This window comes from Halichoerus grypus, chromosome 7 (genome assembly GCF_964656455.1).
Source record: "Halichoerus grypus chromosome 7, mHalGry1.hap1.1, whole genome shotgun sequence".
NCBI lineage: Eukaryota > Metazoa > Chordata > Mammalia > Carnivora > Phocidae > Halichoerus > Halichoerus grypus.
Window position 1 is genome coordinate 78,283,919 of NC_135718.1, and position 576,716 is coordinate 78,860,634.

Sequence of the window (576,716 nt, forward strand, 5' to 3'; positions counted from 1 at the left end):
GGGAGCGACCCCCCAGATTCGCAGCTGGGCCCTTCTCTCGAGCTCCGTATTCCTGGAAAGTAAAGTAAGGGGCCAAGCCACGCTGCCCCTCGGGGCGCAGCCTGTGGCCCGGGTCCAGTCGGGCCCCGCCGACCCCGCCCGCCTGGCCCGCCCGGCCCGCCCTCCCCTGCCGGCCGCCGCGAACACCCGGAGGAGCGGACTCGCGGCGCGCGGAGAGCCGGGCCGGCGCGGGCAGCGGACTGGGCATGCTCGGCAGCCCGGAGGCTCGCGGTGGCAAGTCGGAAGCGTTCGCACCAGCGAGGCAGCGGCCGGGCGGCGGCGGCGGCCGCGGGCAGGACGGAGCGGACAGGGCGGGCCAGGAGAGGCAGCCGTCCCTCCGCGCACTGCGAGCCGGCGGGAGAGCGCGATCCCGCTGCGGAGCCCCGACGCTGCCCTGCCCCGGATTTCAGTGCGCGGCGGGGGGCTCGGCGAGCGGAATTCCGGCGGCGGCCGCGACTCCGGTGCAAGTGAGCCGTGGGGCCGGGGGGTGGGAGTGGAGAGCGTCGAGCCCTGGGGGGCCTATCGGCCGCGAGGAGCGGCGTGCGGGCGGCCCCGGGGCGAGGGGGCGTGAGCTCAGCCCGCGCGGAGCCGCGCGCGTACCTGGCGGGCACTCCCCCCGCGCCCCCGCTCCCGGGGGTGGGCGCGGGGCTTGGAGGGGCGGTCCGCCCCCGGGGCTCTGGAACCGGGTCTGGGCGGCGAGGAAGGCGGGGGCGTCTGCGGGCGCCTCTCGGAGGTGCTGCGTGCGGGCTGGAAGGTTGCCTAGTGCGGGATTGGGGCGAGCGGAGGGTGGCGGGGAGGCAGAGCCGGGGGGCGAGGCGCCTCGGCGGGTGGCCCGGGCCGGGGTCTGGAGACTCGCGGGGGCCGGCCCCAAATCACGGCCCCACCCCCACGGCCCTGGCGGCGGCGTGACAGTTGGCACCTCCGGGCCAGATCGCAGCGGGCCAGGCGCCCAGGGTTTCGGGATTCCCCCACCCCCACCCTCTCCGCGGCCTCTCGGCGCCCGCCCCAGCCAGCATAACAGGTGGGACCCCCCCCCCCCCGCGGAGCAAGCTGCCCTCCCCAGGCCGGAGAACATCCTGCAGGTTCAGGGGCGGCTCCCGCCGGAGGACAGGGAGTGGGCAAGGCCTGGAGGAGCCATCGGCGCAGCCGGGACTGGACAGTGTCTCCAGGACACGGCTGTCCCCGCGAGTGAGGGGTCCTGCGACCCCGAGGCGACTTGTCAAGGGCAGAGCGGCGGCGGCAGCAGCGGCCGTCTCTCCCACCGTGTCAACCCCGACCGGGGCTTGCGGCTGCCGATGGGCCAGCGAGGACGTCCTGGTCCAGCCAACGGATTCGGGCTGGCGCGTTCTGGGCAACGCCTGCTTCCCTCCTGGGAGTCGCGAGTAAAAATCCTGGCCGGAGGGAGTGGAAGGGTTCCCTGCAGGTGCTGCTCAGATGTTTCTTTTCACCTTCAGACACCACAGACTTCAGCGGCACACGCTTATGAAACCCAGAGCGAAGGCTGCTTTGTGAAAGGGAAGTTTATTTTCCGCGTGAGGGGTCTGCCTATTTTAGCTCCCTTGACATTTACCTTTCTGGACCTTTCGAGCTCTTTGGACAGGTGACTCTGCTCTTAGACTCGGGGGCCTTTCTGGTTGGCTGCCTGGCTGTGGAGTGGTAAGCGCCTGTCACGGTGCGCCGGGAGCCCCCCACGCGTCCCGGTCCCGAGGCTTGAACATGCAGGGAGGACTGAGTGGGCAGAAAGAGAGGAGTGGGACTGGTGACGTAGCAGCTCGGGGGGGAGTTGCCAGGGGCCGCCCCAACACGGGCGGGGGGGTGTTGGCAGCGGTTTGGGCCTGTGCAGAAGGGGACGGGGCTGGGCGTGTCTTGGTTGGGGTGCAGGCTCTCCGGGGTGCAGGCTCTCTTCGGAGGATGGGTCCCTGCCTGGCCAGTGCTCCAAGGGAAGCCCGGGGATGTTTGGTGATTCAGCAGGTGGCAGCCTTCCAGCTCTGAAGCCATCCATGCCTAGTCCGGGCCAGGGAGCCGGCCAGCAGCGGCTTGTACTTCCGAGGCTCCAGCTTTGAGGGAACCTCCAGGGGCTGGCGTCTGCCTGTAGCCGCTCACTTGCCTTATCTCGCAGTTTGTTTGGGTCTGGAGGCCCTGAGCTTTTGGTTTTCTTCACTGCTTCTCTTCAGCCAGGTGGCACGTCTTTGAGTCTCGGCAGCTCCGTGACCTGCTGGGTAGGAGGAGGTGGTGCCTGCCACCGTGCACAGCTGAAAATGTAGCTGGTTACTCGGCAGCAAATGATGCCAATATGGAAAGCGGAGAAAGCGTCTTTTCCTTCTGTTCTGCTTCAGAGACGAGAAATTTACATTTTTAATAGAATAGTAAGATGTATTTCTGTAACTCTTCGGGGCTGGTAGTAAGCATTTTTTTTTAATAAAGAAATTAATTCAAGGGATGGATTAAACTAACATGAAAGGGACCCAGTTATTAAGACAGTGTCTTATTCCTTGGAGGATCCCAAGCATCTGGCACAGTGCCTACCTTGTAGGTGCTCAGTAAATGCTTACTCAGCTGAATTAAAAAACAAACAAACAATCTTGTCATTAAGTTTGGCACTTGGCACTTAAAGAACTTTATTTTCCTAAGTAGGCATTGCCCGTGTTGACCACAGACAGTCAATTTTCGCTTGAAAACTCAATCCTTTTCCTTTTTTTTTCCTGGTTAAGTCCCTTAATTTTCAAATTGTGGCAGATCCTGTATTCAGCTGGAAAAAAACGCATGCTTCACTCACATATCTCATAAAAACCTAAAGGACTCGTCCTACATAGAGCTATTGTACAGTTTTTTAAGAAACTAAAACATACTCCACATCAAATATGCTTTATCTGTGAAACTTTATTTTGTACAAAGCATTTCAGGAAGACTCTTTAGAATTCTAAACCTTTACCGTCCAGTGAAAAGTGCTGCTGTGGAAAAGACAAAACTGTGTTTGGGGAATAAGAATTCGGCTTTATTTGCACAGGGGCATCAGCTCCCTCGTCCTTGGGGGAGGTGTGAGTGTTGGGCCAGCTCATGCTTATGCATCTTTTTTAAACTTTGTTCTGCTCCTTCCTGCAGTTGTTCATCTGCTGCTTCTTTCCCTAAAGACATACTTTCCTGGCATGGGCTTGGCTTGCTTAAAGCTGCTGCCTGAAGGGTCTTTTGCATTTCCTCACATAAATTCAATCAGCGGTGGTTTTTATTTTCTGATTGTCCTCTGCACTGTGGAAGCCACTTCGTGGGGTGAACTGTTCTATGGTCCTTGGAAAAAGCTGTGTCCGGTGTGTCCCTCAGGGGACATGACAGATTATAGATGGCTTTTTCTTTGCCCCCCCTTTTTTTTTGGATGGTAGCTATAAGCAGTCTCTTTTGGAAGAACTGTTACAGCATGCCTGGTGTTAAAGGCTCTGGCCTTTCTGTTACAGGCTCTTGGTCAGGAATATAAGTGGTCGGTTATTGTCTCCAACCACATTCTGAGAATTGTGGCTGTAAAGTTTGTCACTTGATAAGCTCCTCTGTCACCAGATGATCCGCCCCTCTGGATATGGGAGCTGGGAAGCAGAGTGGGATGTGGGGGAGGGGAGGGTGAAGAAAGGGGAAGCGAAGGCTTGTGGGCCAGGAGGAAGGCTTGGTTTTGTAACTGACTTCTGGTTTCACTGAAACAGACTTGACTGCTGGCCACAAGCATGGCTGAGTCTGTCCACTCCGGAGGCTTTCTTACCTCCCCAAATAAACCGCTCTCTGCTCCCCCCACAGACACACACACAAATACAGACAGACATGCACACTGAGAAAAGACACAGGTGTGGACACACACACCCCTTGCTGAGCCCCTAGAAGCTCAGCTTTTTTTATGTGCTAATATGTTGCAGAGGGAAACTCCAGGGCTCAGGAGCAGGTTGCGTTTTGGGGGCCTGAATTCATCCAAGCTTGTACATCAGAAAGATCCTCTCTTCCTCTCTGAGTGCTAAAGGGATCTGTCCCCTAGCCACTGTGGAAATTGCTGGGGGCTTCCACTGTATGCAAAGGCAGGCGAGTGGGCACTTAGGGCTGCTCTGGTGGTTTTCACTTTTTAGACATCGAGGTGCTGGGAGTCAGCGTGCCTCCGTTGTTGGCGCAAGACCCTCTCCTGTGCAGAACCCCTTTCTTGTTTGATGTTTCCACTTCATTTCTACTCCCATTCCTCTCCCCGCAGAGGAGCCTCTTCTCCTGGGTTGGATGTATTCTTAGGTATGTCTGTGTCCTCGTTAAAGATGTTATTTTGTGTGTGTCTTCAGTTTACGTAAGTGGTTCCGTGCTATAGATTCCATCGGGCTTCTAATTCATTCAACACTCAACCTTTTTATTACGGAAATCTTCAGACATTCACAAAAGCAGGAAGAATTTCATTCAAGACTTTGTGAGATCTGTGTTAGTGTGGGCTTATCTAGGGCTTTGCTGTGCATCCATTAGCTTTGTCACCCGTTTCCCTGGCGAGGGACACTTAGCTCACCTCACTCAGGCAACGCTGTGATGAACATCCTGTATGCGTTCTTTTCAAGATGCGTGTGAGACGTCTCTAGCGTAGTGCTTCTCCAAGTGGTCCATGCCCAGGAGCCGCAGGGGCAGCGCCTGGCACCTGCTGGAAATGCAGATTCTGAGGCCCCAGCCTAGACCTGAATCAGAAACCCTGGGGGCAGACCCCATGAACTTGTGTTGTAACGTGCCTGGGCTGGAGATGGCGATACTTGGGACAGTTTGAGACCCGCAGTCGCAAGGGCACGTGCACCGGAGTGGAATGGCTAGGTGGAATGGAATGAGCACACCTGTTTTGACTAAATGCTGCTAGATTGTTCTCCTCGTGGGTGCATGGGGGTTCCTGATCCTCTACATTCTCGACAGTGGTTGGTATTAGCCCTCTTTCTAATTTTACCCAAATTTGGTGGCTATAGTGTGGGATCTCCTTGTTTTCCTGGGAGCTTGTGTCATTTCTTAGTGAAGTTGAGCATCTTTGTTAGCTGTTAGTTTCTTACCCAGCTGTAGTCTTGTTTCTCTCCTGTGTTGGTTTGCACGTGCTTCTTGCATATTCTAGACAGTAATCCCGTCCTGCGGTCTGTCAACATTGTCAGTAGTCACTTTCCGAAATTTTTGTTCTATAGAGCTCATTACTTTTTGCTTTATGTTGCACTTCAGGGGTCTGAAGATGTTCTTCCTTACCCCGGACTCACCAGGCTATTCCCTGCTTTTGTTTCTCACAGTGAGGGCTTCACTTTGTGTGAGGTTCATCTTCGCACACGGCATTGAGCAGGGATCCGGTGCCGTTTTTCCTTCCCACTTTGTGACCCAGTTTTTCCCACGTTATTAAATCATGTATTTTTCCCTTAATATTTCGGAGGAGACCGTGGAGCCACCTCTGTCATACTTGGGGTGCACACACGAGCCTCTTTTTTAAAACTTGATTGAATTGTAATTTACATATGGTAACCTACATCCATTCCAAGTGTACAGTGATTTGATGAACTTCGACAGATGGACACACTTGTGAAACCACCGCAATCAAGATACCGAGCGTTTCCGTCACCCCGAGCGTCCTGTGGGCCCCCTCGCAGTCCATCTGCGCCCTGTCCCCAGACTCCGGCAGCCCCCGATGTGCTCTCTGCCACTGTAGATTAGTGCTTGCATTTTCGAGAATTTTATATAAATGGAACCACAGAATGTGGCACTTTGTTGTATCTGGCTCCTTTCACTCAGCATACTGATTTTTTAAATCTTTAATTTGCGGCAAAACAGATAAAATGTACCATTTTTAAGCATACAATTAGGTGGGATTCCTGCATTCACAGTATTGTGAACCCATCACCACTGTCCGTCTCCAGAGCTTTCTCATCACACCAAACTGAAAGTCTGTTCCCACCAAACTTAACATGGTGGTTTTGACATTGTTCACAGATTCTCTGTACCATTATCTGTCTGTTTCTCTGCCAGATTATTTTGACTTTCACAGCTTACATGGCAGGGTCTGCTTTGCTGTTCTTTTTCAGAACTTGGTCATTGTGGGCCTCTCTTCTTCCATAGACTTCTCAGAATACTTGTCAAGTTCTCCACAAAGTCCCAGAAATGGGACTGGCATTATAGTCTAACATGGGGAGAAATGGCACATTTTGTATCTTAAACCTGTAATTCTATCCATGAACAGGGTAATCTCATCTTTTACAAATGACTTTTTAACAGAATTTAACATTTTCTGTCATGGTGATGGTAGGGTTTTTTGTTGTTGTTGTTTGTTTTTTTGTTTTTTGTTTTTACAAAGGAAACCTGTTGCTTTGAGGGTAGTTCCTTAGTCTTAACCTTTCAGATGGGCAGAGTCAGGGCTTTGGGGACGGAACGTTCTCCATTCCACAGCCTTGAGTGACATGGGCCCATGGGCCAGTTAGTTACTCACTGTTCCCTGGGGGCGCTTCTTTCTTCAACCTGGACCCCAACTGCCTCTCCCAGGGGCTGCTGAGGGCTCCCAGGGGATAAGGTAGGAGAGGCAGGACCTATAGATTGTGAAACAGAGTTGCCGTCTGGGGAATGTTGTGTTAGACCTCCCCTAATGCTGGCTTTAAGTAGGTCCACTGAGTGCTTTTATCCTGCTTCCCAGGGATTGATAACATGTGTCAATAGAGCGAGGCAAATCAGCCCACCAGTGATCTGTGTAACACTCGCTGGGTCTACACAAGCAAGGTGTTGCTTCCACCCACTCTTGTGGGGTTTCACAGAAAGTTTGGTTACTTCCAAAGACTTTGGCAGTCCCATGGGGGAGAAACAATTAGAGAACTCGGTGTTACAGACAGTCTGTAATCAGGGGTTAAGTGGTGTGTCAGGGGAGCTGGGAGAAGAGAGAAATGCTCTGTGTGTTTTGACTTAACTCTGGTGGAATCAGAGGAGAGAGAAGGAGGGAGAAACCAAGTATCATTAGCTAGCATTTCTGTCCAGGGCTTGGAGGGCCTAGTATTCAACCCCATGGCAGTGGATCGTGTGCCTAAGTTTAAGTGTCTCAAAATAATTGCTTTGGGAAAAGTGGTAACAAGTGGCTAGTAGATGCACTCAGCTCTTGGCCTTACCATTTAGGAGCTGTGGGACCTCAGGCATGTTATGTGAACCTTCCGTGCCTCAGTTTCCCTGACCCTTATCGTCGGGTGTGGTAACCGCAGATATCTCACGGTGTCCTTGTGAGGACTACTCCTGTCGGGTGCTTAGAGCCTGGCACAAGGTCATCACGATAAAAACGTTAGTTACTCTCATGACTCCTTTTGTTCACTCGTCGCGTTCCTCCTGTATCTCCCTTGACGTGTATCAGGCCCTATGCCCAGAGACGGGTGGCATTTGTCCAGAAGGACTGTTGGACGCACAGTTGTGTAGAATGGACTTTCTCTCTTGGTTGCCAGGTTCGTGGTGGGCACGCGGGCTGTAGATGGAATGAATGAATCCTTGACAGATCGTGGAGCTGGGTGCTGCCTCGGTGGGCCCTAGGTATCCTCGATCAGGGCTGCGGGACAGAGAGGGTAGACGTCAGGTGGTTAGCAGGCAGGAAGCTCATTAGACCTTTTGGCGAAGGTGTATTAATCATAGGGATTCACGTTTGTGGAGCTTAACCACATGGCCGGAGACTGCCCAAGGCCTTGCCCCTTGCGACCGTCCTCTGAGATGGAGATTATTAGCATTCCCTTTTTAGGCACGAGGACAGAGAGGCACAAAGTAGGAAGAATGCCCTGAGGGATCGTAATGTTTGGGGCCTTCAGTTGGTAAAAATTGCCGGTGTAGGTGCATTGGTGGGTAGCCGTCATAATCAGGTAAGCGTGGTGACATATGGGTTAGCCCAGCAGGGCACTCCCGTGACCTTGGCACTTGACGCTGCTGGGTTTATCAGCCCAGGCGGAAGGTTCTCAAGTTTCTCCAGGCATTAGAAGCACCTGGAGGCTTGTTACAAACACCCAGGAGGCGTCCATGCCTGACGTGTTTGCAGAGCTGCTGATGCGGCTGGCCTGGGACCGACCGCTCTTGGGAGATCCCCTGCTGTCAGCAGCCCTCGTGTCAGTGAGGGGCCCGGTGCTCCTGTTTCTAGTCACGGTCAGGTGGGGAGGTTTTCAGCTGCAGAAATTTTAAACCCTTTCCCCGTCATGCAGTAAACACTGAACGCACATGGTCCTGTTTATCTAGGCCGGCGAAGGGGGTTCTGAGCCAGTGCAGGGTAGAAATTTGCTTTCTGTCCTTGCCCGTGTTTCCAACATGGGCCCAAATGGGTGATACCCCGGGGTGGGGAGAAAATTCGGGAGTGCAATTCGAGACTCACTAGCAGCGCCAAGTGCCATGTCATGCATCCCATGTTAGGGAAATGCCCTGATGTGTTTTGTTCTTTTCCGCCTTGCTCACTCCCTGCCAGAGGCACAGAAAGGCTTTGTCCCATCATCTATCCCTTTGGAAAGATTTAGGCACAGAGAAATTAAAAGTGTATGAAGATACGTATCCTGACGGTGGGGAGGCTGAAGATCATCTTATTTGGGCTAATTGTAGTTGAAAACTCTCTGTAGGAAGGCACTTAAAAAAAGGAAGCAAAAGGAGGGGCTGTGCGCCTTCCCCAGCTGTGGTGAGGTGAGGTGGTCAGTGTGTGTCCAAATCCCCCGGAAGGAGGAACTGTGTTTGTACAGCCAGAGTTTTTTGTTTTGCAACAGAGGGTGCGTTTCCTCCATGGGAACCATGTCTGTGGAACGAGAGATGTTGAGATTTGAAAGATTTTATAGGAAACGGGAACTTAGATTCCAACTCAGGGGAGAACACATGAGTAGATTGTCTTTGGGAAGACTTTTCCCTGTGCTGGTTGTCGGGGCTCTCCCGTGACCCTGCAGCGGGGGATTGCTTGGGGAGGAAAGGTGGCGGGCAGAGGGGATAGGGGATTTCCAGGGGAACACTGGGAGCCCACACGAGAGGTGTTCTGACGTCTGGTCTCTCCATAGCCCGGGGTTTACAATAGCAGTAAAGGCGAGTTGAGGGTCTGCAGTGGGCTGGAACCTCGTTAAGCCTTGCGACGTGCAAAGACGAGTGAGATGTGGTCTGGGTTCTCGAGGGGTTAGAGGGGGTGAGGGGGCAGACCTGTGCACAGAGAAACACCATCACCCCATGGTGCATGCAGCATGGCACCTGTGCGTGTGGCCCCTGGGGGCAGGGGTGGGAGGCTGGCCGGAGAGGGTCCCCTGCTCAGGGCTTCCTGTGCACAGCATGCGGGAGCAGGTAGCCCAGACGGTAGGCTAGTGCAGTTGGAGCTGGAAGTGGTGCAGCTTCTCTCCCTTGTTTCTGGGGCTGCCAGGTTTAGTGTGGTCACTCCAACAACAGAGGGGAGTGTAGGAAGAGGCGTGCTGTGCGTGGTCAGCCCGCCAAGGGGAACCAGGAACTGGAACTGCGCTTGGAAACCGCATAGGAAGTCTTAGGGGACACTTGACAGTTTGTCTTTAAAAAAACGTGGCTCAATTTTAGCTATCTCCTGGAGCGTAAAACCTGGAGAAGATGAATGACTATCTTTAAGGTGAATCAGTGTTTTAAAGAAAGAGTCTTTATTAGAAACGAGGTTTTATTTGCCCACAATTTTTGGTAAAGTTCAAAATTCTGCTATCAGTTTGTTTACAGTGGTTTGCATTTCTCATTCACGTCGTCCTCCCCTCTGCCTTCTCCCTCTCCCTTCCCCCCTTCCTGGATACCCTTACAGACACCTTGTGTGCCGGCCCATGTGTGCCAAAGCCATTACCTTGGCCGGCTCTCGCCTCTGCTTCCTTACCTGTGAACGGAGAGCTTGGGTTCGCAGACCCTAGTCATCTCCCAGATTGCGCGACACCCGAGAGAGTGGCTCACGAGCCCCACGTCGCCTGGTGTTTATCATCTGTTGATAGAATTTTATGTCAGTGCCTCTTCTCCTGTCCTGCTGAGCTGTGTGTCCAGACCACGCTGTAGAAACAGCAGTGGTTGGTGCATTCTTCACTGGTGATGGTGCCCCTCCCGGCAGGCTGTCTCTGTTAAAGGTACAAAAGGTGGAATGTTGGGTCGTTTAGAAGTCCCATCAGGTGCACTGTGTGAATCCATGACCAGCCTCAGATGGTGCGTGCGGTGGGGACTCCCCTGCCAGGCTGGGTGGATGGACGATGCTCATGCAGGGAATGGGGCTCCCCGGAGTCACAGGGTCAGCGAAGGTTCGGAATAGAGCAGAAGCGTCCTGGGAGCAGGGTGGAGAACAGAGTTCCACAGAGCTGCCCCCTAAGGAGGTGGGGAGCGCTGGCTGAGGGGTCCCCCTGTCCCAATAGTGAGGGGCAGCCGCAGAGGCCAGAGAAATGGCAAAGGGGTGGCTCCACTGAGAGCTTTTCACCCTGGTGACAATCGCAGGCTGACCGCTGGGGGGCCGTCTGCCCGGGATGGGGTGTGCATGGGGTGTGAGGAGAAGCAGACTTGGCTCCTCCTGAGGTGTGCAGGCGGGTGGAGGAGGAGGGAGGTGCTGACGGACTCCGTGTGCCGCAGAAGCAGCTCTGGGCTCGCTGGGGCGTGGAGCCCGGATTCTGAAAGCGTTTGGGGAGCGCCAGGCAGGGCAGCGGAGCCGGGTTCTAGGCCTCCCTGGGCACCGGCTCTGTTGCGTGAGAGGGAAATCGTGGCCCTTCCGTCGCGGGCTGGTCAGGTGCGCGCCCCCGGCCCGTCCTGTCGGCTTCCCTTCCTGCTCCCCGGGTGGCAGGGGGGTGCCCTTCACTCGACTACGTGGAGGGCCCAAGTGTTCTGAGGTTTGACCATGTGGACTGTTGTCCTTTTGCTTGTGTGTCTCCCGGATCTTGTCCCGGAGCCTGTCCTTGTCCCTGCTGGTTGTGAGTTCAGTTTCCTTACCCTAAGATCCCAGGTGCCCAGAACGGCCTGTGTTTGTCATCGTCTTTATGGAAATCCTCACGGGCGGCCTCAGTCTCTGGCCGAAGCCTTTAGGATCATTGACGGCAGCTTGACGTGGACGATGAGGCTCAGGACAGGCGTGAACACAGCAGAGGCTCGCCCGCACGGAGCTTTGCAGGGCGTGGGTCTCACACAGTCAGCACGTTGGCAACCGTGGGGCGCGCCTGGTGCTCGGAGACAGAGCCTCGGCCGTGCCTCCTCTCAGCGCCGCTGCCCATTCACAGGCTGGTGACTCGACATTTGTTTTATGGCCGCTGTCTGTGCAGGGACACCTGAGTTCTGAGAGGGCCTACAGAGTTACCAGCCGGTGCACTGGGCCACGGTCCAAGTTTCCACAGGGCCCTGCACGTGGCCTGCTTTCCCCTCCTCTGATTTTAGAGACCGAGCCAGGGTGGTGGGAGCTGACGGAGGCTTCTCAAGCCCCCTTAGGCCATCTGCGTGAAGACCCCGGCAGTGGACCCGGGTCTCCCCCCCCCGCACTGGGGTCCGTGTGCAGGTTCACGGAGCTGCTGAAATCACACTTACCATTTGGGGTGTGGCACGTTTTTCTGGGGAGGCTGTCTAAAGCTTTCGTGAAATTCACCAGGAGGACCACTGAAAGGTCCCTTTTTAAAACTGTATGATTGAGGGTCTTTATTGCCGCCTGTCCCCTTGTTAGAGGGGCTGATGAGAAGGGTCTGCCGAAGGGAGGAGGCGGACGCACGCCAGGAGCCTCTTGTGGGTACAGGGGACTTGACGTTTCTGTGTCTTGGGGTGGGACAGGGTCAGTTCTTCCTCGAAGGACATAGAAGCAAAGGGACAGAGCTGGCCTCGTGGAGGGAGAAGGGGCGTGGCGCGTGTGCTGCTGCCTCGTGGCTCGTCCACGGAGCCAGATGAGAAGGTGAGCCACGGAAGGTGGGCAGGAGGGTCTGGAGAGGACCTGTAGGACTTCAGCCGTTGATGTCAGAGGCACCTGGTTTAGGAGATTCCCCTGCTTGAGAAGTTCCTGGTAGTTTACCTAAATGATGAAGTTCATGCCAATTGTCCTTTGAGATCAGAGTGTGGAGGGTCGCTTTGAAGAGGGGCTGGCATGGATACTTACATACTGTCCAGGAGTTTATTTTAAGAAATAATCAAGCCTGTCGTTCATCCCAGAGCTGTCTTCTAGAAAAGTTGGAAACCAAACATCGAATACTAGGGCACTGGCTAAACAGATTACATAGACCCACACAATGGAATACTAGACAACCCTGAAAACATTATCTAGAAGAATAATCCTATAGAAAGATGTCCTATAAACATTGTTGTGTGCAAGAAGGTCTGTGGTGCTTTTGCAGAAAATACACTCTTCCAAAAGTCCTGGTTGGTGGCTGCCGTGGGCCAGGTGCCCCGCTGGGTATGGGCGACACGGAGGTGAGCGCAGGTCAGGTCCCTGCCTCAGCAAGCCTGTGGTCTCCTGGGGAAGAAGTGAAGCCTTGCTGACTTTCCCATAAAAAAGTGTTTAAATACTGTGCAAAGAATGACTTTTAATAAGGAATTTTTAAAACCCTTTAAAGTCCGAACTACTGTCTTGTCTGCTTGTTACCAGCCGTATCCCTGACCCAAAACCACCGATTTTCCAGAAAGTCGGAAGCTGGTCATCAAGGTGTCCTCCTGCTCATGCCCACTGTTCAGCCGTCTTCTTGCAGAATCCTCTTCCCCCCACATAGTGCAAGGCTCTGCGGGTGGAAAAGGATGGTGGCACATGGTCCTGGAGGGGGGTGCCCCTGCTCTACTTCCTGGCTTCTGTCCTCTGTGCTGGTCCCCAGCTCGCCTTTGGTCCTCACTTGCCACCTCTCTTGGCCCCATGTCGCTCTGAGTCTTTGCCCCTGACGTCCGATTGTCTGTGGTGTTGGCAGCCATGTGGACTAGAGCTCCGTTCTTAGAAATCACCTGGTTTAAATCTTTCCTCGGAGCCTGGTGGGGTCTGGATCGGAGTGTCTGGGTGTCCTGACTCCCCGTGACCCCCTTTTCAAGAGCCTACAGCCCCAGCCCCTCCAGTCACCACGCAGATCTGCGGTAAAAACCAGTATGCATTTCCCATTGCTGGCCGTACAAAGCTGCAGGGAAGGTTGGGGAGGCCTAGGGCTCTGTTCTCAAGGGCGGCCCTCCAGAGAGGGAAGCCGGCGATGGACCTCCCAATGAGGCCTTGTGATGGAATGCCGAGTGCCCTGCAAGACTGGGCTAACATGTTCAGGAAGGCGGTCTGTGGGAGGGCAGGTGTGTGCTGGGGGTAGATGAGGGCTGGGCTGGGTCGCCTGGGGCCCCTCTGAATGGTCCCCTGGGGTCTGGCTGTTGAAGGCTGCTTTGCATTTGCCTTTTAGCCTAGGTTTGGTTTTCCTTTAGAAAACCTTTCTCCTGCCTTCTCCTCCTCACCCCCTCTCCCCCACTCTCCTCCCTTTCTCCCCTACTTTTCGTCTTTCTCCTCCGCTTAGAAAATACAGAAGCAAAAAGAACATCATCCAGAATCCTATCACCTGTCCATAACCATTGCTAGCATTTTGGTATGTGTCCCTCCCATCAGTTTTACGTAAACATTGGATGTACGTGCAATGAACATTTGGCCAAATGCCAAAAGATGGAATGTTAACAGGACCTGTATTGCCAAAAGGAGGTCTCAACGCTCTAGAAGGGACTTCTGGGATGCAGCAGAAGTCTGAAACTTTATGAAAATGATCACGATGTTATTAAGATGATAACAGCACTGTGGCACAGGAAACTTAATTTCTTAGTGTGTGGTCTGCATAGTGAATGTCTGTGGTCCAGGGTAGGTGATGGCCCAGCCGGGGAGGAGGGGGCAGCAAGGGTTTATTTGTGTTTTTTGTTTTTGAATAATGATTATTGTTTTGGCCAGCTGTCAGGGTAACGCACCATGAGGGGAAGTTTGTCTCCGACTTATTAAACTTTTGTCCAATCACTGACATCTCTCTAACTCCTGGACCCGCCACTTTCCTTGGCGATGAGGGTGCAGTTGTGGAAAGCGGCCGCTCACCCCAGCCTGTGCCGTGCCTGAAAAAGAGACTATGTGGATAATCTCAGGAGCAGAAGTGAGATTGTTGCCTTCAGACAGACTTTTTCCCTGGTATTTTGGCATGCGACTCCTGCCTCACACAGCCAGTTGAGAGGAAAATGGTCCTGAAGCCTTGACTTGAGGAGCGTGGCGTGGAGCGGTGTCACTGGCTTTCAGGATAACAAAGCTGTTTTCCAAATGTCCATCTGCATCTCGACTTTCACTGCCTGCACACCAATTTCAGCATCTTCCCTGGAGAAGAATGACAGAGGAGTCTGTGGACAGGTAGCAGGTGAGAAATACTTGTTCTCTCAGGCACCCCAGGTTCTAACAGCGAATGTTGTTAAGTCCGTCGGCATGCTCTGTGGACTCTGCTCTCTGCAATAGCCAGTGTTTGAATTTCATTCAGGCAGCCTTTTAAAATAGGCAGTAACCAGCCATTCCATCCTGTCTTTGAACGTCTCAGTACATCTTTGTCGTGGCGTAAGTACGTAGGTACTCCTGTAAGTCGTAAGTGCAGGACAAAATCCCTTGGGTGTCATGTCGTTTGTGTTTGGGTGGAAGAGGTTTTTATTCTAAGATTCATCCGGAATGCTCACCAACATTTGGAAATCAGTCTTCCGATACTAACAGTAAATATTTGAACGATGTGCCTGATTTGCGTTACCGATGCTGCCGTGCTGGGGGGCGCGATGCACTGATCACACATCGGTTCAAGGATGCCAGAAACAGCTGAAGAAGCATTCTGCTCTTCGGCCTTCCAGATCGAAACCCAAGATTTTGGCCGAGTATGGAAATTGAAGACAGCTCTGGTGTATCTTTCGATGTACATAGTAATGTATATTTTATTCGTATAGGCTTAAAGGCTACTATTTCTAAGATATGACTAAGAATGTTCCAAATCTATAATTTGCTTTGAAAGAGTACAAACATCTTTTATTTTGTTTTAATTATAGTAAAATATACGTAACAGAAAATGGACCATTCATGGCGTTAAGTGGACTCACCGCCGTCTGTCCAGGACCCCCTCATCCTCGTGAGCTGAGATTCCGTCCACATTAAACACTAGCTCTCCGTTCCCCCTGCCCTGCAGCCCCGCCGGCACCCACTCTTAACTTTCTCTGTCTATGATTTTATCTATTCTAGGGACCTCATGTAAGTGGAACTGTACAGTACTTGTCCTTTTGTGTGTGGCTTATTTCTATCTTTAAATAGGTTTTTTTTTTCTTTTTAAGATTTTATTTATTTGTCAGAGAGAGAGAGAGAGAGAGAGCACGAGCAGGGGGGGTGGCAGAGGGAGAAGCAGGCTCCCCACTGAGCAATGAGTCTGATTCGGGACGCTATCCCAGGACCCTGAGATCATGGCCTGAGCTGAAGGCAGACGCTTAACTGACTGAGCCACCCAGGCGCTCCCCCCCTTTTTTTTTAAATAAGGAAAAATGTGTGCCTTCTTGTGATCAGTTTTGCTGTTGGGCCACGACGCTCAAGTTTGGTCAAGGAGCTGCTTCCCTCGTGGACCTAAAAACACCCAAGTACTTTGAGCAGTGTTCGGCTGAAGCGGTGTAGTATTTGCCTGAGGTCAGGAGAGCAGTTTCACGAACAGAGGGTCCCCGGCTCACCATGTTTTAACTTTATGATGATGTGAAAGTGATGTAGAAACCGCACTTGGAATTTCAAGGTTGGACGTTTTCCCCGGGCCGGCGAGATGCAGTACAATCCTCTCCCGGGATGGGGGACGGCAGCCTCCAGGTGGCCCCCCCATCACAAGGGTCAGCAGCCTGCACACTTCCCACCACTCTGCCCCCACACAGCCGTCCTGTTTGTCACCTCGGCACAGTGCTCAGTAGATTACCTGGGAGAGTCAGCCCTGTGCTATTCGATAGACTGTACTAGATGCCCTAGCCCACCTGCAGGCTCCCGCGTGTGTTCTGAGCACAGTGAAGGTTGGCTTAGCTGAGCTGGGAGGTTCAGTGCTGGGTGTGTTAAATGCACGTTCACCTGATGGTATTTTCAACTTAGGTTTGTTTGTTTGTTTATTTTTAAAAAGATTTATTTGACAGGGCGCCTGGGTGGCTCAGTTGGTTAAGCGACTGCCTTCGGCTCAGGTCATGATCCTGGAGTCCCTGGATCGAGTCCCGCATCGGGCTCCCTGCTCGGCAGGGAGTCTGCTTCTCCCTCTGACCCTACCCCTCTCATGTGCTTGCTCTCTCATTCTCTCTCTCTCTCAAATAAATAAATAAAAAAAAAATCTTTAAAAGATTTATTTGACAGAGAGAGAGAGGGAACACAAGCAGGGGGAGTGGCAGAGGGAGAAGCAGACTCCCCGCTGAGCAGGGAGCCTGATGTGGGGCTCGATCCCAGGACTCTTGGATCGTGACCTGAGCCAAGGGCAGACGCCCAACCTACAGAACCACCCAGGTGCCCCTTACGTTAGGTTTATTGGGATATAACCCCCCCCCCCCCGATCAGTCGAGGAAGAGACTACATGAGAGCGGCCTTGCCCGTGAACTTGGCAGCAACCTTTCCTGAGGCCTCTCAGCGTTCTTGGAAAAGCGCCTGGTGTTTTCACGTCTTTTGCTCCAATCGGTCTTGCGTGGCAGGAGGGAGAGCTGATGGGGGGCTGGCTCCTCCACTCAGCCTCTCAGCCTCGGCCGGTAGAGTCCTCAGCAGAAGCCTTTCTGGGTGCGCAGATAACGATTTGTTTCAGCACTTTGCTGGTCAGTTGGCTGGCCCCTGGCAGCGCAGGCATGTCCGTGCAGGGACCGCTGTGTGTTTGGGAGGGGAGCTGAGGTTCCGGGCCGTAGGTGTGTGCTCTCACAGTGTGTCAGCTCTTGGTGTACGCGTGTACATGGCGGGGGGGGGATGGAGCATGGCCTGGGGGGGCACAGGCCTCCTGCAGCCACAGGCCCGGGCACTGTGTTTGTGGACATGTGGGAGATTGAGGTTAGCTTCCTGTCTGTGGTAAGAGAAGTGAAACGTGTTGTACCCTTTTAGGCCTGATAAGAATCAAATGGGATGAACCGTGGTCTCAGCAGCTTCCGACGAGTCTGTTTATGCCCCCTGTGTTTTCTGAGGCCATTGCCGGGTCTGAGGAGGGCGGCCCATCCTCTGGGTCACTGACCGCACTGTGGACACGTGGTTAGAGGGAAAGTCTGTGTTTGGCCCTAGGATCTCTCTTTCTGTTTCATCCTGTCCTGGCATCTGTCTTGGTCTTTTTACTGATGGGTGTGTGTGTGGATTGCAGAGTTGTAGAGTGGGTTTAAATAACAAGGCCATGATTTAAACTTTATTTCTTTTTTAAAGATTTTATTTATTTATTTTTGGGGGGGGTAGAGGGAGAAGTCCCAACGCGGGGCTCGATCCCAGGACCCCGGGATCATGACCTGAGCTGAAGGCAGACGCTTAACGGACAGAGCCACCCAGGCGCCCCAAGGCCTTGATTTAAGTAGGGAAGCGAGAACAAATAACATGCACATTTGATACTCAGTTGTATCACTTACGTATTTACTTAGACACTTTGCAATTGGTCAAATATTCTACTTCAAAAATAACCACAATACCGTCTGCCTTAATGTTTTGGTTCGGCGTGCTGTATGTCATCAGGGCTAGGTGTCTGGGAAGAAAGATAATTAGGGCGCTTTTGTACCACGAACATCCTGAGTGCTGCTAACGAACGCACCGCCTCAGATCCCCGGGCAAACAGTTTGCAGTTGAAGTCCGCCTTCCGTTATGCACCTGACGGCTGAATGCAGCGTGGCACCTGCTGTGTTGAAGCCCCCCTCCTCCCTCCCCCCATAAGTTGTCATTGTGGTTCCTTTTGGGTGGTGAGAGCGTGGCAGAGATGCGGGGCTCCTGCCCACGTGTCCCCTGATGGAACGGGGACACCAGTGATCGCTGTCTTCACCCCTGATGGGGAAAGTGGGCCCCACTCTTGAGGAGTTTAAGATCAAAAGAGGAGTATGGCAAATGGCCCCAGACTATTTATGCCTCCAGTGTCTGCGGCTTCCATCGTGTGCTGAGCTAATCTGAGTCTTCCCAGACCACTCCACTGGGATTGCTGATCCTACGTCCTCCGTCCTCGTCCCCTCTCCTGGACCATCCTGCTTTCATTTCTTTTTTCCTCTTTGGGTCTTCAAGCTCCTCTTGTCTTCCCAAGGACTCCTTCCCTGGCACCTCTGCCCAACTGGTACATGAGGTTCACCCCTCAGCCCTGCGGTGTGCAGGCAAGGGGAGCAGTCCCCTCTCTTCCAGCTGGGGTCCAGCCGGGAGAGGGCCCCGATTATTGGGTTTCTGGCTCAAAAAGTTCCTTACTGTCTGGGAGGCATGGTCAGAGCAGTTTAGTGCCTAAAACTTAGACCGTGTAGGGGGAGTGATGGAGGAAGTGCAGAGCATTTTCCGCACCAGGCTTCTGCTGGAGGAATAAAAGTCTAGGGGCCAGAAGTATTGATGTAGATTAAACCTGACTTTTCCCATCTGATCTGTACTTTGTTTCCAGAATGGCTAAGCGCCCCCCCCCCCCCCCGGAATAAACAGTGGCATGTTTTTCAAGTTTTATGCTCTTCTTCATTTTTGAAAATTCAGTAAATAATAAAATCTCAACCTGCTCACACACGCTCTGGCCTGTCCCGTTCCTCTGTCTCGGCGTAGAACACAAATTTGCACGCTCTTCACAGTAACACATGTTTGAAGATAAAAAGTATTAGAAATTGACTTCAAGAACTCATTTTTTTTGGGCTCGCAGGTTTGTTGCCAGTTGCATCTTTAAGGCCCCTTCAAATTATATGGCTGTTTGATTTAAAATATTTATGTAGTATTTATTTTGTGACTAGAGGATTGCACAGTTGATTTTCTTTACTGCTCAATTTTCTTTATTGCCTTAACATTTGGAGGTACTGTTCCTGAGATTGTATATCTTAAGACTGTGATTTCTTGGATTTTTTTTTTTTTTTAAGTTTACTGAACTGCCTGGTGGAAATTTTGTCAGATTCGCTCATTTGTGTGGTGCAGAAGTTTATGGGAAATGAATGAGAGAACACGGGACATTGGGCGGCATACTTCATGGTGTATTGATTATTGCCAGAGGCGGGTTTGGGTGCCTGCAGGGGCCAGTCACCAGCGATGGGGTGGGGACAGTAATGCCATCGTGCAGGTTTGTTATGGGATTGGGTCTGTCGGTGCCCAGCACGCTGCGGGTGTAGAGGGTACATGGTAGTGGCTATTACTAGGGCTTCTTTTTGAGGCCAGAAAGTAGTAGAAAGTGGTTATGGGGGCACCCGGCTGGCTCAGTCAGTGGAGCACATGATTCTTGATCTTGGGCTTGTGAGATCGAGCCCCATGTTGGGGGTAGTTTACTTGAAAAAAATAAAATGTCTTTATAAAAAAAAAGCGGTTATGTCTTCCTGTCTTATTTATTTATTTATTTATTTATTTACCATAACAGAGGATTTTGTGGTAGCACGAGGGAGGTCTTGGCTGACTGAAAACCTCATTCCGTTTTTCGATTGCATTCATATCGTCTAAATTTATGCATTTCCATCTTTTGTTCCGGTTGCTTTTACAGCTGTGGCTCATGATGCAAAAAACACCAGATCACAGTAAGTTTTTATCTGTCTAGAACCTTTGCAGATCAGTCAGTCTGACCAGCCGGTTCTTCGTGCAGAGTAGTGGCTTTACATTGATCTTTTTCGCAGTTTTAGATGTTTTTATCATGAAATATTTTAAACATTTAGAAAATATAGAGAATAATATGATGAACATATATATACCCAAGCCCTCACTTTTATCAAATATTTTGTATATTTGACGTGTTTTGGGGAGTGTGTGTGTGTATAAATTTTTTTTTAAACAAACCCCCCATTTCCACGGGACTGTGGGGTCTGGTTCTCTGCTCTCTGGTGCGGGGGTAGTGCCTGGGGAGTGGGGGCTCCACATAAACACTGTATCCTTCTCCAGGGGCCTTCCCACCCTTCTTCCCAGAGGTAACATGGTTACAGTAGCCTTACAGGAGGGGAAGTGTCCTGCTGGGCTCAGCCAGTGATACAATTGTGAGTTAAATGAGGACTGCCCTCAGGGAACTTTGAGCGTTGAGATACAAGGTAGGGCAGAGGAATTCGGAAACAGCTCCTACGGAAACCAGAACAGTCCCCCTGCAGGTGCGGAGGTACAGTAGCCTTGGGATGAACTTGAACTTGGATGAACTTGAACTTGAAGACGTTGGGATGAACTTGGGGACGCGGAGATGGGGCAGGCCTTTCCAGGTGAGCCAGAGCTCCGCGGTGGGAACAGTGTTCCTGGGGATTAAGAGTAGGTAGTTCAGGGTTGCCTGGACTCTGTTATCACCAGTAGCAAGAGAAGTGGCCAGAGAGCAAGACCCCTGAGCCCTAACCTCACAGAACCGGCAGCGCTAGGCCCTTAATGGAGCAGGACCGCAGATGAGAAGAGACGCGGACATTCCAGAAGCAGGCCGTCCTGGATGAAACTTCAGTTGCTCCCCTTCTGGCTGTGTAGCCTGGACTAAGCCACTTGCCCTCTCCCATGTGAGGTCCATTCTGACTTCGGCTGCCGAGAAGTTAAGAGCATGGAATTGAGTTTTTGGGAGATACTGCACTGTTTTGAGGTTCTGTTGCCTGTGGGGATTTGAAAGAAGCAGCTCCGTGAGGAGAAGCCTAAGACTTACCGGTCGGTCACAGATGTACGGAGTGACCTCCGCACGTGCCGTCCTGCACACGGTGAACCCACCAGTGCTGTCCTTCCTCCAGTGGAAAAAACCATCCTCTTCTCGGCCGTCTGGGCAGAACCAGGGACCATCCACAGTTGCTTTTCCGTGACCACCGTCCCCTTCCAGTCCCCAGAGAAAGGTCGTTTGGTCTCTGCATTATCTCTTGCATTCATCCAGACTTGAACCCGCATCCCTTCCTGCCTGGATTCCACCTAGCCGTCTGCTGTCTGCCCTGACCTCCTTCCCCTCACCCAACTGCTGGCAGTCCTTTTCCCAAGCTGACCTGACTGCTGGCAGTCCTCTTCCCAAGCTGGAGAGGGGGTCATGGTACCATCCTGCCCACATGTGCCCCTGGATCCCCGTGCCCCGAGGAGAAAGCCTGAGCCCCTCAGTCGAACGTGTCTGTGGTCTGTCCCTTGCTGTCCCTCTCATCCCCCCCGTCCCCTCCCTGGTCGTGGTTCTTTACTCCCGAGCTTTGTGCCCCCTCGAATGCCTTCTGCTGCACTGGTCTGCCTTAGTTTCCTCTTTCAGGGTCTCTGGGATGAGCCGTGCCACTCTCCCCCCTCCAGCAGCCTGGGCTGGGTGTTGCCCTGCACCTGCCACGGTCGTGCTTCCACCCAGCACACCGGCTACTGCGGGGGGGGGGGGCAGTGGGGATGTGAGTGTGCATGCAGGACGTGTGGTCACAGCCCAGCCCTGGAGAATAGTGGCAGTCACACCTCATGTGTGTGTCCCCTCAGGTGCCTCCGTGGACATGCGATCGCCCAGCAGGTGCGAGGGAGGCCCCCGGGGCCGTCCCCCCCTGTGGGGGCAGAAAGGGAAGTGAGCAGCGAAGCGGGGCAGCGAAGCAGGGCTCCTAAAGTTGGGGGCCCGTCGGTGGTGGAAGAGACCAGACTTGGAGCCAAAGGCCCTTCCTCTCCCAGAACCGGCCGAGCCAGGGCATGTCAGAGCGATGTTTTTGCAGTCATCATCAAAAAGAATTGGCAGAGGGAGTGATGTTGGAAAAGCGTTCTGCGTGTGAACTTTGCTTGAATACTCTCCATTTCCCTGCTCGCTCTTCAGCGCTGGTGAAGCGCTCAGGCTCAGAGGCTGTGCCTCCCCGGGTTCCCTCGGCCACAGGGGCCGGGCCCAGGAGTGGCCTTCTGGGTTCTGCTCTGTGCGGGGCCCAAGGATTCGCCACATTTCAGACGGTCACTTGGGGAATCTTACTGACGTCAAGCGCTTTCCCTGCTTCGCAAACTAATACGGTGACAACAGTAAATTCTTAGTCCGTTAATAAGTTGTATTCTTTACATTCTGTTAAATCCTTTTTTTAAAAAAGACTCTACTTATTTATTTGAGAGAGAGAGAGCGAGCGCATGAGCAAGGGGAGTGGCAGAAGGACAGGGAGAAGCAGGGAGCCCAACACGGGACTCAGTCCCAGGACCCTGGAATCATGACCTGAGCCGAAGGCAGATGCCTAACCGACTGAGCCACCCAGGTGCCCCTCTGTTAAATCCTTTGAAAAATGAATTGGTTTCTTCCATTCTAGAATTCTGGAGTCTCTGCATACACTTGCTCAGGACAAGAAGATGGCTCAGCTGCATTCAACAATCATGTTCTTAATTTCCAAGAATTTCTTTTTTTTTTTTTTTTTTAAAGATTTTATTTATTTATTTGACAGAGAGAGACACAGCGAGAGAGGGAACACAAGCAGGGGGAGTGGGAGAGAGAGAAGCAGGCTTCCCGTAGAGCAGGGAGCCCGATGTGGGGCTCGATCCCAGGACCCTGGGATCATGACCTGAGCCGAAGGCAGACGCTTAACGACTGAGCCACCCAGGTGTCCCAATTTCCAAGAATTTCTAAAAAATTTTGGAAATTGCTGCCTCTGCAGGGGGCTGTTACAGGGAAACTACCCTGACTGTTTCATCTGTCCTCATCTCGACCCCTCCAGCGTTTGGTGCTCGAGGTGTAGCAGCCTCTCTGGCCCGAGGAAACCTGTCTTCTCTCGGATTCTGTCGTGTGAGAGGGCGCTAGTCTGCATCTTCTCCTGTCTGTCCCCTTCCTTGATGATTTCCCCACCGTCCACTCTGCCGTCCACACACATCAGTGGTTTTCACCATATTTTGTTCCCTGCTGCAGTTTGTGCGGATGCCTGGCCATTTTTCTGTGTGTGGGTATTTCTGCTACTGGTCCTGCTGTCCTCCCAGACTCAGTGACTTGAAGACAAATTGACCTGAGAATGTCTGCAGCGGGAAGGGATCAAGAGACCATTTGCTTCATTGTCTCATTTTAGGAGTAGGTAAACTGAGGCTCAGGGGGGTGATGCGGCTTATGTAATTTGACACAGTCCTTCTTCGATGAAGTCAAACCAGAAACCAAGGTTCCTGACCCCTCTGTACCACGTAGAGGTCCTCACACGGACTCTTCACGGTCTCCTGTTCCATTATTGTTAGCTGGGCAAGGAGCCTCAGAGCTGTTCGACCCTCACATGTCCCTCTTTCCTCTCAAAGTAGATGTCGAATAGTCATTCACCAAGACCTAACAATTTTTTCTGTGATTTAAAAATTTTATTCAGTTATTTAATTACCAGCAGTAAAATTCACTCTTTTGGAGCATTTAGTTCTCTGAGTTTTAACACATGCACTGATCCACGTATCCTGTTCTGCAAACGGCCCGTGGCATCCGCTTCTCAGATTCCCTGGTGCTACCTCTCTGTAGTCAGTCCCCCCATCCCTAACTCCTGACAGCATGGATCTGTTCTCTGTTGCTGTAGTTTTGCCTTTTCCAGAATATCATGTAAGTGGGATTGTACAGATTATCCCCTTCTGAGACTCACTTCTTTCCCTTAGCAGAGTGCATTTGAGATTCATCCATGTTGTTGTGTGTATTAGTAGTTTGTCCCTTTTTATTACTAAGTAGTAGTTCAGGGTATGGGCGTACCACAGGTTTTTGTTTTGTTTTTTTGTTTGGTTTTTTTTTTACCCTTCACCCACTGCATTCCCACTAGAAATATGTGAGAGTCCTGGCTGATGTGCATCTTTGTTGGCATTTGATGTTGCCAGTTTCGAAAATTTAGCCATTGTGGTAGGTGTGCAGTGGTATCTCAGTGTGATCTTAAGTTGCATTTCCCTGATGATCAGTGATGTTGAGTATCTTTTCATGGCTTATTTGCCTTTCTTCTGCCTGTTACATATATCCGTGTGTCTTCTATTGTACTGTTTGTTTTCCTCATTGTCATTACCATAATTGTATTCCAGGTTGGTATTGTGCTGGTTTTTTATATCAACATTTTGTCTGTATACTACAGTAGATTCTAGCAGTCAAGGCACTGAGCGAGGAACTTTATATACGTAATCTCAGTTTATCCTCACAAAACCCTGTGACAGAAGTAGTGTTTTATCTTATTGTGGTGGAGATATATAGACCCCATGTTCAACGGATATTTGTTGCATGCCTGCCATATGCTTTAGCCAGGCATTAGACCTATGTACTCGTTCTGTGACTTTGGGCAAGTCATTTAATTTCTGAGTCCGTGTTCATATCTGCTAAATAGGGATCTGTCTCACGATATTTTCTCTCAAGGTTATTGAGTGAGGGTTTGAAGGAGAGTGTAGGAAGCATGCTCAGCAGAAGGTCTGGCCCATGGCATTTACTGAGAAAGCATTAGCATTAGCTTCTGGTCTAACACCTCCTACCGAATGACGCTGTTCCTGGCCTGTCCTGGCCATCTCCCTCTGGAAAACTGCCCCTGGGTCAGTCCCCTGCTCCACTCTGGATCAAATACTAGAGTCGACACAAGATTCAGCCTTTTCCTTTTATGAAATGTGTTTCTCTGTTTCCTCTGTGTGGCTTACTAATAGACTGCCTCATTTGGCCAAGACAGATGGGATTGGACCAGTTTTGCACGACAGACCTGTGGTGCTGCAGTTGCCCCTGCTCAAACCCCCCCCCCCCAATAGATGCAGAAGGGACCAGTGGCCCTGGAGCTTGCTGGTGGCTAACCTGGATGCTCTGTTCCAAAATTCACATTTCATACTTTTTGTTTCCATTTTGCAATCTTTATATTTATCCAATAGCATAATTAATCAACCAATTAATTTTTTAACTTCTTTTTTTTTAAGACTTTATTTATTCTAGAGAGTGCGAGTAAGCACAGGCGGCGGGGGAGGGGCAGAGGGAGAGGGAGAAGCAGACTCCCCACTGAGCAGGGAGCCTGACCTGCGGTGTGGGGCTCCATCCCATGACTTCCCAGGACCTTGAGAACATGACCTGAGCCAAAGGCAGGTGCTTAACCCACTGAGCCACCCAGGCACCCCCTAATTTTTTAACTTCTTAATGTAGTTACAAACATACAGATTTGGTTGACACCACTTTATACTTTAAATACCTAACCTTAGGTATGGCAAAGGGGTGCTGTGAGCAATGGTATATGTTGTGTTGCTGGAATTTTTTTAATTTGTCATTTGCTAGTCATTTAATCAGGTTTTCTCTTTTTTTTTTTTAAGATTTTATTTATATATTTGACAGAGAGAGACACAGCGAGAGAGGGAACACAAGCAGGGGGAGAGGGAGAGGGAGAAGCAGGCTCCCCGTGGAGCAGGGAGCCCGATGCGGGGCTCGATCCCAGGACTCTGGGATCATGACCTGAGCCGAAGGCAGATGCTTACCGACTGAGCCACCCAGGCACCCCTAGTCAGGTTTTTTCTTTATTGGCCAGATCATTTGGGATGATTTCCAGGAAACTGGAAATACTTTGAAGAGATGTTGCTATTTGTAATGAGTGCCTAAGGTTTTCTAACATCAGTAATAGAAAAGCTGAATGAGGGGCACCTGGGTGGCTCAGTCGTTAAGCGTCTGTCTTCGGCTCAGGTCATGGTCCCAGGATCCTGGGATCGAGCCCCGCATCGGGCTCCCTGCTCCTCGGGAAGCCTGCTTCTCTCTCTCCCACTCCCCCTGCTGTGTTCCCTCTCTCGCTGTGTCTCTCTCTGTCAAATAAATAAAATCTTTAAAAACAAAAACAAAAAAAAAAGATAAGCTGAATGAGCCAAGTGTTTACTTAGAGTCCATTTCAGCTCCGGTGTAAGAATGTCTTACCTTTACGAATATCATCAAGGGTGATCTGGTTGGCAAGGTTATTCTGTTTAGGGTAGGACAGGAAGAGGAAACTGTAATATTAGCAAAAACAAAAGGGTATAGCAATGACCTTGTACAAATTGTCAGGTCATTCGTTGTGGGGTGTGTGAGGCTTTGTCTGTGGGAGCAAGGGTTGGGCTGCAGTGGGCTCCCCGCGTTCTCTTGTCCCCTTGCTGGAGCGCTTGGTGTGTTGTCCTCCCCTGGGCAGGCGTGGATGTGATGCTCACCCTCTGTGGGGTGCATCCCCCTTTTGGCTTCTGTGATCCCCTCAGCAGCACAGCAGGCCTTTGAAGTGCAGGAGCCCAGAGGAGCATCCAAGACTCTGGATTCTGGAGTAGACGGCCTGGGGCCAGGTCCTCGGTCTACCGCTCGCCAGCTTCACGACTGTGCACAACTTAATTGCTTTCTGCACCTTGCGCTTCCTTCATCTGTATAATGGGTGTAATAATAGTGCCTACCTCACAGGGGTAAATGATTGTAAAGAAAGAAGAACCGTCAAGAGGTGGAGTTGAAATGACCTGATTCTGATCATCTGGTGCCATTGTTTTCAGTACGGGAGGCGAGCCTCCGGGAGACCCACAGTAACGTTTCTCCTCTCCTTCCTGCCCACATGGGAAGAATTTCTCATTTCTTGTATTGAATGCCAGGGGAAAAGTTTGATAGCATGTTTTTACTAGAAATACAAATAATTATCGTGAAAATGACTGTTGCCACCTAAGAAATGGAATTAGCTAAACTAAAAGGGACCTTTTTTTTATATAAAGCCCCCCCCCCAAATAAAGCCCAAGTAGTTTTTGTAGAGTTACTGCACCTAAGATTAGTTATGGTAAGTGACAGTCTCATCCTATTTACGGGTGAAAATATTAAAAACATAATCAGCCGTCTGTTTAAAACACAACACCGCACGATTTCGTTGAAATGATTCGGCTCTGCTGCTTTAATCTTGAATTTGGCTGGGTTGCATGTGAGTTGATTTTTTTCCCATTTGAGATGAACGCAATAAGGTGGGACCCCAGATGTGAGTCCACCAGGAGGAAAAACCGTTTGTGAATTTCATGTCGGTCTAGAAGTCCAATTTGACTTATACCCGTGGGCGATGTGTGGTGCTGGCTGGGTCTGCATCATAATTCTGAAGTCTGTGCTGATGTCCTGTGACTAATATGTTCCAGCTGTCTGGGTCACTACTTTGGAGTACTATTTATTTGCGGTAGTGATGCTGCAAATAGGAAAAGCTTTCCCTTTTGTTGGTTGAGAGCTCTGCTGGTAATTAGCAAAACAAGCATGCCTCTTGTTTGGGAGAGACTGGAAAGGCGGCTGAAGGGTACATTGTACACAACCACAGTGGAAAACAATTTGGCATTACTTAGAAGAGCTGAACACGCGCAATCCCAAGCTCAGTCCTCCTCTCTTAAGTGTATACCCTGGAGAAACGCGGTATGTGCCCCAGGGACAGGCACTGGAATGTAAATAGCGTTGTTCATAATAGCAAAAACTGACAAAACCCCAGGTGATCCTCGGTGGAATGGAGCGGTGAGCTGTGGGTCTGTTCACACAGAGGGAACTGTATAGATAGTGGTGATCATCAACCACGGCCACATGAGTCGCCAGGGGTGAGTCTCAGAATCCGCATCGGAAGAGGCAAGTCTTAATACATACACTCCGGTTTTACTTTACATTGGTTTTAAAACCTGGCAAAATGCAACCACATAGTGAGAATATGTATGTGATGAAAACATACGGATGAGCGGAGGAATTAAATCAGAATTGGGGCTAGTGGTTAACTGCAGGGGAGTGGATGGAGGGAGTCAGGAAGGGGCACACACGTCTTCCATAATACCCCACAAAACCCCCCAGACCCAGCTGCTGGGGTATCGGGTGCATGGGCTTTGTTTCCATTATTCTCTAGTCTGACATATGGTCACCGAATAACAGGGTACCCCAAATGGAGCAGCTTAAAACACTGACCAACACTGGTCATCTCACAAGGTCTGTGCGTGGGCAAGACGTTGGGACAGCTTGGCTGGGTGGTTCTGGTTCGGGGTCTCCCATCTGGTTGTGGTCCAGGTAGCCGCGGCAGCAGCCGTCCTCAGAAGGCTCGGTGGGCTCAAGGTGCAGCTCCCGGGCTCCCCAGGGCTGTTGTGCCGAGGACCCTCCCAGGACAGAGTGAGGAGGCTGCCCTGGACCCCAGCCGTTCAGATCTGACTCCCATTTCCCCCGGCTGGATGGAGAGACGTGCGCGTTCAGTGGGCAGTAGGAAGAGGGGCAGGAAGCTCCCCGTATGCTCAGTGTGGGGGGGGGCACCAGAGCTTGAGTGTGGGACGCAGGATCATTGGCGCCTCCTCCGAGGCTGGTTCCTGTGCTTGTGCACTTTTTGATCTACTTCACGATAAAGTTTTTCTAGACAAGCCGAACTGGGAAGCTTATTTTGCATTAGTGATGGTGCGGGCACTCATCGACATGACAAGGATGTGGGTGCCACACGTGTTTGCAGTGTGGGGCTGGAGCAGAGTCCGTGGTGGGGGCTGACTACTGGGGGAGGGGGCCCTGGCTGCTGACAGCACCTGCGGGGGGGTGGGGGCGGGCAGGGCAGAGAGGGACCCGGGGAGTACGGACCCCAGGACGTGTGGTGTAGACGGGACCACATGTGCCTAGATGTCCGTCTACCTGTGTCCCTAGATCAGGTGGAAATCTGGACTCGTGATTTTTGAGGAGAATTCTCTGGGCTAAGGGCCACTGGTAGTGTCCTGGGCTCACCGTGATGTTGAAGTCTCTACCAGCCTCAGCTGTTCTCCCGAGACCCCCTTTAATGGGAAAGGAGAGCCCACCCCTCACTCCCTTCCCCTACAAGTGAGGGTGTAGCTGGAAAGGAACTGGACAAGTAAGGATAGGAGTTTGAGCTTAATTCATGCTGTAATTACATTGTGCTCGCAATGCATGTTTGTTTTATTAGCAAGTTTTCAATTGCTATTTCATTTGCTTATCCTCACCAAAATCTCTGAGTAAAACTGATGTTTCCAAAGGAGCGTCATGTGTTTTCCCTTGGATTTGGGTAGCTTTTGGCCTAACTTCCTGGTGAGTGTTCCTGGGGTCCAGGTGCTCCGGCGTGTGAGGCATCGAGACCCATCCTATCTCCTTGTGGGTTGCAGAATCCTTGGGAACAGGTGCTCCCCAGTCCCCAGGTGAGGAAGCAACTTGAGGCAGTTCTCTGGGTTTTTCATCGAGCTGGCGAGTGGAGGAGACGGGACTGAAAGCCAGGCACAGGGGCCCTGACTCACTTTCTTCAAGCTTTCGTATGTGGCTCCTTCACACGTTGGACGTCGATACCTGTAAACCTCTTTGTGCAGGATTGTGGTGACCAATGCATGAAGGACCCCTTTAGGCCATCTTATGGGGACACCACGTGTTCCTCAGTGGTTCTGATGCTGCCTCCGTCCTCAGTGGTAGAGCCGTGCATGTCATTATACGGGACTTGGCTGGTTACAAAAATGAGAGGAAATATCCTCAACAGCAAGTGATAATTGCCTTTTGTTGTGGCCAAGGTAAAAGGCACCTCTGGTGATGCTTGTTTTGCTTCCCTTGGCCAACAGTGTTCTCTTTTGAGAAAAAAGGGAGGAAAAAAATACACATATAATGTCAAAATTACATTAAGGGTTATTGTGTTTAAAAGGGAAGTATAATTACTAGTAGTCGTTATAGAATTGGTAATCATAATTAGAGTATTAATGGTAGTATTAAGAATGATTATTATTTTTTTTTAAAGAATTTATTTTAGGGAGAGAGAGCACAGGCAGGGGGAGCGGGGAGGGGCAGAGACAGAGGGTGAAGCAGACTCCCTGCTGAGCAGGGAGCCCCCGATGTGGGGCTCGATCCCAGTACCCTGAGATCATGACCTGAGCCGAAGGCAGATGCTTCACCGACTAAACCATCCAGGTGCCCCAAGAATGATTATTCTTCAGGGAACAAACTGCTGTGCGCCCCCTCCCCCCAGATGGCATGTGAATATGTTTGGCCTCTTGGCCTTGAGGTTGCTTTTTTTTTTTTTTTTATATCTTCTTTTTTTTATTGTTATGTTAATCCCCATACATTACATCCTTAGTTTTAGATATAGTGTTCCATGATTCATTGTTTGTGCATAACACCCAGTGCTCCATGCAGAACGTGCCCTCCTCAATACCCATCACCAGGCTAACCCATCCTCCCACCCCCCTCCCCTCTAGAACCCTCAGTTTGTTTTTCAGAGTCCATCGTCTCTCATGGTTCTTCTCCCCCTCCGATTTCCCCCCCTTCCTTCTTCCCCTCCTGCTACATTCTTCTTCTTCTTTTTTTCTTTCTTAACATATATTGCATTATTTGTTTCAGAGGTACAGATCTGAGATTCAACAGTCTTGCACAATTCACAGCGCTTACCAGAGCACATACCCTCCCCAGTGTCCATCACCCAGTCACCCCATCCCTCCCACCCCACCCCCCACTCCAGCAACTTGAGGTTGCTTTTGAGGAGAGCATCGTATGGGGGTGGGGGGGGCCACCTGTATGGTGAGACATGCCTTGAGCTTGGGGTCAGAAGATCTAAGTAGAGGTTTCATCCCCGGTGTTTTCTAGTTGAATGTCCTTGTCGTACTGTCATGATGTCGGTTGGCACGTGGTGGGTCTGCCTGGGAGACCCAGGAGGCCCAGCAGTCTGGCGTGGCTCGGAGGGTGCACGGGGGCCTCACGTGGGGTCTCAGAAATCCAGTCACACTCGGGCCCTGGAAGCTCCCCTGCTCTTCTGAGTGGAGGTTTGGGCGACGTCACATGTCACTGCCTTGAGATTGATGTGAGTTAAGAGATACTTAATCAGGAATTTCTTTGTTCCAGAACTTTCTAGAGTGGCTGAGGCTAACGATTGTTCCCCACATTCAGGATGGGATGGATCAGTTTTTTCTTTTTTCACTTTTCTCCTTGCTTAAAAGCAATTTAGATAGAGCACCTTTTTAATCTAGAGGTTTGTCATAAATGAAGAATATTTTCTCAACTGAAATAGCTTTAATTTAGTAAAAATCCTTGGTAGTAACATGTTGTTTCGCTTCTGCTTGCAGGGTGAGGGAGCATGAACGGCCTTGAATGTGCCCCTGGGCTTATTTAGCCATTCGCTTTTCATTAGGAGAAAGAAGACGGCCATCTGCTTGAGAGGTGTGTAAAGATTTCTCTGCAACTTTTTATCCTAAAAATTTCAGACATATGGAAGAGTTAGAAGAATGTGCAGTGAGTTCCTGTGTATCCACCGCCTACATTTAACACTTGTTAGCATTTTGCCATATTGTGTGTGTCTGTTTGTGTGTTTGTGTGTGTGTGTGTGTGTGTGTGTGTGTGTGTGTGTGTTTGAGGGCTTGTACATTTTTCTGCTGAAGCATGTAAAGTAAAAGTAAGTTGTAGGCATCATGACATTTTATCCTAAATTCTTCGAGATGTAGCTCCTAAAAATAAGGATATTTTCCCTTGAGAGGCATTTTAGAACATTCATAAACTATGTGATGTAGAATCATTTAATTAAACACAGTTATAATTTTCTATTGAAAGGTGTAATTTTGGATTTATGATCCTTTCGTAGCCAATGTAAATGAAGGCAGGTTTTCAAAAATCTTTAAGCAGTGATTTATTTAACGGACAGATAGGCAGTGCGAACCTGTTTGGTGTGAGAACTTTCTGCACGTAAAGGATTGGGATTTGCACTTGCCCGTGTGTCCTGCATAAGGGGATGGCCGTGTTTCCCTTGTTCCGTGTGCTCTGCCCGTCTGCACCCCTGGGGCTGGTGTTCCTGCGGCTTTCACAAGTAGACTAGTCGCTGTGCTTGAACGGGATCGAAGATCTTCACGGAGTTTTGAACCTGAACTCCCAGGAGAATGTGCCAGGGATATGCAGTCCTGTCAAGTTGAGGTTACTGTGTTGAAACCACTGTTCAAGACATTCACAGTGATTCCCAGCGCCATGATTTGACTACCCGAATTGAAACTTCCTATCAAATCCTGCAGGTGTGTTTCGCTGTGATTGGAGGTGTAGATGGTGACGCGTCACAACCAGTCACACAGTCACTTGCTCCCACTCGGTGGTTCTGCGTGGCTGTGCGCTGTCCCACGGGCTGCCCTCTGCTGCACGTTGATGGGCTCTCTCTCAACGGGCCCTGGGAGTCCAAGCATTTCTTCGTAGATGTTTATGAGCTCCAGTTGCCCGTTTAGAGCATGATTTTAGAAGAAGTCTATTATAAGTGAGCCTTATAGGGCAGTGGAGGCTTCTTAAGATTCTTGTGTCTTACTTAGAACACAAAGTGAGAGCAGTGAAGTTTCTTGGAAAGACCCCAGCATTCCGAAGGAGCCCCAGCCGTGACTGGAGTTGTAGGGCTCTCAGAATGATCTAGTTTGGTTTTTTGCTTTTTGGCCTCTGGTTAGGCTTTGAAAAGATGATGATGAGGAGGAATGGGGCTCCATTTGAGGCAAAAAGGCTTTGACAGATTGAGAAGAGAAAGGTGTCTGGGGCCCCGTGTGGGGCTTCAGTTTGCTCTCTGCCCCTGGGGTAATGGTTTTTTTCTCTGTCTGTTGAACTAGGGTATGCATACAGAAGGTGCAGTCTTGTTACATATACAGCTCAGTATAATTTCACAAACCAAGCACTCCCCTGTGACCAGCACCCGGATCAAGAAGCAGAACATTTCCACCACAGCCTCATGCCTCCATCTGGACCGTACACACCAACTCGCTCCATGGGTAGCCATGCTCTTGACTTCTAAGAGCATAATTTCATTTTGTCTGTTGTTCTTTGTGTGTGTGAATGTGTGTGTCATATATAACGCAGATTGTACTGTACTGTGTCTGGCTTTTCTCATTCAACAGTGTATTAGGTTATCCCATATTGTTGCAGATAGTTACAGATTGTTCATTTTCATTGCTATGGAGCGTCGCATTGTGTGAGAATAAACCAGTTTCTTCATTCTATTAGATGCAGGTAGTTTCTGCAGGGCGGGGAGGTGGGGGGTGGTTCCCCCGGCAGAAATGAGGATTACACGGGGTTTTATCCCCGTGGCTATAGTGGAGGCCGTCCTGGGTGTCCAGCTTCTGCTGTCCCATGAAAGAGGAATCCAGGGGCAGACAGAAGGTGGAGACACGGCTGGGAGAGTGTGTGTGGTTTCTCAGTCCTGCAGCGATTCCCGCTGCTCTTCCTGGGGCTCAGCACGTCCCTTTCCACCTTGGTCCCCTGCTGACACACGTTTTCTGCCCCCTCTCCTCTGCCACTTCCCCCTCAGAGGGGACCGTGCAGAATAGATCAGACAACTGGCCACTGGTGAATAAAGTTCATTAGGTGCTGATACTAGATGTTCGACGGGGAAAGTCATGGGCTTGCTCTGGAGCACCTGTGCTGTGGGTATGGACCCACAGGGGCGGGCGTGGGCCACAGCCCTGGAAGCCAGCTGTGCCGCGGAGTTGAGCGTGTAGATGCGGAGGCTTGTGTGGGCCAGGCCTGTAACAGGACAGGAACCAGGGGAGGGGGGTGTTGCTCAGTAAGGGGGGATGGGCCCTGCAGAGTACGAGTACATATGCACTGCCCAATTTTTGACCCAATAAAATGTGTCTGGCTGAATTCGGCAAGCCCACCGATTTCGAACCTTTAGGGAATAGAATGTTCGTTGTGTAGAAGTGGTTCCTGTGGGATTTGGGTGTGTTTATGGCTAAATTTGGTTTCTGTAAGTAAAGTTTTATTCAAACACGGTCATGTTCATTTGTTTATGGTTCGTCTGTGACTGCTTTCGTGATGTGACAGCAGAATCGAACGGTTGTGAAGGAGACCAGGGTCTGTAGCTCCGGCGGGGATCGATGGCCCGCAAGACCTGGCATGTTTGCCATCGGCGCTTTACTTCATAAAAGCGAGGGCACACTGGTCATAACCTCTGTAGTTTTGAAATAGTCTGAGCCCATTAATTTTAATGTGAATGCCTTTATTTATTCATTTATTTATCCAACAAATATTTACTGAGAAGCTACCCTGTGTCAGGGGTAATGAGCTGGCGATAGTCGCATAGGCTCCTGCCCTTGTGGAACTTACGAGGGGCTCCTGTGAGCTGGAAGCTCCACCCCAGGACTGTGCTTTCTATGCATCAGAGCAGAAGCATGAAATGGAAACGGAATGACCACATCTTCAGTTTTAAATGAGTGTATGTTGGTTATATTTCTTAATTTTATAAATTTGATAAGGACGTTCCATAACATAATGGTTACTTCAGTTGTACGGCAAATGTGGTATGATCTATTTAGATATGGCCGTGTCTCTAAGTGTGTCTAAAAGTCCTGCTTGTTTCCATGTGGTGACAGCAGACCATGTAAGGCTGTGTAAGGTCGTGTATCTGGATTGGGCCAGGAGCTTTGACATGCTCATCAAAGCGAGCCAAGCAGACCACCCATCTCAGGCTACTTGAATAATAAATCATAAAACTCAACAGAAAGAACAGCATACAAGGTAATAAAGTTTGGAATGTGGTATAACGAATTCATCCATCCCTGCTGGCATGCTTATCTGTTTGCTCACGTGAGGTTGTAAAAGTTTGTTTTTTCCTAATAGGAGGCCATAGACTAGGGCATTGTCATGAACAGAGACAGGTGAAACTTATAGTATTGTTTTAACCCCGTTAGCATTTTCATGTATGCTCGTAGATGTTTTATGGGTGTGAGTCACTGCGCCGTCATCACCCCAGACTGTCCTCCGACAGACAGAAGGGAAACGCCCTTGACTCATCTCTGCAAACCCTCGTAAGCTGTTGCGGCTGCATTGCCTCGTTCCAGCCCGAGACATCCTTTAGGAAAGTGAAGTGAGGTCGAACATTAATCTGGATGTTGTAGTTACAGTTGGTTAGCTGCGTGTAATAATGTAAGGATGGGAAAAGGCATGAAGTCCTGGCAGTGTGTACTCCTTGCCTTAGGGGCCATCTGACATCGGGCAGGTTGCTCCTTGTCACCTTCTGGGTCCGTGATCTGGTGACGGCACTTTCCCCTGAAACGAGAGCCTCACGGCAGTGGCCATCTGCAGGAACCACAGAGACGAACGTCAGCTGGTGGGGAATAGTTTCACGAATGGGGGCCAGACTCCGCACTGGTTTGTCTTGTTGCCATAATTCATAAAGTGAAGGTGTAGCTCCTCTTTATGAGGAAGAAATGGTACGTATTCATTCTCACTTTCCACTTTTGTGTTTAAAGTGTTTTTACAGATTCAATCCTGGTCTTCATTTTAGTAATTTTTTATAGTGGTGCAGAATGAGGGATAAATGAAAAAGGAGAGTTGAAAATAATGCAATATATGTTAAGAAAGAAAAAAAGAAGACGAAGAATGTAGCAGGAGGGGAAGAATGAAGGGGGGGAAATCGGAGGGGGAGAAGAACCATGAGAGACGATGGACTCTGAAAAACAAACTGAGGGTTCTAGAGGGGAGGGGGGTGGGAGGATGAGTTAGCCTGGTGATGGGTATTGAGGAGGGCACGTTCTGCATGGAGCACTGGGTGTTATGCACAAACAGTGAATCATGGAACACTATATCTAAAACTAACGATGTAATGTATGGGGATTAACATAACAATAAAAAAATTTAAAAAAAAAAAAAAAAGAAAAAGGAGAGTTGAGAAGACCGACCATTGTTTTCCTTACGAAACTGGAAACCGTAGGCTTCACTGCTTTGGGTAAGAAGAAGGTGTTCTGAAACAAATTTGAGGAGAGGCCAAAGCACCTGATCTGTGGCATTAGAAAAACTAGATCTTCTATCCTTCTAAGAGGGAGCCCTTTCGCCCAGAACTCCAGCCTCAGGGGCGTTTAATTTGTCAAGGCCAGCTCATTAAGGTTGACTTCCTCAGGCTCTGGTTTTGCGTCTGGAGAGGGGTCGTCAGTACTAATGTGCACACGAGGACCACGTGGTAGAGCGAGTTGTGGTTTAGAAAGAGTATCAGCATGATTCTCTTGGTTGCAAGTGACGGAAAAGCAATCAAAGTGTCTGTCAGTGAAAGAAGCATTGTTGACTCAGGTAGCTAGCTGATAGCCGGCGGCAGATCTCACTTCAGGAAGGGCTTGTCACAGGAGCTACGTGATGTCATAGGGTCCTCGGTGGGTGCCTTCTCGGGCTGCAGACGGTGGCCCCCCGGCAGCTTCAGGTCCACACTGTTCAGGGATCCTCCGGGACCGGGCCAAGGGCCTGTCCTGATGGGGTTGTGCACTTTGTGCTGAGAGCCCGAGGTCAGCATGTTGGTTCAGCTGAGGATGAAGCCCTGAGTCAGGGCAGTGCGGGATGCTTCCCTCCAGAAATCGGCCTGGTTTCCCGCAGGCTTGGTGGGTGCTGGCATAGTAATAATAATAATAGTAATAAATGCATCTTTTTATGTTTGCAAATTATTTTTTTTAAAGATTTTATTTATTTATTTGACAGAGAGAGACACAGCGAGAGAAGGAACACAAGCAGGGGCAGTGGGAGAGGGAGAAGCAGGCCTCCCTCTGAGCAGGGAGCCCGATGCGGGGCTCCATCCCAGGACCCTAGGATCATGACCTGAGCGGAAGGCAGACACTCAATGACTGAGCCACCTCGCGCCCCTGCAAAGCATTTTTAGGTGTGTTCTCTTGTGAGACCTGAGAGGAGCATCAGGAAGGCGGGATAAAGAAGTGATTAAGAACCCGGATGCTGGGGCCAGGTTGCGTGGGTTCGGTTATTAGCCACAGACGATTTTGACACATTACTTAACCTCTTGTGTGCCCCAGTCTCCTGAACCGTGCCACGGGGTTGAAGGTATCCACCCGCGAGGGCTCTGGGAAGGGCTGAATAATGGATATGTGCTGGGCACTTAGAACAGTGCCTGATACATGCTAGTCTATCACTTGTGAATCTTCAAAACAGGCCCGCCAGCAGAGTGTCTTCATGTGACGGGTGAGGCACCGAAGTCCAGAGTCATGTGACCTGTAAGGGTGACACCTGCTGTCAGGTCTCCTGACTTCTTGTGCCCATGCTGGTCTTTGTAAGGATTATGGGGGCGTTTGGAGTAATAATAAGTCCAGGGAGCAGAGAGGGAAATTCTCCTTGGTTCCAGAACAGTAGCCTGCTGTTTGGACGTACCTAAGTGTGCAGGAAGCATTGCTAATGTGCTCATGTGCAGTTTGGTCTTCGGCTTCCCCTACACCGAGTGCCCCCAGGCATGTTTTGGGAGCATCACGACGAGGAAATCCATGCTCCCGGTGTCCCATGGTGGCGGGCAACATGCTCGGGAGAGTCAGCCATATCCAGGGTTGGCACTCACCCTGGAAATGTTGGCTGATTGTTTAATGAGATCCAGCGTTAGGATCTCCGAGGAAGCTAAGATTTCTGTGGCTGGGAGGTGACTTGACCCTGCAGCCTGGGGTGAAGACATGGTTTCTGTTGGGGAGAGGCTTGGGCCACCCCAGAATGCTGCCTCACCAGTTTCTTCATTAAGAATATCGTCCCACAGGGGCGCCTGGGTGGCTCAGTTGGTTAAGCGGCTGCCTTCGGCTCAGGTCATGATTCCAGGGTCCTGGGATTGAGCCCCGCATCGGGCTCTCCGCTCAGCGGAGAGCCTGCTTCTCCTTCTCCCTCTGCCTGCAGCTCTACCTACTTGTGCTCTCTCTCTATCTCTCTGTCAAATAAATAAACAAAATCTTAAAAAAAAAAAAAAAAAAAAAGAATATCGTCCCACAGTGTTGAGAATGTCTTGTGGAGAAATTATTCAGATTGACTTCCTGAAGGAGGCTTGCCCTGGGTACTCAGACCTCGCTATGACCCAGACGTCTGAGGAGGGTCATGCTGCTTTCTGAGGACAAAGACAGCGATTTCTTTGTACTGTGGACTCAAGACACTGGAAACTTAGGAGTATCGCTGTGGGTAATCTGTAATACACCCCAAAGATGCAGCTGTCCACGCAAGGGAATACATGGTGGGGCCCGCAGTTTGGGGGCTCCCTGTAGGGGCTTTTGGAGAAACACGGTGCTGCTCGAAATTTCCAGAGCTGGCTTCGCGGCCAGACCCACGCGTTTGGCCCCGCAGCGGCCTTGGCCTGTGCCCACCCTGCTGCTCGCCGCCCGGCATGTGGGAGGCGCTCAGATATTTCTTGAATGAACAGATCTGTCTGAACTGCGCCTTTGTCTTCAGTTCGGGTTTCTGTTGACAAGAAGTTGTTTACCATGTGGATGTCTTTGGGAATTAAAGCTTCAAGCCCTCCGTTACCTCCTGTGTCTGAACACTCTGCCTTCTGTTGTCTCTTTACACGAAGGAGGTGCTGTTTTGAGTATTGATTCCAACACCTGGTTTTACAATGACACTTACAGTCCAAAGAACCCAACCCTGTTCAGAGAATAAAGGGATTAGCTGCTAATTCTGTAGAAACGACCCTTGGTTTGCCAAATGCTTGTGGGAATCATAATAGGTTCTGAGATTTAATCCTACTTACTTTGTTCTCAGTTCCTTGGGAGCTTTTTGCCGTGCTAAGTAGTCTGGGATTAAATATTAGTAGTTTATTCACTTTTTTTTTTTTTTTTAAAGATTTTGTTTATTTATTTGACAGAGAGAGATACACAGCGAGAGAGAGAACACAAGCAGGGGGAGTGGGAGAGGGAGAAGCAGGCTTCCCGCAGAGCGGGGAGCCCGATGCGGGGCTCGATCCCAGGACCCTGGGATCATGACCTGAGCCGAAGGCAGACGCTTAACGACTGAGCCACCCAGGCGCCACCTCACTTTTTTTTTTAAAATATTTTATTTATTAGAGAGAGAGAGATAGCAAGAGCAGGAACACAAGCAGGGGGAGTGGGAGAGGGAGAAGCAGGCTTCCTGCCAAGCAGGGAGCCTGATGTGGGGCTTGATCCCAGGACCCTGGGATCATGACTTGAGCCAAAGGCAGACGCTTAACGATGGAGCCACCCAGGCACCCCAGTTTCTTCACTGTCTTAACTTGACCCCTTTTTATAGGTGGGAAATCCTGGTCAGCCCTGTTTCCTGAATGTCAGCAACGGAAGATTCTTGTGATGATTATCCTACTTAGTATTCTCAACAATGCCGTGACCCCACTGTGGCCGAGCCCGTGCGTGGTGGAGTGACCGCAGGCTTGCTTGTACCACTCACACACAGTCTGCCGCCGTGGGTAGGGGCCGGGCCAGCCAGCGGCGCTCCAGCTGCTTGGGGGACGGAGTCTCCTGAGGACTTTCAAAGTGTGCCATGTCCAGGTCCATAACCTCCCCCAGCCTTCTCCTCCTGTGCTCTTATTTTCTCCGGCTAGGGTCTTAAAACCCTTGAAGCAGAACAGTGATTCTTAAAATTGGTTCCCAGAACAGGGACATCAGCGTGGCCTAGTCACATGTCAGGGGGTAGACATTCTTTTTTTCTTTTTTTTTTTTTTTAATTTTATTTATTTATTTGAGAGAGAGAGCATGAGTAGGGGGGTAGGGGCAGAGGCAGAGGGACAAGCAGACTCTCCACTGAGCAGGGAGCCCGACGTGGGGCTCGATCCCAGGACCCTGGGATCATGACCTGAGCCGAAGGCAGAAGCTTAATCCACTGAGCCACCCAGGCGCCCAGGGGTAGACATTCTTAAGTCCCAGGCAAACCTACTGGATCAGGGTCCTGCGGGTGAGGTCTAGCGAACCGTGTTTTAATGAGCCTTCCAGGTGATGCTGTTTCTGTTTTATTTATTTTTATTTTACTTTTTAAAAATCTTTTTAAAAGATTTTATTTATTTGTTTGACAGAGAGACAGCAAGAGAGGGAACACAAGCAGGGGGAGTGTGAGAGGGAGAAGCAGGCTTCCCGCTGAGCAGGGAGCCTGATGCGGGGCTCAATCCCAGAACCCTGGGATCACGACCCGAGTCAAAGGCAGACGCTTAACGACTGAGCCGCCCAGGCACCCCGATGCTGCTTCTGTTTTAATTGAATCAGACATATAACATCAAAGTTACTCTCTTGACCACTTTGAGCATACAGTTCAGTAATGTTAAGTTTACTCACTTTGGACAGATCCCCAGAAGGCTTCATCTTGCAGAGCTGAAACTGTACCCATCCACCCTCCTCCCCTCGCCCCTGGTGACACCATTCTACTTCTTCTGTGACTTCGACTACTCAGGACACCTCATGTAAATGGAGCACCAGACGATTCTTGGGCACAGTCAAGTTTGAGAGCCACTGAGGTCCAAAATCTGACCGGCTCATCCCCCTCTAGATCCTCACCCACGCCATTCACAGCAGCTGAACCATAAACTGTGAACACACCTGTGCGTGTGCCCTTTCTGCGCCCGTCTCTGCCACCTTGTCCCTCTGTGTCGCTTTGGTCAAGTTACTTGACTCCCTTCAACCTGACTTGTGGAGTTTGGTAAAAGGGATTAGACACATGGGAAAGTATTTTGTAAGTCAGCAGGTGGTACAAGGTTCACATACTAAGTGCACGCTAGACCACTCCTCTCTTTTTTGGGTTCGTGTTTGTTTTTACTGAAATTGTACCAGCTTGGTTCTTAAAGGGTTATATAGTCCCACAGCACCTCGTGTCCCCTTTATGCTGATGCTCTCCCCCCCACCCCCTCTCTTGTTTGGTGTTTATTTATCTTCTGCCACGTGGGCAGGAGTCACGGATGCGCTCATGGTAGGCCCCTGTATCTGCAGGCAGCCGTGGTCCAGAAGCAGATGATCCTCCTTTGAGAGGTCAGGGTCAGTCGTCACCTAACACCTGGCCACAGCACCTGCATCACCCCCTCACTTCATCTCATCCCGCGGGCATTTTACCATCTCGCACCATCACCAGAAATCTGGGTGCGGCACAGCAAGGTATTTTGAGAGAAAGAGAGAGAAAGCACACTCACTTAACTTTCATTACAGTCTGTTGTTATAATTGTTCCATTTTAGCATGAGTTCTTGTTGTTAATCTCTTACTGTGCCTGATTTAGAAATTACACCTTATCCTAGGTATGTGTGTGTGGGAGAACACATGGGGTGTCTAGGGTTCGGTGCCATCTGAGCTTTCAGGCACCTGCTGGGGTCTTGGAACGCGTCCCCCGCAGGTGAGGCGAGGCTACTGTGTAGTATACATGGATTACTTGAACTTTCCTGCACATAGATTTTTTCTTGGATTTAATCACTGTCTTGTGTTTTTAAATTAAATTTTTTTTTTTTTTAATTTTAGAGAGGGAGAGAGAGAGCAGGGGGAGGGGCAGAAGGAGGGAGAAAATCTCAAGCAGACTGTCCACTGAGCATGGCGCCCAGCGCGGGGCTCAGTCTCATGACCCTGAGATCATGACTTGAGCCGAAACCAAGAGTTGGATGCTCAACTGATGGAGCCACCCAGGCGCCCTCATATAAATTGTTTTGTTTTAAAAAATGTGTGTACTGATCACTAATTTGTGAATGTGAATCTGCTCCCAATATCTTAAGACTTGAGGTATTTCAGTTTTATTTTGTGGACAGAGTCAGTGCTGGAGGCTGGTGCCCAGTGAGATCCAGACAGCTGCCCCTTCAGGCCTGCCGGGCACCACAGCTCCACACGGGCTCTTCCTTCAACACCGCTCTGGGGTTTCTTGGATCCTTCTCCTGGACTGGCTTCTCTGTTTCCCTCACTTCATGTTCTCTCTTTCCCTCACTTCATGTTCTCTCTTTTCTCCATTTACTCCCTTGTTGTAGCGGACCACATCTTCTGGAACCTTCCTAACAAATTACATGTGACAGGTAAGACTTTGGAGTTGTTCGTCACGTTCGTATTTAGTTGACAGTCTGGCTGGGTGTGGAAGTCCCACTTGGACGTCTGTAAACCCCAGAGCGGGGAGGGCTGGCTCCATGTCCTCTGGCTTCCGGTACAGATGGAGAGAAGCCTCACACCTTCTGATGCCCGGCCCCTTGTCGGGCTGACTTTTCCTTTTCTCTCGGACTCTTCGTTCTTCTCTTTATCTTCAGTGTTCTGAAATGTCCTGAGAACATTCCTTGGTGGGAGGGTCTCTTTTCATTTATTGTGCTGAGATCCCCATGGGCACCCTCAGGCTGGAAACTCACGTCCTTTGTTTTTAGAAATTCTCTCCAAGTCATTAATGATCTCCCCTCCTCTTCTCTGTTCTTTCCCTCCGATGTTCCCATCAGTGCGGGCTCACCTGTCCTGCAGCTACCTTGGTTTTGCTCCCATTTTTTTTCACGGAGTATTTTCTCAACTTCACTTTCTCATCTTCCGTTAACGTTTTCATGTTTTCTGGTTTTATTTTCTGACCACTCTGTTTCTCCTGGTGGCTGTTCTCTGGATGCTTCTGTTTTGCAGAATCTTGTGATTTCAGGACAGAGTATTTTCTCTTAGTTCTCTGAGGGGATTAATCCTATAGTTTTTCCTTCTTTTTGAAGCTTTTTTTCTTTCCCCCCTTGCATAGTTTAATTTCTGTTATGTTGCTTTCTTGCCCCTCCCATTTCTGGCTTTCATGTTAGATACTTGCTCTGTGTGCCTGGTGATCCTTGAGTGTCTGCTCTTGCTTGAGAACGAGGCTTCCCCAGTGGGAAGATTTGGGCTCTTGCGTCTGCCAAGTCTGTTGCCAACATCTATTTGCCTTCTAGCTCTGAACGGTCTAAACTTTTAACCTCTCCTATTGTCTCTGTCCCTGTGGCTTTATGCTTTTAAAAGCATTAATTGTTCTTGTTTGGGGGTTTTAGGAGGCAGACGGACTGTGTGTTCATTTCTCTGTCTTTAACAGGAAGTCTGTGTGGAGTCTTACCGAACTCCAGGGCAGGGCTGGTAGGGTTGGTGTTTGCTCACCAGCCGGGAGCGGCGAGCCTTCCCTGGCGTTCTCTTATTTTTAAGGTGTGATGTATATTTAGATGGTCTCAGCAGAGACCCCGGCTTTCCTGGTAACTCTGCAGTAGCTGCCTCCTCTCTTTTTTTTTTTTTTTTTTATAAGATTTTATTTATTTGAGAGAGAGAGAATGAGAGAGAGTGAGTACATGAGAAGGGGGAGGGTCAGAGGGAGAAGCAGACTCCCTGCCGAGCAGGGAGCCCGATGCGGGACTCGATCCAGGGACTCCAGGATCATGACCTGAGCCGAAGGCAGTCGCTTAACCAACTGAGCCACCCAGGCGCCCTAGCTGCCTTCTCTCTTAGTGAAAGGCTTTCATCTCAGATATAAAGTACCAGTCAATTTATAAATAAATAGGCTTTGAGACAAAAAATAAGAATCCTTAAAAAAAAAAAGATCTTTGTTGATGTTTCTAAAAGGAATTTTCCGAGCGTAAGTGCATAATCCTTAGATTAAAATGCAGCTGACACATTAAGCCTTCTTACATAGAAAGCGGAATAATAGGCTTTAATGCCGTTTGTCCTTGACCACCCACAAAGGGTGCTCCCGTGGGACAGACAGGCTGGACAGAAACACGGCCTGGAGAGTTAGGCTGTATTTGTGATTGCAATCCCTAGTAAATGCTTCAACAGAACCCTCACGCTCAGATCGTCAGAGGGGCCTCAAAAACTCTGGTAAAAAGGGAACCTGAATTCTGAGAGCAGGTGTCTAGCGAAATTAAGCAGTTTTTAGGAGGGCAGTGTGGTTCTTTTAAGAGAGGCCGATGACCTGGGATTATTTCACGATGTGGCCCTGTGGTGACACGTGGCTGCTTTGTGTCCTCCCTGCGTGTTGGACGTGTCCTCTGTGGAGCACTCCCCCTCCACCCCCCAGCAGTGAATGGCACCGCCTGATAACCCGCCGGTGGCTCCTGGCTCCTGGCCCCGGGGGCGACAAGATAGCAGCGTCAGGGGACCTGTGGCTCTGGGCTCGGGGCGGTAACAGCCCTTCTGTCCCCGCTGACCTCACCACCCCCCCCCCGCACCCCCCCCCAGACGAAGGGAAGGGCCTCTTGGCCTCCGTGCTGACCCCTGTGGAAGCTTCCCCAAGACGCTCACTTCTCCTCTTTAGGGAGGGCTGCGGGCAAAACCAGAGACTGCTTTCTCTTTAAAAGCACTGACTTGTGATTGCTCTGTAACCTTTGGAGGAAGTCAGATTCATAGACTTCCGAAGCTTAGAAAGTCCCTTACTCTTGTTCTTTTTTTTTTTAAGATTTTATTTATTTATTTGACAGAGACAGCGAGAGCAGGAACACAAGCAGGGGGAGTGGGAGAGGGAGAAGCAGGCTTCCCGCGGAGCAGGGAGCCCGATGCGGGGCTCGATCCCAGGACCCTGGGACTACGACCTGAGCGGAAGAGAGCCACCCAGGCGCCCCATCTCTTACTCTTGTTCTTAAAACCACTGACCATCTTGGGGCCCTTCTCGTTTTGGTCTTGAGGTGGAGCTACAGAGAATGGGAAGCCCGGTCCTGCAGAGATGCCTGCTTGTTTGCCGAGTGTGGAAAACCAGCAACTGTGAATGCACTGTGGATTCCTGCAGGTTAGGGAGGGACCCTCTCTGTGGAGCCAGCAACCCCTCTCCTCCTGTGTCCTTGTGTCTCTCCCTCGTGCCCTCCTACGCCGTCCCTTGTCTCTTCGAGTGTCTGGGAGCAAGGGAATTCTTGGAGCTGTGTCTGTGACTTGGGCAGGGAGCAGAGCTGGTGGGGCTGAGGGCACACGATGACAGGTGAGCTGACCAACGTGCAGGCGAGGTTTCCCCGAGTTCTGTCAGCCTCGTGGCTGGTTAGAGCTGGTGCCTCTGCCACAATGTCCACTTTCCAAGCTCCTGCCCAAGTATGAGCGGAATATTTCCTTGCTTACCCTCAGCTTCACCGAAGCACCCTAAGGCTTCTGAAAGACTTTTTTAAATTCTGAGGGTCAGCAAAGGAAAATAAACCTTTTCTTAAATTAAGTTAAATTTATTTATTTATTTATTTTTAATTAAAAGCAGAACCACAAGCATTCTTTGCAGAAAACATGGTTTCAGGCCTTGGCCAGAGCTAGCTTGCTCCCAGGGCATGAGGCCCTAGGTCTGTGCCGTTCTTTGTAGATTGCTAGAAAAGAGTGCGGGAGGAATCAGACATTTACAGTTTGCAGGTGATTTAGATTATGTGGCAGCCGTCATGTAAACGGCCACCGTGATGTTGCACTTTGCGTGTGTATCGATTCCAGTTTGTAGTGATCACACGCGTGCCCTACAGTGTAAGCGGGTGATGCCAGGAACAGTGATGCCGGCGAAGGAAGAGTTACATTTCTGAGCTTGCTGATTTTGTGACTCCAAACCTGTATGAGACAGACCCCAGCTTTGTCATTTGTGATTTCAGATTGCCCTGAACAGGCCCCCTCGTCGGGTTGAGAATTTTAACCACTTCGTTGCTTCCCTGTGGAAAAAATTGCTCTTCAGACAGAGCGTGAATGAAATATTCTGTCCATTGTGGGACACCCCCTGCTCTCGGAGGGGGAGGAGAAGAAAGGGCGGCATTTATGGAATTCGGCGATTCTGCTCAAAGGCGTGTGTTCCTCCGGCTGCAGCTGTGGTGGCCACTGGAAGGAGAGAGGGACGGGGGAGGCTGAGAGGCTCTGACATCGGTGTCCTCGGTGAGGGGTTTCAGAGGTTGCTGGCTTCTCACGTAAGACCCGGTATCTGGTGCCTTTTGTGGGGGCCACGGTTGTAACATTGAGAGATTCGCTGTTGAGTCCATAATGGGGGTGGGGTCTCACCTGCGGATGAGCTGCTTTAGCATGTCCGTCCCCCACCTTCTTGTGGGGTGTCTCTCGGGTCAGAAGCTGGTGCCCAGTGAGAATGCTGGCTGGGTCGTGGGGTTACCAGCTGGGGGTCCCCTGGTCTCTAACGTGGGAAGTGTGATGCTCCTGAGATGGTGCTCTAGTGGAGGGTGGTGCTCGGCGGGGAGGCGGAATGGGGCTGGGGCCCTGGGAGCCAAATAGCTCTGGGAAGATCAGAAGCATGTGGTTTTTGAGATGAACGGTTATACTCCTTCGCTTTATTTTTCGTTTGGTTTCCTGTAGAACTTAGAAAAGGCCCTCAGAAGGCGCTGGAAATGTTTTTGCCATCGCTTTCGGGGTCGAGTGTGGGCCCTGGAGCCCGAGCGTGGTGCTGCCGGCAGCGGTGCTCCCTGGGGAGGGGCTTTCAGGAAAGCTTTCTGGAAGGTTCCCGGTCAGCGTTCCAAGCTCTGGGTTGCATTCTGCTTTAATGATGGAGGCAGGTCCTGTGGTTTGTTCCCCTAACCTGCACACCAAGAGAGGAGAATGAGGAGGGAGAGGACAAGAGCTTATACAGAAAGGGCAGAAGAGCAGAACAAAAAGATCTCTTTCCAACTGGCAGACATCCACAACTTGTTTGTATTTCGTTTAAAAAGTTAACAAACAAGTGGGCATTCTCTGCAGTACTGTGTTTCCTACTAATTTTGGCAAGGTTGCAGTCTTGGTTTTAGCAGTGGAAACTGCTCTTCAAGTGTGTGTGTGCGTGCGTGTGTGTGTGTGTGTGTGTATTTTTTCTTTCCAAACACCCAGTATGCAGAGCAGATGACTGTGATGCTCTGGTTGAGGGGTCCCTTCTGTCATCTGTCTCCACCCCCCCGCCATTTACACCTTCAGCATACTGCCCAGAATCCTTGAATCTGGTGAATTCTGTCATTTTATGGGCAGGGTGTTGTGCATTTTGACCCTTTTGTTCCAGTAAGTGAGAATGTTGTGGGTATAAGCGGTGGAAAGGGTCCCACTGAACCTTGATTCCTCCGGTATTTGGGAAACCCCATGTATGCAGTATCCTAGCATCCTTGCTTATGAATCTAATCCCATGGTCGTAGTTTCAGGAGTTACTTCATTTTGACTAGAAGAAGGGATGTGAGCTCAGAAGAGGTGGTCCTTGCCGTCAAACCTGAATTTCCCCAACACGACTTGGTCAGCTGGCTGGGGGACGCCTAGCGCATTTCTGTTGCTAGTTAAAGAGATGATGTCGGGGTCAAAACGTCTACAGAATGCACGGCAGTGGTAGTTTCTCTCTGATTTTCCTGTGTGGCTGTTCAGTTGTTGTTGGTGAGTGGTGTGCAAGAGCCCTAGACGGGTCTGGGTATAAATTCCAGCTTCTTGGCTGTGACCATGGGGAAGTTACATCACCTTATAAACCCTGGTTTTCCGGGCATCTTTCCCCGGAGGCTCACAGTTTCCAGGCCTTTACCAGTGTAAAACTGTTTTAAGAAATGGAGCCCGGCGTTCCAAGGTCAGCAGAAAACCCTGAGAGCGAGCCCATACACCCAGACTTCCCATTCACGTCACTGCTGCGTCTGCAGGTGTCTCAGGCTGCACGTTCTTGTCCCGGACAGAGAGACTCCGCCTCAGCGCTCCATAGATTTGGTTCCCTCACTCACGTACGGGAGGGGGAGCCGGGAATGCAGATGGGAGGTTGTGTGTCGGTGTTTTCCCAGTAACGGTCAGGAAGCATGGCTGGGAATTATGAATGGGGTGGACGTGGTGGGGTCGGGGGGGGGGGGCGTGACCTGGCCGCTGTGAAGGGAGGGGGCAGCAGCCTGGGGCTCTGGGGTGTAGACGGGGAAGGGTCCTCACAGGTCCTCTGGCTCATAAATACTGGTATTCTGTCCTTTGGTGTGTTTGCTCCTTCGCTCATTCCTTCCTTCAGTTGAGCATTCACCAAGAGTGACCGAGCAGCATTACCTTCAGGCTCTTTTTGGGGCCATGTAACAACAAAAGGTGTGAGGAATTTTATCTGCTTCCTTTTAATGGGAGGAAAAGGACATTTGGAGGAAATAGAAATATGTATATATCGCTGTTTAAAAATATTGCTCTTACAGTACCAGAGGCTTTTGCTCCTGAAATGAAGATGCTTGAACGTCACTAGGAACGTGATGGTCAAGGCAAAAGCGTCTGAACGATCTTGCCTGTGTGTTCCCGAGTGAGCTGGACCCACGTCCCTGGTCCCCTCCGCACGCCCGACAGGTGGCAGCGAGAAGAGGGTTGGGAGACATAACGCCGTTTCATGGTTTCCTGAAGGCAAACATTTAAATGCACAATGTGATGATGAACTAAGAGATACCGTAGTTTAAACATTAAATATTTCTGGAAAGTCTAAGGTTCAGGGAATGTTTGACTGAAGTGGGAAAGGATCTCTTCCCCCGTTTCTTCCCTGTGGAAAAAGGAAACTTGGGAGCATTTGAAATAAGTGTGTGTGCATCTGTTTTTTAAAGCCCACTTTGTGATGCATCTGAAGCAGGAATCCCAAAGTCGAGTGCCTCTGGGGGCCAGGCAGGTGACATGTCGGCGAAGTAGGTTGGATATTAAACGATCGCAGAGCCTGGGCCCTGTGACCCATTGGAAAGCTGCGTGACCCTTACCAGGAGCAGACCCTGCTGGAACATGCCCCGTGTCACCATATGGTGGCCTGCGTGGGGGGTGGGGGGCCAGGTCTTCCAACCCTAATAGAAATCCAGAGTTTTAAGGAACTGATTGAAAGCCTTAATGCCAGACAGAACCTGTGTGTGGCTTGCTTCTGGCTTGTAGGCCATCTCGCAGAGCCTCTTGGTTTTGTGCTGCTAGAGTATATTCTGTAGAACCCAGAATACTTACAAAATAATCACCTGGGTGTTTCACATTTAGAAATAAAATTCTCAAGCCTGAATTACAGATGGGTCAGTTGGATTTGAATTGTACTCTCTCCGTTTGTTACGACTTCAGGTTACAAATGCCTCGCACACGGTGGACCTTTCATAAACGTTGGTTAAACTGCCGTGAATGCTAAGGAGTCTAGTAATCTGCGGTCTTCTGGTTTCCAAGAATCAGAGAGAAATTCGAGAACAGAAGAAGCTGTCGACAGAGAAGCACAAAGAAAATCGATCTGTTTTCTGGTTGTAGTTTCCTCTGCTGGGTCAAGCGAACAGAGGAAGTGTCTATTTGCAGAAACGAGGGCGCTGTCAGGAAGGTCAGGGTAATAGAAGAAAGATGAGGCAAACGCGTGCAATACCACTTTTGCAGTGTGAATCTTTGCTAAGTCTCATTTTCTGAGCTATCACTTCTCTGGTTTAGCTGCTTTTGATGTTTTATTTTTGTCCTCCTCTTACACTTCCGAAAGCCAGAGGTTGTCAGAATTTTCCAGCCTCGGTCCATGTGGTCTTGGTTGCAAATAAGAGCTTGAGCAGAAAAAGCATTTGTTGGAAGAATATCCAGCAGTTACCAAAGGCGGCTGGGTGGTCAGAACCCGAGCAAAGACCGTACCATGGGAGGAGAACCACCACCATGCTGTGGACACCCCAGTGAGGATGCACCTGCTGATGGCAGCCAGGCCCGGCTGGACAGGCCTCTCCGTGTCACTCGGTGGCCGCCTTCTCTGTCCCTGGCCCTTTGTGTCATTTGCTGCAGATTCAGAGCCCTGGGTGGGAGCACCTGATGGTGGCAGCCTCGGGGACGCGCGCACACACTGGGTGCCGGCGGGGCGGGGGGCGCGGGGGGACATCCCGGCTTCCTCTCAGCATCTGTGACGGGTGGACTCCCATCCCACCAGCGCTCACCCATGGACGAGGAAACCCGAACGTGGAGACAAGGGACGCTGCGGCGGGTTAACTCCTGCATCCCTCCCAGAGGAAGAGGAAGAAGACAGAGTCGGAGAGGCCAGCTCGAGGCTCCGGAGTCAGGCGCCGTTCCCAGCCCATGGCACCTGCTGGCAGAACGAGGCATTCACGGCGTTACTTGCTTGGTCAGTGGTAGAGCTGAGATCGTAATCGGCTTATGCCTGACGCCCAAATCCGTGCCCTGAAGTGCTGCTTATCCAGGTGTATTTTTTTTTTTTAAAGATTTTATTTATTTATTTGACAGAGAGAGACACGCAGTGAGAGAGAGAGCACAAGCAAGGGGAGTGGGAGAGGGAGAAGCAGGCTTCCCGCCGAGCAGGGAGCCCAATGCGGGGCTCAATCCAGGACCCTGGGACCATGACCTGAGCTGAAGGCAGACGGTTAAGGCTGAGCCCCCCAGGCGCCCCTCCAGGTGTATCTTTGATGCAGCATACCTGGCAGCATTGAAGAGGCCTTTCTCATCTCTAGCCCGGTGCGTGCGGCCTGTCGGTCGCCAGCAGAGGTGGGGGAAGGCTGTGCTGCCCTGCAGCAGATGACACGCCATCGGCTTTGCTGCTGCTGATTGCCTGGCGTCCGCGTGGACGGTGTGGGACACGGGGTCTTACGCGTCTTCTTATGGCACGGTTTTGAGAGGATGACTCTTGTTTTTGTGTGTCCTACAGATATCTCCTGTGTCTCTGCTGGGTGCCAGGCCCTGCGCTAAGCCCACGGGTACTGAATGGGACAGTTGCTGCCCTTCAGTGCTCATTTCGGAGAGGAGGGAAGGGTAGGGCAACAGTACGTAAGCACCATGCTTATTTACCGGAAAGCTAGGGAAAGCTGTAAAGGGTAAACACCGTCGAAAGTCCATCGAGGGCAAGAAGAAGATAGTGTGCTAATCCCTCCCCCGCTCCCCATGAGCCAGGTGCCCGGGGACGGGCAGGCCCCAAGAGTATCGGCAGAGCACTGGGCTTGCTGTAAAGCCCTATTTAGCGTTTAAAAAAATGGTGCACGTCCATTAGAGTACATAGAACAGAAATTCACCGTCACCAAGTAAATCCTGGTTTCCGCCTCCCAGGTTAAGAAGTAGACCTTTCCTAGCCCTCTAGAGGTGCGCGTGCCCTTTCCCCCCAGAAGTGAGCACAGCCCTGACTTACACACTGCTCTCTTCCTGGTGGTGTGTGTTGTCTGTTTCACACGGTGCCAGATCCTTTCCCCCTGCGTGGGTCTCTAACCGCATGCTGTTCCCTGGGTTCAGGAAAGCCAGCATTCTAAACACCCTGTCCAGGCTGTCGTAAGCACTCGGGTTCGGGCTCAGGTGACAAGAGCAGGAAGGTGTGTGGGTGCAGGGGTCTGCTGTGGTGCATTGATGTCTGGTTGGACCACGGGTTCTTGCACTTGGCCTGAGGCCCGGAGTCTCACAGCCTCCTGTGGCCCTCTTGTTGGCAGGCCCAGTGTTCCAGGGCTGGCGCAAGAGCCCTGGGACCTGTCAGCGGTGCTGCCGGTGGCACTTGGAGGCGGCCTGTCCGTGCCTTTGCTCCGAAGCAGACGCGAGTATAATCAGAAACCCTGCACCCGCGGATCCTGGGAACCGAAACCCCGGTCACTATGGGACGGATGGCATAGGAGATCAGCTCCATAAAAAGAGTCTCTTATGCAAGACGATTTAAGTTGGTTTTCAGTGTCTCAGTGTTTTATAGAAGTCTGTTTCGTCGTACCTTGCTCTCGCTGAATGACGATCACTGCAGTGGCCACGGAGCCGCCTAGCCTGGGGATGGAAGGCCTTCCTGCAGGCGCCGTGTGCGGGCATGCCAGAGAATGGTGGAGAATGAGGGTTCAGATGCAGCGATGGCCAGGGGGCCTCCACCTGCCCTGCAGACTTATCGCCCTGATACCGGGAGGGGGGATGTAGCTGCTGAGGTTTCCTGGGGACGGGTAGAGCTTGAGCTCCCCTAATCAGGGCCGCCGCACTGACCGGATCAGAGCTTCGAGGGTGGAGCACTGGGAACCGTGGGCAGATGCACAAGGAAGGGGGCAGAGAAGACGCACCTGTTCCTAGGCATGATGGGGACATCCTCTAGGCTGTGATTTTGCCTTTGCAGCCTCTGCTTGGTGTGGAGCGTGGGAGGGGGAGGGGCTCCAGGCAGAGGTGGGGCATGTGCACGTGCAGGTGTGTAAGGGTGGGGGAGTGTGTATCAGAAATAGAGCTTCCTGAGTCTCATACCGGACCCACTGAACCATAACCGTTGGGTGTAGAGGCCAGGAATCTGCATTTTAACGAGACAGCTCAACTTTGTGCACAGTGGAGCCCTAGAATCTCTGATCTCGAAAGTGGTCGTTTCATCCATGCATTTGGATGAGGGTTGAGTTGGATCAGGGAGAGGCTTTGAAAGAAGAAAGGGTGGGCCTCAAATGTGATCTGTAAAAAAGAAATGCACATGAACTAGGGTGGGTTTTTCACACTCTGTGCCAGAGTCTCAGATTTTAGTTCGTCCTTTCTGTGAAATGTTCTGAACCCAGATGAAGACAGGCTCTCCAGGAGCTCTCTGCAGGCTCTCCTTCCCTGTTTTGTCTGGGAGTAGAGTGGAAGGTAAACTTCCCGGGGTCCTCGGTGGGGAGAGGTCCATCGGCTGTTAGTGAGCCTTGAAACTGGCTGTGGGCATATTTCTAGTCTCAGTTGTTCCAAAAGCAAAACCTTCCTCTGACTTGCATCTGTCCACCTTTCAATTTAGCTAATAACTTAGTTCTTCCTACATCAACCGAGAGTGGGATAGTCAAGGAGCATTTGAAACACCGAATGCATTTTTAGCTCACTTCAGGGTGACCTTTTATTGAAGTCAGGGTTTTTGGGGCGCCTGGGTGGCTCAGTCGTTAAGCGTCTGCCTTCGGCTCAGGTCATGATCCCAGGGTCCTGGGATCAAGCCCCGCATTGGGCTCCCTGCTCAGTGGGAAGCCTGCTTCTCCCTCTCCCACTCCCCCTGCTTGTGTTCCCTCTCTCGCTGTGTCTCTCTCTGTCAAATAAATAAATAAAATCTTTAAAAAAAAAAAAAAAAAAGTCAGGGTTTTTGGTGGCTGCTTTAAATCTTCCTGTGTTCGAAGATTAAGGCTTTGTTATTTGTGAAGGGTACTGAGCAGCTACAAAAACCTGGCACGAATGTGACCCATGGAGCACAGCTCATTCCTAGAATCCGGGACTTGTGGAGGGTGAAGCCGGAAGGAATCCCAGAGGCCCTCTGCTGCTGCAGTCCGTGTGGGACCCACATGGCCTGCGTTGTATTCTCACTCTGCCATTTGAGGCCAGATGTTTAACTTCAGGCCTCGGTTTTCTCAGCTGTGAGGTGCGGGTGGTGATACCTACCGACAGCATTGTGGGATCATCAGGAGCCGGTATGTGCAGAATGCTTGACGGGTGCCCGGTGCACAGGATGCACCCACAGGCCGTAGCCCCGGTGAAGACACAGACCTGGAGAAAGTCTGATTTGCCCAAGGTTGCATAACTAGTCCAAGGTTCAGAAAGCGGGTCTTTTATCTCCTCGTTCTGTTTTATCCCTGTCGACCGTACCGGTTAACTGGTTCTTAGACTATGGATTTAAAACTTTATGTCTGCCCAACATAAGCGCTAAAATTACGAACCTCTGCTTCGCCTCAGTGCTGAGGGGCTCTTCTTGAATAACAAGTGAATAACAAGATGCGAAGAGTGGACTGAAATGCCCTGAAAGGACTGCGTGGTGTCAGGGGAATAGGATTGTGCTCGGTCAAGGGGAATGCTGCTCTTTGGGTCCCTGCTGTCGGCTCTCTTGCCGGAAGGGCCGGGCTGCCAGGAATGTGCGCAGGGGGCTTCTCTCTGCTGATCGGGCTGACCTGCCCTCCTTGCTGTCCTCGGTGCCTGGCGTGAGGACCTGACAGTTGTGTTGCCAGAGTCAGAAAAGACACAAAACATAACATACACACAATGTGTACCTGCCTCCGTGTGAATCTGGGTATGCATCACAGCTCGGAGGAAGGACCGAAGGTCCCACTAGGAAGCCACCTTCCTGCTTGGGCTCTTCTCCCCGCTTTCTTTGCTTTCTTTCCCTTCGACACCTTTTCTTATTTTAAGAGGTTTAAGGAAAAGAAGCTTCTCTCCGTTTCCATAGTTGACGTGACATTTCTTACAGTTGTACACCAGAGACAATGGATTTTGATGGTAGGCACTTGTAAGTGATGGGACACGCACAGTATATATTCTAGCTCCTGCGTGCTAGTAAACACCCGCTTGAGGCTGTGCTGTCTGCCCAGAGCTCACCCCACGAGGAGCCTGGTTCTTCCCTGCGGGTGGAGCTATTTCCTGTGCTCTTCGGGCAGGCTCTGCCTGGCGAGACGACCAGCTAAAATCTGATGATCATAGCCTGAGAGTACAGGGCAGCAGTTCACGCTCAGTCCTGTACGACCTTGGACAGGCTACTTACCTTCTTTGGGTTCAGTATCCTTACCAGTGAGGTGGGGTTATTTCTAGTACAGGTCTCCTAGATCTCCCATATTCAGGGATAGGCGGGGGGTGGGGGGGCGCTGAATTCCCTGCTTTCTCCCTTTCTCCTTCCCTCCCGAAGCAGCCTGGGTATCAGTGTAGGTGGCTGCCTCTGTGGATGGGATTGCAGATGCCGCCACGCACAGACGATGCGTGACCGCAAGGGAGTGGGGGTGGGCTGTGTGGGGGTACGGTCGGTGGTCTGGATACTGATGTTGCTTCAAGAGACAAAGGCAGGTTGAAGTAAAAGATCATGGATAGCAAATGAAACAGGATTTGGGGTCTTTCTTGTCCAACCCGTAGAGTTTCAGTAACGGCTCTTGGATGTGTGATGTCTCCCCTGCGGTGTGTTCACCACTTTCCCTCAGCATCCTGGTCTCTTTCCGCTCAGAATTCCCGGTTCTGGGTGTCGTCCGAACGGACCGGTGTGGGACAGTCCTTGACGGTTTTCATACCAGTATGTACTTAACACCGAAGTGGGGAATATTCGTAGGTCCAAAGCCTTAAAATTTCATGTCCTTGAGCACCGACAGAGCCCAGTTCTCCAGTTAACAGGAAGAAGACGCCAGATGCTGTTTTCTGTCATGGTGTTTGGCTCATTCCATGTTGCTCATCTGGGATAGTGCAGGTATGAAGTGTCAGCAGCCTGGGATAATGTGGTTATTTTTTGTGGATTCGATGGGGAAGATTCCAGGCTGGGAATTAGATTTAGCACATCGGGGGAAAACTTATATGGTGCCTTTTAATACAGTGTCCTTCATATAAGCAGATAAACAGTAACGACGATGATGATGACGTTATTGGGAGTTCACTGAACCATGAGCACGTAGAAATCGCCAGTTGTACTCTGAAGTCTTCGGGTCCAGTTGAAGAAGCACAGAGGCAGTGGGGGCTGCTAGTGTGGATCCAGAGCCCAGTGTCCGCGGTGGGCTCTCACTCCACCACTTAGTAGCTGTGTGACGAGTACGTGATTTCTCTGTGCCTCAGTTTCCTCGTTTGGAGGATGGGAGGGGGTGAGGATAGTACCTGTGTCTCAGCGTGGCTGTGAGCATTGTATAAGGAAGGGTAAGGGGACTGGCTTAGTAAGGCTATGCTGATGACTTCTGTAACCTCGAAAGCCACCAGCTTCCACACTCTCCCTCCCTCTGTCTGCCCGTGTCAGTCTGTCTGCCCGTGTCAGTCGGCCTGTGGTGGGGAAGCAGGTCCCCATGGCTTCTCTGCTGAGCGGAGGCCCTGGTTTCTGTTGTTTGTACAGTGAATGGCCTTGGAGGATAAAGATAGCATCTCCAGAGCAACAGGCAGGCCTGCTTACTGCTTGTTAGAAAACATTTGGGCTCCCGAAGCTCATAGAAACTCATTGCCTTTTTTTAACAGTGAAATTATTTTTCTGGTTGCCTTCATTTGGTTTTGCTGTTGAAGTGGTTCCCCCCCCCCCCCCGTTCAGATTTTAGACCAGGGTGTGATTTCTATGACATTTACATCTTTTCTTTGCATTTCTTCTGTTAAAGCACATTTCCCTCTTAAAAATTTCCTCTTTTTATTAAAAATTTTTACAACATTTAAAATGTATCTAGCACAAAAGCTAATTGATTTACTTTATCTTAAAATACTTCCAACATTCTTGTTATTCTTTACCTTATTATTATGAATATCTACAAACATGTTTAATGAGAAGCACTAAGTTTAGTACTGTTGATGAATGGATAAAGAAGATGTGGTATATATATACAATGGAATATTATGCAGCCATCAAAAGGAATAAGATCTTGCCATTTGCAACGACGTGGATGGAACTGGAGGGTATTATGCTGAGCGAAATAAGTCAAACAGAGAAAGACATGTATCATATGACCTCACTGATATGAGGAATTCTTAATCTCAGGAAACAAACTGAGGGTTGCTGGAGTGGGGGATGGGGTGGGAGGGATGGGGTGACTGGGTGATGGACACTGGGGAGGGTATGTGTTCTGGTAAGCGCTGTGAATTGTGCAAGACTGTTGAATCTCAGATCTGTACCTCTGAAACAAATAATGCAATATATGTTAAGAAAGAAAAAAAGAAGAAGAAGAATGTAGCAGGAGGGGAAGAATGAAGGGGGGGAAATCGGAGGGGGAGAAGAACCATGAGAGACAATGGGACTCTGAAAAACAAACTGAGGGTTCTAGAGGGGAGGGGGGTGGGAGGATGGGTTAGCCTGGTGATGGGTATTGAGGAGGGCACGTTCTGCATGGAGCACTGGGTGTTATGCACAAACAATGAATCATGGAACACTATATCTAAAACTAATGATGTAATGTATGGGGATTAACATAACAATAAAAAATTTTAAAAAAAAGTTTAGTACTGTTTACAGAGAACTATTTATATGGAATATTCAAACACTGGAAAATGCTTCTGAATATTATCTGGTAGTGTTTGCATGATGTTAACATTTGGATCTTCTAGCAAGATTAACAGCACTACACAGAGTCAGGATTTATATCAAGCATGCTATGTATAGTTTCTTAATATTAACTTTATTTGCAAGAGGGACTCAGCATTGGCAGCAGACGGGACTCTGAACACACTTAGCACACGGTATCAGCTACAAGCAAGCCTGGGTGATTGGATTGGGCAGCTTCTCTTCTCCGAGCTCCTGGTCCAGTTCACGAAAATAGCAGCCTTCACCTTAACAACTTCACCTCTGCACACCAGCATTTCCTACTCTTGCTTTGCACTTGATGTTGAGTGAATTCTATGTTGATTGCTAAGCAAGTAGGAGAATTATAACCCTTTCCCCCTATTTCTTGACTCATTTTTCTCAGGATACTGAAGATCTGTAAACTTCCCAAGAGATTCTGGGAAGGAGTTAGTGCATGCACCCTCTGTCCCCATGTCCCTCCTGACGAGCGCCCGGAGTCTGTCCTCTCTGCTTGCACCGCTGAGAGTGTCCCTCTGTGCACTGTGTGGGGCTACTCTGGCCCCCCGCTGTCCTCAGATGCACGGGCATGTGCTCCTGGGAGCACCCGTTGTCCTCCCCATCTGGAACGCTCTGCCCCGCCACGTTTGTCACCTTCCCTCCCTGAGAACATGCTCACATGTCCCCTTGGGAATGAGACCTTGGCCGACTGCTTAGATAGAACAACCAAGCCCTGAGCACTCCCTGTTCCCCTGCCTGCTTGCTTTCTCCCCGTTGCACAGATCACTTCTCCCACAGCACTCCGGGGTGGTCCTGAGGGCGGGGAGTCGGTGGTGCACCCTGCTTGGTCCTTAGTGGTGGACGGTGCCTGTTGCCTACCTAGCAAGGGCTCTGCAAGTATTTGTCAAATGAATAACTGAGAACACTTGGGCAGTTTTTTGGGGAACAGGTGGGAGAGGGGAAAGATTGGTGTCTGAGAATGAGTCAAGAGGTGATTGCCACGGTCTCTCTGAGATTTGCTGAGAACCTGAGACAGGGGAGCAAGGGTGGACAGACTCCTGATGGATCTTCTTTTTAGAATGGAAGGGAGGGAAAAGGGAAGCAATCTGGAATATTCCAGTTCTAGCTTGCCAAGAGGTAGATGGTTCTTCCCATTTAGTTGAGATAAAGAATACCAGAAAAAAACAACACCTAGACATTTCTTTTATAAAGCAATTATATTAATAGGATAAAAGAATAACTTACCTCTGCAGTTTGTGTTTATCTGAAATGCAGTTTCTCAAAGCCTCCAAGTAGCCCTTGCTGAAATGCTGTTTCTAATTTGAGGTCAAGTTTCCTAAAATGTTTCAGAAGTTAGCTGCAGGGAGGCTTTGGCCTCCAGGGAGTTTATATCTTTAGATAGAGAGATCTTTCTATATCTGGGAGCTAAACTGGAGTTTCTGAAGGTCTGAGTACTTAATTAGCTTTTCAGTACCTTGATTCACTAACAGAACTAATATTTTAAAATATGAAGTTTGCAGTTCTTCCTTTTAATAAACGTGTCCTTTCCTAGGGGTGGTCTCTGACACGGAGGCTCCAGCCACATCCCTTATCCCACTGGACCCAGCCCTGGACTCACCCGTGCTGGTCGGCCCTGTTTCTTTCACGCCTCGAGTCAGGAAGAGGGTGAACTTGAAAATCTGAGTTAACTCCACTTCAAGTATGTTTTGGAAATATGTAGAATATGACTGCTAATGAATTCTAATTTAGTAACCTGGATGGGTTTAGAATGATTCTAGATATTTGCTAATTAAAAAAAAAAATGGCTGGATGTGAGGGTCTTTACTGATTACAGTCCATTACTTTGCTCTAAGCTAATTATATCTCCTTCTCACCGGCCAAGTGGGAAGCTTGGCCTTTTGGCTCCGCTCTTATGGAAAGCAAAGATGATGGCAGTATGCTGGTGACACCTGCTGGCCTGGCCCTGTGGCGGGGGGGTGGGGGGGAGGCGGGCAGGGAGCAGAGTTCTTTCGTGTGTGGCTAGATGTGTCTAGGACCTCTGGGGACCCCATCTGGTGAGTGAAAGGGATTGGCTGAGAGGCTCTCCCATCATCTACCAGCCCTGGAATTTTGTATTCTAACTCTGCGTTTGGCAAAAAACAAACAAAAGAAACCCAAAAACCAAAACAAAACAGAAACTACCAAAAAACCCCAAACCCAAACCAGTGATCGATCTGAATGTACTCATGTGGAAGGATGTCTGTGACATATTGTTGAGTGAGAAAAGCAACTCCTAGAACATTTTGTGTGTCTAGAAAAAGGATACATAATGATCTAATCTGGTAACAATTAGGGGAGTAGAAGGGAAGGACTTCACTCCTTCATTTATATTCCTCAGAACTACGTTTTATGCGGTTATATGACTTTCATAATCCTAAAAGAAGAGCAGCCAGGCGCTCAGTGGTTTTGGGATTCTCTAACTGGGCTGTGCGGGGGGGGGGGGGGGGGTGGGGGTGGCCCTGGCACCAGCTCGCGGCTGCTGTACCCCCAGCTGCCTGGGGCGGCCGCTGGCTGGGCCTGGGAGGGGGCTGCCTTCCCGGGTGAGACGTGCACCTGCTGGTTTTGCAGATCTGCCCTCTGTAACCATTTCCCTTCCATGCCCGGCTTCACGGGCATTTGGGTTTACCACCTCTATTTTAAAATTTAAAAATAAAGAAGGTGCTTCTTAAAAATCCCTAACATTCAGTGTTTCACTGTTTTAAGGCTGCTTGTCTGAATTTGCAGTCTTTCGTGAGGTTTTGGTGTGTCCCAGGATGGTCTTTCCCTGACGGGCAGACAGGACAGCTTGGCCTTGTGTGTTCACTAACACACATGCTGTGTGATTGTGTGTTCACATCTGTCACCGCGAGGTGGGTGTTGTTCTCTCTCTCTGTCTTGAGTATGGCCAGAAGTGCGACTTACTTTGATTTTCTTCTGCAGCCCTGTAAGTAGTGTTTCTACCATAACTAGTTAGTGTGACCCCTGCTTCCACAGCCCCTCACTTGCCTGGGGTCGGACAGCTGAGGCTGCAGTCACGGTATAGGATTCTGAACTCCCACGAGCTGTGCTCTGAGACCCCTACTCTCTGTGCTTCTTGCTAGGTCCCTGCTATTCTCTGTGGCTCCAAGGGTGACTCCAGACCTTTCAGGGCCTTTCAGGCCTGGTGCGGATCTCTGCTGGCTGCCTCCCGGCCTTTGCCGTAGCTTCGTGGCCACTGCTCGTGGGGTAGAGTGACGGGGGCTGGCATTTAGGGCTGGGCCGGGTGGGGAATTTGTGGGTTGTGTTGTCGCTCTTTTTTCATCTCTGCCTTATGTGACCTGGCAACTCTTGTTGTGATTCTTGCTGAGGGAGGGAGATCCCCATCCATCTGTCATCTGTCTCTTATGCTGTGTTAGTAAGGACCCTGTCTGCCGGGGACAGCCCCCACAAGGGAAGGTGTCTTTTTTCACCGCTGTTGGAGGTTCTTAGTTCCAGCGTCCTGAGGAGGTCTTGGTCATTTTTCCTGAGGTATCTACTGCTGTCTTCTGCACAAACTCCATACGTGCTTCAATGCCCATCCTACTTCACCAGGATTCTAGAGAACATCCACATTAGCTTACAGAGCCACAGGTTTCTCAAGAATTCTGGATCGTGACGTCCAGAAGAATAGCGAGGATGCTATGACTTTTCCCATATCCTCTTTCAAAATCTTTCTCTCTTCTTACGTCAATCCTCCCTTTGGCTCTTTTCAACTAATGGCTAACGAAGTATGTTGCTAATCAGGAACCAAAAGCTGTGCGTGAACATTTCCACCCACCTGCCTTACCTTGCTGAGGTAATTTCAAATGTCCTAAGCCAGAAATTAGGTAAAGATGTGTAGTTTGCCAATCTGGGAATAAAAGAATATGAGATTTGGCTTGGGGTGAAAGTAGATTTTTTGGGGCCTCTGAATAGCAATAATACTATAACATAATAATATACTAATACTATAACATAATAATATGTTAATGGTTTTCATGCAGCAAATGTTTATATGTCAGGAACTGTACGAAGTGCTTTTTACATGACCTCATCTGATTCCCAAAGCCCCATTTTACAGATGAGACAGCTGAGTCACAGGATAAACACCCTATGCCTCCTTCTTGTAAGGACACCTTTGATAGTATTAAAGGTCCATCCTGATAATTTCCCCATCTCAGGATCTTTCACTTAATCACACCTGCAAAGTCCTTTTTCTTTTCTTTTCTTTTCCTTTCCTTTTTTTTTGGCCATTTAAGGCAGCATCCCAGATTGCAGGGATTAAGAACTGGGTAACTTTTTTGGTGGGGCATTATTCAGCCCACCACAGTGATGAATAGAAAGAATTAGAACTTTCAGTCCACCTTGTAGGACTATACTTAATTTCAACACTCTCTTAATTGTTCCTCAGGACACAGATGGCTAAAAATGTGGAAAAACTCCATAGCCAAGCCAAACAGATTTGAGAGTGAGTGTGTAAAATATCCCTCTTAAGGAGATTCACAGTGTACGGTGCAGGCTTGGAAATTCTTCTGGCAAGGAAAGCTGCTTAACCTCGTTGAACCCAGGATCCCTCAGACTTTGTTGATTACAGAACGCTTCTGAGTAGAGGGTGCACCTCTTAGTATGTCCTGAGTACTGCGAACAAGTTTTAGGAAGTACTTACTGTTTGCTGGTCTTTGAAGGCATGGAGTGTGTCTTAACTGACTTTGTGTTACTTAATAACTTAAACATGCTTGGAATTGACTGGAAAGAACAGAACTAACGCAAATATACAAAATTAAGCAGTAATATATGATTTCTAACAATTTAGCTAGTGTTGTACCAGGTGAGTTGTAGGTGTCCAGGTAGGCCTTGAGTTTTGATAAGGGAGAAGTTGTTTGGACACGGAATGATCGGAAGACTCTTCAAGGAGGAGGGGCCCTGACTCCTGCAGGTTGAGGGGAATCGGGGAGTGCATCCACGTGGGAGCAGATCACATAACCCAAGGAAGGAGGAGAGAAGGTTTAGGGTCATGTGGATCATGCCTTGAATGCCCGTCTAAGGAGTTTGGACTTGACTTTCTAGGCCAGGGGTTGATATGCTAGGTATGGCCTTTGGGCCAAATCCAGTCCTCCGCCTGTGTTTATAAAGTTTTATTGAAACATGGGCCACTTGTTTATATATTGCACATGGCAGAGTAGGGTAGGCTTGCCGAGCTTAAAATATGTCCTCTCTGGACCGGTAACAGAAAAAGTTGACCAACCTTGATCTGGGTAAGTGGGAACTGTTGAAGGGCCTTTATCAGGGAGGTGTTATCCTCAGGTTTGTGTGTTCAAAAGCTTCCTTCCGCACCTGTGTGGAGGATGGATCGGAGAACACAAGGCCCACGAAGGACTGTGGCCCCGAAAACGGGGGAGGAGGGAACAGAAGGACGCTTCAGCCTGCAGCCTGGTTGTGGGGTAGGGAGATGAAGGAGCCAGAGATAATTTCTAAGAATAAACTTAATTTTAGAATAGTTTTAGATTTAGAGAAAAGTTGGGAAGATAGTACAGGCAGTTCTCATTCCCCACACCCAACTTCCATTCTGTTAACATCGCACATCAGCCCGTACGCTTGTTGTAACTAGTGGTCCAGGTGCCATATTTCACTCCGATTTGCCTCACGTCCCTTCTGGGTCCTGGGATCCCCTTCACGTCACCACACCTGTCTCCTCAGCCTCCTGGTCGTTCCTCAGACATCGGTTTTGATGACCTTGATTGTTTTGAGGAGAACTAGTCAGGTGTTTTGTATGTTTTGTAGACCGTCTCTCAACCGGGATATGTCTGATGTTTTCCCCCAATTAGATTGGGGCTGTGGGTTTCTCTGAGGAAGACTGCAGAGGTGAAACGCCGTTTTCACCATATCTACGGTACATAGGGTCAGCGTGACTTACCGCTGTTGGGGCTGACATCCCTCGCCTGGCTGAGATTGTGTTTGTCACGTGTCCCCGCTGTCAAATGACTTCTTTTTTCCCTTTCCATATGCTCCTCTCTGGAAGGAAGTCACTGTGTGTGGTGCATCCGTAAGGACCAGAGAGTGAGGCTGCACCTTCTTGAGGGCGGAGCATTACATAGTCGGTTGTAGCAGCATGGACTCGTGGCCATGTAATTGATGCTCACGTGGTCCTTGGTCATTGGGAGCTCTCTCAGTTGGCTCCTGTGTCCTCAGACATGCTCCCATGGTTGTGTGTGTGTGTGTGTGTGCGCGCGTGTGTGTGCTCGTAGGTGTGCACACACATGGGCACGTTAGTATTCTTTCTGGCCCTATGAGATGCTTTGGGCTCATCTTGAGTGTTTCCCGCTCCAGCCCTGGAATCAGCCATTTCTCCAAGGAGCTGGGGCCAAAGTTAATTTTGGAAATTTCTGGCTGAGATAGGACTGCCTATGTCTCTGTCTTACAAACTCCTAGTAGTTGGATGAAGTGGGGGGAAGGGGCAGGCCCCTGACAAGTGGGTGTCTGTGAAGGGGCTGAGCAGAGGTAAAAGTTGGGGAAGGAGTCTTAGGAGGAGCGGTGGGAGCAGGAGGGGCTTGCTGGCTCTCCAGGTTGGTGTGCCTTTCAGGGCGGGAGGGCAGTCAGTGTGCCTTTGTAAGTCAAGGGCTGGGCACTAGGGGAGTCTGGTGGGAGCGGAGGGCTGGGGAGAAGGTTGGGGCCAGATGCACTGGTGTCGAAACCTGGGCCAGGTCTTTCTGACTCTGTGTTTGGCAGGAGGGGTGTATAAAAGCCAATAAAAGGGGTGCTTTGTAGCCACACACAGATTAGGTAGAGGGAACAGAATTTGGAGTGCTTCCCTGGGAAACTGCTAGAAGGGGGTGCCTGCCGGAAGAGCAAGGCAAGGCGGGACCCTCAGGGGACCCTGTTAGCTCACCAAAGATGGCTGCGTATGCGGCTGCGTATACAACGGGGGAAGAAACAGAGGTATTAGTGACGAAGCAGTTTGTTTGCTTACAAACAGTAAACTTAATCAAAAAAGAAAGGTCGTCTTGAAACATCTCTGCTGCCTTGTCATTACCAACGTGTGTCATCTCCTGGTCTTGGCGAAGAGGCAAAGCTGAATCTGAGCTCCGCACACCATGGAACGTCACACGCTCCAGGTCAGTGCAATATGAATTTTTAATTTAGTTTCCATAGGCAGTCTCCAGTCAATCTAAGAATTATTTCCTGTTGAACTTCCTGCTTGGACCTCATTGGGTGGTGTTTTATTTGAGAAGTGGCAGTGCTTCTGAGGTCAGTGACGGCACAGGGAGACGCTGGCTGAGCCATGCCTGTTGGAGGGGATGTTCTGGGCACACCGACCGGCTTGTTTGTCATTGGTCACCGGCATTTCAAACTTGTCATTTCTTTGGCTTGTAATTGGGATAAATGCTACTCTACTGTAATCTACGTATTTCATAATAAGGGAAGCATAGTCGCCAAATTGTGGTATGACCTGAACTTTTAAAATCGCTCTTTTTACTCCTGAGACGATTTTAAACACGAATTCTGTGGTGGAGTCCTGTTGTGTCGTTCAGTTCAGCCAGCCTCCAGTGCTGGGATCCGTGCCTTTGGTTCACCAGAAACAGCGACTAGCTCTGCCAGGCCTGGTATCCACCTCCGTCTCCTGTGAGTGAGCATGGATTCACTTTGTCAACCAGACCGCCCTCTCTCGTGTGCCCCGGTGGCATGTTCCTGTTGGCTGGGAGCCTCGGACAGCTCACTGCTGCACAGCATCACCCACTATGGGGTGGACACACATTTTGTTAAAGAGTTATTTCAAGTATTTATTTATTTTTTTAAAAGATTTTATTTATTAGAGACAGAGAGAGAGAAAGAGAGCGTGCAAGCAGTGGGGAAGGGCAGAGGGAGAAGCAGACTCCCAGATGAGCAGGGAGCCTGATGTGGGGCTCCATCCCAGGACCCTGAATGACCTGAGCCGAAGGCAGAGACTTCACCGACTGAGCCGCTCCGGCGTCCCCTGGAGAGGACACTTGTAAAGGCTCTCTGTGCCCCTGTAACACTGGGGTTCCCGCGTGTGCCGGTGACGGATGGGCCCTGAGGCTGCCCGCACTGTGACCGAGCTTGTTAGCGACGCTGCCGTGTCAGCCGCAGAGCTAGTCCTGTCCCCTGTTCTAGATTTTACTGATGCTGCACACAGGCACCGTTCTCTCCCTAGAGTGACAAAAGCCACCAGGGCTGGGCGCGTTTCGCTTCTCTCTTCCTCTTTTTCAGACAGAAACTATGAATAATTTAACCACGGTACCAGGCATGAGCGGGAGATGAAGATAGTTTCAGTGGAATGAGCTCTAAAGGGAAATGGCCCATGTTCCGTGTTTCTCTCTCGGGTGGATGAGAAGGCATCCTGCTCCCCAGGGCTTATGGCCCGTCTGGACAGCACCTTCTAGAACAAGGTGCTGTGCACTGCAGGTGCTCCTCCCATCAGCCAGGACGGACCCTGTTACGCTCTCTGCTTTCTCCGACTTACTTCACATTTTCAAAAACGCTTCAGGCTCCAGAACTGCAAGGTGGCATTTTAGTTTATTGTTGCACGAACGATCTATTTCACTTTTGCTTCTCTTGGCCTTCGCAGTTAGACCTGATATTGTCTGTCTCAGCTTTGTGGCAAGCGCTTTTGATTTAAATTTTCTATTAAAGAAAAAAAAAACCTGAATGTGAGCAAAAAGGGAGCTCTCAGCTGCAGCTGAAAATCTGTCTTAGAGATGGGCACCTGTGCAGATGAAGTGCCGCAGGCCCGCAAGCTGGCTCCCCTTCCTCGGACCGAGAGTGTGTCGTGGTTGATACAGAAGGGCCTTGTGGAGGGCTCGGGCTGCCCGGGGCTGCGACATCGTGCTCCTTGCCCCTCTGGTGGGCCCAGCTCGCCCGCACCCTCCTCGGCTGCAGCTGCCTCACCTGTGAACTGGGGACAAGGAAGGTTCTCCCAGTTGCCGCGAAGATGAGCAGGTCCGTTCACAAAGCCTTCAGGTGCCCCTGGCCTTCCAGACCTGTCCCCTCCTGTCATTTCTGTTGTCACGCTCCTGTGTGTCCCGTCCGCACGCTTGCACATCACCTGCACCCCCGCGGGAGTGTTTCCGTCCTCAGAACAGTCTTTCGAGAGGTTCCTGTGCGGGACGTTCAGGGGGTGCCTCCCCGGGGCTGGCTCCGAAGAAGCCCATTCTTTCAGTGGTTCCCCCTTGAGTCAGTGTTGAGTTTGAATTTTTTATTTCATGTTTCTTTTTTTAGTCTTAAAAGGCATTTGGAGTCAAATCAAGTGAAAAAATGTTTTGGTTTAAAGACGTACTTGAAAAGTTTACTCACAGCCATGGTCATTGGGTCACAGTCGCTGAGTTTGTGGTTTTAACACACAGACGTTTTTGGACCTTTGGCTTTGGAGCTTTGGGAGTCACTGGTTCGTATCTACCGCCTGCCGGAGTGGAGGCTCTGCCCAGTTATTTTGTCCTCAGACCCCATTAGCCACCCTGCCCGCTCCAGAAGGGAAGCATTGGCCCCCCTGTTTCCGAGGCTCGCTCACATGCAGGTCACAATCGCTAAGGAGACTCCTTTTCCCTACAATCACTGGGACTCTCTTCTGTTTCACTTGCAGGTTTTTTTACCCCCAAACCCTTTGTTCTAACGGTTAATAATCTTCTCCAGCTAGACACATTAATATGTATATCGACTCACCTTGGCTTTTTAAAATAACTTAATTGCCAGCCAGCTTCAGTCCTGCTGTGCAGACCTGCAGAGGCTCACTGCGTCCCGTCCCTCTGTCCTTTGCCCCTCCCACGACTGCCGAGAGACGGGAGAACCAGCCCCAGACTCTAGGGTCATTCGCAGACTGTGTTGCTAGCCTTTTTTCCAGATGAGCACACTGTAACGGGAAAACCTAAGTCTGTCTTGAAATGTTCACTGCCCTGCGCAGAGTCCGCACTTGGTCTCCGGGCTAGTTTGGGTGCTAACTTTAGGCCCCTGCACTGCTGGGCTTGTGGCAGATCTCATGTGGATGCCTCGTGTTACTTGTTAAAATTGGCTCGAGAACGAGCATGTAGACCCCGGGTGTGTGAGGGAGGTGAGGGTCCAAGTCTGAAGAGTGACCGCATGCCTTTGCTCTGAAAAGCAGGTAAGTTGCATGCTAAAAACAGTAAAAGCTGGGATATTAGAGAAAACTCCCTTTACCTTGTGTTTGCACTTGGCATTACGTTATAATTACAAAAACATCTGCATGAATGGTTGCTGAAAGATAAAAACCAACTAGCAGACAAAAAATGGGACGTAAATATATCATTATGATATATTTAACTTACAAGTCATAGGTGATATATAGCTTTTTATATTTTATATGACATCTAATGTGTACATAAACAATTATATGTTATATATTGTACTTTTTTAAAAAATATTTTATTTATTTATTTGACAGAGAGAGACAACAGCGAGAGAGGGAACATAAGCAGGGGGAGTGGGAGAGGGAGAAGCAGGCTGCCCGCTGAGCAGGGAGCCTGATGCGGGGTTCGATCCCAGGACCCCGGGATCATGACCTGAGCCGAAGGCAGACGCTTAATGACTGAGCCACCCAGGCGCCCCTATATTGTACATGTTAATACATTATGCATATATAATGTAGACATGTAGTACATTGTATATACTACGTTATAGGTATGTATGTCGTTCCTATTTTATATAAATATAAAATACATTGACCTTTGAACAGCATGAGGATTAGAGGCACCAATCCATCCCCCACATGGCTTAAAATCCACATATAAGTTTTGACTTCCTAAAACTTAACTACGAATAGCCTACTGTTGACCAGAAGCCTTACTGATAACATAAACAATCAATTAATATATATTTTGTATGTTATATGTATACTGTATTCATGCACTAAAGTGAGCTAGAGAAAAGAAAGGGTTAAGAGAATCCTAAGAGAGAATCAAAAACTAATGATGTAATGTATGGTGATTAATATAACATAAAATAAAACAAACAAACAAAAAAAGAGAATTCTAAGGGAGAGAAAGTACATTTGCAGTACTGTCCTGTATTTATGGAAAATAATCCACATGTTAAGTGGACCTGAGTAGTTCAAACCCATATTCAACGGTCAACTGTATGTAATTTTACCTGTTTTATATATTCTCTTTATAGCTTTTCTCTTCTCTTGCAAACTTTTCTTTGTGGCACTTTGACTCATGTTACTCATAAATTCGCACTCTCTTGACCTTTTAGTTTTGCTGGGCAGGTAGGCACATTTCCCACTCTCCGCCCAGATTGGCGGTGTCAGAAGTTCTAGTTTTCCTTCTTTATCTCAGTCTGTCAGGCGTCTCACACTCCATCCCGAAACAGGTATCTAAGAGTCAGCGAGTGGCAGCCCTTCAAAACGGTGGTTTGTAAACACATGTGTGCGTCAGGGCGTTTTGAGTTTTTAAAAGTAATTTTAAGGAGAATAATGAACACGCTTCCGGCCATTTTGAGACGCACAGAACCTGGAAAAGGCTGTTTACACCGCTCTCTGGTGTGCCGAGCGCGGCCTTGAAGAAGGAAGGGTGACAGCCGTCGGGTGTGGCTCTCCCCAGCTCGAGCTGGGCAGCTGGAGCTCGGAAGCTGTGCCATCACAGTCTCATGGGAGACGTGGTGGCCGCAGGAGGATTTTAAGGGTGACTTCAGGCCGTGGTGTGGGACGCGAAGCCTCTTCCACCTCTGGATGAGTTTTTCCTGTTAAACGCTGTTGGCAGAGAAGAATCCGAAACTGTCCTAGAGGTGATTAACGGCCAGCTTTAGGGCCTTCTCCCTGGGAGATTTGTGTTTTATCAGAAAAGAGAACATCAGCTCTTGGAATAAAAGTCCTTTTCCTATGCAGATGAGTCCTGCAGGTTGGTTCTGGTCGTGGCTTTCAGAGGCTCTACCCCGTCTCCCGATTGCGTTTGACACGAGCCTTTTTCTTCCCAGACAGCCCAGAGGGGGTGGCTCAGCGGGGGGCAGTGTCCTTATTCCAGTTTCGAGATCTGGGCCCCTGTCCTGGTCTTGTGTCCATGGAGGGCAGCTTCCAGGGTGACAGATGACGCCACACGCTGCACTGGTGTTCACCATCCACGCAGGCCGGTGCTCGAGGCCACGATGCAGGCCGGGCCCTCCGTGCTGACATCGAGGTCTCCGAAAAACAACAAAATTCTGCTGGTGTGCCGGGTGTAACAAGGCAGGAAAAGGCAGGATCTTAAGGAAATGCTTTCAGTAGCAGGAGTTTTCTGATTGCTTGAATTAAGTTGTTACGAGAGGTACAAAATTGCCAGAAGTGCTGTCATTTAGAAAATCAGATTTACGTGAACACGCCTCTGCTGGAAGAAGTCTTTACAGGTGTAACAGCATGACTAGTATAAAATGCAACCAGGCTGGAAAGGAGAAGGTAGTGAGTGGGTATTTTCGGTCTCATCCTCCTCCATGCCTGCAGCCCCGGAGTTTCAGATCTTACACCTTCTCAAAGGTCTCCGCCTCTGGTTGGTCCCCTGCCTCATGGGGTGGCCGCAAGAATGTGCCCGAAGCACTCAGCCAGAGCCGGGTCTCAGTCTTGTCCCTGTCTCTCCTGCTCTGTGTGCTTTCCCAGATCAAGCCACTGGTGATCTAGAAAGCATCCCAGGTCCCCCCACTTGTTCCCTTCTGTTGCTGTCCTCCCGGTGTGGTCACGCTCCGAGGCTCTTTTGCGTCCTCTCTATGAAATGCAGATCTGGTAATTCTTCCCCCCAGCCCCACCCCCACCCCAAGGAGAGCACACACCTTCATCCCCCAGCTTTTCCATCGGTAGCTGGAATCATAGTCTCACCGCCTCCGAGCCCCGCGGGGCCTGGCTGAAGCCCGCCTTCCCCAGCACTGCCCGGCTCTCTCCCTCTCAGTGGGCCCACTGTGGTGGTGGCTGGGGTTCGGTTCCTCCGGAGCCATTCGCTTCCACTTCCTCCCTCCTTTTTAAGATTTTGTTGAGTCCCAGCATACCATCCAGCATATGGCGGACCCTTCAGCATATTTGGTGAGGGCGGGAATGGGAGCAGTGGTATTTTTTTTTTTTTAAAGATTTTATTTATTTGACAGAGAGGGACACAGCGAGAGAGGGAACACAAGCAGGGAGTGGGAGAGGGCGAAGCAGGCTTCCCGCAGAGCAGGGAGCCCGATGTGGGACTCGATCCCAGGACGCTGGGATCATGACCTGAGCCGAAGGCAGACGCTTAACGACTGAGCCACCCAGGCCCCCCGGAGCAGTGGTATTTATAAATATTTTAAGTGCTTCCAAGTACTCTGAGAGGTGGCATGTCCAGTATACATGGGCTCAGATGCCACCACCTTTCTCACCTGAGCTCACTACAGACCTTCCTCATCTACCACCACTCCCCTCCCCTGGGCTGGCTTTCCTCGGGCTGCCCTCTGGGCGGCTGGGTCCAGTCTGCGGGTCTGAGTTGGAATGCAACATGAAATCTATCTGCCATTTCTAATCTAGCAGAAAAAGACAGAACATTCCAGATGCTTGGGTTCCTGTATCGATCTCCAGACACGTTGTGTTGACTCTTTAGTTTGCCCGCCAGACTGGTGCAGATAATCCGATGGTAAGGTGAGATAATCTTTCATGAGGATAAAGTAGGAAGTATTGCAAAATTAGTAATGTTTGTGCAAGTGTAAGGTTGTATAGTTACATTCAGGATGCTTTAATGTAACACATAATCAGCTACCTGTCAACGGAAGCTGTAGGGCCAGTTGACTTCTATCTACATAAGAGCCTTTCAGTAGGGACTGGACTAATTTTCTTTCCGAATTAAGTTGATCGCTTATTTCTCTTTTATATTTACTAGATGTTTATAGTTTTCCTTTTGCTAGTGAAGACTACCTTTCAGGGAGATCCAATGTCAATGTCAGGAAGGTGATGTTTTTTGTTTTCCGTACTGTGGTTCTGTGGCAGCTCTTCACGGAGGGCCCCCCGTGGGGGTCACCTGTTTCAGGAACACCTGGCAGGGGTGAAATTGCAGCTTCCTGTCCCCACAACTTAACTTTAACAGGGCCCGAAATCTGCATCTTAACTAAGCTCTTTGCATTTTAAATAAGTTCTAGAAGTTTGAGAACCACAGCCCTAGGATTTGTCATGAGTCCCATAGGATCTAGAAAAGGTGGCTCATTCACTGACCTTTTCAGTCTCACCTGCACATAAAGGTGACGTCAGAAAACCTAGCCGGCCAACACTGTGCAGTGAGAGGCGGGGAGATTGATTGTGGCTGAGGGTGAAAGTAGCCAGTGACCTTGTCAGCTGGAGCAGAGAAGATCAACAAGGGGCATTGTTCCCTGGCCCTCTGGGAACAATGGCCCTTTGATCACAGCTGCAGTGGGCGGAAAGGAGCCGGGCAGGGGGGCTGGCCTCCTGGGTCCTGCAGGGCAGGGCAGAGCTTCTGCTGTGGATCTCTGGCGCAGCCAGCTGGGGCAGGCTGGCCGTGTCCTTCACCTTCACCCACACTCTCACTGTTTACCTGCCCTCCCTGGACGCCCAGGATGCGGGGAGCAGCAGGAACAGTGTTTTAAAGGTCGGTATTGCCAAGTGTGTAGAATGTGGGTCACTTGTATTAGCTCATGTGATCAGCTTAAAGCAGGGGAAACCCAGCAAGTTGACAAGAAAGCATTTCATGGCAAACTTTAACCCTGGACCAGACCTCCGAGAAGTTACCCCCTTGCGCCCCCCCCGCCCCCAACACACACAGCTTGCTCTGTTCCTCAGCCTTACCGGTCTCCTTTAATCTTTACGGTACTCACAGCTTGCCCTGCACAGTTCTGTGTCCAGGTTAGTGTGGTTTTCTGTCCTCTCCTGAGTGTCAGTTCCACCTCACCCAGGAGAAAAAGGGGGTTCCCAGTGGGGGACACGCAGGTGTCTAGAAACCTATGAGGACATTTGTGGTTGTCATGATGACATTGGGGCGGTGTATTAGCATTTCATGTTCTGAGCGTGTGGGATGCTAAGTGCCCCTCAGTCTTGGGGACAGTCCCATGTGTTGAAGGATTGTCCCCCATGAGAAATGCTGGGGCCCTGCATCTTATCCAGCCCTTCCTTGAGAATAGGCCAGCCGTGTGATAATGTATTGAATCCGTGTGGCTTCATAGACACAGAATGAGGTTAATCAGGTGCTGGGAAAATAAACAGATGGCTGAAGCCAGCTTCCTGGGTGGCATCTGTGCTCGGACAGTGGAGGTCCTGTTCTTCTTGGATTCTGCAGTGCAGCTTCACCCTTCCTAAGGGCCCGGTGTAGATGAGACTTATGAGCTAGAAAAATCCTGAGCGGGTGCTCCTGTCCAGCTCAGGAGTCACTGGCTGCTTGTTGTCCCACAGATGCGTGGTGCCACCAGATAGGGTGCAGCCGAGTCAGTTAGGGGTCACATCGTGAGAGGGGTGGTGGCAGAGGACCCAGGATTTTAGCCCTGGTACCCTCCCAGTGACCGCCCTTAGCACTGAGAGGGTTGGGATTTGGGGCTCACAGGCCTTCTGGAGTCACTTTGTGGCCCATAAAGTGCCCGTGGGGAGGAAAAAAAGGTTTGAACTCTAAGGATCAGACAGGATCAAAACAGGGCTCTGGAATACTTGCTGATCCGTATCAGTCATCGAGTTAGAGGTGTCAGAGAAAGGACAGGTGAATAAAACTTTAGGAACAGAAAAAAGGATGAACAGACGGGATGGCTTCGGATCTTATTTTAAGAAAGGACTCAGAGGTTATGCTAATAAGCCAGATAGCTTCTTGAACTGAGGATGTCCCATAGACTACAGGATTTGAGTATCTTAAAAAACTAGATTAGAATTAGGTTCACAGTGAGGGCAGCAGAAACAGACGGGAAATTCAGCCATAGTTGAGAGCAATGTGAACTGACATGACTCAGCCGTTGTCCCCACGAGGTCTCCTGTGGGCCGCACTGAAGCGACGTGTCCTTCCTGTGACTCAGTGAGCCTGCTCTTCGGAGTAGTTTCTAAGGAAATGAGTAGCACTGTGTCTAGAGATTCAGCTCTGAGAATGCTTAGTGAATGAACACTGTTTGAAACTGAACATTGGAAGCAGCCCAGGTGGCCCCTCAAAGCGGGGTTGGATAAATAGGTTCTGTAATTCATCTGTTGGTTGGAAGGTGCTGTAACCATGACAACGATGTGAAGGAAAGTATTGACAGGGGACACAGTGTATGACAGATAGCCTATATGGGACATACAGGAACATAGTAACACTTAAGTAAAGAAACTGTGTAAACATGGAGGGAAAGTCCTGGAAAGGCCTTGGAAGGTTCAGGTGGATTAGCTATAAGTGGCTGAACTCCAGGTACCTGGAATTCTTTCTCAGGGATTTACTACTTAGAATGTTTAACTTGAACATGTATGATTATTTTTGTAATTAAAACGGTTTCAAACACTAAATAAAAATGTGATCTCATGTACAAACTTTTATCCAAGTATTTTAATACGTAATCATTTTTAAAAAAAGATTTTATTTATTTATTTGACTGAGAGAGACACAGCGAGAGAGGGAACACAAGCAGGGAGAGTGGAAGAGGGAGAAGCAGGCTTCCCGCTGAGCAGGGAGCCCGATGCGGGGCTCGATCCCAGGACCCCGGGATCATCATCTGAGCCAAAGGCAGACACTTAACCGACTGAGCCACCCAGGCATCCCAATACTTAATCATTTTTAAATCCAGATATTCCTGGTATTGGGATTCTAAGGAGCTATTAGCCCCTCACATCTATGTGGAATTGGTTGATCTTGGGCACCAGGAAATGAGGGTTGTGATTATCAGGAATGACTATGGGTCGGGGAGGGCTCGAGTCACTTAACATCAGTAGCTACAGTCAGGTCTAATACTACAAGACTAACTTCAGTTGCCTGGTTGGAAACTCTCCCAGGAAAGTCTCCACTGAAACATCGTCCACTCCTTTCTCTCCCTGGCTGGGGAACACCCACAGAGCCTAGGGCTTGGCTCCCTGGCCCAAAAAGCAGCTGAATCAGAGGTGAGAGTCTCAGGGGACCGCGCTGCCTCCCAGATGAGTCAGGTTTCCCGCTGCAGGCCTCGTCCGTGGGGGCTTCTGATTTGCAAAGGTGAGGCCACAGAGCTGTGTCAGTGAATCAGCCTGTGAAGAATTTAGGTCTTGTTGTAAGCAAATGCTTTGCTGCAGCATTTCTTAGAATAAAATCTGTGGGACATTATTAAGAAAAGGCTCCATGGCATTCACAGAGATGGGGAAGGGACAGACAGGTTTTGTGCAAGGAGGCAGGCGAGCACGTCCAGCAGCCTCTGGGCCCTCCCACATCCCACGTTTAGTATGGGGAGGCTCCGGAAGCCATGCCAGCTTTTAGGTCTGGTAACCTAAACCCTGACTTTACTAAATGTAGTTAGCTCTGGATTGTTCTTGTAAGGATTTTTGCTGTGTAGGTGAAAATGGATACTCTTATATGTGAGTACAGGTGGCCTCTTGTTTAGGGGACCCTCGTTCTAGCCAGACTCACAGCTGAGAGCATCTGAGAGCATCTGTCTGTGGGCAAGGCACTCCGAGAAATCTGGAATCCTCTTCCCCTACGTGGGGCGTGCTCATTGCTCTGGGGACACTCAGGTGAGGCCAAGGTTGACGGAGAAATAAGAGGCGTCCATCTTGCTTGGTGATACACAGCCTGTGAGGACTCGTGTAGCCTAGGATTCTGTTTTTGTTTTAAAAAATCTCAAATGACAAAGGTTGGCAAGAAATGCATCCTAACGTTAGTGCTTCTCCCCTTCTTTCTCATTTCCCTTTATCGAACACATATCACCAGATGGAACCCTCCTCCCCCAAATTTTGTTAACAAAACAGTGGCTTTTTCAGGATTTCCAGCTGATTCCCTCTTGGGAGGAGCAGGGTGGGCGGCTGGTGACCCCCAGCCGCCGTCCTGGGCCTGGCTTTGCTGTGCTGCAGGGAGGGCTTCGGAGGCCCGGGGGCCTGGACACATGACACGCTGTTCCGAAGTCCGAGGGTGTGCGTCCAGGCCTGTTGCTGATGCCTGGGGGGCCGGTGCTGCCCTCTCTGGCCGCTGTCATTGTGTTGGGGCTGAGCCACAGAAGCCACGCTTTCCACGTCTGGGGAGTTAAAGCCTTGTGCCTTCTTCGGCTCCGCGGTTGGCCCCACACTCGGGAGGCCAGGAATGTAGGAAGAGAATACAGACAACAGATGTTTTCAGTAAAAGTTGTTGAGGCTTCTGGTAAAGAAGATTCTAGACTTTTTAGCAGGCGAATGCTCGCCTCGTAAGATGTGTCAGTGATGAGTGTGGAAAACCCACGGACGTCCAGCGGCAGGATCATGTGGGCAGTGCGTGTTTCATTGGCAGGGACAGCGACATAGGTGATGCGCGTCAGAGACAGCCAGGCCTCTGGGGGGGCTCACGGAGCTCCAGCCTCCGCTGAAGGCCATCAGGCAATGCTGGGCTCCCTTCCTCTTGCTCTGCAGCCCGCCACGGGAGGCCTGGACGCTCCACCAAGCCCTCCTCTGTGGCCCTGGGGGAAGGAAGGGCGCCAGAATAAGTCAAATTATCCAGGGACTAAGAAGCTACACTTCTCCGAATTCAGCAGGAGCAAAGACTTTGTCCTGTTTTCATCAAATGAGACCCATCTGGGAAAGCCGGGAAAAGAAGAACATTCTTGAAAAATAAAGTCTTCATTAAAATACCCCTGTCCCCCACCGAAGATCCCAGTAGAACAAAGTGGCGCCCGTCACCCACGAGGCAGCTCCAGGTGAGGAGCTAAAGCCTAAGATGCCTCTTCGCTGCTTTGGCAATCCTACACCGAGCTGGGTCCAGTCACAGACGTGGGTAAGGAAGGTAAGAGGTGCTGTGCGGGACGAGCAGTCGTTCTGTTCCCTGCCTGGTGGGAATACTTAGAACAGAGCCTCCTATACTTGTGCAGCGTAGGGAGGAGCACCTCGTTGTGAAGATGCGGCCGTGGGGGCTGCGAGAGGGGAGAGACCTGCTGAGCCCCACCTCCACGGGGCCCAGCGTCCGCCGTGGGCGCCGATGTCACGGCGCGGGCCCCGGGGAACCGGCTTTTCGGTCCCCCCTGCACGCGCACCGGTGCACGGATGGAAAGGAGCGGGAATATCTTTCCTGCCGAATGGTCTTTTTACCAACAGATGGGACAGAACCTCTCCCTCTTCTGCGACGCTCCAGACAGACACCTCTTCTGAACCAGCGTGGACCTGTTTCTTAGGATAGCCAGGGCACAAATATAGAAGACTAGGTACTTTTTTTTTTTTTTAAGATTTTATTTATTTATTTGAAAGAGAGAGTAGGAGTGGTGTGTTGTGGGTCGGGGAAGGAGAGGGAGAAGCGGGCTCCCCACTGAGCAGGGAGCCCGACCCAGAGCTCGATCCCAGGACCCTGAGATCATGACCCGAGCCAAAGGCAGATGCGTAACCGACTGAGCCCCCCAGGCGCCCCCATGACTAGGTACTTTTTAAGACAATGCTGTTCTTCGCGGCGGGAATGACTCACCGAGCAGTATCTGCATGCTCCTGGGAGCTGGAAAAACACCACCAATTGGCCTATCTTGCCGATTCCTTTTCTGTGTATGCACGTTTGTATGTTGTATTATGCTTGCAAGAACATTTTTGGTATCCTGCTTTCCTCAATATCTTAATGATTTCCGCCTGAATATAATTCGTAATGGCTGCATACTATTCTACCATGTGGATATTTCACCATTTCTTAAACCATTTCCTGGTTGTTGATCTGTTAGGTACTTTTGCATTTTTTGGAAGTGAAGACTAATTGTAGACATCGATGTGTAAACTTTTATCCCGATTTCTAATTATTTCCTTGAGATGGATTTAAAGTGGAACTGGGTCAAAGAGCAGAAGCATTTTAAGGCTCTGGATACAGGGTGGTAAGGTGTTTCCCTGTGTGAAGCATTCCTTTTACTTGATCCTCATTAGAATTGAATACTTTTTTTTTTTTTTAACGCTGATTTAATAGGAACATTTTGCATTGCTTCAATTTACATTCTTTTAATACCAGGTGACGCTGAGCCCAGGTCCATTTGGCAAGACATTGTTAGGGTGCCAAATGCTTTATTTCAACTTGTTTTTAGTTCTGCAAGTGACCCATGAGTACATCTCATAAAATATTTAAATACTACTGACAAAGTCCCCTTGACTGTCTTCTCCCCCATCCCCCTTCTGGCCCCAGCGGTAACCACTTCCCGTTGGGTGTCTTCGGAGACCTTTTACTGTGTGTGTGCATGTATGTACGTAGACAGATAGGTACGTAGTATGGGAGGGTTTTAAAAACTAGTATTTTAAATATGTAGGAAAGTGCAGTTTGTGGTTTTAAAAGTTTTTATTTGATCACGGAAGTCCTTCTGAAATACAGATAACTCCCTTTTTTTTTAATAGGAATATAGGATTTCATATTAAATGTACTATGGTTCATTTAGCCATGTATTTATTAAAGCATTTCTATTTTCCCCCTTTCCCTGTTTAATTCATATAAATGTGCATTTATATTTACAGTGTAATATATGTCTTTTATCTTTTTTATTCAAGACTATTTTTTTTTACAGGTTTATATATATTCTCTTTTATAGTAGCGAATCGCTATTTATTACTCCCTACAAGGAAAATAGTTCAGAAATTGTGTGAACATAAACTTATGTATGTGTGTAAACACATTTACAAATAATGAACTTTTAAAAGCTTCTGCGGAGATAAAATATTGTATGTTGACAACTGATGATTCAGATGAGCTGAGAGATAGTGAATCTTCCTATTGCTCATTTTTTTCATTCAAATTTAAAGCCGATGGGTTTATCAGACATGTTAGTGTACCGCCCTTTCCGAGAGCCTCCTGCTCTTCTTCCACACTTACTGATATCTGTGAGTACCTCAGACTCACTATGCTGAAAACCACAACAAAGGAGCACTAGTATATAAAAAAGAAAAGAAAAGGAATTCATCTTCACAGAATTTTGAATTAAAGAAAAAAAAAACAACAACCCTGTAATCCTGACCTGTGCCGTTTCTATCACATTTTAAAAAAGAATGTAAGCCCAAAGTAAAATAAAAGAATTTCTTGGAGGAAATTCTCTCACTTAGTTTTCACCATCTTACTTTGTCAAAGATTTCAGGGAGGTTTTACTACTTGCCTAATATTTCTGTTCTTAGAACGTGACATGTAGAGACTTTAGTTTCCTTAACAATACCCTGTTTTCGCTGTACTCAAGCTCCGCACATCTTTTTGTCAAGGTCAGTATCTCATTCTTTGGGTGTATATGGCACCTGTGTCCTTTGTCGGTGGGCGTGTTGTGGTTCCCCAGCAGACTTGGAGCTCCTCCGAGTCTGCGCTGAGCACACCGGGCCTGGCAGCTGACTCCGCACCAGGACTTGTGGTTGCGCTCTGTGGATGGCCGACGCAAGCTGACATACTCAGTGGCTCACGCACCGAGAGAGAGATCAGTTATCAGGCTAGCCCAAGGTCGTAGCAAGTGCGGGAAATCCGAACCTGAACCAGGTAGCACTAGGAAAAGATGGATGGACCCATCCAAGGTAAAAGACGTAAAGGCCATGTTCCAGGGAACGAATTTTGGGGAGGATTGTGGAGGTAATGTGATAACCAAAGCTCTAGCATTTTTAGGGCTTTAAAAAAAAATTGGAGTTGTCGTAAAGTTTACACATGGGAATGTGATTCAATCCCACGCCTGAATTCGGACGCAGAATCTGGGTTGGAATCCTGGCTCTGTCACCTGTAAGCTGGTTTCTTACCCTTCCTCTCTGACCTTCATTGTCTTATCTGTAAGACGGGAATAGTGCCTACCTTATCTTGCTGTTGCTAGGACTAGGCTGAGGTCTGGCACGTCCCAAGTGCTCAGTTAGTGGAGACGGTGGGATTGTTATGGGCGGGACACCTCCAGAAGTTTCACTCAAGCTTTAGGTGACAAGTGTAGCGGAGGAAAAAATCTTGTCCTTCTGCTTTCTAGGTTCCCATTCTAGGTTCTCAGCTGGGGCCCCTGTGCCAAAGGACAGATTAACAGGAGAAAAAGCAGCATATTAATGTGCATATCTCATATATACATGGGAAGAGTGGCTCAAAGAAGTGACTAGAATTTGGCCTTATGTATTATTTTCAGCTAAAACAAAGAAAGCCAGGTGTCGGGGGCAAGTGATGGGAAGGTGATCAGGAAAAGTACAGCAAGCCAAGGGTAAGGTTGCCTCTCGGTGGATAAGAGTCTTCTCTGAGTCTTCTTTTTATCCTTCTCTTCCTGGTAAACAGAGGGAAGCACCCTTGCAAATGGAGCTTTCCTTTGTACATGTAAATTTTCCTTACAAAAGGGTAACTTCTACTCTCTTTTCTGAGCTGCTTCTCTATCTACTGTTTCTCAAAATAATTGGCTCACATTGACCCTTGTGCCAAAGAGGCATATTTGGGGTGACAGATTTTGGTCTTCTGCGGTAGGGAAGGTCCTGGCAGCAGCAGACGAGAAAGAAGGCAGGTCATTGGGTAGGATGAGTGGGTTCCACCAGCCCGCTTTGTGGGGCGGTTGGTGGAATGGGCAGATAAGAGCTTTGCAGTTTGCAGACCCTAGTTGGAATGCTACTGCAGGGATTTGGGAAGACGTTTTCTGTGTGGTGTAGTGACCAACTAACTCTTACCCTGGTTCAGTAGTAATCATGCTAATAGACCCATGGAAGGAGCACCTTGGAGGTGCTTGTCTAGCAAACACTTGTGCCATTTTTATTGAGCATCCCATACTGAATGCCTTGGGACAACCACAATGGTATTTCTTGCAGTAGGCTTCTAAGTTTCTCTGTAATGCCTAGGAGTCACTTGGAATTACAAGGATAAGGGAGTTTATTTATTTATCTTTTTTAAGATTATTTATTTATTTGACAGAGAGAGAGAGAGACACAGCGAGAGAGGGAACAAGCAGGGGGAGTGGGAGAGGGAGAAGCAGGCTCCCCGCCGAGCAGGGAGCCCCATGTGAGGCTCGATCCCAGGACCCTGGGATCACGACCCAAGCCGAAGGCAGACGCTTAACCCACTGAGCCACCCAGGCGCCCAGATAAGGGAGTTTATAATGGCAAACAGATATACAAAGTGTGGCACTTTCCCCAAACAGAATAGTTTGTTACTATTAAGAAAAGTAAAAACTGAGAAAAGAGACTTAAGGTACAATCAGGTAGCCTGTGTATATTCCTTTTAAGATGTAAAATAAAGTCAGGCGCCCACTTTAGGGATGGCTGCCCCCCTTCCGGTTAGGTGGCTGATAATGGGGTCTTCGTTGGTAAGTGACAGACCAATCCCCAGGTGGTGCGGCTGACCGATCAACAGTGGCTGCGCCCGCCAGATGAGGCCATAGCTTTCTAAGTTGTGAAATAGTTGTTGAAATTTCTGAAAACCTTTTATTTCAGTTAGTTCTGGGATTTTGATAAGAGATCACAGTCAAGTGGTTTTTTTCCTGGAAGGCCTTGTTTTGGGACCTAACCTCTCTGTGATACCAATAGCAGATCAGTAAGTCATCTGATTTAATGTTTTTAAACCTGATAGAAGGAAAAGCTGTTTTCTCCCCTATATTATCAGTGTTTCCGTGAGAACTTTCCTTGAGGTACACTTTACTATGTTCCCAGCTTTTACTTGGTAAAGATGTAAGAAACCCTGTAACAGTGCTTCTACATGTATTACTTAAAAAAAGATGATTCAGGGAGCGCCTGGGTGGCTTAGTCAGTTAAACGTCTGCCTTCGGCTCAGGTCATGATCTCAGGGTCCTGGAATTGAGCCCCGCATCGGGCTCCCTGCTCAGCGGGGACTCTGCTTCTTCCTCTCCCTCTGTCTGCCTCTCCCCCTGCTTGTGCTCTCTCTCTCAAACAAATAAATAAAATCTTTTTTAAAAAAAGATTAGATTTTTCAGTACTTAGGGTTTTGGAAAAGTCCTTTTGTATTCTTCCTTTGATTAGAATTATGTGGCCTGCCGCATTTCCATTTTAGCTCTGGCTATCAGAAATTTAAAAATTATTTTAATATTCAAGCACACCAAAGCATTATCTTGTGGTTGGAAAATCAACTTCTTTTGTTCATTTTGTGACTTTATATTTATGCCCGTTCCTTTCAAGTGCACGTGCGACTTTCTTGGATATGGATAACATTGAAATAATCTAGTAAAATTAACTTCTCATGATAGTGGCATTCACTCATTTGGCTTTTATCTTTAAGACTTTGGGAGAGAGGGACACCTGGGTGGCTCAGTTGGTTAAGCATCTGCCTTCAGCTCAGATCATAATCCCAGGGTCCTGGGATCGAGTCCTGCATCGGGCTCCCTGCTCAGTGGAAAGTCTGCTTCTCCCTCTGCCCCTCGCCCTGCTCGTGCTCGCTCACTCAGATAAATTAAAATAATAATAATAATAAAAAAAACAAAAAGACTTTTGGACAGAAAATGAGATGCAGTTTTAATTGGCTTTGTGAATGCCAGGGATCTCGAAGGAAACACTAGGGCCAAAAAACCCTGGGACAGCTCAGACACCATGCAGTTTTTCATAGGGATAGGATGAGCACCGAGGAGCATGGTGATGATTTGAAGTATTTAGCATATAGATGGCCTGGACTGCTGTTCATTTGGGAGAAAATAATGAGGATTGCATGAAGAAATCGCGAAGCCCACGGGGTGAGGAAGGTCCTTTCTTACACCTCGGGGCTGAAGTGTGCGGCCTGCTCTGTGCCCTCCCGTCCTGGGTTCTGCTCTGCTGAAAGCGCTCATTGTGCGGGACCCTGGTTGTCTGTTTACAGCCCGTGTCTGTGTTGGAGCTGCGGGCGCTCCATCCGCCTTGGTCTTCTTTTGTCGGCCGTGCCCAGCACAAGGCTCACAGTGTGTTCTTGACACCGTGATTCATGTTTCTGAAATAGCAGATCAGAAGGCACATTTTAGGCCAGTAAGTATTTCAGTATATGGGCAAATATTTTGAAGAGTCAAAAAGGGTTGGGAGGCATTTTTTGCCCCCAAACTATGTGTTTGTTTAGCCCCCTAGCCTCTGCAAACTCAGAAAATCCAATCTCCTCCTCCCCCACATTTCTCGAACTTTCCGGTTTCTAAGAGCAGTTTCGTGCTGAGGCTGGCTGGAATGGGGTAGGTGGCACTTTGTCAGGCAGCCCTGCCCGCTGTGTCCCCTGTGCAGGTCTGCGTGGCCCGGGTGTGGACATCCACTGATAGGTCTTGAAGGCCTGTTGTGCTGAGGACACAGTGGTGACCAGTGTGGATTCTCCCCCAGGGACGGGGTTCCTGCTTCAGAAGCATTCGAGGCAGACTCCTGCCTTAGAATTTATACAGTGAACTTTGTGGTTGCCTTCTGTTTTCCTTGAGGGCGCAACACAGAAAACCGTAAGTAAGAAAGCTTGACAGCATAGGTTGTGCTGTCTGTGATAAGGATGCTCTGCTGTAAACAGAACTAGACAAGGGCATACTGATGTACCTTCTGCTTCTGTACCCACTCTCACCCCAGAAACGAGCTTTGTGTACCACTGACGTCACTGTTGTCCCAGCTCTGGGACCCGCGGTGCGGTTGTCCGGTCACTTCAGGGTCAATGAGCCCTCTCTGACCGTGTTCCCACTGGATGGCCAAATGAGTCTGTACTAGGATACATCGCTTCAGTGGGTGACATGTCATGACCTCTCAGTAACTTGGGCTTCTCTGAACGCACCATGGGGATGAGACCTGCGTCGTGCTGAGCGTTGCTGCACGAAATTCCTGTTGGTGTCAAGGCAATGCTTTGCAGAGTGGCGGCGTCTGACCCTGACCCTCACTGGTGAGTCGGTTTTGAGCCACAGTCTCTGGTTTTTGTCTGTGGTGTGACGTGGAGCCCATCACTTTACCCCTTGGCGGCTGAGAATCCTCATCTGTACAATCAGGGTCGTTTGAGGAGCCTCTGAGTGGTTTGAAGCTTGAATAACCTCCGTGAAATGCCTGTCCCAGGACTCAGAGCAGAATGGGCGAGCAGCACACCACAGCCACTCTTACCTCTTAAAACGGGAGACTTTTCTTCCTTAGCATTTTGTAACATGGGTTTATAATTCCTTTTAACAGTTCACGCCTTTTGATATTCTCATGAATCCGCAATGTATTTCAGGTCCTACAGATAGATAGCGCGCTTCTTGGTCTGTAGACTGGTGCTGTCTGCTGACTGGGGTTTTCTCGTGTGGCTGAGGACTGAGTCTTGATGCAAAACAGCAGCTGCAGTTTGATTGATTGTCTGATTGACTGACTAACTTGGGTAGTCTTTAGTGGTAGGTCTGGGAAGTAAGCTCTGTACGTAAGTCATCTCATGTAATCCCTACAAGGAGGGCAGTGCAGCACAGAGGTCGGGCGGGTTGCTGATGGGAGGACCAGTGATCTACGCCCAGGCGCCTAGCCCCCCGCCTCCCTTCAGCGCGTGCACACCAGGGTTCTGTGCATGGCGTTCAGTCTGGACTTGAACACCTCGTTCTCTCCTTAAAGGGTGTGTGCTTTCTGTTAGGTGTAAGGACAGCACAGACCATCCGCAGCACTGCGCTTTATCTTCCTGCTGGACCTTTCTCCTGGCCTGTCCCCGCTCTGCTTCCTGGTGCTCAGGTCTCGGGGGCGGCTGTGTGTCCGGTAGTCAGGAGCACGGGATGTTGAAATCAGACAGCCGTGGGGTGAAATCCCAGTTCTGTCCGTTAGGAGCTGTGTGACCTAGAGCAAGTGACTTGTCCTCTCTGTGCCTCAGTTTCTCATCTGTAAATGGAATAATAAATAGTACTTACCTTAAAGGGTCATTATGAGGATTGAGAGTACACACGCACACACGCATGGTGCTTAGAAAGGTGCCTGGCACACCGTGTTTGTGGCTAATTATGGCATGGTGGGTGCTCCGCACACCGCTGTGGACTGCGTCACTCCTGTCTTCACCCAGCGCTCCCCGTGTGACGGGCACCCTGTGGAAGTCTGTTGAGGGAGGGGGATGGATCTGGGTGGGCTGAGCGGTTGAACACATGACCTGTTCTTTTTCATCCTGAGGTTAAATTGGACTCATCGAAATAGGCTATCTCGGCTTCAGTAGAAGCAGAGTGCTTGCTTTGTGATAAGCACAGGCTGGATATCGGAGGATTAACTTACGGAATCCTTCCAGGAGCCTCACGAGGCAGGTATTGTCCCATTTTACAGATAGTAAGTTTTCGTGCACTTTAATCTAATGCCTGTAGTGAAGATATTGGACTTTGAACCAGGGAAGCAGGGTGTGAGTCCTACAGCCGAGCTGGGCTTGCTCCCCAGGTCCCCCGGGTGACTTCCAGCTTACAGTAAAGCACTCCACGAACACTGTGTTGTCTGTACGATCGCAGCTTCCGTGAGGCGGAATCATGGATCCCAGTGCTATCTGAGCACCGATATGGGAGCTCTGCATGCTGGTAATTGAAGTGTGGTCATGTCATGGGACACAGACGCCATATTCCTTAGTTAAAAATTCTTGCTTTGGGGAAAATCTTCATATTGAAGCCAAATTCTCATACTGTAGGTTAGAACTGTTTGCTGTGCTCTGTCTTTGGCAGGAATGGAAAAATGCTGTCCATTGCTCTTGGCCGGGTGGTGCTTAACGTGATGTCCCACCATGGCCCCATCCTTGCTTCCTCTTCCCCAGGTTAAATGTGCCCTGTGACTTTCACACTTTGAGTTAGGTTTCAGGGCACTCTACAACTTCTCCTTTTGATCCTTTCCCTTTTTTAAGAAACATTTTCCCCCGGGAGGGTAGAGCCCTTAGATCGCTTTGAGCCTGGCCGATATTTATGATGACATAGTCAGGGTCTGCAGCGTGAAGAAGGGAACCTGGGCGAGTGATGAGCTGTCCTGAAATACTCCTCCTCCCTGCCGCACTCTTCACGACACTGTCCGCGGGGCCTTTGCCAGGCAGCTGTCCTCGGCTTTCCTGCCCCTGCTCCTCCCTCAGCTCAGGTCCAGAGCCTGCGGCCAGCTGGGCATTGGCTCAGCGACGTGGGGGCCCCGACGGAGTCCAGTGGGTGGGTGTCTGCCTCTTCACTGATCCTCACTTGCACCATGTGTCGGAGCTGACGTGTTACCCTAGTGGGGGAGCCTGTTGGTTACACAGTGTAAGAACTTCTTGAGAAGGGGCTTGACTTCATTCTACAGAACTCCAGATTCTACCCTCTGAGAGGTCCTTTTAATCTTTGAACCGGCACGCCATTTGTTTGTCCCTGGGAAGAGCACCAGTCCCCACCTCCCCCTTGCGGACCTAGTGTGGGCCCGCAGTGACGTGACGCGTGGTAGGTGCCTGTAGCTTCGCACATCGTCAGCGCTCAGCAAATGTTGGCTGTTTATTTAAAAGTGAGCACAGGTGCTGTGAGAGTAGGAAGTTTGGGGCACTCACCCAGCTTTGAATGGGGATCACGAAAAATTCCCCAAGGTCGTCAAGCCTCCGTGAGTTAGTCAAGAGAAGAAAGGGAGGGCAGGGTGTCTCGTGAAGGGCGATGGCCGCAGGGTGTTCACTGTGACAGGCGGACAGCGTTGGGACATGTGTGCAAAGCTGGGCTGGGGGCAGATCGTGGAGGCTTCCGGGAAGTGGGGGGCAGACGGTTAGGTTGATCAGGGTGCTGGGCACCTGCTGACTCGGGGAGGCAGAATTAAGATCTGAGAGTCCTGATGGGACAGGTCTGTCTGGAGAGCACGAGGGCAAGAGGACAGGTACACAGTGTGTGGACATGTGTAACAGGGCTTGCCTGCAAGTTCTCGGCGGCTCGAGGTAGAGCCCGAGGCAGCCGGGTTGGACTCGCCAAGCTTTGGCGGGCATGTTCCTTTTGAGAAATTGGATTAGGCGGGCTGCATGTGGATTTCTAATAAGGAGAAAGTCTGCCCAAGAAGTAGGAAGAGGGTGTTGTGCGCGTGTGTGTGCTGTTGGCCCAGAGCTCCTGGCTTGGGCGGGGAAGGGCCTGTTCGCCATTTTCCTCTCTTCTCCTGTATGTGATGAAAATACCGCTCTTGTCTGACAATTACCTTTTGATTAACTTTGTGTCGGGGGTTGCAGAGTTGTTTCTTTTTTTCTTTTGACTATTTTGTTTTGAAAATTTTATTTATTTATTTGAGAGAGAGAGTGCATACAAGCAGGGGTCGGGCAGAGGGAGAGGAAGAAGCAGACTCCCTGCTGAGCTGGGAGCCCCATGCAGGACTCGACCCCAGGACCCTGAGATCATGACCTGACCCGAAGGCAGCCGCTTAACCGACTGAGCCACCCAGGCACCCCTTTTTTGACTGTTTTTCTCATTATTTTCTCATCAGTGGTTAGGAGGCGGAATGTAAATGCACTAGGAGGTGATTTCTCTTGAGAGGACTCTTCTCTCCACCCCTAAGCACATGCACATAAACAAAAAGAACAAAGAGTAGCAACTACGTTTTCTTTCTTTGGCAGCCTGGAGTGGTTTGGTATGCCCCTGGAGGAAGGGTTGTGGAAGTAAGTGTCAATTCATGTCCGAGTGACAGCCAACTGGCATCTGAAGTGACGGTCAGCCTCCCGGAAGGAATAGAGCCATTTCCCTGGCATTTTGTTCAGAGTCTGCCAGACGGCTAAAAAACATCTCTCCCGCCACCGTGTTGCAGTGCAAGTAAACACATGCACTTCTAAGAAACGTCGTTAGCAGGAGGGGTTCTTTGAAATGTTTAAATAAAGAGCCTTCACTGTATGCTCAGTGTCTTGATTCTTCCCCCTTCCGGTAGAGCAGCCCGTGTTCCTGAAGCATCCCTGAATGTTGAAACCATGGAGAGGGAAAGGCGAGCCGCGGGTGCTGGGCTGGCCCTCCCGTGGGGGTAGAGCCCGGGAGGGCACGGCTCAAACACCCCCGTCTCCACCAAGCCTCCCAGGATTGAGCCGGTCTGCCGATGACTCAGCTGCCCTCTGGATCAAACGGAACCCCCTCTAACTGCCCACCTTACGATGGCGAAGAAGCAGGAAATGTGGCTGATCCATGAGCCGAACCGCAGACGGGGGAAGCAGCCAGTGCCTACGCCCTCCTCCCCACCGGGAGCCAGGACTTTGGAGGAGTGACTGCGTGCAGGGCAGAGACAGGGCAAGCACAACAGGAGCCCAGCTCTTTTAATGCCAGAAAGGAAGGAAAGAAAAGTTAGGAAAATAAGACAATGGTGGCGGGGGCGCGTTGCACAGATAAAGGAGGTGGGTTCAAGGGGGTGCCCGCCGGCTAGATCTGAGGTAGGTTGAGCACCAAGACGGTGTAGCACAGAGATAAATCATACGCGGCAGGATAAACATGATCAATTATTGAAAAACTAGAACTTCCTGTGTGGCTACAAATGGACAAAGAGGTGAGCAAACAATACAGTGCCGAGTAACGAAGGGTAACGTGGAGGGTGTCGGAGCGGCTGTGGCCGCACAGGTCAGCGATGGACATGAGACCTAGGGGGCATTTTGATGAGGGGCAAGGTCTTTTCATGGTCTTACAGTATCTCCTCCCTGGTGACGTATTAGCTTCAAGAGAAAAAATAATTTTTTACCAGAGAAATTGGACAGCACTTGGCCTGGGCGGCCAAGGAGGGGCAGGTGGGCCTCCCGCACCTTCAGATGAGATCCCTGGAGAAGAACGCATCACCTCAGTGGTTTCTGGCTGAATTGAATCATGAGGAAACGTCAGACAAGTCAAAACAGAAATGCTTTATTAATACAAAAGAGATGGGGGACGCTAATCTGAACTGCAAAGGCCATGAAAGACCAAAGCAAGCTGTGTGTTTCGGAATAATGCAGCCAAATGCTATACGCCTGCCGCTGGACTGGATCCTGAATTGGGGGAAAGAGGCTCCATGAAGCGCATCGTGGGGTTAATTGAAGATGGCGGTAAAGTACTGGGTTTACCGCCATATGGGGATATCCCCATTCTGAAGTGTTTAGAGGTAAAGCACCATGACGTCTGGAACGTACCTTCCCCTGCCCAGAATCGACGCTGTGTGTGTCCGTAGCGAGTCTGCAGCGAGTGAGTGGTCAGGTCCATGGCTGCTGGGTGGTGGTAGGGGCATCTGAGTGAGGCGTGCTTGGCGTTCTTTGTACTGTTACTGTTCCGTGACTTTTTTGTAAGCTCGAACTTATTTCCAAATAAAAAGTTAAAAAGAAAAGAAGCAGCCCAGCTGTTATAACTATGACTTAAAGAGAAAAGGAGGGTGTGTGGACAAGATACGTGCATTTCTTAACTATTCTGGTGTGCATGTTCTACCTCCTGAGTTTCCTGTGGTAAATAAACATTTAATCCTATGACCGTCACTCTGTCACTCAACAGGCAAAGCCATTTCTGTGTCTGTTGGCTGAGAAAGTATATGCAGTGCAAGGAGAAATAATAATACTGCTTTTCAGGTTGAAACCCTCCTATTACGATTTGGTGTCATGGAAGAGGGTTGGAATGGTCGAGGTGGTTCTCGTTCCTCTATGAGGGAACGTCAGCTGCTGCATTTAAAATGATACTTGCCTATTCTTAAAGTCTATGGCTCAAATTTTAAAAAAGTGTGTGTGAAAGGTCTTTGTAAGTAATGAAGATTTCTTCTGAAAGCATTAAATTACTATTAATTGGGGCGCCTGGGTGGCTCAGTTGTTAAGCGTCTGCCTTCGGCTCAGGTCATGATCCCAGGGTCCTGGGATCGAGCCCAGCATTGGGCTCTCTGCTCTGTGAGAAGCCTGCTTCTCCCTCTCCCACTCCCCCTGCTTGTGTTCCCTCTCTTGCTGTGTCTCTCTCTGTCAGATAAATAAAATCTTTTAAAAAAATTACTATTAATAGTTTTGGTTAACGACGAAAAATGGCTTTGACTGGAGGTTGGTGGAGATTTTCTTTACTTCTGGTGGCCCTTTTCCCTTTTAAATGTCAAGAATGATGGCACAAGAGAGTTTCCTTCCCCAGTGGGCCCTTTGGTTCCTTCTAGTTGCCTCCTTTCTCATTTCCTGCCCTTATTATTCCAGGCAAGCTCCAGTGACCGAAGAGCTATAGATCTTCTGAATTTCGAGAGCAGTGAAGTAGGAGCATAGCAGAGAGCGTATGCAGTCAAATGCTCTACCCCTGAGCTATACCCCCCGCAGCAGAGAGCGTATGAAAGACACGTAAGTCAGACTCTACCTTTTATCCGTTTGCAGACACGTCATGGATCTGAAGTTCCCCAGAGTCACTCCTGCTTTGTTCTGTGATTGTACGTGAGGCTCTGCTGCATGGAGGGGCCCTCCAGGCCTTCGAGGGGCCCCAGCTCAACATCAGCCCAGGGAAGGCCAAGTCTGGTTTGGGGAAGGAAGGAGACAGGATTGGACTGGGAAGGCAACACGGGCCAGGGTGTAGACATGTGGGAAACGAAGGGCCCAAGGAGTAGCATCTGCCAGGGTCGCTGAAGATGATGGAAAGGGTGTTGTGAGCTCTCAAATCACGTAATAAATCAGGACGTTTAAAAGTAAAAAGGGCCATCTGGATTCAGGATTCAGGAAAATCTCTCCTGAGTCTACACCATTTTTCACCTTTAACCAAAACTATACATCGTCATGTAATTGCTTGTAGAAGAAATTATGAGGTAAGCTTCCAGGGGCGGGGGGCCTAGGGTGCCATTTGGGGCCAGGACTTTTCCTGTTTTCTGGAATTGGTTGTGATGGAGGCTCTCTATCTGGGAAGATTGTGGCTACCCAGCGTGTGCTCTGCTCTGCACTTGGATGGCCTGGGGCTGTGTCATTGGGCTTGCCGGCCTGCCATGACGTGAAGGGTTTGCTCCAGAACCAGACCAGCACACCATTGCTTGTGTTGAGAAACAGTCTTGACCAAGAGTGAAAATCCCCTGCATGGGACTGCGCTCTTCCTGGTGCTGGTTGCTTGGCATCCTGAAACACAATTCCCATTTCTGTGTACATATGCAAACAGGAGAGTGCTTCATGTTGCTTGTTTTCAGGCTGGATAAGAAGGGTATATTGCACATAGCATTCTGCAGGTTACATTTACTCAGTTGTGTTGTTCACATTCACTTGTTGCATGTGAACCTGGGGGGCTCAGTCGGTGAAGCATCTGCCTTCAGCTCAGGTCATGAGGCCGGGGTCCTGGGATCGAGCTCCACATCGGGCTCCCTGCTCAGCGGGGAGCCTGCTTCTCCCTCTGCACTGCCCCCCTCCCCCCCGGCTTGTGTTCTCTCTCTCGCAAAAATAAATAAATAAAATCTTCTAAAAAAATCTGTCACATTTTATCTGTTGCTCCACTTCCTTCCAAAATTGGGTATTTTGTTGCCAGTCTAATGGGTATAAGATAGTATATCACTTGGTCTTAGTTTGCATTTTCCTGATTAATAGTGAGGTTGAGCATTTTTCTTTTTAGTATACTTTGGAGAACAGAGTTTGTGATTTTAATGTAGACAAAATTTTCAGTCTTTTATTGTATGGCTAATGGCGCTTTTCTTCATTTCTGTTTTTTTTTTTTGGTTTTGTTTTTTGAAATACTGTCTAATACTCCCTTAACTATATGTGTTTGGTTCATTTTCATTGCTAATCTTTTTTTTGTTTGTTTTGATTGATTGATTGAATTTTTGTTGATTTGTGTTCTCATTCAGTGTTCTTTTCTCTGAGGGTTTGGAATGCATTCCGTTTCTGTCCTTCTGTGATTACCCTGAAAGTACGCTGTGCATGCTTCACAGTTTTGAAGTCCATCCGTAGTTAAGGTGTTGCTCTCCCCTCTCAGAATAGTATGAAACTTGTAGGACACCTAGTGAACAGTGTCTCCTTCTGTTCTCATGCCTTCCTTTCTGTGTTTCAGTTCTGTGTTTTGCCGGACACGTCAGACTATGGTTACCCGTTAGAGATGCTATGTTTAATTTCATATGTCCACCATGTCTTGCGTCTCTTCCCTTCTTCCATCCTGTACCTTTCCCCTGGTGAGAGGTGCCTCCTTCAGAATTGTCTTCCCTCAGAATCACTGGGTGGTAGCTTCTCTCGACTTTGGTTTATGTGAACATGTGTTCATGTTGCTGTCCCAGTTCTTAGCTGACAGCCACTGTCTGGCAGCATCGTGAACATACTGCTCATCGTCCTACGGCTTTCGTTGTTGCTCTTGGGAAACCACAGTAGGTCTTTCATCGTCATTCTTTGGTAAATGGCTTAGCTTATTTTGAGATCACTTACTTGTCATCGGGGCCCTGCAGTCTCCCTGCCCTGTGTCTGTGTGCAGCTTTCTGGTTTTTATACTGTTTGTATTTGCTGTGTGTCGTGTATCTGTAGATTCATACCATTCATTGGCTCTGAAAATTTCCCAGCTATTAATGCTCTGAATGCTGTCTCTCTCCCCTCACTCTTATTTGCTCCTTCTGGTTTTGATAAGTAGATGTTAGAGCTTCTCTTTTTCTTCTCTGTGTCTTTTAATTTGTAATTGGTACTTCCTTCCCTGTCCTTTTTTTCTGTTTGATTTTAGGTAATTTCTTAAGATTTAGCTTCCAGTTCAGTACTTTTCTCTTCAGTGGTGTTGAATTTTTTATTTAACACATCCTTTGAGTTTTTAATTTCAATGATTATATTTCTTAATATTTTTTAAAAGTATTTAATTTATTTGAGAGAGAGAGAGCATGAGCAGAGTGAGAGGGAGAAGCAGGCTACCCACTGAGCAGGGAGCCTGATGATGGGCTCGATCCCAGGACCCTGGAATTATGACCTGAGCCGAAGGCAGATGCTTAACCACCTGAGCCACTGAGGCCCCCTATTTCTTCATCTTGAAAAGCTCAATTTCTGCTTCCAATCTGCTGAATATATTTAGTGGTGTCTTTTTTTGCTTGCTCATTTTTTTTCCACCTCCATCTTTCATATCTGTAAGCAACACCAAAGAGAGTGTTCCATATTCTGTATCGGATAATGCCAGTAAATCTGTGTTTGTGGCTTGTTACCTAGTGTCCATGGTGAGCTTTGATTGTGTGCTCATATTTGTTTGATAATCATATGGCAGAATCCTGAGGTTTTGTTGAAATTTGTGTGTGTTTGTCCTCGGAGCCGGGGGGTGCTACAGAGTCAGGACCATGTTCGTTTCCTTTGGGAATCCTGGTCTCTGGTTGGCTTTTCCCTGCCTGCAGAAAGCGGAGGGTCTGGATGCCCCATCCCATTGCTGGTATTCACCTGGCCTCCACAGCAACTGCCGCTCTCTTCTTTGCTCAGATTTCAGTGCGCTGTCCCTGCCGTGTCTTCCTGGTGTTTGTTTCTCTAGCTGGAGCTAGCCAGTGTCCTAGAAAGTATTCCCAAAATTAATTTATTCAGAACCTAATTCCAGCATAGCAGATGGGCCCTTCAAATACCTAGTCCACCGTAATTACTAAATTAGTAGTACCCAAGCAATACTTCACAGTCAGTTTTCTGTATGTGCCCTTTATCAATTTTCTTCAACTCTTAGAACTTTACCGGTACATTACTTTGTTTTACCCATGGCTACAGGCCAGCACGGTAGCGATCTCCTTGAGAGCTCGCTAAACCATATCGACACTCACATCACATACTATGGCCTTAAACTTTTGCCTGTGTTGGGTTGTTTGGTTTTTTTCCTAGTTAATCTACTAATGCACTAATTCTGGTTAATTTACTAACATTCCCTTCTTTGGAAATTCAAATCTCTACTTTTGGAATAACTCATAAGCACAGAGTTCTTATTCACTGCTCCTTTCTTTTGCTTCTCCGTGTTTACTGTTAGAGTGTCATTTTTCTTTTTATCCAGAATCCTGGGTATAAAAGATTTAGTTGTGGATCTCTGCCTGTGGATGCCTTTCTCCCTCACGCGGAGTGCAGAAAACAGGTGTTTACCGTTGTGAATTAGAAGAGGCATTGTCTCCCCAAACCCCCCTGTCCTTACATTGCACATCCCCTTAATCGGCACAGAAAACAGCATGTCTTTGATCTGTAAAACGTCAAGTTGCCTTGGGCATCAGCACATGAAAACAGGTTTTGTTTCAAAATTGCTGATTTCATAGTTTTTTAATTCATTCTGCAGCAGAATCATCACCTGTGGGCCGCCGCACTCTGACAGGTGTGTGTGGGTTACAGCTTTGGCATGGGAGTGCTGTGGGAGGCGTGTCTGCTCCGGAACATCTTCATGCTCTGTAGGTTGCAGGGAGGATTTTTGTAACACCAGTGTAATCATAAAAAGGCAGGCACTGGAAACATTCTCGGGAAACGCTGCGCTCCGTGGCTAGAAATACTCTGAAGGAGTGGCTCTGTGCTTTTCCTTGGAAACCAGAAGCATCAGATGATTCTGTGGCTTTTCCTCCCGTGGACAGCAGTTACGTAGTCTGTGTCCTCATGTTTTGGGTTCTTGTTGGCTGTCAGTTCAGGCGCTAGGGAAGGTTTTCGCTTTCCAAGTGGTGTGGTTAGCTGAGCACTCCAGAAACTTCTCCCGGGGAGCGGGGCAGGAGATGCAGAAGAGCTGAGGAGCTGCCAGGGGTGGCCGGTGCTTCCCGAGGAGCCACCGTGCAGGAGCGCACGCTGCCTGAGCGCGCGGAGAGGGATTGAATCCCTGTTCTGTCCCTTGTTCCTGGGCCCGGGCAGTGACTGGGTAGAGCGGCCGCTGGCCCTTTGGACTTACCCATTCTCCTCTTTCACGGTGAACATGTGTCCTTGGGAGGCTGAGATTTGGATCATTAGCATGATTTTAACACAGTCACCCGAATGCAGTTTCTTGCTGCGAAGTCTGGACTCTGGTCCTATCAGAGCGATGCAGAGAGACAGCCCAGGAACGCGGGCTCTCACGTCCTTCTCAGGGAGGGTGTGAAGAACTGGGTTTGACAGTCTTGTCAGGACGAGTCTGCTCACCAGGCCCCGTCGTGTGACCCCGAGCAGTGCTTTGCGGCACGTCGTGCCCCATGCCCCGTGTCTCATGACCTTGGCCCTAACTGGGCTTGTCTAGACCATGAATGGTTGGCTTCTCCTCTGACTCAGCACGGGACACTTGGCCATTCATAACATTTTCCTCCTTTCCCACATGAGGTAATGAACTTGTCTATTTCTAAATAAGGTTTTGAAAAGCAGGCTTATTTTTGGCACCTTCTTCTCTAACTTGACCTCCCTCCCACTCAGCAAATTCACATCCAAATGCTTGTTGTCATACCCTTTATTTGATGCCCACAGAAATGCCCACAGAATGACTTTTATTTGTCTTTTTCTCAGTCGGGGTGTACGGGGGTTGACAGCATGGCCTAGAGGGAGTCATACTAGGTTCATCGGTAGCCAGACAACCTGAGTTCAAGCTGAAGTTCTGTTCACGGTCGTTATGACTTTGGTTGATGACTTAGCTTTTTCCGGGTTTTATTTTCCCACCTAATAACTACCTTAATCTGTTCATGTGCCGGAACAGTAGTTCTCAAATGTTTTGCTCTTAAGAAACCCTTTATACTCTTAAATACAATTGAGGGCCCCAAAGAGCTTCGCTTATGTGCATTGTATCTCGCATTTTACCGTAGGCAGAAAAATGGCCCCCAAAGATGTCCCCATCCTAATGCCCAGAACCTGTGAATATGTTACCTTATTACATGGCAAGAGAGATTGCAGATGTGCTTAAGTTAAGGATCTTGAGATGGGGAGAGGATCCTGAATGATCTGGTGTAACCAGGTAATCACCAGGGTCCCTATAAGGGGAGGCAGGAGGGAGTCAGGAGGATGGAAGCAGAGATTGAAGTCTTGCCGTTGCTGGAAGGGAGGGGCTCATGAGCCAAGGAGCCCAGGCGTCCTCTGGGAAAGGCCAGGGGGGAGCTCAGTTCTACCAACACCTTCATGCTGGCCCCATAAGACTCGTTCTTAGTCTTCTGACCTCCAGAACTATAAAATAATTTGTGTTTTTTTAAGCCATCATTTAATTAAGTTATATTTAAATTTAAAATATTTTAAGCTGCCATTGAATTAAATTTAAATTTAAAAAGATAATTCATTTAAAAATAATGAACCATTATAGGTTGGCATAAATTACTTTTTTGGGGAAAATAAGATTTTCTAACTAGTAGTGAGAAGACTAGCACTGCTTTACATTTTATAAATCTCTTTAATTCTGCCTTAATAGGAGACAGCTGGATGCTCACACCACTTCTGCCTTCAGTCTGTTGTGGTATCAGATGCCACGTAGCCTCTAAAAACTCCCCCGTATGCTCACGAGAGAGTGAGCATTAAAGAGGCAAATCGTATCTTAGTGTTATTATTAAAATAGTTTTGGCCCCATGGATTACCTAAAAGGGGTGTGGGGTCTCCCAGGGGTCCCCAGACCCACTTTGGGAACTTCCAGGCTAGAATGTCGCCCCATGGCCACACCTAGCTGCAGAAGACACTGGGAGCTATGGTCCTTATGTTAGGCGCCAGTTACAAAAGTGGGGGTTCTGTTATTAAGAAAGAAAGGGAGAATGGACACTAAGGGATATTTAGGAGCCTCAAATTCTTATTATATCGGAGTTCGATGCACATAGTAGGTAGATAATCACCAAAATGTTGGTTTCTGTTCTTGCCAGGAAAGATGGGCATTTCGCTTCAACTGCATCCTTTAGAAATACCTATGACAGGGCACAGTGGTCCGTAGGCAGAGCATAATTGCAGTGAATTGCATTTTTAGCATTTGTAGATAAATTATCTAAGACATCTTTTGTTTGGTGCTCACAGGCAGCTTTTTGATATCTTGTTTGGGTCTTTTGAACTTCCTTTCCTTGGGTAGGAGGAAATGTGGAATTGAAATGAGATTCAGACTAGCTTTGATTCATAGTTATTCTTCGTGGGTTTGAAAATACGGGGGCGTGACATTTCCTCTGGGTCATTCTGTAAACAGTTCCTACTGATCCCTGGCAGTGTTCCGTGGCCGAGGAATAACCCAGTTCCAGTTTCTGATGTGAAAGAGCAGTTAGGAATATGTGTGCCCCCAAGCTTATATTTTTAAAAGATGCGTACAAATACAGTTAAAATGGTTGGGGCTTAAGTGGCTTAATTTTGAGCTTAATATAAGGCTCAGTATCGATCTCACTAATTGATGACTGTGTTTAATGCATTCTTAGCGCTGTCCTCATCTTTAAGTCAATTATTGTAATACGTTTTGGGCTAGTGAGAGCTTGGGAGATACTTTTACATCTTAATGTGTGGTCTTGAACTATAATCCCAAACCCCTGGGGTGGGAGCAACCTTGTGTCTTTCACGCCTTGGATTGTCCATTTGCCAGATGAACTGGCCGGGAAGGGGAGTTTTGGCGTGGGATGGAGGGCAGTGCAGAAGCGGCATAGATGGTAACTTTAGAGCCTAGAGCACATGTCGGGGGAAGGTGCCCTTGTTGGGGAGCCCCACCGGGGTGGGTGCTTTGGGGGCCAGAGGCCCACACCGGTGTCTGGTGAGCTTTCTGAGCTGGAGCTGAGAAGAGCAATTTTCTTTGCTTCGCTGTTTTTCAGTGGAATCCGTAGTGAAAACAGAGAGACTGAAAGCACTTCGGTGTAACTTGAACTTGTGGGACCGGAGACCTGCCGGTCCTTAGCAACTTGCATCGCACAGCTCAGGGTCTTCAGCACCCAGCATCGTCATGATAGCATTGGTTACCCGTGATTGGGCACGATAGAGAAATTGTAAATGAAACCAGTAGAAGGGTGACCCGTTAGTTTTTGAATATATTTCGGGCATGATTACCTGGTGGTTCTCCACGCCACACCAGCTATCCCTGAGATTCGCTGGGTCTTCCAGAAGGGGAGAGTGTGTCTGGCTGCTGTGCCCTCCCCTCTTCTCTTCAGGGGGCTTACGGTCATGACCACCGGTCCCCGGTCTGCCGACGGGCGGCAAAAATCACAGTGCTAGCTAAGAGAAGGCTGTGGTTACAAGCCGTGTAGTGATTTATTCCAACAGCTAGTGGTTTTGAAAGTATGGGCTGGAATAATTTTCTGATACTTTCAAATAATTGTAATACAATTAAGATTGCAAAAGAAATAGTGTTTTGACGTGGGAGTGCCTACCGTAATTAGTAAACGTGAATGCATTCTATGTGTAGGAGGCCCGACTAGTTCAGGGCCAAGAGCAGGGTCTTAATGTGTCTCCCCAGCTCCTCAGCGTTTCTAACGGCTTCATTCACGACTGCCCCAAACTGGGAAACACTCAATCCTCCTTCAGCTAGTGGTGGGCGCGTGAGCTGGGACGTCTGTCAACGGAATGCTAACTCAGCAGTGACAGGGACACACAGTTATTGGAATGAGTCTCATGTGCATTATATGTTTTGGGAAAGAAGCCAAACTCAAAAAGGTACATCCTGTGTGCCTCTCCAGGGTCCATGCTGTGTGATCCCACGTCTCATGACGTTCTGGACAAGGCTGGAGGACAAGGTCAGAAGACAGATGAGTGGTCGTGAGCGGGCAGGGAGGATGGACTTACAGAGGGCATAGGGAGCTCTTTGGAATGAATGAAATGTTCTGTATCTTGACGGTGGAGCTGATTACATGACTCTGGTTTGGACAAAAGTCAGAGAGCTGTGCCCTGAAAAAGATGGGTTCCTGCATAAATTACGCCCGAGTAGATCTAACTTTAAGACGAAAACAGCGCCAGCAACAAAAATAAATAATTAACGACGAGCTTTGGTTTAACACCCACGAGGATGGCCGTGTCTGCCGCTTGTCTGTGATTGGATGGGATGCACTGGGTCCTCCGTTGTACAGGGCGGCTCATCGGGATGCCGCAGTGTAGCCTCTTGGGGACTCTGGACTCGAGCCATTCCCACAGAGGTGGGTGCTCTAGTATTTGTTAGACCCGGAGGTTAAAACAGCTTCTGCTGGAGCGTTAGCGGAGACAGTTGGAGGCACGCGTCACTGTGTGAACATTTAATCAGGTGTCACTCTGTCTCTTCTCCGGGCTCCTTCGATGCTAAAAGTGTCACTAATAGGGGGCCTGGGTGGCTCAGTCGTTAAGCGTCTGCCTTCGGCTCAGGTCATGCTCTCAGGGTCCTGGGATCGAGCCCCACATCAGCGAGGGCTCCCCACTCAGCAAGGAGTCTGCTTGCTCCCCCTGCTTGTGTGCTCTCTCTCTCTCTCTCTCTCTCTCTCTCTCTCGCAAATAAATAAATAAATAAATAAAATCTTTAAAAAAAAGTGTCATTAATAGAGCAGATGAGGTTTTGCATTGTTTTCCATCTCAGCCGTAACTGTGCTGTGATCTCCCCACCCCCCACGGATTACAAAATGTCCCGTTAGGTTCAGTGTGGTGGGAGGAGGGAGGGCTGATCTCAGTGCGACTGCCCGTAGTCTAATTTAAATATAACTCCCAAGAGTTGGCAGCCAGAACTGGAAGATTCAGACGGGAAATTAGAAGATCTGGAGCTGTGAAGCAGTGTCTCTTGATAATCAACAGCCTTTGTAAATCAAAGTCAAAAGCTGATTTTGAAAGATTTACACAGTGAACGCTTGGCTGTGATTTCAGGGAGTGACAGGTCCAGGGCCTGCTGGCGAAGCAGACAGGTGGGTAATGCCTATCGGATGACAACAGGTTTTTCCCAGCAGAAGACTCCTCGTTAATTTGAAACTGGTGCTTCCTATATTGATTTGGCATTAGTGCAATCCAGTAATCATTTCTGTCAGGCAAGCCCTTACTAATCATCCTCCTGTTAGGAGGGAGCGGTTGGTTGGTGCAGGCCCTGGTCCGGGAGCTCCCCATCCCCCAGGCTCCGCCAGGCCCCGCACAGCCCCGTAAATCCCGCCACGGCGGAGAGCCCGGGGGAGGAGGCCCAGACCCGAGGGGTGACCGCTTGAGGTGGGCCTTGTTGTGTAGGTAGGATTTGGTCTGGTGCAGGAAAGAAAGCCGGGGCCGTTCAGGCAAAAGGAGCTGAGTGCTGTGGGGAAGCCTTTTATTATTTTTTTTTTATTAATTTTTTTCTCCAACTTCATTGAGAAATATGAAAGCTCTTGCGGTCAGGGAGTCATAACCTGAACACTGGGCAAAGAATTTCTTCCTTCCCTCCGTGCCTACCTAAGAGTTAAAATAAAAGCATTGCATTTATAGTAAATATTCAGAGTGTCCAAAAAGATATAAAATTATGTCATTTACCGCCTTTTTTCCTCCGCATCTGTTTCTCTTGCTGTCATCCTTAACTACCATAACATTTATGTTGTGAAGCACACATGGATTATCTTATGCTTCTGTGGATCAGGAGCCCGATGTGGGTCTCACACTGGGTTAAAATCAACCTGTCAGAGGCTTCAGGTCTTGCCCGCTTCTGCCACTTTTCTTTGGTTTGTGGCCTCTTCCTCCATTGTGTCTGTGACCACTCCTCTGTCATCAAACCCAGGACAGCGTCTCTGATTTTAAGGACCCATATGATTAGATAGGGCCCACTGGAGAATCCTGGATACTCATGCCACCTTAGTATCCTCAATTGATCCCATCTGCAAAGCCCCTTTTGCCGTGTGAGCTAATATATTTACAATCCCGGGGGGCGGGGTTAGGATGTGAACATGGGGGCATTACTTTGCCCCCTATCTCCTCCCACCCTTCTTTTTTTTCCCTCCCTGCTGGTATACTATTTGGACACCAAAGCTAGTATACAAAATTTATTTTTATCCATTTGATCAGTATGTCAAGTTGTATACCTTAAACTTCATTCCTTTTATTAGCACCCACCTTTAAAGCTCGACAAGAGTATTCTAGTTAGCTGGTATTACTTTTTTTTTTTTTTGAAGGTCACAACCAATGCTGGAGTGACCGTCATCGGACGTATATCCTGACATATTTTTCCACACATGTCCGTAGGAAAGATAGACTGAATTGCTGGAATAAAAGTGTCCGTGGGTTGTTAATGTTGAAAGAGGACTATGAGGGATTAATCAAAGGGCAGAGGAATATTGATGAAGAGAGGGAGTTCTTCAAGCGCGTTAGGGAAGGAAGCAAGCATTCACTTACGGTTTATTTTGTGCCGTTCACGTGCTAGTGGACTGACTTCCTCTTTCTCATTTGCTGTCTCACTGTGACACGGGCGAGCTGTTGTTGACCCGTTTGTTGAGGAGGGAAGTGAGCCGTCGAGGCTCAGTCCGCAGACCGCAACCGACCTGCCAACGCTGGGGACACCATCCGTGTCAAGGACGCTGGGGGCCCCTTCTGTACCCTACATCTCGGTCCTCAAGTGTGGGCAGCAGAATGATGGGTCTTTTAATTCTCCTAGATTGTTACGCTCTTTAAATGTTTGAGGGGCTCTTATGGACATTCTTATGTGATTTTTACTTAAAAACTCACCGGATGAGCAACTCTGTTTTTTTTTTTTCCCTTAAACTTTATTTATTTAAGTCATCTCTACACCCAGCATGGAGCTCCAGCTCATGACACGGAGATCAAGAGCCGCATGCTCCACCGACTGAGCCAGCCAGGCGCCCCATGGTTATGGTTTTAGGTAGAGCATTGCCCACGGCACCCTGTGTGGTCCGAAGCCCGAGGTGGCCAGGGGCTCTTGGCTGAGTGGCTGGGCTGGGGGCTTGTGCCGGGGTGGGGGTGGGGGGACATCCCTGATGGGATCTGTCGTGGGGCTTCAGCTGGCCCCATCCAGTCTCCCTCTGAGCCGCGGTCTGGAGCCCCTGGTCAGAACAGAAGTTCTCCTGGGAGGTGCCACTTGGGCACTTAGTGTATTGGGGTCAAAGCCCCTGAGGATGGCATGAGACCATTTAGGCCCGTTGCTCCAAGAGAGCCCTAAGCACACATCACTGCCAGCGTGGTCTGGCCTGGCAGGCCCTGTGGTGGCTGGTGGCCGTGAGCCAGCTAATTTGGGGAAGAGTGAGAGGCGGTTGGATGCCACAGTAAACTGATTTGGGTACAGGTGACCCCCCCCGGCTCAGGCCTTCCTCCCCTCTCTTGTACAGAAGGGATCGTGCGAGCAAAATTGTGTTGATTGCCACTCCCGAGGGAGCAGTGTTCTGGACAGGAAGCGTCAGGGCCCTGGCTGGTTCCCCCTCGAGCACGGCTGGCCGGGGCCCAGGGCCTTGGTGTCCCCAGGCTTCGGGCTCAGCAGGGCTGCATGGGCGTGCAGGGTAGGGGCTGCCTGTGTAGGCTCAACCCAGGGGCAGCTGCAAGAAAGGAGAGGGATAAGGTCCTTCTGTTTTGCTTTGGCTCCTCTCTAGAAGCTTCTGTAGGGTCTTCATAATGTTACAGGGTTCCTTAGGTCAGCTAGACGTGGGGTGTGTATGCTGAGGGTCTCAGGGACCTCCTGCGAGGGGAGGTCCTGACGGAGGGACAGGGATGGAGCCTTCGGCTCTGTGACCTCGTGCAGGTCACGGCCGTTCTCTGGGCCCGTCAGCTGGGGCCTTGGGCTCGAGCAGCGGAGCCTGCACTTGGTAAAGCCCCTTGCGGTATGGGGACACCGCGCGCCTATCACCGTGCTTTGCCGAGATTTTGGAGTCTGACAGGGCTGCTTCTGGTTCGTGGGTCACAGCAGTTAAGAGCTCTGCGAGCCTGAGCCCGTGACGTCCTCGTCTTCCCTGCTGGTCCGAGGGGGGTCGGGTCATGTGGCTCTTGCAGGGGTGCAGTTGGGGTAAGCGGGCACACGTGCGAGCAACACACTTGGCCTGGTTGGTGTCCAGCTGGCGGATGGAGGCTGCCACTCACGTGGGAACCGCGGGCTGTGTGCAGGTGTTTTATGTCCTGCTGGAGTGAGTGGCTCCCCTAGCTCTGATTTTTTAAAAGTCTGATAACTGTGTACTGGCAGGACGTCCTGTCCCCCCAGGGCCTGCTGTTCCTCCAGCTCCTTTTCACTGGCTCCTGGAGGACTGTCTGTCCTGGGCTGTGAGGCTCCAGGAGTGGACACTTCTGCTTGCTGGGCTTCCCGTGACAGGCTGACCCTGTCACATGCAGTGAAACTGAGAGCAGACCCACTTGGGACCTCGTTATTTCACCACGGCCTGTTACTAGGACCGGAGGGCGCGAGGCATAGATGACACAGTGGGAAAATGCAACAGTGCGTTCTCCTGGACAGAGAGCACAGGGGAGCTAAGGCGAAGGCGAAGTCTCTTCCCAAGTAGTTTTTGAACTCTGCTGTTTTTGAGGCACTGGAGATGCCAGAGTGAGTTCAGCCGAGGTGGTTCTTGCCATGGAAATGGTTGGGAGCTTCCTGGGGCGGGGCAGATCTTGAGTCGCAGAAACGGGGCATCGGAGGTGTGTACTGTACGATCTGCAGGGATGCGGGTCAGGAAAGCCACCTGGCAGCGACTGTGAACTGCAGGGATGACAGGGAGGGATGCTGGGGAGGTGGGGAAGGTCTCCCCAGGCTGAAGGGACACCAGCAAAGGCCCTGGGGCAGAAAGGAGCTAGGCACGTTAGAGAAGCTGAAGGAAGGCTAGTGAGCTCTGGGAAGGGCGGGGGGTGCGGCAGGAATGATCAGAGAGGCGGGCAGGGCTGGCCTGTGCCTGCAGGGTCTGGACATGAAGGAGGGTCCAGATTTCATTCCAGAGAGCCGTGGGAAGCATGGAGCTGTTTAGAGAAGGCCGTGATACGGTTACACGTGCCTTAATTTTAAAAAATGACCCTGGCTTCTTAGTGAATAGGCATGGGGGCCGGGAACCTGAAGGACATGGGGAGACAGGTGTAGAGCTTCTGCGGTCATCCAGGCTTGTGAGGACAAGGCCTTGTGTTGCTCAGGGAGGGACTGGAGATGAACATGGAGGAGGTACAGTCTACATGACCAGCTGATTGGATGGGGAGATGCGGAGCTGCCAGGGGAGGGGTGGCGCCATCTGGGCAGAGAGAAAATTGGGGCATTTGTGGTTTGGATGGGGGAGTGTCTGCTGCACATTCTCCTTCCCCTTTGGGGACATGCTCCCCTTGGATATCGTGTGGCTTTGCTCCCCATCTCCCTGGGGGCTCTGCTTGGAGGGCCCCTTACGGGGAAGCCCGTTGGGACCACAGCGGCCACATCTGTCCTGCCCCTGCTCGGTCTTGCTTGCTGGCCAGTGAGGGCTGACCAACAGCTTGTTGGTTCTTTGCTTACAGTACTTACATCCTCTAGCGGGATGTGAGCTTCTTGAGGGCAGGGGTTTTTAATCTGTGTTATTCCGGTTGTGTCCACAGCATCGAGGACAGTGCCTGGCACATAGAAGGCCGTCCGTAAGTACTTGTGGAAGGAATCGTGACTTTGATTTGGCTTCTGGTTTTTGTATCCTTTTCAAACTTGATTGACTTGTAATTAACCTCAGGCCAGAAATAGGTGGGTGGTGGGGGGGTGATATTTTGATACTCTACTGCTCATTTGATATGTCAAGACTTTTTTTTAAAGCAGGATGAGGAGAAACTTTTTTTTTTAATTCAGTGTTAGGTTAGACGTGATCAAAGAAAGCAACCACGAAAATGTTGGAATATCACGTATTTTTGGTTCTATACTAGTGATTTGTAGGCACCTAGCTCTCAGTCTGATATATTGTTCAGATTTGGGGGCTAAATTACAGCACCTTACACTTCCTCTAAGCTAATTGCTAGTTTTTCTTGGAGGGTCCATTGGCCTTTGATGCCTCCTTTATACTTCCTGGGGAAAGGTGTGGAGGCTAGGATCAAAACTCCCTGAAAGAGAAATCTGAGAGGAGCACAGGATAAAAACCTTCTGTTAGAGAGATTATCGGTGGATCTCTGGGTCGCTACATAGCTAGCAGTTTGAAAGGACTGAGAGCTCAGAAATGTTTTCCTAAATCGTTACGACTTTTTGGGAATCAATCAACTGCTATTCCTTGTGAGACAGGAGCAGGATCTATGCTGTGAAAGAGGAGGCAGTGTATGGAATGGTTCTGAGAGTGTAGCTGTCGGAGCATGAACACCCCCCTGCCCCCCTTCATCCACTGGTTGTGTAACCCTGAACAAGTCACGTAACCCATTTCTCTAAAATGGGCACCACCAAAATTGTATTATGATTTGAGCGGTTGGGAGAAGACAAATACTCATTATTGTTACCATTTATAAGCTAACATAATTGATGCTCTTTTGCTAAGTGGAATTTAAAGGTGGAATGGTCTTAAAGAGAGCTAAGTGTTATGGTGTATCATTGGTCCAATCCAGTGTTCCCCAAATTTGCCTGAGCATAAGAATCTCCTCGGGGTGCTTGTTAAAAGTAGAGATTCTCAGGCACCACCCAGGCTTGCTGAATCAGATCTCCAGAGGAGGGGCCTGGGAATCTTGCTAGGTGGGCAGGGTGGTGACACACTGGGATTTTGTGAGCCCGTTCTTGGTTGCAAAATTCTGCCTGGTGGATTCCAGATACGTGTTTATGCTTGTCAGATTGTGTCCCAATTTTTAGACAGGAAATACGGTCACTGTTCATATAGGCCATCTCATTCAGAATCTTCCTTAATCAGAGCAGATAGAACATGTTTCTGGGTTCCCAGGAACATGAGAGGATGTGTAGTTGTGGTGTTGGTGTAACTTACTCAGCTTTCTTGGCCTTCGTTCTTTCTCTTTGTAAAACCTGTATGATCTTAATAACTTGCCATGTTAAATACATAGAGCAACAGAGTCAGTATATCCTGACAGCTGTCTGTCCTCCTGAGTCTCTGCGGCCTCAGTCACTCTGGGCTGTCAGGATGACAGTGACTATGGAACAGTAAATGCACATGGAGGTGACCCCCAGGCTTTGTTCGTCAGCGGCCAGGCCAGCAGCTTTGTGCTTTTCCTCCTCTGACGGCTGGAAACCAGGAAGGAACGTTTCACTTGACTGCACTTAGGACAGCATGTTCTTAATCAACTGTTTTGGAAAAACAGCATTTTGTTGTTCTCACACAAGCCCGCAAGTTCATTTCCCCTCTCTGCCCAGGCAGTAGCTAAATCATTTCCCTCTCAGTGACAAAGGCAGATGAGCATCTGAGACTTTTACTCAGAGGGCTGAGCCTTCTGCAGACCTCTGGGAGGAGTATAGGACTCTCATTTTTCAGTAAGGTGGCACTCCCCACCCAGCTGGGGCTCGGGTGGTAGTTCTCTCACAGGATTTTAGGAAGAGTTGAAGAATTTCTCCGGCAGCCATTGTTTGTATGGGCCTTGGTTTCATGCTGATCTTTTACTTCACCTTATTTCAGGTTGGACTCAGCTGTATCCATTTGAATTATCTTGGGAGAAATTGATTTGTGCTGAGAATCTTATTTGGATGCTAAGTTCATTTTCACACCTGTGACAGATCAACCCACTTTTTGGAGCTTTTGTTAAGATCGCAAAGTTGATGTATATTTATAAATTTGCACATTTTTACTTCCTTAGAAAAAGTTTGTGAGTTCTTGAGGGCATCTGCCTAAATACATTGAAAGTGAAGGATCTGGAGATTGAAAGACAAGTATTTCTTCCTTTTTTCCCCTGCCCTCATGTTCTCAGGTGACAAAGTTTTGGCTCTGCACAGTATCAAGTAGCAGAATGCTAAAATTTTAGTGAATTTAAAAACAACTCGTCAGGAAAATGTGAAATGTGGGCAGGTATTTGTTGGTCTGTGGACAAGCCTGAAGGACGAAGCCTTCCAGTTAGAAAGGGCCGGAGGTGGGTCCGTGTGCGATGTTGGCTTGCTTGTCTCTCATGGGCGGATAGCAGGAAGCAGGTCCTCAGTGGGGACTCTCCCCTAACCCTCTTGGGGATTACGGGGTGAGCCTAGGCCTAGCACAGCTTTCCTTCCCGGCTTTTCTTGCTGGTCTGGCTTTCTCTTGCTTTCCTTATTTGTAAATCATCTTGGTGTGGGGAAAAGCCGGAGGTGGAAATTCAGTCATGTGTTATAGGCAGGAGAGCTGATGACAGGTGAGTGGTTCTGTTCAGTCATAGCTGCAGATGGAGGTCCTGTGAAGCGCGTTAGACATCTCTATGTTGCACGTACAGTTCTCGGAAATAAAGACACGGTCTCTGTCCACAAAGCAAGCCCTCTGCCCAAAGGAACAAATTTAAGAAAACCCCAAAACCCAATTCCTCTCTTCCCCAAGCAAACACACGTACAACAAAAATGGACAATGAAGCCAGATGTGCAACTCTAATTTCATTAAGTACCCATACTTAAAATCGTAAGCGTTTATGTAATTACGTCTAATCATCTAAGAAATTAGTTCTAAGATTTTTTTGTTTAAGGTTTTAATGATGCCATGCTTTTGAATATCTCACCACATTGTCTGACGTCTTTGAAAGTGGGGTTCCTATTTCAGCCTCCTTTGGAAACTTGTGTGGCACCAAACACAGGACAGAGCACCTTACCAGGTTTTAGAGACGACTTGTTGAATTGCACTGAAGCATGACTCAGTCCATCTGTGTGGGTGGAATTAGGCTCTGCTTGCTTGTGGGTGTCCACATATTCATGATGTTTATTTACAAGCTGTTTTAGCTCAAGAAATGCCTGCTAATTTTTCTCTGTCTGTGTGTGAATCATAGAATTATCTCTGCAAATTAATTTCCTTAATTAACCCAGAGAAGAGGGAAAACTCAAACATGTTTCATTAAGTGCTCTGCTTAGGATAATTAAAACAATGTAACAAAGTACCTTTGTATATAATACACAATTTTGTCTAAAAATGATGTATAAAACATGTACTTGTCAGTAGTTGCCACTTAATTTTCAGATAATTTAGGACCCTGTTTTCATTTGTGTTAGAATGGTAGAATTTGTAGGGGCGCCTGGGTGGCTCAGTTGGTTAAGCGTCTGCCTTCGGCTCACGTCATGATCTCGGGGTCCTGGGATCGAGCCCCACATCGGGCTCCCTGTTCAGTGGGGAGTCTGCTTCTCACTCTCTCTCTGCCCCTTGCCCTGCTCCTGTTTTCTCTCTCTAAGAAATAAATAAAACCTTAAAAAGAAAAGCAAAGCAGATTGGATTTACAGAAGAGATGAGACCTATTGGATTTTATTCTACTCTTCCCTTCCCTATTACCTCTGTTGATGTATTTTTATCTTTGTAGATTGGGGAATTCAGTAAGTAGGAAGTGTCTTACTTTTTTAAAGTAAGGTTTAGGGGCACCTGGGTGGCTCAGTTGGTTAAGTGTCTGCCTATGGCTCAGGTCATGATCCCAGGGTCCTGGGATTGAGTCTCGCATCGGGCTCCTTGCTCAGCAGGGAGTCTGCTCCTCCCTCTGCGCCTCTCCTCATGCTGTCTCTTTCTCTCTCTCACAAATAAATAAAAACCAGGAAAAAAAAAAAAGGAATCGTAGAATTGTAGGCAAGATTCCTTCCCTGGGTCCCTTCCTCAGCATTGAAGGCCCATCCTGGGAGGTGCTGTGATGGACAAGGAAGAGGGGCTTCCCTTGGTGCAGGAATGGGGGCCGAGGCCAGGCACGTTTGGGTAAGTATAGGTGTTCTTACCAGAGCACAAGTCACAAGAGAGGAAGACAAGAGATGACTCTGGCAAGGCTGGGTTACTCTGTGCAGATTCTGGCTGTCTGCAGAGAAGGCTTGACTTACTCTTTGTGCTCTAAGTAGGAAGTGACGAGGCCCAGTTTCTGCTGGGGGAAGACCTCTTCTACACTGTGCTGGCTAGAGGACTGGAGTTCCCAGCCCTCCCTGAGCCTGTCTCTGCTTCATTCCCCTGGAAGCACTGGTCACCAGGGCACAAAGTGTATCTTTATTTATTTGCTTGCCCACTGCCTGCCTTTCGTCCGTCCTCAAGAACAGGGATGTCGGTTTCCCCACTGCCATCTCCAGTATCGCCAGAATGCCTGGCAAGTAACAGGTGCTCAGCAAATATTGATTAACCAATCAACTGCAGAGGTCAGTTTCTGAGATTAAAGTATGTCATTGTTCTCCCCACTAATTTAGTAATTGATTTAGAGAGGGAAAATTAGTATCAGTTCAGTGTGGAAACTGGACAACAGCTTAAACAGGGGGTCAAAGTTAACATCACCAGTGAGGGCCGGTGGGTATCACGTGGCCCTGGATGTGATGATGTTAGGTCATACCCCAGCCAAGAACGTGGCATTGGAATGGGATCCCGAGGAAACACTGGACGCACAAAGGATATGCTCTGAAATAACTGGTCAGTGTCACCGCGGGCTGTCTTAGGATTGGTCAAGGAGTTCTTCCAAAAACAGGTTGATTTCCCATGCTAAATCTTGAACCAACAGTGAAAGATGAAAAGTTACATACCCATATACCATAGTTACTGAAATTAGAAAGCGATTTAAAGCATTTTAACGCAACAGTGGTTGAAACAGTTTCTGGCTAAACCCAAACTAATGCCATTATCAGGGCATCTCTGTGTTTCCCACTTCTTTGGGTTCATGGGAGAAAGAGGTTAACATGAGCTTACAAAGATGGAAAGCTGGCGACGGTGCAGAAACCCAAAGCCAGCATCATGATTACAGTTTTGGAGTGTTATCTTACATGAACATTTCTCTATGCGTCAAAATTTTAAGGAGTAATTTAAATGCATTGTAATATTAATGGGATCTGAATCAGAATCCCTATGAGATTAAAAGTGTTAATAACCATAAAGTGCTTAGAAAAATGCCCGGTGCACACATACACATAAGGGTCTAGAAGTGTTTTCCATGGTGAATTAGCACCCTTTCAGTTAAACTTTTATTTTTAAATCCATTTCTATTTATTTGATTTGCTTAAAGGTGAAGTACACATATATCAGCCTCAGGTTCCCAAATATTTTATATTTAACTGTGAGTTATTAGTAAATTCATAGGAACAGAACTAACAGCACTTATTTGGTGGGGGTTTGCGTTAAATGATTTCTGTCTTCCCCTCAAGTTCTGTGAATTTATAAGAGATGCCAGATAAAGGTGCAAAATAAAAGATCCCCAGATAGGCTTGTTTCTTTAATACAGGACTTGATTTAGTCAAAGCCACACATTTGAAAGAGCCATCTGACATTGACTCTTTAATTTATTAACTGAGAGAACAGAGAGAAACAATCTTGTCTCACAGTGTTCTCTACCTTTCTGCTATAACTAGATTAGATATAATTTAAAATAGGTGACAAGTTCTCATCACCACTTCAATGACAGCTTTGAGGCTTGAGGAGAAAATGTGTGAATTACACAGAACAGGCTTACTGCATCAACGGGAGGAAAGGATATGCAGGTATAAAATGCTAACTATGAGATCTTTTTGTGATCTACGTTTTGGTGGCATTCTGGTAGTCACGAACCATTCCCCTCGTCCTCGTCACCTGTCCTTCTTTCAGTGCTGGTGAGGCCTGGGCCAAGTGCATAATCCAGTTCTGTAATGTAATTCTCCCGACACCTTCTAGAAGTGAGTGTTTCATAGATGAGTAATTTATGAGCTCAATTTCATTAATGAGTAAACTGAAGTTGAGAAAAGGCACTTTACCTGTCTCAGAAGTGGTACTTTCAGATTGGAATACAGGGTGATTTTGTGTCCAAAGTTTTCTGTTTTTGTTTTTTGGGGGTTTTGGTTTGTTTTTTAAATCTTAGCTGTTCTGTGAAAATTATCTCTCAGAATTACTTCTCAGCATACTCATGAGAAACAGGTTTGCTAACATTCTTAACTGCATAAGTGAGACAAAAATTTAGTTCAATTAACCAGTTTTTAAAGTTTGAAAAATCAAGCATTTGCATTAGGATGGCTACTGTAAACCAACCAACCCAGAAAATGTAAATGTGGGTGAGACTGTGGAGAGATCCCAGAACCTCAAGCTACGATGATGGGCATGGAATGGGGTTCGCTCACTCCCTGGATGAGGGACTTTGCCCAGACCTGGGGGCTGTGCTGTGAGTGTTGGTTCGTGGGGAGTCTGAAGCTCCTGAGGGATTTGCAACTTACTGGAGCCAAAGAACCGTGTTGTTGCTCTGGTTTCCATGTGTACATGGGTGTCACCCATTCATGGGACATTTCTCTGCCAACTTCTTGCTTGTTAACCTATTGTGGGTGGGTGGGGGGTTTAAGCTTACTCGTATCTATGCATTTCTGCAAATGCAAACATTGTTTGCTACTTTTCACCATCTCTCCAATGTCACATCTCATGAGGGTGTGAGGATGTTCAAAGAAACTGGTTTAGGGTTGTTTTAATTGCTTGGTTATATATTTCAGCATTTAACCTGGAGTTTGGAAGCTGGGCTTTGTTTTAATCCTCTAGACTGTTTATTGTGGGACGCACCTGGAAACCTCTGCGTGTACCATGCCTCAGTAGTCAATGCCATTAGTAGGTCTTTTTTTTTTTTCTTTTTTTTAAGCAAGACAAAACACTAGTTTGCAGGTTGGTTTTGAAGACCCATTTGCAAAAATGTCAATATCACTAATGAATAGACCCTACCTTTTAATTAATTAATTTTTACTAATTGTCCTTGTCACTGGTGATTGGGGGTGGGGGCCGTTGCTGAGCTTTTGAAAGTGTGTAGCTGGGTTCTAGCGTGGTCTTGAGCGGCCATGGAGTGGGAGCACCACTTAGCACCTATTAGCCATTAGCCCTGCACTGAGGTACTAGAGCTAACATGCACTGAACCGCTACTCAGCAGCTCAGTCTTATGGATGAGGACACCGAAGAGGTTAAGCTGAGCACATGGTGGGGGGGCTCAGACTTCGTAAGTGTAGGGCCAGGATATGAACGTGGGCAGTTACTGCAAGCCCCCATCGTGGTATCACAGAAAGAACCCTGGGAGGTAGATGACCGTATTTCCAGTTTAACTGTGAGGAGCTTGAGGTTCAGAATGAAATGATGTAACCATAGTTCATTAAAGGGCACCCAGCTCCTGAGAAACCATGTGGTCTGAAACCTGGATTCCTCAGTGTTGCTCACAGTTGTTATTTAAGGCGGGACCACCTGTGTGGGCCTGTCCCACATACTTGAGGCCCCACTCACTGGCTGCCAGTAGGCACCCCAAGGATGGTGCCACCCAAGAATGTCCCCACGTTTCTAATGCCTTCTACTAGATGTCATATTTATATTACTTAATTTTAAATTTGTCTCATACCATTATACCACATTGCCTCCCACAGTAATTTTTTAATCAACAGTAATCAAACTCGACTCTTGCTCATAATTTGGAATAGTTAGAATAATTGGAATAATTGTAAATGCAAATCATTTCAATACAGAATTGGAGATGAGAGATCTCATCTCACCTGGCTTCCTGTTTCACAGATTACACACACACACACACACACACACACACACACAGAGGCATGGAGATGGCAAAGAATAAATTGGCCGCTGACTGGACTCACCCTCTGTGGATGTGGGGACCATTTCTTCTCATTAGCAGATTGCTTTGGGCAAATGTATTTGAATGAGCTGTGTTTATTTTCTATTGAGTGATTTTTGGCTTTTCCAACGGAGACGTTTGGAGGGCTGATGTGATTGAGTTGAAACAGCACACCATGGAGCAGCAGGACAGGTTTGTAGCGATTTTGGAAACATTACTTCGAATGTGGTCTTTCCTTTAAACAACGCTGACAGCACTGGGGGCTTGTGATGAGACTTGTCTCTTTTACCCCAGCAGATTTTTGTGTAGGCTGCCCTAGATTTTAAGGAGACTAAAAGGCAGGTTAAGTTATCTCACATTTACTAATCCTGAAGGCTCCCATCAGGATTTTTGGAGAATGAAAAATGGTATTGTTTGAAGACATGCGCTTGTTCAGAAAATTTATTGTATCCCTGTCGTGTGGCAGGTAGAATTTTAAGTTCTGTGCGTGAATTGGGCATGGATTTTGGCTGTTGTTTATGGTACTGATGATTTTTATGCCCTTTCTGTATCCTGAATAAAACATAATTTTAAAAGATTACTTATCTACCTCCCCTTAGGTCACCCGACAACTGTTGTGCTCCTTGTGTAGGAACAGGGTTAGAGATTCGTTCCGGTAAATGTACCCTCTCTCCACCTGACAGCATGGCCCTCATTCATTTCATGGTATGCCTATAGAATATGAAATGTGTTTTTTAAGAACACATTTAATAAAGAAGTTGATTCATTATGCAAGGAAGGTCATCAGATAATTATATCTTTTTTAAAAGCATCTCTAACCTCACGGAGTTGATTTGGCCTCAGATTTGGATCATATTGAAATCATCAACAAAACGAAAGACAGCCTACTGAATGGGAGAAGGTATTTGCAAATCATATATCCAATAAGGAGTTAGTATCCAAAATATGTAAAGAACTTACACAACTTAATATCAGAAAACAAACAACCTGGTTAAAAAATGAGCGCAGGACTTGAATAGACATTCTTTTTTTTTTTCCAAAGAAGACATACAGATGCCCAACAGATACATGAAAAGATGCTTAAAATCACTCATCATCAGGGAAATGCAAATCAGAACCACAGGAGATGTATCACCTATATACCTGTCAGAATGGCTGCTATCAAAAAGACAAAAATAACACGTGTTATTGAAGATGTGGAGAGAAGAGAACTCTGTTGGTGGGAATATAAATTGGTACAGCCACTGGAGGTTCTGCAAAAAATTAAAAATTAAAAATTAAAAAATTAAAAATAGAATTATCATATAATCTAGCAGTTCCACTTCTGGTTACTTATCTGAAGAAAATGAAAACACTAATTTGAAGAGATATCTGCACCCCCATGTTTACCGCAGCATTATGTACAGTAGCCTGGATATGGCTATTCATCAGTAAATGAATGGGTAAGGAAGATTTGGTGTTTATGTGTATGCGCGCGCACACGTGCGCACACACTCACAGGGACACACAGACACACGGGAATATTACTCAGCCATAAAAAAAAAAATCTTGCCATTTGCTTACAATATGGGTAGGCCTAGGGAGTGTTATGCTAAGTGAAGTAAGTCAGACAAGGACAAACACTGTATGATTTCACTTTTATGTGGAATCTAAAATATAAAACAACTGAACAAACAAAACAAAATGGAAACAGACTCCCAGATAAAAGAAGCAAATTGTTGATTACCAGCAGGGCAGGGGCTGGGGGGTGGGAGAAATAGGTGAAGGAGATTCAGAGGTCAACTGCCAGTTAAAAGTAAGTCATGGGATATAATGTACAGTATAGAGAATACAGTCAGTAATATTGTAATAACTTTGTATGGTAACAGATGGTAACTAGATTTATCATGGGGATCATTTCATAATGTATGAAAATATTGAATCATTATGATGTATACCTGAAACTAATAGGATATTGTATGTCACTTCTACTTCAATAAAAAAAAAAAAAACAGCAAAAAAAAAAAAATTGGATTGTGGTTAATCAGTTAAGCCACAGAACTTGAGGAAACTGATAAATCCAGAAATGTCTTCTGGTGAATGATGGGAAAGAATGTGCAGGTGTTGGAGTAAACCTTCTCCAGATGCCCTTAGACAAATTTAGAGGTGTTGAGGGATATGCATTTCTTACTGACTGTGGGAAAGAAAAGTTGAAACTGCTGATATGGATCTTTCATTACTAATTCATAAATCGGAGAGGTTGTTTTGAAATCACCCAAGTCCCAGTAACAGGAAAATAATTCTCCTTCTCCTCCTCCTTGTATGGTGACTGGGAGTGTGACTTGGGAGAAGTGTTTGAATCAGTAACTCCCTTTGCAGACACTTCAACTGATTGAGAGCTATTTTGTGCCTTTTTTGCTGTCATGAGGGAAAGACCACTGATTAAAAAGCTTGCTATTGGAGAACTCTTAAAAAATAAAACCGACGAAACAACAGATTTAGGGCACCTGGGCTCGTTCATCCTGATTTGCATACCTATTATTATACTCATAGCAATGACGTATCATGGTTGTGAACATTCTTTTTTTTTTTTTAAGATTTTATTTATTTATTTGAGAGAGAGAGAGTGAGAGAGACAGCACATGAGAGGGGGGAGGGTCAGAGGGAGAAGCAGACTCCCCGCGGAGCAGGGAGCCCGATGCGGGACTCGATCCAGGGACTCCAGGATCATGACCTGAGCCGAAGGCAGTCGCTTAACCAACTGAGCCACCCAAGCGCCCCGGTTGTGAACATTCTTAATGATGACCTTGACTCATGAAGATCATGTGGAATTTGGTTCTGGGGATCGTTGTTAAAAAAAACTAGGAAGTAACCCAAGAAGTATATTTAAAGAATGTATTTGGGATACAATGTGGATGAAAACAAGTTACAAAATAGTATGCATGTATGTCCTTCATTTGGTAAAACCAACCATGTTTCCAATATTTATGGCAAACCCGAGTAACTCTTCTAAGAAAATAAATGTTATTAGAAGTTGGGGGAAAACCTAATTCTCCACAAAGCAGTGAATGGACTGTCTTTCATAATGTGGGGGGGTGGGAAAAGATGTTGAAGAATATTTTAATAGTTTAGTAGCCTGGAAATGTCCATATGTTGTGACCAAAAAAATAATTGTGAAACCATGTATATAGTCCTTAACTTATAAAACGAATGAATTTATAAAATAAGTACATAAAAAGTATATATAAAAAGTATACACAATATACAAAAATATGCAAGAAATATACAAAAATTATACAGAAGTGTAAAAAGTTTTCATTTAACCCTACATATACATTAGTGGATCAAAGATTCCTGTTCTCCTCAAAAAGAACTGGAAAGAAGTATTTCAAAGTAATGAGTGCTTCTGATTGAGGGCCAGGGTTATTGGGTGTTTTTCTTGTCTGTACATATTTTTATTTTCTAATATCATTCAAAGAACATCTAGGGGCACCTGGGTGTCTCAGTTGGTTAAGCGTCTGACTCTTTGTTTCAGCTTAGGTCTGATCTCAGGGTTGTGAGATCGAGCCCCACTTGGGGCTCTGCTTGGGTTTCTCTCTCCCTCTGCCCCTCCCCCCAAGCTTGCTCTCGCTCTTTCCCTGTCTCCCTTAAAGTAATAAATAAACCTTAAAAAAAAAAAAAAAAGAACATCTAGTATTTTTTCAACAGGAGAAAAGTAGAAAAACTGTAATACATTAGAGAGAGATTTTCACTTAGAGAAGAAATTCAGCCCAGAAAGTCACTTTTCTTTGATCTGGGCAGCTAAGCCTCATAATACTGTTTGATAACTGAGCCATTTGAGGATTTTTGTTTTAACCTGGGCCTCCCAAGGGAGGTGATGCTTTGTAGCCTGTGGTCATTACTACTTCAATGATGCCAACTTAAGATATCAGGGCAGTGAGTGGTTGTTCAGGTGCCCAGGTTATCCCTGGGGAGTGTGCCCCCGCCCCCCCGCCCCGGGTCTTTGTATATGGCTGGCCTGGGTGGATGCTTAGCTTGTGACTGAGGAATACACTCAATGGAATAAACTCAAGAGCCAAGCTAAGTGAATCCTTTTCACTAGGATATGGATTTCCAAGATGTAGTCTTTGGAGTTCTGAGAAGCAAGAGACGGTGCATCACCCCAGCCTTTTCTTTGAGAGTCGCTGTGGGCATTAGCGTTTTCAAGGTTCTGAGAAATTCTGGAGCCAAGAAACAGAGCATTGCAGCCAGAGAAGGGTTGTTAGTGGAATTCCACTGACATTTAGGAGTGGAGAGCTGGGCGGATGGGCCCTGAAGGGGAGGAGTAGGCACTGAAAAGGAGGAGGAGATTTTTCTGGTCAAGGGGGTGCCTGTACAGATCTGGGAGTGACCTTAAACTTTTGAGTTCTCCATACCTAAGGATATGGTCTCAAGGGGTAGTTTTACATGTGCATGAAGCTTTAAATGGTTTCTTGAATATGTTGTGGTAGCCTTGAAAAGTGTGTTTAAATCACATTTTGTAAATTACATAAATAAATTCCTATTTTAAGTCTTAGTAGGAGACTTGTTACTTGTAGGAATCTTTGTGATTTCTACTGTGTAAATCCTTAGTGTAATGTATTTTCATGCATCAGGGTTATTTATATCAAGAAGCCATTGACTTTTAGTTCATGGGTTTTCTTACAGCATTTAGAAAAATGAATGACACAATTAACCTCCTACTCACTGTGTCTATAAAGTGGAATCATTTGGCCCTGTTTTCTGCTTGATGTCTGTAGTTCTTCGTTTAAAGAAGTCATGTCAAGTGATGGGTAGAGAACCCCAGACCCCTGTTTTGAGGAGTTTAAAGGCTGTGAAAATTAAATAATCATGTCTACGTGCATGTACCTTGCTTTGCTAATTTTGCTGGGTAGCTCTTTAGCTCAGAAAACTTAAGCACAAGGGCAACAGATTAGAACCAAGATTATTTTTTCTGAGTAAATGGAGTTGCTTCACTTTCTAGGTTGTGTGTTCTATCTGTCTTTATTGCATATCTGGCTGTGGTTTCAGCTATGTTTTTACACACAGAAACACCCCCCCCCCCCATCTACTACATGCACTGACTTGGATTTTTTTTTATATTATATCCATTAAAAAGTGGATGCATGATGTACATCTATGCAATTGGAATTCAGGGCTTCACATCACTTGTCACGTACTGATGTACATAAAGGACGGAGAATGTAACTTGCTTTACTGGGGAAATTACCATGATGGCATTGACATTTGTCTATTACCCCTGTATCACTTTGAATTGTAAGGATCTGGCTTCCAAATAGCATGGAGTTCACTTCACAGCCTAGTGAGTTATACCGTTACTAGTGACTGAATACTTTCCTCGATGTTTATTTTTTTTAAAAGTTTTATTTTTATTTGAGAGAGAGAATGAGAGAGTGAGAGGGCAGCTGTGGGAGAAGGAGAGGGAGAAGCAGACTCCCTGACGTGGGGATCAATCCCAGGACCCTGGGATCATGACCTCAGCTGAAGGCAGATGCTTAACGGACTGAGCCACCCAGGCTTTTCTAGATGTTTATAATGGAGCGATGTTTAAAATTGATCATCACTGTTAAAGAATAATTTTCAAAAAGTTAAAAATGTGTTTCATGTAGATATAAAATGAACATACAGGTTTTATTTAACTCAATGAGGAAATTACAGGAAAATCTGAGTACCAAGTTGTGAAATAGATGGTGGGTCAGAGGTTGATAGCCCTGTCGACTGGGATGGCCCCCAGCGGGCCCACTGGGCGATGTCTAGCATACCATTGAAGGGACACCTAGGAATTTCTTTTGTTCCTTTCAAAGTCTTGGACATTTTTTTCTGACATCATTCTAAAAATACTTTATGAGCCATTTCATTGGTTGAATGCTTATAGTTTTAGACCTTGAGATAAATGCCCTTCTAATTTGTTAAAAGCTGCCTGACGAGATAGGTATTTGGATTTCCAGTGTCTGGTTTTGGTACCATGTCCCCCCACCACTACCCCACCCAAGTGGAATATTGAAAATACGGTTAAGGTGGTAGCACTATTCCTGATATAAATATTCTCGCTAATGACTAAGCAAATACTACTCTCTCTGCTGCTTAGCTTCTTTAAGGGAGAGGTGGGGCATTGTAGCATTGGATATTCTAAATGAAAAATAGAGAAACTGAAAACGACTGAAAAATTCCAGTGTTCTTTGTACATATAGCCAAAATGGGACAGCCTGGAAAGTGGCACCTTTTAGGAATATTTAGAGAAATGTTTGTGAATTCCAATTAATCGGGTGAGAAGTCATCATGTGACAGAGCGGGTAATAGAGAATGTTTCCCGTCACTGCCCCCAGGAGAGCCCTCGTCGGTCCGAAAGGGGCCTGTTGATTCTCCAGCTGCTGCCCCTGCTGAGGTTAAAGGACACAACTTAGAGACCCTCCCCCAAAGTGGCCTTATTTTCTAGCGGAGAAACCTGCAGTCAGAGGAGAGAGGAACTTGAATAAACCCGCATTTCCTCAGGAATCTGGCCTCAGGTTCCTTACCAAGTGATGTGAGCTGTTCCATCTAAGGGAAGGTGGTTTTGTTCCACCCACACGGGTCCATAGCAGGTACTTCCCCACAAGTTCAACATCTGTGGCCATCATGCGCTCTGCCGGAGATGATTTGCTGGTTGTGGAAAGCGGGCAGGTTCACCCCTGGACGGTAAGCACTTGCCACGACAGACCTGGCCCACGGTGCTGGCCCGGACTCTAAGCGGCCCTCTTGGCTTCGTGTACCCCAGCGTCTCACTGGCGACTTCCCCTCGGGTTTCTGGAGGCCAGGTTTTGAGGCAGACATCTGATTGGCTGGCCCCATCTTTTTAGGTTCCTGGCCAGCCTATGAGCGGCTGCCTTGTGGTCAGGTGTTCTTACAGCTCCAATCCGCTGTGGATATGTGTGTGGGGCTGTATCACGTGGCTGAGTCCCCGGAAATCGGAGGGGCCGCGCAGACGCCCTGACGAGTGTCCACTCACATCCGGTTTGAGTCGAGGCCGAATCTCGGCCGGAAGCGTTTCCCAGGATCTGCCTTGGAACTGGAGTTAATCGGTTTCTCTCTTACAGTAGATTTGGGATTTCTTTTTCGTCCACCTTGTATTCTTATCAGTCAGCTAAATTTTGCTTCTTTCGGGAACAGGAAAGACCCCTTCTGTGACTGGCGGGGTGTGTTGCGGTAACTTGGTTTGCCGGCCCCTGCCAAATTGTCTTCTGAAGTCCTAACGCTACTTCAAAGTGTTTAAAAAGGAAATTAGAAAGTTCCCATTGTTCTGAGTTCCTTTAATTTTCGTTAAATATTTATTCTTCTCAGTATCTAAAAAGAAACAAGATTCCAAAGGCAAGGCATTCGGATTAGTCTTTAAAGTCTGTTTATGGAACTGCTGGCCTGCAGATGCTCCGTGTTTGGGATGCCGATGCCGCGGGCCGGGTCCCCAGCAGCAGCCGGGAGGGCCCCTGGCTGCCCGCAGGGTAGAAGTCACACACCAGCCGGCAGGGTTTACTGAGGGTATAGAGAGCGTGCAGGTGCAGACGGAGACTCAGAAAGGAGAAGAGGGGGTCTAGTCCTAGCTTGGGGTCTGGGGTTTTGTGGAGGACTGCAGTCTGGTGTCCGGGTCCCCCTCGGGCATCCCGGAGCCGTGAGAACAAAGACGAAGGCTCACGCGTTACTCCTTGGAGCCAGGGGTCTTGGCGTGGAGATGTCTAGGTCGGGTGGCTGCAATACGCGTGTGATTGCTTCATCCTCTCCTGCTCCTTCCTTAGATGTTCTCTGTTCTCGAGAAATCACCGACTCCTTGCCCCTCACGAGGAGGACATACACTCTTTGCTTTACGCGGCATGTATAAAGTGGGGGTGCAAGTCCTAGCAAGAGTAGAAGCAGGAAACGGAGCAAAGAACAGGTGTTGGTGGAGACCTTCAGTTCCTCTATGTCAGTATGACATAACCTCCGCTTATGAGACTTTCTGACTAGTTGGGGAGATGCTGTTTCAAAGGGAGGCTGCTGGGACCACAGCAGATGAGACCTTGTTTAGAAAGTTTTTTAAAAGAATTATGGCTTTTGATCCTCCTGTAATTAAAACTTTTCTTGATTGTGACATACGACTGCGTAAAGATGGTTTTAATAAAAGGTAAATTATAATCAGATACTAGGTGGGAGTAAGTACTAATTCAGAATTTACTGGGTGCATATGAGGTATTTTGAGAACAATGTTTTTGTTAAGTAAAAGAAAGATCATGTAGAAAATTCCTGTATTATTGTAAACATGTTGATTTCCGTTGTTCTTTCTAAGCCCGGTGGTGGGCATGATTGACAGTGAGGGAGCAGAGAGGGGAAGGACATTAGAGAGAACTGCAGAATCAAACATTTAACAACGAACAGAACTTTTGAAAGTGGGTACGACTCCAGTCTTGAAAATGATGACTCAGTGTGCAAAGTAAAGGTGGGTGAACTGACCTGAGAAGTTTTGATTTGATGGAATTGGTCGGGAAAAACATGATAGGATTTTGTGGGTGATTATCGATGTCTGCCTTAGGTGGCGAGAGCATGATAGGCAGGGATAAAGCGTGGCTCTTGCCCTCGAGGAGCTGTGATTAAATAACACTTGAGGAAGATTGTATTGGCACATCCATGGTTAGTGTTTTAGTAACCACCAGACACTGCTCCAATAAAGCAGGGTAGGGCATTGCTGTTACCAGGACCTGCCATGTCAGAAAATTCTTTCTTCATTTTGTGAGTGTCTGAGCACAAGTTCTAGGCACCCGAGACTGTCCTGAGCAGCCTTCAAAAGGGAAAATAGGGATAGATTTTCTACTTGGGGTGGAAGCATACCCTTCGGGTATCTGAAGACTTACTTAATATAAAAAATATTACTTTTGGGGGCACCTGGGTGGCTCAGTCGTTAAGCGTCTGCCTTCAGCTCAGGTCATGATCCCAGGGTCCTGGGATCGAGTCCCACATCGGGCTCCCTGCTCCGCGGGAAGCCTGCTTCTCCCTCTCCCACTCCCTCTGCTTGTGTTCCCTCTCTCGCTGTGTCTCTGTCAAATAAATAAATAAAATCTTTAAAAAAAAAATACTACTTTTGTTTGAAAGACCCTTTTCTGTGTCCCATACACCCCTGTTTCCATCAGTAACAAGAAGACATTCGCCAGTCTCACAGGCAGGTTTCAGGGATTAGAATGAGATCCATGAAATGTCCAGGAGTGGTGCCTGGCCCCAGGCAGGGAAGCGCTTATGTTGGTTGATGTTATTTACCGTCCTGGTATCACTTGGCACCCAGAAGTGTAAATAGTGGTATGGGTTTTCCTTCTGGCTGAACTCTGAGCTCCTTCAGAGAAGTTGCTCTTGCATCTCTGTGTGATCCCACTCAGGAAAGGTTTGCTGAATGATTTGGATAAAAGGTACTTTCCTTCTTCCTTCTGAGGAAGGCACTTACCTCCTCCTTGGGGAAGGGGAGAAGGGGTGATTTTTTTGCCCGAGGTCACACTCCGGTCTTCAAGGATTAGCTTCTGGGCGGTGACCATTTTGCTTTGTTCCCATTAATTTCTCTCGTCATTTCCTGGAGTATAGTTGCTTTCACTCTTCATCATCTTTGGGAATGACTAGCGTCTTGTATTTCTCTGAAAATTCTTAACCCCCCCTCCCCGCCCCCATCAAATGCTCTCCTTGGGCTCCCACATTTTAGTGGGCTGCAGTTTGCAAACCTGTCCTTTTCCAGATGAACTTGTTCCTCCAAACTCCTCTATTCAAATGCACTTTATAGAAGAGAAGAAAAGGGAAAGCCCTTTGAGAGGCAGGTTGGGAAATCACCAGGGTAGTTAATGGATGATTTTTTTGTGGTTTGTGTTTTCTTTTGCACCCTGGTGAGCAGCTCAGAGAAGGAGCTCCGGCTTCCCCTGGAGAAGCATGATGTCCTACACAAGGGGTGAGGCGTGGGGAGGAGACCCGATTCCCTCTTGGTGCTAGTCTTTAAATTTAGAAAAAGTAGAAATGTGGTGCAGTGAGGGGCAGATCAAGGCTTTCCTGGAGTGTAATTCCACGTCGTTCTGCCTGGCCAAGAGGATGATGCCAGCCACCAGCAGAAGGCAGCCTGGCGGGGTCTGCAGGTGCGCATGGCACTTTCCGGTCACGTAAACTTGACTCGATGCCTGGGCCCCGGCAACTGCCCCTGAATCCCTCCCTCCTGAAAGACTGCTGAGGTTCTTCTCCAAGCAGAGGAGAGAAAGAAATTGTGGAGTTAAACTGTGTGTGTTGAGTGTTAGAGATTAGGAAGAAAGCACTAACTTTGTACTTTGGGTTCTGTAGTCTCAGACTAAGATTTAATTTGCATTTGCTGTTTATGAGTGAGAATGAGAAAAACTGCAGTGGTCTTTCCTATTCTAATAAAGTGTAATCTTAATGGAAAAATGTAATAAAATAGAAAAGTGTAATTAAATTGATCTTGTGCTGTTACTGGTCTCTGTATTATGCTTGTCTAATTACACACCATTTTCCCCCTGAGGAAGAAACAACGGAATTATAATTACAGAGTTTGGGCCGGGGCTGCCAACAACAAGCGTGCCCGCTGCAGTTTCCGGTCACGTGTCCGTGGTGGGCCGTGGCAGTTGATTTCAGCATCGTCCCCCCGGGGTTGTCCTGTGGGCGGCCTCTCCCTCCCAGTCTCTCAGGCTGGCCCCCAAGAGGAAGCCACTCCTGGGGCGCCTGGGTGCCTCAGTCGTTGGGCGTCTGCCTTCAGCTCAGGTCGTGATCCCAGGGTCCTGGGATCGAGCCCCGCATCGGGCTCCCTGCTCAGTGGGAAGCCTGCTTCTCCCTCTCCCACTCCCCCTGCTTGTGTTCCCTCTCTCGCTTGCTCTCTCTGTCAAATAAATAAAATCTTTAAAAAAAAAAAAAAAAAAAAGATGAAGCCACTCCAGGAGGAAGAGATAAGCTTTGAGAGGACTGGCCCTACAAATACAAACCTGTAAAGTGGGAGCTGGCCATGCCTTGCCGAATGCCGTGAACTTGAATCTTTTCCTTCGTCAGCCTTGCTTCTTTAACGCTCATTGCTTTTCCCTCTTGGAGCCTTCCCCTCCGGTGTGGTTTTTCTTGAGAGGAAGTGAGCAGTAGGAGAGACACAGCGGGTTGAGTATTGCTACCCAGGATTAGTGAATAAGGAAGGCTGCCTTATTCTGTCCCCTCTCCCCACAGTGTTCTTCTGCCTGCCACTGGGTTAACGTCTGTGAAGATCTTGTCTTACTGCACTCGGTCTCAGCTGAAAGGTAGAGCCACAGCCCTACCCGTGTGAGTTGGATAATTTTTTCCCCCTAGATGCTTTCCTCTGCAAGGTGAGCACAGTTAACCTGGCTTACTCACAAGTCCCAGAAAGAACGCCCCGCCCCCACCGGTTGTTTCTTCAGGGCATGTGTCCGGTGTGGAATGAAACCTGCAACTTTGTGTGCGCTCCTTGTGCCAGATCCCATCCGCAGAAGATCCCCAGAGAGCTCTCAGCCCCTGGAACCATTAGCTGCTCTATAAAAAGAGTCCATCCAGGCCTATTTTTGTTTCTGTCCTCAAGCCACTTGCTATCAAGACATTACCCCATCTCATAGGAGGAAGGCAGACTGATACCCTTTACTCAGGACAAACCAGAAGCAATTTGAAACCAAGAAATAGTGAAAGAATCATTAAGTGATTTCAAGTTGACCAGCGGGCTTGGTTGCTTTCATCTGGAAGCAGAACAGTGTCTTTGGTACCCCAGAGACTTGATGGGAACGCTTTCCTTTTTTCTTGAACTGTGACCTTGGACAGGTTTGCAAGCTTGGCTAAGTTACCTGATCTCTCGGGGCCCAGGGGCTGCATCCGATCAGCTGGGCATCCTAAGGCCTCCCTGCTTTGCAGGGTTCTCCTAGGATTTAATGTAAAGGCATTTAATTGATTTACGTATAGTGTCTGAAGGTCCTAGCTATTGTCATTGACATTATTTTGTACTTCGCAGTGAGGGTGCAGGAAAGCCCTTTGAGCGACATGCCTTTTGGCGAGCACATCTCATAGAGTCTCATATTCACTCTCGTTGGATGTTTTCTTGCCTCTCCCTCTTCAAGTAGCAGAATAGAACATTTTCCTTTTGAACTGTGTTCCCTGCTTTTTGAAAGTAGTATGATTGAATTAAATATTCATGCAGGTATGGCATGTCGTTTGAAGGGGGCATTATCATAGGCTCCCTCAGTAATCTTCTGGTGGCAATTTGCCTCTGCATCTGTGACTTTTTCTGATGGACATCATGTTCTTTTGATTTCCCCTGCTGCAGTGGGAAATGCATACAGAGCATAAAACAAATTAACATGACAGAAAATTACACCTTGTGAAGTGTACGGATTTCTTTTGAAACTTCTCCTTTGAGGCACAGAAAGATAAGTGGGCCTACTTTACAAGTGACAGAACTAGTCAACTTTCTGGTAATTCAGAAGACTTTTGTGGACCCCGAATTACTTGGTTCTTTTCCTTTAAATGATTCATGAGCAGGAATCATACAGTATATTCTGTATATAATTAGCCTGGCCTCTTTTCTGTGAACATTTTTCCTTTTGGTTTTCTGGTGTCTCTAGCCCTGCATAGAAGCCGTGAACAGGAATGGCTTTGGGGGCGCCTGGGTGGCTCAGTTGGTTAAGCGTCTGTCTTCAGCTCAGGTCATGGTCTCAGGGTCCTGGGATCGAGTCCCACATCGGGCTTCCTGCTCAGCAGGGAGTCTGCTTCTCCGTCCCCCTCTGCTGCTCCTCCTGCTTGTGCTCGCTCTCTCTCTCAAATAAATAAAATCTTTAGGAAAAAAAGGAGGAACAGTTTTGCCTCACCTACTGTTTAGCTTGGTGTATCACCCTTACCCACTCTGAGACGCAGCATCCTTATCTGTCTGCCGGCTTCAGAGCAGTTGGAAGATCAAATGAGTTGATGTATCAGTACCTTAGTCTAGCTTTTAGCACAAACTCATTTGGTTATTACCTGTATTTTCATAGGTGTTTTTGTACCTATAGAAAGGAGATCTGGTCTCCCTATTCCCTTCCCTCAGCTCCCCTTCCCTCATCTAACTGCCAGTGGGACATTCATCTATTTATATCATAAAATAGCTTCTGTGTCCTACAGTCTCTAGAGATCTTGCAGGTTGACCTCAAACAACCATCCAATCCGCCAAAACATTTTCCTCCGACGCGTCAACATCTTTCTGAGATAATGTCTCCTTGTGGTCAGTGACTACTTGGTTCTGTCTTCCCAGAGCATTTTATTTTGGTCCAGATACAGGGATTCATGGACTTGCAGGCAGATGCCTGGATAACAGGACCTTGCCCAACAGGCAAACTAATGTGTGGTATTTGAAAGTCAGGGTGATGGTGACCTTTAGGGAGAGTGGTGGCTGCACGTGTGTGTTCGCTTTAGGTAAATTAAGCGAGCCACTCAAGATTTCTGTGTTTTTCTGTATGCAGGTAATATGTTAATACAAATGTTAATTAATTTTTTAAAAAGGAAACTTTTGGGGCACCTGGGTGGCTCAGTGGTTTAAGCATCTGCCTTCGGCTCAGGTCATGATCTCAGGGTCCTGGGATTGAGTGCCGCATGGGGCTCCCTGCTCAGCGGGGAGGCTGCTTCTATCTCTCCCTCTGCCACTCCCTCTGCTCGTGTGCGTGTGCGTGCTCTCTCTCTCTCTCTCTCTCACTCTCTCTCAAGTAAATAATTTAAAAAAAATAAAAGGGTAACTTTTCCCTCTTTCTGCAGATACCATAATTCACACATGTATTGGAAGGGTGATAGCTCATTCTTAGTTGAGAAAGTCTTAAATGAAATTAAGTGAGGAAGAAGTCTAGGAGTGTAAGGGGATGTGGGTCAAAGACGACTTACAAGCTCTTTGATCATACACATTCGTATGTAGATGGTCTGTAGGTGTTCTACTTGCTAGTGATTGTGTTCGGTAAAAAATGAAAATTTAAACAGGTTGCTACCCTTTTACCCTGTAGTTGTCATTCTTATAGTTTGAAAAATGATTCTTTCTTGCTTCTTTGTCTTCCTCTATATCATCAATTAGCAAATTATTTGCCTGAGTAGAGAAGAGATAGTTTATAAAAGTGTATGATTTTAAAACTCACGCTATACCATTAGGTGCACTTGCTGTATACAATTTTTTATTAGCCGTGGATTTACATGCTTGCTTCTTCATGGCTTTGCCTAATAAAGTTGACTCTGTATACCGTGACAGCCAGAAATTAGCTGGGAAGTGGGAAGGAACAGTTTTTGCTGTGGATAGAGAACAAGAAGTAAACAATAGTTACCCTGGATTATAGGTTTTTCTTATGAACAGCTCATTGTCTTATAAGCTGCTCATTACATTTTAATTTACTTATTTTCTTCTAGGTTGGAAGGAAGATTGATGCAGACAAAAGCAACATGATTCAGGTAAATGGGTTTTTAATTTCTTTATGTACCTTTTATTCTTGGTTTATATTTCCCATGTTTTCCCACTGAGAAGAACTAAAAAAAAAAAACCCAATTTTTGTGGCCAACTTGAATATATAAAGAATGTTTTGGGTATATAGAGGTAATCATCAAATGCCTACTTATACCATTTAATTAATTTAGTCACATATTGTATATTTAATAGTCGTGTATTTCTGTCAAACAATATTATGACTCATACCGTTTCCTACCTCAGAGTAATTTTCTTCCCAGTCCTTACATACATATCTGATGTCCGCCTCTCTATTATTGGTCACGTTTTTGAAGCCCCCAGTAGCATTTTCCAGAGCACGTTAACCATTTTAGTTGTTTGCAACGCAATGCACTTGGAATCTGTGTGTGATGCTGTAACTGGAAGTTTTACTCCCAGCTCTAAGTGACCATATGCCCGATGTTAGGACAGCTGTTATTCTGGAGATCTCTACTGGGTGACGGTTTGTAGGTTGGCTTTGTTAAATATTCTGTCCTGCTTGCTTGCTTCCATCTATTCATTCATGCATTTTATTTATTTTGAGGTAATTACATGCACATTGTTTGCAGTTAAAATAATTCTATAACAGGGATGCTTGGGTGGTTCAGTTGGTTAAGTTTCCGACTCTTGATTTTGGCTCAGGTCATGATCTCGGGGTTGGGAGATCGAGCCCCGCGTTGGGCTCCTCGCGCAGCGCAGAGTCTGCTTGGGATTCTCTCCCTCCCTCTCCCTCTGCTTCTCCCCCTCTCATGCTCTCTCTTTCACAAATAAATAAGTAAATCTTTAAAAGAAAACACAATACTGTAACAGCCATTCCCCTTTGTTCATATGTTGCCAATACTCCTTTGCCTAGAGGAGCCCTTTCCAACTCTTTTCCTTATATTCTCTCGCATTTGCCTACCTATTTCTAAACAACACACCATATGCTGTAAGTACCATTTATTGATCTCTTTTAAAATTTTAGACTTTTATTGATTTCCTGCTAAGGATTTAGCCCTCACACGTCACCCCTTACCCTCAGTGTGTGCCGCCTCCTCCTGTCTCCATTTTGTGCTTATAGTTGTGTTATGGTGTGTGGATATGTTAATATTTAATGTTTGCTTTATTGTGACTGTATTTTGTTTGTAGCTGAGCTTTGTAACACTTATGTGTAAATGTCTCAGGCCGTTCTGCTTCCCAGCTGGTTGTGTGTGATCTGCTTTGTTTGTTTCTCTGGAAAATGTTTGACTCTTTTTTGTTCTCAGAATGCTGAAATTTCCAGCTGGGACATAGGTCTTAGGATCTTTTGATGTCAGTGGTCCTTTCAGTTCTGAAACTCATGCCCTTCAATTTGGGAAATTTTCATGTACTACTCCTAGGATGATTTCCTTTCCACTCTTTTTTCTCTTTCCTGTGAGCTTGTTAGTTGGCTATTTGGACCCACTGGTTTGATTCTCTTCGTCTTCTTATGTTTTTTTCTGAACTGTTTTCCATCTCTGTGTGTTTTTGTTATACTTTCTGAGAGATTTTCCTATTATTGTCGAACTTTTAATTTCTGCCAGCATGCTTTAATTTTTTTTTTTTTAAAGATTTTATTTATTTATTTGACAGAGAGACACGAGAGAGGGAACACAAGCAGTGGGAGTGGGAGAGGGAGAAGCAGGCTTCCCGCGGAGCAGAGAGCCCGATGCGGGGCTCGATCCCAGGGCCCTGGGATCATGACCTGAGCCGAAGGCAGCCGCTTAACAACTGAGCCACCCAGGCGCCCCCAGCATGTTTTAATTTTTATTGGTCTCTGAATATTTCATTTTTAAAAAGAGGATCCTGTTCTTGTTTCACTGGAATAGGGATGGTTTGTCTGGCCCTACCAGCTGGGGATTCTAATAGCCCCCCTCTTTTTTTTTTTTTTTTTTTTGCTTAAAACAACACAGTGGTTTTTTGACCTTATAGTTCTGTAGGTCAGAAGTCCCCTGATGGTTCTCACTGGGCCACAGTCAAGGTGTCCGGTTGTGTTCCTTCCTGGTGGCTCTAGAGGAAAATCCGTTCCCTGCCTTGTTCTAGCTTCTAGAGGCTGCTGTTGGCCCCTTTGGCTGTTGGCCCCTTTCCAGGCAGGGGCTGCTTTAAATGAGCAGGTCAAATACGTCTCATACTGCATTTCTCTGACCTCTTCTGCCTCCCTCTTTGACTTTTTAGGAACCTTGTGATTACATTGCACCCACCTAGACAATCCAGTATAATCTCCCACCTTTTTTATATTGTGGTAAAAAACCAAAATATATAAAATTTTCCATTTTAACCATTTTTAAGTATCTAGTACAGTAGTGTGAACTATATTGATATTGTCATGCAGCAGACCTCTAGAACTTTTTCATCTTGCAAAACTGAAACTCTTTACCCATCGATCAAGCTCTCCCTTCCTCCCTGCCCCAGCCTCTGGCATCCACCTTCTACCCCCGATCTCTAAGAGTCTGACTGCATCACATACCTCATGGAAGTGGAATCTTACAGTGTTTGTCTTTGCGTGACAGGCTTCTCTTACTCAGCATAATGTCCTCAAAGTTCATCCGTGTTGTAGTACATGACAGGATTTCCTCATTTTTTAAGACGATGTATTAATACTCCATTTTATGTCTGTACCACTTTTTCTTTATCCATTCACCCATTGATGGACATTCAGGTTGCTTCCACCTCTTGGCTATTGTGAATAGTCCTGCCGTGAACCTGGGTGTGCAAATGCCTTTTTTTAGTTTGTTTTTTATTTAAAAAATTTTTCCATATTTTATTCAACTATAATTAACATAGAGTGTTCTGTTAGTTTCATGTGTACAATATAGTGATTCAACAACTCTGTACATCACCCCGTGCTCATCACAACAGGTGCACTCCTTCATTCCCATCACCTGTTTCCCCCATCCTCCCATCCACCTCCCCTCTGGTGACCATCAGTGTGTTCTCTGTAGTTAAGATTTTGTTTGTCTCTCTTTTTCTTTGTTTCTTACTTGTTTTGTGTCTTAAATTCCACATATGAATGGAATCATGTAGTATTTGTCTTTCTCTGACATAATTCACTTAGCATTATACGCTCTAGCTCCATCCATGTCATTGCAAATGGCAAGATTTCTTCTTTTTTATGGCTGAGTAATACTCCGTTGTGTATATATACACCACATCTTCTGTATCCATTCATCAGTCAGTGGACACTTGGGCTGCTTCCATGATTTGGCTATTGTAAATAGTGCTGCAATAAACATAGGGGTGCATGTATCTTTTTGAATTAGTGTTCTTGTATTCTTTGGGTAAATATCCTGTAGTGTGATTATTGGATAGTAGGGTAGCTCTATTTTCAACTTTTTGAGGAACCTCCATACTTTTTTCCACAGTGGCTGCACCAGTTTTCATTCCCACCAACAGTACATGGGGTTCCTTTTTCTTCACGTTCTCACCAGCACCTTGTTGTTTCCTTCCTTCCCTCCTTTGTTGCTACTCTGACAGGTGTGAGGTGCTACCTCAGGTGGTATTGATTTTCATTCCCCCCCATGATCAGTGATGCTGAGCACCTTTTTATATCCCTGTTGACCGTCTCTGTATCTTCTTTGGAGAAATGTCTCTTCAAGTCCTTCGCCCATTTTTTTAATTGTGTTATTTGTTCTTTGGGTTGAGTTGTAGGAATACTTTATGTATTCTATGTATTAACCCCATTATGTAATTTATAAATATTTTCTCCCACTTCATAGGCTGCCTTGCGACTGACGGTTTCCATTTGTCTGTTTTTGCTTTTGTTGCCTGCACTTCTGGTGTCAGATGCAAGAAATCATTGCCAAACCCAGTGTCCTGAAGCTGTCCTCCTGTGTTTTCTTCCAGCACTTTTTAGGGTCAGCTCTTACGCGGAGCCCTTGAATCCATTTTGAGTTCATTTTTGTACCTGGTGTTAGGGAAGGGTCTGACTGCTCTTTATGCAGACTTTTAGCCAGTCCGCCTCCTCCCAGCCCCTTCCCCTCTCCTTCAGAGGAACCTCAGCTCCATTTCCTGAGTCTCCCAGGGGCAGGCAGCTGGGGTTTTGTTTGCTTCTCTGGGCAGTGAGGTTCCAGCTGGCTCTGGCGGGCTCAGCGGTCATCTCTGCTTTCAGCTTCCAGAGTGTCACTGATGTCTGTTGTCTGCTCTCATCTACTTTTCTCTTCTCTTTGTCCTTAGGAGTTTTTGTCTTTTTCTCTCTCTTTACCACAATTTTAATTGTAGGGGGATTTCGAGGGAAGCAGAGATAAACAGCCCCATTCCGTTGGATCATCGATTACTCCAAATCCAGATTGCTCTTTTAAATGATATTTAATATCATAATAAAAAAATAAATGATATTTAATATAATCATTTAAAAGAGCTTTTAAAAAATGGTATCTCATAAACGCTATTGTCAGGATGTACCTCCAGAAATAACTGTTCAATCTATTCCTTTGCTTCCTTTTCTGTTAAAACATCTAAGGCCAGCACTGATTGAAGTTACTTCCCCGAACATTAGTTTATAATTCAAAATAAACCGATTTTTGTTCATAATACGAGGTCTTCAATGTAAGATGATACCTGTTTTCCTGAGGTATACTTTTCTCATGGGCGGAAAATCCTTGATTTATCTTCAGGTCTCTACACTGTATGTTGGTATCTTCAGGACATGATGTTCTTTTATGTAAATGTATTTTACTCTGGAGCTTTAATTCAACACTCTTGAGCCAGTGTAATGGCAAGCCTAATTTTTGTTACTTTTTTTTTTTTAGTTTGTGACAGTAGCTTTCTTGGCCACTGTACATATCTTCCTCAACTTACTGTGGGCTTACGTCATGATAAACCCATCGTAAGTTGAAAGTATTGTAAGTTGGAAATGCATTTGCTACACCTAACGTGCTGAGCATCATAGCTCAGCCCAGCCTGCCTTAAATGTGCTCGGAACACTGACATTAGCCTCCAGTTGGGCAAAATCCACTAACACAAAGCCCGTTTTATAATAAAATGTTGAATGAATCATGTAATTTATTCAGTACTGTCCTGAAAATGAAAACCAGAAGGGTTGTGTGGGTACAGAATGGCTGTAAGTTACCCTCGTGTTTCGTGGCTGCCTGGGAGCTGGGGCTTGATGCCGCCCAGCATCAGCACTCAGTATTCTACCGTGTATCGCTAGACCAGGAATAGGTGAGGATTCAAAGTACCATTTCTACTGAGTGTGTATTGCTTTTGCACCATCGTAAAGTCAAGAAGTCATAACTTGAACCATTACAACCCAGAGACCACCTGTATTTGATTATTTATAGCTGTAGCCCTATTTTTCACAGACAGGAAAAATAGAGGGTAATTGGGGGCGCTGCCTTAGGCCCTGACAAGGTCCTCATGGCTGTTAAGAGTGGTTTCTTTTGTTCTAAGAATTGTTTCCTCACACAGTTAATTCTATTGGGTAGGCTCAAGATATCCGCCACCCTGTTTGGTACCTGGCCTTAGGATTTTTATCCTGGGGCCCAAGAATGGGCTTCAAAGAATTGAAGGACTTTCTGAAATTTGAGTGGTATTAGAATAGCCTTCGCTTTCATCAACTAGTAAGTGATGTAGGGCTTATGTGACCCTGAAAAGGGTTGAGGACCCACTTCTAATAGATGGTTCTAGAGAGAAAAAAATAGAATGCTATTGATTAAACATGATTACAATAAGATGCCCTGTTGTGAGCTGCCATTCGATTGCACATTCTTCCGCGTGGAAATACCAACAGCTGTGGATGAGGGACTGCATGAAGAAGGCTCTTTGTTCTTTGTCAGATGCAAAACCTCTCTAGCTTCCTGGTTATGCAGAAGCCCATTTACACATATGTAATCAGCAGGTCTCTACACTGTATGTTGGTATCATCAGGACATGATTTTTTTTATGTAAATATATTTTACTCTGGAGCTTTAATTCAACACTCTTGAGCCAGTGTAATGGCAAGCCTAATTTTTGTTAGTTTATGACTAACAGCAGATTATCTATCGTTCATGAGGGTTATGGTTTTCGCTCAGAGAAGTGACCACCTTTTCACCGACTTGTAAAGAGGGTAACACTAGTTACCCTTTGTTTTCATATTGAAGGTGATGCCGATAATTTGTGAAAATCAGTTATTTGTTGACAAAGAATGTAGATAAATTTATAAAAGAGAAATGCCTCTGTGACAGAGAGTTACAGACTTGAGTTTTCAATTAAGAAAAGATGGGGTTTCATGTTATGTATATTTTCGGCAAAAATAAAAAAATTTTCAAAAACAGAAAGAAAGGAAAGAGGAGGATGGGAGCCAGTTGTGAATTTTTTGTTTTTCAATCTAACTTGTCCATGTGTTCACTTCCAGTGACGTGGCCTGGGTTGATAAGGTGTCTCTCAGCTTTAGGGTTTTATGGTTCCATTTTCACGGTGGCCAAGTTTAAGTTGCTCCTCTATTCCAGGGACATCACTGAGATCTTTGGGGACTGCACAAAAGCGTCTGGTTGGGAACGTCATGAAGGAAGGGACAAGACCCTGCCCGAGGAAGCGGACGCGAGAATAACGTAGAAGGAGCCCGTCGATAAATGCAGTACAGCTGCTGTTGGAGGTAGGTGATGGGCAGAGCTTGGGCTGACCCTGCCCTGGCCCGTTCTGCCGCCCCCCGTCAGCCAGAGCCGCTCTCTGGAACGGACGCTGTGTTTAGGGCCAACCGTCACCCACCTTCTGGCCTCAGAAGCCACTTGACCGAGCTGGGGGCTGTTGCCCTTAACTCCTAGGGCAGCTCTGACGCAGCCTCCCCGGAGCCCTTCCTGTTGCCTGCAGGACAAGAGAGACCATAAAAGCAGCTTGCAACTGCAGGCGGATGGCAGTGATAACAAATTTGTAGCCAGAGCGCCCTGCCTTTGATTCTGGGAATGGGGCAGCAGTATCAAAGCTCAGCGAGGGCGTGACCTTTGAGTCCCCTGTTCCTTCCTGGCTTTAGTCCTACCCTGACCCATACCCTGTGAGTTGTGCACTTTGACCCCTCCCATTCCTCCCCGCCCCCCCCCAAGTTACAGTGTGAAGTGCTTGCTTCCTTGCCTTGCTGATAGCCTTTAATTCTTATCTTTTCAGTAATGCTTATTGTCAAGGTCAGGGTCGCCCATTATTTCCTATTCCGTGACCTTCAGTGGTTGTCTTTTGATACGCTGGCTGTTTTCGTATGGAATTGGCCGTGTCATGTATGTGTCACCTTGATCCTTTAGGTTTTTTTTGTTTTCCTTTTATTTATTTTAAAGATTTTATTTATTTATTTGAGAGAGAGAGAGAGCATGAGCACGAGGAGGAGCAGAGGGAGAGGGAGAAGCAGGCTCCCCGCCAAGCAGGGAGCCCGATGTGGGGCTCGATCCCAGGACCCTGAGATCATGACCTGAGCTGAAGGCGGACACTTCACCGCCTCAGCCACCCAGGCGCCCCTTTTGTTTTCCATTTAATCTACCAATGTAGAACACTAAGATGTACCCCGGGCCAAGTATTTTATGTCTTTGATCACCACATCATCATGGGAACATTAAACTAGTCCCCTTGCCTAGATGAGGATACTGAGGTTCCAAGTGGTTGCATGGCTCGCTGCTATTTCCCACAGTGCGCCTGGCGGTCACGGCGTTCGGCCGTAGGTCTGCCTGTCTCTCATTCTGCGCTGTGGAGATCGTGTCCCATGCTGTCAGGATTTGAAAAACACCCCAATGCCTGTGGAATTGTAACTCTCCCACTCTACTTTTTCCACCAGTGTCTGCTGCTTGTTCCCGTTTCACGGAGTCTTGTTTGGTTTATGATCACACTTAAGCATTTAACGAGCGTATTAAAACTTAGTATTTTCAACAGTTACGGTTTCATAATTTTACTGCAAACATATTATCGGTCTGAGACACGATGAAGTGTCCCTTTTCTAGCGCAGGCTCTCCTGTGTTGGTGGATGAGTTGTGAGTCGATGCCGAGGCCAGTGTAGGTGGAAGAGTGGGCTTGCGTGTTTCTGACCCAGCCCCGTCATCCAGACCCTTGCAGGACAGGGTCAGTGAAGATGACATAGCAGAGACACGCCGCTTTGCCAGAAATCTTCATGTAGTTCACAGAGCTGTTTGGGAGCCCGGATCCTTCGAAGTGTAGACCATGTATTCAAGTGCGTATGCTGTCGGTGTGCACAGCTGGGAAGCTGCCCTGAAGGATGTGAGCTTGAAGTTTGAGGCAGTTTGAGAATAAATGGAATCCACTTTATTTTTCAGTAGTGGGCTACATGGTTTGAAAAATCTGCCTATTTAGGCTTCTAAAATATTTTTTTTTCGTTAGCAAACGCTCTATGTACCCGTACGTATTTTAAATCTTCACCCAAAGCTCTGGCGGGAGGTGTGGTCTACCTTCTTTGAAGCATGAATCAGCTGCAGCTGGGACGTCAGGAAGCCAGCACATGAACCTGGATTGGTTTGATTTCCCGGACTGTGCTTTTGACAATGACCCTGCCTCCCTGATTACACACCTCGGGCACATTTACGTGGCAGACACGTCCAGGAGGCTTTTTGTGCTTTGCATTAAAACAAAGGCAGCCTTACAACAGGTGGTTAAATAAGCCTTGTCCTCACAGAGGTGGAGGCTTCTAGATGCGCCTGGTGCTCGCACTGGTGAGGCTGCGCCACGTGGTTTACAGTGGACCGAGCCACCTCTGGGCATCTGGGAGGAGTGGTTGCTCCGGCCACCCACCGTCCTCCCCCATGAGCTTCCCGCGCTGCCCGTAGCAACGAGGCTCGACTCACCTGAGTGGTGGCATGAGCTTCTTTCTGTTCCTTCCGAAGCAACGGTGCCTGGAGTGTGGCCACACAATCACACAGGTCAGGGTAGCTCCGGCGTTTATATGGGAATCTCAAAATTTACAAAATCTGCAGATCTCAAAATGTCAGGTATATAACATCAATGTCACTGTGAGTAAAATTTTTTTTTTTTAAAAGATTTATTTATTTGAGAGAGAGTGAGGGAACGAGCTGGGGGGGTGGGGCAGAGGGAGGAGCAGATTCCCCACTGAGCAGGGAGCCCTATGCGGGACTCCATCCCAGGACCCCGGGATCATGACCTGAGCTGACGGCAGACGCTTAACCCACTGAGCCACCCAGGCGCCCCTGTTTCTTTTTGTTTTGAAATGTGTCTTTCCCCTGATATTACACAGAAAGTTTGGTAAACATTGACGGGTTCAAACAGCAAAATACACACCACCACGCAGAGGTAGCCACTGATAAGGTTTTGGTGTGGCTACTTCCAGGTTTTATTCCTGTGAATGAGTATACCACCTAAAAAGTACAAAATTAGAATGACAGTGTTCTAGATCCATTTTTACTTATTATAACGTCAGTGTTTTCCCCATGTTTTAAAATTTTCTTTTACAACATGCTAAGAAGCGGCTATAAAATGTTCTCTGTGGATAATAGCAAAAGTTACTCCATCCTGATCTTTGATAGTTAGTACCTCTCCAAAGTAGGCCACCGTGGTAGGACAGAAGTATTGAAATAAGCACAATTGCCAGTAGTTTTCATCCATCCTGTAAAATGACTAATGATGGTGAAGACTTGGTGATGAGAAAACCCGGGTAACATCAGCCATGTTATGCAGTGAGCGTGATGTGTAAATTCCCCAGGACGAATGCTGTGCTTGAAGGAAGCACGGGACGTTCCTTTTGACCTGGGTGCTTTGAAACCTGCTTTTCCTTTCAGTGAGGCGACCCACGTTTTTGTGCTTTTTTTTGTTTGTTTTTTGTTTTTGTTTTTGTTTTTTTTGAGAGAGAGAAAGAGAAGGGGAGCACAAGCGGGGAGGAGCAGAGGGAGAGGGACAAGCAGGCTCCACACCCAGCGCGGCGCCCGGTGCGGGGCTTGATCTCACGACCCTGAGATCAAGACCTGAGCTGAGATCAGAAGTCGGACGCTTGACCGACTGTGCCACCCAGGTGCCCCAGAGGCGACCCACCTTTGACAAGTGACTAGTTTCTCCATACTTGAGTGAAACTTCTCAAATTCTGATTTGCAGGTTTTCAGCCTCCTGGTTGCTTAATGTATTTGATGCTTCATGTACTAGTTAAGTGAGCATTTCCCCTCCCATCTTCTTCGTCTCTTCCACGTGGGTTAAACCCTAGGTCAGACTGCTGCAGCGACCCCAGCCACAGGCTGCCTGAGTCTGAAGATTGATATTAGACTGATACTAGAATGTCCCGGGGCGACATTCCCAGTGCAGCCTAGTGTGGCTTGTGAACCAGAGAGTCCTATGCTCCTTGGGGTTGGAGTTCCCCAGCTGAGGCGCTTACAGCTGGCAGAAGCGCTCCACCCAGAACAGGCTGACGTGGCAGGGGCTGTAATGCATTGTTCCTTATTATTCTTCTCTCCTACACTTCGTTATTAAGTTAAATTAATCACCATCCCCACCATCATCATCATCACCACCATCACCATCCCCACTAGGCCACTGCTTTCCAGACCTGGTTCCTTATTGCCCTTGGGATTCCAACGTGCCTGGGGGCTGGGTTAGGGCTGAGGGTGGAGGACAAGGCCCTTGACCTCTGTATTGTCCCATCAACCCACAGCCCCGCTTTTATATGTTTTATGTACTGAACTTCCACAAAGTTTTGTTTAAAGAAAGGACTCTTGCTTCAGGAAGGAAAGACTGAGAGTCATGATGGCATAGAGAACCTAGGGCAGGTTGACAGAAGGAAGATACACGTTCACACGGTATTACTTCAGGTTTCACTTCTGCCTGTATTTCTCACAGGCACACCTTGCTTCTTGGGTTTGGTACTTAACATAATCCCTCCAGTTGGAATTCCCATAGACTCACCTGCTTTGAGGTTCATGGTTTCCATAAATGTGCCTCAGAAGTTGTAAGGTTAGGAGAGACGGACGGCTAGCCTCCCAAGCATTGGTGGTGGGAGGTAACTTTAGTGATGGGGTCAGCAAAGGGTGGTCGTTACAACTTGTTAAGGGCCCTAGGAGACTGGTTTTTATATTAGGGTTAATGTGGACAGTGGGAAGATGTTCTTGTCGTCAAGAGTGGTGTGGTGCGTGAGATTGATTGAGCCTGACAGTTTGTGAACTCTTCATTACCTGTTTCTGTTTCCTTCTGTGCCTTTGCTCACACTGCTCTGTGGAAGACTCATTCCTTTCCTTTTGTGCCTGCTTAACTCCCAAGTCCAGTTTAAATAGCTCAGCTCTCTTTCTCTTTGGCTGCTTTCAAGATTCTGCTTTGTCTTTGGTAGTCATGGTTTTTTACATCCAAGTGGGGAGCTCTCTTTCCTTGCCTTCCCCTTTTCCTGATTATGACTTTTTGGATTTTCTGAGTCTGAAGATTGATATTAGGAAAATTTTACCATTATTTATTAGAAAAATGCCTCTTCCTCATTTCTTTATTATTTTCTTCAACAAGAAACTCCGCAAGACATATGTTGAGTTTCTTCCTCGATCTGTCTCCCTTTTTTATTTTTTGTCTTTGTCCTTGTCTGTACAATTCTGGACGATGTCTTTGCATTTGTCTTTTGGTTCACCAGTTTCTTTTCAGTTTATTTTTAATCTGCTGTTTACACTGCCCTTGATAAAAAAGGGATTTTTATACTTTTTAATTTTACTTATTTCATTTTTTTTTAACCCTACTGCTTTATCTCTAGAGCCTAGACAGAGGTACAACACCTAGTACATAGGTGCTCAATAAATATTTATTTTTAATTTTTTAATTTTTTTAAAAAATTTTATTTATTTATTTGACAGAGAGATTGGGAGCACAAGCAGGTGGAGCAGCAGAGGGAGAAGCAGCCTCCCCGCTGAACAGGGAGCCCGATGTGGGGCTTGATCCCAGGACCCTGGGATCATGACCTGAGCCGAAGGAGACGCTTCACCCACTGAGCCACCCAGGCGCCCCAATAAATATGCTTTTTTAATTTTTAAATTTTTAACCATTATTTTTGGTCCCTTCTGAAGTCAGCATGATAATAATTTTTAAATAAAATTTTACTCCTTTTCAGACTTCCTTTATTTATTGAGATACATTAAGTCTGTTTATTTTATGTTGCCTTCCAGCATTTGAATTCCAGTATATGACATCTTTTCAGATCTGACTCATTTGCCTGTGTCTGTTGGCACTCACTCATGGTGACGAAAATTTCCTTACGTATTTATGATTTATTGACTGTGAGCTCATGGGTCTTGGAAGTTTTATCTGTGCAAGTTCTTTAAGGCCTAGATCGAAGTGTTCATACTTGCTTCTGTCAAGTACCTGTAGGCACCATCAATTCAGTTCCCTGCTTGTGGTTTTTTGAATTTGGACCACAAAACCACAGAGTACCAGTTGCCGGTTATGAATTCTCAAGGGAGATTTTCCACCCCCCCCCCCCCACACACACACACATATACTCACTTTAAAAAGAAATCACCCATATCTTGAGGGCACAGTTCTGTGAGGTCCAATGTAATGCAGGGATCTGTTCAACTCACAGCTGAGTGGCTTGGGTTTATGGCCTCTCTGGTCCACATAAGGATCGTAATGGAGGGTAAGCGTGACCGGGGTTCTGGTTTTGGGGCTTTCCCACTTCTACTGTCTCTTACTTTATTGTCACCTCACCAGTGCATTTAAAAAGATGTATTTTCTTCTTCTTTCGTTATTTTTATTTGGGCGGGGGTTGTTTAAGGTATCTGTTGTGTCATTCTGCGGAAAGGAAAGATCTGGTTTTATTGCTTTGTTTTTAGTAGGTGCTTGTTTTTTTTTTTAAGATTTTATTTATTTATTTCAGAATGAGAAAAAGAGAGAGAGAGCATAAGCAGGGGGAGTGGCAGAGGAAGAGGGAGAAGCAGACTCCCCCCACTGAGCAGGGAGCCCGATGCGGGGCTTGATCCCAGGACCCGCGATCATGATCTGAGCTGAAGGCAGACGCTTAACCCACTGAGCCAGGTGCCCCTTAGTAGGTGCTTCTAATAGATGGAGTGGGAAAACATTTGGGGCAGAGCTCAAAAAATTACTAAAAACTTAAGTATAAGCCCAGTTGCTCCTTTTATTTTGGGTGTCTGCTCTACACCGTCAGACTAGGTCAAATGAGGTGGAGAATAACACCTTGTAATATGCTTTCTGAGTTGGGCAGACCTTGATGTCTTTGAGACATTGCTTCTTGAAATGAGATTTATTTTTTTGTTCATGGATTTAATTACCTGTCTAATGATTTACTATATGATATAATTTTACCCTTCCAAGTAAGCTTTGATTCCCGAGTAACTCCCCCTATATGATATCCACCATGGGTCTTCATGGTGATGTCCAGAGAGGCTCTGATGCACACCAGTCGGTCCTTTTATTCAGTGTTATTTTGTTTGATTCTGAATTAGCGGAATATTATTGGTAAGTGAGAATAGTTGCAAGTAGTAGACTATGCCGGTGATGAGAACAAGAAATCAACCTCAAGAAGAAATTCTGAATGTAATGGTTTCTCTGCACAGCGCACAGATCTGCGGGATCAGGTTTAGGATTTGAAAATGCAGTTGGCTGTATACTCTTGGAGTAAACCTAAGCATTGCCACCTGATGGGAGTGTGTAACCTGCATGTGCGCCACTCGGGACCCTGAAGGAATCACATACTCTGTTGTGAACTTTAATCATCTGTTTTTGAGAGTCCTGTCCTGGATTAATGTTGCAGAAAAGGACCTGCCATCTTCGTTACTAGCCTAATGCGTCTGGCTCTCCCTGACCCTCCCTGGCCCCCCTCCTTCTGCATTGCCAAGTGGGTCACGGTGTCCTGGAAATAGCACCATACTGGGCACGACGTAAGCTGATGAGTAATTGTTTAAGCATGTATTATGGTTCTAAGCAAATGTTAGATGGACTAAAAGTTGATTTAAAGTGGTAGAAAGCTCAAGTTATGGTGATCCGAGTAGGAATAGTAATTGCCCCGTACAGATGTGTACTTTGAAACCTTGAAAAGGAATAGTGTGCTTTAAATATTTGCCGTGAAAAGAAGCAGAAACATAACATGGTAAGCATGACAGTGGTATTGCTAGCTGTAGACGTTTACATAAGACCATATTACGATTAGAAATTTTAACATTAACATTTGAAGGGCTGAGAGGAGTTAATATTTAGTATGGTTTCTTTGAGTAACTGATTTGGAATTTTAATTTTATAAAAGGTGTGTGCCTAATGGATCTTCACATTTAGTCACGAAGAAATGGCTGTTTGTTTTTAAAACATTGTAATGTTTACTTTGCATTGGCATTGGTGGAAATGGTTTCTAAGGAGGAAAATGGTTTGCAACTCAAGTTATAAATATTTTTAGGCTTTTAAATTATTTAATCCAAAGCATTCACTATTTATTATTTTTTGCTCAAAGTTTGATAACATAGACTTTTCCCAGGGTTTTCTTGCTCTTTTCAGTTGTATTTTTCATGCAGTGAACGCATTTCTGAAAATTATAGCAGTGGTATTTTTAATAAATGGAATTAATTTAGGTTGACAAGTTCACTAATTTAAAAAGGACTTCTTAAAACCTCTAGTAAAATGAAGAAAGCCTTTTTGATGTGGATCAGTCTTTTTGCTTTTTATGCAGGGGTTTTTAATCCTGGACCACTCCTTTGATAAGTTATTTATATCACACTGAAAGATGCGTTTTGTTTTGACTGTATATATCTATTTCTACCTGTGTTAGTTTGGGAAAGAAACCAAGATAGAAGCAAAGGTTATATAAGTAATAGCTAACTTACAGAATCTTTTTCTTCCAACATGTTTGGTGGAAAATGTTAATTATTAATAGATTCACTTACAAACCCCTACACAGTCAAAAAAGCCACTACTAAAAAAAGTATTTGGAGGCATGATTATTGTCCCGACATTCTCACATTCTGTGGGTTTTCCCTTCTATCAAAAATGAGCGAATCAAAATAAAACCGACTGAGTGATCTTTCTCAGTGATGGGGCCCAGTGATTGGGGACGAGTAGCCAGAGGGGTCAAGAACGCATAACATGTATCCACTCGCAACCCAGAGTCTGTTTTCAGACTCAGTCCTCTTGTCAACTTTGTTTCCTGCGGAGAATGTGTAAAGTTCCTAGTGTCATCAGGTAGGATAACCCAGAGCGATCTTGCCCCCATGGGTTTATAATAGTTGTTTCTTCTGTACTCCTCGCTACGTAATCAGCTATCCTGTGTCATCTCTGACATTGCTGTTCGCTTTATTTAACAGCTCAGATCGTCTCTTCTCTGAAGGTCGTAATATCCGTGGAATGCCTTTTATATCCTCAGGACTCTATCGCTAATGAAAATCCCGGGACCTTGCAGGGACTTTCAAGAGTTTCCTTTATTCACCGAATTTTTGGTGTCGCTTTTACATTCTAGGCCCTCCTTTAGATAACTTCACATAGTGAACCACTTTATTTTTGTTTTTTTGAAGATTTTATTTATTTATTTGAGTGAGAGACAGAGAGACAGAGAGAGAGAGAGCACAAGTGGGAGGAGGGGCAGAGAAGGAAGCAGACTCCCTGCTGAGCAGGGAGCCCGATGTGGGACTCGATCCCAGGACCTGGGATCATGACCTGAGCCGAAGACAGATGCTTAACGACTGAGCCACCCAGGTGCCCCTGAACCACTTTATTTTATTTATTTATTTATTTTTAAAGATTTATTTATTTATTTATTTGAGAGAGAGAGTACATGAGAGGGGGTCAGAGGGAGAAGCAGGCTCCTCGCCAAGCAGGGAGCCCGATGCGGGACTCGATCCTGGGACTCCGGGATCATGACCTGAGCCGAAGGCAGAAGCTTAACCAACTGAGCCACCCAGGCGCTCCAACCCCTGAACCATTTTAAACAAACAAACAAAATAACCCAGTCCTACACCTTGGAGCTTACAGCCTAATGGGAGAAAGCCTTTGGATAAACTTAGAGGAACAAGGAATATGCATGGGTGCTAGATGATGATCAGGGTTCTGGCCAAACAATAGCTGAGGAGTAGGCGTGTGTGCATGTGGGTGAGATGCGCCCCGTGGTGCATTGTCAGGAAGGCAGGGAAGGCCTCAGTGTGGAGGTAACCTCCCAGTAAGGACATGAAGGCGGAGGGCACACGCCTGCTCTCTCTGGGGCAAGAAGACAGAGGCCCAGATGTTCTCCTTATTCCAGACCCAGCAAAGCAGGCCCAACCTTGCACAAGCACAGATCAGTGGTTCAAAGCCGCTTTGTCACAGCCACGCCCGTGCTCTCCATCACCTGGGTGACTTCTCAAGAAGCTTCCCAGCTCTTAGCAAAATGTGTTCTACGTCCTGAGCATGAGGAAGGAACTGTGTCTGTTCACAAGCCAAAGTCATGGGAGGGAGGGAGGGAGATTAGTTTTCTCTGCTCAGCTCGCAAAGCCCCAAATTTATATCCTCCTTCCTCAGGTCTCTTAAGAAAGTTAAGAAAGAACTTTTCGGGAACTACCCTTTCTGCTTTTCCTTTTCTCTATTTAAAGATGTTTAAAAATCACTTTGCTTTAAAAATGTTCCCGTTCTCATTTTATTGGGGATGTTTCAGAAGAGTTGTGCCCGTGATTGTGCAGAAGCTGACGGCGTAGCTTCCAGGGAGAGGGTACGGCAGTGACAGAGACCAGAGTCCGGGCAGCGTCTCCTCCATCCCCTCCAGGGACCCTGCCTCCTTTGCTCTTGTGTCCATGGAGCCGGGAAAAGGCAGTTCGCTGGGATCATTGGGTGCGGTGTCCTGTTTCAGTCTGAATAAAGAAACTTTAAATTGGTGGCAGATTAAAGGAAGGCCCCCCATGGGCTTGGTGAGGAGATACGGGTCCTGAGCCCCGGAGGACGGTGAGGGACCGTCACTGCTGTTGTCCCACACCGTCCAGCCGGATTTGGGGGTTCTCGTCGTGGTCTGAGCCCGTCCGTGCTACTCTTCCTTCTTGCTCATAAAATAAAGAAAAAAACTGCTTGCTTCTTTTTGGTTAAAATATTTGCCAGCCGATGTGCTGTTTATCGTTTTGTGACTTTGATTTTAAATACTATTAAGTAACCGTGATGCTCATTCTTAGACTCCTGACCAGAGTGATTGGCTGTGGGGTTTTCTAGGCAGACGCACGGAATTTCAGTGCCAATGAGGACCTGGTTCAGTGTGACGATTAATCTTACAGTGTTGCCCCCCTCTTGGGACGAGTTTGTGAGAATGACTGAGAAGTCACTGTGTAGGCTGAGGGTTCGCAAAGTAGACTACGCAGACTCATCGTTTTCCTTTGCACTGGCCAGTCATTCCTTTTTGTTGAAGATGTACGTGCACGACGAGTGTAAGACCGTCCTGCAGTGACTCAGGTGACACTCATCTTGGCCCAAAGATGTTTATGTATTTCAAGTGACGTTTAAGGGCTACTATTTGGAGTCCGTAAAGGTCGGGTGACCATGGAGATCCCTGGCCTTTATTCCAGCACAATCTGCCACAGCTCTTGTCTCCTTTTGTCTTGGTGCTACTTCGCCCACATTTATGGTTTCTGCTCCTCCAACGTGCTGGTTTGCATGCGGCTCTCCTGGCCTCTCTACCTTGTTACCTTGGCCCTCGCTTTCAGATGCTGCCTGGACCGGCGTCTCGGTTCATCCACTCAAACAACAGGCCTTGCACTTCTGCTCCATAGACCCCGTTCTAGGTACGGGGGCTAGAGCGTGAAGCCAGACGAAGTCCCTGCTCTCATTTTATTGGGAGGGGGAGAAGAGACACATGTGCCAGGTATTGGGGAGTTTTAGGAGGAAAAATAAAGCAGGGCAAGGGCATGGAGTGATGGTGAAAACGCCATCTTCGATGTGGAGGGGACACGGGGATGCACGGAACCAGTTAGGAGGCTCTTGCCATTGTCCAGGCCAGCTGTGTACCCTTGGCTCGGGTCGGGGGAGTAGTGAGGGGTGAGTAGGAAGTGGTCTGATTCTGGATACGCTCCTAAAGCAGGGCAGTAGAATTTGGGTATGGTCAGGCGTGGATTTGGGAGAAAGAGGCACCCAGGGTTTCTCCAAAGAGTTTGACCTGAGGTGCTGGTAAGTTGAGTTATCATTTACTGAGTAAATGAGTTATCATTTACTGCATTTACTACATGCAGGAAGAAAATGCCGGGGCTGTGGGGAGTCAGGTCTTTCATGAGTTCAAGTACATACCTGTTGGATATCTAAGTGGGGATATTGAGGAGGCGGTAGGCTGTCTGAACCTAGAGGTTAAGAGAGCCCCGCCTGGGGTCACCTTTTTACTGGGAGTTGTCCTAGAAGGGATGGTCCTTAAACCCAGGGGATTGGATGAGGTCCCCTGAAATGTTCTCCAAGTAAGGACCCCTGGGGCTCCTTGGGCCTGTAGAGGGATCTGCAGAGTCACAACTTTTTATAGCAATACTAAGACGTTCAGTACAGTAGCGCTTTTCAGAGGCGACGTGGGACATCACAGCAGAGCGCACGTAGACAGACATGGCAGTCTGCTCTTGTCTGTGAAGCTGGATATTAAAGAGATTTTCAAGTAAAACTCTGCCACTTTTCTTACTAAAGACATGTATTTTTGTTTTGGGAAATACATTTTTCATTAAAATATGTTACTTTTGTTGACACGTAATGGGCTTATCGTTGCTTTTAGATGAATTCATAAATATTTAAAAATTTTCTATCACAACTATCCCTGGATATAACCCTTAGAAACAAGCAATTTTGAGCTCCTTAATAATTTTTTTAAAAGTGTAAAGGGGTCGTGAGAGCAAAATGTTTGAGGACCGCTGACCTAGAAAGGGAAGGACAACAGGGAAGACATCTGAGAATTGAATGACCCTTTGGGCCCTTACAGAGCTAAGGAAGAGCCCATGAAGGACAGCGAGACGGAACTGTCAGAGGGAAGGACCGTGAAAGTACATTGGGGACCAAGGAAAGTGAGTGTTTCCAACAGAAGCAAGAGGTCACCTGTGTTGTGTGCGGCTAATAGGTCAGATTAAATGAGAACTGAGAACTGACCATTGGCTTTAGCAATGGTGGAGGTCACTGATTTTGAAATGGATAATTTCAGTAGACGGGACAAGAGTAGGCTCAGGAGAAGGGAAGTGATTTGTATCTCAGATTCCTGAGAGTGGGAACTGACCTAGCCTATGTCTTCGTTTTGAGACTGGCCTTCAGATTTATCTTGCGTGGGAAGCCACCCCAGGCAGACCAGCTGTGAGGCTGAGCACGACGTACCAGAGAGAGTTGCTTAATCCCCTTGGCTGTGGGTGGGGTAATTGTACCAGTTTGCACTCCCACCAGCAGTGTAAGAGGGTTCCCCTTTCTCCACATTCTTGGAGTTTACATAAAAGCTTAAAAAACAGAAGGTACATGGGTTATTTTTCCTCAAGCTAAGAAACATGGTTATATGAGATTAGTTACTAAAGTTTTTCTTTCTTAAAATTACTGTGTCCTTCATAAGGAATAACAGAATTTTTTATATTTACTTCTTGTGTATTATTGATCAATATTAAATGTTATTATTTTTTTATTTTTTAAAGATTATATTTATTTCAGACAGAGAGTGAGCACGAGTAACGGGTGGGGGCAGAGAGAGAAGCAGGCTCCCAGCTGAGCAGGGAGCCCGATGTGGGACTCGATCCCAGGACCCTGGGATCATGACCTGAGCTGAAGGTGGGCGGTTCACCGAATGGGCCACCCAGGCGCCCCTAAATGTTATGTTTTTAGAGGGAAAAGAGGAGGTATATTTTCCTCGAGTGAGGTCTTAACCAATTTATACTCAAGAACATTTATTTACACTTAAAGGTAATTGTTTATGTATATGTCACATCCATCAGACTGAGAACTTTTCATCAGTACAGTGTGAGTTTTTCAGTTTTGTTTCCTTAGGGACTATCATCCTACCTGGAATACAGTAGGAATTTAATAAATATTTTAGAAGGAGTAAGATACTAAAACATTTAGATTTATGGTTTATAGTTTATTTTTTGAGTAATTTGTCCGTGGCGTTAAAAGTAACTTTTAAGTGGGTAAGTAAAATTAGATAAAACCCAGAGGACAGATTGCTTTTAATTCTAGGTTGGAACACATGTTCAGAAACTATTTTGATAGAGACTATCTGAAAAAATGTTCAGATGACAATACTTTTTCCTTTGCTTTGATTGGATGTATATTTCAAGAATGGCATGACTAAAGCAAATACGCACGCTTTCTGTTTGTGAGACTTTAGAAGTCCTCCGAGGTAATAAGAGAAATAGGCTTGACCTGTGAGAGACCGTATCTTCTTCAGAACTAACTCAAAGAAAATTTTTTGTGAACTGTTTTTAAATTTGGGTATAATTGATATGCTATACGATGTATAAATTTTAAGTGAACACTTCAGTGAACCAACATCTCTCTCAAGATAGAGAACATATCCATCACCCAGAAAGTTCTCTTGTGCCATGTCCAGTCATTTGTCCCACCTCAGAAATAAATGGTACTGTGATTTCTATCAACAGAGCTTAGTTTTGCCTCTTCCAGAACTTCATATACATGGAGTTACACAGAGTGTGCTCATGTATCTGGCTTCTTTTGCTTCACTTAACGGTGTTTTTGAGACTCATACTTGTTGTTACAAGTATCAGTAGGTTGTTTCTTAATGTTGATGAGTAGTATTCTGTGGTGTGAATTTATCTACTCATCTGTTTGGGGGGGTTACAATTTTTGTCTATTATGAATATAACTACCATGAACATTAATGCACAAGTCTCTTTGTGGACTTATGTTTTCATTTCTTTTGTATATACTTAGAAGTAGATCCCTGGATAAGTATATATTTAATTTTATAAAAAATTGTCAAACATATTCCTAAAGGGGTTCTATATTTAAACATGCCCATCAGGGATGTTTTCAGTGCTCCAATATGCTCCAAGCTTTTGCCAACACTTGCTGCTGTCAGTCTTTTCAATATCAGCACTCTAGTGGGTATCATACGGTACTTTGTGCTTTCCTGTGATTTCTTTGACAATAATGATGTTGAAATTTTGTCACGTACTTATTGGCCATTCCTGTGTCTTCTTTTATGAAGTAATCTAGTCAGGTCTTTTGCTTTTTTAAAAACTGGCTTGTGTGACTTTTTTATTCTTAACTTTTTATGCTTTTTAGTTCTTGAATTATAGCTGTTCTTTATGTATTTTAGGTATAAGTCCTTTGTCAGATATGTGTATTGTGAATATTTTCCAGTTGGTGGTTGTCCTTTTATTTTCTTAACTGTGTCTTTCAAAAAGCAGAAGTTTTAATTTCAATGAGGTCCATTTTATCAGGGTTTCTTTCTTTCTTTTTTTTTTTTAAAGATTTATTTATTTATTTGAGAGAGAGAGAATGAGAGAGAGTACACGAGAGGGGGGAGGGTCAGAGGGAGAAGCAGGCTCCCCGCCGAGCAGGGAGCCCGACGCGGGACTCGATCCCAGGACTCCGGGATCGTGACCTGAGCCGAAGGCAGTTGCTTAACCAACTGAGCCACCCAGGCGCCCCAGGGTTTCTTTCTTTTATCCAGAGTGTTTTGCCTAGTCCATCGTCACAAAGATATTCTCCTATGTTTTTCTGCTTTATGGTTTTAGGTTTTTATGGTTAGTTCTATGTGAGGTGTAGAGGTGAGGATTCACTCTTCTTTCTATGTGGATATCAATTTGTTCCTGCCCAATTTGTTGCAAAGACTATCCTTATACCCACTGAATTATTTTGGTAACTTGGTCAAAAAAATCAGTTGACCATAGATGTGTTCATCTGTTTTTGGCCTCTTATGCTTCACTGTTTATTCATCTGTCCTTACGCCTATACTGTATTTTGTTGAAGAGTTTTGCACATAATGTTTTTTGAGTGATATTATAGTTTTCTTTTATTGTCTTTGTCTGGTTGTTACATTGAGGTCATGTTGGTATATGCTTTAACATGTGTTTACTTACCTGTGTCTTTATATTTAAAATGCATCTTCTGTTGTAGGTAGTACATAGTTGGGGATTGCTTTTTTGTATATTCTAACAATCTCTGCCTTTTAATTGGAATGTTTAGTCTATGTACCATAATTACTGATGTGGTTATTTTTTGACCTATCATTTTTGTGTTTCTTTTCTTTTTTTTTTTTAAAGATTTTATTATTTGACAGAGAGAGACACGAGAGAGGGAACACAAGCAGGGGGAGTGGGAGAGGGAGAAGCAGGCTCCCCGCGGAGCAGGGAGCCCGACATGGGGCTCTATCCCAGGACCCTGGGATCACGACCCGAGTCAAAGACAGATGCTTAACGACTGAGCCACCCAGGCGCCCCATTTTTGTTGTTTCTTATTTGTCTCACCCTGTAAACATTTTTTTTTAAATCCTATATCCCCTTTTCAAATTTCTCTTTGTTTAATTAGATATGTTTAATTTGCCTCTTAGGTTTTCAGCTATACCTCTTTGCCTTGTTCTTATAGTTTCTGTACAGATTACAGTATTCATCTATAAGTCTTCTTTGAATTAAGATTTTACCACTTTGTGTAAGAAATGTATGAAACCTATATAATACGGCTTCATTTTCCCCTTCTTGTTCATTGTACTGTCCTCATATATTTTATATCCATATATGTTATAAACTAATACAGTTTCATTCTCTTAAGACAGTGTATATGAAGTGTATATAAACGGTGTGTGTACACACAGTTAGTACAGTATCTGTAACAAGTAGGTCTTAAGGAAATTAAGAGAAGGGCTCTTTCATGTTACTGGCGCATGTACTTCTTCCAAGGCTCTTCATTCTTTTCTGTAGATTCAGGTTTACATCTGGTACCACTTCTGTTCTTCCTGGAGAGCTTCTTCCTTTGGCCTTTCTTGCAGTATTGGGGCTATTTTGCAACAGATTCTCTCGGTTTTCATTTATATGAAGATTCTTTATTTTTCCTTTATTTTTGAAGGGGTTTTGTTGTGCATAGAATTCTAGGTTGACATTTTTTTTTTTTCCCTTCAGTTCTTCTTTACAGATGTCGTTTGCTGTCTTTCTGATAAGCTTTCGGCTGTATTCTCGTTATTGTTCTCTGTCTTTTCTTCTCTGGTCACGTCTACACATTTTTGTTGTTTTATCTTTGGTTTTCAATATTAGGTGACATTTTCTTGTGGCTAACTGAAAATCCTGCTCTGGTAGATTGCTGTTTTTGCTCAGTTTTGAATGTTTCTGCCCCATTCTCACTATTCTTCCCTAACTTGTAAATTAAATCACTTGATACTCCTGTCTGGTCTTGGAGGCTCTTTTCAAACCATTGGTTTTTGTTGTTGTTGTTGTCTTATTTTTATTTTTTTTCCTTTGCTTCAGCGTGGATTCTTTGTATTGACACGTCTTAAAGTTCACCTGGCCTTTTTCATTATTGTGTCCACTTGATAATCTCCATCTGATTCAATGCTGTTCATTTCAGATACTGTAGTTTTCAGTTCTGTAATTTCCATTTGGTTCTTTTTTTTTCTTAAATCTCTTCTGAAATGTCCTATTTCTTTACCCATTCTGTCATTCTGTAAATTCTTCAATATATTTAGCATTGTTATTTTAAAATCCTTGTCTTCGGATTCCATTTTCTGGGTCACGTGTAGGTCCATTTCTGTGGACTGCTTTGACTAAGGAGTTATATCTCTCATTTATCTCACATACATATTAATTTTTGATTGTATGCCGGACATCACAGATGCTGCTAAAGATTCTGTTATGTCCCCCTGAGGAAGGTTGAGTTTTGTTCAAACAGGCAGTTAAATTAATGGCAAATCAGCTTGCACAGTACAGAGGCTCATCCTTAGGCTTTGCTATTTCTGTTTTGCCTGTTACTTCCCAGGAAATGTCTGCTCGCCCAGGGAAGTGGTTTTTGTGCCTTAGCTGAGGTGCTTCTGTGGTTTCAAAGGTAAGTCTGAGGCCTTTGTCAGGCTCCCTGGATGTGGGCAGCTGTTGAAACTGGTCAGCTTCCTAAAAAATGTTCCAACTGTTGTTGTTTTCCTCAGGATCCTCGGACTTGAAGTTCTCAGCTTAGCCAACAAATGTAGTATTGATTTGCAAATTTGGGACTTCACCCTTGATGGCTTTCTCATTTGGGAGACTTTCTTCCTCAATTTTCAGCCACCCTGGCAGGCCCATATTCTGACCCACAAGGCTGCGGTTTGCTATTTTGAGCTCCATCTGCTGTGGCAAGGGCTGGTTTCGCTCTCGTGTGATAAGCCCTACACATGTAAATTATCATCGAGTGGGGTTTCCTTCCTTTCTGGGCTCATAGATAGTTTACTTTCCACATGGTTGTTTTCCGCTGCCTTCACAGTTGATTTTTATATTCATCCACCATTTATAGTTGTTACTGGGTGGAGGTCAACTCTGTCATCGGAAAACCAATCTTTGAAGGAATTTGTTGTGTGTGGTTTATTTCAGTCATTTATGAAGAGGTGTCAAACCTCTCTCATTGGGACCTTGAAAATGTCCTCAAGTCATGTATAACGGACGACACTGTTGGTACAGGCCAGTAGAGCATTATTTAAACACAAGACCGTGTTTATGAGATACTTAGTATTTATGAAAAGAAATATAAGATATTAAAACATAATCTAAGATGGGAAATTTGGTCATCTGCCTGATTTGTGCATAGGCTGATGTTAGATAACCACAAGAATTGAAATTAAACCTACTTAGTGCATGTGCTTAGAGACCCCAGTGTAAACATTGGAATTAAACTTCAGGTAACTACGAGGACGTTCCTCATGTCTGCCCTCGCAATTTCTGACCTATATGAATTGCCTTTAAGAGAGGAGACTTTACTTTTGAAGTTTCTCACCACCCTGAATTTGTTTTGGTCGCTGAAATTGGGTGGTAGGTAAGTTTTGTGCAGTTTGCAGAGTCCAAGACCAGAGAGAAATTAGGCCAACTTAAAATATAGCATGTTCCAGGAAAAGTAACAATGTAGTTAGAAACTGAAATTAACACCACCAGCATTGGTACTATTTTGCTTTTGTGTGCCCATGTTCACCAAGGTAAGATGTATCATCATTATGATATTGGTGGGAGTGGGTGAACATTTAAGCAGGCCAGAAACTTTTTTTTTTTACTCTTTCAGCAACACTGTTAAATAGTAACAGCATTGCCCTGTTTCACATTTTCTCTTTCTATAATGTTTCTTTGAAAAAGCTTTGAGGAATTGTTTAATCAGCAGATTTTTTGTTTGAAACAACTTTTAAAAAAACGCTTTTCCAAAATATGTTATCGCCATATAAAAAAGAAAATCCTGTTGGCCCTTGAACAATGTGCGATTTAGGGACACTGACCCTCCCCCCTACACGAGGTTAAAAATCCACATGTAACTTTTGTCTCTCCAAAACGTAACTGCTGTTGACCAGAAGCCTTCCTTATAAACAGTAGACCAACACATATTTTGTATGTTGTATGTATCACATAATGTGTTCTTAAAATAAAGTGAGCTAGAGAAAGGAAAATGTTATTGAGAATATCATAAGAGAAAATACATTTATTGTACTGGGCTGTATTTACTGAAAAACCCACGTGTAAGTGGACCTGTGTAGTTCAAAGGGTCAACTGTTGTTCAAGGGTCAACTATACCAATAGATAAAAAGGAAGAAAATGAAATTAACCCAAATCCCTCTGCCAGGTACAACCACATTGGAGGGCATACATCATTTTAGCTTATTTTTCTGTTTTAATTTACAAAAATGGATCATAGTATATATATTTCAGGATCTTTTTTTCTCAGTTCTATATGTATGTCAGTGTTTGTGCTTTTATGTATACTGTGTGTGTATATATTTAAACAAAAAAGAAATTGTTCAGATACTTGTTTAAAATCCATCCAGCTAGATAGCTTTGAATTTGCTAGGGCCTAGGTTAAGGAACTTTTTTTTTTTTTTTTTTTTTGAGAGAGAGAGTGCGCACGTGCAAGCGGGGTGGGGGGCAGAGGGAGAATCCGAAGCAGACTCCCTGCCAAGCGTGGAGCCCGCGATGCAGGGCTCCATCTCATGACCCTGAGATCATGACCTGAGCTTAAGTCAAGAGTCAGACGCTTAACAGACTGAGCCACCCAGGTGCTCCTAGGGAACATTTTGTCATTAACTGAAACCACATTTGTTTTTGTAACTGATAAGCATGAGAGAAAACTGCTTTGTAGCTTCTACTGTGACGCACCTAAGAATGGGTTTCCTACCTTTACTCTGCTTACTGGCATGTGGACACCATCTTCTTTCTGGCTTTATCACATTGCCCCTGGTATAGGCTGGAAAAGCTCAGAGCTGCTCTGCAAAATCATGCTTTGCTGATTTGGTGACAACTAGGTGTATCTCAGTGCAGAGTGTTGTATTGAAACACTGGAGCCTTCTGTTTAGTCAGGAGCTCATTGCCAGCCTTGTACGTAGGCGTTGAACAAGGCATCTTCCTGGAGTTTAGAAGGGAAGCAGACCTTGAGCTCGGGAGGAATTATTGGTGTGCTTTGGGTAGTGAAGAAGCTCAGGGTCATCGGCGTGCATGGCAAGTGTCTTGACCTCACGTGGGGTGTCTGAGAAGAATTCTTGGAGGAAACGATGTTGAGGTTGCCACCTTCCCGAGGAGCAAGAGCTAGGTGGGAAAATGGCTTAGGAAAAGCCAGGGGTGGTTTTCCGGGTAGAGGAGCCGTCCAAGACAGAAGCCAGGATTGGTTTATTTGCCTCTCTTTCTGACAGTTTCCTTTTGTAGTCTCTTTTGGAACATTGGGGCGATTTTTCCCATAATTGTCCGTATAAAACACGTCATCCGTGCGGTAAGACCGGGCCGAACAGTTGTCGGAGTCACGATCCACATGCTGTTTCACAGACTGGTTCTTTGAATGTTAATGACTTGGGATAAACGAACAGTGAACAACGTATCCCTTCAGTGTCTTCATCCAGAAGCGAGGCTGAGCCCCCCAGACTAGGAGCTTGTGGGGACGGCCCTTGAGGTGCTTGCTGCCAGCTGGATGGCTGTGTGGCCCCCGGAGTTTTTAGGTTGGCTGTAGCATCTTTCTCTTTGCTTCTTTAGTATATCATGGGTTTCCTATGGAGGCCGGGGGACTGTCTGGGCCGGGGGCTAGCCGACTAGCAGGAGGGCCAAGTCTGGCCGGAGACCTGTTTTTATAGATACGGCTCTGTCATCTGTACATCCCCGGTGGTGCTTTCGTACTGTGATGACAGAGCTGAGTAGTTGCCAAAGATCCCATGTGCCCTGTAAAACCCGACAGGCCGACTCCAGAAAATGTCTGCTGCCTGGTCTAGGCATGATCCGCGACCAGACGCCCCACATCACTTCTTTATTTTGGTTGGTACACATTGCTTCCCGTACTCTCCGCAGCCAGTCTGATGCTGGTCCTTTTCATTGTCCGATTTTTTTCTTTCTTCTCTCTCTTCTAATCAGTTACCCCCGGCTGAGTAAAAAATGGGGCTGACATCACATCAACTCATATTGCACCATTACCGTCAGCCTTTGTTTTCGACTCTTCTCCACTGAAATTTTAAAAAAATTATTATTATTTATTTGAGAGAGAGAGAGTGAGCAGGGGTAGGAGCAGAGGGAGAGGATCAAGCAGACTCACGCTGAGCATGGAGCTTGATGGGGGCTCAATCCCACGACCCTGAGCTCACGACCTGAACTGAAATCAAGAGTCGGACGCTCAACCGACTGAGCCACCCAGGCTCCCCTCCACTTCAATTTTGATCACTGCTCATTCTCAGAAGCTTTTCCCATCACTTCTTGTTTCATAGAGGCCCAGAGGAGAAAAAGCACAAATTTTGGCTCCAAGAAAGTGGTTTATTTATTTGTTTAAGTAGTCTACACCCAGCATGGTGCTTGAACTCATGACCCTGACTGAGATCAAGAGTTGGAGGCTCTATCCCCCCCGCCCATGGAGCCAGCCAGGTGCCCCTCCAAGGACACTATTTAAAGTTGAGTCCTGGGCACCTGGGTGGCTCAGTCGTTAAGCGTCTGCCTTTGGCTCAGGTCATGGTCCCAGGGTCCTGGGATCGAGCCCCGCATCGGGCTCTCTGCTCAGCAGGAAGCCTGCTTCTCCCTCTCCTACTCCCCCTGCTTGTGTTCCCTCTCTCGCTGTGTCTCTCTCTGTCAAATAAATAAATAAAAATCTTTAAAAAAAAAAAAAAGTTGAGTCCTGCCATTAGAAAATAGGTTAATTTAGGCATGTCACTGTACTTCTCTGAACCTCAGGTTCTTTTCCTGACAATGGGGATCATTTTCCAGCTGTCTCACCTGCTGTTGCAAGGATGAGGCGTATACGTGCTGTCGTATCTGTGATTCTCTGCAAAGCCGGCCGTGTGGGATGACCAGCTTCCTTCACTTCAGTGCATCTGTGAAGAAGTTAATTTTGTTTTTAAATTTATTGTGGAATAAATGTGGTTTGTTTTTATTTTGAAATTTTTGCTCAGATAACACTAAGGAAACTATTCTTACTAAATACAATTTGAATAGGAACACGTGAATCTCAAATGATCTGCATTAAAGTATCTGCATAGCAAAAACAAAAATCACTATTACTGAATGAAAGCCCTTTTCGTGTATTTTTAAAACAAGAAGCACTGCATTTTGGGAGTCCACGAAAATTGAAATGGTAAGTCAGGAAATCAGAGACCTTTTTCTTCCTGGCTGACTGAGTCGTGGGTCGCGTTTTTGTCCCCGTACGTTCTGTGGTCGAAGCCTCGCGCAGTCGGTCTCCGCACGGGCTCCGCCAGCCTGAAGATATCCACACCACTGACGCGCCCGGGCTGTTGTGTGAAAGCCATGTGGCCACGGTGCCACGGAATGTTCCACCACGTACACTCGGGCTCTATGGTAGCAAAGGTTCCTTGTGCCTGTTTTATGTATTTGGAAAGGAGTTCGTGTTTTTAGATCCAACGCAGAGAAGAAAGTAGAGGAATGACCTTGTCTTTTAGATGCCTCTTGACGGTGAGCGAGAAGAGTGTTATTGAATGACTCACTGTGCTGAGCTGTGTCTTGCGTGTTCTTGCGTCCCTTCGGGTCTGGGTTTCCTTTTCTGTAAAAGAAATATTTACCTTTTCCACAAAGATCTTACCACCCGTTTGGGCTCTAAAACTTAACTTGTGTCAGGTCTCGGGAGGATGGAGAGTGGGCTGACGCCCTTGTTTCTCGCTGTCCTGGGACCAGCAGGCAGACCCGTGGGGGTTAGCCCTCCAGAAGTTTATTAGAAGAGTGGGGCCCAGCGGGTTTTCTGGACTTCCTCCCGCTCCTCACGGGGCAGGGAGCAGCCTGGACTGCCTCCATCTGCGGGCAGGCTGGCCCTGGAAAGGGAGGGCGTCAGGAGAGTCTGGGCCAAACCCACCACTCCCCTCGTGCAGGGAAGGCTCCAGATGGAAAGCCGAGGCCACAGGGTGTGGGGGCCCCCCGCCAGCGCTTTGTAGAGCGGGTTGGGTATGTGAGTAACCTGTGTTCTCAGCAAGTCCGCCTTCGATTTCTCTTCCGCCACACGAGGATGTCCGCTTCGGTGAGTCTGGGCCCATGAAGCGTTGAGGGAAGAGCCCCGTATGTGCTGAACAGCATGTCTGCAGTGTTAGTTTGACTGCGTCAGGGCCCTCACACGCACGTAGAACACGGTTGCCTGAGGTCCTGTCCTGATCAGACCCGGAGAGGCTGATGTTCGTGCTGAGGACAGAAGCCTGCCGTCTGCATGGGAGAAAATAAGCCTTTCCTCCTCCTTGCTGTGTCGTAAACATGTTTATTCCTGGTACTGAGGAAGAGATGAGGAAGGAGAATGTGGAGTGAAGGACTGCTTTTTTTTTTTAATTGCTTTTAGGCTGTGGAACGGGTCCCATGACAGGAGTCCTGGAGGGGTGTGACCCAGGGACGGAGGTCCAACCCCTCTGTTTTGGTAACTCCCACTGCTGGTGTCAGGGCGGTATCCATACACACAAAAGCAAGTTGCTATTTACCTTAAACACAGAAGTTTCTAGGAGAAGAGAGAATGCCGGTCTACATTCATCACAGCCTACCAAAACATGCTATTTCCAGTGTTTGCTTGTTCAGATGAGGTTCCTTCTACCAGAGATACGAGGAATCATGACTTGTTAATGCCCAGACAGGCTCTGTGTATCCAGCTCCTACCACAGGACCTTCGCGCAGGAGGTAACCCCAAAGCATCTGTGGAATGGAACAGTGGGTTTAGGAGCACAGCTGTGTGAAGCAACGGGATGGACATCCTTGCACAAGTGTTTGCTCTGGGACTCTTGATTTGCTCCCCTGGTTAACATTTATTTAAAAAAAAGAAAAAGTGGATCATTCCTTAAAAAAAGGCAGTCTATTTTAGGGACATCTCCATTTACTCAGAAAATACTATGCATTGCTATTGAAAACAAATTGAACTTTTATTTATTTATTTATTTATTATTTTTAAAAAGATTTTATGTATTTTTTGACAGAGAGAGACACAGCGAGAGAGGGAACACAAACGGGGAGTGGGAGAGGGAGAAGCAGACTTCCTGCGGAGCAGGGAGCCCAATGCGGGGCTCGATCCCAGGACCCTGGGATCATGATCTGAGCCGAAGGCAGACACTTAACGACTGAGCCACCCAGGCGCCCCTTGAATTGAAATTTTAATATGACTCTTTCCTCAGTGTCATTTTTTTCTCTTGCTCCAGAGCTTGCTTTTTACAAGTAGGAGCTTTATAATGTGGAAATTTCGTTCCCATTTTTGTCCTTGTGGAATATCTGATACCACTGATTTCATTAATTCTGGCTTGAAGCTAAAGTTGGGTGGACTAGGGGCGCCTGGGTGGCTCAGTCGTTAGGCATCTGCCTTCGCCTCAGGTCATGATCCCAGGGTCCTGGGATCGAGCCCATTGGGCTCCCTGCTCAGTGGGAAGCCTGCTTCTCCCTCTCCCACTCCCCCTGCTTGTGTTCCCTCTCTCGCTGTCTCTCTCTCTGTCAAATAAATAAAATAAAATAAAATAAAATAAATTAAATAAAATAAATAAAATAAAATAAAATATAAATAAAATAAATAATAAAATAAATAAAATAAATAAAATAAAATAAAATAAAAAAATAAAAAATGAAATAAAATATAAAATAAAATATAAAATAAAATAAATAAAAAAGAAAATAAATAAAATAAAATATAAAATATAAAAAATAAAATAAAATAAAATATAAAATAAAATATATAAAATAAATAAAATACATAAAGTAAAATAAATAAATGAAATAAAATAAAATAACAAGTTGGGTAGACTTGGGTATAAAGAAGCCTGGGAAACGGGGTCCAGGTTGTGCTTCTGAGCCACCCTGAACAGGTAGGTCACTTAAAGTCTGTGTCTGTGTGTCAGCACCTGTCGCCGAGAGGCTAGGACTAGAAGATTAATGAGGACTTCCCAGCTTTCAAATGATGCAATTGTAGATCTCCCCAGGCATTTCTGCTGGTAGTAAGATGGCCCGTTGAGGTAAGAGGTCTCTGGCTCACAGAGTCAGTCTTAGCTGCATGCTCTGCTTGAGAACTGTTACTTGAGTTAATTTGTAAAAGCTATTGGTACTTGCTCAGAAGATTTAAGAATATTTATATTTGAGGGGCACCTGGTGGCTCAGTCGGTTAAGCGTCTGCCTTCGGCTGAGGTCGTGATCCCGGGGTCCTGAGATCAAGCCCCATGTTGGGCTCCCTACTCAGCAGGGAGTCTGTTTCTCCCTCTCCCCTGCTTGTGCAAGCTCTTTCTCTCTCTCATTCACTCTCAAATAAAGAAATGAAATCTTTAAAAAAGCAAAAATAAAACAACAACAACAAGAAGAATATTTATATTTGGATTTAAAGAGCCCATATTAGCAAAATTTAGATGGAACCTTGGATGTTTTCATTTCTGTTCTGTTCTCAATACCACTGATACAGAAAGTCTCCTTGTCTGTCTGAACATGAATTTTATGAAGTGTTTCAGTGTGTTACATCACTTTTACAATATTGTTCTGTTACAAGTGTTTTATGAGGGGCAGGATCCTAGCACAGCTTGGATCGAAATCATCTTGCTCTTGTCAGTGTGTCAATGTTTGGCATGCCAAGTAGTTTTGCAGGGCAGCTGGGTGACCACATCACCCTTTGTTAACACTGTTATTTCCTTGGTAAACATGTTCTGTTAAGTCCTGTAAATGTCAAGAACGGGGTAAAAGGACATGTGTGGTAAGAGAGGAGATGGAGGGTCTGAGGCAGAGACAGCTGCATGGGAGGATGCACGCCAGTGGATGTGCCCCCTCTCCCAGGCCCTGGCCCCCAGCCTCCCTCAGAAGTGTCAGGGACTCACATTTCCCTTATGTATGAGTTAGCTGTAGCCACAGAACATGGTTGCTCCAAACAGAGTACCTGAATCAGGGCGTTGGCTGTCTCGCCGTTCTGGTGGGTCAGGGGTCTGGTTGTGATTCAGCTGACTGCAAATGCGGTCAAGATGGCAGCCAGGGCTGCTGTGTTATCTGAAGCTCGACTGGGGAAGGGTTTCCTTCTAAGCTTCCGTGATTGTTGGCACTTTCCTGTGGGCTCTCAGACTGCGGGCCTCAGTTTCGTGTGAACCGTGAGCTGGAGGCTGCCCTCATGTGGCTCTTCTTCAGAGCCAGCAAGGGGGGAGCCTTGTAGCAGAATGGACGTGACAGTCTTATGTATGTGAAGTAACCTGATGTAGCCCATCATTTTTGCTTATTCCACTGGTTACAAGAGAATCTCAGGCTCTACCTTGCTCAAGGGGAGGGTGTGACACAGGCAGGGGTAAGGAGAGACAGGGGTCATGGGGCCATTTTAGAGTTGGCCACGTTTGAGGCTGGCTGGAAGTGTGGATCCTCTGTGTTCTTACTCCCCTGTCTATGCATTTTCCCTCTTCACCAGGAGCATGCTTCTGGTCCCTTCTGCCTTCTTTCTTCCTCCGGCCTGCGGAGAATCCAGTAACCATGGGTGGTGTGTCCTTCTCTCTTCTGCTATAGAAATGCAAGGGAAGGGTGGCAGGAGGCTCTGCCTCGGTGAGCAGCTCCCAGGCTGTCAGGTCCCTGCCTGGATGGCTGGTATTTTGAGTGTGTGACCCATTCCCTAGCTGGTGTTTCTAGGTCATAATGTGTTCTCTATAAAGGACCCGAGTGGGGTCTTTTCAGCTTTTGTTTCTGTGGCCATGGTGTTTTTAAGCAAGTGCTGACCTCCAAAGTGAGTTCACTTTCCCAGTGTTGTCCTCTTAGGGGTTCTCGCTGTGATTGTGCTTTAGATTTTAATTTAGAATCGTTAGTGGTTTTGGTCCTTTCACTCTTTGGCCCCGTTAACTGATCTTTAGTATCATTATCTCTTCAGTCATCTTTGGGGTGTCTCTTGCCTTTCTCAGGCCTGCTCCTGGTCTGTGTCTTAGTTAGTCTTCAAGTACTACTCTTCCTCCTCACTAGGAGATAGCGTGGTGTCGTGGTTAAGAGCCAGGAGCGAAGCCAGCCTGGGTTCGAATCCCAGCCCTGCTGTTTATTAGCCGAGCAGTCTCAAACGCATGATTCCATTTTGTTTCTTTGTGACGGGTATTAACATTTCTGAGTTTTCCACTGGCCAGCAAACCTCTGATTGTGGCTGCCACCCTCACTTTGCTCCCAAGATGGATATGCACAGATAACAGGAGCACTTTGTGCCTCATTTCGAAATGAAACGTTTCCTTGAGCCTTTTTCTGGCCTCCTGGTAAAGTGGCGGGAACCTATTTGAGCTTACGAGGACACCTCCCTTTTTTGGTGACATTGCCCAGGCCCCTGCTTTGCCTCCTCAGGATGAGGATCGTGTACGTCTTTTGTTTGCCATGAGCTTTATGAAACTGTTTGCAGGCATGTCGTCTTTCAGCCCCGATCGCGACACTGGGCTGTGGGACTGCTGGCACTACCATCCTCTGGGTGAAGAAACCCAGGCTGACAGAATTAAACACCGTGCTCGAGGTCTTCTGGGCAGATGGGGAGTGTTGTTCTGTGTGACCGCGAACACGTGCTCTTAATGACCGTGGGGCACTGTCTCTCGTAGAGGAGGCTCTGACCCCTCATAGTGCACTAGCTCCTTGGGAGACAAGTCAGAAGTCCGAAACGACACATCTTAGGGCTCGAGAGCTTTTCTCCACTTCCATAGCCTTAGTGCAAGTGCTGTCCGCGGACGTCTTGGCACCCACATGCTCTTGGTGTGCGTGCCCGCCAGGCCCTTCCTCTTCGGGGAGCAGGCGTGGCCTTGCCCTAGAGGACACAGTGTCCATTCAGAACAGGAGTGTGGGGGTGCCGGGTGGCTCAGTCGGTTAAGCGACTGACTCTTGGTTTGGCTCAGGTCATGGTCTCAGGGCACCAGATGGAGCCCCGGGGTCAGGTTCCCTGGTCGGCGGGGTGTCAGCTTGGGACTTTCTCTCCCTCTCCCTCTGCTCGCGCATGCCCTCTCTCTCTCAGCTGAATAAATACATGTTAAAAAAACAAAACAGCACAGAGTGTGTTCCTTTCAGGCAGGTTTTTGCATGACTCTTGTGGAATGTTAACATCATATAAGCAGCATGATTAAGAAGTTCTGGGCTGTTAGCAATCTCAGCCAAGACTTCCACATGCAGATCATTCTCTTAAAGCACATCAGCTAAGTTCATTGCTTGTGTTCTGGTGATGCTACCACCACACTGCATTCTTGTAAATGCACTTCACACCCACCACCGTAAAACCCCTTCCCCGCCCCCAGCACTTGGCACGGTGCCTGCTGCCAGGTGGATAGTTCATTCACGCCACTTGTTGAAGTCGCTTATTCTTTTGAATAGCCATAGTGGTGGCAAATTACCAACTTTGAGGAGGAACTTGATTCTGCGAACCTATTAAAATATTTTCCACTAAAGCAAAGAACTTGGCTCTTGTTAAAAAGATCAGGACTGGGGCTCTTGGGTGGCTCAGTTGGTTAGGCGACTGCCTTCGGCTCAGGTCATGATCCCAGAGTTCTGGGATCGAGTCCCACATCGGGCTACTGGCTCAGTGGGGAGCCTGCTTCCCCCTCTCCCCTCTCATGCTGTTTCTCACTCTCTCTCTGTCTCTTGCTCTCTCTCAAATAATAAATAAGTAAAATCTTTAAAAAAAAAAGATCAGGACTAAGCCGTAATGAGACAGATTTTTCTCATGGGCATCGTATGCTGGTTTTGAAGGCAAAAGAAGAGTGGTCAGCCTATTCCGAGCAGTCAGCATCATCGGAGTGAGTCCCAAAGAGGATGATGTAGGAGGGGTCAAGGAACACTTTTATTCAGATAGAAAGTTCTGTTTAAAAGTTGCTATTGCTGGGGCACATGGGTGGCTCAGCTGGTTAAGCGTCTGCCTTCAGCTCAGGTCATGATCCCAGGGTCCTGGAATCGAGCTCCGCATAGGGCTCCCTGCCCAGTGGGGAGTCTGCTTCTCCCTCTCCCTCTGCCTCTTCCCCTGCTCATGCTCTCTCTCTCTCTCAAATGAATAAATGAAATCTATAAAAAAAAAAATAAGAGTTGCTGTTGCCTCTCTTGTGGGTCTTTTTTTTTTCTTGAAAGCCTCACTGACAAATCCATGCTCTTGATGAGGCTGTGATGCGAATCTAGCTGTGGTGATAGGCCGCCTGCTATTTTCAGTGTGGCTACTCTTCCCCACAGATGCCCGCCGAGTACTTGGCTTTGCACACCAGAAGAATTGGTCCTGATGGAAATGATTCATTCCCTCTTTCAAGAATTAATCATCAAAAAAGGAAACAGAGCTGCTGTCCAGAATGGTCACAAGTGCACAGCTAGAGGTTTCTGCGTGCACATTAGTAAAGGCCATCCGCCAGCACGGGTGTTTTTATTGGACACTCTGCTCAGAACAACTTGGGAAAGTTTGATGTTCTTGTCAGAAGTCTGATTTGACCTCTCCCCAATGTTCACGTAGGGAAAGAGTCTGAATTCAATGGACTGTAGACCAGAATTGCAATTGTGGCCATGAATTTAATAGACTCCCATACTTGCATTAGTAGACCTGGCAATTGCCGTTACGTCTTGCGGACATGTTCTAGGGTGGGCACTGTATGTGTGTTCTCTCTAATCTACGTAACTTCTCTCCACACTATGTGTCATTGTCCTTCTCTTCCAGGCCTGGAAACTGAGTTTTGGAAGGATTCAGTAACGGATAAACACCACTCCGCGGGTACACAGCAGAGGTGTAGTTCAAGCCTGTCTGTCCAACCCGAGTCAAACCTTCTCCACTGTTCGTGGTTTTTTGAAAGTCTTCCGCGTCGAATGACCAGCCTCGAAGGCTCTTGCTAGCTGGTGAGCACGGGGCTCCTTCCTCTTGGTGTTGGGTATGATCTCTAAGTCCCTGACTTTGAGTCCTTCCCTGCTAACTCTTACTGATGTTGGTAAGCTCTTTCCCTGTTAGTAGGAGGCTTTCTGGATTTATGTGCATTTGTTCCATTCTCTCCTTTCTCTGTGGCCCCCTGACTCTCACCCCCACCCCACACACACGCACACACGCACCCTACAGGTTTGGAGAACTTGAGGCTTCTGTCTATTCTATAACTGAGGTGACAGTGTCTCTTTTTATAATTAATATGTATCTCCTCTCTCGGAATGACAACACTGAGGCTTCGGGTGAGGAAGAGTAACAGGTGCCTATCTTGTCATTCTGATCCACTTGGAGCCATATATTCTTCCCATAAAATGAGCAATAGTTGCATTGTACCTGGTGGAAGTGGGGTGTTTTCATTTGGGGTTCTTCTGTGAAGGGAAGGAAAGCAGAACTTCTTGTCCCTAGGTTGTGGACCCTAAAATGTTATGAAATTAAAAAACACAAGTAAAGCATGGTTCAGAATGCCTTGCTCTTGGAACAAGGAAGGCCCTTTGCTGAGCATATAACATTACTCCATGAATCATATGAATCTCCAGTATTCAAGCTGGACATATGGATAAGTTAGCAAGTCTGATCATTGAGCATGGGTGTCCCTGGATCTGGGATAATACCCTTGTTGGATCAAAGCATGCTTGACTCGGCAGATTTTATCTTTCAGCTTATTTAATCCTCTGAACCACAGAGTATAGTGGGGAGCATCCAGTCCTCTTTCAGAAAAGTAGAAATTGAGGCTGGGAAGAGATGAATGGACTTCGCCAAGGTTGCGTGGCTAGTGAGTGGTAGGACTTTGAACCAAGTTTTGTCTGTGTGGTGTCCTTCTGTTGATGTTGGTGGTTTGGGTTCCCTAATGATTGATCTTTCCCGTTCTGTAAGTTTTAAACAACGTGGGAAAAAGAGCAAGGATCAAATGGGAACCAACATGGATGGTCACTTAATTACTGGTAAAGCAGGACTGGAGACCTCACAAGCATCTCTGAAACTAAAATGTGTTTGAGTCCAGCAGCCTCCTAGACCTCCGGTATCAGCTGGCCTCGTGGAGAGCTGCAGGGAGCCCCAGGCTGCCCCGCTCAGCGCTCGGCATGGCTGAGCCCTTAGTCAGTGCTTCCTCGCACACTGCCAGGCAAATCTGTCACTCACCTTCCAGAATAGTTTAAGGAGGGGCTGGGGCAGGGAGAGAGAAAACTGGCTTAGTCTGATACTGCCTCCTCTCAGGAAACAGACTAAAATCTCTTCCCAAAAACATAAGGCAGGGCATTGCGGCGGGGGGTTGGGGGGGGGGGGAAGGAGGGCTCTCCACCCCAAATCCCAGCTGTTGAAATACTGCTCTTGAAATCTTTTTCTCTCTTAGGGTGCTCTCTGTTGTTACTCTGTCCTTCCTTTTTGATTTTGAAGGGAAAGGAAGGGATGACTATTTTTCTCTCTGTTTTGGTTTGAAGAAAGGAAAAGACGAATGTAGAAATCCAGAAATGGTCTGTCTGAGCCCTGTGACTAATCAGACCCCTTCTCCTCGTGGCAGGTGATGGAAATGTGCTGGAGCAATGGGAGAAGCTGGTAACTTCTAGGAAGCCAAGATGACAAGAATTGTTTTAAATAATCAGTAAGTGAGATTTTGTTAGCCCTTTGGAACTCTTTCAATTACCAGTGAACATTCTCTAAGAAACCATGGTAAAAGAGTAGCTCAGTCAAACAGCTTAAAAGTCTGAGGGAGAAAATGTTTAAAAAATAAATATTCCAACACTTCAAAAAATCGATGCTAGCATTTGCGCAATTATCTCAGTAGGTGTGTCCTTTTTAGTTGGGTGTAGCATTTGGGCAGACAGAGCGTAAGTATTTAATGGATTAAAGGAGGATTCCTTTTATTTTAACTTTGGAATAGCCCTTCTCAAATACAGATGTTCTTGTTCCCATTGGTTCAGTGAGCACCATGGCTTACCGACCTTGGGTGCACACGTTTTGGAAAGTCCATGTGAATAAACTTGGTGAATATGAATAAAATTGAGCTTTTTGTCTGCTCCCTCCCCCATCCCTCTTTGAGTATCTACCTCATTTTTTACACTTCAGAGGCCACTACTGGTTGCTGATGATCTGACAGTTAAATGTGGTTGCTTCTGGTTTCATTATGATGTTGACAGTGTTAGGACGTGGGGTTGCCGAGTGAAAAGATTGTATATTTCTGAGTCAAACATTCCCCAACCTGACACTTGCCTTTGTGCTTTTATTTATTTTTTTCTATTTTTTTTTTTAAAGATTTTATTTATTTATTTGACAGAGAGAGAGAGAGCACAAGCAGGAACAGAAGCAGGGGGAGTGGGAAAGGGGGAAGCAGGCTTCCCTCTGAGCAGGGAGCCTAATGCGGGGCTCGATCCCAGGACCCTGGGATCACGACCTGAGCCGAAGGCAGACGCCTAACAACTGAGCCACCCAGGCGCCCCTATTTTTTCTACTTATTTATTTATTTATTTATTTGCTGTAGGCCTTCGTGCTCTTATAGTAGTTACTCAGCCTCTCAACCTCTGTGTAGTGGACTCGATCATCCTTCTCATGAGAGGAAAGACTGTGGGTAGTACTCTATGCTCTGACTGGTGCCTTATGGGTCCACCATAAAAGTACAGCTGACCCTTCAGCAGCCTGGGTTTGAACACCCAGGTCCACTTGTACATGGATTTTTATATTTTACGGTACTTTAAATGTATTTTCTCTTCCTTGGGATTTCCTCTGTAACATTTTCTCCAGCTTACCTTGCTGTAAAAATACAGTATATCATACGTAGAGCATACGATATCTGTGTTCATCGACTCTTGATGTCATCAGTAAGGCTTCAGTCAACAGTAGGCGATTAGTAGTTAAGTTTCTGCAGAGTCCAAAGTTACATGCAGATTTTTGACTGCGTGGGAGGTGGGTGCCCCCAACCCAGTGTGGCTTGCGGGTCACCTGTAGTTGCTTTCCTTCCTTTTATTTATATCATGATGTACAGTTTACAAGCCCATAATTTGACTCAGACTGACCAGCTCCACCTCCTTAGCTTCTGTCAGGCCATGGGGGGTCAATATTGTGGGCATTGATGTGCAGACAAATGTTAAAGAGTTGGCTGGCTGGGAAGGGGGGACAGGAGGGAGGACCAGAGGGAGGATGGAGAGGGATGGGAGGGGAAACGGGAGGGAGGACGGAGGGGGGGAGGGAGGAGGGACAAAAGGGGGGATGGAAGGAGAACTGGAGGGAAGACGGAGGGAGGACTGGGTTATAGTGCTTACTGGTTTCTGTGGTGTAAACACTCCCTGCGTGGCTGATTTCCCACCACCAGCAAGTTGAGTGCAAGCTGAGCTGAGAAGTGCTGGGCAGGCACACCCTTTAATACCAGCCCCCGCCCCCCCAACACAGACGGTAGTGCAAGGATCACCAAGAGCCTAAACCATAATAAAATAGGAAGTGGTGAGTTTGCGCATTTATTACCTTTGTTTTTAGTCTGATTTATGTCAGTCGTATGTTTCTGTGATGTCACTTTCAACAGTGGCTCTGTGGAACGGGCTTGCCGGAAGCCCCGAGAGTCTGACGGTCTGCCCCGGGGGCTGGTAGGACAGCGCTGGCTGTAGGTTCCCTGTGGCGAAGGCATCTCTAAGCCACAGTTCTTCCATTATCTGTCTTGGCCCTGGGGGTGCGAGTTTGGTTGCGTTGGTCAAAGCAAGGTCTGCTTTTGAGTCTGTGCCCCGTAGCTCACGTGGCCATGCTCACCTGGCTTCTGGAACTGAGGAGAGGCCCTGCGGCCAGTTTGGAGCATCAGCCTCTTTTCTTAGGCGTGTTAACCTGGCTCGGTGGCTGCCGCGGTCCCCCTGGCCTCACGCCCTTCCGAGTTTCTGCTGTCGTTTCACTGTGCTCCCTGAACCTGCGTCCTTGGGTGGGGACACTCCGGGGACCACCCACTGTGGCATGTAGCTTTGCTTTTGTTCGGAAATTAAGTTTTAATGAACGTGACTTGTCTCCAGAGAGAGAGAGAGAAACAAAACAGGACAATACCTGGGTGGTTTCAAGTTCACGCTGGCTTGATGAAAATCCTGGGGAGTGAAATGGAGGGCAGAACGGACGCTGGGTCAGATGGCCCAGTGTTTCCTCTGCATGCTGGCTTGCCCTTTCCAAGGGAACAATTGGAGCCTGAAATTGCTAAGTAACAGCTAAGATTGTGGTGGTTGTTTTTATTTTAAATCTCACCCACCTCGCTCTCAAAACACATTCTTTATTGAACCTAAAAAAAAAAAAATGCCTTGGATATTTCAAAACGTTCGTTGGTGTCGATTCCCTGAAGCAGACTTACATAATCTTAAGACATTTATTTCCCTTATTTCCTCCTAAAACAATAGATATTTATAGTTCCTACGGAGTCAAGGACGGACTTGGATTATTGCAAAAGCAATTCTTGTCCCTTTCACGCTGAAGCGGATGGATGGAAATCTGAGACACTTACCTCTGGATTAAGAAATATTGACCCGTGTCTCAATCAAGATGAATAAGGGTGTCTTTGGTCACAGTGAAAGCAGACTTGGGAGAAATAAGCAACAGAACAACCTCACCACACATAAAATATTCTGATTTATGATTTCTCTCCCCAGGAGGCACCTGCTGCTATTTCTGGACATCCCCAGTATAGACAAGTGTTTGGTCAGAGAGCTGTCAGGTATCTGGTCCTCAGACGTGCAAATGTTAGAGCCATGGATGGTGTGCCATCAGCAACTCAGGAGTATGAGTCGTGGGTTACGAGGGTAAATTCTAGTACAAATAAGACAGGCTCATTCCACATCAGGAACTGATCAGGCCCGAACATAGAAAGCCGTGATTTCAAAACATGTGTGGTTGATGTCATAAGAGATGTAGTAAATATTCTGGAAACCACCAGGAGAGAGAAATTACCTGTGTGGCAGGAGTGGTGAGGTCAAAGAGACTTTCAGGAGCAGATGATGTTTGTAGTGGGTATTTAATGATTAATGCCTTTTATTAAAATACCTATTTTAAAAATTATAAAAGTCATCCATGCTAACTGGAAAGAACTTTAAAAATGTAAATTCATCAATATTATCACTACCTAGAGATACCATTATTAACCTTGTTTGGGTTTTTTTTTTTGTTTGTTTGTATTCTGCCATACTCTTCTAACCCTGGATGAGATATGTACTTTTTTTCTTCCTAAAATGGATTATTTGTTATAAATATTGTTTTGACACCTAATTTGATTGACAGTATACTGAAACCATGCCACGTTAATGAATACACAGTGACATCCCATTTGTTACTGTTACACAGCATTTCACGTGTTCCGTGGTCTGTAATGTATTGAACCAGGTCCCCAGAGTGGGCATTTTGGTTGTTCTCAACTTCTCCTTCCAGAAAGCACACTATGGTGAACATCTTTGTGCATGCATTGTGGTGCACCTCCCCAGTTCTATGGGCAGGATCTTTGAGCAGAGTTGGGGCAGTGCTGAGGGCACATTCTAGGTAGAAGAAAGAGTGTGAGCAAAGAGGCAGAGGTGGGAAAGGAAGATGTCAGTCTGGGGAAAAGGTGAATTGTAGTTGAGCAGAATGCTAAGAAAAGAGAAGTAGCACTAATTGGGGCTGTAGGTGGAAGATGGGGCTCTCCCATGCCAAGCCCTTTATTCATTCTCAGTTGGGAGGCAGACTGGAATCTGTAGCCTAGTTCAAATGAAGTTTCTGAGTATCTTCAGTTTTCCTTAAGTTCCCTTGTCTGGGGAAGAAGTAATTAATTGTTATAGATAATAGATAATTAGATATTAGTTATAGATAATAGATAATTAATAGTTCTGCTTTCCAGAACTTCTTGAGAGCCTTAAGAAACCAACAAATTGGGGAGTGAATAATTAATGGAAGTCAGGAAGAGAGTACGTATGTATAGAAAAGACTGTAAGATTAAAGGAGACTGTGGTTTTGAAAAGTAAAGGAAACATCATTAATTTATATATTTTATGCACTTATAAACAAACTGTGAATAAAATGTAAAGACAGTTTGGGAAAGATATGGATTAGGAGACAAGTATCATAATTTAATAATAATACTGTCTTCTGTTTCCTAAGGGGGCTTTGATGTGCTCGTATGTTTTAAATGCATTGTTTTACCTAATTTCTCAAAAACTTCCTCAGGAAGAGTGCAGGATTATCTCCATTTTGCAGGTGAAACAGAGGCCTCCCAGGCTGGCTTTGGGGAGGCGACACCAGACTTGGAGTTGGAGTTCAGGGGCTGCTAGGGCCTTGGACAAGTCTGGGGACTTCGCTGGGAGGGTCGTGAGGCCATCGTAAGACCTGGAAGGTGACGCGGAGGAACTGCTTTCTGTCCTGGGATGGCTTCTTTCATCATCACCGCAGGGAAGAAAACACTTCCTCAGCCGTTTTCTCTCCCCTTTGTGGTAGATCACACTGTTGTCAAAACACCTGTTCCTTCGTACCCACCCTCCATCTCTGTGGGAGAATTACACTTTCCCACCCCAGTGAGGGTTGGCCCCAGCGGCTTTCTTGGCCATAGGACTTACTTTGGCCAAAACAATGTGAATGGCGACGACACATGCCATTTCCCAGCAGAAGCTTTACATCAGGCCTCGGTCGGCCTTGTCTCTCTTGTCCCTGCCATGAGACCGCATGTCCCAGTCAGGAGTGCTCCTTCTCTGGTCCCCGTGAAGAATACATGCAAACCAGCCACAGCTCACCTCCAAGGAACCAAACAGGAACCAGGAATAATAAGTCCTTTCTCTGTTGTTGGCCTCCAAAATGTTGGTTCTCTTCAATACCACAGCACCCCGGGATCATGACCTGAGCCCAAGGCAGATACTTAACCAGCTGAGCCACCCACGCGTCCCACTTCGTTTTGTTTCTTCAAACACTCGTAGAACATGTCCCAGGTCAAGGTCTGGACGTTTAGAGGTTTCAAATAATCCAAGCCCTGGGCCCAGGCTCAGGACTCTTCGAGCTTGGCGTGCCTGGGTGCCGTGTATCCAGCAGCTATGGAACGGGGCACACGGTTGGAACACACAGACCAGTGTCACATGGTCACGGGCGGGCTGTGCTCCGGGAGGTGAGCCCCCTCTGTTGTGTGCCGTCCTTATGATGCCCTTGGAGTGGCATTGCCCTGCGTCCCTCAAGCTCATCTCCCCGTCTCCTCAGCCCGTGTTTACCACACTGTCTAGTTTGTGCTGAATGTTAGATTTTCTTATTCCCATCTCGTAGTGAAACAATTTGTACCTACTCATCCACTAGATTAGTGTATATGTCTTTTCTTTTGACGTGTGTCGTAAACTGTTCAACTTCACAGGTGACGTATCTAAAATTTTTCCCTCGCAGAATAAATTGCCTAACGTGTTATTACAACAAAATTAAACTCTTCGTAAATTCTTGACTGTTTTCATTGATCTCACCCCCCCCAAGTTATTTGTTCTTTTTTTCCGTGATGTATGAAGTGGAGGTCATTGTTGTCAGAGTGCTCCTTTGCGTTTTCCCTTTATGGTGTCTGATGCGAGAAGGCTCTGTGTGGGCTCAATAATATACCGTACCCCAATTTGGAATAATTTGGAGTTGACCTGTCATATTTCAGATCCTGTGTCTAATAAGCTGACAGGTGTTCAGGGGCTCTGACTTGATTTCATGTTTCCTAGTGACTCGTCCTGGCTTTGGACCATGGCGTGGAACCAAAAGCTCGGAGAGTTGACTAGTCTGACGAGTAGTTTCTGGGCTAAGACAGTGCACGACTTAGCTACTCAGTCATTCAGCGATTTTCTGTCTTGCTACTTTTGACCACCTCTCCACTTTGATTTCAAAAGGCACATGGCTCATTTATTATTCAAGTCCCATTTTGGACCAAGGGCTTTCACCCTTTTCTGTCCAACAAGCACAGAAAGAAAGGGGTACAGCCCCAGTCAGACGGGAAGGAACACTCAGGGAACTGCCCTGGTGTATCGGTAAGGTCTGCTCTTACGGTTGGGTGGCGGGTTCATGATTGTTGATTTTAATATTATTTTTCCTGACAGATACATTAAATATATTCTCTTGTATGTATTAAATACTATATAACCAAAAAGGTTTTTTTTTTTTTTTTGAGTGTAAAACACTGTTAAATGCATCCATTGTGTTTATATTGGCAGAAGTGAGTCACAGCAGTTATTTTTCCAACTTTAATTTTCTTTTAAAACACCTTAGATGGGCATTTTAATAAATAATGCCCTCTTTTTTCAACAGGGCACAATAATTTTATTTTGAAGACACTATTGATTGACCTTTGATTTTCAGAGGTTCTTCCGATAAATATAGGCATTGGTACAGTTTAGGGCTCAGACAGAGAAATATTTTCTCTTGTTCTACCACAGAGAAGTGTCCTCTGTTAGGAAGGATATAGAGGGGCACCTGGGTGGCGCAGTCGGTTAAACGTCTGCCTTCAGCTCAGGTCGTGATCCCGGGGTCCTGGGATCGAGTCCCGCGTCGGGCTCCCTGCTCAGCGAGGAGTCTGCTTCTCCCTCTGCCCCTCCCCCTGCTCATGCTCTTTCTGTCTCAAATAAATAAATAAAATCTTAAAAAAAAAAAAAAAAAAGGAAGGCTATAGAAAGTTAATGTCTGGTTATTGACAGTGACTGGCCAGTAATCCCTTCCCTTTTTTGCAGGAAAATCTCAGTGTTTACTTACACAGAGTCTGAAACACCAGCCCTGTCCCCTCAGCTGTAAGCCCATGCCTGCCTGGTAGCTTTGGGGACCAGACATAATAGCCCCATTTCGGGATCAAACGTACACGGCTTTCAAGCTGGCTCTACCCGTCTTAGCAGTTGACCTTGGGCTCAGAACCTTCTTGACTCCCAGTTAACAGTGGGCTCGGTACAGCTGTTAACACCCACCTTGCTGTGTTGTGTACGCATTAAACGGGAACTAACGTGTGTGCAGCAGAAGGCACTGTTGTGACTAGGTCCTCAGTAAACGAATTAAATTGAGCATGTCTTTTGCTCGTTCTAGGTGGAATTTCCAGTACATTTTCCTATAGGAGCAATGTTAAGAATGAGGTTTGAGTAGAGTGTTAGAAAAACTATTAACATTATACTTGAGACCAATCATAAGTTAAATAGGCTTTGAAAGGCTGGCCAGAGAAGCCAGTGTCTATGTTTTGTCTCTCGTGAGATGCGTTTCAAGTGCTGCATGAGAGTTCATTGACTTCAGACTTTAGAAGTGAACTTTTAGAATGTAATTTATTACCAGGCTGAGGGCTGTTTAGGTAACCTTTTGCTCGGACATAAAATGGAATTTCTTGACAGGCAGTAGTGTTTTTCGGGCAAATGAGCCTTCCTTTCTACTTTGGGGAGGTAAACTCACCTTCTGGAGACCTTGCTGCGCTTCCCACCAGTCCAACTAGGTAGTTCTAGTGTAGACTGGCCAAACAGGAGACCTTGACCACTGGGTGGGCGCATGGCCCCGTGTGGGACCAGGGTGAGTTTTCCCTGAGACTCTGTACAATTACAACTGTGGAATAGTCCTTCTCGGTGGCAGAGCTGGGAGTTAAGTGGAAGAGGACAGATTTCAGGAAGGGAGAATGGAACCAATCTATAGAAGCAGAGGTGCCATCTGGTCCTGGTGGGGTTCATGTTGAGTTGGTCCTAAAACCCAGCTGCCCGTATGGCTTTTCCTGTTGCTGGGTTACGTAGAGTCAACACATTCCACCTTGCTCTTATTTATCTATTTTTTAATTTTTAAAAATTTATATATTTTCAAGTTTAAATTCAGTTACTTAACATATAATGTATTATTGGTTTCAGGGGTAGAGGTCGGTGATTCATGAGTCTTACGTAATTCCCAGTGCTCAGTCCATCACGTGCCCACCTTGCTTTTACTGGGGATGCCTCAAGTGTCACTTCTGTTACCCGCAAGCTAGAGAATGGTGACTAATTCATCTGTTTCGACTTCGCATATATAAGAAGTTGTGTCTTTGTAATGGCAATTATAATAAATATAATTACATAGCAGGGCAGCTGGTTTATGATGTAGCTTTTTGAGAACAATGGTAGTGTTTATTCCTACCTCATAAAAGCAGAAACGTATTAGCACTAATCAAAGGATACTAGTAACTGTGTGTGTGTGTGAGAGAGAGAGAGAGAGAGTGAGTGAGAGAGAGAGAGAGAGAAAATGACTCTTAGAACACACTGATGGTCACCAGAGGGGAGGTGGGGGGATGGGGGACACAGGTGATGGGGATGAAGGAGTGCACTTGTCTTGATGAACACTGGGTGATTAAAATTAAAACTTAAAAAAGAGAGAGAATGACTCTTGATAGGAGTTTGCTCTAAGGCAAATATCTTATGATGTTTGATTTTAAACCATATAAACAAATACATCGGATGGTGCTCATAGTTACAAGTTGCCTTGAAGAACCGCCTTGTGCTACCGTTAACAGGAGCACTAGTAGGTAAACAGTAGATGTTCGTGGTTCTCCCATGTACATTGAGGGAGACCTTTAGGGAGGAATTGGTACTTTGACCAGGTTGCCAAATGTGTGTTTATGTGTGCCTTACTAGAAGGGGGAAGATAAAACGCCTCTGTTTTCTTCAGTGGGTTAGTGTTGGAGGAACGGAGATTTTATGTGATGACACTCTCGTAAACTCTACTTCCCTGTAGGAAGTATCCGATTTGCTCTCTCGGTAGTCGCGTTCTGTAATGTTGGAACATGTCAGAGAGAGCAAAGAAACACATCTGCCGCTTGAGTTCTGCGTGCCAACTGGTTTGAACAGCTATAATATTTGCTGCTTCTTGATGTGTCAGCAGTTGGAAGGAAAGTTTTCCTTTCTCCTTTGTGGCTGTTATCGAACCGAAGCATCAGTTATATCAACATGACTATATTCAGAATTGCCTGTGTCCTGGGAGGGGGGAGCGGATACAAAGCCTTTGAGACACAGTCTCTTCCTCAGATGGACTTTTATCATCTGGCCAGAGAGAAGGGTCGGGGGGGATTGCGAATCGAAGGAAGATGCTAAGGTTGTGTCAGTTTTGAGATGGAGGTATGATGAATAAGGTCTGTAGGCATTTGGAGGAAAGGAGAGCTCTCCAAGGCTTGAGTGAGTGGCGGGCGGGGGGTGTTCCAGGAAAAGGAAGGGTCTGAAGGTCACCACTAGTGTGAAGAGTGAGTCGGTCTACAGCCAAGGGGTGTGATGTGGGCCTCCATGTGGAGGTGGTACTGCGCCCCCTGCTTTAGGGGAACAGTAGACCAGTTGCCTTATTTGACGGAGAGTTTTTAAGGTGGACAGTGGGGGTTGGGAAGGTGGAGGTGGGTGTCTGAATGACAATATCATGGCATTGGGCCCATGGGCTAATTGTCACTTTTTGTGAACTATACACCCATAGTCTCTACTACTGATAGTTTTGTACTGTAGGCAAAAAAGACATCCTAGAAACGGTATGTTTTAGCAACATTGGCAACTTTGCCCTTATTTTGGAAGCATAATAAGGATTATTGTTAACATCTTTCAACTGCTTTGAGTTAATGAATGCAGGTAGACATGTATGAAGCCCTCCTTCCTGGACAGAGCACCCATTCTGTGAATTTTAAGCTTGACTGGGTCCTAGGCAATAGAAACAAAGTAAATCATCTCTCTCTTTTCTGGATGGCTACCTTGCCCTTTCTCTTTCACGTTTGTATCTCGTTGTATCTGCATACTCCTGCCCACGCAGACAATTGCATTTTTCAGGCTGCAGGTGTTAAGTTTCCTGAGTTGCCTGCATACGTATCAGTTTTATATATACAGCCCTCCCATATAAAAGAGCTGCTATTCTTGGTGTAACAGCCAACGTATTATCAGTTTGGCCAGTATAACTAGTTATAATAATTTTGTAAATAGAAAATCACTGTGCTTAAAAATACATATTAATTTGCATGAATGTTTGAGGAAATTTGCCTATAAAGCAAATGTTTTCCTTTTGATCTCTACTATAAAACCACAGCTGTTTAATTGATAGAGGGAAGGTTTATGACATGGTGGCTGGGCTTTCACGTTTATCCTGTGATGGAGATGATGCCCTGGGAGCACAGAGGGAGGGGACCTGGTAGCTGGAAGAGCAGTCGGGGGACACTCAGCCTTGGTGACCTGGCATGGGGGAATGAATGTCTGAACCAGGAATGGGAAGAATGGTACAGATACGGGGGACACAGTAGGAGGCTGTCACCATACCTGTTGATAGTGAATGAGAAAGAGAGAGAGAGCACTCAGATGACTCTAGAATTTAACTCAAAGCTTCTAGGATGATGAGATTACCTTTATGTGAAAGTCAAAGAGAGATTTTTTCAGCTCCATCAACTAGACTATGGGCCAATTTATGCCTGTTGCTAAGGATAAATAGGAGGTTATAGGCTTACCTTGTGCCTGCCCTTTTTTTTTCTTTTAAAGATTTTATTTATTTATTTGACAGAGAGAGACACAGCGAGAGAGGGAACACAAGCAGGGGGAGTGGGAGAGGGAGAAGCAGGCTTCCCGCGGAGCAGGGAGCCCGATGCAGGGCTCGATCCCAGGACCTTGGGATCATGACCTGAGCCGAAGGCAGACACTTAACGACTGAGCCACCCAGGCGCCCCGTGCCTGCCCTTTTTGACCATAAGTTGGTCTTTCGGGTGGAAGAACTCATGGAGCCCTTCAGAGAGATGAAGTGGTTGACTTAGAGCCGTGCTCCTGGTCACTTGTGGGCACAGCTGGGATTAGGGACTCCTGGTGCAGTGTTCTTTCCACTCTTCCATGCTGGTTTGGAGAAAATCCCATTTTAGAAGGGGCCTTTGATCTCACTTTAGATCTGATCTTTGGCTAATGAGTATTTTGAAGAATTTTTGGCCTATAGAATGAATGATTGGTTCTAAAAAAATACGAGGAAGTTAAATTCGTTGAATTCGGGAGATTGTCTCCAAAGCCAAGAAGGTTTATTTTGTAACTTAAAAAAAAAAAAATTCTTCCTCTGCTAAAACTCTACCCCCACTAGCCATCAACTCATTTCTTAACTAGCGGTTAAGAACCTAGCGGTTCTGGAGTCTTATGTGATTTGCCAATTCCCAGTTACCTAAAGTTTCCTTTAAATATTTTTATTCCATAATGTTTAGGGCACAGTAACCCAGATGGAATGAGTATTTGCAAAATCACTCTTACTTTTTTTAAAAGTTGGTTTACTGTGGCATGAATGAAATCGTTTCAATTTTAAGCCTTTTTTTTTTTTTTTGGTAGTAAAATTCCTATTGTTAAGAACACCAAATCCACGAATCGTAAACCAAAAGTTTTATTATTATTATTATTATTTTACCACTTAAATAAAGGATTCAGACCACACAACACCAAGGTACTATTCCAGCTCTAAAGTTATTTGGATATTTTAACACTGAAAAGAATTTTTTTTTCAATTTTTTTATTGTTATGTTAATCCCCATACATTACATCATTAGTTTTAGATATAGTGTTCCATGATTCACTGTTTGTGCATAACACCCAGTGCTCCATGCAGAACGTGCCCTCCTCAATACCCACCACCAGGCCAACCCATCCTCCCACCCCCCTCCCCTCCAGAACCCCCAGTTTGTTTTTCAGAGTCCATCGTCGCTCATGGTTCGTCTACCCCTCCGATTTCCCCCCCATTCTTCCCCTCCTGCTACCTTCTTTTTTTTTTTTTTCTTTCTTAACATATATTGCATTATTTGTTTCAGAGGTACAGATCTGAGATTCAGCAGTCTTGCACAATTCACAGCGCTTACCGGAGCACATACCCTCCCCAGTGTCCATCACCCAGTCACCCCATCCCTCCCACCCCACCCCCCACTCCAGCAACCCTCAGTTTGTTTCCTGAGATTAAGAATTCCTCATATCAGTGAGGTCATATGATACATGTCTTTCTCTGTTTGACTTATTTCGCTCAGCATAATACCCTCCAGTTCCATCCACGTCGTTGCAAATGGCAAGATCTCATTTCTTTTGATGGCTGCATATGAAAAGAATTTTTAAAAAAATTATAGCCTAGTTTGTCCCTAGTTTTGGAGATTGATTTAGAACTTGGATAAGACAGCACTGAGTGTCTGCTGTATGGCAAGCACTGTGCCCAATGCTTTGTGCGTATTACTACATATACGCTGTCCCACAAACTGTCAGGTGGGCATTTTATCAAACCTCCCTCACTGCAGATAATTAACTTGCCCAAGGTCATTCAGTGTCAGAGGTCGGATCTGAATCTGCCGTGATGCCAGATCCCATGCTCAGGACATCCAGAATGCCTAACTCAGGAGCTTTTTCTTAAAGCAACAGAAATTAACACATCCAGGGATCCAGTATGTCATGACAAGCTTAATTCTTGTTTTGAAAGAGTTTTTGAAGAGCCATCTACCATTTTCTTGGAAGTTGCTAAAGGCTGAAGTTGGGAAAAAAACCAAAACAAACAACTTCTTTTTTAAAGGCTGATACAAATCAAGGCAGGAGAGTTCCGCCTTAGCCCACAGTGAACACGCTTATTGGTTAGGATCGCACGGGCTGACTCATTTCTTTTTCGCTGTGTTAGAGGGCCACACCCTGCATTCCGAAAAACCCTGTGCTGCCCGGCCACACCCGCGGCCTCCCCGCCGGAGCCTCCGGGGTCGGAGCCGGCGCGCCTGCTGCCCGCCCGGCTCCTGCGACGGTGTGAGTGTCTGTGCACGTCGGCCGGCCAGGCCGCGGGAGAGGCGCGGGCGCGGGGCCGGGAACGGGGCGCCCCCCGCCGCACCCCCGGCCGGAGCCGCGCGCTCACTCGGCGCCCGGGGAACTCCGTCCGCCGCGACTGCCTCGGGGGAGGAGAGACGTAAGTGTGCGCGCTCTGGGCCGGCTGGCCGGCCGGGGCGCCCGCGGGGGTGCGCGCTGCAGCCCCGCGCTCGCCGGCCTGTCTGCCTTGCAGAGCTGTCCCGGGAACGCGGATCCCCGCGCCACAGCCGGGCCACGCCGCCCTGTCGCCGAGTGCGCGAGGACGCTCGCCGTGCCCTTGCTGAAACGGTGGCTCGGGGGGGCGGGGGGCGGCCGCGAAGGCCCCGAATGTGGTGGGGGTGCTTCGGAGAACCAAGGAGCAGGGGTGGTTTCGCTCTGGGGTTACCGGACAGGCCCAGTGGAGGCTTTCGAGGGAGTGGGATTGCATTTACAGTTAGGTTACTAAGTTTTGGGGGAAGTCCTCTCTCAGACTCCAGTCCCTGTCCGGGGGGGTGGGGGGAGGAGGTCCTTGAGCTAACTCCTTGGGCTGGCGGGGAGCTGCTGTGAGTGAGATCTGTGCTGGGGCCAGAAGGAGGCACGTGCGCCTCGTGTTTTTGGAATGAGCATATTTACTCCACAGCTATGCTCTCTATTTAGTGTGGCCAGTAGTTGCTCCAGTGGAATTTGTGGAAATAAATACCCTGATAAGAATGCATGGGACTTGCTCCCCCTTCCCCGTTTGTGTTTGCTCTGTGTCCTTGTGAAGTTACACCCAAGAGAAGGGCAAGAATAGGGAGACCTGAGCTCCAGTTCCATTCCATTCTTAATCCGGTTGCCTTGCCACTTTAAAATTGACATAGAAATAACGTCGTGGATCTTTTTAGAAAAATCTTCCTATGTAAGAAGCTACTCAGCAAGCGCATAGAGATTTGTATGGTTTTTTGTTTGTTTTTTGCAAGAGGACGGGGAGGTGTAGGGACAGGAGAAGCAGAATCTTGTGATTATTCTGTTTGACTAAGGATGGACACAGTGCAACAGACATGTATTACCATCAGAAACACTGGCTGTGGGCGCCTGGGTGGCTCAGTCGTTAGGCGTCTGCCTTCGGCTCAGGTCATGATCCCAGGGTCCTGGGATCGAGTTCCACGTCGGGCTCCCTGCTCGGCGGGAAGCCTGCTTCTCCCTCTCCCACACCCCCTGCTTGCGTTCCTCCTCTCGCTATCTCTCTCTCTGTCAAATAAATAAATAAAATCTTTAAAAAAAAAAAAAAAGAAACACTGGCTGTACTGGAAAGGCAGGCTGAAGACATGCTGGTAGCATAAAGGATGACAGGAAAATTGTAAATTGCATTATGAAGTTACCACCATGAATTACGAAGTTATGAATGGTATCCTTATACTTCATTTATGAAGATAGAGACTAATGCAGACTTTAACAGAAAGAGTAAAGTTCTTTGCAGCTCACTTTTTCAGTCTATGAAGGAAACTTCTCTAGAAAGAAATCCCTTCTAAATGTACTAAGTAAAGTATTGGGTAGAATTTTTAATGTGTTACACGTTGAGCTCCTAGTAGCACTCTTTCCAAGTTCATAGGCTTGATCAGCTCAGCTGCTTTGAGTTTGCCTCAAGTGCCTCTGTGTGAGATGGGGATCCCAGTTCTTTTGAGAAACAGCCTGTGATGTTGAAGTCCGCTGGGGTAGTTGGAAAAGCGCCCCCTCAGATGGTGAGAAGGGGAAGATACTTCGTTAAATCTCTAAGATGTCTAAAATCTAAAGGGATGATTAAATTTAGATTTTTGATTTGAGTTTCACCTAGTCTTGTGACAGAGCCGAACATTTAAGGACCTGCTTATTATCAGGCAGTGAGATGCTTTGCACCCACTACCTCGTTTAATTTGTACAATGATGCTGAGAGATAGTGGTATTACTGTCTTTGTTTTATAGTTGAAGAAGCAGCTTTGCCAAGGTTATATAATTACACCGGAAGGTAGCATTTAAGATTTGTAATTTTTCCGATGCAGCTTCAGTTGCTTCTAACATAGCGTTAATTTTTCTGCGCAAGATAATCCAGAGGAGTTTCTTCATTCAAAGCAGATTTTTCTGGTGAGATTTTAAAAGCTCCTCGTTGCCCCAGTGCCAAAATATCAAAGTTCAAGGAATGGTGCATTTACTCTGGGAGCTTCTGGTTTTCAAATATTAACTAAGCAAGCCCTGTTCTTGACGAGCCTGTTAACACACATGGCGGCCTCACCATTAGAGACTTGGGCTGACTTTGTTCTTTTTTTCCCCTGAAGCCCTTTTAGTTCTGGACTTGCATATTCTTCGTGCCCCTCATGCACCAGGTGCAGCCCAGGCGGTAAGCAGCTGGGGCCGCGGCAGTCCAGGGTCACTATCTGTGAGTGCGCACCGGCAGTATTTTCTATGCTACACAAAATGCTTTTAAGTTGTTTTTTGGCATTTAGGTTAGTGTTGAACCTGTTTGCTAAGAATGGTGAGGTCACGAACGGCACACTCTGTGAGTGCTGGAACTCTTCTCGTTAGTGTGTCTCACCAGGGGCAGCCGCTACGGCGAGGGTGCATCTGCTGGGCCGGCTTCTGAGAAAGAGAACAGTGTCACTTGTCTTGGAAGGCCGTGAGCTACGGCATCTATGCCAGAACCCAGAGCCAGGTGTCGCTCCCACCCCCACCTCATCACTGTCGCCATCTATTTGACACAGAACACCCACCCACTTTGTAAAGCAAGCTCAGGATGCCGCGGCTCCTCAGAGCTCTCTGAGTCCTAGCTGCGTTAAGTGACTTGAGTTCTTGAGGATGTTGAAAGCACATGCCGGTATGATGATAAAACCACTTGGGGGGTAATCTTGTGAAAATCACGGAAAGGAGGAAGTATGCCAGGCAGCTTGATTTTTCAAAACTGGGGACATGGTAAATTCTGGAAACTTGGTATTCAGGGCTTATGTTGGTATCTAGCAGAATTGTAAATGACATTTTTGAAAAGGTGGATGGGGACGGATTTAGAGAGAGGGGTGATGACCCATGTCCAGCATCACTCACTCTCCATCTGGCCTTATTTCTTTCTTGGTAGTTACTGGATGGGTACATCAACTTTGTCATGCATGCTGACAGGCCTGCTTCAGCCGGACGTTTACCAAAGTGCTACATGTTCTTTACTCGAGGTGGCACGTGTCGATTGGACAGCGGTATAGACATAAGTGGGTTTGTGTTTTGCCACCCCCAGGAGGGATGGCCAGTAGGGTGATGTCAGACCGAGCTAGGTGCCAGCAGTGGGGCCAGCTGATACAGCTGGAGGAAAAGGTCTTTCACTAGGAGAGGTGGACTGTTCAGCACCAGGGAGGCGACAGCCCCTCAGTTCTCTGGGGCACTGGAGGTAATGGTTAAGAACAGGGACTCTGGGGGCGCCTGGGTGGCTCAGGCGGTTAAGTGCATCTTGGGCTCAGGTCATGGTCTCGGTGCTCAGTGGGGAGTCTGCTTGTCCCTCAGCCCCTCCCCCATTACTGCTCACTCTCTCAAATAAATAAAATCTTAAAAAAAAATAAATAACAGGGACTGTGGCCTGACCTCGGGCAGGTTGTTTGAGGGCTCTCTGTCTCCAGTCTCTTCATTCATAAAATGTGGACAATACTACCTCTTTCATAGGGTTGTTGACGTTGAAGGATTAAATTAGATTGATAATCCATGTGAAGTGCTTAAACAGCCGAGCCCGGTGGTAAATTGTGCGTGTTGGATGTCGGATGTGGGTCTTCTGTTGATGCTCATGCTCGTCCTACTTTGGGCAATGCTGTGTACATTTCTCGGTTCATGTGTCGGTGTGGGCCCAGAGCGGGGTACTCCGGTTTGGGCGACGGTCTAGAAACTTTGAACAGAGGTTGACAACCCTGGGGATGTCCAGCCTAGTGTGACAGCTGGGGGAATGGGACTTGCCTCCTGCCCAGTGGGGAGAGCTCGTCACATTCTCAGTCCGGCACATTTTATCTGGTCTAACAAGTGCTTTCTCTTCAGACGCTGTAGCTGGTGTCCTAGAAGTCTCCGTCAAACGAGGATTTAGAGGAGCTCTTTCTTCCGATGGGTATAATCTTGAACCAGCGATGTGATCTTAGGCACTTAGCTAAACTCAGTGGTTCTCACGGGGTGCCGGGGGCGGGCGGTGAGGCCAGGGGTGCTGCCAGCCTGCTGCCGTGCGTACGACAGGCCCCTCAACTCGAATTGTCCCATCCACATGTCAGTGGTGCTAAGGTTGAGGAACCTCATTCATGGGTTTCTATGTGTGAAATGTGAATACCCCTCTTTGCTTTAGCAATATCCCAGAGTCTCTTTAGAAGTAGGTTTACGAAAGGGCCTTTGAGAATTAATGTGTTCTGGAGTGTGCAGATGCGCGCAGCGTAGACATTTTATCGGCAGCAGCCCAGTAAGATGGCATTTGCCCTGTTCCCTGGAGGAAGATAGCGCGGTGCTTCGAGAGAGTTAGATAAGCCTGTGCTTGCTTCTCAGCTGTACTGATCTAACTTGATTTAACCCAAATCAAACCTGTGATTTGGGGCAAGTTTCTGTATCTGGGAGAACCCAGTCCCTGTTTCATAAGAGTTGCAGGAATCAACAGGGCACCTTTGGAAAGCTCTCGGCACGGTTCTTAGGCACAGGAGTGAGCCATTGTTTTTCACATTCACTTTTGGTTTTTCTGGTAGTGGGGTTAGCCCCTGCTTGTTAAAATGGATGACTTGGAAAGAGGACGAATAAAGAAAGTGGATTTCTAATAGTTAAAAGATAAAAACCGAGAAGGGTTCCTTTGGCCAGAAGTTCGGAGAGGTTCTGTCTTTGTCAGTGTTCGCTGCGGCCCTGCGGGGAAAGAGCTAGAGTCCTCTACCGCACGCGGGGCTGGAACTAGCCAAGAGGATCGGTTCTGTGTTTGTGAATTGCTCCACCGTAAAAACTTGGAACGTTTCTCTTAAGCAGTGCAGTCAACTCCATTTCTTCATCCTACTCTTGACATGATTGATGCTTTCTTAATATATTGTCTAGTGCCTTAAGATACAAGCCACACACCCAGCCACGTATACACACTTGTGTCACCTTTGCATTCTTACTGACTTCCTGTCCCCACTCAGCCTCCCCACCAAAGATGAAGCAGACCTTTCACGTGATCGCTCTTCCTGCCACCCGCACGGGTGGACCGGCCATGGAACTGGAAATCTGGAGGCCATCCACGAGTCCCACTGTTCTCCTGCCATCGTGGCAGCCCGTGGCACATCCATGAGATCAGCTGACAGTTCATGCATTTGACCGCAGAGTGATTTTTGAGATGAGCCTTGGGTGGAAAGATCGCCACCTCGCCCACTGTGGGCACAATGCACCTGCCATCTCCTTTGTAAGGGAGAGCTTTCTGCAGCCCTGTTTGTCTTCGGCACAGTTGTGGAAAGCTCCCTGGCTTAGAAAGAGGCTCTTCATCAGGTTGGAGGATTGAAGTTAGTTTGTGAATTTTTAAAGAAATTTCATTGTCTCGTTCCGGTTCCCTGCTGCAATTGGACGGACTTGTTGAAATCTTGCACACGGGACGTGACCCTCACGTGGGGCAGGTGTCAGTGTGCCACCTCCAGCAGCTTGCCTCTCTCTGGGTATCTGGAAAGCCGTCCTGCTGGAGCAGTGGAGAGACCACCCCCCCACCCCCCGCCCCGTAGACCACTGTAGCCACAGTCTGGGTGGACTCAGAATGACTTGGGCATCAAAACCCATTCTGAGAACTTTGTCACACAGACCAACCCTTCATGCAGTGCTTGGAGGCCTTCCTGAAGCCAACCTTCAGGCTTACTTTAACCCTCCCGATTGTACAGAAATAGAAGGCGATGTTCTGGACTCTCCTGGTCTCACACTGCCCCAGGATCACTGGGTTTAAAGCAGGACTGACAAACACTTGGTGGTTCTAACAGAGAATCCTGAACTGGGTACACAGAGTTGCAGAGCTCTGTGGGCTCAGAAGGCAAGAGTTTGATAATCGAGCCAAGCCAGACGTCAGGTTACTAGCAGACAAAAGAGATGATAGACAAATTACAATTTAGGTGGTCCCAGTGAGCATAGTTCTTGAAGCCCGATTAGGTGATTTCTCCCCTCTGGGCTCAGCCCCATCACTTTGCTTTCCCAGATGTGGATGAGGCTAGAAATTCCACGAGCTGCTACCTGGGTGTTGAAGGTGCTTGAAGACTGTGTGTATTTGCAAGGCCCCTGGGCATCCACCCAGTGGAGTTCTGCACCGTTTGCTACCAAAATCCCAAGTTCTAGACTTGTGCTGAGTCAACAGATGTTAAGATAGATTTCTTTGCATTTTGAAAGTAGAGTCCCGCCGAAAGGCCCAAACGCATTTTAGACACAGAAGGAAATTAAAAATGTCACAGTAGAATGGGACAGTATACCTCATTACCCGTGTCTGTGAGCTTGTGTTTTTAGTTTGAAGAGTTTAAACTTGGTGTTTCATGAATTCTTTGATGTGCTAATAAATATTCCTTGGGTATAGTTTGTCCCTTTTAAAAGAGGTCCTCCCCCTTCCCGGAGGGACCGAGGCAGTGCAGAGACTCCTGGCTCCTCGGGCAGAATTAGCACTTGGTTCAGGTGGTCCTTAGTGGGAAAGGGCATTTGGAGACGAGTTCGCAGATGTGGAGCGTGTAGCCGGGGCGGGAGAGTGAGTTGGCAGGGCCAGCCTGGCCTGTCTTCGGGGAGGGTGCCCTGCTTCTAGAAGACGCCAGCTCCGGTCTCTGGGGGGAACCCTGTCCCTGGGCTGGGGCCGTCTGTGAGCTTTTGAGATCAGACCTTTGGGTTCCAAACCTGACTCTGCCTTGCCCTAGACACTGAACACCGCGGAGCCCAGCCCGACCTCACCGTGTGGTATCAGACCACGCAGGGACACCGCGTATCTCTGTCCCATGCCCGCTGTGCGTTCTTGTGATTGCTCTCTGGGCCCCTTGTGAATTGTGATTGGCAGATTCCAGCATCCAGTCTAATGCGATGGATCACATTTCCCACAACAAGGTGTTAAATTGGCATTTTTATTTTAATGTCCCCATGAGCGTGGTTGGCAGGTCCCACCTCCTGATCATCTGATCAACTTATTTATGAATCGCAAGGTTAAGGGGCCAGACTGGCGAGCCCCCGCCAGGTGACAGTGGGCTGGAAGCACCAGCTTGCTTCCCAGTGGCGCTTGTCTTCACCCTGAGTGCCCTTTTCTCTTGTGACTGGTAACATAAGAGTGTGATACCGTCGTAAGGCTAGTACTTTCCTTTGCTTCTTAGAAAATGTAGAGAAGAGAAATGAGCATAACTGAGTGCTTATTCATGCTGGAAATGTGGTGTTCTGGTGTGGGAGTGACTCATGTGAGCATGAGGAAAGCAAACCAGAGTCCACTGTTACGGTTACAATGTAAACGAACTCATTCCTACTCTGCTGGTTAGCATATCCTGCGATTCTCGTTTAAATTGCACAGATTACCAGACCCCTGGAGAAGTCCCCAGTCAAAGCAGCTCTTAGCCAGAATTTCACTGAACTGTTTCCACTGTGGTTTTGCGTTGCTAAGATTCTTACAAATTTTAAATAGATAAAAGTAAATAAAGTTTAGAATAAAAGAAGTCTACTTTTATTTGGCTATCGAGATAATATGCCCCAGTCTTTTGGGCATTTGGGTTCCGGAAGTTGTGGTACTTTTAAAATGTATTCGTATAAGACTGTCCTTTTAATATTCGTATATTCACACCGATGTACTGAAACTTTTCTCACAGTTAACTGTTGCTGACAGTAATTGGTGTTTGTACTGTTGCACATATGTGGGAGAAATACCAGTCCTGGGACAGTTGCCTTCTTAAATCCTTAGCCTTTACGTCCAGGAGCAAAATTGTCAGGAGAGTCAGGAGCCTGCTGTCGTTTACTTTGATCATGTCCCTGTCAAAGGCAGAGATGTGGAAATTCAACATGTCCAGCCCAGAGACTAGTCATCACCAGTCCAGACTGAGGGGACTGCCTTTCACACTTTTACAGTGTCCCCAGTGCCAGGAGGGCCAGAAGAATGTCTTAGGAAAACCACCTCGTCCCAGGAAGACTGCAGGGACTCCTCCTGGGAAGGGAGCAGGGCTGGGGCACTGCCCCAGGGAAGCGGCAGGCATTCTGCCCACTGGGTTGGGGAACACGGAAAACAGCAAGAAATCTCCCCTTCTCCCTCTGCATGGAGAGCTCCTCCCCTCCCTGGCCCTGGGTTCTACTCCAGGCCTCTCCTCAGCGGCCCCATGTCCTCCAGACTTCCTTCTTCTGCTGCCACTGTGTTCCAGGGAGCTTTCGTCTCTGAAAATGTGTTAACCAAATTATCTGAGCGAATTGTGGGTCCGTGTGGGTGGGGTCGGGGGGCCGGGAGTTGCCGTATTTTTAAACTGGGAATAGAATCAGTTCAAGGGGCTCATGCTTTTCCGTTGCTTCTCTCTCCACCTGCCACCCAAAGCACACAAAACCAGCAACACCAGTCCTTCCCCGCAGTGGGGATGACCACGGGCTGCACCGGGCTGCCCGGTACCCTAGCCGCTGGCCACATGCGGACACTTACATTAGATGAAAGTGAAATAAAATGAAAAATTCTGTTTCTTACTTGCACTCATTGCATTCAAGTGCAAGCCTCGCGGCTCCCGTGTTGGGCAGAGCAGACCCAGAACATTTCCATCATCTGATTCCCGGGAAGATGAGGCAGCCTTAAAATAGGTAGGAAGGCATTGGATCTGCTTTCAAGGAATTCTGTGTAAACCAGAACATTTCCAGGGCTGAAGGTTGACTCTTTTAGGCCAAATGAAGGTATGTTACTGAAAATCTGAGGTTTCTTCCATTTTAAAGTTGGGATTGTAGCAGAGAGCAGCCAGAGAATCATTGGCCGGCGGGGCGGGGGGGGGGGGGGGGGTGCAGGGTAACCAGTTGGTCGGGGCTTGAAGTATGCAAATAGAGGGAGTTCGGTGAAGTGGCTTCCCTAGCGGAGGCTAGCAGCACACGGAAGAAGACTGGGGGTCACACAGCATCGGGTCCTTGTGGCCTTGGGCTGGAGGAACCGATGGGGGGCCTGCGATTGGCGCTCAGGGGCGGACCCGGGCTGAAGCCACGGAGGAGATCCAGGGGGGTCCGCGGAGAGGGAGGTGAGACGTGCTCCTGGCAGCTTCTCCATTCTTTGTGCCTCCCATTGGTCAGCTGCCCCATGGCCCTTCCCTGGGGTTGAAGCCAGCAGTTGGGGACAGGAAGGGCCGGGTCTGTGGGCCAACAGGCTCAAGACTGACACAGCTCCGTGTCTGCGAGCTGAGCACCTCTTAAGTGTAGGGTAAACTCCTAATGCCACCCTCCTTCGGGGCATGCACAGTCAAGCACCTCTTCACATATCACTGGGCAAGTGGCATTAACTCGGTTTCTCTGGACGTGGACTCTGAACGCCTTGGGGGCAGGAACTGTGTCGCACGCGTTGTGGTATTCCAACCCCCTGGCCCATACTGGGTGGGTTTGTAGGTCTTTAACAAATTGGTTGAAAATTCGATGAAGTGTGTTGTTTGGAAGGTTTTTTAACAGAGAACTTCCTATGGTTTTTCTTTTTTTTTTTTTAAGTTCTCATTTAAATTCCACTTAGTTAACATACGGTGTAGTATTAATGTCAGACGTACACTATAGTGTTTCAGCACTTCTGTATATCACCTGCACTCATCACAACAGGTGCACTCCTTCATCCCCAGCACCTGTTTAATCCATCACCCCACCCACCTACTCTCTGGTCACCATCAGTGTGTTGTCTCTGGTAAAAGTCTGTTTCTTGATTTGCCTCTCTTTCTTTTTAACCTTTGCTCTTTTGTTTTGTTTCTTAAATTCCACACATGACTGAAATCATAAGGTATTTGTCTTTCTCTGACTGACTTATTTTGCTTAGCATTATGCTCTCTAGACTCATCTATGTCCTTGCAAATGGCAAGATTTCATCCTTTTTTATGGCTAATACTCCATTGAATATACACCACATTTTCTTTATCCATTCATCCGTTTGTGGACACTTGGGCTGCTTCCATATCTTGGCTCTTGTAAATAATGCTGCTATAAACATCAGGGTGCATGTATCCCTATGACTTAGTATTTTTGTATTCTTTGGGTAAATACCTAGTAGTGCAATTGCTGGATCACAGGGAAGTTCTATTTTTAACTTTTTGAGGACCCTCCATACTGTTTTCCACAGTGGCTACACCTGTTTGCATTCCCACCCATGGTGCAAGAGGGTTGCCCTTTCTCCACATCCTCACCAACACCTGTTGTTAATAATGTTGATTTTAGCCATTCTGACAGGTGTGAGGTGATAGCTCATTGTGGTTTTGATTTGTATTTCCCTGATGAGTGATGTTGAGCATCTTTTCATGTGTCTTTTAGCCAATTGTATGTCTTCTTTGGAGAAATATCTATTCATGTCTTCTCATCTTTTAATTGGATTATTCGTTTTTGGGGTGTTGAGTTTTATAAGTTCTTTATGTATTTTGGATACTAACCCTTTATTGGATGTCATTTGCAAATACTTTCTCCCATTTAGTAGGTAGCCTTTTAGTTTTGTTGTTTCCTTCACCGTGCAGAAACTTTTTATTTTGATAAAGTCCCAGTAGTTTATTCTTGCTTTTGTATCCCTTGCCTCAGGGGACATATTTAGAAAAAAGTTGCTATGGATAATGTCAGAAATTACCGCCTATGCTTTCTTCAGGGACTTTTGTGGTTTCCTGTGTCACATTTAGGTCTTCAATCCATTTTGAGTTTATGGTGAAACAGTTTTTGTGTATGGTGAAAGAGTGGTCCAATTTAATTGTTCTGCATGTGGCTGTCCAGTTTTCCCAACACCATTTGTTGAAGAAACTGTCCTTTTCCCATTGGATATTCTTTCCTGCTTTGTCGAAGATTAGTTGACCATGTAATTGTGGGTTTATTTCTGGGTTTTCTATTCTGTTCCATTGATTTCTGTTTTTGTGCCTGTACCATACTGTTTTGATGACTACAGCTTTGTAATATAACTTGAAGTTTGGAATTGTGATGCCTGCAGCCAGCTTTTCTTTTTCAAGATTGCTTTGACTATTCAGGGTCTTTTGTGGTTCCATACAAATTTTAGGATTGTTTGTTCTAGTTCTGTGAAAACTGCTATTGGTATTTTGGTAGGGATTGCATTAAATGTGTAGATTGCTTTGGGTAGTAGTAATCCACGAGCATGGATTTTTTCCATTTCTTTGTGTCATCTTCACTTTCTTCCATTGGTGTTTTATAGTTTCAGAGTACGGATCTTTCATCTCGTTGATTATGTTTATTTCTAGGTATGTTACTATTTTTGGTGTAATTGTAAATGGGATTGTTTTCTTAATTTCTCTATCTGCTACTTCATTATTACTGTATAGGAATGCAACAGATTTCTGAACATTGATTTTGTATCCTGTGACTTTTCTGAATTCATTTATAAGTTCTAGTATTTTTTTAGTGGAGTTTTCTGGGTTTTCTATATATAGTGTCATGTTGTCTGCAAGTAGTAAAAATTTTACTCTTTCCTTGCTGTTTTGGATGCCTTTTATTTCTTTTTGTTGTCTGCTTGCTGTGCCTAGGACTTCCAGTGCTATGTTGAATAAAAGTGGTGAGGGTGGACATCCCTGTCTTGTTGTTGACTGTAAAGGAAAAGCTCTCAAATTTTCCCCATTTCGGATGATGTTAGCTGTGTTTTTTTCACATATGGCCTTTATTATCTTGAGGTATGTTCCCTCTAAACCTACTTTGTTGAGGGTTTTTTTATCATGAATGGATGTTGTACTTCGTCAGATGCTCTTTCTGTATCTATTGAAAAGATCACATGGTTCTTATCCTTTCTCTTTTTAATGTGATGTATCACGTTGATTGATTTGTGAATATTGAGCCACGCTTGCAGCCCAGGAATAAATCCCATGTGATTGTGGTGAATGATTTTTTAATGTATTGTTGGCTTTTGTTTGCTAGTATTTTGTTGAGGACTTTTCCATCTATGTTCGTCGAAGATATTGGCCTGTAGTCCTCTGTTTTGGTGGTGTCTTTCTCTGGTTTTAGTATCAGGGTCATGCTGGCCTCATAGAATGAATTTGGAAGTTTTCCTTCCTTTTCTACTTTTGGAATAGTTTGAGAAGAATAAGTATTAACTCTTCTTTAAATTTGCATGTGAAGCTGTCTGGTCCTGGACTTTTCTTTGTTGGGAGTTTTTTGATTAGTGATTCCATTTCATTGCTGGTAATCAGTCTGTTCTAATTTTCTGTTTCTTCCTGTTTGAGTTTTGGGAATTTATATGTTTCAGGAATTTATTCATGTCTTCCAGGTGGTCCAGTCTGTTGGCATGGAGTTTTTCTTAATAATCTCTTATAAATGTTTGTATTTCTGTGGTATTGGTTGTTATTTTTCCTCTCTCATTTGTGATTTTAGTTATTTGGGTCCTTTTTGATAAGTCTCATTTAAGTCTTATCAGTTTTATTAATTTTTTCAAAGAACCAGTTCCTGGTTTCATCGATCTGTTCTATTGCTTTTTAGGTTCTGTATCATTTATTTCTGCTGTAATCATTATTATTTCCTTCCTTCTGCTAGCTTTAGGCTTTGTTGTTCTCTTTCTAGCTCTTTTCAGTATAAAGTTAGGTTGTTTATTTGAGATTTTTCTTGCTTCTTGGGGTAGGCCTGTATTGCTGTATGCTTCTCTCTTAGAACTGCTTTTGCTGTATCCCACAGGTTTTGGACCATGTATTTTAATTTGTTTCCATGTATTTTTTTTAATTTCTTCTTTAATTTTTTGGTTGACCCATTCATTGTTTAGTAGCATGTTATTTTTCCTCCATATATTTGTGGTCCTTCCAGATTTTTTCTTGTGGTTGACTTCAAGTTTCATAGCACTGTGGTCAGAAAAGATGCATTATATAACTTTGGTGTTCTTAAATTTGTTGAGGCCTGTTTTGTGGCCTAATCTGTGATCTCTTCTGGAGAACGTTCCATGTGCACTTGAAAAGAATGTGTATTGTGCTGTTTTAGGAGGGAATGTTCTGAATATATCTGGTAAGTCCATCTGGTCCAGTGTGTCATTCAAAGCCATTGTCTCCTTGTTGATTTTCTGTTTAGATGATTTGTCCATTGCTGTAAGGGGGGAGTTAAGTTCCTCTACTATTATACTATTGATTATTCCCTTTATGTTTGTCATTAATTGTTTTATATATTTGGGTTTTCAGCTATGATCTTCTCAAATAAATTTTCTGCCCCCTTTTCTCTCTCTTCTTCTTCTGGGACTCCTATAATACGAATGTTAGTATGTTTGATGGGGTCACTGAGTTCCCTAAGTCTGTTCTCATGTTCTGTAATTCTTCTTTCTCTCTTTTGTTCAGTTTCATTAGTTTCCATTATTTTGTCTTCTAAGACACTGATTTGTTCCTCTGCTTTTTCCAGACTGCTGTTCATTGCATTAAGGAGATCCGATCTCCTTTATTGTATTTATTCTTCATCTCTGATTAAGTCTTTTTTAACTCTTTTATCTCTGTGGTAATGGTCTCACTGATGTCTTTTCTCAAGCCCAGTGAGTATCTTTATGATCATTCCTTTAAATTCTCCATCAGGCATGTTACTTACGTCTGTTTCACTTAGATGTCTGGCTGTAGTCTCATCTTGTCCTTTCATTTGGGATAAATTTCTCTGTCTTGGCATTTTGTCTAAGTCTCTGCTTTCTGTGTGTTAGAAAAGCCTGTTGTGGGGCGCCTGGGTGGCTCAGTCGTTAGGCGTCTGCCTTCGGCTCAGGTCATGATCCCAGGGTCCTGGGATCGAGCCCCGCATTGGGCTCCCTGCTCCGCAGGAAGCCTGCTTCTCCCTCTCCCACTCCCCGTTTGTGTTCCCTCTCTCGCTGTGTCTCTCTCTGTCAAATAAATAAATAAAATCTTTAAAAAAAAAAAAAAAAAGGAAAGCCTGTTGTGTCTCCTGCTTGTGAAAGTGATGGCCTTATAAAGAAGAGGTCGTGTAGTGCCCGGGGCCTGGCACTTCTGGCAGTGTCTCAGGTGTGTGCCACATGTGTTCTGCTGCTGTGTTTTGGCTGCTCTATCCTTCAGGCCAGTTGTCTGCAGAGACCCCTTGCCTTTGTGGGCAGTGTTTGGTCCCTGGCCTGAATGTGGTGAGTTTTAGCTGGGAGTGCTCTGGTTTGCTTGTGAAATGAGCCCTGACACCACCTCCACCGGAACTGGGGCTATGCAGAACTCTCTGGTCAGGAGACGTGGTGTGGGCAGCGGTTTGTGCTGGTCTTCTGTGCGAAGGACCCAACATGCTGGGTCTGAGGCAAGCCTGACTGAGAAGAGCAGTCCCACGAGAGCACAGGGGAGTGGGACTTGGTGTAAGCAGGTTAGGCAGCCTGTGTTAGCATTGTGTTGCTTCTCTCGGGTGGCCCTGTGTTTATGCTGAGGGGTTGAGTAGGGAAATGGCCTTAGTCAGCTTCTTTGTTCCTGGAGAGGTGTCTCCCTCCCTGAAGGCTGCCTCTCATGGATCCACACGGAGAAGAGTGAATAATCTCCCTCCTGTGTGCCCCAGGCACTCTTGAGATGCTGTTTCCATGCTGTCTGCCCCCCAGGTTGTTTGCCTGCTTTCTCTCCAGGAGCAGTGCAGTACCCTCCAGGCTCTATCCCAGCCAAGCCTGCTGACCTTTAAAACTCCAGGCTTTAAGCCCTGCTTGTTGCTAAAAGTCATGAAGTTCAGCCCCTCTCATTTTCCAAGCCAGTGGCTATGGGGAAACATTCTCCTTGTTCATTCTGCTGTGTGCTCTCTGGCTGTTCTCCATGACCATGGCTCCCCTCCTCTCTGTAGCACCTGCGATCCGTGTCTCCCCTAAACTTTGATGTAGCCTCTTTTCCACCTTCAGTCGTGGTATTTTGTTCTGCCAGTCTTCAGGTCGATTTCTGGGGTTTGTAGGATGATTTGATAGTTAATCTAGTTGTGTTCATGGGACAAGAGGAGACTAGGGTCCTCCTTCTCTGCGACCGTCTTTCCCCTCAATGTCAAACTTTTCATGTTTTTTTTAAAGAATACGTTTGTGGCCACCAAACTACAAAGATAGAAGCCAGTCCTCTCTCCAAGTGGGCAGGGAAGGTGAAGAATCTTGGAAGTCGCTGTACCAGAGCAAGAAGGATGAGTGGGAGGTAGAAGGGCTTGCAGCTGGGGAATCGGCAAAGGGATATTCTGGAGGAGTTTGCCTAGGGTTCAATGAATAACCATTTTGCACTAGTTCAGTTCTCATGAGTTCTGTCATCCGTGGGGTTTGTCATTTTGGCCAAAATGAGGGAGAAGGAGAAGGCTCTGAAAAGAATATCCAACTGAAAATTTTATATCTTGACTGTACAGAAATTGAAAATAAACCAATTCCTGATATGCCATCAACTTTGGATCATGGACTTTTTGCTCCCAGTATTTCCTAAATTTACTGAAATCTCGTAGAGATTTTTAAATTCAGTTTCATGTTCATATTTTCTACCCTGAGCCCACCACTGTCCTGACTCATGATGGCTATGATAACGGTAAATTTGCATCTAGCAGAGAGTAGGCATTCAGTAAATACCTGTTCACCAAGTAAAATGAGCAAATGGTGAGTAGTCATAATTTAAGGCATTCAGTTATTTTTCATAGCATGAAATCATGGCAGAGATCTCTAATTTAAACCTGTGTGTTTTGTTCTCTATTTGATGTCCTGTAGGGGTATCTATTTACTGAGAGCTGCTCAGTGTGGTCAGGCCTTACCTCTGTCCTTCTGAGGCAGGTACTACTGTTCTCAGTCATGAATAAATTTGCTGCTGCTTCCATTTAGTGACTAGACAGCCGATGAAGAGGATGACCTGGTCTTTGCCCCGAAGGAGCTCAAGGCCAAGCACATGGGTCCATTTCAGTGGAATGAACCCCATCTTCAAGGACACCTCTGTCAGGGGCCGTAGGGTGGGGAGGGCTTGCTGGAGAATGGGAGGGAGGCCACAGGATCATTCCAGGCCCAGCTCAGAACCCCCGTGAGGACCTGCGGCCTGAGACGCTCTGGCACTCCGGGGTTCCTTGAGTCCCTCCGGAAGACCAGAAGGCAGACACGACTTTAGTATGAGAACAGTTTTAATACAGTTGAAAAATCATGGCGCTTCTTAAATTCAGCCCTTTTTATACATGACTGTTATTTAGAATTCTACTGTGAAGATTACTTATTGTGAAAGGTAAGGGATAGGTACACGGGGTTTTGTTTCTCTCTTTTTCGCTGTGTTTGTTTTCTGAACTGTTCATCTTTCTCGATCCCTGGAGCATGGAGGAGTCGGCAGGTCTGGGCGGTGGCTCTCTAGGCGTCAGATGGCGGAGGCCAAGGCATGTTTAAAGTCAGGTAAGATGTGCTGGGTACTGGGTTCATGCTGTGCCCGTGCCAGCTTCACTAAATCCTCCCCACTTCACACCGTCAGGAGCATGGTGGCCCATCATTACCATTAGTTTTGAGAGGTGAGCCGACTTAGTTTTGAGAGGTGAGCCGACTGAGGATGAGAGAGCTGAGGTGGCACGAGGCCATGCAGCTCGGCACAGAACGGGAACGATTCTTGCTCTTTCTTTTACTTGTGTAGTTTGCCGTGGGACCTACGGCAGGAGTGCTGGGAGGTAAAGGGGGTGTATCATGCCCCCAGAGTCGGGGCCATCCGGGAGCAGAAGCCAGACAGGAGTTCGAAGAGGGATGAAGTTTGAGCAGGGAATGGTTTAAGAATTATTAGCTGTAATAGATGAAATCAATGGAACAGACGAAGGGGATTAAGAATACACTTACTGTGGTGAGCACTGAGTAATGTATAGAGTCGTTGACTCATCCCAAACTAGTGTAACCCTGTAGGTTCATTATACTTCAGTAAAAAAGGAAAGAAAATAGGAAAAAGAAAACATAGGGGAAAAATTTAAAATACTGGCACAATAAGAACTGTGGGAGGTTAGCCATAATATTTGCCATTAGCAGTTAAACTGAAAAATTAAAAAAAGAAAAACCTCAAAATAACCACCAAATGGAAAAAGCAGGCCAATCTCTCTCTCTCTCACACACACACACATATTATAAAAAAAATTAAAAAGAGTGATTAGCTATGGCAAGGGGTTGGAGTGAAGATGGATTAGCTAATAAAAAGTAAACCGAACTCTCTAGGGTATAGAAATAATGGATCCTAGGGAACAGGGAAGGACCCTTGAAGGAAGAGGCCGCGCCTCATGGCCCTCTGAGAGCTGGATCCAGATCCAGACCCAGGCTGTGTTGGAGAGGGTGTGCCTGTGACCCGCTGTGTGCACAGAAGTGGCTGGGTGCAGGGGAGCGCGGTCCACGGAGAGGTGTCCAGCTGGAGACACCCCACCGCAAGGCTGTTGGAGGCAGGTGCCGCCCCAGAACCCGGACGCTCAGCTTCTTCCTTCTGCACTGCAGTGTCTTTCCAGAAAATTCCTTCTACTGACACAACTAGCCAGCAAGTGGAACACCAGTTTAGGGGACCCAGGTCCAGTTTTGTGGGTCAGGCAATAAAGGGTGCATTTGTAGCCGAGAAGCACTAAATGGATACATGGGCACAGAGAGAAAAGAACTCCCCTTTTTCTTCAGAGCCTTTATTTTTCTTTAGTTCAACCAGGCAGTCGGACATGATACATACACATGTTTGGGTGGGTTCACGTCCTCCCCCTGCCGCTCTACCCCCGACCGTGTGTGGTTTGATAGCCTGTTACCTCTGTGATTTACCATTCCGGGCCTGGTGAGGATTATGCTGCTTTAATTTTCTCTTGTTTGCCTCTTAAACCTCGGGTAAGTACACGGAGGGTCAGGAATTGATGCCACATTTATGAAGCGCCATCCAGCCGGATGACATCCCAGGCTGGTTGTTGAACGCCTGTGAAGACAGTGGCTACAACCTAGACTTGTACTTGCATGTGAAGTAATTCAATCCGAGATTGTCTCTCTTAGGCTTTATGAACATTTGCCAGAGGCCTTCCTGACATACTGTAGGGCTCTGGTTTTATTTGTCTGCAGTGGGTTTTTATTTAGTTACTACTGCATTTCTTTACTGCTTCCTTGTAAATCTGGAAGAATCATTCTCTTTAAACATTTTCCCTCAAGATTGTTTCCTACGTAACAGCTTTGAACTGCTGGATTTTGCTTGTGACTTCTTGCCCCCTAACTCCATGCCATGCATAGTTTCTCATTTAGTTGAAAACGTTAGGAAGGGAGAAGTACTCAGCCTCGTCCTTGTTGCTGTTGAGCTGTCTCCGTGATGCTGTGTCTGTTTCGTTTCACATTTTGTTCTGTTTTTCTCCCTCAAAACTCTCCTAAAAAGCCTTTAACTCATTAAATTTATTTTGGGAGGTTCAGGTGTTAAGGCCTATAGACACTTGAAGTTTTCTGTTTTTTGTTTTGTTTTGTTTTGTTTTGTTTTTTTTTAATTAAATTGTGTTGAAAAACAGAGTGCTAAGAGAGAGAAGATAATTGTCCGTGATCTTACATTTGGGTAACACCTGATGACATTGAAGATAAAAGGCATGCGTATATGTGGTTAACATGCAAATGGTATCACAAGATACAGAAAGGGGAGTAAAAGGCTCCCTTCAAATATAACTGTCATTACATTTCTTGTGATTGCTCCCAGGGAAGAAAATGTTTTCGGCACATATCTGCATCTGTGGCTCTCTGCTTTTTGTGTCGTTTAATAAAGGAATTAAATATACATATTTTCCTGTAGGCTTTTTTTTTTCGTCCTTTTCCTATTATATTTTTAGAGATCTTGTCCCTCGACACACAGATCTGCCTTATTCTCTTTGATACGATATTTCAGGATATAGAAGTGCAGTGACTGATTCTACCTGTGCCTTATCGCTGGATGTTTTAGTAATTGCCAAGTGTTTGTGGGGAGGAGTTGTGGTTAGCTGTTGGAGTTACTACCGTCTGCCTTTTTGTAAATAAACATCTTGTTGATGTATCTGTAGATTAAATCCCCAGCGGTGAGATTGCGAGGTCAGATGATAAATGCATTGTAAACTTTGACAGACATTACCAAATTGCACTCCAGAAAGGTTACACAGATGGATTTTCTTTTCCAAGGTTGTCCCTTTCCCACAGCCCCACCAGCACGGTCCTATCACCAGGCTTTGGCATTTTTGCCAATCTGCTTAACTTAAAAATGTTATCTCTTTGCTTTCACTTGTTGATCTTTAATTACAGGTTTCAGATCTTTTCATAGGTTCGTTGGCCTGTTGCGTTTCTTTCCGTAAGTTGCCTGCTCCCGTGTGTGGCTTTGTGCTCTCTCTCCCCCTCCACTTTCTTTTCCCTCCTTTTCTTCCCTGTAGGGGTCTTGTCTTTATCATCTCAACTTTTGTGAGCTCATTTTAAATTAGAGAAATTAGTTCTATTTCATATGTGTTGTGAGTGGGTTTTCTCATGTTACATGCTATCTTTTGAAAACGTTCATTTTGATGTAAAGATTTTTAAACCTGTTCTTTTTAAAAAGAAATGGAAAAAGCATGTGGGTTGAGAAAACTTGGCCATACTTTCTGCTGTTTTTAAGGCTGAGTAGTTGTAGTTTGGGACAAATGATTATGCCCATAGATCCTAATATGTCCCATGGTCCTGGAGACCCCGTAGCATCTTCCTTACACCAAGACTGCTCTGAAGGAGTGATGGGTGCTGGTGTCCTTCCCCTCTGTACTTGCCTTGGCCCTCAGCAACTTACGGGCCTCTTAAGAGCAGGCAAGCTTATGACGGGCCATGTCTACAAACATCTGAATTTAGCCACCTGGGGACGCCATTCGTGGAAGCCAGAAGTGGTGGGCCCCGCACGCCCCCGGATCCCCAGCACCTACAGCGGGACCTGAAATGAGATGCAGTGTGTGGAATGAATGGGTGGAGACAAGGAAGAGAAGAAGCCCAGCAGGGAGGATGAGCAGGAATGGGAGCTCACGTGAAGGTTCAGGTTAGAACGGGCGCGTGCCTGACGAGACAGCGCCAGGGTCCAGAGCACTTCCAGGCCCTGTCTTCGTAACCCTATTCATCTCATGATACGTTGTATAGAACACGGAATGTGGAGACAAGAGCGCTGCGGCCAAGTGGTGTTTGGGTGAATCTTTCTGTGTTCCCACCATGGCTGTCTACACCCCCCAGGGAGAGGTGATCGCGTCTGTTCCCTTGTGATGAGAGTGTCATTAAGACTGTACTTTAAAAAATCGAATTTCAAAATAATGAATGCATGAAGGATGGATTTCTCTCCCAGTTTCTTCAAGGAACAAGCTGCTCCTTTGAGCATTTAAAATTTAAGATTCTGGTTAACAGAAACCGTGTGTGTGAAGGCTTGTCATACACTCTGTAAACTGTGACAGCCGGAGTCCAGGGTAAATATCTTGCTAGTTCTTCATTTAATTAAATATCTCCAGAGAAGAGTTGAAGGATTTCCTGACAGTCCAAGTAATCTGTATTTATAGATTTAGCTTATTCATACACGTGAAAAGCTTTTTCATGGTATCCGACAAGGGACAGTATGATGGTACAGTGTTTTCTTGGTTGACATATAGTGTTGCTCCTTGAAAATCTGAGTAACTCTTCATTTCTAGCAGGATCGTGGCCTCTTTCTCAAGCCATTTGACTCGAGCTGAGATGTCTAATGGCTTTGTTTACTCTCCGTAGTTTTATGAGGGCAGTTGATTCTGTTAATTTGAATTTGCTGAAACAAAAGTCTGCACTAATGAGACAGGTTTATTTTTGAGAAAGCTGATGCTAAGCTTGGACTTCTGCGGCACTGAACAGGAAAATAATTGGACATCAGAACATGAGCAAACCAGCCATTGTTTTGAATGATCCCAATGCTTACTAAGCACCCATTTCAGTACAGGCTCATGAAGTAATTGATGAATGATGTCATTAATTAGCCTCGATCAGACAAATTCATGGTGGTTCTGTAAGGTCCGTTTTCTTCTCTAAACAGTGCATCAAAATGAACGATGAACAGAGATGTTTAAAAAGGTCCGTCTTGCTCCGTCAGAGGGAGCTCACACACGATTTCTTGGGCACGAGAGTTTTGTTCTGCCCTCGTCCCCCCTGCATCCTTGGCTGTAGCTCATAAATCAAGTTGACTGAATCAGGCTGACAGAAATTCATTTGTGCATCTGTCTCTGACATTTCATACCGGAGGATAGATGACGAAGACGAATGGAATCTACTTTGAGAAATGAGTTTCTGCAAGCAGGAGTGTCTGCAGTTTGTCCTGTGGGGATGAGGGTGGGTCTGTTGGCGAGACTGTGATGTCCCGTTGAGAACGGGTCAGGCTTGGAGAGACAAAGCCAGTGAAAAATAAAATGCTTATGTCATCTGTGACCATTGTAAAAAGCCTACCGTTCAGGGAACGCTCCGTTGCTTGTGTCGTGTATGTGTGGTTAGCTGGTATGAAATTTGGGGGCGGGGAGTGCAGGCTTTTTGGAGGAAAGCTTTGCAGCCAGAGTGGAAAGTGGGAAGCACTTGAGGACGCAGCTGGAGGGGGGGGAAGCAGAGGCTTTGCAAACAGACAGACGTGTCTCTGCCTTTGATTCTCAGTGCTGCCACTCACAGGTGTCCCCGAGAAAGGACACTGGTCTCTCCAGGCCCCCGTGTTCTTCCTTTGTAAAAGCAGAGATTAAAACACCTACCGCAGGGAGGGGGGACAAAGACAAGAACTGGGTCCCTGGTGACCACCCAGCCAATGGGAGTGTCCTTCCCTTCTGACAGCGTTGTGGGCGCGCCGTGCACCTTGACAGGGTGTCCTTGGAAAGGGTGTGAAGGATGCTGACGTTTAAAGTGCCTCCTACAACGAAAGACGGGGGAAACGGGGCTCGTTTAGAGCTTGGCAGTTGGCAGGAAGGCAGAGGTCTGCTGGCTGGTTTTGGACTGTGACTGTTCATGATTTTCCGCAGTGCCAGCTCCGGAGTCAGGTAATTGACCCTGGTTTCTGTTGTCTGCCTCACGATGAGGCCACAAGTCCCACTGAGGTCAATTACTAGGCACGGTGTTATCCGAAGCCGTTGTGTTTCAGGAGTCTCTGCCGTCGGTCTGGTCACACGTGCTGATTATCGTCGCCGTGAGGCCGTGCTGTTGTCTGGGTGGCGGCCGTGGTAGGAGTTGGTCACAACATCTTGAGCCTCGGTCTCGCTGGGGCCCCCCGGGAGCTCGGTGCCACGAGCACCGGGCGTAAGGCAGGTTCTGACCCCTGTCCAGTCTCTGCCCAGCGCCCGGCCCCTCCTGCTCACATACTCACGTTGCACATACTTGGAACAAGACGTCGCTGTCGCTGGTCTCCTGCTTTCTTTTCGCCACAAAAATAAAGCTTCTGTCTGCGTTTTCTTCGTACGGAGAAGGTGTGGTGGGTGCACACGCTGATGCGCGCCAATGGGGAACACTTGCTGCGTGCTGGACCCTGTTCTGAGGGCCTGCAGTGTGTAGCACACTTCATTCGTCCCCACGGGCTTGTGGAGGTGCTCTTAACCTCCCGGTCGCGGAGGCAGAAAGCTGCCACACAGAGGGGCCCAGTCGTTTGCCCAAGATCCCACAGCTGGTACCCAGAAGAGCCAGGATTTAAATCTAGGCCATCTCTCGACCACCAGACTAACCTTGCTCTCCGGTAAGAGAAAACAGTTAAAAAGAACGTAACCATAGGGGCACCTGTGTGGCTCAGTTGGTTAAGCGTCTGCCTTTGGCTCAGGTCATGATCTCAGGGTCCTGGGATCGAGCCCCGCATCAGGCTCCCTGCTCAGCTCCCTGCTCCCTCTCCCTCTGCCACTCCCCCTGCTTGTGCTCTCTCTCCCTCTCTCTGACAAATAAATAAGTCTTTAAAAAAAAAAAAAAGAACGTAACCATATAAATTCCGTGTAGCCGGTGACAACCCTTCTCAGCACTTCAGTGCCCATATTTCGAATTCCTAATTTCACGTTGGTGGGAAAGCCCTCTCTCTCCCCGCCGAGTCCCCTTCCAAAGCATAAACATGGCGAACAATTTGGCATTTATCTTTCCAAGTACACATGCAAACCCATCCCTACACATGGGTAATCTGCACGTGTGCCTTACGCGTCCCGCTAGGCGCGCTGTTCTGCTCGGCGCTTTTCCCTCCGTGTATCCTGCACCTGTTTCTGCGCGTGTGGTTCATAATCTCTGGCATTTTTAGGTGGACCGTTGAGCATGGACTGCAGGACCGACAGGATGGCTGTGCCGTCGTTGCTGTGGTTCTACCACTCTCTGTGATGCACATCTCATTGTTCTGTTCTCCCTCCATCACCTACCGTCACCGTGAATATTGTGGGAAAGTACTGTAATTTAGCTAATCTTCTCTCTTGATATTCGGGCCATTAGAAGATGCTGGGATGAACATTCTCAAAACTCAGGATTTGAATATGTCCTTATTAGCTGCTTTCCAGTCCCGATCAAAATGCTAAGTCCCAGTAATCACCCTGTCACTTAAACACTTTACCGAGATAACACCTCACATACCATAAAATTCACCTCTTTTCACTCAGAGATTTTTAGTAAATTTGCAGAGTCACGCAACCAGCACCATCACCCAGTTCTAGAACCTTTCCGTCAATCCGAGCTTCCTTCCGCCCTTTCCCGCTACTCCCCGTTCCCGTCTGCAGCTCTGGGCCACCGCTGACCCACTTTCTCTCTACAGGTTTGCCTTCTCTGGACGTTTCATAGAGCCCATCATGTTGAAGAATTTATTTATGAGTAGTATTTCTCTTCTTACTCTTTTTTTAAAAAAGATTTTATTTATCTGACAGAGCGAGACAGCGACAGAGGGAACACAAGCAGGGGGAGTGGGAACGGGAGAAGCAGGCTTCCCGCGGAGCAGGGAGCCCGATGCGGGACTCGATCCCAGGACCCCGGGATCATGACCTCAGCCGAAGGCAGATGCTTAACGACTGAGCCACCCAGGCGCCCCTCTCTTTTTATTCTTTTGAACATTTGGCCATATAAAACTCCTGGCTAGAATTGTAATTTATGTTAAGGCTCAGTACTGTCTTGAAGAAGAATAATGTATATTATCATAGAGGTGGTTAGTCTCTGTGGAGTAGACGGGGGAGAAGTGTGTGTGTGTACACACATGTACATGTATGTATGTGCGTGCCCACACATGTATATACATAATGCTTTGCACAAGTGCGCATACGTGTGCACCCTATGTGCACGCACACGTATAAATGTGCGCACACGCACATATACATGTATGTGTGCACGGACGCGTGTGTGCACACCTGCATGCATACACGTGTGCACACACACGTATGCACGTGTATATGGTCACGAGGCCTGCTCAGTAATATATGCCATATCAAAAGAGAACTGTTGGATGGTTTTCAGCTTGTTCAGTGAATTTCTTCCTGTGGTGACTTGATGGGAATTGAGATTCTTGGCTTGGTTCGATTGAGAACTGAATATGTGCTGGTCGCACAGAATATAGCAGGAATTTACCAGAAGCTCCCCTTTGGGAAGTAATACCAGAAAGTTCCGAGTCAGGACACCCCACACCTGTTCTGGGCACTGAGGGGTGACTTCACATCACTTAGAGAAGGCGTGCAACTGGGCTGAACACCTTTATGGTGTTAAAATAATCTAAAAATCCTAAAAATTAAAATGATTTTATGGCTTTTATAAACCATTTTGACTTAAAAGCTGATAATTTAAAAATTTAAGATAATTCCATGTCACTAATTAACATTTCAGTATCTTCCAGTTCCTTCAGGTATTTTAGGTGCATGCTCTGGCGCTTGGGAGCTGTTATGAACCCGACTGTTTGTATACGATCTGTGTGGGGATTTCCATTTGAGGTGCATACGTATTTATAGTTGTCATTTCAGGTGAATAGTGACTATTTTCCAAAGACCTATTTGCCAAGAAGCTCAGAGAGAATAGAAAAGTAACAAGACTGCGACTTTTATGAATGAGAAAGCCACACGCAGTACACCCTTGACGGTATTGTAAAGTATTTGCTAGCATATCAGAGCCCAGAGCCCAGGGCTGGAAGGGGTTCTATGCGTAGGCTTTGGGAACGTGGCTCATTCCCGGGGCGGGGTCTCGGTCACAGTTCTCCGACGGACCCACTGTGCCTCTTGAGGCAGGTTCTGTCCCCACCATCCCCTCGTAGGTCCCACACCTCCTTTCTTTTTCCATGGCTTCTTTGTGATTCCGTAACATCTGAGGAGGAGAAAGAAAGCTTTTCCTTAAAGGAAAGAACAGATTTATCTCGAATAACCCTGGAACCTGAATGGTTGCTTAGGTGACAGGTGTTGGGTTTTGTCGTCTTCGGCAAATGGGAAAGGCAGCTTCCTCAGCTTGTGTTTGTCCTCAAAGCAGCGAGTCTAAATTGATGTTTATCCAGAAAGGATAACTCATGCACAGAGGCATAGAGACCAGGCATCTAAATAAACTCAGACACCGTGTCCTTCAGAACTTTTAAACATTGATCATCTCTCTCGTGGAAGGGGACGGAGCCAGGACCAGATGTGTATGCGGCTGAGCCGTTGTTAAAAATTGGCCCGCTGTGTCCTCCCCGCTCCCGTCTCTGCTTGGTGTCAACGGCTGTCTGCACTCGTGTCAGAACTAGACCCGGCCAGCCTGACTCCATGCTCCTGTACCCTTCACCATCTTCATCTTGCTTTACTGGGGATGTGCATGATCCAAGGTTCGAGATCCTTCTCTCGAACTGGGAGCTGGGGAGTGACAGCGTAAGCAGGACTCTGCCTGTGACCGCAGGGCACGCCGCCCCATGCGGGCTCTCAGCTGGCGTGCAGGGACCCTGGCTAGGACGTTGGCCTGCTCTTTGCGGAGCGGACGACTTGGGTCTCTCTAAATCCAGCCGCCGCACCAGAGATCTTCGAGGACGAGACTCACTGCAGGAGAATGGGCCAGGGATATTGACGTAAAGAGAACCAGTCCGTGTGTGTGTGTTTGTTGCTTGTGATCTTAGGGCACAGTAATTTTGAGTCAATTTAATAACCTAAATCAGCCAGCTAATGTTCACATTTTGAGTGCCCCGTAATGGCTGAGCTCCCGAGAGTGCACTGAGGGATGGAGACATGTCTTGCAAGTGATATTACCTCGCTTTTTAGTGCTTTCTTTGTAGTGGAGTCTCTGAGGTGATGATTTTGGAGAGTCAGAGGTGTGGGGACCTGGCTGATTTGAAGAGAAGCTTGGAGTTCTTAAATCAAGAGAGGGAAGATGTGGAAAATAATGCCATTTTGGGTAGGGCGTGGGCTTGGGTGTGAGAAGGTATTACTCTACTGAAGGTAGCCATGATTTATGGAGCACCTGCTCTGTGCCTGGATTATACTAAGTGCTTTGCAACTCTTTATCTCACTTAATCCTATGGAGTAGGTGGTTACATTTTATATATGAGGAGACTGGCTTGGAAAGGTGGTTAACTTTCCCAAAATCATAGATAGAGTTTAAGTCTAGTTCTTTCTACTTTGTGAAAGTAGATTTGCGGTGAGACTAACGTTTTCCTTCACCCTCTGGTTCCAGTATTTCCCCCCTTCCATGGTCCTGAATTTTTTTTACTCCCTCTTTGTGTGCTCTTGAACTGCGGCTACTTACAGATGGGTGAACATAGATCGATCTTCTGAAACACAGCATCCTGGGGAAGAGAACGACACTTTATAGTTTGAATTGACCTTTGCCTTGCCTTGCTCAACGCCGAGTTGGGCATACTTGCATGAGCTAATGGGGGTTGTAAATGCAGAGAAAAGAGAAGGGGCAGTGTTTAACCTTGGCCACCAGACGGGGGGCACTGGGTCCCTGCTCTGCACAGCTTAAGGAAGTGAGACCCTGGGGGACACTGGCCACTGAAAGGGAGCTGAGATTTCATCAGGGCAAACTGTCTGTCTTTCATTCTTGTTTCAGAGCTTCCTCAGGGAAAGAGGAAAATACAAGGGTCCCGACCTTAGTGTGGTTCCTTAGAGAGTCATGTCAAGTAGAGTTGGCACCTTGGTTGCATGATGCATCAGTGAAGAGTAGAGTAGTAAGAAATGACATACGCCCACTACAAACATTTATTAAAGTTGGAGATATCGGTGTTCAGAAGTGGCCAGTCTTGGATGTGGCGTTGGAACCATGTCTCTGGACGCTGGTCCTCTGACTGGTGTTCCACGTTTTCACTCCCATGAGAAGCACACTCCTCCTGCATCACCAATGCTGTTCAGTCTTATTCCATCTGAACGGTGCTGGCACGGCGGCCGTCCAGAGCAGTCCAGGACGGAGCCCATCGGGACTTTAAGCCCTCCTTTCCCCCCAGAACACTAACGTGGTCTCAGACACACCTCATGTGGCAGCAATCTCTTCTTAGCTCGTTTTGTTTGTCCTGTCTTCCTAAAGCATTGAGTTTCATTTTTATAGCAACAACTGCTCACTTGGTTTTCAGACTCAAATTCGTGTTAATATTGAATTGAATCAGGTAGAGACAGAAACCAGCTCCAGCCTGCGTGAACAGGTTTGGAGGCAGATGTCACCGAGTCTCGGTAAGTGTCACACGTCGCTCGTCAGGCTGATGGCAGCCGGGGCCCATGGCAGGGAGTGGTGCTCAGCGGCCACGCGCTGTCCCGTGTTGTGAGGGGGCAACAAATCCGGGCCCGGACTGCGGTGCCACATTGCACCTGCTCCATCGTGGTGAAGGGAACCATTTATGGCCGGTGTCCCGGGGACGACCCCAGCAACTTGTTCAACTTGATTTGTACCGCTGTGCTTCCCATCTTGAATTGCCCACACCAGGGTGCTTGTCCTAGCTAGTACTCGCGAAGGTGTTACTGAGGATGTGATCAGGAAAGCGTGGCTGTGTGGCTTGAGAGAGCAGGGTGTGGACGTTGCTGCCACCTCGGGGCGTGATGCCTCCGGACATCTCTGTACCAGAAGGAGAAGCTCCGTGGTCGGGTGTGACCCCGAGCTCCTCCCCGGCTCGCTCAGGTGCTGTCGCCAAGCTCCCCCTGTAGTGTAAAAGCTAAAGGGCGTCCATGCCGATGACAGCATTGTTCTGCGTACGGTAATTAGTTCATAAAGTGTAATTACTTAACACAGGGATTTGTTAATTTGGTTCATTATTTGACTTCCTTTAAGAGCTAGTCATTAACTCAGTTATTGTTCTTTTTAGTTAGGCAGGAAGGATTCATACCGGTTATTACTTGCCAGCCTCTTTGGTGTTGAAGGAAAAGCAAAAGCCTAGAACGTTGGGGTCAAACTTGATTTGCTTTCCTGCCCTTGAAATAAGTTAGACACGACTTAAAGCAAAATGCAGAGGCAGCTATAAAGAACGGGCGTTTTTTGCTGGGTTTTTTGCATGTTTATTTCACATAACTTCAGATTTACTTTGATGTCCATTTCATAGTGCCTGGCACCAGAACTTATCCAGACCTATTGAAAGACCACACCTTCTGAGAAAACCCACGGTTTGAAAGTTGGCTAGCGGATGTGATTCTTGATCGGGTCTGGACAAATTCTGCCCTGTCATGTGTCATGAACTATGGTACGGAACATCCTCTGAGGGCTCAGGTGAGAATCCGCACTGTGCTGTCACCTGTACTGCTGTCCCTGACTCATCTTCCTGGAAAGGGGGGTTCACATGGCCTGTGAGCACTGTTTTCTTGTAGGGTTCACGAGACAAGGGCTCAGACTCTTTAGGTACCAGCATTGGATCTTTAGGTTCAGTCCAGTTGCAGATTTGGCCTGTACATTTAGCAGGGACTCCTGGTTCAAAGCAAAATGGGAAACCTCATAAGATTCACATCATCCATAAGGTAGGGACTGGCCAGTTTTTAAGAAAAACTTCTCTTATGTGGTATATATATTTAATGGCATATTACTCAGCCATCAGAAAGGATGAATACTTACCATTTACATCGACGTGGATGGAACCTAGAGGGTATTATATTGAGTGAAATAAGTCAGTCAGAGAAAGATAATTATCATATGGTTTCACTCATATGTGGAACTGAAGAAACAGTGCAGAGGATCACAGGGGAATGGAGGGAAAATTGAATGGAAAGTCATCAGAGAAGGAGACAAACCATGAGAGACTCTTCACTCTAGGAAACAAACTGAGGGTTTCAGAGGGCAGGGGGTGGGGGGATGGGGTAACTGGGTGATGGGTATTAAGGAGGGCACGTGATGTGATGAGCACTGGGTATTACATAAGACTGATGAATCACTGAATTCTTCTGAAGTTAATGATGTACTATATGTTGGCTAATTGAACTTAAATTTTAAAAAAAAGTTTCTCTTAAAAGCTGAGAGAGGAAAGATAACGCGAAGGGGATGGCAATGCTTTTCCCCTTGGGCCCGAGGATCGGCTGACGTGGTAGTTTTCGCAGCGTCGGTACAGAGAGATAGGATGTATGACTCAGGTGACAGAGGTCGGGAGTCTGAACTCTCGGGTAATCAGTACCTTGCTCTGGGAGGATAGGATGACCAGTGTTCTGAGGACCTAAGATCAAAAGAATCCCCTTGCCTTGGGGGTTGGACCTTTATCGGCTCACCTGCAAAATCTTCTGGGGCTGTACTGCTCGGCCCGTGCTTCTGTTAGCCACATCTTGGGTGTCCATACTGACAGAAGAACATTTTGCCAGGAGAATGTTTTTTCTTGCTGAGGCACAGCTGTCGGGAAAGGTGGCCAGTCTGTGTAGCTTTCCCACGCACTTGGTCTTCAGAACTCAGTACCTTTGTCAGGTGGAGTTTCTAGAACAGTCTCTTAGCTTCACCTGCCTCCCTGTCTGCTGCGGTGGAGTTTCTCAGAGATTCTGACTGTCATCTGCCTGTGGTGCTAGAAAGAAAGACGAAGCAAGTGAAGAAGTGGACCACACGAGTGAAGCTTTAGCGCACGTCTTCCCAGTCGACGCCAGGCGATGGTTCGGGCTGCTTCTGGTCCCCGTCATCGGTGTCCTGTGAGGCAGTCTTCCCTGTCAGCGTCTGATCCTCCTGTTGTGGACTAGCCCTGGTGTCTTCGGGCAGAGGAACCGGACATACGTCCTTGTTTTCTGAGCAAAGAGCTAGTGGACAAAGGCCCACCTGACTGGAGTGACAGGTGGGCAATACGTGGGTACGCAGTCAGGGTCAGGTCGTGTTTTGTTCAGGGAATGTCATGTGTGTGGGTGGGTGATTAAAGGGGATGCTGGTTCCACTCTGTGTATGTGAGTTAAATCATCATGTTCTCCACCCTAGAAGGATAAGTATAGTCAAGACATGGTGGCTCCAGTAATTGGTGATGAATGCGTGAGGCTTGCTGGACAGACCCGTGTGCTGTGAGCGGTGGTGCTCTGCTGGTGGTGGTGTGGAATCTGCCGACTTACCCTTTGGTTTCATCCCACCACCCCCACAGAAATTTGTAGGTGCATTTATTTTTCTTCTTTTTTCTGGGCACTGTCTGTTTTTGTGAATATCCATGTATTATTTTTAAAACAAATTGAGTTCCTACTAAATTAGAGCTTTAAAAAACATTTTCTTGCAGCAGTTTTTAAAAAACAGTTTTTAAGAACGTACTGTGACAGGTCAAGTGACCTCTGGATCCTGATCACTCAGTGTTAACGACTGTCAGCTCTCTGTGATTGTGGTTCCCGGATGGGGAGGGAGGTATTTTAAAGCAAATCTCAGACATCATATCATGTTACTCCAACACTTTGTTCTCATGTTTGTTATTCCAGTTATTTACTTTTTGTCTGTTGACTTGTCTTTCTCCTGTTCCCAAAATAACTCTTGGACTGTGCCCTGCTGACGTTATAAAGGTACACACTTCTGGCAGTGTCGCCCTTTGTGCAGGGCTCGATGGGCTGGTCATCAGGGACCCCCTGAGGAGGACAGCCTCGGTGGCGTGAAGTTACTAGGAGAACCCGGAGGTACGACTGCGGCCTCCCTGGCTCGTGGGGTTAGGTGGAACGCAAGGCCTTTCCTTACGATGTTGTGTTTACGAGAAGTAGATCCAAATCTAAGTCCTAGTGATTGGTGTGATTTATCAAACTCCTACAGAAACTACGGCCTTGAATCATAAGACGCTCTCAGGGGGTGTGGCTAGATCTTGTTTTACTTCTGTAGTTCCCTGGGCAGAAAGCTGTTGACATTAGAGCTTAGTCGTGTATAAAATTCGCCATGCTTTGAGCACTCTCACAGTCTCTCTTCTCTTGTGCAGCGTTGCCTGGTTTTGAAAAGTTTCCGTATGGTTTGTCTGATCAGGCCCCACCACAGCAGCACCGGTGAGGAGAGGTGCTGAACTCTGCCCAGGTCAGTTCAGAGAGACGTTAAAGGATGAGAAGGGGCCGTCAGTGACTTGACATTAGTTCTCATGTCCCCTAGCCTGGAAGCCTTCCTGTTTCGAAGGGTTTTGAGTTGCTTTGGAATCTGCCGTGAAACTGGAGCATGCCTTTTTCTTTATACTTGAACACTGCTGTGGCAGATGTTGGGGGAATTCGCAGAACGGTGGACGAGATCCTGGAGATGCTTGGGAAAGACTTGCTCTCATTGACGTTCTTCTGTTCCATGGTAGGGCCAGGGGAGCACACACACCTCTTCCTGGGGCAGATTCCTGCCATCACTGTGTCTCCCCCATGACCTCGGTTTCCCCCATGACCTCTCTCCATTGCTTGACCAGACCCTGACTGTGACCACTGCCACTTTGACCTTCGTGCACAGGTCACCTTTGTGACAGTGGAATTCATTTGAACCTAAAGTGTCTGAAATTTTTCCTGGGAACTGGAGATCTTTGATCCAGTAGAGAAATTGTTTGGACATGCCTCCACCCCCATAGGAACTTGGTGCAAACATCAAATTTCCCAGTTCCTTTTAAAATGTCTAGACATGAACATTCTGTTGGCTGAAATTCCCCGAGGGAGTAAAATGATTCTTCGGAGTTTATGCTCTATTCAGGAAATTTTTACAGTAGCAGTCTCAAAATTTGTGTATTTTGTTTCTCGCAAAGATACTTTTTATTTCATCAGTTAAAATTGGTTTCCAGCTGAAGTGTCTTTCCTGCAGCAGGTGTATTTCATAAAACATGGTGCATGTATTTTATTTCGGGGCATTACACGAACTTAAAGTACCAACCATCTGAGTAAGAATCGGACATAATTTCAGTGCAGATATTTTAACAGTGGTTTATTATTCAAGGAATTCTTTATAGAAAATAGGTTAATCTAATTTTTCAACATGAAGTTACTTTGAAACAATTAAGAGAGAACCAGCTAAAATCGGGGGGGGGGGGGGGAGGGAATGTGTATTACCCGATAGGCTGTGCTATTTCAAACATTAAATTAGTCAAAATTGTGGGATAGCCAAATGTTATCAAACCAAGGTTCTGGTTTTAACACGTAAATAAAACACAGATCTGCAATTAGTACATTAGACAATATGCAAATGGTGCTGCCAAATAGTTAAGAAAGTGCTTAGAAGCAGTTTTGTTTGTGAAACAAAAAGCTTCATACGAAGTCTAATGAGATACAGGGCTTGTTAGAGATCTTGTGTTTTGCGGGCACCGCGAGACCGAGCTGAGCACGCATGGTCAAAGGGCTACAAAAGAGCAGTTCTGTTACTGAGCCCCTGGGCCTTTGGACCCAGCTGGGATTCCAGAGGGCTTTCCTCTGGGGCAACTGGTGGTGGCGGGGCCTGTGGGGTAGATATGGGGACGAGGAGACACACACGAAGCCCATCGGTCAAGTCTCTGCCCTGTCGTTGCCGTGTGACCGTGGGTAACGCACTTTGATGACCCCAGTTTGTAAACTTAAAAGATTCAATTAGAGTGTGATTTTCAAATGGAGGTGCTCGAATTCCCCCAGATAAGAGTTAGTGGGTCAAGAGGTGTGAAGTAACATGATAGGCGCATGATTTCTTGAAAGTTCCGGCAAAGGGGATGGTTTTTGTGGGATGCTAGCCTTGACTGTAGTCTAGGGCAAGACACAGGATTTACATGGGGTTTTAAGGTAAACCGTGAACAGAAAATATCGGCCCTCTTACCGTGGGGTCCCTAAGGCCTGTGCACCCAGACCCTCGGGTGGCTGTGTCTACCCTCTGCTCACGGGAGTCTTGGGAGAAAGTGTTCAGAATGTTACAGTTGCCAGATGATATCTCAACTCTTTCCCTCTTCGTTGATACCATTCCTCTGTAAGAACAGATCAGGGACACCTTTCTTGGTTTTCCCGTTGTTGTGTTTGTAGGTTACTTAAGACAGCACGTGCCCGTTGAGGGCCAATTCCTGTTACGTTAAACAGTTAGACTCATTGATCCATTCATTCTGTGTAGCCACTGAGTACCTGCTCTCTGCTAGGCATGGTTTGGGTCTTTTAATGAGTAAATTTTCTCTGTTGTACTGTTTAACTTAAATAACCAATATTTTGAGTAGATGATACATTCACGTGTTCCACATTCAGGTGGTAAGAGAGGATCCACGGGCACGGGGTGGTTCGCACCCTGCCACCCAGGTCCACTCCCCAGGGTCAGTCTGTAAGAACTGCGTTGAAGCCTTCAGGCGATACTTTATGTGTGTATCTGCTTCCCTCTTTTACACAGTGGCGTGATACAGTACGTATAAATCTCCCCCTCACTTTCTTCATCTAACAATTAGATTTGCATTTTTTTTTTTTTAAAGTCCTGAGGGACGCACCTCAAATTATTAGCACAGACTATCTGAAGGACGGGGCTGAAGAGGCTTGTTCACCCATCCTGCCTGCCTGCATTTGAATGCACTTGAATGTGTTTGACTGTCTCACAAGGGGAGTATGTTGTTTCTGTAATGGGCAGGGAAAGAGATAATATAAGGTAAATACATTCACACAGACACAAGTAAATGTGTTTTTGGGGAACAGGTTGCGGCTGTGTATGTGGGGTGGAGGTGGGGAGCTCTTCAGAGTTTGGAGCCCTGGGGGCTGGGGGTAGGAGCTAGGGAGGGGCTTTTCGACCCGGGAAAGGGGCTCTCTGAAAGAACCCTAGTCATGTTTGCATACCTTTGCCTAAGAGGTCGAGGAACGCGAGACTGTGTGGAACTTCCTGGGTGGTTTGTCCCCTGATGTCACCCCCACTGTTGCAGATGTGACTTGTGCTCAGGAATGGTCTGTGTGACAGATGGAGCTTGAGGGGCACTTGGGGCCAGAAGGAGGTCTGTCCACAGCTTGGGCTCTGGACAGGAAACCTGCCCTTGACTCCCAGCTGTGGAGCAAGGGTGTGGACGGTGGACACGCTAGCCTTGGCAAGGAGTGGAGGAGGCGGGTGGGCCCTGTGTTAGGAGCCCCCAGGGGTGGTGACCCCTGAGTGTGCTCCCGAGGTGGCGGGTCAAGAAGGGAGAAGAATTTGTCCATGATAACAAGGCGTGTGGTCACAGTGCCCCCTCACTTTGAGGACCTGAAGACTGGAATCGTCTGTCAGCATTACTCCACCATGTGAAGGGAAGGGGAGGGACAGCATCCTCGCTTGCAGGTGCACGCCCCTGAGTGTGGGGCACTCTGGCTTGGAGCCAGATGTTGGAACCCTGTTCCAGTGTGTGACCTCGAGCACCTCAGCTCACGTCTGGGGCCTTGGTCCTCACCTGTCCATAGCGATTCTTACTCCTTTTCATAGGATTGCTTTGCTTTCAACGAGCGTGTCTGTAAAAAGCTTAGATCCTAGTAAGCTCTGAGTAGTGTTTGCTGTTCTCACCTCCCTCCTTGCCCCAGGAGGTAAGAACAGGAAGTGAGAAAGCTAGTAGCGGGCCTTCCCTCCACACGCAGAGCAGAAGTGTGCTAAGGAAGGGCCTTGGATATATATTTTTTTCTCTTTAAAGAGAGAGCATGCGAATGGGGGTAAGGGCGGAGGGAGAGAGAGAATCCTAAGCAGGCTCCATGCCCACTGCAGAGCCCAATGCGGGGCTCGATCTCATGATCTGAGCCGAAATTAAGAGTCAGATGCTCCACCGACTGCCACCCAGGCGCCTGTGGCCTTGGGTTCTTGATCCTGCTCAGTTCTTGGCTTAAACTGCCCTCTGAACATTCAGTGCCCTTCAAAGTCATTTAGAGGTCACCGGGACCCCTGGGAGCCAGAGAGTCGGCTCTGTTGGACGGTTATTGCCCTGATACTTGGGCAATTAACAGCTAAGCCGCAGGACAGAGTAACAAGTGTGTCTCTTGTTACTCTCATGTGTTTGTAGGCTGGACGTGGCTTCCCAAAGCTGAGGTTAAATCCACAAAGGCTGTGGTGCAGTGATGGGTTTTATGGTTCTTCATATGCTCTGATGGAGAAGTGTTCAAGCTTCCACTTGCATATCCAGACCCCTCAGGGTTAGTTTGAAGTTTATTTTCTGGTTCCTTTGGGATTAGATTTGTCTTTTAAAAGTGGGGGATTGTCTGATCAGAGATTTTAAGTCCCACATGTAGGTGTCCTGAATTTCCCTCTTCACTAATCTACACCCAGCAGAGACAGCTGTAGAAGAAAAAAATGTGATGTCCTGTGTGGCAGCCTCAAGCTCAGAGGGGAGGGGTGGTGACCTTACCGGGGTGGGGGGGGAGCTATGGGGGGCTGGCCCTCCATGGCCGGCTGTAGGGAGAGGCTCTGTGCCCCCCCCCACCTCACAGCACTCCAGCCTACCCCCCACAGTGCCCCAAACTTGCCTTTTTCCCTGGATCTCAGATTTCCTTAAGTCACATTGCTTATTTTGCAGAAAAAGTAACTTCCTTACAAAGTAATAATAGCAATTGATGGAACATTCTCGATTTCCAGGCACTGAGTGCTTTACCTGAATTTTCTCTTTTTGTCACCTTCAGAACGTTGTGGCGGCTTCGTGACAACTTCACAGGTGGTTTTGTCTTTACACCCAAGGAAGGTGGGGGAGTTACGCCCATGGTCGCTTGGCGGGAGCTGGTGGGATGGGCATGAGAACGCACATCTACTTGATTCCAGAATTTGTGTTCTTAGCCCGAACCTCGCCAGGGTCGTAGCCACCATTGGTGGAGGACATACTGTGTGCCAGAACCATGGCTTGTAAACAGTTCTCCGAGGTTACCAGCCGTTAGCATTACCAGTAATAAGACATGGGGACATCGTGTTCCCCGTCTTGCGATGCCCCGAAGAGGCTACAGCAGCGCTTCTGAGGTGTTCTTGCCAAAAATGCACAACCTCAAGCTGATCTTGAGAGAACATCTGAGATCCACTCTACAGGGTACCTCCTGCAGACAGTGGGGTCAAGGGCCAGAAGCGCGAGGGCCAGTCAAGGATGGCCACGTTTGGAGGAGACCGAGGAGAAGGGGACAGTGCAGGGACACCGGTGAAATGCAAATAAGGTCTGTCTCTTGGTCACTAAGAACACAGCAGTGTTAGTTTCCTGGTTTTGATAACTGCACCCTGGCCATCTTAGTTGCTCACAGAAAGGAAGCCGGGTGAAGGGTATACCTCTGTTTTCTGTCCTATTCCTGCAGCTTTTCCCTAAATTTCAAATTGTTTCAAAGCAAAAAGGCAAGAAAAAAAATTTTTTTTAGCCACCTGAGATCGATATTATTTATCCTCATTTTAGAGATGAGGAAACAAGAAGCTTGAATGTTGGGCGCCTGGGTGGCTCAGTTGGTTAAGCGACTGCCTTCGGCTCAGGTCATGATCCTGGAGTCCCGGGATCGAGTCCCGCATCGGGCTCCCTGCTCGGCAGGGAGTCTGCTTCTCCCTCTGACCCTCCTCCCTCTCATGTGCTCTGTCTCTCATTCTCTCTCTCTCAAATAAATAAAATCTTTAAAAAAAAAAAAAAATAGATTATGTTTAAAAAAAAAAAAAAAAGAAGCTTGAATGTTCAGTAACCCACCCAAGATCACACAAATGGTACCGTTGTTAGTGAAGGAAGGAGGGAGAATTCGAACCTATTCCTGGACCTTCCAGCGCCCTCTGGAAGCACCGGCCGGGCCCTTGGCTGCCTCAGGTTTAAGTGTGTATGTGAGAGAGGGCAGCCGTGACCACACTCCGAAAGAGCATCTGTGCCTGTTGAGAAAAAAGCAATGAACGTTAATAGTACAAAATTATATATGTATGTTTTCTGTGTGTATGTGAAATAGTATTAAGAGAATTTTATATTTAAGGCAATTAAAAAAAATCACATGAAGCGCAGTCCAAGTCAAAGTTTATGTAATTTTTACCAAGGAAAGTGGAAACTATTCATTATAAAGCCATTGTGATTTTTTTCAAGTAATTTCTATATCCTGTGTCTCCAAATTATAGATACCATGTTTCTCTCTCTTTTTGGTGCTCTCTCGGACTTTTCTCTGTACGGTTGGCACAGTTATGCACGTGATGCTTACACCATTTAATTCAAATGATACGAGAAGAAAACCATCCTTTGTCCTGCTTTATTAAAAGAGTGATGGTTTGAAAAAAAAACATGTTTTGAAAGAACAAGATTGTTTTAAAACTTCAGGCCAAACATGAGAACACAAGTTTGCAAGAAAATCCTATATAAATTTTTAAAATCCTGATAAAATAGAATTGCAACAAAAGTCTTTTTAATAAAAGGAAGAAATGGATCGTTTTCTTTGTTCATCTCAAATAATTCAGTGAGAAATTCTGGATAATTGATGTAATTGAATTAAAACTGTAGCACAAAGATCTAACCTGGAATCCCTTTCTGAGCCTCCTTGTCCTCACCGGTAAAATAGAGGTACAATAAACTTACCCAGAATTTTTGCTGAGAGAAACAGATAATTGTATACTTACAGGGTACCTGAAAATAAAAAGCTATAAGCATTCGTTTTTCTTTTTTTTTTTTTTTTAAGAAAGCACTTTCTTCCTTCTTAGTAAGAAGCCATTGTACTTTGTGTGTAACTCCTGCTGAAGTTAATAACCTGCTCCTAAAGACTTTGACCTTTGTTATTTTGATTTACATGTGTTAGGTGTTTCGGGGAACTACAGAGAGCAGGTAGCCGTGTGCTGATCCGGTTTCTGCCAGCTTACGATGGTGCTGCTCTTACCGGCATGTGAGTCCCATAGTCCTGGGATAAAACTGGCAGCTCATAAAAATGAAGCCCAGGGTGACAGGCCTAGGGAGTCCGTGAGACCGGAACGATTTCAGGGGCTGGTTTTGTGAGGAGCTGTAACTTCGATCTGTCTGCTCAAACCAGTCTGGCAGCTTGCAGGGTCTCCTCCCTAGGTTGCCATTGATAACAGGATTAGGGGGTGTGTTGGGGGGATTTTTGGTGCGGGTGGGGTGGGAGATGGAATGGGTGTGTGTTGGGGGAGGGCATCCATCTTTCAAACAGCTATTTATTTTTACAGTCTTCTATTAGAAAAATATTAAGTGTTCATGATACGAAATTTTGAGCCGTAAGAAGGAAAGTGGGAGTGTTAAGTCACCAGGGGTAACTGTCATGGGTTTGGCGTGTAGACCTGAACTCTCATTTTCTGGCCATGTAGAAAACCATGACTAAGCCCTGCAGAGACTGCACAGAAGCCTGCTTGAAATCGGCAGCAATAGCACATGTATCTTTCCATATCCTTGCACACTTTCCAAGAAGATACTTGTTTACCATGGTGTAGAGTTGCTCATTGAGGGTACTGATTCCGTTGGTCAGTTTCTTGTTGTTGTACGGTGGGGACTCTTCCCAGAGATGGACTGGGGCCCGCTGAGAGCCACAGGTCAAAAAATCAATTAAATACAATCTCTGCTCTTAATTCCCAAGCTTCCCACCATGTAAATGTTACCTAATATAAAAGGTATAGGTATGTATGTCTAATACAATCCAACAATCTAATAGTTTTAACCTCAGGGGTTCCAGATAATTTATTTATTTATTTTTAAAGATTTTATTTATGTGAGAGAGAGAATGAGAGAGAGAGAGCATGAGAGGGGGGAGGGTCAGAGGGAGAAGCAGACTCCCTGCTGAGCAGGGAGCCTGATGCGGGACTCGATCCCGGGACTCCAGGGTCATGACCTGAGCCGAAGGCAGTCGCCCAACCAACTGAGCCACCCAGGTGCCCAGGGGTTCCAGAGAATTTAAAGAGAAGGTCTGTCTTCTGCTCTGGTGCAGCTCAGCTCTGGGACGGGTGGGTTAGCAGAGCCTGCAGGGGCTGGGCCGGGGGCTGCTCTGTTTTCCTTTCATTCTGACCAGAGCTTCCGCTGGCAGTGAAGTTGGATGAGTTTCCAAAGACGCAGGGGACCCGAAGCCCCATGAAGAGGCGGCGGCCAGGGAGGGTGAAGTCCGGAACTGCCTGGCTTGGGTGGCTGCTCCCAGATGGGCATTTATATCTTAAAACACAAACATTAATGCTGGACTTGAGAACTAACTCTTCAGTAATCTTTCTTCCCTTCCCTCCTCTTCTTTCTCCTTTTCCTCTTGTACTCTCTGTAATCTTTATTTTTTTTAAAACACAGAGTGGTACATGATTGTTGCATAGAAATCACATATAAACAAATGAGGCCCCCCCACCCACTGCAGTCACCATCCCCGTTGTCCCATGAGCTCTGATTGTGTGTACTTGTAAACTTTTTATGCTTACATACATGGATGTACATCTATACAGCAAAGTACATTATTTTATTTATTTTATTTTATTTATTTTATTTTTTTTAAGTAGGCTCCATGCCCAGTGTGGAGCCCAAAGTGGGGCTTGAACTCAGGACCCTGAGACCAAGACCTGAGCTGAGGTCAGGAGTTGGATGCTCAACCGACAGAGCCACCCAGGCGCCCCCCCAAATACATGCATTTTTGAATGAAAATAATACATAATTCCGTATCGCAGACATGTTGGTATCTGCAGATCCGCTTCATTCCTTCTTGACTGCATGGTGTTCTGTTGTGAGGAGGTTCCACATTTATTTAGCCAGATCACAATGAAGCATGTTTAGATGCTTCTGGTCTATAATCACGGCTGCAGTGAATGCTTTTGGACCAACATCTTGACTCATTAATATGTCTGTAAGCCAGATCCTTAGAAACAATTTCTGCGGCATAAAGTAGGTTGTAGATTTTGGTAAATAATGTCACATTGCCTTACATAAAGGTTATGACAGGCTTAACTGATTTCTATGTAATTAGTTCTGCTCGTGCTGAATCTTAACATACATGCCTTGTATTTATCTCCTATTGCACACTTTTGGTACTTTTGGTTCCATTTATCCCACCTGTCGCATTCTCTGTGTTACTCCTCCAGATCATCAGTTCTCACTGTCGGAGATGCACTTTTTCAGAATGGCTGCTCAGGACAGTGATGAGTTTTAGAAACAAAACTCTGAATCATTTGGGGAATGATAAAGTAACTCCAAGTTCAGTGCATTATTCTGCCCTTCTTGTGGACACTGGTTTGATGTTCCTTCGTCAGACTACCTATTTTCATGCTGGCGTGGGGGCCTTCTGAATAAAAGTTTCTGATTAGTACACGAATATGCCCTTGAGTCCTGTGGGTCTTGTGCCTGATGCCATTGGCCCTAATGGTTTGCATGGGAGGGGAGGAGAGGGGATGTGCCTGCTGAGTCTGTCCGATGTGGAATTGCAGTTGGCTAGACCGGAGAAGGCATGTGAGAGGAGTAGGCTTGGAGAATAGGAATTTGGTTTTGGGACACAGGAACCTAGCTAGGAAGGAGCCATGGTGTGCGTTCCTGGGGCTCCCAGAATGCCCCGGACACTGTTTAATGCTTAGTACGTGCTTAATAAACGTTTGGTTTTATTTTGATGATGTGATTTGGCTCTTATAGGTAGGTATAATTTTCAGTCCTTAGCTCTGTAGTGCTGGCTCTGTTTATACCGAAGAGAAGAGCTCATTAGGATTATAAATAGAAGATGAATTTGAGCTTGCGTCTTCAGCGAAGTTGCTGTGCCTGTCGCCCTTGCCGGAGCGCGTGGGTCATCTGCTCATCAACAAGTTCTCTTCATGATCAGGGCGTCTCTGGAACATACCCGAGGTCTACGCAAGCAGGATTTACCTGGTGTGAGGGTCTTGGGTTCTGTGTGTGTCTTGACTTCCTCCGGTGTAGGCGTGGAGCGCGGTCCAGATTTGGTAGGCCACCCGTGGGGCTGCCTCTGTTACTTTAGGGTCAGAATGTACTTTTCAGAAATAATTTGGAAAGCCATTTTCGGCATCTTTAGTTGCTAAATACCCTCCTTATTGAGAAATTCTTTCCCTCAAACGTAGTGTACAATTGCCATTCTTAGTCATTTTCCAGTTTCGATCTTCATAACTGCTGTTTCATCCTTTTACAAATGAAATCCATAGTTTCCCTTGCTCCTTGCTTCTCTTTTATACTGAAATAACCCGTGGCATTTGTAAGTTAAATTGTTTGATCCCATAGTTTACATCTGTAGCTCATTTGACAAGATTTTGAAATGCTCTTAATGAGCCAGGCCACCGTTTCAGGTTAGGATAACAATGTTCTCATTGTATGTGAAACTGACATTTTGTCAAACGGTTTAGGTGTTAACGAATGCAGAATTTGGGGGGGAAATGAGCATTCCATGATCTGGGCATTAAAAAAACAGAGCTCCTGGAGTGTCTGGGTGGCTCAGTCATTAAGCGTCTGCCTTCGGCTCAGGTCATGATCCCAGAGTCCTGGGATCGAGCCCCGCATCGGGCTCCCTGCTCCGCGGGAAGCCTGCTTCTCCCTCTCCCACTCCCCCTGCTTGTGTTCCCTCTCTTGCTGTGTTTCTCTGTCAAATAAATTAAATATTTAAAAAAAAAAAACAAAAAAACCAGAGCTCCGGACTGACGTCTGTGGTTCTGTTCTAGCGGCCAGGCTCTGTTGGGTGAGGAGTAACTAGCAACCTGCCATCTCAACGCCGTGTTGCGCAGGTCTGCCTGGTTCTCCGGTCGTACCCCAGCCAGGCCTCAGCTGTGACTACAGAGGAACGAACGATCCATCTGTAAGGAATCTGCGAGGTCTCATTTTTCCCGAAGCCGCTGGGAAACGCCTGTAAGACCTCCTATTTCCCACGATGAAACTCTGTCTCCCACTGACCTAACATACGCCTGAGGGGGATTTTGGTAACTTTGAAAAAATGTAAGGGCTTCATTTTAGGTGGGAAATGACTGTGTTTATAATTTGGAGGGGGAGGAAAAAGTATATTTTAATTCACTGTGTAACTATGAAATTGTAAATTTTCTTCGAATACGTTTGGTTTTTGTATTGTGGCATGGACTCTGGATTTTCTCTTTACTTTGCCTATGGCAAAGAATAAAAACAGAGAAACCTCTCTGAACCTCCTTTTTAGGCATAACAGTGGGATGGCCGATTCCTTTTGCATGTGTAACAAAGTTCTTAAGCCAGTACAGCTCAGTGTCATTTTCTCCTACTAAAGGAAGAAGTGGTATGATTAAAGGATGTGTGTTTTCCCATCTGAAAATCCTAGCTGTATTTCTTTTTAAGAGATTACTTATTTTTTAATGAATTTTTTTGATGATGTGTTTTATGGATTTATTCTTTTTATAGGTGGGAGAAAATGGGTTTTTTTTTTTTTAAAGATTTTATTTATTTATTTGACAGAGAGAGACACAGCGAGAGAGGGAACACAAGCAGGGGGAGTGGGAGAGGGAGAAGCAGGCTTCCCGCTGAGCAGAGAGCCCAATGCAGGGCTCGATCCCAGGACCCTGGGACCATGACCTGAGCCGAAGGCAGACGCTTAACTGACTGAGCCACCCAGGCGCCCCAGAAAATGAGTTTTAAAGAGCATAATCTGTTTATTGTCATACTGTGAAGAATCTGGATTTAAGACCTATGTTCTTAGAAAGTGGCAACTGCCTTCCTTACACAGTATTTATTTTTTCATTCGTGGAACATAGATTTATACTGAGTGCCTACCAGGTACCGAGCACTGTGCTGGCTCCTGAGGATACAGTAGTGGAAAAACACAGCAAAGGACCTTCCTTCATGGAGCTTCCATTGTGGTAAGACAGAAAGACACTCACTAAGGGAGATGATGTAGGTAAGGGGATGGTCACAGAAGGCTTATCTGAAGAGATGACATAGGAGTGGAAGCCTGGAAGTTGAGTGAGAAAGAGGGTGAACGTGTCCCAGGTAGCAGTGACTGTTCAAATGTCCTGGGGCCGTCAGGAACTAGAAGGAGACTTACATAATTGAAGTGTGCAGGGGTGGCACTTGGCCATACAAGGGCAGGAAGGGTCTCGTAAGCTGCGTAACAGTTGAGTGTGGGTTTTATTTCTCAGAGCAGTGGGAAGCGCTGCAGGATTTCAGAGATGGGAGTCACAGACTTTACGAGGTTCTCGTTGCCGCCTTATGGAGAATGCAGTTGGACTTTGGGTGGATGGTAAGCACAGGAGGTCGAGGCAGAAATTCCCAAGGTGTGGTGTTGAGCCGCGGTGGTTGCATGGAAGGAAGAAGTGAATGGGTTCAGGATACACTTCAGAGGTGGGACTGACGGAATATGCGGATGCTGGGTTTTTTAAAATTATCGTTCTTTTTCATCTTTGGCAACTCAGTAGCTGTAATTGATTTTAATTGGTGAGATTGAATTTTTTTTTCCTCCACATTTGTTGGTTGGCGCTGTGTGTGTGTGTGTGTGTGTGTGATTGGCCTACTTGTAATCTTTAAGTCTTCTTAACTGATTTTTTAAGAGTTCTTTGTACTTGCGATCTGTGACATAAAAGATGTTTTGCCCAGTGTTTTCATTTGTGAAGTGTTTTCCCTGGTGTTTTTGTGGTGGTTTGTCCGATGCTGTGGTTCATACACTTGGCATCACATTTGTGTTTGTGTTAGAGGGTTCATAAATGCCAGTGAACTTGAGAGAACATTTTATGACCCATTTTGAATTTACTTCACTATAACACACAGGGATATACATTCGAAGCTTTTTGAGAGTAAAGAACGTATTTTAGAGAACAGACTGGTGGGGGATGGACAAAAGGGGTGCAGGAGAGTGGGCAGTGTAGACCTCCAGTTACGGAATGAGTGAACCATGGGCGTGAAGGGCTCAGCCCCGGGAACAGGGTCACTGGTACTCTTAACAGTGTCATGAGGTGACGGATGGGAGCTACACTTGAGGTGAGCACAGCGTGACGCACAGAGGGGTTGAACCACTGTCATACACCTGATATTCATGTCACATTGTGTGCCAACTGTCCTCAAAAATTGTTTAAAAAGAGAATGTATTTCACCATGTGAACAATAACCTTCGCTGTACTTGTTCAGATCTTCTGTTTTTTTTCACCATGCCTTTTGCTAACTAGTTTTACAACTTAGGTGATTTTACACAATGGTGTTTTGTTTTGTTTTGTTTTGTTTTAATGAGAGAGAGAGAGCACATGAGAGGGGGGAGGGTCAGAGGGAGAAGCAGACTCCCTGCCGAGCAGGGAGCCGGATGCGGGACTCGATCCCGGGACTCCAAGAGCATGACCTGAGCCGAAGGCAGATGCTTCACTGACTGAGCCACCCAGGTGCCGCTTACACAATATTTTTACAATTCAGCTGTCATTGATTTGGGTTCATCATGTGCAAGGTTCTAATTCTGTGGCATTAAGTTAGAGTAGCCAGAGAATAAAGCTTATTAAGTTGTTATATAAAGCAAGACTAAATGTCTAAACGATTGTCTTGTTGGGTGAGATTCAGGATAGCTCTGATTTGTAGTTTGGTTCCCTAGAACTGGACGTGGCCACGTTGTTGATTGTGGGGTCTCGAGATGCGCGTTAGAATCAGACGGGTATGGTGGGAGGAGCATGAGTTGGGGGTTTGGAAGACAGAGAGGTTCCAGTTCTTGCAATTGGATTGCCTCCTTGTATTGCTTGGGTGCGGGATCTCTGTTGGAGGATGTCCCCCCAGTCCTTTACCTCTTGGGGAGGGTGCCCGGAGTGTGTGTTTGTGGACTCTCTGCTGTCCCCTGGTGGTATTCTACCTTAGTCCAAAGCTAGCTCTGCAGCCCTTTTTCAGCTGAGGCTGTGCTTCAGCACCATTCAGTTTGATGGATAAGGATCACCCCTTCTTTGCAGCCGAGCTTTGGTGCTATGAGCCATTGGTCCATTAATGAAGAAGTGCAGTTAAATCACTGTGTCGCTCGCGTGAAACTATTGTAACAGTGTGTGTCAACTATACTCAAAAAAACATTTTTAATTTACGAAAAAAAGAAGCTCACTGAAGGCAGGCCCTGGAAGTTTGAGAAATTATCAATAGGTAGAATCAAGACGTCATGGCCAATGGTGACTGGGGAGAAGTTGATGCACTGATGGATACTCATTTTTTGAGTTGGTATAACTGTGGTTGGTGGGGTGGGGGAAACACTTCATGCATTTTTTTTTTTTTTTTTTTTGAGCGTGGGGATAAAGGTAGAGGAGACCCACACTTGCTTTCTCGGGATCCTTGATTCTGTTTACCTCCAGGAGACCAGAAGGGGTCCAGGGCCGGAGCTGGGCGGTGGAGTGTTTTGTGGGAGAATATGGTGGGCTCACGGGCACCGCCCTCAAGGGAAAGGCTGTCCAGTGGGTGCACATGGAAGTGCCATCAACTTCGAATGTAGCCCTTTGGATGCTCTCTAGTCTGAAAATAGTTTGCACTCCTCTTGCTGTCCATGGAAGTATTAGAAATTTATTTTTGGAAATAGACTTGAACTTGATTTCTCCTATCTGGGTCTGTGAGTTGTTGCTAATTTTGGAACATGGTGTTATGCCCCAGGGTCATGTTCCCTAAATTAGCTTTCCTTTTACCTCAGTGAGTTACATTTATTTCTGTAAGTGTAAGTTTAGAAGAGATTGTGTAGACTTTTTCTCACTGAGGTGGAAGGGTTTTGAGTTCCGTGGTATTTCTAATCCTCAGGGGACTGTAAAAAAAAAAAAAAAAACCCAACTTCCTTGCAGGTAAGATTTTTTATTTTAGATTAATCAGGAAACTGTGTTCTGTCCTTTCAGCCTGCTGTCAACTAAGCAGTCCCCAATTTAAACAGTAAAGGTATACCTTAAATTAGTTGCATCTTATTGTTATGCATGGTGATTTGGGCCCCAGTGGGTCTCCCAAAGCCCATAGATTATTAAAAATGGCCATACTTCTGAGTCAAATTATCAGCACACATCTAAGTAAGAATTTGTAAGCACTTCTGGGCAGCAGAAGCATTCTGGGAGAGAAGCAGTTTAGAAACTGAAATATTAAACCTTCCAGGACATTTTCATGGTGTTTGAGACAAGGGGACAATATATTTGAAATCTGAACTTAGAAAATCTTGGGAAATGGTTACTGCCTGTGAAATGTGTCTAAATCTCATGGTACTTTTATTTTGGGCGTTTATATAGTATTAAAGAGGCACCATTGCCGATTACAAGCAGTGTGACTAAAAATGTAATAAAAATTCCACTCTTAGATATCGTACGGAGGGAAATAATCCCTTTTTCTTCTAACCATCTCAGGTTCTCGGGCTGGGGCCCCATAAATTAGACTGACAAAATGCAGATTAATTAGAGAAAAGCAAAGGAGTTTCTGAAGGTGTATGGGATGTACACAGGGGAGCATTTAGGGAGGAGTAACTCGAAGGAATGAGAAGAACCTGGGTGAATACAGCATCTTAATAAAAGAACAATAAATTTTCTTAGTAGAGGCATGACAAAGGCTAAAAGACTTGGAGCTTATGTAGGGCAGCAAATGTGAGAAGGCAAATTACACAGGAAAAGGAATCCAAGTTTTGTTATGTAGATTCCTCTGGGCTGAGTCTGAAGTTGTCTCCTGGGATTCACTTCTGCTGTTCCTGGTGGAGGGGTGGGGGCGACTTTTACAACTTTGTGTCCGATTTTGGGCAGCTGGGGGAAGGGCAGAGAGCGTTTCTGGTCTCTGCTTCCTCTCAGTTGCCTTCACCTGAAAATAAACCTTCTACCAAGTCAGCCTGTCTTGGGGTTGCGTATCCTTCTGTCCTTCACACGAAGAAATGCGGTCTTTGGGCTTGAAGTCTGCAGTGGCTTTTCTGGCTGAGGATGGAAATGCCAGTAGGGAGGAGGTTGAGGATGGAGACAGGAAGCAGGTGCAGGTGGGGAAAGATGGAGGGAAACACGACCAGGATGGCGACAAGCAGTGGGGCAGAGCATCCTTCAAGATCTTGCTTCCCTTTTTCCTTTAAAATGATTTTTTTTTTTTTTTAAATAGGCTCCACACCCAGCGCAGAGCCCAACGCAGGGCTTGAACTCATGACCCTGAGATTAAGACTTGAGCCGAGATCAAGAGTCAGACGCTTAACCGACTAAGCCACCCAGGCGCCCCTAAAGTAATTCATTAACACAGAATAATAACAGCAGGAACATACATATCTTATATTTTCAGCCATGCTTCTTGGACATTTGACGAACGCTTTCCACCTGGCCGCTCATATCCCCTTAAGTTCTGAGAAATCTGTTTTCTTTTGTGCCCTCACGAGCTCCTACTACTCACATATGGAACTTCCTAGATAACGTGTTTAATGTTTTTACCTTTTCTTTCAGTTTTCCATCTCTGTCTTTTTTTACTGAGAGATTTTATTCCAACTTAATATACAGTGCATTTTTCATATTTACCATGAATTCACAAAGAGCTTTCTTTTTAAAATTCTCTGAATGCCTTTTTGTGTGTGTGTCATTTTGTTCATAGCACCCGTTAGAGGATGTGAATATTAGTTTTTCTTAACATTGTACTTCCCTACTTCGTCTGTGTCTTCCATGTTCTGTTTTGTTTTAATCTCCGGCTTTCATATTTATTAGAGTTTCTTCAAACGCCTGTTCATTTTTATTTGTCCATTCATATTTTAAAGGAAGCACTAAAGTTGCTGTCCGGAAGTGCTTTTCATGAATCTTGTTTGTATGGATTTCAATGCAAGACGATCCATGTTCTTTTCTCGTAAAATGTCTGGGGTTCAGAAAACATTGATCTCTTCACCTGCCTGGAAGTTTTCATCCTGGCAGCCAGCATTGTGGGGTCTAATGAGGTAAAGGGTTGGGGCAGGGCTGACTTATTAACATCTGTTTGCATCTGTTTTACTTAGTCCCTGTTTAGTACGATGCCCCTGCTTTTTCTCTCTTTAAAAAAAAAAAAAAGATTATTTATTTTAGAGAGGAGTGGGAGGGAGAGAGAGAGAGAATCCCCAGCAGACCCCGTGCTGAGCATGGAGCCCAACGTGGGGCTCGATCCCAGGACCCCAAGATCGTGACCTGAGCTGAAATCCAGAGCCAAGCACCCACGATGCCCCAGCTTTCACCTGTCTGGTGCCCCCTACCCTGGTGACTGTTCATCCCCCGCCTCCACAGAAGACAGGTCCAGGCTTCTCAGCCAGGGCGGGTGGGTGGTGCTTTTCAGCTGTGCGTAGTGAGGAGCTGGAGGGAACTTCCTAAATGGTGTTTCAACCAGTCCTTCTATTTTTAGCCCCACCTTCACCCCCATCTTGCAAGGTGCCTGTGCCACCAGCTCCTCGTCTTTAAGGCTTCTGTTACATAAATCACATTGCTTCCCACCCTTCCTTGTTACGGGCTGAGGTTCTGCTTCCTGGGTCTGCCGACAGTTACCCGCAGTCCACCTGCTGCCCGGCTTTCTCCTCTGGTCTCTTCAGTTTTCTCTTTTTTAGAGATCCCTGCATGCTCATTTCAGGAGAGCTTGAAGAGGCAGTGGAAACTAACACATATGTTCACTTAGACATCTTTTTTGAATCTGCTTCATCTTTTGATTGGCTGCATGTACTTTTCTGTCCCCCTCCCTCCTCCAAACAAGACGATGTGGCTGCTAGGTGACTTGAGCTTGGGGGTTTGAAAAAACCTGTCTGTTGCCTTTAAATGTGTACACCTTATACATTTGCCCATTTCTTATCCTCTCATGAGCCCCACTTAACCCTTTTTCTCTCCCCATTCCTCCTGGGGCATCAGCCGGTCACAGGCCTGGGCTTTTCCCACACTTCTTTAAACACACCTGTCTTTTTTTCTACTATGTCTTGTTCCTTCATTAAGGTTTCAGCTTCCTTTACCTCTTTTGTATACTCTCATCACAGCCTCTCCTGACTTACTTTATTTTCTCAAGTTCATGGTCTGGCAAACTTCCTGTTTGTCGCACCTGCCAAAGTTCTCCCTCGTGGTGGATTATTTCCTCATGTGATTCATAATTTTCAATTCTTGTTCATCCTTAGCTGAGATTACTTTTTCCATGGGAATGCTGTGAACTCTTGCTTGTTGAAAGGTCTCTAAGAGGCTGTTTTGTGATTACTTGTCTTTTGTATTTGCATTAATTTCTTGGCTTGGGACCCACACCACCCAAGTCCTGTGAGTTTGAAGTTTGCCTTATTGTGTACTGATTTCACAGGCCCAACTTTTCCAGTCCTAAAGGGATTCTGGCTTAATTCAAGGGTCTTAGTTCTAGTTGCCTGTCTGGATCTGGCCTCAGGCCGTGTCCTCTGCCCTTGCCTCTTAAAACCCCAACCCCTGGCCGCTGGGGCCCAACACTGGTATCCCTCTGGGCTCAGTGTATTAGCTTGTATCTTTCCCACTCTGGCTTTGAGATTTCTCCTTTTTTGGTGCATGGGAAGTCCCCTTTCTGTATTTTGAAACTCATTTTGATATTAAAATTCCAGCAGTTATATTTGTATAGGTTTTTATGTGCTTGATGTACAGAGGTACACATCACTTGGTCCCTCTCTTTGCATTCTTTATTTAAATTATTTATTTACTTAGAATGCCTGTGAGCGTGCACAAGCAGGGGGAGGGGCAGAGGGAGAGGGAGAGACAGGTTCCCCACCGAGCAGGGAGCCCGATGCGGGGCTCGATCCCAGAACCCCGGGATCATGACCTGAGCCGAAGGCAGATGCTTAACCGACTGAGCCACCTGGACGCCCCTCTTTGCGTTATTTTTTATTCGTGTGTTCAGCAAACATCTACTAAGTGTGTAGTGTGTGTTAGGCTCAAAGATTCAGAAGCAAATGAAGCTGGGCCTCCTGAAGGTGGTGGTCGTACAAGGACAAAAGTAGGGGCCGTGAAAGGCGTTCTGGGCAGAAAGCACAGCTGGGGAGGTATACGATAAATGTTTCTGAGGAAAACTACCCACGGGAGCACGAGTATAGCTCAGGTCCACGTTTGCGGGGAAAGGCCGTAAAGTAAAGAAATACTGGAGGCAGAAACTAAAGGAGAAGCAAATGGGGAGCCTCTCCCAGGCCTCTTGGGGCAGGTGAGATTCCCCACTGCGCACACGGGCTGGTGGAACTTGCAAACACTGATTATATCCCAACATTCTGGAGTGCTGCTACATTGAGTCTGTGTTCAGGGACCACAGATGAACCAGATGAGTATTAAAATAGCCCTGCTGGTTTCAGACGTAGGTAGTTATTAATCAGTTGACTAGAAATAGATCATCTTCAGAGTTTTGGTAATTGGGTTCTAAGAGTGAAACGCCAGGGGAAAGCCGTAGTGATTACGGTTGTCATTACAGGTCTGCCAGGTTTCCTTGTAATGACAAGAGGGCAGAGTTTCCAAACGGTCTTTTACATTTGGCCGTAGATACCCGGATAGACGGGCATTGGCAACCTAGATGATAGAACAGTTGTAATTCTGATGGTTTGTTGTTGTTTTCTTTCTGGAATGATGGGAAGTATCTGAGACCGGGATTTCTTGATGCACTTGGGTTCCGATTTCAGCTTTATCTTTGTAGGTAGTTTGGCTCATCTCCTGGGACCATTATATTTTGGAAATCTGAAGGACTTGGGGAGCTAGTTATACACAGGAGGCAGAGGTTCTAATTACTTGGAGAAATCTGCAAGCCCACTTCTTTGAAAGAAAGCTAACGTCGGAAGCGTCTGTGTTAATCTTATGGTGCAGCCTCCATGTTTAAAAACACAGATTATGCTCGAATAAACACAAGCAATATGTGTTTATTAGAGAAATTAGAATACTGAAAAAAATTAAGCAATTAGTTTACGATTTCATCACCCAAAGGCAACAGTTGATATATGCCTTCAGCCTTCTTTCCTATGAATAGTTTTGATACATGTATGTTTATAGAAATGGTATCCTTGTCTTTTGTAACCTGTTTAGAGACAAAAGTATAAATATGTATCACTACAGCTATAGAAATCTAGTCCAGGGACGCCTGGGTGGCTCAGTTGTTAAGCGTCTGCCTTGGGTTCGGGTCATGTCCTGGGATCGAGCCCCGCATCGGGCTCCCTACTCAGCGGGGAGCCTGCTTCTCCCTCTCCTTCTGCCCCTGCTTGTGTTCCCTCTCTCGCTGTCTCTCTCTCTGTCAAATAAATAAATAAAATCTTATTAAAAAAGTAATTAATTTAAAAACAAAGAAATCTAGTCCAGTCTTAGTGGAGGCTTAGTATTCTGTTGTATGATGTCGTATTTAATTCTCCCTGTGTAACTTTTAGGTGGTTTCTAATTTTTGCCATAATAAATGATTCTTTGAATTTTCTGGCTACTAACGGTTTATATTCTGTCCCGGAATGACTCAAATGAAAGCTCAGGGTATGGGAAAAGGAATTAGCTGGTCCTGCTGGTGGTAGGACTCTCCTTGAAATGGATGACAACACAGTTCTGACCATCCAAGAATGACCAGAACCATGATACATAGCATACAGTTGACATGGCCCGTTTCTTGTCATTATGTTCTATATACCACTTTCGTCAGGCAAGACTCCTCTCTTTCCGTCTGGAACACTGGGGGCTATCACACTGGAATGGGTCATTTTGGGAGGGGCCACGAAAAGGGAGGCTGTCAGTTGGTTAAGTTATAGGGCAGCTGCTGAGAAAGAGTACATTCCAGACACTGTGAGATCTAGTATCACACTTGGTGAAATAGACACGGTGTGGAGGAGGCGGGAAGATGGCACCAGCTGAGGGGACAGCCTGAGCAGACCCCTAGCCCTGTCTTTCTCCCACCTTTGCAAAATCAGGCAGCGTAGACCTCGTTCAGGGAGCCACTTCCTAAGGGACGATTTTGTTTGCCAGTCAGAGTTTGACTCTGGAATTTTTGAACACTGCATGTAATAGCAATTTAAAATTAAAGGACCATTTAAAGGTTAAGACACAAAAACGATCTAAAATTCTTCCACAGTAGATTGAAGTTAATATGCAGGTCCTTCGGCTGAAACTGTGCAGTTGCTTTTCTAGCCATTCTTTTTCTTCAAATAAATACAGTTTGATGAATTCTGCCTACTTAGGTTAAAACTCTGCGTGTTAAGTAGCAAAGAAAAAAAAAAAAAGAAAATCTATAGTTAATTAGATGGAAGGAAAGCATTCCAGAGTTCTCTAAATTGAGTTAGAGGACAATTGGACACCTGTCTCCTGAGTATCAGCAGACTGCACTGCCCTAGAAGGTCCGTTAGGTTACTGCTGCCTTTTATGGAAAGGTCTGGGGATGTAAAGACCTTTATCTGGACTTACAGTGTTTGCAGAAAGGCAGTTCGTGTGTTTCAAGACAATAATATCGATTTCTGATTCGTGTTGCTAGTTAACAGGACACCCACAGGTAGTTTCATGTTAGAGGTCTGAGCTCCTCCACATTCACCCAATTCTGATCTTGCACTAAGTTGATTATTTGAGCTAGTAGAGCAGAATTCACATATAAAGCCCATGTTACTTCTGCTTTTGTGTTTTAGAGATTTGATGCAAAAAGCAGAACGTTTAGCTCACTCAGTATGCCTCTAAAAGACGAATTGTGCACGCACTACTTTCTACTCTCATTTGCCACTGTCAGCATGTAGAAACATCTGGAACTTTGCTCTAGTTTCTTCATTGACATGGCAGCTAAGTTCATTCAATCTTGGGTCCACCGTACCTTAAAAAAATTGTAAAAATTCAATTCTTAATTTCATGGCACTTATTTTAAAAGTTCTTGAATCTTCAAAGGATAAATAACGTTCAGTATAATAATTTCTTACATTTTTATGTCTTGCTTTATGTTACCCAAAGCACTGTCAGTTGTCCATAAATTCCCTAAACTAATGCAGCAAGCAGACGGAATAAATTGTTCCATTATAGGAAACCGAGGCACTGGGATTGGAGTAAAATACGGAGCAATTATTAGAACTCAGATTTTCTGAGCACTTGCTTCAGAGCTTCACTGTGCATTTTCTGGCATTTTAATTCTTGAAAACTTGTGTTCCTTGTTCAATTGATATGGTAGCTTTGTGTTAATACAACAATGTCTTATTTCTAGACAACGCCAGACAATAAGGTAATATAGTAGATTCTTTTTATGTAGCGATAAACACATATTCATACATGATTTAGTTATTTGGTTAATGCTTTCATTACCAGGATAATTGCTTTAACTTACTTTTTCTGGTTCTAGAGAGCTGGCTTTGATAAATAGCTATAAATAGTTTATAGTGTGTTGTGGCATATTATCTGATGGCTTTTACAATACTAAGGCTTAAAATATCTGTTCTAAGAATTGGAGCCAAATTGTTTTAGCAGATTTATTTTTCACTCAGTTGGGGTCTCATTAGAAATCCCTGCTGGGTTTGGAATCTATAATGAATATGTGTTGTTGTTCCTGCCCTTAATGCTATAGGACTGCATAACTTTTTTTTTCTAGAGACTCTTAGACTGTCCTTCACGTTTGTTGACGTCTGTGAGGTCGTTGAATATATGCAGTGGGCGGCCCTGGAAAGCATGGTGGGTTTGTCTAGCTCTGGGACTAACTCTGCTATGTCGGAGAGTTTAGACATTTCACAATCTCACTGGACTTCACTCTACTTGTGTCTGAGACTTGTGGATGAATGAGCCCTCCAGCTCCTCTTCCATTGCTCACATTCTGGTAATGGGGAATATCAAGGCTTTATTCTCTTATGACTTCTGAGTCCTGAGTACCAAGTCTGGGACTTGAGCTATGCGTTATTTCTGAACATTCTCCCAGTAGTGGATTCAGGATGGCTTTTCTGGACGGGGCTGGTGGTAGTAGTTTTCTGAGCTCAGTCTAACGTACAGTCTTCTGGGTCTAGATGTAGAAGCACTTCTCAGAAATGCTGCGGTATCTTCTATTCTATTCTGAAGTGAGTGTGTGAGGCCAGGAGGAAGTGAGTCTCTCACCTCTCCTCCCACGGCTGGGCCCTGGGGTCTCTGAGTAAGTCCTGCCTTTGAGCAGTGGCCTTTGAGGTACCGAGTAGCTGCCAGGCACTTACTTCCAGATAAATGACCTTTTCCCCTTTTACACGATTTTGGCATCGTCTGCACGAAAATAGCATCTGTGCCTTTATTTTCAAGCTTCAAAGCTTGCTTGAAAAACAAAGGTTTGTTTTCTCGTGAAATCTGGAAGGCTGTTTGAACTTGTGTGTCGGAATGATTGGGCTTTTAAAAATGCCATTTGGGAGGGGCAGCTTCAGTCCCTATTTATGAAACGTCACCGTGGGCCCAGTTGGGTGTCAGGAAGAAAGCAGGCCGTTACCAGAAGAACAAGACCAATTTCTTAGAGTAATTAATAGCTTTCATTCCTTTTCCCTGATTGGAGCCTCCCGGCAGGAGCAGCCCGCGGGGAGGTGGGTAAGGCAGTTGTTGATCCTATTTTCCAGAGGAAACTGAGGCTCGGCGGGGTTCGAGGACTCTGTCAAGAAGGGAGGTGGCTGAGTTGGGTCCCGGCTGCAGGCTCCCCGCCTCACACGGCTGGCATGTGTCGTGGCACTGGGCACACAAGCCCATTAAAGTACATGGTCACAGACACCGGTGGTGTGGGGACGCAGGGAGGGGACAGGACTGGGAATGATCTGAAGCACCAAGGGAAGATGTGGGGCTTGCTGGAGAGTAGATGGAGAATGCCAACGTGGGGGGAAGCACCGGGCCTATCTTAGGGGGCGCACAGTTGTGTTGGCCGAGTTACAGCGGAAGCCACTGGTTTTTCTCGCTGTGTCTTCGGAGTTCCTGCCTGATGGGCTAGTTCTGTATGGTTAGCGTTCCTTCATCCGTGAGTCTGTTGGCCCCATATTGTCTCCGACCATTTGCTGTTTTTCTGTTGTAAAGATGACTAAGTCTTAAGAGGAGATGATCTGACAGTTTGCTCAGCGGAGAGGAGTGAAATAACACGTTGGCATCGGTCTGGTCTCTGTGGTTCTGCGGGGTTTCCCCTCCTGGCGGACTTCCCACGTGGGCCAAGGGGAAGCGAGGAACCCACATGAGAAGCCCGTTCATTCCCTTGGGCCTGAACATTCCTCCAGGAGTTCCTCTTTCGAGCTCTCCTAGCCGCTTCGAGATGGGCAGGGCTCCCTTGGCTGATCCTGTAACTCCGCTGAGGAGTGTTCGGGGCGAGGCCCAGGCTGTGTCGCCAAGCGATCCCTGTCCCGCAGGACCGTCTGGCAGGACTTCCATTTGGCTCGTGTCTTCTTGTCACCAGGCAGTCCTAGCGACGGCCGAAGCCCCTCTAGAGTGCTTCTCAAATGGCCAGAGGTCCACTCCGGTTTCCCATTTCTGAAGAATGCCCACCTTATCATGTTCCTTGACCATCCCAGTTGTTCTGAAGCAGTTTTCAGTATCAGTGGCATTTCGAGTAGATTTAATTTTCTATTCCACTGTCTACATGTTGATAAATGTAAGGGACATTTCTTGAGATATGAGCAGATGTAGAGTGAGCCCTTGCATTGTGAGTTCTGCGGATGCTCAAGACCGTAGCCCTTCCCCAGTCGCTCCTGGTCTCCTTGGCGGGGGGGGGGTTGCAGACAGACACGTTACAGAAGGCGGTGCGACAACAGTGTGGATGTACGGAAGAGAGAACACCCAACCTTTTTGCAAGGTCTGGGATATCTTGAGCTTTACTGCCATTTCATTGGTTGTTATTTGGACGGGGAGATTGGGCGTGGACGTCTGTCCATCTTCATTCCATAGTCCGATTTGGGGTTCGGTAGAACCGAGTCTGAGTCTTGTTTGTGCCACTACCACCCAGTGCGCTCCATCGGGAGTTGACAGGAGTCACTGGGGAGGTGGCTGGGGGGACAGCAGACTCAGTGAAGTCCATTTGAGAAATCCTGCTAACCAGTTTCCTACTGGAGGATTTTTTAGAGCTTCTAACATGCTAATACCTGCTGTTGTCTCTGGAAGAGGCTCTAGTACACAGTTCCTGAGACTTAATTTGGATTTTTTTTTTTTTTTAAGATTTTATTTATTCATTTGAGACACAGAGATAGAGAGCATGAGCAGGGGGAGAGGCAGAGGGGGAGGGAGAAGCAGACTTCCCGCCGAGCAGGGAGCCCGATGTGGGGCTCGATCCCAGGACCCCGGGATCATGACCTGAGCCGAAGGCAGACGCTTAACCATCTGAGCCACCCAGGCGCCCCTGGATTTTTTTTTTTTTTTTAAAGCACAGAGCATTTTATCAGATGGTTATTCTACAAAGCATACTTGGGAAACACTGCCATCACTAATTTCTAGCCATTAAGCCTACATATCTGTGCAGGTGTTTTTGTAGTTAACACTCATCTTTTTTTTTTTTTTTTTTAAGATTTTTATTTATTTATTTGACAGAGAGACAGCTAGAGAAGGATGCAAGCAGGGCGAGTGGGAGGGGGAGAAGCAGGCTTTTCTGCTGAGCAGGGAGCCCCACACAGAGTTCTATCCCAGGACCCCAGGATCATGACCTGAGCCAAAGGCAGACGCTTAATGACTGAGCCACCCAGGCGTCCCACAACATTCATCTTTTAAAGAAGAAAAAGTTAGCCCACTCTTAGGGTGTTTTCATAGTGAGATGGAGTAGACAGTAGCTATTGGATAGCATAGAAAAATTAAGAAAGAACAAAGGATATGGGATCAACAGACCCTTCTTAGTGCTAGACTTAGATATGCTTTTAAAAGTCCTGACAGCAACCCTGCGAGGGGGAAGCTTCCTTTCACAGATCAGTAAGCTGAAGCTCACCCAGGGGCTTACCCATGGGAGATCTTGAGTCCAATTATGGTCTGTCTGCTGCTGACGACATATTTCACTAACCATGATAACTTGTTATAGAAGTGGGTCTTTACTTTTCTTGTTGTTTTAAATTATAAGTGTTGTTACAAAAGTAATCCATGCTTATTAAAGAAAAACAGGTAGGAGAAACATGGAAAATGCCCCGCATGGGGAAAAAAAGGGATTTGTTGGTATTTTTGCATGTAAGGCTATCAAATTGTTGGACCAGATGGTTCTGAAGCTCGACATTTCTGTGATTATCTGGGATATCTGTTAAGTTGCTGTGTGTTAGGTACATTGGAAAACCTTTTTCCACCGGATAGAATGGTAGGTGAGGCACATTTGCTGCCTGATTTCAGGTTATGTCAGGAAGCAGGTAAGTACAGAGGGAACCCCTGACCCATACCGAGCCGTATCCAGAGCCCTGTGGTGTTACTTCTTAGGCAATGCGCCTTTGGAGAGGATGTGATCCCATCCGTCCAGGGTGTCCTTGGCTGCTTCTTTGGGGAGGATGAGCCGGGGAGCCCTGCGGTGCCACACCCTCCCCCTCCGGGGCCGGGTCTCGGGGTCTGCGTCCTGCTGACGCGCGCAGGGGCCGTGCGCCCCGCGGGGACTGGCGTGGAGCCCCCTGCTGACTGTGTCTCTTGCCTCCGCAGAAGGAAGACGGCCGGGGCGCCATGAGGTGAGCGCGCGCCGGCGCCCAGAGCCCCGGAGAGCGGTGTGCGGGCTGCGGGAGCGGGAGCGGCCCCGCGCGTCTGGCCACGCACGTCCCCGGCATGAGGCCGGGCAGCATGGGTGCGCCGCCGCGGGACCGCTGACCCCCGCCCGCTGGGACCATGAAGGAGGTGGCGTACTGGTCCCCCAAGAAGGTGGCAGACTGGCTGCTGGAGCACGCCATGCCCGAGTACTGTGAGCCCCTGGAGCACTTCACGGGCCGGGACCTGATCGGCCTGACCCGGGAGGACTTCGCGCGGCCGCCCCTGTGCCGCGTGTCGGCCGACAGCGGGCAGCGGCTCCTGGACATGATCGAGACCCTGAAGGTGGAACAGCACATGGAGGCGCACAAGAACGGCCACGCCAACGGGCACCTGGGCGCAGGTGCGGCCGGCCCCGGCCCCGCGGGCGGCTTTGGCCTGCAGGCCAAGCCCAACGGGGTGCCCAACGGCTACAGGAAGGAGATGATCAAGATCCCCATGCCGGAGCCCGAGCGCTCCCAGTACCCCATGGAGTGGGGCAAGACGTGCCTGGCCTTCCTGTATGCTCTGTCCTGCTTCGTCCTCACCACAGTGATGATCTCGGTCGTCCACGAGCGAGTGCCTCCCAAGGAGGTGCAGCCCCCACTGCCGGACACGTTCTTTGACCATTTTAACCGGGTGCAGTGGGCGTTTTCTATCTGTGAAATTAACGGCATGATCCTCGTAGGACTCTGGTTAATTCAGTGGCTGCTCTTAAAATACAAGTAAGTAAAGCAAATGCTCCCAGACTCCGGGACTGGGGTGCGGGGGGTCTGCCTTGCCCACGTCTAATAGTCATTGTTTGTAGTGAACTTTATCAAGCAGTAGGAATGGAAACATACCAGCTCCTTTTTTTAGTTTTACTTCATCATTTTATACCCCGTGCCCTGTTGAACCAGCGAGAGCTTTGGTAGCTGTAAGAAAATGCTGTGTTTATTGCCTGTTTTGTACAAGATTCATACAGAGTGATGAATGGGCTTGTAGAGATGATGTTCTTCTGTTTTCACAGGGAAGAAAACCCTCAGAGAGCACAGGCTATTGAATCACAGATAAACTACCCAAACTCGGGGTCGTTAAACCCACCAAATAAATTGTCCACAGTCGGCCTGACGGCCGGGTGGCTTTTCCCACGCAGAGTCTGAGAGTGGGACCCTTAGCAGGCCGTGTCTAGAGATGTTTCACACAGAATGCAGAACAGCGGTTCTAGAGTGCCTTGGGCTGTTGGGAGAATGACACCTTCGGGAAAGGACTTTGTTTGGGTGGATGGAATGTGGATGAACCCACACGGCCTTCCACCTTCTAGATTGTGGGGCACTTACAGAAACGTGGTGATTGCATTCAGGTTTCTCAGGATTTTAAACAGGCACCTCCTTTTAGTTGCCAGTGGATCCAAAGTGGCTCTGGTGTCCCAAGCTCTAAACCCCGTCCTCCGGCCAGCTGTATGCTTGGGTTGCCTGGTGCAGACTAAGCGCCCACGTTGCCGTCCTCCTCGGTGTCTGGTTTTCCCGTTAGTGGACCATCTTTAGGGCTTCCGTGTATGGGAGCTGGAGACGGTTTCTGTCCAGTGGGCTGCATTGCACGACCGACAGTATGGTCGAACGTTAAGGAAATCCTCTTAAATCAAGAAAACAAGACGCAGCCTGAGAGTCTGCGCCGAACTTTATCCCCCGAGTGATGAGTTTTTTCCTGGAATGTGTTTTCACCTTGCGAATTCGATACCCGCAAGTGGAAATGAGCGCGGTGACTCTGTGCTGGGAAGGACTGTGTTAGCCTTTTATAAAGGAAGCTGTTTAAGTGGACGGTGTTTCTTTTGGGGTTGGCTTGGCAGTTCCCCGGGAAAGCCAGGTTTGAAATGGAAACGGTGGTCTGGGCCGTGTTGATTTGGTAGAAGACTTTCAGGTTGTTTGCTTGCTTAGTTTTAACAGGCTAACTAGGTAGGATAGACTTGAAATATGAGATGATCAGAATTTACTGATTACATCCTTTCAGCCGCCAAACTTCAGATCTGCTTTTGACTTTTAAACGTCCCCCCCCCCCCAACCAAAAGCCCGTTAGAAAAAAATGGCAGTATGGTTTGCTTTACAAAGGGAGGGTCGATTCAAAGTAGGTTTCCTGGGTTTTTCCTGATTTTTCTTGTTTTGTGTATTACGAGTTTGTTTTCTGTTTTTGTTTTTGTTTTTTTCCATAAAAATTTGTGCATGCAAGCAAATAATTTACTGCCCTAGAATAAAACATTATATATCAGTCATACCATGTGCAAGTTCAGATGTGTCACAGAACTGTGACTTTATTTTATTTTTTTAGAACTGTGATTTTTAAATAATGTGTTCTTGTTCTGAGAAGTGTCCTCACAATAGGGTTTATTTCTTCCAAGCATGTTGCTATTTATCTTTCTCTCAGCTGGGACTTCTCCTCAAACCAGTTTCTCTTTAAGCTTCATGATTTCATGTTTTACTGGTACTTATTACCAGTGCTGTAGTCATGTGTGTGTTGAAATGACGCAGCCGCAGTGAGCAGTGAATCCCTTAATCCATACCTCGGGCAGAATTAAGCCAGTGCGGGGGTGCAGGGCTGCCTGGGTCCAGCCCCTGCCGTGCCCCAGCATGCCGGTGGTGTGGGCCAGTCTCTTTAAGTCTGAAGAGCTTTGTTTTTCTCACAGATAAAATAAGGGCCTCCTAGTCTAGATGGTTTCTATTATTCTATACAACTATGTTTTATTTGTTACAAAGATTATTGAATGGATCAGTTATATTTAAAAAGTATTAAGACACAAGAGCAATTTTTGTCCAGTATACATCCAGCTAAAGAGTCTTTGAGGTCTTCTCTCTCGGGTTTCCCTGTTGGCAGGGTAGGGACTCGGAACGGGGAAGCCCACTGTTGTCTTGATAATCCAGCCCCATCCTCCTCCTGGGGCATGTCCCTGGCTCCTTGTCTCCTTCCTGGGGAGGCTCTCTTCGGTAGATGTGGCACAGCAGATGCGTAAGGGGTCGGAGGAGAGATGGAGATTGACAACCAAGCAGCGGGTGTAAATGAACTAACCCCTGGCCCTCATCAGGAAGATTAGAACGCTTTGTAGACTCAGAGAGACCCCTTGTTTCCAGTTGTTTGGCTCTCACAGTGCAGTAGTTGGATTGACTCAGCCTGTTAGGGAAGTGGGTCCTTCTGGTTGTGGAATGTTCTCCTGAACAGAGCTAACGTCTCACGCATCCTGTGAACGTCTCTCCTGCGTCTTGTCCTCTCTCCCCAGCCTCCCCCAGAGGTTTGCCACTCAGGAGCGCAGCTCACTCACTCCTAGGAGTTGAGCCTGTTTGGCCAGTAATTCCCAAGGGGCGTTTGACTTTAAGTCTCCGAGCCCTTAAAGGAATCAGCCTATTCCTTCCTGCTTCTGTATCTCCGACTTCTTAGGGAAGAATCAGAGGCTGAAACTGTGGAGGATGATTTATTAATTGAGAAATGAGATCACTAAAATTTGGGCAACATGCCCCAGTAACAGGGCCTTCAGCCAGATGTGTGAGGCACTGGGAAACCTTGCTGCTGAATTTGACCTTGAGACACAGTCTGTCCTTCTGTTGTGTACAGTTGTCCTTTACTGTTAAACATAAGTTTGGGGTTTTTACTTACATTTTTTTTTCCTCCTTTCCTTCTTAACATGTCCCCCTCATGTTTGTATGTATATACACATATACACATGCATTCACATGGGATTTCCATGACATTGCAAGGTGGAAAGCAGCAACAAAGCCTGTCCTTGGGAACTTTCTGATTTTTAAAATAGTAAATAATGTTGTCTCCCCATTTAGAATTGGACTTTCAAGCCACGGACTAGGAAAAATCCCTGGGGAGTCTCTGCCTTTGTGTCAGACTTCACTGCAAAACAGGCATCCCTTGTTTTCGGAAAGCATGATAAGGAGTACGCTAACCTTACAGGCTTGGTGAGGGCTCCTCATGCGTGGCTGAGGTGTAGCCCCCACGGGGCCTGACACGTGTGGCTGAGCTCTGTCAGGACATCGTGAGCCCCCGACAGAGAAGAAGGTCAGGGAACAGGGTTGTGGAATTTCCAAGTCCATCAGGGGTCCTCTAGCACTGTGACTTAGACCTGCGGTCACAGGTGCCACAAACTCAACTTGTCCCCAGCTGAGTCACCAGCTTTGTCCCCCTCGTGTGCGGGCAGTGGCTTTTCCTAGAAACCTACAACGTCTCCTTTCCTTCCACACCGAGAGCCACTACGTTTTGTCCTTCTGACTTCAGGTTCTTTACGTCTTTCCATTCCCGCGTAGCGATGGATGCTGGGGGCTCTGAGCGACGCCCCGTTCCTTAGCGTGGATTCAGGCTCCTTGGTAGTCTGGCCCTGGTCTGTCCCCACCTCCTCTCTTAACTGCTCGGCTCGTTTCCCGGGAACACTCCAAGCTCATGTCCCGGTGCTTTTGACTTATGGTGGATGGTCTCCCTCAGTGCTAGGGTGTAAGTTCCTCCAGGGAAAAGACTCAATCCTGTGTGTCATTCATCTTTCTGCCCCACCGCCTGGTACAGAGGCTGCCAGATAGAAAGTGTTCATTTAAAATTCATTTGTTCCTTCGCCTTCTCTTTACTGAGCAACCTACCAGGTGCCGGGCACCATTCCCGACCCCGGGGTGCTGCAGTGACTTCTCACGGAGCTTGCATTCTGGCCACGGTGAAGCAGGCAGTCAGCGAATGAATGGATAATGCCAGCTGTTGTTCGGGGAAATGGAGAGAACTGGAGCAGTGTTGGGGATCGTGGGGAAGAGGTGGTGTTTGATACAGTGCCTAGAAAAGTCCTTTGAGAGGTGACCGTTGAGCAGGCACCATGAGTCCAGATGAGGGGGCGCCTTGCACATGTGTCGGGCGGGAGCTGTCCACACAGGGGACACGGCAAGTGCAGAGGCTCCGAGGCTCCCCTGGGGAACAGCCAAGGGCATGTGTGGCCCACCGAGTGAGACAAGGCGGTGACACGGGAGGTCAGCAGGGTGTGGGTGGCGGGCACGCGCCAGGGCTGTGAGGGCCACGGATAAAGGGCTGGAATAGTGTTCCAAGGGTGGTGATGGGTCGTCAGAGGAGAGCGATAGGAACGGGTCTGTACTGTAGAAGACCGCTCTGGCCACAGTATAGACACGGGTGAGCAAGAGCGGATGGGGGAGCCGGTCTGGCCGCCATTGCAGTCGCCCGGATGGACGATGGCTGCGCCTTGACCTGACGTTTGAGCACGTCTCGTGCTAGGGCGGTGGGAAGGGATGGGCTCTTTCTAGAAGCCCTGGCTTCCATTGAATTTAGGGTTCCTTATGTTTTCTAGCCAGAGGGCTAGCTTCTGTTGCGGAATTTCTTGTACGAGGTTTTTGGGTCTCTCTGTGAATCCCTGAATTATATATGGAATTGAATGAGAAGATCGAATTCACTAATTTGGGAGCTTTGACAACCTTGCTGGGATATATTTAATTTCAGAGCAAAGTCCAGTCACATGTCTATCCCAGCAGGTGTTTTCTACTGTGGCTTCTCTTGGATAAGATACTTGCCTAAAAGGAGTAGCGCAGGTCTTTTGGGGTTGGGGGTGGGGATGGTTTAAGAATGAATGAAGTATTGCAGGATGTGTTGGCCCGTTGGTGGAGAAAAGATGGGAAGAAGAAAAGGAGCCACAGGATAGTTGGGATATGGAGTGGAGTGGCAAGAGCTGAGTGGTGGAGGCACTTGGGGCCTGGGGTAGAACAGTCCGGCATAATCTGTGGCAAGGACTTACAGAGACCACAGCCATCGGGTAGGTTCTTGGAAAGTCCATGGCGTGCCCAAAGGGAAGGAGGAGCAGAAGAAGGGAAATGGTGCCAGCAGACCCGACTTCAGACCTGCCATGACCTCTCTGTCGAGAAGGGTTTTCTGGGGCCGTGCTCCTCCACGGGAAGGAGGAGGTGCAGGTTCCCCGCGTGGCTTTTCCGGGATGACGCTCTGCGAGCACGGACGTGGGTCTCTAGGTGGGTTTTACGTTCAGAGTGGGTTTTACGTTCAGAGACCACTTTGGAAAAGACTTGTTTTGTATTTTATCCTTCAAGAAACGCTCTGGCGTTGAGGGCCTTTGTTTATCAGGAGGGTCTCTGCCACCGTAAGAAAGAGTCTACAGCAACACCTCTCCTCTGCGAGAGGGATCTCATTTCCCAAAACAGTCCTTGTGCTGATGGGTAGCCGCTGCTGTCAGAGGAGGACTCGATTTATTTTGGTTTGTGTCTCACCCCACGGGCTGGACTGTGCACTAACATTTCTCTTTCATTTTACCCCATTTTAATTCTATTACTGCTGTTGTTCACATTAAACGGATTGGATCAAGGTGCTTCTCTCTCTCCTCTTCTGATCCCCAAGGCAGTTTGTGACACAGTTACTGTCAACGTTGTCCCCATTGTTTTTAGGTCTTTGATGGATGCGTTTAAGTTCTTCAAAGCCCTGGATGCAGAGCATTTCATAGGGAGCTGGTCTCCCCACTTTCCTGTGCAGTAGAGGTCATCTTTCAAGCTCTGGAGGAGCCTTTTCTTAGGGCTCTTGCCTTTATTCTGAATTGGCCTCACGCTAAGGACCACAAGGCTAGTCTGTCGTGGGATGTCAGGGCATCTTTACGTTTAGTTGTTGATTGAGAGTTACTGAAGATGAGGCAGCAGTGAGCACAGCCAAGCGTGACGGTTATCTTCTGGCGGGTCTCTCTGCAGCCTTTGGGGGCAACGCGGCTCCTTATTTAATTGGCCGGTCAGCTGTCGTATTCCTCACCAGCAGTAAAGCAAGACGAGAGCACAGGGACCCCCCCTTCTTCTTAGTCTGCACTCGTGCTGCGTCCTGGACGTGCCGACTCCGTCTCTTTCCTTCTGTACCTTTCCATCCACGTTGTCCACAGTCATCATCACCCTGTTCCAGTGGCAGATCCCAAACCTGTTGAGTAACAGGAACTGGGTTTTGCATGCACTCTGTCCTCTAACCCGGTCAGTCCCTAAAATACGCGATGGCTCCCTCCCCTTTCTCAGCAAAGGTCACGGAGACTCCCAAGAAGCGGTTGACTTGCCTCAGGTCTCACAGGGAATGACTTGGAGATTGGAGGCTCTTTGGTATAAAGCCAGTCTAGAAGTGCCTGGCATCTCCGGCGCCAGCGAATGTGGTGGCATGTGTTGGCGTTCGTAGGACAGACAGACTGAAAACGGATCCGGTCAGTGTTCAGTGATAAGGTTTATATGTCACATCCCACCATATGGGAGACGTGCACACTTGCCCCCGGATGGGTCTGCCGGCCCCGAGAGCTGTCCCATCATGCTGTTCCACCGTAGTTTGTAGAAAATGCACCTGGCACTGTCCCAGCTGTGTGCTGTCCTGTGACCTCCCAGGTACGGCCCTGTCACCCTCGCTCTGGGAAATCCCCTCGGCCCCAACCTCAGCCACACTTTTCCCCTGAGGACTGCTGACCAGGAGCGCCCAACCTTATTTTCTTCCTTTCTGTTTTCTCTCCTCTTTGATTCTGACCCGCCAGCCATCTGGCCTGGGATCCTGTTTCCTTTCCTTCCCTGGGGCCCTTCCCTGTCCCATTATCTTCCCCTATGACCCTGACCTCCTGGGCTTCTGCGGGCCCCTGCCTCACCTCCTTCTCCCAGGGCATGACTTGGAGAGGAAGGAGCATCACTCTGGGAGCTGGGTGATGGACTCAGTCCCTTGCTCGGCCTCACTTCTCATTCCCACGGTAGCTGAGAGGTGGGCTCCTCTTATTTCCTCATTTTTACCAGGTTGCATCTCAAGACCCAAATGCTAGTCTAGGTCCCAGGAATTGTAGGGAAACTAGATTGACCCTGTGGAGCTCCCTAAATTCAGGAATCACAGCAATTTAGGTTTTTAAGTTAACATAAACATTGTTAAGAAACTTTTTAACCGAGACTCAGGATAAAGGGGGAGAGAGCAAACATAAAGGTACATACAGACAATACATTACCATTTTCATGTGTTAATTTTTATTTATAACACCAGAGAAAATGAAGTCCCAGCAGCTTGCCGGTAGGCAGATTAGAAGAGAAACAAAAAGGAAACAAGTTACCTGTCATGTTGCCAGACATAAATAATGGATTTGTTATCCTTTCGATATTTTTCTGTGTGTGCTCAGATATGTATAATCTATATATGAGTGTGGTTTTTGTATTGTTTTGTTTTGTTTTTTAAGTGCGGAGCCTGATGCGGGGCTCGAACACACGACCCTGAGATCATGACCTGAGCCGAGCTAAGAGTCGGACAATTAACCGACTAAGCCACCCAGGCGCCCCTCTACGAGTGTGTTTTTAGACAGTATTATATTTGCCTTCTACTTTCTAGCATGCCCGGGGATGGCCTCCATTAGGGCAGATCTGATGTAGAAGTCATCACGTCTGTCGCCCACCAGCCCGTCCGCATTGTGACGGCGGCAGCCACGCACTCACGTGGTAAATCCTACTGGTGTCAGATCACCCGACTGCATCCTTGGCACCCTCCTGCTGCCTGGGCCGTCCCACCACACGCCCTCTTAGGATGTGGCATCCCTGCCCTTCCTTGCTCTCAGGCCAGACCTCCTGGTTTCATTCTTGAGATCCGGGGCGTGTTAATCCCTCCTGTCCTGGCCACCTCTGTGGCTGCCCTCGGTCTCCCACTGTCCTCTCTCAGCCAGGCTGGGCAAGAGCCTCCTGCCAGTCGCTCTGCCACTTGTCAGCTCGGCAGAACACATGCGTCACGCTCAGAGTAGGTTGGCGGATGTCCCTCCGCAGTGCGTGCAGCTTGAAGGCCAGGATGCTGGGGGTGACCAGGGAGATCCTGCTGGATCCCCCATTGCCGAGCACTCTGCTCCCCACCCCTGCTGCTCAGCAGACCCCCACACATGCTAGCCTCTGTCTGGAATCTTCCCCCGGTGAAACTCTCACTCAGTTTTACCATTCAATGCCTATCTAACACGCTCTGTATTTACTTACTTATCTTGATGATTGTCTGCCTCCTCCTTCCAGAATACAAGCACCACAAGGCAGGCTCTGTGACCATTGTGTTCACTGCTGTATTCCCAGCGCCCACAATAATGCCTAGCGCATGTCTTCTTACTACGTGAATAAAGAAGTCCTGATGGCAGCTAGCCTCTCTTGAGTGTTACACTATGCTGGTAACTGGGCCTAAAATTCAGTAAGTGTTATAGCCACTGCTGCTGATATATATGCTTATTATGGTTTTAGAAAGTCTGTGTGAAAATGAGAGGGTGTCACTTTCAGGGTTAATCCCTTAGCCCCCGAGCAAACAGTCGCTGTTGAGTTCCACTAGCCGTAAGTGAAACAGCCCCTTCTGAGAAGGGGATTCACGGTGGTAAGTTTTGACGAAGAAAAGGTCTGGGTGTACATATACGTATATGCATCATATATGTATACATACAGCTCTTTATGTAAAATTGGGTGTACCGTATATTATTTGCATTATGTATATACATATAGATATCTGCATGTGCTGTATGTATGTAGCACACGCGCGTTTATATGCACATGTATATACATACACACGTGTTCATTTTTGTTAATAGCCTGAAATAGTAACAAGACGCAACTCATTCTGTTTTCTACGTATGTATGTAGCAGTTTCGTAGTTTCTGAAAGCCGCTTGACTTTAATTCTTCATAACTGTTTCAAGTAGATCATATTGTTGTTGTCTTTCCTATCTTGGAGAGTAAAATTTGTTCTTGATGTTATGATCTCTATTTAATCCAGGAAATGATATATATTTTTTTAAAAAGTAGGTTGACTGGGGACAGTTTTATAAAGTGATCTGTTCTTTGCAGATTCCCTAAACCAGTGTGGACCATTTTCTGCACTTAATTGATGATTGTGTTATACTGCAGATCTTTTACATGGGGCTTAGAAAGAAAAATCTAAGCCATTACCTTTTTTCCCCCTTTACCTTGACAAGTTCATTCGTGAAAAGAGCAGCTAATTGAAAGTCTGGACACCAAGGGCCTGTTGTGGTTCTCATTGACTGACTCTGGCCCCAGGCTAGTCCTTAAAACTCTTTACACCCTAATTTTTCCATCTGTAAAATGGGACAATAGTAGATGCTAAGTAGGAACGTGGTTAAAATAATTAGTACCAAAGATGTAAAATCTCTTTGAGTTGGCTTTTTAAAAGGCAGAAAGGCGCTCTGCGTGTACAGACATGTCTGGGCTGGGTCCAGGGGCATGTCTCATTCTTCTGATTCACAGACGGTGCCCTCCGCCCTGTGTAGCGCACCCAGGAAACATTACAAGAGTTCTAGAACCCCCTGGGGGAGATGCATGTTCACTCTTTGTTCTGTAACATTTATTCCTTCCCTTTTGTTTATTTCACAAACCTTTCCTTGGAATCTCCTCTCCTAAAGTACTGAATTAAGCCTGGGTTTTCAGGGCCCTCCAGCTGGAGCAGTTGAGACTGGGTGAGCGCAGCGAGGACACGGGGAAGGAGGATGGAGGACCTGGTCCCCAGATGCCAGGGGTTTGCAATCCCGCTGGGATGAATGCAGCGATCTTAGCAAGTGTTTTAAATTTTACTGTACGTGCTGAAAGGCTGCAGAGCGAGCATCAGTGCCAATTAATTCTGGCCGATCCATGAAAGAGTTTGAAGGAGAAACATTTATGGAAAGAAGCAGGAAGGGCCTGTCGGAGGGAGTCAAGAAGCAATGCTCTGAGGCACAGAACTGCGTGGTGGCGGCCGGCGGTACCAGTACCATCGGGAGGCTCACTGGGACTGCAAGATGAGTACAGCGGGGCTGTGTTCAAGAGCTTCCTCTGACAGGAGGGATGAGACCCTCTGTTGCTCATGGTGGTACCAGTGGCACAATTAAAAACACCGTAAAGTTGAACCACAGTCCAAAGTGATTTGGAGGATGAAGTGGATCTGTCCATTTGGGGACATCTGGAAGGCTTCATGTAGAAGTGGTATTTGGGGTGGATGGGGAGGAGTATAGCAGACAGGATCATGGGAGAGGCCAAGGCAAGAGATTTAGGGCAAAAGCAAGAAGCTAGGATTTGAGAGAATAATGAGTGGCTTCTTTTGCCCGGGGCAGTGGGCTTTATGTCTGAAGATAAGATGGGTGAGGTAGCTGTGTGGTCGGGTTGAGGGGAGTTTGAACTCAGTAGGGCAGTTGTCATAATCCAGAGAATCCAAGGGCTCATAGCAAGGAAGTAAAGGGAGGAGAACAAATTTAAAAACTCTCTGGGGTGAACTTCATCAGAATACGGGCATGGCGTGGGGTGGTGGTGGGAAAGAGATTAAACTAGAAGTCTGAGATAGAACGCACCAGGGAACTTCTTCAGAGTCCGATCTCTGAGACCTGAGTGACAGGCAGTGTCTTGGGAATCCAGGTCCTACCTAAGGCGGGAGGGACTTCGAAGCATAGATTCTAAGAGCACCAACAGCACTGGACTGAGCTTCGATCTGGAGGACGTTGCAGAGAGCAGTGGGAGAGGAGGTAGAGAGAGGTGGGCCCGCTCCTCCAGGGCCTCCTGGGCTTGGTAAAGGATTTGGATTCTATTTAAAGTGTGTTTGGTGGGGCGCATGGGTGGCTTAGTCGTTAAGCATCTGCCTTCGGCTCAGGTCATGATCCCAGAGTCCTGGGATCGAGGCCCGTGTTGGGCTCCCTGCTTGTGTTCCCTCTCTAGCTGTCTCTCTGTCAAATAAATAAATAAAATCTTTTATATAAAAGAAAAGTATTTGGCAACCATTGAAGGGTTTTTTTTTTTTTAAGATCTTATTTATTTATTTGATAGAGCATGAGCAGGGGGAGGGGCGGAGGGAGAGGAAGAAGCAGAGTCCCCACTGGGCTCATTTTCAGGACCCTGAGATCATGACCTGAGCCAAAGGCAGATGCTTAACCAACTGAGCCAGCCAGGCGCCCCCATTGAAGGGTTTCAAAGGACATAATCTGTTTGTCTGTTTCCAAAAACTGATTCTGGTGGGTCCGTGTGGAATGGATTTTAGGGAGGCACAGGTGGGACAGCAGGTGGAAGAAGGAGAGGTCCAGGCGAGATAGAACGCTGAGATGTGGCTACGTAAACACTGGGGCTGTAAGCATAGCTGGGCACAGTCTGCAAATAGTGATGGAAAGTGGGTGCATTTCGTGTTAGAGATCTAGAAGGATTTGTTTCAGTACTCTCATAGTTAGCACGGTTATTAAAGTATTATCAAAATTCTTAATTTGGGGAGTTCTGGTCCATATGAAATATGACATAAAACACTAACAGTGAAAAGTCTGAGTTAAGTAGTTTTTTTTTTTTTTTTAAGATTCTATTTATTTATGTGAGAAAGAGAGCACATGCATGTGAACAGGGGGCTGCAGAGGGAGAGAGAATCCCAAACAGACTCTGCACTGAGCATGGAGACTGACACAGGGCTCCATCTCACGACCCTGAGATCATGACCTGAGCTGAAACCAAGAGTCGACGCTTAACCGACTGCGCCACCAGGCACCCCTGAGTTAAATAGATTTTTAAACATAACTTAAATGTGTTAGGATATCAGCTCATCTCTAAGCACACACGGTGTCGTCTCAGGTAAAATTGGGATTTCTTACACAATCCAACACCATTTCCTGAGTCTTTCTGTGTTGTGTGATAAACTTAAATGTCAGCTTGCACTCGGAACCTCAGTTTTCCCATCTGTGAAACAAGGATCACATTGCATTGCAGGTTGCTTTAGGAACTAAATGGCACAGTGCTTGGCATATAGAGAGATTTGGCAAAACCCTATAGTCGCTGTTAATAACAGCCTGGAGAAACACCTTGATATCATTTCTTTGATTCATAAGGAAGAGGCGAGGCATCCTTTGGTGAGGAAGCAAATTTCCAAGGAAATTAATCAAGCTGGCCCAAGTCACCACGTGAGCCTTTGTTAAAGGTAGAGCTAGCACCCGTGTGGTAATGAGCTCCCCGTGCCTGGTCCGCGCCGCGCATCCTGCCGTAGCTGGTCCAGGACCTGACTCAGGCCCTGGCTTCCATGACTGCGCCAGAGCTGTGGGTCTCCCTGACTCTGTTCCCTCTTGTTTGTTGCCTCTGGGTTTGGGATTATTGCTTCCTTCTGTCGCTGTGTGTCAGGGCCTGTTTGTATGCCAAGGCCAGGAGCTTCCATACAGAGCTTGCAGACCAGGTCTGAGCTTGAGAGAATTGCTGTGTGTTTTCTGGCTGTGGATTCGTTGCAAGAGACAACTTGTGGGAAGCCAAAGAACTTTCCAGTACTTCAATTTTACACGGTAGTGTGTTAATGTCTTTCACCACTTCTTTTCTTTAGAATTTTAGACCATTGTGCCAGATGCCAAAAACAATGTACTACTGCTAATTTTGGTGGTATTTAATCAGGTTTTGAGCACTTTCTCCTTTTCAAATAAGGATGTTAAAAAGTTTAATAAAGTCACCTGTTCTGACCATAATATGCTCTTCTAGCGAGTCTTCAATAGTTATCTATAAAATAGTAACACTTTTATTCATGTTTCCTTATAATCATTTTTAACAAAGAAGGATTTTCTTTTCTCTCAGGAAAAGTGGTAAGAGCCCGTTACCCAAATCCTTGAGAGACAAATAGATAACTGAGGCCAAATGCAAGTGTCCACGAGGTCACGGCCATTAGGCAGTGCAGGCGGCTGGGGAGCAGGCTTCTTTGCCGTGTGAGAGATGACCCCACGTGAGGAGAGCACCATTGTGGTTTTAAGAATTACAGCAGCGTCTTATTCTTGGCATTCGCTTCATCTCTCGTAATATCTCATTAACACTTCTGTGGCTTTTTGTTGCCTTGTTACATTTTTAACCACTTCAGACTTTTTTTTAAAAAACATGTCTTGAACTTTTATCATCCCAATTTTAGTATATGTGCTGCTGGGGCGAGCACATACATCTTGAACTTTTAAACCTCTGAGTGGAGTAAAAATTCTAATGTGTGAAACTCTTTGATGAAGGAAATAAGTGCCTTAAGTGCATACAATTCTTTGAAACACTTTTATAACCTGCTTTTTAAAGCTTGTGCAAGGAGATCCTGGTTTAACATTATATATTGAAGCTATTCTAAGATTAATTTTTAAAAGATTAAGTAAATGCCAAAGATTAGATTCTTACACCCACTTTCAATTTATCACCTTGTTAATATTGATGAAGTTACATGATAAAGTCATTTGACTTTTTCACTTCAAGTCCAAGAGTAATTGTGGCTGAATCTTCAGTGTTTGTTACTTTAAAAATTTTTTTTGTAATCTTAATTGTAATCTCTACCCAAGTGGACTGATAGTGGTCACCTTATTTGTCTTTCCCCAAAGAGATAAACAGATCTAGATAAACGTAACAACTTTCTGTCTTAGCTCTTTCTTGTGTAGTTCAAGTGAAATTGCAAATAATTTGTTTGTTTGGGCAGGAGGGCTAGAGAGGGCATTTCCTTCTGAAGAAAGATGACCCTTCTATCTCACAATGGAAAATTCACTTTGGTATTTCGAGTATTCTTGGTCAGACATTTATAGGGTTAGTATTATTCTCTAGCATTGTTCCTCTTTATATTGTTTTCCTGTGCTTTTTTTAAAGGTTTTTTTTTTATTTATTTGAGAAAGAGAGCGCATGAGTGCAAGATGGGGGAGGGTCAGAAGGAGAAGCAGACTCCTCGCTGAGCAGGGAGCCTGATGCAGGGCTCGATCCCAGGACCCTGGGATCCTGACCTGAGCCGAAGGCAGCAGCTTAACCGACTGAGCCACCCAGGAGCCCCTGTTTTATTGTGCTTTTTGTCATACTCAAAATTAAAGGCACATACCTTTATAAGACAGCTGTATGCTGAATAAATTCTTGTCCTCAGAGGTGGCGTGCACAGCTTTACTAAGAGAGAGTAATACTGCCTCTGTGGGGAGCAAGTCTGACCCAGTTTCTGAAATCTGGGTGTGCAGGCAACACACCGGGCTCTAGCCATACATCCTAAGTAACCCAGAATGAAATGCCAGTAGGGTTGTATGCGTTATGAGAAAAAATTTCTTTTTTAAGATTTTATTTATTTATTTGAGACCGAGAACGAGCCAGCATGGGGTGGGGGAGGGGCAGAGGCAGAGGGAGAAGCAGGCTTCCCACGGAGCAAGGAGCCCGATATGGGGCTCGATCCCAGGACCCCGGGATCATGACCTGAGCCGAAGGCCCTCGCTTCACCGACTGAGCCACCCAGCCAATAAAAAAGACACGTTACTTTGTTCCTCTTGTCAAAACAAAAAACGCAGATGATACCGGTTCTCTTCCAAAGACACACTTTAGTAGGAATGTCCGTTCTGCATAAGAATAGAACTACGCTATAAATTATAGAGTAAATGTTTAGTATCTGAGAGGAAAGCCTGCCCACTGTTTCTAAGATTTTTTTGTGTATTGAACTTAGGTTGCCCCAGGCCAAGGAAACATTTGAAGTCCTCGCAGTTGAGAAAGAGGAGCCCTCAGGACTGTGATTCTGGCCTGTGGAAGAACAGGGTAGGAGTAGAAAGGGAGGGAACATTTTTGTCCAAGGATACAGTAGACTAGTACAACTTAATCTAATTAAAGTTAACCGATGTGGAACTTGAGGCTAGGCGAAGTTCCCAAGCTCAATATACTTGTTCACGTGTGTGTATCAGATAGTTTCATTAGAATGACTCATCAGCTTGAAATGGAAAAGATTTCTAATTCTTGCTTATTTTGTGACTCATCCACGTAACCTGGACTTTTGAGGTTGGGGCTGTCCATACATGATGTCTAATGTTGTTGTCCCCGGTTTACGGATTCAGAAACTTGAGGGTCCTCTGTCAGTGGCCTGTCCCACGGCCACAGAGTTTGCACGTGGAGAGAGGTGGGGGGTCAGATGCTGTTAACCAGACGGGCTCTTTTCTTGACATCATACTTTCTCAGAGGGAGATCAGCTAGGAGAGTCCGTACAATTGTTCCGTGTCCTTGACTCATTCAAGGTCAGAAAACTTGTGAATTCTCACTTTAATGCCATTTTCGTATTCGGAGCATCCTCCCTTTTTTTTTTTTTTTTTTAAAGATTTTATTTATTTGACAGAGAGAGACACAGTGAGAGAGGGAACACAAGCAGGGGGAGTGGGAGAAGGAGAAGCAGGCTTCCCGCTGAGCAGGGAGCCTGATGTGGGGCTCGATCCCAGGACCCTGGGACCATGACCTGAGCCGAAGGCAGACGCTCAACGACTGAGCCACCCAGGTGCCCCGGAGCATCCTCCCTTTTTATGACGGAAAACACACTCTACTCTCTAATTGTTTAAGCACAGGTACGGATGAATCAGAATGGGCCCCACTTACCCAGCAGGTGAACATCAGCTCAGGTGTAAGGCCTCAGGAAGCCTCGTTAGCAACGGAGAGCCCTTTACCCTCCTTTGGCCAGTTCACATTAAGAGAATCAAAAACCACCACCTCATTCTCAAAATCCTTACGTCAGTCTACTGTAAGCTTTGGTTAGAACGTTCTTATTTCAAGGTCTCGAGCAATTTGGGGGTTGGTATGGTTGTCAGGTCACGGGAAAGCTCGCTGCATGTGCAGACTGTCACGACTGAGCGCCCTGTTTTTGCCTTCCTCTAGGTCCATCATCAGCAGGAGGTTCTTCTGCATAGTCGGCACGTTGTACCTGTACCGTTGTATCACGATGTACGTGACCACCCTCCCGGTGCCCGGCATGCATTTCAACTGCTCTCCGAAGGTAAGCCTTTGCTCACTGGGATCGCCCTTCTTGTCTGTCTGTCGTCTTGCCCGGTGGTCCTCTGACTCAGGCCGGAGGTGACCGTTGCCTGAGGATACCGTCAGAGCCCCGCATCCTTATCCAGGAACGTTACTAAGCAATACGTCAGGGCGCCCCCCCGCCCCCTTCTCAGAATCTCCAAGCCCGCCAGTGTTCCCCAGCTCAGAGCATACGTGTCTAGTTAGTGTGCTGGAAGCGGTGAGGCTCTGTGTGTGGGTGTAGCTCTCTGGTTTCCTGCCACAAGTTTAAAATACCGTTCACTCCCTTGACACAGATCCAAGAGCTTTCAGGTGCTTTTTCCCTCTCTTGGATGGAAAGTGTGGCTTCCAGTGGTATGTTTCCCTTCTTTCTGTTACTCCCTGCAATGGTGATCTGTAAGGGCAAGAGACACCGTCCGTGTCCCCTTGCACCGTCTGCCCACCCAAGCAGGGTCACTCTTCCCTGGAGGCACATTTTGCCCTGTTGATCTTCCCTAGTAGCACAGAGACCTTTCTTTAAAATAAACTCTATTCCTCTCCCATTGGCTCTGTTTTTCCATCAGGTTCACAAAATACTCCTGACCCTCTAACCTTTACCTTACGATGCTTCCACCTAGGGAGACCACTGGAACTTCTGACATAATTAGCAGAAGACTCAGTTTTTACAATGTTTGCCGGCCACAAAGCTCTAATGCAGTAAGAATGAGAAGAGGCTGGCTTCCTTGGCTAGGTTGGGAGGATACAGCGGATGCCGTGGTGCCCTTGCAGTCATTTCTTTGCGTCGCACTTGCATCGGTAAAACCCCCATGTGCTTTCGATTCCATCCCCTTTCACTTTTGTTCTTTCCAGAAGAGTCTTCTCTGCTAGAACTGGGAAAGAGAGCGGAAAAATTCACCAGGGTTTCAAAGTGGTGTCTTCATCATTTGAAATTCTGGACGCCGCTAGGTTACTGGCTTCACCGCGTCCCCTTCCTTCTTAGACTGAGGTGTGCACTCAGGAAGGTAGCTGGTTCCCTGCTTCTCTCTGTTTTGGCTTCAGACTCTTCACTGAACTCTGGAGAAGCCGCCATAAAGAATGAGTGGTCCCATCGTCCCTGTCAGCAGCCTCCTACCCCACCCTGCACCTTCCATCTTGTTACGTCCTCCTCCAGAGAAGCCAGCCTCACGGCTTCTCCAGCCTCTGTGAAAGCTCTCGAGCGCTGCCTGTGGTTCCTGGGTTAGAGGAAATCTCTTATTATCAGTGAGGGTCCAGTGATGTGGACTCTTGGCGGGAGCCTGGCGTGATCAGCAGTGTGTTCTCAGTAGTAGGCGGACAGTTTAGGATATTTGCCCAAGTTTAGTGGAGCTTCTTAAAGTCTGTGCATGGGGAAATTTATTCACCAGGGAACACGGCATGCCGGGCCAAGCCCACAGTCATGGATGCGACGTGGAGGGGTTGTGCTGTGTAGACGTTCTCCCTGCTCTGGTCCCACCCCCAGAACCTCTCTCTGCCACTCCATCCAATTGCTGGCAAGCTCGAGCTTGGTTAGCATTGGCGCTCAGAGAGTCCGCCTGAGTCATCAGCAAATCCAGCCAAGGTCCCGTGGCTATAAATAGTTGTGGTTTTTCTTGGTAAAGACAGAGGTCACAGCAGAAACTGTGCAAAAAAAAAAAAAAACAACCCAGCCCAAATGTGCCACTCATATATGGTTTTGCCAGAAATCCCGACTGGGGCCATCCTTCCATGACGGTCATTTGGAAATTGGGATTTTTTTTAAGTAAAGGAACACAGGAGGGGATGAAACGTAAGCACAGCTTAGCAAAAATAATTAGTTAAGGACTCGTTAAGGCTAATTACTTCTTTTGTAAAACAGCCTCTTGGAGGAAAGGATTCAGAAAACAATTTACATTCTGAAAATTTTCATACGTTATCTCCCAGAGTAGAGAAGCTCATAATGGAACCTCCGTATACCCAACACCCAGATCCCGTAATTATCAAGACTTGGCTGCATTTGCTTCATCACATTTTTTTTTTTTTTGAAGTATTTTTAAACAAATGTCAGACAATGTCATTTGATGGCTATATGCTTTAGTATGCATCTGAAAATTTTGGACATTTTATGGATAACTTTAATGCTGTTGGTATAGTGAACATGATCAATGGTAATTTTTTGGTATTGGCAGTTATCAGTTCATGGAATATCTTGATTGTCTTAAAAATGCCTTTTTTTAAAAATGGTTTGTATAAATTAGGAGCCAACATCTTTACATTTAGTTGCTGTGTCTCTTAAGTCTCTAATTCTAGGCAGTCCTTTCTCCCTTTTTTACCCCCCTGCCATCCGTAACTCGTAGAGATCAGATGGGTTATTCTGTGGAATAGCCCACGTTCTGGATTTATCCGTTTGATTCGTTGTCATGTCGATTAGCCTTTTTCTCTGCTCCATTTCTTTCTCTAAATAGAAAGTGGGCTCTGGAGACTTGATTCAGTTTGGTCTCACCTCTGTGGGCAGGAAGACTCCACAGGTAGGATGATTTCTGAAGCTGGACGGAAGAGTCCAGGGAGGCCATGGAGGCTGGTGCTGCCCCTGGCCTGGTGGCCCAAGCCCAAGGAATCCAATGGCCGGTCCAGGCTAGCTCGCCACCCTGGGAGCCGTGTCAGTGGGAGAAGGGGCGCCGGAGAGGGGTCCCAGAGGCCAGCATGGCTGCTTACAGTCCAGCCCGGGGCTCATCGGTCAGGACTGAAAGGATCCTCACTAAGAGTCATCCAGTCTAGTGGCTCCATTTGGGGTCTCCCCAGAGCAGCCTCCCCTGAACCATTGCACAGCGAGGGGGCTTCTCAGCCCTTAAAAATACAGGCCGAGTCGTAGGAAGAACGGAGGTCGGAGGCAGCATGGGCTTGCACCCCCGCGGCCCCACCCTGTGGCACTTGTGTTTACCTCTCAGGGCCTCTGGGCCTTGATGGGCAGCATGGCGCAGAGGACGCTTTCTGGGTCTGTCCTAAGGAGCTCTGAGAGTGAGTGGCGGTGACACATCAGGGGCTCTGTGGGTACAAAATTCCACACGGAGGCAAGAAGAGAAGCTGGTGTCATGACCATGCTCTCTCCCCTACGTCTGACCTGTCCGGTGACCGTTCATTTCCCAGGCCTGCGTGAGACACTTTGTTTACCGTACACTGTGAACTTGGTTCTGCCATCCTGTTAGGCCCCATCGTTGGCCAGCTTAATTCTTCCCTTCAGGCCAGTACTCACTCCCTGTGGCTTCTAAGAAAAGCGGTCCAGCAGGTCTGCAGTAATTACGAAATTGTTCCCATTGTTCATTCATTTGATGGCGGCGTGCGCTTCACCCGACAAGATGTCATGGTTGTGGGAAATGAGGAGGAAGGAGAGTGGGCCTCCCAGCAGGTGCCCCTGCCACAGAGAGGAGCCACGGGGAAGCTGGTGTGTTCAGTTCCCAGCGGAGTTTCTGGGCCGCGCTTGTCCTATAGCCTGGTGGAAGCGGGATGGGCTTCCAGCCGAGGCTGCCGAGCGTCTGATGCTGGGAGTAGCCTGTTCAGCTCAGCAAAGTGTCTCTGCAAGGAGCATGCGGGCAAACCAGAACCCCCCCTCTTGTCATCTTGGTCCCACTGTTCAGGATTCAGTTTAAAAAAAACCCCAAAACTGTGCAGAAATATTTGAAAATTCTTTAGTGTTCTTACCTTCCTGTAAGAAAGTTTTTTCTAACTGTTGTAGCAAACTCCAAAAGGAGGGAAAAAAAGAAACAACCTACCCTGGGCCCCCGATCCAGACAGCCGAAGGCCGAAGGAGGAAGTAACTTGCTGTTTTCGACTCTCATCTTAGTAGTTGCGGGAGTTAATCCGTGACTCCGTGGCTCCAAGATTTGCACACCTTGGAAAAGAGGGGGCTTAATTGGAGCGGGGACGCTGCACTCTGTGACACAGTGTTTTCAGTGGTCCTTCTGCGCGGGGAAGAGCCCCCTGGTGGACAAGGGCTGTGTTTGCGTGGCTTGGGGGGTAAGGGCTCGGTGGGACAAAGTACAGAGTCAGGACAGAAGGGCCTTCGGAGCCGCTCCTGCTGTCAGTCATGCTGAGTCACAGGCACGGCAGAGGTCAGAGCCCCTCCTGCACCCCGCAGCTGAGCGGTGCTGCTCCCAAGGCGAAGGGCCCGCGCTCTTGGGGACCCCACGACCTTTCGGGTGTGTTCTCACGCTCTCGGGGGGCAGCGTGGGTGTGGCAGGCCGCCCTCCACGCTGACCGCTCTTGGTGGTGTGATTAGCTCCCGCCAACCTTACCAGCATCTCTGGTACCAAACAGCTTCACGTCGTTCCATTCGAGTGTGTGGAATCCAGATTGTCCATGCCTGATTTTACCTCATTTTCTGCTCGCCTCCCCTCCCCCCCCCCCCCAGTTTCTTACCATCAGTGTAACCTGCCTTTTTGTTTGTTCTCACTTTTAACTGTTTCTTGCAGATAACTTCCAGAGCCTTCCCCATCCCGAAGCTCTTCTTCACCTTCCTCTGTCTCTCTCCACGATTCTCTTCCTTTTTCAGGGACAAAAAAAGAAAAAATAGAAATGTGCTAAATTATTTTTTTCTCTCTTAAAAAGATTATTTTTTCCATTTTAAAGAAACTATACTTTTATAGATACACTGAAAAAATACAAAAAGAGGAAAATTTTTACCATCACTCCTGGCCCTATTTACTGTTGATGTTTCTATATATTAGTCCTTTATGTATATTTGTTTTACACATCTCTGATCGTGCTTTCTGTATAGTTATTCCTATTTCCTTATAGTTTAAGCTTGATATGTGCAGTTTTACATGATTTTATAAACCTTAAACTTTCTAAATGGTTTTTTGTCATTGTTTTGTTTTCCTAAATCTCAGGCTCCACACCCAGCCCGGAGCCCAATACGGGGCTTGATCTCACGACCCTGAGATCATGACCTGAGCGGAGATCAAGAGTCGGATGCTTAACCGACCGAGCCACCCGGGCGCCCCCTAAATGATTTTATTGAAGGGCCATCACCAGGGAGACTCGCTCTCCTGGATTGTGAGGCAGGGAGACTGTAGATGATACACAAGCAGGTCGATTGTTTCCTGAACAAGCATTTCTAGGGAACCTTCCCTGTGTGGGGTAAATTTTGAGGACCCACAGATCGATACCATGGGTGTCCCCCTGCTGGGCACCGGATGCCATGACAGTCATGTAACCCAGCAGATTGCTCTGACTTGCTGAGTCCTGCCCGTGGCAGTGTGTGGCGGCCCCAGAAAGTGGCAAACCCCGCTGGGTGTCGACTGTGCCGAGGGGATGCTGTCTGAGTCAGGTCTCAGCGGGACGAGTGGGAGTTCGCCAGGTGGATTCGAGGAGCAGAAGAGCTGGGAGAACAGGAAAGGTGTCGAGGGGGCTGGGGGAAGGGGGTGACCCAGGGCGCGGCACCCAGTGGCGAGTGGCCAGAGCTAAAGCCAGAGAGGCACATGTGGGCCAACTCGAAGGGGTCTTGTCACCCTTTTAAGGAATTAGGCTGCAGGAAGCCGGGAACGGTAGGAGGAGGAGGAGTATGAAGGGGTCACATGTGTCCCTCAGAAGGATCCCCGCACATTACAGGAAGGACGCTGTTTGGGAGGGAGGATGGAGGACCCATAGTGACGCCAAATCCTGTGTCCCCGCTCCCTGCCGGGTGTGATCCCCGTTGCCCTGTTTGCATTCAGTCCTCCCGAGGGAGCGGGGGGAGATGCGGTCGGTTCAGGGACGCTCGGCCGGCCCGTTGCCTCCCAGGTACCACCGGTTCTTAAGCAGAGAGGCAAGGAGCTGGGCTGCGTCTCTGTTGTGTGCAGGAGGGAGGCAGGTGAGGCCGCACTGGTGTGGTGGTGTGGACCGGGCAGAGAGGGCCATGTCTGGGGGGCGTGGGGAAGGGGACAGAGGTTTTCAACACGGCCACAGCCATCTGGTGTGAAGAGGTGACCGGAGTCAGAAAGCGTCCAGTAGGCATTCCAAGGAGTCTCCGTGAAGCATTATCCATTGTGTCACCGTGCAGGCGGGTGGTCGGTGGGACTCGCATCCTGAGAGACGGGTGCAGAGCTGCATGGACACTACAGGCCAGGGCGTTCATTCAGAAGCCATATTTCCTGCTGGAGAGGTTCCCACTGGCCAGGTTTGAGATCATTGGAGTGTGCCAATGAAAGAATGGCAATAATTCATAAAAAAACCTTTTAAAAATTAGTGTTAAGGGCGAAAAAGGTCAACCCCTAGATGGAAAAGTAATGTTAGAAATAGAAAATCACCATTTGGAGTGACTCCAGAAGTAATTCTAGCAGGAACCAAGAGTGGGTCCCAAGGCCACTAGTGAAAGGTTAGGGGCATCATATTACATACGTTAAGAACAACACAGATTGCTGATTGATTACACAGGGGCAGAGGTGTGTGTTTAGTGGCAAAATCTGGCAGGCATTCCCACAGCCAAGTGACCAAACCAGTCACAGGACAAAGTAGGTATCAGATGCTCTTCGATACGATGTGCTAAGGAGGACACACCAGTTCTGTAATATTCCTGCCAATCACATTCAACTTGACTGAGCACAAAGAAACAATCCAATAAAACCAAATGGAGGGACATTCTATAAAGAAACTAGACTGGGGCGCCTGGGTGGCTCAGTCGTTAAGCATCTGCCTTCGGCTCAGGTCATGATCCCAGGGTCCTGGGATCGAGCCCCACATCGGGCTCCCTGCTCGGCGGGGAGCCTGCTTCTCCCTCTCCCACTCCCCTGCTTGTGCTCCTGCTCTCGCTCTCTCTCTGTCAAATAAATAAAATCTTTAAAAAAAAAAGAAAGAAACTAGACTGGACTCTTCAAAAATATCAGTGTCCTAAATACAAAGACTGAGAAACAGAAAAATTAAGACTACGTCACATAGCCTCGAGATGTGTCCCCTGGCTGGACCCTGGATCCGGGGCGTAGACGCTGTAAAGGACGTGCTGAGACCTTCAGGAGCCTGAGTGAGGATGTCTGTAAACTGTGATCCTCTTGCCTCCTTGTTACACATTTAGGAGTGTGGCGATGGAAGACAGTGTCCTTGCTTCTACGTATGGGGTGAAGCATCCTAGTATATCCAACTTGTTCTCACGTGGTCCAGGAGAGAAGAGAGGGAGGAAGAAGCAAATGTGGCAAAATGCTGATAATTGATGAATCTAAGAGAAGGGTCTGGGGGTTTCATTATTCAGATGATCCCTGCCCACGGTGGCCCCACTTAACGCGTTTTTGAGTCTACCATTCTGGGAAAGCGATGCGCATTCGGTAGAAACCATGCTTTAGATTTCGTGATTTGGCTCATTTCCTGGGCTAGCGATCCGTTCTGGTGAGGCTGGAGCCGCAGTGCCCGGGCAGTGACTGTGCTCCTCACTTGGGCGCCGTACTCAGTATGATACGTGAGACAGTCAGCGCTTGGTCGTAAAGTGGGCTTTGCGTCACATGGTTTTGCGCAACCGTGTTGGGCATGTTAAAGTCAGCAAGGCCATGAGGTGAGGTGGGTTGGTTATAGTCAATGCATTTTTGACATAGGATATTTTCAACTCACTATAGGTTTATTGGACTGTGACACCATCATAAGTCACAGAGGAAGATCTGTACTCTGTAGATCTAGAAGTTCCCTAACAAAACTCTGAGGGAATTTTTTTTTTAAATTTTTACTTCACGAACAGGTAGTGCAAAAGGATCTCTCAACACTTAAAGCAAAGATAATTTTGTTAAAAGGTAATCATGCCTTTCTGAAATGCTAGATTTCTTTAATGGGACAAGTAAGGACATGGATGAATGGAAATGCATAGCTGACTTTGAGATTTCATGAAGCTTTGGTAAGTCTCCTTACTAGAGGCTGTGAAAAAAATTAAAGTTTTGACTGGGCGGAAGGGAGGCTGAGGTTGGGGATTAGTGCTTGATTGCTGATAATTATAGCGATAACCCTTCCCCCAAAAGAAAGAAGAATGGATGGATACATTTGATAACAGAGAGGTGCAGAGAGCCAAATCCTTCGGAGCTTAGTGGAGGGAAAAGTCTTTTTTAAAGTTGTATATATGAGTTCTAAGAGGATGTACGTACTGAACTCTCTCTGCTTAAGAGCAGTTGAGGTGGATACGGTATTTGTGGATGAGGCAAAATCTTCCCAGGAATGAGGCAGTTCCCACGTGGAGGAGTTGTTCAGAAAAGTCTCTTGTGACCACGGACGAGAATCCGTGAGGGCTGCGTGTTCGAGGAGCACGCCCCGGATTTCACGTGCTCGGTGCCAGGCATGGAGTTCTCCCTGAAGGGCTTGGGGGTTGGGGTGCTGCCTTACGCTGGGTTAGCACTTTATAATGTCTGTGGTCACTTCCTCCAGAGATCATCTCACTTCAGGCGATGAGGGCTGAGGGCAAGGAAAGGTGGTTCTTGCCATCCTACAGATGAGAGACATCTGCAGCTAGAAAGGACAGAGCGTTTGTCCTGAGCACCCCAGATGCTTCACCCTGACCTGGGGCTTGGGTTGGGTGTGGGTTCATCGTTGCTCCCATGAAAGCAGACTCGGAGACATTTGGAGCATCACTCCGACACGGCACAGTACAAAGCAAGGGGAGTGAAAGTCAAGTCGAAAACACCTTGTTTGAGAAGGCAGAAAATGTACAATCGGTGTGTGAAAGAGTTCCGTGAAAATAACTTCTCTAGAAATGGGGAAGTTTGATTTAAAAGGAAAACAACACTCGGGAATAAAGGATCGTTCGTGAACCCGGGTGTGCACCTGCATCTAAATGCCGTGTGTGAGCTGGGTGGGATTTGGTGCGAACACCTGCAGCCTGGAGGTAGTGTTCGGCCCCCGTCACTTGGGGAGACGTTTGCAACAACAGCAGGCTCTCTGTCGGGGTGCAGGGGCTGCAGACTTGCTTGGGTGAGAGGAAGAATCTGGACCTGATCCCCCGACTCACGGTGCGAAACAGAAGGAGCCTCTCTGTTGATTTGCTTCTCTCTCAAATGGCCATCATAACGGCCGCTCCAGCCACCTGACAGCCTTGGGAGGAGAGGACGAGATAGTTAATGGGAAAGCTCTGTTGAAAAGGCTGGAGTCTCTGTACCAACGAAAGCTGATGTTTTCTTCCGTAAGACCACCGGGCCGCTGCCCTTCCACTGCCCGGTCAGGTGGGAGTAGGGAGGTCTGAGGGCTGGTGAGGACACAGATGTGCAGTGACGAGGCCGCCGCGCTCCCCAGAGCATCCCCGAGCTGTAAACACACGACCTGTCCCTGTGAGGGCCTCGGGGCCACACGGAAGGGCGTCTTCCTGACTCGTGTTAGTTCTTACGTACCCGGCGTCAGTTCAGAGGGCCGGATGCCAGGCGAAATTCGGGGGGTGGCAAAGTCCTGCTGCTGTGGGAGTTGAAGATGAGGGGTGACCGCAGTGTATAGTGTGTGCTTCTCAGCGGCAGGCTGCCCAGCACGTGATCGACACAGGGTTCCACGGATCCTTCTGCCCCTCGACGCCGGGTTCCTCAGCGGGTGTGGACTGTGGTCTGTGGGTTTCAGAGCAGCTCTCTGGGCATGGCCTAGATAGATGAGAGTGAGTTTTCTGTGTAGCAGTGAGACTGTTCTTCAGCAATAAGACAAAATGTTCCTTGCCCTGGTGGTAGTAGGTAGATTCATTGAATGAATGAATGAATGTGTACTTTGAGAGATGTCTGGGGCATGATAGCAGGACATTAACTCTGTGAGGTATGAGGCTGCTCAAGGAAAAGTTACTTTATATGTATCCATCTTTATATATATATATATAATTTTTTTTTTTTTAATAAACCGAAGGCTCCCCAGTTTCTAACTGTTCTAGAGTGGTCCGTGTTGTTAAGCCTCTCCTTCCCGGCCTTGTTCTTGCTTAAGCGATTTGTCCAGTTTACTTAATTTCTTAGCCGTTCATTAGATATTGAAGAAAATTGCTTGATTTTTACCAAAAACTGACTTTTCTGTGTCCTTAGGAGACCATAACTCACATGGTGGTATAGATGTGAGAGCTCCTATCACAGCTTTGTAGTGTCCACTGAGAACGTGATCACGTGAATGTCCCCCCCCCCCAATATCTCTGCTTTCAAAAATGAACAATCAAAAGCCTGCTAATGGTGGGGGGAGGATTATAGCCCATTCCTTGGAGGAAGCACACTCCATGCTGTTTCCCACTGAATGCAAGTCAAACAGTAGGCAGAATGTATGGAGTGGTGTTTAGAGGATACTAAAAGATAGTAGCAGGCACATTGGGGAAGGAAACCAAAATGAGAAGTGTGAGAGATAAGCCAAGAGTTTCCTGTTTGTTCTTCCCCTTTGTCCTGCCTGCGCTCCAAGGCAACCTGAATCCCAGAAGTGCAGACTTCCAAGACAGTCCCTCTCTTTCCAGCCCAAGGAGCGGGAATGGAAGTCCCTTTGGGACAGAGACTGGGAGAAATCCTACCAACTTCCATGCAAACCCTGTTAACATGTGGGATGTACATTCTAGACTTTTTTTAAAAAGCATAGTTAATTATACCAAATGTTTTGTGTTGTCCTCAAGAGGAGAAAATGTTTATGATATAAACTTACTGCACAGGCATTGTGAACTTACTTTTTCATGATTTATTAAGCAATAATAGGGGTGCCTGGATGGCTCAGTCAGTTAAGCATCTGCCTTTGGCTCCTAGTCATGATCCCGGGGTCCTGGGATCGAGCCCCACATTGGACTCCCCACTCAGTGGGGAGTCTGCCTCTCCCTCTGCCCTGCCCCTTCTGCTTGTGCACTCTCACTCTCTCAAATGAAAAATAAAAAATCTTAAAAAACCCCAAAAACTATAGCCTAGTTCAGTGCATTTGAATCCCTGTAGTGTGAGTCCAATGCATCCCCTCAGATTCTGGTTCAGTACATCCCAGAGTTATTTACAGGGACTCCTGGTGTTTTCAGAAGGGGCGGGGCCTGGGCTTTGAATAGCAAGGGAACAGCTAGTTAATACCCATTCCTGGGTAGATTGTTTCCAGTTTGTTGCTTTTATAAATAATATTACAGTGTTTGTACATAAAGCTTTCTTTCCTATTTGGGGTCATTTCTTTGAGGTAGACTTCTAGGTCACAGGCCGTGCTGTTGAGATTGCTGGTCAGTGTTGATGATGAGTTTTGCAGGGTTTTGCCGATCGTAATAAAGCCGTGACCCCCCCCCCAGGCTGTAGGTGAGGGGCTTGAGGGTTAGACTGGTCCAGCCCCCTGGGGTCACACAGCGAGGTGGCAGAGGCCTCACCTGTCCACTCCCCTGTGCCCCTGGCAGCCACATCCAGCGTGTCCCCTCCTCCTAAGGGAGCCACTTAGAGGAGGTGGGTGACCCTGTGCCTGCCGCCCCCCCCGGCAGCCGACTCCTGTTAGCTTTGCTAACTTGGCAGGGGAACAGTGAGCTCCTGTTAACGTCCGTTTGTACTTCTGTTTGTTCGACACGGTCTCTACCTCCAGTTGCTCATATCCTTTGTCCGCTGATAAATTTTGTTTCCCACCTGGTCTGATTTACTTGATTGACAGGTGCAGTGCACAGGAAAAAGATGGTAATTTGTTTCTGCTTAATTGTTTTGCGATTTGTCTTGTACTTTGTTTGCTTTTTTAAACATAATTAAAATTTTTTACGTGGCCATAACCATCTGTCTTCTTTTCCCGCTTCCCACTAAAGCTTAAAGAGACTGTGCCCCTCGCAGAGATTTGACCGACGTGGAAAGATAGTTTTAAAAGAAAGCTTAGGAGTTTAAGGGCACTCGTAAGGAATGCAGCATTGATTTCTGGTTATTTTTTTTTCTCGATGCTATGTTTACCTTGTAATTTCTCCCTCCTCCCTACACGCACAGGTTCCCCATGAATATTTTCATGCTAAAACGGTAGGGCAAATTATGGGGTGATGGTGCCTGAGAATAGGATTTCTAGTGTAAAAAACAGAGTTTTAGAAGGACAATCTGAAATAATATAAAATGAAAAGCTACCTAAGTTTTTTTGCCGTCATTTTCTTCTTTATCCATTGTTATACTAGAACTGGACCAAACTTTCAATTTAAACCTTTAAAAAATTTTTTATCATGTATATACATGTATACAATTGAAAATATGAAATGGTTCTGCAGAAGCTGTTACGAAAAACATTAGCCCCCCAACCCTGACCCAACTCCAGCCTCCGTCCCTAACTCACTTTCAGCTCTTTTAGCTGAATCTGGTGGTGTTCACCTTCCTATCTTTTCACTTTTACAGGTGTGTGTGTGTGTGTGTGTGTGTGTGTGTGTGTGTGTAAGTGACATGGCAGTTCTGTTTATTTTTCTGATGGAATCTTAGTGACGTCTTACAAGGAAGGCCAGGACTAAGGGTCCTCAGTGCCCCAGCCCCAGTTCTGTGCCTTTTCTGCCCCACCCTGTCCCACCACAGGCCGTCACACTTCCTGTCCCCTCTTCCCAGTCTAGTTTTCTGTTCTGATTTAACTCCATACTCAGTGCTTACATTATGAGTTTGTAAATGCCCTTCGTAGCCAACCCACATCATTTCCTGTGATTACTTTTCTGCACAGTATTTTGTTTCCTGTAGAGTTAGTGATTGCCTTGCTTTTTGCTTTCCTACCTGTCTGTGCGCACACACATTCGTCCCCATGTGGTGACTCTTTATTCAGGGCTGTCGGAGGCAGTGGGCTCTGTTGGAGGCACCTCCTCCAGGGCGACCCTCCCGCACGCCTACCCACCCCCTGCACTGTCCACGCTCACAGCCCCTGGGCCCTCCCTTCGTTGGCGTCCTGGCGGGTCCCATCTCCTTTTTTCTGCATTTACTCCTTTGCTTTACAGAGCATATCCTTGTAATTCCCTGAAAACAAGAGTACATAGGTGGTAAATATTGTGAAATCTTGTGTATGTGAAAATGGCTTTAGTTTATCCTTTACTGTAGGGCCAGTTAGTAATATGGCTGGGTATAGGATTCTAAGTTGGAAATCATTTTCCCACAGAATTTGGAGGCATTCTTCCAAAGCCTTCTGTTTTCCAGTATTGTTTTTGAAAAAGCCTGAGTCTTGATCCTTTGTATGAAGCTTGTTTCTAATTTCTGGAGGCGTTGGGGTCTCCTGCTATGTAGGTCTGTTTTCTTCTGTTGAGCTGCATGTTCAGTGACCTTCTGAATGTGAAAATCCATACCCTCTCTGTGGTGTGTTCAACCTGCCATCCTTAAGTAGAAATCTGGATACATTTTTTTTAAAGGGAGATTGTAATAGAACATGTATTTCCCAAAGCCTGGAATATCATCGGTGAGATGCTGAAAAGGATCATGTTGATTAAATTGGGCAACTAATCAGAACTTCAAAATGTACTGACAAGCATAAAATACAGACAGGCACACATTTTGTTTGACAGAGCAAATAAGAATTGCAGTGAGTGAGTTGTTTAAACCACTTACGAGTCCAGTGTGTGGCCCAGATGTGTGTCAGAGACGGGTAGATTTATTTATGAACTTTTCTCACTCTTACTAAAAGGGAAAAACATGCAGTTCTACCCAGATAATAATTTCAGAAGACTGAAGGCACATCCACTTCAGTGCCTTGTCTCGGTTTGGTCGCCAAATATCACAAACCAAGTCTTCTCGCACTTGACTGCTCCAGTCTCTGGCGCTTCGGCTAAGTTAGCGGAAGAGTTGTCCCCAAGCTGAGCACTGGAAGTTTTCCTAGATATTTTTCCCAAAATGGCTCTGGTAGTAAATCAGTCAATGACTCTTCCTCTATCAGTGTAATTTTAAAAGCTGGGTAAACGTCTGCTGAAATGTGCTATAGAAAGTGCCAGCATCGAAGGAACGTTCCGAGGCCGCATGCTTCATCTCTAGGACCAGACCCCTTCCAAGCACTGTCTGAAAAACAGTGAACATTGAGTGGCAGACTTCACGGTGGGGTCTTATGTATCTCAGCATGAACTCGTGAAGGCAGAACACTCCCTTGCGTCTCCTCTGTGCTCAGCGCCCAGAGCACTTCTGAGCACTTCTCTGACCAGATGTGGGGAATGCACTGTGATCCTGGCTCGCTGGGGACAGTATCAGATCCCAGAGACTAAAGACTCCATGTCACACTCAACTGTCCCCACCTCCTGCTTCACACACCAGTCCCATGTCTGGGTTGTCCCCACGCTTCTGACCCCCCAGCTATAAATTGGAGGTTCCTGTGATGACTCCTCAGGTTGATTAATTTGCTAAATGTTGCTCACAACTCAGGAAAACATGTTACTAGATTTCCCCTGTATTCTAAGAGGATATAACTTAGGGGAGCCAAATGGACGAGATGCCCCAGGCGAGGTGTGTGGGAAGGGGTGCAGAGCTTCCGTGCCCTGTCCGGGTGCGCCCCTCCTCCCAGTACCCCCGTATCTCGACTCTTTCACCACCCTGGAAGCTCTCTGAACCTTCATCCTTCAGGATTTTTGTGGAGGCTTCATTACATAAGCAGGATTGATGAGGCCGTTGGCCATGGGTGATTAACTCAGCCTCCAGCCCTTCTCCCCTCCTCGGAGGTCCAGCCCCCTGATGGCCTGGTTAGCCCTGCTGGCATCCAGCCCCCATCCTCTGGGGCTTTCCGAGAGCAACCTCGTTAGCATGTGCTCAGGTGCGTTGGAAGGGCCTTGTGAGGAATAACCAAAGAAAGCCACCTTGATCTCAGGAAATTCCCAAGGTTGTGCAAGCAGAATGAAGTCAGAGAGCAAGTATATATTTCTGATTAGAAATCACCGTATCAGAAAGCTTAATTCTGAACAGTAGTAATCACGGCGCACTTCCACGTGGGCCAATAACGAATCTTGTGTTCTCTTTTCTCATCAGCTTTTTGGAGACTGGGAAGCCCAGCTGCGGAGAATAATGAAGCTCATCGCTGGCGGCGGCCTGTCCATCACTGGCTCTCACAACATGTGCGGGGACTATCTGTACAGCGGTCACACGGTCATGCTCACACTCACCTACTTATTTATCAAAGAGTGTAAGTCCACGGCAGCCTTCCGTGACATCTGCCATGTCCCCCGGTCTCTGCGGAGTCCCCTGCAAGAGGGCGGCACCTCGTCTCCCCACCGCGCCCAGACACAGGGTCCCCTGGAGTGACCCGTGTGTGTGTGTGTGTGGCGTGGGGAGTGACTTGTTCCCTTGAGTGTCAGCGTAGCACGTGGGATGCGTCAGAGCTCCTGGAAGGAGCCAGAAGGAAATCTAAGACCACAGGACTCCAGCATCAGGCCTGGTAGGATGTGATCATAGACCAGGTGTTTTCAAGTTCCTGGCCCTCTGCCCTAAGCGGGGACAGAAGGGGCTCGGTGACGTGGGCTCAGGGACACTAAATGAGGCAGGCACTGAATGGGAAATTCCCTTTATAAAAATGTACTTAAATACTTCATTATGAGACACACAAAAAATAATACTAAATATGCCCCTGTCCACTGCTCAGGCTTAATAGTAGCATTTGCCGTGTCTGTTTTGTTTAACCTGTTAAAAACCAAATAAAATGTAACGAGGTGATTAAGGCCTTTCATTCCTTCCCCTCCCATTTTCCTGTGTCACGTCCATGCATGTTTTGGTGCTTGCGTGTCATGGTGTGAGGTTTTGTCAAATCTACATCATGGTATTATGTTCTCTGTGGTCTTCCAACTTGTTTTCTCTCAGATGATGTTGGTGAGACATGAGGCTCTGGCCCATTGTAATGAACCACAGGTTAATTTTTCTCCTTATAGAAAACGCAGTTGTCCTCAATATTTTACTGTTAAAAACAGTCTCGGGAGCATTATTCAGGCAGTTTCCATGAAGAATAGTGAGTAGACCCGGGCTGTCGGTACCTTGGAAGAGGGACGCACACACTGCAGTCTGGACGTGTCTTGGGAGTGAGTGTGTGGCACCGTCTGGAATGTTGGTGTGGTTGGAATTCAGAGCGGTGGTAGTGATGAGAAGTCACAAATGAACTGTTAAGTAGGAACCAGATCATGGAGCGTGCCTGAAACCGTGAGGAGTCTGAACTTACATTCTCTCAGAGACGGGGCCATGCCATCCTGTTCCTCCTCCAGAGAAGGAGAAACCACTGCTGGGGCAGGTGCAGGATGGGTGGAGGGGGCCGGGCTGGAGAGCAGGGTGAGAGTAGGGGGGCCGGCTGCTGCCGTAATCCAGGGAAGACATGGGGTGGCCTGAACCACCGTGATGGTGTTGGCGTTGGCAAGACGTGGAGGGAACGGAGAGAGGTCCACAAATAAGAGTCTGCAGAGAGCAGGGCTGACTGGGAGCACAGGAGACAGCTGAAGACCGAAGGCTTGGAAGCCCAGTTTTGGTCTTTTTTTTTTTTTTTTTTTTTTTTTAAGATTTTATTTGACAGAGAGAGCACAAGCAGGGGGAGCAGCAGAGGAAGAAGGAGAAGCAGATTCCCCCCTGAACAGGGAGCCCAGCGCGGGACTCGATCCCAGGACCCTGAGATCATGACCTGAGCTGAAGGCAGATGCTTCACTGACTAAGCCCCCCAGGCGACCCGGGCCAGTTTTGGTCTTAAACTAAGATAGGGAAGACAGGAGAAGAGGAGATGTGCTGCAGGGCACCGGGAGAAGGAAGTGTAGGTGTTCTTCCACTCGCACTTGGCATGTGACCAAGTAGAGTGAATTCTAACAGTTTCTGTTCAGAACTGTCAGGGCGCCATCTTGTCCTTGTGCTGGGGGCCACGCAGGCTGCGGCTGGGGGAGCACTCCCACCCCCTGCTGATTGTACTACAGTGGGGGCTAAGCTTTGTCCTTGAAGGAAACCCAGCGTGCCATGTTGGGAGACTGGGAAGACTGGGGTCACAAACGTGGATTTTGAGTCCTGGTGCTACCACGAGCTGTGTGACCTTGGGGACCACCTTTAACCTCTCTAAGTCTTGGTTCCCTCATCTTTAGAATGAGCTACTGGTACCCACCCTGTGGCTGAGGGAGAGGTGGTAGGAATGAAAACAGACGGCATTCATGGGCTCCGACAGAGTTGCATGAGGAATGAACGGTATCTGCTGTTGTTGTGTTGTTAGGGTGCAAATACAGATTCTCCTGGGGGTGAAATATAGAGTCCCCGCCCTTGCCCTGACCACTCCATTTAAAGCTGCAAACTTCCCTTCCCCTTCTCTCTTTCTGATCCTGCTTCTCCTGTTCAACTTCTTAATTTTTCCTTGGCGTTTAACACCTTCTAACATAGCGTATAATTTACTTATTTATTATAATTATTTTGTATTGTCTCTCCTCCATGCTGGGAAGGGATCTGCCTACAGGGTAGGTTCTTTACCTGTTTACTCGTTGATCTCAGTTGCTAGAGCATCTCCTGTCCCGGGCGCATAGGAGATGCTCGATAAATACTGGTGAAATGGATGACTAGTTCTTAGACCCCTTGAGAATCCAATAAAAGTGTGAACTTCCTCCTCCTGGGTAGGGAGGATGGATCACATGCAAATGACATTTCTGTGTAAAATGTCTGACCCTCTTGAGCCCATTCTTCCAGAATACAAGGTGGGAAAGCCTGCACTCAGAGATTTTGATGCTTTCCCACCAGGGGGCTTCCAAATGGTGGTATGGACAGGTGTTTATCTGACCCTGCCCTGCCTTTGAATGCACTTGGACCCAAATTCCTGGGCATCTGGATCCTTTCTTATTTCCATTTGAGAAATGGAAATCTTGAAGACTTTCAGATTAGCGTGTGGTCACAGAGGTTGGAAAGCAAATAAAACAGTATCAATTATGACTGCCTAATCCCTGTATAAGGATCTCTAGACCAAAAAAAAGGTATTGATTTGTGTTTAGAGCATTAACCCCAAATTATTTACAAGTAAATTGACTTAAATGTCAGTGGACAGTTTTGTGGTTTGTTTTTTTTTAATAGAGCATGATGCATTATCCTGTCCGTTGCCGTTTTAAGCTGTATTTTATGATTATATGAATCAAGCAATAACCAAACATAAATTACAATCGCTGATAAAGTCATAAAATAAGCTGCTTCCATTCTTGCCTTGGTTACGTAGAAGCTAAAGCCCTTAGATTTGCTGCCTGCGTGACATGTTTCCAGAAGGAAAGGTCAGAGTCACTGGGTGCAGGAGTCGTCATAGAGGTGCGGTTGGGTGCCCTAGAGGTGCTGGGACGACGGGGCTACGGTGAGTGTCTCGTCTTTGCAGATTCCCCTCGACGATTCTGGTGGTACCACTGGATCTGCTGGCTGCTCAGCGTGGTTGGGATCTTCTGCATCCTCTTGGCGCACGACCACTACACTGTGGACGTGGTGGTGGCCTACTACATCACCACGAGACTCTTCTGGTGGTACCACACGATGGCCAACCAGCAAGTGAGTGTCCCTCCTCGTGGGATTGCAGCCTCTCTTCCCCCAGCCCGGCGGTGCCCACACGGCAGGGGGAGGGGCGGACCGTCCGGCATCTAAGGTGGGGTTGTCTTTTGTGACGCTGACCCACTTGGGAATAAAAAGTGAACAGGGAATGTGTGAGTGCAGCGACACGGACATAGCATCCTTCTAGAGCGAGGGCCTCCCTCCCGCCGCCCCTGACAAATGTCTCGGCTGCGCCCACCAGCTGCGCCTGGTCTCCACCCCCCCCGCCCCCCCCCAGTCGAGTCCTGAACGTCCATCACAGAAAGTCACCGAAACACTGATTGAGGGATACATGTATGGATGAGAGATGGAGTAAGGCCCTTGTTGTCCGTGCGCTCCCGAAATTGGCTTGTTTTCTTGCTGGGGTGTGGCCCAGTTAGCAGATGAGCACAGAGTGGCCACGTGCGTGTGACGGGGGCACGAGGGGCACACGGGGTGGGTCTGGGGTCCTTGGCGAACTGGAATAAGGAATAAGGAAACCATCTAAACTCTAGGTGGAAGGTGGTTAGCAAAGCATGCGTGTTCCTTTTGGGGCTGGGACAGTGTCTCCTTCCCCTTGACATGGTTTTCCTGTCCTTGTTCTCCTAGGTGCTGAAAGAAGCTTCCCAGATGAACCTCCTGGCTAGGGTGTGGTGGTACAGGCCGTTTCAGTACTTTGAAAAGAATGTCCAAGGAATCGTACCTCGCTCTTACCATTGGCCCTTCCCCTGGCCAGTCGTCCACCTCAGCAGACAAGTGAAATACAGCCGCTTGGTGAACGACACATAACGGCCGCTCAAGGCCCTGGAGCGTGGAGCTGTCCGAAGTGCTAAGAACTCCGTGAGAGAAGATGCCATAAACAAACACCTCCCTAATCCTGTTCTCTTTCAAAAGTTACCTTGACTTAACCTATTGAGTTACCTGGTCAGCACTGTGATCTTTTTTTCTCTCCAAAGGACCTGCGTTGGACAACAATAAAGAAAATTTAACCTATCATGCACTGTACACATTTTCCTGTTCATAAGTTTGGGATTTCCATAACCTGCGACCACCATGTTCCTTTGTATATGATGCAACAGCATAAATGTAAGCTTTTATATCATCAGTTCTGGTCTTTCCAGGCACATCTGGAAATAAAGCGTATTATTTTCTTGGGAAAACATACTTTTCATATCTCTTGCCCCAAAGATTGGGCTGTAAGCCATTTTCTAGCAAATGTCTCTATGAAGGTTTCTAAGTACCTGAATGGGGTTTGATTCTGAAATCTTTCTACCTGTTGCACCGATATTCAAATAAAAATGACAGACACAGAAAGGTTCAGTAACTTTGGGTTTTGTAAAAATCAGCAGAGAGAGTGTGTCAAAAAGTGCAAAAAAAAAAAAAGATTCTGTTATAAAGTGATTTTCTAAGTATTTCCTAACTTTATTTTTCAAAATAATGTTATGAAAACCAAATTTAAAGATTTTTACATGTCGGAGAGAAGAGAGTTAAAATTTAAAAATGCTTCTTGGGAGAGAAATTTGTCTATGTTTCTAGTGCCTTTCTTGTCTTGATTGTATGGTCAGTAGGCAATCTTAAATGTTTTTATTTAAAATAAAATATTCCATGGAAATATAAATGTATGTATACACTACTAAATTTTGCATTTATAGCTAAATTAAATCAGAAGACTGCTTATGGTTTTTAAATCGCTATGAATTAAAGAAAGGGGGAGTTAATCAGAAAGTCAGAACCTGTTCCCATATTGTGAGCAGGTAGCAATGACATGTACCACTTAAATTATTTTGTCACCTATTTGGTAGTTCGATTTTAACTATACAGTGAAAACAGCCATGAATACTTTGTTTTTAAAAAGAGAGTTTTAAAAAATGATCACTTAACTAAAAAACGTGAAAGCTCTAAATTAGTTATCCATACTCTCATGACAATTTTGTTGGTGAACAACAAAACGGAGATCTATTTCTTTAAAATATATTTGTGCAGAAACTGCATGTAACTCTAAGTTTTACTCCTAACATGAGTATGTTTGGGGAAGTATTCTCTTCTATACTTGCCAATGTGGAGAACAAAATAGTTTTTTAAGAATGAAGAAGTATATATATCCATTCTGTATTTTATGCAGCAGAATTATCTTCCGTAGGGTTTTTTTGTGTATTCACAAGGTGATATTTGTATTGTAAAACAATAATGGTGAAGGAAATAAAAAGGCTTTTAAAATTTTGTTTGTTTTAAATATTTGTAAAGTTACTATTCCAGAGAGTATACTGATATCTTAACAGCTTACCTAGATCATAAATTAATCAAAATGCACTTTTTAATAAAACCTGATACTTAAAATAAATGGCTGTTATTTCTAATGTGTTCACATCCTTCCCAGAAGTCGTTGACGAAATCATTAAAGCAAACACTGCGTTTTTGGACCTTCTTCCTTGGTTTTGTTTGAGACAGGGCCTGTGGCAACCCTGTTTCTTTCCACTTAAGGTTTCTGAAAGTGTACGAGTGTTTTTTTGAAAATACATAAGAAGAATTGAAGGTGAGTTAAATTCAAGCTACAGTCCACATTGGCTAGAGATGTCAAGCCAGTGAGATTTCCTGCGTGGGGCTCTGGACCGGTGTCTCCATCAGAACGTGGGATGGCCTCTGGAGGCAAGTTGACCAGAATTCTGGGATGGCCATTTCACTGGTACAGCCTTTCCCTGACCTTGACTGTCGGACAGGTGCTGCGTATCGAAGGGGAAGGCAGCTTGCATAATGAAAATGCAGTATTGGCACATGCTAAAAATTGGATCTTTTTTTCCTAAGTCAAGTAGTTTTATAAAAAAAAAAAAAAAATGATTACTACAGGTTTGCATCCTACATATGTACTAAAGAAATTCGTGCCTGACTGCACTGGTTCATGAATGGACGTATCTTGTGGCTCCCCGTCTGCAGATCCCCGGAAGGACAGAGAAATCTCGTGTTCTGGAGGATCCTAGTCCACTTGATAAAGCCTGCCTGATTGAGGACATGTGCTTTTTTGTCCTTTAGTTTGCTAAGACAAAGCCCTGGACAACTCCTTTGTTGGGCTGTCTTTATGAGGAGGGCATTTTACATGTATTGTTAACCCTCACAAAACCGCAAGGTTAGTTATTACCCCGTCTTGTAGGAGGTGACTGATTGGAGTTCCGGTTTCCACCCTCTCCCCAGCACCCCGTGCCCCCCAAATACTGTGAGTGTTCATAAATTGTATGGGAAGAGTCAGCAGTGGGAGAAATCGGTGCCTGTACTGGAAAAGCCAAGTGGGACACCTCTTACTATGGACTGAGTAGTAGGCAATGCATATCATGAGGTGAGAGACTAATTTTGCCAATTTCCTAACTGCTAAATGTTTTATTTGTATCCCAAATACCTACTTGATGTGATAAGTATCTCATAAACTTTATAAATATCACATAAAATGAGAATCCCTGTCAGCTTTAATTTGACCTTCGTTATACAACAAGTCAACCATGGAATTGAGTTAACTAGGGTATAGAATATGCTACTTGGATCCCTTGATAATGATTTTTTTTTTTTTAAGATGTACTTATTTTAGAGAAAGAGTGTGTAGCGGGGATGGGCAGAGAGAGAGAGAATCTCAAGCAGACTCCCCACTGAGTGTGGAGCCCGACACGGGGCTTGATCTCATGACCCTGAGATCACAACCTAAGCCAAAACCAAGAGTCAGACGCTGATGCTGATATTCTTTATTTTTCTCTCCCTTTGGTCAGGAAACTTACTTCGAGCAATCCAGACTTGATATTCTGCTTATCAGCACCTTAAAGTTCTTCTCTGCCTGCTGGTTCAGCACGAGTCACAAGAAAATTAAGCAACCTGCTAGGTCCAGACTCCAGCCTTCAGAGGTCAGAGATGGGTGTGGTCCGTGAGGGAAAGTTGCACAAAACTGGAACGAGGGAGGGAGAGGGTTGGGATCGCGGGGAGAGTGGCAGGACAGTGCAGACGGCCGTGGCTTAACTATCGGTGAAGACAGGGAAGGAGGGTTTATCACAAGAGCTAACACGTGTGTTGCATGTGTGAGAAATCCTTTGTGTTCTCGAGTGTTGGCCTAGCACCGGTGTCATTTAGCATCTAGCAATTGAGAAAATGCATGCTATGGATTTAGAAATGCCCTTGAGGCTTTGTGGTTTGCCAGTGACAGTGTACGTGTAACATCTGATCGACAGGAGTAGTACTTACTCGGCCGTTCATTATTCCATCAACACATCATGGTTGGTGAGTGCAAAGATTCGAGAGTCTCTTGAGAATTCTTGGGACAGGTTTACTGAAGATTTGAAGACAGAGATCAATGAGATAGGCAGACTCCTGTGTTTTTCAAAGTTAAAGAAGTAGGGAGTCCAAATTAAGAGGCCTATGCAAAATCCCGTGTCCTAATTCCTGTGTTGAAGGATGTCTAGGGTGTGGCTTGAGGGGCCAAAATGGCATCCCAGGTGAGGACAAGGGAAAGCTCTGACACCTAAGAGGGACCGGCCCTGAGTTCCCTCCCAGCCCCCTGGTGGCCTAGAACCTCATGTGTTGTGATGCTCTCTTGTTAGGTGCATACACATTAAAGTTGCTATGTCTTCTTGGAGGATTGACCGCTTTACTGTTCTGTCGTCTTTCTATTCCTGATAATATTCCTTGTTGTGAAGTCTGCTTTGTCTGAAATTAAAATAACGACTCCAGCTTTCTTCTGATGAGTGTTCGCATGGTATATATCCTTCTCGACCCCTTTATTTTTACCTCTCTGGATCTTTATAAAGTGGGTTTCTTAAAGAATATATAGCAGATAAACGGCATCTTGTTTTTAATCTATTCTACAGTCTCTTTTTAATTCGTGTGTTTAGACCTGTCACATTTAAACTATAATTGATAACACGGTTGACCCTTGAACAACACAGGTTTGGACTGAGCAGGCCCACTTACACATGGGTTTTTTCAATAAATACAGTACTGTAAATGTACTTTCATGATTTTCCTGATATTTTTTTCTCTAGCTTTATTCTAAGAATATAGTAATATAATACATGTACAAAATAATTGTTATTGATAAGGCTTCTGGTCAACAGGCTATTAGTAGATAAATTTGGGGAGAGTCAAAATTTTTATGTGGATTTTCGACTCCCGCCTCCCCTTCCCGCCCCCCCCCCCCAGCAGTTCATCTAAGTTACCATGTAAGTGTTCCTCATAATTTATGGCTCTGGTGGCTTCTGCTCTGTGCAAGCAGATCTCAGCTGTGACTCTGGATGCACCTGTCTCTCCAGATTTGGAGGGTGGTGGTTGGACCCATTGACCCAAAAAAGTCATTTTTTGAAACGTTTGTCCAGCCTTTTCTAGTTGTAAGGATGGGAATGGTGACTTGACTCCAAAGCTCTTTGCATGTTGAGGATGAAACCAGAAGCCCTTGGTGACCCAGTTTTTGTGGTCAAAATAAATTTGGAGGACAATGAATAAGCTTTTATCTGTAGAGTACTTTTAATGGCTGGACATACAAATTTGTGTTCTAATGACAATTGAAGACCTAAAAATAGAAATGGCTGTTAGAGTCCGTTTTAATGACTTCTAACTCTCAACACACCGGGTGTCCAGAAGAACATGAAGACAGTTAGCACTGGATTGGGGAACAGAGGGGGCACATTCACCTATCTTAACTGCAAGCTTACTTCCCGGAGCCTTTAATTTGCTCTCCCCCTAAAGGACCTAGAATGCAGCTGAGCACCAAAGCAAACCCAAACTCCAGAGGAACCTGAATGACTTTCCCTCTCCTTTTTTTCTTTGGACTGCTCCCGTGGCTAGTTTCCTGAGAGCCCTGTGGCATATCCCAAGCTGGTGCCTGGGAAAGATCTGGTTAGTAACAAGTAAGACATTGGTTAGTAACAAATACGATTGCTTACGAGGAACATCAAAACATTACAAGAAAGTGTCAGGTGCCTACCGTCCAGAATGCTTGGTCTATTTTTGCCAGAGGGTTTACAGTATGTTCTGTGGGGTTAGTCAGTTTTTCTTCTCAGTCCCTCTCTTTTTGGCTTGGACTAAGATAAATTCTAAATAGTTTAACTCAGTGGCTTATTGGCGCTTGGGATCTGCTCCCCTGGCCAGCTCTGTGTTGGGAGGATCTGGTATTGTTTTCATTGCTTCCTGCCGATAGTATTCATCAGCACGAGAGGAGAAGCCAAAAGAGGTTTCGGCCAAAGCATTCTGTGTTTAATAAAGAGCCTGTGACCCCAGAAAGGCACACAGCGGGTTTTCCATGGGGGATGTGTAGCCATGCTCCCTGATATCTTAGGATGTTTCAGGGGGAAAAAAATCATTTGGGAAAAAGCATGATCTGTTACAATGAACGTTTGTTTGGAAGGCTTCTCTGAGATCCTTGGCTTTGAGTTTCAAGAGGCCACAGTCCAGTCATTGCCAGGCTTATGGGAAGCATGTTCATTGCCAGCCTGAGTGGTCCCCGGAACCTTCTGACCTCTGGCTGTGTTGGGCCAGGACAGTGGCCCCTGGTATAGGTAGGCAGTGAGGATGCAGTGTGTTTGCAGCAAAAGCTTCTATTCTGCAGACGCTCCAATGAGCCTAGCAAGTTCGGTCCGGCCCAGAGGCGGGCAGACACACTTGCTTAGGCGAGTACTAGCTGCCTTTCTCCGCAGGTTCCAGGGGCGGGCATGTAGAGCAAATGACGAGAAGAGGAGCTAGGTCCAGTTAGGGTTGCCAGCATACGTCTGCCCTGGAAGCATCACTGGCCTGGGACGTGGGCGTGCATTGCTGTGCTCAGAAGCTGAGCCCAGATGACCACAGAGCTTGATCTCTACCCCCTGTGGCTTGCAGAGCCCGCTCCAAACCCTGGGGCCAAGTGGCTCCCTAACGAGGTTTCCCCTGGGGCTCCCGGTTCCTGAGCAGAGAGAAGCAACTGCAGGAGGGCAGAGGGATCCAAGCAGGGAGTCGGGCCAGAAGGTCCTGTTCTGTGTTCTTGTACAATCCCTGGTACCCACTGCACCCGGCACACAGCAAAAACGGTTAGGGTGGGGGCTGGGCGGCAGCATCGTACTTCCTGGGGGCGAGAAAATGTCAATGTATTCAGCACACAGAACCCCCACATACCACTAACATTCACCGAGTGTGAATTCAAACAAAAAGTCACCGAAATTAGATGGGAAGGTATCCAAAATGTCACTTTAACACATGCCAAGCATGGAGAACAGTGACAAAGGGGTTCCTGTGGATCCGGGCTATGGAAACCGGCTTAAGTTCTCCAGATGTTCAGGGTTTATTCACCCATTAAAATCGGCAAAAACAATGAATTCTCGCAGGCCCCGGGAAATTCATTTTCCTCTTGGGAATGAAGAGGGCCCTGATCCAAGTCCTTCTCATTTGACAAAGCTGAGGAAGGGTTGCTGGCAATCGTCCCTCCTCTAAAGGAGGTTAGAGCAAGGACGGCAGGCTCACTGCAGAGACCTGCTTCTTTCTGCTCCGATTTCCAGCAGCTTGCTCCCCCCGCCCGGGCCTCAGGAGATGCACTGGTGGGACCTGGGGCGAAGCCTGGGGGGGCCCCGGAGGGCAGGTGAGCCTCAAGGCCTGCAAAAACACAGGCTTCTCTGTCAGGCACATTGCTCTTCCCGGGCTGTTCGCGTTTGATGGGGGGAGGAGGGGTGGGGTCTAAGTTAGGGCTTCCACACACACACACACACACACACACACACACACACACACACACACACACACGTGTATGTCAGTTTAGCATTCGTATCAGCATATTTCAAACTGTAACAAATCTTCCCTTAGAGAAACATCCTTCAATTTCATTAAATTAGTAGTTGGCAAATTTATGTGGCCTTGAAACCCATTCCATATAAACCCTTTTCCCCTCTAATATTTTATAATGAAAAATTCTTTTTAAAGATTTATTTATTCGACAGAGAGAGAGAGAGAGCACAAGCAGGGGGAGTGGGAGAGAGAGAAGCAGACTCCCCGTGGAGCAGGGAGCCCGATGCGGGGCTCGATCCCAGGACCCTGAGATCATGACCTGAGCTGAAGGCATATGCTTAACAACTGAGCCACCCAGGTGTCCCATCATGAAAAATTTTAAGTCTACACTAACTTCGTAAGAATTCCACAATGAGAACCCACGTAGACACCACCTAGTTTCTACTGCTGTTTTATTAACTTGCTTTATCACATATCAATCCATTTGTCTTTTTATCCATCTATCAGTTATTTTTTTTATTATGTTAATCCCCATACATTACATCATTAGTTTTAGATGTACTGTTCCATGATTTATTGTTTGTGCATAACACCCAGTGCTCCATGCAGTACGTGCCCTCTTTAATACCCATCACCAGGCTAACCCATCCTCCCCCCCCCCCCAGAACCCTTAGTTTGTTTCTCAGAGTCCATCATCTCTCATGGTTCGTCTCCCCCTCTGATTCCCCCCCTTCATTTTTCCCTTCCTGCTATCTTCTTCTTCTTCTTCTTTTTAACATATAATGTCTTGGGGTGCCTGGGTGGCTCAGTCGTTAAGTGTCTGCCTTCGGCTCAGGTCATAATCCCAGAGTCCTGGGATCGAGCCCCTCATCGGGCTCCCTGCTCTGCGGGAAGCCTGCTTCTCCCTCTCCCACTCCCCCTGCTTGTGTTCCCTCTCTCTCGCTGTGTCTCTCTCTGTCAAATAAATAAATAAAATCTTAAAAAAAAACCATATAATGTCTTATTTGTTTCAGAGGTACAGGTCTTTGATTCAACAGTCTTACACAATTCACAGAGCTCACCATAACACATACCCTCCCCAGTGTCTATCACCCAGCCACCCCATGCCTCCCACCCCCCACCACTCCAGCAACCCTCAGTTTGTTTCCTGAGATTAAGAATTCCTCATATCAGTGAGGTCATATGATACATGTCTTTCTCTGATTGACTTATTTCACTCAGCATAATACCCTCCAGTTCCATCCACGTCGTTGCAAATGGATAAAGAACACACCACATGTTCTTTATCCATTCATCTGTCAATGGACATTTTGGCTCTTTCCATAGTTTGCCTGTTGTGGACATTGCTGCTATAAACACTGGGGTGCACGTACCCCTTTGGATCCCTACATTTGTATCTTTGGGGTAAACACCCAGTACTGCAATGGCTGGATCGTATGGTAGCTCTATTTTCAACTTTTTGAAGAACCTCCATACTGTTTTCCAGAGTGGCTGCACCAGCTTGCATTCCCACCAAGAGTGTAGGAGGGTTCCCCTTTCTCTGCCTCCCCGCCAACATCTGTCCTTTCCTGACTTGTTAATTTTAGCCATTCTGATTGGTGTGAGGTGGTATCTCATTGAGGTTTTGATTTGGATTTCCCTGAGGCCGAGCGATGCTGAGCACTTTTTCATGTGTCTGTTGGCCATTTGGATGTCTTCTTTGGAAAAACGTGTGTTCATGTCTTCTGCCCATTTCTTGATTGGATCATTTGTTCTTTGGGTGTTGAGTTTGATGAGTTCTTTATAGATTTTGGATACTAGCCCTTTATCTGATATGTCATTTGCAAATATCTTCTCCCATTCTGTCAGTTGTCTTTTGGTTTTGTTGACTGTTTCCTTTGCTTTGCAAAAGCTTTTTATCTTGATGAAGTCCCAATAGTTCATTTTTGCCCTTGCTTCCCTTGCCTTAGGCGATGTTTCTAGGAAGAAGTTGCTGCGGCTGAGGTCCAAGAGGTTGCTGCCTGTGTTCTCCTTTAGGATTTTGATGGACTCCTGTCTCACACTGAGGTCTTTCAACCATTTGGAGTCTATTTTTGTGTGTGGTGTAAGGAAATGGTCCCGTTTCATTCTTGTGCATGTGGCTGTCCAATTTTCCCAACACCATGTGTTGAAGAAACTGTCTTTTTTCCACTGGGTATTCTTTTCTGCTTTGTCGAAGATTAGTTGACCATAGGGTTGAGGGTCCATATCTGGGCTCTCTATTCTGTTCCATTGATCTATGTGTCTGTTTTTGTGCCAGTACCATACTGTCTTGATGATGACAACTTTGTAATAAAGCTTGAAGTCCGGAATTGTGATGCCACCAGCTTTGCTTTTCTTTTTCAACATTCCTCTGGCTATGCGGGGTCTTTTCTGGTTCCATACGAATTTTAGGATTATTTGTTCCATTTCTTTGAAAAAAAGTTGATGGTATTTTGATGGGGATTGCATTGAATGTGTAGATTGCTCTAGGTAGCATTGACATCTTCACAGTATTTGTTCTTCCAATCCATGAGCATGGAACATTTTCCCATTTCTTTGTGTCTTCCTCAATTTCTTTCATGAGTATTTTATAGTTTTCTGAGTACAGATCCTTTGCCTCTTTGGTTAGATTTATTCCTAGGTATCTTATGGTTTTGGGTGCAACTGTAAATGGGATCGACTCCTTAATTTCTCTTTCTTCTGTCTTGGTGGTGGTGTATAGGAATGCCACTGATTTCTGTGCATTGATTTTATATCCTGCCACTTGACTGAATTCCTGTATGAGTTCTAGCAGTTTTGGGGTGGAGTCTTTTGGGTTTTCCACATAAAGTATCATATCATCTGCAAACAGTGAGAGTTTGACTTCTTCTTTGCCAATTTGGATGCCTTTGATTTCTTTTTGTTGTCTGATTGCTGTGGCTAGGACTTCTAATACTATGCTGAATAGCAGTGGTGATAGTGGACATCCCTGCCGCATTCCTGACCTTAGGGGGAAAGCTCTCAGTTTTTCCCCATTGAGAATGATATTCGCTGTGGGTTTTTCATAGATGGCTTTTATGACATTGAGGTATGTACCCTCTATCCCTAGACTCTGAAGAGTTTTGATCAAGAAAGGATGCTGTACTTTGTCAAATGCTTTTTCTGCATCTGTTGAGAGGATCATATGGTTCTTGTTCTTTCCTTTATTAATGTATTGTATCACATTGATTTGTGGATGTTGAACCAACCTTGCAGCCCAGGGATAAATCCCACTTGGTCGTGGTGAATAATCCTTTTAATGTACTGTTGGATCCTATTGGCTAGAATTTTGGTGAGAATTTTTGCATCCATGTTCATCAAGGATATTGGTCTGTAATTCTCCTTTTTGGTGGGGTCTTTGTCTGGTTTGGGGATCAAGGTAATGGTGGCCTCATAAAATGAGTTTGGAAGTTTTCCTTCCATTTCTATTTTTTGGAACAGTTTCAGAAGAATAGGTATTAATTCTTCTTGAAATGTTTGGTATAATTCCCCTGGGAAGCCATCTGGCCCTGGGCTTTTGTTTGTTGGGAGATTTTTGATGACTGCTTCAATTTTCTTAGTGGTTATAGGTCTGTTCAGGTTTTCTATTTCTTCCTGGTTCAGTTTTGGTAGTTGATACATCTCTAGGAATGCATCCATTTCTTCCAGGTTATCTAATTTGCTGGCATAGAGTTGCTCATGATATGTTCTTATAATTGTATTTCTTTGGTGTTGGTTGTGATCTCTCCTCTTTCATTCATGATTTTGTTGATTTGGGTCATTTCTCTTTTCTTTTTGATAAGTCTGGCCAGGGGTTTATCAATCTTGTTAATTCTTTCCAAGAACCAGCTCCTAGTTTCGTTGATCTGTTCTACTGTTCTTTTGGTTTCTATTTCATTGATTTCTGCTCTGATCTTTATTATTTCTCTTCTCCTGCTGGGTTAGGCTTTATTTGCTGTTCTTTCTCCAGCTCCTTTAGGTGTAGGGTTAGGTTGTGTATTTGAGACCTTTCTTGTTTCTTGAGAAAGGCTTGTATTGCTATATACTTTCCTCTTAGGACTGCCTTTGCTGCATCCCAAAGATTTGGAACACTTGTGTCTTCATTTTCATTTGTTTCCCTGAATTTTTAAAATTCTTCTTTAATTTCCTGGTTGACCCATTCATTCTTCAGTAGGATGCTCTTTAGCCTCCATGTATTTGAGTTCTTTCTGACTTTCCTCTTGTGATGGAGTTCTAGTTTCAAAGCATTGTGGTCTGAAAATATGCAGGGAATGATCCCAATCTTTTGGTACCAGTTGAGACCTGATTTGTGACCTAGGATGTGATCTATCCTGGAGAGTGTTCCATGGGCACTGAGAAGAATGTGTATTCTGTTGTTTGGGATGGAATGTTCTGAATATATCTGTGAAGTCCATTTGGTCCAGTGTGTCATTTAAAGTCTTTATTTCCTTGTTGATCTTTTGCTTAGATGATCTGTCCACATCAGTGAGGGGAGTGTTAAAGTCCCCCACTATTATTGTATTGTTGTCAATGTGTTTCTTTGCTTTTGTTATTGATTGGCTTATATAATTGGCTGCTCCCATGTTAGGGGCATAGATACTTACAATTGTTGGATCTTCTCGTTGGATAGACCCTTTAAGTAGGATATAGTGTCCTGCCTCATCTCTTATTACAGTCTTTGGTTTAAAATCTAATTTGTCTGATATAAGGATTGCCACCCCAGCTTTCTTTTGGTGTCCAGTAGCATGGTAAATGGTTTTCCACCCCCTCACTTTCAATCTGGGGCTGTCTTTGGGTCTAAAATGAGTCTCTTGCAGACAGCATATCGATGGGTCTTGTTTTTTTATCCAATCTGATAGCCTCTGTCTTTTGATTGGGGCATTTAGCCCATTTACATGCAGGGTAACTATTGAAAGATAGGAATTTAGTGCCATTGTATTGCCTGTAAGGTGACTGTTACTGTATATTGTCTGTGTTCCTTTCTGGTCTGTGTTACTTTTAGGCTCTCTCTTTGCTTAGAGGACTCCTTTCAAGATTTCTTGTAGGGCTGGTTTGATGTTTGCAAATTCCTTTAGTTTTTGTTTGTCCTGGAAGCTTTTTATCTCTCCTTCTATTTTCAATGACAGCCTAGCTGGATATAGTATTCTTGGCTGCATATTTTTCTCATTTAGTGCTCTGAATATATCCTGCCAGTCCTTTCTGGCCTGCCAGGTCTCTGTGGATAGTTCTGTTGCCAATCTAATGTTTCTACCATTTACCCATGTAACAAGGGTAACAAGGGACCTCTTGTCCTGAGCTGCTTTCAGGATTTTCTCTTTGTCTCTGAGACTCATAAGTTTTACTATTAGATGTTGGGGTATTGACCTATTTTTATTGATTTTGAGGGGGGTTCTCTGTGCCTCCTGGATTTTGATGCCTGTTTTCTTCCCCAAATTAGGGAAGTTCTCTGCTATAATTTGCTCCAATATACCGTGTGCCCCTCTCTCTCTTTCTTCTTCTTCTTCTGGGATCCGAGTTATTCTAATATTGTTTTGTCTTATGGTATCACTTCTCTCTCGAACTCTGCCCTCGTGATCCAGTAGTTGTTTATCTCTCTTTTTCTCAGCTTCTTTATTTTCCATCATTTGTTCTTCTATATCACTAATTCTCTCTTCTGCCTCATTTATCCTAGCAGTTAGAGCCTCCATTTTTGATTGCACCTCATTAATAGCCTTTTTGATTTTGACTTGGTTAGATTTTAGTTCTTTTATTTCTCTAGAAAGGGTTTCTCTAATATCTTCCATTCTTTTTTCAAGCCCAGCTAGTATCTTCAAAATCATCATTCTGAACTCTAGTTCTGACATCTTACTAATGTCCATATTGATTAGGTCCCTGGCAGTCGGTACTGCCTCTTGTTCTTTTTTTTTGAGGTGATTTTTTTTCTGTTTTGTCATTTTGTCCAGAGGATAATAGATGAATGAAAGAACAAAATGCTAACAGAGTAACAATGTCCCCAGAAAATATACACTAAACAAATCAGAAGAGACCTGAAACCGGGGGAAAAGAAAGAGAAAGAAAGAAAAAAGAAAAAAAAAGAAAAAGATAAAAACAAAGCAAAAAAAAAACCCAGAATATGATCAAGTATGATTAGGCTGGTGCATAGATCAGTGCCACACACTAGATTTTGGATGTATTTTGATCTGCTAGAAGAAAGTGCCTCCCAAAATTATAAAGAAAGAAAAACTTATATATGTACAAAAATAAGGTTTAATATGATGAAGGGATGGAATATGACTGTAAAGATGAAAATTATAAAAGATTTTATAAAAGGAATTAAGAAGTTGGCTGAAAAAAGAAAGAAGAGGATTAAAAAAAAAAAAAGAGAATGTGATCAGGCAGAAGACTAGAACAAAGCCATACATTAGAGATTTAGGGTATATTTTGGTCTGTTAGAAGAAACTGTATCCCAAAATTTTAAAGAGAGAACAATTTATATATATACACCAAAAATAAGGTCAACTACTATGAAGGGATAGAATATGACTCTTCCAGATAGTGGTTGCTTTTCTGTTCAGAGAGTTGCTGCTAGTCTTTTCTTCGATCTCCTGTTGAGTTCGTAGGTGTTCAGAATTGTTTGATCCCTATCTAGCTGAATTCCTGGGACCAGCCGAAATTTAGGTCTCCTACTCCTCTGCCATCTTGCTCCTCCCCCCATCTATCAGTTATGTTTTGAATGCATTTCAAAGTAAATTGCAGACACTTCTCCTGAAATACTTCAGCATTCATATCACTAACATTCAAAATTCGTTCCCAGATTTTTTTTTTTGAGGTAAAATTTATAGGTGAAGAAATACATAAATCTTAAGTGTATATTTGCTGTTTTGACAAATGCACACACCTTTGTAACCCAAACACCTGTCATGATACAGAACATTACCATCTCCTTTCTACCCCTTCCCCATCAGTCTTGGCCAGCCCCCTACCCTACGGTAACTCCCAGAGGCAAACATCTCCTGTACCTACCCTTGTTTTCCACTATTGATTTTTCCCCCACATATAGTATGTATGTTCTCTCTGCGTCTGCTTAGTTCATTCTGCATAATATGTTTAGATTCATCCATGTTGCTGTGTGTGTTGATAATCCATTCCTTTTTATTAGCGACTAGTATTCCATTGAATAAATGTACCACAGTGAGTTTACCCACTCTTCTATAGATTGATACCTGGACAGTTTCCAAGTTGTGGATATTATGAATAAAGCACCTTACAATATTCTAGTATGCTTTTTTCTGCTTATGTGTGTATGTGTATGTGTGTATGTGTGCACATGCATGCATAAATGTGTGCACTTGTGCATGTACTTAGGTTTATATGTTGTCATCTCTCATGGGTAAATACTGCCCAGGTGTGGGATTGCTGGGTCATAAGCTTAATGTATGTTTAATTTTGTAAGAAATGACCAGACCTGCCTCTAGGAAATGTTCCTTGCTCTTAGAAAGAGACCCCCGTGTAGAAACAAAACAAAGAAACAAACCCTTCCTTTGGGCAAGGTTGTGTCTAGATAAGATGCCCAGACATCTGCAGCCCTGAGGACAGAGCTGACACATGGAAAGGAACAGGGTCATCGGTGACAAATTAGACCTTGGTGTCACCAGCTGCGGGGCTGCCTTCCTTGAAGTTAGGTGAGTAATAACATTCCTTGTTATTTAAGACAGTTTGAATCAGAGATTCTTTTATTTTTTTATTTTATTTTTTAAAGATTTTATTTATTCATTTGACACAGAGAGAGTACAAGCAGGGGGAGGGGCAGAAGGAGAGGGAGAAGCAGACTCCCCACAGAGCAGGGAGCCTGATGAGGGGCGTGATTGCAGGACCCCGGGATCATGACCTGAACCAAAGGCATATGCTTAACCCACTGAGCCACCCAGGCATCCCTGAATCAGAGATTGTTTTAAAAAAATGTATAGAGTTGTGCTCACTTCGGCAGCACATATACTAAAAGTTGGAACGATACAGAGAAGATTAGGATGGCCCCGAGCCAGGGTGACGCGAAAATTCATGAAGTGTTCCATATTTTTGAGATGTGCACTGGGTGTCATATGGAAGTGATGAATCACTGAATTCTACTCCAGAAACCAACATTGCACTGTATGTTAACGGACAAAATTTAACTTAAAAAATGTATAGAGTAAAAATATTTTTATAGGGGCGCCTGGGTGGCTCAGATGGTTAAGCGTCTGCCTTCGGCTCAGGTCACGATCCCAGGGTCCTGGGATCAAGTCCCGCATCGGGCTCCCTGCTCCTTGGGAGCCTGCTTCTCCCTCTGCCTCTCTCTCTCTCTCTGTCTCTCATGAATAAACAAATAAAATTAAAAAAATATATTTTTATAAACTACTGAAGTATCACATACATACAGAAAAGTACATACAGAATAATTCCCACAAACCGGATATAGGTTAGTGACTGGCCTCCAGGTGGAGGAACAGCATGACCTGTAACAGGGCAGCCTCGGGGAAATGGGCCATACCACATGCCATCAAAATTACAAGTGCAAACATAACAGTTGAGGCCCAGTTGAGTTCACTGGGGCATCCCACCAAATGTGTAAGGAGTGCCCCACAAAAACGAAGTCAGACTTCCCCTTGAGAAAGCCCCCTCCCCTCTCCCGGTCTCCCCAGGCCCCCCACCTCCTCCTGCAGCCACTCCGTCCATACGGGTTTTGCTCCCATAGTCTCTCTCCAAATCCCGCTCTGCTTGCCCAGGTCGTTGTGCAAGGCCAAGCCGTCGTGTTAGCTGAAAGAGCCACCACCGAGTGTCCCTCAGCACGTCCTGGGGTGCGCGGTGAGCAGGAGGGGGACACCACTGTCACAGAGTCGCCCCACCGCATACCCCTGGTCCCCACGGGACCGGTCGAAACGGGAGAGGCCAGGAAATAAGCCGTGTGACTTTGGACGCATGTCTACTGGGCCTCGGCTGTTATTTTATTTGTAAAGTGGGTCGAATGACGGTAGCTACTTCCTAGGGCCGTTCTGGGGGTGGAACGTAAAGGGCTTCCGTGTATCAAGGGGGCTTGTGTTCTGGGGTTTAGGGGATAACGTCTTTCCAGTTTCCACCCTACGCAGGAAGGGATGCTTGCCACGGAGTGCCATCAGCGGGAGCACCGAAGATCACCCGTGTCACTGGAGCTAGACCCAGAGGGGGCCACCTGCTGGGTCCCCACGCAGAGCTGCCTGCAACGCTCAGCTGGCCCCACATGGGGGGATCAAGGCGTCAAGTGGCCTTGCAGGGTTTGTGAGGGAAAGCGTATTCTCGTGGAGACATCAGTCCAATTGTAAGCCCTCCAATTAGAATACACTTTAACAACTACATATGAACACAGAGTGAGAATAAGCTACAAATGTGGTTTCAGGTTTTTGGTCTAGGATGCACCACCACTAAGTGGACCTCAGGTGGAAATAAAAATGTAGCGGGGTGGGGGGGGCAGGTGTGCATCATGGAGACTGGAAGACCATTAGCCAACTGTAGATAAAGAAAAATTTGGACAAATCAGAACAGAGTCAATAGCTAAAGCTTCTCTTCTCAGAAACTGACCTTTAGAGATACTTATATTAATTGGATATTAAATCGTACACCAGTATTTCCCAAAGTTCATCCATTAGTGCATAGCTGACATGATTTTTCCCCATAATTATCACTTGTACTATTTTTAATTAGCATTTTTCCTTCAGTGAGTTCCTTTAAAAAAATGGCTTTAGCCTCACTCTATAATTTACATCTCTAATTCACATCAAAGCCACTACATAACCATCAAAAGAAAAAGTGTCCACTCTGTGCCATTGAAAAGCCATCACCCTTTGCAATCGATTTTCTCCTGTCATGGACTTTGCAGATAGTGGCTCACTCCCCAGCCAATCTCAGCAAGCCGTGTTCATAAGGTCCTGAGCTAAAGAATGTCTCCAGAGACGTTTTGCAGAGAAACCCAAGGCTTGATTCTCTTCAACCAAACCCATGGCTCTCACACAGTTCCCCGTCTCAGCCAAGGTCGATGGCGCTCTACCGGGTCTTCAGCCCAGAAGGCGGAGAAATCACTCTTGCCTCCCATCTTTCTCCCACCCTTGTAAGCCCGACAGGAAATCCTGTTGGCTCTGCCTTCAAACACACCCCTGTTCGGACTGCTTCCCATCATCTCCATCTCCAGCCCCTTGTCCACGCCTCTTGGTTGGGTGTCGTGAAAGCCTCTACCTTGTCTCTCTGCTTCTCAACCCGCTTCTCTGCAGCGTGTGTTCCCGATGGAATCAGGGTGACAGATACACTGGAAAGCTCTCCAGAGGCCAGATCATGCCACCGCTCTCCCCGTAGATGTCTGACGATGTCCATCCACAACACAGCAACGTCAAAAGTCCTTCAGTCCTTCCCGACCGCCATCCCCTGCACGTCCACCCCACGCGTCTTGGCCCCACATCAGCTGCTCCTGTCTTGGTCTCTCTGCTCAGGCCACCCTGGCCATCTGCTCCTTCTTCCACCCAGCAAGCACATTCTTGTCTGGGGATCTTTACGTGTGCCCCTCCTTTTTCCATGAATGCTTTTCCTCGGGCATAAACACGGCTTGTCCTTTCTCCCACTTCCTTCAGGTGCCTATCAGAGAGGGCTTCTCTGATTACACCATGTTCAGCAACCTTCGCTCACCTCTTATTTTGCTTTCTTCTTCTTAGCATGTATCACCTAACAGATCACATTTAATTTTATTTTCTGTCTGTCTCCTCCCATTTAGAATGGAAGCATCATGGGAAGATGCTTAAGACTTTGTTTTGGCCTAAAAGAGTAGGCTTGGCAAATAGTAGGCATTTAAGAAGTACATGAATAAATACTGGGCTGCAGAAATACTATCTGACCATTACAGTCAAGGGTCTGGTGCCTAGAAAGAGCAGAACCAGGTAGGGAGCACCACCTGCCCCAGATCCTAGTTCTCTACCTTACAGTTATAGTTATGCTTCCTGTTACATGGGTAGCATTCTTCCTGATTCACATATTCATTCATTATTGTGTAATGATATTACACGGAGCTACTTTCTCTTCTACATGGGATGCTGCCCATTACATGAGTCACTGAATCAAGCCAGTAAGATCTTTAAAATGTACTCAGTTGAATTTTGTTTTTGAGCAGTTCCAAGAGCGAGTGCTCCAGGAAACAAAGAAGTGACACATGGCCTTTGTGACCCAGACACAGAAGTCACATGGCAGAGTTTCCATGTTCTCTGGTTGTCATTATGGGCAGTCACAAGCCCACCCAGCTTTCGGGGGGAGATGACACAGATCCCCACTTTTCCACCAATGGAAGGTCAAAGAATTTGCAGCTGTGTTTTTGAGCTGCCTCAGGGAGGTATGACTCAGTTAAGAGGGGGGGAGTAATTGGGAAAGTATCTTGAGGATAAAAGTTTGAGCAGGGGTAGGACAGGGCAGGTACGTTTAGGAACCATCAAGAGACCCATGTGCCCGAATGGGAGACTGGCAAGGAGAAATGTCAAAGCCAAACGCAAAGGCTTGGCTAGGTGAGTGCGAATACCTGGTTTAGGAGTCTAGTCTTTATTCTGTAGACAGGTGGTGTTTAAACCGGTTTGCTTACGTATCCCTAAGGGAATTTTGAAAAACACATTTTTAGTCTTGTATCCATTTTTTTCCCCATAATTTAAAAGTAATTGCAAAGGTCAGCAGCTCTATGTGGTCATTCAGGCTGACGGAGGTTTTCCACCTTCTTTCTGTGACATCCAAGGTCACTGCGGATACCTCCCTCCAAATCTGTGCTGCAGTCTGGAGGAGCTCACGTGGGAAGGCGTTATGGGCCAAGGACGCATTGGTGCAGGTCACTTCCACTCACTCTCCATTGGCCAGACCTCAGTTAATGGCCACTCCTGATGGCAGGGGACACCAGGATGGAGCAAGGAACACAGAGTTTGTGGAAGAGCTAGCGGTCCTCGCTACAGAGCATCTATATGTACAGCATTCAGGACATTTGCTGGCATTTGGGAAGCATTCAACACAGAGCCTGCTGCTATTATTAACACTATTATTATTATTTATTATTATTACACGTTCAGTCTGCAGGTTGTGTTCTGTGCCCCAGTGGATGTGCACTCCCTACGCCGGAGCTCAGAGGCCCCCGAGGTAGATGCACTTTAGGCAAGGGAGGCCCCGGAGCCTTGGAGCCCAATTCGTAGCTCATAAACCTCAGCCGGCAACTCGGCTGCCCGGCTCAGTGGGCTGCAGACGGAACCTGTGCTAAGTCCTGGCCCAGCTCCCCACGCGGCTGTTTGTCCATCTCCTGCCTGCCTTCAACAATCCACCGCCCCCACCCCACCCTCCTCCCTGCCTTGCACCCAACTTCTACCTCCAGGAGTCCTAGGGTGGACTCCGAGACTCCTGGAGAAAGCCAGGGACTGGCCCTGGGCCGAGAGGCGAGTTTCCGTCCCCGTAGCTGCTGGAGAAGCGGCCCCAGCTTTAAGAAGTCGAGGCTTTTGGGCTTGCTGTGTGGGGCCATGGGTGGAATGTCGCCGACTTCCAAGAACGGATTGAACGTTCAGTCTTTGCTTTCTTTTCCCTGCCGCTGATACCTGGGCCCCAACAGTTGGAAGAACAAACTTTTTCCCTAGGGATTCTAGAAGCCACGGAGACTAACACAGAGGCCACATTGCAGGAAACGGACGTTTGGTTTTGTCCTGGGAAGGCCCCTGGGGACAATGGAAACACTGCTTTATTTGCTTCCCTAAACTCCCAACTTTAAACGCCTACCATCAATTTCTTTATGTAGTTACAACCTTTCTAGACAAGTGGGCCATCCCCTGGTCCAGAGCTTAACTCCTTCATTCAAAATGACCCAAACTCACATCTCCGGGCGGATCTGTCCTGCCAAGTCTCCGCTGGGTGGTGGGTGCGGTGGAGACAAAATGTACTCTTTTCCAAATCAAACAGAAGAAGCAGGTGTGCCCGAGCGCACGCGTGCGTGTGTGTGTGTGCACAGTGCAAAGTGACAAGCTCCAGGTGTGATCTCCCAGGGCTGGTGCCGGGTTTTTCCACAAGCAGGCTCAGCTGGGGTGTGTTCTGCCCGGGGTGTGAGTCAGCACACAAGTAGTTAAGTCGGCAGCCGGGCTCCCCGGGCTAGCGCAGTGGCCTCCGGGACTTAGCATGCAGCACCGCTCAGCAGAGCCGGGTCCTGGCACTTCCCAGGAGGACTGACATGCCGCCTGGAACAAACAACAGCAGGTCTAGGTACGTAGCCGGGCTTTGATGGATGGTGTTTTGCTCTCTCCCCAGAGGACGGAGCAACGGTACTTCGTGGTTGCCAACAGAATCCGGTGTTTATTGAGCCTCCTGTTTCTTGGGGGAAAATGAGTCATAGGGATGGGGGAGGGGAGGGGAGCAGCCTCTTCAGCCTCATTTGTTTCCCCGGCGTGGCCCTGCCAGGTTTCCTTAATTCCGTCTGCATTCCAGGGCTGGGAGTTCAGGTCATTTGAATGTCAGCATTAGAGGTGGGGAGGTCGAAAGGGCTCTTTTTGCTTTCTTTCTGTCAGTCTTCAGATCTACATTCACGGATAGGGATTTGGTTTGAAGAGTTATTTGCTGAGTTGGTGAAGTCGAGTGGCAGAAACCCATTTTCCTGGCCCATTTTGAACGGCAAGGTTCATATTAGCAGTCTTAAGAAGCAAACTTCTCCGAATTTACCCCACGCCTGAGTGAGAGCATGTTTTCAGAGGTGGTCTTTGCCTTGCTTACAGCCTGAAAACTGCCGCTTCAGGTGTCTGCAGTGTGACCTGAGATCACTTTGAGGATCCCGGTTCTTGTAATGAGTCTACTCGACTGGGTCGCCCTGGTCTTCCCATCCCTTTAGATGACTCTATTCTATCGCTCACAAAATAGCTGGAATTCTGAGTAGATGGGAACTACCCTCAAAAACTTGGTTTGGATGGAATTTCCAAGGATATAGGGACTTAGGCAACATTTGGATCTCATTCCATCTCCAATTTTTTTTTTTTAAGAGGTGGGGGTGGGGCAGAGGAAGAGGGAGAGAGAGAGAGAGAGAGAGAGAATCCTAAGCTGGGTGCAGAGCCTGACACGGGGCTGTATCCCATGACCCTCAGATCATGACCCGAGCCAAAATCAAGGATTGGAAGCTTAACCAACTGAGCCACCCAGCTGCCATCCTCCCCCATTTTTTTTTTAACTAGATTACCAGTTTATTATAAAAGGATATAACTCAGGAACAGACAGATACAGGTATGGAGAAGGGGCGCAGAGCCTCGCTGCCCTCTCCAGGTTCACCACTCCCCCAAATCTCCACGTGTTTACCAACCTAGAAGCTCTGCAAACCCCATCCTTTTGGGTTTTTATGAAGGCTTCATTACAGAGGCATGATTGATTGAGTCCTCATTCCACGTCTGTTCTGTCACTGCGGCATCAGCCACCAATAACTGACATCGATGACTTTGATGATCAGGCTGATATGTTCACTGCATCAGGAGTCAACAGATGTGAGTTCAAATCCCCTGTCTGCGACTCATTAGCTCGTCGAACTTCCTTGAGCCTCATTTGCTTCGTTTGTAAAATTGGGATCTGGTGTGTAAGTATCTGGACTGGCTCTGGTACTCCAGAGAGACATAGGAAAGGCTCTGACACCAGATTTAGTGGAGAGATACACACTCATTAAATAGTAAGTACCAGCCTGGAAGAGTGTATACAGTTTCGGAGGAAGAAATGGGTCAGCCATTCACTGTAGGTGGGGAATCGCTGTTCTGAGAGTTAGCATCTTTTCAGCCCTCTGCAGTTTTCACGGCAATATCACACACTCTACTGGCTTCACAATCCTGTAAACTAGGAGGATGAGGAGAGGCATGCCATCATGCTCAGCCCCATCACCTTTACCACAAGGAAATCTTTAGTGCTGTGAGGTGACCCACCTGGAAACCTTGCCTCATTGGTTAAAGCAGAGATGCCAGGAGCTGGCTCTGAATGTTCTTCCAAATAGGCACCTTTCCAAAGCCTTTCTGCAGTGAGAACTTTGGCAGTCTCTTCCTTTTCCTTGCAGAGAAAGAAGTCCCTACTTCTCTGCTGAGACCGCAAAAGGTCGTGTGTAGGTGAGAAAAATGGAGAGCTTACCAAATCTCTAGTGCAAATACACTGTTGGGAGAGAGAGGGAGGAAACCAAGCTAATCTGGACCACTTCTCAGGGCAGGCAACGGAAGTTCTACTAGCACTGGGGTGGAATGCGTATTTTGGAAAAAATGGTAATAAAAACTTAGACTTGGTGAATTACCCGGTCTTAGGATCAAGACTGTTAAGCAGGAGATGGAGAACCACCTCATATCACTAGATTTGAATGTCAAGGATCACCTGACAGGGAAGGAACTTTGATACCCAGACTTCCTGAAGCAAGGGACCCTTTTGGCTGTGACTCTAAGTTGTCCCACCCACCTATTTTCCCATTCAGCATGCGGGAATTTGTCCCAAATTTCTCCAGAAGAGTGGAGTCCAATTACCCTTGTATCCATGGTCATGAAGCTTCTCCTCACACCTTACTGAGGACAGCTTTAGTGACATTAAAACACTTGAGGAGAAGGGGACAATGTGGTCAGCAGGTAGTCATCCACCACTAGATTATGGCAGCCATTGAAACCACTAGAGGGCAGCGCAGAGACTCGTACTGGTGACCACGCGGGGGGGGGGGGGGGGGGGGGAGAATTTTAATGTATGCTAATGAGCTTCTTAGGATTCTGCCAAGAAATGAGGTCCCTCAGGGCCCCAGAGAATCTCCGGGGACTGTTTTCCTTATTGTTGTTATTGCTATCCACATTCCCTGATTGCTCTTGAAGACGGGCTTGGTCTGGGAAGAGCAGCTAACAAAAAGATACACATCAAAGCGTATTTATGATTATTTATGATACAAAACAAAGCAGTGTGTACCAGCTGGATGTGGTTTCCACTGCCACCTAGAATATCCAGTCTCAATTCCTGCTCCCCATTGCCTCCCTGGCTCCAAGCATGACACTGTTCTCTTAGATTATACTTAAATGTCTCATCGGCGGCTTGAGAGATATTGGGCCCAGTGACGATGGGGTGTTAAGGAAAGTTCAGCCAGTTGCGTAGAGACTGCCCAACCTCACTTTTCAGTGACTTCTTTGGTGGCTTGAAACCAACCACGGTGAGAGTATTTACATCACAGAAATTGGCAAATGGTACAACACACCCGGGCTTTCTATTCCTGAGAGCCGGTTGTTAAACATTTAGCAACACACCACTGCCAATGTTTGTCGCAGAAAAATCTTTGATAAAGAAATGATGTGCTGGTTTAAGGCATTAGGAGAAAAAACAAACAAACAAACAAAAAACAGGGAATGCTACTACCTTCCGAAATGCTCTGACCCCTGAACTATGTTAATTGAATCACATAATGCCATCTTTGTTACTATACTTACAAGAGGAAGAATTTATAAGGAAATCTTTGCAGCTGAAATGTAAGAGTTAAGTGTAATCCATTTCCAGCTCATTTACCATTTGGGCTTAATACAAGTAGAAATAAGAAAATTTCCAAGCCCTAATGTAGAAGATCATTTGTTGAAGTTCATCTCCCTAACTTCATATCCATGGAGCCTGGGTATGACCGGCACTCCACACTGATGAACTCTATGGCTGGGCTGACTTCAGATCTCAGAGAGTGGGGAAGCTGCTGAGAACTTCCTTTATAGGGGCATTCATTCATTGATAGATCCTTAAAGTTTCTCCTCTGGTCATGCTAAACCAAAGGAAATTTTCCTTTTAGAAGATGAGAACTTCCCATGCATGATACTACCATAAAAGAGGAATTATTCGTTAGCACTTAATAGGTGTCTATACTAAAAAAAGAAAGGGCATTGTGAAGCAATCAGATTTAGTCATTAAGTACACCTGATTCTCAGTGAATCCTCACAACCACGGGAAGAGATGGCTACAAGTATAATCGCCAATTTAAGATGAGGAAATTGATGCATCAATGCATTTGGTGAGGGCATTGCTGGGATATGAACTCAAGAAATCTTAATCAAGAACCCATCCTCTTAAGCCACCCTTCTTTAGCATCTCCCTGCAAGACGGGTGACTAGAAATTGAGCTCCTCTCCTCTGAACATGAGCCCCTACTTTTGTCGCACAGATCTCATAATTTGAGCAAGTTTACTACATTTTATGAAGCCAGGACTCCATTCAGACGGAAAGTGGAGGTTGAAGGATGGAGCCAGGAAGTTCAAGGTTCAACAGGTGCAGCCATGGCCAGTACCCAGAAGTCATTCTTTCCAACCTTTCCTTAGGCGAAAGAAAAACAAAACTCTTACAAGCCGACTTTTCACCTCTCCTCCTCTTCTGGGTTCCACTAGGAATCTTGAACAATGTTGTAACATTCTTAGAAGAAACCAGAAGTGTGTTTCTCTCCCACACACCCTCTTCCAATGTTGCTGGAATCTTGGAAGTAAGGCAACATTCTTGACGTTTCTGTTTTGTGTTGTAGTTACAAGTGTTAGCCTCAGCCCTCACCCTGATGCTTTTGCGCCTGATGTTTATACCCACGACTCAAACTGAATCTATTTTCTTCTCCACTGCACAGTTGGTTTACCCAACTTTCTTCTTCCGATGTGGCACCACAAGTCTCTCCCAACCTTAAAACACTGGAGTGATGTTTGATTTCCCCTCTTCTTCTTCTTCTTTTCCCACCTTGACCAATCCAAGTGGCAAATCCTAGAGGGATAACCCATACTTCTTTAATGTAGTTCTCCATTCTCTATTTCCACTGCCAACCCCAGAATAACACCTTGGCTCTGGCATACCTGGGGTATGAATGTGGGAGTGTCACAAAAGAACATCATCTTCCAGAAAGTTAAGGTAGAAAAAGACTGTGTATGGCTGCCCTTGGTGTAGCCAAACCACACTGCTTGCTATCATATATATTTGGGGCTTCCCTTCCCCTGCACTTGGGCGAACACTGATACATTAGCATCCACATCTATACCTGGTAAAATCTGTTCTGTTCTTCAAAGTTTGGCTTCAATTCCATCTCCTTCATGAAGCCTTCCTTGATTTTTCAAACTAGATATGATCTATCCTTTTTGCAAGCCCCCAGAACATTTTTTAAGATGTTTATGTCAAACCTTGCATTATATTTATTTTGCACCTGTCTTGTATTCCCCCATATAATCAGCAGAGAGAAAGGTTTTTTAATCAAATTTTTAATTTTTTTTTATTAAAAAAAATCTATTTCACTGGGCTGCATACATGGTAGGACCTTCATGAACTGACCTGTTCTGACCACCCTCATCATGTTTTTCCTCAGTACCCCGTTTGCCTTCTCTGCCCCTGTAATAGCAGACAGCTTTGCACATGCCATGCCTTCTGATCGGGGGAAGTAGATTGCTGGAACAGCCACAGTTCTCCACCTTCCCCTGAATCTACGCCTCCCGCAATGTGACTTCTCGTCAAGAGGTGGAGACCATTTCTCTTCCCCTTGAATCTGGGCTGGCCCCGCGACTTGCTTTGGTCAGGACAATGCAGCAGAAGTTACAACATGTCAGTACAGAGCCTAGCTTGCACATTTCCACTCGTTTTCTTGGAAACTGGCCCAGATGCCACGTGAAACAACCCTGGGCCAGCCTGTAGGAGGATGAGGGACCATGTGTAACAGAGATGGGCTGTCCAGTAGAAGCCATCCTAAACCAGCAGCTCCAGCCAAATCCTAACCAACCCAGCAGCTCTCTGTTGATGCATTTGCAAGCCCCAGCTCAGCAGAACTGCCCCGTTCGCCCAGCCACATGGCTAGCCCACAGAATCATGAGCTAAACAAATTGTTACCTCCAGCTATTAAGCTTTGGAGTGGTTTGTTACGCAGCCAATGCTAACTGATATAGTAGGTTAATAGCTACCTTTCTGAACTCCACTTAGATATCACTTCCTTGGCAAAGCCATCTCTGACCACTTTCGAGTCTGGGTCAGGGTTCCCTGTTAGGTATCCCAGAGGCCCACAGAGTCCAGTGTTATAATTACTTGGCAATCATCTCTATCTTACATGAGACTGTACGATTTTTGAAGGCAGGAATTTTGTCTTAGGAATTACATTCTTTGGGTCCTGCACAGTATCTGGGACTTGGTAGATGCTTGAGGAATATATTTAAATGAAGGAAGCAGTGGATTAAATCAGAGGCTGTAACTCATGGCCTGCATATGTTCAATTTGTCCCACATAGAGTGATTGATACAATGTTTTTTAAAACCTTGTTCGCCTACATTTGAAAATCAAGAAATTTAAGATAAGCCCCATGTTACTGAATGTTCACTAAAAGAAATGGAAAGATGCATCGATATTGGGCCTTCATTTCCTCATTTATCATCGAATCTGTGTGGTTCTGCTGTGTCTGCGAGTTTCACTCAGCTGCTTACCCGCTATAAAACACTCGACACTTAGGTAAGCTGCTGATAAATGTGTCCGCTCACCCAGTTCTGCCTGCTGATGGGAGGCAGCTTCTCTCTTCCTGGCAAGATTTGAAGCATTGCTCATAATCTCATTTTTCTCCTCTCCAAGTTGAGTTTGTTTTTTCTCCCTCCAAAGGGTTTTCAAGAGTAATTTGGCTTACCGCCTGCCTCAACTAGAGCCAGATGTTTTCTTCCATCTCCTAATTCATTTTCATTATGGCAGGAATTGTGGTTTGGCTGGAAGTAGCCTCCTCACCCAGCAATGCTGGCAGGCCTGTCAGAAACATGACGGTTTTCTGATGTTTTTCCCCTTTAATGGTGCTCAGAAGGGTCTATGTAAAACCTACTATTCGTGGTCTCTTTCCGAATGTATTGCAGAGCCTTTTCAAAAAATTAATTAATCAATTACTTTTGTGATTATTCTATTTACAAGGCTTAGAACTCACTGATGTTCGGCAGGAACGCGCTGCTATAGGTATACCAGTTGTTTACCTGGCATCTGTTCTAATTGGGTCAGGGCTCGGGCTGAACCAGTAGTTAAATCTTTTGAACATATCAACCCTGAACTTAACACATTGGAATGGAAAACATGCTAGTCTCCAATTATGCCTATACCTTTGGACTCATCTATGAGGCAACAGGCTTAAGTACGTGGTCACAGCTCTGTGCCACTTGGTGGTATCAATTCTCTTATGTAAATACCAACTTAATTATCCAGTTCAGAAGAAACTTTATCTCTTATGGTGCATCCAAAGTTCAGTTTACCGGGGCATGAAGGGCAGCTCAGCCTGTTTTCTGATTAGTGAAATGAATAAGCAGGTAGAACTCGCTCTGTTCCATTAGGCCCAACTAAATTAGTTGTTGCCTCATTATTTCTAAAAGTCCCTTGGGATCAGACAGCCGACTTACGAGTTCAACCAAGATGGAGTCTGAAGTGGACACAGTCTACCTCATAAAGCCAAGAGAAGGAAGAGGAACTCTCTTTTTTGTAGTGGTTGTTCTTCATTTAAGAATACATAAGAAGAGGGGCGCCTGGGTGGCTCAGTCATTAAGCGTCTGCCTTCGGCTCGGGTCATGATCCTGGGGTCCTGGGATCGAGCCCCGCATCGGGCTCCCTGCTCAATGGGAAGCCTGCTTCTCCCTCTCCCACTCCCCCTGCTTGTGTTCCCTCTCTCGCTGTGTCTCTCTCTGTCAAATAAATAAGATCTTTAAAAAAAAAAAAAAGATTCTAAGAATACATAAGAAGAGACTAGCAGAGTTGACACCTCCTTTTTCAGCCTCATTGGAAATTAGGTTACTCTATGTGACTTTTTCACATCTGTATTCATCTATTGAAAAAAAAATACCTTTGTATCACAAAAGTAATACACAATCATGGCAAAACATTTTAATATGGTTAAGCAAAATGCAGATATAAATAAGTAATATAAATAAATAAATAAATAAAAATTTTCCCCAAATCGCAATAGCATTCAAAATGGATTAGTCTAGTTATCTCTTTGTCTCTGTCTCTCTCTCTATATATTTTTGACAGCTTTAAAACTTGGGACTGTTTTCTTTTAAACCCCAAGCTTTAAAAAAAATCTTGAAGGGAATGTTTTCAAATCTGTTACACATTCTCCTGCTGTGTTAGAGATTGTTAAGCAAAAATGACTCAGGTTGTCGTTCTGACTACTGATCATTGTCATGGCTGAGTCACTGTCTCTAGACCTCCTTTACGTGCTACTCTTATCACCTATGTGCCTGCTTCTAGAGACCTGGAGTTTTCCAGTTTTCTGTGATTGGAAGAAAAAGAATGGTTGGTTAGAACTGTTTGTCAATTAAAAGTCAACAAGTTCTGCACAGGTAAAATGCAGACTTTATTTCATAATTTTCTGTGACCTGGAGACATTTTATATTTACTTCCCATTTATATTTATGTCTTAGAGTTGAGACTGAATTAGAGAGATTTTAGTATATTATGAAATGTAACATTGAGCATCTTTTCATGTATGGTTCATCATTTGGATGTCTTCTTTGGAAAAAAATGTCTAGTTCTGCCCACTTTTTAATTGGATTATTTGTTTTTTTGCTATTGAGTTATAGGAGTTCTTTACATATTTTGGATTAATCCCTTATCTGACATATGGTTTGCAAATGTTTTCTCCCATTCTGTAGGTTGCCTTTTCATTTTGTTGCTCGTTTCCTTTGTTGGGCAGAAGTTTTCGTTTGGTGTAATCCCACCTGTTGCTTGTACTTTTTGCATCATATTCACAAAAATCATTGCCAAGGCTAATGTTAAGGAGCTTCTTCCCTGAGATTTCTTGTAGGAGTTTTACAGTTTCAGGTCTTACGTTTAAGTCTTTAATCCATTTTGAGTTAATTTCTGTGAGTGGTGTAAGATAGGGGTCAAATTTCATTTCTCTTTATGTGGTCATCCAGGAATAAAACCATTTGATTTTTTAAGTTTAAATTCAATTAGCCAATGTATCATTAGTTTTTGATATAATGTTCAATGATTCATTAGTTGCGTATAACACCCAGTGCTCATCACATCACGTGCCCTCCTTAATGCCCATCACCCAGTTATCCCATCCCCCCACCCACCTCCCCTTCCTCAACCCTCGGTTTGTTTCCCAGAGTCAAGAGTCTCAAATGGCTTGTCTCTGATTTGTGGCACTTATTGGACTGAAAGAAATGTCAAAGAAGATACAAGATTTAGCTAAGGAGTCCTCTTCATGAACTGGTGTTAATCTGGTGGCTATGTTCATCAAAATGGGTAGGGGGCTTGCTCTGGAAAAATCGTTGCTTGACAGAGAAGCATTTACTTCTTGCTTATGCAAAGTGCAGTCCTGGTCCGATGACTCTCTGGAATAGGTTTCTTCCAAGTGGTGACTCAGGGATTGTGTAACCTATCATCTGGAACAGGCAGTTATCAGGGTCACCAGAGCAGAGGAAGAGAGATCATGGAGAACCCACACCCCCTCTAAATGCCTCTGCACTAAATACTTCAATCTGCAAGTGACACATGTCATTGTCACTCACAGCCCATTGACCAGTGACTACCAGGGGCCTGGAGAGCATAACCTCCCTGTATGCCCACAAAAGAGCAGAGGACCAGATATGGGTGAGGGCTTCAAGGCTCCATCACCATGACCTTAGGCAAGTACTGGAATTTCTCTATCTGGCAGGGGGCAACCGTGGAATCCTTACCTCTTCCCACCATCCTGAGTCTAAATCTGATTTCTTCTTAGCTTTGTGATTTTGACTGCTTTGTAGACACTATGTCCTCTTACTCTAAGAGTATCGGGCAGCTACGAGTAAGGGACAGATGCTTGATTTTACTGGCAATATAACCTTTGGCTAATTGTTTCACTTCTCTTGGACTCTTTATTTTTCTTTTTAATTGGAATGTAGAATGGTGATAGGAACAGTGCCATCCTCAGAATATTGCTGTGGGTACTCAATGAGACAACTCATGTAATGTTTTAGGACAGCGTCTGGAGCATATGATGAGTTCAGTCCATTCATGTTATTTTATTTTTTATTTTTATTTTTTGAAGGTGACTGTTCTCCTTGTGCTGGCTTGATAAATGCCTACATAGGAACAGCTCAGTACGTTGGTGTTGTCCTTCGTGTCCTGGCATGATTGGTCAGCCCAATCCATGCCAGTCCCTTTCATCTACTGACCCATAAAATGGATCACAAACTCTGTAGGGGATCGGAGTCTTTTCCCAAGACCATCAACCCCCCTTGCAGTTGTGTCTCATCTGCATTAGCTTAGATTCCATCGCTGCCTGGCCCTGTCTTGGCTCTGTATCTCAGTTGGATCCTGCCTTTGGCTCCCACAAGCTCAATATTCCTGTCTGGCTTCCCCCATCGTTGAGCTCTGGAGGTCTCTCTTAGAATTATGAGAGAAGTCTGGGCTGGCCCCTTGCATTTCTGGAGTACTCATTTCCCTCAGGGGGGAGCTGCCCACCCTAAACTCAGCCCCTCATGATACAAACCCTGCCTCACCTTCTGGTTCACACACAGGCTTGGTCCTGGCCTCCACACAGCAGAGGGAACATCAGACTCCCCCTCTCCTTTCATGAGCCACCCCCTTTAAGCTGGGGCATTTCTGGTGCCACCTAACCCTTATCACCATCCCAAACCAATGAAAAGCCAGGATGTTAAGTCCTCCCACAGGCATTATCCCTCCAGGTGGATATACACAAGCAAGAATTTTTTCTCTCCCCACTCCCCTGAATCTTAAGTAGATTGTCCTTGGGAATGAGCCAGACAAATTAGAGCAAGAGAGAATGTGAGAAACAGCATGTGTTCCCTCTCCAGCATGGGGTGGGGGGGGGGGGGAGTCCAGTTGCCCTCCCCCCTTGCTTTTTGGCTACTATCTAATGGGGGGGGGGATATCTGTGAATCGTTGCCAGTGTATTTGCTCTGGGCAAGGAAGAAAGCAATTTTCACCAGGCAGGGTTCCTTCTCAGGCTTGGTTCTGCCCAAAACAAGAAAGACAAAATGCTTTCATGTCAAGCTCCACCTGGTTGTCCTTTTCCCCGTTGGCCAGAGAGAACATTGAGTCAGGCTAGACTTTGATATAAGTAAATTTTCTACTTCTCTTGGTCCTCTCCCCACAAGTTCTATCAAAGGATAATATGGTATTTTTTACCCCTATACATCAACCTACCTCCCTCCCCTCTGGTAACCATCAGTTTGATCTCTGTACTTACAAGTTGGTTTCTTGGTTTGTCTTTCTCTCTGCCCCCCCACCCTTTTTTGTTTTGTTTCTTAAATTCCACATGAGTGGAATCAGGTGGTATTTGTCTCTCTCTGACTGACTTATTTTGCTTAGCATAATATTCTCTAGGTCCATCCATATTGTTGCAAATGGCAAACTTCTGTTTAATGGCTGAATGATATTCCATTGTGTATATATACCACATCTTCTTTATCCATTCATTTATTGATGGACACAGGCTGCTTCCATAATTTGGCTACTCTAAATAATGCATTAATAAACAGAGTACATGCATTCCTTTGGATTACTGTTTTTACATTTTTTGGGGGGGGGGGCGGTTAAATACCCAGTAGTGTGATTCCTGAATTGTATGGTAGCTCTATTTTTAACTTTTTGAGGAAACTCCATACTGTTTTCCACAGTGGCTGCACCAGCTTGCATTCCCACCTATAGGGCAAGAGGGTTCCGTTCCTTTTTCTCCACATCGTCACCAACATTTGCTGTTTTTTGTGTTTTTCATTTTAGCCATTCTGAGGTGTGAGGTGATAGCTCATTGTGGTTTTGAGTTGCATTTCCCTGATGTCAAGTGATGTTGAGCATCTTTTCATGTGTGTATTGGCCATCTGGATGTCTTCTTTGGAGAAACGTCTGTTTATGTTTTCTACCCATTTTTAATAGGATTATGTGTTTTTTCGGTGTTAATTGTATAAATTCTTTATATATTTTTGATACTAACCCTTTATCAGATATGTCATTGGCTAATATCTTCTCCCATTCCTTAGGTTGCCTTAGGTTGTCTTTTAGTTTTGTTGGTTGTTTCCTTCACTGTGCAGAAGCTTTCTATTTTGATGTAGTCCCAATAGTTCATTTTTACTTTTATTTCCCTTGCCTCAGGAGACCTAGCTAGAGAAATGTTGCTACAGCTGCCAATGTCAGAGAATTTACTGCCTGTGCTCTCTTCTAGGATTTTTGTGGTTTCAGGTCTCACATTTAGGTCTTTAATCCATTTTGAGTTTATTTTTTGTATATGGTGAAAGAAAATGGTACAGTTTCATTCTTTTGCACGTTGCTGTCCAGTTTTCCTAATACCATTTATTGAAGAGAGCGTCTTTTCCTCATCGGATATTTATTTCTCCTTTGTCGAAGATTAATTGACCATATAATTGTGGGTTTATTTCTGGGTTTTTTATTCTGTTCCATTGATCTATGTGTCTGTTTTTGTGCCAGTACCATACTGTTTTGATTGCTACAACTTTGTAATATAACTTGAAGCTTGGAATTGTGATGCCATCGGCTTTGGTTTTCTTTTTCAACATTCCTCTGGCTATTTGGGGTCTTTTCTGGTTCCATACAAATTTTAGGATTATTTGTTCCAGCTCTGTGAAAAAAGTTGATGGTATTTTGATAGGGATTGCATTGAATGTATAGATATCTCTATACATAGACATTTTAACAATATGTGTTCTTGCAGTCCATGAGCATGGAACATTTTTCCATTTCTTTGTGTCTTCCTCAATCTTTTATGAGTGTTCTATAGTTTTCTGAGTACAGATCTTTTACCTCTTTGGTTAGGTTTTTTCCTAGGTATCTTATGGTTTTTGGTGCAGTTGTAAATGGGATCGACTTCTTAATTTCTCTTTCTTCTGTCTCAGTGTTAGTGTATAGAAATGCAACTGATTTCTGTGCATTGATTTCATATCCTGACATGTTGCTAATTTCCTGTATGAGTTCTAGCAATTTTGGGGTGGAGTTTTTGGGTTTTCCACATAGAGTATCATGTCATCTGCAAAGAGTGAGAGTTTGACTTCTTGGCCGATTCGGATGCCTCATTTTTTTTTTGTCTGATTGCTGAGGCTAGGACTTCTAGTACTATGTTGAACAACAGTGGTGAGAATGAACATCCTTGTCTTGTTCCTGACCTTAGGGGGAAAGCATTCAGTTTTTCCCTATCAAGGATAATTTTTTCTGTGGGTTTTTCATATATGGCCTTTATTATGTTGAAATATGTTTCCTCTAGACCTACTTTGTTGAGGGTTTTCATCATGAATGGTTGTTGTACTTTGTCAAACCTTTTTTCTGCATCTACTGAAATGATCATATGGTTTTTACCATTTCTCTTATTGATGTGACATATCATGCTGATTGTTTTGTGAATATTGAACCATAATTCCGTGCCGGAAATAAATTCCACTTGATCATGGTGTATGATTTTTTTAATGTATTGTTGGATTCAGTTATTGCTTGTATTTTGTTGAGATTTTTGCATTTGTGTTCATTAGAGATATTGACCAGTAGTTCTCTCTGTTTTTATTTATTTATTTTTTGTGATGTCTTTATTTGGTTTTGGTATTAGGGTATTGCTAGCCTCATAGAATGAATTTGGAAGTTTTCCTTCCTTTTCTATTTTTTGGAATAGTTGAAAAAAAATAGGTATTAACCCTTCTTTAAATGTTTGGTAGAATTCACATGTGAAGCCATCTGGTCCTGGACTTCCGTTTGTTGGGAGGTTTTTGATTACTGATTCAATTTCATTGCTGGTAATTAGTCTATTCAAATTTTCTATTTCTTCCTGCTTCAATTTTGGTAGATTATATGTTTCTAGGAATTTACCCATTTCTTCTAGGTTGTCCAATTTGTTGGCATATAATATTTCATAATCTCATAATTCTTTGTATTTCTGTGGTGTCAGTTGTTTATATTTCCTCTTTCATGTGTGATTTTATTTATTTGGGTCCTCTCACTCTCTCTCTTTTTTTATGTGTGTAGTTAGATGTTTATCAATTTTGTTGATCTTTTCAAAGAACCAGTTCCTGGTTTCACTGATCTGTTCTATTGATTTTTTAGTTTTTATATCATTTATTGCTGCTCTAATCTTTATTATTTCCTTCCTTCTGCTAGTTTGGGGTTTTGTTTGTTCTTCTTCTGGCTCCTTTAAATGTAAGGTTAGGTTGTTTATTTGAGATTTTTCTTGCTTCTTGGGGTAGGCCTGTATTGCCATATACTTCCCTCTTAGAACGACTTTTGCTGCATCCCAAAGGTTTTGGACTGTTGTGTTTTCATTTTCATTTGTTTCCATGTAGTTTTTTATTTCCTCTTTGATTTTCTGGTTGACTCATTCATTGTTTAGTAGCATGTTATTTAACCTCCATGTATTTGTGGTCTTTCCAGATTTTTTTCTTGTCGTTGATTTGTAGTTTCATAAATTGTGGTCAGAAAAGATGTGTGGTATGACTTCATTATTCTTCAATCTGTTGAGACTTGTTTTGTGGCCTAATGTGTGATCTCTTCTGGAGAATGTTCTGTGTGAACCTGAAAAGAATGTGTGTTGTGCTATTTTAGGATGGAATGTTCTGAATATATCTGTTAAATCCATCTGGTCCGGTGTGTCATTCAAAGCCACTGTTTTCTTGTTGATTTGCTGTTTGGATGATCTGTCCATCAATGTAAAGTGGGGTGTTAAGTTCTCCTACTATTACTGTATTAATATCAATTATTTCCTTTATGCTTGTTATTAACTGTTTTATGTATTTGGGTGCTCCCAGTTTGGGTGCATAAATATTTATAATCATTATATCTTCTTGTTGGATTGTCCCCTTTATGATTATATTTAGTGCCCTTCTTTGCCTCTTGTTACAGTCTTTGTTTTAAAGTCTATTTTGTCTGATATTTGTTGCTACTCCAGCTTTCTTTTGATGTCCATTTGCATGATAAATGTTTCTCCATTCCCTCACTTTCAATCTTCAGGTGTCTTTAGGTCTGAAATGAGACTCTTGTAGATAGCAAATAGATGGGTCTTGTTTTTTTATCCATTCTGTCACCCTATATCTTTTGATTGGAGAGTTTAGTCCATTTATATTCAAATAATTATTGATAGATATGTATTTATTGCCATTTTGTTACTTGTTTTGTGGTTGTTTATGTAGTTTTTCTTGATATTTTCTTCTCTTCCTTTCTTTCATGGCTTGTTGGCTTTCTTTAGTGATATATTTTGGTTTTTTTCTCCTTATTCTTTGCATATTTATTATTTTGCACTTTGATGTGTGGTTATCATTAAATTTGTATATATCATCTGCATATAGATAGCAGTCTATATTAAGTTGATGGTCATTTAAATTTGAACCCATTCTTTACTCCTGTCCTCCCCATGTTTTAGGTTTATGGTGTCGTATTTTACTTTTATTTTATGAATCCCTTGTCTGATTTTTACAGAAATACTTAATTTTACTGCTTTTGTGTTTTTTCCTTTTTATACTCTCACTTATGTTCTTTCCTTTCTACTCACAGAGTTCCCTGTAATATTTCTTATAGGGCTGGTTTAGTGGTCATGAACTCCTTTTAGTTTTTGTTTGTCTGAGAAACTCTTTTTTTTTCTTTTTTAGAGAAACTCTTTATCTCTCCTTCTATTCTAAATGACAACCTTGCTGAATAGAGTATTCTTGGCTGCAGATTTTTCCTTTTCAGCACTTTGAATTTATCATGCCACTCCCTTTTGGCCTGCAAAGTGCTGAAAAATCTGCTGATAACCATATGGGGTTTCCCTTATATGTAACTGTCTTCTTTTCTCTAACTGCTTTTAAAATCCTTTCTTTATCACTTTTGCCATTTTAATTACCCTGTGTCTTGGTGTGGATCTCCTTGGGTTGATTTTGGAGAGGAGGGTCTCTGTGCTTCCTGGATCTAAACATTGATTTCCTTCCCCAGATGAGGGAAGTTTTCAGCTATTATTTCTTCAAATTAATTTTCTGCCCCCCTTTCTCTATCTTCTTCTGGGATCCTTATAGTGTGAAAAATGTGGTATTTTTTCCACAAGTGCACTGTGCAGGTGGGAGATGCTAAGCCTCTGAGGTTTATGTAGAGGGACTGAATTACATCAAGAGATACTGTCACCTTGTTCCTGAAATGAAGATAAATGCAACTGCAGCCTGTTTTCCCCAATCTGCCTTCATAATCTTGTATGGCAAACCAGTCAAATTTTTCACTGCCAAAACAATAAATCCATATCTGTGGTTTTGGAAAAAGATGAATCACCAGAGAAGAATTTCCAAATATTCTGCAAAGGTTATATAGCCCCGTGGTTTTCTAGCAGTAGGAAAATGAGGAAAATTTTAGATTCCAGTCTTACCTACATTTCAAACCCTCTACGTGTTTCAAAAACAACAAAGACACCCCTTCTTCCCAAGGCTGAGTTTGTTAAACTCTAATGGGGAGATCATTAGAGCTACCCATGAGGAATACACCAAGAAAAGAACTGTGCTCTAAGGTTTAAATGCATGGAACCAACCACACTTGGGCATCCACATGTGGCCTAATTAATATGGTAACTCATTCACATTAAGCTGTAGAGTTATCAAAGAACTTTAAAAAAAATATTGTCTATGTGAAACTTTCAGCAAGGTAGATTTTTGTTAGTCTCCGTTTTCCTAAAAAGGAAAATGGAACAGAGGGATTAAGGTCACTGAGAAAAAAGCCTCAATCTTCAGATTCCAAATCCCAGTCCTTTCCATATACTCAATCTTTTGCCTTTGTCTTTTGCCCTTTGTACTGAAGGCGGGACTGAGTAAATTTGGGGAAAGAAACTCTGCAGCCCCAGAGGAGTGTATCTATTTTTTTCTATGAGAAAAGCAGGACTGTCAATATTGTTGGGAACAAGGGCTTTGTGAACCCCCCAGAAAAGAAGAGCCACAGCGCACTGCTCTGTGACACGTCACCTTCCTCCTGGGCTCTGCGACTATGGTCGGAGCTGTGACCTCCCTCATAGAAGGAACCTGGGCTCTCCACTGCAGTGAAGTACATCCATTAGTCTCAATTTCAAGTTCAACATATAACAGGTGCAAAAGGGGTTTAATAGGAAACAGTCTCTCCAGCTTAGAACAGAAGGGACCTCTTTTCTATCGCTTGAGGTTTGAGGTCAAGATTCAACAGAGACAAGTGTAAAGGTGAATCTATAAATAGTCATCTGATAATGGGACTGCTTTGAGATTCAAAGGGATTTTTCATTACTTGGCAAAGCGTATGAGGTGGTAAGGTACCAATATGGCAGCCCTGTGTACTTAAAACTAATTTCTTTTCTGACTTAATGAAGAATTCATTGGGTCAGAGTGCCCATCACTTTTAACTTTAAAAATGTTCCCAGAGGCAGCTTGGCATACAGTGTCCAGTGATTAGAATGCATATATTCTCCAAAGGGAGGCCCAATGCTCACTTTCATGAGATTTAGCTTGGACAGGTTCTTAAGTTGGAGGTAACAGAATCAACTCCAGCTAGCTCAAGAGGAACAGGATTTATTAGGGGATAGAGATAACTTGCCCAATCATTGTGAAGGCTCAAAACAGAGAATTGGGGTTGAACTTCCAGAAAAAATTCTCCAACTTAAATACAGACCTGATCTGCTGAGGGATAGGCTGCTTTGGTAGTGATCCTGGAATAAGGAAGTGGCTACAGCATCTAGAAGAAGCCACCATACTGCTGTCTCAGAGTCATGTTGCCACAATCCAAACCAACAAGACAGATGTGCAATACAGAGTGTCTCTTCCCATGTGGCTCAGTTCTGAATCAAAGTCTCACACTAGTGCATCTGAAAGGCAGAACTGAAACTGCATCTGGAACTCTAGGCAAATAAGCATCTGGCGTTGGCATGCCCGCTGGGTTTAGAAAGGGTATTGAGGGAAGCCCTCTACAAAGCCAATAGTGCTTTAAACCACAACTCTTCCCTCCACTTGCATACTAAAGAGCAAAGCTTATTTCCCATCTATCTAGCCTCCCACCTATCCCTTTATCTGTCTATCACCCATCCATTTATCCATCCATACATGTATCCATCCATCCACCCATTCTTCGTCCACCCATCCACCATCCATCCATCCACCTACCCATCCATCCATCCACCCATTCATTCATCCACTCCTCCACCATCCATCCATCCACCTACCCGTCCACCCATCCATCCAATTTTTGCACTTTTGGTATTATTTCTTTTTTTAGAGAATCTGTTTCAGGATGTGTCTGAAAGATAAGGACTGCTTAAAGGGTCTGACTAGAATACCATTAGCACAGTAACATTTTTAACAATAACCCCTTAAGATCATCAAATATCTAGTCAGTGTTCAAATCTTTGCAATTATCTCCTAGTTTTCAAAAAAAGTTCTAAATAATGAGGGTTTGGTCTTACAGCATAAGTTGATTGGCACGTCTTCTCAGCCTCTTTTAATCTACAGTTTCTTCTCCTTTCTTCTCCTCCCCTCTCCTGCCTTGGCCACTCTCTTCCCCTGCCCTCCCCTCCCTTGCTTCTCTCTCTCTTCTCCATTCTGCTCCTCCTCATGTTTCCTTCCCCTCCTCCTTCTCATCCTCTTGCTCCTCATCCTCTCTCTCCCTCTCCACTTCTAATTTCTTTGTTAAAGAAACGGGGTCATTTGTCCTAGAGTCTTTCACAGTCTGGACTATGCTTACTGTATCCCCATATTGTCCTCTAACATAGTTGGTTGTTTCTTGTATATTCCATAAACAGGCACTCAGATCTAGAGGCTGATCCAATTTAGTGTTACTATTTTGGAAAGAGTACTTGAGAAGAACACATCATTCAGAGGCTTGCAATATTCATTTGTCTCTCTTTTGGTGACTTATATAAGCATCCAGTCAATGACCATTGCCTAGTTCCATCATTTCACTAGGGGTTGCAAAGCATGTAGATTCATGGTATGTCATTCTTTCCTCAATTATTGGCTGGAATATTTCAAGTGTGAGAAACTATCCCTCATTAATGATTTGGCTTTCCCAAGATACCTTTATATAGGAAAAGTAGAGTACATTCTTGATCTCCGCCCCCCCTTTTTTAAATCACTTTTCAGAAAAGCAAATTGGAATTTGTTATTTTAAAGGTAGCATCTTTTACAGGTAATCAATGAGGTGTTTTTTTATTTTTAGTATCATTAAAACATCATGGATTTAAGCAAATTTAGTTTGTGTCAATCTACTGCAATTATTTTTTAAAAAAATTGATGCCCAAATTGACCTATTTGAGAGAGAACCTCTAGTTCTTTTTACACAGTTCTAATCTTCTTGATCATCACCTTGGCTTCCTTGATTCCTGGTATGAAAACATGTTGCAGGTTTCATTCATACATTTCTTGTCCCAGACCCAGAACCAGCCATTTCTTCAAGGATCTCTTGTTCCTTTTAGCAAGAAACAGTATAAAGAGACCACAATCTGGATGCTCTATGAAATAATGTATGTTTTTTAAAAGTAATTTATTCTTCAATCATTCCAAGGAGCAAAGAATGAAAAAGGATATGGCAATTAGCATGGAACATAGGAAGTCAGGATCAAGCCTTTGAAGGCCCCTACCCTGTAGGCGTAAGTAAAAGATCCTGTGGTGCTAATGACCATTGGTTAATGGTTTATGAATTGAGGTTTTGAGAGAAGCATTTTTTTGGGGGGTTGAGTACAGTTCATGTGTTTTTCTCTGGCTTCCTCTGCCTTCTGCTGGGTAGTTTCTCCCTCTGTGATCGGGTGTTCAGAGACAGAGGGACATCATTTGCTTCATCATCTGCTAATGAGGAGGGACCACTTGGACTTGCTTATCCCCAGAGGCTGTGACGCCAGAGCCCTGGTCAAGGCGACACAGGAAGAATTTGGTGAGAGGCAAGAGCTCTTGTCTAGGAATCTGGAGACTTGGTCTCACATCCTGCAATAAGTATTGCTCAACCACGCTCACTTTTAACCATCCTTTCCTGTTCTGGAAGCCATGTCACCCTTCTGTGTGTGTTTCCTCATCTGTAAAATGGGTGGGGTATGAACGCATGTCTTGGGGTAGCGGGTAGAGTAGGAAAATCATCCTTATCCTAGCAAACAAGATTTATCTGAGGGCCATTCAGACAGAATCAAATAGATGTAGAAGTTCAACTACTTGCAGTGATTTTATCTTCCCCTCACCCCCGGGTGGTCTCACTCCTAGCTACAGGAGCCAGCTGTTCCAATGGGTACTGCAGGTCCCCTTGGCCCAACATCACTTCTCCACTGGCTCTGCCACAGTGCTTGACAGTCCCTTGATTCTCACCCCTTGGTATTTAGGGATGGTTCTTCAAATGCTGTCTGGGGGCAATGATATATGATCTACTTATGATCTTACCGGAATAGACTGTGGTCGCCTCCTGAGTCTTGGTGTGAATGAACATGGCAGGGCTCCTTTTCTTGGGGAGGGAAGTGGTGGAGGTCTGGAGGGGGCAGTGGGTGCGTTTGGGGACCCACTGTAAAGGAGAAGGGCAGGAGACGGAAATCTGATGGCAAGTCACTAGTGGGTGTCTGTGGTTTTTATCTGCCTTGATTTCATTCTGGAGAATTACTCTTCCCTCTTTGGGGATGGTCTTGTTGAGAAGTCTGTTTAAGGATCTCCTCGAAGGAAGGGATATGTCTATGCTCTGAGCTGGGCCAGTCAGATGCTGTCTCTCAGGAACTGAATCCTGAGTGGCATGACAGAAAGACCTAAAGCAGTTGGAGGGCATCCATCTCCATGGCAGTCCCTCCTGCCCCCTAGATCTGCCCTGATATCTGGCCTTCCAGAGCCTGCATCTTCAAATTCTTTTGCTGCCTTCCAGTGAATTTACTTCTCTCTCTTTCCTCCACTGCTTAAGTTAGCTGGATTTGGCCTCTGTTCCTTAATACCAAGAAGTCTAACATAAATGCATACAAAAAAACCCCCACAAAAACCCAAACTGGTTTAATAGCATAATTTAATCTGCTTCCCCCTCTGATGCAGTAAAGTAGCTAAGCCACATTACTAAATGCAGTATTGGGAGGCACTTATATCTCTAATATTTCCATTGGACTTTGGGGCTGGTCTCTTTTAACTCTTCAAGGAATGAAGTGCCCTATGTGTTCCTCAAAATGCTTCCTGGAAAGCTTGGATTTAGTAGGGAAAAAAGGTGTGAATGAGCCTATTTCTTCCTCTCTTTGTCTCTTGTGCGCCGTTGTTTAACTTCATGCTGTTATACAGTATACATTCTTCAGGAGGAGGTAAAACATTTTATCTTCCCCATTACAAAAACACGCCTGGCTCTTTCAGAAAGTACCAAGGATCGAAAAGATGAAAACAAAACTCACCCATAATCTTATCACCAGATTACTTCTTAATATTTTGCTGTGATTTCTTACAGTCTTCATGACCACACATATATAAATAATGTCTGCTTTAAAAAACAGGATTATAATGTCTTTTAAACTTAATTAAATATAGTAATTTTGTAGGTCATTAAATTATTTAATGGTTGCACAGCATTCTTGCCCTGTTGTATATGCATTATTCATATTCTTAGTTCATCTAAAACTTTGCATTCTTTTTATGCACAAGAACCTAAGAGTTAAAATCACTTTTCTCATCTGAAATTGGTGTACACATAGCTCAATGTGAGCCATAGCCCGCACTAATATCCAGCATGCAGCATCAGTCCCTCTTGATTGCTGGTTGAGTGACCAGTGGCAAATAAAGCAGGTGCTCTTTTTTGTTGATCCAGGCTATAGACCTTGCACAGAACTTGTGCTGGAGAGGTGTGTAAAGGCTGAAATCAATGACCTTCAGCCCCGCAAATCTTCTGCAACTTCTCCCTCAGTATCAGTCTTTCCCAGGGGAGAGTTTGCGTAGAAGGCTCTTGTTATCAATACACTTTAATCTCATCCTGCACCAAGCCCATTACAGATGAAATGTAATGGTATGCTAATGAGAACTCTGCTCTCTTGGGCATGACTGTGAACATCTTTCCTCAGTAGGTTTCAGAACGTGCTGAGAAATCTTGGCTGAGCAAAGTGAAAGGCGAAAGGAACGAGATTCTGGACTGTCATTTGCTTTACTGGGATGCAGGATTTCTTTTGATTGTTTGAATCAGGTAAGAATACTTGTATTTTCTTGGAGAGGGAGGGAGGGATCTTGAATCATCCCTTTGTCTTAGAGATCTTGATGAAATCCTAAAAGCTTCGCTCCATTTTCTTAGCTTTGGAAACCCACTTTGAGAAATTATTACCTCTTACTCTCACAGTCTTGAAAAACAGAGACCTCAGTGTGGTAGAGATGTGGCAAGTGGCTTGCCATTGTGTCATAGAGCCTCATCACTGAGCTTGCAGAATTTTGCCAGATGAAGTGAGGACCAGTGGGAAGTGTCAAATCTTTTAAGTTATAATGATTAGCCCAGCTCTCTGTGGTGCATTCTGAAGGCAGACTAGGCATTTGCTTTAACATTTGAATTCAGACTGTAGTCATCAGTGAAAAATAAATAGTGCTAGCTGGTTAAAAAAGAATAGTAATAATGTTGGCAGTAATTCTGGCAACATAGCAGTGAAAGCCATGAAGTACATCATTGAAATCCGAGTTAGAGCTGGACATGCTAATGTGAAATCAAGTGCTATTATTGACTCGTGTAAAAGGTTGATCTTGGTAATCAATTCAACAGAATAAAACTAGCAAAAAAAAGAGAGAGAGATAGAAGAAGAACAGTATGATTTTTTTTTTAATATTTTATTTATTTATCTGACAGAGAGAGACACAGCAAGAGAGGGAACACAAGCAGGGGGGTGGGAGATGGAGAAGCAGGGTTCCTGCCGAGCAGGGAGCCTGATGCGGGGCTCGATCCCAGGACCCTGGGACCATGACCTGAGCTGAAGGCAGCCGCTTAACTGACTGAGCCACCCAGGTGCCCCAGAACAGTATGATTTTGAAGCATGTCTATTCATTGCGTAGGCTCCTACCATGTGGCCACATTTACACATGCAGTGTGTATGTAGATGCTCTGGGGTGGGGAGGTCCGCCTGTTGGTCAGCCATGTTTAGTTGTTCTCTTGGTGCAGGACTGGTAAACTTAGCTGGATCATCAAAATTTCAGAAGCATATCTTAGATGTGTTTCCTGACTCCTGGGGGCTGACAGTGAATATTGGGACCAAGATTGGAACTAATTTGCTTTGCTTTAAATTTGAAGTTGTCCTTGATGGTAGCAGTAAGAGCGATTATGATGGTGATAAATGGATGAGGAAAGTGTGCTAATATCCAAGAAATTTGGGAAGATGTGCCAGTCTCTTTGTCCCCTTCCAGTTTAGCCCTACCTCTGAAGTGTTTGCTGTTAGACTGATTTTTAAACTGTAGTCCAGGGATTGCAAAATAAAATAACTGCAAAGACCAGGTAGTAACTTAGATGGAAAAGATCCACCGGAAGAGTCTGTGGTGGGTGGAGAATGCATGCCCCATCTAAAGGAACAGCAGCTACTAAGTTCTACCAGACTCCTGGCACGTAGGAATGCTGACTCAGTGTTGTCATGGTTTATGAAATATTTTGAAAGAAAACTTGAGGGTTTAGATTTGTAAATGGAGACTCTCTTTTTACAGATGAACTGTGAGCTCTTCTATCTTGTCAACTAAATCAAATTGAAACAAAAAATTGGGCCAGGCTAAGCACACTTGTTTGTAGCCAATTTATAACTCTTGGGGGTAGTAGCATCTGAGCCCCATATTACCCATCTTGGAGTAGCATCTGAGCCCCATATTACCCATCTAGGACTCTAATCCCATCTCATTGTTCTGGCATCCTGAAGTATGGGTTAAGAAAATGGGCTCTGAAGTTCCTACCTGTGATTCCAATAATTCTTTAATGCTTGTTTCATATAAACTCCCTTTGAGGACAGTGAGGAGCAGAGCCTGCTGTTTTGCAACCTAGTGATAAATGCAAACATTTTGAACACCTACTGTGTTCTATGGGATGAAAGAATTATTACTGTCATCTCATTTTTATAAGAACTCTATAAGATGGGTACTAAAATTATCATCATCATCACATCCTTATTTACAGATAGGGAAACTGAGGCTCAGTGTTGGGGAGGATTTCCCAAGGTTGCCCAGTAAGCGGCAGAAATGAGATTTGGACTCTGGGGTCAGAAGGCAGAATCCAATTTTTAACTACCATGTTATACCTTCTCTTGGTACATTATGTGGATTTTTAGCATCTATTGTCTCTCTGAGTGATGATGACTCCTACTCCTGAAATATCTAAAGGAATCTGTAAGGATATTTTCTGCTTTTGTAGAACACAGGGGCATTGTCTTTGTCCTCATCCTCTGACAGTGTCTGCAAAATATGTGGGATCCTTCTGATGATGGAAGAGGGAGATTTTCTTAATGCCTGGCTTGAGACCAGAGATGCCACCCCCTCTTCCATATTGTTTTCTCATTAAGTATTAACTGGAGGTTAGCAAATGGAGTTTAAAGGCCAAAATTGTGTGTTTCACTTCCTTGTAGACAAGGTAGTTTTCCTTAGGCCATGGCCATAGAGGACAGCCTTAACCAAGCACAATCATCCCTATTGACAGAAGTGCTCCAACCTCGACCTGTGTACAGATAACATCATCACCATAAATGAAAGCAGTATGATGCAGCCAAGGAATACAAATAGATTTTGGCTTCCTTGCTAATGCCAAATGATGGGTTGTGGCTTTTAGAATGAGCACTGTACCAAGAAGGGTTTGGAAACCACATGTGAGCTCACCAAAGAGTGCTGGAATTGATTGGTCTTGTCTGCCATGGCTTGGGATAAGGAAGCAGTGGCAGGTATGCTCTGTACTTGCTGTCCCTGGTATAGTCTATTCATATGGGAGAACTAAGACACCTTAGGCTTGGGCAGCTCAAAGCATATATGTTTTAATTTGTGATTCTGTCTTCTCCCACCTCTTCCATTTCTGCTTTTCCTCAGGAGAGATGGCCAAACGCACCTTCTCCACGTTGGAGACATTCCTGATCTTCATCCTAGTATTGATGACCGCTGTCACAGTAGCCCTTCTCAGCCTCCTGTTTATCACCAGTGGGACCATTGAAAATCACAAAGGCAAGTTGTCAGGGGCTCTCTTGGATGCTCTTCCTAGCCTGTGGGAAATTTCTTGATCACCGGGGACGCCAAGGCAAAGAACAGTGTCTGCTGATAATGCCGATAACAACAGTTGAATGTGTACTTAAGCTGCCTGGGATGGCCATCTAACCTTTACATTAATTGCCCTTTCTGCATCGATAGCAATTTTTATCAAGCTTACCTTTGCCCACAAATAGCCGGTTGACAGGCATTCTGACATGCGCTTATTCATCTTTCACTTTTCCACTGACCTAAGCCCAGTTCAGAATTCTTCAAGGCCAAGTAATGTGAACATTTGCCCCAAGTCTCCTCTCTTTCTCTTTGCCTTTTCTCAGGCATCATCTTCTCTTGGGGACAAAAGGAGAATGAAAGACCCACTGAATATCAATTAGTCTGTGGAAAGCTTTAGAGAAGGGGGCATTGAACTCAGATTCTTAGGAGGGCCACTCAAGTTCTGTAAATGAGGTGGAGTGGGGAGGTGGTCTGGGTGGGGGGAGCAGGGTCCACAGCCCCTCTTGAGGGGTGTGGGTTGTCATGGTGTCACATGGATGCAGATCTCCAGGGTTTTCAAGAGAAGCTGGAATGGATGATTTAGGCATCTCCTGATATTTTTTTTAATGTTGGGAATAAATTTAGTCTTGGAAAACAATGTAGGCTACATTACAGGCAATATTGGCCCCCTGGGTCTTTGATGGAGCCCTACTTTGGTGGTGGGTCATATACTGGTAAACAAGTAGAGAAGACAGGTGGGGGTTGAAGGCTTTGACTGAAGTAAAGGGAGGGCTGGCTTTAGATGAAACAGAGAAGGAGCCCGATTTTTTTCACCTCAGTTTTCTCTCTTGTGACCTCTTCTTTCCAATGTATTCTCTACCATGACCCTGCGCTTTGAATTCCCTCAAGAGGGACAGAGATCCTCTGCACCAGCAGTGTGCAGAGCAGGGGCATGGACTGCTAGAAAGGAAAGGATCCATAGGACTTCCTTAGTTTTAGCTCTTAAAGTTAGAGAATCCAGAGGCTGAGACTCAGGGAGGTGATCAACAGTTATGGTAACTATTCTCATAGTAGGAGTTGCTGTTTGTTGAGAGGTTGCTTTGTGTCAAGTGCTATGGTCAAGGGTCTACATACTTTTCCCTCTTAATTCTCATAAAGCTTCTATAAAGGTAGGTGCTAGTCTTAGTACCATTTTCCGGATATAGAACCTGCGACTCTGAGGTCCTAAAGAAATCACCCTTGGCCATTGGACCTGGTTTGGCTTTGGTTGGCACCTCATTCCTACGTGGGTATCAATAAGGTAAAAGAGCCTGCCTCCTTCCTGGCAATAATTGATGTCTCATAGAAAATGGAGGCTTACGGTTGAGAAAATATGGATTCTAATGACATGTCGAATATGGATGAAAGAGCATCAGATTCTGAGTCAGAGGATCTGGGCTATGCACCTGGTTCATCTCGTGTTGTCCCCGAAATCGTGGTTACATCACTTCTCTGGGTTTCAGTTTTCTTATATGTAAAACTGACGAGATCAGTCTAGGTGATCTCTAGCTTTTCTTTGGCCCCCAAATTCTAGGATCCCAGGGGAGTCAGCAGCCAATCTCTTGACTAAGTACTGTCTGAGCACTAATACCTGTGACAGTGACATCTGTCACCTTGGCAACCCTGGCTGTTGTCTGGGGTGGAAACAAAAAAACAAATAACAAGCATATATAGGATATCTCAATATGTAAATAGAACCAAAGCTATATGCTGACAATTATTCTAAATTTTTAATATGTATGAACATATTTATTGTTCAAAACAACCCTAGGGAGTAGAGTACTATTACCTCCATTGTATAGATGGGAATAATCGGGGTAGAACAGGGTAAGTGGTTTGTTCAGCTAGTAGGTGGTAGAGTCAGTTTTCAAACCCAGGCTGTTTGGTTCTGGTACCTGCTCGTGTAGACTCTATGCCATTCTGCCTCCCTTCATACTTGTGTGTGTGTGTGTGTGATCACATAGGACATGTGTGTGTACACGCACATATGCAGATGGTGATATGAGTAAAATAAGGTGGAACTATGTAGAGCATACAGTGATCTGGTTTGCATCCTGAATAAAAGATTTGAGAAGGTTGGGGAAGAGGGGGCAGTGTAGACACAGTGGGGGTGGCATCCCTGGATGTGAGGGTTGAGCTGCCGCTGAGTGTGATGGAAATGAACCAACTCAGAAGGGAGTTGTGGAGCTTGGTTGGTGGACCAGAGAGCAATAAGGTCTCTGGATGGAGAGAAGGGTGGAGACAAATCCCTGGAGGCTAGTTTTAGTAGGCTGTGTGCCAGGAAACCTGGAACCTGGCTTGTTTGGCTAGAGGAGACATGCAGGGGGAGTGAGTTCAGGGCCATGAGTTTGACAAGGAATGGCTTGTGATGAGAAGTTGAAGGACGTTTAACGCAGGCCTTGATTATTAGGTGGAAGTATCTCCAAGTCAAGAGAAAGATCCTCCTTAGGATTATTATATTCAACAAGTTCCTGAGATGTTTCTTACCATATATTTTATTTATTTATTTAATTAAAAAAAATTTTTATTTATTTATTTGAGAGCAAGCATGAGCAGGGTGGGGGTAGGGGCAGAGGGAGAGGGAGAAGCAGACTCCCTACTGAGCTGGGAACATGACGTCCGACTCCATCCCAGGACCCTGGGATCATGACCTGAGCCGAAGGCAGACGCTTAACCAACTTAGCCACCCAGGTGCCCCTTTACCATATATTTTAAATATAAGAGAATATATAAACATTTTTCCTTAGGAACCTGAACCTGTGTGTTCTAATTGATGCCAACAAATAAGTGGACTGAAATGTTGTTCCTTAAATATTTTATTCTGTTTTTAGATCCCAGTTTTCCGTCCACCCAGAGCTCCCCGGCCACCCAGAGCTCCACAGCCAGTCAAGGCTCGACAATCACCAGTGGCTCTACAACCACCCAGGCACCTCCCGTGATTAGCACCCCAGAGCCTCCTCTCTTTCAGAACTTTAGTGGCTACCATATTGGTGTTGGGCGAGCTGACTGCACAGGACAAGTAGCAGATATCAACTTGGTAGGTAAATCATGGGCTCCTTGGAGAGAATGAAGCAAGTATTGTTATTACTTGCATCCTACACTTATTCCTGACTATTACATCATCATCATTTTCTCCTTCTCCTTTTCCTCCTCCCCCCCCTCCTCCTTCTTCTTCTCACTTTTTCATTGATTTCACTGCTGTCTAACACTATGATTATTGTACTATAAAGAGGGACCATGTGTTCAACTGCAACTCCTATGTAAAGCCAATTGGCCATTTTTTATGAATGGAAGTGGCAGGGCTGGCAAACTCACAGACAACAGGGTACCATAAATGATGGAAGCAGGCCAGTGTAAGCTGATAAGTGTCTAGTGAATCCTCAGTTTGGGGGACAGTGGGAAGTGGGAGGTATAACTGGAAAGTGCATGGCTTTAGCAATTATTGCCATGTAGGGCTGCCCTATCTTAAAGTTTTTTCAAGAGAAGCTGGAAAATCTCTGGATCAGAGACCTGAGTATCTAAATCTCTCAGTTGGAAAATATAGGCAACTCTAGTTAAAACTGGAAACCTAGCCTGGGGCAACACCGTGTAAGCCAAGGAAAAGGCTTCTGTCGGTCCAGTGTGGCCTATTAGATGCGGGCATGCAACTTCTTGGTTGTGATGGTGGATGTATTCATTCATATCCACCCTTCTCTAGGAAGCTAGAACGTGAGGTTGTTTGATGAGATTTTCTCCTTCCTACCAAATAATCTTTAGAGTCTAGGAGTTATTCCCTACTGTCTGTTCTGAGAAGTAGCTCTGGAAAGCGAACCCTAAGTGAACACTCCTATGAGGGGTAAAGCAAGCAGTAGAAGGGGCATTCTGAAGACTTCATGGGTAGGCTTTATGACAAGGTGACAAGGGGGATTGTGATAGGTACATTTGGCCTGACTTAGCTGAGGGACAGTCAACAAGGTAAAAGACAGCATGAGGTGCCCTCAGTAGAGACTATTGAATCATAAAGAAACCATTTTCTTTTTTTATTTTAGTTTATTTTATTCTATTTTGTTTTGTTTTGTTATGTTATGTTAGTCACCATACAGTACATCGTTAGTTTTCATTTTCTTCAGAAAAAGAAAGAACATTACACACCAAACAACCAAAGGGAGGGAGCCTTCAGTATTTAGGATGTTCTGGGAATGTGGGATGATGGTAGGGGAAGTACTTCCTTCAGTAGCACCTTGGGCAGGAGAAAAGAACAGAAACCCCTGGAAGGTCTGTGACATGGTAACAAAATTCCGGAGCCAAGCCAACCCCTTCCTTGCCCATAGGCCTGTGAATGGCTCCTGCCAAACTGAGAGCTACTCTGCATTTTTCCACACAGAAGAGTAAAGTCTCTTTCCTGATGTTGGCTTGCTTCTTGAAAACACATATTATCATCCCACGCAGAGCCACAGTGTCCTGTGGATTGTGTTTTACCTCGCCTTTCCTAAGTGGTCTCTTCTTGTGTGGTTGTACCTGGTTCTGGTGGCAGGGGAGTGAGGCAGACTGGCTCTGACTCTCTCTCTCTTCCTCCCTAGATGGGCTACGGTAAGACTGGCCAGAATGCACGGGGCATTCTCACGAGGCTGTACAGCCGTGCTTTCATCATGGCGGAGCCCGATGGGTCAAATCGAGTGGTGTTTGTCAGCATCGACATAGGCATGGTATCCCAAAGACTCAGGCTTGAGGTAAGTGGCTGAGGTGACAATGAAATGACATGATTTAAAAGAAAAGGTCTGGGAGTGAATGTGACAGTAACTAAGCCCTCCTGGCTTCTCATCCAGTGAGTTTCTACTGCCCTCCGTATTATAAGCTCTTGACAAGCCTTCACATAATCGGCTAGCAAGTAATTCCAGTCTTGGTCATCTTGATCAAACTTGCTCTCAGTTCTGCTGATGGCTCATTGTCATTGTTACTATTAATGTGTTTTGCAAGCTTATTATGTTCGAGGCAAGCTTCACATCCATTCTCTTATTTAATCCTCCTTGTTAGAAGTCTGAGAGCTCCAATTACTTACTAATCCCTCAAGTTTTAGACAGTTGAGATGCAAGGAGCCAGATGAGAAGTAAAACACAACATCGAAATAAATGGCTGAAGTTGGGTTGAGAGGGAGATGGGGGTCTCATTATACTATTCTGATTATTTTTGTATGTGTTTGAAAATTTCCATAATAAAATTTAAAAAGAATACAATGTTATTTACTCTTTAAGCTCTATTGTAGGCTATGGTGGGCTTTTCTGTGATTTTCCCCAAATTGAGACCATGTTACCCCCTCTGTGGGGAAGGTTGGGTTTAGCAGAAGGGAGCCCATGTGTCCTGGGCAGGCAGCAGTAAGATGCACAGAGAGAGAGGGAGAAATAGGGTGATGAGCATGGCCTTCCAGGTCTGTCTTTCTAAGCCAGTTTCTTGGACATGACTGAGTTGTATTTTCTGCATGGGATCAGGTCACAGAAAGAGAATGTACTCTTTTAATATCTGCTCACATATTAATGAAGGTGAGGAAACAGAAAGTCTGGAGCACCCAGGAAAGAGACCATTAAATGTCCACTATTCAGTGTCATGTTCTATCAGCCTCTATTAAACACTGTTCTTCCTGTGGTGTGAAGTGGCCAGTGACAGGGATGACAAGGGGGCCTCGAAACATTTTTCCAATGTCGCTTCCCAAGAGGGGAGTGGAAGCCTCCCCCATCTCTGGACACCGAAGGAGCAAGGGATTACATGTTCTCCCCACTCCTACACTTACAACAAAACTATGAGGTGGGTTTGTTGTTATCCCCACTTGATGGATAAAGTAATGGAGTCTTAGAAAAGGTGAGGAACTTTCCCAAATTCGCACAGTTAGCAAATGGTAGGGCTGGGTCCTGAACACATGTATGCCTGATACCAGAGCCCACATTCTTAAAAGTGACATGATTCTATTACCGTGGAGGGAAAAATGCATTGACCACCTACTTTTTGCATGGTACTTTGCTGGTCACTTCAGGGGGCACATAACCAAGTGAGTCGTAATCCACATTTCCTATGAGCTCACTACCCAGCTGGGGAGAGGAGGAAAGGGCTGTAATAGAAAAATACAGTAACTATAATTCACTGGAGTAAAGTACGGTGGTGTGTTAGTTATCTATTACCAAGTAACAAATAGCTCCAGAATACAGTGGCATAAAACAGGAAACATCATCTCACATTCTGTTGGTCAGGAAATCAGGACTGGCTTAGCCGGGTGGTTCCAGCTTAGGGTGTCTTGAAATCAAGCTGTTGGCAGAGGCTGCCATCATTGGAAGACTTGATTAATCCACTTCCAAGATGATTCACCTGCGTGGTGCTGACAGAAGGCCTCCATTCCCCGCTTTCCTGAATAGTGGACATTTAATGGTCACTGTCCTTCGTGGCCCCGAACAGCTGCTCTCTCCAGAGTGAGTGACTCAAGAGAAAAAGCAGGGGAAAAGCCATGGTGCCTCTCCTAACCTGGCTCAGAAGTTGCACTTCTAGTCCATTCTGTCTATTGGAATCGAGTCACCAAGTCCAGTTCACACCCAGGGATGGGAAAGCAAAGCATGCCCTCTGAAAGGGAGGGTTAGTGAGGAAGCTGTGAGCACACAGTGGTTTAAAACCACCACCACAAGGGGACTGCAAAGTCGGGAATAATTTCATAGTGGGTGTGACATTCCAATGGGCAGAAGCTTATTTTCTTTTATTCCCAGCATAGTTAACAGTATACTTACATTATCATCAGGACTAACATACACTGATTCAGCAATTCTCTCCATGACTTGGTGCTCATCATGATGAGTGTGCTCTTCATCCCCTTCACCTGTTTCGCCCCTCCCCCTCTGGTGACCCTCTGTTTGGTGTCTATAGTTAGGAGTCTGTTTTTTTGGTTTGTCTCTTTTCTTCTCTGTGTTCATTTGTTTCGTTTCTTAAATTCCACCTATGGGTGAGATCATATGGTATCCATCTTTCTCTGACTGACTTATTTCACTGAGTATTATGCTCTCTAGATCCATCCATGTTGTTGCAGATGGCAAGATTGCATTTTCTTATGGCTGGGTAATATTCCATTACATATGTATAATGGGATATTATAATATAATGGAATATATGGTGTGTATATATATATATACATATATACATATGCATATGTATATATACACACATATAATGGTGTATTATATACATGTATATAATAGAATATTACATATTTATATTATATATATATATATATATATATATGTATATATATACCACATACTCTTTATCTGAATGGGAAGAATTTTAAATGGTTAACATGGGGAGAGAGAGCTATCAAACAGAGGAGGTGGTGTGACCACAGAGAGACACAAGGGAGGAATGTAGACTGTCCTTTGAAGGGACAGGGATTCTTGCTATTAGGACACACATGGGCCTGTAATTGGGAATACACCTGGAAGGTATGTTAGTCATAATTGTAGAGGGCCTGGGATGCCAGTTTATTTTTACTTCTGTAAGTGATGGGGATTCTTTGAAAACCTTTGAGTGGAGGAGTAATACAAAGCCAATTTTGCTTTAGGATGATTAATCAGTGATGTTTGATGCAAACTGAGGCTGGAAGTGAGGACTCAAATTGGCAGCTTTGTTAAATTAATGTCAAGACCCTAGCGGTGAGGGTCCGGTTGGGAAAACGGTACTCACACCCGGTATTTCAAACAGAGGAGATTTAATACACGGAGGTTTTACAATGCGTTGGAAGGCTGAATGAACTAGAAAGGGAAACTAGGGTGGCAGGAAGGATTTCAACTTTGCCTGGAAATTTCTCCTATGCCACGTGAGCCTCGCACAAAGGTTTTAAAGCAGTGGGGTGGCAGCGAGACTACATGGTAGTAGGAGGTCACATTAAATGCTAATGAGATTTGGGAATGAATAGAAATAAAAGCTAACGCTTGCATAGTTCCCACGATGAGTCACACACTAATTGCTTCATCTATATTAATGGATTTAATCCTCCAAACAACTGAAGGAGGAAGGTGCTATTATTATGTCATTTGACGGATTAGGAAAGCGAGTTGCAGGGGATTGAGTAACTTGCGCACGGCTAGCCAGCCAGGAAGCGCCTGGGCTGGGTGCACACACAGGCATCTGGGTGCCGGCACCTACACTCACTACCACTACGCTTACTGCTCTCCCGGAGCATCAGCCATGCTTCTGATGGGGGAAATGGTGGGGTCATGAGAAGAAATGGGAGAGTCAAAGGTGAACTTTGGGGGTGGAGTGTGGAGGGGAGAGAGGATTAATGTGTTGGGCTGCAGAGGCCGTGAAGTCAACAGTCCACTATTTCTCCATCTCTTCCTATTTTTACTTCCCCATGCGATCTGAGACCCAGCGGGAAGGCCTTTAAATGAACCCACTTCCCTATCCCAGGTTAATCCAAGAGAAGGTGTGAAAAATAAATGTAGCTAAACAGGCGCTCTTATGCTTTTTTAGAACACCTGGTTTTAGGCAGCTTCTCAGTCTAAGCTTTAAGGATTGATGAAATTTCCACATGGAATGAAGGTTTGGGAAGATCTCTGAGCAGTGAGGCAGGACAGGAGAACAGAGTGGCTTTCCAGCTCTTTCCATGGCAGGTTCTCAGGTTCATCAGTAATAGGAAATGGAACACAGAGGGGTGAGCTGTAGACATTCAGCTCTGTTCACTAGACATTCAACTTCTTCACTCTGTTCAGACACTCTCCTCTCAGGACGTAGGGAACGTGCTAATTATAATGGCTAGTCGCAGGCATTGTCCTTGGACGACTGAGTTTTTCTTTCCTTCTTCTTGAAGTCCCATGTGTCGGACTTCACGTTGGAGAGTGTAGTTTAGAATACAATATCTGTTAGGATACAAGATCGTAGTTTAGGATACAACATCTGTAGTTAGGATACAAAACGTGAGAGCCGTAATTCACATCTATTTAAGGACTTGATTCTTGAGTAAACCCAAAGAAGTACACTGAATTCTAAAATCCTAACATTATAGTTCTCTGGGAATAAAAATGGGGGTAGGGCCAGGGCACCTCTAAAGTTGACTGGAAGTTCTTTTTTGTCCCACTACCTTCTTGTCTTGGTGACAGAACTGTGAGAACATTAGCTTTTGACAGAGCTTTGAGTTGAGTTTTGTGGTATCCCTTCAGTGATCATTCTACCTGCTCCTTACAGAGGCATCTTCCTCACAAGTGTTGTCATCACTGTGTGGAAGAACATATAAGAGTGATGAAACATGTGGGCTGGAGTTAGGTCACACAGAAGCAACATGGAAACTTCTTGGGATGGAGAATGTGGGCTACTTGGTCAGAGGGTGTTAGTCTGGTCATGTCCTATTTCCTTTCCACATTTGCCTGGCATCAAAGGATTGTGTAAACAGACATGGTAACCTAGCAATCATGTTTGGGGCATGGATTGGTTAACAAGGCAAGATGGTTTGTAAGCGTCTTCCCCATTCAATGGCCACACGAGTAGATGAGGGTGGTGTAGCTCTTCACCCAAAATAGAAGAGGTTGAAATGGATGTATTAATGTGTGTTGGGCATATGGTACGTAAGTTCCTGCTACTCCCTTATGTATCACGGGTGTGTTGGAACTGGCTTGGACCAGCTCATGAGGGCTGATTGTTAAATGTTCAGGAGCTTTGTGAGCTCCTTGTTAGATTTTGGTAGCTTGAAATTGACTGTGGTGGGAGTATTTACACCCCAGAAACTGGCAAACAATTCAAACGGGGGGCTTTGGTTTCTGTGTGCATGACAGTTTATCAGCATACTGCTGCCTGTGCTATTCTCAAGGTAGTCAGTGTTGCTAATCAAAAAAGGCCCTCTTTTTTGCTAAGCCCAGGTTTAGATTCAGAATCCTTCTCAACACCCTGCATCTGAGAGCAACTACCAATAAGTAGGACTGGGTACGTGAGTAAGCGGTATTCGCCATCCCTGCCATAAATGAGCTTTCATCATTGTGCCCGGTGATAGTATCCTTCATCAAGGAAGGTTGCTCTGCGTTTGACACTTTTTTTTTTAAGATTTATTTATTTATTTGAGAGAGAGTGAGCCAGCAGATAATCTTCAAGCAGGCTCCCTGCTGAACTTGGAGCCAGACACAGGGCTCGATCCCAGGACCCTGAGATCATCACCTGAGCCGAAACCAAGAGTCACCCCGTGAGATCATTTTAATGATTTTTGGCATAAAAAAAGCCAAACCATCTTTCCCAAGGAAGCCACAATAATACCAAATTTCAGATTGAAGCTGATTAAAGCAGAATCAGAAACTAGTGCTCGGCACCATTGGGCATTTCTCCCTGTCGTTTTCTCGACGTGTCTGTGCCCCACAAGCACATGTATCATGCGTGATGAGATGTTCACGGACTGTGACATGGACATTGAACACTCCCCGGGTCTCTGTGTGTGTGTGTGTGTGATCTCTTGCTCCACAACAAGTCATCTGGAAAACTCAGGGGCTTAAAGCAAAGCTCGGCCTGTCCTTTCTGAGGCTCGGGAATCCCAGGGGGGCGGGCTGGGTGATTCCGACTGAGGTGAGAAGAGCAACCACACACCCTCCCTGCTGTGCCGTGAGGTTGGAATCATGTGCTGGCTGGTTGGAAGGCTTGCCCGAGGTAAAGGGTCTACGACGCCTGAGGTGGCTCATCCACTGTGCTCGTTTCCACACGGGCATCCCCACAGGGCTGCTGGGGTGTCCTGAGGTCACGGCAGCTGGCTTCCCCCAGACCAGTAAGTGTGATGCTATGTGTCAGGCAATATCAAGTTCTTCATTCTGGGCTGCGAGGAAATAAAGAGACCTTTACACATTCTGTTCACTGCCCCTGGGATGCTTTTCCCCGTATATTGCACGACCAGCTTGGGCTCTTCATTTTAAGCCTCTGATGAAAGGTAACATCTTTGAGAAGGTGTTTTCCTCCCTGACACCCATCACTCTCTTTTTCCCTACCCAGAAACATTTTTCTTCATAGTGTTCACCACTGCATGATATAATATAACATTACACACTCATTTGTTTGCTTATTTCTCCCCCATTAGAATAAAAGCTTCATCAGGGTAGGAACCTCACATATTCCTAGTGCTTAGATCAGTGCCCGGGCGCTAATACTCCGTGTGGGATAATGAATCGGAAAGCGTACTCGTTCTATGGAGACACAGATCTGGTTTTGGCTCTGCTATTTATTAGATCAGTGGGTGCATTCTTTATCTTCTGCACGCTTCAGTGTTCTCAGCTAGAAGATTAAAAATACCTACCTCTTGGGGTTGTTAAAAGATTTTAAAATAACATAAGGCATGTAATACCTAACCCTGTGCTCGCACCTAGCGAGGATCCGCAAAACGTTAGCCTTGGTGGGGACTGTTGGTGTTTATGTTGTTACTATGACGACACCCTCAAGCATAGAGTGAAGGGCGTCATTGATAGGATCGGCGATTAGCCTCACCCAAGCCTTTTCCATAGTGAGTTGCTGAGTTATCCTTTTTAGTTCTCTTTTTTTCTTTTCTCCTGAAGGTCCTGAACAGACTGCAGAGTAAATATGGTTCCCTGTACAGAAGAGACAACATCATCCTGAGCGGCACTCACACTCACTCGGGACCAGCGGGATTTTTCCAGTATACCGTGTTTGTCATCGCCAGCGAAGGGTTTAGCAATCGAACTTTTGAATACATGGTCACTGGCATCGTGAAGGTAGGCACAGAGTCCCAGATGGAGCTGTTCTTTCCCTCGTCTACAAGTGTTTAGGATCAGTTTGCTGTGATATGGAGAGAGTCCTTCTAGGATCTCGGTCTGAGCATCTTCACTCCTTCCTCGCCTCCGTTCCTGACTCCCATGTAGCTTCTGGTCTCCGAGGCACTGACTGATGGAGAGAGGACAGTTCTCTGCAGGAAGCCTCATGCAGTTGTCTAAAGGGACACTTATAACCTTTATAACCGAGAGGGCCCTACATGGTCTGTTCTCTGCGCTAAGTCACTCGAAAAGGAACCCATCAAGGAACCAACAGTAATTACAAATAATTGCAGTCTTGCCTCCTATTTCCCAAACAGCATGACAGAGGATCCTGTTTCTACACATACCCTCATTGCTCACGTCCTCAATGGTAGCTGCAGACAGCACAGAGCTCCTTCCAGAACCCAAAGCCCCCCTCCCGTCCCTGGCTTGGGTGCCTCTTATTCCTCTCTTCTCATCTCTCAGCTTATTATTTACTCCCACGGGATCCTTTCTGATGTTCTCTTCATGCCTTTGCTTTCGAGATGTAGTGTCTCTCTGCTTTTTCTCATGAAGCCACTCCCAAGCCCGGCGATCTAGTCGGCAAAGGCAGACATGTCTTTGCAACAATGTTTTCCAGACTCTGCCTGGCAATTCATGACTGGCTGCGTGAAATCAATCTCATGGGTTGCAGTACACATTGAAAAAACAGAACTAAAACAAAACAGATTGGAGAATATCCTGCTGCCAAACACATAGTAAGGGTGTAGTTCATCTTGTGGACTTTTGTTTTAGGACACAGACGTCGATGCATATTAAGTTGTGATGAAGAATGTATTGCTTATTGTGGTTTTGAGTTAGAAAAGTTCGAAAAACTTTGCCTCAGAGGGTGGGGGATGGAGTGGGTATGGAGGGAGGAATGCCCTACATGTTAACAAATCCTGGTCCAGTGTTGGGGGAGTCACTCCCAGTTTGGCCGCCTGAACCCGAGGACGGTGCCTGATGCAGGGGCCCCAGGACACTCAGGTGCCCATCGGCGTGAGTTTCCCAGTTCATGGCAATTCAGTGTCTCAGCCCCGAGGCCCTCTGTGCACCCCGAGAGTGACCCTGGCCGTGCGGTTCTCCAGCTCTCATCCCCTGGCAGGGGCAGCTTGGAGACAAAGGAAACTGTCCACAGAGCCCTTCTGTTTATATCGACTAAGTCTGTATCCCACCAGGATTTCTAAATTCACAACTTGCTCACGCTCTCTCTCTTTAACCCATAGAGCATCGAGATGGCGCACAAAAACATGAAACCAGGCAAAATCTTTATCAACAAAGGAATTGTGGAAGGTGCCCAGATCAACCGAAGCCCCTCTTCTTATCTTCAGAATCCTGAGTCAGAGAGGGCCAGGTGAGGGGGATTGTCAGAATCAGATCATGTGTTTCCTTTAGCCATCGGCGACAAAATCTAAGAACACAGCTGTTCCTTGAGGAACGTGGCAGGATCCTGAAGGAGTATTAAAGCTAAGATAAATGTAAAACATGCTTAGTGTTTAAGAGTGGCAGAAGTCCAAAGTGAGTGTGGGAGCACGCACCATCCCGCACACAAGTCTGGCCTCTTTGCCAGCTTCAGGGGTGAGTTTGAATGGTGGAAGAACTCTCAGCTTTGGAATCAGGCACGACTCTGGTCATATCTTAGCTTGATCACTTCCTAGTCGTGTGACCTTTGGTGATTCACTTGTTCATAATCTATTGGCTCTCAGCTTCTTCTGTAAAGTGGAGATAAAAATGTGCACCACATGTATTTGTTAAATTAATGAATAGCTCTTTTTATTATGTCATTCAGAAGAAATCATCTCTGTCCGGGAGAATGTGGCAAGAGAAAGGACATAAAAGGTTAAAGAAACTGGAACGAAGAGCAAGAAATAAAATGAGCATAACTGAATGGAACAACTAAGGGAGATAGTTTTTGTTGTTTTTTGTTTGTTGTTTGTTTGTTTAAGTGCCAAACCAGGTTTGCAACAGAAGAGAAGCGCTTGACTAGTATGGCATAGTAAACGAGTATCTCAGTTTCAATTTGACCACTTGACATTTTACATTTGTCTCTGTATTTTTTAGTAGATTCCAAAGGAGTTGATTTTTAGAAAACATAACCTGATTTCCCTTGAAAGGACATGAAAGAACCACTTTATGCGGCAGGTCATGAATGTTTTTGATTTTGCATATTCCCTGCTATTTTTAAGAGATTCCATTAAAATTTAATACAAGTAGAAATTTCAAAGGCAAATCTTTTTTGTAGGAAATACGAATATGTTATAGAAGATTGTGTGTATGACATAGAGATGTATATTTCATCCCCAGTCGGCTGGCCTGATGCCTCTGACTCTGACAGCATTTGCAGAGGAATGAGGTCCCGGATGTGGTTTATAAGACGATATAGCATGTCAGGGCGCCTCGCTTACGGAAAGGTGTTTTGGTTTTGGTTTTTGAGTCAGCTTCTACTGCTGGTCACACAGGAGGGCCAGGCTCTGACATAGAAGTGACTGAGTTTCTTTGTTTTGCTGACTAGGTATTCTTCAAATACCGACAAAGAAATGGTCGTCCTAAAAATGGAAGATTTGAATGGAGCTGAACTGGGCCTTCTCAGGTACTCTGTTTACTTTGTTTTGTTTTTCATTCTGTCTGGATAACTTTCCTGAATCCTGAAGAGGGGGTGATGAGAGAAGAGACTAGAATAGTGGCAGCAGGGACTGAGAATCTGTTGAGTAGTTAAGAGTCCAGACTTGGGATCCAGCCATGGACCCTGGGACAAGGTTCTCAGCCTCCTGGAACCCACTTCCTCACCTGGAAAACTAGTGATGGAAGCAGAATTGAGGCCACCTCAAGGAAGCAGACGAGGCAAAACTACAGCTTGGCATGGATTTGAGTTCCGTTTTATATGTAAGAAAATGTGGATTTTGTTTTCTTCAAAAAGAAGGCATTTGCATTCATGTGTGAATTTTGTCCCTGCAATTGGACTGATTCAGGAATTGACTGGATGGGTAACGGCGCCAGATGCCTTGATGTGCGAACTTCCAAGTGATGTAGGATGCCCAATGGAAGCTCAAGATGGTGCATGGGCACTGCAGTTAAGTGTAGGTTGGGGTCACTCTAGGTTCTTATTGTGATGAGTTACGTGACTTTGACCAAGTTACTTAACTGCTCTATGTCTCAATTTTCTTACTTTAAAATTGAGGGATAAGGTGAGTCCTCAAAATGTTGATAATAAGTGTTAGTAAAGGCAGTAGGGGCCTATCAGATAGAATTATGAAATCCTTACGTGAAAGTTTCTATGGAAGTCAAATTCACATTAATTAAAAGTAATAAGAGGTGAATGAAAACATGAAAGACAATGAGCAGGACTGGCACTATAACTAGATGGGAGACAGCCTGGTGGTGAGGTGTTCCGGTGTTAGGTGTAGGTCTTAGGACTTGAGTTCAAATCCTATCCTGCCACTTACTAACCCTGAGGCCTAGGGAAAGTAACTTACCTACTTACACCTCAACTATTCCATTTGAAACTGGGAATAATAATACCTCATAGGATTGTTTCAAGATTAAATGAGGTAATACATGCAAAGAATGCCATTATTGGCTTATCAAAGTGCTTGACCTTCTTAACATTGGAGTTACTTCTTTGGGTTTCAAGTGAGGTCACTAGAAACTCCCTGATAAAATAAACTTTATTATATGGGTTGACATAATAGGAGTCATTCATCCATTAATGATTAATTCATCTACTGATTAGTTGCCACCCCGGTGTTCCACTCAATAGACTTTTCTAAATGTTAGGCATGCAGGTCTATGCTGGGGGTTGAATAAGGCATGGTCCCTATCTTGAACGGTCTTACCAACTAGTGGGGTGATTGGGGCAGGGACAGAGACAGACAGACAAGTAATCATAACATAAATCAGATGGCCATCAATGCTACCACCTGGGCATAAATAAATGCTGTGGGGATTTGGAGGAGGTGGTGCTTGGGATGCTTGGGAGCATTGTGGAAGACTTCATAGAGAAAATGATGTTTGAACTGGATCTGAAGGAGCCAGGGTATTTCTCATGGAGTCATGAAAACACAGTGAGCTGTGAGGCCAGAGTATGGGTGACTGTTGGAGAGCGGTGAGGGATGAACCTGAAAAGGTGAGCTAATTCCAGATTGTGAGTCACTTTGTGGGACATTTGGTTCAGAGACAATCAGGATACGAGCATATTATCTATGACTAGTTAGAGAATTCCACATTTGTTGGGAGAAGAAGGACCCTTTTTCCTTATCATTTTTGCTTAACTCTTGGCTGGATGACTGAGACCATTCATGGTTCCCTTTTATTAGTTTCTGAATCATTTAACAATGCCAATGGAAAACTAAAACATGTTATCCTTTTGCCAGTTGTTCTTTGCTTCCGTGCGTATGACTATATAACATATCTAGAAGTCCCAGGGTCAACTGTCAAGGTTATAACAACTCTCCTCCATCTGCTATGCTTAAGACACTGCAATAACTTTCTATTGTTTTTGTAGCTGCCATATGTTATCCTTGATGTAATTGCTCCTGCAATTGCCTCTTGTTGCATAGTGATAATTGCTCTTTGAATGCATTAAAAATGTTCCAAAGCATAAAGTCGAGTCTGGGCAGAGAAGTCACTCAGCCACCATATGTAGGTGTCTGCTGTTAGAATTCCAAGGTAGGAGGAGTATGAATCTCAGATTTGCAGAGCATGGGTATCATCTAGTTCAAAGCTCAGCTATGGCCTAGAAAGGTGATATGACCTGTCCAATGTCACGGCCAAGACTGTTCTCTTTACCCTGAAAATCATATTGAAGTCCACAATTGATTCTTTCTTACTTTCATTTTTGTTTTCATTTCTTCATTCAGCAAGTCTGCACTGGATACCTATTATGTGCCATGCAGGACTCCCTAGTCCTTGGAATGGTGCATTTCCTGACTATGAAATCAGGAATCAAATATCTTAGAATCAAATCCCCATGCCTGTGCTCCTTGAGCAAATCCCTTAAACTCTTGGAGACTCAATTTCCATATTTCTCTAATGTGGATATAATATCTTCTCTCCACAGGTCATTATTCACTCATTCATTCATTCATTTATTCATTTATTCATTCAATATTGTAGAGTATTTGTGTCAGGAACTGAGCTAGCACTATAGATAGACTGATGAGCAAAAATAGAATTTATAACCTTATAGAATTTATAGATTTTATAACCTCCTGGTAGAGACAAAAAATCCAAATAGTCATACAAATAATTATAATTGGATTCGAATTGTATAATTGTATAATTATAATTGGGTTAAGTGCTATGAAAGGAACATATGTACAGCTATCTTAAAGGGACTTGACCTAGTCAGGGAGATTGAGAAAAGCTTCCCTAAGGAATTAATTAACAGTGGAGCTAAAAACCAAAGGAAGGGTGAGGATTAACTGGTAAAATGGGGGGGGGGGGGAGGATGTAGTGGTGGTGGAAAGGAACATTTAACATAGACGGAGAAGCATGTGCAGAAGTCCTGTGGCCCATTTGAGGAGCTGATAGAAGGTCTGTGTGGCTGGAGTGCAGAGGAAGGTGTTGTGAGTTAAAGTGAGTCATAGAGATTAGATGCTATGATAAAGATTTTGGTCTTTACACCAGGGGGGAATGGAAAACCATTTAAGTGTTTTAAGCTGGGGTTGGGAGTTGGAGGCTCTTGAAGGGTTAGGAAGATTGGTGACCTGAAGAATGGAATAGAATTATGTGTGTGAAATTATTCCGTAAGTCATTAAGTTCTTTGCATTTGTGAGGGCATTATTTGCTTCGGTTGGCCTGTCTATGCTAGGAAAGTGTTTCTTTTTGCCTGATACTACCTCATGCAGAAACAGTATACGATTTGTCTCCAGATGTGGAGGACATGTTTGGGAGGTTCTGAGTTCTGAATTAAAATGGAAGCTGGGTAGCATTCCCAAAATTCACTTTGGGGGGGGGGAGCTCTGGAAGTCACCTCAAAGAAGGAGTCTGGTCCTTCAATGGCGAAACACGACATTAAGTTTTGAGATCCTGTTGTCATAGGACACCATGTGCAAGAGGGAACTGTGAAGGGAGAAAACCAAGCAGAGGTTTCAAATGTCTGCACCCAAAGGAAAGTCATAAGGGTGGGCAGATAATCTGAATGGCAGCTCTGGTTGGTGGCAAGTCACTTTTCCCAGTAGCCCTTGTCCCTGCAGCTCTGGGCATGGCGGTGGGTGGGTGGCAGTGGGGGGAAGAGGGGAGGGGACCGGCTCATTTCCTCGAGCTCCATGCACCAGCACAGGCTTGGTCTCACTGCTCTTCCCTTGTATCTCTCCGCCCTGTCGGGGTCTCTTCCTTCAGCTTGCAGGAGTGGCATGGACTCTCTTCTTCTTTTTCTTATCTTGTCAGCCCTGTTGGGCTCCGTCTGGCATGAATCCTATCGGCCAGAGCTGTGAGGAAGGTGTGAGCAGGTTTCTGAATGATTGCCCAAGTGTCTTGTGTTTTAGACACTGCAAATCCTCTTGTTCTTGCAGAAAGGGGTCATGTGAGGGGGTTCTTTAAAGATGCATGTTACAAAACCACAGGATGATTTGTTCATCCCATTTGAATAATTGGTGTACACACTTACAAAAGCCCAATTTATGACGTTATGTGAATTTATTCGAATGATGGTGACTTATAGAACTTGGTTGTGGGGTGTGTGTGCGTGTGTAAATCTTCTCTACTAGCTATGACCATGGCTTCTTGAACGATCATGTCTATCTGTTCTACCCTCTGAGTTCTCTCCTCAGTCTCCTTACCACACTCAGAGCAAACATGGAAAGCTCAGTGCCTGCCCTTCACTAGCCATTCTGGACTTCTCCTTCCTCCACCTCATCTCGTCTTTGTCTGTACAAATACCTTCTCCATTAGTGTTAACTCTGGTTTGCGAAGCCGTGCTCTGTATTTCTATGACCTGAGTTTCTTCTTCCTGTTCTGCCTCGTCCATGTTGCCGTGAAGATTGATGCTGTCTTCTTGCTCCAACTTCGGTCAGCTCGCTTGGGCTGTTCGTCTCTGGTAGAGGATAGCCCGAGGGCTATGTAGTGAGTGTTTGACCTGCGTCTGGTCCATCCCTGTTTAAAGTGAAGCTGCTTACTAAACACTCTGATGACAAGGGTGATGATAGTTGACTGATGACAGAGATAAATCATGCTTGTTAATTTAAAGTGTTAAATTTGAAAGTTTAAAAACCAAAAGTTTATAGGGGCACCTGGGTGGCTCAGGCAGTTAGGCGTCCAACTCTTGATTTTGGCTCAATTCATGATCTCAGGGTCATGGGATCAAGTCCTGCCTTGGGCTCCGCACTGGGCATGGAGTCAGCTTGAGATTCTCTTCTGCCCCTCTCCCCCACCCCCACTCACATGCATGTGTGCACCCTCCTCAAATAAATAAATACATCTTTTTAAAAAAGAAAGTTTACAACGTTTAAAAACCAAAGCCCATAAAACCAGTTGTCATAACTGGCAGAAGGCATTGGACTAACTTGATTGTTGGGTTTCTGGAATATTCTTAACCTGAAGAGATTTGGGAGGCTATTACTTTTTTACTCCAAGTATACTTTTTTTTTAGTGTAAAAATAATATGTACTCACCATGGAAAAATAAAAAAATATAGGCAAGTAGAAAGAAAGAAAAATTAACTCCAAGTTTTACTTCCCAAAGTCAATCATGGCTCATATTCAGGTGCATTTTCTTCTGCCCAATTCCCAATGTAGAACAAAAAATAAAAAACAAGCTTGTCTAAAAGGTCATTCTGTAAAAGTAGATGCTTGGTTCCACTCACTCTGAGCACTAGAAGCTTTAAAATACTGTGAAAAATATTAACAGTGTATCTCCATGTGCTATTAAGTGTGTGTGTGTTTTGTAGTGATTCTCTTTACATCTAATAATGATTTTTATTTTTGTCTCAAAATCTTTGTATTCTCATGCTAGCATAACTAACTCAGCTCTCTGCAGGTAAGAATTTGCGGGTATATTTTTCTATCATTTTCTTTCAACTTTTATTTGTTCTTATATTTTAGAGGTATCCCTTATGAATATCATATACCTTTATTTGTTTACTTTGATAATCTTCATCTTTTCATAAGTGAGTATAGTCTATTTTTAGGATTGTGATTATTACATATCTGCCCTTTTGGGGTATCTTTTCACTTTGTGCTATTTGTCTCTTTTTCAATGCCTTTTCTCCTTCTTTTATCCTTTTAGGATTGATAGAGATTTAAAAACAAATCTTTGAATGGAAGATTATAGGGATGCTGGGTGGCTCAGCTGGTTAAGCATCTGCCTTTGGCTCAGTTCTTGATCCCAGGGTGCTGGGATCGAGCCCTGCACTGGGCTCCCTGCTTAGCAAGGAGCCTGCTTCTCCCTCTCCCACTCCCCCTGCGTGTGCTCTCTCTCTCTCTGTGGGTCAAATAGCTAAATAAAATCTTAAAAAAAAATAAATGGAAGATTATAGTTTCCAAAGATGGCGGCAACAAAAACTCTTATCACATGTATTCTATACAAAGTGACCTTGATAGGATCCATTAAAACAGAGAGAGGATTTCTCCAGCCCTTGAATCTTGGCTGGCCCTGGGACCATTTTGATCAATAGAAGGGTGGCAGAGATGACACTGTGGCAGGGTTGGTTTTTAATGGACTTTATTCTTTAGAGTAGTTTTAGGTTCCCAGCAAAATTAAACAGAAAGTGCAGAGATTTTCCATATACCGTCTAACTATCCTTTCCCCCATCAATATCTGGGACCAGAGGGGTATATACATTAAAATCAATGAACCTACGTAGATATATCATCACCACCCAAAGTCCATAGTTCACATCAGAGTTCACTCTTGGGGTTGTATCAAGTGGTTTTTAAAATCTTCTCTCTTTTGTTCATGTATTTTATAATATTTCAATAGTGAACAAAAAAAAAAAGGAAAGAAAATTAAAAATCACCTGGTAATTCTGGAACAGCATAGCTTCTATTAACATTTTGTTACATGTCTTGTTAGATCTTTTCCTAATCATATCTATACATTTTTTTATTTGAAAAAGTGAGACTTTATATACAATTGGTAGCTTTTTCATTTAGAAGCACCATATGAATACCTTTCAATGCTTAGTGTCTTAGCATCTTCTAAATCACCATTTTAAATGGCTGTATAGTATTCCATTGTATGTATGACAATGTACTCAATGAATCAGCGATCATTTGATACTTAGTTTATAGTTTTTGCCATCATAAAGTACAATGTGATAAGCATTCCAGAACAGATATTGTGTATTTTGCCGGTGATTTCCCTAAGCTGAATTCCGAGAAGTGTGATTGCTGGGCTAAAAAGGAATGCTGGTTACTAAGGCTTTTCTTACAAATTGCCAAATGGTCCTCTGGAAGGTTTTTGCTAGTTTTCACTCCTGCTATCCAAACATGAGTGGAGTGTTGCTTTCCATGTTCTTGTCAATCTTGGTATCATCATGCTGTAATTATTGCTGAATAATAGATACCCAAAAGCCAAATCACTCTGTCTTCCTTTCAGGTTCTTCAATTCCAGGTTAGTTAAGCTGGATTTTAGAAAATACTCTTTGGGCCATTTCTTGTTTTGTTTTTGTTGATTGCTTCATCATGTCATTTAGGATATAAGAATTTTGATTGCAGTGACTTACTAGAATCCACCCAAACCAGCTATCTTTCCTTCATCATCCAGGACTTTTGAAGACAATAAAAATAGCTGAGAATGTACATCTCTTCTCTGGAAGAGAGATGATAGAAAGATTTTTCCAGGATGCTGGCCACCAAGTTTACCTGTAACTTCAGAAGGGCTCCCCTTGCTATCGTTCGTTGTCTTTCTTTAATCTGGGCAGCCTGGTCTGTACTCACTGTGTCTGCTTGTTTAAAATTCAGGCCATCCTTTGGGTCCTATTAGTATAATGCAACGAAACACCCTTTCCTCTCCTTCCCCAGATAGTTTGTAGTGGGGCAGGGGGAAGACTGTAAGGGAGGTGAACAAGAGGTGTGTGAATCAGGGAGAAGCAGGCCTCCCGCAGAGCAGGGAGCCCGATGCGGGGCTCGATCCCAGGACCCTGGGATCATGACCCGAGCTGAAGGCAGACACTTAACGACTGGGCCACCCAGGCACCCCTATTTTTTTTTTATTAAATATTTTATTTATTTATTTGAGAGAGTTAGTGAGTGAAGAGAGAGAGAGAGAGAGAGCACAAGCAGGGGGGAGGGGCAGAGGGAGAGGGAGAAGCAGGTTCCCCGCTGAGCACGGAACCCAGTGTGGGGCTCCATCCCAGGACCCTGGGATCATGACCTGAGCTGAAGGCAGATGCTTAACCTACTGAGCCACCCCGGTGCCCCTTTAGAAGTGTTTATTAATAGGGGCATATTTATCCTTTTATGTCCATATTCTAACTTCTTTTGAAGCTACCTCAACCTTTCTTTCTCTCTTTTGAACTCTGCTTTGAAGAATGTTTTTTTTTTTGACCAGATAAAATAGTGAGTGCAGCTTTCTTAAACTAAGATGACCACTTTTCTGCATATCTTTATAAATATTCATCTATTGCCATAGTACTTTGGTTGTTGTGACAAGCCAGATATTTTAATAGCATATATTTCAAAGGCCAGAAGAGGAAATGTACAACATCTTCTTATTCTGAAATTCAAATAACTTTGTCGAATACTCATTTTTTTAGTTTTGTAGAGAAAAAAATTCTATTAATTTTCTAAAGCCTAAAATAAATGAAAATAAATACATGAAATTAGTAAGAATTCAAGTCTGAAGCCTAATTAGCAGACCAAATTTCTTAGCATTTTCTTTCTCTTCAGATATTGTTGTTCCTTGATGGTTCTTCTCTATGTTCCTTGGGGTTTAGCACAATCCAACTGCATGCCTGGCTACTAGTAAACTCATGCTGATTGAATGAATAGAACAATTGCCATATCTCCCTGCCCTTATCCATTCTGCTGTGGCCAGATTGACTATCCATCCTCCAAACCCACTATACCCCTTTCCATCTCCATGCCTTTGCTACCAATGAGTTTTCTCCAGTGATCCCCTTGCCAAGTTCCTAGTCATCTTTTAAGACCCAGCTCCGATGTCAACTCCGCTATGAAGCATTCCTCAAGGGCAGGATGATGCCTTGTTCATCTCCATGTCTCCAGTGCCTGGCACAGAATCAAAGTTAACGAAATGTGTACTGAATAAGCCAGTGAATGAAAGGAAGGGACAGAGCCAGTATCCCACGGCAGATAAGAACTTGGGCTCTGTGGTCTGACAAACCGGATATTCATGGGCCTGCTTCTTGACTTACGATGGTGTGACCTTGGTCAGATTACTGCATCACTCAGAGAGGTCATTTCCTTAGCTGTAAAATAAGGACAATGATAGCATCTGACTCAAAGCATTCTTGTTAGAATGAAGGGAGATCCTGTGCATAAAATCCTTCACCTAATCAGTGCTAAATGATAGTCAGTGTTGATAAATTGTTCTACGGGTTTCCTTTGATTGCACCAGAGAGATTGCGGTCCTGCAGAGTCTTGCTGATCTCAGTGCAATTCTATCAGATGCCAGTATTTTGGTCCAGGAGCCAGGGAACTGTCATGGCCTCCACCCCCTTTTCCTTCCAAACTAGATGGAGTAAAACTGCAAAAACACAGACTCCCAACTACCTGGAAAATGCTAATTGACTAGAATTTTTCTCTGGCACTTGAGTTTTAGGAGAAAGAGATAAACCACAGACACAAAAAAGAAACTAGTGCAAGGATTTTTTTTAAAAATATAGAAACTGCAAGTAACTTCTAGGGGATGACCTTAGAATTACCTTTAGCCTAAATTTCTGTCCCTTTATGTGGTGGCAAATACATACCTTGGGGATTGAATTTTGCATATAGACTGGTGATTTGGCCTAACACTGTTTAAAGGAAAAATTTGAAATGGATGTCAACGTGCAAAAAACCTATTATGGAAATTTTCAAATATATGCCAATTTAGAGTGATTAGCCTAATGAATCTCCATGCAGCTCTTATCCAGCTTCAGTAATTAGCAATCCTCTGCCACTCTGTTTAATTCCTCCTCTTCTTTTGGTTTGTTTTGCTAGACTTTTAAAAGCAAATACCAGATATCAAATCATTTCACTCATAAATATTTCAGTGTGTATCTCTATCAGGTAAAAAGGTAAAAACAGTATAACTATAATCCCTGATCTTAATGAACAAAATTAAAAATAATTTCTTAATACGGTCTAAAACCCAGTCTATATTCTGTTTTCCCTGTTTGTACCAATAAAGTCTTTTTACAGTCCTTTTACTGGAATCAGAATCCAAACAGTCCACAAACTACATGTGTTGGCTATTTGTTTGAAGGCTCTTAATTGGTAACAATTCCCCTCCTTTTATCCTATGCTATTTACTTCCTTTTGTTTTCAATTTAAATTTTTTATTTGAGCATAGTTGACACACAATGTTACATTAACTTTTGGTATAGAACGAAGTGATGCAATATTTCTGTAGGTTATGCTGTGCTCACCACGAGAGTTTCTATCCTCTGTCACCATCAACAGTATTACAATATCATTGACTCTATTCCCTATGCTGTGCCTGTCATATCCATGACTCATTCATTCCGTAACTGGAAGCCTGTATCTTCCACTCTCCCCCCACCCCTTCCTCTCATGCCCTTTACTTCTTTAAGAGTTTTTAAATTGATAAACATTTCACAAAAACATGGATTTATGGAAGATCTGGCAGGACTGGTTAGACGCTCATAAGCAGCATAGTAGAGGCTATGGTCTTTAAACCATGCAGGTGCCTCCAGGTATCCACAGTTCATGCCAGTCCCCATTCCACCAACCAGCTTAACCCACCTATGTTGCCTGCCCAGCTCCCATGGGCGTTGTGCTGGCGATCTCTGACCTACATATACATCTGTTGGGCAATGAGGACTGAATCCTGAATGACAGCCTTGAAGTTTAGAAATATCCCTAGTCATTAAGTAAATGCTCAGTTTTGTGCACTCTATTACTTAGGTAGGAATGTAAACTGAAATGCTTAAAGAGCTTTCAGCAAGGACCTAAATCCACAAAGGATTTTTTTTTTTTTTAATTGGCCTGAAACTTTAGGGATTGGCGTCTCTCTTTTCTTGAGCATTCATTCTAGTGAATTTGCTTCATAGCCCTCCATTCTGTAAGTCTCTTTTTCACCTTTGTGAAGGTTTGAGCCTACAAAGGCCACTGGACAAGGTGTCAAGGGACCCGAGCTTTAGTCTTGGTCCTCGATGACCCATGGGCTGCCATTTTGCCTCTCTGAGACACCTTGAAGTGGAAGGAATAACTGCCTAGCTCTCAGGGTTGTTGTGAAGTTCAAGTAAGGTAACAGATGTGAAATTAGTTCATAAACTGTGTAGCTCTACACTTAAACAAGGTATTACTATGCACAAGGATACATCAAATTATGTATAATAGCCTCTTTCACACCTCTCTGCACTTACTCTCTTGTGCGTTTTCCCTGGAATGCCCTTACGAATTAATTGCTAGTCATCTGTGATCCCCAAATACTTGATGCCTTTTTCTTTACAACATTTGCCACACTGTATTAAAGCCATTTGTTTGCATCTTTGTCTTCTGCAAGATTCTGAGCGTAAACTGCAGTTTATTCAGTGCTCAGCACACAGCAGACTCTCAGTAAATATCTGCTGAATTAGATAGGATTGATTTTAATAATTATTATGTGCACCTGTCTTAGAGGACAAAGTCTCTGCCTACACAATGCGTTAGCTATATTGTCTGGTCACTGACCAGTCTTGGCTCTTGTTAAAAGCTTTTGATGATGATGATGATGATGATGATGATGATGAGATAGTTATAAAAATAGAGTTTTATATTTTTAATTTAAGTAAATGATTAGACTTTTGGAGTATATTACTAATCATTTAAGCTCATCAACAATGAAAGAATCTAAATGTGGAATGCCTCTCATTAAAAAGAATTTCCTTTCCTGCTGGGGAAAACTTAAGCTACCAGTCATTGTTTTTGGCCCCATTGTCTGGTTCTCTTCACGAAGCGAGGGCTCCTTGTTCTCCTACAGCTGGTTTGCCATCCACCCAGTCAGCATGAACAACAGCAATCATCTCGTCAATAGCGACAACATGGGCTATGCCTCTTACCTTTTTGAGCAAGAGAAGAACAAAGGCTATCTACCTGGACAGGTGAGAATTTGTGTCATTGAAAGCATCATCTTAATGTGCTGAGTATCACCATTCATGCAGTGCTCAGAAGAGCTGATTCAACTAATGAATCATTGAACACTATATCAAGAACTAATTATGTACTATACAGTGGCCAACTGAACATAAAAAAAAAAAAAAAGAAGAATAGCTGATTCAAATCCTCAGCGTCAAGTGTCATCACATACTCACATGCTTGGATAAAAAGAATTCTCCATCCTCCCTGATGGGGAAAGAAAAATTAAAAATGGCTAACTGTGTCAAATACTACTTATATGGATGGCTTCATACAGTTACAATTGGTTGGATAAGGAAGGACAAGTTCAAGATTTTGGCAATATGGAATAGTTTTTGACCAACTTGGAAATATGATAAGCTGTGTTGATGTTTACTTTTGTTTTCAGAGCTATAAGTGTTAACCCGACTGAGGACAAGGTGATGCGTCTTTTTCACTGGTCTGGATTTCCCTGTTAATGGTGAATTTCCTTTCAAGGAGTTTGTCTTCCTTTCCTTCACTAAGGCCAAAGTCAGAGACAGCCCTAATGCACCAGACTTGTTTTTTAACTTTGAAATGCAATGAGGGCTGGAATTCGAGATGGGGGCTGGACCTCAGTCTGTGTACTTCAGAAAACTCTATGTAAATTACTGACTACAGACCGCTAAGTGGTGAGGGGGGGACCCTGCTCTGTTTGACCCTAGTGTCCAAGTCCCAAATGCAGAAGAATAGAAGAGGATGAGAGCCCCAGGCCCTTGCCTAGAATAAATATCTAAAAGGTGTATAATGTTATAAAAGTCCTTGGTCCCGTGAACATTTGATCTGATCTTTTAGCTCCTTGTTGACAAAACACTTTTTTTTTTTCATTTTAGATTGAGTTTTAGGGAAAGAAAGGAAGTTCCCATTTATGATCACTGGCTGCTAGGCCCATTGAGATAAGTTATCTTTTTGGTATGCAAAGAGACACATGATCTCCGTTATCTCTTTCCCTAAGAAAACTGAAGACATTGAAGGTGGAATGGTAGACCAGCTAGCTGGGTTGAGGTTAAAGTCTTGCACCACTCAGAAAACGTTCTGTGTTGTTACTTCAGGTTGAAGGGATAAGAGAAAAGCTACACGGAGGCAGATCTAGATGGTGGACACTATATTTAGGCTCAGTTTTGCCACAGGAAAATCTGGATTCACTATATTTTTTTTCAGCCAGTAGATTTATTTTTCAAGGAAAATCTCTGAGCTCCAAATACAATACCAGAGAATAGCTTGATGAGTCAGCATTTTATGATTTGTTGTTGTTGTTGTTGTATGCTGTGTTTCTTGTCAAAAAGTTTCTGTTTGTGGCACAGGTTTGAAACTCTCCTACTTGAGATGGCTTTATTGATCATTGGGATATCATGGGTAGTAATATATATGCGGACTGCAATGTGAATTTTTTTTCAGAAATTTTCTCAGAATGTTATACCCCCTCCTTTTAATTGTCTGCAAATGATTTTGAATTATTCACCAGAGTGGATTAAATGTTTGCATTTTTAATGGAAGTCATTATGGGAAATAAGAAAGAATAAAAGACACTTGGATGTTTCTTTTGGCAGGGACCATATGTAGCAGCCTTTGCTTCATCAAACCTGGGAGATGTGTCCCCCAATATTCTTGGCCCACACTGTGTCAACACAGGAGAGTCTTGTGATAATGCCAATAGCTCTTGTCCTATCGGTGGGGTAGGTAATCGTGACATGAAATCTTTGTTTTTGCATCTCATGTGCATTTTATGTTTAAATATCCACCATTAACTTATAATTATGTTTTTCTCAAGTATACACAGGCCTACTGACTGCTAGCTTTTCCTCTTCTCAGAAGCACCCACTAAATTCTGATTGGGTAAAATTCTGGTTTCCCATTGGATTGACCACTAAGTGAAGTTAGTCAATGTCAGAGATGCAGTACCCTTCCCCAGATTTGGACAGTCTGAAACACTTCGCCTTGGCATTTCTGACGTCACGAGTTAGTACCAGAAACTGCCTGCCTGAGATGTTTCTCACTGATGGGAAAGTCTATAGGATTTTTAAAAAAATATAAGATCAACATTTTTTTTTCTTTTCTTTAAAATCACAAACAGGTGCTTGAGTGGCTCAGTCAGTTAAGCATCTGCCTTCGGCTCAGGTCATGATCCCAGGGTCCTGGGATCGAGTCCTGCGTCAGGCTCCCTGCTCAGTGGGGATCCTGCTTCTCCTTCTCCCTCTGCCACTCCCCCTGCTTGTTCTCAAATAAATAAATAAAATCTTTAAAAAAATGAAATAAAAATAAAATAAAATCACAAGCAAAAAATCTTGCTGTAAAAACTCACACAACATGGAAAACACAGACAGCCGTAATAAGTGAGTCCTATTCACGCCCTTCCTCCCCGCCTCACCATGAGTTACGACTATCACACCTCTTTCTACATACTTACTTAAGTACTCATGAACAAAATTTTGTAACTTACTTATTGATTTTTTTTTTTGGTCTGGGATTCGAGTTTTCCACCTCATAGGTCTTTAAAATCTTTTTATGACTATATATAGGTCTGTGTGGTAGGTTTTAAAGACAACAAGAACGGCTGTACCATTGTTTATTTAACTGCTTCTCTGCCATGTTCATTTAGGTTTTTTTTCAGCTTTGACTTGAGCAACAGATGCTAGTTTCTGGGCTCTTATTCTTTTTGTATTTAGAACATGTCACCTGTGATATTACTTTTATTAAACATCATTTCTGGGCTATTACTTCTATTCCAGTCAATGCCACCCAATGAGTAGTATGGTTTTAACAATTCTATTTTTCTGTTATATATTACCATTTTTACATGGAAAGTCTTCCTTTATTACCCTTCATTTGTAAAATTTCCACACAATATTAATTAATTCAATAATTAATCAACAATTCAACAATTAAGTCAATAGTTGATCTAATCATTAGATTTAAAGATTACTTGTTAAATTCCAAAATTCAGAGATGAAATGCTTAAATAAATTATGAGACCTATTTGCAATAGAATATTATGCATCAACTCAGTGTGTTGTGTTGGAATACTTAATGTGGGAAAAAGCTCATAGTACACGATGTTGATTAAGAAAATTGGCTTTAATGTTGCATATTCATGATGATTGCAGTTTTGAAAATAAATGTGTCATAGTAAAAAGACAAAGTGAAACACACTGAATTGTTAACCCTGGTTTTCTCTGTTTGGCATTATTATAGGGGGTGTTTATTCTGTTTATCTTATTTATTGTTTTTATTCTATTTATACACTTTTGCATTTTTTTCTACCATGAGCATACTTTGTAATCATAAAAAATTACAACAAAATCATACCCTCTCCCACAACAGAATTCTGTTTCTCTCTGTTCTGCTCCATCTGTTAGATTGGCTTCCCTCATGTTTGCAAGAGGGCAGTCAGTACTGAGAAAGGGGTATCCTTCTCCCCCCCACCCCCACCCCATATACGGTAGGAGACAGAGAAAACCTCTCTTCTAACCATGGAATAAAAGTTCTTTTCAGCCCAAATGGGTCAATGGAGGTATAAACCCATTCCTGGACCAAAGCAGTTCCTGGGGAAATGGTATGTGTTGATTGGCATAAGCTGGGGTTTCTTCCCAGTCTTTGGCAATGCCCAGGGAATGGCCGTCATCATCTTAGACTGACCTGGAACTGGGAATAGAATCACTGACTGTTAAAGAAGAGATGCCTTTCTGAAGAAAATCGTGATTCACTTAAGAAACCAAAAGAGGGAAATGGGCAAATATTGCCATGTCTTTTGCTTTAATGTTGCTTCTTCAAACAGATTTTTTTGAACTTTAGAAACTAGCTTTGATGTAAAAAAAGATATATGCTTGTTAAAAACTCAAACAATACTGAAAAGTTCAGAAAACAAAACATGTAAAAGAGCAGCCCCTAACCCCACAATGAACCTGTTAAAAATTTAATGGTCTGTGTCCAGCCACCTGTCTGCATGTACAGTTGTATTTAAATGAGGTCCTACTGTAATGCTGTTCTGGAACCTGCTTTCTTGTTTTCAGTGAATATACTTGAAAACAACACTTAAACTAATGCCATAGTTTTCAATGTTAAGTACCCTAAATGAGTTCACCAATCCCCTACTGATGAGAGCTTTCTTTCCCTCCCTCCTCTCTTCCTTCACATCCTCTCTCTTCTGTTTTTCCTTCCATCATATAAACATGCTCTGGTCACTATGTTGTACATATTTTCATGCGTGTATGAGTTTCACCTTAGGACAAATTCTTTTTTTTAAAGATTTATTTATTTATTTGGAAGGGGCAGAGGGAGAGAGAGACTCTCAAGCAGACTCCCCACTAAGCATGGAGCCTGATGTGAGGCTCGATCCCACGACCTTGAGGTCAAGACCTGAGCTGAAACCAAGAGCCGGATGTTTAACCGAATGAGCCACCAGGGCGCCCCTGGGGCAAATTCTTAGAAGTGAATTTGCTGTCCAAGGGAAAGCATAGCCACCATGAGGTGTCTGTCAGTCCCGTTCCCCCTAACAGAGCATGAGTGAAAGTTTCCCCAAACTCTCACTGACACCCAGTTTATCAATCTTTCAGTCTTTGCCAACACAACACGCAAAGAGTTCTTTGTAGTTTAAATTTATATTTAATTATTCATGAGACTGAATATATTTTAATGTTGAATGGCCATTTATACTTCATTTTTGTAAATTACCTATTTCATCCATATTCCATTGTATATCCATTAGGATCTTTTTTTTTTTTTTGCTTTTTTTCCTCCCAGCTCTATTGAGATGTAATTGATATACAACATTGTATAATTTTAAGGTGTACAATGTGATAATTTTGATACACATATAGGATGCTTTTGACTGCAAATAAGAGAAAACCCAACTCAGTATGGATGAATCAAAAGGTATTAAGAAAGTATTCATCCATATTTTCTTTTAATACTTTTTAATTTTCAATTATAATATTTAAGTATCTGGTCAATCTCAAAATTTCCTGGTATAAGAAGTGAAGTAAAGAGCCAGATTTATGTACTGATCTTTCCCAGAGGATCATCTAGTTGTTCCAATATAATTTTAACTGAGTTTCAGTTGAAGGCAATCATGAGCCATAAGCAAGAACAAACAGGTAGGAAGATGTGCAACCAATGGGGAACTTGGCTTTAGGTCTTAGCTCACATATTAGCTACCTGTATAATCTCTGACAAATCGTCCAACCCACCTGAGCCTCAGTGTCCTTATCTGTAAAAATAAGGCACTGTGATATGTGATTTCTGAAGATCTTTGCTGCTCCAATGCCATGAATGATTTTGCTTCTCATAATCTGTAGATTGAGAGACTGACAAGAAATGCTAGAATGTGGGTTTAAAACTATGTTTGCTTAGCTTCCCTTGTAATTTTGCATTCCTTAAAACCATTGCTTATTTCACCGAGAGTCCGTCTTGTCTCCCTGTGTTGCAGTCTAGCATGTGCATTGCTATGGGACCAGGAGAGGATATGCTCAACAGCACGCAGATTATAGGACGGATCATATATCAGAGAGCGAAGGTCAGCCACGGGCCCCACTTCTTTCAACTTCATTTAATCTTGTTCTTTAAAATCCACCGACAGTGTTCATGACAAAGTCAGTAATGGTAAGAGGCAGCAAGGGCTCGCGCTGGCCCTGGAGTCTGCTGGCACCAGCCTGCTAGGAAGGCTGCTTCCCAAAGGACACAGGAAGCTCTCTCTGACTGCTCGTCTGACCTTTTTAATTTAATTTAATTTAATTTTATTAGGTTGTTAGTCACCATACAGTACATCATTAGTTTTTGATGTAGTGATCCATGATTCACTGTTTGCGTATAACACCCAGTGGTCCATGCAGAACGTGACCTCTTTAATACCCATCACCGGGCTAACCCATCCCCCCAACCCCCTCCCCTCTAGAACCCTCAGTTTGTTTCTCAGAGGCCATAGTCTCTCATGGTTCGTCTCCCCCTCCAATTTCCCCCCCTTCGTTCTTCCCTTCCTCTCCTAATGTCCTCCATGCTATTCCTTATGTTCCACAAATAAGTGAAACCATATGATAATTGACTTTCTCTCCTTGACTCATTTCACTTAGCATAATCTCCTCCAGTCCCACCCATGTTGCTGTAAAAGATGGGTATTCATCCTTTCTGATGGCTGAGTAATATTCCATTGTGTATATGGACCACATCTTTATCCATTCATCTGTTGAAGGGCATCTCGGCTCTTTCCAGAGTTTCACTATTGCGGACATTGCTGCTGTGAACATTGGGGTGGACATGGCCCTTCTTTTCACTGCATCTGTGTCTTTGGGGTAAATACCCAGTAGTGCAATTGCTGGGTCATAGGGTAGCTCTATTTTTAAATTTTTGAGGAACCTCCACACTATTTTCCAAAGTGGCTGTACCAACTTGCATTCCCACCAACAGTGTAAGAGGTTCCCCTTTCTCCACAACCTCTCCAACATTTGTTGTTTCTTGCCCTGTCCATTTTTGCCATTCTAACTGGTGTAAGGTGGTATCTCAGTGTGGTTTTGATTTGAATTTCCCTGATGGCTATACGAAGTCCTTGTAAAACCAAGGAAAGAGGGAAACATTCTGTTTCAGCCCGAGTGCTTGCTTCAGACTGCGGTGATAAATAGTGTAAGGATTTCAGCTAACATGGCATCAGGCATGATCAGACTGATCCAGATTCTCTCGGCCTTTGCTGCCCAGTTGCCTGACTGTTCTTTTTTTTTTTTTTTTTTTTAAAGCTTTTATTTATTTATTTGCCAGAGAGAGAGCACAAGCAGGGGGAGAAGCAGGCTCCCCCCTGAGCAAGGAGCCTGATGCTGGACTCGATCCCAGGATCCTGGGATCATGACCTAAGCCGAAGGCAGCGGCTTAACTGACTGAGCCACCCAGGCGCCCCATGCCTGACTGTTCTTAACGTCTTCAGTGACAAGGCCAGACTGAGCAACACAGCTCCCCACGCCTGCAATTTGAATTCAAATTAGTTCCTAGTCTTAAATATATCCCAATTGTCCATCTTATATTTTCTTTTCTTCTCTTCTTGAGACATTTTTTGAGGAGGAGCAAATCGGGTCTGTAGTAAGATGATTATGAGTTGCTCTATGCTTCTCCCTCTGCGAAATTGTATCTTCCATTTTGCCCGTGTTTTGTGTCCACTCCTCTGGAGACAGATTTCTGATTGAAAAGACCAAGGATGACCTCAAGCTGAGATCTCTTCCATAGTTCGATCTCTTCCTTTGTGTGGCTAACTCATACCTTTGTTGCATGTGTGTGAGTCTGTGCATGTGTTTCAGTAAATATTTTGCTCCATGGGTTCTGAAATGTTTCAGGAGCAATTAAGGAAGAACAAAAGCACCTTTAAAAACATTAGACACCAGCCAGCCTACCTGCAGCAGTTTCTTTTTAATTGCTGTGGTATTATCAGTGGATGGTTCTAGATTAACAGATTCTATTTAGGGTGTGCACCCGTGACACGGTTTGGTGTCAGAAATTTTGTTACTGTTCTGGGCCTGAGAGTCAGAGGGATTTGTCCCACATTCTGGATTCTCTTTGACTCGCTCCTTATCGGGGAGGCAGCTGGTGTTACTGAGAGCTCACCCCGAGAGCCCCCATGTGGCTGTCAAATCGGGGATGGGGGGACCATCAGGTGTCAGGCAAAGGGCCGTGCGCTGAGGTAGGATTGGCCCACCGTGGGCGGTACAGATCAGTACAAGCCAATGTTTCCAAACAAGCTGACTCACATTTGCCACGAGATAGAAAAAGCATCAGTTCACCCTACAGGGGATAAGAAAGAACCTCAAAAGGTGGATGGGGGGGAGTGGGGAGTCTTTCCAGCCATGCTTTGGCGCCAGCCCTGTCAGAGGACTCGCGACTTCTGAGGGAGAACCCCCGAGGTTATGCTCTCATTCTGGCAAAAACAATCATTGGGCCCGCCTCCTCCTCATCTTAAATTTTCTTGAGGGAGGCTTTTTGTGCCACAGCCTCTATCACTAGAATGTCCTGTTTGTGGGGGGAGCGGACACAGGTCAAGGTCTCAGGGCCTCCCTGCATCTGGAAGCCACTGGGGTTGGCAGAGAGCGTCACGTGGGTAGTGGCCCTTTCTAAGCAGCCAGCAAAACAAAACTTGGTGGGCACATGCTTTTCCAAATTGGTACTTACTGGGCACAGTGGTACTCTTCATTTTAGCTCTTTTGCTTCTTTTTTTTTTTCTTTTATTATGTTATGTTAATCCCCATACATTACATCATTAGTTTTAGATATAGTGTTCCATGACTCATTGTTTGCGTATAACACCCAGTGCTCCATGCAGAACGTGCCCTCCTCAATACCCATCACCAGGCTAACCCCTCCCCCCACCCCCTTCCCTCTAGAACCCTCAGTCTGTTTCTCAGAGTCCATCGTCTCTCATGGTTCATCTCCCCCTCCGATTTCCCCCCCTTCATTCTTCCCCTCCTGCTATCTTCTTCTTTATTATTATTTTTTTTAACATATAATGTATTACTTGTTTCAGGGGTACAGGTCTGTGATTCAACAGTCTTGCACACTTCACAGAGCTCACCAGAGCACATACCCTCCCCAATGTCTATCACCCAGCCACCCCATCCCTCCCACCCCCCGCACTCCAGCAACCCTCAGTTTATTTCCTGAGATTAAGAATTCCTCATATCAGTGAGGTCATATGATACATATCTTTCTCTGATTGACTTATTTTGCTCAGCATAACACCCTCCAGTTCCATCCACGTCGTTGCAAATGGCAAGATTTCATTCCTTTTGATGGCTGCATAATATTCCATTGTATATATATGTATATATATATATGTATATATATGTGTATATATGTGTATATATATGTATATGTATATGTGTATATATGTGTATATGTATATATATATATGTGATATATACCACATCTTCTTTATCCATTCATCTGTCGATGGACATCTTGGCTCTTTCCATAGTTTGGCTATTGTGGACATTGCTGCTATAAACATCGGGGTGCATGTACCCCTTCGGATCCCTACATTTGTATCTTTGGGGTAAATACCCAGTAGTGCAATTGCTGGGTTTTGCTTCTAACAGTAAGTGTGTATGGGTTTTCTAGGAACTGTATGCCTCCGCCTCCCAGGAGGTCACTGGACCACTGGCCGCAGCTCATCAGTGGGTGAATATGACGGATGTCACCGTCCAGCTCAACTCCACACACATGGTAAGTATCACTGAGTCACGCTGATGATGCCACAAGGGTGAAGCTCTGGGCTGATCTCATGGCTTACTTGAAGTTTAACGTCTGTTTCTTGTTTGTGTTTACTTTGTGTTCTTCTCCCCTTTAGGCAAAAACGTGTAAACCAGCACTGGGCTACAGTTTTGCGGCTGGGACAATCGACGGATTTGGGAACCTCAATTTTACGCAGGGTGAGGTTCTGTCTGATGAAATCTGGTTCCAGGTTCTGAAGGGTCAAATGGTCTCCGTACATTTATGATTTTTTACTATTATCTTTAGATTGGGGGGGGGGGTGTGCTTGCCAGGTGTGTACATGACAGCCAGAATTCCCAGTGATGTGTGTCTTCTGGAACTTAGCTTCCACTGATTCAAAAAGAATCAGAGACAACTTCCCTTTGCATTTCAGTCTCAGTCTACAGATGGACGTTTTTTAATGGGTCTGGCGTGCTAGGGTGGAGTTGGGAGGAGTACAGAGCGGGATTGTCATTGTACCTTCAACAATAGGAGTTTGCTCTGTCATCTGCTAATGAATGCCTCTTTCTCTGGTTCCTTTACTGAAGCCCAAAGTCCTCAGGGCAGAGGCCTTCAGGAGCCCAAACATGGGCTGCGAAGTCCTCTTCCACAAATTTATAACTGATGATTGTAGGCTTCATCCTGATCATCTCTGTAATAACATGCACTGTAAGTAGAGAAAGTGGAAAAATGGACGAGTCTCACCTGTAGGAAACATGTTGGCTTCTTTCATTCTTGCTTTTTATATACGTGTATTTTGGAACCATTCATTGACAAATTAATGAATACAGTTGCAGTTTGAGACATTCGGCTCATCTTTCCTGGTAATATTTCATCCAGGGTGGTCTAATTTCCTGGAACAATAATTTTTAACAGCTTTATTGAGATATAATTCACATACCATATGATGTATCCATTTAAAGTGTACAATTCAGTGGTTTTTAGTGTTTGCCAATATAGGTAACCATCCCCACAGTCAATTTTAGAGCATTTTCAACACGTCAAAAAGCAACCCTATACTCTTTAGCTATCACAACCCCTATCCCTCATCTCCCCCAGACCTAAGCAACCCCTGATCTTTCTGTCTCTATATTTTCCTATTCTGGACGTTTCCTGTAAATGGAATCATCAAATATGTGGCATTTTGGGTTGGTCTTTCACTTAGCATCATGTTTTCGAGGTTCATCTGTGTCGTACCATTTATCAGTACTTTGTTCCATTCTGTGGCTAAACCCTTTGACCCGGGTACAAATCCCATCTTTCCTGCACCCTAGCCCCTGACAACAATCATGTTACTCTCATGTCTATGATTTTGGCTTTTATAGATTCCACATAGAAGTGAGAGCCTCCAGTATTTGTCTTTCTCCATCTGATAATTTTACTGTTCCTTTCCAATTTCAATGCCTTTTATTTCGTTTTCTTGCCTAATTGCTCTGGCTATGACTTTTTTGAAATTGGGGTTGGGGGTTGCTGACGGGTTAGACATGAAGACACACTACCATTCATCAGAAGTCCTACTGAATAGGGATACAGTTTTCTTCCGAGAGAAATGGTTACATTTTCTACCAGAGAAATGGGCAGAGGCCTCTTTCCCTAGAACATGGCTGGTGAGATGTTACTCTCTGGGAAGGCCCCCCAGTCTCTGCAAACATGCCCACACAGGCCCAACCTGCTGTGTTCCTTTGCAGGGAGTAGAATCTTACTAATATGGTGGAAAGGGCTTGAGACAGGCACACCCTTCACCCCACAAACACCTTATACTAAAAGGGGAAGGGGAGAAAGCACAAAGAGTTTAAGATATTCGAGTCCAGGTTTTTCAAATATGAAGCATTTTTAACCAATCCATTCTTAAATTTTTAAATTCTTGACATTATAGAACTGGAATTTATTAACACCTACTCTTACATTTCTTATTGACAAACAAATAAAATTCCTGAGCCAAAAACCCAAAGCAAAACTAAAAACAGGGAAAAGCTTGTAAAACTAAATATGGATCGCAACATTAACGGCTGAACAGAGAATGTTGGTTTTTAAATTCTAAGCGGAAGAGAAGTTGTATACTACATTGAAATAGGAGTGGTGAGAGTGGACATTCTTATCTTGCTCCTAATCTGAGTGGGAAAACTTTCAACCTCTCACTGTTTTTTTTTTTTTTTTTTAAATGTTTTATTTATTTATTCATGAGAGTCAGAGAGAGAGAGTCAGAGGCAGAGGGAGAAGCAGGCTCCCCGCCTAGCAGGGAGCCCGATGCGGGACTCGATCCCAGGACCCCGGGATCATGACCTGAGCCGAAGGCAGACGCTTAACCATCTGAGCCACCCAGGCGCCCTCAACCTCTCACTGTTAAGTGTGGGTTTGTCATATATGACCTTTCTTATATGATGTACATTCCTTCTGCACCCAATATGTCCAGTTTTTAGCATGAAAGGATGTTCAATTTTGTCAAGTGCTTTTTCTGCTTCTACAGAGTTGATCAGATGATTTTTATCTTTCACTCTATTAATAGGGTGTGTCATATTTATTTATTTGCATATTTTGAACTACCCAGAAATAAATCTCACTTGACCATGGTGTGTGATCCTCTTAATCTGTTGTTAAATTCAGTTTGCTAGTATTTTGTTCGGGATTTTTGCTTCTATATTCCTCAGGGATATCACCCTAAAATTTTCTTTTTTTGTAATGTCCTTATCTGGTTTTGGTATCAGGGTAATGCTGACCTTGCAAAACAAGTTGTGGAGTAGTCCCTCCTATTCAATTTTTGGAAGGAGTTTGAGAAGGATTGGCACTAGTTTTTCTTTAAATGTTTTGTTGAATTCAAGAAAACCATCTGGTCCTGGGCTTTTCTTTGTTCGGAGGCTTTTGATTAGTGGTTCAATCTCCTTATTCATTTGCCTGCTCAAATTTTCTATTTTTTCATGATTTAGTGGTTTGTATGGTGGTGGTTTGTATGTTTCTAAGAATTTATACATTTCTTCTAGGTTTTCCAATTTGGTGGTGTAAAATTGCTCATGGTCGTCTCTTATGATCCTTTGTATTTCTGTGGTAGCAGATGTGGTGTCTTGTCGTTCACTTCTGCTTTTCTTTGAGTCTTCTCTCTTTTTTCCTTAGTCTAACTAAAGGTTTGTCAATTTTATTTATCTTTTTAAAAAACCAGCTCTTAGTTTTATTAGTCTTTCCTGTTGTTTTTCTGGTCTCTGTTTTATTTATTTCTGCTCTGATCTTTGTTGTTTCCTTCCTTTTGTTAACTTTGGGTTTTGTTTGTTTTTCTTTTTCTAGTTCCTTGAGGTGTAAAGTTAGGTTGTTTATTTGTTATCTTTCTTTTTTCTTTTCTTTTATAAAAAAGATGTATTTATTTATTTTAGAGAGAGAGTGCAAGCATGGGGGAGGAGCAGGAGAGGGAGAGAAAGAATCTCAAGCAGACTCCTCACTGAGTCTGGAGCCTGACGTGGGGCTCGACCTCACGAGCCTGAGATCACAACTTGAGCCAAAACCAAGAGTTAGATGCTTACCTGACTGCGCTGCCCAGGTGCCCCTCTGTTTTTCTTAATGTAAGGGTTTATCATTATAAATTTGTCCTCTCAGAACTTCTTTTGCTGGATCCATAAGTTTAGATATGCTGTGTTTCTAATTTTATTTGTTTTGAGATATTTGTTATTTCCATTTTGATTTCTTCTTTGACCCACTAGTTGTTCAGTAGTGTGTTGTTTAACCTCCACATATTGGTGAATTTTCTAGTTGTCCTCCTATTATTGATTTCTAGTTTCCTCAGAAAAAATAGCTGGTATGATTTCAGTCTTCTAAGTTTGCTGAGGCTTGTTTTGTTACCAATCATATGACCTCCCCTGGAGAGTGTTGTGTGCACTCGAGAAGAATATGTATTCTGCTGCTGTTGGATGAAATGTTCTGGTCTAAGATGTGGTTCAAGTCCAACATTTCATTGTTGATTTTCTGTCAGGATGATCTGTCTATTGTTGAAAGTGGGGTAAAAATTCCCTATTATTGTATTGTCCATTTCTCCCTTCATATCTGTTAATCTTTGTTGTATATATATAATCAGGTGCTCCAATATTGAGTGCATAAATATTTACAATTGTCATCTCATCTTGATGAACTGACCTCTTTATCATTATATAATGACCTTCTTTGTCTCTTGTTACAGTTTTTTATTTAAAGTCTGTTTTGTCGGATGTAAGTATTCTTCTGCTCACTTTTGGTTTCCATTTGTATGGAATATATTTATCCAACCCTTCACTTTAAGTCTATGTGTATTCTTAAAGCTGAAGTGAACTCTTGTAGGCTGTATATGGTTGGGTCATTTTTCCCCCCCATTCAATCACTCTATACCTTTTGTATGGAGAATTTAAGCCATTTCCTTTTAAAGTAATTATTTAAAAGTTAGTACTTACTATGCCATCTTATTGTTTTCTGGTTGTTTTGTAGTTCCCTTGTTCCTTTCTTCTTCTCTTTCTGTCTTCCTTTATGATTTGATGATTTTCAGTGGTAGTATGCTTTGATTCCTTTATGTTTCGCATATGTACTATAGGTATTTGCTTTTTGGTTACCATGGAGGTTTATATAAAACATTCTATAGTTATAACAGTCTATTCTAAGCTGATAATTTAACTTTAATTGCATACAAAAACTACCCTTTTATCTCCTCTTCCCATATCTTATGTTTTTGATGTCATAATTTGTATCTTTTTATATTCTGTATCCATTAACAGATTATTGTAGCTTTAGTTATTTTTAATACTTTTGTCTTTTAACCTTCATACTTGAGTTCAGTGATTTATATACTGCCATTATAATATTAGACTATTCTTAATTTAATTATCTACTTACTTTTACCAGTGAGTTTTATACTTTCATATCTTTTATGTACTAATAGTATCCTTGTATTTTAGTTTGAAGAACTCCCTTCAGCATTTTCTGTTCCATAATTCATGTAGGCTTTCTTCACTGTTTTTTATTTTTATTTTCCTCCTCTGATTGGATAATTTCAAATGACTTGTCTTTAAATTGACAGATTATTTCTTCTGCTTGATCAGATCGACGGTTGGTACATTCTACTGCATTGTCATTTCATTCACTGTATTCTTCAGCTCCAGAATTTCTATTTTTTTTTAATGATTTTGTCTTTCTGTTGAACTTCTCATTTTGTTAATATGTTATTTTCCTTATTTTGTTGTGTAACTGTGTTCTCTTGTAGTTGTTGAGCTTTCTTAAAAAAATTATTTCGAGGGGCGCCTTGGTGGCTCAGTCAGTTAAGCATCTGCCTTTGGCTCGGGTCATGATCTCAGGGTCCTGGGAACAAGCCCTGTGTCAGGTTCCCTGCTCAGTGAGGAGTCTGCCTCTCCCTCTGCCTCTGCCCCTTCCCCCTGCACATGTGCAGACTCTCTCTCTCTCTCAAGTAAAGAAATAAAATCTTTAAAAAATGATTTTGAATTATTTGTATGACAAGTCATAGATCTCCATTTCTTTGGGATCCATTGTTGGATAATTATTGTGTTCCATTGGTGGTGTCATGCTTCCTTGATTTTTGTTGTTTCTTAGAGACTTGAATTTTGTCTGTGTATTTGATAGAGCAGTCACCTCTTTTAGACTTTGCAGACTGGTTGTCATAGGGGGAGACCTTTACCCATGGGTGTGTGCAGGGCCATTGGGTGGGTGAGCTGTGGCAGTTCCAGATCCAGGGCAGGCCAAGTGGCATAGTCTCCATGTAGCTCTGTCAGCTTAGGTCAGCACTGGTGAAGACTGCATGGGTCCTCAAATGCCAAGGCTGTGGGTGTCTGCAGCTGCTGTCGGTGCTCTTGGCATCTCCAGGCTGCTGCTGAAATCCTCCTGATCTCTTTCCCCACTGGGGAATGTCATGGCCCAGAAGCTCTCTCTTGGGGCTAGGTTTGGCTTACCGGGGCCCTCACAGTAGTGGTGGCACCGATGGCTGATGCACGAATGCCCATGGGTCAGTGACAGATCTGAGATCTGGAGCAGAGGTGCTCATAGAGCAGGGGCAGCTCCAGGGTCCAGGGCACTGGCTCTCCAGTTGTAGTAGTGACTCTGTGCCTGAGTTGTGCGTACATGTGGAGCAACCATGGAGCTGGGGATTGGAGCACATGTGCTTGCTGAGGACAGTGGCTCTGGGGTCCAGGATAGCCAGCAGTGGTGGTGGCTCCAGTGCCTGAGATTTGAGTACATGCCGAGCAGCTGCAGATCCAGGGTCTGGAGCATAGGCACACGTGGTGCTGCCATGACGCTGGGTTCTGAAACATGGGTGTGGATGGAGCAGATGGAGCTCTGGGGTCAGGGGCACACTTGGGGGTGGAGGCTGACAAACCTGGTCCCAGGGTGATACAGTAGCATCTTCTTATGGATGAGGAGCAGCAAAATCTCATCCCCTGGGGGGGGGGCAGTCCATGGTGGTGATGGCCATTGGTGACCTCATTCATGAAAACTGCTGGTGTCCTCTGTGGAGCAGGCTGCTGGTATCTGTGCCAGTGAAGACTACAGGGTCTTCTGCTGTGAAAACCACAGGAAGTCTGTCATGGGGGCTCTTGAGTGGCAGGGGCCACTGGGGTCCTCCATGGAGCAGACAACTGGGCACTGTGATGGCACCTGCCATATGGCTGATATCGAGAGTCTGCACTTTTTTTTTGTTCCTCTCTGTTTCAGCTAAGTTAATCCTTCTGGTGATCCTTTCTGTGTGATTATTCCGTATTTTGCTCCATAGGTTCTTAATTGGATTCTTGAGCCCTCCTGGGAGTATTTTCATTTGCGAGTAACTAATTGTGGTTTTCTGTGGGGTGACAAAGGCTGATATTTTCTACTTTTCCTTCTTGCTATGTCACCATCCTCTTTTTTCTTAATATGCGCATTAAAGCTATAAATTTCTCTCTAAGTGCTTCTTTCACTGCATCCCATAAGTTTTGGTATACAGTGTCTTCATTTGCATTTATCTGAAAGCATTTTCATATTTCCTTTTAATTTCTTCCTTGACCACTATCTATTTATGATCGTGTTGCTTAATTTCCACATATTTGTGAGTTTCCCAAATTTTCTTCTGTTATTTATTCCTAATTTCATTACTTTGTGGCTGGAAAACATACTTTATATGATTTATACCCTTTAACATTTATTGGGGTTTATTTCATGGCCAGCAGAGAAGAGTGTCGTTATGTTCTTGTTGCATTGGGGGAGGTGTGTGCAGGTACCTGTTACATCCACTTGGCTCTTGTGTTGCTCACGTTTTCTCTTGTTCATCTTCTGACTAGTTGTCTTAGTGCAAGTGGGTTATTCATGCTCCACCTGTTACTATTGAGTATCTCTTTCTGTTTTGGTTCCTGTAGTTTGGTGCTCTGTTGCTAGGTCCATATATGTTTATAATTGTTATATTTCCCTAATGGATTATAGATTCTAAGTTCATAGGTTTCAGAGTTAACATAACTTTTCCCCAGATTGTGGTATTTAGGTGTGATTTTGTGTAGATAATTAAGTGGGGAGTTAAGAGAGGCTTTTTCTGTGGACCCCAAGCCAAATAATCAGTACTTCAAGTTGGAGTTCTCATTTTTAGTTTTTAAAATGGGGAAAAAAGTGATTTCATTCATAGATCTACAGTTAATTATATTGTATTATTTTTATTTGCAATGTGGATGAGGAAGAGCAATAGAAACAAAACTTTAAGGATGTTGAACAAGATATATTCTTTTAGTCTATCAGCCACAATGGGGATCTAACTAAATAATGATTCCTATTTTAGGATGCAAAGGAAATTTTACCTCTTCTATTATTCAGACTGTTTGGAATTATTGGGCAACAACCTTAATAAAATCTTTGCAATAAAGGCATTGTTGTACATTTGTCAAAGTGATGGCATTTTTCAGAGGGTTGGAATCAAATTAATCCTAACGTTCCTAAATAGGGACAACAGTAGGGGATCCATCTTGGGACAGTCTTCGGGATCAAATCCTGGGCAAGCCATCTGCAGAAATCAAAGAGTGTCATAAACCAAAGCCAATCCTTCTTCATACTGGAGAGGTAATGCATTTTGACTATCATGGTAAAATTAGTATATCGTTATTTTAAAACTTAAGAATTGTCAGAGACAAATGATAGATCTTTGTTGACATGGGAATTTCTTATTCAAATATTCCCACATCAAATTTTTAATATTAAAAATATGTATGTTAAGAATCTAACTCTAAGGAATAAGGGGTATGATTATTAAATATTGTGGCTTAGAATTTATGATAAATAACTGCAACAATGAAAACAGTGGAAAAGGAAGAATTCAATCAACATCTATCTTATGCAGGATTCATTTATGTTGACTCCAGGACAGGAGTTCACATACAACTCTGCACAAAAAAGCATCCTAGGGTCATATAAAAAGGGACATGTTCACGTCTCAATTTTCTCACGACTCAGACAACACGATTAACTAAAGCAATATTCTTTTAATACTCCTTTGGACCATGGATTTTCACATTCTAAATGTCAAAAGTTTGTGCCAGTGTTCATAATATAAATTATTGATGTAGAAAACATTTTTGAATAGAGTTTTCCCCCCTAATATTCAATTAAAATTCTTCAGGAAGAAGAAAGAGGAAAGGAAAGAACAGAGAGAATCTGACTATGGGGAAGGATAGATTGTCTTGGAGAAAACTTGGAAAGTAAGGCAAGACTTGGTAACTGCAAATTTAAAGTGCTATGAGAGTAAAAAGAGAAATCATTAAGTTAAGCTGTTCCAAATGTAGAATTACTTATCTATCTTGCTAAGTGCTCCAAGAGAACCCTTGGTTACCTGTTACACATTGTGATTCTAGGATGCCAGATCCACCAAAAATTTCACTGATGAGAAAGGAAGTGCAGGTTAATGGGGCATTGGCATCTGAGATCCTTGTGCTGTGACCAGATAGAATATTTTATACTACCTCATTCATTAGAAAGAAAATCTGTGATAGTAGGATAAAGCACCAAACCCAGCTGGAAACATTGTAAATCCTTTAATAAAGGAACTTTTCTGAGCATCATCTGTCTCTTGGCCATAGAAAGAACAATATCCCTAACACAGGTTTCATGTTTTGGGTTCTTAGTTGACGAAACCTCATCCCTGGCACCCAGATATTGTTGATGTTCAGATTATCACGATTGGGTCCTTGGCCATAACTGCCATCCCTGGGGAGTTGACGTAAGTTCTTCTTTGTTATTTTGTAGTTAAAAATGTAATCATTGTGTATGTGTTTCTGTTGGAATAACTTCTTCTCATGGGTGATGATTCTGAACTGACTTCTTTGTATCTCACTCTGCCATTTTGGCAACACTGACAAATATTCCAACCCTCTTTTGGTGGGCTTCTGAAGAGTAAATCTTTTGATGTGTATTGCTAGTGGGTAAATTGTAGCAAACATAAACATTTGAAAAACTTATTCCAAATGATGTTGTGCATTATTATGTCAGTAGAAAGAGTTGAAATATTATCAAAATACAGATCCTTGAAACAGTTGAAGTATTAGAAGCAGGAAAGATTGTTTGAAATCTGCTCCTTATGCAGTCTTCCCTATCTTACTAAGTAGCAATTTTATATCTTTCCAGTTGTTCAGGCCCTAAACCTTGGAGTCATCCCTGAATTCTCTCTTTTCAATTTCCCCCACTGAAAGTGAATTTGCAGCAAGTTCTGCACATTCCACCCAGCACCTTCTATCACTCCCTCCCTGGTCTAAGCCACCATGAGCTCTCCCCTAGATTACTGCCATAACCTCCTGTCTCACTTGCTTGCTTTCTCCCTTACTCCTCTGTAGTCTTTTCTCAACACTGCAGCCAGAGGAATCCCTTTAAAAGCTAAGTTAAATTAAGTCAGGGTCTAAATCCCTCCAATGGCTTCCCATCTCACTCCAGGTAAATTCTTAAACCCTTACAACATCCTACAAGGGCCCTGTGAGATTTTTTTCCCTCTGCAATCTCTCTGATCTGATTTGATACCCCTCTCCCCCGACTCACCCCTGCTTCAGCCACCTTGGCTTCATTGCATTTCTCAGACCAGCAAGCCTGCTCCTGTCTTAAAGCTTATGAACTTAAGGTTCCTTCTGCCTAAAACACTTACCCTCCTTTTATCCCCACAGCTGACTCTTTTATTCCTTCAGTTCTCTGCTCTGATCATCTGTGAGATGATCTCTCACAGAGATGCCCCATTGTGCTGACACTATATGACGCTGCCCTCACCACCACCACCACCACCACCACCATCACCACCGCCACCGCCGACATATTCCCACAGCATCAGCACTGGCCTCATCATCACAAGAACAACCACCATCACCTGTCATCCTTACCCTGCGTTATATTCCTCATAGCACCTACTGTCATCTCACTTCTTTTATTTGCTTGTTGACATCTTCCCTCTCTGGAACGTAAGCATCCTGTTGAATCCTTAGCATTTAGAAGTAGGCCTCTTCTGTAGTAGGTGCTGTGTTGTATTGAAGGATTCGATGAAGGAGCAAAATGACAAATTCTTTCTAGGTAGGAGCAGTGCACTCTCTACTTGCCTCAGTTCTTACTGACATAGAATACGAACAGTATATTTTTGCTGAATCAATGAATGGAAAATGATTGTAGTCTTAGCCAGTGATATTCACTGATGCCTTTTCCCCTCCTACAAGTTGTTTTCAGTTTAGGGTTTTTTTTTCAAGATAGGACAGTTAGGGACAAAAAGCTCAAGTTTGGCTTTACATTGCCACAAAGCTCCTATGAACCTTACCATGTTGTGTTATGAGCCAGGATCACATTTGTCTCTCGCTACAAGTTCTTCTGTAGTCTTTGCATATATTCTGAGTAGGAAAACCCTTAGATACTTCTGTTTTCTTGACTCAGGACCATGTCTGGACGAAGACTTCGAGAGGCAGTTCAAACAGTAAGTTAAAAATGAAATAAAATGTTTATGCATTTATATTTGGTGAAAAGAATTCCCTATTCCTATGATCTGATACCTTTTAAGTTAATCTTTGCTGAGATGACTAGAGTTTTACAGTCCTTGAAAGTAATGTCTAGAGCTTTATTATACCACTAAATATTAGTGGTATAAGAACAAGCTTAAAAATTATAAGGAACCTAGAATCAGGTTTAAATAATGTGTTGCTATTTATATATTAATGATTTAAAAATTGATAATGTTTTTATGGATTAAATAACAAATAACTCTAAGTACCTTAATGAAGTCCTGTCTAAATAAAATCTAACACATGTTAGGAGTTTTGTATTTTATCTGTATTTATTTATATTCAGGAAGCATTGCAAATGGTTCTAGAATGACATGATCAGCAGAGGTCTTATTACTTGGAGTTGGAAATAACCACTATGGTTAGTTAGAATCCTCCTATTATACTTCTTAGGAAATGGATAAAATATCTGTATTTTAGTTATAAGAAGATTCTATATCTGCAAATGTAATCACTAAAATGTTCACAGATCCATTGACTTGCCCAACTGTGGTGTAGTTATGGCTCTAACTTTTCCTCAAGGACTATGAACATCGTGCTTCTGCATTCCCAGGCAGTTTTGATCATTACGAATGATGTTAGGAGGGACACCCTCTACTATTGACTCACATCTATGATTGTATGTTAAGTATAACTGGGTCAAAAATATACATTATGATGGAGAGTAATTTTATTGGGCTCTACCTTTCCCCCACTAGGAATTTGCAACCAATGGGATGCAGAATATGACCATTGTTATTTCGGGTCTGTGCAATGTGTATACACATTACATTACCACCTTTGAAGAATACCAGGTAAAGTAAAAAGTTCTCGGCCTTTAAATGAACCATCCCCTCATCAAGACTGTTGTGTCAAATGCAGGTTTTCTTTCTAGACTTCCTTACTGGTGGTTTTGAGAGATGATTTTGTTTTGGGACAAAGGAGAGAATGAGAATAAGCCAGAGGTTGTATTTGGGAGTTCTAGGTTTGCCCTTTCCAAGTTCAAGTCAGAATTCTGGTCTCACTGATGACTACTTTTTCTGAAATAAATTATTTTGTCAAGAGTACTGGTCATAAGCCTGGGCAGGGGCATACAATCTTCCTAACTCTGTCCATGGTGCTTCTGGCACCTGAAGCTTCTGTAGACCCCGGGGAAAACTCCCACTGATAGCTACTATTTATTTATTTATTGAAGATTTTTAAAAAAATTATTTATTCATGAGAGAGAGAGAGGCAGAGGGAGAAACAGACTCCCTGAAGAGCAGGGAGCCCGATGCGGGACTTGATCCGAGGACCCCGGGATCATGACCTGAGCTGAAGGCAGATGCCCAACCTACTGAGCCACCCAGGCTCCCCATAGCTACTATTTATTGAATGTACTAGCTCAGCACTTTGCAAATGTTATCTTCAGTCATCTTCATAACAAGCCCTGGAGTAGGGTTTTATTATATCCATGACATAAATTAAGAAACAAAGGCTCCGATAATTTAGGGGAGGTAGTGTTTCTTTGTTTGCAAATAGTGCAGACAGTAGCTCAAGTACTTTTTAACAGTAGTAGTTTAAAACACGGGAACAGTCTGGATACCCACAGTTCATGTTTGCTGATATATCTGCTGGCATATCTTGGCAGTCCACACAGAGGCATACAATCTACTTTTTGACAAATGTCCAGTGATGCCAACAGTGGGATCTGCTCTGCTGTCCTCTGTTGACTTTCCTGAAAGTCCCTGTCTTCTAGGGAATTCTGTCGAATAATGATTCTTAATTGGGGCAAACTTAGATGGGAATACTTTTCACTTATCCATGTTTTCATTTCTCTGTAACCGTTTTGTAGAATTTCCTTCAATTAGGAATGTAGGTAACAAACAACAATAATATTAGCAGTACCTCTGACTTTGTCACCAATAGGAACCACAGATACTTTTTATATCACAAAGAGTTATTGCAGATTTAGAATGAAGGGGGGGGAATCAGAGGGGGAGAAGAACCATGAGAAACTATGGACTCTGAGAAACAAACTGAGGGTTCTAGAGGGGAGGGGGTGGGGGGATGGGTTAGCCTGGTGATGGGTATTAAGGAGGGCACATTCTGCATGGAGCACTGGGTGTTATACGCAAACAATGAATCATGGAACACTACATCAAAAACTAATGATGTAATGTATGGTGACTAACATAACATAATAAAAAAAAAGAGTTATTGCAGATTTGGAAATAACTTCACTCTCATCAGTCTTTTAAAATCACAGTAGTTATTAGATCTGCTTACTTGTTATTCAGTAAAGAACACAAACATTACTCGTTGTTCAATAAAGAAGAACAAACATTATCCTATCACAAAAATGGTTTATTTTTGTTTGATTAAATATATTTCAGTCTAATTGGTTTTCTTTGTTAACAATGTATTTATACGTTTAGAAACATTTACTCTGAGAGGGGTCCATAGACCTCAGCAGGCTGCCATAGGAGTCCAGGGCACAAATAAGGTTAGGAACCCCTACAGCTTCTCTCAGGCACATGCTTCTGCAAGGATTAATACTAATTAATTTATTTACTAATTCATTCAACAGACATGTGTTGAGACAGATACTGTACGAGCCACTATCTGGGCATAACAATAAGTAAATATCTGCCCCTACCCTCAAGACTACTAGGGTTTATGATCTAGTGAAAGGCAGAGAAGAGCAGGTAATCACATTGCTGTAAAAGGGATTCATAAGGTAATAGGAAAACAAAGAGAAAGTGCACTAGTCTGTATTGGGTATTTGAGAATGGAGACTGGCAGATTTTCTGAAAGATGTAACCTCTGTCTGAGTTCTTGAGAATGACTAGGGCTAGTTAGGGAAAGAAAAGTTAGGGAAGTATCCCATATTGAGGAAGCTATCCATGCAAAGGTCTGGGGGTGCTGAGTTAGTACATTTGAGGGGCCATAATTAGTTGAGGGTAGTGAGACAGGGGCTAGTTGATAAGGTTGTAGTTGATGGAGCATCTTTTATGCTATGCCACAGAGCTTTACCTCAATAAGGAATGTTTTGGAAAATGGCAGTAGAATTCCAAAGAAGGAGTGTTCTGATCAAATTTTGATTTAGGAAGGTCTCTAGGATGACAGTGTAGAAAAATAAATTGGAAGAGCAGGTGTGGGGGCAGAGAACTGATTAGGAAGTTGTAGTTATGATCTGGGTGAGAGCCAAGGGTTTGGCCACAGTAAGATCAGGAAAGACAGAGGAAAATGAAATAATTCAAGAGATTCCAAGTAATGGTAGCTTGGAGACTTCCAGGATGTAGGATGAGGGAGAGGGAGGAGTCTAAGATGGCAGAAGGGTGGCATTCCCTGGGATGAAGAACGTTGCAGGGAGAGCGGGTCTCTTTGGAGTGACGAGTTCCACTTTAGATTTGATGAGTCTGAGATTCTTGTGGAACAACAGGAAGCTTTCAGTTCAGCTAAAGGAGATGTATCTTGTTCTATTTTATAGCATGTGATGGTTAAATGTCCTTCTCCAGACAGCACCATCACCCCCCCGCCTCAATTTCTCCAGGAGTTACTGAGACTCTCATTTTCCCTCATTTTTTCTTCTCTTGCTATGTTTCTTGAGGGCCAATGTTTCTATCACAAGTACTTAAGATAGACTTAAGCTTAGGAGCTATTCCCCTCTCTCAGATTAGATGGACTGACAGTCCAAATGGCGTAAACCAAGAGAACCCACTGCCTTTAGCAAGGAGTTAATGGGATCCATTTACTTTAGCTGGTAAATGAAAATGCCCACTGTCCTTTGTTATGATTAATTTTGAATTATGTGAGGTGTTCAACATCACATCCCTCCCCTAAGATGTGGCACCTCTGTACATGGATGGAGATCTATAGAATGGTATAAAACCCAGCCCTGTCCCTCCTGCAGGCTCAGCGGTACGAGGCGGCATCTACAATTTATGGACCACACACTCTGTCTGCTTACATCCAGCTCTTCAGAGGTCTTGCGAAGGCCATTGCTACGGTAATCGAAACTCGTAGGCATGTGTGTCTCAGGGGTGGGGAGATGCAGAGAGAAGCAAAAGAAAACGTTAGCTTTAAATGTCCAGTTTCTTTCAAAACCTTTATATTTAAAAAGTTTGTATCTATGAAGTATCTCTAAGAAATAAAACCATTAGTAAATTCAGATGCAGTTAACATCTCTTGGTGGTGACAAGTTAGTTCACATATATGATCTCATATTAGCCTCATGATCATCATGTGAAAGTATGGAGGTATCATTTTTTCCCCATTTTTCAGATGAACAAAGTGGTTCAGAGAAGTAAGTCATCAGGCTTACTCCAAGTCTCTCCAATCACTTCATGAGTTGAGCGGGTCATTCCTTCTGAGATGCCCATTTCCCATATTGTAGCATCTCTGAAATGGGGATGCATCTTCCAATCAGAGGAATTTTATGATTATAATTAGTAGCATGTTTTTACTTTCTTGGTGGCTCAAAAATAGTAGCAGTTGCTATAATCACTAGAGGTTTAGATGTGATGAAGTACAACTTTGGAACGTGTACACATTGCATCAATCTAGAATACGTGCACCTCAACAAGTTGACTTAGAAGAACTCCACTTTGGGGTTGCAGATATTAATGAAGGTGACTCTGGCCTCAGCAGATGAGCCAATAAGCAGGATAAAAGACTTAAAATCATCAGCAGATCTTTATATAATACCATATAAGCCCCAATAAAGGCTGGGACACAATTACCGCCTAGCACAGACAACAAAGCCCTTTCAGAGAAAGAGCTTGGTTATATCGAGTGGAAGCAAACGATACAGCTGCTTCTGTGGGTCAAAACAGTTGAATATTGGCAATTCCATATGCCTCCGCCTAACTGCTGACCGTATGAAGTTTCACTACAGGGTATCTACTGAGGATGTATTTAAATTGCTCGATGATTGTTTTTATCATTGCATTCCTCTCACTTTTAGGTCTGATCCTTTTTTCCTTTCCCAAAGTAGAACTGCTTTAATTTTCATCATAAAAGCTGTAACTAGTTATAGAATATTCAGATTATACAGAAAATTATAAACCTATAGCCCATCCCAAGAGATGGCCGTTGTTTTCACTTACATTATGACTGTACATGTACGGTTCCTCCGAGGCAAATAGTCTTCAAGCTTTATCATGATATGTAGGGAGAAAGTGTGATTCATTTTGTAGAAATTTGTGTCACAGCCAGGGTTATGGTTCTGTAGCTAAGATTAGCTATGTGATCTCGGAAAAAAACACTGAGTATCTCCCAGCTTATGTTCCCATTTGTGAAAGGGGAACGCCAGCAAATAGGTGTTACGGCCTTTGAAAAAGATGACATTATTAAAGTGAGGATCAGTGTCCATTATGAAGGACCACTTAAAATTCGAGATTAGCACTGTGATGACACTATTAAAGGTGACAAATATTGTGGAAAACATAGATTAAACCAGTCAGGGCATACGCTGACCTTAACTTCTAAGTTAAAAGTATATTATATTTTTGTGCTCGCTTCGGCAGCACATAGACTAAAAAAAGTATATTTTTTAATTAGCACAGAGGAGGATCTAGGGGGGGAAAAGCTTGGTATTGACTCTGGGTAAGAGAGGCTCGACACTTTTTAAGAAAGAGTAATCACATTGTCATGGTACGAAGGCTTGCCATGTGTTAGGGCTCCTATCCAAAGTCACACAGTTGAAAAACGTCTGTCCCAGAACCTAAGTTGTATCATGTCTACACTCTGATCCCTGGACTGCATGGTCCGGGGAAGCGAAAGTGTTGTCTGTGACCCAAACTTTCCTCTAGTGACAAAAGTTTAAATTGTGGACGTCTAGACTCATATTTTAGCAAAGTTGTCCCACATTTTGTTAAAATTCTTAGCTCTTGGAGAGAGGCTCTGTGTGTGTGTGTGTGTGTGTGTGTGTGTGTGTGTGTGTGTGTGTTTCCTTTAATGAAGGCATTTCTGGGAGGTGGGGGCCTGGGGAAAGGGGCTTTGACTCTACATTGTGTGGTCCATAAGCAAATGCTCTCTGTTCTAGGATACAGTAGCCAACCTGAGCAGAGGTCCAGAGCCTCCATTTTTCAAACAACTGATAGCCCCATTAATTCCTAATGTCGCGGATAAAGCACCAACAGGCAAAACTTTTGGGGATGTTCTGCAGCCTGCGAAACCTACATACAGAGTGGTAAGGCTCCCAAAGAGATATAGGAATACTCCAGAAGCCTGTCTCTGTCTAATGTCAACACCTGCCTCTAATCATGCTCTACACCAGCTGTTAGCAGTGATGATTTTGACAATTGTTCTGAATTCTGCAGAGCCTCTGCAAATGTGGGAATGGGGAAATATTTATTTTTCAGGTGGTAATGATGTAAAATCAAATTTCTAAAATCCAAATTCTTCTTTTCTTCTTAAATGGATGGTCATGGAATCATTTGCTAGAGCTCAGAAAAGTCTCTTAAATCAAGGACAGGAAAAGCACGTAGCAATGAAGCCGGACTTGGACTACTACTATTTTATATTGATCTTGTGTCCTGCACCTTTGCTAGATCATTTATTAGTCCCAGTAGATTTGGGGTGGGGGATGTGGATTCCTTAGAAATTTCTACATACAGTATCATATCATCTGTGAATAAAAGCAAGCTTACTTATTCCTTTTTGGATTTCTTTTCTGGAGGCCTTTAATTTTTTTCCCTTAATGCACTGGCTGGAATCTCCAATACAATGTTGAAGACACGTTGTAAGACTGGGCATCCTTCTCTTGTTTCTAATCAGGTGGAAGAGTATTCTGTCGTTAAGTATGATGTTTCCTTGAGGATTTTTGTAGATGGCTTTAATCAAGTTGAGAAAGTTCCTTTGTATGCCAAGTTTTTTTTTTTTTAAATGAAGAATGGGTGTTGGATTTGTTTCAAATGCTTTCATGTCTTCTGAGGCGATCGTGTAGGATTTTGTCTTTTATTCTATTAAGATAGTGTATCACATTAGTTGATTTTCAGATATTAAATAAATACCCTTTCTTAATGGTGTAGAATCTTTTTTATATGTTGTTGAATTTGGTTTGTTAATATTTTGCTGAAGTTTTATACTCATGTCCATGAGGGATATTTGCAGTCTTCTTTTCACATGTCAGGGTAACACTTGTCTCAAAGAATGAGTTAGCAAGTGTTTCCTCCTGTATTTTCTGGAAGTGCACGGAAAATACTGGCATTATTTCTTCTTTAAATATTCAATCAGATTTATCAGCAAAACCCCATGGACCTTGGCTTCTCCCTATGGCAAAATTTTTATTTACCACTCCAATTTCTTATTATAAGCCTCTTCAGATTTTGTTTTTTTTTTCTTGAGTTGATTATGTATCTCTCTTAGCATTTAGTTTGTGTTGAGGAATGTATCTTTCTAAAAATTGCATCCTCCTAGACATTTGCCTGTTTCATGTAAGTTGCCTATTTTGTTTGGCTAAAGTTCATAATATGTTCTTACAATCCTTTTAATTTCTATAGCGTCAACAATGATGGCCCTTTTTTCTTCCTGATTTTGATAATTTGTGTCTTCAGAGAGCTAGCTTTTAGCTTCCTTGATTTTATCTATTGTTTTTCTATTTCAATTTTGATTTTTTGTTTTGATTTTTGCTCTGGTGTTTTATATTCTTCCTTCTGACTGCTTAGATTTTATTTTGCTCTTCTCATTTCTTAAGGTAGAAGTTTAGGTTCTTTTTATGTTTTAGTGTAACTTCTTATTCCTCCGTTAATTTTTTTTTTTTTTTACTATATATATTGTTGATTATTTTCCTAGTAGTTGTTTTAGGGACTTGAAAAGGAAAAAGAATTCTGATTCTCCTCTCCACCCTTTCAGTACTTCTGACAGCAGCTGTGTGGATGTTTTCCCCACACCAAGCAATTCTCCAGTTCTCTGCAGACATCAACTTGGTGTCCTATAATTCAGTTCAATTCTGACACTATCTCTTTGGGGTTGGCATTTACTTCACAGGTTAAGGGCTCAGTCACACAAGATTGTACCCCTCCACTCCCACCCCCTCACACGCTTCAGATACCAATGGTGAATCTAAGTTGTTACCTCTGCTTCTGACTGATTGGCTACAAATTGGAGATTCCCATGAGCCCCTCCTCGGGTTAAATAACTTGCTGGAACAGGCTCACAGAACTCAGGAAACCAGTTTACTTACTAGGTTATCAATTTATTATACACGGATTACAACTCAGGAACAGCCTGCTGGTGGTATGGGGGAAGGAGGGCCAAGCTTCCATGACCTCTCCAGGAAGGCCACCCTCCCAACATCTCCATGCATTCACCCATCAAGAAGCTCTCTGAACCCCACACTTTAGGGACTTTTATTCAGGCTTCATGATAGAGGCACAGTTGATTAAATCATTGGCTTTTGATGATTAACTCAACCCTCAGTCTCTTTCCCCTCCCTGGAGATCAGGGGATTGGACTTGATAATTCCAACCCTCTAATCACAAGACTGATTCCCCTGGCAAGTAACCCTCACCCCCACGTTACCCAGAAACCCTCAGCCACTGGTCATCTCATTAACATACAAAAAAGACACACTACTTCTGGGATTCCAAGGGTTTTAGGAGCTGTGTACCACGAAATGGGGACAGAGACTACATATATATATATATAATAAGACATATATATATATATATATTATTATGTCTTATTATGTCATAGGGCTATAATATGCATCTCAACTAATTGCACCCTACTTCAATATAATACTAATAATTCCAAAAAATATAAAAAGATTGCTATAATAGATCTGTTTTTCCTTTCCCATCCTTTGTGATATTGTCACATATATCGCATCTCTATATAAATGCAATAATACATTGTTATAATTAATTGTCTTATCCAATCTCATACCTTCTAAAGAGATTAAGAGAAGATATGGAAAAGTATATTCATAGAATATTTTAAACCAAGCCTACATATTTACCATTCCGGTGCTCTTTATTGTTTCTTAGGAATCTGAACTATTATTACCACGTACCCTCATTTCCTTTCAGCATGAAGAACTTCCTTAGTATTTTTGGTAGGACAGCTCTGCTAACAACAAATTCCCTCAGGCTTTATTTAGCACAATGGCTTTATTTTTCCTTTATCTTTGAAGAATAGTTTTGCTACATTCTTGGTTGAGAAGTGTGTTATCCTGTCAACACTTTCTTCACTCTCTAATGAGAAGTCAATTGCCTATCTATTGGAGTTACCCTGTAAGTAATGCATCATTTTTCTCATACTGCTTTCAAGATTTTCTATTTGTCTCCGTCTGCCACCAGTTTGCTACAATGTATCTAAATGCGAAGCACTCTGGGATTATCCTATTTGGGATTTGTTGAGTTCCTTGGGTGGGCAAGGTAATGTTTATCAAGTTTGGAAAGTTTTCATCCTTTATTTCTACCAACAGATTTTTCATTTGTTTGTTTCTCTCTTTCCTCAAATTCTGGGACTTCTGGTTTGTGAATGATGGTGTGTACTTGATGTCCCGCTTGTTTCTGAGGTTCTAGCAATTTTTCTTCAGTTTTTTCCTGTCCGTTCTTCATATTAAATAATTTATATTGATAAATTCTAGTTCACTTATCTTTTCTTCTGTCATCTCATATTTGCTATTAAGCTCTTCTAGTGAATTTCTCGTGTCAGTTGTGATTTTCGGCTCTAGAACATCCAATCCATTTTTAACAATTACTTCTCTTCACTGAGGTTCTCTATATGTTAAGTCATTATCATCAGACTTTTCTTTAATTCTTTAAATGTGATTGTATTCGTTCTTAGAACATCTTTACAACCACTGCTTTGAAGTCCTTGTTTATTAACTACAACATCTGGGAACACAGAACGGCAGTTTTTTTTAAATTTATTTTCTTAAAAATTTTTAAATTTGTTTTTGTTTTTTTAATCTTATTTTATTTTATTATGTTAGTCACCATACAACACATCATTAGTTTTTGATGTAGTGTTCCGTGATTCATTCAGAATGGCAGTTTTGATTGGGCTTTTTTCCCTTAGTATGAGTGATATTTTCATGTACACACATCCCATGATTTTTTTATTGAATACTGGATGTGTTTTGATACATTGTGGTAATTCTGGATTCTAGCCTCACCTCCCCACCCCAAAGTTGTTTTTGTTTGTTTGTTGGCTCACTGAAAACTAGACTGGACCAAATCAGTACAGTCTGTCTCTCTTGCAATGTGTGGCTATTGGGTCTGCTCCGTTTTTTTTTTTTTGTCCTTGATTTTAAGTCTGGCTCTCAAGGTGTTGCCCCTGTGGTTATATAACTTAATGTCAAGCCAAATATTGATCAGAGTGTGTGCTTAGATGCTTCAGGGAGTAAGAATTTCCGTCTCTGCTGATACGTTCTTTTCCTGGCTTCAGGTGGTTCTCTTCCCTGCATGCAGAGTTGAGGGGAACCTTCTACAGATCTCCAGAGTTCTCTCTCTGTATGTAGCTCTCTCTCTGGTACGCTCTTCTATTACTCTACCTCGTAAACGTAAGACTATTTGGCCTTCACGGACTCCCACATCTGTTCCTTAAAGTAGATCAACTGCCTGGCTTTGCTTGACCTCTGCCTTCTTGTGCTGTGAACTACACACTCTGAGGGCATTAGCCTGGGGCAGTTGCGGGGCTCATTTGGTGTGTTTTCTGTCACTGTAGGCTCACTGTTTTCATCGTTTGATTGTTTTCATTGCTCTGCTGTCTGTAAAACCGTGGTTTAATACACATTTGTCCAGCTTGTTAGTTGTTTCAGGTGGGAAGGTAGGTACACGCCCTGTCATTCCACTTTGTATCTCACACGAGCGTGTCTGTGTACGTGTAAGTCATTCACGGGAAGTTTTGACTGCTTTGATTTGAGTCAGTCCATTTCCTGTATGTGTGTTGGAGGGGAGCGTGAGGCCATATCAGAGGCTGAAGAAACCATTTTAATGCGTTGTCTTCATCTCTATCTGAATGTACTAAAAGCAAATTTATTGGCGAAAAATTCTTGAGTAATTTCTCGGCCAAAAATTCCTGTGTCCGTTGCTGCAAGAGTATGTTCTCTGATAGTCTTAGAAGATGAGTCACTTTATTAAATAGGATAAAATCTGCACAGGTGCCCAGAATCCTAGAACATTTCGTATATCATGGCCCAAATATGAGCACAGCAAAGAACAAACTCATAAAATGAGTTTTTATCTTCAGGGAGAAGTTGCTGAAGTTACATTCGTAGGCGCTAACCCAAAGAATTCAGCAGAAAACCAGGTAAGCATCAATGATTCTTTTGACAGATTTAAATCCACTTTTTAGTCTTCATTTGAATAGCCTTATAGAGGTTAATGACATAATGATAAAATGTTCCAACTTGCTTTTCATCTTATTTTTTAGGTGTGGGGAAATTTTCAGTAGGAAGAGTAATGTGGAATTCAGTCTGGGGGGAAAAAAGCACAGGAAACATTTAACTGGGTCTGCTTAGGATCACATATTGCACAAAGCATAGAGAGCTACATGTCCCTTGAGAAGATACAAATTTGAATACAATCCCATTTATGTATTCCAATTTAGAAACTCTACTAAACTGGGTAAAATAACCAAAGGGCCAAGAATGAAGTATATCTTTGGTTCCTTCCTACCCCCATTCTGGCTCCTCTCTTACTCCAGCACTGTAGCCTCTGTTCCTACCTCCAGAGTGATCATGGGGCCCTGGGGGGATGTTCCACTGGCTTGGGGCCCTGGCCCAGGTGCTTTACTTTATCTTGCCTTTGCCATTTCCTGACTCTTTACAGCTGGCACTAATGGGATATTTATTTATTAATCTTGAAAAATGACACAAGAAATACATGTTCAATGTAAAAACAGACCATATAGAAGTGCTTAAAGTGGAATGTGAAAGTACCTCTCTGTCCATAAACCTTTTTAGAGGTAATAATTGTTCATAGTGTGTTATATATCATTTCATATATTGTTTTGATCATATATAAAGTATACATATGTAATGTAGCTATTAATAAAATTAATTAATTTTACTCCTCTGTCACTCCTTTAGAATGTTCTTATAACAGGGACACCTGGGTGGCTCAGTCAGTTAAGCATCCAACTCTTGATTTCAGCTCTGGTCGTGATCGTGAGGGTTGTGAGATGGTGAGGGTCGTGAGATCGAACCCCGCATCAGGCTCCATGCTGAGCGTGGAGTCTGCTCAAGATTCTCTCTTTTCCTCCCCCTTGGCCCCTCCTCTCTCTCTAAAAAAATAAAAAAGAATGTTCTTATAACTACACAAGCAATAACTAGGCATATTCTAGTTGTAAAAATTGAAACAGTAAAGAAATATGTAGGAGAAAGAGTAAGTATACAAAAGTGATTTCAAGGTCAGATTTTTTAGTGTGGCTGAGGATGCATTTACTGTATGCATGAGCCATTCTTCCCAGGGACCACTGTTACTTATAACCCCAAACACCGTTCTCCCAAATGAACCTTCCATTTCTGTTCATTGAAATATCATTAGTGCTCTGATACAATTGTGGCAATATGACATTGTCAAATATGACACTGGGGAAAAATGTTCTACTGCTTGGAAAGTCAACATGCACCTGTTGGAAATAATTTCTCTAGGCAGTCAAACTATGCCATAATATTTGCATGTTTATAGCATTGTTTTCTGAAGCTATCAAAGCGTTACAGCAAAACTGCAGGATTAGCTGTCCTTTGATGTCCTTAGGCTGGAGAAATACCATCCTCGTTACTGCCTTGCAGAAACAGGAGAACAAAATGCTTAAAGTACTGTAACGAGAGTAGAATTGATTTCTAATAGTGCTCTGGGACTCGGCATACAATTTCCACTCCCTTTTATTGTTGGTAATCCTTACCACTATTTATCGAAGGTGCCTACTCTTTGTAGGCACCCGGTGAAGCGCTTTACATACATTATTACATCAATCTCATTTAATTCTCCCTACTATCCATTGGCTTACATTTTATTGTCCCTATTTTACAGATGAGGAAACCAAGCCTAGAAAGCTTAAGTAACTTGTATTAACTAATTGTGTATCAGGTAGAGATTAGGGTTGGGAGGGGGGAAAGGATAGTCACATAGTTCACAAACACAGTGGCCTAGACTTGTTCTCTGGTCTACACTCTAGACCTGTCCCTGAGGGTTCACCCAATCTCCTACTCCATCTACCGCCACTCTGATGTCACTCTGCCCTAAATGGCTGGAAACCCTTCTCTTTACAAGTCACTATCATCATGAAAACTTTATTGAATATAACCTATCCGTTGAGTAGAGTTTTAAATAATCCCATGGCCCAGGTGTAAGTGAGTGATCCATTCAGCAGAGTTTTAACTGAACACCTGTAAGTGACAGGTATAAAGGGCTGTAATGGATAAAAGTGAATCAGACACAAGTCCTGCCCATAAGGGCCCACAATCTAAAGATTTTTGAGGAAAATTGGAGATTTATGGCCTCTGTGTCTTTTAATTTGTTATATTATTCAAATCTGTGCTTTATTTGACATGGAATTCTTAGTCTGAATTGAATTATTATAGCAATTTTCCAATGGGAAAAATAAAATCTGCTTTTGATGTGCTTTCTAGGAATCCATTATGACAAAATATAGGGATTACTTTTAGCACCCTAGGGACAGGGAAGATTTATGCATCCTTTTCAGTTCTTTCACTTGGGAGGTATATTTACTCATAATTCATTTACCCAGAGAAGGAAAGATGAAGAAACTCTCTCATTTTCCCTCCTAAGGTTTGAGGTGACTAGAGAAAGTCTTGGAATATAGATCAATAAACATGTCATGAAAAGGTTTGGCTTATGCCTTTTTAAACATCTCAAGTTTTATTCTATCTCTTCTCTGTCCCTGTTTGTAAAATTTGCTATCAGCTCCAAAATTATGATCATTCAGTTTTCTAAAAAAAAAAAAAAAGTCATGGTGTGTAATAGCCTGGATAAATTAGCATTCTGAAGACATTGCCTAGAATGTAAAGAGAAGCACCTAAGAATTTGGATGAAATTCTAATATATTTTCACACAAGGTATTGGCAGGTTGGCCTACAGTCCACAAGGGACGTATTTGCAGACAAGTTCCTTCTATGACTGTGCAGGGTCTCATCAGTTATATTAATTGCATTTCAGACCCATCAGACCTTCCTCACTGTCGAGAAATACGAAGCTGCATCAGCAACATGGCAAATAGTGCATAATGATGCCTCCTGGGAGACTCGGTGAGCATGTCTGTTGGATATTTTGTCTTTCAAGCCTTGACAACAGTTGGTTAGTAATGCAGGGAAGACAAATGGGAAGCCTGGCTCAATGCATGATATTAATGATAGCAAATTCCCAAGGAGACTTCTGGCCATATTTAGGTGATTTATTAGACTTCATTTTGATTCTGTTTTTCTGCAAAACAGTGTAGTGTGCGCTTCTGGAAGATTAGGTGCTAATGAGGTTATGGCCTCCATTTTTATAAACATCTGTTAGTTTTGCTTTCTTCTATGGCCGCAGACATTCCCCCAAAGACTGGCTAGCCTTCCTGCAAACTGGCTGGAAGACCTACTGGTGTGGAGGTGTTGCGATCGCTCTGTAGAGCCTGATGCTCCTTCTGGGAAAATCACGAGTCTATACGCAGAATATATCATGCGTGTACACGTCGATGGTGCTTCATTTGAACCAAAAGCGTATTTGGAAGATTTGAAAATGTGTCCAAAATAAGAAAATGTTTCTGCTCCCAAGTGTATACCATTTCACACCGCACGACAAGCGGGCAAAGGTTTTGCCAATTTGTGTCTAATTTGGATCGTCTTAATATAAGTGATGGGTTGCGTGTGGGTTTGCTTCCCATGGCTAACCGAAAATCGAAGTTTGACCATAGTGTGGCCCCTTTGATAATCACACGTAAATATGGGCATACATTTTCCTCTGATCTTTAGGACTCTAGGGCATAGGTCATTTTTAAACAAATAATAAATTTATATTTATTGTTAAAACAAGATTATACAGATAATAAAAAACTATGATTTTTTTTTTTTTTTTTAAAGCCCCAAATCAGAATAGCAGTGAACATGGAGGACATGGATAGGCCTCTGTCCTGTTCACCAGCAGGAGTATCTCGGTCATGAATACCCTCTCTGCCCAGAGCACTGACTCTCTGCACCACTGGGGTCATCAGTTGGTTAGCCCGTTGTATCTCACTTACCTAGCAGAGTATCCGAACTCCTTGTGGTGGTCTGCAAGGACAGCTGTGAGCTGACTCTGTTTCTGTAAACTCAAGCACTGTGCCACACCTCACCCCGCTCTGATCCTACCAGAATGTTCTGTTCCTCCGCTGCACCCTGTGCTTTCCCACTGAAGCCGCTTTGCATCTCTTTTCCTTCATTCAGGAAATCTTTCCTCTGAGCATGTGTGGGTTCCATTTAAATAACATCTCCCTAGAGATACCTCTGCCTCACTTGGTTCATTTCACTTAGCACTTTTAAGATCATTTGTCGATTTCTTGTTTATTACCTTTCTTCCCACCCTGCCCCAGGGGGGCATGGAGCCTTGGGCCATGTCTGTCTTGCTCACTACCGTATCCTCAGACCTCTAGAATAGAGTCTGGCATGGGCACTCATTAAATACATACTTTTAACAAATGAATCTAGATGGGAGTTTCAGTATCAGTCGACACAGAGGACGACAAGGGCAAAAGGAATGTTCTAGCAGTTCTTACGCAAGAGACATCCTGTATTCTGAGTATCAGGTGAGGGAGGCTCCCCGGGGTGGATAGTGTTTGGTAGTTAGAAAGGTAGAACAAGTAAAACTATTTCTACAAATGGCTTCCTAAAGGATCTCTTCTAGAAAGTGAATATTATTTGTGAACAATGGTACACCTATTTATGTATAGAATTATTGAATGTCAGTTCTGGGAAAGTTTAAAGAGATCGTGGACTCTGTTTTGTTCATTGCTGCACTCCCAATGTCCAAGATAGTGCCTCGGTTAGGGTAGGTACTCCCTGAATACTCATTCATTTTTCTAATCACACATTTTTAAGAGTAAAACTTGGCTGGCTTGTTTGTTTTCTACCAACAGTTTCTATTGGCACAAGGGACTGCTGGGTCACAGCAATGCCACCATCCAATGGTATATTCCAGACACTGCCCAGCCTGGAACCTACAGAATAAGATACTTCGGACACAGTCAGAAGCAGAACTTTCTCAAGCCGGTTGTCATCCTTCCATTTGAAAGCACTTCCCCTACCTTTGAAGTAGTATGAAGAGTTGAAGTTCATTGAAACTTCATGAAGAGTTGATAGTTCATTGAAAGAGTGGCCACACTCTATAATTTATAAAAATGATTTCACATGAATGTAAACTGTGATGATGACTTCGATAATTGTCCCTGTTGGGGGACAGATAGTTTACTGTGAGCGGGACAGAGGGGTGTGTGTGTATGTGGGTCCCATTCGCCTTGCTCTAGGAGCTTCGCACCCCTGATGGTCTAGACCCTAATGCATGACTTCCCTCAGGGCCTTGCGGCTATTTGAAGGAACACGTCCCCTCAATATGAAGCCTCTGAAAAGTGAGTGAGTGAGAGTGCTTGGAGATATGTGAACAATGGTACACCTATTTATGTATAGAATTATTGAATGTTAGTTCTGGGAAAGTTTAAAGAGATCGTGGACTTTGATTCTTTCTTTTGCAGATGGGAACAATGAAGTTTCGTGGATTTGAGATTAACAAAGGCTCCAGGACCTCCCCTCACCCCCTGCCCCCATCACACTTAAATATATATTATATAAACACTGACCATAAATGTATACGCCCAATTAGAGAAAATTAGTGTGGAGATTAGCATGCCGACTATTCTATCTTGAGCATAGCCTCTCAAAGCCATTACCCTGGAGTCGATGTACCTGATCCAGAGCTGTTAATGCTGGTGAATTATTTCTGGCCTTGCCTTCTGAGGCCAATCACAAGAAAGTCAGACCTGTAATATTTTGATCATGCCTTGTGTTCCCTAACTGCCCTTATCCCCCCGAATTGTGTCTCCTATTCCCAAGACCGGTTCTAAGTGATTTTGACTGTTTTCACTAATCACATTCACCCCCAGAACACAAGCTTTGCCATTAGTCTAGATATTTAAAACAAAAGTGTTACTGGATTGGAAGGGGGTCCTCGAAGGGCAAGCTCTAAATTCGTTTATCTGTTCTTTTATCACTCACTTACTCATGGACTCGTTCAATCACAGAATATTTATTAAGACCTACATACCCAGTATTGTACTGGTGCCTGGCCTTGACAATTATTGTGATCATATTTGGGATGAATGTGTAAGTGTCAAAAGGGGACTATTTTGAAGGAGAAAATTCAGTATATAAATTCAGTATATAAATTCTGGAAGACACTTAAAAAGCAGTAATCTCCGAGTCCTATCTTAAATATAATCTGGGTTGGGTGCTTTAATTTTGGGGGAAAGAGGCTCCAGACCATTTGGAAAAAGCTGTTTTCGTAGTTATTTTTTGGGCATTATGAAATACCCAGCCCGGTGTCTGGAAGAATGAGATATGACAGTTTGACTTTGATTGCTCAGAAGATACCAATTCCATTTAAAATTATCCAAGTTAATGAGGCGCTAGCTCCCAGGCTACCAAGTAAATTTCCAAAAGCCAAGCCATGCTTTTTTATGTACATAAAAGCTTTCACATTTTAGGGGAAAAAAATCACCCTTTATTTCATAAACAAACTTTAAGGCTTGAAAATAGTAATGATACCAAGAACAATAATCCTAGCGCTCACTTATATATGACTAAACACGCTATATCGCATTGGAATGAACCTGGGACACTCTTTGAAGGACCAGGGTTCTGGTTCTCTGGGAGTTCACTGCTGGAGAATTAGCTCATCGGGATTCCAAAGAGTAGTGATCATTTTCCCTAAGGACGCACAGTATTTAGTGTTAACAGTTCAGAGGCTTCCAGGAGCAGGGAATTCTGAAAGTAGTTGACCTTAGGCAGATAAATGACATTAGAACGGATGATCAGATTTTAAAAAGTATTTCTCATGATTCAGAGGAGCTTTTGAATTATTTTTCACTACCTCCATGCCTCCCACTGAAGCTCTCCAGTGGGCGTGTGGTTCCCTGTCGGTTACTTGCAACTCTGCCAAGCCAGACACGGCATTGCCTTGGTGCTGAGCCTTCTGCACCTGCCCTCGGTCCACCAGTACTCCTGGCCCCAAATAACCCACAGAAACCTGTTTGCTCACTCGCTGCTGTCTCTTCCAGCCCACGCAGTTCCATTTCTGTGGTTTGTATGGGAAAATAAGACCAGATCCATAGCTATTCACTCCTGCATTAGCAACACCACAAAGAGGCAGAACTGACCTGTGAATATACAAACCTACATCCCAGCTGTGTTTGTAGCCTGCTGCTGGGAGTGGTTCATTGGAGCCAAACTGTGTGGCGAAAGCTCCCGAAATTGCTGGAGAACACAGGGAAAAAGGAGTGTGGTTGGTGGGAGAAGGCGTCTGCAGGAGATCTTGTGTCTCGTGTCAAAGTGTCTGTGTTCTGTTTGTTGTCATCTGTCCACTCTGGTTTGAAGGATGTTGTGACTTTCTCAGAAAGTACCAAATGATCCCTCTATATTTTTCAATGAGTATTATGTAAAATTGTGAATATACAATATCATATTTAATAATAAATTAATAAGTACCATTGGGAAAGTATGTTCTGTTGAGAAGGGATGCAGACAAATGATGACTTTTTTTCCTAAGAGAAGGAATGAATGGTGCTGGATTCCATGTGGGTCAGGCTGGGAAGTGATGTGAATGGCGTCTGTAAGTAACCACCCAAACATAAGGGGTCCCCTTCATCGGTTCCTTCTGGCCCTCCAAAAATTTATTGCTGGAAAATACATATGGTTTTTGAGCATCTTTTACTACTAGGGCAACTGAGAATTTCCTAGGCAGGTAGTTATCTGTAAAATTGTTTCATGAGCCAATTCTGAACAAAGACGTGAAGAAGGAATACGCTTGTGAATGTCTGTCTCCGATTTACCCTCTCAGGCTTCTCCTCCAATGTAGGCAAACACTGTCTTTCTTTAATAGGAGCACATGGATTTCATCTTTAGCCAAAAGATTTCATCATTAGATGATCCTTTCATGTCTTTAGTTCTTCCAATAATGATTTCGGCTCCTGGGTATCCTAATCCCACCTGCCAGCTTATACTGGCTTTGGAATATCATGATGCCACAGAGGAAACTTTGCATGTTTCTTACATGATTAGTTAGACTGTGTTCACCTGTAAGTAACAAAATATTCCTGATCAACAGGGGTCCAAATGCTAAAGACACTAACAATCACACATAGCAGTAAATCCTAAGGTGACAAAGTCAGGTTTCCCACAACCATTCCATGATGTCACTGGCTTTTTTTTTCTTAACATACTAACTTTAATTGTCAGGCTTGTCACCTCAGTCTAAAGAGAGCTACTTCATGTCTTCTAGCAGCAAGAAGGAAGAGGAGAGTTCCCAGAATCCCTTTTTATTTTTTTTATTTTTTTTTTTATTTTTTTTTTTAAAGATTTTATTTATTTATTTGAGACAGAGAGAATGAGAGAGAGAGAGAGCACATGAGAGGGGGGAGGGTCAGAGGGAGAAGCAGGCTCCCTGCCGAGCAGGGAGCCCGATGCGGGACTCGATCCAGGGACTCCAGGATCATGACCTGAGCCGAAGGCAGTCGCTTAACCAACTGAGCCACCCAGGCGCCCCAGAATCCCTTTTTAGAAGGTAAAAAATATTTAGTAGAAACCCAAGTGGAACCCCCCTTACATTTCCTTGTCTACAGTTGGGTCACATAGCTTCAAGGGAGCCTGAGAAACAGAATATTTGGCATTTTCTGCCTCTGGACGGGGAGTAAGGTTCTGATCAGCAGGGAGAAAGAGGTGGTGCAAGTAGCTGTTTGGTAAGAGGGTCAACAGACTCTTTGTGACCAGCATTCCCGTTACCATGATAGGCAAGCGATACTAACTGCAGAGCCAACTTAACAGCTCTTTGATATAATCGGCACTCCTTTTATCTTAGCCAATCTGTTTCAGGAAAGAACACATCTTGGAACCTTGACGGCAACAGGACTTGCTCTCTAAACTGCAAAATCTATGTGTTCATTCAGCAAATTTACACGGAGCACCTAAATACTTTGTGGGCACTGTGCTACCCCCTAAGGATACAGTAATGATCAAGGCAGCAAGTTCTTGCCATCAAGGAACTTCGAGTTTTAATGGAAGAAGCAGACAGGTAGACAGGCCATTCTGTACAGAGTGACCCAGACTGCAGCTGTTTAGGCTGTTAAAGATGGCACCTTATAGGGTTTGGGGGATATTACAGGAGGCTTCCTGGGGGGAAATAACATCTAAGCTAAGACCCAAAGGATATTAGCTAGAAGAAAGGTAATGGTGTGTGTGTGTGTGTGTGTGTGTGTGTGTGTGTGTGTCTAAATGCATGGATGCAGGATGACTACACTTTTTATGTAGGGGGAATATCAGATAGTTTAATCAAGCCTGTAGTTATGGTGCAAGGGAAGAATGATGGTCAGAGATGGAGCCCTTAACTTCACCTTCATAAATAACAATTTGGTGTTATATTCATATTAGCATTTCCCCCCTTAAGACCCTTCACTTATAACATGAATGCACTTGAATGTATTTTCCCTTTGCTAAACTAATAAGACACATCTTTTAGAACTAAGGAAACTGATTTTGGTTCCCAGTCTCCAGTGACATTGGGTATCAACTTTCTGTCTTCATAGGCTGTAACCATTTCTTGGAATTGGATTTGTTAAGACTTCTTTTGCTTCTGTCCATCTCATGTTTCCAAATCTTGATTTTCTTTTGCTTTTTTCATGCCTACTAAGTGGGTGAGTATAGCCCATAAAGACCACTCTCTCCCTTTAGATGGAGTCCAGAGTTCCAAGCTACATCTTATAAGTACTTATTACTACTAAAAAACTGACCCACCCACATATACTTCAAAGTTACTTTGGTCTGCATAATTTCAAGTTATCAGAGACTGAGCCTCTGTTGATTTTTTTTGGCTGTGTTTTAGGATAATGAGCAATCAGAAACCTGGGATATTGGCTTAATACTAACAGAAGAAAACAAACCTACCACCCCACTCTCTGAATCCCCACTTTCAGGAAAGATTGACATGACCACATTCCCTGCTCTCTTGGAGCTTCCTTATTCTATACAAGACCAGTGTAAGCCAATGAATATCAGAACTTAACATCCCAGCCATTGTAACTTTGGAAAAAAGTCCAACATGGACCCACAACATCCTAAGTGGAATTTCAATAAACTGGCTTGTATGATTTTATAAAGTTGGCACCACCACAATGAGGAGAGTATGTACTTTGAATGTCTTTCTGAAGCTGTGGATGTTGTGCTGACCAATTGCCACTCTTTTATCAGTTTCTCTTAGCCTCAAGTCCACAGATGTAAACTATCTCAGGGAGACTAAGGGGTAGTTTTAACCATGGGACATAAGTGAGAAGTTGTATAATGTGAAAGAAAGAACCTAAGTTTTTAAAGTCTGGTCAACTTGGATTGAATTATGTCTGTGATCTTGGGAGGGTTAATGAGCATCCCTGGTTTATAAAATGGTATAACAATAATGCCCTTCTATGATTGATATGGGGTTGTAGAATTTAATGGTTAAGAGAGAAAGCTCGTTGGAAACTAATAGGAAACAAATTCTGGAGACCAGTTGGTTCAAATCTTAGTTCTACCATTTATCCAATCTCCAACCCTGAGTAATTTACTCAGTTTCTTAAAGCTTCAGTTTCTTAATGCATCTCTATTTCCTAATATATGAATGAGAACAACGAAAGCACTTACATTATTAGTTTGGGAGATTAGAGTAAGGTAGAGTTGTTGGCAGAGGGTCTGGCATATGGAATATGCTTAATTTATTTAGTTAGCTATTAATTAACTTAGCTGTCACTGAGTATTATGTAAGATGATGCATATAAATATCTAGAAGAGTAGGAAATTAGAAAAATTCTCCATTGTGAACTGAATCCATCATTTGCCCAGGAGACATTATGCTTTTCCTGATCTTTTGGCATCTCTGATGTTAGCGTAGGAAGAGTTGGAATGCGTGACAACTGAGGCTCTGAGAGTTGTGTAGACTGAGAGACAGTGGAGGTCAGAACCGGAACCAGAAGCAGCTTCAGGAATGGGTCAGAACATGGGAGTGTATGAAACTCTACAGTTAAAATGGTCATGCCTTACTGAGTGATGGGATGGGGAAGGGAAGAAAGACAGTTTTAAAAATTTAAAACCCTGAAATGTTGGGGCACCTGGTTGGCTCAGTCGTTAAGCATCTGCCTTCGGCTCAGGTCATGATACCAGGGTCCTGGGATCGAGCCCCGCATCGGGCTCCTTGCTCTGCGGGAAGCCTGCTTCTCCCTCTCCCACTCCCCCTGCTTGTGTTTCCTCTCTCACTGTGTCTCTCTCTGTCAAATAAATAAAATCTTTAAAAAACAAACAAACAAAAAAACCCCCTGAAATGTCATTTGGGTGACAGTAACAGTAGAAATAAGCACCAGAGTAAAAGGAAGAGGGTTGCAGACGGATGAAGGCAAATCTGGGTTTGGGTGCCTGAGACTTGACAAAGTGTCCAGGCAGCAAAGTCCAGCGCATAGTGAGAAATGGGGAGCTCAGCTTTTGCAAAGAAAGTAGGGCAAAACAGAGAGATCCGGGAAGCATCCATTTCAATCCAATAGCAGAAATCAAGGAAGTTGATGACTTGCAAGAAGGACAAAGAAGTGGAAAGAGCCTGGATGACAGGCCTGTGGGGAACACATACTTTTAGGAAGGGGGAGGACAAGGAGGACCAGAAAATACGATTATTATGAAGAACAATTAGTAGAATTTGGAGAGTAGGAAGAGAGAACTCCCAAAAGGTCAATTAGAGATAAAGTTGTAGAGAAACTAAAATGGTTAAGAATTGAGTTAAGCCTTTAACACTTGAGAGGAGCAATTTCTTAAGAATGTGGAAGGCATATGCAAGAGGTAGTGTGGTTATCTACGGGGTTGGTGGGATGTGGTAGAGGCAGTTAGTGGCCATTCTGTATCTGCTCTCCCATCCATATTGAGAGTTTGCATTGGTCCCAGGGACAGGGCTCCATTTCTCAGCCTGGGTGTATCCCAGGACGGAATCTGGCAGCTGGGAATAGTCAACCAACTAAGTTCTGTTCAGTGGGAAGATAGATGTAGTATGTTCTATTTCCCTACTTGTGCCCTCAGAAGAGATAGTCATACACTCCCTTATCCAGTTTCCTTCCTAGTAACAGACAAGGTGGCCAGAGCTGGAGCAGCCATCTTGAGTCTAGAGATGGAAGCTCCATGTCAAGGATGGCCATCCTATAAAAGATGCCTGGGTCCTTGCTAGTCCCTGAGAGTCAAATCATTCCTTGACTGCTTCATTTCAGATGATTAACTGAGGGGGGAAGAAACCCCCATCTCATCTTTTACTATTCACATCACTGTTAGAACAGCAGAAACTTGTATTCTAACTACTATGCTGATTGTAGTCTCCTCAAAGGCTATGATTGAGACACTTTCTTCTACTGTGGCTAGGATAAATGTCAACATATTTGCATAAAACCAGAAAGCAGATCTTTACTAACTGACCTGGGGAAAATGGTAGGGTGACCTATTTCTATTTTTTGACTCTTTGGCTATTATGGGTTGAATCATGTCCCCCAAAACAATGATTGAAGTTCCTAACACCTAGTACCTCAAATGTGACCTTATTTGGAAATAAGGTCATTGCAAATGTAATTAGTTAAGATTAGGTCATGGTAGAGGACAGTATCCAATATGACGCGTATCTTTATTAAAGAGATGCAGACAAGGAAAACGCAATGTGAACAAAAAGCAGAGACCTGAGTGCTGTGAACAAACCAACCTGCTGACCCTTTGCTCTTGGACTTCCAGCCTCCAGAACAGTGAGCCAAAAAATTACTGTTGTTTAAACCACCCAGTGTGTGGCATTTTGTTATGGCAGTCCTGGGAAGTGAATACAATGGCCAATGGATTAATTTCCACCCCTATAGACACCCACCAAAAGAGATTCTTGGGTGCCTTCCAGTTTAGGAGACATAGTAATTGTATCTGTTCTTTACTCTTTTGGATAATATGGTCATTTTATGGTAACTGGTCTCATCTGTCTTTGGTTGTCTATGAGTGTCATCTGTCACTGTCAAAGACTATAGTAAATTTTAAAACTAATTTATATATCATAAAAAGCCAAATGAATCAGCTTTGATGAAGCTCTAACTAAAATTTTATGGAGAATAAACATTCCATAATTTTGGGAATTGATCTTTTATGGGTTGTGGGTGAGACTATGAATATCTATTATATATATTTATAAGGTGACAGAATCAGGACAAATATAATTATGCATGTTTATTCTCAGTTCTTATTGAACTAAATTGGGTTTTTTCACCTCCAATCTATTATGCAAGTATTATAAGCTCTGCAGCAAATGAGAGACATGTCAGTATAGAGTCTGTCTTTCTGTTTACATGGAGACAAAGCTAGAAAGGAATCATAATATAATTTAGGAATTTGGTAGTGCCAATTTTAAATCAAGGCAGAAGAAGAACCTCCATGTATTAGAGAGGTTATTGCAAAAAGTAGGAGCAGTGAGTTTTTCTCTCTATGAATATTTACTTAATATTTACATAAATGAATACTTTCTATTTCAAGAAATGCTTTTGTGAATAAGAGAATACTTTAAAGGTTATCGAAAAGAAATCTCATTTTTGGAGGGATTTTATTTTCTTTGAGTTAACTAATTCATATCTCAATGTCCATTTTTTGCACAAAATTTATTGGGGTCCTGTGGGAAATATGCTGTTTCCTCCTGGTTGTTTGCCATGAAGCCCACCCAGAGGAGTCTGATAATCTTCTCCTATAGGTATCATCCATTCTGTGCCTCCACCATGGTAGGGACATCATGAGAACGCTATCGTGATGCCAAGCTTAGACTGTCGTTGAACTTCTTGAGACCTTAGAAAAAAAATTATTATGGAAAATTGAAACCTACAAATATGGAGAATAGTACAATAATTGCTGCATATTTCATCATTCAGCTTCAGAAAGTATAAAGAGCTCGCCAGTTGTGTTTCATCTCTTCCTTCACATTTTATGGGGTGGGGGTGGTGTCGAGCTGGACTATTTCTCTTATAAAACTTCAGCATATTTCTCTAACAAATAAAAACATTTTTTCTTCTACTTACCAGAAGGTCACTCTCATATCTAACAAAATTGACCATAACTTCTTAATTTCATTTAATACCCAGTCTATGTTCACATGTTACTGATTATCTAAAAAATACCTTTTCACAGTGGGTTTGTTGTATCAGAGTCCAAACAAGTTCTGTATATAGCATTTGGTTTATTAATCTCTCTTTTTTTAAAGATTTTATTTATCAGAGAGAGAGAAAGAGTGTGTGAGAGTGGGGAGCAGCAGAGGGAGAGGGAGAGGTTCGAGAAGCAGACTCCCCGCTGAGCAGAGAGCTGGCTGAGGGGTTTGATCCCAGGACCCCAAAATCATAACCTGAGCTAAAGGCAGATGCTTAACTGACTGAGCCACCCAGGCACCCCTGGTTTATTAATCTCTTAAGTTATACTTAATATATAACATTTCTCCTCCTATCACCCTCATTTCCAGGCTATTTGTTTAAGAAACCATGGTATCTAATAGATTGTCCTACATTATGATCTTTTGCTTCTTCATGATGTGTTTTAACTTATTCTTCTACCCTTACTGTTTCTTGTAAACATTAGCTCTAAACACTTGATTAGATTCAGGTAATTTTTTCTTTCTTTTGGCAAGAATACTTTATTGGGAGGGCTCTTTGGTTTCTATTTCATAAAACAGGAAATACATAATGTCTGGTTGTCTCATTTAAGATTGACCTGACATTCAGGGCACATCAGCCTGATCCATTCATTATAAAAGTTCCTTCAACTTTTGATCTTTGATTTTTACAGTCAAAATGATTGTTAATTAGATCTATTATTTCTTTAGGGATTCCAAAATAGTAATTTTCTTTTTTCCCCCCAGCTTTATTGAGGTATAATTGACAAATAAATTTGTAATATATTAAAATGTCTAATGTGATGATTTGGTATATGTATCAGTTTTGAAAGGATTCCCACCTTGAATTAATTAACACATCCATCACCTCACATATGTACACTTTTTTCCTCTTTTTTGGTGAGGACACTTACGTTCTACTCTTAGCAAATTTCAACTATGCAACACAGTACTATCAACTATTGTCACCATGTTATTCATTAGATCCTCAGACTTTGTTTATAATTTATAACCACCGTTCTACACTCTGTTTCTGTGTTGTTGTTATTTTTAAGATTCCATGTATAAGTGATATCATGTGGTATTTTTTTCTCTCTGATTTATTTCGCTTGGAGTAATGCCCTCCAAGTCCATCCATGTTGTCACCAATGGCAGGATTCCTTCTGTTTCATGGTTGAATAATATTCCATTGTATATTTATACCACATCTTCTTTATCATCCATTGATGGACACTTAGGTTTTTTCCATATCTTGACTATTGTGAGTAATGTTGCAATAAACATGAGAGTGCACATATCTTTGTGATATCATGTTTTCATTTCTTTTGGGTATATACTCAGAAGTATGATTGCAGGATCATAGGGTAGTTCTATTTTTAACTTTTTGAGGACATTCCATACTGGTTTCCACAGTGACTGTACCAGTTTGCATTTCCACCAACAACGCATGAGGGTTCCCCTTTGTGCACGTCTTTGTTACCACATTATCTCTTGTCTTTTTGATGATAGCCATTTGGACTGGTGTGAGATGATATCTTGTGGTTTTGATTTGCATTTGTGATTAGTGATGGTGAGTATCTTTTCATGTACCTGTTGGCCATCTGTATGTCTTCTTTGGAAAAATGTCTACTCAGTTCCTCTACCCATTTTTAAATTAAATTGGTTTTTGTTGTTGTTGATGATGATGATTTGTATGAGTGTTTATATATTTTGGATATTAACCCTTTGTCAGGTATATGGTTTGTAAATATTTTCTCCCATTCTGTAGGTCGTCTTTTCATTTTCTTGATGGCTTCTTTTGCTGTGTAGAAGCAATTTGATGTAGTCCCACATATTTTCACTTTTGTGCCTTATGCTTTTGGTGTCAGATCCAAATAATCATTGCCAAGACTGATGTCAAAGAGCTTATTGTCAATATGTTGCATTTCCGTATATCAATAAGCAGAAGAAAGAGAAATTAAGAAAACATTCCCATTTACAACTGCACCAAAAATAATCAGATGTCTAGGAATAAACCTAACCAAAGAGGTAGAAGACCTGTACTCTGAAAACTATAAAACACTATAAAACACTCAATAAAGAAATTGAAAATGACACAAGCAAATGGAAAGACATTCCATACTCATGGATTGGAAGAAGAAATATTATTAAATGTCTATATTACCCAAAGCAATCTATAATTTTAATGCAATCCCTATCAAAATACCAACAGCATTTTTCATAGGACTGGAACAAACAATCCTAAAATTTGTATGGAACCACAAAAGACCCTGAATAGTCAAAGCAATTTTGAAAAAGAAAAGCTAGGCTGGAGGCATCACAATTCCAAAGTTCAAGTTATAGTATAAAGCTGTAGTCATCAAAACAGTGTGGTACTGGCACAAAAATAGACACATAAATAAATGCAACAGAATAGAAGGCCCAGAAATTAACCCACAATTATATGATCAATTAATCTTAAACAAACCAGGAAAGAATATCCAATGGGAAAAGGAAAATCTTTTCGACAAATGATGTTGGGAAAACTGGACAGCAACATGCAAAAGGATGAAACTGAACCACTTTCTTACATCATACACAAAAATAAATTCAAAATGGATGAAAGTCCTAAGTGAGAACTGAAACCATAAAAATCCTAGAGGAGAACACAGACAGTAACTTCTTTGACATTGGGCATAGCAACCTTTTCTAGATATGTCTCCTGGGGCAAGGGAAATAAAAGCAAAAACAAACTATTAGGACTTCATCAAAATAAAAAGCTTCTGCACAGCAAAGGAAATAATCAGCAAAACCAAAATGCAACCTATTGAATGGGAGAAGATATTGCAAATGACATATCAGATTAAGGGTTAGTGTCCAAAATATATAAAGAACTTATACATCTCAATACCCCCAAAATGAATAATCCAATTAAAAAATGGGCAGAAGACATGAATAGGCATTTCTCCAAAGAAGACATACAGATGGTCAGTGGACACATGAAAAGATATTCATCATCACTTATCAGGGAAAATCAAAAATAAAAACCACAATGAGATATCACCTTACACCTGTCAAAATGGCTGTCAACAACACAAGAAACACCAGGTGTTGGCAAGGATGTGGAGAAAAAGGAACCCTCGTGCACTGTTGGTGGGAAATGCAAACTGGGGAAGCCACTCTGGAAAGCAGTATGGAGGTTCCTCAAAAAGTCAAAAATAGAGCTACCTTATGATCCAACAATTGCATTATTGGGTATTTACCCAAAGAATACAAAAACACTAATTCAAAGGGATACATGCATCCCTATGTTTATAGTAGCATTATTTACAGTAGCCAGGATATGGAAGCAACGCAACTGTCCCATCAATTGATGGATGGATAAAGAAGATGTGGCATATATACAATGGAATATTATTCAATCATAAGAAAGTGAAATCTTGGCATTTGCAACAACATAGATGGAACCAGAGGGTATAATGCTAAGTGAAATAAGTCAGTCAGAAAAAGACAAATATCAAATGATTTCACTCATATGTGGAACTTAAGAAACACATGAAGAGAAAAAGAGACAAACAAAAACCAGACTCTTAACTATAGAGAACAAACTGATGGTTCCAGAGGGGAGGTAGGTGAGGGGATGGAAGAAAGAGGTGAAGGGGATTAAGAGTACACTTGTCATGTTGAGCACTGAGTAATGTACAGAATTACTGAATCACTATTGTACACTAATATAATACTATTGAAACTAATATAACACTGTTAACTACACTGGAATTAAAACTAAAAGATTGAAAAATAAACATTTATTTTAAAATAAAAAAAATAAAGACACGTGAAGTAATTATGGGAAAGCACAACCACTTGCTAGAGGTTAATGGTGGAGACACGGGGGTCCATTATGTTATTATTCTTTTGGTCTTTTCAGTATGTTTGAAGTATTGCACTGACATTTGTAAAAGGAGTGGATGAATAACAAATGGGGGGTAGTGTGACTGACAATGGGGTGAGGGGTGGAGGGGGTTGAGAAGGGCTGAGATTTCAGATCCCGGTGACAGGTGAATCGCAGTGCCTTGAAGAGTTGCACTTGCTATGTGAAAATCAGGAATGAGCCGGAGGGTGACAGCACCACTTCTGGGTGCATGACATTTAAAATTCTGGCTGGATGTCATCTATGAGTGCCCCTGAGCCCACTGGGAATGCTTATTCTTCATCATCAGTAGTTTTGAGAATAAAAGTAGCAGGATGTGGTTTACGGGCTTCACACTCAGGTTTTCCCAAAGCACTTGAGAGCGACAATTTTGAAGCTGAAAAACCACGGGGAAAAAACATACAGAAACCATGGAAAGTTCCTAAAAAACAATATCAATGAAGGGACCTGCCATTTAGCTCAAGATGGGTACCTGATTGCCTTCAAAGCCAAGGGTAAAAAGCCTTGGCATGCAGGGGTGGGGGCTCTGGGGCAGAAGCACCCGGAGGACTGGGTCATTCTGGGCCAACAGAGCAGGACTTCCTTCTCCAAGTAGACTTGCACAAATAACATAGCCCCCAACAGTCAGCTTTTGGACTTAACTTGCGCCTCCCCTCCCCCACCCCTTCTCCAAATGAGGAAGGAGCCACGAGAGAGCAGCCAGACCCCTGGGGCTCCATCATCTGGGCTTGTCCTCGGGGCTTCTGCTTAAATAATCTGGCTCCCAGCAGTAGAGGCTCAAGACACCATGCAATAAGAACTCCTCAGTGGGAGTCAGAAGCCTGGGTCCCCGTCCCCGTTCTGCCCTAAAGCGTCTGGTGAATTCGGGATAAATTTCTTAAGGACTCTGATTCTTGTCGAGGACTTGATCTTCAAAGTCTCAGAACCATGTGGATTTCACTGGGCGTCTCTTGTCTATCGATTCACACAGTAGCAGCCTGGAGAAGCCTGCTGGAAAAGATTGAGAGCTGGTGTCTGGGTCTGGGGGAAAGTGTGTTCTGATTCACTAGCCGTCGCTGACATTGGCGGGCGGGGCGGGGGGGGGGGGGCAGTGGCTAACTGATGGCCCTGCATTTGCCCTTCCTGATCTCCAGAATTCTACAGATCCCCCCTCCCCCCCCCCCCCCCCCCTGCTTTTCTAAGGCGATTAGATACACAGGCAGAGTTTTCAGGAGGGACAGAGACACATTTCGGAAACTACTTTACCCCTTAGTCCCTCCAGCAAAACAGACCATTTCCTCTAGGCTGATGGGCAGCATCAGAGATCAGAGAGGATAAGAAACAAACTGAATATTCACCCCGGAATGAATCCACGTGGACTCTGCGGGATTTTCTCTGCCCTGAATCTTCAGTGCCACCTACTGAGGCAGCCAGGAAATGTCGCCGAGCCGGTGAAAAGAAGTACGATCACAGTAAGAGGAAACTTTTGCTTTTTACTGAAGACCACACGTTTTCATCTCATAATGGAGCTGCCCGCACATGATAATATTTTAATAGGTGAATCCTTTTGAGAAGCTCTTACACCATTTTGAGTTCAATATGAACAACAGTCGTGAGTCGGTGGTCAATACCTGTTGAATCATTGTTTCATGTTTATTTCATTTTTTTAAGGACGATATCTTGGTGTCATTTATTAACTTAGCAACTTATTGATAAATTTATGATAAAAAGGTGATAACTGCATAGTTATATGAATGGATACAAAAAAACATATAAAAATAGATTTGTAACAATTCTTGTTCTTGGAGATAAAGAGCCAAATAATTACTGAGAAATGAATGATTGAAAAATATCACTTGGTAAGCAATCCACAGGTTTTATTCCTAAAAGAGACTAATTATTTCTTAGAGTAACTTTGTGATCTCAGCTGTTTATAAATTTACTTCTCTATACAGGTGTAAGAATGGTTACAAAAATATGCAGCCTATGGTAAGCACACTTCTCTCTAACATTTGTGGAAACTAGAACAAAAGTACAAATGGAAGCCAATATACATATGCATTAACATTTAAAAGTTATGAACTAAAAGGTTGAACAATATTTTGTGTTTAAAAATGATTATTTTAAGTGATAGAATTGAAGATTCGACACCCCACACCCCTTTTGTACACTTCTGACGTCCTTGTAATCGCCAGGATATTGGTTTTAGGAGGCACACAAGTCTAGGAGGGAAAAACAAGAGGCAAGTGACATTTTTCTCCAAGTTGCTATTCCTAGGACTGTTGACATCCGTGTCATAAAAGAGCCCCATGATGTAGTAAGTTTGAGAACTACTATGTACTGATCCCTTTCTCAGCGACTTACGATACACATTAAGGTAGTAGAGGTTTTTAGATTCTCTGACGGCAAGAAATCTGTCTAATCCAGTGTTTCCTAAACTTAGTTGAACATGACTTATTTATTTTAAAGCATTTCAGATACGGGGCTCTCACACAGCAGACACCATGCCAGGTGCTTGGCATACGTGAGCAGATTTACGCCTCATTACAGCCTGCGAGTTTACAGAGGAAGGAGCTGAGGGCTGGGGGGCCTTGTGCAGTGCACACTGTTAGCAACGGTGCTGGAACTGAAAGCCAGGCCTGCCTGACGCCTAAGTGTTGGCTGTCCCCAACTCCACCACATGGACTGGAGGCGCCATTGCAGTTTTTCCACATGGTGGGGGGCAGGATCTTCTGCTTGGCAAGGTGAAGCATGGTCATGAGAGCCCTCATTTTCAGTTGGCTTTTCCCTGGGATAGAGACCCGTAAAGGCTCCTCTTGGAGAAGCAGGTGATTTCTCCTGGATGTTAGGCATTGTGGCCTCTGCCTGTGACAGAGGCACCATGTCACTCTTCGCAGACTCAGCTGTCTCCTTCCAAAGCTGGTCCCATTTTGCAGGATATCTGGAGAGAAAGGATGTCTCTGGGGAATTTGTCATTTGTGCAACATGCATCGGCTCCCCTTCCTTCCCAGGTCTGTACTGGGCTTGGGTTTCTTAGCCACGAAAGTGGAATTTATAGTCGAATTCTCTGAGACTCAGGTTCAAAGGCTTTTCCTGCAGAGATCATAGATTTTGTACCTTACCAACGAGGAGTAGCTGTAAAAGAACCGGCAGTTCCAGGAGGTCACCTGTTCAGAAGGTATTTTTAGGCAGACTATTTTGGGAGCTTTATAGATATAAGTTGAATGAGAGCAGTCCTTTGGAGAGGGGGCAGGGCAGGACGGGCTCTTTGAACCGTGGCTCTGTCCCTCACACTCTGCGGCCTGAGTCTTGGTTTCGTCACATGGCCAAAGGAGGCAAACGTACCTCGTTCTTCAGGCTGAACTGAGGACCAGATGAGGTTCTGAGTATCTTCGTTCTCTTGTTCCAAATTGTTACGAGCCCATGAAACCCAACACAGACTACCAGCTAAAAAAACAGCTGACAATGGGGCGCCTGGGTGGCTCAGTTGGTTACGCATCTACCTTCAGCTCAGGTCATGATCCCAGGGTCCTGGGATCGAGCCCCGCATCGGGCTCCCTGCTCAGCGGGAAGTCTGCTTCTCCCTCTCCCACTCCCCCTGCTAGTGCTCGCTCTCTCACTCTCTGTCAAATAAATAAATAAAATCTTTTAAAAAAGCGGCTGACAAGATTTGTTGAAGTGGATGTGAAAACCTGCGTGTCTGACCCACGTTGTAGAGAATATTCTGGATTCCCCACCGCCCCCCTTCCAACAGTGGATTAAAAAGACAGTAAATTTAAGAAGTTTGAGGAGACAGGAGGAAATCCAGACTTTTCATGTGGATTAGAAATAGGATTACGGCACATCACGAAAATAAATTTGTATTTCATAAGTGATGCGTGTGTATTATATTCCCTCCTGACTGTGTGCTTGGTTTGAAGCTAGGTGCCCACACGGGGCGGCTGGCGCCTCCCTTCCCTTCAGAGTATCCACGTGAGAAGACATTCTCTGCTCCCACACCCTCAGGGAGAAGCTACAGATTCGTGTGGCTCGGTGTGAACCGGCCCACGTTCACCTTCAAGGTGATGCTGCCTCCGTCCATGTTCAGAGCCCGTCTCTGAGCTGCTATGGCCTTAACAGTGAGCCGGTGGGGAGGATTTTTGCTGCCTGGCCTCGGATGGCAGAGTAGTGAACAGCTACCCTGGGGGCCCCAGAACAAAGGTCCAAGCTCTGCGGATGGAAGGGCAGGCTGGCCAGAGGTCTACTTGTGTGAGGAGTCCAGGAGCTTCGAGGAAGGGACAACTGATGCTTGGACATCAGCTCCTCCACAAAACCCGTCTCCATTTTAGGGGTGTCATTGAAACCAAACCCCAGCCTCCTGGGACCAACTCTGAGTCTGGGAGGAGGGGAGCTGTAACAGGGGATTGACTTGAACACAGGGATTGCGTCTGTTCCAGCCCCAGAAGCAGGTGCCTGGTGGTCCACCTTCACGGGCTAGGGCAGTATTTCTAAGTGTGGGATGCGCTGGTTCCAGAACCCGAGAGACCTGGCAGGCATTGTGTTTTTTTCTCCTCTTTTCCCCCAGAGAGCCACTTGTTCACCACCACTGGCTCAGATGAACGGAAGTGGCCAGAGGGGGACCGATGGACCAGGTAGAGCCCCCGTAAGCCAGACTTCAGTCGGTCTCTGTTTATTACCTGACACTCCATAAGCCCTACTCTAACAGGAGGCAGTGATGATGCTCTGGGGACTCTGGGCAACAGTGTCACCTCAGATCCTGTGGGCAGTCATCTTAAAGCCTCTGAGTTCTCCCTCCGCCAGCCTGCAGTCACCCAAGTAAACAGCCAGGGCTCTTTTGGGAAGGCGATCATTGCACTGTGTTCTGGCCACAGTGTTGTGGGGCCTTTCCTTTTGGGGATCTGGCCATCTCTTCAGTCAGTGGGTCTTGGATCTGAAAACTCTTTCCAGTTTGAGAACAGAGCAAAGGATCTTGACTTATTGAAGCAACGGGCTCTCAGCCTCCAGCTCCCCTACACCCTCACTGCCCGCCTGCCTAGTTTGCTTGTAGGGACACAAGAGGATTCGGAATATCCTAGTAACCATTTCCACAACTCCATGTGGCTGAGGGCCCCTGGGCTGCCCGTCTGACATTGCTGGTTACTAAGGTAAGGCAGCTCCCTGGCTTCAGGCTGGGAGCACGGTCTCCTGGTCTCTCTCACTCTGGGGCCTGTCACCCTGACGTACCCCACCGTCAGCCCTGGTCGGCAGAGGAGAGCCACGCACTAGTACATCCCTATGGCACATGCTCTGGGCCCTCCGCTGGCAGGACTTTGGACCCACAGTATCTCCAGCCAGCATGCCACCTCTCTGAACCTTTCGATTTCCTCTAGCATTTTCTAGGGCAACTTAGGCATTTGTACTGCAATCAGAGTGGGTCATCATTTTCTCCAGGCTCTAAGAATCACCTGTTACATGCAGGGCACCTGTGTGGCTCAGTCAGTTAAGGGTTCAGCTCTCGATTTCAGCTCAGGTCATGACCTCAGGGTCATAAGATCAAGCCCCGTGTCAGGCTTCGCACTCAGCTTGGAGACTGCCTGAGTTTCTCTCCCTCTCCCTCTGCCCCTCCCCTCCCCTCCCTTCCCCTAAAATGAATAAATAAATCTTAAAAAAAAAAAGAGCCACCTATTATATGCAATGGAATATTATCTAATCCAAAATAAAACAAAACAAAAGCAGGAAATCCTGTTATTTGCAACAACATAGATGGAGCTTGAGGGCTTTATGCTAAAGTGAAATAAGGCAGACAGAGAAAGACAAATACTGTCTGATCTCATTTATGTATGGAATCTAAAAAAAAAATGGAATTCATAGATCCCAAGAACAGATGGGAGGTTGCCAGAGGAGGAGAGTGGTGGGTGGGCAACATGAGTTAATGTGGTTGAAAGATACAAACTCCCGGGCGCCTGGGTGGCTCAGTCGGTTAAGCGTCTGCCTTCGGCTCAGGTCATGATCCTAGGGTCCTGGGATCGAGTCCCACATCAGGCTCCCTGCTCTGTGGGGAACCTGCTTCTCCCTCTCCCACTCCCCCTGCTTGTGTTCCCTCTCTTGCTGTATCTCTCTCTGTCAAATAAATAAATAAAATCTTTAGAAAGTGATTATTTCACAATATATACATATACCAAATCATTGTGTTGTACACCTTAAATTAATGCAATGTTATACGTCAAAAAAAAAGTCATCTGAATTAGGCAGAATAATACCCCTCCCCACCCCCAAAGATGTCTGTGTCCTAATCCCTGGAACCTGTGAATTTGTTACCTTCCCTGGCAACGGGAAGTTCGCAGCTGTGATGAAGGTCCTTAATTTAATTAAGATTAAGGATGGGGAGAAGGGCCTCGGTTATCCACGCGGACCTCAATGTGATCACAAGGGTCCTTACTAGCGGAAGATGGAACCAGATGGTCAGAGAGCAAGATTCGAAGGCGCCATGCAAAGCAGGGGCCACAAGCTAGAGAATGCCTGCAGCCTCTAGAAGCTGGGGAAGAGAAGGAAACAGACTGTCCCCTAGGCTCCAGAAGGAACCCGGCTTTGCCGATATCTTGATTCCTGCCAGTCACATCCATTTTGGACTTCCAATCTCCACAGCTATCAGGTATGAGACCTGTGTTGTTTCAAGCCGTTTCAGCTTGTGATGATTTGTTATAGCAGCAGAGAATTAATATAGCCCCTGCCATGAGTTCGCCCCTTCCTTAGGGATTTGTCTCCAAAGTGCCTCAAGTCTATGGACTCTGCCTTCTCTGTTGGCCCTCGAATCCAGCCCACACACAATCCAACCCCAGGGGTTCTCCTTTGGCTTCTGCTCGTATCTGCTGGGCAATCTTTGCCATTCCTTCTGGGGGTATAACCTCTTTCCTCTCCTATCAGCCCCAGCATGCCCAAAACTGAGTCACACTGGATTTGACCCTTTCTGTAGGCCTGACAGTCAGGCGAGGAGGTGGGAGCATCGCCTTAGGGGGACGCCTGTTGCCTGGTGCAGGAGAAGCTTCCGAAGTGTCTTCCCACACAGGGGACATGCTAGTTCTTCTAGCAAGGGTCTGGAGGGTCTCTGCAAGCTTTTGGAGGGGGAAGGGTATCTGTAGAGCCAAGATCCTTGGGGGTATCCACCCAGACGTCCCCATCCCACATTTAAGGGTCCCATGTTTTCCCAACCAGAGACATGGTTTCAGCTTAACTGACCTATTTTGGGTATTTAGATGTGAGTAACCGTATGAATTCAAGGACAGCACTCCACGAGTCAGCAAAATCATACACTGTGCACAGTAGACTCAGTAAATATTTGTGAGGTAAAGAGGAAGAAGGGACATTCTACAATATTCCAAGAGCAATAGGTATGCTCAGAGAAAAGATGAGAACAGGTTCTAGAGCCACTAATCCTGCTTTATTATTGAAATGTCTCTGGAGTTCTGCAACTCCAACTATCAGGTTCGGAATAGGCTCCTCAGCTCTTTGCTTTTCCACTGCAAGAGATAAGCTACTGATGAGGTCCTTGGGTTCTCTCAGCCCGGAGCTGTCTGTCCACCACCCTCAGTTTCACACTGTCCTTCTGTGCCCCGTTAATACAACCCGGTAATGACTCACCAACTCTCTCATCTTTGCAAGACTTGTTCCCCAATATCTTTCAAATGCCTGAGTCACTGTACTGTTGGCATTCCCTTCCACCAGGGCATTTCCCCAGGGTAACACCAGGGAAATCTTTAGCCAGCGGGCTGCCACCTGCAAGGGACACTCCGTGCCCTACCTTCCCTTAAGGATGGAGTCATCCCTGCCTGTTGCGTCATGATGGGGCCAGTCCTGAAACCTCACAGTATTGGCACCCAGAAAGGGCATCACCAATGGTAGCTGAACAAATCAACAAAACAGTGGTTTTCTTGGACCACTTCTGGGATCACCTGTGCCATCCAAGAAGCAGATGCCCGATGAGAATAGACATGGAAGAGACCATCCGTTGAGGATCTAGGGGAGGGAGCAGAAACCGGTTAGAGAAGCTGCAGACCACAGTGCCCATCTGGCATTTGTGAAAGGAGAGTAAGGGGGGGGAAGGAGGAATTGCATCCGAAGATCCTCAGACCACAGTGCATCTTGAGAAAGTCTCGGTGAGGCTGGATGGGGAAACATTGAGCAAAGCTTGCTTGAAAGTCATGGTCTGGTCCTCGTCCCCTGCTGGGCTCCGTCACTGTCTGGGAGTAGCCCCAGGGAAAGTGTGACCCTGTCATGAGCCAGGTGGCAGATCCCGCTGTGGCTATGTCTCCCTTACAGGTGGTCTGAGTGGCTTCCCTCCATGGCCACCGCAGAGGGAAATGCCCTCTGTTCTGGAGGGAAGCTGCCAGGTTTGAGACTTGACCGTGCTGCTTTGTAGCCATGTGATCAATTTCTGTAAGCCCTAGTTGTCACCTCTCAGATCGTGAGGCTTAGAGTACCTGTCTCACAGGCAAGCCGGGAGGCTGAAATGAGTGCAGAGGTGGAAAAGGCGTGGAACACAGCTTGGCGCCCACCAAGGGCATCAGAAGCGGTGACTGAACAAATCAATGAGACAGGATCGGTGGCTTGAGAACCTGTTCTCTTCTTCGAGTTCACCTGTTGCCCTAGGAAATTCAGGAGGGTGTCCACCCTATTCCTCTTTATTATTTGACAAATGATTATGAATAGTCCCCTCTGCACACCATAAAACTTGGCTGATTCCATGGTGCCATCTTACAGGTCACTCAGGAATGTTCTTTGAATTCTCTGAAATCCTCATAAACTCGAAATGTGTGCCTACCATGGGGTCATTTTTGTTTCATCCCCCGTCTTTCAGGGAACTCAGATTCTAACTGGGAGATACAGCGATAGGACGAATAATTGAAATGTAAGGCAAGAGGGTGCCTGGGTGGCTCAGTTGGTGAAGCGTCTGCCTTCGGCTCAGGTCATGATCTCAGGGTCCTGGGATCGAGTCTTGCATCGGGCTCCCTGCTCAGCGGGAAGCCTGCTTCTCCCTCTGCCTCTGAGCCTGTGCTTGTGTTCTCTCTCTCTGTGTCCAATAAATAAATAAAATCTTAAAAAAATAAAAGAAATGTAAGGCACGATTGAGAGAAAGAACATGAGAGAATGGGCAAGGCAGAACGAAAAATGCAGGCGTAAGGCAGCAGAAGGAGGACTTTTCTCAATGACGGGATCAGGGAGTCCTCCAAGGGCAAGGTTTTACTGTATTTGAGTTGAACCCTAAAACAGAAGGTACCCTGTGACAAGTGGGAATAGCTAAAAAGATAAGAGGGACAAGAAGGGAGGTAGACGTGGGGGAGAAATTCCAGGCAGAAGACAAGACTTGACTGGTAGAGTGGCAGGGGAAGTTTTTCCTGGGGGTTTTGAAGAGGTGGGTCCCAGAGCAGGTGCAGTGTGTGAGCAAAGAAAATGGGATGGAAGACACCTTTTACCAAGATTACTGTGGACTTCTTGAACGCCCTTCAAAGTCACTTGGGAAATAGAGTGAATGGAATTCCTTACAAGCTATTTCTCCAATGTGACTCCGCTAGGAGACTGAACTGGGTTTTATTAGGGCCAAACAGGCAAGGGGTCCTGGAAATTGTTTTGCCTGGGAACAGTGCCCCCATGTTTGCAGCATAAAGTAGAGACTGATGGTAGGAGAATCTCTGGCCAGAAGGGAGATGTCACCTGGCTACTCCTACAGATTGTCTTCCAGGGTTGAGAATGTGGCAAACCCAAGCCAGTCTTCGAGATAAACTACTTAACTATCCAGAAAATGTTCACTCTCATCATTTTGGAGGTAAATCTTTCTAAATTAGATTCCATATTTCCTTACTTGATTAAGCATAGGACCCTAAGAATAATTTAATTGTTCTTAATGGCTCAGGGTCATCATTATGGACATTAATTATCATGCCTGGTTACATAGAATGAAATGTTTGGAGTTTAAGTGTGTTAGACCTTTTGCCCCTGGACTAATGGTACTACCTACACATTCAAGTTTCTTAAAATTAATTATTATTAATTCTTGTTCGTGTCCTTGCTCTTGATAAGAAGCAGTTAGTAAGGTGCTTGCTAATGCCAATTGTCAGGGTGGGGGTGTGTCTGAATTAAAGCAAAGGGTCTTTGGGATCAGTTTGCATTTCAGAAGCCTGGGTGGAGCTAAGGGTGGAGGATGTTTCTAATATGGACAATTAATTATGGGAAAATGAATAGGTGGGTCTTCTGCAAGATTTGGTTTCTGCCCTCAGCCCTGTCCCCAAGTAGTTAATTTTTTGGCATCCTACAACCTTTGTCAGACTAATTTCCACATTTAGAAAATGGACATTTGGAAACCTGAGGTCTCAGAGTGATGAATGCAGGGCAGACTCAGGTACCAGCCTGTATTTATGATTCCCTAATGTCTTGTCTTGCAAGTTGGCCAGTTAGCTGCGTGAGTTAGTGAACTACTTTGCGGCTTTCTGTTTCCTTCTCCATGTTGGTGGATAGTGACCTAGGTCTCACAGTTGTTGTGGAGCGTGTGTAGGACACACGGGGTGGGGGCAGTTCCCCTCACAGGGTCTGGCAACCCAGTAGAGAATACTTGTTAGTTCAACTCCCTTTCTTCAACTGAAGTCTTTTCAGTAAGATTAAGTGCCTACCAGGTCAGAATTCCCCAGGCTGGTCCAAAGTCTCGAAGTGTCATTAGCCAAGTAGACCACTGGATGTCACACTTGATCTAAGTTAGCACACACACACACACACAATGTCCAGTGCACCTTGGCTTGGCAGGTCTTAGGCTTGTTGAGGTGGAGTAGACCGTGGTGATCTTTGAAACCAGAGTCAACTGCAAGCCACGGGCAAGTTTTGTTTCACATGTGTTTTATTGTTTTCAGTTTTAATGAGACTTGGATGCATTAAGACTGTCCTGTTCCCCAGAGTCCTCCCTGGGCCCTTCACTCATGTGGGTTCGAGGCAATAAAGTGAGGAGCACCTGATCTCATTTTATAGAGGAGGAGACTCACCACCCAGATGCCTTCACAGTTTCACCAAGGACACAGGCTCCAAGTTCATAGTCAATGTGGGACTAGAGCTGGTGTCACTTGATTCCCAGGTTGGCCCCTGGCATCGAGCCAGGCACTTTTGAGATAAATCAAGATTACGCACCTTTAGGACATTTCTATTGTGCAGAAGTAGGTGAGAAGCATCATTATCGGGCTGAAGCTCTGTCCTAAGCTCTGTCCGGTCGACAAGCTCAGAATATTTTGACTTTCACGTCGGCGTTAGGTTGAATGTTTTATCCCATGAATTTGGTTGGGGGGATGGGACTGTGGTTGGACACTGGAGCATGTTTCCCAAGAAATTTAGCAGAGATATATTAGGCTAACAAGAAAGTCCACAACCTCTAATAGGAAACCAGTAAGACAAGCCAAGGGTCATGATTTATCCCAGCTCTTATCAGAAAAAACAAGCCAACGGAGCTCACGCTTGGTACTAATAAGTTACAATGTAACCACACACACACACACACACACACACACACACACACACACGTTTAAATTTTCATAACTACCAGATGGAGGATAGGCTAATAGTGCTCACACGCTACCACTGCCTTTGGAAAGAGCAGGTCGGAGAGGGCAATTATCTCTCAAAGGAAGATTTCCCTGGTTGTGTTCTCAGTAGGACAGCAGAAGGTTGTTTCTGGGATTATGTCAGCAGAATTGAATCGCCTGTAGGAGCTACCAAGATAAGAGGAAATCAGGCTTCCCTTGAAAATGTTTTATTGCCTAGGGTCCTGGTTCCACGGTTGCACACACTTTGGGGAAGATACAGTGCCTTCCTTGGGGGCTGGAAATGCGGAGGGTGAGCCATGCCTATCTCGTCAGTTGATGCGAATTTTGAAGGTTCTTAAGAAAGCACACCAGCAATATCTTTAAAGCCTGTTATGAAGAATCCTTATGTCGATGAAAGAAGATAGCGTAGCCTTTAGAACAAATATCAAAGAGCATCACGTCCAGCCGTTTCATATCACAGAACCAGAAATGCAGGCCCGCAGGTGATAGAGGACTTAACTGGGGGCCGCAATTAGTTGAGCCAACATTTTTCCCTTTTTCTTTTTTCTTTTTCTGCTAACGTACTTTCTTGTACCCAGATCACCAGAATCCTCATCCCTTGACTTCTCTAATTGCCATGTTGCTTTTACTATTTTTATACCCATTTGTTTGTTTTGTTTATTTTTATATCGAGGTCTTGCTGACATCATCAACGAAAAACATAATAGAATCATACAATTTGGTGTTTTGACATGTATGTACTCACAAAGCCAACACCACGGCCGAGATGATGAGCAGAGCACTTCCGCCTTCAGGGTTTGGTGCTGCTGGTGGAATCCATCCCTCTGCCCTCCCCCAGGCAACCACTGATCTGCTTTCTCTCACTGTAGGAGGGTCTGCAGATTCTGGAATTTTATATAAATGGAATCACACAGTGTGTACACTCTTGGTTTGGTGTTCTTCATGTAGCATACTTATTTTGAGATTCATCTATGTCATAGCATGCATCAGGGGTTCATTCTCCTTGCTGCCGAGCGACATTCCTTGTATAAATGTATCAAAATTTATTTGTTTATTCATTTATTGGTAAGTGTTTGGGCTTTTCCCAGTTGTTAGCCCTTATGAAAGAAGCAGCTATGAACATTCACGTACAGATCTTATTTCTTCTTTGTTTGTTTGTTTCATTGTGTACTGGCCAGAACCCCACCCGGCACAGTGCTGAAAAGAAGTGGTAGAATTGTTCCTGATTTCACGGGGAAAGCCTAGAGTTTCTCACCATTTATATGAGGTTAGTCATAGATTTTTTTTGTAGATGCCCTTCATCATTTTGAGGAAGTTCTCTTTAATTCCTATGGGGCTAAACATTATTATGATCACAAGGTTTTAGAGTTTCTTTGTCTGATTTTGATATTGCGGTAAAGCTGGCCTCCTAGGAGAAGCAGGAAAATATTCCTTCCTTTTCAATTTTCCAGAAGAGTTTGTATGGAATTGATATTTCTTCCTTAAATATCTAGTAGAGTTCATCAGTGAAGCCATCTAGACATGACGTTTGCTTGTGGGGATGTTTTTATCTACAAGTTTAATTTCTTTAATAGCCATTGGACTATTCGTGTTATCTATTTCTTCTTGATTAGACCTTTGGTAATTTACGTCTTTCAAGTAATGTGCTCATTTTACAAACTGCCGAATTTCTTTTGACATATTTGTTCATGATATTCTTTTATTATCTTTTTAATATCTGCAGAATCTGTGGTGTCTTAGTTAATTTTTCTTTTCTCCTCTTTTTCCTGACCAGTTTGGCTAGAGGCTTACTAATATTATTGATCTTACCAAAGAACTGCCTTTTGGTTCTGTTGATTTTCATTCTCATCTTTATTATTTCCTTCAGCATGCTCTAGTGTGCCCTCTTTTTCTATATTAAAAAATGATTTGAGGCCTTCTTTCTAATATATGTATTTAGTACTATACATTTCTCCCTAAGTACCTTTTTGTGCTATCCCAGATACTTTGATATGGTGAGTTTTCATTTTCATTCAGTTCAACTTACGTTCTAATTTTTTTTCTTTGACTCTTTTTTTTTTGGAAAGCATATTACTCAGTATCTAAATATTTGGGTATTTTCCAGATCTCTTTCTTTCGGGGAGGGGGGCTTGGCTTTTTTATTTTCTAAACTAGGCTTCACACCCCATGTGGGGCTTGAACTCACAAACTTGAGACCAAGGGTCGCCATCTCAATACTGACTGAGCCAGCCAGGCGCCTCTTCCAGATATCTTTCTGTTACTGATTTTCAATCTGATTCTATTGTGATTGGAATGTACTCTGTATGACTGGAATTCTTTGAAATTCACTGAGATTTCTTTTATGGCCCCAAATATGGTCTATCTGGGTAAATATTCTTGTGTATTTTAAAAGAACACATAATCTGTTGGTGTTGGGTAGAGTAGTCTATAAATGTTGATTAGGTCAAATTAGTTGAAAAAATTAGCATTTTTCAAATCTTTCATATTTTCACTGATTTTCTATTTGTTCCATAAATTACTGAGAGTACATTTCAATCTCCACCCATAATCATGAATTTCTTTATTCCTCCTTTCAATTTCCCCAGTTTTTGCTTCATGTATCTTGAAGTTCTATTAGTAAGTGTATAAACATTTAGGATTGTTCTGTCTTCTTCAAATTAACTCCTTTATCATTATGAAATAGACGTCTTTTTTCCTGGCCATAATCTTTGACATGTCTTTTGAGTTTTTTTTCCCTGAGTATGTGTAGCATGGGGTGAACCTGGAATTTATGTCCATTAATACACAGATTGAAGGATTTCCCCTCCCCACTCTCCTTTCTGGGATTTCTCTTATGTTCTGTCTCCAGGGACTCCTTTGCCTCATCCCTTTGGCTAAAAGGGTGTGTTTTCTGAGTCTTACCTTCCTGTGGTCTCATGCAGCTCTATACCACTGGGTCTGGTCTCTGGGTAAAGAGGCTAGAGAACATAGTTACAATGAGGATTCTCTCCATATTCTTCCTCCTCTGCCTGGATAGGGGAGTCTTCTTGGGGGGGGGAAGTGGGGGAGGTAGGAGGGGAAGGGGGGAAGGGCGAATAGGGGGAAATGGGCTCCCCTGTGCTGCTGTTGCCGTCAGTCTGACCACTGCATCCAGGTAAGGAGGTCAGCGATGGGCAGGACTGGGAGAGAAAAAGAATAAAAAAAGAAAAAAATAAAGACAATCCTCCCTCCCCCTTCCCCACTGTCTGGTTCTTCCTTTCTTGGGCCTCTGGTTAAAAAGGGGGCTTTCCCTTGGAGGTTTTAGCGTTCATACTTGTCAAATTTTGTGACTCAGGTCACCCTCACATTAAATCCTGAGGAAATAAAGGAGAAAAAAAAAACCCCCAGAAAAGTCACTACCATCATGGATTAGTCTTCAAGTTTTGCCTTTCCACCTCGAGGAGCCTGCTAGAATTTTCTGTTGTAATCAGTGGGGAAATAGAATGCTGTTGGGTTACTTGTTTGTACAGCACCAGAAGTCTGCGAGCCTGATTTTTTCCTTGTTCCTTAGAGAAGCGACCCTGGAACTTTCCATCAGAGCCCTATGTCCTCTTTGTAGATTTTTGTAATACTAATGATTTCTATTTATTGGGTTTTCACCATGTCAGACACTGGGATGAATACTCTAATGTACCTGATCTCAATAAATCCTTGTCATAACCCTCTAAAAGAGAGATTAGAATTTCTCTTCAATAGATGAGGAAACAGAATCAAGCAGTTTGTTTTCCCTGTGTTTCCAACAGTTAGTCATTGGTAGAGCAGATTCCATTCTGACTGGTTCCCAGGCCTCTGCTCCTAATCATTCTGCAAGGTAGCATGGGATTCAGAAGAATGATTGGAACTGCGTTGAGGTGGACGTTGAATATTATTTTTCTTTAACTTGAGTTGACATAGTAGTGGGAATGGATCCAGATTCCCTATGTTCTTAGTTTTTCAGATTTCTTTCTTCTCTCTCTCTCTGTCCGCATTCTATTTGGGGGATGAGGTGCATGCATTTTTCCCCTTGCTTTTCCATGACACTCTGTCTGTACCATAAATCACTTTCTCCCACTCTTTAACTTCCTTTAAAAACCCTGTAAATTCTTTGAATTGCTAAAGCTTTTGGAAAACCGGAGCCAGAAAGACTTGCATGGAGCCCGTTTGATGTTTGGCCAGATATTTTCATTGAAGCAATGAGAGATGGGCTTGCTGAGAAAGGAGGAAAATACAGCAAGGATAGAAGGAAGTTAATATCTTCCCTTCTCTTCTCATCCCTTCCCTTTCCTTCTTCTGTCCCTCATTCCCCCCTCCTTCGTCCTCCCCTCCCCCTCCCTCCTTCTTTCCTCCCTCCCCTCTCCTCCTCTCCCCTCCTCTCCTTCTCCCCCTTCCCCTCCCTCCTTCTCTGCATCCCTGAATCCTTCACTCTCATCCCTCCCTACCTTTCTTTTTTTCTTTCCACTCGATCAGCATTTCTGAGCACCTCCTACCTACCAGGTGTATACAACTTCCTTAGCTTTTATTCTCCTCCGTACGGGGCCTATGCCCCTGCATGGTGACAACAGCAAGTTATTCATAGACTCAGAAATCGGGTGGGTTTCACAGGGTGGTGTACGGAAGTGCTGAATCACTATACTCTCCACCTGAAACTAATAGAACACTGTATGTTAACTCATCGGAATTAAAATAAAAAGTGAAAAAAAATGGGGTTGGTTTCTCTGATTTTGCATAACAGCTTCAGTTACTCAGCTGACAGACACATTTGCTTGCCCTGTGAGCTTCTACCTCTTTACTTTTGTATCCGCTATCCATCGCTCACAGCAGACTGTCCTGAAACCCAGTCACTTCAGAAAACGCTTCCTGAGCCACAGCTCCTGCAGGGCGACATCCAGGTGGCCCATAGCTTTGGCCTGCACTCCGGACCCTCTCCCCCTCTGCAGCCGCCGTGTTGGCCCTGGCAGTGGTCCGTCAAGGCTCTACTGGGACCAGACCTGCTTCCAAGGCCCAGCCACGTGGCTGTGGGCAGCCCTGGGTTCCTCACGGGCTGTTGGCTGGAGGCTGCCTTCGGTTCATTGCCCTTTGCACAGCTCACGGCCCCGGCGGCTGGCTTCATCAGGGTGAGCGAGCAAGACCCAGCGAGAGGCCGGAGCGATGGGAAACATGATGTGTTAGAACCTCATCTTAGAAGTGCTGTTCTTTAGAGGCAAGCCGCCAGGTCCAGTGTGCCTTTGGGGGTGGAGATGATATAGCGGTGTGCATACCAGGAGGGGGACCCCTGGAACCGTCCTTACCACAATGTACTGTCAGTGGGTGACAAGATGTCAAGAAAGTCTGAGGTCAACCTCCAGCTTCCTTGTCGTTGGTGAAGGAAGGGCTGCCAGGGGACCTCGTGTGCCTTAGTTCATTTTGCCCTCACCGCTCTCCTGGGGTGCAGGTGTTGTGGCGGGCTCTGCTAGTTCTCCTCAATACTCCTTATTCCACTTTTCCATGGCAAAATGATTTTTTATGATTGCCCAGATGAGGACGGCAGTTCATGTCCTCCCTTGCGCCTCAGCGTGGCCACATGCTTCAGTTCTGCCCAGTGGGGTGTCAGCCACTGTGAAGTGTGGTAACGTGCAGCTGGTCTCCTCAAGGGAAGGCTAGTTAGGGGGTCCTTCCCTCTCTTCCTTTCCATCTTCCTCTACCTTTCTATTTGGAATGTATATGCCACCATCTTAGTCGTGAGGTCGAGATCCTACCAGTAAGGAGGACAAGAAGAAAGACCGGTTCCTGACACCGTGAAGCATTATACCAGCATCGTACTAGCTGTTGGGACTTCTGGGGCGGGGGATGGTAAATTGTTATCTGATGTAAACCACTGCCATTTTGGGTAGGGTCATTGGCAGCCGACCCCAATCCTAGGGAAGTCGAAACTTAGTACTTAGAAGCGGGGGCCACCTGTAACAGAGGCCAAAATAGGGGGTGTTGGCCTAGTGCAGGGTTGGTGGACTTGTTGTAAAGGGCCAAATGGTAAATATTTTCGGCTTTGTGGGCTGTCCATGGTCTTGTCACAGCTTTTTCCTTTATGTTTAAATGCCTTTTAAAATGTAAAAAATGTCTTGGCTCAGTCCTTTGAAAAGCTCACAACCATTCTTAGCTCAAGGACCAACAAAGCACAGGCAGCTGGTTCTGGCCTTTGAGGGATGGTTTCGGACCTCTGGTCTTGTCCATTAGGGATGGGCAAATGTTGGCCTCAGTGCTCACTGACCTTTCTGGAGGCACGCTTTCTCATTATGTGTAGTCTCTGGGTATTTCTCTTGTTTTCTTTATTGATTGGAAAATAATGCACCTAATTATTAAACGTCACATTTACTCTCAGAAGATGCACCAGAGGGAACTTTCATAAAAGATGCGAATGTAAAGAAATCACCAAAAGGATACCTGCAATTATAGTCATTAATATTGAGGTATTTACTAAAAAAAAGAGTAAAACTGTGGCATTCGGGAGAGAAAAAAAGAAATCAGCAGCTCATGTTGGTACTTTTTAAAACTTTATAATGTTACTTGAAAATTCAATTGAAACCATGTTGTCATTTTGAAATTACACTAGTCATCACAATACTGCATTACTTCTCATTTTACGTGATTTATGATCCTGTGGTACCATTATATTTATCTCTTCCAAACTCATGATCGTTTTCCCAATGAACGGATGTTGTAATTTTACTCGGTATATTTAGATAGATCACAGTTCTATAAAATACTGTACTCAAAGTACAAAAATAAGTGCCTTATGCACATTCTTTAATACTGTTTTTAATCTCTCTCTCTTTTTTGGTACCTCAGCTAACTAACTTCACATAAATAAAGTCATTAATAACAACAAGGAGAAGAAGCAAGAGATGGTTTAACACCTGGAAACCAGAAACACAGTTTGCTGACAGCATTTTTTTCATTGATAGGGGATAATGATGTCTGGCTCTGTTGCAGCCAGAAAAGTAGGAAAAAAAAAAAAAAAGAACTCGTGAAGGAATAGAAACAAAAATACTAATAATTATATGAAACATTTAAACCAGTGACAATGATGGATTGATTTTAAATACACTTATCTGTGGCTCTTCTCCTCAGATCCCCTAAATCTCTTAGGAATTACAGTAGAATGTACCAAATTTCAAAATAAAATGTACATTTGAAAAAAACATGTATACCTCATTGCAAGTTATTTATTGCAAAACATATAGGTATAGATAACGCTTGTTAAAAAGATTTTCGAATTTTATAAACACGGGTATATTTAGAAAACAGAAATAGTTAACAACCAAAATGTTTTCAAGTGAGTAACAAAGCATACCTGCTCTTTAATGTCATAAATCAGTATGCGAACTTGTCAATTCCACCTTTTAAAGCATATTTTAAAGCTTCTGGACCTCTAATGAAAATTGTTTCTTCTTTTTTATTTTTTTCACTGTCTTTTATATTTCTTCTGGGGAACATATTTGAAAACTCATCTTACTTGAATAGCAATAATTATAGGTGAAGAGTTGTATGAATCTTTAAAAAGGCTTACTGTGCCCGCCTAGTATTTGGCAATAATAGTTGAAACTTAAAATTTAGAACAGAGTTGGTTTAACTGTGGGGATTCCAACTAAGTGAAACAAACTACCAACTGGTACTGGTGAACTTAAGTGTAATTATATTCAGTTTATAAAAATGCAGAATGGATCACTAGACTGTGAACTCTACTGTGGAATTACATGCTCACATAGAGACACACACACACAAATGTTCATAGTTTCTGGCATAAGAGAAGGTGCATGGTAAATACAGATTGATCATACATTCTACGAAGGAGAGGCTTGTGGGTTTATAGCAGTAGAGATTATAATTTATTTTCTTCACTAAGATTAAGAATTAATGAAAGAGTAAAAAAGAAGTTCTATAAAAAAGGAAACTATCTGTCGATATTATTTTCCATTAAGAACTATTTAAACTTTATATGAGATTATATGAGGATTTTTGGTAAAGAATAGTTCATGAGCAGCCATAACAGCGAAGTGAGATGCAGGTGTTTAAGCAAACCTGTAAAACATGGACGGGAAAAAGGCAATGGGTCCTGTAAGATGAAGGTTTACATTGGAAGTCCTTTCTGGTTTGCCATGTGAGGGGCTTCGTTTAAGAAAGAAAGGAACCAGCAAATCCTCTGAGACCCTACTAATGCCCTTTCATCTTGTCCCCTGTCCAGTCTGGTCCAGGGGTTGCACGCTCGGGACGCCAAGCCCAGGGGCTGTGAAGGACAATGGGACCAGAAAGGGGTTGGGTGTGGGGTCACTGGACGGAGAGTGGCTTGAGGGTAACCACGCAGGAGAAGATGACAAGTTCCTCTCTGTTCATGAGGCTCCCATCCCAGTCAGAAAGATGGTGTTAGGCCCTTTTGTTTAAGGTGTACCTTCTCTGGAGAGGATAAAGCAAATTCTACAAGATTTTAAAAAAAGAAAAGAAAAAAAAAGGAGACATACAGATGGGGTCACTGTATGTTGTCTGAATTGGGACACAGTTGTGAGTACGAAGAGCTATTGTTAACATGGTTACGGTGGGACCACAGACATAAGCCAGGGCTATCCCAGCAAGCCAGGACCTACCGTCACCCCAGAGACGTTGCTAAACACTGGGTGGGGTTAACATTCTTCAGGTTCCAAGAATTTCCTGCTGGCAGCTTACTCTCTTTAAAGCACTGTTTCTTGGCATCTCCCCTCCCCTTAGACAAAGGAACATAGGTGAAGAGAAAACAAGGCATATTCAATAGGAGAAAAGTGAGGTAGGGAGATGCGGAAGTGTTCTAGATTTCATTCCAGGCACGTTTGAATGAATGGAAGCTTCTCGTTTCCAGAAAAATAAGTGAATTATTTTTCACTTCTATATTGGTTACTAATTTCTCTTCACTATTAGCTGAAGTTTAACGTTTTCTTTTAACTTTTCTACAAAACTGAGGTGACCTGGGGATGCAAAAAGTTGGCATTCTCCCATAAATGAACCTATGTGTTCAAGGTATGCACTGCTGTCCCTATTAAACTCACACATTTTACTTTCTGTATAAACACTGTAAGAAAAAGGTGGCTTTTAAAATGGACATTTTGGGAACAATAGAATATTCTGTATCCATGTTTTTATTGACTGAAATTTTTAAAAAATGTTTTACTCCATAAGTAAAGTGATAGGGCATGGGGGTCAGAAAATCTCATTTTTCTAATGGTTTTACTCATTATAGCAGGGCTTGCTTTACTTTGTTCTAACGTTGGCAAATATAAATATATATATCCTGGTGGACACATTACATTTTCTTTGGCTATGTTCTTGAAAAGCTTGAAGCATTTTCAAGACATCACTAGAATGAAGTAAAATCTCAGCATCAAATTTGATGATCAGGTCAATTAAACACGTAACTATTACACATCAGGTAGGAATATTGGTTGCTTAGTTTCTCTGTCTTCTAATAAGTACATTAAAATTCCTAAATTATGCTACTAATATTTTCTTTTAAAAGTATTTATCACAAAGTTCACTTAGGGTGTCACATTTGAAAACTAGTTTCATCTTGGACAGATGTATCTACAATAGGTAAAAATGTATCCACAAGATATAAAAAGTACCAAGTCTCCAGGTTAAGTTGTAGGTACATTTCATCTCCTGGGATTTTCTGTATGAATGCAAGGAGGGGATAAGTGATCATAGCCTCATGTGAATGCTGGAACACTTTGTTCACTTTTAATTGTAAGTTACTTTTGGGAAATCTTAGATAGACCTGGAGTCACACAGCAGTAATACATTTTATCCAACTTTGTAGCTTTGGAAAGACAATCTACTCAAAATACTAACTTTCTTTACTAACCCACATTCTTGAAAAGGCACCCTGGAGAATCCCCCAGTGCCCCATGGATTCAAATTGTGACCCAGTTGTCCAAGGCAGAACTATAAAACAGTCATTGAAAAATATAGTGAAAATGAGCATCAGTTGAAAATTATATTGAGACAGTATTTATGAAAAGCTAATCTATGTGATTTGAGGAATGTGTGTGTGTGTTTTTTTTTTTAATTTTAAGTAAAACTAAAACTAATTTCCTGAGTAACTATTATCAATACATAGTTACTGTGATTTCCATCCACCATTAAAAAGTTAAGGAACTATGGTTTGTTAGATATGTTTTGAAGTCAGTATTTTCTTAACACGAGGTAGCTTTCTAGCAGCATTTTGGGTGTTTTTATCCAAACACAGTGTGGTTTGGCCTGATACCAGGATTGGGCAGGAGTAGGAGAAGAAACCTAGCTATGTAGGAGAATGGTTATCTTGTTGCAGTTAAAGATGGTCTTCTAGCTACAGTAATGGGGTGAGAATAGGCAGCATTTTTACAAGTAAGAAAATAGATGTCCAATCTCACTGCTGCTCCATTTCCTCTTAAGTAACAGTGGTTGATTTTAATTTTCACTAAGCTATTAATTACCAAAATTTAAAAACTCAGTTCTTACTTACTAGATGCTTCTAAATTATTTGTTTGGGTATTCTGTTATCACTTGGTTGGTTGACTCATTTTATTTTTTTTATTTTTGGTTGGTTGACTCATTTTATTTTTTTTTATTTTTGGTTGGTTGACTCATCTTAATTTCCTCTTCATATAAAGAGTTTTTTTCTAGGAAACAATGAAGTAAGAAATAACAAAAAAATAGATACTGATGCACAAGATATAATAGGTATTAAATAGGTGCTAATTTCCGAAGTCTAAAAATACAAACATCATGCAAAATAAACCTTTGGTTCTACACATACTTTTTTAAAATCCCAGTGTTTAAAGTTTCAAACTCATTATAGCTGTATCATGAGTTTATAGGGCTGTGTAGTTGCCCTATAGTACTTAATTTGGTCAAAGTAAATACAGATGGCACAGTAGACACATTGATACTTTCTATGAATATGTTCTAATGGAATTCAAAGTATTCTCTAGATTTTACTAGAGTGAAGTAAAACTTCAGTAAAAAGTCAAACCACATCTACTCACTTGAATAAAATCAGTCCTTAGGAAGTAAATGTACAAATGCTTGTGTTTCCTTAGGCAAGTAAGGAGACGGTGCTCCCAGGGCAGTTTTCTTGATACTGCGATGCTTTTGTATATTTAGGTTTCTGTTCTTAGCCTTTAAAGAAAATCATAATGATTTAATCTGGAATAAAGATTTTTCTCATAACAGATTCCTATACTAACTGTTCATTCTGATTACATTTAAGACTCTTCTGGATCAGACCTTCTATTTGGCATTGGCTAGACATCCAGAGCACTGTTTTCTATTTTCAAAGATTTTAAAGAACATGAAAACTTTTGCTCTTGGAATTTGGAATGCTTTTTTGGACTAAGTAGGAACTTGCCTGCCCCGATGTCATTACTCTTTTTGAGTATAAAAACAGGTCTGTAGGGGAATGTCGATTTGGACCTAAGAATTGCTGATGGAGGAATTTTTCACTTTCTCATTTTTAAAATTAGTTTGGTCCAAGAGTTAGTTTGAAGCCAATATGAATTATATTTAAATTCGTACTTTTTATGAGCTGAATACTTATAAAAATATTATTTGGCTATCTGTTTTAACTTAGACAAATTTTTTCTTGCATTTTTCTACTTAATGAAAGTGAAATAAATAAGGAAAACATTAGGGGGTAGGGTTGAAATAGAAAGACTATAGCCATTCCCAAAGTTAGCTGCACATTGAAATCACCTAAGATCTTTAAATGCTGAGGCCAGGCTTCTCCCCATGATATTCTAATGTAAATGGGGATCCGGCGCCATCTTGGCATTGGTGGTCTGAAAAGCACTTCAGGTGTTCCTAAAGTGCAGCAAGTTTGGGAACCACTAGCCTAGGGCATATGAGGAACAACACGTAAAGCCAAAAGCACCCAGACTTTCAGAGTGTGACCTGTAGCCTTGAGACCTTTGATGTCTGATTGGAGTTAACAGAACTGAAAGGTTATAAGGACTTTTAATTGCTACTGGAATTTAGCTGATTTTGACTGGAATCTGGGCTGATGTTGGATCACAGGATTCCAATCAAGAGTTGACAAATTTTTCTGTCTTTGTATTTATGTTTTCCTTTGAGTCCTGTAGAATTGTGCCAGGGATTTTTTTTAGCTGGAAATTCTGGTGCTGTATGTCTTAAACCACTAATGAGACAGAAGCAGTAGTGATTGGTATTTGAAGTTCAGACCTCGATTATTTCTGTTTTGAACAAAAAGCTGTCATTTACAAGTATGGCAAGAAAGTAGTGCCTTCTGCTCCCTCCATCCCAGGTTTTGTAGCTCCTACATCCTCATGAGATGTTCCTGGAGAGAGGCCTAAAGCCCTAGGGAACTTTGGTCACTAACACCCTTGCTGGGTGTTTAAGAATCTGCTTCTAATCAGCAATGGGGGGGTGTAAGGTTTTCTGTGACCACTTCAAGACCAAAGGGCTTGATATGGTAAAACTGTCTGATATTTGTTGAAAGTAGAAGGAAGGCAAGGTAGAAGATTTCTTGGCAGCTTGACTATAAGTGGGTTAGACAGTCCAAGGCTGACCCCACATTAATAGAACTGTCTCTGAATGCTGGATGGTGGTCTAGGTGCTGTAAAAACACCCAAGAAATGAGAGTAGACCTTCACTCCTCTGTTTGAAATGACTTTTCAGCCCATTTGCTGAATAGGAGAAAGCATCCTATGTGATATTCTATAGATTGGATGTACTTTTTTATGGTATTTGACATGAGGAAAATGAGACTGATACGAAAATAAATCCAGGTGGACAAGTCAAAATGTTTAAAATGAGAAGAAGCCATTTTAAGTTGGGGTGATTATTGTGTTGGGGGACCCTTGGGAAGGATGGCGGCTCCAGGGAGGAAGAGGTGCAGGCTGATAAGTTAAATAAACAGTGGGCCTGGATTCATTTTATCCTTATCCGCAACACATCCCATTGATTTCCAGGCGGTCCCCGAGGGCTATAGGGGGCAGGGAAATGGTGACCTAGGACAGATTGATTCGGTAGAATTTTCAGACAGAAGCGATGTTGGCCCCATCAAACCTTGGGCTGTCTTTCACAGGCTCGGGCCTCAGAACATACTCCATGTGGTGGGCAACAGGGAAAACATTTCTATAAAAGCATCCTCGCACCCTCCCACTGCCTGTTTGCAATGTTGTGTATCACAAAAGCAGCTGTGAGCTGCGGTTAAGACTGGAGTTTACTTGCCTCCCTTTGTTGCCCCTAATTGGCCAGGTCTGCTCAGCCCTGAACACTTGCTGGTTAAGAGAGCTCTCTCCACATCATCGGGGTGTGTAACGCTTGCCCAAGTCACTCAGGAACCTGGGAGAACCAGCTTTTGGGGGCAATGGCTCTTAAGTTTTCTGGCAGACAAAAGCCTTCTCGACATTTGATTTCACTGGGAATTCATCCTCGTATCCTGATTCTACCATTAATATAAGCTGTGCAGTCTCAAGAAAGGCATCTCTTTAGGAAAAGTAGGACTTGTGATCGTAAGGAAACTGAATGAGAGGTTTATTTCTTCTAGAGAGAGTTTCATGTGTCTTAACTTAAAAGAAAGATATCTTCAGAAGGCTCCATATCCATCCCCTCGGGCAGTCACTGCAAAAGTGGGGTAGACCTCATACGTTGTATATGCTGCTAAATCCTGTCCGAGGGTCACCGCTTGTTTGAGCTGGGCTGTGGACACGGGTGCTGTTGCACTGGGGACAGCATATCCTGGAGGAGAGGCAGAGAAAACTTCATCAAAAGCCATTCACATTTGCTCCCTCTTGCTTTATTGTCTTCTCTTAGGAAGATGAAAAGTTAACCTCGCTTAAAGCCAAAAGTTAATATGCACATTAAAAAAAAATGAACTCAGGGGACCTAATATCTAGACTCATTGATTAGGGCACAGCGTGCCTCAAAGTGAGGTCAGCCGCATGTGCCAGAACGACTTCATGCTTAGAAAACTGGAAACACTGGGGAGACAGTCCAAGAAATGGAAACTTAACAGGATGCCGAGGTAATTAAAGTTTGAGATTTAGAACTTTTTCAGAGGCTCTCAGAGCTTATAAGGGAGGGGAGGTGACTGATGGGTTGGCAGGGCTGAGGGGTGGGGCTCTGCAGGTCTGCTTCTGTACCCATGCCCCCCACCTAAATGAAATGTTAAAAACCATTGCTTTTACCGAAGACATATAGGGAGTGGGTAGACCAGTAGGAAAAATTTGGAAAGTTTTATTACATTTCTACATAGCGCCATAAAAGCAAATACCTGGCCTGTTTACATTTAGACCTAACCATGAAGGGCAAAGACCTCTTGCTTCACCACCAAGCTGTCCGGTGTATTCGGATGATGCTCGTCCTCACCTTCAGAAGCCCAGGGCTTTGCATGGTACGGAGACCATCATGTGCGGTCACATTAGTATCATGTCTGGCTGATTGACATTCACTTTTAGAGAAAAGGGCATAACCGCTATCGTACAAAAGCAATGTTTCCCTGTTAATGTTTTAGATCAAAATTAAGCTATTTCTGAGATGATCCAAAAAAGTGTGAAGATGACAAGAAAAAGGGGAAAATTTTACTTAAGCAACAAACAGGGACCTGATTTAAAAAACAACAACAACAAAACAGTCCATTTGGTTTATGTGCTGTGGCAGTCATCCCAAACCCAGACACACTGATTTCTTTCTGGTGGCTTCTCAGGAAGCGGACGCAGGAAGCTGGCTGGACTATTTTTTAAAAAATTAAATCCACTCCTTGGCTTGGGCACTTTGGCCAGTAATGCTGACTAATGCACTACTGAAGTTTGGTATGTTTTCCAAGGATGTGAGAAATGTGTTACCAATTATGATTTTGGAAATAGTATTTCTAAATAAGTGAGTAAGAAATACACATGCGTGAGAGTGTGTGCATATGTGCGTGTGTCATATAGATTTTATCCTTGGGGATTTTGAATTTTCTTTTTCAATTTGGCTACTTTTTTTTTTTAATTTTATTTTATTATGTTATGTTAATCACCATACACTACATCATTAGTTTTTGATGTAGTGTTCCATGATTCATTGTTTGCATATAACACCCAGTGCTCCATGCAGAACGTGCCCTCTTTAATACCCATCACCAGGCTAACCCATCCTCCCACCCCCCTCCCCTCTAGAACCCTCAGTTTGTTTCTGAGAGTCCATGGTCTCTCATGGTTTGTCTCCCCCTCCGATTTCCCCCCCTTCATTCTTCCCCTCCTGCTATCTTCTTCTTCTTCTCTCTCTTTTTTTTTTAACAGTGTATTATTTGTTTCAGAGGTACTTTCTTAAGTGCAAGAGTATTTGGATTTTAAACAGATTCTTCCCTTGGAGTCTATTATCCTTTGCTTGACTCCACAGCAAAGTTATAAGAGAGGCTCTCAAACTCTTAGGCATTCCCAAGACAACTCCCATGCCCTAAATATTTTTTACTTCTTGCAGGAGCAAACAGAAGGGAGGAAAATGTCAAACATTCTGAGGTGAAAACGAATCCTTTCCAATGTGCAAGCAAACTGTAACATTCTGACAGGGGCTCATTTATTTTTATAGTACATTAGTTAGCTGTCTTTGGGGTGCAGCTTTCCGTGAGACAGGGGCTCACCTTTCTCCAAGAACTGAGAAACCCAGGCACAGGTCCCCAGTAGACAGACATGTCAACACCCCATTCTGTGGAAAGCGAGCCCAGGGTTGGTGGCCCCAGCACAGCCCAGGGGACCTGCCCTCTGGTGGCGGCAGCTGGGGCCGTGGTAACCTCGCAGGGGCGCACGACCCATCCTCCCCACGTTCTACAGAACAAAGCTGGAATTGAGGTCGTGTTCGTGTGTGAAGCGTGGTTAGCTGCCAGGATGGAAAACATATTTGCCGTTTTTGGGAAACAACAGAAAACGAGAGTGAGCCCAGGTGTTATGGATGGGAGGAATACAGCAGTTCTCACGCCTGAACGTGACCAGTGCATGACTGAATGGATTGATAGAAACGCCTTGTGTCTGGGTCCAGTCAGATCTCTGGACTGGTCTTAAGGGAGGTACGTTGACACAATGACACATCGGAGTGACCAATGTCTTCAAAAGAAATGAACTTTGCTTGCTAAAAAAGAATGGGGTTATTCAGAATAACTGTTAAGGAAAGATTTCCAAAACAAATTTCTTGCCTGGTCACTTTTAATCTCTAGAGGGTTCATTTTTTTAAATTATTAGCTTTTTTTGTAGGTACATAACAAATGGGGAAAAGTCTTTTAAATGGGACCGTGAAGGCGATCTGCAGATAGGCTTTATTCTGAGCAAACCATGTATGCTCCAGTCCCAAATTATAGAACACATAAACGAGAGCTGATTATCTTAAATATTGAACGGTTCCCCCTCTCTCTCTCTGTCTCTCTCACACACAGAGTTTTTGATTTAAAGCAACTTAAGAAAAATGTGACCTACACATTTCTTTCAGAAAGCAAAGCAATAAAAGTCAAGTTGAGTCGAAGATTGGGGTTGTGCAGGGAGTCCAAGGATTCCTTAAAAGCCATTGACCTTGGCCAAATTCCTTAATCATTCCTGTCCTTGGTTCCTTCAACTGGAGCCTTATGCTACAACCTACCTCTTGCGGCATCATGAACACTGCTGGCATAATATAAAGCACGCTGAGCATTTAGGGGAACACCTGGCACGCAGATAAACAACTATTAATAGGTAGTTCCAAACTTTCTTACCTAAAAAGTAAAAACCCCACCCAACCTGACGCAGAGACTGGCTCTTTCAAGGTCATGCAGCTGCTGAAGCCAAGCTGAGACTAGACACCACTTCCGCTCCTCGGGGAACCTTGATGGTTCACGCATCTTCCCAGTGTTTTTGGTCACAGATGGTGTAAATTGGATTTATTGTGGGTGGACTTTAAAAACGCTCGCAGAGTTCATGGTACCAAGGGGGTGTTTCTCAAACACCCGGGGCAGGTGCCATTTCTGGTGCCATTTTCCCTACCTGGGAAGGCAGTGGCGGCAGTTGCCGTGGTGGGAGCATCGGCCCCGTCGGTGGGAATGCCCAGCGTCTGCAGGGTGTACTCGGCCGCGTAGGTCTTTGCTTCATCCACGTAGGCACTTAGCTTCGGAGGCGTGAAGGGGTGGCTGCAAGGCATATTCAGTCATTACATTTGAGGAGCCGAGATGGGAGAAAACCCAAGTCGCTGTTCGTGGGCTGAGATGAGCAGATGATGGAATTTTGTGTGTGTGGTCTTCGTTCTCTTTGCATTGAAGACTCCTACAGGTATATGCACATAGGGATGTTTGTGACCTGGCCCAGGACAGCGGTGGTTGATAGGACGTGCCTGGAGCACACCTGTAACTCATCACACGGCTTTTCTGAGGTGCAGGTGAGACAGGATGGTTCCTAAAATATGTAGAAATGCAGGCTTGAGGTGGTGATACCCACCAATAGAGAGGATCTTTGATCCAAAATATAAGTGACTGGGCATGGTGTTGTCACATACAAAATGGCAATTTCATATGGTTCAACCTAAATACTACACAGATAAAATAATGGGCTATAGATCTGATTCCTGTTCCATTTTATGTCTGTAGTTTTTTATTGGTTGATTATACTACACCATCTTCATTGTCTGTGTGAAATTCGGGGCCTCTGAGATGCCAGTCTCCCACTTGGCATGTACATCCCCACTACACATCTCAACGTTTGCGTTTAATGAAAAATGAGCAAGTAGTAGATGCAAGTTTCTCTTATTTGGATAGTGATAAAATATTGATTTTACAAGAGACTTGATTTACAAGAGACTCTTATTCTAAAAAGCTTAAAAGATTAGGAATTTGGAGATGTTACCCACATTGCAGGATTCTGGCTGGCCAGGGCAGGAATGGTTATTTTGTATAAGAATAGTTGTCTTTGATCTTGTCCAATGGCTGAGTGCAGCTGATACACTGGTTGTCCCCAGTTGTTTTTCTGACAAATTTCTTCTAGTATCTACAGGAGTAAAAAAAAAAAAAATAAGTGATTTCTGTTTCAAATGTCACATTTGCATTATTTCTCCAGCTTTCAGGATTTAAAACTCTAATCTTCAGTGCTTAAGCTAATGTAAGAAAATATAAAATGCCATATGGTTTAATGACTCATAAAATTTAAGATGAACTCAACTTGAACTCCATTTAAAATGTTATATCGACTAATTCATAAAAATCATTTTCACACCATTTATTCGAATATGTTTTTAGTTTAGTCCATTAGCTGTAACTTTTTTACCAGTAGTTTAATTTTATGATTTGTTTGATATATTTATTCCATTAAAAAACTGGACTTTTCAGCACTGTGTGGCTGGACTCCCTCATGACTACCGTCAATCCTTCTGTTTATAATGGTTTAGAGAAAATAACCTAAGAATATATTCTTAACTTCATGTCGTTTGTCATAGGGTTTTAACTTCACATTTTCATAAAAAATCGAGTTAAACAGTTTAATGGTTACTAGTTACTGATGAGCATTAATAGATGGATGTTGACAGCTGTAGTGTCTTTGTTTGGCAAAATACCACTCCTGGCTGTTTTTACAAAGATCTGAGTTTCAGAATCTCCCTGCATGCTTTTTTCTGCCTTTATCACTACTCCAAACTGAATCTTGTCTAAAAGCACCCAATTTTTTTTTTCATCCCAAAGCCATTTTCAGTGGCCCACCTGCCCCGATGCTCCCATGAGTCAGCAGATTCAGGAAACCGTGCAAAACAGGGTCTAAGTCTGAAAAGAACAAGACTTGGGGACAGAACAGTGCCCTGGGCTGACTCCATGGAGCTTCTTATCTCATTGGTTCTGACACGAATCCAGCTGCAATTGCAGGGCCTTTTCCAGTGTATTAAGTCTGTGGATTGCTCCTATTTCTTCTACTGACTTTGCTTGTTACTGCTCTTGGCTGTGTAGCATCTCTTGTCGTCTACAAAGCATTCCCGAAGGTTCCTGGGCACCAGTAGACTCCTATAGCTGGCAGACATTCTCATTGTGCAAACACAAGCTCCAAGAGTGCGGACTCTAACTCCAGACTCTGCTGGGCACGCCTTGTTTCCCTGCTCTTGTCGGATGCCCACGACCCCACCATGGGGCTGTTCAGGCTCCATCTACATTGGTTTGGGTTGGCATAGCCTTCAATTTCTAAGCCGACCTTGTAGAGATTCAGAGACTAAATAAAGAACTTTCATTAGTTTGGAGAGGTAGTTCCTTATATATCTCTATAAACCACGACCAATTTCTAACCTGGGTTTAATATAAGAAGCAGAGATTATTCATCACACTGTGGCAGCTCTTAGAACTATTATATGGAATTTATAATGATTATTATTTTTTATTTTCTTTAAAGATTTCTAAGTATTCCAGGTCCTTAATGAGGTTCCTTATTTTGGATTTTAACCCAAGATTGACTGGATGACAAGCTTTTGTGTTTTCTGAGCAAAGCTTTACGATGACACTTAGTAGAATTTGCAATAATGGCCTGTTGATGTGTCCGTATCCTCTCACTGGATTGCCATATGATTTTTGATGGCAAGGACTGCATTATATTCCCTTTTCCATGCCCAGCACCTGACACAGTACTAGGTGTATGGTGGATGCCCAATAAATGGCTTTTGAACAAACAAATGAATGCTGTGTACCACTCTGCTAGGCATCCTTATTTTTAATTGCCTGGGTAGGGTTAGCAGAAACCTTAGATGAGCTAATTGGTATGTATAAGACAGCCATTGATCCTACAAAAATAATACTCATGATGAGCTTTTAGAAATCATAAGGCTACTTCCATACATTTGGGGCTTATACCTTTGGACCTGGAGTAGGGATGTTTACTCAAGGGTCCACAAACTATATCTCTGAACAACTGGGTATGGCTTCTTCAGCCAGTGTCTCTACAGAAAGCCTGGCATGCACTGCACACCCACAGGGAATAGGCTCAGGGTTCACATAGATCCTGTTTTGTTTTATTTTTACCCCTGTTATTCACTTTCCATCCTGGAACAGCTTTTATAACTTCTAATTTTCCAATAATAAAAACCACAGCCTCATGCAGAAATATGGAAACTTGGAGCTGTGGAATGAAAGCATTAAAATTTCACCATCATGCCCTTCCCCAAGCATAATCATCGTGGGAGACCTAATTGGATATGATAGATGGCATCTTATCATTAATACAAGTCCATGATATCACCATGGATGGTATGGTGTTTTCTCTCATACCCAGTGTTTCCAATAAAAGATGTCCTAAGTGGCCTATTCATTCCCAGCTCCTACACAGTAGGCGTTTATTTTGAGTCTTTGCTTCCTTTTATTTTCATGTAAGGTATCGGTTGATAATTCTTAATGGCTTTCAGGATCTTTGCATTCCAGTTCAGATCATTTAGGAAATATAAGAAAGCCTGTGATGGAACAGTGGCCCTCAGCAGTTAGCATTCTCTCACAGTAACTTATGTTGATTGGCCACTTTACCTATTTAACAAAACAAAACAATAGCCCAAGTAGGGATCAAGTCAGGTCATTTGATGAAAGGCAAATGTTGATGGTCTTTGGCCTAACTTAAGGAAACTATCTCTGGAATAACATTACCTACCTGGGGAGCAAGTTTAATTCCTTGGGGTTTTAAAGTGACAGGATTCATTGGGGTGAGCTCCATCCCAGGTAAAAGGTCATAGAGTTTGTCTTCTCTCTTGTCTCCCTTGACCTGGTATCCACGACCCAGGCCTGTATAGGCCAAATAGCCACGGCCGGCCAGTCCTCTCACTCCCGCGGCCCCTACAGGTACATTCATGTAAATTTCTAGGAACGTAAGAAGGCATTAAACTGAATCAAACCACCAGAAGATCACCCTGAATCTTACTGTAATGGAAAAGTTAGCCCAAGTCACATTGATCATTGCCCTCAAGATGCATAGAAAACTCTAGGATTCTAATGTAATGAAACTCAATATAACATAGGGTTTACCGTAAGTGTCTTGTTTATTTTTTTTGTCCTTTTTTTTTTTTTTTACTATCTGTGAAAGAAAGCCATACTCTCAAAGCTATTGATAAGTACATGAGCAACTTTAAAACTTCGACATAGAGAAAAAATTTGCAATTTCTATCTTCAGTTAACCTTTTGTTGACATTTCTCTATAGACTAATAAACGTTGGGAAGGTATTTAAACATCCCAGCATGGTATGACCACATGTATTAAAATAAGTCTTGCATTCTTATCATTGATCGGTAAATCAGAAATGGATTTTAGCTTCCCCAATAATCCCATCCCCAAGGATCAGTTGGGAAACGTTTGAACATTTAGAAAACATGTTTATAGGTTCACTATTTTCTGTTTTATGTTCAGACAATGTTAGGCTTAAATTTCCATTGAGTTTCATTAATAGATTCCTATTGATTTTTTGTTTTGCCATGTTGCTACTTTGATTTCCTATTGGTGGTGTAAAGTGATAAAAAAAATTAAATTGATTACCCTTCATCCATGAATATCATTCATTGATTCCTTTCTTGCTATAAGGTATTTTTTCCCTTGGAGTGGAGCTTGTTTTTTTTCCTACATTACAACTGGTTGACAATTTATATTTAATGTATAAATTATTTAATAATATGATTTCAGATTATAAATGCACAATACTTTAATGACATAATTTGTCATAGATTATCCTGGAGGAAAACCTGATGATTTCTTTTGCATTATAATTTTGGGTAGAGTGATTTTATTATGATTATGGAAATTTTAAGGCTGTTGAAGACTAGAACTTCTAGGATGGTCAATTCAGTTTTCCTGAAAAATAGTAAAACACAGTAAGATAATTGTTTTCACAGTAACCTGGACATGTCCCTTTGCTTCTAAGTAAAACCCAGGGACAGAGTTAAATACAGTTGGTTGCCGAATTGCCCAGAATGGTGTCATATTTGGAAAAATAGAACTGGGATTCTTTTGGCATTAATTCTATCCTAGCAGTACTATTTTGAAGGATTCCATTAGGCAGAGACAAACTAGTTTAATAGAAATTAAAAAATGCTTTCCTTATTGTCTGTGTTGCTTGAACTGAGCCCAGAGAACTGTGTGAACATTTGGAATTCTTGTAGGATTACATAGGAAAGATTTATTGTATGGTAGTCAGTCTTTCTTCTATTTGGACTTTACTATTTAGTTCTCCATATCCTGGAGAAATAAGTTGATTTCCTCAATAGTGGGGCTTCTTAGAAGACACAGCACATATTTCTAGGGGGAGGTCAGATGAAAGTATCTCATATATCTGTTAGAATATGTATGATAATTTGTGATTTATGTATGAATATGATGCCACTGAGATACCATTAAATACATATGTGCCTTGACTTGTTTTTTGCCATTTGAGATAACTGGTTTCCATTGGACCATCCTGCTTTCACTTGGGTTTTCTTTCATTCTTTTTTTTTTTTAAGTTTATTTATTTGACAGAGAGAAACATGCAAGAGAGGGAACACAAGCAGGGGAAGTGGGAGAGGGAGAAGCAGGCTTCCAGCTGAGCAGGGAGCCTGATGCGGGGCTTGATCCCAGGACCCTAGGATCATGACCTGAGCTGAAGGCAGACGCTTAACAACTGAGCCACCCAGGCACCCCTCACTTGGGTTTTCTAATGAGTCACATATGACTGCAATATGGTGGTCCAATGATAAGGGAGAAGCTAACTACTTAGTCTGCACAAGTTTTATGGGCCCAGGCAAAGATCAAATGTATGCATTAGACTCATTTGTGCTATATTCTGACCAAATTTTTTCAATAACCAGTTGTAATGTGAAAAAAGATTTTTATGGAAGGACAACTATTGATGTAACAATACTTGATTTTTCATAAACGATTTTTCCAGTCCTTTTCTCCCAGTGGGTCCATCCCATTTGTCTAAGGCTATTGCAATACAAATCATTTGAAATTGTAGAGTTATTCTAGAGCAAGAGCTGATGAGCGTTACCTCTAACAGACGGGGCTCGGATAATGGCCCTGTTGCCAAGATGTCCTTTGGTGGCTGGGAAATGAAGGCTGGGGATTGCTGTATAGGCTTGAGGAGCATAGAAGACAGGAGCTCCAAGGTAGGTTGTGGTGGGATCATAAACATGGCCCAAAGAGTAGGTGTACTCTCCTTGCAGCATGGTGCCCCTTCCACCCGTGCCTCGGGTGTACCTAACGTAACTGTCTTTGTCCACTGGTTTGGCTAGGGTCACTTCAATGGGGGAACCATCCAGCACCTGTCACAGAGAGCAAAGAAGAAGCAACATAAGAAGATATGAAGACAACCAAGTGTGGTTGAGCCCTGGGCTCTTGAGTGTTAGTCGATTTGCTGTTTTGCTCACAGACTGTCTCACTTATATGTATCTTGCCTCTTCATGAGTTCATGTTTGTGTGTCAGTTGAGTTTTCCTGAGTGGTTTTGTTGGAAAATTGCATATAATATGCAACGGGTTTGACAGGAACAAACTGGCCACTGGCCACTGACATACTGGTTATAAATTATGTGATGCAGTCACTGTGACAGAGAATTATGTGATACTTTTATGTGATAATATGTTTTAAGTTACATATTATATAATTCTAAGACCTTTTAGGTTACTAATGGGTGGAATATAATGTCTACATCTTAGCGCAGCAAAATGAAGGTGGAAGGACACCAATAAGGAAATCTTATCGATTGTTAACACTGTGGCATGGGTAGCCTCGTCAGGTCTTTCTGGCCCCCAGCCAGCTAAATGGTTTACTCCTTAGAGCAGCCACACGATGGGTAAGTTTTCATTGAAGGAGAAGAGAGGCTTAAAAGTGGGGCCCTATTTAAGGAAGAGAATCAAGGAGGCTACTGTGTTGTAGAGGCTACTGTGTTGCTCCCCATAGGTACCTGTGAAGCAGCTTTTTGACCTGCTAAAGAGCTGGGAACTGGCAGGGATAGCAGGGGCAGTACTGAGATTTCTCAAGTCATGCACTTCTTAAAATTTGTCCTCAAGAATTATTGGAGAGGCTTTTCTCTGATGCAAGTTTTGGACAGTTTGCGAACAGATCCAGATGTTGAAGAAAAAGGCTGTGTGTAGAGCTACACGCGTGACTCACTTTTCCGTATTGCTTGCGCACGCACGAGACAAAGATGGCTCTCAGTGAACGCTTGATGGATTGAGGTATTTCTTATCGATGGGACAAGGTGTTGTGAGGAAGCGTTTGTAGCTTCTTCTGTGTAAGACTATTATAAGCTTCTATTTTTATAAAGAAAAGAAGTAATATGAAGCATTCCCTCAAGAATTCCCTTTCACGGCAGCTCGCCATTTTGTGAGTGCTTCAGTGGTTCTGAGATCACTGAAGTCTGCTGGACAAAGTTGTGCTTCCTGGTTGTCACTTGTTCCTAGTTTCATATATCTGCCCTACTTTTTAAGAGCGGGAGCCTGTATCCAACATGTTAGATGGAATACACCGAAAGAGAGAATCCTGGTCATATTCAACTATCTCACACTGGTGTTGATGTAATTAGAAGAAACAGACCTGAGTATCCAAAGGAATGGGGTGATCTTACATATAAGATTCTTTATCTTCAGTCCTGTCTTGAGGAAAGTGAGAGACCCAAATAGGTCTCTGCTTCTAGGCCCTTCCATATCAGGAGACATTTTTAATGGAATGATTCTTTACTGCAAAGTCAGATTTCACATTGTAATAGATTTTGTGCTGCATTCAACTGCCCCTGTAATAGTGGTTTAAACTCAGTATTGTATTTTAGTTATTTGGTCTAGATGCTTCAAGAGCTAGGATGATATCTTATTAATCGGTATATTCCCAAGCCCAGCAAAATTCCTTGCACATCACAGATATTCACAAGTATTTCTAGAATAGATGAACAATCAAATGTAAAGCTCAGGTCATCACCTTTCCCTCTAAATAGGTTTCCTTTCCTGGCTTCTCTGACTGTCTCCAGTCTCCCATATTGAAAACTAATGACTCTTGCTCACTCCAACATCCAACCATTTCCTGGGTGTTTTGAATTCATCCCCCATAGCCCTGTGTGGAGCTTTATCCTACTTTCTATTCCTGCCCTTTCTCAAGCCCTATTTCTTCCTGTTTCTTCCTGACTGTCGTAGCTTTTGAAATAGTACCAATGACATGTCTCTTCCTACTCCATAAAATTGCAACTCTTAGTACATTCATTTCTCTAAATTGTATGTGATCATTACTCCATTACACAAAAAGCTTCAGTCTCACCTTGTCTAATAAGTTAACTATTAATATGCATATGTACACTCAAAGCTTGCATAGTTCCTAGGCAAACTTACTTTTGATTTTCCCATACAACATTATAGTTAAATATAATATTTGGTATATATTTTAATATATTGAATATATATTTAACCTTATATCACATTGCTATAAAATTTCTAGCTGTTAAAATTGGGAAAAATTTGAATATTTTTCCATTGTGATTATTTCAATGTAATTATTTAGCACTTAATTTATGACTGACTGTCCCTTCTCTGCAATCATCATGTATCCTCAGGAATGTTTTCAGATTGAGAAACTAACCTACAAATTGTTCCCAAGGTAATAACAGTTTTATCATACTAAATGTAATCACAAATGAAGATCAAATCATGTTTTGCTTGATGGACATGTATTTAAGTTTGCATTCAATTTTTGCTTTACAGTTTTCTTTTTGTGTTTTGGAGTCAGTATGTTTTTTCCTCCAGAGCCCAAACGTGTGTGTGGGCCCCGGATTGGCCCCTAAGCCCAGCCACCTGTGACTGAAGGACCTGCTCAGGGAGATGCTCCCTTGGCCCCTGGCTGTGTCCTTTGGCCAAAGATCCCTACTTCTCCCAAGAAGACCTGCTCTACACAGTCCTTTCTCCGTTAGGTTTCCGGTTACTTCTCCGGCCCTCCCATCGCCTTGACTCTGGTAGCACTGCGAGCCTTGGTTCCTCCACTTGATTCCCCTTCCCTACACTCACGCTTCTGTACTTAGTCCCTTCGCCATCTGTCTGCTGTTAGCACTAACTGTGCAAAGCCTGATGGGAGACGCAGCCCTACATGCATGATGTTCTAACCGAATCGGTCTACTTTCACTGTTTCTCAGTCACTTCCTGCTCTTTCCAAATTCCATGCCTCAGACTGTCTCTCTGTTTCTGTGGTTTTTTCCTTTGAGAATTCTGCCCAATTTTTATGGCTTCTCATGGATACCATCTTCTCGTCTCCGTGATGATTTTCTGATTCTGATTCGCTCCTCCTTCCTTTGGACTTTCTCACCTCGCTCTCTATTTATATAGATAGAGAGATAGATCTCTATCTATCCATAAATTTAATGAAACTGAACTTATTTGGCTAAACTATGAAAGATGTTTGTGTACTCGTCTTATTCCTCCATAGACTTCTAGCTTGTTGGCAAGTTTCTTTGTTTTTTTGTGTCCCAGACATTGTTTAACAAGGTAAGTGGTCTATAGACGGGTTTTAATGTTTATTGCATTGATAAGTAAATATGATCTTGGTCTCTATGTACAAGTCAGGAGAAAGGATTTTAGAAGCTCATTTTTCCCCAGACCGCACTCTTGGCAAGGGGAAGAGATACAGAGCCTTCCAGAGTAGGGAGAGCAAACTCTGAGGGCAGAATGAGAACAGAATTGACTGGTTTTCTGGTCCTCAGTCTCCAACATACTGCACTAGTGAGGTGATAATCTCTTGAAGTAATGAGAGAAAACAGGGCCTGAGAAAAACACCTTGAAATAATGTACTCCAATCCCCCACTTTGTAAGGAAATTGAGGGTCGGTGACTTGTTCAAATCACCCAAAATTAGAGAGAGAGCCAGATACGTGAGTGCATCTCCACTGTGTTTCTTTCACTTCTCTTCTGTTCATCTTCATGGACCCAGGCAGTCTTGTCAGAGGTGGAGAAAGCCTGAGTGACACAGACTCGCGGGATCATTCTTCTGAATAAAATTTCCACACCACACTTTGGTGAAACCTGTGTGTGTGTGTGTGTGTGTGTGTGTGTGTGTGTATTGTCCTACCTTACCTTCCCATTTAAAGCTTTCATAGCCTCCACTGCATCTTCTCGATTACTGAAGTGCACAAAAGCATAGTCTCGAATCTTCTTTACCCTCTCCACAGCACCTGGAAACGGAAAGTAGCCCCATTAGCAAACCTGAGAGAGCGCTGAGAATGATTTTATTTATTTGTTTTTTTTTTTTTTTTTTTTGGAGACTCATTACTCAGGTAAAGATCTCATTGAGAATATTCGCTACGTCCAGGTTTAGAATTCTACACGTTCAACAGAAGCTTTTGTTTGTAATTTTTTTTTATATCCCCTGTATTCTGCCTTATTGTCAGTTATGGATTTGTGTTTTCCACTTCCTAGATTATAAGATCTTTAAGGATAGAAGCAGTATCTTATTTTGTCTGGCATACAGTGTAAAAGATAGTAACTTATACTCGGTGAAATATTCATTGAATTGATTTGAACTTAACTATTGGTCATCCTATAAATCTATACTTAGGCGATTGCCTTTTACAATTTTATGGCTTTTCCTCCAGAAAAGTGTTTTATCTCTTGATTTATGGAATACAACTTTAGAGTTAGGAGAGACTTCAGCAATGATTTACTTTAAGTTTTTTAAAAAATTCATTTCACCTTCATGTATGTATTTTTAACTTAAAGATTAGGAATCTAGGGTTCTGACAAGGGAAGTGAGATTCATAAGAGTTGACACAGCTAGGAACTAGAATGCAGAATCTCTTAACTGCTTATCTGATATTCTTTTGATTAAAAAAAAAAGTAGTTTCTGAAGGAACATCGGAAAACCAAGATAGTTCCTTACCATGCTGTTCATAATATCTACATGTTGGAAATAATGTGGATATCCACTAATTCTACCTTTAGGAATGTCTTTTAAAGAAGCACTCCTATATGCAAAAGGATCATGCATAAAGACATTAACTCTACCACTGTTGAAATAGCAAAAATGAAATCACTTAAAGTCCATTTTCATGAGATTGATTAGACCTAGTACATTCGTATCAAATAAAATGAGAACAAATAGACCTATGTATACTTACGTGGAAAGATTTAAGACCTATTGTTAAATTTAAAAGGTTGTAAAATAGTAAGTATAATACTGTAACATTTATGTTTTTAAAATTCCAACCCAAATATATACACACATAAATAGGAATACACACACAGAAAGAGAACTGTTAAAATAGAGGTAACTTTAGGAATGGGGAGAAAAATTGGAGAGAATAAAGGGAAATTTCATTATTTTAATTTATATGCTTCGGTATGCTGCAAACATTTGCAATGCTGATTGGTATTATTTGTGTAATAAAAAAATAACAAATCAACCTAACCCATTTTCATATTGAGGAGCTGCTGCATATGTTGGTGGTAACTTATATATAAAAAAAAAGTTTTACCAAAATGGTTGAACTTTACATTTTATTATTAAAATGTTGCTAGAAAATATTGTTGATGACTCAACCTTAAAAAGAAGTTATTCCTGGAGGGAAGGTGAAATGGACACTTGTGCAACGTGTTAGCAGTTAACAGTTTAACGTGCCAATTGTCCTCCTTCAGTGACACTGACTCGGGTGTATCTCGAGAGACTGGGTTTCTTCTCTTATCCTAATCACCAGACATAACCTATGATGGGACCCTTCCCCAGGGAGGACCAGAAGAGCAGATGAGTGTTCTCCATTGTCCTCTCCCTATCAAGGTTCAGTTATCTATCCTCTTAGATTCAAGGTTACAAAGGCAATCACATGGTTCAACGGCTCTAAGTTGTCTTTTGGAATAATGGTAGGGCTGTAACGTAGGGGTCATTTAAAACCATTGTGGCACCCCTCTCGTCCCTCAGCATTCAACCCTTGACTTCTTATGGCAGTGGCTGTCCAGAACCCAATTGTCTGGCGAGGCTGAGGAAATACATAAAGGTATTTGAGACCACAAAGCAGGGGACATGGAATTAACTGACCTTCCAGCACGGTCTCTTTAGTCTTTCAGTGTCAGGTAGTGTAACTATCAAAACCTAACCTTATGGCTTGTCCTGGTCATTGAGAAGTGAAAGGGGGAGGGGGGGAATGAGGGTCTCTATCATTCCAGTCTTGGCTCCATTCATTCTTCAGTGCTGCCCTTCATCGAGGCTCCTCTTGACCCTTAGCCCCCTGAGAACAGGATCTGTTTCAGGGGCGTCCTGGTATTAGCATCACCCAGGTCCTACCTAGTACCGTGTGCACAGAGGCCTCTCTACAAATATACATGGAATGAGCAAATATTACCAGTCAATTCACACTCTAGCAAAGGTGGCATTTCGGAAGCTAATGGATCTAAATGCCCCCAAATTCTGCTCGCAGATAATGAAACCGGCTTGCATTTTTAAGCAACACTCTTCAGCTGCACCTGACTTTGGAAATCTTAATGTATGAAGATTTAGCCTCATGAAACAAGTTAGAAAGTGAGAGTTTGGTTTTCTCCACAATCGTATTCACCACATGGCTTATGATAATATGCCCCTTCTTGAGTCTATAAGAATTTGTTTACCCATGGTTGTTTGGCAGAGGGTAGAAGCGATAAAATATCAGTGGTCGTCATCAGCAGTGATGCAAAAGACTCCGAAGTCATAATACAGGGAATTGGAAAAATACTACTGTGTTCATGGTCAACTTGTCAGCAGTGCATCAATTAGCAGCAGGGAAACACACCTGTTATCTGAAGGGAAGATGATCAGAGGGCCACAGTTCTCCAAGTGTGGTCCTCAGACCAGCAGCATCAGCTTCCCCCCCGGAACTTAGGAGAAATGCCGACGCCTGGACCCACCCCAGACCTGCTGATTCAGAAATGCCCCGGGGGAGGGGCCCGCAATCTGTTTTATGCCCTCTAGGTGATTCGGATGTGAAACTGTTTTAGGGAAATCAGATTTTGTAGAATGACTATAATTGGAATTTCAGCAGATAGCCTTAGGCTACACTGGGGATGAACCTGTTTTCAGCCCCAGTTTCTGTTCTGATTGTCACTTATTTCTCTGAATGGCAGTAGAGTATTTTCAGGTTAATCAGGGTTAAAATAATAGGGTCAAATATTTGCCGGGAATATTCGGGCTCCCCTGAGGGATCCAAACTTTCAATAGGGTTTTTAAAGGGGTATTTTCCTGTTTCTCTCTGAAAATTTTCCTAGATCAGTATAAACACACCCTTTCCACTGGAAAATAAACTGGTTAGCTCTGATTTTTTTCTTCCTAATACAGCAGGTGTCTGCTAGTTCTCCACCCTCTATAGTTCATATTCTTTGGTGGAGTGCCGAGAAGGTGCCACACGTCAGTATAGAGCTCTGAGTTGTGCCACCAGAGGGAGAGAGGAGAGAAGGAGAGAGGGAGAGAGCCTGCATTTATTATTTTCATTATAACCAGGAGGACACAAGCACATGTCTCCCTTTAACGCGATAAGCTGATGACCAGTGACCAGGAAAGGAAGCAGTCTTGGAGGTCTCATTCCAGACTTTTCCAAAAAGCAAAAACAAAGCAAAACAAAACAGGAATGTTTTAATTAGATAAAAGGAAGAAATATATTGTGCAACTGTCATCATCGTGCATTTCTAGAACCTCTTCGTGAACCCAAACTGAAACCCTGTATCTATTAAATAATCATTTCTGAGTTCTTTCTCCCCTGTCCCTGGGCAGCTACCATTCTGCAGCCCGTCTCTAGGACCGTGCCTATTTCAGGAACCTCGGATAACTGGCGCCATACAGCGTGTGTCCAAGGTGCATCCATGTCGTATGTTTCAAAAATTCCCTGCAGTTTAGGTGTGAGTGCTGGTCCCCACTGCACACACATTCCATGTTTTATTGCTCCAACCCCTCCCGCGTGGTTTTCACACCTTGGGTGATATAGATAATACCGCTGTGAGCACGGTATGTAAGTATCTGTTCAAGCCCCTGCTTTTATTCATTTTGTGCGTATGCCCTGAAGTGGAATTGTCAGATTATATGGTGATTATCTGTTCTTTAGGACCCCACGTGTAGTTCCCCCAGTGATGGCATTATTTTGTGTTTCCATCGACAGGGCACATGGTTCTCATTCCTCCAGCTTCTCCCAACATCTGTGTCATCTTCTTTGATGATCACTACTACTACTATTGCTATCTTGGCAAGTGGAAAACGGTTTGGGGTTGCATTTCCTGGGTGAATAGCGAGTGATGTTGAACATCTTTTAATGTGCGTGTTGACCATGTGTCTATGATAATTGCACAGTATTGTTCATTGGACAAATATACATTTGAAGTTTTACTTAATTTTTGGTTGACGTATTGTTTGCAGATGTTTTCTCTCATTCTGTGCGTTGCTTTTTCAGTGTTGAAAGTGTCCTCTGATGCAGTTTTTAATTTGGATGTAGTTCAGTTAATCTATTTTTTCTTTGTTGCCTGTACTTTTAATACCATTTGAGAGTGTACTGCCAAATCCAATGTCATGAAGCTTTACCCTATATATTCCTCTAGTGTTTTTTTTTTAAATAATATTAGCTTTTTTTGCTAGTCTTTGATCCATTTTGAGTTAACTTTGCCTATTATATAAATTCAGACCAACTTTATTATTTGCATGTGGACATGCCATTCTCTCAATACAGTTTATTGAAAAGACTAAAAAAAAAAAAAAGGAAGTATCAAATAAAAATAAGAAGGTAGGAAGTCAACACAGAGTGGGAGGCAGCAGAGTAGCATCTAAACATGCACATATCATTCCTCTGCCCACAAAAGCATCAACTTTCATATCTCAGCTCACACATCACTTCTCCTAAACATGAGTCTTTTCTGTGCCCCAAGGATAGGCTTTCAGGGCTGTTATTCTTCTGGAGCATCTTTTTTTTGGGGGGGGAGGGACAAAGGAAGAGGGTGGGAGAGAATCCCAAGCAGACTCCCTGCTGAACATGGAGCCTGATGTGGGGCTCGATCTCCCGACCCTGAGATCATGACCTGAGCAAAAATCAAGAGTCGGACACTTAACTGGCTGAGCCACCCTGGGTGTGGGGGAGGCTCTTCTGGAACATCTTAAACTCCTTCCACACACACAGCACACCTGTTCGCTCCTCCCACAGTGCCTGGCACATAGGAGCTACTAGAGTAATGATAGTTGAATGAAGGAGTGAGTGAGTGGAATGAGGATGGGGCATGGAGGTCACAGAGTGGCTAAGAACATGGTCTTAGCCAGACCTGGATTCAAATCTGGGATTTGCCACTTGCTAGTTGTATGACCCTGAGCAAGCAACGTAACTGCTGAGTTTTGGTTTTCTCACCTTTATAATAGCAGAAGTGACACAGTAACCTGCATCCTAGGGTCGTGGTGCTCAGTAGGTGACTCATGCTGTGAAAGTGGAAAGATGCTACCACAGTGATAAACTTAGGCCAGAGTGTGTTCCAGAACATGCTAATTCCACAAGATGGCTGGTCAAAAAATGAGACCCATGGTCCAAAAATTTGGGAAAGGAGCCATCCTACATTTCCTTTTGGAGACTTTCAAAGCATATTAGAAGTTCAAGGACTCTGATAAGTCCTGCAATAAAACAGAATCTGTTTAATTGCCCTGAATCTGGTGTTTATAGATTTATTTGACCATGGACCCCTTTTATCAGTAGCATCTACTAACAGTCCACAGAATTAATGTTCTGCAGAACTGGCTTTGGGAAATGCTCACTTGGACATTGTTTCTTGAAATGCTTTACCTGTCTCACTATTGTAGTTCCTATAGGAGAAAAAAGGGACGAGGGATGAATCTCATGGTATAAAACTGATACTGCAAAGTAGTGACAAGATGAGCAGCAATAATTATCCCCCTCCACCTCCCTCTGTTCTTTTTCCTTCCTTTTCACCCAAATGAGTTTCCTAGAATTAATTCTCACCTCCCTATTTATGTACCTGAAGTCGTAATCATATTCCATTCGACCAGTGGTTCTCAACTGGGGGCAAATTTGCCCTCCAGGGAAATGTTTGGAAACATTTTTGGTTATTATGTCTTGGGAGTTGTTACTGACATCTAGAGGGTAGAGGCATGGGATGCTGTTAAGATTCTTATAATGCCCAGGACAGACCCCTCACGACCAAGAATTATCTGGCCTAAAATGTTAAGAGCACTGAGGCTGAGAAACCCTGCCTTAGATATAGTTCTGGCCATGCATTCATCAACACAGTTAATATTTATTGAGCATCTACTATGACCCAGGCCCAGAGACAGGGGCTGAGGAGATGATAGAAGCCAGAAGACCTTTATGGGATTTATAGTCTAGTGAAGGAAATGTGCATTAATTAAGTAATCACACAGATAATTGTAGAGTTACAATGTCGGTAAACATTTTAGGACCATGTGTCCCTTTTTCTCTAATCCCAGGGCTGGAATATGGTTTTTGTAGTCCACATGCAATTATAGGAATGCTAAATGAAAGCTATTCTGTTTAAAGTCACGGGAAGTCATCTCAAGCACAAGTGTTTTTAAAGTACTCCTCGAAAACTTAATCTTCTCTAGTGTGTCTTACCTGGTTTAATATTGTTGAATTCTTTCTCAATCATCTCTTCCGAGGTAGACAGCATCAGGTTTCTCACGTACAGAATTTTCACCGAAGACATCGTGTCCTCGTCCACCTCCACTTCGGGCTCCGCCCAGTCTACTGCGATAGGATGTCCCCATAACTGAATCCTTCCTGTTCAGAAGGATCACAAGTATGATTAGTTACACAGAAATCAGGACAATATCATCTTGGTTCGCTCAGATGGCCTTTTAAATGCAACCGATGCTTTTGAGCATATCTTGATGGAGCCTGAAAACCGATATTACAAGAGGTGATGATTGATTTTAAGAAAACTTCCAATTAAATGGCAGAACTAGCCAGAAGGGAGTTCTGTGTGACAGACGGCTTATTGTAATAATTGAGCATAAAGGGAACTAGGATGTGGTTTGAAATGGAACAGAAATGAGGCAGCAATGGGCAGGTTTGGGTCTTGGGCCAGCTCTCGCAGGGTGTGGGAAGGTAGTTGTTGAAAGGGAGGTGGCAGAAGGGGAGAAAGGAGAAAACATGGATTTAGGGCTCTGACCTAGAGTCTGACTTCATGAAGCATTAAAAAGGTCATTAGGAAGTATGTCTGCTCTTATTGGGAGCTGCATGACCAGTTGCCACCACTGAGCTAAAAACTGATGTGTGGGCAAGAGTGAGCAGGGCTCAGGGACCCCTAGTTTGTTCTCTGTACTCTGCACTTGGTCGGGGCTCTCATCTGCTGTGTTCCCTCCCAGTTTCCTGACAGCACATGGACAACTTGGGAATCTGCACAAAAATATTTTATTGCATTCAAGAAGACAGAGCAATGGAAGGGTCTGTGATGAGAAACTGAATTCTTTTTGAAGGGGTAGTCGTTACCCATGACTACATCTATTCTTGTATTTCTGAAGTTGCAATTTATTGAGCATCTTGCCCTATATACTGTGTTTTCCGTTCGCTACCTCAGTTCCTGCTCACAGTCACTCCATGGGGAAGGAAGTAGGGTGGGGTGGTCAACTCAATTTCTAAATTTGATTGGAAATCTTGTGTGTTTTTTATTAGTTGTTTTGGAAGAGCTTTAAGAAATACCCAACCTGAGTCCCACTCATTGGTGTGCTGGACCCAATTCCTTTCCACTTGCTATACTAGACAGTTACATTTTCAGTTTTATAAATCAGTTGAGGCCATCTTGGTAGCTTGGAATCAGCCACAGTGGTACCATTCATTCCACGGGGATCTGCAATGTTACAAGTCAGGGCTTGGATTTTCCCCGGGAGTTGTCTATGAAAGATTGACCAGCTCATTCCTGACCCCAGGACTCTCCTTCCTGAATTTGATAGGAGTGGTCCAGGCCTCAGGATTCTTGAAAGCACCTCAGTTAATTCAGCCAAAATTGAGAACCCTGTTCTAGCCCATTAGACTTTGCCATCCTGGCCTGGGACCACAGGAAGCCGTCGGCCGGCCTGGAGGTCTGCAGAAGGCTGCAGTGGGCAGAATTGGAGGAGGTATGGTTAGCAGTGATCTCCCCAAACATTCCCGTGAACATCAGGGCTGCTGGGGGATTTGGGAACATGGGCTTTGAAGCCAGTCAAGTTCAAACATCAGCTCACGATCCTGGCTAGGAAGCCATCTTTCTAAACATCAATTTCCTCATCTATAAAATTGGGATAATAGAAGTATTACCTAGTGTTGTTGTGGAAATAAAGATGATGCATGTGAGGGACTTAGTCACTTTCTAGTGATGCATCTCCCCTTCACTGTTTTGGGGTTTTTTGTCTCTTGTGTGTATAGTTTCTTTGGAGTACTCTTTGGGTGCAATAGATGTTTTTGTTGTTGTTTTGTTTTAAAAGGATTTCCTTTGGAAGAGAGCAATGCCCATTGTCCATGCTTCATAAATGTTCCCATTTACTCCTCCATATGTTCTTACTGACCTCCCCAGCAGGTGACAGCCAGTATCCTGAGCCGATGGAGTTAGCTGTGGATCACAACATTGGCCACACAACAAAATCATCTGGAAAACTTAAAACACCAGGGCCCTACTCTGCACCTCAGGGAAGTAGATTCAGCTGATCTGAGGTTGATTTGGTTTCTGGTATTGTTTAAAAACCTCCTCAGGTTATTCAGATCTGCAGCCCATGATGGACAGCCACTGACTTAGATCGAGGGTTCTCAAACTTGGGTCTTGGTAGCATAGCATCCTGGGAACTCGTTACAAATGCAAATGAGCAGGCGCCACACCAGATCAACTGAGTCAGGAACTCTGGGGGTGGGCCCCGCCCTCTGCACTTTCACGAGCCCTCCAGGTGATCTCCGCGCTGGTTGATGGTGGAACCACTGCAAGAATTTTCCTCAGAGCGTCCTCACGATGCTCTGCTAGCCTCGGGGTTGGACGCCAAGACTGTGTTGCACACACACACCTCTGCAAGGATACAGTGTCGGGAGAGAGCTGCCACTGTCTGCAGGGGAGGTAGGTGGCTGGGGGAGCAACACGTCACATTAGACAAGAGTTTTCTCTCTGTCTCCAAGTCTGGATCAGTTAAGAAGGAGGAGCTGCTTGTGGCTCTTGCTTATCATGTTTGCTAAAGATCGCCTTCTTTCAAACTAGACTCTCCAGACGATTGCCAGTGACCCAAATCCTCTGTTGTTGTTGAATCGACAGTGAGGTAATAGGTAGGGTGTCCAAGTGGGTAGCCGACTTGCTCACGAGGTACAACAGCAATGAACAGTCGGCTCTGGTCTGCTCATTCATGGTCCGTCTGCTGAGGACGCCCTCAGACTCACACGCAGCTGAAGAAACTCAGCTCAGCTGGGGCCTTGAATGCTATGGGTCAGCAGAGGAGGGGAGGGTGCAGGTCATTCTAGTGGGAGATACAGCTTTCGGGATAAAGGAGACAATGATCAGCATGGCATTGCCTAAAACACAGGGGAGTTGATCCTGCTAGAAAGAAGGGTTTTGTTGGGAAATGGAAGGTAAGAAGTATGTCTGGAAAGGACTGGAGCCTTGAACAATAGGCTCAGTTTTTTCTTGGTCTCCTCGGCAGCAAGCAGTGGGTGATTATTGTTGAACCGATGAGTGAGCAGCACCATTCAGCCCACCGACACGTAGAGATCAAATTCCTACTATTTGCCAGAATTGTCAAAAGGATGACATGATATATGGGGAAATGCTAATCTGGTGGGGATGTTCAGGATGGAAGAGGCAGAGAGTGGGGTACATCCAAAAGAGAGCAGAGCTGGGAGAATAATCTGGAGTTTTTGAAAACAGTCTCTGTTTGGGAATATATGTTTTTAGACTCCAACGATGGTCTGAGATCAGGATGGATACAAGGGACTTTTCATGGAAGAACTGTTGAAGAGGGGAGTTGAAGAGGATACCAAAGATTAAGTTCAGGTCACCGAGGGGCTAAGGACACCTCAGGAGGAGTGTCAGGGGATTCTCTGCACCTGTGTGGCCCAGGATCTAACCATCGGGTGGTGACAGAGTAGTGAAAGGAAGTACGAAAAATACCCATCTCTCTAATGGATTTGGCAACTTTGGGGGCTATCTCCTATCTTTTCACTTCAGCTGCCTTCATGAAAATATATATATTTTTTAATTCATTTGAGACAGAGAGGTAGAGCATGAGCAGGGGGAGAGGCAGAGGGAGAGAGAGAAGCAGACTCCCCGCTGAGCTGGGAGCCTGACGTGGGGCTCGATCCCAGGACCTAGAGATCATGACCTGAGCCGAAGGCAGACGCTTAACCATCTGAGCCACCCAGGCGCTCCTGCCTTCATGAAAATATTAATAAAAAATCCTCCCTGAGGCACCTGGGTGGCTCAGTTGGTTGAGCTTCCAACCGACTCTTGATTTCGGCTCAGGTCATGATCTCAGGGTAGTGAGATTGAGCCCCATGTTGGGCTCTGTGCTCAGCATAGAGTCTGCTTAAGATTCTCTCTTGCTTACAAGTGTCACTACCATCTGTCATCATATGATGCTATTACAATATCATTGACTATATCCCTACGCTGTACCTTTCATCCCCTGACTTACTCATTCATGGTTTGTTTTTAAGGGACAATATTAAATTTAGGTGGTGGTTGTTTGTCTTTAATTCTGGTGGCTCTCCGTGGTGTTCAAGAGAAGAGTGGATTCCAATGTCTCCACTCTATCATTCTTGAAATCCTCTTACCATTTTAATATTGATTCATCTTAATAACTTACTTTGTGTAAGTTTTAGTGAATATTTGAGAATGAGCAGAGGATTTTCAATAATTTCCCTAAAGCTGATCAGGGTCTTGGTGTAGAGTCCTTTAAATTCAGGAATTGATGGTTGTTGCCCAAAGGGGACCCACCCCGTGGTGGTAGGACCTAACAGGTGCCTTTCTGTGGAGTGCTTTTATTTCTATTCTCCCCAAATTAGAAAATATTAGACACTGGGGAGTCCTAATACAAGTTCATGTCACTTAGCTGTCATTGGGATAATGTGTCACTCCCAGGTTTATTCGACATCGTAATGGACAATCTACTCCATTCCTAGTAAGCCTGCTAACAACCTCTGTATATGAAAACAGCAGATATATTCACTTTTGAGAAGATTCTTCACTGTAACACTTCATCACGGGGTTAGCGCACGTTCGTTAGCCTCCGTGCATACGTTTCAGAACTAGTCGGTGAAAACTTCAGGGACCTGCATCTACTGTGACATAGATAAGGAGGGGGAGGGGTTTAAAGTACCACGTAAGCAAAGCTCCAGAGCAAACACACAACACCCAGCTTCTGCCTCCTTCGCTAAGGTGTACAGCGGCCTGGGGCAGGCAGGCAGCAGCGGGGGGGGGGGGGGGGGGTGGTCTCCTCTTTGAGGAGGGGTGCCAACCTGGCAGCAACTTCCTTCGGGCCATGGCAGCCGTCCGATGACTCTCGTACTCCACGAAGGCAAAGCCCCGGTTTCTGGTTTTATCTGCAGCGCTCGGGTAGACAATGACGTCGACAACTCCTTCGGTGACCTTTTTCATCTCTGCTAGGATTTCTTCTCTCTTCTTGGTCTTTGGGATTCCCCCCACAAACAGTCGGCAGTTGTCCACACTGGCGCACACCCCTAAGAGACGCCCATTTCTGCAAAAAAAAAAAAAAAAAAAAAAAGCATTCTTTCTGCTCGGCAAGAATCCTTGTGTGATTGAGGCTTAAGATGGAAGTTGTAAAATGTTTGACCCTGGACCTGATACGGTCTGCGGATGTGGGATGTTTGGTCTTTTCCTGTTGTTTCCTCACTGCCCAGGATAATCCCTGACCCCGAGGCCTGTGCACCTTGCCCCCGTTACTCACGTAGGCTACCTGGCCCCAGACAGTTGTGAGCTCCCTTTCCTTCCCAGCCAATAGGGAAGCGACTCTAACATGACGGCCCTTAGAAATTGTCCCTAATGCTGAACAGGCTTTCACGTGTTCTCTTACTTGGCCTACACGAGGAAGATGGGCAGAGCAGGTGCTGTTTCCATTTTATAGATGAAGAACTTGAGACCCCGAGAAATTGAATGACTTGCTTAAGCTTTTGTAGATTTTAAGGGATGCAGTTGGCCTCCAGACTCTCCGTTCCTTCCTGATTCTGCTGCGCAGTGTTGCTCATGAGCACGTTCATGTCTACTTTCACTTCACTGCAGAGTGCAGGTCAAGCTTTTCTGGGGGATACTTGGGAAAATGTATCAAAAATCTTTCGTATTTAATTTTGGGGGCAAATAGTGCCCCTTCTGGGAAAGTGTCTTTAAGAAAGAGATGAACCAACATTTTGGTATCAGGATATTCACTGGTGTTATTTAAGTAGTTCCCCAGATTGGATATAACCAAAATATCCCACCATCCAGGACCAGTTTTATGCATCTTGGCTGAGATGCATAATGACTCTGGGGCTGGATCTTTCCTCCTTGTGCACTGCAGTATCTTGGTCACCCCGGGTTCTTGTGCACTAAATGCTAATAGTCACCCGTCAGGTCATCTAAAAATGCCTCTTCATCTTTCTAAATGTCCCCTGGGGTGCACACTACTGCTTCTGGCTGAGAACCACTGATACTCAAAAGCTGGGCATTTATACCGTAGAATGCTCGATAGTCATTTCAACGTGGTAATGCAGAAGAATATTTATTGGTTAAAAAACCAGCTCACCCTATGCTACTGGCTTAAAAAACAAAGACTTCAAGATAAGTATATGAGAAGACCATTTTGATGAGCACCATACTGAAAATCTAGGAAGATACTAAAAAGTAAAAAGCCAACATGGTGATTATCTTGGGGCAATGGGATTGTGGAGGAATGGTTTGAATTTTAATTGCCCCCCCTTTTTTTGCCATTTGTTGTGTGACTTTCATAATAACACAAAGTTATTAAAGTTCTTAAAATGGGTAAAGTTCCTTTCACGGAAACTCCCTGCATGTCGTGAAGAGAGGCGCTCAGCCCGGTGAGTAGGAGGTTGCTCTGGTTTCTCGGAAGTAGCGGTGCTCAGTGGGGTGGCAGGTATGCTCACCAGGATCGGCCCCTGTCCTACCTGTCCTCCGTGCTTTGCGGAAGAACTGAGGACCTCCTAGCAGAGTTGCGACAGGTCCGTTACAGTCTGGTGAACGTCGCCCAAGGAATGTGCTTTTCCTTGCGGGTAGGGAAGGGTGGATAAAGTCATCTTTCAGGGGTTTTGTCTTTGTTGTTGTTGTTTTCTTAAAAAACCTCTCTATTCCAAAATATTTCTTTAGAAATTCTATTATTTTTGAAGGAGGGCCAGTCAGGTATCGGTTACCAGCAGGTGGAGCCTGGAGTGTCTGCGTCCTATTTTTAAATCTGTGTGGTTAAGTCAGGCACTTTCCCAGAACTGTTTGGAGACGAAAAGCCATCTCTCACACGCTGAGGGCATGGCTTTAATGTCTCCAGAAGCCAGGCATTTAGACAAATCTCAGTGAATATTTGATGATGAGGAGGATAGTAGGACAATGATGGGTCTTTTCCGGATAAGAACCTTATCTATCCCCCGAGAAATAGTGGCTAAAAGCAAATCGAAGATTATCCTGTTCTCTGCAGGCAAGGTTCTCTGTTCTGGCAGGACTGATCTAGGATGGAGTGGAAGTAGGGGACGTTGGCTCTGGGATATCTATTCTGCTACTATTTCATATTCTATTTATCCTACACCTTGATTTTTAAAGTACCTCTGTGCCTCCCCTTTGTTTCTGGCATCCAACCTGAACTTTGACTGGAATGTGGCCACCAGCCTGCTCTTTCCAAATGCTTTGTAATATTTCTCCTTCCCCTCTTCCTGCTCCTCCTTCCCACCCTCCTCCCCCTCCTCCACTGTAATCCTCAGCAAACACTCACAGACCACGTGAGCTTTGCCTGCATTATCTATTTATTTTTCATAATACCCCCATGAGGTAAGTATCTCCCTCTTTTATAGATGAAGACACTGAAATTCACAGAGATGTATCAGTGTTACATATGAGTGACTGGAATGGATTGGTTGTGCTCATTTTTCACACCCTATTTGTTCTCAGAAAACGTGGACAGGCCCCAGTGTGTAACAAAGTGTTGAGTACATACAGCAAACCGTGCTGATTCCCTGTGTGGCCAAGTCTCCATCCATCTCAAACTAAAAGCCATTTTGAGAATAACCCTCACTTTCCAGATGTCTAGGCTCCACGAAGGACCAAGGAATGGGGACTCTTCTGATCCCTGAAATCTTGTACCTGTCCTATTAAAAAGCTATATTAAAATAGAGCTTTCTGGAGCCCTTTCCAAAAACAGTTCAGTGTACATCATCTCCTATGACAGATGCTGAGAAGGTGTGAGTAATTAGGTGCTGACGGTCCCAGCATTTGTCTGAAGAAACCTGTTCTCTGGTCGCCTGGTTCCCACACCAGACAACCCTCCACATACCAGACAGAGTTCTTTTTGATTCGTGGTGGCCTGTGTGGGAGGGGAACTTTCTTTATACTCTCCTCCAAAACTCTGTTCCTGGATCCGACCTTGGGACTGAGTGGCTAGGCTACTACGGTTGCCAGTCGAGTCCATCTTTTTGCGGCTAAGGGGTTTAAGAAAAATGACCTAGTAATTGATTGACTTACAGAATTCTCAGGATAATGCAGGACTTATTTGGGGCCTGTAGGAAGTGAGAGACAGTAAATGGTAGGAAATCTCTCTGTATTCACATTAAGATGACATTAATTTTAAGATGCGGAAAGGACCTATATGAAAATTATATCTTAGAATTGCTGAATGTGCTAATCTGTAACAGTTCTATCATTTATTGACCTATTACCATGTTCCAAACACTGGGATAAGCATTTAAAAGTCTGTAGGATCCCCACTTTAGGATGAGCACATTGAGGCTTGGAGAGGTGAAGCCACTTGCTGGCACTCAGGTGAAGCCTGTCTGACCCCAAACCTGTTGCTTTTCAACTGCGTCACTGATCTTTCTTCTAGGTGCCCCATGGCTTCCTTTAAGAGATGATTTAGGACAGTTCCGTCTCTAGGTGAAGGTTTTAGAACTCAGGCAATTTCACGACGTTAGCCCTGTTTCTAGTTGATTAAAAACCAGCTATTGATTGCACCAGGTCAATTATGCCCTGGAATCCTCCACCAGTCCCATGATTTGCAATATTACCTATGTTTGGCTGGCTCTGAGGCCTCTCTCCTAGCTCCAATATCATACAGACAATCACCACTTCAACAGCTCCCCTGGGGCTGTCTAATGTGACTCTCACATGTAAATTCCCCAAACTAAGCTCTTCGAGTTTCCGGCTATTCTCCAGGTCTTCCCATCTTAATGACCCTATCTCATCCACAGATACTGGGACCAACATCCTAGCTTTCCTCCCTGAATTCTAATATCGCTCTCACTCTAAATCCGTTATTTAGCCAGTCTTGTCTGTTCAACCCCCAGAACGTACCCCAGGTCCGACCCCTCTGGCCACCTGTACCACCAGGCCCTGCGCACCTGCCGTCATCCCTTGTCTAGACCTAGACTACTCTCAGCTGTAGCTTTCCCTCTGGCTTCCCTCTTTCCCTGCTACAGTCCATTCTTCACCCAACAGCCAGAGTTATGTTTTTAAAAGCATGAATCTAATGAAATGTCTTCTCCTTTTTATTAGAATAAAAGGCAAATTTTGAATCATGGAGTGTAAGTCTCTCAGAGTACATTGCCTTCAGCTCTCCTCTCTGTTTCTACTTCACTGGCTTTGTTCTCTAACACCTCGAGCTTGTTCTCATTTGGGGAACTTTGCACGTGCTGTTCTTATTCTCTGGAATAATCTTCCCCCAGATATGGCTGTCATGGCTGACTCTTTCAGGTCTCAGGTAAAACTGTACTTTCCTGGAGAGTATTTTCTTAAATACACCAAGTTAGAGTAGCCCCCTCCTTAGAGGTGGTTTGATTTTTTTCATACCTAAATTTTTTTTGAGTGTGGTTGACACACAATGTGACATTACTTTCACAGTGATTTGACTTCTCTGTATATTACGCTCTACTCACCATCGTACGACACTATTACAATACCATTGACTACATTCCCTGTGCTGTGCCTTTCATCCCCATTACTGACTCATTCCATAACTGAAAGCCTGTTTCTCCCACTCCCCTTCACCCATTTTGCCCATCCCCCCACCCACTTCCCTCTGGCAACCATCAGGTTGTTCCCTGTATTTATAGGTCTGGTTCTGCTTTTTGTTTGTTTTATTTGCTTTTTTAGAGTCCTCATATGGATTTTCATACTCTTAAAAATCTTCTATACCCATTTGTTTACTATGAGGATGGGAAAAGGCATCTTGATATTTCCAATATTTTGAACAGTGCCCATCAACATATTCATGAAACAGATGAATTAATGATTTTTGTTTCTTTGAGCATTTCACAAAACTTAGTTTGACACCTTATGTAGTGTTGACATTAAATACATATTTTATCAAATTGATTTTCACCAAAGAAAAGAAACCTTTTTTATTTCTGATTTGCCTGTCTTTTGCATATACTATATTAGATAAGTTTGATGGAAGAACAGATACAGGGTGCATTGTCTGCTTCACTTTTTTTTTTTTGGATGCAAAATTTTTTTTCTATTTGTTATTTTTTATTGTTATGTTAATCACCATACATTACATCATTAGTTTTTGATGTAGTGTTCCCTGATTCATTGTTTGTGCATAACACCCAGTACTCCATGCAGAATGTGCCCTCTTTAATACCCATCACCAAGCTAACCCATCCTCCCACCCACCTCCCCTCTAGAACCCTCAGTTTGTTTTTCAGAGTCCATAGTGTCTCATGGTTCATCTCCCCACCCCTCCCCTCTAGAACCCTCAGTTTGTTTTTCAGAGTCCATCGTCTCTCATGGTTCGTCTCCCCCTCTGATTTCCCCCCCTTCATTCTTCCCCTCCTACTATCTTCTTTTTTTTTTTCTTAACATATATTGCATTATTTGTTTCAGAGGTACAGATCTGTGATTCAACAGTCTTGCACAATTCACAGCTCTCACCATAGCACATACCCTCCCCGATGTCTATCACCCAGCCACCCCATCCCTCCCACCCCACCCCCCACTCCAGCAACCCTCAGTTTGTTTCCTGAGATTAAGAATTCCTCATATCAGTGAGGTCATATGATACATGTCTTTCTCTGATTGACTTATTTTGCTCGTCTGCTTCACTTTTAATCAGAAGAAGTGGATCTTACCTAATTTCATAGTTGTTAAGTTGCTTGATTGCATCCTTGGCTTCCTGTTTATTTGAGAAAGTTACAAATGCATACCCTCTATTGTTGCCATTAAAATCCATCATCATTCTCATTTCATAAATTTTACCAATCTACAAGTAAAAGAGAGCGAGAATTCACGTTTGTACATTTGTACTTCCAAATGAAAACACACACACTATTTTCTGAAGTCTTATCTCTGCCATATTTGGCATTTGCATCCCATGTGGAATGGTTTGCATATTTTCATGCTGGGTTCAGATCTGTTATCTGACTCACGGCCAAAGTCAAGTTAAATAAAGAAAACGTATACAAGTGCATTTCAGCTTGACTTAACAGAATATGTTTTCGACAGAGCAAATGGCCTTTCATCATACAATTATCTGTGGATTTATCCATTGTCCTTGGGACCTGAGAATGCATTTGTCATCAGAAATACAATTTCACGATAGATTTGTCCTTGCCCTCTACCTTTGCCTCTCAAGTTTCCATAGTTTTATCTTTGCTTGGTCATACTCTACCACTGACCCAGGACACTCTCCACTTGGAACCTTTCTAACTGATTTCTTATCTTTCTCCCACCATGACCTCAAGATACCCAGGGAAGATGTGTTTCAGAGGATGATCTGGGGATTCCTGCTGTTGTTTTGATCTGTAGGCTGAAGGTAGATGTTTGTTTTACACAATCGGCCCAAGGTTGGGAGCTCCACAGTAGGAGGGCACTCTATCCCTCTGACTATAGCTCTTTTGCTTTGCCTATATACTGTTCCTTCCTGCTATCCCAAATGTTTTCCAGCAACCCAGACTCAGTAATTTATTCTTGCTGGCTGCTGTATGACCAGTGGCCCTAATAGATAGGACAGGCATGTGCAGGGAGAAGAGGTGTCATTAAATGTGTGCTTCTTGGTGGTTGATTACCCCTTGGCTCAGCTTCCCCCACCCCACCCACCCCACCTCACCCCACCTCACCCCACCCTACGGTATTCAGTGGTGGACACCTATCTATCCAGAGCTCATTAGGAAAGAGTTCAAGCATGTTTCATCTGTTTCAGGTGTTTCCTGGGGCTCATTTTCAAGTTCAGTATATAAAATTCTTACAGAATTAAATCCTCATAATTTGTGTACATGCCAAGTGAAATTGTTTGTATAAAATTAGGAGCAGTTCTGAATCAGAGGCTGAGTTATACACATACACACAATTGATTTTGGCATTTAGGGAAAGAAATAGCAAGACTCTAGCTTTTCTAAATTTTCCAGGAATGTGGTTATTGAAGCACCACTTGGTAAAATATTGAAAATTTTAATTTTCTGTTCTCCCTGTAACTCTGGGTTTAGTAACAATATAAGATTTGAAATTAAAACTGAGGAAATGTGTTCCTTAATTATATAATGACTTTGAGAAACCCCATTCTTAATCTTGTTGATGCATTAGGGCAGGCAGATCAAACCTGTAGAAGGAAATTTCATTCTGAATCAATATGTATAGGTATACATTTGAGCCATGACAAACATACACATACTCTTTGAATGTGAAATGGTACACTTTAGAAAACCATATTAAAATGTCAAGTTGGAGCAATATCTTATTTTGGAGAGGTCGTTGTAGTAATATTATAGACTGATGGCTATCTTGCTGCAAACTCAGGGCACCTGGGCAGATCAAGGATCAGAACTTGCAAGTTACCAGCAGCGATAGTTCAAGCCATCAGGAATAGGAAGAGCTACATCAAGGCCGTGACAATAAGGGGACAGCCACTAACAGGAAGGTTTTGAGTTTGTCCATGTTGAAGAATGGCAATTGGAAGAGAAGCCATCACTGACCAAGAAGAATGAGCACTAAACAAAGTGTGTAGTATTTTTAACCCTGAAAGCTAAGAAAAGATATTAAATTTGGACTCACTTTTTCACATAATGGTATAAGTTCATCCTCAAAAAGGTCTCGGGGAAGTTTTCCAATAAAAATTTCACAGCCTCTTTCTGGGGGTGCAGCATCCCAGCCCGGTGGAGGGCCGCCGTATTTTCTTTGTCCATTTTCCTGCAAATCCCGGGTGGATTGTATGAGGCAGAGAAGAAAACAATAAAACCTTTAGTTTGAGTTCCTCAGTTATTTTCAAAATCATAAAAGGAACCTATTTATCATTGACAAGTAATAGTGACCTGGTCAGAGGATAAAGTCAAGGTCTCCTTTATGTGGATTTGAATACCATGCTTTGTGCTTCAGCAACTTGCTTGTGATAAGTGCTGTGAAAACATGTGACATGCTGGACAAATTAATCATGATTATTGTCAATCAAACTCACCAATGCCTGATCATCACAGGATCTGACTGTACTTTGAATCCAGGGCTCTGCTGTAACATGGAGTCTCTATGGTGTGGCAGCAAGGGGGCCGGAGTGGGGCTCGCCCGGCTCCATGACTCGATAGCTATGGGGCTTTGGGCAAATGACTTAGCTTCTTAGAGCCTCAGTATTATCACATATGAAGTGGGGATAATATCGGCTTTTTGATTAAAGGAGATAATACATCAAATACGCATGGCACTGTTCTAGGCATGTGATAATATAGTCAACAGTTACTAATTCTTTTCTTGCCTCCTTGGATTTGGGCTGCCTCATGTGCCCAGCAAGGCCATGTAAGCCCCTAAATAGAAACATTATAAAGATTAGCATTTGAAGAAGTGGACTGGCTAATATTGGGGTAGCTAGTGGGGGACTTAAATCTGTCTTCAAAGCCGACAAGATGGTGAGAGGGGTTTACTGATATTTGATCTCTTTGTGGGGAGCAATACTATTCTCAGTCCAAATAGAATATCAACCCTTGGTAAAACCAACCAGCCCTTGGTAAAAACCCTTGGCATTTTATGGGGAGGAGTAGTTCTGGTTCTTCTCTTTATTAGATATTAGATATTAAAGACACCGGTGCTATCTTTATTTTTTCTAAAGGTTAAAGACCTGAAAGCAACTTGAGGGGCACCGAGTCGAGTATGGGTCTGATCCATTGCTGCTGATCTGCAATAGCATATTTTCTGGGGAAGGGTACACTTACTTCCCACTTAGGTGTAGTCAGAGCTCTTGGTCATTAGACTTTACTGTGATTTTTGAAGAAAAGTGAATATAAGGGACCAAATATCAGCATTCATTGCTAACTTCTACAAGTAATACTTTAAGAAGTTTTATACTACAAAATGATACATGTTGTTGGAAAAAACTGTAATGCAGAAGGCGAAAAACATAGTAATGTATAAGATTAAGAGAAACATCTCCCAGTGCATCACTCTGCCCATATATCGAAGTAGTTCCTGTTAAATTTGTTTGTTTTTCCAAATATTTTTCTATGTGTGTTCTTAAAAGTCATATGTTAGTTGTTTAAAGACATTGTTTTATATGATAGTTTGTTTAAAATCAAACAGAGAACAACTTCCAGTTTCACTGTTAAATCTTTATATAAACCAACTTGGGACTTTCTCAATTCTTTTGTAAGTATTAGCTCAAAGGTTTTTGGATCACAGTGTAAATTTTGTCTCCAGTTGTGATCACTTTTTTATTCCTAGTTTCTATAATATTGCTTTAAATTAAAAAAAAAGGTATCAGATAGGTGTTCTACCTTGCCTTGATTATTTTTTGCCCCCAACAACCAGGTGTTTATTTATTTTACTAAATATTTAAATATTTGCCTCAAGAGTTCTTGCATTTTTTTCTTCCCCTATATTCTCGCATAATCATCTAGCAGCAGAACTTTTGTAGCACTGAGAAATGAAATGTTTTATATTTCTAGGGAAAAAAATGCCTTAAGAATTCAATGAGCTCTATCTCAATCAAGAATTTTCATAAAAATATGAAGCTGATATTTTCAGAGATATATTAAAAGTTCTGGCTACTTATCTTCTAACAAAAACCTATATGACACTTGCCATGTGCCAGACACTGTCATAAGGCTTCAACAGTGTCGGAGGTTAAGGACTACTGCTGTCTCCTTTTACAGAAAACCCTGAAGCCCAGAGAGATTATGTAATTTGCTGAGGTCACATGGTTGGGAAGAGGCAAAGCCAGGATTTGAACCCAGGCCCTTTGGTTTCAGAGACCATCCGCTTAATCCCCACATTTTGCCTTGTTATATGGAAGTCTATAATCATTTATAACAGATCCATGCCTTTACATACTCACTTGTGAAAAAAATTATCATGCCCTTAAATTGCAAACACTCTGCTGCATTTAAAATCCTTTCCAATTTCCAATCATTTTATTACACAAATTTTGGAAGGACATATCTGATGTCTATTGCTTATAAGGAGACATATTTCAATTGCCAAACTAAAATCCACCTGCTTGGTCTGACGCTCACCATTTGGTTGATGATGATCCTTCTGAGACCATTTCGATCTATATTAAATGTCTAGAGGTCTATTCAATGGATTATTGGAATAAACGTAGTATAAACTTGGTAGTAGTTTTATTCTTTAGGTTGAAGAAACCGAACTTTCATCCCATAATACTAAAGTAGCTATTCCAGAATTTCTGATTTGACAGGCTTTGTCTGATAGTTTGAAAATAGGCAACTGACAGATTGACCTTTAAATTTTTCTTTCTTGCTATAATTGCTAAAAATATCACCGAACTATTTTGTGCTCATCACGTGAATAGGAGGATTCATCTGCTTATGAGCCAAAATAATTGGGCAGTAAAGCTTATTAATCGTCTTTCTACGGTTTCTATAAACACTTGACAAAAATTCCCCAAGGGTATTTTTTTGGAATCACAGAGTCTGGATGGTTCAGAGACACCACGAAATTCATGCACGGGGGAGATCTGCTCTACGAACCACCCACTGGGCTTGGAATGCACCAGCGGTGGCCGAACGTGCCAATTTAAGACAGCGCTGGGCGGTAGTCATGGGATTAGAATAGCTGTCCATTACTCAGAAAGGACAGTTGGGAGCTGGATTGCTGGTATTTTTGGCACTGTTGTTATAGTTGAGGAGTTTAAAATAGATAAAGCCCAGTTATAATGGCTCTTTCCCCTCCTGGCTGATGTCCTTCTCGTGGGATGCATTCCCCCAGTAGTACAAATGTATTAATAGTTCAGAGAGAAAGAATATAGGTTTTTGTTTTTCATGAGAGAATGTTCATTAAATTCTGGGAACTTCTATTTTTCTAATCGAAGACTTGGAAACCATTTACTCTCGTAGCACATAAATAGATAGAAAACTTCAACTATGTAAATTAAAAATTGAAGACCTAATTCTAACTATAAATCCAGTGGGTGTAATTCACATACTGGATACTGAGCCCACCTAGTAACTCAGTTTATATATCAAGAGTATTTGGAAGTTTCTCTGTCACAGATATTTTAGCCCTTTCATTATGGAACCATAGAGTCTTTAAGAAATGATGTATACCATCTTCTTGATGATGAATAAAACCACCCAAACTTTCATAAATGATTGTAAGCAATAAATCTTAGCTTGAGGTCAAAAGGATTGAGTTCATTTTGGCCATCTGGTATCTGACCTTTTTATACATCCAGGGAATCTGAGCCAAATTGCATTTTCCTACAGGGGTTAAAAAAGGCCAAATACTTGCTATTCCAGCTTCTTTTGCTGCTGGGATAGTCATGGTTATAATAAAGTAAAATTGAGTTCTGGTGCAGAAATCATAATGGTGCAGACCTCAATGTTGAACACCTCATGATACATTTTCTTATCATTCCAGATTTGCGATGTGGTTTCCTAAAACCTTCCTAAAAACCTTGAAAACCTCCCTGAAAGCTTACTCTTAAATCTAGTTTTCCAAATCAAAGTTTCCACAAAAAAAAACATTCTTTTAATAAACTCCTTTTCTGCATAATCGGCCAGAATGGACTTCTGTTACTTACACGTAATAGTAACAACAGCAAAAAAACCCCACAACAGTTGACCCTAATTGAGTCAAAATTTGAATCCCAAGCCCACGCTTGTAATAATATTTTTCTTTGGTTTTTGTATTAACCCAATATGCTCATTTTACAAATAAGGAAACTGACACTGGAGATATTATGTGACTTGCTTAAAGTCACACTGATTTAATTTATTGCACGAAACACTAGAATGAAGGTCCTATGATTCTCATTCTGGTGAATTTCATGGCATATATACTGTTCAAAGTCATGATGGCAATTTTTTCAGGCTTATGAGCCTCATAATTCTTCGTGTTGTGCTATGCCTATTTTCAGTTTCACCAAACATGGAGACCAGATGGTTGGTTTTCTCCTCTTAGTGAGCCCATTTATAAACTAGAAGGAGATTAATTAATAAATCCTCATGCAGTCTGGTTTTTTTTTTTTTTTTTTTAAGTTTCCTGAGCAGTAATTTCCATTGCTTGAACGATTCTTTGGAAATCATCTGTAATCCTCTTTGTGGTTCTCTTTGGTCCTTTGTTTTTTCTTGCCAAGGGGAAGAAGTTGTGTATATTCCCTTACTAAACTGCTTTCAGATGTTCTCCTGCCCATTTTCCAACTGGCTGTGTTTATATTTATTTCTGTTTCTGTTAGAGCTGGACAATCCACTCATGCTCGGTGGCATTTGTCACCTTCACAAGCATGGCAGTCACCAGGGCCATGCCCGGGACAATGGTCCCGTGGCCAGACTCTTGGAGACTCTTCTCAACAGCCTATGTCAGTGTATGGAGAACATGTTTCAGGACTGTGTCTTTTGAAGGTTGTGACTTAATACCATATTTCCCCAGTTATTGATTTGTGAGATTGAATAAAGTTCTCTATTAGATATTATTTCTATGCCCACCTATATACCACCTATATATCTCCTATGTCATAGAGTTCAACATGTCATAGAGATCAGCATCCTCTTAGATGTGATTTTTGCCGTTGGTCTGCTTATGACCTTTTTGTCCCCTTAGGCCAACAGACAGTGCTATGGGGAATACTCATTTTGTTAATTCTATATAAAGATAATGATCTGTCTTGTGTATTATTTATTTGCCTTTACATCATAAGATCAGTGACCTCAGGTTGGCTTAATCTCTTTTAGGCTGAGAAATTTTAGAAAGCAGAGTTTATTTAACTTATATACTGTGGAACCTGACAATACCCTTATTAGCTATATTTTTTACAGTGCTTACCAAGCATATCCAATAGGCAGGTCAGGTATTATTTTTCTAATGATAAAGAACAATAATAATTGTGATGTAAAGGCTGAATAAACAGAATGTTAAAATTTATAGAACTGTGAGACTACATCTGGAAACCGAGAGGAAAAGCTAACACATGAACATAACAGGCAAATATAAATTTAGTTTTATCCTCCTATAGCTTGGTGTTTCTCAAAGTATAGGGTGTGAGACATTAGGTAGTTTAGAGGCCATTGTTTATCTTAATAGTCATGCATTTTATTGTACATTAGAAAACATGTAATTACCGTATAAAACTTGTGGCTTTTCCATTTACATAAGTGAGCAAAATTTACTTTTAAAATTAACTTGAATAGAAATAGTTGATGTAATGAATTCTGAATAGAATTATTGGTGACACGTGTTTATGGCAAAAATCACAATGAAAAATGCACACAGCTTCTGGCTCTTGACAATTCTTTGTTTCACTCTCCGTGGAGCCCTTCCATTTGATCTTAAAAAAAAAAAAGGTATGATACGGTTCTTCCACGAAAATGACTTTTAGCAAATTAGGAATCATGTTCTTGTTTCACTTTGGAAAGCTGACTACTGAAGCCCTATTGCCTAGCAAAATATTCCTAATATCATCTCAGGTTGTTCACTGTCTTTTAGAGGCAGAACTAATTTGTGTTATCAAAGGATGCATTTAATAATCTGTAATACTTGCCCTTTCCCCTAAAGGATTACGTGTGGCAAACTTTCGGAATTCAGTATCTCAATATTTGAAGTATTCAAAAGCAAACAGGCTTCTAAACATAGCTTGTATTTTGTAAAGCTCTTTATAATACTAGTTTCTGGCCAATTCACGGGACTATTAAATTCAAGGGTATCCTTACAATTCAAAATCAGAAAAACTTTTTGGAGTGTATCTGTTTTTACAAAAGAGGACAAGTAAAATGCCAACTCGCTTCTAAGACCCTGTGTTCACCTTCTGCAAGGAAGTCCAGCTAATGAGGGACCGCACAGCATCTATTGGAGGGAGACTGGATTCACTGTGCTCACGCTCACTTCTGGCTTCCAGCTCCGCGCATGTCTGTTGACTGCTGCAGTCTGAGGAGCCTCTCCATCCCCACCAAGACATAACTGGGTGAAAGCTTCGGTGATTCCTTTATCCACTGGGGGCTTTTACCTTTCAGAATGTGGGATTTATTCAAGAGGCCCAGCCCACTTTTTATTATAGATACAATTTGCCCTTTCGAATTGAGTAATATTATAGTAGATGAAGATCCGGTTAAATTATAGAAAGCCATCCACATACAGATAAAGACATTTGTCCACGTGCAATGAAGAACATTGGTTTGGGTGATTGCCCTCCTGTCCTGTCCTACCGAGTTCAACATGGGCCAAGAAGAATTCTGCCTAATGCACTTGTGTTTTGGCATGAGGAGTTTTATACGGTAATTATTCTCCTTACCAAATCCCCCATGAATTTTAATTTCTGACGAGCTGAGGGATTTGGCAAGACGTTTAACCTTTCCTGACTAAATTCTTCGTTTATAAAGGGACAGGGCTGACTGGGTGATGACAAGGGGCTTGTGAGGGTGGGAGGATGCTGGTGAAAGGGAGGCTGCCCTTGACCCCGCAGCTGAAGGTGGGAAAATGTTCAGAGACTGTTTTGTGAGTCAAAACGACCCTTAAAGGGAATGTTGTAGGGATTTAAAAAATCATTGTGTCTCCAATTGCGTGTCTGCTTGATACCTATTCTATTACTAAATGACTTTCTTTGCATCAATTTCCTTTCTTAAAGAAACTTTTTTCTATAAGTTTCTTAGAAGTGAATCATTCTTATAAGTGAAGTATGAGGATCCTTTCTCGCAACCGAAGGTGATTATAAAAATAATTGCAAAGTGGGAAATCATGATCACCTTCTAGGTAGGCTTGTTTGCGAAAACCTCTGAGCCCGAGTCCTGTTCTCTGTGTTTAAGAAGGTGTTTAAGGGGAGGTGTTTAAGATGTATCTCCCCCAGCTAACTTTTCTTATCAGAAAGTTTGAGAGAGAATCCAAAGTACAGTTGATCCTTGAACAACACGGATTCGAACTGCACAGGCCCACTTATGTGCTGATTTTTTACAGTAATGTAAATATATTTTCTCTTCCCTATGATTTTCTGAACATCTCTCTAGCTTTATTGTAAGAAGGCAGTATATAATAAAACATACTAAGTATGTGTTAATCAACTGCTTATGTTATCGGTAAGACTTCTGGTCAGCGGTAGGCGAATAGTGATTAAGTTTTGGGGGAGTCAGAAGTTAGCAGGCAGAGTTTTGACTGTGTGTGTGGGGAATAGCACCCCAACTCCCATATTGTTCAAGGGTCAGCTGTAGAATAATTCTTACTCTGAGATTCAAAGTCATTTAATGCTGTGTCAATGTGCCATTCAACATCGTCTCCCCTCTCTACCCTGCACCTCTGAAACAATGTTAAAAAAAACCCACAACTACTGACATCCTATGCAAATTCATGATTGTATGGTATTGTGATCTCACTGTTTTTGTCCTTGCCTATGTTAGATAGCTATCTTTGAATCTCCTGATAAAGTTTTGGGTTCTGAAGATGAAGAGTCACTTATTTTTGGTTCCGTATTTTATACTTATTTGGATAATACTACTTATTTGGATCAGTATTAAACAGGTAACAATTGAAGAAATGCTGAAGTTGCCCACAAGCAAAGTCCACAGTCCCAAAGAGCTGTTCATGTTTCCGCATATTTAAGTCATGAAATTCACACCTATTTTTAAATGGAAAACCCCACGTGCTTCTAGTTAAAGGGAAAACACTCTCAGGCATAGTTTGCAAAGATTTTGAACCTTCAGTTGAAGAGCTCATATATAACCAATTCTCTATCAGGCTATTTGAGGAGAAATTCATGGCTGTTTGAAAATAGCTTCGGGAATCCATTTCCATTACTTGGGATCCTGAAGTTCCCATCCGTCACCTGTCAGGCATGCAGGCATACATCTTCCACAAAAAGATTCACAGAGCTGTTCCTTCATTTGGAGGCTTCCACCCCATGCTTTGGCATTTCTGGCTAGTAAAAGCAAAGCCTTCTTAGGAGTTTTAAAGCTGGTCTGTGGGTGGCTGGGGTGATAAGCTTAGGGAAACACGTGTCTGTGATGATCTACGGGCCCCATCCTGTTCTCAGGCTCAGTCTACCTATTTAAAGAATTAGTATTAACACACTTGGTGAATGACTTAAGTCCTTGGATAGCAGGGACATGAGCAGGTGGTACCAGGCAATGGAAGAGAAAGTAGGACCTGGGAGCTATATTTTACCATGAAGTCGAATTCCTATTTCTGTCCCTAGGATTTTTGTGTGGTGGTTGGAAAAGAATGTCAACGCCACAGTGTTCTTCCATCTGCTTCTCCCTGTGCTCATCTAGATGAAGCCGGTTGTAAACACGGGGATCCTAAGTTGCTTATTTTCTTCGCATTATTCATAAGAAAAAATTGCAACTTAACTACCAAGTAGAATTAAGGAAGGACAAAACCAGAGAGATGAAGGGAGTTACTTTGGGGCACCTTTAGGAGAAGGATGGTGTCCTAATCCCATGTATGTGGCTCTGGCACCATCCTTTCTGCCTTCTGACTTGTACATCTTTGTTGAGGAGATGAGCAAATTAGAATGAAAATATGTGGTTGTACTGAAATCCCACATTAGAGAACATGCACAGCGAGCAAAGTTTGAAGGGTGGGAATGAAGCTACATTTTATTCCTAGCTTGAGGGAACCGTTCCCAGGAACCCAGCCTCATGGTTGATTAATAGAGGAAGGGAAGGAGGGAGCCCACTTATTTCTCTTCTTTATCTGGTGCAATCTTACTGGATCTTTGGAATTAAGACACACTAATGTCTTTGCTGTTCAAAAGTGCTGTGGCCCCCTCTGCCACGATGCTGTTTTGTCCCTGGCTCCTTGCATGGTTCTTTTTTGGGCTCACCCTCCAAGTTCCAGCTGCAGTGTCCTCTTGCTTGAAGAGGGTCCCCTGTTATGCTCTGTCACACCACCCAGTTTATGATACTCATGGCACTTACCACGATCTGCAATTTTTTGGTTTCTTTACTTGATTATTTTCTGCCTCCCCTTGAGGATAACCTTCATGAAGGCAGGAAACCTGGCCCTCTTTGTGGAGTCAATGAATGAATGAGTGAATAAGGCTCAAGCGGGAGCTGGCTGGGGTGGGTAAGACAAAGAGGGTATGCCCGCTTCTCTTAAGGAAGTTTAAACACTCATTTATGCTATGGGGAATTTTCTTTAAAAACTGTGGATTCGCTTCTCACACAAAGTACCAGAGTAAGCATTAGAGTTGAGGTCAGCAAACTTTTTCTGGGAAGGGCCAGGTGGTTGATATTTTTGGCTTGTTAAAAGACAACTCCTTAAAAATCTAAAATCTAAAATCACAACAAAAACAGGCGGTAGACAAAGTTGAGTCTCGGCTCATTTGGTTGACCTCTGGCTCATGTCTCTACTGAACTGTAGAATTCTTTTTTTTTTTTTTAAAGATTTTATTTATTTATTTGAGAGAGAGAGAATGAGAGACAGAGAGCATGAGAGGGAGGAGGGTCAGAGGGAGAAGCAGACTCCCTGCTGAGCAGGGAGCCCGATGCGGGACTCGATCCAGGAACTCCAGGATCATGACCTGAGCCGAAGGCAGTCGCTTAACCAACTGAGCCACCCAGGCGCCCTGAACTGTAGAATTCTGGGGCTTGTTTTCTGACTGCAAAATTAAAGGGTTGGATGATATCAATATTAAGCAAATTTCAAACATTACAAAGATTTGAAAGACCAGCCTAATGAACCCAGGGACCTATCCTGTACATTTAATAATGGTTGTTATTATTATAATATTATAAATATTTATAATTATAATATATAATATATATAATATATAAATATAATATAAATAAATATAAATATAAATAATATATAATATAAATATTATTAAAGAAAACCTTTAATAATGAGGTTTTCTCCATGAAAATTTCCCAATTTGTTGACGCTGACTGAATGCTGCTTAGAACATTTTTCCACTTCATGAGATTTTTTTTTTCCCCTTATCATAAAAATAGTCCATACTCATTATAGAAATTTTGGAAGAAAAGAGCATCAAGCAAGAAAAACTTACTCTAATCAGAGATCACATTTTATTATTCTCCAGTATTTTTACTGTGTGTAAAGAATTTCTCAGAATATTATTTGGAAGCTATATATAGCTTTGCACTCTCATTTTTAGGTCAACAACCATGTTTGGATGTCTCTCCATGTCTTTCTTTGAAATCCTAATTCTACATGACTATATAATTGGGAAATGGAAGGGTGACCATATTTTTTTGTGACCAGTAATATTTTATTGGACATTTAGGATAGATCTATTTTTTGACATTATGAATTCCAGGATGATGAACATCCTTATATCTGAATATTTGTCCCCACTCATTAGGTCAGGGTATGGTCCGTTTGATAGCTCCGTACAGAAAGGAGGCACCCACAGCTGTATTGCTCAGTCAATGGGTCTTATGTTACCATTTTTAATTTTGGATAAACTCACTTTCATCGCAACTACTTTATATGCATTTTAGGGCAGACGCTACATCTTCTACTTCTATAATCCCAAGGCCATCCATAACACTGTTCAGTAAGAGGGACTAAGGAAACAAAACACAAAAACAAAAAATCCTTTATGCATACTAAAGACAACCACTGGATTAAGAAAGCATTGGGACTGTCATAATTTATAAAAATTTGTGTCCTAATGATTTTTAGAAAATAGATTATCAGGGTAATTGGACAACAGTACTAATACACACCATATTTTGAATTATTTAAAAATAATATTTAAGTATGGAAAATACATGATAAATATAAGTATTTTAAAATATATGATAAAGTAGCCTACTTTTAAAAATACTTGGACTACTCGAGGGTGATCTTTATTAAATATATTTTTAGTTTTAACTTTACTAGAATTAAAATTGATGTAAAATAATCACACGTTGGGTGGGAAGTTGGCTGAAAATGCTCATCTATGAAAATGTATTTTTCTGGCATTAAGGAGAAAATTCCAGATGGAAGGATCATCATAGGTCAGAGTTTATGACCCACATCATTAAAGAATTCTTGAAGAAAGGGTCAGCAGGATCTGATTTTTTTTTCTTTGACTCTCAAAAATATACTTGTTTTAGGAAATCTGGCAAGTTCAGTTAATGAAAAAAGGGGAGAAGCACCACACATAATTCCATTGTCTGGAGGCAAAGACTGTTGACAAAGTAACAACATTGCAGCATACTTCCTTCCAAAATATTTCTATGTGGTGTTAACGCAAGTGTGAAGTTGAAATTCAATAAATTTTTATCAATATTTATTGAATGTCTACTAAATGTGGGGTATGGCATTAACTTTCCTTTATTCTCCAAGGTATTTTGATGAAATTTCCAGGTATCAATATCGAAAGATGTACTTTGTGATTTCTTTTTTTTTTACAATAATTCAAAGGCTCACAGGCACAAAGTGTTGCATCAGTTGGGATATAAAAGACTGGCTCACGTTATTAAGTAACCTGCAAAATTCTATTTTTGACAGCTGTATTTGTCCTGCTAGTGATAACAGAGCACAAATTAGTCACCCTCTGGTTTTTGAGTTCTCCTTTTGCAAGTATTCAACGTTCAACCTCAGAGGCTGCAAAGATCCAACAAAAGAAATCCTTCAAAACCTAATTTAGCAAATACCATCAAATTTCAAATGGTCTTTTTATGGGTATGCTCCCAGAATTGTATTAAGCTCTTTCTTTATCTTAATTTTTGGTACAGAGATTTTTTAAAAAGGAAACCCGATGTTGCCCTCTTTTTGAAGGCTGAAGTATGGAGAAGACTGAAGAGTCTCCCCTAAGTCTCAAAGCGCTGAGGCTGTGCCTCCAACATGCTGTTCTCCTTTTTCAGCCAGTTAATCTGGGCTGCTGACCAGTGACTAGATTGTGCAGATCCCAGGATTGCAACATCATGACTAGCAGAGTGGGAGCAGGACCTAGCCAGTATTCTGGAAATTAAGACCAAGAGTGGTTAAGGACATGCTGAAGGTCATACCACTTGTATGTGGCAAGGAGTGTATTAAACCACAGGTCTCCCATTTGAAGTCTTGGGTGACTTCCTATACTTTGCAGCCAAAATCAGGAGGGATTTTCCAATTCATTCAAAATGATTGAACCTAGTCATCTATGTATTTAGACCTTAATTAGAGGCTTTAGATCTGGATAGCTGGGTTTTAGAATTCTAGGTTTTACATTATGGAAGAATTTCTGACCCAATTAGTCGTTCTGCTAACAAATAAATAGTACTACTCCAAAGGGAATCATGTTATAAAGTTTAGGCTCAACAAAATAGTTTTGCATGCCCTGTCATGCTAATCTCTAAAATTGCAGTCATAAAGATAATATTATAACAGCTCTTAGTTCTGTAAATCTTGCCAGAAATTCTGACCAATAGCAGTGGAATTATAGCTTATAAATCATGGGCAAGGTACCTAACCTTCCTGTGCCTTGTTTTTCTTATCTGGAAACTGGAGATGATCATAGTGTTGTTGTAAGGATTAAATGAATGTACTTATACAAAGCAGCTAGAATGGAAGTGCCCACTAAATGTTTACTATTATTTAGTTGCTATTAACTTGAGGTTTCATTATTGACATTTTCTGCATGTAATTGAATATATAAGTTCAAAGTAATATGCTGATCGGCCGTATATTTTTAGTTATTTTATTGGGAAAGAGTTTTAATTATAAAAGTAAAGTAGCCCTATTGATTTCTCTTCCTTTATACTGCAAATGTTCTTAAATCCTAGCATTAGGTTTGTAAAATTATCCCCATCACTATTTGAGTCTTTGAAAAATATACTATCTGTAAACTTTTTACATAGCTGTAATAATATGTTACAATTTTCTGTCCTGCAGAATTTTTTAAAATGATTACTTAATGATCGAATGCTATTTATTTTGCAACAGGATTTTAAGATGGATGGAACTCTTTTTGGCCTCTGGCTTGGATATGAAATCAAGTCACTGGACCACCAAGCAGGGTGAGGAGGTAGCAAGAAGCTGCTATAATTGTTTTACATTCTTGACAGAACACCTCCTTCCTGCTCCCCATCCCTGAGTTTAGGAAAGCAGTAAGGGAGTCTGAGAGGGGGTTTTGGAGTCCATTCAGAGATATTTGGAGACCACTGCTGGTGAGTTGTGGATTCTAATCTCCCCCAAGTGAAAGTAATTGTGAGGTGCATCTCAATTTACCTGAGGCAGGGGAGATAAGGAAACCACTCAGAGAGCTTGATATGCATCCTCTGTGTTTGGGAACACACTAGGCTGGTGGGTCTAACTCATTCCTGAAATACCTAATGGTGAGAGCAGTGGGTTCTCCTGCTTTGATGTTGGTGAGAAGGAGAGGTGGATGCTTTGTGGCAGCCGTCCCTCCAGGTTTTACTGGTCAGAGAATGTGTGAGTACTTTCGGGGGACTAGAGTTTGGCCACATGGAGGAATCAGGGGTTATCTTCCCTCTTCCCCAGGAGGGCTGCTTAGAGTGTCCAAAAGAGCTCTGCAGAAGGAGTCGGAGGCCCAGGAGAGTGGTGCTAGAGGAGAGTGAAGCCAGGTGAGAGATGCCTAACAATGGAATTAAGGACGTCTCTGATGATCCTGCCTACCTGCTGAGCCCAGAGAGCCCAGTGCTGACATACTGGGTCAAGCACACTCTGCCCCCTCTCCTTTGCTTTGATCCCTTCCTTCTGCCTCAGCTCTGAGTCAGAACGCATAGTTAGCAGGCTGGCATGGGAAATTATGCTTCTGAAAGCATAAAAGAACATAGAAATCACCATCTAACTGACATACTTGGGAAAGGAAATAGCTGTAACTTTGAAGTTTTTATTACAGTGCACTAGACATGTTATTATTTAGTGGAAGATTTTTTTTATTACCTAAAAGTTACCAAAAAAGCCATCAGACTTGCCCTGAATTTCATTTGGGGGGAAAGGAAGAACTAGTGTTTTGAAAAATTGAATAATTTGCATTGTTTTGTGGTTAATTCTCATAAAGTTCTGCTTGTTGAATGTAATGATTTGATATTCATAGTTTACTTAATAATTTTCTTTTATACACTTAGGTTTGTGATATTGAGGTATTAAAAATAATGCCATGCTAGACAGGTTTATATGTATTCCTATCATTATATTTTGGACCATTAGAGATTTATTTCCAGAAGGCAAACATCCTTATGTATAAATATTAATAAATTGCTTTTCAAAAGGGTTTAAGTGCTTTCTACTACCACTGTTTGCATGAGTGTTTCAGATACAAAGAAGGTTAAAAGAAAAAAAGTTTAAGTATTTTTGGTAACATTTCTAACATAACTAAATGTAGTACCCTTTGTAACAATCTGACAAAGGAATACGTAATAAAAGGATGCTGTATGTTTTATTATCCAAATGAAATTTGTATTTGTAATAGCATATGGGTTTGGTTAAGTTTGAAAAGTATGTGGGTGAAAGACTACAGCTGGGAATTAAAATACTTTGTCTTACTGTAAAAAGGGCAACATTATTTCTTCAAGTAAGATCATTAATATGCCTAGTACTAGCTTTCTTTTCTATGTGTCCTAACCTCTCTAAAGGAGGCTTTCATAGAAACAGCAATAATATATAGATAATTCTTAACCAACATCTATGAATAGTCAGTTTTAGGACTTTTTCTTTTTCCTTTTTAAAAATGCTGAACATGGAGAGAAATTATTACAGATCCTAAACTTGGCTGGGTAGGTATTATGAGAAAACATCATGGAATAGCTATGGTGACCAAAGGGTCAGTCCTGGGATCCCACATCCAGAAGTCTTCCTGCATCTGAAGTAGAAAATCTCTCTGGAAACTAAGGCTAGTTCAGGGAGAGTTTGTTCTCTGCTGATTCTTGAAACACTAGCATGGTTCTACTTCATAGAAAGCTTTGGGTAGTAAATTCCAATTGCCTTTTCATGTACCAAAGTGGTTTTTTTAAAGCTACGATAGTCTCTATGACCGTGAACAAGGATTCTGCTTTCAAATGACCAGTAAGGTGAAGCTGATAACCCCAGGTAGAAAGAACATCCTCTGCAGGGTCACCTACAACACTGAAATGATGTGACTTCTCCCCCATCCCCGTTCCCCCTCCCCCGCCCCGGGGAAGAACATTCATCAAGAGTTACACAGCTGACCTTTCACATCTTGCATCTTAGGACCACGAATATTCCCACCATTCAGTGAATTCAGTGCTGGATCTCAGCAGATGTCACAAGAAGTTCCTACCTGGACCAAGCTATATCCTGTGCGCTGGACCAGTGCTCGGAGAGCTGCTTCCTTCTGGGTGCCGCTCAATCCATCCCCGGATTTGTGATTTGATTCCATTGAGAGTGATTATCAGCAAAAAATCAGGTTAATTAGGGTTGCTCACTGAAACCAAATTTAAGATAAATTAAGTAAATTACTGTTGCCAAACTTGTCCTTCTCATGAAGGGCATCTTTAGGAAACATTCTCTATAAATAAGTCATTAAGGTTAGAGCAACGAACAGCCACACACAAACACGGCTGGTGAAATGTCCTCATTAAAAAAGAGTTTTTTTGAAAAAGGTTCCATTTTAGTTGGAATTTAGAAGTCACAAATGAATAATACCCCTTCTCCAATTAGAACACAGATCAGTAAATCTCAATCCAATTATTTTAGAATGTCACCAAATGCTCAAAACAAATTAGCTCATGTCAATTAAAAATATGCAGAATGGTCCTTGCAGATGTGGGAAGAGAACGTGGTTCCAAACCAACTAGGATAAAGTATTAAAATCCTGAGAGATTTTTTATCTACTCAGTGTGTTACCTAAAATACTTATCTACTTAATCTCCAAAGAGAAATTTCTAGAATAGGGTGTGCTTGTGTCAGCTATATAGGAGTCATCATGCAAACTAGTCTGTGTAATAAAGGTGTCATATGGGTTTTAACAAAACAAGAACAATAGATTTTTTTTTAAAGTGCCTACTAACACCTGGATCATCTATCACTTAGACCACTCAGGAGAGGACAGGAAGGCCTTTGCAAAAAAATGTAAGAAATTCTAAAAGTTTACACATCTCCATGCTTATGTAGATATGAAGATGCAGTTTCAGCATTTTATCATCTGTGCTTTTTATTTGGGGACATAATTTGAACCCCATTGCAAATGTGATAATTGCTCCTAGTTAGAGGTTCACAGGGCAAGGGTGTGGTCGTCCTGAATGGTCCAGGCTGCGGTGGCATGGGGGCTCGGCAAGCTCCCATGCACAGAGGGGCTTACACTGACCTGCTTGTTTAGTGTCAGGGCTCAGGAAGGTTCTGTGCTGGGCTTTCGCCCTGCCCACTGGGCTCTGCCAACCAAGACTGAAGAAGGGTGTTACACAGTGATTTGAATCACATGCAGATTGAATGCTTTCAACATAGACCCTTTTAAGACTTTTCTGTGCTATGCATGGAGCTTTCCTACACTACTTTTGTTGGTCATTTAAAGATTCAGATGAATGGGCCATTACTAGTATAGGAAACGTGTAAAAAATTGGGTGAAAAGTAAAGCAGAGGTGGTTGTGTCAATAAAAGATTCAACGTATTCTATTAAGGTAATAACTAATAGACAAACTCATAGACAAGCAGCGTCTAGCATTGTCTAGAAAGTAAGACTTCCAATAAAATATAGAGAACAAGAGAAAAAGGAGATTTCAGAGAGACTATTCATCAGTTGTTATAGGGACAGAATAATTTCATGCCTCACATGTAAGCATGGCCATTCCTGCCCTTGATAGTTCTAGTAATTCTTGCCTGTTTCTAACCCCGGCCAATTTCGTCTTTACTCATTCTCTCAAGTAGTATTAAGTCAGAGCTGTGCGCATATCAGCTTCACCCCTCCCAACCCGTTTTAAGGGACGTCTATTAAGTTATCAGTTTCTGTTGCTGTCCTTGGCAAGAGGCAGTGATTTTCTTTCTTTCTTTCTTTCTTTTTTTTTCTAATCCTAACTTTATATCTTGGCTAAGACAAATTTGAAACTATTTTTCAGATATTGGTGATTTATACACATGTAGCATCCAGGTTAGGACATGGAGTTTTACTGAAAACTTTATAGTGTAAATCCTCTTTCTATGGATGCTACAGGGTAGGGGTGAAAGGAAACCTGTATTCAGCTTATTAGGCTAACTGGCTGCTGACTACAGTTCTAGAAATCTCTATGAAACAGTATAAATCCTCTTAAAAAATAAAACTACAAAAGACATTTGGAAGATTTCCAAAGAAAACTAGCCTTTAGGACAACATGTAACTCTTGCACTTTCCCCAAATGTTGCTAAAATTGTCTTTTCAACAGGACATTCTCAACCGCCTCCCTGCCCCGCCCCTGTACTGGATTTAACCCGCAAAAGCAGGGAGGCCACCAGTGGACTGGAGTCTGGTGAGGTTAGTCATGTTGGTCATTGTGTGTCTTCCAGATGTTTGAAGGCAAAGTCTATTGTTTTTTGGCCAAGTTGTAGATTTGCTCTTTGCTGAGCTTCATCTTTTCCATCAAAACATAACAGTTCATGGTGAAATGACAAGTTTTATTTGCAAGGCCTACCTTCAGTTTTGGTTAATGATTAGTAAAGGTAACTGAAGACACTTTTACGTCAGAAAGGTCTTTTGATCACAGACACTCACTCGGACGTTGTTGAGAAAATCTCTATAACATCTTGACATAGCGTCAAGTCCGTAGAAATCAGGGCATAGAAATAAAATTCAGAATTTGCTATAAGAGACACCTCATCTTCAATGTTCATTTCTCAGAAACAATCTCCTCTCCCAACACTGATCTAATCTGAGGGATGAACTTGGATCCCAGATAAATATTTTTTTAAGCAAGTCACACTTCTCTTAAATTTGTTCAGTTTGGAAGAAAGATTGTGCAATACATTTTCTAATTTAATATCCCATAATTGTTCAGATCCCAGACCACTGCGTTTTGGAAGAGTAGTTCCCAGTGTAATTTATGGAGGCAGTAGGATTAAAAACTGATACAAAGTAGGCATTAGGAACATTGGCGCCAAAGGAGAACACTCATGAGTAGTAAGTATATGAGTATACTTCTCAGTAAGTATCACTTAGTCATTAAGAAATGTACTGAGTACCTACTGTCATTCAAGAATTTTTTGACACTAGGAAAATAGCAGAGAACAAAACAAATCCCTCTCCCCCAAAAATCTCACAGAGTTTTCTAGTGGGTGAGAGAGAACCATAAACAAGTGAAATATGCAGGTGCTAAGGATAGTTTCTGAGGAGAAAAAAAATAAAGAGATAAGGAATATGAAGTGTGTGGGTGGGAGGAGGGAGTGAAATGTTAGATGGTGTGATCCCGATGGGTGGATTTGTGAGGAGACCTGGTGACGTAAGGGATGTGTCTGGAGGAGACCATTCTGGGCAAAGAGCCGGCAAGCATGAGGGCCCTGAGGTGGGAGCTTCCTGATGGAAGAGGGAGCAGGCCTGTGTGGAGGGGATAGGATTGAGGGAACGAGGTCAGAAGTGGGAGTTATCAGATAATGGTGGCCCAGGCCATAAAGGATCTTGCAGGTCACGGTGAGGACTTTGGTTTTTGCTCTGATATGGGAGGCCAGAGGATCAACAAGATGTTTAACGGGATCCCTCTAACACTGAAGAGAGTTGGGGCAGGGCCGGGATGGAGGGGAGTGATGCCAACACTCTCGTCCTGTTTTCATGAAAGAGTTTGTGATTTTGTTCATTAGGATATTTTTGGCATGGATTCTGATTTGAAAAAATATGGCATGAAAACACCACTTGTTTTGATTCCTGAGTTTTTTGATGCTCCTACATGTTGCATTCGAGGCAGGGCTTCACTCACCTCTGACCTCACTCTGGTCCACAGACAGCTCACGGGGCAAAGGAGGGAAACCAGTCAGAAACCATTGCACCTTCTGGGCAAGAGGGAGCAGTGGTGGGCCAGGGGTGGTGAAGAATGGATATCTGTACTGGATGTACTGGATGCATCATGAGAGAAAAAATGAGGAGTCAAGGATGACATCCAGTTTTCTGGCCTGGGCAACTAGAAGAATAGAACTGCTATTAGCTGAGTTGGGGAAGAGCAAATTTGGGGAAGAGCAGGAGCTCTGCTGTTGGCATGCTGATTTTGAGATGCCCAGTAGATAGCTACATGGAGAGGCTGAGTGGACAGTTGGATCCACGAGCTGAAATTTCCTGAGAGAGTTACAGGCAGGAGATACGACCTGGGCATCTGGGAAGCTCTCTGCCTAGAGATGATATTGAAGCTGTGAAATTGGGTGAGATCATCTACGAGCTGCGTGTAGAAAGTAGGTCCAAGGACTGATCTCTGGGGCACTCCAACTCTTGGAAGTCAGGGAGATAAGGAGGAACCCATAAAGGAGAATGAGCCGGAACAGCCAGAAAGGCAGGAGGAGAATCAGGAGGAGGAGGTGGATGGAAAGCCAAGTAAAGAAAGGATGTTGAGAACAAATGAGTGATGAGATGGGCACGTCCTATCACGTCAAGTAAGAGGAAGCCTGAATAGGGATGTAGATAATTGGATTCAAATCCTCGTTCTGCCTCTGACTGTGTGCCCAGAAGGTTCCTTAACCTCTTGGCATCCTTGCATCCTCAACTCAGGAAGCAGTAGTATTTCTCTCAGGGTTGTTGTATTATGTGAATAAATGTGTTGAAAGAGCTTTCAACCCTCCCCCACTCTCCCCCCCACCGCCACTTCTGGAAGAGGCAGGACCCTGCACAGGTCCCTTCCCTTCTCCCTCCTCCTTGTATTCCGTCTGAAAACAGGGTGAGGGAGGGGCTCACAATCCAGAAAAGCGGAGGACTCTTCTAGGTCTGCCAAATTTCTCTCCTCTGCCATTGATGTGTCCTGGTCCTTCGTGTGTTTTCTGAGCAAAGGGATACTTGGTTCAAAGGGATGCTCATCAGCAAACCTGCTGTATAAAGATGTTCCCCTCTTCTGTTCCTCTGCCTCCAGTCGTTCTAGCGGACACTCTGAGTCTCCATTTCCTTACGTATAAAGCATGAGGATAATAATAGCTCCTACTTCACAGGGTTGTTTTAAGGATTAAATATGAAGAGATTGAAAATACTTAAAGCCGTTCCTGGCATTTGATAACTGCCCAATGAGGGTTACCTATTAGATTATTTTACTTCTTATTATAATTAATCTCTAATTCCAAGGGGTAAAATTTCAAAATCAGTTTCTGGGAAGTTAAAGTCTCGCATGTTTAGCACGACACATCGTCCCTCCAGGACTAGATTCTCTTCCAGCCATCTCATTCCCTTCCCTGCCACTGGGGGCTACCATGCTGTCTTACACTTGTCGGCTCTCTGCTTGGAATATCATTCCTTCCCCTTCCCTTCTCACATCCAACCTTCACTGTGTTGGCCCTGTCATCCTTCTGGATTGGATGGAAACGCCCGCTCTGGGAGCCTTCCTTCGATACCCTCTCTGGCTCACATCCGGTGCCGCCACCTTCGTGCTCTCAGGTGAACCCGTACATGCTTGTACTGTTGCACATGATGTTGTAATTATCTGCTTGCATGGCTGTCTTTCTCGCTACACTGTGAGCTCCCTGAGTGTGGGGACTGTGCTGGACTCCTCTTTCTTTGCCCAGAAGGCTTAGCCTGGCATTATGCTAAGTGCTCAATAAATAACTTGGAGAACAAACGAAAGGCCTTAGACTAGCATTTTATAAAGGACAGTAACTTACACTTGATCTGAAGTCAATTGAATCTGCATCTAATCTCCTACTATTTATTTTTCTTCTTGTTCCATTCACTTCCAGAAAGTTCTGTCCTGGAGTGAATTTGCGTTCTGTGAGAAATGGATGTCAGTGGTTTCACTGCATTTACAAATACGTTCTCGTCTTTGGGAGAGAGACAAGAAGAGTAAAAGTTAGAGTACAAAGTGATTGAAAAATAGAGTTGACATTTGAATTCACTTTTCTTCTTTTCAGTGCCTTTCTGGTTTTAAATTTGCAACACTGGAGCCTACTTGATCCAGAAAAGAAGAGCCTAGAAGTTATTGAGGGTTTAAGATTTCTGCCTTCCTGAAAGTCACAGGTGGATTGGAATGAACATCTCACCTTGGTTGAGACTTTTCAGTAGAAATTTCCAGAGTTCACTGTTAGGCAAGGTCAGAGCTGCTGTTCCTGACCCTTGACCCTGGTGGCCTCAGGTACCAGCGGGTCCTGGCTCAGGGAAGGTGGCAGGGAGACAAAGATAAGAAGGAGGCAAGAGAGAGAAGCAGGTAGGGGAGCAAAAGCTGACTTTTCTGCTTCTAGAGCTGTGAGGGGGATACTGTATGCTGCCCATTCTTTATAACCCCAGGCTATAAAGCAGAAAAGCATATGGAAAAATTGTACATATAAATTGGGCTCGCAATTTGTGGAAGGAAAACTATGAGGGCATTGTAAGTGCTATTTGTTATCTAGATTTGCCCAAAGTTAGGCAGTGTTGGAAGACGAACGCCCTAGCGGAGCATCAGTTGGTGGCCGTTGGCAACAGAGAAAGTGGGAAAATTTTTAAAATAGTAAATTGGGCAAGACAGACAAAGGTAAGAGGGGCAGGATGGAGAGGAAGGTTAAAGACAGAGATTCAAGTTAGCAGCTTTCTCGGTTTAAAAATGCAACGTGGGTGCCTGGGGGGCTCAGTCGGTGACGCGTCTGTCTTCTGCTCAGGTCATGGTCCCAGGGTCCTGGGGTCGAGTCCCACATCGGGCTCTCTGATCAGCAAGGACCCTGCCTCTCCCTCTCCCCCCCGATCATGCTCTCTCTTGCTATCTCTCTCTCTCAAATAAAAAAAAATCTTAAAGAAAATAAAAATGCAATGAAGTAATTATCCTCAACTTTAACAAAAAGGTCCACAAGTATTAAAGGAATATCTACTATGTGCCAGGCACCATGCTAGACGATTTAGTCAGGAAATAGAGTTTTGTTAATGTTAAAGTTTCTGTATGTATTTTATGGACTTTTTCTAAAGGGGAGGAATAAGGGCATGGAGTGGACGGAAAGACTGTTTCTGACTTGGTAAGCAGAGGAGAGACGTTCCTCCATAACCGGGTGGGAGGCATTGGGGTCTGTGCGAGCAAGGTGGATGATGACTTCATGGGCCACTGGGACCTCTCCAGACCCAATCCGGGCTTCCCCAGTGTTTGTGCGCCCATGTTGCATGATAACTCTCACACAGCATGCAAGTTGTATAACTGGTTTTATCACGAGTTCCAAGCATTTAATATCTCCTGGGAATTTTACACAGAAGGAGTTCCAATTGTATCGACATGGCCTGTGAAGGATTGATGACCAAAGTTTATGCATTTGCCTACGGATGCTAAGTAAATATTACTGTTCATTACTTGATAAAGAAATAGAAACTAGCTCTAATGTTCTCCCTGGAAATGTTTACAATCGGTCTTAAGTTTACTTTGGAAGTGAAATCATGTGATAGCTCTTTAGTTGGCCAGGTATCATGAACCATGGCAAAATTAACAGAGAATATGCATACATAAAATTCCAGAATGTGGCCATAAAAACATCCCATCAAGTCCCAATATGTGGCATCTTATTTTTAAAAATCAATATATTGGGGCATCTGGGCGGCTCAGTCGGTGAAGTGGCTGTCTTCAGCTCAGGTCATGATCTCAGTGTCCTGGGACCCTGCTTTCTCTCTCTCTCTCTCAAATAAATAAATAAAATCTTTAAAAAAATCAGTATATTATCAGCCAAAAAATTAAGTTAACCAGAATTCCTTCTCTGTTATTAAGGCATTAGTAATGAATCATACATTAATTTGGGCCTGGGCAATTTGGGCCTAGACAAGGCTTAAAATAAAGAAAAATGACAGTGTTTCATAGTAGATATAGTAACTTGAAATTATTGAAAAAATCCTCCTTCTATACTAGGTTGACATGTCTTCAGAGAAAGACAAACTTACGTTGAAATTTCCACCCGGCCACCATGATTTTAATTTTTCTTTCTTTTTTTTTTAAGATTTTATTTATTTGAGAGAGAGAGCACTAGCGAGGTGGGGAGGGGCAGAGAGAGAGGGAGAAGCAGACTCCCCGCTGAGCGGAGAGCCCGATGCAGGATTCGATCCCAGGACCCCGAGATCATGACCTGAGCCAAAGGCAGCCACTTAACCAACTGAGCCACCCAGGCACCTCATGATTTTAACTTTTCTAAGACCTTGGTTCTTATTCTAAGAACAGGAGCACTGATACCTAAACTTGAAGGGTATTGTTGGTTTGTTTTTTGGTCTTTTAGCAAAAGAACCAAATAAATCAGATAATGGATATGAGAGCACCTAATAAAGTGCTGGGCATTCAGAAGATGCTCAATAAATATTTCCTTCTTGTTCCTTGTCTGCTGCTTTGGCTGACTCATCTTAGCATCATCTGGGTTCTTCTGCAAAGCTATTCTCCTTTCTAGAAACTGTCCGAGGGAAAGAGAAATGCAGTTTTGAAAGTGTTATATTGACTTCTTTCGTGTTGCTTCCATAACTGATCTGGTTGTTTCTTGTCTTTGTTGTCACTTCTCAGTAGGAAAAATCCTTAAGTCTTCAGTGTGTGTGTGTGTGTGCGTGTGAAAGAGCACATTAGTGTTGTAATGAAAATTAGACACAATCTAAATATCAGTGATTAAGAAATATTTGAATAAGTGGTGGTACAGTGCATCTAATAAAACAACTGTTCTAGTAGAATATATAATTCAGATAGATATTTGTGAATAGAATCAAGTAAAAAAAAAGGTTAAAAACAGCAGTGTAGTCTGATTTCACTTTTGTTAATTTTCATATTTGTAAGGCATTATAAAAGGCTAACTAGGTAAACAAATCAGTTTGCCATTCTCCTTTGACTATTTTTAGCTTTATATAATATATAGCCCTTACTCTAATAATATAAAAAGTAAGCTAAGTGATGCTAATGAATTGTCAATGAGAATAAGTCATCAAAGACTAAGATGTGGTCAAGATTCTATTCTGGGGAAACTGTTGATCATTAATTAGAAAAAAATACTGAAAATTACGACAAAGGTCCAGCTAAAGAGGCCAGGAACAGAACAAAGTAGATGTAACGAAATCAGAAGGAATCAAAAGTAAATCAGTAAGACAGAAAAATCTGTAGACTTGATAAATGTGAGAGCTGATTGAAAGACTGGTAAGTTAGCACCTCTGGCCACCTTGACAAAGTAAAAAGGAGAAATCTATTTTAAAAAACAGGTGGGAAAAATGGATATAACCACAGATGAGAGACTCTTGACTCTTGATACTTTTATCAATATATTGACAAATAAGGATGCAATGATCAGTTACCTAGAAAACTCGAGGGTGAAATAAAAATTTGAATAAGTTAAGAACCACACACTTGTAATGAAAGAACTCACTGTCTTCTTCCTAAATAACACAAGGTCTGGATGGTTTTATTGGGCAAGTTTTACAAATCATTTAAGAAACAAATAATTATTTCATTATATAAAGCTTTTGAAGCATACAAAATAATGGAAAACTTATACTAAATCTGTCAATTTCATATCTCTGATACAAAGCCAGACAAATATATCACAAAATAGAAAACTATAGACCCCAATATCACATATAAGTCTAGATATAAACTACATACAGCAAAGCATCAAAATACTAATATACAATAAACACAATGCATTTATCACCAAAATACAAAGATTATTCAATTTTAGGGATTCTATTAATTCATTTCAGTGACAAGGAAGAAAAAACACAATCATCCCAGTAAATTAAAACTGGCACTTAATAAAATTCAACACCCACTATTGGTTTAGGGAAAAAAAAAAAACCTTGTTAAGTTAGTAATAGAATAAAACATCTTTAATTGATGAAGAACATTAGAAACACACAGCAAATATACTTAATAGGGAAGTACAGCAATCATTCATTCTCATTAAAGACAAATCAACTGTGCAGAACAATTAGAATAAAGGAATACTACAAGAACAGTAAAAACAAGTTTGTCATTGAAACAGAAATGGCAAATGAAACGAGAAGATCTGAACAATATGAACAAAACTCGTAAGAATAAACATAATGTGAAGTATCCAAACTCTTTACAAAGAAAATGATAAAATTATACTGAAGGATGTAAGGCCTGGATACATGGAAGTTTTATTATTGAAAAGTATCTGTTCTTCCCATATTATTAATCTAAGGCAAACCAATTTAAATCTCAATAAAATTATTTTTAAATTTGACATATTGGGTCTAAAGTTCACCTGGCAGGAAAAACATTCAGGAAATACCACAGCATGTACTGAGTGTATAACATTCCTGGGAACTGGACTCATTAAAAGTTAAAATTAAAACAGACATAGGAATAGACAAATAGATTAATGGAAAGAAAAAAAGAAGTCTAGACCTATACTTTTGTTTATGTTGGAATTTGCCGATAGGTGTTATTTCAAAGGATAGATCACAGACACTTTGAGAAAAAAGTTGGCCTACCATATCACAGCATATACCAAAATTGTAAGTGGATTAATGAAAAAATCTTTAAAAACGCTGTATAACTACTGGAAGAAAAGATGGGGGAACTGTTTTTTTTTTTTTATTAAAAGAATGGGTTTTTTAATAATCTTGTGATGCAGAAGGGCTTTCTAACCAGGCATATCAACCACCACAAATGAAAAGACTAACAGATTTGGGGCTCCTGGGTGGCACAGTCAGCTGAGCATCTGACTCTTGTTTTCAGCTCAGGTCATGATCTCAGGGTCATGAGATCCAGCCCCCATGGAGCCAGGTCTCAGGCTCTGTGCTCAGCAGGGAGTCTGCCTCAGATTCTCCCTCTCTCCTTCTCCCTCAGCTCCTCCTCCCCATCACGTGCATGCTCTCTCAAATAAATCTTAAAAAAAATTATAAATATCTGTAATGGTACAATAAAAGTTAAAAGGAAGCCACTGACAGGAAGAAAACGATTGCTATTTTTATATAATAGACTAAGAATCAGTATCTGTAATATACAAAGAGTACTTTTAGATCAATAATGAAAATTGATTGAATAATGATTTGCCCACATCAGTGGACAAATAAGCAAAGGGCACAAGCAGTCAATTCACAGAAAAAAAAGAAATAAAAAGAGTTTGTAAACTTATTTAAATATAGTCATCAGATCAGAAAATGTAAGTTAAAACAAAAAACCAAGATACCTTGGCTTTGCCTATTACATAGCAAAATTTGAAAAGATATCAAATAATAAACAGAGCTAACCTTTCCTGAACACTTATTATATGCTATATTCCAGAAACTTTAAACCAAATTCATTTAATCCTCATAAAAACTCAATGGGGTAGGTATTATCATTCATATGATGCAGGTAATAAATAAAGTGAGGGGGGTTGGTTAATGTGTCTGTCCAAGGTCACCCAGGTAACAAGTGGCAGACCCATAATTTGAATCCAGATACTCGGGCCAGAGTCTGTGCTCCTCATTACTATATTCAAAAATAGGTGAATGGTGCAGAAGGAATAGGGAGATTATCATATCTATCCAGCTCTCTTAAAGAGTTTCTGTGAGGAACCCCATGACACCACGAGGAAACTGATGAGGCGGTTACTGTGAGTTTGTGTCTTCTTCCATAGGGACAAATGGTTTTGGTCATCTAAAGCACTATGGTAACTTAGCCTCTTTGCTGGAAAGAAAATGAGCTATTATCATCTGAGTAGTGCTGAGGGTAGACTGTGTGATGGTTCACCTGGACACATTCAGGACCTGACCCCTTGGACATGGTCCAAAATGGATACATGGTCATTGCCAGCTCTCTGCTCTGCACTTGGTCATACCCTCCTGAAACCTTATTCCTCATGCTCCTTGGCAGAATGTGGAGCCTTCAGAGAAGACCAGGTGATGTATCATTGGCAGGATGTGACTTGGATTCCATGTTAATTTCTATTCTTAAGTTTAAAGCGTTGGTTCTTTCTTCTCCTTGACTTTTAGCTCTTCTGGATTGTAGATAGCCAGAGAGGAGGGCGCCAGCTATGGGCCAGACACCTGATGTGGGGCACTGATGGCTCACCCACACAGGACTTGCCGTAGGCACCAAACACAACAACTTTGGGGGTGGGGTCTTCTCTCTGTCCCTCTGCCTCCACCTTCAAATGTCCATAGAGTTCCTCTTTTCCTTTTCCTATCTCTTACTCTCTTTATTTATTTATTCTTTTTTTTTTTTTTAAGATTTTTTAATTTATTTGAGAGAGAGAGCACATGAGAGGGGGGAGGGTCAGAGGGAGAAGCAGACTCCCTGCTGAGCAGGGAGCCCGATGCGGGACTCGATCCAGGGACTCCAGGATCATGACCTGAGCCAAAGGCAGTCGCTTAACCAACTGAGCCACCCAGGTGCCCATCTCTTACTCTCTTTAATCCTTGACTTTGTTCTCTCTCCTCCCTTGGTGACAGCCCTGACTAACGAGGTTGCTGATTCCACCTGAAAGGTATAGCCTACTTTTAAGACAAGGTGTTAACAGCTGTAGAGAAGCAATGCTGATAGATGCAATTTTGTCAAGAAACGGTGGTTTTTGCAAAGATGCTTTGGGCCAGGTGATACTTTTATGACTGTTTGTTGATGTTTAAATCTATATACCATCTTAGGGGCGCCTAGGTGGCTCAGTCGTTAAGCGTCTGCCTTCGGCTCAGGTCATGATCCCAGGGTCCTGGGATTGAGCCCCGTATCGGGCTCCCTGCTCCTCGGGAAGCCTGCTTCTCCCTCTCCCACTCCCCCTTCTTGTGTTCCCTCTCTCGCTCTCTGTCAATTAAATAAATAAATAAAATCTTAAAAAAAAATAAATCTATATACCATCTTATTTGGAGTCATTTGAAGTCCTAGATAGAGTAACTTAAAATAGCAAAACCTAAGACACTAGGGAAATTGCACTGTTGTAAAAATATCTATGGAGAAAATAAAACTATACCAGACAAAATTCCATTGGAACTACTGACTTAAAGTTATTAGAAAAAAGGAACAAGCAGACGTATAATAGACAAATGACTGTATTGTAATTTTTGTGTGTGTCCTTGTCTGTGCAGATATGTATATACATACTTATCTACATACACACACTCACCTGGACTAAATCTCAGCATTACAAACATGCAAGGAGTGAGAGGTGTGTCCTTCTAATTTTTTTCTTCTTTTTATTTTTTTAAGTACTAATTCAAAATCAGGAATCAGATACAATCTCATTTGAAAAGAAAAATTTACCCAAACTCTTGGGACAGTTAAGCATGTCCATTTGGTGCACAGATCATCATTCTTGCAAAACAGTCCTGACACCTAGACATCCATTTTGTTTTGTTTGAGGGGAAGTTGATTTCAAATAGAACCATATATTTTCATTTAAAAACTGTATTTAAAATGGCATAATTTGTGTTCCAGTGGGAATACCTCCCACTTTTTAGCATATTCTGAAGTAGATAGAAGAGAGTAGGAACATTTGATCTGCTTCAAAAGACATTTCACATTTATTTGCTTAAAATGCCCTTTAAATTATCAACAAGAAGCCATTAAATCCCTGGGATTTAGCTTGAAACTGTGAATTACACAAGGAAATGCAGGCGAGAAATCATTAACCTACACATGCTTTGTCAAAATAGAACTTTCAGATTTAACTGCAGGCATTCCTGGATTTTAGCAAGTCATATTCACTCTGTTAAATCTCCCCCTCCTGAGTTTTTTAAAAAGATTTTATTTATTAGAGGGAACATGTGCGTGAGCACGAGTGGGGGTATGTGGGTGGGAGGGGCAGAAGGACAAGCAGACTCCCTGCTGAGCGGGGACCCCACCCGCCACAAGCAGGGCTTGATCCCTGGACCCAGGGATCATGACCTGATCCAAAGGCAGACGCTTAACCGACTGAGCCACCCAGGCACCCCTTATCATGCTCCAAAAAACAACTTTACTATAATCTTCTGCTCAGAGGTTGTGTCCAGTTTGAATGAATTCCTTAATCGTGACTTGCCATAACTTGCTAAGCAGGGCCCTATCCTTAAAATATTGTACCACTATACAGCATACTCCAAACTGGCACTAAAAATAAAATCATTTAAGAATAGCTTTCGTCAACACGAGCTGACAGCAGATAAGAGATGCAGGAGCTATGGAGAAAGAGCAGACTCCCTGCCTGGCTTTACATAATAATCACTTGCACTGGGGCAGCATCCTCCCCACCCTAGAGGGATTCAGATTCACCTGGTCTGGGAGAGGGGCCTGGAAATGGTTAGTTGTAAGCCTCCAAAGTGGTACTGATTGGCAGCTGAGTTGAGAACTGCTGAAAGAAGCTCGAGTCTATACGTGTTAAATGTCAAAACAAAACAATGAACAGTAATTGAATTTATCCCACCTGCTAAAGAGACGGGATAGATATCATGTAAAGAACATTGTATTAAAGAGAAAAAAAGCCTATAAAAGAAAGGTAGACACTAGATGATAGGAGAAAAGGGGGGATGATTCCATATTTTCTCTAATAATTGTTTACATTTTCATCATTCCTAATGAATAAATGTTTTCCTAATGCTAGTGTTTAGAAATGCCAAAAAAAAAAAAAAAAAAAATCACATTCTTACTAGCTTCTGGCTCAAGTGTGATTTGTTTTCAACTCTTTTTCTATGAGCACTGACCAGTAAGTTGTTTATATTCCCACTGTGACTTGCTGGGCCTCATTCCCATGCTTCTTTCCACAGTCTCCCTGGCTGAGACAAACTCAAGCTGCTCCCTCTGGGGGGATGTAGTTATATGGGTGTATATATGTCTGAACTCCCAAGCATGTGTGTGTGGACATGAATGTGTGTATACACACGGGTGTGACCCAACTCCTGGCAGCTAGTGTTGGTAGCATGATATCACACAGGAGACCTCTCCATACACCCCTTTCCTTTTGTCGCTGGCTCTGACCCCACAAACTCCTTTCCATATCCTTCAGCCTCAGCTCAGCTTGAATAAGATGATCAGAAACTCTGAAATACCCTCATAAGTGACCAGTTGTTGGTAACACTGCAGATCGAGAGATGAACACATTTTTTAATCCAAAAATGATTTGGGAAATCATTAACAGCAGGTGGAAACTGCATGTGTTGGAGGGTGGAGTGGGTGGTGGGGAAGAAATGCAGAGCTTTACAATCAGACAACTTATGAACTCTATACCCCATTAAGGTTCTACTCTGATGGCTAATTTTATGTGTCAACTGGACGGGGCCACAGGGTGCTTAGACATTTGGCCAAATATTATTCTGGGTATGTCTGTAAATGTCTTTCTGGATGAGATTAAAGATAGACTGAGTAGGGCAAATTGTCTTCTCCAAATGTGGTTGGATCTCATCCAATCCATTGAAGACCAGAAGAGAACAAAAACGTTGAGTGAGAGAGAACTCTGCCTTCCCAGGGACATCCATCTTTTCTGGACTTTGGACTTTTACTGAAACACTGGCCCTTGCGTCTCATGCCTGCTGGCTTCAGGCTGGAAATACACATCATCTGGCCTGGGTCTCCAGCTTGCCAACTTCAGGGTTTGGGGCTTCTCAGTCTCCATAATCATGCAAGCCAACCACTTACAATAAATCCCTTTAGATGGACAGATAGATATATCTGAGAGGTGCTAGTCACTAGTACTGGTATCTTACAGGTACTAGAACAATGACAACAACAGAACCATTTTTGTATATGTACTGATTAGAATACCAGTTCTGTTTCTCTGGAGAACCCTGGCTAATATGTATACATAAATGGCTTCAGGGTGGTCATGTGCCCAGTAACTGTAAGATCAGGCTACAGATGGCTGTTGTGTTCTCTTCACTTAGTAATGATACCCAACTCTTCCCACCATGTCCCACTCTCTTAAGGATCCCTGGGAAAGAGAATTGGCAGAGGTTAGAAATTCTAGGATGGCATAGCTTAAGAAGAACAGAATGTCTTTGCATCTATGTTTAATTTCTAAGTTGACTTACAAATTGGGAAAGTGGTAATCACAGCATGCCATGTAGATGTTTCTCAGTCTAAAAGCAGATGTTTATTCAATAGCCCTGGGACCAATTATTTGTGTGGCAGATTACAGGGGCCTGATGAGCTATGAGTGCTGTATTTCATTCATCCTTGGATTCGTGTTATTATGTCTCTTTTTTTCTAGTGGAGATTGTCCTTTTGAACTTAATTGCTGCATCTGGTTTCCTCAGACCAATTTGGAAAAATTAGGTTGGACACTCAATTCTCACCAAGACTGCCAACCACTAATTAATAAAATATGTTTGATCCTCGAGTGGAGCTTACAAAAATCCAACTATCTAAAGCTCTATAGTACAGTAGCCCTGAGGTGATCTGACACTCGTAATGAAAGGCAGCCTTATGTTCCCTTTCAAGAAACTGGATTATGGAAGTTCTGATTTTATGCTAATTTTCATGCCTTGGCATAAATTGTCCTTATAAATTCTTTCTCCTTATGTCTAGTCTGCCACTGAGTTCTGATACTTTGCCTTTCTTTTGAATTCCCACGGCCATTAATTATCATGTATGAAACCATCATTTCATACCTGGATTGTTGTCTTACCTTGACCTCTGGCCTTTTTTTCTAACTCTAACATCCTCTGCGTAACACTCGTTAATTTTCTTGACCATTTTATTATGTTACTTTCTATTCGAAGACTTTCCATGGCTCCATATTCTACAACCCTGTCAACCAATGTCATCACCTATCAAACGTACCCAACTTTATATTAACTTCCAGTGGATAGCTTCTCTCTACTCAGACTAGTCCAGAAGCCTAAGAATCAGGAGAAAAAGGGAAATGGGGACTCTAGAGGACAGAGGTAGAAGTGAAAACAGCCTGGGTGGTGGGGGAGTTGAGTATGGATGGGATGCTGAATGCATGATGGAGTGTCCTTGCTTTATTACGAAGTCAGCACAGAACGCTAACAGGTTCACCTGTGCACTTTAGGAAGGAGACGCCTTGAGTGTTGCTGAGAATATATAGAGGCAGAAGGACTAGTGTAGGGACAGGTGAGAAAATGAAGAGAGGGAGGACCATCCCCTCCCCAAGGACAGGAACTCATCTTTTTACTTCCAGCCCCTCCACCAACCCTGGCACTTAGTAGACACTTCATCATACATATTTGCTGGACTGAGTGGAAATTTCATATAGCCTCTCTGACTACTCCAGACTTGGTTCTCTCTGTCCTAATTTTCTAGTGTAACCACATGATAAAACACACAGTATTTTGCCCTTTGTTGTTCATTCTTGATTTCCAAGTGGGGAGGGTGGCCCAGTGGACATACCATGGGATCATGGATTCAGACTGACTCAGATTCCAATGTTGAGGCTCTACCCTTAAGAACTTCATAAACTTGGGTAAGTTGTTTACCCAGATCCCAGCTTCTTCTTTTTGAAATTAGGGATCATGATGCCTGCCTCATAGTGTTGCCATAGTAATGCAAAGAGATAGGACAAGTACATAGCACAGAGTAGGATATAGGGCACTCAATGCTGTTTTTCTTGGCCTCTTCTACCTCCTGTCCTGCTCTCCTCAGTTAGGTGGCTCTGTTATTCAGCAAACAATAGGGTGAATCTGTTATGTGCAGAGCAATGTGTTAGGTCTGTGCATTGAAAAAGAAATAGGATACCTTTTTTGCCTTTCAGGAACCCTCAATGTAGCATAGTAAATAGAATTGATTTTCCAGCAAAGTAAGAGAGTTTGGAGAAGGAAGGGAGAGGTTAAATATCCTAAGACTGCGATGGGGCCCTTGGGGAACCCTTCATGGGCCCCTTGAAGTTAGGGACAAAAGTGCAATACATCTTTGTATCTAACACAGCGTCTAGAATAACGCTGAACTCGAGCAAGGGGTCCCTCAGTCAGTCCTGGTGGACAGATTAACGCGGTAATCCCAAGGGATCTCCTTCCTGCCCTTCCATCCAGCCACTCCCCTTGAGGTAGACTCCAATCCCCAACCCCTTCCTCCTCAGTCCTGATGCTCCACTTTGCCCCTCCCCCCATAATTTTCTCTTCTGAGGTCTGCTGTCCTGCTTGTGCAGGGGACTGATTTGGGGACAGGTTGTATTATCTCATGCCTGCGTTTTTGTCATGCTAATAACCCTGCTATTCTTTGTAAGTGGCTTCCAGTCCTGATGGGTTCTTTGTTGTAATCATGAAAATAACACAGGCCAAGAGGCTTGCCCTCTGGTGTGAAGATCCAGATTTCTATTCTGCTACCTTGCTAATGACCCAGGTTCCTTCTAATCATTTTATACTGACTTAGTTAGGAGCCCCTGCCTGTGATGGAGAACATCTCTGTCTCGGAAAAACTGCAACAGTGTCAGAGAGAAATTGTCCATAACTTGCTCCACAGGCCAGTGCGGGGGAGAGTTATTTCTCAGCCACCTGACCTCCAATTTTCTACATGTTCACCTCATAGCCTCTCTCTGTTTCTAGCCATGTTCTTCTAGGAAAGCAACACAGGAATGAGATGACTGTTAGAGCTGCATTAGCTAAGGTTTGTGCACACTTGCGTGCTATTGTTCTAAGCACTTTATGTATAATTTCTGATCCAATGCACAAAGTAACCTTGATTTTATGGAAGAGGAAACAGGCTCAGAGAAGTTCAATAATTTGCTGAAGGTCACATAGCTAGGAAGTGGTGCGGCCAGGATTCAAGCCCAGGCATTCTGGGTCTGGACCTTCCTTCTTTAGCAGTGCAAATGTCTTCTCTTTGCCATATGCCATGCTATGAATCCATCCTTTAGATCACTGTGCTTTAGGGGATCCTTTGAAATATTGAGATACTAAATTATTATAGGAAGTATTTGACGTTATAGCTTGTTTTGAAAGGCAAGTGAGAATAAGAGTTTCTAGACTTTATAGGTTTTTCTCCTGTCTTAAAATATCCTAAAGGGCCAGGTACTAGCATTCTTGGATGATTCCAGTTCTGGCCAGTGCACCTGTCTTAACTACCTGTTCTATAGTGAGGGAGAAACATGGAGGAATCTGGTAATTGTGATGCTCAAATATCTTTAATAATCACTCAAAATTAATAAGTAAATTCTTCCTCAAAGATCAGACAAATAGCGGTCATTCAAATACCTTAAAGTTTCTTCTTGTTCCCTAGAACACCTCCATCCTTGGCCATTTCTCTTCTCCCTCTTCTCTTCCCTACCATCACAACTTACATGTCCTAAATGCTCTTCTTGGAATGGCTTTGCCAGGCTAGTTAATTTGCTAAGTGATTTTAGGCTAATGTGTTCCTGAATGTCAATACTTCAAAGTGTCCCTATCACTCATACCCTGTCTCCCAACTAATGTGTATGTTAACAAGGAACTTCTGGAAGCATACTCTTATTATCCTAAATGAATAATTCCATTGAGGCTGGTGGAGCTGCTATTTGGGAACATCTGGGTCTCCATTTAAAGCTCCAAATTAGGGCAGTTTAAATATGGGACTCCCTGAGCATTTATAGACCTAGCAGCCCAATTATTCTTTCCCCGGGGGAAAAGGGTGTGGCCTCCAGGTGGGAGGTGCTGTGTCTTCAGACCCTAGCAGAATTTAGGCTTTAGGAAGCCAAGTCATTCAGGGCAATTACTGAGGGCTGGGGGTCTACACTTGGGTTCTTACCCTAACAACAACAAAAAAACTGTCTTTTATCCTTGGGAAACTCATTTAGCTCCTCTCTGTCCAATAAAGGACCTCAAAATTTAGTTCTAGTTCCAAGATTCAGTGCTTCTCTATGCTCTATTCACACCCTGTCTGCAGAGTGGTATGCGCCAGACTGTTGGGGTTCACTCCTGTCTCTGCCACTTTTTAGCCATGTGACCGTGTGCAAGTTTCTCCATGGTCCTAAGACTTGACCTCTTTATTGCAATAGCACCCACTCCACAGAACCCCACAGGGTTGAAGGAGTGAATCTCCAAGCCCTGCTGTGGCAGGAGCTATGTCAGCACAGAAGAGCTATTACTCATTTCATTATCATCATCATCATCATAGGGTGCTGATTCTAACCAGTGGGCAGTCACTGCCCGCATTGTGAGGCACTGCGGGGTGTCTTCAGGCAAGAGGATTCCTGACCTGGTCATTTCCATGTGCCAACACAGACTTCCGCTGCATGGTATCAGCGTCTGACCTCTGACTGCCACAGAAAGTAACCAGAGGGATTAGGGTTTAAACAAATCTAAGAAGCCAATTAACTTCATGCAGAAGCCCCGAGCTGGAAAGATGAGCACTAAACGCAATCCTAACAGAAAAGCTGGATAGAAGAATGTAAAGGTGAATTGAAAGGAAGGAAAGAAAATTGCCTCGATACCTAAAACCCTGCAAATGCCCAGCCAGTGTTCCGGGAGATAGTCCGGCATCCCTCCCTTCACTTCTTTCACGTGCCATGCTCGAAATCTTTGTAGGATCGTTTCCTTCTGGGACTCCTATGGGGCGAGTTTTCCTCTCACCTTCCACGGGGATTCTCATCCTCCCTTTCTAGTTTTGTTTTTGTTTTGTTTTTTTAAGATTTTATCATTTATTTGACAGAGAGAGACACAGCAAGAGAGGGAACACAAGCAGGGGGAGTGGGAGAGGGAGAAGCAGGCTTCCCGCTGAGCAGGGAGCCCGATGCGGGGCTCGATCCCAAGACCCTGGGGTCATGACCTGAGCTGAAGGCAGACACTTAATGACTGAGCCACCCAGGCACCCTCTCTCTTCCTAGTTTCATCTAACCTCTTAGTTACTCATCACTGGGGCAGTTATGTCCAGTACAGTAGGTGAAGCTCCCTATGTAATCCGCCCTCTGCTGCGTGGGCCCAGCTGGGCTTCTAGACTCTGCGTGAGCATCTTGCGGTTAACAGCTTTGCACAACTGGAATGAGCCGTAATGACTGAGCTACCTTGAAGAAAGTAGCCATGCTGAATTGACCATGAAGAAATTTGGCATTAAAAAAGTCTAGGGGCACCTGAGTGGCGCAGTCGGTTAAGTGTCTGACTTTTGATTTTGGCTCAGGTCATGATCTCAGGGTCAAGAGATTGAGCCCTGCGTTGGGCTCTGCACTCAATGCGGAGTCTGCTTCAGATCCTCCCTCTGCCTCTCCTGCTCATGCTCTTTCTCTCTCTCTCAAATAAATAAATCTTTTTTAAAAAGTCTAAATGCTTCTGTCTAAAATGCTTTGTAAACTAGAATATCCTATAGAAATAAGGTATTAACAGTAGTTAATTCTGCTGTGTTAAGTGTAGTGTTCTTTGAATCAGTTGGGCATCCCCAAAACAATGATCATTTTTAACTACTGGAAGAAGGGGAGACATTACTACATCACTGAAATTGGGATTTTATAGAATTGCAAACCAGTTTGCTCACTTAGTCGTTCCATCTGGCCAGATTGTCATGTGCAAATTCTCTTAGCCATATTGTTCCTGGGGGCAGAACACTGTGCATACCCTTGCAGACTGGAGGGGGTTATCTTAATCCATATTATGCCCTTCCTCCTACTATTACCAGGGACGGAGCCCTATTGGAAGAAACAAACGTGGAAAATATTTTCCACATGGTCGCTAATACCCTACATAGATAAAATTGCACATACATATCCGTATAAGGAAAAAAAGAAGCTAAGTTTATCTTTAAAAAAATCAAATTAGGGAGCTCAAAGTACCAGCATATTTTAGTCAAGGCAGCCATGATTATAAAAGGAAATATTTAAATTTTTGGTTTGGATGAATCGAAAATATTCAACACAAAAACCTTAATTTATTAAGTTAAAGATTCTGCATAGTTCTTAAGACTGAGATTCTGGTTGGATTGAGTTGGATGCACTCCAATGGTAGATCAGCTCTCCTGAGCCAATCAGCAGGAATCATTGGTTAAGAACTTCCTGCATCTTACAGTATCTGCCAAGAAGCAGATGGTGTTTAGATTTCTCATAGGTAATGTCACTGCAATGGTGCTTCTCCTTTTCCAGATGCTTTCCCCGGGGGGCGTTGGAACTGTTAGAACTGCACTTTACAGGAGCCTGGTTACTGTTTCCATGAATAAGATCAAATGGTGTTTATCCTCCATCGATCAGTACCGTCTTGTTTAAACTGATTGAGTCATTTAGAGACACATCAGGTAATGACAACAATTGTGCAACAGTACCCAGCGTACTCCCCAGCTTGCTGAGGGATGACAGGATTTTAAAAGACAGTTATTGAAACAGATTTGTAACATCGACTGGCTGTGTGATGAAATGAACACCCACCACCGCAGGCTGCCCCGTGGGTTTCAGAGAAAAGGGCATTGGGCATTTAGCTAAGAGTTTCCTTGAGCAACATTCTCTAAAATAAAAGCATACTATGTTTTGTTGTTGTTGCTGCTGTCTTTTTAGAATAAAAGAAAATAAGAGGTTTTGTCTTTTTGTCTGCATAAATAGAATATGTTTACTCTTGTGACTAATCAGGACTGTATAATTTGCGTGTAGTTTTTGATTTACTATATCAGTGGAGTTTTTTTTTTTTTTTATTATTGTATCAGTAGAGTTTTGACAAAGAGCAGCTAATGGGTAAGTTTGGAAAGTTTCAGGATATTTTTTTTGGAGATGATTACAAATAGAGAAATGGGAAGGGGAAGAGAGTTTTGCCGAATTCCTGCCAAGTGCCAGGGATGATGCTTTAACTATTTTGCTATGTCATCTCATTTAATCTTCACTGAATTCTGCAGGGTGGATTCTAGCCCCATGGCACACTCGAGGAATCTGAGATTCAGGGAAGTTAAGTAGCGTGCCTGAGGCCACACAGCTCAGAAGTTTGGGAACCTGCCTTCCAGCCACGCTCTGTCAGGAGATGAGTCTGGTGTTCTTTCTAGAATTAATCTGGAAAGTCTCTGAGAGAGGCATGGTCCTGTTTGATGGAAGATAGCTAAGCCATCAGGTCCCTCAGATGTTTTCAGTTGTGGTGATTTCAGTTGGTTCTGGTTTTATGAATGCTGGATGGGAGCTCTAAAAGGGATTTTTTCTTTCTTAAACTGTGTTCTGAGGAATCCCATTTCAGAGACATGTTGATAGATGTTCCTGAAAGATGTTCTGTTATAAATGAAGCTGAGGAAACGAAACATCTCAGTCCTAGATGCTCAGAAGTGCATACATTTACACACACAGTAAATCCTCACTCCCTGTGAGGACAGTTACGATGGTGACATGTGTGGGCTCCGGAGTCAGACCACCTGGCTGGGGAATCTGGCTCTTTGCTTCCCAGCTGGGTGATATGGAGCCTTCTAGGTAACTAATCCCTGCTCAATTTTCTCATTAGTAAAATATTATAATAGTATCTACCTCATAGGACTGGTTTAAGAATAATATAGATGAATGCATGGAAAGTGCTCAGGACTACACTTGGCCATATAATGCTCAATCAACATCTGTCATTGTTAGTATTGTCCACCTAATAACAAGACCTGCTTTAAAGTGTCTACCTTTCCTCAACTTGACAACCGGGTCACCTTTTTTGAGCCACATTATTAACGTCCACTGAATACAGTGTAAGAAATGTCATATTTGAAATGACACAAAACAACTTGGTATTATTAGCCCAGTTAAAAATAATAAATAAATATTCAGCGTTTTTCCTATCCATCCTGTCAATTCATATTTGCCCACTAAGTTTTTTTTTTTTCCTTTCTTTTTCCCAATTCCCTTCCCCCTTCCCTTATACATGACAAATAATAAACTGGAACAGCAAAATGTGAGAACTGTCTCAAATGGGCAGTATCAATATAATTCCAGAAAATATGGCCCTGAAATATGAACCAATAAGTCATTTGTCTATTATTCTGTATTTAGCAGGAGAAGGCCTTAGCCCTTTAACAAGTAAATGCTCTTATTCTAGTAAGCACTGTTATCTCCGGACTCGTTCCTACTGTATATGCCTCAGCACATTATCATAAAGGATATTTCAGACCAGACCAACACACCTTTGAAGCTTCTAAATTCTAACAAAAGTTGAGCTTGTCAGTGTATATTTTGCAAAACACTAATCCTGCACAGTGCATAAATAATACTGTGTTCCTCACCTTCTTGAAGATACACAATACACATCTGAACAGTCCTACCGTAAATACACTTGTTTAACTTTGAGCCCATTCTCCTTGGAACTCGTTTTCATAATCATGGAACAAAAGTATTTCAATCAGAGTTTAAGAGATTTTTGGTAGGAATGGATGTTCCTGTTAAGTGCTCCGACACCTTCCTTAAGGTACAGTCGTAGCGTATTTTGGATGTGAATCATCTTTCTGGAGTGAACAAAATGATCATGTGAAAAATATATCCACCGCAGCACGGTTGCCCAAACCAACCCAAGAAAAAGATCTAATAATTAGCTATCCCCAAGGTTGAGATTTAACACATTCAAAGCCAGTCATTTTCCATGTCTGTTTTTGTTTTCTTTTTTTTTTTTCTTTTGCTAGAATGAAAAGCGAATAGCTTAAGGCATTCCTTTGGTGAGTAGGATCCTGGGAAATGAAATAGCAAGAATTCACCAAGGTGATTTTGGGTGGGTTTATTTTCTGTGGGTTTTTGTGTTTTAGATTTTGGTTTCGGGTGGTTGTGAAGGACAAAGGTGAGGGAAGGAGAGAATTGAAAATATGAAATCTAAGGTATGATAGGAATTACGACCTACACAGAGAAGTCAGAATCTGCCAGTGATGTTAATGCTTTTCCTCTTTTAATTACATTTTTTATGTTTCCGGGGGGTCCTAGGACCAGGATAAACAGTCAACCACAATGCTCCCAGCTATCTGGCCATTGCTAAATAAACTTCTCGGAAACATTAGCCCTGCTCTTGAACCCAAGGCGGTAAATCTACTCTTTAGCCCCAGAAATTGATTACATCAAGAAGCCGAAGATGGCTGCCATTTCATTCTGAGATTATATGATTCTTCCAATATATTCTCTTGTTTTCAGGTTGCTCCATTAGTATAAAAACCAGCCAGAAAGCGCCCTGCATTAGGCTCTCTAATAGAAGAGGATAGAAGCTCTTCTCATTGCATTCCCACTGAGCCACACTGCACAGTTTCACAGAGTTGAAGCAAGAAAAAGCAAAACGCATGGACTGTACCTGAGTGATCAGAGATCCCCACCCGGAAAAGGTTTCCTTGATTATGGAGAGTTCAACGTGTCACTCTGGTTATGCTCTAATCAACATATCAAACTCCAAAGGTTCAGTGGCTTTAGGTTTGGTTTACAATTCCTGAAAGTTAAACTTTAACTCGCTCTGTCCCTCTCATCCATACAGCCCTTTGACCAGATAACTGGGTCACTACAGCCCGCAGAATCTACAAAACAGCCAGGCTCCTTTGTTTACAACATTAAAATACATTTTGCCTTAAAAACAGTTGATGTGAATAATGCTTTTGAAGCTGTTTTTGCGAGTTACGTATTTAAAAAGCAGAACTCGCTGCAGTTTGGGTAACTATGCTTTTATTTATGTGAGCTCCCCTGTTTTCTGTTCTGTCAAAGGGATATGAAGGCTAAGGTAAATTTGAGAGAGCCTTTCTTTCTTCCTTTTTTTTTTCATGCTTTTTTATATCACTGGATTGCATGGAGTAAAGTGTGGAGTTTCAGGTCAAGTATGCAGATAAATGCTGGCTTACAAAAATGAAATACCCAAAGCATTTATGTAACCAAGTAAATAGGGTCGGATTGGGGTGGGGAAACAGGCTTCTTTTTTATGCAAGCTGCTCCTACGGATTTTAAGAGGGCCCATTACTGTGAAAGCGTAACTGTAAGCTGTGGACTGGGTTATGGGAGATTCGAAGCTTGAAGTTCATGGCTTGAAACCTCAGTGGTAACTGTGTTTCTTGAAGAATAAAGAAAGTGACATTTTCAAAGATCTAACCTCGAGATTCTAAGTTCTCTGGTAAGAGCTCTAGTGTGTGGAGGAAATTCTTAAAGGTATAAAGCCCACCTAAAAAAAAATTTAAAAACTCAAAGCCCTCCCAATTTTGAGTACATTTTGGCTTAAGGGTTTAGAAGCCACCAGCCCCCTAGAATTAGAGGCTACCCTCACTTGGCTTCAGTTCAAATAAGAGGAGTCTGATTTTCTAGGAGCCAATTATTAACAGAAGCACGTGGGCCACAGGAAAGTGCAGAATGAACAATCCTTCCAGAATATGGACGTAGAGGAAGAGGCTTCAACCACGCACGTGGGAATCTAAAATGCTGGATGTAAAGCTTGTTGCCGGAATGTTCGTTCTGCTTCCAGTTTTCAGTTCTCAGACTCGTGGAAGCCTTGATTTGCTTCCGCTTCTCCCAAATCGATGCGTGACCAGGGGTGACAGAACAAGCGCTATCCCTTGGAGTTGTGCCCTGGGAGTGAGCTCTGCAGGGGTGGGGGGGGAGGACTCAAGCTCCTTGTAGCTGCACTGCTGCATGAAGGACACACCCCTGGACAAGCCCCTGGGACCGGACCCCCCACCGAGTAGTTTCCCTGGTTGTTCTGGAGAAAGCTCAGCCTAGGCTCCAACGGTTCCCACATGGATGGGGAATCCTGACCTTGACTTTGCCTGGTCCCGCAGAGGATGGTTGATATTTTAAAACTGTCCGTCCTGGGAGGGTTTTCTTTGTCATGTTGCGTGGTAGGTGCCGGATGGTGAGAAGTAGAGATGAGGAGAAAAGCCCGGGATTTTAGGTGTCTGGTGGAAACAGAAAAACGCAACAGGTAAAAGTAGGCATTTATTAACTAGTTAATAAAAAGAACTGGTTTCTTATTTGAGGGGTCCTGGCGTTCAACAAGATAGGGCTGTACTCATGTTAAACCAAAGTGTTTGAAAATAAGTTAAAATAGCCCTAAAGCCTGATAATTAGATGGGACAATTGACATATGAATCATAAGAGCAAAGACAGTAATGCATTTGGTGTCATTAGGATATTGCTGGAAAGTTTTTTATTTTCTAAATCCTCTCTTTTTGCAGTGATAGGGATATAACAGTCCACAGTAAACAGGGAAATAATGAACCATCTCTCTTTCTGGAGGGTACTTAAGGGGACAGTCTGTGGCACGGGGACAAGGGGAAATCACCCCATGACCCTGATCCTATCAGTCCAGTCAAGGGAAATAACTGTACCCAGAATGGCTGGGGTTAGCCCTTCTGGGGCCCCATTCTCCAGGGAGGGACAAAGCCATAATCAGTCAACCGTTATCCAATGCAAACAAAAACAAATCATTTTAAGTAGTAGCTGGTAAGTATTTTTTCATTTGTCTGTTCTATAAATGATCACCGAGGACCTACTATCTGCTGAGCATTGTGTTAGATGAGTGGTTATTTCAAATGAGGGTTGAATCTATTAGCAGGCTGTAAACTCAATAAACTGAGTTGTAGCCAACATTTTTAAAACAGAGTAGAAATTATCAAGTGAATTGCATGCAGAAGGGGCATGTTCATGAAACTTTTCTGTTTTGTGTGTGTGTGTACTGGTTATGATCTAAAATTTATTGTGAAGCACAATTTTAAAAGCTTCAAAATAATATGTTAGTCTTCGGGGATTCAGGAGTTGACAAACTGGATGCAGAAAATACACATTAAGCAAATACTCCCCAAAATACTTAATTAAATAGAGTTGGAATAAGTATTACAAAAGAGGAGTACAGGATGCTAAACAAAGCTTTCAACATAGGGACCTAAGCTAGTGTGGACCTGGGAGGGAGTTGAGGAAACTTCCAGAACATCCAAGACCTGAAGGGGATAGGCGCGAAGGTAGACATTACTGCAGGTAGAAATAGCACAGTGTGAATGACTTTGGCACATTCAGATAACTGATAGAAGGCCAGGTGTAAGGGGCAAGTGAGGGAAAGACACTGGATCCACAGACTTCCAGTGCTGTCCCCAGGCAATGGGAAGTCACTGGAAGGATTTTAAGAAAGTGAGCCACATATCTATTTGTATATTTTGGCTGTAAGGTTGAGAATAAATTGTTGTGGGATAACATTGCCTACCTCTTTCCTTTTTAAAAAATCAATATGTGCTTGTCTTAGAGTCATTTATTCACATATATATTCAAATAAAAGTTAGAGATTTGGATTTGAGGCAGGTGAAGTATTTGACAGACCAGTTAGAGAGGTGGCAAGTAATGGTGGTTGAGATTAGGGTGGTGGAACCGGAGCAAGAAAGAATGGATGAAGGAAGAAATATGCAGAGTGGTCCATAGTGAATGCTCATTAAATGCTAGTTATCAGCAATCATTTGCATGTGAATTATTTGGCTTATGGATTTTAACTAATCTTGCCTTAAATATCCAACTGACTTTGCCACCCTGCAGAGCTGGAATTTTTGGGTAAAAAGCACTGATTATTTATTGATGGTTTAGGTAAAACATAAAGCTTTAAAAAACTTCAAATGTAATTAAAAACCAAAGAGTACCAATAGCAAGAAGTTTCCCCCCTAGCCAAAATCCTCCCTCTCCTACTTCAAAAAAAGATTTCTTCACTGTTCTCAATTTCTTAAGAGTTCAAAATACATTTTGGGTATTTAATGGGGGTATTTAATGAATTGGAATGGAGTATTCTTAAAAATGAAAGGGCCATGCCAGACACACTACATAGGGCAAACGTCTAATTCTCTCTTCTTGTCTATGGTGTAGAAAGAACTCTGAGCCCGGAGCTGGGACTTGGGGAATCCAGTGCTAACGTTATCATTTATGAGCTGTATCACTTACGAGCTATCACACAGGAGTAACCTCGAGCAAGTTTTTGCCCCTTGTGTGAGTCTCAGTGTCCCTGCCTTTGATGAGGACAACATGTCCCCTGTGGTTATGGAGAGGGTCAAATGAATTGGCATATGTGAAAGTGATTTGAAAATACTAGGGTACTATCAGAGCGCGGAGTGGAATAATTACAGAGCAAATTAAACCTACATCCTCAAGGCTATGTCAGTGCTGAGTTTGAATCTGTGAAATAAGAACTTCGAGGAGGTAAGCCTGCTCTTTCAGAGGTGCCCAGCGTTTTAAACCCGAAAGCTTGGTGCTGCTCTTAATGCCTCTAAGACTTGGGAAGAGAGCAGAATTTGATCTACAAGGTTAGAATCCGTCTGTTCTCTGCTATCACATCTCAGGATTTTAGACTTGGGAAACGCATTGGTCTTGTAACTAGAGCCATCTAGTGTTGAATTGATTAAAACATGCACATGCGCACACGTGCGTGCGCACACGCACACGCACATGCGCACGCACACACACGCGCACGCACACACACGCACACACACACGCACACGCGCGCACACGCTCCTTTGCTTTGTGCTCTAGGAAATAGCATTTGGTTCTCCTGACACCTTTGAATAGTGTTTTCAATATGACCTAATTGTAGGTCATATTAGTTAGCCTGGTGATGGGTATTAAAGAGGGCACGTTCTGCATGGAGCACTGGGTGTTATGCACAATGACTTGAGGATTTATCTAGTCCAGGTTCCCTCTAAAAATCATGGCAGCACGTGGGACACGCCACACTCTGTCCTTTAAACATCAGTGGAGTATCTTCCTCTTCTCGGTCCCTGTTCTTTCTCATAGTCATTCTTGGGTTTGGTGAATGATCTTGAAATTAGAGTTTCCAGATATTGCATCATTTTATTTTTTTAAGCAATATTATTAGTTCAGCCCCAAAGCAAAAGCAAATACTGGTTTTTGTAAAAGAACAATTTTAGAAAAAAAAAACCCAGTACCAATCTGGTATTTTCCTTTATTAATATTAGAGAACACCAGTCATTGGGTCTTTAATCTGTTTAATTTGCTGTGCTCTATTTTCTTTACTGTAAAGAAAAACTTCCCACAGAAAAATCTCTCCTAGCTTTCAGATAATTTCTTCAGAAGGGTTATCACATCATCTCTCTCTCTCTCTCTCTTTTTAAAGTAGACTCCACACCCAGCATAGAGCCCAACATGGGGCTTGAACTCATGACCCTGAGAGTAAGACCTGAGCTGAGATCAAGGGTCGGACACTTAACCGACTGAGCCACCCAGGTGCCCCAGATCATCTCTTTTTTTAATGATCATGTCATTATCTATTTCCTTGGGTTTACTTTACTTTTGATTTAGATTTACTTAAAAACACATAAACATCTATGTGTGCATGTGAACCACACACACACACACACACACCCCAGGCCTAACCATAATCTTTCCCCCCTTTTCACACAAGTAAACTACTCCTCATGCTCAATTGATATTTTGAATTCTTCAGGTTAACGAAGGACCTGAGAAGTTATATGTGGCATTATATAGGGCATCTTGAATTTTTTTGCAATAAAATCACCTCTGGCTAAAGATGTCCATCGATAGATGAATGGATAAAGAAGAAGTGGTATATATATACAATGGAATATTATGCAGCCATCAGAAGGAATGAGATCTTGCCATTTGCAATGATGTGGATGGAACTGGAGGGTGTTAGGCTGAGCGAAATAAGTCAATCAGAGAAAGATATGTATCAAATGACCTCACTGATATGAGGAATTCTTAATCTCAGGAAACAAACTGAGGGTTGCTGGAGTGGTAGGGGGTGGGAGGGATGAGGTGGCTGGGTGATAGACATTGGGGAGGGTATGTGCTATGGTGAGCACTGTGAATTGTGTCAGACTGATGAATCACAGATCTGTACCTCTGAAACAAATAATGCAATACATGTTAAGAAGAAAAAAATAAAAGAAGAAGCTAGCAGGAGGGGAAGAATGAAGGGGGAGGAATCGGAGGGGGAGACGAATCATGAGAGACGATGGACTCTGAAAAACAAACTGAGGGTTCTAGAGAGGAGGGGGGTGGGAGGATGGGTTAGCCTGGTGATGGGTATTAAAGAGGGCACGTTCTGCATGGAGCATTGGGTGTTATGCACAAACAATGAATCATGGAACACTACATCTAAAACTAATGATGTAATGTATGGTGATTAACATAACAATAAAAAGAAAAAACCCACCTCTGGCTAACTCAGCAAACCCAGGCTTTCCACATCCAAGTAAGAAAACATTGATCGGGGCGCCTGGGTGGCTCAGTTGGTTAAGCGACTGCTTTCAGCTCAGGTCATGATCCTGGAGTCCCGGGATCGAGTCCCGCATTGGGCTCCCTGCTTCGCAGGGAGTCTGCTTCTCCCTCTGATCCTCCCCCCTCTCATGCTCTCTGTCTCATTCTCTCTCTCTCTCAAATAAATAAATAAAATCTTTAAAAAAAAAAAAAAAAAGAAAACATTGATCAATGAACTAAAAGGGGTGATTTTTTAAAAAATTTTTTATTGTTATGTTAATCACCATATATTACATCATTAGTTTTTGATGTAGTGTTCCATGATTCATTGTTTGTGCATAACACCCAGTGCTCCATGCAGAACGTGCCCTCTTTAATACCCATCACCAGGCTAACCCATTCTCCCACCCCCCTCCCCTCTAGAATCCTCAGTTTGTTTTTCAGAGTCCATAAAAGGGGTGATTTTAAAAAATTTTCTTGGTAAAGACTGGAAGAACTTGGGGGTTAATAACAGAAGTAGAATAATAAAATGCTAACTGTGTGCATTAATACCTTTTCAAATGATAAAACTGAAGTCAATGGCAAGATTATTGTAAAGAGAGCATTAACTTTTCAAACAAAATTGAGGTTGTGGCCATAATGGGCCTAATTCCTAATTTGTGTTCATTGTGGTTTATACAAAATGGAAACTTAGCTTTCAACTGTACCTTTGCCATTTGCAGAGCACTTTTGTTGGGTCTTCACAAGAACCAAGTCAGTATTAGGAGTTGGTGGAGTATAATGTTTAAGGACATGCATGGACTTTACAGTCCAGTCACTTGGGTTGAAATACCAACTAACCGTTGACTAGCGAGCTAACTTCAGGTGTGTCTTCTAACTTCCCTGAGCTTCTCTGTTCCTGTCTGGAAATGGGGACAAGAGCGATACCTACCTCCTAGGTCCAGGTGAGGCTCATAAGAGAGAAGATGCAGAAAATGCTTAGCTCAGAGCCAGATTCATAGAAAAAATTTTTTTTTTTTTAAAGATTTTATTTATTTATTTGACAGAGAAAGAGAGAGCACAAGTAGGCAGAGTGGCAGGCAGAGGGAGAGGGAGAGGCAGGCTCTCTGCTGAGCAGGGAGCCAGACATGGGGCTCGATCCCAGGACCCTAGGATCATGACCTGAGCCGAAGGCAGCTGCTTAACCAACTGAGCCACCCAGGCGCCCCGAAAATTTTTATCTATATTAATTTTATATTAATCAGTTTTATAAGGAGTCTTGAAGGTTAACTGTCCTTCCTTTATCCCAGCAAACTGAAAACTGAGATTTTTATGAGACCTCAAAATGCACTGCTCTGAAAACCAGTGTCTTGCATGAGGAGCTCCAAGATCATCATCACGGTTGGTTAGCAACACCATGAATTTATATTGGAGTGTCGGCAACGTGAATGTGCTTGGAGAATCACAGATCTCTAGAATTTAAGATGTTGTATATACTTGTGTTTTATCCTTGTAGCCACTCTGGGAAGCGATTAGGGCAGGAGGGCTATTTCCTCTTGTTCTGAAGAAGAGAAGATGAGATAATAAGTGGTTTCATGTTTTGTGCAAAGGGGTCTCACACCAGGAAATGGCACAGGGTGGGAGCAAAAGGAACGGGACTTTACTGTTTACTCTGAGTGGCTTTGGAAGGTTCCTTAATATCTTTGAACATCATCAGTTTTCTCTCTGTGAGATGGGACTGATGATCTCTGGCTTACCATACTTCGTTTGGACTAAACGAGCAATGTGTTTGTGCGCGCCCGGCGCTTTGTACATTCTTTTTCTTCTCCAGGACACTGTGCTACACCATGGTCCATGCAGGTGGGGCAGACCTGGCTTCTGGCATGGCCCCTCCAGTGCCAGATCTGTCTTCACACAGACTCCTGGAGAAGCCTTCTGCTTCCCACACCTGGGGATGCACACCTTCCCTCATTTCTATAACATTCTTGATCTTCATGTCTTCAGGTGTCCCTGGACCGAGCGACTCTCGTCTCTTTACAAGTCGGATTAGATACCTTTTGGTAACTTCTTCAGATACACCTTCCAGTTCATGAATTTCCTTCTCCACACTGTGATCTGCTTTAGAACCATCCATTTAATCCATCCATTGAGTTTTTAAACTTGGCTGAATAAATATGCATAAACGTAGATGCGTGCACGCGCGCGTGTGTGTTAGAAGTTCTGCTTAGTTTCTTTTTACAGAGCGGTGCAGTCTTGTTTATTTTTCTTTGTTTTAAATTCCATCTTTTATTTCATAAACATGGTGAACATATTTCTTTTATAGACTATACGTGATAATTACAGTATATGAGGCAATTAGCAGTCGAATTGTTTCTGTCCTTGCTCTCTGAAAGTGTCCTGTGTCCTTGGAGTTTGTCATTTTAGGTTGTGAGGTTATATTCAGTAGGTGCTTTTTATATGTGGGAATCCTGGGCAACCTGAGTTTGCCCACTGGGTTGTGAGAGAGTGTCCCTCCAAAGAGGTTTTGCATTTGCTTTCTCTGGGACATATTTCTATCTTAATTTCCTTCCCTTGGGATTTCTGAGCCAACATGGAATGTAGATGAAATATACGTATATGTGCATGTACGTGTAAGTATATATATTTTATGGAGAGATGTAAGATACATCTTATATATATCCTAACACTTATATAAGGAAAGGTCAGGGGTTAAAAATAGCAGAAATTATATTTTATTCAGAGTAAAGCTTGAGACAAATTCCATTTTCATTTCCCTTTGCCAGGGGGCAAATATTTTCCAGTTTATGTTTCATTTTGGTTGGTGCAGTTCATTTAAGAGTCCTGGTTCCCTGACTTTTTTTTTTTTTTTTAACCCTCCTTAAATTTGTATTCTTTCTTGTGAGATCAATTATGCATTTACATGAATGTGCTTTGATATATCCACATTTCCAGATCTTTTAGTGGGAATTATATGAACTTGAATTAAGTTTGGGTTCTTATAATAGGAAATAGCAGTGATTTAAACAGGATAAAGGTTTCTTTCTTTCCTATGTAACGCAAGTCCAGAGGAAGCAGTGAGTGGGGCCAGGGTGGCTGTAAGATTTGAGCAGGGGCCCAGCCTCCTTCCTGCCCTCAGCTAGGACATGACCCTCAGTGTCGTGTGCCAGGATCCTGATTGAGCTCATCATCATCTATGTAATCCAGACTGCGAGGTAGAGAAAGGGGTTTGACACTGTGTCCCTCTCTTAAATCCCCAAATCCCCATTCAACACTTCTGGCTATATCTCATTGGTCAAAATTTGGTCATATGGCCTTGCCCGGATTCTATGTGGGGGGACTGTCCTTCCAAGGCTGCCCCAGATCAGATAAAGTTTTTTTACTACGAAGACACATTTCGGGTGGGTAACTAGTCTTTTCCCTAATGAGAAGTTTATCAAGATGTCTAGCCTATAGGATTGCAGCAGAAGGAACAGTTTTCATTGAGTGCTCACATCACACTCGGTACTGGGGTTACTGGAGCCAACAGGCACAGTCTCGGCTTTCATGGCACTTTTATCCCGAGGGACATACTGTCGTATACATAGCAATTGAATCACTAGGGAGAAATTTCGTCTCCGAATCTCAATTCTCTTATCTGCATCCACCTAGGGATTTTTTTTGTGGTGGTTAATTTCATAGGTCAACTTGGCCAGGCCATGGTACCCAGATATTTAGTCAAACATTATTCTAGATGTTCTACCATACAACCTACATTAGACATTCAATAATCATAAAACAGGGATGAGGAAATTAAGAAATGAACAGTCAGGGTCCAAAAGCATTTGAGAAGAGGCAGCTCCATGCTGAAGCAGCCAATTCAGAACATAGAATGTCCAAGAGTTACTACCCTCGGAGAGATCTGATAGAAATTAGCATTCATTAAAACAAAGAATAGGTCACCATGAATGAGAAATGACGGGCAGCTAAAAATACTTCAGTATTACTTGCATTTTGATAATAAGAATGTATTTGGTTATTACTTAAAATGGTAATTATTTTTAAGGTAAAATCTACATACTGCTGTTGGTGAAGTGTTCGCTAAATACATTGGTTGGTGGAAAAAAATATGTATTAAAACTGAATTTGTTGTGTTGGAATGCAGTGGCATCAAGAAAAGAGAAGGGCAGAGGGCGGGAGGGCTTGCTTTACATTTCGTTTCTGTCCCAGGAATGGCAGTTACTACAGATAGCCTGGAAGGGGGGTGTTGCCCTCGGTGATCACCTCACCACTTAAGTGTTAACTTCCCTCCCAGCAGCAACAATCCCTGATTCTTTTGTAATCTGAGCCCCTGCAGGGCAAGCGTGCAGGGGGGGCTCTAGCTCTAGGCTAGCGAGCCAGAAGCTCAGAGCCGATTTCCCAGTGGAGCATCCAGGACGCAGCTCCCAACCACAGGAAGAAGAGACAGAGAATGAGATTTGCAGAGTCTTTGACCCTCTCCTCTAAAAGTTGAAAAATTGAGAACGAAGTGAGCCGCGAGGCTGGCCAAAGGAGAAGCAGCTCCCAAACCTGAATTCCAACTTCAGAAGTTGTTGGTTTGTGGTTTCAGTGGGGAGGTCAGGATGGGACTCACTGGGATGTGGGGCGGAGCCGTCATACCTGGTGGGATGGTGGGGTGCCTGAGCCGGATTTCCTGCCTCCTGGGACTCCAGTTCTCCCATCCACTAGTGTGAAATCTTGGTGAGATTATTTAAGTTTTTTTTTTTTGGGGGGGGGTTGTTTGTTTATTTGAGAGAAAGAGTGAGAGACCACAAGCAAGGGGAGCTGCAGAGGGAGAAGCAGACTTCCCGCTGAGCAGGGAGCCCGATGCAGGGCTCGATCCCAGGACCCTGGGATCATGACCTGAGCTGAAGGCAGACGCTTCACCACCTTGAGACACCCAGGTGCCCATACGTTCTTGATGCTTAATTTCCTTCTCTCTAAAACGGGATAATTTGAGAATAATTATAGAAAGTGCTTCCCCCTTGTCTGGCAGACTCTGAAATATTCAGAGGATGTTAGCTATAGATTATTGAAGCAGAACAGGAGTTCCAATGATTTACTTCCCTATCCTGAAAGGTTTACTAATGAAGCGCGAAGGGAAGAGTTCCTTTATACTGTTACCTGACAGAAACATAAGAGAGACCTTGTCAGGGCTCACAGTATATGCACGTTTGTGTCAAAACACACAATGCATGCCTGGTGTTGGGGGTGGGGGGGTTGCTGTGATGCCCGAGCCCCGGGCTGAGAGAAGGTGACTCGTGGTGTAAAATGCAGAACAGGTTCTGTTGGCTTTGGCCAGCTAGAATATTTTTGGATTTGGTGGCTGGGAATACTTTGGCCTGTCCACACAAATTACTTCTAATCCATTAACTTCACACAACAGAGCGCCACTGAAAATAGAACAACCAAACTTCACAACCTCCCCCAGTTCTGTTCACTCAGTTGGAAAACGAGCTCCATGTTAATGGCACTTACTTTGGATTCCTTTTGCTGCAAAAGGGACATTCAACCAAAACACCAATTAAAGGCACATTTAATTCAGCAAGACCTACTTTGCTGCGTTCTTTGAGTTCCAACATCTGACTGTTGACTCTGCTAGAGGAGTTGTTTTCTTTTCTTTCTTTCTTTCTTTTTTTTTTAATTTTAGCAGGAAAAGTAGACTGACATTTTTACCATTCTGTGAACTTTGTACATTCTCATATAGACTGTAGCTAGGACAGGCCTTTAAAACTGATTCCATCTCATTAGGACTCTCCTGTGGCATGTAAAATAAACAGTTATTCCACGTCAGATAGAAAAAGCAGGGAGCCAGCTCTGGCTGGTCTGCCTCATCATTTTCGAACCTTAGTTTCCTCGTCTGTAAAATGGGGGTTTTCATACTTATCTTCAGAAGTGCTATAAAAGAGCAAGGATTTTCTGACTGAGGACCTTACCATCATTGCTGAGCATGCAGGCATTTAATACACGTTAGTTTCCTTCATAGGCTGATGGGCTAATTAATGGCAGCATTTTGGACAAAACCATCATGCTCTAGGGGGGACACCGTCCCCTCCCCCAGGCAGTGGCCCTGGGCAAGCCTGACTCACAGGAGTGACTCCAGTAGTGAGTGGTATAGATTTCTGGCTAAGGAAGGAGATCTTTTTTTTTTTTTTTTAAATAAACAAATCTTAGAATTAAAACATTAGCTACTCTTTAAAGAGCCCAAATTCAGCTCTTCCAACACTGCCTCAGGAAAATCATTTATAAATGTGCAAAAACAGAAGTCAGAAGTCAAATCTAGCAATTGCCTGCTCTCCTACTTCCAGAGGCCTGTCTTTAGGAGCACTTTTTTTTTTTTTTCTGGGCTTGAATGTTTATTATTTATTTCTTTACGATTTACTTATTTATTTATTTTCCTTTACTGAGTAATGACATGGCAGGTGAGGCAAAACTTAAAAATTTTTTTTTAAACAGGAGGTGCCAGCAATTCTCCGTATAGGTGGACACAGCAGGGTATCCTGGAGCGGGTTGGACGCTGATCTCTCTTTTTTTAAAAAAAAATTTATTGTTATGTTAATCATCATACATTACATCATTAGTTTTTGATGTAGTGTTCCATGATTCATTGTTTGTGCATAACACCCAGTGCTCCATGCAGAACGTGCCCTCCTCAATACCCATCACCAGGCTAACCCATCCTCCCACCCCCTCCCCTCTAGAACCCTCAGTTTGTTTTTCAGAGTCCATCGTCTCTCATGGTTCTTCTCCCCCTCCGATTTCCCCCCTTCATTCTTCCCCTCCTGCTATCTTCTTTTTTTTTTCTTAACATATATTGCATTATTTGTGTACAGATTATCAGAGGTACAGATCTGTGATTCAACAGTCTTACACAATTCACAGCGCTCACCATAGCATATACCCTCCCCAGTGTCTATCACCCAGTCACCCCATTCCTCCCACCCCCCCCCCCGACTCCAGGAACCCTCAGTTTGTTTCCTGAGATTAAGAATTCCTCATATCAGTGAGGTCATATGATACACGTCTTTCTCTGATTGACTTATTTCGTAGGAGCACTTTTTAAGAAAGCTTTTAAAAGAATGATTATTAGAGTTTAGAACAAGTGCATTCCGGATTTTTTACAAATGTTTCCTTAAAATAAACTTTAGTTTTTTTTTGTTTTTTGTTTTTTTTTAAAGATTTTATTTATTTATTTGACAGAGAGAGAGATAGCGAGAGCAGGAACACAAGCAGGGGGGAAGCAGGCTTCCTGCCGAGCAGGGAGCCCGATGTGGGACTCCATCCCAGGACCCTGGGATCATGACCTGAGCCAAAGCCAGACGCTTAACGACTGAGCCACCCAGGCGCCCCAAATAAACTTTAGTTTTAGAACAGTTTTACATTTACAGAAAAGTTGTGAAGACAGTACCTTCCCATGTATCCAGCACCCAGTTTTACTATTATTAGCATCTTATATTAATATAGCACATGTGTTATAGTTGATGAACCAATATTGATAAATTATTTCTAATAAAAATCAATACTTCCTTCTGATCTCCTTAAATTTGATCTAATCTTCTCTCAGTCACAGGATCCCATCCAGGGATACCAAATACATTTACTCATCATGTCTCCTTAAGTTCTTGGCTGGGACCATTTCTCTAATTTTCCTTCTTTTTGAGGACCTTGGCAGTCTTGAGGAGTACCAATCTTGAGTACAAATCTAAGAATTTTGTGGAATGTCCCTTAATTGAATTTATCTGAAGTTTTTCTCATGATTAGACTAGAGTGATGTGTTTTTAGGAAGATCACAGAGGTAATGTGCTGTGTATTTATTTATTTTAGAGGAGAGAGGTGGGAGGGGGGAGGAACAGAGGGAGAGGGACAAGCAGACTCCAAACTGAGCCCAGTGCAGGGCTTGATCCCAAAACCCTGAGATCGTGACCTGAGCCAAAATCAAGAGTTGGTTGCTTAGCCAACTAAGCCACCCAGGATCCCGTATTTGGAAATCTTCTGCATGGGAGATTTGTCTCTTCTCCCCCATTCATTCATTCATTCATTTATATCTGTATGGATTCATGAATATTTATTTTATACTTTGGGTTATAATCGAATACTGTTTTCTTGCTCCTTTTTTTCCAGGTTTCGCTTTTGGGAGCTTTTTCAGTTAGTTGTTCTGTTTGAGCATAGTTTTCACAGTTAATTCTTTATTTAATGTAGTTTTCCTCACAAAACTCTGAACCCATCACAGTAGGGTATGTGTCTTATTTTGTTTCATCGTTTACTGCTGTATCCTTGGTACTTAGAGACATTCCTGAAACATAGTACGTGCTCAGCGAACATGGAGTGGAAAAATCCGTGAATGAATGAGTGCAAGATGGGTCAGACACTGTACGGCACATCCCATACACCAGTCCTAAACTTCTGAAAAGAAGACATTATTACCTCTTTTATAGATATGCCCAAGGTCACACAGCCAGTAAGCAAGATGGCCTCACTTTATGCCCATAGGCAGCCCTGAATATTGCTACTGAGAAAAACAATAAGGCTCTCCAAAAAGTCTAATTATAGGTTATGTCCATATGTCTGTCATCACTGCCATCATTCATTCTTTCCTTGTCTCTTTCTCTTTCTTTATACTTCCATACAACCAGGTACTGTCTATTGTTGTCAATGGAGATAAGAGAGTTGGTGTAAATCTCAAGAAAATATTTAAGTGTTGTCAATCCTTCCTGCAATGTGTAAATTATGCATCCTCCAACCATTTCTCACATATCCCAATTTACATGAGGGATTCCAAAATCTGAGTAAGCTACATGTTTAAATCAGTGCAGGTGACTCTACTGTCCTGGTGAGAGTTGAATAAAGCACCCCTCTGATCTTCATTAAAGGCTCAGTTGGGACCCCTGGTTTTATTTTATCACCTTATAAGTTAGCGACAATGGTCAGTGAGGTGTAAGGGAAAGCAACTAGGCTTAGGCAATGGAAAGACCAGGCTTGACTCATCATGGCTCTGCCCTTTCCCAGCTAGAGACCTCAGGCAAGTTCCCTAACACTTGCAAGCCTCAGTGTTCTCCTTTAGGAAATGATGATATTCAAATCGCCCACCTCACACATGAAGATTAAGTGGAGCATTGTGTAATTAAGGGTATAATACAATGCCTGTCACAGGGAACTCAGGACATGATAGTTATTTTTTGTTTTTATTATCACTATTATTGTTCCCTTTCTTCTCTGGAGACCAAAGTATAGTCGAGTGTTTTAAGTGTTTTATTTTAATGGAGGACTGAATAGGGAATATAGGGAGACAAGCTGAGGACTCATTCATTGCACACAACTGATTTTGGAGGACGTTTAATTGTGGATATATTATCAGCTTGAATATATTTATTCTTAAATTGTATTCTAATTTATAAAGATTGCTTCCAAGTTCTGTTCACCCGGCACCCGTCATACTCTGTGATAAACACATCTTTTTTTAATGACTCTGAACATAGACCGTCACTTACTACACTGACTTAAGAACATTGTATTCTAAACCGGTGATACCAAATTCCTCTTTGTATTATGGCAAATAATGTCAGACACTATTCAGTCAGGTTGGGTGTGTTGGACAGTGAATTATAATGTGGCTATAATCTCGATTGCCAGCCAGTTTCCATGGCCTTGAAGAACTGCTTTCTGATACAGTGTAGAGTTCACCAGTGATTCATCATTCAAGCAGTAAATCACTGTTGCCTTATAGGATCCCGCGACTCAGACCCTCTTCTTGGCCCTCCCTCTCCAGTTGTTGGACCTGATTCTGAAGCTGCAGTGAGCAGTCTGTGATAGCAGGTGGGAAGGTGGCCTCTTGGTGGTCATGTTTGCGTGTTGATGGTTAGGGTCCACGACAACAAAAAGGACAAGAATTGGCACATATACTGTATTCCAGTGACTCTAAGACACACTTTTTCTATATATTAATATTTCCACGTGTTTCATAGTCGCTGGTGGCCAGGCAGTAAGTGCGACGTGGTCATTGCTCGACGTGCGTATCAGTGTTTGAAGAATGGGTGCCACTGGGTTGGGGGAATGTCCTGAAGAGAGTAGTGGACCATTCCTTTAAAAAAAATGCATCACCAGTGGGCTTAATGGCCCACAAAAGGATGATATACGGAAAAACTAGATCTAAGGAGTGTCAGACTAAGTGTGAAGTGTTGAGATGAGCTTAAATTTGTTTCCATGCACTCTATTATTATGTCTAAAAGGAGATATAATGAAAACTTACGCCCAAATAAGTCTAAAAGAACTATTTCAATAACAGAGTTTCGAAAAAGTCTAAATGTAAGAAAGCATTATATCACAGGGATAGAGATTTCTCTTAGTGGTGCATAAAATAATGGTGTATCTTACAGTGGATGGCACATTAGGTTTGATAAAATATGGCGTTTGATAAAAAACAGCGTAGGCTTTTGGTTTGTTTTAGAACTTCTGGCTCCATTTTTCAGCCAACACTCTTGGTTTAATGTGTCAGCCTCATTATCAGTAGGTTGGCTCAGGTCTCACATCCCCACACAGCAACATCCAGAGGAAGAGAAAGATCTTCATGGGCCCATTCTTCAGTTAGCCTTTGTCTGTAGGGAAAAGCCATCTACTGCATGGCTTATGTCTGGTTTTATAAGCCAATTATTGGCAATACTCATGATTAAGAGTAATCAGGGTCAAATTTGAAAACCACATGGGATCACACACAAAGGGGGAAAGGTGGAAAAAATGTTGCAAGGCAGCTGTACAATGCTTTTCTTTTACTTTGCATTGAACTAAAGATGCCAAGGCACTATTTCCTTCAAGGCACACTTTTAAAGTTTAATACTATTGTTGAAACCAAAATCTTTTCCCATTACCTGATTCAACAAGCACTAAATTTTCTTTTTTTTTTTTAAAGATTTTATTTATTTAATTGCGGGGGGCGGAGAGAATGAGCAGGGCAGGGAGGAGCAGAGGGAGAGGGAGCAGCAGGCTCCTTGCTGAGCAGGGAGCCCAACGTAGGGCTCGATCCCAGGACCCCGGGATCATGACCTGAGCTGAAGGCAGACGCTCAACCAACTGAGCCACCCAGGCGTCCCAAGCACCAAATTTTCTTTTAGGTGTTTGTGCATGAAATCTATTTGTAGTCGTCACATTTAAATATGGGCAAAGTTGTAAAAGACTTTCTTGGAACAAACACATATGGTGTTTGTGGTTGGTTTGTTAAAATATTCTAGACCCTGAATATTTCTATTGTATCACAAATTATATCAACATTTCAGAGAATCAGAGTTGGATGAGGATATTTTAGCATAGTACCTGTGAAAATGAAACACTCCTCTTTGTGAAAGTATTTGCCTAAAGTGGACTGGTATCGGCCTAGAGTTTTTCTACCTTGGAAGAGAGAAGAGTTGGGATCTCTTCTGTAAGCTAGGTGTGTTTTAGTTTATTACCTGCCTCACTTCTGGGAAAAGATTCAAGGAGACACTCTCGGTGATACAGATATGTCTACTATTGTAGATACAGAGAGGCAGGGTTGTTGTTTTTTTTCCCCCCAGGGATAAGATGATGGAATTTTTAAATTATGGACAAAATGGTCAATTTCCTTATGCATGGGAGGGACAGTTGGACCTTCTGGGGTTGGGGTGAAAGGTTGGGTTTTTTTTCTCCCCACCATGATATTAGGAGCAGAGGGGTCAGAAATCCTGGGAAAATAAGAGCAACAAGGGGGTGTGGATGGATCCCACCTGGTTTTACATGACGCCATATTAGCAGAGGTGTCACGACAGTAGACTCTGGTTTTAGAGAGACCTGCCATTTACTAGCTGTGTGACCCTCTCCTGATTCTGTCACCTCTGACCTTCGTTTCCTCATCTATAAAATAGAAATGGTGGTTCCTGCCTCATTCTCGTTCTGCTGTGTTTCTTTCTTTCTTAACCGATCCCAGTCATTCCCTATTTTCTTTCATCTGTTGCTCTTACTTATTACCTGTCCTCCTGAAGATAACATAAACTCTATGGTGGTAGAACCTTTATTTGACTCACTCACTGCTATGCTTCCAATACCTCACATGGTGAAGACAGAAGAAAATTAAGACATGATTTAGGGAATAATGTCTTTGACTAGATGACAGGGGATGGAGTCAAGGAGACAAACAGAAAAGAGGGGAAGGAAGAGGGGTAAAGCACAGTGCTTCTCCCAATTTAGTGCACATATGGGTCTCGTGGGGATCTTGTTAACTGGGCAGGTTCTAACTCAGTGGGGCTGTGGTGCGGCCTGAGAGTCTGAATTTCTGACAAGCTCCCAGGTGATGTCAAGACTATGTGGTAGGGACTAGACTTTGACTAGAGAAATTATTGAGTCAGACACTGTAGGGATGGGACTAGGGGGTTGTGTTTTTAAGAAACTTCCCAGGGGATGATGAGGCATATCAAAGTTACAGGATACTGGGGTTAATGAAAGAGCAAAGATTTTAGGAAGCGCGGAGGGACTGGCTGGGTTGGAATCAGGTAAATATCTAACGATAGTCAAAGAGGCTCAGATTAATGTACAGTAATGCTAAAATGGAATTTGGGGAAACTCTAATGTCAGTTTTTATTAGATCGAGGACAAATGAGGCCTTCACAGATTCCAACATTGCTAAACTTAATATTGCTTAAAATGAGAAATGATGTATCCCATCCAATTGAATGCCTGCATATTCTGGTCACCTTAACGTGAATGCCTCCAAACTTATTGGCAAACAGTGCAAACAAGTTGAAGAGTTTTCTAATACCTGGTGCTGTTTTGTCAAGAATGAACTATGTCTAACAAATGAAATTTGCCTCCGTGGCAAAGTAATAGAAGATAATGAGAATGAGGTAGCCAGCCTGTGTCGGCTTCAATACGCTTTTCTTCTTCATATTTGCAAATTAAATTTCTTTGCAAGGTTCTATTTAGACTGCAATATCAGTGGCTTAATATTAATAATGAAGAGGGGAAAGGAATATATTAGGTAATATTTTGTAGGTCTTTGGCCTTGGGCCACCACTGTATACTATTTTTTACGTGACTTTAATGATGAGAAAGAGCATAGTCATTAAATCCGTAAAGTTGGCAGAGCTGGTATCTCATGGACACGATCTAAAATTAAATTGTATTTAAGGTGATGCAGAATATTAATATTCACCTAATACGTATTTTGTTGACTGATTATATATCTATTGCATCTGAAAAGGACTTCAAGCTGATGGAGCCATTTTTGAGTGTCTGTTGGGCAAAGGCCCTATGATGGGTGCTGGGCAGAGTAGACAGAGGACCTGAGTGCTGACTTCAGGGTGCTTGCAGCCCCATGAAGAATAAAGGACAACCAACTGAGTAACTGAAGCAAGGTGCAAAGGGTTGTATCCCACCAGAGGTGTCAAGAGAAGCCCAGGGGCATTGTGGGAGGTGGCAAGAACATGGATTACGGACTTGATTTTGGAATTCAGCAACATTATTCAAATGTAAAATACACACTTGGCCTCTGCTCTCATAGACAATTTATACTACATCCAGGTGCTGCTCCAGATTTTGTGGGTCTTGAAGCATATATATAATTTCATGGTTCCCTCTTTATGGGGAAAAAAATATACCGAAGGACCCCTGTGGGGGGGGGGGGGCACGGAAGCTTGGGCTTCATTAGTTTCAGTAAACCTGCCTCTGACTAGAGCTAGATGTATGGGTTAGCATAATTTTCAGTACCAAAAGGCTGCACTCATCAAATTCTTTATTAGAGTACTGGTGACATAAATTATGATAAATTTTATAATGCAATATTCTACAGCTGCTGAACAGGATGAAGGTGATCTGATCCTATGTATTGATACAGAATAATCCCTAAGACACTATTAGGTGACAGAAGCCAAGTGCAGAACAGTGTATGTCGTGTGCTCTTATTTATTTTGAAAGGGGGGACATGTATCCGCAGAGACATAGACGCAGCGAATAGCTCCAAAACCAGCAGCATTGTTACCTCCGGGAGGGGGTGCACAGAGGGGAGTCAGTGGCGAAGGGAGACATACTTTTCACCTCTTACCTTCTGCATTGTTTGCATGTTGACCACCTGCACTTAGAACATTTCTGAAAACAAAGTTTAAGAGCAGCCACAACAATGCAAACAAGGCACTGGAAGGAACCCGCGTGAAGATCTGTTTGGCTGCCACGTGGGGTGAAGATGGGGAAGAAGCTCTTTCACGGAGGTGTTAGGGGGCCCCTGCGCCGAGGAGTCCCTAGCCGGTAGCTGTGGGCAGCAGATACACGCCTGGCAGCATTGGCGGGATGGACTGGAGTCAGGAGGCTGGTTCCGAGCCTGTGGTTATTGCGGGGCCCCCGGAGACCTGTAAGGAGGCACCAAGGGAGGGTTGTGCAGGGAGCACAGGCGGAAGGATGGGAGTGGGAGAGACTGGGAAGGCGGATGCATCCGAGTCGGAGAGTGCGTCAGCCCTGGAGGGACACGATACAGCAAAGGGAGCACGGGACAGAAGAAATACGACCAGTCCGGTTGGGGAAAGCAGTGCCGAGGGGTGTGTCCTGAGCAGTTTTTCCTTAGAGGGTGGGTGGTCGGTGTGAATTGTCTTACAGAGCGATATCCACTGGGGGGAGGCTCCTGTTGGCATCAGCCCTTCAAAACTTCTTTCCTCTTCTGGATGCTTCAGGGAAGTGCAGACCTGCTCAAGCACCCTTTGGGGAGAATCCCTGGGGCCTTATCAGAGGCTGTCACCCCTTATCGTCTAAAAATAGGGAGGGAGACCTAAAACTCATTGGGAGGCACAGAGATGCAGCCCCGCTCAGTGCGCACGCACCCTGAGAGGCGGGTCTGGGCTAGGTGAGCCCTTGAAGAGCCGGCCGCCCGCACAGCCCTGGGGGAGCTCTCCCCACAAGCTGAATAAATGGCCACCCGCAAGGCACGATTGATTTTGCTGCTCCCCGGGAAAGGTTCCCTGACCCTCCTGCAAACCAGTCCTGCCTCCCTGAGGATGTTTCACAGTCTTTTCATTAAAGACACAGATTTTTGTTCCTCGGAGGTCAGGATGAAAAACGAATTCGTCCTGGTCCTAGGTAACTCAAGACCTTCCCCTGACCCTGGGGTGCCGAGGGCGTCCGTTCCAGAGGGCTTGTTTCCACAGAGGAGGGCCTGAGGGTGCCTGGGAGGCCAGAAGCGGGGTGTGAGCGGATGGCGGCTGAAAGATCAGAAACGACAGGCAGAGTCAGTCCTGACGCCTTTTCTGTGCGGGTTGCTGGAGCATCACGCTTGCCACACTGGCCGTGACCTTGGACTGGCTTCGGCAACGTGTTTCTCAAAATGGGGACTAGGACCAGGTGTCAGAGAATCCCCCGGGAAGGCTGTGAAAAATCAGATTCCTGGGATCCACTGAGGCACCAGTGAACAATACAGTCAGGGGGAGGGAGGGCCTGGGAATCTGCATTTTGACAAAAGCCCTCTGGCGGTTCTTCTGCCCACTGAAGCTTGGCAACCATTGTCCTTGTGGTGTAGGATTTCTCTCCTTTTCAGTCCCTTTCACTCCCTCCGAGTATACTGTCCTCTCAGCTCTCGCTCCCCCTCAGTCTGGGTCGGCCGCCCAGCGTCCCTGCTCCTCCCTCGAGGGCTCTCCTACAACAAGGCACTTGCTGCGTCCCCTTGTCAACGTTCACGCGTCTTTCCTCCGCCGGCCTGGGCATTCTTGGGGGCTGGGAGCTGTGTATTTTATTTTTGTGTGCCTTGTTCTAGAATTCTAGTCATCGAACACCTCACCAAAGAGCTCTCAATCCCAGGGGCTGGGCCGGTGCTGGACTGAGATTTGTTCTCAATCAGTGCAGAGCTACGACTTTCAAAAATGTTGAATGGAATCAGGTCAGCTCCGTGATTTTTCAGATTTCTCCTTAGCCTTTTGTGTCCTCAGCAGGGATCTGGAAATAGCACGTGTATGAGGTCATTCCTGGAGGGGCATCTTGTTTTCTTGGCTTGGATCTCTCCTGGGCGTCTTTGGCCCCCACGCCATTGGGTCATTCCCCACTTCTGACCATAACTAGTTATAGGCTACTGTTTGCAAAATTCAGGTATGAAAGACAGCATAGGTTAAACCTGAGTTTCACACGAAAATAACTGCAGAGCACTGGGCTTACTTGAGTTGACTACACCAGAGATGGGAAAACAGGTCAGTGACAAATTTAGGTCCTGATTTAATCAGGTAGTCTGGAAGCCGGCCAGCAAGTCAGGACAGCTCAGAGAGCGGAGAGAGCATGTTTCTCCCCTCCTTGCATTCTGCTTGGAGGCTCTTGAACTCCATCCCTCGGGCAAGAGCTGCTAAGGACTTGAGGGTTTACAAAACACCTTAAAATTAATTCAAATCGGGCTGTAGGTGGTTTTGATGGAAGTTGCTGAGCCACCATCAAACAGACCCCAGCATCATTTCCAGAATTTATTTCCCTCACCTTTGTTCCTTCAAAAAATCAATAGATTTTCTCTATAGCCTGAGGTTTTATGGGCTGGAAAAATGGGGATCCGAAATCAGCAAGTTTTTGAAAGATCTCTAGTATTTGCAAGTGCTCAGAGTGGGAGGCTGGCCAGCTTCCCATGTCATGCACAGAGCCAAGTTCTGGAATCTGGAGGAAGAGGATGGCCTGGCACTGAGGCCCACACAGTGAGTCTGGGCTCGCCCACGGAGCCTCCAGACGCTCTGGAGAAGTTGACTTTCTTCTCCCACCGAAGCTCGCTCAGGGCTTGGCCCCACACCTGTTCCTGTCCTTCTGTCCATTCAGAGTTCTGTCTTTGCCTGTGGGTGGGATGGGGGTTCGGCTCATTAGTGAACATCCTTGCAGTCAGCCAGACACATCCAGGTCCAGCAAAACGTAACTGAGGCTCGATGTGTACATTTTAACTCACATGGCATCTGCAGGCAGGTGGTGGGTGTGCGTGGCTCTTCGGCTTGCCTCTCAAACTCCCACTCCACCGCTCACTACTCTGCTCAAGGTCCTGGTGGAAACTTCTTTCTTCCTTTGGAAGCTTTTAAGTGTCTATCTCTGCTTTCCTGGGGCCCTGCCTTGCTTCTGGTGCTGACTGCCAATCATGAGGGTCCATCTCTTCCGCCCAGGTCAGACCAAGGTGGACGGTGGTACTGAGCAGGTGCTCAGACCTTGCAGGCATGCCCCCGGCCTGTGAGCAGACCTGGCACCTGCTGCGATGGTCAATCTCTCAGAGTACTTTTTGGTGACATATTCTTTCTTTGCTTTGAGTTGCATTACCAAGTGCCCTTTTGGTCTCTAGGCCTTTCAGTGTGCTGGGCCCAAGAAGCAGGCAGTGGGTTTGGAGTGGGGAGAGTTTCTTCCTTCTGGCACACATAGGAACTGCCTCCTCGTCTATCCCTCCAGAAGTAAGATTCGCATCATTTCTGGATCTCATTATTGGGGAGTTACGTCTGAGAGGTGTGCGTATGCTTATGTAGACAGTAGAATAAATAATTGCAGAAAGGACTATTTGGATTGATAGTTTTGACATATATGGTTGGGTCAGTGATATCAGATTTCCCTCTGGCTGTCAGAACTACGATCCTGGGGCACCTGGGTGGCTCAGTCAGTGAAGCATCTGCCTTCGGCTCAGGTCATGATCCTGGGATCCTGGGATCGAGCCCCACATCAGGCTCCCTGCTCCTTGGGGAGTCTGCTTCTCCCTCTCCCTTTGCCCCTCCCCCTGCTTGTGCTCTCTCTCTCTCTCTGTCAAATAAATAAATAAATAAATAAAATCTTAAAAAAAAACAAAACCTATGATCCTGAGTCTCATTCAAGTCTGGTTGTAACAGGTTACCTCATTCATGTGTGATTAATGAACGTAATTGGTTCATTTTTTAAAAAAGATTTTATTTATTTATTTCAGAGAGACAGAGAACATGAGTGGGGCAGAGGGAGAGGAAGAGAGAGAATCTTAAGCAGACTCTATGCTGAGCACAGAGCCCAATGCAGGGCTCAATCTCACGACCCTGAAGTCATGACCTGAGCAGAAATCCAAAGTCAGACGTTCAACCAACTGAGCCACCCAGGTGCCCCTGTAATTGGCTCATCTTAATGATTTGTTCCTGCAGAGTAATATATTTTCATTTTGAGAAAGATTTGAATGCTATACACTTAAAGGTGAACTATCAGAATTAAAGGACAATTTGATGAGGATTTCAGCTGAACCTGGAATTTTCTTCCAGTTTTGGCACGTAGTAGCTACCTTATTTGCAGTATTTTATTTACTGATCCTCAGCAATCTCAGGCTAGAAGTGACTGCTAATAATAATAGTTACATCCTACCATTTAAAAGCATGCAGTCAGGTGCTTATCAAAGTACGTTGTGCGAGAGAATCACCTGGAGAATGTGTTTAAACACAAGATTCCCAGACCCCCATGCCCAGGAGAGGTTCTGACTGGTCAGTCAGAGGTAGGCCTGAGAATTTACATTTCTGAAATATGCCAGGTAACCTTTTCAGGAGCCCTGGCAGAATCTCAAATGAGCAGTTCTCAGAGTTTCTTGTGAAACAGGATCATGTGCTTGTTTCAGTTGCAGATCCTTAGGCTCTGCCTTCGGAGATGTGATTCTATCATCCTGGGAGGGACCCGAGGACCTTTGTTTTTCATAAAACTCCCAGGAAAATCTTTGTTGTTGCTGCTTTTGTTCATATCCTTTTGTTTTTCACTAATTTTAGGCTTACAGAAATGTTACCAAAGTAGACTTTGCGTATGCCCCTCATCCGGCTTCTCCTGATGCTGACAGTTCATCTCATTTTAATATAATCATTAAAATGGGGAAAGTGATGCGGTTACTATTAACTAAACTACCTACCCCTCGAAAAAGTCTGACACAACCGGTGTGTGGGAGGCTGAATGATGGTCCCAAAGATGCCCACGTGTTAAGCCCCCAGACCCTGTGGATGCCACCTTCTATGAAAAAGTGGACCACATAAATGTACTAAGAGATTGTGAGATGGAGACATTTTCCTGGATTATCTGGATGGACCCAATGTGGTCACGAGTTCCTTAAAATCATAAGGGACAGGAGAAGAAAATTCAGCATTGGAGAAGACAATGCACTGGTGGGAGCAGAGAAAGAATAGGCATTTTGAGGCAGGGTCATGAACCAAGGAATGAGGACAGTCTTTCGAAGCTGGAAAAGGCAGGAAGAAAGAACCAGCTGACCCCAACCCCTGGATTTTGGCCCTATAAGACTCATTTTGGATTTTTGACCTCCAGAACTATAAGAAAAAAAATGGTTATTGCTTAATGCCACTATATTTGTGGTAAGTTATGACAGCAACAATAACAAACTAATACCCGGTGTGTGGCGAGTGCTTGACAATCAGTGAACCGGGGTTGTTGAGGGAATTAAACGACAGAACTTACGTGAACGTGACTGGCTTCATATTCACGTGCATACAGTAGGGGCTCACTGAAAGGTGACAGCAAAAGCAAACATTAAGATGGCTGTATGCTTGCCTAATTGTCGGGGCTGTTTTTCACTAAGACAGAGCATTTAGCCTAATTGGGTACGAACGAACAAGATAGTTGTCCCGGGAGGTTATAGATGGACCTTGCTTTGCTCTTTGTCCCCTTTGGTCTCTGTTCCTGAAGACCATTCAAGAGACTAAAGCTTCCTCTAAAGACAATGCTTTGATTTTTGCTGTTTCCTTATCTTAACTGAGAATGGAGTGGCTTTTGTTTAAAACACACACACGTTTTAGGGCTTTGCATCCATTGATATACTTTCTTGTTTTGAATTAGAGTTTTTAAAAATAGTGCTTCCTTTTGGATTCAGGTTACCTTTTGGATCTCTATTTGTGACCTTATTTTCCTTTTCACTATTCATTTTAATCCGATCTTTTGATTTCTTTCATCGATTTGAATCTTTTATTTTTCTTTCACTATATTCTAGTTCAACTGTACTGATTCCTGTTTTCTCTCTAATGATAATATTTTTCCCTCTTGTTTTGTTCACTGTATTTTTTACCAGCAATGTTAGCCTACAGTGAACATACTATCTTTGTTTTGATATAGCTCCCATTTACATTCTCCTTTTGTTTTATTTAATTTTGTAACCTGTTTTTATAATTGCAGCAGGAAGTCTGGTCTTTGAGGGATAGGGAAACCACTCCACCGTGAATGGAGAATGTGTAGGCTTTTTTGTCCCCAGACAATTCTGCAAGTGTCACTCTTTTTTTTTTTTTTTTAGATTTTATTTATTTATTTGTCAGAGTACAAACAGTGGGGAGCGGCAGGCAGAGGGAGAAGCAGGCTTCCCACTGAGCAGGGAGCCCGATGCAGGACTCGATCCCAGGACCCCGAGATCATGACCTGAGCTGAAGGCAGACGCTTGACTGACTGAGCCACCCAGGAGTCCCTGTAGGTGTCACTCTTAATAAAAGTCATTCTACTCAATGTTGGTTCCCAAATACACACACCTCACTAAGCATATGTCAAAAACACTTTTTTTTTTCAAGTCACAGATGTTTTTATTAGAGACACAATTACTGTTTTCATGAAGTGCATCCTATGCCCAGACTTTTTTTTTTTTTTTAATTTTATTATGTTATGTTATGTTAGTCACCACACAATACATCATTAGTTTTTGTCAAAAACACTTTTGAAGGACAATCATGATCTTCCCTGAAGGGAGGCAATGAAAAATGAGTGTGTTTGCTGACATCATAAATGACCATTAACGATATTCTGAAGTCTTCGGGGAGGCTGTTCTCAGGGATGCTCGAGGTTGCTTCAGGGAGGACTGACTTCGTTCCCTCAGTGCCTCCAAAGGCTGATATTCCTCTCTTGGTAGGACCAGAGGTATTGTAAATTTCCAGATGTCCTTCAAACATTTTAGCTGTTCTTCCAAATTCTATTTTCAAAGATTTGTTTGAAATCTAGACTTTTGAAGATATATTTCTTCACATTCAAGATTTTGACTCTGTGTCAGTTGGGTTTCTTGGTTATGATAAACAAAAGCAGGCTCTGGCTAGCCCAAACCAGAAAACAGTAATTATGGGGAGATACTGGGGATAGCTCCCAGAAGCTTTTGGAAAAACCAGGCTCAAAATGCAGGCAGGACCAAGGGAGACTGGGCATCTGGAATTCTTATTCAAGTTCATACCACAGATATAGTCTGGTTGGGGAGTCACCACTGGTGATAGGTTCACTGCCCTGTCAAGGCTAAGGACTCTGATGTCAATAGCTTTAGTATGGCGTTGGTACCTCTCATCCCCACTTCCCCAGACTCAAAATTTTGTGTAGAAGCAGTCAACTGGCTAGGCCTTTGTCATCTTCTCTTACTCTGGTAGCCAGGGATAGGAAGAGGGTAAATCTCTCTTGGGCTTCCATCGTGGGAGACAGATTCCTAAAATAGGAAGGGTTTTCAAATGATGGGCAGTCAGAATATTACGGGTATGGACTTATAGATGCTCCTTCCCCCAACCAAGGTATAAAGACAGTGGGAGATGTTTGGGATGGGTTCATGTCTGGGCTTTTCAAGCCACAGCATATCAACAACTCTCTGCTCTCAATGCTTTTAAGTCTGGTATTGTTTTCTGAAGTCTCTTCACTATTGATCCTTAAAATCAAGATTTGCAGTTTATCTATCAAGAGGACAACTTGATCGTATGTTGTTAAAGCTGGAAGGGGTCATAGAGACCAAGGCATCTATTCAATAAGGATCTATTTTGGCTGTAAGCAATGGAATTCCCAAGTGAAAATGGCTGAGAATAGAATGAGAACAAATTGTTTAATAACTTCTAGGGTTGGTAATTCACAAGGGGGCAGGGCTGTGGATCCGATTCTATATAATCCTCTTCTCTTCCTTGTCCTTGTGTCATGATGGCTACCACAGCTCTGGGCATGAGAGCCTCCAAAGGCATATAGAAGGGAAATTTACCTTTAGTAGGAAGGAGCACCTTTCCCAGAAGACCTCAGGCAGAATGATCAGTTTCCTTTGGCCAAGACTGGTTAGATGCTCATGTCCTAACTACAGAGGAGGCTAGAGAAGTGAGATGGTCATTTTTAGCCTCTATTGTGGGAGATGAGCTCCACCAGCAAGAAAGCGGTGGGGGGAGGTGGTGAGAGGAATTACTCCTGGCAACCAACAGTCTTTGATTTAGCATGCAACACAGCACGTGACTTTCAAGGAAACTGAGCTGCAGTAGGAATTAGACGATTTGTCCAAAGTCACAAGATTGGTCAATAATAGATCCAATAATGGAGCCAGGGAACTTGGTTGAGTACCTTCCACTCTGTTTAGCATTCCTCTAATATTCAAGGGACTCCTATCCATCAAAAAGTCCCATCTGAAGGGAAGAAAAATTATGTTTACTTTGCAAGTTTTCCACACCATCAAATACATCACTATTACATGATGTTTGCAATGTCACCAAAGGATAGTTGAATTTGTAGAATAGTGGAACATTTTATAATGGAGTTTTATATCAGGGAAGATTTTATTTTCTGTCCTCCATGGCATAGTTTTTCCAGCCACAGTATTGTGTGCAAGTGGAGAACTTGCCATCAGCAGTAAATTCTTTCCCCCTCAATAACTGAGATTAGGGCTAACATCCTGGGAGGAGGGAGAGAAAGACAAAGAGAGAGAGGGACTTAAAGAGATCATGTAGGTATAAAAAAGAAACCAAATTATATTGTCGTGAGGCAGGGTCAGTCTGATCTCGTGAGCTGAAAAGAGGGCAATGCAGAGACCCCTGGGCTCCTCTCTGGATCCATTGTGAAGGGCATTTAGGGACATCCAATTCTCTTTGCCCACTTATCTCAATGATACTCAATGTTATGGCCAACTGCAGATGGAGGCTTTCTGAGCACCCTCTGTCATGATTGCTACAGAAGTGGGCAATCATGGTTGCTGGATGATCCATGTGGATTTTGCTTTGTTTCAATACTAAGTATGTTCTGAAGGTTGAGAGCCTAAAGTAAAGGAGAACAAAAGAGATGTGGGAGGCAAGCAAACAAATGTGAAATGGATTTAAACAACAACAAAAAAGTCTGTAATAATTGGAAAGGAAGAAGAGAGGAGGGGCTGATCCTGGTGTATAACATCCTACAGATATTTCATGGTTAGGAATACAGAGGTTGGGTCCACTGAAGGATGTTTCATTCCCTGCCCCTATCCAGACTTCTTGAACATTCTGCCCTGTCCAGATCCCATGTAGACAGCCCTACAGACTCTGGTCTCTTGATACTTTCTGGGTCCAGATAATTGGGTTAGAAGTGAATACCTTATCCAGTATTTGCCTGCGCATTGGTTAGTCAGAAAATTTTATAGCTTGGCTTGAAGAGATGAGTTGGACCAGTCAGACCCTGACTCATATATTCTCTTCCTGTTTTCCTCCTTCATATTTGGATGGAAGAACTAAGACTGATAATAGTTGGTGATGGGTAGAAGGGCTGAAACTGAATGGAGTTAGGCCTGCTGGCCACAATGAGCCATACACAAGGTGCATTATAAGAAGAAGCTGGTTGAGGATACAAGATGGACCAAACTCAGCGGAACAGGAGTTAGAAATCCTGTCATCCCTCAGAGAGAAAGAGAGGGATGGAGAACAGTAACTGCCTTGGATCATTCCAGTTTCCAGTTAGGATGCCACCGAATGGCTATCTATTCTTCACTTTCTGCTCTTGGTCCATGAAATGTGTGTACTCATTAATTCTACTTTGTGTTGATGTTAGTATGTTTCTACTTCTTATAACTAGAAGAAATGAAAGGCACCAGGTAACTAGATGTCTCATAGCCTGAAAGTTCTTTGCTGAGCTAAACTTTATCCTCTCTTGGGGTCTTCTTTAAAAAGTGTTATCCTTGAAATGCAATACTCATGTATTACTGTATTTCTTCCATAATGGTAAATTCTTAGTCTATTGGGGAAGATGGATTGTAGGTAAAGAGAAAGGAGAAGTTAGTGATGGATTTACTCATATAAGTATGAACTATTTTCCAAGCAATGCTTTAGAACTGAGCCTTTGGAGAGAGCAAAGCACTGAGAGGAGGGTGAGCAGGCTCCAGAAGCAAATGATGATTTCGTCATTCTCACTGGGGCACTGGTCACAACAAGCGAGCTCTAAGACTGAGCTCTTATGTGGAGAGTAGGAATGGGTCAAATTGCCCCTCAGACCCTAGCAAAATGCTTGGCCTCTAGCACACACTCAATTACTGACAAAATGAATTGAAAATAGAGAAAACAACCAATGGGCACAGTTGTCACTGATGTGTCACAAGAGTTCTCAGGAAGACCTTTAAATAAATGACCCCAGGAGGTGTCTCCTGTTTTCTTCTCCTCTTCATCAGCAAAGTTTAAACAGCAAGGAAGATTTTTACACAATATTAAGCCACAGGTCAGGAAATTTTTACTTGAAAAATCTTTCTTTAACCATTGAAGTAAGCTGATATTAAACAAGACTTTGCTGTCCGTCCCCACTTCTTCTGCCTTTAGTACATAGGACAAGGTGGCCCCTCAAAACAAAAGATTAACCTGGGTTGTCCTGCAAATGTCATAGTAATGATTAATTTTTTTAGAGCTTTAATGTTCTTTGCTTATAAAACCTTTGATCTAGGCTTAGAAAAGATAGCAACAAGTTTTTGTAGTATTATTAGTTATCAGTGCAATCTCATGTTCTAAAATTATGATTCCAAAATTACTAGCACAGAATTTAGGACACTGATGAGATTTTAGGTCATTCCTCTGAGCTCCCTGATTTAGAATTCTTTCTCTAAGAAATAGCAGCTGCACAGATTTCTGTAAGAGAGGAGACTATCTTGGCTGGATTTCAGGTATGGGTGTGTCAAATGTGAATGACATTTTCCATAAAAATAAAGTTTATATTTATCCAAAGATCAGTCTTATTTATGTCTGTTTACTGAATCCAGAGCCATTTATTTTAGGAATTTGGGCTTAAAACTACACAAGGGATTATGTAGGGAACCAAAAGTAAGCTACGACATCTCAGCCAAACCAGGTTGGTTAGTAATAATCTACCCATGATGGCACATATTTGGATATGATAGACTTAAAAACATATCTTGGAATGCAAACAGAATACATTTTATAAAATGATAGAATTTCATTTATTTTCTAAAGGACTTTCAACTTCAAAAGCTTATCTGGATTGGGGGTGGTAGATGGAGGTGGGGAAAGGAAGCACATCATTGAAGGAGATTAAATGAGTAAAAGGAATGTCCTTGAAATGGTGTCATAGACCCAACCCACAAGGTGATAGGCTTCTGGGGACTTTGCCTGGATTCTAAATTCTCTGTAATCCAGGGAGCCCAGGTATTTTGAGGCTACTGACTCTATAAGGCCAGAAGAGACAAGGTTGGTGAGATACTTCAGGGCCATTGAAGGAAGATGAGAGGAGAGGGTACCAACATCAGAGGTTCAGACTACGTCAGAGGTTCTAGTGGTGTCCTGGAGTGCCTTAGGTGAGCTTGTTTCAGTGCATCTTGGTAGTAGGGATGGTGGGAAGAAAGAAAGTAGCTGACTGGGGCCTCTTCCTCCCTCTTCTCCCTCTAGGAGTAAAAGCAGAACAGAAGGCATCAGTATAAAGCTGAATCACAGCAGGACTGGGGCCATCTTGGCTAAATTATAAAGAAACCTTAAGGTCTTTTGGAATGATGTCATCGCTAGTTTAGTACGATCACTTCTCTAGCCAATAAAACAATTCAGTTTGTATCTGGCTCGGCCACTCAGGAATTTTCCACCAGGAGTATCTATCCATTGGTGGGGTAGCCACTAACCTGCCAACCTCGAGGGATATCCGTGTTGAAGACAAATCTCTTTCATCATTCCTGTCCAAGAATCAGTTATTTTATCTCTGATGATTTAGCTGTGACTCTGATTTCAGGCTGTGATGGTAGATGGCACACCCTCTAGGCATCTAGGAAGCTGCTCTTTGGCATCTTTGGTTTCTGATTTCTATTTCTTCTGCAGGACTTTCAGTCGTAAAGAAAAATCATTCAAAAAATGATTTTTATTAAGATGGAGATAACCTTATGCATACTTTCTTCCAGGAATATCTGCATTTTTTTTATAGGACTAGGCAGGGACACGGAAATCTAATTGAATAAATGGTAGAATTTCAGTACTTGGGTGGATTCATGAATTCGTGACACATAACCCAGTAGCTACTCTGTTGACTTGCGAAGCATTGCTTTACTCTGATTTGGTATCCCTGGAAAGGTGGGGGAATGAGTGAGGGGACAGGACATTTGTTGAGCACCTACTAAGTTCTAGCTCACTCTCTAGAGGATTTAGGTGAATTATCTCAATTATTCCTCATGACAATTCTTGAAGGAGGAGGTAATTACGCTCAGTTTAGAGGTAAAGAAAATTAGGGTCCAGGGAAGGTGGGTAACTTGCTAAAGGCAACATGGCCGGAAGTGGAAGAGCTAGTTGTTGAACTTGGCTGTGTTTTCTTTGTTCATCCCAGTAGTCATTCATTCCCTCCCTCGATCGCAGACCTACTGTGTGCCGGGAGCTGGGATTATGGCAGTGCTTGAGGAGGCAAGGTTTTGCCCTCATGGATTTTATATTCTAGTGAGGGAGACAGACAATACCAACAGCAACTTAAATTCCAACCAAAATCCTTCACATGCTCTGCTTTTTCCACACTACCTAGAATAGTGGCTTGTATTGTCAGACCCAGAAAAAGTGTGTGTGTCTGTGTCATAGATGATATACACACATATATGTATAAGCAATCAGGAAATGCATGCTATCTGTAAAATATAAGCAGTATAAGGGGAAGGAGAGTGACTGGGTTGGGGCAGAGGTGCTATTTTAGATAGGGTGGCAGGAAAGTTCTTTCTGAGGAAGTGACAGCTGAGTTGAGAACTCACTGAAGATCTCTGCAAATTTTTGAGGTAAGGGCCTTCCAGACGAATGCATAGCTCGTGCAGAGACCCTAAAAGAATCATGAGCTCAGCACATTCAAGTACAACCAAAGCCAGGGTGCTAAAGCACTGTGAGCAAGGAGCAAAATGGTGGGAGTCACAGTTGGGCAAAGAGAGGAGGGGCCACAGGCATAGAGCTTTATAAGCTATTGTAAGCAGTTAGAATTTTATTCCAAGTATGACGGGGACTCAAGAGTGTTAGAAGCCAAGAGGCACAGTCTGATGTCTGGCTTCAAAAGATCATAGTCTGCCTCTTTTGTGAGGGCTTAGCTTCAGGGGAAATGGAGGGAGCAGGGGAATGAGTCAGGAGGTCATTGCTATCAAACTGAGGGATGATCGTGGTGTGCACAGTGTTGGTATCAGCAAAATGGTGAGATTCATGATCAATTCCTACTTCAAAATGTGTTGCTTTCCCTAGTGCCTTATCCTAGGAAGGGAGAGCTCACTCAGCCACCCTGGGCCTTCTCTTTGTCTCTTTGTGACTTATACTCCTCTACCCTCATGGGGGAGAGACTGAGGCAGGCAACAGGGACCAGGAGGAGAACCGGCCTTAACCCTGGTGAGTAGGAGGTGACTCAGGGCTCAGACAGACCCTGAGATTTTCATAAATGATTGTTGTCTTCTTCTCCTTCACCGAATATCACTGCACTTGACTTGAGATCTTAGGAGATAACACTTTTTAAAACATTTGTATAGTTGTAATTTCCTGATCTGTTTTCAAGCCTGGACATCTAAGCATTTATCTGCACTGTGATTTCACGACAGAGCGAGCTAGCCTTTAGATTAGAGCTTTCGTGGCACCAGGGACTCTGAACTAGTCATTGCTGGCCTGAGAATGAAATGTGCTCATTAATGAAGAAAATTGGAAATGAGGTGCCACTTTTCCATTAGTGCTTCTCTTTCTGAAGCATTAATGGATAGACCTTGTTCCTGCTCCAGAAGCTATTAATAATTCTCCCTTTGGTTCACAAACACCGTACTACTGACCCATCAGTGGGGCATGAGATTAAAAAAAAAGTTTTTAATTGTTTGGACAGTGCTGGTGATGGATATTATAATGACCAAAGTTACCCTAGTTCTGAATAACAGAAACCTACCTCCACTAATTTAAACCAGAATAATACATAAATAAAACCCAGGCAATTTGCTGTACAAGCGTGTGTTATGTAACTAAAAGGTAGAGATGCAGCTGGTCCTCCTGTAGTGAAGTCAGAATTCAGGAAACCATCAGGAATCCAGGCACTATTTTCCTTTTCTCATCCCAGCCTTTCACTGTAAGTTGGCTCACTTCTCAGCAATGGGACCAAGCTCCGTGGATCAGGCTCCCTGGGGAAGGGACCTTTGTGGCCATATTTCTACCAGCTTTTTTTTCAGTGAACAATAGGTAGTGTGGCGAATAGTCCTGATTTGCCTGGGATTATCCTGGTTTTAATATTCAAAGTCCTGGCACGCCTGGGTGGCTCAGTCATTAAGCGTCTGCCTTCGGCTCAGGTCATGATCCCAGGGTCCTGGGATTGAGCCCCGCATTGGGCTCCCTGCTCCGTGGGAAGCCTGCTTCTCCCTCTTTTGCTGTGTCTCTCTGTCACATAAATAAATAAAATCTTTAAAAAAAAAATATTCAAAGTCCTGGGTCCTGAGTAACTGGGAAGTTTGGTCGCCCCATGTGGTGCCGTATGGCACATGGAAATAGGATGGAGTGGATGTTGAGAGTGCAGGTTCAAGTTCAAAGGAAACAGGACCAGGAAAGACCCAAAATGAATGTAAATAGAAGCTTCACAATTAGTATTTCAGTCTCTCTTGTTTGAATTAAACCAGCTCTTAGATTTTCAGAGATACTTTAGCCGGTTATATTAGAAACATGTAGACCCAACAGACATCTTGGATATATTTTCACCATTATTATGTCCTCTCCACTGTAACAGATAGAGTAACCCACAAACCAAGACAGAGTTCATTTTCTCTTTTTTTTATTATGTTATGTTAATCACCATACATTACATTATTAGTTTTTGATGTAGTGTTCCATGATTCATTGTTTGCCTATAACACCCAGTGCTCCATGCAGAATGTGCCCTCTTTAATACCCATCACCAGGCTAACCCATCCTCCCACCCCATCCCCTATAGAACCCTCAGTTTGTTTTTCAGAGTCCATAGTCTCTCATGGTTCGTCTCCCCCTCCAATTTCCGACCCTTCATTCTTCCCTTCCTGCTATCTTCTTCTTCTTCTTCTTCTTCTTCTTCTTTTTTAACATATAATGTATTATTTGCTTCAGAGGTACAGATCTGTGATTCAACAGTCTTGCACAATTCACAGAGCTCACCATAGCACATACCCTCCCCAATGTCTATCACCCAGCCACCCCATCCCTCCCACCCCCCTACCACTCCAGCAACCCTCAGTTTGTTTCCTGAGATTAAGAATTCCTCATATCAGTGAGGTCATATGATACATGTCTTTCTCTGATTGACTTATTTAGCTCAGCATAACACCCTCCAGTTCCATCCACGTCGTTGCAAATGGCAAGATTTCATTCTTTTTGATGGCTGCATAATATTCCATTGTATATATATATACCACCTCTTCTTTATCCATTCGTCTGTCGATGGACATCTTGGCTCTTTCCACAGTTTGGCTATTGTGGACATTGCTGCTATAAACATCGGGGTGCACATATCCCTTCGGATCCCTACATTTGTATCTTTGGGGTAAATACCCAGTAGTGCAATTGCTGAGTCGTATGGTAGCTCTATTTTCAACTTTTTGAGGAACCTCCATGCTGTTTTTCAGAGTGGCTACACCAGCTTGCATTCCCACCAACAGTTGTTGGAGGGTTCCCCTTTCTCCGCATCCCCACCAACATCTGTCGTTTCCTGACTTGTTAATTTTAGCCATTCTGACTGGTGTGAGGTGATATCTCATTGAGGTTTTGATTTGGATTTCCCTGATGTCGAGCGATGTTGAGCAATTTTTCATGTGTCTGTTGGCCATTTGGATGTCTTCTTTGGAAAAACGTGTGTTCATGTCTTCTGCCCATTTCTTGATTGGATCATTTGTTCTTTCGGTGTTGAGTTTGATGAGTTCTTTATAGATTTTGGATACTAGCCCTTTATCTGATATGTCATTTGCAAATATCTTCTCCCATTCTGTCGGTTGTCTTTTGGTTTTGTTGACTGGTCTTTTGGTGTGCAAAAGCTTTTTATCTTGATGAGGTCCCAATAGTTTAGTTTTGCCCTTGCTTCCCTTGCCTTTGGCGATGTTTCTAGGAAGAAGCTGCTGCTGCTGAGGTCGAAGAGGTTGGTGCCTGTGTTCTCCTTTAGGATGTTGATGGACTCACATTTAGGTCATTCAACCATTTGGAGTCTATTTTTGTGTGTGGTGTAAGGAAATGGTCCAGTTTCATTCTTCTGCATGTGGCTGTCCAATTTTCCCAACACCATTTGTTGAAGAGACTTTTTTCCATTGGACATTCTTTCCTGCTTTGTCAAAGATTAGTTGACCATAGAGTTGAGGGTCCATTTCTGGGCTCTCTCTTCTGTTCCATTGATCTATGTGTCTGTTTTTGTGCCAGTACCATACTGTCTTGATGATGACAGCTTTGTAGTAGAGCTTGAAGTTTGGAATTGTGATGCCACCAGCTTTTCTTTTCTTTTTCAACATTCCTCTGGCTATTCGGGGTCTTTTCTGGTTCCATACAAATTTTAGGATTATTTGTTCCATTTCTTTGAAAAAAGTGGATGGTATTTTGATGGGGATTGCATTGAATGTGTAGATTGCTCTAGGTAGCATTGACATCTTCACAATATTTGTTCTTCCAATCCATGAGCATGGAACGTTTTTCCATTTCTTTGTGTCTTCCTCAATTTCTTTCATGAGTATTTTATAGTTTTCTGAGTACAGATTCTTTGCCTCTTTGGTTAGATTTATTCCTAGGTATCTTATGGTTTAGGGTGCAACTGTAAATGGGATCGACTCCTTAATTTCTCTTTCTTCTGTCTTCTTGTTGGTGCATAGGAATGCCACTGATTTCTGTGCATTGATTTTATATCCTGCCACTTGACTGAATTCTTGTATGAGTTCTAGCAGTTTTGGGGTGGAGTCTTTTGGGTTTTCCACATAAAGTATCATATCATCTGCAAACAGTGAGAGTTTGACTTCTTCTTTGCCAATTTGGATGCCTTTGATTTCTTTTTGTTGTCTAATTGCTGTGGCTAGGACTTCTGATACTATGTTGAATAGCAGTGGTGATAGTGGACATCCCTGCCGCGTTCCTGACCTTAGGGGGAAAGCTCTCAGTTTTTCCCCATTGAGAATGATATTCGCTGTGGGTTTTTCATAGATGGCTTTTATGATATTGAGGTATGTACCCTCTATGCCTATACTCTGAAGAGTTTTGATCAAGAAAGGATGCTGTACTTTGTCAAATGCTTTTTCTGCATCTATTGAGAGGATCATATGGTTCTTGTTCTTTCTTTTATTAATGTATTGTACACATTGATTGATTTGCAGATGTTGAACCAACCTTGCAGCCCAGGGATAAATCCCACTTGGTCGTGGTGAATAATCCTTTTAATGTACTGTTGGATCCTATTGGCTAGTATTTTGGTGAGAATTTTTGCATCCGTGTTCCTCAAGGATATTGGTCTGTAATTCTCCTTTTTGATGGGGTCTTTGTCTGGTTTGGGGATCAAGGTAATGGTGGCCTCATAAAACAAGTTTGGAAGTTTTCCTTCCATTTCTATTTTGGAACAGTTTCAGAAGAATAGGTATTAATTCTTCTTTAAATGTTTGGTAGAATTCCCCTGGGAAGCCATCTGGCCCTGGGCTTTTGTTTTTTGGGAGATTTTTGATGACTGCTTCAATTTCCTTAGTGGTTATAGGTCTGTTCAGGTTTTCTATTTCTTCCTGGTTCAGTTTTCGTAGTTGATACATCTCTAGGAATGCATCCATTTCTTCCAGATTATCTAATTTGCTGGCATAGAGTTGCTCATAATATGTTCTTATAATTGTTTGTATTTCTTTGGTGTTGGTTGTGATCTCTCCTCTTTCATTGATGATTTCATTTATTTGGGTCATTTCTCTTTTCTTTTTGATAAGTCTGGCCACGGGTTTATCAATCTTGTTAATTCTTTCAAAGAACCAGCTCCTAGTTTCATTGATCTGTTCTACTGTTCTTTTGGTTTCTATTTCATTGATTTCTGCTCTGATCTTTATTATTTCTCTTCTCCTGCTGGGTTTATGCTTTATTTGCTGTTCTTTCTCCAGCTCCTTTAGGTGTAGGGTTAGGTTGTGTATTTGAGACCTTTCTTGTTTCTTGAGAAAGGCTTGTATTGCTATATACTTGCCTCTTAGGACAGCCTTTGCTGTATCCCAAAGATTTTAAACACTTGTGTTTTCATTTTCATTTGTTTCCATGAGTTTTTTTAATTCTTCTTTAATTTCCTGATTGACCCATTCATTCTTTAGTAGGATGCTCTTTAGCCTCCATGTTTTTGAGTTCTTTCCGACTTTCCTCTTGTGATTGAGTTCTAGTTTCAAAGCATTGTGGTCTGAAAATATGCAGGGAATGATTCCAATCTTTTGGTACCAGTTGAGACCTGATTTGTGACCTAGGATATGATCTATTCTAGAGAATGTTCCATGGGCCCTAGAGAAGAATGTGTATTCTGTTGCTTTGGGATGGAATGTTCTGAATATATCTGTGAAGTCCATTTGGTCCAGTGTGTCATTTAAAGTCTTTATTTCCTTGTTGATCTTTTGCTTAGATGATCTGTCCATTTCAGTGAGGGGGATGTTAAAGTCCTCCACTATTATTGTATTGTTGTCGATGTGTTTCTTTGCTTTTGTTATTAATTGCCTTATATAATTGGCTGCTCCCATGTTAGGGGCATAGATGTTTACAATTGTTAGATCTTCTTGATGGATCGACCCTTTAAGTAGGATATAGTGTCCTTCCTCATCTCTTATTACAGTCTTTGGTTTAAAATCTAATTTGTCTGATATAAGGATTGCCACCCCAGCTTTCTTTTGGTGTCCATTAGCATGGTAAATGGTTTTCCACCCCTTCACTTTCAATCTGGGGGTGTCTTTGGGTCTAAAATGAGTCTCTTGCAGACAGCATATCGATGGATCTTGTCTTTTTATCCAATCTGATAGCCTCTGTCTTTTGATTGGGGCATTTAGCCCATTTACATTCAGGGTCACTATTGAGAGATATGAATTTAGTGCCATTGTATTGCCTGTAAGGTGACTGTTACTGTATATTGTCTGTGTTCCTTTCTGGTCTGTGTTACTTTTAGGCTCTCTCTCTGCTTAGAGGACTCCTTTCAAGATTTCTTGTAGGGCTGGTTTGGTGTTTGCAAATTCCTTTAGTTTTTGTTTGTCCTGGAAGCTTTTTATCTCTCCTTCTATTTTCAGTGACAGCCTAGCTGGATATAGTATTCTTGGCTGCATATTTTTCTCATTTAGTGCTCTGAATATATCCTGCCAGTCCTTTCTGGCCTGCCAGGTCTCTGTGGATAGGTCTGTTGCCAGTCTAATGTTTCTACCATTGTAGGTTACATATCTCTTCTCCCGAGCTGCTTTCAGGATTTTCTCTTTGTCTCTGAGACTCGTAAGTTTTACTATTAGATGTCGGGGTGTTGACCTATTTTTATTGATTTTGAGAGGGGTTCTCTGTGCTTCCTGGATTTTGATGCCTGTTTTCTTCCCCAAATTAGGGAAGTTCTCTGCTGTAATTTGCTCCAATATACTTCTGCCCCTCTCTCTCTTTCTTCTTCTTCTGGGATCCCAATTATTCTAATGTTGTTTTGTCTTATGGTATTGCTTATCTCTCGAATTCTGCCCTCGTGATCCAGTCGTTGTTTATCTCTTTTTCTCAGCTTCTTTATTTTCCATCATTTGATTTTCTATCTCACTGGTTCTTTCTTCTGCCTCATTTATCCTAGCAGTTAGAGCCCCCATTTTGGATTGCATCTCATTAATAGCCTTTTTGATTTCAATTTGGTTAGATTTTAGTTCTTTTATTTCTCCAGAAAGGGTTTCTCTAATAACTTCCATGCTTTTTTCAAGCCCAGCTAGTATCTTTAAAATCATCATTCTGAACTCTAGTTCCGACATCCTACTAATGTCCATATTGAGTAGGTCCCTGGCAGTTGGGACTGCCTCTTGTTCTTTTTGTTGAGGTGATTTTTTTCTGTCATTTTGTCCAGAGGAGAACAGATGAATGAGAGAACAAAATGCTAACAGGGTAACAATGTCCCCAGAAAATATACTCTAAACAAATCAGAAGAGACCTGAAACCAGGGGAAAAGAAAGGGAAAGAAAGAAAAAGGAAAAAGAGAAAAAAAGAAAAAGAAAAAGATAAAAACAAACAAAAACAGAACAAAACAAAAAAACCAGAATATGATCAAATATGATCAGGCTGGTGCATAGATCAGTGCCACACACTAGATTTTGGGTGTATTTTGGTCTGTTAGAAGAAAGTGCCTCCCAAAATTTTAAAGAAAGAAAAACTTATATATGTACAAAAATAAGGGTTAATATTATGAAGGGGTGGAATATGATTGTAAAGATGAAAATTATAAAAGATTTTATAAAAGGAATTGATAAGATAAGAAGTTGTTTGAAAGAAGAAAGAAGAGTATTTAAAAAAAAAAGAAAAAAGGAGAGAATGTGATCAGGCAGGAGACTAGAACAAAGCCATACACTAGAGATTTAGGGTATATTTTGATCTGTTAGAAGAAACTGTATCTCAAAATTTTAAAGAGAGAACAACTTATATATATATGCCAAAAATAAGGGTAACTACTGTGAAGGGATAGAATACGACTCTAAAAATGAAAAATAAAAATGTTTTTTAAAAAAGGGATTGATAAGATGTTCGTTGAAAAAGGGAAAAAGAAAAATTAAAAAAAAAGTTAAAAAAATTAACTTTGAAAGACTAAAGAATCATGTGGGAAAAGCCATGGATTCTATGTGCAATATTCCCGTAGTGCTGGAGTTCTGCCGTTCTCATTCATCGGTAAACTTGGTCTTGGCTGGCTGTTCTTGCGGATCTTCTGGGGAGGGACCTGTTGCCGTGGTTCCCAAATGTCTTTGCTGGAGGTGGAATTGCCCCGCCCTTGCCCGGTCAGGGCTAAGTAATTTGCTCAGGTTTGCTCTCAGGAGCTTTTGTTCCCTGCAAGCTTTCCGTACAGCTTTGGAGGCCGAGAGTGAAAATGGCGGCCTCCCAATCTCCGCCCTGGAGGAGCCGAGAACTTGGGGGCCCGCTCCTCAGTGAGCCCCCAGAGAAAAGCAGTCAGTCACTCCCGTCTCCCCGGTCCCTGGCCGCACTCCGTGCTCACCCGGCCTGTGACCGCGCCTTTCTATCTGGCACCCGACCCCGTGTGGAGTCTCCAAACCCAGCAGATCCCTGCGGTGCACTCCCGTGCCGCTCCTCCCGGGGGAGGAAGGTGAGTCTCCCCGATCTGCCGCTTGTTGGGTTTCTGCTGGAGGAGCAGTGGCCCTACTGTGCTGGGATCACGGTTTATGGCAACCCCGAGCTGAGAGCCCGCGCCTCGGCTCCGTCTCTGCAGCCGGCTTCCCCGCTCCGATACCTGGGAGCTGTGCCGCACTCAGGCACCCCTGGTCTTTCTGTGACCCCGAGGGTCCTGAGACCACACTGTCCCGCGAGGTTTCCACCCCCCTGCTTAGCCACTGGAACGACGTCCCTCAGCGGAGCCGACTTCTAAAAGTTCCGATTTTGTGCTCTGTGGGCTCTATCCCTCCCGACAGAGGCCCCCTCCCTGCGCCGTCTATCCTCCTGAATATCGCCTCGGATTCACTTCTCCGCACGTCCTACCTTCCAGAAAGTGGTTGCTTTTCTGTTCAGAGAGTTGCTGCTATTCTTTTCTTTGATCTCCTGTTGAGTTCGTAGGTGTTCAGAATGGTGTGGTCCCTATCCAGCTGAATTCCTGGAACCAGACGAAGTCCAGGTCTCCTACTCCTCTGCCATCTTGCTCCGCCCCAGACAGAGTTCATTTTCAAGCGGGATCTGGATGTGAAGTGGATCCTGGTTGAAGTGGGACATTGGGAGTTGAGATATTTCAAGCTGTGTAGAGTTCTACAGGTTCTTCAGTCTTTGGATTTACAAGAATAGTCCTCATGGTGCTTGCTGACTTGCAGATGCCTCTCTTCGCCTGTTCATTCAGTCATATATTTATAGATGCAGATGCATGTTTAAAGAACATGAATAGCATGGATGAGAATCTGATACCTGTGAGTACTAAACTGACACACACAAAAAGTTGAAAAGTCATTTGGAACCCAGACACTTCCAGAGGTTGTTAGGATAACAGTACTGCATGCTCCAGAGGCAGACAGTGCCATCAGACATAGACTACGTGACCTGGTAAGTTGCTTAAACTCCATGTGTATCAGTGTCCTCATCAAATCCAAGGTGGTGATTTGATGGTGTCAAAAAACAACAACAACAAGAGAAGAGTGTTTATTTTAGACCAAGGCAATTGGTCTAAAATTGCCCTTAGGCTCCTCCTCTCTTTATGGCTTTTTTTTTTCAGGTTAGCGCTGGCATACCCCCAGCACTATTTGGTTTTGCTTCAGGTTCTCTCTATTCCGATGTAATAGGAAAAGTAAGCTGTGTACTGTGTTGAGAGATTCCTCATCCTTTTCCCACTCTTCTTGACCTTAGACTTGTTAACCTAACTGCTAGCAGCCTCAGGTACCTGGTTATCAAATGGGAAAGATGATTGTTACTTTCTCTGAATGTGGAAAATGGAACCAGGTGGCTCTTGGTTTCTGCTTCCCTAGATGTATGATTTCCTAAAGACACAGAAGCCCAGGCTTACTATCTTAAGGCTCCTGCTCTTTTTTTTTTTTTAATATTATTTATTTATTTAGAGAGCTTGAGCTGGGGGAGGGGCAGAGCACGATAGAGAATCTCAAGCAGACTCCATACTGAGTGCAGAGCCCCATGCGGGGCTCAATCTCACAAGCCTGAGATCATGACCTGAGCCATAATCAAGAATTGGGCACTTAACCGACTGAGCCACCCAGGTGCCCTTAGGCTCCTCCTCTCTTTATTCTTAGTGTTATAAATTCAAATTCTATGGGCTTTCCAGCTCATAGACCCAGAAATCATTGACTTTTACATGACCTCACACCTATAAGGACTGCTGAGGTATTAGCTCTCTTGGTTGTTTCCTGCATTCACTTGTACATCAGGAAATGCTCTGAAAGCAAAACCTTATATCGATCATGCCCTTCCTTCAATCCCTCCTCTACTCTACCCTTCTAAATGCACAAATTGAGCACTCTGCACCTTCTTCCATTTGATCTTGACCGTGACAAGCTGCACATCATTGCAAAAGCCCTAAAGTTCACACTCCAATGATCTCCAGGCTGAATAAATGATATATATGTAAAGTACCACTATTTTTCGTATGTATGTAGAAATTTCTTGAACAGTGAGAGTACATGTATGAGTTATGTGTTAGGTATTTTCTCCATCAGTGAGTACTAAAAGTTAAATGGTTCCTTTCGGGGCATCACTGTGATGTCGTATACTGAGCTTTCTTGTTTGGGTGGTTTTTTGATGCAATGTTTGGGAAACATTGGTTGACAGCAAAGCTCAGCAGATAGCGGTGTGCAAGCCAAATCCAGCCCCTGTACTGTCTGTAAAAAAAATTTTGTTAGAACACAGTCACATTCATCTGTTTATTGTGTATGGCCACTTTAGTGGTATAACAGCAGTGTTGACTAGTTGCAACAGAAACTTTTTGGCCTGCAAAACCTACAGTTTTTATCTTGCCCTTTATAGGAAAAATTCGCCCACTCCTGGTCTACAGGATAAAGTGAAATAAACCAGCATTTGTTGAGCATGTGCTTTAGGGCACAGTGTTAGGCAGTTTTGCCTCTATTACCACATTTAATTTGATTTATCTCATTTATAAGGTTTTAAAATCTTGGGTCCAGGCTTCATTGGAGAGCTTACTGTGTGACAGAATATTCTTTCCAGAATAACATCATGCATTTGCCCTAATCCCATGCCTTTGGTTATGTTACCCTCACTGTGTGGAATGCCTTTCATGTCCATTTTCCTTGGGAACTCCTCATTTTTCAATACATATCTCAAATGTCACTTACTGACCTTGAGTGGTTTTCCTTGACTCTAAAAGACAGCATTGTTTCCTCATCTTAGCTTCTGGAACATATTATGCACCTAACAAGATAAGTAATCATAGAGTTACACAAGTTTATGTTAGACTTCCTTCTTAGCTGGTGGTGGGGTACATCGTAGGGCCTAGGAAGTCAGTTTAATAATGGTTATTGGATATCCACTCTCTTGAAAACACTGTACTGTGGCCTTCTCTTTCTGATCATGGAGCCATTAGCCTTTATATTCCTTTCTTTTGAGGAGCTTGATATATTCCCCATATGGGAGTTTGTACTGCAAAGTAAGTATTCATAAGCATCTCACAAAGGCAACTGATCAAGAATGGTGAGACTCAATCACTATATTACTGTTTGTTCTTTAGTATGAAACTCAATAGAGTCAACTACAAGAGTGATGTTGAGCATCTTTTCATGTGTCTGTTGGCCATCTGTATGTCTTCTTTGAAGAAATATCTGTTCAGGCCCTCTGCCCATTTTTAGTCAATGTATTTGTTTTTTTGAGGTTGAGTTGTAGAAATTCTTTATATATTTTGGATATTAATCCCTTATTGGGTATATCATTTGCAAATATCTTCTCCCATTCAGTAGGTTGCCTTGTTGTTTTGTTGATGGTTTAAAAAATTGTTATTAGGTAAATTTCTTTATTATTTTCTAAAAAAAATAGTTTCAGCAACTGTGCTTTTCTTTTTTAAGCACAGACAAATATAAAGAAGAAAATGAGAATGACTGATTATCTCAATACCTAGGTGATCTCTGTTTTTTTTTTTAATGCATGTGGTAAAAACAATTAAAAAAGTATAAAAGTACAGAATGGTAAGTATATTTCTCTACCCCCTTTCTTCATCCCCAGAAGTAAGATTTTAAATAGCTCCCTGAGTATCCAACCAGGAAAAAAAAAAAAATCTACCTGCAGTATATTAGTGGAATATTCTTTTCATTTGACCAAAAAGGCTCATCCTTGGCCATGTTCACTTTGCTTGGTCATCCTCTTATATTTGTGGGGAAGGCTCCCAGATCGCTACTTGGTTCACTCTCCACCCTCACAAAATTCTAGGCCACAGGTACTGTTACACCTGTATCACAGGTGAAGAATCTGAACCACAGAGAGACTTGCGGAAGGCTGCCACAGCCTGCATAAGGCAGACAAGGTAGGGGTGGAGCTGGCTTGTGCACTTGAGAATTCACACCCTACACCACACCATGGTTCCTTCCTGCAGGCAGCCTGCTGGGTTTCACTACCTGTTGGTCTGTCACCATGCCACCTGCTGTCTTCCCCCCATCTTCCCCTAGAAAGGCCACAAATGTCTACTTTTTTAAATTAAAAACTAAAAATCAAACCAAAAAATGCAACTAATCAAAGGGGGAAAATCTACAAAAGTTTAGGCTTAAATCTCCACAATGTTCTGTTATCTCCTCATATTTAAAACCCGTTTCTCATATTTGTAGCATTACTTTGGCTTCTTTTTATGATATTTTCATTCTGTTCAATATATATCTACTTTTCATGACAGCTGAAAAAGTCACTGCTTTCTGAACTTGAACTTCAGATTCTTTTCACAGAGCAGACCATCCTTCTCTCCCTTCCAACAAAAGCAGTAGAGTTGTACCAACCACTTAGACAAAATTGAAAGATCCAGGGAAATTGTTTTGCTTCAAAGTCAACTCTCAAGTCACAACTTCTTGTTTGAAATATAATAAGATCACTGTGCAGGAAGAAAGAAATTTAGTGTATTTTACTGAATTCAATCCATTGTCCACATATAATACATTTCCATTACTTGCAACATCCTGAAAGGATTCAGTTGAATTTGATGGCAAGACTGTCTTCAAAGGAGGCAGGTGATAGTTACGGGTATGGATGCTCACTTGGCTTTGTAAAAATGTTTCATTACTTTCTTCTGAGCTGCCATTTAATACTCAGGCTCCCTGCTCTTGACATTCATAGCTAATAAAACACTAGAACATAAATTGGGAAATACACTGTGAGGGGGAAACAAAATTGAGCCCTCTTCAAAACTGCAAGAAGATTGTATTAGACTAGAGTTAGAGCCAAAGCAAGACTAAACATCTTAGTTGCAGAAACATGATACCACGGCGCACAGAGTTCTAAAGAATGTTCTTTGTTCATTTGAGCCCATTTTGCTAAAGTACAAGGCTAAGGATAGAAGAAAATGGATAAGTGTAGTGGTGATAGCATCAATCCAAATCTGTTTTCGTATACAAAGCATTAGAGTGTATTGGTTGTGCTGCTGAAACTTTTCTTGCAGTTGACTGTATTGTGTTTCATACTAAAGAAACAAATGGTAATACAGTGATTGAGTCTCACTATCCTTGATTACTTGGCTTTGCGAGATGCTCATGAATACTTGCTTTGCAGTATAAACTCTTATATGGGAACTATGTCAAGTTCAGAAAAGAAAGGATATACAAAGGCTAATGACTCTGTGATCACAACAAATCCTTGGGAATCTTCATAATGTTCTAGTTATTTAAGCAGAAGTCAACTGTAGAGCGTGTAAAAGGAACAAGTTCATGGCTGGAATAAATCTAGTGCTCATTTAATTAAACCTTTTCATTTTACAAAGGAGAAAAAGATCATTGGAACCGCAACTGCTAAGACAATGTGTTTGTCATGAAGCGAGGCAGAAGGCAGAAGCCGAGCTCTATATGGACCCCAGAGCTTCTGACTCTTGGAATTGTTAAATAACAGAAATTCAGCCTGTAAATTTGAAGATTGAATTGGCTTTATTTGATGATTCATGAATCAGGCAACATCCCATCTAGGAATAGAAAGGAGCTCCAAAGGGCTATGGAAAGGGACTGGTTTTTAAAGATATATTTTATTTTATTTTATTTTATTTTATATAGAGAGAACCCAAGTGGGAGAGGCACAGGGAGAGAGAATCCCAAGCAGACTCTGCTGAGCATGGAGCCCAACTCGGGGCTCAATCCCACAACCCTGAAATCATGACCTGAGCCGAAACCAAGAGCTGGTCACTTAACCGACTGAGCCACCCAGTCACCCCAAAAGGGTCAGGTTTGAAAGGCAGAACAAGGAGGTCTTGAACAGAAAAAGAATAATTGTGGGCAAAGTGTTGGGATACAAAGGGTGTTAGTAGGCAGATTATGTCACTGGGGCTGACCAGGAAATTTCAGAGTGACCCTAAGATTACCTTTTTGGGGAAGGTTGAAACTGTAGTTAAGTCAGGTATTAATCCCCCATTTGGTGACATGGCTTAGCACAAGTGACTCAATTTTGGTTCTGTGGTTTTCTTTGTAACAGAATAAAGACCATAATCTTGAGTCTGGCCTCATGTGCCCAGCTCTGTCTTCTTCTTATAACCAGTGGCTCCCTTCACTGCACTCTGGTTCTCATGCTATTCATTTTTATTTGTTTATTCAATTCATGCCCATCATCCTCCCTCCTTCCCCTCCATCCTGAGGACTATAAGCTCAGGAAGGGAATGGCCTGTGGACATTTCTCATCTCCATTCCATTCCTAGCATAGTGCTTGGTACACAGCACATTCTCAACACGTGCTGTTGAATAACTGACCGCTGTGGACAGATATTCTGTTTTCACTGAAGCAGCTTTGGTGTGGTTGATGTCTGGATCAAGCTGTAGTTACTAAGAAGAGGTAGGAGGAACAGATAAAAGGAGCTCTCTACTGACTTTTGCTTAGGAGACAAGTTTTGTCTATTTCTTAGTTTAACTCAAGGTCCCTGCTGACTGCTAGTCTGGACTTTGTGATAGCTGGCTTTGTCACCCCTGGGATCATTCTCCAGTGCTTTGGCAAGGACACATACAACTAACCAATGTAGGCACAGGAGGGTCAATACAATAGACTATTGAAGGTGGAGAAGGCATTCCAAAGCCCCTAGTCCACCAATCCATCTTATAGACCAGGACATAAGCCTTGCTTGCTCACTCTGTGGAGGATGAAAATAATGTTCCCTTTACCCTTCTAGGTTCTTGGATGAGACCTCCCTGTAATAAAAGGCAGATAGATGGGAGAAAAACAAACAGAAGTTTAATAACATGTATGTCTTCTGTATACTTGGGAGATGCCCACGAAAACTCAGTAACTCCTCTAAATACCCCAAGTTGCCACCTTAAATGCCCTCTTAAGCTAAAGACAAAAGGCGTTGGGGGCAAAGAGAAGGCCAGCTGTGGGAGGTTACCAGAAAGGCACAATCAACAGGGGTATGGTTGTTATGCAGATTGAAGTAGCTTTCTTCTTCACTGATAAGAGTTTCTAGAGAATTACTCGACTTCTTCCTGGCACAGAGAGGGAGGCACCCTTGCAAATGAAGATGTCCCTTATAAATGTGATTGGTACAAAAGGGTAGTTCTTACTCAGTTCTCGGGTCCTTTTTCTGTGTCTGCTGTTTCTTAAAAATAACCAAAATCATCCTTATGCCAAAGAGGCATATTTCGGGGTGGTATATTCTGCTTTCCCTCCACTCAGTACATTAAAATACTCAGAAAACTGGAGTGGGAAGGGAAGTCTACTGTCACCCCAATACTTGGTTTTCAGAAAGCTGTTAACATGGGGGTGCTCTCAGATTCTTCAGACTCACCTAGCTCTGCCTTCATCAGGGATGCAGGTTTGGTAAGGTACAACCACACCTGGTCTGTGCACACTTTCTTCCCTATGACTGTGAAGGAGCCTGGTTGTCTGTGTATCTCTCACAGTGTTAGAGACTTTCTTTAGAGACTCCTAAGAATTGGATAGCTCCACCATTCAAGTTTGCCCTGGAATTTTGCCATGCCCATTGTTCATAAGAGTCACCAATACTCTGACAGGTCAAATCACCTGTGACTGACTACCCCACTTGCAGAAGAGCTTCTGATTTTTTGCATTTTATTGTGTCTTCTCTCTTTCATTTGATATTACAGATATTTGCAAAATCTATTAAAAATCCTTTGACACATTATTTTTAATGGCTGCATAATATTCCATTGCATGAATGTTTTTTTAATTAACCCTCTATTTTTGGTCACTTAGGTTGTTGCCAACTTGTGACTATTATATATTTCTGAGATGAGTTTCTTGTATTTTTTTTTTTTTCTTTAGGATACACTCTCAGGAGCCAAATGACCAGTCATAGGCTAGGAAACATTTTAAGGTACTTGGTGCATCATCTCAAAATAGAAAAGTCTTGTTAAGAAAACCTAGTCTGGGGGTGCCTGGGTGGCTCAGTCAGTTAGATGTCTGCCTTCACTCAGGTCATGATCCCACCTGGGATTGAGCTCCATGTTGGGCTTCCTTCTCAGTGGGGAGCCTGCTTCTCCCTCTTCCCCCTGCTTGTACTCTCTGTCGCTCTCTTTTTTTCTCTCTCTCAAATAAATAGAATCTTAAAAAAAGAAAAAGAAAAAAGAAAACCACACTAGTCTATAAGTTCCCTGATAGCAGAGATTTTGTTATATTTTTTAGGCAACTGTTTCCTAACACCTAATAGTTTTCTAACACTTAAAACAGCCCAGCATATAGGTACTCAGTAAGTATTTTTGCCTAACTGACATATGGTTCTACATAGAGTTGTATTGGTTATTTCCAGATGAGCCTGGAGCCAAACTATCAACAGAACATCCACTTCCTTTGAGGACTAATTTGTATCGGTAGCACAGAAGAAAATAAATCTGTTATTCACCTTTTTTGCTTTTCTATCCTTAGAGCAAAAGTAAATAGACTCTTGGTATATCTTCAAATTGAATTGTTGTTTTTGTAACCTTTTGAAGAAACTGGTTGATTCTCAACTTTTCTAGGTGATGGTGGTAACATAGTGGTGGTAGGTGTATCGGAAGAGCAGGGACGAGGTGAGAGTGAGGACAGAGATTCACTCTCCTTTACCACTGTAAATATTAGCCACGCTGGATTTTAGATATTTCTTTGTCATCTCTTCAGTTACAACTGAGTTGAAAGGACATGGCTGCAAACTTGCAACTTGGACTTTGACCTAACTATACACTCACAACAAATCTCAGTGTCCTTTTAAAAGATGTACTTGTGTTGCTCAAATTGCCTATAGAATTGTGAATTGGATAAAAATCTTTCTGAGTAGTGAATCTTTCTCAAGACACCATCGCAAGTTCTTAACACTAGATGGCATGATGGAGTTATCATCCTATTCTTGGAAAGGGAAGTATACTCCAAAGCACAGAAATTTTCTGCCTTGAGAAAAGTAGACATCTGAAGTAGCAAGATAAAGCTTTGATATAGGTGCAAGTGTGACTTATTTCCCTGCTTTTCAAAACTGGCACTGAGTGTATTCTATGCCCTTTTTTCAACTTTATTTTAGAAGCAATAATGCTCATTTAAAAATGTAAATAGTATAGAAAGCAATAAAAGTCAAAGTCTCATAATCTCATTATCTCCAAATATCCACTGTTAACCTTTTGGTAAATGTTTCTGAGATTTTGGGACTTTTTAATGCACATATAAATATTTATAGACAGATGTAGATATATGGGAAATGCTATTTTGTAATGTGAATGTTACTGAATAAACCACAGACATATTTTATGTCACTAAATATATATCAACATAAAAAAAGTTGTGCTTACAGAGTTTTCCATAGAGTAGATTTATTATAATTATTCCTTTAACCACTTCAATTTGTTTTTGGAATTTTTACTATTGTAAACAATGCTGAACTTAGCATCCTTATTCTCAATATTTTAAAAATACTTTTCTGATTATTTTCTCAGGTTAAATTTCTAGGTCCAATGGTATACATCTTTAAAAACTTGACACATATATTGTCAGATTGTCCACCAGAGTTGTTGGACCAGTTTATTTCCATTACTGCCAAGGGTGCTTGAGAGGCCCATTTCCCTAACACTTAAGCCAAAACTGGGTAATTTTATTCTTTTAAGTGTTTCCAGTATAAGAGATGAAAAAATTATTGTCCAATTATTTTATAGATTTAGAAAAAGTACTATTTAGATTATATATATATTTTCTATTTGTATTTCTTCCTTTGTGAATCACCTGCTTGTATGATTAGTTGATCACTCCTTTGGATATTTGTCTTTTTTAATAGATTTTTTTTTTAAGATTTTATTTATTTGAGAGAGAGAGAATGAAAGAGAGAGCACATGAGAGGGGGGAGGGTCAGAGGGAGAAGCAGACTCCCTGCCGAGCAGGGAGCCCGATGTGGGACTCGATCCAGGGACTCCAGGATCATGACCTGAGCCGAAGGCAGTCGCTTAACCAACTGAGCCACACAGGCGCCCTCAATAGATTTTTTAAAAAAAGACTTTGTTTTTGTTTTAGAGCAAGGTGTGGAGATTTCCCATAAATCTCCTACCTCCACATGCATAGTCTCCCCCATTATCAGTATCCTCCTCCAGAGCAGGACATTTGTTACAATTGATGAACCTACTTTGATACATTATAATTACCCAATGTCCATAGTTTATGCGAGGGTTTACTCTGGGTATTGTACATTCTGTGGACAAATGTATACATAGTATCATCATGAAATCATTGTAGTATCATAGAGAGTATTTTCACCGCTCCCCAAATTGTCTGTGCTTTGCCTAATCATCACTCCCCATCATCCCAACCCCTGGCAACCACTGGTTTGTTTACTGTATCCATAATTTGCCTTCTCCAGGATGTCATATAGTTGGAATCATATAGAATGTAGCCTTTTCAGATTGGCTACTTTCACTTAGTAATATGCATTAAGGTTTCTCCATGTCTTTTCATGGCTTGATAGTTCATTTCTAGCTTACCAATTATTTCTTTCATGGATCATGCTTTTGGTGTTGTCATCTAAAAAGTCATCTCCATACCCCCAGTCACCTAGGTTTTTTTCTATGTTATTTTCTAGCAGCTTTAAGGTTTTACATTTTATGTTGAGGTTTGTAATCAATTTTGAGTTAATTCTTGTGAAAGGTGTAAACTCTATCTAGATTCACTTTTTTTTTTTTGCATGTGGATGTCCAGTTTCTCCAGCACTATCTGTTGAAAAGACTATCTTTGCTCCATTATACTGCCTTTGCTCTTTTGTCAAAGATCAGTTGACTACATTTATGTGTGTCTATTCTTGGATTTTTATTTTGTTCCCTTAATCTGTCTATTCTTTGACCAATCCTACACTGTCTTGATTACTGTAGCTTGAAGTTGGGTAGTGTCAGTCCTTTGACTTTGTTTTTCTCCTACAGTTTTGGGTTCGCTATTCTGTTTTTTTTTGTTTGTTTTTTTGTTTTTTTCTGCCTTTCCATATAAACTTTAGAATCAGTTTGTCAATATCCACAAAATAACTTGCTGGAATTTTGATAGGAATTGCACTGAATCTATAGATCAAGTTGGGAAGATCTGATGTCTTGATAATATTGAGTCTTCTTATCCATGAACAGGGAATCTCTCTCCATTTGTTTAGTTCTTTGATTTCATTCATCAGAGTTTTATAGCTTTCATCATATAGATCTTGTACATGTTTTGTTAGATTTATGCCAAAGGATTTTATTTTTGGGGGTGCTAATGTAAATGGTAATGTGTTTTTAATTTCAAATTCTTATTCACTGCTGTTATTTAGGAAAGTGATTGATTTTTGTTTATTAACCTTGTATTCTGCATCCTTGCTATAATCACTTAGTTCCAGGAGTTTTTGTGTTGATTCTTTTGGATTTTCTGCATAGGCAATCATGTCATCTGAAACAAAGACAGTTTTGTTTCTTCTTTCTTAATCTGTGTAACTTTGATTTCCTTCTCTTGTCTGATTGCATTGGCTAGGACTTTCACTACAATGATGCAAAGCAGTGGCAAGAGGGGATGTTTTTGCCCCATTCCTGATCGCAGTAGGAAAGCTTTGACTTTCTCATTATTAATATGATGTTAGCTGTAGATTTTTTTTGTAGATATTCTTTATCAAGTTGTGGAAGTTTCCCTCTATTTCCAATTTACTGAGAGTTTTTATCATGAGGTAGTGTTGGATTTTATTACATGCTTTTCTGCATCTACTGATATGATCATATGAATTTTCTTCTTTAGCCTATTGATGTCATGGGTTATATTAATTGATTTTCAAATGTCAAACCAGGCTTGTACACCTAGGATAAATTCTACTAGATCATGGTATATAATTGTTTTTATATACAGTTGGATTCGATTTCCTAATATTTTGTTCAGGATTTTTGCATCTGTGTTTATGAAAGATATTGGTTTGTAATTTTCTTATAATGTCTTTGTTTGGTTTTGGTATTCAGATAATACCGACATGATAGAATGAGCTAAGACGTATTCTGTCTGCTTCTGTCCTCTGAAATGGATCATAGAGAGTATTTCTTCCTTAAATATTTGGTAGAATGTACCAGTGAGCCAGTCTGGACCTGGTGCTTTCTGTTTTGGAAGGGGATTAATTACTGCTTTAATTCCTTTAATAGATGCAAATTTATTCAGATATCTATTTCTTCTTTTGTGAATTTTGGCAGTTGTAGCTTTCAAGGAATTGGTTCATTCCATCTAGGTTATCAAATTTGTTGGCATAGAGTAATTCATAGTATTTTTTAATTATCCATTTAATGTTCATGGGATCTCTAATGATGTCTCTCTTTTATTTTTGATATTAGTAATTTGAATCCTCTCTCTCTTTTTTTTTCTAACTTTGCCTGAAAGAAGCTTATCAATTTTATTGATCTTTTCAAAGAACCACCTTTTGGTTTCTTTGTTTTTTCTCTCTTGATTTCCTATTTTCAGTTACATTGATTACTGTTGTAATTCTCCTTTTTTTCTTTTGCTTACTTTAGATTTAATTTGCTCTTTTATTTCTAGTTTCCTCAGGGGGAAACTTTGATTATTGATTTTTAGGACTTTCATCTGTTCTAATATGTGCATTCAATGCTATAAATTTCCTTCTAAGTACTGCTTTTGCTGCCTCCCATTCCATGTATTTTTAAGACTTTATATTCTTTTAGATTCAAGACTTTAATCCTTCATGTTTTATGTGTTGCAAATTCTTGTTCAGTTTGTTGTTTTCTTTTAATTGCTGATAGTATTTTTGGTGTTTTGCTGGTGTGTGTTTGTGGCATAAAGATGTTTGACATTTTTACACTGTCAGATCTATTAATCTTTTATACTTTTTGTTTTTGGTGTTGTGATTACCTTACCACATAGAGATTCTAAAAGAATTTGGTTTCTGAGTAAGAGGCATATGTGTTCTTCAGAGAGTAAATAACTATAACAAATACTCCATGTTTATTTTTATCAGCCAATTGTAGATTTTTGATACATTGTTTTATTTAGATCTTCCTAAATTCATTTATATTTTTCACTATGGAACCTGCTTATATACTGTACTTCCAACCTCAAGTTAAGATTGAGATTTTTATTTTTGTTTTTTTTAAATATTTTATTTATTTATTTATTTTAGAGAAAGAGAAAGAGTGCAAGCAGGGGGAGCGGCAGAGGCAAAAGGAGAGAGAATCTCAAGCAGAATCCTCACTGAGTGCAGAGCCCAACGCAGGGCTTGATCTCATGACCCTGACATCATGACCTGAGCCAAAGTCAAGAGTCACACATTTAACAAATTGAGCCACCCAGATGTCCCAAGATTAAGAATTTTAAAAATCTCGTCTCTGCCACTGTCTTCCTTACACAGAAGCCTCTAGAAATACAACTCAAGGTGCCTCCTCTAGCCGAAGGCTTTAACTATCAACATTTTCTTAATTGCATTTCTTATGTCATGCTTCTTTCTTAACTCATATTCAGTTTGGAGCTTGGGCTGCCCCTCTTTTCCCTCCTCGATTAATAACATTTTTGAATATAGGAATTTAATTTTTTTGCTACCACAGTAAATGTACCAGTGGATAACTCTTACATATTTTCTTCTTTTTGTTTTTTAACTTATCTTGAGAGAAATCTATGATGCTTTGAGTGACTAACATGATGAGAAACCCTTCAAAGAGAAACTGTATCATTTCTATAATCTCCTATTGAGGGAAATGGCTGTTGGTAGGTCCTCAAGCATTTGTATACTCATCCATCCATTCAAAATATATTCTTCAGCACTTACTAGGTAAGTGGCCATGAAGAACATGAAAAGTGGATGGCTTTAAGAGATGTTTAGGAAGTGAGGTTGACAGAACAAGGGGATAGATTGAAAATGGATTGGAGGCAGAAGGATATGTCAGGGATGACTCCTAAGTCTATGGCTTTTGCAACTGAATGGATAGTGATGTATACTGGAAAACACAGGTTTGAGACAGAACACAAGTTAAATCCAAAACACTGGACTTACTGAGATGCCTCTGAGACAGAAAAGGGGAAATACCAAGTTGGCAATTAGATCTCGAATCTGGAGCTCAAAGGAGAGATCTAGGCAAGAGAGAATCATTTGGAAAGCATAGGCACATCTATGTGAACTGAAGCCGTGGGTATGGTAGAGATTATATAAGGAGAAAGATAGTGGGGAAAGAGGAAGAAACCTAAGGCTCAACCTCAAGGAAATCCATCATTTAATGTCTAGACAGAGGAGCATAGCTTGAAAAAGAACCCAAGGAATAGCCAGAGAGGTGGTAGGACATCTAGGAGAGTGTGGTATCCCAGCACCGTGAGTGACCACATTCCCTTTGTTGTGATCCCACTGACCTGGTCACAGCTACTGGACAAGAGGCAGGCATTTGACCTAAAGGCAGCTGGCCTCTGGCTAACTAGAAGCATATTAGGTTTTCTGACACAAATACTCTTCCCAGCAGGAGTTTTCTACTGGATTGTGGGCTGATGAACAAATTGGATCCTCTGCCTTGGAGATGCTGAATGCCAGACCCACAGAAGGTGGGAGTACTTGGAAGGAAGGGCCAATGACTTACAGAAAAGAGCAGAGGCAAAGAGGGTAGTTGAGTTTTCATCATGGCAGAGCCAGAAACAAAGAACTTCTGTTGCCCAGGGAGAGGAGACAAGCCAATATGTAGAGTTATGCTGGATTCTAAACAAGCTTCTACTTTCTGAATTATGTGTCCTTCTATGGGAAGCCAATCTGTGTGGCTATTTATGAGTTTATGTAAGCCCAGGTCACTCAGTGATGGGTCTTGTCATTCTTACTTCCACATGTATCCTATAAATGAACAAACAAACAAACAAACAAACAAAAAACACTTCACTACAGGGGAAACCTCAGTCTGTTTCTTACAAACTAAATTGCCCATTCTCTCCTCTTCTGCCAGGACCTTTCCCATCCTTTTATTTTCTCATTCTTGTTTTTTGCATGAATTTCACCCCTCCAGCCTCTACCAGCTTTGCTCTGATTATGTCCATATGTATTCCGTTGATTCTTTTATGTATGGACTCTAGTAAAATTCATAAATCCCATGACCCACTAGTCCAGCCTCTGGAGTGGTTTTGCATTTAAAGAAACATGGCCCCAAACAGGGATTTTGATCTTATCTCTTTAATGGGACCCAAGCGCTTCATCCACACTCACTCTCATCCAAAGTTTTTTTTGTTTTGTTTTGTTTTGTTTTAGCACCCTCAAGCTCCAGAAAGGGTCTCTCCTACACCGGCAGACCGTGGCAGCACCAAGAGATGACCAGAGAGGGTGAGCATTAGCTAGGGTGATGCAAGGTCCACAGCTTTGTGTCTGTTGATGCCTCATAATCAGTAGTGCTCCTTTCCACTCTCAAAAGTACCTCCTTTTACACAGAATCAGACTGAAAAGCCTGGGCACCTCAGAGACCATGACTTTCATCTCATTCAGTGGTTCCATTCTGGAACAAGTGGGTCAGTGGGTCAGTGATGGGCCTTCAGTTCATCAGTTTGTAACAGCATGTGACACAAGGAGCTTGTTATGAAGCATCGATTCAGGAAAAAATGGTCTAACTTGAAAGTATGTCACTAGTAACAAAATGCATATTTTTCTTTCTCTCCTTTGAGTCTTTAAAAACCAAACGCATTGACACAAACAGTTCTCCTCTTGTAAAGTGTTAGCAGACATCCCGAGTGCTTAGTGTAGTAATGTGCTGTGCTTCCCAAGCTTTAGTCTTCTTAAAGTAGTTCTGACCAAAAGTCATCCATTTAGTTTTGTCTCTTTTTCAAAATGTTCTCGTATACCAAAAATTAAAAATGACAATAAAAGGCTCATATTTATAGGTCTCTTAAATATTATATATATTTTTTAAATAAAACTTCATTATTCCCCTTTTTTGCTGTTGTATTAACTAATTAACTCATTTGACATGATCTTCTGGGTGAGGGTTCTCATTCATTATAGTAATGGATGTCTTCTGTTTTCTTTCTAACACAGGTTGGGAGTACTGGACTCTCACCTCAAACCTCCCAGTTTTTTTTTTTTTTTTTTTTTAAGATTTTATTTATTTGTTTGACACAGAGAGACACAGCGAGAGAGGGAACACAAGCAGGGGGAGTGGGAGAGGGAGAAGCGGGCTTCCCACGGAGCAGGGAGCTTCACATGGGGCTCGATCCCAGGACCCTGTGATCATGACCTGAGCCGAAGGCAGATGCTTAATGACTGAGCCACCCAGGCACCCCTCAAACCTCTCAAGTTTGAGTCTCCCCACTGCCATTAGTAACTGTGTGACTCCAGAAGCTTATTTAATGGCTTTAAACCTTAGCTTTTTCCTCTGGAAAATGGAGAGGATAGTAGGTCTTAGCCTGGAGGTTCTGCGTGCATTGAATGAGAAATTACCTGGGGAGCATACTGCCCAGCCTAACAATTCAATACATCTTGGGAATTCTTGTTTTTCTGATTATGGAACAATGACAGATTACCAAATATGAGAATCTATATCATTCTAAGCACTTTTGATGGTGATTCTTTCATCATTTAATGGAAAAGCACTCCAATTGTTAAAATTTTATATTCTCATCGTGGTGAAAAAAAATAGCAAAATGCTCATCCCATTGATGGCATCAGAAAGTTCAGACTCAAAGTCTGCCTGAAAGTAAAACTTGGCATCCCAGGATAAAACAATGAATTTTTGTAGACAGTTGGCTTTCTGGACTTGAGCAGTTCATGGAGTTGGCCCCTTATAGGCAGATAGTTTTATTGTCACATTGCAGTGATTAAGTAATAAGGGAAGTCTTATTACAAAATTTCAGTGTTAACTTTGCATAGTTGGTCCATAGAGACTGTAGTTGTCATAAAACATCTGAATGGAAAAGTTGTATCAGAGGAAAACATGAGCAACTTTCTCATAAAAGTTGACTCCATTCTCTGTCTGCCTCCCTAAATTGCTTTGTTATAGACCAATTGCTCAAAGGACCTGCATCAGCTGCTGTCATTTTTTGTCTCTTCACTAATAGAAGAGAGAAAGTAAAGTGCAAAAAAAGACAAGCCTATGGCCATGGAAAGCCCATAAAAAAATAGCTGAAATTTAAGATAACAATCATTTTTCTTTTGAAACTCTTTGTATAATTTATTTGCTCCATTCCAATGAAAAACACCTCCCTATGTTACATGTTTAAATCATTTAAAATATGAGTGGTTGACTTCAAATGAATAGAGCTTTTTTGTCCTGACATTTTTTTTTTTTTACTCTGATGATGGCATCATTAACCTACTGGTTATTATCATCCATGATGCTGTTTGGCAGGTCTCCACAATGGCATGGCCTGTGCATATTGCATATGATTAGTTTATATCGTAGGCACCACTTAGTTACACTCCTCTTGCACACAGCCCTTTGCTGGAGAATGTCTCTGTGTAACAGGGTATCTGCTTCTGAGCTATAGCTGGCTGGGAATTTCAGGAAAGAGCAAGGCGTGGACCTCTCATCCTTAGGAGTATGGAAACTAACACTTTTACTCCTATCTCTCTCTTTCTTTTAAGATTATTTATTTATTTATTTGAGAGAGAGAGAGAGCACAAGAGCCGGGTGGGGGGCAGAGGGAGGAGCAGACTCCCCGCTGAGCAGGGAGCCCGAAGTGGGACTTGATCCCAGAACTCCTGAGCTGAAGGCAGACGCTTAACCAACTGAGCCACCCAGGCTCCCCTTACTCCTATCTCTTGACAAAATTCTTGACCCAAGGACCTCTTTCTAATCTCTTCTCATATAGCCTTCGTTTTGTCTGTGTGCTGAGGAAGGTTGGATAGACAGATTCATGTAGAAAAACTAAAGTCATGCTGTCATTGATAACAGTTGGAGCTGACTCATACACCAGTAGGTTCACCAGAAGACTCCGTGGCAAATAATGTGGACTTGGGGTCAGACCTGAATTTGAAGACCAATTACCTTACAAACCGGGTATGTTACCTTGGACAAACCACATAGCTCAAGGTCACAAAGCTAGTAAGGATTGGAATTAAGCTTAAATCCCAGGTTGAATTATATAGCATTTATGAGATTGAAGAATTCATAGCAAATACATGCATATGTCCACCATTAACGGAGATCATTTAAGGGATGTCTGAAAAGACACACAAAAAAATCATAGTGCCTAAAATGTCTATCACTTCCATTTTTTTAATTAAAATATTAAAAACCTTAGTGATAACCACATTTTTTTAAAAAAGATTTTATTTATTTATTTGACAGACATAGACACAGTGAGAGCAGGAACACAAGCAGGGGGAGTGGGAGAGGGAGAAGCAGGCTTCCCGCCGAGCAGGGAGCCCGATGCAGGGCTCGATCCCAGGACCCTGGGATCATGACCTGAGCCGAAGGCAGGCACTTAACGACTGAGCCACCCAGGCGCCCCAGTGATAACCACATTGTATGTGTGCATGTCTCTGTGTCTCTCTGTGTGTTATAAACTTAAACACTTTTCCCCTTTTTTCCTTGGTTCTCATTTACTCTTTGATCCACTCATAATTTGTCTTCTTCTTAATCATTTTATTGAAAATACTGTTACCAAGCAGTAATGTTCTAATTGTCCAAGATGCATCATTGACATGTCCTACTTTCATTTCATTTGACGTTTTCACAGTATTTGACTTCTCTTTATCAGTCCTTTATTGAAACCTTTTCTGGATTTTTAGGGTATTAACCCTGACCTGGTTTTTCTCTTGTCTCTGAGTGACTTATCTTTCTGAGCTGCCTTCTAGGGTCTAAATTTCTCTTCTCATCCCTTAAATACTGGCATTCCACACCAGCTCCTCTCCTCTCCTCTCCTGCTGTCCTCTCTTCCTCTCCTCTCCTCTCCTCTCCCACACCAGCTCCTCTCCTCTCCTCTCTTCCCCTCCTCTCCTCTCCTCTCCTCTTCTCTCTCTCTCTCTCTCTTTCTCTAGATGGTTCTCACATCTCTCTCCAGTGCACAGCATTCTGTGAAGATCTAGCTTCACATTTCACCCCATCTGCCTGGACACCTCCACGTCAATGCACTGCAGGCTTTTCAGTTTCTGTGTCCCAAAATGAAAATCATCTCTTCCTCTACCTCAACTTTCTCATCTTCCGGTATTCTCTATGATCTACCAAATTTGTACATCAAGAAAACCCTTCACCTCTGTATGCTACTCCTCATTCTTCAAGGGGAAATGTATTAGAAATTGTTGGTTACCTATTTAAAAGTTATTCCTGACTTTTTTCTTTTTTGATAAGAGAGCCTGGCTTTTTTTTTTTTTTTTTTTTTTTTGATGTGCCTAGATCAAAGAGATAAGTTATGGGTGACTTTAGTCTTGGCAGTCCCATTGAGTTTTGCCAGATACTCATTTCCACATCCTCTCTTGAACCTAGGAGTGGCTATGTGATTCACTTCTGGCCAATGAGAAATAATGGGATATTATCTAGGTGCCATCTTGATCATTTCTTTTCCTTGATAAAACTGGAGAAATGTGCACTATGTCTTTGTCCCCTTTCTTCCTTCTTGAGATGCTGTCACGGGAGAAGGTGATGCTTGGACTGTAGCAGCCATCTTGTTATTGTTGGAGAAAAGCCTTAGGATGAAAGCCAGCATGGTATGGATGGTGGTGCACAAGAATGGCGTAGTGTCTGAGTTGTACAGTGCCCAAATGGAGCACTCTAGCAGGCTACCGGCAGCATAAGTGTATCCAAAGAACGAGAAAGATTAAAAAGTTAAAATACCAACATTTTCTAGTCTTGGCAGGTATATTATATTCAATTCTGTGCACCAAAATGTAAGAGAAACAAAAAACTTTGTGGAGAGCTGTAGAGAAAATTAAATGGCTGAAAAGGAATGCCTGCCAAAACACTGAAAGATTTGTAACTATTTATTAAATAATATAATCTTAAAACCTTAATGGGGCACCTGGGTGGCTCAGTCATTTAAGTGTCTGACTTTGGCTCAGGTCATGATCCCGGGGTCCTGGGATTGAGTCCCGCATCAGGCTCCTCACTCAGCGGGGAGTCTGCTTCTCCCTCTGCCCCCCCCCCCCGCTCTCCTCTCGCAAATAAAATCTTTAAAACAAATAAACAAAAAACCTTAATTACATTATAGCTTAATTACATTTATTATGGATAAAATTCTTTGTTTATATAAAGTTTATTATAGGATAGTCTTAATATATACTTTTATAATGCCATAATACAAACTAAGGCTTCACATTTAACAGCTAGTTATGTCTACTTTAAATCAGTTGTCTTTTTCCTCTCACCTACTTTCTCAAATTTTGTTATGATTCAACATGGCATTGCTCAACTCACCACCCAGACTGTAAACCTCAAAGTCGTGGGTAGCGATGGTCTCTCCTTACCCCAACATCTACATTGTATAATAGCATTAAAGGTAATTCTTTTTAGAAGACAAAGTTCTCTCTCTTTTTTAATTTTGCTGGGTTGTAATTGAGTACATTCAAGTGGAGATCTTTCCTTGGCTTAAAAATCTCAGGAAAACCCAAAGAAAATCATGAAAATGAGAAGTCAAATCTACAAGTCTTGAATAACAACTTTGAGTTAGCTACTAAGGGGGTAAGGTGACTTGCTACCTGGCTGGTCAATGTCATGGCAGCCTTTTTGAGACTCATTAAACCAGAGGTGACATGAGATGAGGGGATTTAAAAACTGTAGATGTTATACCTTGGCTGAGCCTTGTACCAGCCAATTCTTCAGGAGTCAGAGGGGACCTATGTTATTGGCTAAATCAGCATACGTTTCAGCTTTTCTAGAATGCCTTGACAGAACCAGGATACAACAAATGCTGTGACTGTAATCACTGAATATTGATCAGTGATCTCTCAGGATCTAGGAAAATGGGCCATATGTAATGAGTATACTCTGGTGGTAAAAAATTCATGTGTGTAAGGCCACATCTGCCAGGGGCAAAGAATCATCAATGGCTCCTCATTGCCAAGGTGGAAACTTCAGAGCCTGACATATGTGCCGTCACGCTCCTCCCTTCCCTCTGATCGTGACTTTGCTGATGACTCTAAATGCCACCCTAGACTCCACCTGTACAGAACTCCTCAGGAAGCCACTGACACTGGATTGGAGTTGGCCATCCTTGCTTTATAAGGTGCCTACTCTTCATTGTAATGCCTTGCTACTACTCCGTCTTGTAACTTCAAGCTCCATCTACTCGAGATTCTGGTTTCTTGTGCTTTTGCATAATTCGTCTGCTTTACCTGAAATGTCCTCCCCTCCTCCCCAGGCTTTAGCTGGTTAACTGCTATTCAACCATTTAGTCTCTCTCTCTCTCTCTCTCTCTTTTTTTTTTTCATGAAGATGGAGTGCCTGGAATCATATTCTGAAAGACTCTGGTGATGTTTTTTAAAAAACCCTTGAGCGTATTAAATCAAGGTATAAACTTGGTCACTGTGGCTACATAGTAATTCTGCTTGTGTCCTATGACTCATGAAGTCATTAAAGAATACATCACAGAATGAATTTAGTGCAGAACTACTATATATTTCTTTATTCTCAAGAATCACACCTCGTCCTGAGGTCTGGGCAAGGCAACTGACGTCATCCTCTTCTCTCCATTGGGGCACTTCTACCTCCACCCTAAGCCTATCTGCACACAAAATCTTCTCCTCTGGGTCCTTTTCCCCTTCCCCAACTTCCCCACAAAGGACGACTCTCCAGGGAGTAAAACCACGACCTCACATTTAGGCAGACTCTGAATCCCACTTAGACTCAGTGGGCTCCCCCAGACATACTGAAATGACCTGTCATAAGGCATTTGATTCATCCCCTCACATGCATAGCAGCATCCTGCCCCCACTTTAGGAACCTGACAGAGATGGAGGGAGGAAGGGAGGGAGAGAGACACAGAAGTAAAGAAAACAGTTTGCATGTGGGTTGAGGTTGAAGAATGGAGCAGACTGTAAGACGGAGAAAGAAAGATATTTAAATACTGACTCAAAGTAAAGCAGACCCCAAAACCTTTTAAGATTCATTACTGTATGTCACAGTCAACTGGTACCTTTTGACCTCTGAATGCCTGTCCAGCACCGTGTCAAGGTTAAGGAAGAACCATCCAGAAACAAGAGATCTGCGCTTCTTAAGGAATACGATGTCCTTGAAGATTGTGTATACAGCTGAAACAACAGAGCTCAGAACACCATGGGAGAGGTACCATCATCATTTTTGGTTTTGAGAACGCCTATGCTTTATTGGCTTATTTTTGCTTTGTTGGAGGGGATAGTGAGGAAAATGATTATTTCTAGCTCTGCTGGGCAGGCTTTGTATCAACTCTTCCAGTGCTAATGAGAACAAAAAAGCCAACCAGTCTTTTTAAGTATGAAGCACCATGAACATAATGAAACCTACTGAAAAATATGATGTGATGTGGGCAGATGTTTTTCCTTACTGTCCTTGAGTTGTAAAGTTAAATGTTACCTGAGCCTCCATAGTTGAAGAAAGACTTTCAAGGACTTCCGAAAACATCTCTTCTACTCACCTTTTTAATTTTAAGTGCCTGTTCTCAGTGGAGTTGATCACTGGCAGGAGCTAGAGAGAGGCTGAAGCTACTTCAGGGAACCAAGTATTGGCCCTTGTTATTCAAGCTCTGGTCATCAGTTTTGTACCTTAGTGTGGACAACAATTGATGTAAAAAGGCTCCAAGTCCCAAACTGGAAGTGTCTCCAGGAATAATAATTCAATGAATTGAAAACAAACAAACAAACAAACAACCACACACACACACACACACACACACACACACACACACAAACACTTTGCATTTTTTATGAGCTGCTATGGGTTCCTGGAAATGTCAGCTATATAAATATAGTATATTATGTCATTTTCCCCATTACTTGGACAGAACACAAGTATTTTACTTTCGCTATGGCACCACTTAAGTATCAGTCTAAAAACTTACAATTGCATCACAAGGTTTAACATATCCTAGACTGAGCTACACTGCTCTCCCTCTGAAATCTTTCTCATAGCCAGTTTCCTCTTGGTTAATGACCTCACTATCCATCCACTTGCTTAAGTGAAAAACATGAGCCTATTTCGTATTCCTCCCTTCCTGCCAATTTTACCCCATATTATCTCTGAAACCCATCTGTTCCTCTCCATCCTCATTGTTACCACCCTACTTTAGGCCACAGCCAGATCTTACTGAAATTAATGCAACAGCTCCCAACCAAGTCTCGTCTCTAGTGTTTGAGGTGTCTGACCCATTCTTCACAATGAAGCCAGACAGATCTTCCTAAACACCCTCCTTTGCTCAAAATCCTTTAAATGGACACTCAAAAATGTGGATACATTAAAATTTACTTTTTTACTTGCATGGCTCTGTGAGTTTTGACAAATCTATAGAGCTTTGTAGCTACCCCCACAATCAGGATACAAAGCAGTTAACCTCGCCTTCAAAAAAATTTCCCCATGCTGCTCCTTTGTAGTTAATTCCAACCCTTAACCCTTGGCAGCCACTGACCTGTACTTCATCTCTATAGTTTTGCGTCTCCAGGGCGTCCTTTGAATGGGATGATACAGGATATAACCTTTTGGCTTTGCCTTCTTTCGCTCATCATAATGTATCTGAGACTCATACACTAAGTGTAACAATTCCTTTTGATTGCTAAGTAGTATTTTATTGTGCTCTGAAATTAGTTCATGCTCACTTCCTCTGTTTAATATGGTGGTTGTATTAAAAAAGCTACCATTTGGTGGAAACTAATTGAAAAATAGAAAGTACCAGATTAATGTCAACACGTGGGAGCACTTAACCCAGTGGTCCCACCCTGACCTTTTTTTTCTGCTCCACTCTTGTACATTCCACTGCCTCCTGAGCATATCCACCAGGATACCTCAATGGCATCTCAGAAGCAACATGTGCAGAACTCCTTCTACGTCCCCAGTACCCCTCCTAGTAAATGACAACCTGTCCACACGGTTGTTCAGACTGAATCCAGAGGATTGTCCTGACATCTCTCTATCTTACTCCTACAATCCAGATATTCATCAATTTCTATTGATTCATCTTCTGAATTATCTTCTTTTTTTAAAGATTTTATTTATTTGAAAGAGGAAGGGAGAGTGAGCATGAGAGAGAGAGAGAGAGAGAACAAACACCAGTGGGGGGGGGGGTGGAGAGAGAAGCAGACTCCCCACTGAGCTGGATGTGGGACTTGATCCCAGGACCCTGGGCTCATGACCTGAGCTGAAGGCAGACGCTTAACCAACTGAGCCACCCAAGTGCCCCTCTTCTGACTTATATCTTGAATTGGTTTATCAGTATCTCTTCTCTGGATTACTGCCGCAACTCCCCATGTGCTGTCTGTTTTCACTCCTTTCCCCAAACCATTCTGCATGGAGTAGCCAGAGGCATTGTTGCAAAATTCATAGATTCTGTTATTACGTAACGAGACATGTCTATAAACAAGTGTTTTTGCTACTTCATCCAGAAGGAAGTCACAATTATTCTGAACTATCCCCAATGCTGATTTTTTCCTGCAATTAGATTATATTTAATGCTGAAGGATAAGATGTGCCAGTGGGCACTTCTCCAAAATAAACATTTCTTAGAAAATGTTACCAGACCCTGCCTTACTTTGAACTACAATCAGTTGCCATCTAAATTTTTGGGGTGAGTAGGATTGTAGTTTCAAGAATAATAAGAATGAATATAAAAATGGAAATGTTTTATCTTTCATCAAGTGGCTATTAACCTATATCCATGAGAGCATTTTTGCCCTTAAAAATATATGAGAAAAGTTTATATTTTAGATAAAATAGACATATTTAATATCATTTAAAACATACGAGTGTTTCAGATACAATGGATTTTTTAAACCTCTTGAGAATTCAGGATTGTGGATAGCTTATACTAATGAGAACAAAAAAAGGGGGAAAGCATTTAATTGATAATTTCTAGGATTTATTTTTATTTTTTTAAAAGATTTTATTTATTTATTTGACAGAGAGATAGAGAGAACACAAGTAGGCAGAGTGGCAGGCAGAGGGAGAGGGAGAAGCAGGCTCTCTGCTGAGCAGGGAGCCGGACGTGGGGCTCAACCCCAGGACCCCAGGATCATGACCTGAGCCGAAGGCAGCCGCTTAACTGAGCCACCCAGGCGCCCCAATTTCTAGGATTTAAAGTAAGATTTTAGAAATGCGTTTATACCTCCTCTACAAAATGTTTATTAATTACAAAGGGTAAAATAGTAACTTTATAGTGGAGAAACCCGGCAATAACCACCTTAACCCAAGACCACAGTTAACCATTCATTATCAATGGCACAAATTGGCATCAAGTGCATCCCCATATAGTGCACTGAGACAAACACAGCATCACCAATTCCTGCCGGAAGTGCAAACTCAAATCAAATCACGAAACATCAGAAAAAGGCTAACTGGTCTGGGGTGCACGCTTCAAAAAACATCAGTATCCTAAAACATAAATGCTGAGAAATTATTCCCAGTTAAGAAGACGTAACTGAAGGCAACTCAGGATCTGGGACCTTCTTTTCCTACAAAGAACCTACTTTCTTAAAAAATTAATTCTCACTGGGCACCTGGCTGGCTCAGTCAGTAGAGCATGTGCCTCTTGATCTTGGGATTGTAGGTTCAAGCCCCATGTTGTGTGTAGAGATTACGTAAAAATAAAGTCTTAAAATATTAATTGTGATCATTGTATTGTGTTTATCTAAGAGATGCTCTTGCTTCTAGGAAATACACACTAATATATTTAAGGCAAAGGGGTCTTATGTCCACATTTAATCTCAAACTTGGGGAAAGAGAGTATGTGTGTCTATGTATGTATGGGGTTGGGAGTGGGGAGAGGGGATAAAGTAAATACGGTAAAATATTTACATTTGGCTAATCTGGGTAAAGGATAAAAGAATATACGGAATTTGTATTGGTTTTGCGCTATTTTACTTTAAATCTGAAACTATGTCAAAATAAACATTTTAAAGGAAAAATAGACATTACCTATTTTATTATCTTAGAGGCTTTTAGAGACATAGTCTCTTTAATATTTTCCCACCTGCCTGAGAATGATTCTCCTCATCATCTTTGTCTCATTCCTCTGTTCAAATACAGTCTCTTTTTAGAGGCTACTGAGATCATGTTCTTCCACCTAAACCTCAAGGGGATGAAGGGTAGTCTGTTTTGGTAGTCTTTATATCACTGTGTTTATATTTGTACAGCTTAACTTATGATCTACACAATAATTTGTCTTTCATCATTTTACTTTTAACTCAATAGAATGGTATTTACAGAAAACGGGCTCCCCTTGACTTTCCCATAGAAACCTTGAATTTATTGTTAGCCAAAGTTGTGTATTCCTTGACAGTGTTATATGTCTTCCCTTTTCAAGGCATGCAGGTCAGATGCCAGAGAGGGTAGGGTAGGGATGATTGAATTACCTCGATGTTCCCAAAGATTGTTTACAGTGTAGTTAGGAGAAGATATGATGCTTGTGTCCAAAGTCAGATACCCATGCAGGGCAGCTCCAAGGCAGATGACTAATTTGCTACTGAATTATAGGCAATAAGTCTTGGTCTGATGTTCAGATTCCAGTAGAGGCCAAGCAGGCTTGTGAGGACCAAAATTTTCTTGAAAGGCAGAAGATGGAGAAAAGATCAGGGACTTTGAGGCCACACCACATTGGACCTTAACTCTGCTGTTAACCGGGCTGATAATCCTGGGAATGCTCCTTAGGCTCTTCGAGTTCAGTTTATCTATACAATGGAGAAAATAATCCCTACTTTAAGGGTCAACATTGGCAAATCACCCGATATAAAAAGGGCATTTTATTCAGTAAGTAGTAGAAGAAGCTCATGCTCACAGCTTATAAGCTTTTCATGGACTTACCTGAAAAAAAAAGTTAATAAAAATGATAAAATCCTTTTCAAAAATCAAAAATTAGTTTTATTAAGAGTTGTATGTCTTAATATCTATGGTATAATGAAGGATGGGGCTTTTTGAAAGAAGCTTGCTTACCAAAGTTTAAAAACTACACCAATAAGTTAACATCTATCGCCATACATAGTTACAAAATTTTTTTCCCTTTTAAGATTTACTCTTAGCAACTTTCAAATATGGGATATAGTATTATTGACGATAGTCTCCATGTCATGCATGGTATCCCCATGACTTGCTTATAACTGCAAGTTTATACCTTTTGACCCCTTCACTCTTATTGTCCACCTTCAACCCCACCTGGGGCAACCATCTCTGTATCTGTGAGCTTGTTTTTTAAACTATTTTTTTTAGATTCTATGTATAAGTAAGATCATATAGCATTTCTGTCAAACTAATTTCACTTCGCTTAATGCCCTCGAGGTCCATTCATGTTGTTGCAAATGACAAGATTTCATTCTTATTTATGGATGAATAATACTCCAGTGTGTTTGTGTACAACACGTTCTTTATCTGTTCATCCATCAGTGGGCACTTAGGTGGTTTCTATATCTTGGCTATTGTAAATAATGCTGCAATGAACATAGGGTTGCTTATATCTTTTTGCATTAGTATTTTTGTTTTCTCCAGATAAATACTCAGAAGTGGAATTGCTAGGTCATATGGTAGATCTATTTCGAATTTTTTGAGGAATCGCCATACTGTTTCCCGCAGTGGCTGCAGCAATTTGCATTCCCACCAACAGGGCACGAGGCTTCCTTTTTGTCCACATCCTCACCGACACTTGTTATTTCTTGTTATTTTGATTTTAGCCATTCTGACAGCTGTGAGGTAACATCTCCTGTGGTTTTGATTTGCTTTTCACTGATAATTAGTGCTGTTGAGCACTAATTGTTGGCAAGTGACATGTCTTTGGAAGAATGTCCATTCAGATCTTCTGCCCACTTTTAAATTAAATTGTTTGGGTGTTTTGCTATTGAGTTGTAGGGGTTCTTTATATATTTTGGATATTAACCCCATTATCAGATATATAATTTACAAATATTTTCTCCTGTTCAGAAGGTTGACTTTTCATTTTGTTAATGATTTCCTTTGTTGTGCAGAAGTTTTTAGTTTGATGTAGTCGCACGTGTTTCTTTTTGCTTTTTGTTGCCTGTGCTTTCAGAGTCAGATCTCCCAAAATCAATACCAAGAGCAACGTCAAGGAGTTTTCTGCCTATGTTTCCAATAAAAGTCTTACTGCTTTGGGTCTCCTCTTCAAGTCTTTACTCCATTTTGCATTAATTTCTGTGTATGGTGTAAGATAAGGATCCAGTTTCATTCTTTTGCATGTGGCTGTCACTTTTCTCAGCACGATTTATTGAAGAGACTGTCTTTTCCCCATTGTATATTCTTGGCTCCTTTGTCAAAAATTAATTAACCCTATATGCATAGGTATATTTCTGGTCTCTTTATTCTGTTCCATTGATCTGTGTGTCTGTTTTTATGCCAATAGCATAGTGTTTTGATTACTATGGTTTTGTAACTTAGTTTGAAATCATGGAACATGATGCAGTTTTGTTCTTTCTCAAGATTGCTTTGCCTAATTCAGGGTCTTTTGTGGTCCCATACAAATTTGAGGATTGTTTGTTCTATTTCTGTGAGAAATGCTATTGGAAATTTTGATAAGTATTGCTCTGAATCTGTAGACCCCCTTTGGGTAGTTTGGACATATAAAATATTAAGAATTGTTAAATGCTGATTTCTTTTACTAATATGAGACTTTCCCAGCCTGGGGCTGATTTTCTTTCAGCATCTGTAGGAGTGAGACAAATAACCAGCCCCAAACCATGGATGATGTGTGTTCAGACACTAAAGGGTAAGGGAAAGTTTTTTTATAGAAACTCCATCTCATATGTTTTGCTATGTCCTCCCTCCAGCTTTGAATATGACCTTCAGTTGTCAGGCTTAAATGCAGTAGTTTTATTTGGCTGTTGAACCTAATTATAATGAGTGAAAGGCTCTAAGACTTACCACAGATGAGGTGGTGAGCCTTTTTCAGAAATGTCGCCTTCAAATAGACTTTTGTGGCTTAATATATTTGTGGCACCTAACAGCTGTGTGCTACTCCTAGAAACTTTAATTATCACACTGATTATGTGGCCCAGAAAATAAGATGCGGGGGTAATAACCTTAGGTTTAAATTGTGTATGTGAATATTTATGTAAGTATAAAACACTACCAGCAAATACACTGATGCCATATTATTTGGACTTCTCATGGTGAGAAATTGAAAGATTTATTTTTGATCTTACATCATTATTTCCAAAGGGATGATTCTTCTGACACGTGTTCAAATGGTTTGGCTAGCTTGTCTTTTAAACAATTTTTCAGTGACATTAATGGTTAATTATTCTTCATGTATTGAAGAAAGCTCAAGGTGCTAAAGGAGAGAAAGAACAATGGAAAAATATGGTCCCATTCCTTAAAGAATAGCTTGCAGTTTTAAGCATGAGTTAAGACATTCACACATGAAAACCTGAAATAATAGCAGATCTTTTGAGGACACATTTCATTTCTGTGGGTTATAGATGTAGGATTTTAGATGCAGGAGAAGATCTACATAGAAAGGGAAAATAAACAAGGAATTTGCAAAGACAGGTGAGTGTTGAGATGGAACTTACAGGGAAGTGAATAGGCAGTAAGCAGGAGCTGATTAAATATTGCATATTTTTGTGTATGTATATAAACTTTGTGTGTCATGCAATTCACTGTGATTTTCAGAAAGATAATAAACTTCAAGTTTTAGGGTAGTTTTAGGCTCACAGCAAAATTGAATGGAAGGCACAGAGTTCCCATATACTCCCTGTCTGCCCCAACACACAACCTCCCCATTAGGGACAACCTGTACCACGCTGGTGTACTTGCTGCAGCTGATGAACCTATATGGACATCGTCATTACCCAAAGCCCATAGTTTACATTAGAGTTCACTCTTGGTGTTGCAAATTTATAATGACACATACCCATCACTGTACTATGCAGAATAGTTTCACTGCCCTAAAAATCTCCTGTGCTCTGACTCTTCATCTTCCACACCCCCTCACTTCTGGAAACCAATGATCCTTTAACTGTCTCCATGGTTTTGCTTTTTCCAGAATGTCATACAGTTGGAATCATAGTAGTCTTTTGAGATTGGCTTCTTTCACTTAGTAATATGCATTTTGGTCTCCTCCATGTCTTTTCATGGTTTGATAGCTCATTTCTTTTTAGCACTGAGTGATATTCATTATCTGGATGTAGCAGTTTATCCCTCACCTACTGAAGGACATCTTGGTTGCTTCCAAGTTTTGGCAATTTTGAATAAAGCTGCTATAAACATCCATGCTCAGGGTTTGTGTCAACATAAGTCTTCAGTTAATTTTGATAAATACCAGGGAGAATGACTGCTGGGTCATATTGTGAGAGTATGTTTAGTTTTATAAGGAACCTCCAGACTGTCTTGGGAGTGGCTGTATCATGTGCATTCTACCAGCAATGAATGAAGTTTCCTGTTGCTTCACATTCTCACCTACATTTGGTGTTGTTAATATTTTGGCCATTAGTAGGTGTATAGTTGTATTTCATTGTTTAATTTGCATTTCTCTGATGACATATGATGTTGAACCCCTTTTTATATCCTTACTAGGCATCTGTATATATTCTTTGGTGAGGTATCTTTCTAGGTCTTTTGCCAGTTTGAAAAATCAGGATGGTCATCTTTTGATTGAGGAATTTTAAGAATTATTCATATATTTTGAGTAACAGCTTTTTTTTTTTTTTAAATCAGACCTGTCATATGCAAATGTTTTCTCTCAGTCTGTGGCTTGTCTTCTCATTCTCTTGACGTTCTTTTTCAGAACTGAAGTTTTAATTTTAATGAAGTCCAGCTCATCAACTATTTCTTTCATGGGTCATGCTTTTGGTGTTGGGTCTAAAAGCCATTGCCATACCCAAGGTCATCTAGATTTCCTCCTATGTTATCTCTTCTGGAAGTTTTATAGTTTCACATTTTACACTTAGATCTATGATCCATTTTGAGTTAATTCTTGTGAGGGGTGAGTCTAGTCTGTGTCTAGCCTCATTTTTTGGTGTGTGGATGTCCAGTTGCTCCAGCAACATTTGTTGAAAAAGACTGTCTTTATTTTTATTGTATTGCCTTTGTGGGTTTTTTTGTTTGTTTGTTTGTTTTTTTGCCAAAGATCAGTTGACTATACTTCTTTGGGTTTATTTCTGGACTCTCTATTCTGTTCCACTGATGTATTTGTCTATTCTTTTATCAATCCCAAACTGTCTTGATTAGTGTCACTTTATGGTAAGTCTTGAAGCTGGGTAGTGTCAGACTTCCAATTTGGTTCTTCCCCGTCAATACTGAGTTGGCTATTTTGGGTCTTTTGTCTTTCCGTAGAAACTTCAGATTCAGTTTGTTTATACCCACATAATAACTTGCTGGAATTTTGATTGGAATTTTGTTGAATCTATAGGTCAAATTGGGAAGAACCGACATGGTACAATATTGTCTTTAAATCCACGAACATGGCGTATCTCTCCATTTATTTAGTACTTCTTTGATTTCTTTCATCAGAGTTTTGCAATTTTCCACATGAGATCTGGTACATATTTTGTTATATTTATATTAAAAATTTATACCAAATATTTCATTTTAGGGGGTGCTAATGTAAATGGCAACATGTTTTTAATTTCAAATTTTACTTGCTTGCTGTTGGTATAAGGAATGTGATGAACTTTTATAGATTAACCATGTACCCTGAAAACTTGCCCTAGTCACTTCTTAGTTCCAGGAATTTTTGTGTTGATCCTTTGGATTTTCTGCATAGATGATCATGCCATCTTCAAAGACAGCTTTCTTTCTTTCTTCTTGATCTGTATATCTTTAATTTCCTTGTCTTATCTTACTGCATTGGCTAGGACTTCCAGTCTGATGTTGAAAAGCAGTGGTGAGAGCAGACATCCCTGCCTTGTTCCTGATCTTAGTGGGCAGGTTTCGAGTTTTTCATGTAAATGTTGGTAACTGTAGGTTTCTGCGGGTTAATCAGGTTGTAAGAGTTCCTTTCTATTCCTAGTTTGTGAGTTTGTTTTTTTTTTTAAATCATGAATGGGTGTTGGGTTTTGTTAATTTATTTTTTCTGTATCTATTGATATGATCATGTAAACTTTCTTCATTAGCCTGTTGATGTGATAGATATTAGTTGGTTTTTGAATGTTGAACCAGCCTTGCATCCCTGTGAGAAAACCCATTTGGTCCTGGTGTATAATTCTTTTTATACATTGTTGGATTCAATGTGCTAATATTTTGTTGAGGATTCTTGCATCTATGTTCACGAGAAATATTGGCCTGTAGTTTTCTTTTCCTGTAATGTCTTTGTCTGATTTTAGTGTTAGGGGGATGCTGACCTCATAAAATCGGTTAGGAAGTATTCCTTCTGCTATCTTCTGGAAGAGAATGGAAAGAATTGGTATAATTTCTTCCTTAAATACTTTGTAGAATTTACCAGTGAACCCAACTGGTCTGGTGTTTTCTGTTTTGGATGATTATTAATTATTGATTAAATTTCTTTGGTTTGGGCCACTGTGATTTTAATGCTTTCTAAGTGCCAGGAGATATGCTAGGTCAATATATATTTATTCCTTCACTATTTAATTCAGAAATTGGGAGTAGGTAATTGTATTAGACATTTGCGGTTGAATTCTCAACATCTCTTTGACACTAGATGATTCTAAGCCATTCATGATCACTCCATCCACCTTTTAAGTGAGCTGCTAGGCATGTGACTCAATTCAGCTGGTGGGACACGAGGGGGAGACTGCTCAGTGGGTTACTAGAAAGGTTTCCTTCTGCATTAAACAATTTCATTGGAAGAGACCGTCTTTCTTCTTCCAATGGATGTTGTCTTATTTGAGTATGGACTGCAACAGCTGCAGTCTTCTTTTGGCCACGAGAAGAACCAATGTTAGGTTGAAGATGATGCTAAGGATGGTAGAGTAAAGTGAAGGTAAGAATATGGAGACTTGGGATAAATAGTGAACCTTTATGCCAGCCATATCTTCAGCTTGCCCCACCTCTGAACATTAGATTACATGAGGTAATAGTAGTTCTTATTAAGATTTTTTTTCTATTCTTTGCAATCAAGAACATCTTGTGGAATACAATTGTCTCAATTTTATGTATGAGAAATCTGGGGCTTAAGAAGGTGAAATAATTTTCCCACTAATAAGTGTCCGAGCTTGTATCTGAACCCTGGTTTATCCCATTCCTTTGCATTGTTCACTACTTCCCCTCATACACAAACAGCTAAGTTAATAAAAGCCAGAAAAAAAATAACATTGATAGCTGTCATTAATTCCCATATGCAGGCTGTCCTCTAGCAATGCCTATTGCTCTTATACAAAATAATTCTCCTTTCTAAGTGAAGAACTAGTTTTGTACCATCTTAGCTACATTAAACTGTATGAATTCATCCTATTTAGCTGTTATGGAAGATATACAACTAAACCTAAACCATTCTGGGCCCACAAAGATAAGTAGTGGCTTGAATGGTGGTCTCCCTGATGCCACCCACCCACAAAGATATGTCCACCCAGAATCTGTAAATGTGACTTTATTTGGACAAGGCGACTTTGAAGATGTTAAGTAGGCTAAAGACCTTGAGATAAGATTGTCTTGGATTAGGGTAGACCCTAAACCAGGGATAGGTGATCTTAGAAGAGAAGACATCTTCACAGACAAGAAGGGAAGACAACCATGTGAAGATGAAGGCAGGGGTTGGAATTGTGCATCCCCAAGCCAAGAAACACTTAGAACCACCAAAAGCTGGAAGAGGAAAGGAAAAATTATCACTAGAGCATTCAGAGAGAATGGAGCCCTGCTGACACATTGATTTCAGACTATTGGCCTCCAAAACAGAGAGAGAATAAATGTCTGTTGTTTTTGAGCACTTAATTCATAATAATTAGTTATAGCAGCCATAGGGAATCAATATGGCAGTGTCTTAACTTAAAGAATTTCCACCTCCTTTCCTTTCCCTTGGCAAGAATTGGTCTCAGTGTTGACTACTGTCTCAGTCAACATGGTAGACATGGCTAACCATGTACTCCACCTTCCATGGAATAGAGTTGGCTCTTAGAAGTGGTTGCCCAGCTAGTGACTCTATTTCCTGGTCCTTTTTGCATCATGGTCAAATGTGTATCTAGTTCTGACCAATGAAATGTGAGCAGAAGTGATGATCATTACCTCTGATGTAAGGTAGTTAAAAAGAGTGCTCTCTTCCTACTTTGTTGACTCTTCTTCATTGGCTGGATCAAAGGACTCTAAAGTCCTTGTGGATGGCAGAGCCAAAAGATAGTATTGCTGTTGTAGCTTAGTGAAGTGCATGGTACTATGGAGGAGGGTGGATTTCTTAAATAAAACTGGGGTTCCGTAGATCAGAAGAGAGGGAGAGAGGACACACAGTATCAACCCCAATTACTTGTTGTGTTCATATACTTTGTTACTGGAGTTGCTTTGATGGGATTCAGATATTTAAAAAAATACCTTTCCAGAGGATACATTCTCAGCCTCTTGGATAATAATGATAGTGTTTAACTATAAAGTAATACTCAGATGTTAATGAAACTTTCACCACATACTGATTTACTTCTTACAAGAAGCCTGTCATGGAGCTAAAATCAGATGAGCTAACATTACAAATTAGAAAATTGACCTCTAGTCTAGGTCTGCTACTCTTCTTGCAGCAGTAACCCATTTACACCCCATTTTCAGCAGCACCCCATTTACTCTCTCCTTTTGGGAGACACAAACTTATCATCTGTGGTAAACATGTGCTCCTTTTTGGCTACCCAGTATATATTTTCCTTTTTTTTAGTTAATGCTAAATAACTATTGAGAATCTGATAGGACCAGGCCTACTGCCATTCTCAACTTAAGTGCTTCAACTAGAGTTGACACTTTTCCTGATTCCGGGGATGGACATATGACTCACACTGGCCAATCAAAAATGTCATTCCTGGGGCGCTTGGGTGGTTCAGTCAGGTAAGCATCTGACTCTTGGCTTCAGCCCAGGGCATGATCCCAGGGTCCTGAGATGGAACCCATCCTTGGGCTCCATGCTCAGCACGGGGTCTGCTTGTCCCTCTCCCTCTGCTCCTACTCCTGTGTGTGCTCTCTCTCTCTCTCATAAATAAATAAAATCTTTAAAAAAAAAATGTCATTCTGGGCATTTGGGTGGCTCCATCAGTTAAGCATCTGCCTTTGGTTCAGGTCATGATCCCAGGGTCCTGGGATGAAGTCCCGCATCAGCCTCCCTGCTCAGCAGGGAGTCTGCTTCTCCCTCTCCTCCCTGCTTGTTCTCTCTCTCTCTCTCACCATCTCTCAAATAAATAAATAAAAATTTAAAAAATGTCATTCTTCTGACATGTGACACAATGAGAGGTCCAAAACTTTCATTGTGTAGGGAAGAATATAAGAAACAGCAGTTAGGGTGGCCATGTTGTTAACCACGTGGTGTGTACGAAAAAAGCCTTCAGAGCTGATATATCTGATGGTGGGGTGGGGGTGTAGTGTGCACCTCCGTAAAGCTCCAAATATGTGTTCTTACCTTATTCCTGAGATAAATCATTCATACTTCTACAACAGCTTGTGTCTCAGTATTCAATAAAATAAACTATCTTTTCTCTGTTGCTTTGTAATTAGTTGAAATATACTTTACAGAGAATAACACCTGAATTTTAATTTGGGGTGTGTGTGTGGTAGGGGGGGTTGTTAAAGAGAAAAAAGAAAAATAAAGGAAACTTCTCTTTGGCAGGGGTGGGATTTAGAATGTACCTCATGTGTTGCCCTTTGCCTTATTCACATTTCTCCTTCATTATAACCTAGAGTTAGGCTATTTAAGATGATTAGCAGGTCATGGGTAAGGGCTGTGAATTATCTTCACTGAGTTAACTTCATTTCTTTATAGTACCTATATCGCAATTTAGCCATCAAAAATTAGTTGTGCTGTTTCTGAATCCATGATACTTGAGTGTTTATAGGCATTAATGGAATTTGAGAAATCTGTTTATGTTCATTCCAGAAACATTAGGTGTTTCTAGTGCCTTAGTCTGCATAGATTCCCTACCTGCAGACCCTGGAAAAGGTAGGTCTTTTGGTTTCTGCCTCCACATGAGCAAGTGGGAGGTATAAAGTGAAGACAGGAAGGGAATAATGTGTGGAGAATACTATTTAATGGTATACAGAAGCAGGAAATCCTCCCGTCCATTTACTCCTTGGTTAATGTGTTCTCATGCAGAATATAAGCTCCCTGGGCCAAGAATCTTGTCCAGTTTGTTTGCTAGTTAGGAAGAGCCTAAGCCATAGTAAACGCCCAAATATTTTCCGAAAGATGACCGGAAGGGGAAGTGAATAAAGAATTCTACAGAAACAGATAATACTATGGTAAATTTCATTATAAAACTCTGGTTCTTATCACCCTTTAGCCTAATTTAGTCTTGTCAGCCATTGGTTCTTCCAGCTATTTTATATATTTTTGTGTTAGTTTACTTATTCAACAAGTAATTGTTGAGTGCTTACAAAGTGTTAGACGGAGGTTGTCAACTCCAAGGGGACATTTGAAGATGTGTTTGCTGTTGTTACAATGCATTTAGTGGGTGGGGGCGAAAGCATGCTAAATGTCTTGTAATCTGTTCTTCTGTTAATGGACATTGAGGTTTGTTTTCAGTCATTATGAACATTTCCTACTTGTCTTCTGGTAAGAGTCCTTTCTTGGGGCATATGTACAGGAGTTTCTCTAGGACAATCAATAGATTTCAAACTCTTAATCGTAGCCAAGAGTAATTAATACATTTTATGTCACAACCCTGAAACACCCGTGTGTGTGTGTGTGTGTGTGTGTGTGTGTGTGTGTAATGGAAACAAATATTTGCAAGGCAATAGTGTCCTTTACTATGTGTTATGTACTATGACCTATTTTATTAAAAAATAATGCTGGGGCGCCTAGGTGGCTCAGTCTGTTAAGCGTCTGCCTTCGGCTCAGGTCATGATCCCAGGGTCCTGGGATCGAGCCCCACATCGGGCTCCCTGCTCAGCAGGAAGCCTGCTTCTCCCTCTCCCACTCCCCCTGCTTGTGTTCCCTCTCTCACTGTGTCTCTCTTTGTCAAATAAATAATAATAATAATAATAATAATAATAATAATAATGCTGCTTGCAGCCCATTAAATTGATTTTCAAAAGCTACTCATAGGTAAAAGCTCAGGTGAAGAAACAAAGTATTAAAGGCATGCCTAATAGTGGAAATGTTGGCTCATGTTTAACTTCTCTGGGACGCGCTAAGCTATTTTCAAAGTTGTCATTGTAATTTACACCTGCTGAGAATGGAGAAGAGATTCTGTTGCTTTACCAACTTGTTTTTAGTCTTTTTTTCCCTCGTATGGCACGTGTATATCATATTCTATGCAATTTTGTATCTTTTTAAAACTCAACATTAATATGAACAGTTTTCAATGTCATTAGTTGGTCTTAAAACCTGAGATTTTGAATTCGAGCATAATATTTCATTTTAAGAATATATTATCAGATATTTGACTCTCCCTGGGCTGTTGACATAACTGTGCTTCCAAGACTCTTGATAACTCTTATGAAATCACTAAACTCTTTGACTAATTAATCTCCCATTGCATCTTAGGACAGATGCTAAGTCTGAGGATTACTAAGTCAAAGGATGTGATCATATTTATGATTTCTGATATGCATGTTCAAATTGTACTGCAAAAAGTGTGTATCTATTTACTTTTAAATGAATCCAGATTTTCCTGATTTTGACTCGGCAAAATCAAGTTTAACTGAACATATAACTTAAACAGTGGTGTTTTGTTTATGAAACATTGCTCTTAAATAGATTTGGAAATGTGTTTTCCATTCTCCATATTTAGAACTGCAAATGTAAACACAAGTAGGGAAAAGAATTTCCAGCCTTAACACTGTATTAATTCAGTTCACTTTAATAGTTGTTTGTCTCACTGTGGAATAAAAATAACATGGTACTAGCCATTAGAAGGCCTGACTTTTAATTTTTCCCTCATCAACCACGTGACCTCCAGCAGATCATTTAACTTCCTGGATCTTCATGCACAGAATAGTTGATGTTGAGTTCTGTTCTGCCCATCTCTGCCCATCTGCAAGTGTGAGGATTAAATGACCCAGGATGGGGAAACCACTGGTATTGAAACTCATCAAAGGAAACAAATGAAATCATAAGAAATTCATGTGAATTTTTCCAGGAGATTGACCACTGGGACATTGGTCTTGAATACGTAACCAGATCTCTTATGGCTTTTACCAGTGAGACAAGGCTAAGTTTTACACCTAGTATGCAATGTCTTTCTTATTTGTTGATTTTTTGTTAAAAAGATAACATTAAAGAGAGGAGTAGGCTTCCCATAATTAAAACATATCAGAGCCTGGACCACAGCAACTTCAGGTCCTGACTTAACTGGTGGGGTTGGGGGCTGGGCTTTGGTGTATTTTTAAAGCTGCTTAGGTGATTTCAATGCGAAGCTGGGAATGAGACCAGAAATGTGCTGTTATTATGATAGCTGCTAGCCACATGTTTGCAGATCAACTTAAATTTAAACTAATTAAAATTAAGTGGTATGAAAAAGTTGGTTCCTTCGGGCGCATAACAAGTGCTCAGTTGTCCAATGTGGCCGGGTTAATGGCTTTCATATTGAACAGCACAGAGAACTTCTCTGTTACTACAGAAATTTCTGTTGGACCCCCTGCTCTTTTTTCTTGTAATTTAGTTATCTCTACTATGGTTTTTTTTTTTTTAATAAGTGAAGTTAAATTTACATAGTGAAATACCAGGTCTTAATTGAACTATTAGATACATTTTGACAAATGTACCCATTTATCCAACACCCCAGTCAAGATAGGAACATTTATATCACCCCCAAAAGTTCCCGTCATACCCCCTTCCAGTTCACCACGACCCATGGTCAACCACTGTTCTGATTTTTACCCTGCATAGATACATTTGCCTGTCTTTAATTTCATGTAAATTACTTATTTTGATTGAACAGGAAACAAATAGTCATGCTTATAGAAGGCATTGCATTGTTAGAGTTTTAGTGAACAAAGCTGATTTAAATGTCTACTGTTTGAAGAAAATTTTCTAAGAATTTCATAGTGCGGACAGCATTCCTCTTGATGCATGTACAGTCGATGAAGATGGAAAACTTTTGGCAAGGGTAGTATTTTTTCCTATTTACTCATTTAATCATCAAATATTTATTGTGGTCTCACTATATGCTGGGCAGCGTGCTAGGTTCATGTTTCCCATTTGCCTGCTCCTCTCCGATGGTAGTCATATCTGAGTAACACCTGTTCTGATAGTGGTTTGTTGTTTCTCTAAATGAGACTATTTTAAAAGTAAACATTTTTATTATTACAAAAAATGGAAAATCACTATCATTTGCCTTAAACATAAAGGAATGTTTTTACAATATAAGGTGGAGATTGCTGGCAAGTCTGGCGAATCCCTAATTATGAAGGTGTTCGCTCTACGCCATAGAAAATGCCAGATAAAAGGTAACAGTTGTTAAAGATTCAACACATATCTATCTGAACTCAAACTATAGACAACTCTTTCCCCGACAGAAAAGACAGAGAAATCAAAGGCAGGGTGGTGAGCAGGTGGGAAATCCTGGGCGCCCACTGAGATTGTTGTCCCAGTTACAGCCAAGGAGGCTGGAAGTCTAGTAGCCAGACTGGGTCACACGAGGGAGTGGGGAAGCTGAAACTAAAACACCCCCTCCCCACTATTTCATAACAAAAGCCACACACACACACACACACACACATACACTCTCTCTCTCTCTCTTTCTCTTTCTCTTTCTCTCTCTCTCTCTCTCTCTCTCTCTCTCTCACACACACACACACACACACACACACACACACACCCATACCCCAGTTTCTAGGAACTTCTCTGGCAGAAAGAACTAGGATGTATGAAGTCTATGTCTGGATGAACAGAACATTTTGACAAGTGAGCAAAGCTAAATAAAACCTCGAGGCCCACTATGATGGTTAATTCTGTGTATTAGCGTGACTTGTCATGGGATGCCCAAACATTCAGTAAAACGGTATTTGAGGTGAGGGTGTTTGGGGATGAAATTCACATTCGAATAGGTAGACTGAGGAAGGTGGATTGTCCTTCCTAACGTGGGTGGGTCTCATCTACTGGATTGAAAACCTAAATAGAACAAAAAGACTGAGCAAAAGGGACTTCACCGGCTTGACTCCAAATACATATACATATAAACACATAGACATATACACATACACATACATGCACAGACATGTACATATACACATACATATACATGCACACACATACATACACACATGCACACCTATACTTATACACACACACATAAATGCACACACATACACACACATGTACATACACATACACATAGGTATACGTATATATAGACACAATGTTTTAGCTGAGTGGAACAGGTGATTCTTCTCCCTGCTCCCTGGCAGATAGAAACTGGAAGTTTAGTCAATCAAAAGCTCCCTCTGAGACCTGAGGGGATGGTTGAGAGGCTGAGGCAAACCCTGCAGAGTCACTTGGTGATGATTTTGCAGTGAGTGCACAGAATGGAGAAGCAAGGGTCCTGTGGCCTGTGGCTGAGTGACCAGGGGTGGTGTAAGCCACAGCCGAGTTTCCAGCCTCCAGGGTCACAGTGCCAGCCTGGACGGCATCAGAAACATCAACTCTGGCAGAATCTTGGCCACAGCTCGTCCCCCTCGATCTCAACCTCTCAAGCGGTTCTGCGTAAGTGGGCTACAATGGGTTTAAGTTTGCCAGCAGGCTTTGGGAACTCACTCAAGAATGTAAACAGGAAAATGACAAGATCAGTGCTGTGGGCTTGTGGCTCTGTGATCAAAGAATGTTGTCACTTCTTATGGGAGCAGCCTCTCCCCCAACACCCATAATGGATGCTTTGGAAGAGTTGACATGTGGATGGCCTTTTCCTCCATGCTATTTTAGATCTAGGCCAGCTCTCTGCTGTGAAGAGTAAGTCCATCCCAAGGTGTGAATCAGGTGACATGATGAAAAGATCCCAGCTCCTAAATGTCCATCTTTCTCACCAGCTGACCACAGAACCTTCTCCTCCCTACCATAAAATTCCAACCAGGAGTCTCCAGGTGTTAGTGACTTCTTCATGTGACTTTGGTTCTGTCTGCCCACCAGCCTTCACACAGAGTTACCAAAGGGTGGGATAGATGCAGGCTTCCATCCCAGCTTTGCCTGGACTACCTATAAGGTCTTGGGCAACTTAACTAACCTGGACCCTCAGTTTTGCTTCTCTGTACAATGGGCATATCATTAGCACTTAATTCATGGAGGCATTATGTGGTTTAGGTGAGATATGCTTGTGCAGAATGTCCCACAGTCTTCTACATACAAACTGTTTGATAAGTAATAGACACTTTTGTAATACCGTGGAAATCAGGGTAGAAGGTATGTGACTGAGATGTTCATGGTCAGGGAGGCTGGATGAAGTGTGGCACTTTCAAGTCCAGTTTCAGCCAGGTTCATTTTAATAAACTCGTGGGCCCTTTTTTGGGATGCCTGGGTGGCTCATTCGGTAAAGTGTCTGCCTTTGGCTCAGGTCACAATCCTGGGGTCCTGGGATCAAGTCCCATGTCAGGCTCCCTGCTCAGTGGGGAGTCTGCTTCTCCCTCTGCTTCTGCCACTCCCCCAGCTAGTGCATGCACTGTGTTTCTCTCTGACAAATAAGCAAATAAAATCTTTAAAATAATAAACTCATAGGCACTTTTATAAGTTGAATCTCACATTTTATAAAACATGAACATATACCCACATCCCACATTAAATATCCTTTTTAATTTTTTTTTTGCGGTAAACAATTAAAAATACTTTTTATGACTGCTTTTTCTTAAGTTTTAGTATTGACAACTCACTTAACTTATGTTACTTAGAAATCACTGTGCTTACATTGAGATTCTTTTGAGGTAATGGTCACATCTACAGATTTCAAGGGAATACCATTTTTGTAAATTTTTTTTTTTTTTTTGGTTAGCCTTCGAATATGCAGGGGAAGTTTCCTCCAGCATTCTGTTATGAAAAATTGACACACAGAAATGCTGATAAAATAGTTGAATTTATACCCTTATACTCTGCACCTGGATTTAACAGTTGTTTACATTTTACAATATTTATACTCTATATGTACATACAAATATATGTATTATATATAATAAATATATGTATATATATATATATATATATATACACATAAAATAGGTATCTATATTTCCCCTTTTTTTGGCTGAAAAATTTGGAAGTAAGTTGCCAGCTATCCTATCACGTCACCCTTCAGTACCTCAGGAGAAATTTCCTACGTAATCATAATCCTTTTTATCACACTTAAGAAAATTAATGTAAAGTTCTCTAAAATCATTTAATATTCAACTCATTTTCAAATGTCTTCTGTAACTGACTTTTTTGAATCACTATCAGTAAAGTTACAGAGTGGCATTCAGTATGCCTCACTTTTTCTTTCAAAATCGAGCCTTTTCCCCCCTCTCATGACATTGATTTTTTTTTTTTAAATTAATTTATTTGAGAGAGAGACAGGGACAGAGAGACAGAGATAACAACAGAGAACATAAGCGGGGAGAAGCAGAGGGAGAAGCAGACCCCCACTGAGCAGGGAGCCCAACGCGGGACTCGATCCCAGGACCCTGAGATCATGACCTGAGCTGAAGGCAGACGCTTAACTGACTGAGCTACCCAGGCGCCCCCATGACATTGACTTTTTAAAGAATCCAGCCTCCAGCATTTTAGAACGCTTCCACTCCAGCTTTGTCTGTTTCTTCACAGTGTTGTTTAAATTGTATCTTCACCTCTATCTCTCAGATGTCTTATACCCTGGTGGTTATGTCTAGATCCTGGACTGAGTTCAGTGTCACCGTTTGTGAAGACTATATGACTGTGATATTGTGACCTTCACATTGCATCACACCAGGAACAGACGCTTTTCAGACCGTCCCAGTGTCAGAGCCCGAAGCTTGACCACTTGGTAAGTGTGGGCACCCCAGATCTGTCCTTGTGAAAGTATATTTTCCTTTTGATCAATCTAATACTTGTTGATGATCCTTGCCTGAGTATTACATCGGGGATCACAAAAGTTACATTTATTAACTGGTGTCATTTCTCGTTCTCTTTCTCCATCTAGCAATAGATCCATAAATTGAACAACATAAAGCCATTAAACATACTAATAAAAAATTAACTTAATAGTAAATGAAACTGACACAATGTGGAATAATGGCACATTCTACATTCTTTTCCTTTGATAGGTAAAGCCAACACATTTTCTCACACATGGCCAGTTCTTGAAAAATTCACAGGCTCTGTGACACGGCAGTGCCTAGTGGATAAAAGAGCTTTGACATGAACTGTTTCTAAGGACACAGTCAGCATTTAAGCCGTTTTGGTTGTGTTTTTCAGCACTGCGAGGGAGGGCGTCCGCAGGTATGGAAACATTCTGCGCTTAGGAAAAATAGTCTGCTTAAAATCCAAGGACCCAAGAGGTCTGTGTGAGAGCATCCGGAGGGTGAGATGGGGTGGGGCTCAGCAAGATCAGAGGCTAATGTATCCCTCTGCTACCTTACTGACCTACTCTCATTTAAATCAAATCAGCGAGCATTTTATGAATGCCTATTCTGGGTTAAAGACTTCGCGAGTATTCTTTTTTGCTTTTTTCTTCTGGAAGCTTTAAGAAGGATCGGCTATTCACTTACTTGTTTCTTCCTTTATTCACTTCGGATAATTGCCTGCATGTCTGCTGTGTGCAGGCCTAGAGAAGGTTCTCTTTCCTTTAGGAGAGGGGAGACACAGCTGAGTTTTTTTTTTTTTTTTTGACAGAGAGACACAGCGAGAGAGGGAACACAAGCAGGGGGAGTGGGGGAGGGAACAAGCGGGCTCCCCACTGAGCAGGGAGCCCCATGCATGGCCCAATCCCAGGACCCTGGGATCACGACCCGAGCTGAAGGCAGACGCTTAACGACTGAGCCACCCAGGCTCCCCACCACAGCTGAATATTCCTGGCTGCGTAGAAAACAAGCTTGCATTCGGCTGAACCTTCTTTTCTTGGCTCAGAATTCCACATGGTCTCTCTCAAATACTACGTATTTGCTTATTTACTTTATCATGCTCATCTGAGGAGTGTTTTGGTTGTCATTTGCTTTCCTGAGCTGTTCTTAGCAGCCTCCAGTAATGAGGACTGCTTTCGGGGCTATTTTTAAAACTACTTCTAGCACCTTTAAAAAATCTTAATACAGAGTGTATGGTCTTTAGTTCTGTAAAAGTGATATTTTCCCCTAACTGTTTGTCAGCAGAATTTTGGGCTCAGTGGTGGTTAAGAACATGATTTAGGTTTGGAACATTACCGTGTAGGTATGTGAGTTTGGGCTCCGTCTCTTTTGATTTGTAGTTTCTTTATCTGTGAAATGGAAATAAAAATATGTGGTCCATAGGACAGTAGAAAGGACTATATGAAATAGCCTATGTCTCACTGAGCCCAGAGCTCAATGAATGGTAGTCGTGATTGTGATGTTTGTTATCAATGACAGTGTTTGGCACCTAAGAAATGTATATATATATTTTTTTTTAACAAGCTGTTAAGGTAAACTCGGAGGGACTTGCCTTGCTTTGCGGACTTCTGATTTTACTTTGGTGCTGTATATTCTGCAAGTCCCTAGCTCCCATTATTTTCTCCCTTCGAAATCTCTGATGATATTCAATAGCTTATGGAATCAACACCACGTTCCTGAGGCTGGTGTCCTAGGACCCCACCAATGGAACCAGATGTCTTGGTCTTCTCCAGACTCACGTGCATGACTCCCCTGCAAGTCTAGCAGACTGATCCTTCCACCCTGAGGCTCTTCCTCCCCAGGTTCCCCCTCTTCCTGCCTCTTCGTGTCCTTTTCATACTAGTTCTTTCTAGCTGGCTTTCAAGCTGCCTTCAAGTCAGCTTAAATGAAGAAACCTACCTGATTCTCTCCTTGCTTCCTACTCCAGGACCTCTGCAGCTCATTCTCTGCACGTACAATTTGGAGCACTTGGCCCTTTTATTCTCTATGTCATCGTAATTTATATGAACTGAGCTTCACTGGTTCCTTGCCCTAATGTCCGGTAGTAGCTGACTTCTTCTAAATATGCCTGGGAGTCACTTGAAGTCATGAACAGGAGCTCACAAACACATCTGGTCTATTTATCCAGCTTGGGCAGTTGCATTTCTCTTATTTTGCTTCAGTCCTGCCTAGGTGGTTACTGCAGAGCCCACCCCTGCTGTTTCCTTTGCTACTTGCCCCAGGTACAGAAATGAGGTGCTCGGATCCCTGCTTCCCCTCCACCAGTCACCCCTCCCTGACCTTCCAGCTCCACCGCTGCCAGGGCCAAAGCATGGTTGGGGTGCAGAGTGGGGTGAATGCCTCCCCTTACTTTCAAGCCCACTTGGGCCTTGAGCACCTGTGAAATTTAAGTTCATTTTCCTTGCAGCTTCCCTAACTGCATCATCGCGGCCTCAGTCCAAAGTCCTGGGAGTCTGGCCAGGAGATCAGTTGACTTGGCGAACCCCGTGCTGCACTCCCCATTGCCCCTGCCTGCTGACAGGTGGAGCTCAGTCCCTGACAGAACCTTCCTGGGCCTCTACTTCTCCCATCAGAGCATTCCGCTGGCTGACAAGATCCTGAGAGTCACTTATAAAAAAGAGGCGAAAACTCTCTACCACACCAGTTTGCCAGACTTCTCCACACATGTCTGAACCCCACCTTTAGGTACAACTAGGGCTTCTTTTGTGATCCCCACTCGATGTTTACCCCTTATGGAGCACGGCTGGATTGCACGCTTCGCTGGAGCACCACCGTTCATGTTTGCAGCGCCTAGAGCTAGTAAGTTCTCAATCAGTGTTGATTGGAGAAATACATGAATGCATTAAAATAATACTAGCTAATCATTTTTGAGTACTAGACACTATTTCTGGTGTGTTATAGACATTATCTCGTTTCATCATCATGAAGATTCTGTAAGGAAGTAGTACCGTTAGATGTGGCGTCTTCCGTCTGGTCTCGCAGACTCACGCTCTGCCCTTCTCCACCTACTGTCTGCCCCAGGGGACTGGCCCATGAGGATTACTCCAGTAGGACTCCCTTCCCTCTGGTTTTATGGGTTTGGCCATTGGGAGGCACTGGAGGAAATCAGAGTGAGAGAGGGATCACTGGCTGGCCCCTTTTTTGTGGTGTTGCCTTGACCAGGCTGGGACCCTCTCCTTCATTATCCCTGGTGATTTCTTCTCTGCTTAGATCTCACCTGTGTAAATAATCCATTTGTTAAGCCCTCCTCTAATTCTGCCGTGTCACCCATATCTCTCTAGGACTCTGAGTGGAAACGATATTATTGATAAGGAAACTGAGACCCACAAAGGTTAAGGGATTGCTTAAGATCACTATACTAAATTGTTGACCTGGAGATTAGTGTCTAAGCCCATGGCTTTGACCACCACCTGGCGCACACAGAAGGACTGCACGTGATGCTGGGAGGCAGCGAGGCATGGTGGATAAGCTCATGACTGTTGCAGTCGTAAAGGTTCAGACTCTAAAACTGGCCCCGTAACCTAGTTAGAGGGTCACTTGGGGCAAATTATTCTACCTCTTTAAGATAAGGCCTTACATTTGTGCAATGGAAATTTCACCTACCTTAGAATTATCATAAAGCTTAAAGTCATGCGCTAATTTCTTTCCTTCCTTTCTTTTCATCAAAGTATGACATAACGTGACATTAGTTTCAGGTGTACACGTAGTGATTGGACAACTCTATACATTATGCTGCGTTCCCCACAAGTGTCGTTACCCTCTGTCCCCACATAGCACCATACCATAGACTGTATTCCCTGTGCTGTACCTTTCATCCTGTGACTTATTCATTCCATAACTGGAAGCCCGTGTGTCCCACTCCCCTTAGCCCCTTTTGCCCATGCCCCACTCCCTGTGGCAACCATCAGTTTGTTTTCTGTATTTATAGGTCCGCTTCTGCTTTTTGTTAGGTTGTACATTTGTTTTTTAGATTCCACATATAAGTGAAATCATAGGATATTTGTCTTTCTCTGGCTTATTTCACTGAGCATAATACCCTCTAGATCCATCCATGTTGACGCACATGGTAAGAGCTCTTTCTTTTTTAAGACTAATATTCCCTTGTATATATGTACACCACATCTTTTTTTTTTGTAGAATGCAACTGTTTCTAAACTTAAATTAGCCAATATATAGTACAACATTAGTTTGTTATGCAGTGTTCAGTGATTCATTAGCTGTGTATAACACCCAGTGCTCATCAGATCATGTGCCCTCCTTAATGCCCATCACCCACCACATCTTCTTTATCCATTCATCTATCGATGGACTCTTGGGTCACTTCCATATCTTGACTATTGTGAACAATGCTGCAATAAACATAGGGGTGCATATATTCTTTTGAATTAGTGTTCTTGAATTCTTTGGGTAAATACCCAGTAGTGCAATTACTGGATCATAAGGTAGCTCTATTTTTAATTTTTTGAGGAACCTCCATACTGTTTTCCACAGTGGCTGCACCAGTTTGCATTCCCACCAACAGTGCACGAGGCTTCCCTTTTGTCCACATCCTCGCCAACACCTGTTGTTTCTTTTTTGATTCCAGACATTCTGACAGGTGTCAGAATGAGATATCTCATCGTGGTTTTGATAATGCATTTTCCTGATGATGAGTGATGCTGAATACCTTTTCATGTGATTATTTGTCATCTCTATGTGTTCTTTGGAAAAAATGATTATTCAGGCTCTCTGCCCGTTTTTAATTGGATTTTTTTATCGGTGTTGAATTGTATACCTTTTTTATATATTTTGTATATTAATACCTTATCAGATATATCATGTGTGAATATTTCCTCCCATTCAGTAGGTTGCCTTTTTGTTTTGTT

General features: G+C 44.0%; 3 protein-coding genes, 1 long non-coding RNA gene and 1 other non-coding gene across 20 annotated transcripts; 4 read left to right on the forward strand and 1 right to left on the reverse strand.

Moving 5' to 3' along the window:
- The first annotated feature begins 229 nt into the window (after positions 1-229).
- SGMS1 (sphingomyelin synthase 1) lies at positions 230-270,583 on the forward strand. 12 transcript variants are annotated; one of them, XM_078077801.1, is made up of 14 exons: positions 230-506; positions 30,938-31,031; positions 57,776-57,922; positions 63,212-63,350; positions 88,197-88,334; positions 124,683-124,724; positions 131,181-131,326; positions 160,771-160,946; positions 162,542-162,622; positions 233,152-233,954; positions 249,797-249,914; positions 264,730-264,883; positions 268,058-268,224; positions 268,852-270,583. In XM_078077801.1, exons 10-14 carry the CDS (start codon positions 233,332-233,334, stop codon positions 269,029-269,031), a joined length of 1,242 nt encoding a protein of 413 aa, XP_077933927.1. In that variant the 5' UTR covers positions 230-506; positions 30,938-31,031; positions 57,776-57,922; positions 63,212-63,350; positions 88,197-88,334; positions 124,683-124,724; positions 131,181-131,326; positions 160,771-160,946; positions 162,542-162,622; positions 233,152-233,331; the 3' UTR covers positions 269,032-270,583. The 12 variants fall into 12 exon arrangements, with proteins under 12 accessions (XP_077933927.1, XP_035979319.1, XP_035979323.1 ...); XM_036123426.2 differs by lacking the exon at positions 63,212-63,350; XM_036123430.2 differs by lacking the exons at positions 63,212-63,350; positions 88,197-88,334.
- On the forward strand, positions 49,764-50,988 carry LOC144382476 (uncharacterized). The gene is made up of 2 exons (XR_013449467.1): positions 49,764-50,116; positions 50,768-50,988. It is a non-coding gene; the product is annotated as an uncharacterized LOC144382476 (long non-coding RNA).
- Positions 270,584-283,902: 13,319 nt separating the features above from the next.
- LOC118555346 (U6 spliceosomal RNA) lies at positions 283,903-284,009 on the forward strand. The gene has a single exon (XR_004926930.1). It is a non-coding gene; the product is annotated as a U6 spliceosomal RNA (small nuclear RNA).
- Positions 284,010-289,085: 5,076 nt separating this feature from the next.
- ASAH2 (N-acylsphingosine amidohydrolase 2) lies at positions 289,086-378,892 on the forward strand. 2 transcript variants are annotated; one of them, XM_036123413.2, is made up of 22 exons: positions 289,086-289,194; positions 310,882-310,997; positions 313,841-313,972; positions 316,855-317,060; positions 318,583-318,732; positions 325,546-325,722; positions 327,006-327,133; positions 328,292-328,369; positions 339,862-339,982; positions 341,585-341,710; positions 345,460-345,546; positions 349,119-349,223; positions 349,348-349,429; positions 357,166-357,281; positions 358,340-358,434; positions 360,114-360,153; positions 360,937-361,032; positions 364,113-364,208; positions 366,246-366,392; positions 371,405-371,464; positions 374,338-374,426; positions 376,271-378,892. In XM_036123413.2, the coding sequence occupies exons 3-22, from the start codon at positions 313,846-313,848 to the stop codon at positions 376,452-376,454; spliced, it is 2,310 nt and encodes a 769-aa protein (XP_035979306.1). In that variant the 5' UTR covers positions 289,086-289,194; positions 310,882-310,997; positions 313,841-313,845; the 3' UTR covers positions 376,455-378,892. The 2 variants fall into 2 exon arrangements, with proteins under 2 accessions (XP_035979306.1, XP_035979308.1); XM_036123415.2 differs by lacking the exon at positions 310,882-310,997 and having other exon boundaries at positions 289,099-289,194.
- Positions 378,893-407,490: 28,598 nt separating this feature from the next.
- On the reverse strand, positions 407,491-487,568 carry A1CF (APOBEC1 complementation factor). Of its 4 annotated transcripts, XR_004926907.2 has the most exons (13): positions 487,486-487,568; positions 462,676-462,819; positions 447,111-447,245; positions 445,193-445,323; positions 439,373-439,611; positions 434,522-434,686; positions 428,025-428,122; positions 423,970-424,243; positions 421,608-421,813; positions 418,855-418,991; positions 417,999-418,141; positions 412,035-414,747; positions 407,492-411,668 (listed from the first exon to the last, which is right to left on the reverse strand). XR_004926907.2 is itself a non-coding variant. In XM_036123411.2 (12 exons), the coding sequence occupies exons 2-12, from the start codon at positions 462,772-462,774 to the stop codon at positions 414,596-414,598; spliced, it is 1,755 nt and encodes a 584-aa protein (XP_035979304.1). In that variant the 5' UTR covers positions 462,775-462,819; positions 487,486-487,568; the 3' UTR covers positions 407,492-414,595. The 4 variants fall into 4 exon arrangements, 3 of the variants coding, with proteins under 3 accessions (XP_077933932.1, XP_035979304.1, XP_035979303.1); XM_036123411.2 differs by having other exon boundaries at positions 407,492-414,747; positions 421,608-421,789; XM_036123410.2 differs by having other exon boundaries at positions 407,492-414,747.
- Between the last annotated feature and the right edge of the window lie 89,148 nt (positions 487,569-576,716).

Bases quoted from the DNA above. Each gene is read 5' to 3' on its own strand.
- ASAH2 (XM_036123413.2), top strand. From the start codon at position 313,846: ATGGCCAAACGCACCTTCTCCACGTTGGAGACATTCCTGATCTTCATC. The intron at 328,370-339,861 runs GTACTCTGTTTA...GTTCTCCTACAG, and splicing joins GCTGAACTGGGCCTTCTCAG to CTGGTTTGCCATCCACCCAG. The intron at 366,393-371,404 runs GTAAGGCTCCCA...TTTTATCTTCAG, and splicing joins CGAAACCTACATACAGAGTG to GGAGAAGTTGCTGAAGTTAC.
- SGMS1 (XM_078077801.1), top strand. From the start codon at position 233,332: ATGAAGGAGGTGGCGTACTGGTCCCCCAAGAAGGTGGCAGACTGGCTG. The intron at 249,915-264,729 runs GTAAGCCTTTGC...TTTTCTCATCAG, and splicing joins ATTTCAACTGCTCTCCGAAG to CTTTTTGGAGACTGGGAAGC. The intron at 264,884-268,057 runs GTAAGTCCACGG...TCGTCTTTGCAG, and splicing joins CTACTTATTTATCAAAGAGT to ATTCCCCTCGACGATTCTGG.
- A1CF (XM_036123410.2), bottom strand. From the start codon at position 462,774: ATGGAATCAAATCACAAATCCGGGGATGGATTGAGCGGCACCCAGAAG. The intron at 439,612-445,192 runs GTAAGATCCACT...TTTTTTTTGCAG, and splicing joins CTTAACAACTATGAAATTAG to AAATGGGCGTCTCTTAGGGG. The intron at 418,142-418,854 runs GTGGGTAACATC...TATGCCTTGCAG, and splicing joins GCCAGCCAGAATCCTGCAAT to CCACCCCTTCACGCCTCCGA.